At 46.1% G+C, this 457,192-nt stretch overlaps 11 protein-coding genes and 2 long non-coding RNA genes across 30 annotated transcripts; 6 read left to right on the top strand and 7 right to left on the bottom strand.

Annotated features, from left to right (window-relative positions):
* The first annotated feature begins 4,209 nt into the window (after window positions 1-4,209).
* Window positions 4,210-78,309, top strand: man1a1 (mannosidase, alpha, class 1A, member 1). 2 transcript variants are annotated; one of them, XM_048985430.1, is made up of 12 exons: window positions 4,210-4,961; window positions 24,488-24,584; window positions 34,068-34,183; window positions 39,414-39,494; window positions 57,110-57,204; window positions 67,889-68,012; window positions 68,093-68,186; window positions 70,060-70,175; window positions 71,907-72,126; window positions 73,251-73,423; window positions 73,686-73,801; window positions 75,919-78,309. In XM_048985430.1, the coding sequence occupies exons 1-12, from the start codon at window positions 4,458-4,460 to the stop codon at window positions 76,043-76,045; spliced, it is 1,863 nt and encodes a 620-aa protein (XP_048841387.1). In that variant the 5' UTR covers window positions 4,210-4,457; the 3' UTR covers window positions 76,046-78,309. The 2 variants fall into 2 exon arrangements, with proteins under 2 accessions (XP_048841387.1, XP_048841388.1); XM_048985431.1 differs by lacking the exon at window positions 4,210-4,961 and adding an exon at window positions 5,389-5,572.
* A 15,855-nt stretch (window positions 78,310-94,164) lies between these two features.
* Window positions 94,165-109,224, top strand: LOC125714322 (uncharacterized). 6 transcript variants are annotated; one of them, XR_007383641.1, is made up of 3 exons: window positions 94,165-94,205; window positions 108,233-108,311; window positions 108,951-109,224. It is a non-coding gene; the product is annotated as an uncharacterized LOC125714322 (long non-coding RNA). The 6 variants fall into 6 exon arrangements; XR_007383636.1 differs by lacking the exon at window positions 94,165-94,205 and adding an exon at window positions 97,010-97,390; XR_007383640.1 differs by lacking the exon at window positions 94,165-94,205 and adding an exon at window positions 99,044-99,097.
* Window positions 109,225-112,821: 3,597 nt separating this feature from the next.
* fam184ab (family with sequence similarity 184 member Ab) lies at window positions 112,822-188,694 on the top strand. Of its 2 annotated transcripts, XM_048986403.1 has the most exons (18): window positions 112,822-113,677; window positions 144,643-145,497; window positions 147,627-147,762; window positions 150,441-150,622; window positions 153,084-153,269; window positions 157,825-157,947; window positions 158,665-158,826; window positions 160,324-160,445; window positions 164,475-164,625; window positions 167,714-167,926; window positions 171,454-171,607; window positions 172,246-172,373; window positions 177,174-177,358; window positions 178,519-178,665; window positions 181,267-181,384; window positions 181,865-181,969; window positions 182,711-182,916; window positions 187,903-188,694. In XM_048986403.1, the coding sequence occupies exons 1-18, from the start codon at window positions 113,504-113,506 to the stop codon at window positions 187,982-187,984; spliced, it is 3,429 nt and encodes a 1,142-aa protein (XP_048842360.1). In that variant the 5' UTR covers window positions 112,822-113,503; the 3' UTR covers window positions 187,985-188,694. The 2 variants fall into 2 exon arrangements, with proteins under 2 accessions (XP_048842360.1, XP_048842361.1); XM_048986404.1 differs by lacking the exon at window positions 182,711-182,916 and having other exon boundaries at window positions 112,823-113,677.
* A 993-nt stretch (window positions 188,695-189,687) lies between these two features.
* Window positions 189,688-204,694, top strand: mcm9 (minichromosome maintenance 9 homologous recombination repair factor). The gene is made up of 13 exons (XM_048986324.1): window positions 189,688-189,858; window positions 190,752-191,068; window positions 194,887-195,203; window positions 195,611-195,692; window positions 196,017-196,217; window positions 196,443-196,568; window positions 196,876-196,995; window positions 197,576-197,750; window positions 198,250-198,452; window positions 198,929-199,138; window positions 199,955-200,037; window positions 200,120-200,265; window positions 200,471-204,694. Exons 2-13 carry the CDS (start codon window positions 190,759-190,761, stop codon window positions 202,404-202,406), a joined length of 3,909 nt encoding a protein of 1,302 aa, XP_048842281.1. The 5' UTR covers window positions 189,688-189,858; window positions 190,752-190,758; the 3' UTR covers window positions 202,407-204,694.
* A 1,345-nt stretch (window positions 204,695-206,039) lies between these two features.
* On the top strand, window positions 206,040-253,548 carry cep85l (centrosomal protein 85, like). 4 transcript variants are annotated; one of them, XM_048985141.1, is made up of 13 exons: window positions 206,040-206,119; window positions 215,688-215,849; window positions 230,010-230,734; window positions 245,078-245,148; window positions 246,902-247,019; window positions 247,135-247,308; window positions 247,739-247,891; window positions 248,588-248,742; window positions 248,915-249,032; window positions 249,120-249,170; window positions 249,261-249,368; window positions 250,473-250,653; window positions 251,044-253,548. In XM_048985141.1, exons 1-13 carry the CDS (start codon window positions 206,104-206,106, stop codon window positions 251,205-251,207), a joined length of 2,196 nt encoding a protein of 731 aa, XP_048841098.1. In that variant the 5' UTR covers window positions 206,040-206,103; the 3' UTR covers window positions 251,208-253,548. The 4 variants fall into 4 exon arrangements, with proteins under 4 accessions (XP_048841098.1, XP_048841095.1, XP_048841096.1 ...); XM_048985138.1 differs by lacking the exon at window positions 206,040-206,119 and adding an exon at window positions 210,998-211,370; XM_048985139.1 differs by lacking the exon at window positions 206,040-206,119 and adding an exon at window positions 211,380-211,521.
* Window positions 232,293-239,654, bottom strand: pln (phospholamban). Of its 4 annotated transcripts, XR_007383760.1 has the most exons (3): window positions 239,072-239,651; window positions 234,521-234,572; window positions 232,293-233,806 (listed from the first exon to the last, which is right to left on the bottom strand). XR_007383760.1 is itself a non-coding variant. In XM_048985144.1 (2 exons), exon 2 carries the CDS (start codon window positions 235,122-235,124, stop codon window positions 234,966-234,968), a length of 159 nt encoding a protein of 52 aa, XP_048841101.1. In that variant the 5' UTR covers window positions 235,125-235,308; window positions 239,072-239,288; the 3' UTR covers window positions 234,579-234,965. The 4 variants fall into 4 exon arrangements, 1 of the variants encoding a protein (XP_048841101.1); XR_007383759.1 differs by lacking the exon at window positions 234,521-234,572 and having other exon boundaries at window positions 232,293-233,727; window positions 239,072-239,654; XR_007383758.1 differs by lacking the exon at window positions 234,521-234,572 and having other exon boundaries at window positions 239,072-239,654.
* A 950-nt stretch (window positions 253,549-254,498) lies between the features above and the next one.
* Window positions 254,499-261,059, bottom strand: si:dkeyp-114g9.1 (uncharacterized protein LOC555399 homolog). The gene is made up of 8 exons (XM_048985142.1): window positions 260,634-261,059; window positions 260,229-260,508; window positions 259,692-259,811; window positions 257,716-257,973; window positions 257,189-257,280; window positions 256,351-256,532; window positions 255,383-255,552; window positions 254,499-255,125 (listed from the first exon to the last, which is right to left on the bottom strand). Exons 1-8 carry the CDS (start codon window positions 260,892-260,894, stop codon window positions 254,944-254,946), a joined length of 1,545 nt encoding a protein of 514 aa, XP_048841099.1. The 5' UTR covers window positions 260,895-261,059; the 3' UTR covers window positions 254,499-254,943.
* Window positions 261,060-263,204: 2,145 nt separating this feature from the next.
* Window positions 263,205-348,375, bottom strand: slc35f1 (solute carrier family 35 member F1). Of its 2 annotated transcripts, XM_048986219.1 has the most exons (9): window positions 348,258-348,355; window positions 347,895-348,165; window positions 302,487-302,662; window positions 290,770-290,897; window positions 285,662-285,821; window positions 284,521-284,677; window positions 283,703-283,755; window positions 274,976-275,130; window positions 263,205-266,025 (listed from the first exon to the last, which is right to left on the bottom strand). In XM_048986219.1, the coding sequence occupies exons 2-9, from the start codon at window positions 348,002-348,004 to the stop codon at window positions 265,801-265,803; spliced, it is 1,164 nt and encodes a 387-aa protein (XP_048842176.1). In that variant the 5' UTR covers window positions 348,005-348,165; window positions 348,258-348,355; the 3' UTR covers window positions 263,205-265,800. The 2 variants fall into 2 exon arrangements, with proteins under 2 accessions (XP_048842176.1, XP_048842175.1); XM_048986218.1 differs by having other exon boundaries at window positions 347,895-348,375.
* Window positions 348,376-355,434: 7,059 nt separating this feature from the next.
* Window positions 355,435-364,029, bottom strand: nus1 (NUS1 dehydrodolichyl diphosphate synthase subunit). The gene is made up of 5 exons (XM_048985558.1): window positions 363,472-364,029; window positions 362,087-362,218; window positions 360,469-360,624; window positions 358,911-359,010; window positions 355,435-358,485 (listed from the first exon to the last, which is right to left on the bottom strand). Exons 1-5 carry the CDS (start codon window positions 363,836-363,838, stop codon window positions 358,395-358,397), a joined length of 846 nt encoding a protein of 281 aa, XP_048841515.1. The 5' UTR covers window positions 363,839-364,029; the 3' UTR covers window positions 355,435-358,394.
* A 2,442-nt stretch (window positions 364,030-366,471) lies between these two features.
* On the top strand, window positions 366,472-377,758 carry gopc (golgi-associated PDZ and coiled-coil motif containing). 2 transcript variants are annotated; one of them, XM_048985554.1, is made up of 9 exons: window positions 366,472-367,005; window positions 370,949-371,113; window positions 371,992-372,015; window positions 373,369-373,544; window positions 373,798-373,963; window positions 374,055-374,150; window positions 374,231-374,395; window positions 374,845-375,010; window positions 375,688-377,758. In XM_048985554.1, exons 1-9 carry the CDS (start codon window positions 366,733-366,735, stop codon window positions 375,792-375,794), a joined length of 1,338 nt encoding a protein of 445 aa, XP_048841511.1. In that variant the 5' UTR covers window positions 366,472-366,732; the 3' UTR covers window positions 375,795-377,758. The 2 variants fall into 2 exon arrangements, with proteins under 2 accessions (XP_048841511.1, XP_048841512.1); XM_048985555.1 differs by lacking the exon at window positions 371,992-372,015 and having other exon boundaries at window positions 366,473-367,005.
* A 1,702-nt stretch (window positions 377,759-379,460) lies between these two features.
* dcbld1 (discoidin, CUB and LCCL domain containing 1) lies at window positions 379,461-405,272 on the bottom strand. 2 transcript variants are annotated; one of them, XM_048985551.1, is made up of 17 exons: window positions 405,254-405,272; window positions 405,036-405,156; window positions 402,676-402,803; window positions 398,573-398,794; window positions 395,634-395,777; window positions 395,031-395,082; window positions 394,354-394,426; window positions 391,126-391,259; window positions 388,809-388,849; window positions 385,247-385,423; window positions 384,237-384,358; window positions 383,841-383,985; window positions 383,551-383,616; window positions 383,376-383,460; window positions 382,637-382,686; window positions 382,145-382,264; window positions 379,461-381,276 (listed from the first exon to the last, which is right to left on the bottom strand). In XM_048985551.1, exons 1-17 carry the CDS (start codon window positions 405,255-405,257, stop codon window positions 380,735-380,737), a joined length of 2,226 nt encoding a protein of 741 aa, XP_048841508.1. In that variant the 5' UTR covers window positions 405,258-405,272; the 3' UTR covers window positions 379,461-380,734. The 2 variants fall into 2 exon arrangements, with proteins under 2 accessions (XP_048841508.1, XP_048841510.1); XM_048985553.1 differs by lacking the exons at window positions 405,036-405,156; window positions 405,254-405,272 and having other exon boundaries at window positions 402,515-402,789.
* A 15,239-nt stretch (window positions 405,273-420,511) lies between these two features.
* Window positions 420,512-426,354, bottom strand: vgll2a (vestigial-like family member 2a). 2 transcript variants are annotated; one of them, XM_048985556.1, is made up of 4 exons: window positions 426,061-426,354; window positions 424,643-424,904; window positions 422,631-423,134; window positions 420,512-422,091 (listed from the first exon to the last, which is right to left on the bottom strand). In XM_048985556.1, exons 1-4 carry the CDS (start codon window positions 426,142-426,144, stop codon window positions 422,048-422,050), a joined length of 894 nt encoding a protein of 297 aa, XP_048841513.1. In that variant the 5' UTR covers window positions 426,145-426,354; the 3' UTR covers window positions 420,512-422,047. The 2 variants fall into 2 exon arrangements, with proteins under 2 accessions (XP_048841513.1, XP_048841514.1); XM_048985557.1 differs by having other exon boundaries at window positions 420,514-421,947.
* A 15,913-nt stretch (window positions 426,355-442,267) lies between these two features.
* On the bottom strand, window positions 442,268-452,670 carry LOC125714698 (uncharacterized). Its single transcript, XR_007383824.1, has 3 exons — window positions 452,542-452,670; window positions 450,405-450,467; window positions 442,268-442,373 (listed from the first exon to the last, which is right to left on the bottom strand). It is a non-coding gene; the product is annotated as an uncharacterized LOC125714698 (long non-coding RNA).
* Window positions 452,671-457,192: the final 4,522 nt, after the last annotated feature.

Here is a 457,192-nt window from a genome sequence, read left to right on the forward strand (position 1 = left end):
CGATCACAAACACCATGTGATGTCAGAGGCTGGTGCCACCTTGGTGGTTCGTCCTCCTGCCATCCATCTATGTTCCAATCCTGGTCAGAACCAGAATCAGGTTCTTTGGCTAAGTATGTTCACACACACACACACACACACACACAGGGAGGTTATCTCTACCTGTCAATGGCTCTCATACATGCAGAAATGATGCAGATGTTTCTTCCCACGATTCAAGATTTATTAACAATTAACAACAGCTCACAAATCAGGCGTTCACCATGGCACCCTACTCAACTCCTGTGAACATTCTCAGTCTTATTATAGGGAACGGAAATATCACCCCCAACTATTATGTTCCAGAAGTAATGCAGGATACTACAAGGAAAATAGTCATACAGTTCAGCTGATACACACTGTGCATGTTAATCAGGTTAATAAATGTATAAAAAGTGCAGCAATGCATGTCAGGATGTGGAATGTGGGATTAAATACAATATGTGCAATATTTACTAAATGATGCAATGAATACATTGAGTTATTTACATCAGTGGGGTAATGGGGGGGTGAGTGTAACTGAGGGATAGCAGCAGGTGAGGAACAACTGTACACTGGACCCTGAGGCAAAAATTTAACATGTTGCTCCCTCCAAATTTCATACCCATCATGCACTGCAGTAGTGAGCAAATTCCACAAACATGCTTTTTTTTTTTAAAGCTACATGCCTCAACAACATAGTTTGACTATAAAACATTACAAACTATTACATTTCAAAATTGTTTTAAGCATTGTGCCTAATATTTTTGGTGTTATGACTCCCACCATAATGAGGTTATATAGATAAAGATGAGAGATATCAAAGTAGCATATCATTAGCACTTATAGTATGCATGATATCAGTGCTTTAATTTTCTTTAATGTTTTGCATACTTGTGAGACAGAGGGGACTGAACAGGGCGTAATGTGGGGGTAATACGGCGGCCCTATCCCAGACAGGACAGGTTATAAGGCAGGGGAACAGCCGGGAAAGGATGCTAGTCAGGTTTATGCTCATTCATTAGTATTAAGGGTAACCTTACCCAAGATACAAGATACTTTATTCATCACATACATGGTTATTCAAGTACAACATGCAGTGAAATGTGCTCTGAATGACCCTTAGACAAAAATGGAATTTGAGTGAGGCAACACAGTGACCAAATAACCATAACCAAAGTTACAATAACTAAATAAAATATATACATAATATAGAGAAGTACAGAATAATATGCAGAACTACAGAAGTTGCTCTAATATAGAAAATAATCAAGGTTAAAGACTGTAGTGCATGTAATGCTAGAGCTTTGTATTTAAAGTGTATTTGTATTTACCCCATGTGTTTGTAGAATACGATTTTTTCTGTCTTCAAAACACCTGGCAGATATAGAGCTGTAAATGTTTAACGGTAATGCTGGATGTGAAATAAACATCTAGCACTTCTTCATATATTATCAAAATAAGCAATTGCTGCTATGGTAAATTAACAGAGCTTATTGAATCCACTTATGAAGTTTGAAGTGAGAAATCATTTAATTATGTCAACAAAAAGAATTACGTCAACATATGAAAACTATAACAGAATAATAATTCTAGCGCAGTCCTGTGCATAACATTAAGCTTTTGTAATTTGGCTGTGAACTGAACATTGAGAGTCAGTTTTATAGTCATGCACAAATGTAATTCTTTAATGAAAGTGGCAGCGATATAAAAAAAAAAAAAAAAACTTAACATAATAACAGGGAGATCATTTTAAAGTCATTTATGTTACTGAGAGCGCTGCAGAAAAAGTCAATATATATTGATCACCAGTGACATACAATGTGTCCCTTATTGCCATAGTTAAGTCCAGTGCTTCTTCTTTTTATGTGCTGCTGGAGTGTGTCTGTAGCAGGGGTGTCCAACTCTGGTCCTGGAGAGCTAATATCCAGTAGCTTTTCTATCCTACCTGGCTTCTGATGAGTCACACCCACTCCTGTCATTTACCTGAGAACAGGTGTGACTCATCAAAAGCCGGGTAGGATAGAAAAGCTACTGGACCGTGTCTCTCCAGGACCGGAGTTGAAGACCCAAAGTCTATAGTCTTCCAGGACTAATTAGGCCTGCTGATGACCTTTTATATTTATGCAAGCTGCAGCAGGGCACAGGTGTGATTTCACAAATCCACGGCTCCCGCTGTAGGTGGTGGGCCCACAGGAGGGTGGACCCATGCTACTTATTTGGGCTATGCCTGGCCAGGCATCAAAAGGAGCCAGTTGAGGTGGTTTGGGCATCTGCCTAGGACGCCTCCTGTACGGCTCCCTGGGGAGGTGTTTCTGGCATGTCCAAATAGGGAGGAGGGCCCAGGGGAGACCCAGGACACGCCGGAGAGATTATATCTCTCAGCTAGCCTGGGAACGCCTTGGAATTCCCCCGAAGGAGCTGGAGGAGGTGGCTGGGGAGAGGGAGGTCTGGGCATCCCCCGCGACCCGACTCCGGATAAGTGGCGGAAAATGGATGGATGTATGGATGGATGTCTCTAATATCCATACCCAAATCTACATCCTTGTCTGGATCCCAGATTTACCTAAAGATAAGATTTTCCTCTGAAGGAATATATGTGAAATGTAAAGGAGAGCCTCTGTTTTTCTGTTCTACGCTTCCTCACTGAGAAGGACAGCACCAATAGCATCAGAATCTCCCTGAGGAACAGTATAGTTCCACTCCTCTGTTTGCTGTGTGCTTGACTTCCTTATTTAGTAATCATTCAACTAAATTTGATCTATTTTTTTAAGGTTGTGCTTGGAACCACACGCTAATTATTTATAATTCTATCTATTCCAGTCAATGTATCGTGCATCCGATCACCCCCATCAACAGAGCAAATAATGAATAAACAATCGTATTTGGATTTGTTAAGAACGGTGGTTCTAAACTGGGTTTTCCACGTTTTCAGTTATTAAGTCTGGGGGTGGTCGATGGAATGGGGTTTAACCACAAACTTCACGACCCACTGATGGGATCAGAAATATAAGCACTATTGAGCTGTTGTAGCCTCTTTCGTCACAACTCGTATTGACATCTCGTGTACCTGTGTGCCCCATAAATATTGCTTACTACGTTTCAGAATTTCACGTCTAATATAAACTTTGAATAGCGCCGTTTGTTCATAATCCTTGCTTAAATACAGCTTCACAGTAAAAATATTAGCTTAAATGCGATTAAAATTCCTTCGACGTGACCAAAGATATTTAATATGGCCATCAAACTAATTCGCCAATTGTGACTAAAGGATATATGATATCTTTGTGGAATGCAAAATTGTGTAGGAACCGGTTTCTGCATATCACAGTCATAACGGGACCGATCACGCAGATCGTTTTACTAGTAAGTCACTCGTAAAGCTTTTTATGTGTTCAGCCTAGTTACATTGCAAAGCAGCTTTTTTAAAATTAACACTGTTGAAGACAGTTTTAGTGACCTAAAAATGTAATAATCAGGATGGCACAAAAACCTAAACCCAAGCAGTTTTTTTCAGTCTAATAAAATCAATTTCCTCTTATTCAACGTCCTCTTACATTTTAATTCGAATAATCTGAAACATGTAAAAGAATGTTCATCTGATATCCCGTCTCTGCTGTCTCCACCTCAGCGACTCTATACTGTATAAATCTTTGGAAGATTGATAGATGGGTTTGGTGACCAAATCTATGTCAGGGAGGACACTTTGAGCTAGGACAGGATTTGCAAACTACCATTTCAATTAACAGAACGTGGATTTCACTTAAGCACCGAGTTCTTGCTGTGTGCTGATTGGTCAGTCTCCTAAAATCATGCACTCGTGCACTAATGTTATTGTTTTTCAATCAAGGAAACAACTGAACCGAGTTGCCGAGCCCAGGAGCTTTTCAGTTTTAAAACAGTTTGTTGAAACTGAAGTAGCTAAAAGTGTCCTCCGTGCCATTGATTACCTGGTCACCATATGGATGGCCGGATCGATTGGCACGTGGTGTGAACATTCCAGCGAGCCCGAGGTTCGAGGTGGACTATCGTCCAAAGCACGTGACCGGCTCCAATAAAGTTCGAACAAGTCATCGCACGCGACAAACTCGCCACTCAAATCCGGAAAACCCGCCCACGTTTGTCTTTGGCCCGTCGCGCGTCAGGCGCGCTGTGATTGGACGCAGCAGCCTGTCAATAACGCGTCGCTGCCATTCCTTCCGCTCAGCTCTAGCTGAAGAGAAGACTTCGTGCAGATGTACCTCAGCATGGGCTGTCTGCGCGAGTCCTCTCAATCCTAACTTTTATCGACAGGGCGTAATTATACTTCGGCGAAAGAAGACGACTCATAAATGGACAGCGTAATACCATAATTACATTCCGAAGCGATACGTGGTATAAAGTCATCTGAGAATTCATCTTTTTTGTTTGTTTTTTCTTGTTTTTGAACAAGAGGGAAAATGCCTGTAGCAACACTATTGCCGTTTACGGCGACTCCGAGTAGGAAGTCTGCCAGCCCGACATCCTTCAGACTCACAGAGAAATTCATTTTACTTTTAGTTTTTAGTGGGTTTATCACTCTCTGTTTCGGGGCAATCTTCTTCTTGCCGGACTCGTCCAAGCTGCTTAGCGGAGTCTTCTTCCACTCGTCCTCCGTGGAAAGCGACACCCGAACGGGCACTGATAGTGACTCCAGCATCGGGATGGTGGACGACAAGATCCTCGCTAAGATACGGAAGGACCACGAGAAGGCTCTGATCGAAGCCAAAGAAACGCTGCAGAAACGGCCCGACGAGATAAAGGGCGACATTGAAAACGAAAAGGCGAATCTTGGCAAGAATGTCCTGGCGAAAACGGGGAAAGGCGACAGTCTCCCTGCCATCAAATATATACAGCCCCCCGGAGCAACAGGGCACGAGCCTTCGGATCCAGACACCCGGGAGAAAAGGGCGAAGATCAAGGAGGTGAGTTTTGGCTTGCCGTAGAAGCGCCACCACTTTGATGTATTTCCCAGCACTTCTCTGATGCCGGCTGACACTGGTCATCCTCGCAGCGGCCACTTATGAGGAATAACGAGGCGTACCGTATGAAGTAGAGGGGCAGTCTGGAGATCGGCTGCGAGAGCCGACTAGGGCAACGTGCGGCTCCACATCACTGCAGTTGTTACCTTGGAATCACCATCTGCCTTAGGCTTGGCTCGTTTTATATATGATGGTACGGTACCGGGCTGTCTTGCTTCAGCAATGCCGTTTTCGTCCCGTACATTGGCACGGTGGCAACGCAGGATAAAGACTGTCACTTCTGTTCTGCGCACGATCGATCCACTAACCCAGGACCACAACTAAATGTTTAGTTAGCGTGTTTTCAGCTGATTTTGTAATGGTAGGTGGTTAATAATTTTCTGTCCAGCGTGTCGCTGCTCAGCGCTTCACCGTGTTTTCAGCTCTGCAGGCTGAGAAAATCGTCCTGTGTGTTTGTGCAGTGCATAAGCCGACCCGAGTCTCTCACGGGTCGGTGGGAGGCTCTGCCTTCCCGAAAAGTTCTTCCCGGCCGATCTTTCAACCCAAAAGTTCAAGTACGTGAGAAACGTCGTGTGCGAAAATATGTTTTACTAAGACGGTGATGTTAAGGTTACATTTTAGAAGTATGAAAAACGGTGGGAGATGGCGATAAAGTGGGGGGAGTGTACAGAAACGCCGCTGAATGGTTGTTCAACCCGATTACATTTGTCCCCCGGCCTTGTTTCTAGACTCTGCTTTGCAATTAGTCACCACTTCTCCTACAGTAGGAGATTTTAAAATGGAAACGTGTTTGATTTGACAACTGCAATCGGAATTTGAAAAAACTGTAGGTAGATATTATTAATCCGTAACTTGTGCTAAAAGTGAATTTATTTCCCTGTAGGATTGGAATATATTCCTTTTTTTTGGTAGCTGGCTTGGCTGTAATGGCTTAATGCCCCTTATACTTTGATTGATATGTATGCAATGGCTTAATATATAATCCTTTAAAGCCCTCGGCTTTTTGTGAAGTCAGTGGAGAAATCAGTTTCATGAAGCCTGGCTGAATTCTAAATTTGTCGCACTGTTTCAAAAACATTTTTTAGACTGATTCACTGAAACGACTTTGTGTCCTGCCACAGGTCGCATTGCCATGCTGTGGACTGGCACAGTCAGTAATTGAACCTGAAGGTTCAGTGGCCCTAGACCCAGAATGTTCTGTCCTGTTGCCTCCTAGTTGCCTTGGTCAGTAATGTTGAAGCTGTTTAGTCAGTAACGTCATTTCACTGACCTGAAGTGATTCTCTTCATTGGACTCAAAGAGAACTGTATACTGGTGTACACTCAGAGCATGTGATTGCTGAACTAAAATCTAGTGCTTTAATATTTCACAACCTGGTCCTCGGAAACCCACAGTTGGTCTACGTTTTTGCTCCCCCCCCCCCCCCCCCAGCTCCCTGCCACAGAGTCCATGTTTTTGCTCCTTCTCAGCTCAAACGTGGACTGTCTGTGGGACCCTGAGGAACGGATTGGGGAAACGGTGTTTTGGATGAATACAAGAAACATTTTAAATTGGCTGACGTATCTGAATCTAGTTGGGTTTTTATGTGTTTTAAGTTCGTGTTGCGATCATGTTCAGGTGCTGTGCCCTTAGATAAGTTAGTGCTGCAGTAATGTATCCTTTTACTAGGCTAGCCCTGTGAGTTGTTAACCTCATAATAGTACATTCAAAGCCCTCTGGTCAGGTTACCTCACTATTATAGCAGAATAAATAAATTGGCCTAGTTTGCTCTTGTTCTGCCTCATTCTGGACTGGCAGGACAGAGGGGTGGTGTCTATACTGCATGTTTTTCTTTTTGTATGACAAGTAAACCTGTTAATGAAATAAGAGTAAAATATGGTTATTTGGTAAATTTTCTTCTTCATGTGTCTAAAGGCCTTAGTCTAGCAACAAACCCTTCCTATCTTATCTTATTGAGTCATCAGTCACTGTTCACTAAGAATGGCCTCCGCAGCGTGAGTATAATGGGTTGAGGTTTGTGCTGTGTGGCAGCCTTGCCGAAACGTGCAGCCTGGTGGCATGTTGGATTTGAGGGCTGGGCCCAGTGGTGTGCTGGGGACCTGCCCGGGGAAATGCACTCCCCCTCTGGCTGGCAGTGCAGTACATGGTCTCAGCCATGTCTGTGGTTCGTGTGCTTGGGTATCTTCCACAGCTCAGCAGATTCCTCTCAGAGTCTGTGTAAGCTTCTAATTAGATTCCGACCAGATTAGGGATTTACAAGCATGGAGAAATGATGTATGTATTTGTATGTTTTACGTTTGTGTGTATACATGCATAGTAAAGGGGGTGTGCAAAGTAACTGGAATACCCAACTAAAATTGTCATAGAGCCGTAAGGGCAGGGGCCTCACTTTCAGGTTTCTTTGAATGCTGTCATGCAGGTCCTGCTATTTGTGTCGTTCTGCAAGGACATAAGGCTCCACTGGTTTGATAGATGAAAATGGTGCTCCCGGACATTCCATAAGCTTAGTTGGGTTTAAATAGGGTGGCTGCAGAAGTACTGACTTTGACTTCAGCATGGTGTGTATGACGCCAGTTTTAAGGTTGTTTAGCACAGTGTTAACCAAGCCAGTCTGCAGGGACGCTCAGCCAGTCCACGTTTTAGCTCCCTCCCTGCTCCTGGTAGCAAAATTAGGAGCCCAAATGTGGACTGGTTTCGGAAACCCAGGTTTAGCAGGCTGTATGGTAGCGTTAACATTGCAGAATATGGGACACATCGTGAGGGACCGGTGTTTGCGTCATAGAATGGACCCTTTGGAAAAACTTCCCGTATTCTTTGGACATAGTATGAATATGCAGTGTCATTCAGGCATAATTGCTTGCTTCAGATTTCTCGATTGAATGCATGCTTTTGCTTTCACCTGTAAAAGAAGGTTAAAAGATGCCTCATCAGACCCTATTGATTTTTTTTCCCTCCCTTTGCTGAGGTGTTGTGCTCCTTGCACTAGAGTATGAGTTTTTGCAAATTGGCCTTGGATACAGGTGTTTCCAAATGACAGTATTAGTGATGCTTAGTACCTTCGATTCTTGTAGAGACTGGGTCACAGAGGTACTGATTTTGTTATTTTGGTTTTGTGTCTTTAGTAACTATCCTTTGTGGGTCTATCGCTGTTGATGAGCTTCAACTTGTAACTGCTGTTCCTGTTTCCTGATGCAGCTCGTCCTGTTCTGGCGTATGCTGTCCGGATTTGACTCCTTTTCTTAGCACGTTAAATAATTCTGCAGTTTTTGTGACCAGCACACCTGCAGTTTAATCACCAGCCTTATAGAACCTAGCTGTTAGTAGCTGTTTTTGAAAATCAAAGTTCAGTTTGTAGAGGCCTCTTATTGCTGACATATCCTGCCAGGTGGTGCTCAGCCCTGACAACTCGCCTATATAGCTGCATTTGTGATCATTATGTAGTCATTGAAAAGTCAAAGTCCCTTTTCATTTGACGTTTGTTACACTGTACCTCCCTATATATGTGGCAACATTGTCTTTCTTATTGAGGCATACAGTCTTTGTTTTTTGAGATTCTCTCAAATGAGCCTCACGCAGTATGGATCCTTTACAGAAGCTTTCGTCAGATGGCTTTTTGAATCAGCACTTTAGAAATGTGAGTAATCAATGTTGTTTTTCCAGGTGCATGAGTAGGAACGTGATCGGGCCCGGCCTCTTCTGCAACATTTCATTTTGCCTAAACCTGTTACCGTAAAGGTGGACTGAGGACTGCTGGTTTGCATGTCTTAATCGAGTTGTTTTTCATAATGCATTTCTCCATTTATCCCCCGCTGAGCGCCATCACACTGGCAATTAAACTTCACATCTTCAAGTTCCACCACAGCGGCGGTTGGCCAGCCTCATCGTGCGCGTGACGAGCTTCCTCCTGTAAGTGTGTAGCTGTCACAAGTGCATGCGACGTGTCCGTTCGTGCCCTACATCCTGCCCCATGCTTCGAAGCACAAGCCTCTTTTGTATCCCTGAAATTCAGGGGCTGCAGGTACTTTACCTGTCCTTGCCGCTCCATCATTCTGCGTACGTACGGTTTCTTGCAGTTTACAGTCCAGCTGTTCATTTTATTTCGTTTACTGTAACAGACGTGATCACTTCAGAGCACAGCACAAGTGCATATACACCCTCCCAACGTCTTAATTTTTTATGGTCTCATTATTTGGATTTAAATAAGCTTTTAATCAATTTAATCTGTGAGCTTGCATACAAGTGACTGTTGCTCTGCTCCTCTGTCTTTTGTGGCTCTAATGGATTCGTGGGAAGGCGTGGAGGCTCTTCACAGGCTGGTGTAGCATGTCCTGCCTGCAGGGAGGAGAGGGGGTGCGGTCTGGCATTTTTTCACGCCAGCTCTCGTGTCTTGACACCCTCCTGGAACGACGCGCGCCGGTCTTATGTGAGTCTGAGAGTTGTCAGGGCGTTAAGTTCTCCGCAAGTTTCTGTTGCTGGACCACAAATGTGTGGGGAGGGGGGCGTGTTGGAAGCCTAGTGTAAACGCAGCACCGCTGCAGCTTTTTCCTTCACACTTTTTGACATTGAGGCATCTCGGTATGCGGAGCCTTCAAACGAGAAAAGGCAGGAAAAGACACTTGCTTTTCACGGAGCTTCAAGAGCATTTATCCCAAACTTAAGAGCTAAATGAAACTGGGAATTTTGCACAATAGGTGCGTCCTGCATTTCCTGAGCGACAGTCAGTAATTGAGTAGCACTTCTGTTTGTTTGGGCCACGCCCCAAACCCCCCCCCCCCCCCCCCCCCCCTCTTCCCTCCGCTTCCTGGGCACCTCGGGAAGCACAAGGCAGCTTCTTAATGAGGTTTCTGCAGTTGTTTGTTTACCTCCTGAGGCCGTAGGCCCTCGTGACCTTTCTCCTCTTTTCAGTCACGGCGCCATCGTCTGAAACGGGTCGCGCAGAATGTTTCCCAGTAGCAGATGCTGGTCGTGAGGCCCTCCGTCATGTAAATGTGTTGCTGCACGTGTCCCGGAGAGCGGGCGGCTTTGTAACCCGAGTACATCCCGGCAGAAGGCCCCGCGAGGTTTGTTTGACTGATTAAACAGCAGCGCTGCTGGGCTCGGTACCCGCTGCGCTACATAAGAGAGATTTGTCGCGTTAATGTTTTCGTTTTAGTTACTGTTTTATTACCTGGCACAGGGCCGTTTTCCTCGTTTGCCTCAAGCTGGCTTGTAATATATGAGCTGCTGCTAATTTATTTTTACACTGATTCCGTAATACTGTATTTTTTAAATGTCTAGTTTGTAACTACTCTGCGCCTTGGGTATGCTTCAGTCTTTGCACCTGGTTTGGAAAGGTGGGGGGTCCGCTGCTCTGCGCCTTGGCGTGATGATGGAGCGTGCGGGGCAGGATTGGAGGAGTGACGTGGACATGTCGTAGGGCTGTTATAGTGTGGCAGCCCCTTCACGACTCCATTGTTAGATCTGGAGCTGTGTCAGGTCTCGCAGGAGGGCAGGTCAGGCACAGGGAAGGATCAGCCTTGGAACGAGTGTTGGGTTTCTCCACCTCGGTCGCTCTCCTGCTCCACCTTTTCTGTGTCAGTCTGAAATTGATAGATCGTTTATTGTCCTTTGGGTCCACCTGGAACCGGAGCCTCCCAGGGCGGCCTCCTGTGAGACAGCCTGCAATGTGTCCGCAGGTCGGGAGCACGACTTCCTCGCTGCATCCGTCCCCTGTTCTTAACACCCGCCTGGCCCCTTACTCAATGCCAGCAACTGATTAAAACTGAGAAGGCACTATGGATGCTGGTACGGCAGGAGGCTGGCCTTCACAAGTATAGCTGGACCCCCAAGTGCCTAGGGTACGATTTCGCGTAGTATCTGCTCTTGCCCTCAGCACCCCCATCTATGGCACTTCCCCTAATTGGCAGTAACCAGATAAGCTTCCCTGCCAGCTACATTCTACGGATAAAATCAGAGAAGGCTTTTAAATACGGGCCTGCAGTAGACGCTAACCCAGATTGCTTTGAGGATGTTTAACCAGCTGGAGTTGCGTCCTCGTTGGCCCCGCTGGCTTAGAGAGCTGTTCTTGGGCTGCCCCCCCCCCACCGCCTTTCACTTCTTCCCCCCCAAGCTGACACTGCTGGCTCTTGTGAGCATTTTCACATCCCTTCCTGTGTTTTTTTTTTTTTTTTTGTTATTTTTTTTTCTTCTCTCTCTCCGTTCTTCCATGTCCTTGTCTCCTCGACGTTAATCTTGCCAAGCTCCAGTAATTTCTCCTTGTGGGAGTGGCCTCAAGGTGAGCCGCAATATGTCATTCGGGAAAAATATTACGGGGAAAGTTTGTTTTGCGCGAGCCAATCATGGGACGAGAGGTTGGATTGAGGAAGTTCCCAGCACGGTAGCTAGAGCACCGTCAGACCTTTGAATGGGTATTTGGATGTGCACATCTGTCTGTTTTAAGCATGGCTGCGAAAATGTGTAAAACTGTGCCATCTAAGCAGCTGTCAGTAATGGAGTCTGTGTAGGAGATTGGTCTTTGCACTGTGCCAATGGGCAGTTTGTTTTACGCTTAATATGAGTAGCATTAACGCTGCAATTAATTCTAATAAATGATTCGTGGTTGAACGCTGTGGCCTGTCTTATTCACGGGGCTGCAGAGTCACACTGACTGCGGTCCTATGGCCCACTACTAATTAATCCCCAGACTGTCTGTGTACGCTAGTGTTACATCATCTCTGAGGCCAGCAGTCCGCTGGCGGTACAAAGGATATTAAGTCATTCCTATGTCGCATGCCACTGTGTTTTGCCCTTTAGGTAGTTTTCTTTTGAAACTGGCTCGTCAGTCTGTGTTTTTGTTTCTGCTCCCTGACCTGGGCAGTATCCTGCCCTCTTTCGTGTCGGGTTATTGTCGGCTCCGCGAGCCTTGCTTCTGTCCATGGTGGCCAGCAGGAGCGTGCGGCCATAATGGATGCCCTCGGAGCCGTAATGGGCCGGGTGGGGCCTCCCGCGCACTCTGCAGCCGCGGGAAACAAGCAACTCCTGTGTGGTATAGAGCAGGTAGCAAGAACATGGATCGAAACATTGTTTTGTTCTGTTTTTGCGCTTGTTTTGTGGAAAGTGGACCGTGGAGTGTAGCACACGCTGCTGTGGAGACATTAAAGAAGCGAGAGGGCTTTCAGATCAGACACTCCAGCCTTGTCAACAGAATACCAAATGGCTGGTTCGCTCCTGTTTTCTGGAAAGATCCATCTTTTCACGATAAGGAACCTCACCCGAAGTTTACCGATTGTAAAGCTTTGGCTGTTTGGTACCTAGGAGGAAAAGGGGTCTGTGATGTTTTCTTTACTGAGAGCATTGGGGGTCTTGGGGCATCAGGGTTGTGTCACAGCAGACGGGAGGATGATGCACATTTAGGCCAGAGGTTGGGTGGAGATTTGCTACCCCCCCCCCCCCCCCATCCCGTGCTTACTCCTTTGCTCATTTTATTTTGGAGGAAAGCATTCTGTTTCTGGAAAAGCAAAGTGAGAAAGGAATCGATCACCTCCGCGTGACCTTTGGGGACGCACGTCATTGGTGGTCGGTAGGGCACTGTTTTCCGGTGCTCTGTTCTGGTTTCCAAGGCAACATGGGCACTGTTGTTGCGGGTGCTCCTGGTTGGGGAAGGGGGCAGAAACCGTCCTGCCGACGGCCCTCGAGTCGAGTGTTTCGTATGAATGCTTCCGGCAGGGAAGCCTGGGAGAAATCTGCTGTGTTCCAGCCACTGTTGTGTTTGCACTTCACTTTCATCAATGATTGACGAATCCTTCTGTGCAATTCCATGGAATGGGCCTATGATCTCCTAGTTATAAATGCCTTTTTTTCTCTTCCTGTCGAAGACTTTGACATGTCTATCCCAGTAATCTATTTGTCATGGCTGTAAAGATTCCTGTTTCCTATCCTTTTACATCTACTTGCGCAGAAAGCAAAACTCTCTTTGCACATTATGACGCATACCGGTGTCAGCTGATGGCTCACTAATGTCACGCCTTAGATGGGGGGTCAGGGCATCGCTAACAGCTGGCCCCTCCGCTCAAGGGCAAAGCTCCCTCCTGCAACTCGTGATGTCCACATCCTGCTTTGATGCGCCTGTAACTGGAGTTTTGACCCGATGGGACACTGCATGGTTAAACTGAGCACTCTGCTACTCTTCGCCCTGCACCCACAGGGAGAATTTTAATTTTATCCTCATACAGTGTAGCCTGTGATGGGACTCTTAATGAGCTGACCTGCCTATATTTATGTTGGGCCTCAGGAAGAGAATTATTGATTTACCTTTCATAATACCTTCATTAATTAGCCTTGTGTCAGCAAGCGGGGTCAGACCTAATTGTTGCATTTAGCTGAAAGGTCAAGTCTGTAATGCTTCAGTTTAAGGTTAAATCTAAATGTGCCTTCAGAATTACTCCACAAGCGTTCCGCTCAAGAACGATGAAATGCCAGCACTGTCAAGACCTTTGGGCCATTAGTGACCGCTGTATTCACACTAATCAGAGCCTGATAGTCAGGAGGTTTGTGTGTTCCTCTTGTCCAGCCATTGTGCTTAACGCTTTGTTGATGGGTTTTATTTGCTAATTAAGTGATCTTCCTCCCCTCCTATCAGTCTTCATGTACTGGTCATTGACAGTTGGGGGGGGGCAACCCAAAGCAGCATAGAGCATAGACCAGAAGGAGCAGTTGGAATATGGATGGATTGATTGTTCATTTTTAATCTTTGGTTGTGTTTGAGAACTGTGGTTCTGTGCTGGATAAATGAGGGTGTGATTACGGATGCATGGATTGATTGATATGTTTTGTTTCTGTTATAAATTATAGGAAAACCGATTAAATACTTCATTTATGCGTTAGTCTTATTTAGGTAGCCTGCATATATGTGTATTATAAATGCGTAAGACCATTCATTGCACAATCCTGGTCTTATGCACGGAGCCCAAAGAAGCATTGATTTTTTTAAAAAAAAAATTTCCCATCATCTGCCACATGTGGCAGAAAAAGCACCAGATTTACAGAGAAACCGACTGAGATTCCGTCAAGTGCAGCATCAGGCTCCGCGGTGATGCATCCGCGGATTGACGCGTGTGCCACGGCCTGGCAGGTTCAAGCCGCGGGTCGTTTCAAAACCGTTCAGACCTAGCTTGACCTGCTGCCACTGCCAGTCTGAAATTCAATTTATTTTCCTTTCTGCTGCGCGTTTTTGTTGCATTGTTTAGTCAATCATTAAAGTAAAACCCTGAATTCTATGTTTATGGAGAAAATGGCTGGGAATAGTGGTTTAGAGAGTAAAGCATTACGGAGTGGGTCGTGTCGTGTTCGTGGATAATGGAATTTTTTTTAAACAAAAAATGTTGCAAATTCTGTAGAAGCTGAAAATAAATCTGGCCCATGGTAGCAGCAGATTAATGATTCATTTCTCCATCCATAATGATTATTTTTCCGGGCTGTAATTTTAACACTAGAACAGTATGGAAAAGAGCAGCTTCAGTACACAAGCAGTTTGCAGGAATGTCCTGTGATGCAGTTTTCAGTGCAAAGACGGTGAGTTGTTCCATTTGTAGATGACAGAGGCTGCTTCCTCCTCCAGAGCCATGGCTACTGTCCACGACGGTGTCCCACTCCATTTATTAAACTGGCCGGGCCCTCTGGCCCATGCCACTATGTGCTCTTCTACAGTTTTATTTCTATCGCCTGGTGGAAAGTTCAGGACCAGAAAGTACAAATCCAGACCAAGGTTTTGTCTCCGCCAACCAGTACAGTACAGAGTCACAGAGCACTCAAGTGGTTGGTTGAAATGAAACCTGTTTGATTTGTACTTTCTAGACTTAAACTTCCCACCTCTGGCTACCGCTGCCTCCCAGTGTCCTGCTGATTGCCTGTTGACATTTATTCTGAGAGATAAGTGAAAAGCTAGAAGATGTGGGGGGGGGGGCAGACCTCTACAGGGGGACACCCCAGGCTCTGTGTGCATGGGGGGCCCGTGCCACCTGGTGCTTTGGATGGAAGACCTCAACCTGTACTGTTTACCCCCGCACGATGGGGACTTATGGGGGGGGGATAATGTCTGTGAATTATTTGTAAGGCATCAATATCACTGGCAGCACCCCGCTGTACCCAAGCAAATGGATCGTAACCTCTGAGCGTGTTAACAGCCTACCCACAGCACTGCGCACTGCGGCGCCCCCTCTTGCAAAGCTGCGTACTTGTTGCTCTTGGTCAACATTAAGGGTTTAAATGCCAGCACATAAATCTCCACCGCCCCCGCAGCCCAAATGCGATGCCCAAGCTGCCACCTCACCGTTTCCCGTCCATATTTTCCGCATCTCATGTAATGTGTTTCCGTGTTAAGCGTCGAAAAGGCCCCTGCGCATTAGCGGGCCTTCAGCTGGGCTTTCGGCATGCCACCTGCCTCTCCTTCGCTGGCGTTGCTGCTTTTGTCCCTTGATAATTAGTTTCTAAAAATAGCGCAGAGGAGGGGGAAGCATTTAACGGACGTGCTTGACAAGGGTCCTGGTGTGTCGGCTTCAACCAGCCAGGCAGGTCGGTTCTCTCTCTCTCTCTCTCTCTCTCTCTCTCTCTTTCCCCCAAGGCGGCCAGCTGACCCGGCTCTCGTGAGAATGAAGTGACATTGGAACTATGTGGTCACTATTGTTGCATTGCCATTGCACTGATGGCGATTGTGATATTGGCACGTTCGCTTGTCTCTCTGCCTTTATTTTTATTTTTTTGCTTTATCAGTGTATGTGCTTCTTTTGGGATGTATGGTTGGGAATCGGACCCATGCCATCGCTGGCCAAACCACATGTTTAAAACTGATCCTTTTTTTGAGAAAAACTGGGCTTCTGTTCCATCAGGCTGTGGATGTTGTAGGCACGTGCCTCTCTCAGCCCTACCTATCACCTGGGCCCTCCTCTCACTCACTAGGTTAGACCAAAATGCAGAGGAGATTCTGCTTTGAATGAATCTCATAGGGATGCAGCTGCTAGCATGAGACTTCTGCAGAAATCGCAGCCGGCACCCCAACTGATAGTCCCCCCCCCCCCCCCCCCCCCCTTGACTGAAACTGAAACAAAGCTCTCCAGAATTATTGTAACAATTTCTGTATCAGTGTTTCCAGGTTTATGAGTAGAGAGGCGCAATGTGCGTGAAGTTCAACTGGTCTTTCACGCATCATTAATGCCTCAAGGGTTTTCCCCTGAGAGAGAACTGACACTTAAAGGGATGGGGTTTGACTAAATAGGCTTAAAAAAACGAATCGAATTCAGTGTAAAGACTGCGTTAAGAAATGCGTTTTAGGGCTGACATGCATCGGCTCAAAATAGGACGAGTGTGTGGGACACCCAGCTTGAAATATGAATAAATTTTCTGAGACACCACCTCTAACCATCCTAAAGGCGGCGATACGGGTCTGTAAACTTCTGGGGTGTTCAGGTCCTACAAAGACATGCCGTTGTACCATTGAGCGTGGGATCTGCTTGCCAGTCTGGCATTCCCTGTATGTGCAGCCCGAATTTGTAGCTGAAATCCGTGGGACATCTGATTGTAGTGTTCGTCTTGATTTGCTGTGCTTTTCATTCATGAAAGCTGCATGTGCTTTTTTTTTTTTTTTTTTTTGAATACTTAATACAGGCTTTTGTGCTGTAGAAACATGCATTTCTTGATTTTTGCTGCTTATCTGAATTTGATCTGGGGTGATCACTCCATCCATCCATCCATCCATCTATCTTCCATTGCTTATGCAGGTCTGGTGTCACGGGGGCAGTAGACAAAGCAGAGATGCCCAGCCCTCCCTCTCTCCAGTAACGTCCTCCAGCTCATTCATAGGGATACCAAGGTATTCCCAGGACTCACCGGTGTCTTAGATGTAATCAGGTGATCAGACCTGTTAGAACCAGCTGGCCTGCATTATTGTAGCTATGTGTAGCATGAGGAAGCTGGAAATTACCTGTGTGGTTCATCGCCATTAGTCCACTTCCTGCCAGAGTGCTTGGCTTGTAGCCGTGTTTGACACCCATAGTGGACGCAGTGGCGGCTCCCTGGGCCCTCGTCCTCCAGCAGCGAGCTGCTGCTAGGATCACTGGGACCAGTCAGTAAGCTTGGATGCGGCCTCATGTCTTTCCATTCATTTATCAAAGGGGGCGCCAACGAACACAATCCAACTGATACACTTTCAGAAGGTATGTTAGCTTCCTTGCTAACATGGGAGACGGTGACGGTCAGGTGACGCCTGTCCCCGTTTCTCAGAACTCGGATCTTTTTGAACTGGTTCTGGTCCTTGGTACGGCTGGAATGGGAGGTGTCTGCAGATGAATGAAGGAGACCTCCACAGTCCACCAGGGGGTGTGCTTTGTCATCATCACTCTGATGCTCCCACTTCAGACAGGATTCTTCAGATCCAGGGTGCCTCCTGGTGGTTTGTTTAATTTCTAGCACCCATTCTAGGTCTCCTTTCCCTATTAAAGGTGGTGTGTGACTCCATGAGTACTGTGGGTCAAATTTTCCACTTATCACAGCCATTAATTGAATAAAGGTCATCTCGCCCAGTGTAGGTGTAAATCAGTGCTAATTAACAGAGATTCTGTAAAACCTGCATGGCTGTGGTCGATGGGGCATGCGGCTGCTCTGCTAGGTGTCTGTCTGCAGCCCTTATTCCTTCTGACTGCATTCTGCCATTCTATCGAAGCCTCATTTTAGCAGAATTCACTCAGCCATAGTCGCTGTTACAGGAAGACGTGCTTTTGGAAATGTTTTTGTTTTTCTTATCCAGGACTCCCCTGTCGCCCCTGAGGCACCTCTTGGGGGAGCAGTGGCGAGTTCCCTGGGTGCTGTGAAAGGTTTACTAGCTGGAGGGTGCAGTAAGAGTCCCTGGGTGTTTGGCTCTACATGTGTCGGTGCTTGTTCTCAAGTCTGTGCGGCCTCACTATTCCGTTTGCTGTATCATTTAGCAGAACGCTAGTGGCCCTCTTCTTGGAAAGCCATTGCGTCGGGGCTGGGGGTGTGAGCAGATCCTGTCTGGGCACGTGCAGGTGCTGCTGCGGCAGCGGCGGTTGTGTAAACTGCGTCAGACACAGCAGGCTGCAGAGGATTGGACGCGCTAAGCAGAAGCGCCAGCGGAATTCAGCCTGCAGGTGTGCGACGCTCCTCATCGTATCGTATCGTATCATACCGTGCCGGGCGTGAGCGGCACCAAACCTGTCAGTGTCCTCTAGAGGACATCGGGGTGCTTCTCTAAAACCCGGCCAGGGTTGGGCTGCTTTCAAGGAATAGAACCAATAACGGCTGTAGCGGGCCCCAGTGTGAGCCCTGCCCAGATCAGCGCCCTGTGGCACATTCCCAGCTATGCTCTCAGCCTCCTTCATGTGGCTTCCCATTCCCCTGGAGGGGTGTTATGAATGAGAAGGGCGGGCGCACACAGACCGATGTGGGCCAAGCAGTGGCTTAATGTACTTATCCATGTTTTACTGGAAATTCAAGCAGCACCTGTTTCTTGGGAATGCCCTCCCGCCAGTCTGATGTGCAATGGTTGGAAATTTCACCAGTCTATCTGGGAGAATCGTCATCATTCACAGCCAGGCTGCCCCCAGATAAATGATTTCAGCCACAAATGAAAATTTGCTCTTGTTCTTCCCCCTTTCTCCATGATACCCACTTGAATCCCCCTTTATTACTGCCCGAGGCCCAGCTAGGTTTATCTGTGACCACCTCACAGCACATCTAAAATGGTGGGGGAGTGGGCTTTTTCTAGAATGGCTCCACATCTGGACAGTGTTTCCGGAGCCTCCAGGTTTTAAATGGAGCGTGATGATGGGAGAACCTGGCCTGTACTGGGTGGGGCCAGCAGCTACCTGTGGCGGAAGAAAGGCAAATGGACAGCACCTGTACCCTGAGCAAGGCCCTCTGCAGAAACATATGGAGCATTTTACACACTTAGCAGGTCGTCATCGGACCATCTCTCGTCATCAGGGAGCCAGTCATCCAGCTTATGGATGGAGGGTTTCCCACACCTCCAGAAGAGGCTTGTTGGCCTGCTGAAACATTTTCTCTCTGTCATTTCAGGGGGGTTTAAAAGTCTCAATTTAAGTGGATTGTCGTCAAGTGTGGTAGGGGGAGGTAGAGAGAATGAGTCTGCCCTGGTTTTGGATAATTTAGTCCCTTTTGTGGATATTGTCCAGCTACAGCTGAAGATGAAGATGCTCCATACCGTACACTGGTTGCTCCAGACAGGCATCCTCTAACAGAGTCGTGCGTCCATCAACAGCTGATCTACATATTTTGCAGCTTGAAATGGACCCCGTGCTCCCACCATCGGAGGCGATAAGGACGCAGCTGGTGCCGACGGTGCCGCTGGCAGTGCCTTCTCTGATTTTCATGAATGTTAACAAGACTTCACTGTTTGTTGCCGAGTTGAGATGATGTGTTTGCACAAAGAACCACCCCCCTGTAATTTCCACTGTTCAGAGTGCCTCTGTCTCACTCTCCCAGGGAGCCGTTTGCTTTCGCTCTCTAGCAAGCAGGATGTCACCTTTTCAGTGCAAGGGTGAACCCGAAGGTGCTGGGGTCATTAAATACCTGCCCTATCCATTTGGAAGGACAAGTAAAAGTTCTATACAGATCAGATGCCAAGGCCACAATAGTACTTTAATGTCATGATTGTGTTTATGCTTTTTTTTTTTTAACAGATTTATATAAATTACACAAACATGTACACATGAAACCCATTACAGTGGAGTGGCCAAATGAAAACTGGTTTCTAAAATGCCCACTTAAATATTTTTTTCCCTCATATCCCGTGTATGTTATCTGATACCATAATAATCATAAAGGCAGCATAACTTTTACAGCACAGGCAATCAAAAGTACAATGTCATCTGCTGAGATGTCACTACCCATACCTGCTGACCTCTGAACAGGTGCTATGCAGACAGCCGTACCATACGAGTCCATTGCCTTCAGCCCAGCGACTGACAAAAGACAAACGAAAGACAAAATGCAAACAGACCTTACATCTCGAACAGATAAGTCAATAAAACATAATCCCAAGAATATCGTTCTGCTTGTCTCTGTATGGAGACGAAAACTCCAATGGAAACTGCGCATGTGGGTGAGATGTATATATTACATTGTTGGGACATTTGATGAAAACCTGTTACTTTTACCTTGTAGAGACATTTTCTTTGGTCCCTAAAAGGGGAAACTCTGTTTTATAAAAATCTATGACTGCAATCAAAACTGCCAAAAGTCTTTCATTCTGTTTGACTACTTATGGTTAAGGTCAGGGCTGGGTTAAGGTTGTCATAGTTGGGTAGTTGGGATTAGCATTTTCTCCCATACAAATGAATGGACGGTCCCTAGAAATGTATGTAGCATGTGTCTGTGTATATTTCTGCACCCACAACTAACTGAAAGATGTGTTAATGGTGTAACAGTCCTTAGTTTACCGGCCTCAGCCTGTGGTCAGTGGTTCTCGAAGCGGCAGTGAACAAAGGGACCTGGTGTATCAACAAGCGACAGCTGCTGAAACAGATGAGGTTTCAGTATCCCCCCCCCACCCCCCCCCCAATGTCTGCTGCCCTGGCAATTCCATGCGACAGAAAGCCAGCTTCCATCAAGTGGTTGCATCATCCACTGCTGTTAGCACATCGCGTCGATTCTGCCCCATGTGAAACATGGTTGGTTCCTGGCTGGGTGCCAGGATTTTGCTGGCGGGGGGGGGGGGGGTGGTGGTGGTGGTGCTTCCTCCACAATCTCCTGCAAAGTTAAACATCTGTTGACTTTTCCTATGCATCTGTTTTGTGGCTGAAACCTTATTTCATACCATATGACTTTGTGCATCACTGTTTGTTTTCGTTCGTTTTTGTCCGGCAGCCAGAGCGCGGAACTCCGCGTAATGCGATTTTTCTGCCGAGAGCTGGATTTTCTATTTCAGCTCTGGATATATCATTTTTAACTCTGAAGTATCTCTACTGTCTTGAAATGCTTCTGCCGAAATTACTATCTGGGAATCCGTATGAAAAAAGGGAGATTTTAACATGCGATGTTCAGTCTCATAGAAAAAAATGAGATTTTAGACTTGGGGATTTCATTAGAAGAGGTCAGAAGCTGTCGGGGGTTTTACAGTCATTTCAGCTCACGATTAAGAGATGATGTGAGACCTCCAGCACGCTGTAGAGATCTGTTTTTTAGATCCGCCTAAGCCTCGCATGAGACCTGCATGATTTCTCACACGAACGAAATGAGGAGTGAGTCAAAGCTGCAAGTCCTGTCTTCTGTGTGGTTGTTATCTTGTTTTCATCCAGGAGAGATGGAGCAAAAACCCTAGAGATCATTACCATTCTTCCGGCTAAGCTGTGTGAGTCCGTGTGGGAGTTCTCCCAGTCCCTTAACTCAGTGGTGCCCTTCTATGTTTATTTTCTCAGCATCCCCACCTATTTTATTTTATTTTTATGGGCTGAGGTATTTTTGATTTCCTCTAACAAGGCCCACAGCTGGCCGGCTGGCTTCCTCGATGGCGCCGCTTCGCGCTGGTTTTCTTTGCGCTCTCAGGACACGGGGCATTTGCAGGGGGAGCCCTGGGCACACCTCCCGCCGTGGGCAGGCGGGCGGCCCTCATGCACCTTTCAGGTGTGTAGGAGGCCTCCGTACAAACAGAAGCATACAGGCACCCTGCCGACTGTAATTTGTGGCTATGATTAAATTTCATGGAAAGCCGCAGCGGCGAGTCCCTCGTGATTATAGCTGTGATCCAAACCGCCACAGAGTGCTCGTCCTCCGACGGTCCTCCCCCGTGCCGTTTGAAAGCTTCCCATAATTCTCGGATTGTGCCACGGCAACCGAGTTTACACCCCCTCACTGTCTCCCTGGCTCGAAACTCAGAGTTTAGCTTTTGCGGAGAATCAGGCAGCCCACAGGATTGTGTGGTGTGTGTGTGGGGGGGGGGATCCTCTGTGGTTCTGGCAGATCTAGAAGCAGCCGGACGGCTTGGCAGTGAGACGCGCCACATTCTTGCCTCCACATTGAGGCGCTGCTGTCCACTGGGCAGACCTGATTCTGTTTGGACTGTAATTGGTGTTCAGCAGGGTCACCTCGCATACCCTCCCCGATTTTTTTTTTTTATTTATTTATTTTTTTGTTTGTTTTGTTTTATTCTGGGCTTGGGCAGTATCTGATTTTTCCTTCTGCTATACCTTCCATATATACTGCCGTATGCAAAGTATACACCCCCCCACCCCAATAATAGTTGCCTTTGAAAATCCCTGCCCTCCAAGATTACTGCAAATATACCCAAAGTACTGTTGTATACCGTATTACATTAATACGCAGGATGACCTTGTGATTTGTGGGCCTCTGGGGCTCTTTAAACAACATTCCTCTGGAGGGCGCTGTGCTGTTTCAGAGTCTCTCTGACAGAGGAGTGTTGTACATGTTAAACAGGCCTTAAAAGGTTTTGTCTGCGTCAGCACCAGTGGCCCCACATGGCACCGTCTATGTGACCTGCCTGGCATTCCCACGCCTTGTCTGCTCCATGTGACCCTGCCGATCGGCCCCTGGCGCAGCCGCAGGGCCGTGCGATGGCCGACCTAACCTCAGGCAGGTGGGTTGTGGTTGCCAATAACACCCTATAGCAATGAAGCTCTCTGCCCCGGCACCTTTCTGACTCTCCTCCTCCATTTATTCCCTCACTCACTGTCATTCTCTGTGCTGGTGCCTGTCTGAGACTCTCCTCCTCTTATTCCCCCTCTCTCTGATCCCATGTACCTGTCTGACTCTCTCCTCTCCTTATTCCCTCCTTCTCTGAGCCCTGATTCCTGTCTGACTCTCTCCTCCTCCTCTTATTCCCTCTCTCTTTCAGCCCTGGTACCTGTCTGACTCTCTCCTCCTCCTATTCCCTCCTTCTCCCGATGCATCACAGTCAATTCACTAATCTCATTACGCAAGAGATGGGCAGCTGATATTTGGAGTCCACGCTGAGCAGCAAATGACTTCACGCTGCCGGCAGTTGACTGCAGGGATGCCTTGGGGGGAGTGGGGCAGTTCGGGGGGGTGGGGGGGGAGTTCTCCAGAGTCGTTCTTTGCTCATTGGGGTGCAGTGGTCCACTGCGCTGGCTGTTCCAGCCCTATTGTCACCAACTTATGGTTATTTCAGCTCGGTAGCCTCTCCCCCGATTTGATACTGAGAGATACGGCTTCACCTGCAGCCAGCTGTTCCATCCTGTCGCCTCTGTAATTGGCTAGCGCTTCTGTATTAGCCCTCATCAGCTCATGTGCCATTTACAGCAACTTAATGTTTCCATCTGGCCCCTTTACATCTCTGCATGATGGCCTCTGTCTCGATCATCAGTGGCACAGCATCTTTACCCATGTGCTCCTGTAGGGGGCACTATTGGGACCCCCCCCAAGCCCCCTTTCTGCTGTAATTCTGGGTCCTGTGAAGGACACTCCTCACTAAACACTGTTTATCCCTTTTTTCAGCTTGATTTAACTTTTCTGCAATAAGCTTCCAATCCAAATAAAAGCCAAGAAGGGGAATATAATCCCTGTTGGTGGGGGAGGGGAGAGGAGGCGATAACATTGCTGAAATCTGTTCCATTTTTCACCATTTGCTTGATTTTGATGCACTACGTGAGTTTCCCTTAAAGTTTACTAACATGCAGACCTGGGTAAGGGTTAAGGTTGTCATTGCGATCAGTGCAACCCTGTCCTGTACGCCTGGTGATAGTGTGTGTGTGTGCGTGCTGCACAATGCTGTGAGATACACGGTGGCTGCCGGTGTGTGTGTGTCCCTGTGTCTCACACTGAAATCGGGTTAATGCTGCTCCTCCATTCCCGAGGGAGGCTGCCGCTCGCAGAAGTTTTAACTTCAGTCTGATCTGCACACCTGACACCTGCTGGGAATGTGCGGGGCGGGAGAGTCCTGCATCAGATGTGAAATGTGTAATACCAAAAAAAACCAAAGGTCACTGACAGCTGCCCCATAGTTGATCTAAGACAGACAGGAGTGTTTTATTTCTCTCTCAGCCTGCTGCCCCTCTGCCTCCTGCACTCCTATTTGCGCCGAGCACCTGGCCCCGCCCTCCACGCAATTACCTTCCACCCAATTAGTGTCTTTCTAATAAGGGTCGCGCTGCTTCCACTCCTTCCATGTGGTCTTCCTGTTGTGACGCCTCAATGAGAATCGCCGCTTCTTCATCGTGGGTTTAAATGTCTCCTTATGACTCTGCAGCCTCGCACTTTTTGCCCACAATTGGAAGGTCATGGGTTCTAATCCCATGGCAGGCAGAGTAACATCACCATTGGACTCAAGAACAAGGTCCTTAATCCCAAACTGCTCCAGGGACACTCGCTGACCTTGCTTTGGACAAAAGCCTCTGCTAAATAACTAAAATGAATAAGTCTGCGGTAAAATGGTTCTGTTTTGTTATGGAAAATTAATGTGTGTTTTTTTTTGTGCCCCCTCCCTGCAGATGATGAAGTTCGCCTGGGAGAAATATAAGCAGTTTGCCTGGGGCTCCAATGAGCTCCGGCCTGTGTCCAAACAGAGCCACTCCAGCAATCTGTTTGGTGAGTACCTCCCGTGCCCTGCCTCTGGGGGGCGTCGCTAGTTGTGTGCTGGTTGGATTGGCTCGATGGCTGCGGTCCACCGTCTTTGGCTGCGTCCTGGTGGTGCTCTGGCATGTTCAGGCACAGGAGCTGCTCTCCTAAACAGGGGGTGGGGGGAGGCTGGCACGTTGGTTTGTCCTGCCGTCAATCCTGAGTTGGCACTCGGCGATCGTCTTGTCGCATTTCACTGTGCCAACACTGACGCTGCAAAGAGGCAGCCCAGGTCCAGCTGCCGAAGGCCGTGTTCCTCAGGACGGCTGTGAAGGAACCGGAAATGTCCAGGTCCAGCTGCCGAAGGCCGTGTTCCTCAGGACGGCTGTGAAGGAACCGGAAATGTCCAGGTCCAGCTGCCGAAGGCCGTGTCCCTCAGGACGGCTGTGAAGGAACCGGAAATAAGTGTCATTTCCAGAACCTCGGTGCTGCACGGCACGTCTTTAATCAGCTTTTTTTTTGTTGCGTGTGTGTTTCCTGGCAAACGATAAATCCTCTAGACATCAGCAGTGTGTAATTATGGTATTGCATGATTTGCCTTATTAGCATAAATGACTAATTTCGTACCCTAATTGCCTTTTGACGGAATGCCGTGCTGACGTTTGTCAGGCCGGACAGTCTGGCTAAAAGCGGTTCCGTTCCAAAATGTTCTGCTTATCATGAAGTCCCTTTTATGTGCTTGGAGTTCCTGATTGAGAGGAAAGGGGCAGGCTGGCTCTCGGGAGTCTGGCTAATTGCATCCCGTTAAGGGTAACTCCACACTCAGGTGTGTGATAAAGATGGCTTATTGACTTTTAGGGAGGGTGGAGGGGTAGTTATCCTGGCTTCATCCAGTCCCTGTTGGATCTGTGATCGACTAATCCCAAACAGTGTGGGTCACACGGTCGACTCTGCGGTGGTGTTACTGTTAGCTGGAAGGCTGGTTTTGTATTTCTCCAATAGTCCTGCCTTAGAGAAAGGTGCACCCTCCTAGTTCTTGGTTTATGTCCTGAGTGCTCCTGTGACCCAATGTCAGTGCTCAGCTTCTGAGCAGAATGAGGATTCATGACGGATTGGGTGCTATTATTGCATTACAGCAGCACACCCAAAATTCCTCAGTATACCGCATTTCAAAATCTTGGTCGCTTATCAGATTTTAGCTACTGGATTTCGTAATACTGCGATATTGTTGATTTTGAAAACACTGTCAAAATGCTGTATACCTCTGTATAATAGTCTGAACGGTAGGAAAAATTAGATACGTGACCTTGCTTTGTCAGATGCCTTAATTTACCCGAAGGAGTTAGAGCAGCCTGTGCCAACGTTTACATCTGTCTTCATACCTCTTGATGAGTAACTGCAATAAATTGCCCCCCCCCCCTCTAGAGGACAGGTCTGAGGAGGGATCGCCGACCCCAGGCTGCCAGACGGCCACCAGTTAATGGTCCAGGCTCTGCATCATGCACGCCGCTGAATTTGATATTTACCTCGCAAGATGTCTTGCATTTTATTCTTTGCATGCTTTTAAGTTTGTTTACTTTGTACTAATTGAGTTACGACTGTTTGGACAGATGTGAGCCCCTTCTCCACGCTCCACAGATGGGGATGTGTTCAATGGCGACACCCTGCAGGGCGCCATCAAAGACACTCTGGTCTCAAACGGGGGCCCGGCTGGCGTTCTCCCTCCCTCCCTGCGGTAAACACCGAGGCCCGGTTTGCACCCCAGCAGGAAGGCGATGCTTCCCTTTATACGCCTGTTTCAGTGTCTCTGCAAAAGCTGGGCAGGCCCAGACAGACCCGGCAGGGGTGTGATTCCCGTTTTGCTAAAGGCCGGTTTGAAAAGCATGTGGCCAGGAAGTAGCTGGCCGCCTCAAGAAAGCAAGGAGCAGCTGAGGGCCCGCACCTGCGGCTCATTTAGCCGAATGTTCAGCTACTTGAGATCTGCCAGTCATGTGACATGAATTGATGGCCAGTGACTGGCTCGCGGTTTGCCTGTCATAAGTGACAGGGTGGCTGCATTGTGGGAATTCTGCAGAAACATGTGTGTAGATGGCATTCAGTACCAGGTGCTGAAATACTAGGAAGACACTGAATTGTCTGGGGAAACTGTTTTGTTTGCGAATATTGTGTATATTGTGTGCCATGAGTTATGAACAGGCGGATTGAAATCGGGTACCACTCAGCCTTTGCTTTTTATGGATAACATAAATATCACATCTCGGAATGTCTTCTCTGAAATGGATTTTTTTATTTTTTGCTGAGAAATGGCATGGTACAGTGTTTTCACCTCTGCTGTGCAGTTTTTCTCTATTGAAAGCTTTTGGTATCTTGGTCAGTAGCAGGCGGTGTACTGTAGGAAGCTGCTTCAGTGGCACTTAGACTGAAAGGCTAAGGCCTGCTGTCCTGACCAGTAAGGCCCAGCGCAATTAATTGGCTGCATGAATGTTTGTAGCTTGGGTTACTTGTAAATATCTATGGCGTTTTTATCATAAGTGGTCGAATGTTGTGGAGCCTCCATGACTGTCCAGCAGAGCAGCTGGTGGTTGGATTGGACCCCTGAGGTTGGATTGGACCCTTGGGGTTCGATTTGGAATCTGACTCCCCTCCAGTTAGAACCTGGTGAACAGCCCCATCTCTGTAGGTTCAGCTGCCTTGGGGTCCCTCCCCATATCAGGAACCGTAATTTCTTTATCATCTATTACAATGGGCCTTCCTCCTAGAACTGGCCAAACCTCCTGTCCTTCACCTGTTCTGAGCCCTTTCTAATGATCACTCATTCCCCCCTGGGGCGTGCCGATGAGCCACACATTGTTTATGGCTTTCCTTCCCCCACCCCGCTACCGTGAAGTGACAGTGAGGGATGTCTCGGGAAGCGGATTTGACTAATGGAATTGCAGGGATGGAACCTGAGCGACTTTGACAGACCAGCTCTCATTACCGGCCTGATTTATTTGATTTGCGTTGTCATGGTGCAGACACAAATTTAAAAGGTACCTTTAGGGTTTTAGGCTGCACCTCTGTCACTGAACAATATCTGCGCTCATTTGCTCTCCTGTCTTTTTTTGTAGTAATTGTACATGTTTATGATTGACCCCTCCAGATCTGAGTGATCCGGCAAGCCCAGATATTCCGTCTTTCTGTCAGCTATTTTTGTTGAAGGGAAAAGACTGAAACATCCGTTGTAGCACTGTAATAATCTGTACGGAAAGTATATAATGAAATAACGCTTTGTCCAGATGGCGTTTGAGTCATTTGCACTGTTTCCGCTCGTTCTTGGTGCTGTCAGCATGCGGCACTAGGGCTGGAGCCGGAATCTTTAAGCCCCCCCGTTAACATATAACGCAAGTGTGGATCTCTATGCCGACGGATCATCCCACTAATGATCCCTGCGACCAGTGGGGGGCCCGTCAACTCGAGGCCGAGTCGCGTTTGTCACGCAGCCGGACCAATTTCGCAGCCAATTACCACTCAATACCTTTTAACGACATCGGTGGGTCGAAATCCAGAGTGGTCAGGGTGTAGGGTGGGGGGGCGCATGAAGCTGTTTCCTAGCGACCTTTTCAAGTGAATCTTCTGGTGTCTGTGCTCTGCTGAAATGCCCCGTTAGGGACCCGGCAGCCTGATGTGCTTGTTGCATGCCCTGTGCCTCTCGCTGCTCTTATTAATTAGTCTAAGTGTGATCTATGGTGCTGAGCACTTCTCGGTGATTCTGGAGGTCAGTCCGGAATCAAAGGCAGTGCTTCATTACCATTCAGGGGGATTGGCTTTAAATTACAAACCCCCACCTCCCCCACTAATGATCAGTGAAGTCTGATTGTCCAGGCACAACGTCACGCTCCGATTTTAAACACTCAATGTTCAGGTAACAGAGGTCAGATTTGGGTCACGGGACCGGCATGTCACCTGTGTATCTATATTGTTGGTGTAGTCCTAGAAGACCTTCAACCATTGACCTTCAACCCCCGACCTGTAGCGAATGTGAGGAATGTTGCCGGTGCTTGCAGTGTGATGGAAACAACTTGTCAAGGCCCCTCTCTGGCGATACGAGAAATGTGTCCAGAGGGACTGTTAATTCATTTCACACTTCAGTGGAAGTGGGTTAGATTTTTCTGCAGCCGGGCCGAAAGCTCTGCATTCATATCGGTCATTAAGGATGCATTTCCCCTTGAAGCTCAGATGCCACCCAAAGCCTTGGAATCAAACAGTTGGGCCCCCTGAAAACGGGGGTGATTTACAGCATGCGAACAAAACTCGTCGTGGGCCATGGGGGTCCTGGCAGCTGGGGGTGGGTAGAGTGAGTGGGAGGGGCACCCCAAATGCACTGCAGGTAAGGGAGATGTTACCTCAGCAGCTGCAGATGCACATATTCACATCGCAAGTGTTTTTGATCGATACTTGATTATCCCCATGTTCCCAGGGTTTGACGCCTTGGGCAGGGGGGGGGTCTTCTTCTGTTCGCTTCGAACCGCCGTGATAAAAGCCAGACCACAGCATCCTGAACAGGCGGCCAAAGAAGGAAGCGATGTCCCGTCTGTTTCGTCCAGACGGCTCAATCGTTAGGAGTGCGAACACCCCCAACGCCCCCCCGAAGCTAATTTGGATGGCAGCTGCCCCCACCTATGCGTGACGCTCGAGCAGAGGCAGGGCTCAGAGGGGGTGTAGAGCCACTGCCGGGATTCACACAGTTTAATGGCCCGGTGCTGTGAGCCGCACGCTGACAGCTTATGACAGGAGGCTGGGAGTTTGTAGAACGCCCTATAAATAATTCAGCGGACTGTGTTTTTAAAGCCAGTGCTGGCTGCGGTGCCGTCGGTGTTCAGGGCGCAGGACGGGGCCGTCCTGTAGCTCTGTACCCATGCATGGCCCGGGGGGGGGGGGGGTGCAGGGGTGCATGTCTTTAATCTTTGTGTTTTTGCATACTTAATTTGCTTGTCAAACTCTCTCATCCCGAGATGCAAATAGAAAATGGCCGCTGTCTTTATCGGCTGGGAGAAGTTGCCAGAGCAGTGTGGTCGACGAGCCGTGTGCTGCCCCGCTCTGCTGTGGACTCATCCGGCCTGGCGGCGACCTCATCGCCATCCTCCCCCATGAGCTCCCGGGCTGAGCGTCCGCCCCGGTCTCTGTCAGAGGGCGCCCTCTAGGTTTCCGCCATCTGCTTGTCCTGCTTGGCAGCAGTGAGCTCAGCTCCGTGATTCATCTGGCAGCATCGCCTCGTCCGTGCTCCATGTGTCAGGCTTTGACGGGGTGATCCCTCAGCGGTGAGAGGGAGGGCACCGTGTGTGTGTGTCTGTTTACGCATTCATGCGTGTTCAGCATTCTTCTTGCCCCGCGCTTGTCTTTTCACTGGCTTTCCATCTATCCAGCTTTTAGCCTCATATCTTGGTCAGGATCCCTGGTGGGGGGGGGGGGACAGACCCAGGCAGCATAGGGCTGGAGGCTGTGTGTCCTACCCTGGCCGGTACATGTTCCTGTTTATGTCTGCAAGTGGACGAGAGCTTTCTGGAAATCGGGTTGTTGTTTTAATTTGCTTCCCTTGATTTGATGGCACACTTGCGAAAATCTGCTGCACCATATAAAATGCAATTAGCTGAGTGGGCGATGCAGTACGGTGATGCAGGGAAGGGGGCGCCAGCGAGGCCACTGTCCTTTTCATTAACACCTAGCTCCTCGCCAGGTTGTGACTGCTGATTGATGGACCCTGAGCGCCCTTCCTTCACCCTCCTCTCCTCCCCTCCCACGCCAATGTCAACAGCACTGCCTCTGAATAATCCTTCCATATTCCACCTTTCATCTTGCTCTCTCCCCAAATCCTTCACCCGTACCCGTGGCGCAGTGAGGTGGAGTTGCCAAGAAGGACGTGGCTCTGGCCTGGATCCATGGCAGCGTCCCGTCATGCTCAGGTAGCGAGGGCTCTGATTTAGCGCAGCGCGCTCCACACTGCTCTTGCTGGTGGATACAACTTTCGGCCTGTTGTCCTGCGACATGCACATGAGCCCCCGTGGGATTGGGGGGGGGGGGGGCCTGTTTTGCTTACCGGCTGCCATGAGGAACGGTGGATTGGGGAGTAAACAAGGACAACGGTCTGGTCATAAAGAAGCAATCCCTCATCGGCCTTCCTGCAGTTAGGAGGTTAGGGGGCACCTTTCAGCCCGAATGGCTGCCTAATGGCTCACGCAACACGTTTCTGCTCTAGCGGGCACTGGAGAGAGCCACTGGCTGCCAGCGAAGCCCTCGTCCGGGGTCGTACACAGTACCTGCCGCGCTGTGCCCATTTACATTTACATACTTGGCAGATCCTTCTGTTCAAAGCGACGTACGAGTGACGTCAACTAGGCGTAAGTGCAGCTAGGCTGAGCTTCCAGTGAGTGCACAGGTACAAGTGTGAGCAGCACTGGAGCAGCAGTGATGTGAAAACCTTACAACTACACATAAATATTAGCAAGGTGAGAAGCTAATAACTCTCCCCTGAACTTCAGCACAGTGCTTCAGTGGCATCACGGCTCCGTCAGGGTTCTTGCCTTGGAGGAACCTGTACTCCATGTCTTACTGAAACATTTCAAAATGTCATCTCGGATCTATTCTCCCAAAACAGGCATGAGTATGTTGGTTACTTCCCCCACGCACACACAAAACTAACAGTAGTACTGTCAGAGTAATGAGCTGCATAATATTTATTTATTTATTTTAATATTTATAATATGAAAGAGTTGGCAAGGTGGTGCAGTCGTTATTGCTGCTGCCTCACACCTCTGGGTTCAAGTCTCCAGTGTAAAGAGGTGCTGGGGGTGGGGTTGCATGTTGTTGTTGGGTCCCTCTGTTTGTGCAGATTGCCTCTGGGTTTCCCTGCTTTCCTTCTGCAGTGCCTTTGCCTGTGAGGGTCTTGTACTCTTTGCTATCGGAATCACCATGACCACTTGACAAAGCAGAGCCTGCCAGAGGTCATTGTGCTTTGACTGTGGAGTGCTGTGTCCCTAGAGGAGCCATCGAGCCTCTTTGGTCGTCTGTGAGGAGCAAGTGAACATCTATATATTTTATCATTGATGCAAGTGGAGGAGCGTTTGCCCTGAGGTGCTGTCAGTGCAGTCCCTGCAGAAGGCCTGGGAACCTGTGGCCCTGGGCCTGGGGGCTCGGCCTCTGGCCCTTGGGTGTCACCTAAGGCGGGGCAGAGAACCCACTGCCACCAGCCTCACTGAGACAAACCATGAGAATAAGCTCCTGTGTATCTCTGTATGCCATTTCCGAAATCTTAATATATGCACATTAGTTTCTCCTGGTTTCTCTCTTCCCAGCACAATAAGGGAAATCAGTGAGACGTCAATTGCAGGAAATGTTGTGAAAATAAATTCTGAATAGAAATTTTGGGCTTTAGTAACTCAGAGGCAGAAAGCCAAAGGGCGGTAATCATGCCTTTGTGGGATTGAAATCGGCTGGATCTCACTTTCGTATTCATGAGTACCCGCACCTGTTTTATTGCTTGAATATTTAAAGTCAGAAATGGTATAAACACACATTTTGGACATCAGGACCCATAACACTCATGCACTCCTTGAGCTGAGCTTGCCTGGGCTTGCAGTCTGACTGTATAACTTTAAGTTAGTCCAGTTCCTTCCCACTATGCCTCGTCCTGCTTTCTCATCCTTGCTATTGCAGAGCAGGTGCCTCATGGTCCCCTTCCTGTTGTCCTGGTCTATTGATCCAAGAAAAATAACCGGTAAAATAAAAAATAAACGGGAACAAAACCAAGGTCAGACTGACAGTTATTCCCGCCCAATAAGTGACAGCCTGAAGATGCTTTTTGATCTATAGGCTCGGATAGTTCTCCTTTAGACCTTGCCCTCTTGTGCTGTTTCATGCCACATATTTGCTCATTTCCTGCAAGAGGATGCAAAAAAAAATGCAGTGTTATGCCAACCTTGTGCTCAGAACTTCCTTGAAATGAGGACCTTGAGCTAAAAAGGAGGAAGCAGGGGGAGAAGCTAAGCCTTTCATACTGGCTTTATTTTAGGTATCATTACCGCTAAAAGCCCTTCAGCATTTTGACGGGGTTCCTTGGCCTCTTTGGGGTTTTGTAAGCCTCGTTTGAACATATGATATTAAACTGCAGGCCTATAAATGCTCAGGGTGAGTTGGCAAGCCCCGGCTCTTTGCTAAGTGTCTGGCAGTCGCCTCAGACTGTCATAATTAACGTATGAACAGCAGTAGGGTCCTCCTGTTGGCTGCAGTCATGCCGGATGAGAAGTTCTCATGGCCTGTGAACGCCATCTGCCCAGTAAGGTGCTCTTATTTCGCACGCACCTCCAGGCTGCTGCGGTCCTGTCGGTGGGGGCTCGTTCGCGCCTTTGAGTAACGGGTCCCAGGACAACTTAATTAACCAGCCAGAGGCGATAGGGATTTGCAGCTCGGGCCGGGGCTCCGTGACAAACAAAGTGTCGTCAAGACGACGGCTCATGGTTCCACCATCAATTCGGTACATCTACCAGTGTTTCTTTATTTTTTATATAGTGTGTGTGTGTGTGTGTGTGTGTGTGTGTGTGTGTGTGTGTGTGAATTTATACATTTATAGAGTCGGAGCTGGGTGTGTTCAGTAGTGCGATGGAAACTAGGCAATGGCACGGATACCCTAGACTTTAATTCTCGGAACTGGGGCACAGCTTGTGAGCGCGCTGTCGTAGCAAGCTGTAACGAGATTATAAGAGTCTTCATGAATATTAAGAGGAAGGTGTCCCCATCCGTTATGCCTGTGCGCTCTTTTATTTCTCCTCCTGAGGGATGAATAATCCATTCCGAAATCGGAAGCATATAACTTTACCGTATCAGGATGATGTACAAGCTCAGCCGACGCCATTCATTCCAGTAAAACTGCCGCAAAAAGCCCAGCGTGTACAGATGGTGACTGCCCTTTCCACTGTTTACATTCATTCTTCTCCCCCCCCCTTCAGTTTAATTTATTGGAAAGCTTTTAGCCTAATTAAAAAGGAGTGTCTTTCGTTGCTGGACCGGAGGAGCTCACATCTATTGTTTGCCTCAGGATGGACGTAATGTGATCTGGAACGATCGTGTCGATATGCGGCAGTCACACACCAGGCTGTCTCGGTGCCCCCTGCTGGTGGGAAGGAGCTGGTGCTTCGTTAGCAGAAGCTGGTCTTGGGGCTTCCTGTTGGACAAATGTCAGGACTAACATTAGAGGACTCGGAACAGTCTGCATCTGATTGCCAAGTGTCTTTATCTGAAGTGACGGCAGCCTGCCCAGATGCCATATGCTTGGCTTGTGTGTTTATTTTTTCTCTCCCAGTTTCTTTCCTTCACGAATGCGCCTCCCTAGTTTGTTTGTTTGTTTGTAGTTGGTTTCTTGTTGTGGTGGTTGACTGTTGGTGTTGTTGGTTGTGGGTGTGGTTGGTGGTTGTGTCGTTCCCTCCACCATCTCACAGATCCCTCACAGTATTGTTTCCATTCCCTCTCGCCCTTCCTTTTCAGGAAACATCCAGGGAGCGACCATCGTGGATGCCCTCGACACGCTGTACATCTTGGAGATGTACCGGGAATTTGAGGAAGCTACAGAGTGGGTTGAGAAGAACCTGGACTTCAATGTGGTGAGAGCAGACTCCCCTTTGGCACGCCCTCGCTTTCGGTGGGGGGGGCGTTTGGGGCTTCCATGTCAGAGGCTTATTACTGTGGGCTGCTTCTGCCATCCTGGGTGACTTTGACGGTTTTTCCCTCCTTTTTGCTGACTCAGAGTAATCATATGGATCACAGAATTTGGGAGAAGCTGGCACCCCTACGACAGACCGCAGAGGGCCTTCTGATCGGCCAAAACGGCCCAAACCCCCCCACACCTAGTATCAGATATCAGATGGAACTTTTGTAGAGCCACCTCCCCCCGAGGCTCTCACCCTGTCAGACCAAGGCTGTGCTTCTTCCTGGGTAGATGTCTTTGCGTTATCTGATTACAGCCCACTCTGCCCGCCGGGACCTCTGTGTCAGTCACACACTCGTGTCTTTGAGTGCGGTTTGCAGTCAGATTCCATGTTTAAGAGCAGTGCAGTGCAGGGGCTCACCAACCCCCGCCCCCACCCCCCCCCCCCCCCCCCGTCCCAAAATGAGCTGCTTGTTGGTCCTCTTCGCTGTGTTTTCCTCAGTCATGCTCACTTTCTCAGATCTTATTTATATATTTATTGCCTCATTCCATCTGAGGTATTCTATTCACATTTTATTCCTTTGATTTCACTCCGTCGTTCATTTCCTTCATCCGTCGGCGGAAGATCTGGTCGGCCACATTCGCAGTCTTCCATACGCTAACCCGTGCCCATTGTATCAACGGCGCCCTGCAGTTAAAAGGCGGGAGCTCACAGGTGTCCCCCCCCCCCCCCCCCCCCCGCCACCCTGATGGAAGCTTGGAATGCACAAAAAGGGGAGGGAAAAATCTTAAGAATTGTTGCGTCACCATGCGAGGGATTATTGACAGAGCGCCTTGTCTGACACGTGCAATTTGCCATGGTGGAGGCTTTCAGGACGGCACAGAATTTCCACAAAGGACAGGAAATGGCTTCATACTTCATGATGGTAGCCAGCGAGCCAAAAGGAGACACACGACATCCTTTCATCTTCAGTTTTTTTTTTCTTTACTCTGCCTGCAATTGTGCGGGGTCGCTCATTATGAATTCTCAGAAGAGAGCACTCTCGTTAAGAAGCGTTAAGTTCTCGTCCGCCCTCACACTCCTCTATGAGGGGAGGAAAATATTAATGATCAGATGCTTTAATGAACAGAATTAACAGACTTTTAATTGAAAGGCTTTCCCTCACTGCCCTCCAGCAATTTCGACAAGAAAGGAGCACGAAAAAGCCCACATGAGCCCCGCATTAAAATTCAGTCGGTCTTCTTAATACGGAGTCTTTTAATCTGAAAGTAAATGTAACCTTCCTCTTTTCCCTCTCAGAGCTGTGTTAACATGAAAGAGACAACCTCTGTTTTCCCCTCCTTTGACCTCTATGCCCCAGCAGAAGCTTTGCAAGGCCTGGAAATGGCGGGCTCTTATCTAAGATGCTGTACTTTCTGCCTGGATTGGAGGTGCGTTCTGGGAATACGGAGAGAAGGTATTAATTACCACCACGTCAGTAACGATATGCCAATTACCAGCCTTAAAGCTGACTGAGATCTCTTTGCCGGGATGGCTGTCGAGAGCTAACGCGGCCCAGATGGATGCCGGTGTGACTTTAAATGGGACGGCCCATCGATCGGGGTGAATTGCCAGTGGGAGTGCTTTACCAATTAACCTGTGTTTCATTCGCCCCTGGGAACCTCAATGGAGTGGCCCCATTTTTGTCTCTGTTGTTAGCGAAGCCAGTGGATTTATTCTTTAGGAGGGGGGTGGTAGCCTTCGAGGGTGTCCAGTTAACATTAACCTGATAATTAGCTGACTGTTGAAGCAGGGGGGTTTCCCTGAACATTTCTCCCTCTCCCCTGCTGAAACTGACAGGAGGTGAAAGATGAAGTAGAACCTTCTTTATGTTTGCTTTGACATTAACTAAGCTCAGCAAAGAGCAACGCTTCTGGAGTGGACTCCAGATGCATACTGAAGGAGATGCGCGCTGTTCGCTGGGGTATGGCCTGGCTTAGCGTGCTGACGTGTCTGTCTGTCCCACAGAACGCATTAAGGATACAGGACAGAGTGTCAGGTCTTTCCAACTCGACTGTTTGAGGCAGGACTGCTGCGGTACAAAACACACACACTCACAAGGGTGTCCCTCCCCTCTAAAAAGAAAAGTAGGAATCCATCATCCTTCATTATTATCACTACTGGAACCACCCCATAAAGTTTTGGAATTTTTATCAAACATTAATTTAAAGAGTCTTATGTAAATCCTATTTTTGTTGATCTATTTCCTGTTTTAAATGTCTTGTTGTAAATTATTAATTTGTTTTGCCTTATTGCTAAGATATAGCCCAGCGGACGCGTAATTTTTCTGTAGGAACTCACCAAAAATATGACGCATCTGGTGATGAAGACACTTAATGTTCTTAAATGTTCTGGGGCTCTGTGTGCTTGTAGGCACTCCTGGGATTGGGACAGGTCACATCTCTGTCTGGAGGTTCTAATGGAAAGATGTTAGTGACATCTTGGTATATTCAGTGGAGGTTTTAGACTGTTCCCTGGAATTCCCCAAGGACTATTAGCTTGGGTGGTTAGATCATGCCTGAAAATGTACCGCCTTCAACTCTCTAGTGCCCCCTTTCTTCAGGGGCTGGTATGCAACATCCACTCCACCATGGTATACCCTAGACATGATGGTGTGCCTCCAATTCTCCCTCACGGTTTAATTTAGGTGGCAGCTGACCAATGAAGAGAACTGACTTCTGAGCCTGGATCTTATGGGATGAACACGAACTAAGCTCTCTGCTCAGTTGTCTGTCATGCCAATCAAGGGAAACTCCAACCCCAGCAGCCGGTTTCCCATCCTGTTAGATCGGCAGACGATCCCTGACACGTTCAAGAAGGTGTCTCTAAAATGGCATCAAACTGTAGATACTCCTGCTGACAGCAGCTCCTATGGGGAAACCAAAGCCATGAAGCACTATCGTCATCTAAGTGTCTGCTGTCTGCTACGATGATGCTATCTTCACCCATGTTTGTGACGGATGTTCTCCATGGGAGCTAGGTAATACCATACCTCCCAAATTCTGGAGGAAAGGCTTAGAATACAGAACAGTTGCAGGGTAACTGGGATGTGTCCGTAACTAGCGTCAGACCTGGGCTTATGTGCTTGGACATCTTGGTCCAGTAGTCTGGAAAGCAGCAGTGAATCTATCCTTTTAAAACTGAGCCTACCTTGTAACCAGCTTAAAGGTCTGTAATTAATTTCTGCACCACTGCAGTCGTGATCCCGGAGGTATGGTGTGACTCATGTTGCCCAGTCATGCAGGACCCCATGTGTGTTTGTTAGTGTTTTTGTTTGTGTGTGTTTGGGGAGATCCCGGTTATGATATACTTTTTTTTTTTTTTTGTGACCTCCTGGAAAGGGCCGGTACACACCATCCTTTGGCCGCATCCCCACAAGAGCTGTTCCAGGAGCAGAGCGTTCCGGAAAAATCGGAAAGCATATTTGAAAGAAAATTACTATTTTAAGTAGACTGCTTGCCTACGCTGTCTCCAAGGCTTGGCTGATAAGGTTAATGGGCAATAACTTTTATTATGAACTTAAATACAGTTGGTAACAAATGTAAAAGTAATTTTAACTGTGGCCCACTGTTTTATTATGCTAATTGTCTAATTGCGTCATTTGCATATTCTCATCTTTGGTAAGCAGTGGTGATTAATTTTGACAGTTATTATTTTTGAATGAATAGAACTGGGTGGGTGAGGAGAATTTATTCTGAGCGGAATGGTTTCCGTTTAAAGGATAACAAAGCGAGGGAGAGGTTTCGGGTTTGCCCGAATAAATCCTCTGATTTTGTGAAGTCAGATTTTTTTTTTTTTCCTCTTCCTTTCTTGTCATATAAATGTCACCATGTGGACATGTGCTGTGTACTCAGTTGGAGTCCATTCCTATTTAATGCCACAGCCCCACCTCTTTCCACTCTTTCTGTAGACGTAACTCAATTCCGTTGGTGTATTATGCATGCCAAGCTGTTATTAAAATGAATGAGATGCAGTTTGGAAACTTGTACTTGTTGCTAGGGAAACACAATTGTGTACCTTCTCATGTTCTTTTACCGGAAGGTAGTGTTTGACAAATAAGTTTTCATTACCACCTCAAACCCCAACCCAATATTACCAGTACTGCCGTCCCCCCAGCCGACGATGGGCTGTGAAAATCATAATGTAATGGGGAAAGGGGGTTAGAAGGCTTTTGGTGTTTTATGCTTAAGTTTCTCTGAGTGCAGAAAATGAAAAACTTGTCTTTGGCGTCGTTGAATTCTCCATCCATGCCGTTTGTTCTCGGCTCCTACGCATTATTAGCCGGTGGTAAGGGTGTCTAGCTGTACCCAGGTCGTCCAGTGGTGCTCACTGCTGATCTGCTACTTAGGTTAGGCAATCAGGGGATTTTGTATGAGCGAAAGATCATAGGGAAGCTTTTTTTTATGGGTCAGGATAATAATGCATAGAACTGGCAAATATGCTTGGATTCCGTACATGTCCCGTTGCCTTTGAAGTGAAGGAAAACACCTGCCAGTCGTATGAGTACAGGTACATTGGAATTCTTCTTTTCACATATCCCATCATGCTCTCCTTTGAGACACTGATATATATATATACACATATATAGTACACACACACACACACACCACACACAGTTGAGTGAAGCTTGGGTCTGAGCACAGGGTTAGCTATTTACCCGGCGCCGTTGGAGTATTTTGGGAGGGGGGTTAAGGTTTTTGCTCAGGAGCCCAGTAGAAGGTGTGACTATTCTTCCACAGCTGGGGCTTGACCCAGCAACCTTCCGATCGCAGGCACAGAGGCCTAACCTACTCGGCAACACTCCGCCTTCCTTGGGTCTTGCTTCTCCATCCGAACACTTTGATCTCACTTTCAGCTTCCCCGTTGGGTTCTTTTCTCTTTTATTCTATTCAGTAGTTAGATTTCCGTGATCCAGGGCTTGGTAAACAGAGCTAACAGATGCTGAGATGAAAGGCAGAGGATACTTTGACCTATAGCAGTAATTTTGTAGACACACTAATATGTATACATGCATTATGCTTTCTGTATAAATTGAGACAGACCCAGGTATTGGGACATGACATTTCTTACAGATGCCGTACATGTGCCCCTCACCTCTACGTTTTGGCTAACTGCAGCTTTGCACCGTCCTCTGTTCTCTCCACAGAATGGCGAGGTCTCCGTCTTCGAGGTCAACATCCGCTTTGTCGGTGGGCTCCTCTCTGCATACTACCTGTCTGGGAAAGAGGTAGGGAAAAGCCGAGATGAAAGACTCCCCTGGCTTTGGAATACACAGCTGCTGCTGACGTACTTGGGTACATGTGGGGTTTGACAAGAAGGGTTCTTACATTCTGATGTGAGTCACTGTGGTTGGGGGGGCGGTGGTGCGGCTTGGATTTGTACCCAAATAATAAGATGGTGTTTCTGTGTGGGTTGTATTACCACATTGTGGTGAAACCTGTTACTTTTTAGCTTGTGGAGACAATTCTCAGGCAAATATCTATGAACGCACTCGAAAAATCACAAGAGCCAAAAGTCTTGTGTTATGCTCATAGAAATGAATCAGGAAACCTCACAATGATAGGTGTGTGTCTGTGTCTGTGTCTGGCCAGGCTCTCCCTAAGCCTGGAAGAGTGAATAAAGAAGGCATTTCCTTAAAGTGCTGGCCTGCTTTGATTAAGGATAGTATTACGCCCAGCCTTGTCTTGATGCTGGTTTGGGGGGAATGTAGTATTAATGATGCCGACTCAAGTCCAAGCCTGTTTTGTTTTTAGGGACTAATTGTTCCCAGTCTGCACCTGCCATGGTAACGTGTCTGTGGTGAATATGTTGTTGCTGTAAATGCTGAAGTACACTAGTGTTGGGTAACATTTCGGACGCTTTGTGAGGCATGCTGTTAAAGGTCCTCCCTTAATCGGAATCACCCGTCGACAAGTGGGTGCCGTGGAGCCCCGATAAGTGTCCGAGTCTGGGAGTGTGCCAGGGATAGAGATGGGGAGTGTGAGTGCCGAATAATCCCGAGAAGAGCACGATAATTGCCAGAAGCATTTTGGAAAAACTTGCGGCGGATGAACAATTGCAACTGCCAGCACTGGGATCTGAGAGGAGCCACTGGGCTTCCCAGCTGTGTCACCGTCACAGAGCCGGATGTCACTCGGGAACAGAATCGTTCGCTTTTTGTTGTTATCCGAACGCTTGTCCCCAGCAAAGTGCAAAAACGTCCGTTAATGTTCAGGCACTGGCCTGCTCCAGTAGGCTGCAGGATGAACCTGGTCATTATGGGATATTATCGCTGATATAGCTATCATGTTTCCGGATTAAAAGTTAGAATGCCTTCCAGCGTTAGTTTGCAATTTGAAGAAGCAGTAATTACCCCTTGAAACGGCATGTGTAATAAGCCGTAGCTGAGCTGATCCACAGCTTACAGCACTTGTTAGGCCACTGTGTAGACGACCAGAGATGCGGGTGGGGGGGGGGGGCGACTCGATGGCCACGGGGGGGGAGAAGAAATGAGTCATTCATAGTCTTTTCTGCAGCTGCTATTCATCGGTCTGGTGATGAAGGCTGAGAGCCGTTTCTGCCGCTGATCATCATTAGCGCTCCGGTAGCTACGGCCGGTTACCTTGGCCGTTGAAGTGCTGACTAAGCAAAAAAAAATCATTCCCAAAAAGCATTCCCGCCAGCAATGGCAAACATGCCCATGCATGTCACGGGAGGGAATGGCAGAGTTTTCCCTTTTGTACGGTTGCTAAGTTCTAAGGAGCAAGAGGTTAATTATCCATGACCTTTGTGTTATGTTGAACTGTTAAAGCGTATGGCAGAAAGTTTGGCTTAAGTGCGTCTGGGTGGTGGTCATGACAGTCATATGACAGGTTCCAACAAAAATGTTTCAAAATATTCCTTTTTAAAGCAGTTTCGGTTATAGACGCTGAAATCCTTCATAGGTAAATACAGGACTGAGATGCCAGGGGAATGAATGCCATTATTTCAGGAACAATTGCTTTGGGAGGTGTGAAGAACAATCAGGAGGGGTGAAAAGAGTGAAATCAATGAGAAGGTCATAAGGCCCCTTGGCGTTGTGCCAGCCGTGAATCGGCTTACGGGCTGTCAGGGCTGGCTGCATGCTGCCCAGTTCGGGGACGTTATGGCGAGCTAAATTCATTTGCCCCTGAGTATTTTGTCACAATCCTATGTGGCAAAGTAAATAACTGTCTTTTGTTTAAGAATTAACACCTAATCAGGGGCCATTTAGCAGCAATATTGATGAACAGCAGAATCTTTTGTTATGAGGGAAGAACTGTTTGTTTCCCTGTTAATCTCTCCGGCCTCGGGGTGTGTTTTGGCTCTTTCACATCAAGCCCTGGCCGGTGCTAGTGCCGGAGTTCACGCGGACCCCACCAAAAACCGTCTCGCATTCACACTGCACTTGGTGCCGAGAGGGTAGAACGATGACGTCAGTATGTACGTGTTGCTGGTGGGAGGGGTACAGTTTCGGAGTGAAGAGAAAAATGGAGGGCCGTGTCAGATGTGATGAACGCAAGACTTTTTTTTTTTTTTTTTTTTAATTTACCGCAATTGCTTACATGATTTTTAGCTGTACTCTCCATGTATCGGACCCGCACCGCTGCCGGGCCAGAATTTAGGCTCGGCACAGGCACCAGCCCTGGTGTGAAAGGGCTATGTGTGTGTGCCCAGCCTCCGCCATCGCTGTGGACGCTCGGTAATGCAGTCTGCCTCCCTGAACGGTCAGTCAGCTGTGAGGATGCATTATTCACCCGTTTATCACTCGGGGGGGGGGGGGGGGGGGGGTAGGCAGCTGGGGGCCGGAATGAGGCCCTTTTGTTACCTGTGAGAGGCACGGACCTTGAAATGGGCTTCTCAACATGCCAACGAGAAGGGGGACCAGTCCCGGGAGAGTGGGGGGGGGGGTGTTTCTGGATTGCTGGAATGAAAACAATGCATAGCGATGTGGGGGGAGGAGGGTTGCAAGATCTTCATCTCGATCTAGACTCTTTGATGAAATTTTTATGGCCGAAACTGCACCGGCGTCTGCCCCGCATCCAAAGCAGTGGCGTCATTGCAAGTCCGAGCTTCCAGAAAAGCTGTGAGGGGAATGTAAACATACAGGCTGTCGTGGTCCGAGTGGGGGGGGGGGGGTGGCTGAATCCGTGTGAGCAGCCATCTGGGGGGGCAGCGGGGGCGACCTCCTGGGGGGGGCCGAGGTTATTCAAGTCGATATGAGTAACAGGTGAATCGACTATGACCTGATATATGGGTTTATTATTAACGGCGGGCAGGATTTCCTCCGCTGACCTGCGGTTACGGCAAGTTGCCTCGTCAGAGCTGAGCTCCAGGTATTGATTTCTGCAAGCATAAGTCATCCTTATGTGTGGGACAGGGCCTGTCACCCGGGCAGCACAGCTGGGCCCCGTCGTTTATTTTTGGCTCCTGGAGATTAGAAAACATCAAACACCCATCCGTAATCTTACCTGATTTTATTCATATATTTTTTTTGACAGTCGCCTCTGTTGTGGACATGTGTTTGGATTTGCTTTATCCTTCCGGGCTTGTCGGCATGGGGGTGGGGGGGGGGGGGGGTTGATGGAGAAACTCAAATCAAAGCCTGTCAGGGACAAATGGAGCGGAGGCCTGGGGGGCGAACTTGTAGGAGAGCTGGGCCGGGGCAAGACCGCCCCATCACGTGGCAGCCTTAGACGCTGTCAATCATTGTCGGTGGGGGGGGGGGGGGCAAAACCACAGAGGGGTTAGAAGAACATGCACATGGACACAATTCCCCACTGCTCCCGGGCAGGGGAGGGGTGGGGGAGGTCATATAACATGTTAATAATTAAACGTCCACGGAACTTAATCCTTCAGGGAGCCTGGTACCAAGACAGCATGTGGTTCCTGCTACCCTGCTGCCACCCGCTCTCTCTGTACAGTGTATGCTAGATTTGGCCCCTGAGCCTTTAGCTGGTGTTGAAATACTGTTAGCGACACACCCCCCCCCCCCCCCCCCCCCTCCTCTCCGATCGGTGTCTGTAGGGGAAAAGAATGTGGAGCTCAGCTGGATGGGAGCGTAGCTGAAATATTATAATAGGAATATTAATATAACATCGTAACACGAGTCGGAGCGGTAATAATGACATCGGAGATATTAGTAAAAATGAATAATTGTCTTTTAAATGTAGTCAGTGTTACAATGAATTTTTGTGCCTTAAAATGGCGCAAAGAGAGTCAGTCTGACAGCATGTCTTGCTTTTAACCGCTGAGAGCGCAGCCCATTAGTCACACAACCCCTTGTGGTCTGCTTTAGGTGTGGGCAGCAGTCAGGATAGTCCCCCAGGGGTTTGCCGGTTGTACTCTCTGGCGCCCTCTTAAGGCACTCAGCGGATAGTGCGCGTCATTCAGCATCATTATTTCTCGGTGCTGACGCTACCCAGCCAGGATGAAAAGCTGAGGGTCTGCTCTTTAAAAAGCCGCTCCTGACAGAGGCTAACGGGTGGTCCGCAGGAAAGCGGCGGCTCCCGCCAGACGCTGACATTTACCACGGTGCAAGCTGCCTCTTTGCGTCTGAGAAGCAGCCCCTGCTGTGAGTGCCCCGGACCAGCCTTTATTTCCCCCCGAAGGCCACAGGCAAGTGCCACACAGCAGGGGGCCCGAGGCATGAAGAGGCGGGCCTTTCGGCCAGCCCCGTGTCGAATAACATGGATGTGACGGACAGTTAGTTGTTTAATTTAGACCTCAGTAACACCCTGTTCAATTAATCCATTTGAAAACCTCACCATATTTATAAAGGATCTTCACTGTATGGACATAACAGAAGTGTTTTGGGGAACCTGCTTGCATCAATCATGTCTCAGAAAAACAAAATGTTTATTCAGAAACAATTAGTGTCAGTAAGTGGGTTGTGGTGATCGGCCGTTGGGCGCACAATGTAATCTGTGAACGTTTTTTTGCTGTGCTGAAAATAGCACTGAGGCACGCGTGTCAGTGTGCTGGGCGACAGGGTCACAGAAGCCAGTCGACAAAAAGTAGCCCCTGAGAAGGATGGGAGATGCCTGGTCGGCTTGGACCCCGCTTCGAGCTGCCTGGGGGGAGGCCGTCCGCTGTGGATCCGCGCCGCCGAAGTCGCTTCTGGTCCTGTATGGAGGAGAGACTGGGAAGACAGAAGTGGGAATTACAGTGTCTTTGTGTGTTAATTGTTGCTCCGGTGAGATTAACGTGGCCCATCCTGACTCATAGCTAAGGCCCCTAAGTCTGCGGAATTGACCCAGTATAATCGGCAAGGGGGGGTGCTTCCTGCCCCCCTCCGCCAAAGCGGGAGATCCTGGAGCCTCCACGGGCCAGTGCTGCGCTCCTAATCTTAGGCCCCCGCTGGGTGCCTGGGAGGCCCTCTGGTGGCAGTGGCCAGGCAGCACGCCTCCGTAGAAGGAGGAGATGTCACAGCATGTCTGAGCTGTAACTTCACAGCTCCTTGTATTCGCACCGAACTGCCTCCGTCGGCAGCAGCTCAGCTTTCTTCCCATTCCCTCTCATTTCCAGAGCTGCAGGTTTATTCACTCGAATCAGCTGCAATTGTGGACCAATCATAAAAGACTGGGGGGAAGTGGGATCAGTAAGTGGAAAGTCATATGATTTCTCTACTCGGTAGAGTTATGAACACACAACCTTCAGGCACTTGGTACTCACAATCCCTCAGAGTGGTGTTTGATTGACCCTCAAGGTCATATGATGGGATCGTGGACCTTGAAGCAGGGCTGGCTCTACCATGTCTATCATTTCAGGGGCTCATTTCAGCCTTGAGCTCGCAAAGCTAACCTTGCCTCTAGGGGGCCTCGTCGGCAAGTCGCGGAGACAAAGCAAGTCGCAGAGACGGCCCTCAATTCCTCTAGATGACTGGAAGGTCTCTGAAAGACGCACAGATGGATGAGAGGCTTATGCCCCCTTCCCCCCCCAGAGGATCAGCAGCGACTGATCGCCAGGCCTTTTCGCTTTGTTCTTCCTGATGATCCTCCATTAGCATGTGAATCACGGCATGTCAAGCTGATAGCTCGTTACCACTGCTTATTGCCCCCCCCCCCCAGCCATATGATTAGAAAATGTATTTCCCTTGTTTACTGCTAGACAAGGAGGAAATTAATCATAGCCCTGAGTAAAAAGCCATTTGTTTCTGTCAGAAGACACTGCCTATTACAGTAAACAGTGCATTTGTTCCTGTCCCTAATTAAGCAGGTCGGCCACAAAAATGTCTGCCTGTCCCTTTACTGGCAGACATAAGGAGAGCACGGTGTTCTGTCCCCAGGTATACGTCACATGCAGGGGACCAACGACAGCATGCCAGAAAGCGATCCTACAGGAGTCTGTGCCACGGACAGCTGGCTCTGGGAAGATTGATTTTGCAACTTGGTTCCTGTGTTTTTTTTTTTTTTTTTAAGTTGATCTTTATAAATTCATCTTAAAAGTTTTCGTTTCTGTATATTTTCCAAGTGAAAATTCATGAATCACCCCGTAGTGGGTTACTGTGCTTAGCTTTTGTCTTTTGCATTGAGCCGGCTCCTATTAGTAGTGCTCAGTGCTGCTCCATGTTTCTGCTCTCCTGGCCTTTATTTCCAGCGTTTAACGGCGCAGTGTTTCCTGTGATGAGAGCACGTCTCTCGCGTACAGTGTGACGTATTGATTGCAGGGCGGTAACCGCTCACCTGTGCGCCGTCCATTCCTTAGCTGGGCCACCTTCAAAGTCAGAGGCTCAAAATCCAGTACGGGGGGGAGATTAAAGCGATCAGCGCTTCACGCACAATCAGGTAAATCGATCAGTCTCTGCCTGCAAGCGGTTACTAACATGGAAGCAGTGAGAAGGTTCCTTTAAAGAATGTGGTGACCATGTGTACGTTCACTGGTTTCAATATCCTGTATGGTATGAATTTTTCATATACTGCCATACCTTAGCATAGCTTAAACAACAGCCATAATGCTTCAGTAGGCAGCTGATAGAAGTGCTGTGGGTCACTGTGCAGAGTGTATTGGGGGGGGGGGGCCTGCTAACTGCATTGAAACAACATGGCTTTATTGAGCTGAATGTACATTTTTAATGTAATGTCTTATTGAGCCAAGTGCACAGTTATAATCCATAGAGCATGTTGCTATCAAGCTGAATATACATTAATGATTAAATGAAACGTCTGTTATGATGCTCAATATAAATATTTCTTTTTTTTTTTTTTGCTTTTGAATTTGAATTTTTTTTTTTTAAGTTTTATTGATGTGGACACTGCTGCTGTGGTAAGGAGCTTAGAAAAAATTGATACGTCGTAAAACTGGCAGAATCTACACAATGCAAATTTTTGGTCATGTTGCCCAGCACTAGACTGGCTTTGCCATCAGCAGAACCGTCCAAGTTGTGCCAGAATATTACAGGTTGTTTCGGGAACTCAACATGGAGACCCCTGAGATAGGCTTTTGGAAAATCCTAGCGAATGGTGAGCCGTGTTTTATACAGATCTCTGTAAATGCCTGTCCGCTCCTTTTAGGCCTCGGTGCTATCGAGCGTCCCGGTGCAGAGACGGATCGTCTCGTTCTCCTGTTTATTTCCAGGTGCTTAAGTGAGTAATGGTCCGCGCGTTTCACTGTTGTGAAATCTCCCAGCCATGTGAAATGGGGGAATTGATTACAGATCAATCACTGCAGCAAAGGCCTGCAGCGAAAAAACGGGGATTATTTCCCTAATATGCAGTGGGTGATCATCTTCGGCTCGGAGCTGGTATGCTGTGTTAGCTGATGATACCATTGATTGTGTGTGCGTGATGGCGGAGCGGTGTCACACGGCTTCGGGACGCTCGTCCCCGTTTGTATCCTCACACAGGATTCTCTCCGAGTCCAGCAGCCGCCTTTCAGCCCATCACTGATTTGCGGCGACACCAAGCCCCTCTCCAGTGCTTGTTTTGCCACGCTCTGTGTCATGGGTGCTACGTGGTGTGGCCCAGATTCTTGATGCATCTCTCTTAAGTGGGAATGAGAGCGATCGAGTCCAGAGTGCCAGCTCCTGCCGTGAGATAGTTCCAGGGAACTATGAATTAGCAAGCAGGGGCTCTAGGCATGGTTTTACTTGGGGGGGGGGGGGTAGGCCTACCAAGAACTGATTGCCCTAAGGCACTGCCTATGCTGCCTGTAGCTAGAGCTGCATGCAAGTATTATACTGTGTTGTTCCAATGATGCTTCTTCGCTTTGGCTCGGGGGCAGGAAGATCTTCCGACAGCTACAGGTATCTGATACAAACGGCTGCCCGGGGACTAGCGGCACATGCTCTGCTGGCTCCACACGCTCTTCTGGCTCCTGTGTTCCATATGCTCCGGTCCTTCCCAGATGTACCCAGTGGTCTGACCATGTGGAGACTTTGCTAAATGTCTGTCGTATCTCACATTAAATTCCATAAATGAGCCAGACCGCTAATACTATAAGACGTGCTGCTTTAACTGCTTAGCTTGTTTATTGGTTTGATTGCTTTGGCCTCTGTTGGCGTAAGTGATAATGTCTTTAATTTTACAAATCCCGGTAGTTTTGCTGTTAATTTAACCAGATGGCGAGCTGATTTATCACGATTAGCTTGAAAGGCAACAGGCTCTCTCGTAGCAAAGGCCGTTTGGATGTGACAGTTGTTCGGCGGCTCTTTCGCTAAATTGAGTTAGCCGCTCTCCGTTTAGCAGATCGCCGATTCAGCTGGTGCTCTAATGAAACGCTTCGGATCTGGACGTCCTTTACTGGGAGGACCCAGCACTCCTTTGGGAACCTGAACCCACAACCTTCGTTTAGCTCCTCGCACGACAGGGAATGCTTCACCAAAGTGTTTAACCCAATGAGTGCCAGACGCGGCTCCCAGTTGTATGTCCATCGCTGGATTAGTAGGCTAGATTGTAGACCATGGCTACCACACGTTATACCGACATTTTTTTTTTATACATACATTCATATTTTCAGAAGCATCACTATTCGGGTATTTTCGTATGTCGGGGTGGTACAATTTGCCAAGCAGCATATTTTGTCGTGGGGGACCAAAATGTGGCTAAGGTTTCGAAACACGACGGTGCACCGTATTACCGTAATATGGCCGCAGCCTACTGGATAGCTTCCTGAAATAGCTGGCTGTGTGCGTATTATCCTGAGCGATGCCGACCTGTTGTCCGCGTGTGTGGCTTTGGGTGATCACTAAGCCACACGATCACAAAACAATACTAATAATAATAATAATAATAATATGAAGCTACCGCTAGCTGGTTTCATGGCTTTTTTATTAATTAGATTTCTGTTTGCTCCTCTCCCTCTGGCTCCCTTTGATTCCTCCCTCAGCCATATGGCCACATTCCTTTCATCAGGGTTTTATTCTGTCGGCGGAGGCCGAGCCGCACTAATGTACAGTCATTTTTATGACAGCAATCCCTTTGTTGTCTTTTGGCTGGTGGTTTTCGGTTCAGGGAAATAGCCACCCTACCCCCCCCCCCCCCCCCCCACCCCCGAACCCGCTGCTTGGAAACGCATTAAGTAAAGTGCTTTCGATCACAAGTTTGCCGGGGTGGGGGGTGGCAGGCACTGTCAGCGCCTCTGGGCACACGATGCCTTTATTGGATAAGCCTGAGATTGTCCTCGTTGATACTGTCTGCGGGGAAGGTCTCTCCATGGAAGGCAGGACCTGGGTGTAATAATCCCACATTCATGATCCGTCGGAATATGATAGATTATGTGATACAAAACTCAAATTCATATTATGTATGTGGCTTTTGTGATTAAATAATCTATCCTTTGTATTTGAGCGCAGTTGCAGCACCTGTGAGCGCCTGTTTGGGGGCGGTGGGGGGGGGGGGGTCGTGGAGGTCATGCAAGTTGGGTGGTGATGCACTGGAAGCAAGCGAGAAGCTGCTCTGGGGTCAGGTCCGGGATCCAGGGTGGGATGATGGGGAAGGCAAGACTCATTCTGACTAGACGCCGTAGCCCCCCCATTGCTACGTCTCGGATAACCAGGAGCCCGGAAGGGGTCTGCCGTACCGCAGTTTATTCTGAGAGGGATTACGCTTTACGGTGTTCTGTAGAGTACAACCCTCAGTTTGTAAACCACCCCCCCCCCAACTGATAGCATTGTACCATTCTCTCCCCCCATCTGTGGGTCGCACAGCTGGTCCTTGTTTCCATGAGTACCGTCGTCGTGAAAGCGGGGTAAACAGTCTTTGACGATTCCCACTCAGGCCTGAATTGCCAAGCTTTCATTGGTAATCAAGAGGTCTTCACACAGCACTGTCGTCCATCTGTTCCTCGAGTGGCTCGCTTCTCCAGAGCCCATTCAGTCTGCCCCTTGTGACCCCATCGTGCCGGAATCTCCTTCCGGGTATCCGTGCTGCGCGCTGTTTCCCAGCCAGCGTACATGACGATTAGGAGCAGCTGTGGGGCTGCTGTTGTACCCTTGGGCGCCCTTGTGGGCAGGAGTTCACAGCGCCTTATGTGACTCACAGCTCCGCCGTTTGCTCATACAGCCAGAACATCATCATCGTGGCTTTGGTCTGGAACCAAAAGCATGTACTATGCTGTATGTGAAATGAAAAAATGCAATGAGGCTTTATTTGCCATTTTAGATTTAGGTTTTTAGCTTTAAGCTTTCCTTGTCCCCATGGGGGAAATGTGGCTGAGGCATAGTGCATGGTTGCTTTATATAAAAACACATTACAGAACATCACAACATACAAAGAGGGAGAGGCGCACAAAAAAGACAACCATTTGAATATCCTCAACGACAGCCTGGTGCTTTGAGTTTGTGAATTAAAGAGCCATTTGCTCTTTTGTATTTGAAATGTACGATGTATGTAAGTGTTGGTAAAAATTCTAAGGTGCCTGCATATTTATTGCACATTCTATTGCTTTATTTGCCATTTGCACGAGTACATCATGCTTTTTTTTTTCCCCGTCTTGCTCTTCTTTGAGAGACGCATGCACATACACAGTTCAGTGTGAAGCTTGGAGACCAAGCACACGGTCAGCCGTTTACCTGGTACCCCTGGGGCTTTTTACCAGGTTAAGGGCCTTGCTAAGGGACATGTGACTATTGTGCCAAGTCTGGGCCTCAAACCAGCAATTGTTCTGATGACAGGCAGAGGCTTTACTACGTACACAGAACGTTTGTCTACCTTTTGGAATAAAGCCGTCCCAATCTGAATCGGTGACCCTGGTGCAGACCTTTTGTTTTCGTTTTGCCACCCTGCAGCTTCGAATAAGAGAGGGAGCTCGGTTAGCCGCGTGTCAGCGGCGTTGAACAGGTGGCCGGCCCACTGCAGACTATCACAGCGCTATTGGGCGACTGTCCGGAGGCGACTTGGCGGGTCGCACCATGTCATCATCATCCTCCTCCCAGAAACCGTGAATTTAACGCTTGGCTGTAGAGCCTGGCGTTCTCTTCTCAACTTATTTCTGATGGTTTCTCCCCCCGTTCCCTTTGTTTTCTTTCTGGATGTATCCTGCATTCCCTTTTTTTTTTTTTTTTTTTTTTTTTTTTCTCCTCCCATCCTTTTTATTTTTTTCACTCGAGGGGATTATATTCCGGACTGTTCTGGCGTTCTTGTTAGCAGCCCCGCAGGCCTCTTCCCACGCGAAGCCCGATCCGTCAACGATCCGCCCCGTTTCCTGGGAAACACTGGGGGGCAGCGCCGTCCCGTTTGCCCGTCATGCTAGGTGTCGAGGTGAAGCCTCCTATATTCTCCCCTTCGCCTAGAAGACGCGGTGAACCAATCAAGGTGGCACAGAGGTTTCTGATCTCGCCCCGTCTTCACGGTGGATCATAAGATCCATATCCTGAGGGCGGAATGCCGAGCGGGACTCTGCTTGATGGGGGGGGGGGGGGATAAAGGGCAATGCTGCCGGGATTCAGGCCGCCACAGGAAAAGAGTCCTGAAGTCCGCATCTCCTCCGGGGAGCCTCGTTAATATTTATTGCCAGCGTGGTCTGTTTACCAAAATGTCGGGTTGCATCCCGCTTACATCAGCTTAGCTGCGTAGATGCACATTATATCAGCATGTCGAAGCCTAATGGTGTCCCGCGACCTGCGCCGCCTCGTCGTGCCGCTTCTTTAAAAGTTACTTTCTACAAGGTCTTTAAAAGGACAGGTCTGCATGAGATCTGAGGGCTTCTGCTCTGACAGCCTGCTTTGTTTTGCAGTTCCCTTCCAGGACCTTACACCCCCGAAGTATTTCTTCTTCGTCAGCCTGTTCTTTAAGGTCGCTGTGGGTCTTTATCAAAGTTAGCGCTGGAACAGCCTCGTGCTCATATGGGATGGATGTGGCCAGAGGTGTGACCCTGAGAAGTCACTCTGCATTTAAGCTGCCTTCTTGTCACCCGGGTGGCAACTGACGCGGACGCGTCCCTGAGTGAGCTTTGGAAGTGTGCTGCAGGGATTATTAGAATGGCATTTGCTGATGTACTGCAGCCCGGATGGATGGATGGATGGATGGATGGATGGATGGATGGATTGGGGGGCAGTGTGTGGCTCAGTGATCTAAGCCTCTGTGCCTGTGATCAGCAGGGCTCCTAACCACCCCGCCTCCCTGGACACCACAGATGGCTGCCCTTCACGGCCAGCTTGCTCTTGTCTACAGAGAATTTCCCCATGGGGAACAATAAAATATCAGTTTTATTATTAATATTTATTATTTTATTATGATGATGATGCATGGATGAATGCTTGGATATATGGAGATACGTTTGTTTCTTTGGGTACATGAATGGATGGATGGATGGATGGCCACATAGATGGATGTTTGCATGAATGCATGTTGGTTTTGTCCTAATTCGGCTTCGCAGTCTAACCACCAGTGGCGGTTTAGAGAGCACTATGGAGCGGGATGCTCTGTCCGCTCTGCTGGACGTGCTGCTCTCAGCGGCTCTGCTCTTTCTCACACGGCCTCTCACGGCTCATGCAGTTCCGTGTGTGAATCTCGCGTTTCAGGTTATAGCTCCAACTGAGAGAAGCCCAGGTGAAGCGCTTGCGGTTTTGCGATTGTCCCGTTCTAGTGCTCTCGAGCATTTAAAGGATTTGCATGAAATTATGATCCTTTGGGATCTGAAAGGCTGCCATTGCTGCCTGTGCTCCTCCCTGCCTGTTTTAAAGGCTGTAATTATCATTTATCACTATTCATGTATCACGGGCTGGCAGCAGCCAACAGATATTCAGTGGCTCCCCTGTGCCTCTGGGTTTAGGGGGGTACTAGGGGGATCGCCCCCAGGGTCATGATCCTGAGGGGACTGAGTGGGCCGTCCGGCCAGCGATCTGGGGGCGCCCTCAGCCCCCGACCCTCCACCTGACCGAAGCTACTCATTTCTGGCCAGATCAGTCTCGCAGGCTCCGTAGTGCAAATCTCACTCCCCTGGGGGGGGGGCATCCTGCGGAGAGATGTCCGCAGGGGGGCTTGACATGTCAGATCAGCTCCCAGTTCATTAACTGAAAAGAGATAAAATTGGGTGCTTGGCTCTTTAAGGGCAATCTTTAATTTACAATATTTCGTACTGCAAAACAAAAGCATTCATCGTGGTTGAAACTGCAGCTGGTATTGCGTACATTTGTCCCTTTGGGCCGTATAATGTTTGCACTAAGGGGGATTTTCATCTCTGGGAGGCGTGGAGGCTGTTCTGCTCTCACGCTCATATTGCCCTCATTTCTTACTGGTGCCTCTCCCCCCACCCCCACCCCCCACCTTTATGGGGTTGTGTTTCATGTCGCACTTCTCATATCGCCCCTGTGGCAGGACGCCTCGCGTGTGATATGTCGCGAACGGGAGATTGGAGAGGGAGCTTGGGCCTGAACATCAGCTGCATGGTTACAGCAGCGTTCGGGCCAGGATGATACCCTGGTACAGCGTCCTAGTGGCCCGTACCAGGTTTGGTTCCAAAGAACCAGGGCCACTTTGTGGTCCCTGACAGACGTTCGATTGGGAGAAAACTGAGGAGCCTCTGAATTGGGCCACAGTGCGTGCTGGATCTGTTGATTTTGACCATGGAGACGGGTCATTAGACCCCAAGCCCACGGTTATCATTCCGTTTGTTTAGCTGATGCTTCTGCAGTGTCGGATCAAAGTGCCAACATTGACTGTTTCTGTATTAATAACCCGCCTCGTGTCCCGTGTGCGGCAGAGGACACCCACGGCTGGCCCGCTCGTCCTTCGTGGCGTCCAGGCTGAGATGAGGACATCCGCTCTGATTCGCTGCCAATCAATGGCAGGGGCGTCGGTCTTGAGGAGGACCGCCTCGCCATCGGCAGCGCAGAAAAGATTCATTGCAGCATGTGCCCTGACAGCCGAGACACAGTTATCACAGCGAGCGGAGGAGCAGCGGCGCCTTCACCGGCACGTTTTCCGATCGATACACTCTGGCGCGTGCAAGCTGATAATGAGCTCTTTGTTGTGGTTTTTTAGTGCCCCCCCACCCCCGCCTATTTCGCAACTCCTGTAATTGATGAGGGACTCGGTTGCGGATTTGTTTGTGGGGCGGAGAATCCTGCTGCGATGTGCCAGACGACCCCTCCCCTGGGCATGGCAAGATTTGAGGAAGCTGACTTCTCATGTCCTATGTTGCTTGTGTTATCATGCCCCTTTAGCATCCCTTGAGCCTCTGGATGTGTCTCGGGGCGGGGGCCGGGCCTTAATCACTAATCAGAGGCTCAGTCAGCATAGGACCCCAGGGTGCCATCAGGCACCAGTAACGGAGTAAGTTTATTTGGGAGTCACTGAGCCGATGGTCGTCTGCATGAAGGGTCCTGCTCCAACAGTCCCGCACCAGAAACCGGGACTGGGTGTTTGACAGCATGCTCACACTTGGCCCAGTTGCCTTCTACGATGCTCAAGCACGATTGTCCCCCCTCCCCGTGCCCACGCTGGATTGTGCTGACATTATGCTTAACATTTCGGGCTCGAAAGCGCTTTCGTCATTGTCGTACAAGTTTTTGTTAAGAGGCAAACATAAGAAGAATAGCGCTAACGCACGACACAATGGAGTTTATTATTTGAAGCCCTTAATTTGTGGCTTATTTCTAGTCATTTTGGGTGCGATGACACACAGCCCTCTTATAGACTCTCATTTAATCATGCTGCACGTAAGAAGATTTTACGAAATATCAGTTTCTGTGTGTTGTATCCAGTTGTTCCTGGATACTCTCATCAGCTCAGATTTCCGGCAAGCACTGGGCCTCTGCTGTAGGCCAAAGTGATCCCTTTGCCACCATTTGATTAAATGTCATTTCCCGATCCGTACAGCCGACCCGATGCACTCTTCCCGGGTCCAGTTCATGTGTGATGTATCTGTACACGTGTGTGTGCCAGTCACATCATTGACATCATGTCTGTGTTCCGTATCCAAGTCCAACTGAACCATGCCAGGGCCCACCCCTTCAAGCGATCAGACTAGTCAAACAAACTGGACTTCGGGGGTCAAATATGCTCATTATGGGTCACCTAGTGTGAGGGCGTCCTGTGAGGGCGTCCTGTGAGGGCGTCCTGTGAGGGCGTCCTGTGAGGGCGTCCTGTGAGGGCGCCCTGTGAGGGCGCCCTGTGAGGGCATCCTGTGCTTCCCGTCTAGGTGTTTTGGGGAGAATTCCTGCACCCGCTCACCACCTCTCTCTTCCTCCCTCTCTCTCCTCCTCAATTTTTGCTCACACCATCTCTCCAGAGAATTCCCAATAAATTACCCGCTGGGGGCTTGAGCGTGGGGGGGGATAGTTGTAGTTGTATTGCCAGCTCTGTGTGCTGACTAGATATAAATCCCTGCAAATGAATACTGTAATTGCCTCCAAGTGCCCTTCTGCCACAGTGTCCCCCCCCCCAACAGGGAGGCGTGACAGAGACGGCAATACTGCACTGCATCGTTAAGGGTGCACCAGTGCATACTGTTAATTCTGCTTGTGATTGGCGGCATGGCGTCAGCCCACTGGCAATGCAGCTGGTGGTACGCGTCCGTTTCTGCGTAGAGTCACGGGACGTGAGAGCGCCTTTACGCATGTGGCTGCTGTTTTGGCCCCTCTTCGCTCCGGCTGGGCTGTTTGGCCCCCTCCTCTAAGAAGTGATGCAGCCATTCATCTTTCTTAGCTGCCAGTTCTCCACACCTGCCGTGGGCTGTTGGGCGCTGCTCCCTGACAGCAGGACAGTGTGGGGGAGCTCTGTCACAGACCCGGGATAGACCTGTCCGCCTGCTCAGCAGTGGCTGATCAGATCAGCACCCTCAGGGGCCCTGGAGAGCGAGCGCGGGGGTGCTCTAGCACGCCCTCAGACACGGGGGCATGGGGGTGACGGCGACCCCTCCTTTGTAAAGCCCCGGTGCTCTTTGTGCATTTACTGCTATCCGCCGCTCAGCCATGACTGACGAAGGAAGACGGTCATCGGCGGTCCTTTCCGGCAGCCGTGTCACCCTGTCTCCAGCTGCTGAAAGTGGCCATTTAATCGCACATTAAACCCCGGAGAAGGTTCACTGCCTGCTTGAAAATGGGGAGGGGGGGGGCTTATTCGATTTGCTTTCCAGCTTTATTAAAAACATTTATCATATAAATTGGTAGGGACAGTCCTGCTCGGGAATGTAACGGTCTCAGGCTGACCTTGCGGTGGGATTTAGCGATTAGCGACCAATAGGGAGGGGGCTTCTATGTCTTAGCAGGCGCTCGCCCACAGAGGCCCCGGGAGGGGGGAGAGCCGTCTGCCTGGGATTCCCTGGGGGGGGGGGGGTCGGTTTCCGACCTCTTTCCAAACTGTCAAGGACGGCGAAAGCAGGCCGCGTCATCCCAAAGCGTCGATGCGGCAGCCAGTCATCTCAAAGTGGGCGCTGACCTGAAATACAGTGTCGATACAAAGAGCTGATTGAGTGTGTGTGTGGGGGGGGGGGGGGGTGTCTCTGCTTCTGTTCAGAACCTACTTAATGCAGACTCCTCTCCTGAATGCTCTGCTGAACTCACCTTCCAGTTGGTCTGCCTTTATCGGTTTTACCCAGCCCTGTTAAAAAGAGGGATTTAATTATTTCTGAGTGACTGGCACCTCATTCCATCGTTATTTGACAGGTTATCTTTTTTTAAACAGCCCCCTTCCCTCGCCTCGTGGGCCAGTGAGGGGCTCTGTCCCGTTGGTTTCTCTGAGAGCTTTTCGTAACGTTTGCTTTCCAGTTCACATTGTCGGCCTGAGCCAGACTCATCGCTCACCCTGGGGTCTGGTTGGAAACGCGTAACAAATGTTACACGATGCTTCCGGCATCTTCGAGACATGAGCCCCCGCCTGGGATTCTCACATGCTGCCGTGTCCAGGGTTTACAGAGATCGGTGTGATGATCCAACAACATCCAGTTAATGGTATTTCTGTGGCTGAAAACACCTTGTTATTGAGCGAGGTCAGAGGAGACTCGTTAAAGCTAACAGGGAGGCCACAGTGCAGGAGTAACGGCTCTGTACTGCAGCGGCGTGCAGAGCGGCTTCTCTGAAGGCAAAACTTTTTCATGCTTGAAGCAGTTCTGGAGACAGAAGTGGATCCTATCCAGTACCGATTGGGTGTATCTGAGAAACTGCCCACGCACAGTGTAATACTGTAATCTAAGTACTGAGAATACTCCGCAATATGCCTGAGCATGAGTTTCTGGGGAGGTCGCGTAACAGCAACTGATCGAATTTGTCTCCTTATCAGACAGGCGGGATTGTTTTACGTGAGATTGTGTGAGTGGTGAGGCTGAGGGTGGGCGGGGAATTCGGGACTTTCCCACCGGCTGTCAGTAGGCTGAGAGCAGGGGTGGGCAGGGTTACCAGCTTTCAGTGGGTGGGGACTGGGGGGTGGGCGGGGCTACATTGCTAAAAACGCTCATCTCTCTTATCAGGTATACAGGAAGAAGGCAGTAGAGCTGGGGGAGAAACTTCTGCCAGCCTTCAAGACCCCCACTGGCATCCCCTGGGCGCTCCTGAACATGAAAAGGTCAGTAGCACCCGATGCTGCCCCCCCAGCTGCACTGCTCCGCCGCTGTCTATCAGTCATGCAGAGAAATGGTACCTTCTCTGCTTCCAGCCTTTCCTGCCGCCTGGCTGCAGAGCCCTGAGTCACCGGATAACAAAAAAAAAAACAAATAAAAATTCCCAGTAATAGACAGACTGTGCCCCTGTGTGCCAGCTCTCATCAGCGAGCCCAGTCTGCTGCCTCACCGGGGGGGCTGCTGTGCATATGCAGCTTGGGATGGGCGTGTGGGTGTGGGTGAGGGTGGGGGGGGGTCTCCACAGGGATTCATGGGTCTCATCGCTCTAGTGTTTGAAATCCAAGCACCATCATTGTTAAAGTCAGAGCTGCCAGCTTTAGGGGAAAAGGAAGAGACAGTGTTTGACCCCCCCATCGCCCCGGTGCACAGAATGCATGTGGACCCCCCCCCCCGCTGGGCACATGTCCTCCCCCGTTTCCCGCCAGCGTGCTTTTGCAAGTTGTGTTTGAGTTTGAGCCGCCCTCAGAACAAGGTTCAGCGGCGATAATCATGCAGACGGTGACCCACTGCTACATTTAAATGGACGGCCATGCGGTCTCTCCAAGGCAGATTATACCAATAAACAGAATAATCGGCACGGCCTTTGCATGTTGGACTCATGTTCAATAGCTGCGTGATTATGGGTGCATGGTTTTATTAGATAGATGTAAAGTCTTATACAGAGACAATTCTTTACTGTTTAATTGACTCCATGCTCCAAGTGCAGTGGAATAATCATTCCTGAATGTAGAATGTGACCCTATCACTTTGCTCTTGGTTCTAGGCATGGGCACAGTAGGGGTGTGGGTACCCTGGCAGATTCGGGATCTCAACCTTTTACAACGGTCCCTGAATACATAAAATTATGTTCACCCAATGTGATATTTTGGTTTATGGGACTTGTACTTGCATAGAAATGCTCTGAGGAACATTTTCAGAACAAAAAAAAAAATGAACCAATCGGTTTGTGGAGGAGGTGGGTCCTAGCAACCAGAAGAGGCGGGACCAAGACATCGGATTGGTTGGTCCTGTCTCCTCTAGTTGCTTGCACCCACATCCTCTACACTCTGATTGGTTATCTTTCGTTTTTCATTCTAACCTCAGAACATTATTGTGTCAGTAAAACTCCCATGACCGATATTTTGTCAGGGAGCCCAGAATTTCCAGATACACCCCCGGTTCTAGATAAGTGATTTGTCCGATATTCCCTGGAAGTGAGGACACGCGTGCACTCATGAGGACACGCGTGCCTGTGGATCGACGTTTGGGTGGGGACGTCCTTTGCTGCCACCCGCGCTCCCTGTGGCACTGTTGCCGTTCCCCCATTTATCCTCCTGCTCACAGTCCCAGGCTCTCCATGCCTCTCTGGGACCCGGCTGACAGTGATATAACTGCAGAGCTGGTGTACAACGCGCCTCACAGACCCTGGATCAGCCTGCATGTCCGGCCTTTTCAGGAGGAATAAGCAGACAGAATAACAAGAAACAAAATTTTTAAAGTGTTGTTTTTTTTGTTTTTTTTTTACTGCTCTTTACAGTCGTAATAGTTGAATAAGTATAGTGCCAGGCATTTTTTGTGTCTTGTAACAGGAAGAAATAATTGACAAGTTTATCGCTAGAATTATGTAACTGGAAACGGGTACACGGTATGGGATGCTGCTTCAGGCGGCTGTTGATGTTCTCGCCTCCTCCTGCATTATGAAGCACATATTCTTTGCCTCTTGACAGGTTTCCTCATATTTCACTCACCGTTGTAAAACAGGAGGTAAAGTTACCCTTGTGGTTGACACCTGAAAGTTGGCATCCCAGGGAACCCCTCCTTGCGAGATCTCTCTGGTTTTTCGTGGGGGTGGGGGTGACATCGGATCACACGCTGGACTGAGCAGGAGGTGCCGCTTATACCCACAGCTTGCAGGTCACATGGCTACAGCCCTCACTGCTACCATACAGTAACTCCACTGTTAATTTGCACTGTATGTTGTCTTGTCTTGCCAATTTGTACTGTTATGCTTATGTCCTGTCTGCACTTATGATGTTGCTCTGTGTTGCACCATGGTCCCGAAGAACGTTATCTCATCTCACTATATACTGTGTGTATGGTTGAAATGACAATAAAAACCTACTTGACTTGACTGTGATCTCCAAAAAACCCAGACACAGCAGTCACTGAAAAATGGTGACTTTGATTAGCAGAAGATCTGTGATACATGCCTGATTATTCTCCAGCGATTCGCAGTGATCCAGTAGCACTGGTTTCACATGTGTTTGTCGTCCAGCCCCAATAAGTTTCTTAGCTCTACTTTTAGCGGGCAGTGAGAAGCCATGGCCTAGTTGTCTGCTCAGTCTGGCCATTTCTATATTTACAAGCGCCTGGAGAAATCAAGGTACACGTTGCAGATGGGATCTTGGACCAGGGCCTCAAGAGGTCATCCTTGCTTAATAGCTGCCTGAGCTCCCCTCAAACCAATTGCTTTGTTGGCATTAGTAGAACATCAGTCGGCAAGGGGGCGTATAGCACCACCCTCTGTGAGAAGTGGGTCATAGCACAACCTTGCACAGGATTAATCTTGAGGAGGAGTGAACTTGGTGTGTGTGCGTGCGTGTTCTTTGCATACACTTCCAAATGCGGTAGAAAAAGTGGTCCGTTCTCCTTCTGGGTGACAAGCTTTGATGTGTGGTTGAGGCAGCGACGCCTTAGTACATGGGAGTGATACGGTTTGCGTCACGAGGATGCGGGGAGGACCGTCTTCAGCTGCCAGTGGCTGACACCCGAATCCGAAGAAACAAAAACCGGAAAAAATGGGATGTGCCTAAAAAGAAGTCCAAAAAAAGCTGAAAAGTTAGCTGAGCTCAGTTTGTGTCATGCATATTTAATTTAAGAAACGGGGATGTTGGTGGTTAAAGGAGCGCGCTGCGGCGGGTGCTGAGCACCTCGGGCTGCAGCTACGGTGACTCACACATTAATCAAATTCTGTTAATTCCCAGCTACTCATTCTGGCCTCGTTTCGCTGACCCCTTCAGAGTTCACTGGGTGAAATAAGATGTCGGCTCCCAGCAACACAGCTCTGGGGCTTTTTTGCGGTGCCAAGCTTTCAAATTGAACTTCAAATCGCAGGGTGAGAACAAGCAGCTTTGCAGCTATTTTAACGCTGGCTCATCGCAGTACATCATGCAGTGGCCTGGGGCGATTTGCGAGTGCAGAATTCATCCCAGAGTTTGACGTAATTAAGGGTGTCTAACTTCACCGCTTCACCTCGCGGTGCTGCAGGTAGATGTCCTGACTTAAAGTGCGGGGGTGTTGCTAACCATTTGATCTCTACTGGAGGTGGGCAGCTGTGAAACCAGGTACCCAAGGTCACTGATTCACATATCGGGAAGGACACGGGTGTTTCGCTAAGCTCACGTTTTTAAAAATTCTTAAGCGTGTTATACAGCCAGCAGTAAGTGGCGAGATAATTAGTAATGGCATGACAGGGGATTCCTTTTCGAACCCTCATTTACCCCCTCGTCAGACACTTTAAGGGGGTGGGAGCTGTGTGGCTCAGTGGATAATGACGCACCATGGCTGTGTTCAGAAGGTCAGTGGTTCAAATCCCAGCATTATCGGTGATGTGACTGTTCTAGGCCCTTAACCTCAGTCGTTCTAATGTAGCTGGTGTGACGGATAGGATGGTGAAATCGCTTCAGGGTGAAATCGTCAGGAGACGATTTATTAGCTTTAAAGACCTGCTGATTTTATCACATTGAGGCTGATACGCCTGCTGTTGACGGTAATTCTTTAGTGTGGCGTAACCCATGCTGTGGGGTGGAACAAAAAATAGGAAGAAGTGTGTTTTTTTATTATTATTTTTAATGTCTTGACCGGCAGGACCTTGACCTAGATTGAGCAGCAATGACGTCCACGATCCGTGATTCCTGGTTCCCAGTAGGACCAAGCTGCCCCCTCAGTCTCTCACACATCGTTCCCTGCTCGTTCCCAGTGTCCCCAGCCTGCCTGTCAACTTCCAGTTTAACTGGAGAGTGACGTCCGGGTCGTGTCAGTCTCATAGCCCTGGGTACTATCGATCACTCATTTAAGCAATCAATGGCACGTAATTACCTAGGAAACGCTGCAAAAAAATCGAATGAATTTGTCCAAGCTTCGCCGTACCAAGTCTGGATCTTTTGAAGTTTGACAAACCTCAGTGGCTAAAGCTCGTCCAGGCAGGGAAGCTGAAATGCGTCAAGTCTCTCTGCAGCTTTCAATTGTAGATTCTGTTTAGGGTGCGTTATCTGATTAGTTTTAATCCCTGCTTTGTCTCTCCGCTCCCCACTTCCATTTCATCTGTTTTTTTTCCCCAGTTATTTATTCCTTTTTGAGTGGTTTTTCTTTTGTTGTGCCAGATGAAGAATGCCATTCACAAAGTAATCAATCAAATTAAAGCCTTTGGGATTTAATAATTGATTTAATTAGTGTTTTGTTACTTGAAAGGCCTGCTCGTCGTGACAGTGCTTTTTTGGATTAATTAGTAGAGTCAGTGAGAAGGCGTGAATATTGTTTAATGAGATTCTCACTGTAAGAGCGAGTCGAGCATACCTTTTTTCTACAGGGAAGCCCTACTTCTGTTACTCTGGCTTATCTCTCTTGCGGTATGGTCCCTCCAGAAGAAAGCGAAGCAATTCAAAGCAATCTTGCGTCTGAGTTACTTTTATATCGTTATTATTTAAATACTTGTATTTAGGGCTGTACTCGAGCTGTTTGTCACTTTCACAGCTTATGGTTATGGGCACTGGGGTAGGGTGGTAGATAGGGCTTCTTAGAAAGGTTAACAACTCAGGCTTATTCCAGCTGCCCATTGGCCGTCTGCAGCTGCCTGATGGAGCTTGCCGATTGGCCGTCCCACCCATTTGGGCAGCCAATCAGCAGCACCTCTAGCATTCCTTTTTAAATTCTGATTCTGGGACCCCGTGAAGGACTGCTCTTACTTTTGGAGGTCTGTGTGTCTGTGTCTGAGACAGGCAGCTTCGACCTGGGCGGCCAGCCTGGAGCTCGATGAGGCTTCCTATCAGATGAGGGCTTCTCCTCCTTTCCTCCACCTGCTTTTCTTTTCCTCCTCCTCCTCCTCCTACCCACCTCCCTTCCTGCAGACCTCTGCCTTGATCCTGGCAGCCCCCCCCCCCCCACTCCAAAGACACCCGTGGCATTTCTTATGCCCCCTTAGCTTATCTGTGGCCTGCACCTCTCACCCTGTCATTATGACTGTAAGCAAGATAAACCCCCCCCCTCCATTTTCATTGCTGTCAGAGTCTGACATCAGTTTAACTCGATCTAACCCGGCCAAATTCAATTAAGTGGGAAACAGCTAACGGGTTGTGGGGGGGGGAGGGGGGGGGGGGTAGCCGGGCAGAGCAACTGTCTGCGGTTCATCGGGAGCTCTGGTGTTGCCACGGAGACGGCCGTGCAGAGTGACCGTCCCTGGTCACTGTACTCCGCACTTTGCGGGATATATGCCTATCATCATGTGTCAGTGCTCCGGACGTCTTAGCAGACAGCCAGGGAGCTGTGGGCGGGATCACACTGCCGCTCAGCCTCTGCCAGACATCCAGATTGTGGGGGTGTCAGAGCCCACAGGACATCTTCTGGGGTGGGCATCGCAGCAGTGTACCAACCTGTGCCAGACAGCGTGCCCTCTTCACGGTGCCCGGGTTCTCCGCACTCTCCTAGGGGGGGGGAAGGCAATGACACGTAATTAACGCCCCTCCCACCTATTCAAAACAAACGGCCCTTTAGTACCAGCTTTCTTTTGAGAGAAAAATTAGGTACTACTACTGCTGCTACTACTATTATTATTATTATTATTATTGCTATTATTATTATTATTATTGCTATTATTATTATTATTATTATTGCTATTATTATTATTATTATTATTGCTATTAGTACTACTACTGCTGCTATTATTATTATTATTATTATTGCTATTAGTACTACTACTGCTGCTATTATTATTATTATTGCTATTTAGTACTACTGCTGCTGCTACTATTATTATTATTACTACTACTACTACTGCTGCTGCTACTATTATTATTATTATTATTATTATTATTACTACTGCTGCTGCTACTATTATTATTATTTTATTCATTATTTTTTTATTTAGGGTCTTTTTACCGTAAGTGTTTAAGATAATTATGTAATTAAACAGTGTTTTAATTGTCACAGAGAAGAGAAGTAAGACTGCATAGAATAATTACTCCTTGGTCTACAGCAGCCCCTTTCTATCTGAAGGTAATTACACTGCTTTGCTTATTATTTTTTATTTTATGCTTTACATCTTGGCTTTCCAACCCAGAAGCGATTAAGCGATCCTGCCGTGACAGTAACTTCGATTGGCTCCGGTAGAGGGCGATGTTGAGGCTCTGGTCACGGACTGCCTTACTCGTATGACAAGGCAGCCATCTGCCCCCGTCTCGTGATGCACTGGGCCTCCGCCCACCCTGCCGGGGGTCAGTTCCAGACCCACCGAGGGATCAGGATCCCTCACAAGTCCGTAGCTGGTGGACTGAAGCCTTTTTTTTCATCTGTTTCTGATTAAAAAGCTGCCCGGCAGCTTGGGAAACTCTGACAAGATTTAATTATGCGGTTGTTGGTTTTTCCGTAGGAAAAAAATGGCGTAGGATCTTTGAAGCGTCTTCCCGCATTAAGGAAAGTGGGGGCTTCAAAGCATCTTACCAATTTGTCGAGTTTCCCGCCTGTGTTCTTGGGGGGGTGGGGTGGGGGGGGGGGGTTCGGGGATTGATCCTAATGCTTAATGAAGGCCCCAGACACCTTCTCCAAGACGCGCGTTTTTCACCAGCAGGGCAGGGCTCACTAGCAGACAGTGTGTACATGTTGCGGTAGGAGTCCAAGCGCCATCTAGTGGTTGGAGGTTCAAAGGCCGAACGTAAACACCATCCCGAGTGCCACGGGTCGGCCGGTTCGTCAGTGCTGCGCACGCGAGCGAGGCCTCGGTTGGCGTGAGGTCGAGGTGGGGCCATCGCCTGACTCCCAAGAAAGTCTTTGCTTTAGGAATTTCTGGGGTAGGGACCCCCTGAAGAAGCTCAACTTTGTTTCTCATGGGGGGGCTGCTGAAGTGTTTTTTTTTTTTTTTTTTTTTTTTTTTTTTTTTTTTTTTTTATGGACTGAAAGGAACGGTTTAAGTGACAGGAAGTGCAGTTTGCCAAGAAGCGAGCTGCATCGTGCCGCATTCCCTGAACTCCTGCGCCCTCCAGAGTCGGAGGAAGCAGAACCCACACACTGGGGGTGGAGATGAGCGCAGTAGCTTTCCAGGGGTCCGCATTCGAGGGGGGGGGGGGCATCCATTTAATCCACCCGGGTTTCCGGGTCAGCATTGGCCTTCTAACCAGAGCGCCGCCTTTTGATACATACCTCTGATAAAATGGGCAGCAGAGAAATTACATCTATATTTCATTTTGCTTTATTTATAGCTGGCTAGATAAAGAGGAATAATTTTATCTCCATGCGAGAGAAAATTGAGCAGATCTTTCCCTCTCCTCCGCCAGCCCGGCGTTGGGTGTCCCAGGCAGTCATGGGTGTCACTCGCAGCCTGAGGAAGCGGCTTAATATGCAGCTGTGAGCGCTGTCTCTCTAAGGGACCGTCCCCATCTGCACTGCTCTGTCTGCTCCCCTGCTGCTCTCCACATGGAATCCACCCCACACAGTTGGGGGGGCCCTGAGCATCGGGGGGGACCCTACGCAATCTCCCTATTCTCCTGCGTTACAGCGATGGCACGGCACAGCGGCATGGCCCCTAAACTAAAAAAAATAACTTCATAGTCATAGTGTCCATAATTTCTAGGCAGGCCCCTGGTACCATGTGATCAGAATGGGGGAGGTGCTCTGTTACTGAAATTGGACCTGAGTGCCGAGTGCGGTGCCCCCCCCCCCCCCCCCCAAGCCTTACCTGTGATCCAGAGTTTCACGCTATGCTGCCCAGGCCCTTGAGTGGGATACAATGATCCTGAACCTGATGCTCTAATCCTGGACCTATGACCAGCCTAAAAGGTGCCCAGTGAGCCTGACGTGCTGATCCTGGACCTGTGACTAGGCTGAGAAGGTATCAAATCATCAGTATTCCTGGTGTTCTCCCTAACGGCCAGGATGTTGGGCGGGGTCCAATGGGCAATGTTTTTTTTTTTTTTTTTTTTTTTTTTTTTTTTGGTTATGCACAAGCTGAATTACTGCCCTCATCAGCACCAGAAGTTATTTGACGAGTCCCCCCTTCTTGTAGCATGATTTAATCGGCTGTGTAATGACAGACGTATACTTGAGGAGGAGGAGGAGCTTTGCCCCCGTTTGCTCGCTGCCTGCTTCCTCCCTGCACCCCGGAGCACGTGGCATCCCTGACACCCTACTCTGAACATGTGGCCAAAAGGCATCCTGTTACTGGCGTTCTTTTCCAGAAAATGGGGGGAAAAAAGTTTGTTTACGTGGTGCAAGTGACCTTCAGTCCACACAAGGAAGGGGATCCTGGTTTCCTCCTGTTCCTGAGAGACACCGTGTAGATACAGACACACACATCCACACACGTGCCGTTTCCGGCTGGTTTCTTTGCTCCTTCCCCATTCCCGCGTCGTTCCCCCTGACCGACGCGGCTCCAGTGGTGCGGCTCCAGTGGCAGACTCGGTTCTCCGCTTTCTTTCTCTGCCCGATGGCTTAATGACCGATGTGACAGCAGTACCGATTAAATGCTTCACGCCACATGCAGCTCTCCTTTCTGTTCCCAAGCTGTGATTATCTGCCATTATCAGCCTGACGTTCAGCTATTTATCTTAATAATTGCCGCTGACACGGGAGCGCAGTCCGCACCTCCCAAGAGGCGATTCTCACTCCTTGCCGTCCGTAATTGAAATTGAAATTGGTCCGGAAAGGATGGCACCCGGCATTCTGGGAAATGTCCTGCTGCTCAGGTGATCGGCGCTGACACGCTGCCTGGGATTGCTTCTTCAACCCCCTCCTCTGCACCCTCTGCCACAGTCACACCACACGTAGATTAGAAAGTCCCCGCGATTGGCTACCATTAATTGTTACAAGTCCTCTGATTGGTCGGAGGATGCGGCGTTCCGGCTATCACTAAGGGCCGCGGGCCGTGTCTGTGATGCCGGTCCGCCGTCAGGATGGCGCGGATAAACACTGACGCGCTTGACTTTGCTCAGAAGTGTCTGTCAGATGAATACGAGTGTGTGTCAGTAGCCCATCGTTCCTGCCGTCCGTCACGCAGAGGGACCGTTAAGCCCCTGAACCTTTGCTTGCCGCTGACATTGCTGAGTGAGAATGCATTTGGCCACTTTCAGCTCTGCCCCTTAATTAGTAATACTGTAACTAAACGTGTTATTGTGTATTAGAAGAATTCGTTCACAAGTAAATTTAGAAACGTATTACCATATCTTGCCTCTGGTATTTAGAAAACATCTTGTAAATCACTTGCAAATGTAAAACACCGGGTGAGTAAGCAAACTCAGAAATGAATCATAATCGAGCATTTATAAGCTCTTTATAAATGCAAGAAGAAGGGGACAAGAGTGAGGTGTCTTTATAATATATTTGTTAATTGTAGGTGAGTCTTTTTATTTACGAATACACTCTAATAGATGTGCTATGGTAGTAGTGGCTTGACCCCTTTTTGCCTTAAGTAATGCCTTAATTCTTTGTGGTGTAGAATCAACAAGGTGCTTGAAACATTCCTCAGAGACTTTGGACCATGTTGACGTTATAACATCACGCAGTTGCTGCCGATTTGTAGCCTGCACCTTTCATGATGCAAATCTTCCGTTCCACCAGAATCACAGGTGCTAAATGGATGCTCAACTTGGTATTAAGGGGTGCAAAATGTGCCAAGAAAATCTCCCCCACACCATTAACACACCACCTCCAGCCTGAATTGTTGATGAAAGACCCTGCTTTCATGGTATTTATGCCAAATTCTGACTCGACCCTCTGAATGTCGCAGCAGAAATCAAGACTCATTTAACCAGGCAACGTTTTTTCAGTTTTGCCTGCTGCTCACTGGATGTTCGTTCCATTCTATGTAAACCCTAGAGATGCTTGTGTGTGGAAATCTCAGTACATCAGCAGTATCTGAAATGCTCATACCGGCCCATCTGGCACCATCAAACGTGCGACGTTCACAGTCACTTACATCACTTTTCTTCACCATTCTGATGTTTGATGTGAACATTAACTGAAGCTCCTGACCTGTATCTGCATGATTTCATACATTGTGCTGCTGACACACGACTGGCTGATTAGATATTTGCTTCACAAAGATCAACACGGAGTTGGACAGATGTACCTAAAAAAGTGGCCAGTGAGTGTATATTACCAAGTGATTGGTAACAGTTTATTAATAGCTAAGGAGCAGCCCTAAAACTGAAGAGGCAGGGATATCAGACTGTTGCTGGAACTGGGCTTTGGACCAGTGGAATTCTGTTTCTCGTACAGTAAGACATGCCCAGTCTAATTTACCCAGCTGTTTCCATGGATAAACCTCAAATCGCCCAGCTGTTAAAACTGACGAGCCACTCGGCGGTAGACGGGATGCATAAAGACGAAACACTCTAACGGTGTGTCATCTCCCCCCCCCCCTCGCTGATTCGCTCTGTCCCGCAGTGGCGTGGGCAGGAACTGGCCCTGGGCCTCCGGAGGAAGCAGCATCCTGGCCGAATACGGGACGCTACACCTCGAGTTCATGCACCTCAGCCGTCTGTCGGGGAACCCTGTGTTTGCGGAAAAGGTGAGCCGGGCGGGGCCTCCCCCTCCCTTCAGGTAACCCCCCCCCCGGCGCCCATGCTGACCCAGATGCCTCTCTTCCAGGTCATGAACATCCGCAGGGTGCTGAACAGGCTGGACAAGCCCCAAGGCCTCTATCCCAACTACCTGAACCCCAACAGCGGCCATTGGGGGCAGCGTAAGTCTCTCGTCCTCTACTAATGACATTAAGGCTCGCCGGCTCCCCCTGCCGTTCAGCGTGCGCCACTGCAGCATCCCCGCTAGCCTCCCTCAGGGTGATTCATGGACCGCTTTCAGCGCTAATCTCATGATGTGCGTCGGAGCCACAACCCTCAGCTGGAGGGAAGGGTGGTCATGTACTGGGGGGATTTTCCTCGAATAATGAGGCTTAAGCTCATTTCCTCTGTGGACCTGAAGCAGCAGGAAAGCCTCGTCGTCAGCCTGAGTACAGGCAGGATCGTACCCTGACGCACGTCCCTACACCCGCCCCCAGTCTGGTAGCGGCCTTAGGGGGGTAAACCAGAGGGTCCTCCTGCTTACGTGCCGTACGTGTGTAAACACACAGTCCTCTTTCCTGTGAAACACATGCCTAGAGTGAGCATGTTGTGCAAGGGAGGGGGATTTACACCCCTTATATGAGGTGTAACAGGGACATTGAGTGGGTCTCAATTCCTGAAATTGGGCTGCATATAGCATAGCAACGACCTGTAAGTTCGGTGAGCTCTGAAAGGTCACCGCAGCCAGTCCCCCTGGGGTGCGTGTCACAGTCGGCCCGGAGGCATGAGCTCGCCGTGTTTTGGATGGTGGCTGCTTGTGTGGGTATCTTGCCAGAACCCACTGTGCTTAACAGGGATTTGCTTCAGGCTGGGAACACGGAATACACTCCACTGGAAGGGCACAAGCTGAGATGGACCCCCGCACGAGGCCGGCGTTACAAAGGACCAGGCAGCCCTGGACAGCCCACTCTGCTAAGAGTCCTTCACAAAGGACAGAGTATCTGCCCCCCCACCACCCACCCCCACCCATCCCAGATATGTCCTCTCAGATTTGGGTCAGCGAGCATGTTCAAACAATCAGACTGAATTGTTGTCCTCGTCACCCCTGTTCAGCGAACATAATCTAGTTCTGCTAGAAGATTGGGGATATGATCTGTATGCTGTGGGGGGGGGCTTTAAATAATTTAGAGGATTCCCTCATGAACACACACAGCGGTAAGGATGCGATCCTCCCTCCACCCGGCGCTCGTCTTTGTCGCAGGCATGGGCTTCGCCTGAGCTCAGCATGATCTTCCCAATCCACAGGAACAGCCTCCACGCAGGCTTTTGTGAATCCTCACATCCCGAAATATATTGCTCTCTGGCAGCCTGATGCATACATCTCCAGAGGTTTTCCGTGGGCCCGGTCGCTGCAAGGAAGGTTATAAATGTCAGGCATTCTTCAGAACTGGCAAACAGCTGAGCCAACAGATCCGTTGTCTTGAAGCCTGCTATCAGTGCAGCCCCCAGCGCACCACCAGACTCGATTGTTATTTATTCCTTATGTGTCTATTTTTTTTAAATCGTTACTGAGGGGTGCGGCCATACTGAGGCTCGAGCCGACAAACGCTGGCAGTTGGGTGAGCTGGGCGCTGTTGGAACCCGAAAGGGCGTTTATGGTCCTCGAGGTCTCGGCGGCCAGAGAGCCACTCGGATACGCCCGGTGGCAGCTGTCCCACAGTCACTGCTTTTCACCAAAGCAGCGGCGATGTCATCCCTCCCCGCGGGCATCTTTAACGTGTCACCTGTCAGAGGCTGTGATCCCATTAGTCAGGAGCCTCCATCACGACGCCGTGGCAACGCTGGAATGCCATGTTTGTCACTGTGGGAAACCAGAATGTCTAAATAGGTATTTGTTTTGTATGTGGGGGGGGGGGGGGCACCGTGTAAACACATTTGCCAGGGGGGTGTTATGACGGCCACCAGCGGGGCCGTGCATCACGCTGTCATGGGGGAGCCGGTCCGCGAGGCACGTAAATTACCCGCATATCGCCGTGACGATGTTCCATCTTCCAGATCACGTGTCCGTGGGCGGCCTGGGGGACAGTTTCTACGAGTACCTGCTGAAGGCCTGGCTCATGTCTGACAAGACGGACGAGGAGGGCAGGAAGCTCTATTATGACGCTCTGCAGGTAAACGGAAAGTTTATTATTTACCCCCTACACCCCCCTATGTGCAAATGTATCTCTGTGCAGTAGACCAGGCTGCGGAGGAGATAACGCCACCCCCCCCCCCCCCCCCCCCCCACAAAGACCGGCTCGAATAAATCGGTCTCTCCGAGAAGCTGGGTACCATTCAGCGTGCTGAACATTCACTGTCAGCACGTTGCTTATGGTCCAGAAGTACTGCCAAATGGGCGCACAGAGGGGGGTGTGGAGGAGGCTTCAGGCACCGTGTGCTTCGGGACTGCTGTGCGGGGGGGGCTTTCCTCGGTTCTGAGTGTCTATGCATTATGATGGTGTTTCCCTCCATCACCACCGGCAGCTTGCCACGGCACCTCCAGTCGTTAAGGTCAGGAAAGTCTGTAGGAAATGATGTGAGCAGGATGATCCCGGCAGGCATGTTTTGGGTATTCTTTCATCACCCCCCAAATTGTACATACACACAGCTACACAAATCAACAGGCTATCGTCCTGCCCCAGGAGGCCGGGTCTGTGTACTTGCCGTACTCACCGTACTCGCCGTACTCACCGTACTCGCCAGCAGTTTCTAAGGCAGCTTCTATAGCCTGCTTCCCTGCCAAAGTAACTTCCTGCCATGAGATGAAATAGTTTTTATCACGGCCTGATTTTAAAGACCTGCCTTCTTTTTACCCCTAATATTTGTAAAACTTCTGAATTTTGTTCTGCAAATTTATGTAATAGGTCCTTTTACACTCTCAAGAAACCATTAAATTACATAAATTAACACTGACTCTCTGCAATTTTGCAGTAGTGGTTAATATTCAGTCCATTAATGTGTTTGTTTTGTGTGGAGTTTCCATGTTCTACCCATGATGTGTTGGGTTCCTCGGGTCAAGAGACATGCTGTCAAGCTAAATGGAATCTCTAAAACACCCTTAGTATATGTCTGTGTGTCTGCTTGCAGACTGTGTGCCCTCCAGCCTTGTGCTCATCCTCCCCTGCATACCTGATAAATACTTAGATGACAGACAGTCCATTAATTTCTGCATTTCAAAGCTGGATTGCAAAGTTTTCCCCATATTTTCTATGTTTCAGCAAAAATAAATTACCCTTTCCCGGAATTTAAAGGGGAGTAACACTGGATAGAGCGCAGTATTGATTTTTCCATTCGAGGGTTTTGGTGAACTTTGCCAAGTGCGTCTTCCTCTCCTGAGTTAGAGTACAGTCGAGCACATGATGCTGCTGCTTTGGGTGTTTTAGTACGGAAACTAAGGAAATAACATTAACAGCAATCGCCAAATAACTCCGCAGACTCCCTGAGACGGATGCGTGGGGCAGACTGGCCCCTGCCTTCTGCACAACAGACCGGATGTGCACCGTGTTAATGACTCTCGAGAACTTTATCGCAAATGGTTTCCAGCCCCTTCGTCAGAGCCGACATGGAAACAGGCTGCCATGTTTGATGCAGGAAGAATAAGCCTGGTGTTAGAGTATGTGCCGTTGATAATTACCACTCGGTGTGTTTAATGTGTTTCTATATGTTTAAAGGAAGTATTTTGTCCCTCTGCATGAATAATGGCTTTTTCTTGAATATCGTATTTCCTGTGTGACCGTATTGCTGTGTGCTGTTCATAGATGAGGCAAAATCTAGGCCATTGGCGATGAATCATCAGTCATCCCACGGGCTTCTGGGTAAAACCCCTCTGATATGGAGTGTTGGCTTCTCCGTGCCGTACCTAGGCCATCGAGACGAACCTGATCCGGAAGTCGAGCGGGGGGCTCACCTACATCGCTGAGTGGAAGGGGGGACTACTAGAGCACAAGATGGGCCACCTCACTTGCTTTGCGGGGGGCATGTTCGCCCTAGGGGCCGACGGGGCCCCCAACGACAAGACCGGCCACCAGATGGAGCTAGCAGCTGAGATCGCACGCACGTGCCATGAGTCATACGCTCGCACCGGTGAGTCCAGTCGCAAACCACTGCTGCCCCCTACCTGCTACATGATGGCTCTTCACTTCTTGTATGTGCCTAAGCTCCCCTGCATAAATGCTTAGACCTGGAGTGTTTATCACTATGCATACTTGACTGTTCTTGTGTTTCCTGGCATCTTCCATTCCCAAAGTACAGAGGATGGTAAAAATCCCAGGATGTCATTCTTGCTCCGCCCCAAGTATCAAGGACGCATCCCTGCCAACAAGAACAATCCCATGATTCGTTGCATCCCAAGTTCATTCTTGGGAGGAAAGTTAACAAGAGCCGGCTTTGCAGGAACACAAGAATGTTCTTTGCATTCTAGGTACTGATAAACACCCCATCGTAACTGCTTAGAGCAGCGTAAGTAAGACTCAGGAAGTCCCACCTCTCTTGGTACAACCTGACCCAATCGGCAAAAAAAAACTGGAGTCTACACACTAAGTGGAGTGAATCAGAAGATGCGGTATCTGACAGATGTGTTGAAATTCCTGGATTAAGGCTGCCCGCTGGGTCCCCCTCGGACTGGGTGCTTCTGTCGTCCATCATGCTAGCAGGAGCATTTTAGCTCTTTACCCCTTGTGGTTGAAGCACCTGCACTAGGAGTAACTTGATCAGGATTTCACATGACGGTCCCCGAACTTGGCCAAGACAAATAGCCTTGGGGATGAAGAGGCTTGGGCCAAGGAGGCCAGCAAATGAGGCGTGTTTTTATTGAGAGCCCCCCCGAGCCCAAGGCACCCCCCTGCTGGAAGATGGATGGCAGGTGGAGCCAGGCACGACATGCAGATGGGCACAGGGAGGTAGGGGCAGCGAGCAAACTGCCTCTCCCCAGCCTCGACGCCCTCCATGAGGCACTGGTCTGCTTGGCAGGTTCAGGCCAGGGACACCAGTGAGCACTGCAATTCCTACCCCCCCCCCAGAAGAGCAGTAACACCTGGTTTCCAGGGGAGGGGGGGGGGTTGTAAATAAAACACAGGAGCTCGGTGTCTTAAATCCCCCATTAGCGCGGTGCTGTTCAGCTCCGACACCTCCTCCGAATGTTAATTCACCATCCCCCTGTGAGGCGATGGGGGGCGAGGCAGGTTTAATGCTGACGTCTGTCTCCCCAGGGCTGAAGCTGGGGCCCGAAGCGTTCCGCTTCGATGGCGGCGTGGAGGCCATCGCCACACGGCAGAACGAGAAGTACTACATCCTGCGGCCCGAGGTGATCGAAACCTACATGTACATGTGGCGCTTCACCCACGATCCCAAGTACAGGGAGTGGGGCTGGGAGGCTGTACAGGTGAGTGATGCAGTAGCGGCCAAGTACCTCTGGGGGGCGCTGTGGGTCCCTTTGTTTCCCAGCTGGTTTAATGTTGTCATCAGATAGATGGTCGCTGGGGTTGATTTGTATAAGCAAGTCAGAACTGGTGAGGTTACCGGTGGGGAGTTGGCAGTATGAAGTCACGTCAGTGGATTGTTTCAGGAGTGTCTTCTGATGCTGTGCCCCGTAGGTATTCCCCTGCTCTGTCCTCCACTCACTGTCTTTCTCCCCCCCCCCACAGGCCCTGGAGCAGCACTGCAAGGTGGAGGGGGGTTACAGTGGCGTGCGTGATGTCTACAGCACCCGGCCGAACCACGATGATGTGCAGCAGAGCTTCTTCCTGGCAGAGACGCTCAAGTAAGCATCTGCATCAGCTTTTGCCCCCCCCACCCCACCCTACCCCACATGCCCACCAGCGCCTGTCCCACCCTGTTGCCATAGCAATGGTCCATCCCAGGGGGTGGCACTGCATCAGTTTCTCAAAATAGTCCAAAGGAGCTCCGATGTCTCTTTTCTCGAACCTCAAGATGCCTCAGGGAATCGGCACTTCAGAAGAAGCACCATCCCTGTATGATGGGCCTGCCCCACCGTGTGTGTGTGTGTGTGTGTGTGTGTGTGTGTGTGTGTGTGTGTGTGTGTGTGTGTGTGTGTGATGGGGGGGGGGGTCTGGGTGCGTGTACATACCCTTTAGTGCATCCATTGACGTGGCTAACCCCCCCAGGGAGTATTGCATCATCTTCCAACAAAATACATAACACAAGGATCCTAATATCAACAATGATGACCTTAACCCCCACCCAGCCCCCACCTTAACCACAAGTAACCAAACAAAATACAAGAGTTTTGGCAGTTTTTATTTTTGATTGCAGTTACATATTTGTATATAATTGTTTCTTGTGTGGACTGAAATCAAAATAACAGGTTTTTATCACATTGTGGGGACATTTGGTTCTCACAATGTAATATATACATGCCCCCCCCACACACACACACACACATCCTGACAGTTCAGCATCTGGCTCAACCTCTTAGCTACTGTGGTTTATTTTGTGGTTTTGTGAAGCTGCCGCTACTTTGAACCAGCAGAGACTCGGCACACTGCGCGAGGCTCGTACTCTGTGCCTTAAAGCCGCTCACGTGTCTTTCAATTAAACATGCAGCCTTGTGGCATGAAGGTTACCTGGTCAAGCCCCTGCAGGTGCTTGTAACATTAAGCAAAATTAAGCAAATTAGCGCAGGGAAACACACAGTTACAGAGATGTAAGTCGTTAAAAAGCATGTAAGAGTGGAGCCTAATCTAGCAAGGTCAAGTGAAAAATTATGGAGAGAGTAATAGCCACTTCTGTTTGGGTCAGCGGTGAGATGCTGATGGTGATTGGTGATGATGAGTCTGCCACAATCATTGGGTGGGTGATCATGGTTGGGGTGGGGGATCCCAAAGCTGAAAAGGTGTTAAGGTCACGCCCCCCGCAGTGTGCCCGGGTGGTGTGTGAGAGGCATGACCATGTGCTTCTGTACGCTCAGGCTGTGCAACACCTGCGCTTTTATCCTGCGGTGCCGCATTTGTTTGCGATTCCATGTTAGTGAGTCCCATGGCCCACAGACCCCTTTTCTGGCATGGCTTACTCGCATCAGGCTCGGCCGGCCGCCTTCCCCAGCGGCGCTTTCTGGCACGCGTTTTAAAACTCGGCCTGCTGCTTTAATGCAGTGTCCGCCTCGTTCATGCAGACTGCACCGCGTCTCTCAGCCTCGCTTATTCCTCGAGCGCCGATGGCTTCCCTATCCTTCCACAAATAACTACATGACTAAATTCTCCAGTGACTGTTCTTATAAAGATGTATTGAAGCCTCTGTAGCTCTTGGCTACATCCCTTCCTCAACTTCTCACGCTCCCCGACTCCCCGCTCTCCCCGACTCCCCGACTCCCCGCTCTCCCCGACTCCCCGCTCTCCCCGACTCCCCGCTCTCCCCCGACTCCCCGCTCTCCCCGACTCCCCGCTCTCCCCGCTCTCCCCGACTCCCCGCTCTCCCCGACTCCCCGCTCTCCCCGCTCTCCCCGACTCCCCGCTCTCCCCGACTCCCCGCTCTCCCCGACTCCCCGCTCTCCCCGACTCCCCGCTCTCCCCGACTCCCCGCTCTCCCCGACTCCCCGCTCTCCCCGACTCCCCGCTCTCCCCGACTCCCCGCTCTCCCCGACTCCCCGACTCCCCGCTCTCCCCGACTCCCCGCTCTCCCCGCTCTCCCCCGCTCTCCCCGACTCCCCGCTCTCCCCGCTCTCCCCGACTCCCCGCTCTCCCCGACTCCCCGCTCTCCCCGACTCCCCGCTCTCCCCGCTCTCCCCGACTCCCCGCTCTCTCCGACTCCCCGCTCTCTCCGACTCCCCGCTCTCTCCGACTCCCCGCTCTCTCCGACTCCCCGCTCTCCCCGCTCTCCCCGACTCCCCGCTCTCCCTGACTCCCCGCTCTCCCCTTGCAGGTACCTTTATCTGCTCTTCTCGGAGGATGACCACTTGCCCTTCGAGCATTGGGTGTTCAACACGGAAGCCCACCCACTGCCCATCATCAGACGGGAGAAGACGGACAAGCCTAACCCAATGGAGTAACCCCTCCTCCACCCCCCCCCAACATTTCTGCCTTGCTCCCCCACCCCCCGCACCTCACTCCCTGTGGCAGACAGAGGCTCCGCCTCCATCTACCCGCAGTGGTGCCGGACCCATGTCCACATTTTTCCACTCAGCGATTGGCTGACTACACATCAGCCCTGCCATTTCTGCCTCCAGCACAGAGGAACATCCGCACTCTCACGAGTGCTCGCATAATCACCCTACTTCAGAGGACGCAGGCTGCATGCTGCCCGTATCACCACTGCACCGGCCCCCGCCCCCCCCCCTCCCCTCCAGGGGGGGCACAGTGGTTAACCCTCCTCTGTGAGGAGAACTGGATGCTTTTTCGCTGTAAAGATTCACCGTCGCAGAAAAGCCATACAGAAGAGAAGAGAAAGCTTTATCATATTCAGAGGCGAGGCTCGTCTGTCAGTGTGCTGTCTTTGTTCCGCTCATGTCGATGTTACTGGGTCACTTAAAGGTCTTGCATTGCTAAAGGAAACATGGGGTTCTGTTTTAATAATGATATTTAATGTTCAGCTGTTATATCCAGTCAGATTAAGATAGTGCCTTTAGTCTAAAACGGTGTGTAAAATAAGCAGTTATACAAATCCTGAGCATTTTAATTTATTTCTGGCAGAGTTTATGTACGTGTAATCGACGCTTTTGAGTTTGCCGATGCCATGGCCTTGACCACACTGCCATCTGCTGGTGACAGTCGCGTGGTTCCGTCGTCGCGTGCTGGGTAGACAGGCTCTAGGCATATTTGATCAATGTCTCCCCGTAAAATGGATTGAGTGGACCTGTGTTAACTTCCCATTAAATTGACCAAATGCATTTAAGACCTTCCTTTTATTTGGTCTTGGATATTCTACCTTTTGTGTTTTTTGTTTTTTGCTCTATTTAGAGTAGCAGATGAAATACCGCAGGGTTTATGGAAGAGGTGAATTTTGTGAATTATTATAATGTTTTATTATCTTAAACCAAATGGCTTTTCTCGGCCATGGGGTTTCCCACAGTGACCTCCACGGAAACCGTACAGCACTTGCTTGTTGCTGATGAGTGACTGAGTCCATCGGCGAACGAGTCCTATGAATGTACCAACAAATGTGAAGCTAATTTGCCCTCCTTGCTTTACTTTTGTCCTCCTTTTTTTCCTGGAAAGCACAAAGCGATGAAACGGCACGTCCGTGTAGATCTGTACGGGAAGGAGAGGCCACCCATGGGCTTAAAAGAAAAGATGCAAGAAGCGTGTGATCTGGCATCTTCTGTCCGGGCTGGGATCTCCTGCACGGCCACTCACCCCTTTTGCACTGGATAAAGTACTTATTATATAATTATTTGGTCTTAATTGGTTTTCTTTAATCCTCATGGGGTACACTGCAGCTCTGCTCTCCCAGGCGTGACGCGTACAGCCTGTCCTAGACCTCCCGTCGTCGTCTCGCCTGTGCGGGTTGCGGGTGCAGGCGGGACCGCGAGCCGCGCCCTGTTCATTGTACGGCCTGACAGAAGGCCGGGTATCCATGGGATTTACGGGAAATTCCGCAAGACTGAGCGTGCTCCCAAAGTTACAACGAAATTAATAATAAACGCTGACGCCGAATAATTATTTGTTCTGACTGCAGAGCTTGTTTCACATGACATTAGTGTTACGGTTCCCTCGCCTGCTATGCTGTATTGATGCATTAGGGGAGGACCCACAAGCGACTCGGACTGAGGGGAAACGGGCCCGGTGGTCGGTCAGCCTAATCCATTAGCAACGGCGTTCATGCGTTCAGGAGCTGTGGCGTTTACTTTTGTGGAGGCGGACTGGCCTCAGCAGGAGGAGGAGCCAGTTTTAAGTGTAAAACTGGGGATTGTAAAAGTGACACGTACAATGGCCTGTCCTTTCCTGCGTCTTCCAGTCTGCAGACTAGAAGATCCGCAATGTGCCGACGGTCTTGCGTTCCAATGCCTTTTTCCCGTGACACTCTTGTTGTTGGATTTGTTGAGAATAGAAACCTCAAGAAGTGACTGTACTTTACTGTAGATAATCATTCCATTGCACATATTTTTTTTTTTTTCAATTTTATGCAATTAATTTTATTGGGAGACTTCTGTTTTGTTTTGTGGTTTTAAAATGTAAATATTCAGTATGGCAAGTACGCCATTCTCTACATTTATATAAATCTAAGAACTTATGGAATAAATGATTAATGAGCAGCAAAATTTTTAATAAATTATATTTGTTACACTTCTATTGGGAATAAAAACAAATTTCTATACGTCTTTAGTCGAGTTTTTATTCTTTGCTTTTCATGTCTTTGATACTTATCTTAAAACGCTGAAGAATCAATTGTTTCATTAAGTGGAAAAGAAAATTGAGTTGGTGGATAAAGAAAAATCACATCTGCTGGAAAAGCTCCCGTTGCATTATGATATAACACTAAGGACAAGACGAAAAACAAGAACAGCAAGTCACAGGACGAAAATTTGTCGTTTTGAGATTTCGGCCGACATCCAGAAGATAGCCAGCGAGTGAAAATCTGTCAGGTTGAAAGCAGTCGTTTGTCACAGTAATCTCTTAAAGAAGAAAACGCATTTTCTGCGATGGAAAGAATAATTCCTTTAAAATCCAATTTAATCTTCCAGCCGCGTATGCCGACGTCAATGCCCTGAAGCGATTTTTAAATTGCGACTTTTATAGAAAAGCCTTCCGCCACTTTAGGATGTACCGTCTGATATTTCAGGGGGTGGGAACCAAAATGTGAAGCACCAGTAACAAAGCTGCTCCTTTTGAAGTGGGTCGAGTCGGTAAACTGGAAAACACATTTAGATGAATTTAAAAGGGCACCTCTATTTAATCGGATAACTTCAGGCAATGACCTGGGGTGGCTGATGAAACTCAATTTTGAAGTCTGTCTGCAGTGTAGTCTGTGAGCCTTGAAAATGGAATCATATTTGTGTGACACTATATATTCAATAAATAATCCAGTGTTTAGTCTTCACTGAATTTGGTGCATCTGTTTCACAGTATTTGTTATGGGCTCCTTAAAACAGTCCCCACAGTTGAAAGCTAAGACAATAATATCGAAATGTCATCTGGTTTCTGACTACATTTTCATAGCTTAATTGTATTTCGATGATTAAGCAGTGGTGCCGTTTAACAACACTGAAACCACGCATTTGTGGAGGCCCCCCATTGGCCACAAATAGCCACTATACTAAATATTATATAAATGGGTTATATGCACGGAAGAAGCTATCGTATCCTATCAGTGCCAGGAAATCAAAATGGTTAAAGAAAAAAATGACGCGTTTCTGTTCTTGAAAGATGCACCTAATCTGAATTGTTTGCCGATGATGTAAATGGATTTACATAAGCCTGTCTTTAGGTATTCCAAGGGTGGGTTCATGGAGGGGCTGTAGGGTCCCGGCAAACAAGTGTAACGTCACTACACTGTGGGAAAAGTGAAATTCCTAAAGCAGACTGATGCTTGGTAGTTGGGGTCCTTTCCTGGGTCCCTGTCTCCTCACATCTTTCAGTGATTGTGCCCTTTCTGGGAATACGGGGAAGCAACGGCTGGGATTCCGCATGCCATTGAGCGCGAGATGCTAAACCTTTTACCATATTTGGCCTTAGACTATGGGGCGAATTAGCCGTTTTGCAGCAGAGGAAATACCGAATAGGTACGCCGGACGTTTCACAGCTATAAACAACATGCACTGCAGCCTGTAATGTATCCGGAGCCTAAACCAATTAAGCTTAAATCCGCTCCCTATTACCAAACGCGAAGGGAAACAAAACACTGCTATTGATTGCAAAAATGTTCCTATTAATAACTGAAATGAGGTTGGGTAAAAAGGGCTTCTGTGCAGTTAAGCTGAAAGCTCTCACAAAGGGCATCGCCATTTCAGGTGCCGTGCAATCACACGACGGGGAAAATAAATTATATAGGGAAAAATACCTACAGAGTGAACACATTTTGAACATTAAACCCAGCAGATTTTAATCAACACAGCTGACCGCACAGGTAACGTTGACATTTCAAGAGATTGAAATTTTGCTGCCCCTTTTTTCCCCTTAATGTAAATATCTCGTCCTGATTCCTCGGAATATATTTAATCTACCATAAATAGTATAAACACAGCGTATCTAGTTATACTTTATTTAGCTGTTCCATCCATCTTCCACACGGGGTCGCAGTGCGTCTGGACTAGGCTACATCCCAAATTGGTGCTCAGCCCGGCCTTCTCAAGAAGTGATAAAAAAACAGCTTCATAAATAACTCCAAGTATAGCAATACATTATTCCAGTTTTCACTGTTAAATATATTTATTATTATGAAAATTTAAAGTCATGTAATTTCATATGCAATTTATTATTCAGAAAGCTTAATTAAGTAGCTTACTTATACTGACAAAATTATTCAAATAAATAAATTGCCGTCCACACTTGAGCTGTTTCATGGGCAACGCAACAAACCAGGTTCCACGACTGCAGGCCGCTGCTAATGATAATCAGGATTAAAGATATATATATAGGCCTAAATGTATTCCAGTTTAAGCGTTATAGAGAATAGAATAGGCCTACTATTTTATTGGTAATTTAAGTCAACTGCATCTATAGCAAATTTCCAAAAATAATTACGTAGTGCACACTTGAAAAATTATACCGAGTAATAATATTATTAACATCGTGTGATCCATTCAGTCAACAGCTAAATCAAAGAGAAAGTTTAATTAAGAGCTCAACCAAAATTAAAACGGCGCCCTACGGGGGATGGAATCTGACGCATGAGTAAGTTTCAAGCTAAGAATTGTGCATTTTGCTACTGTTTGTGGGCGAAAAAATGCTTTACGCGAGTAATAGATTTTAAAATGTTAATGCATTAGATCTGTTTTCCTGGTTTTAGATTTGCCGCATTCTTCGCCGGTGAATTAATGTTAAGCGAGTGTTACTTTGGTGATTACAAAATTTCATCTGTCGAGATTGGTGTTAGTGTATAGATGTACAATTAGTAAATTCTCCAGTGAAACTGGAGACAAAGAATATCTCTTTTTAAAATGTGAAACCTTTTAATTATTTATTATTATTTTTCCCAATGTTAATAACGCCCACGATTTCCCATATGACTGTGACAGCTCACGTAAACATGACATTAATGACTTTATAAGTGTGTTAGAGGCGCATTGGCTCTGTGCCTCATATCTCATAGCTGGGAATGGAATTACACTCTCCACTATATGGTGATATGTAGGTCTGCAGGTTCTGCCGTATGAACCGGAATGAAGGTGAATGAATGGTTGCAGAGGACTTTAAATACACAAAAATTCCACACGGTGGCAGTACGACAGCAGTTGTTCGCCTTTCGATGAGCTTCAGTTACTCTGTGTGCTTCTTTGGATGCCGTCGTTTTTAAATATTAAAACGCAGTACCGTCTTAATGGCGTGGTTTGCATGTTGGGTTCAGAAAGTACAACTTGAAATTACAAATCGATGACTGTCGCTCAGAAAAAATAATCAGATGACCTGAGACGTTTTCAGCTACTGAATGACGATACTGGGCATCATCAGTACGGCTGATCCGGCTGATCCAGGGGACCCCCCCCTGCCACGGCCGACTTAGCCCCTTCTTGAGGGACCGTAGCGGACTCCTTGCTTTGTAGCTACAGATTTAAGCAGGTGAAGATATGACGTACACTGACGTTTTCTGTTCATTTTTGTTCTTATTTCTAAAACATGGTGTGATGTCCCCTTCATTATACATTTTCCCACATACAGTAAGCACAGGTATATTGGCTCCCATATTAATGGAGAGCAATCTCTTTCGTCCTCCAAAAAGGCTGGACGAACTTGATATGTTTTGCTATAAAAAAATTTCCAGGATATATAATCCTGTTTCATGGTGATTGCAACTCGTTACGTAACATAATTTGGACATCTCTGCATTTGCATGTATGCATGCCCCATTTTTACTGTGTCTCCAATGTACCTATTTAGTTTGTCCTGGTTTTAAAAACTCATAGACCAGAAAAGACACAAGTAAACTAAACTTTTTATCATTTAAATCGCATTTCCTGTTTACCTGCGATGCTGTGGAAAGAAAACTTCTGGTATCATCGACAGGCGTGAGTAAGCTTTGATCTGTCAGTGTCACAAGTCAGGCTTCGGCGCTGCACCAATAAAGTGCGAGGGAACCTCAAAGGCATCAGCCAAGCCGATCTGTTCTGTTACACCAAGTAAAATTATAACATTAGAAGCAACCTTTTATTCTGGATTTTACAGATGGTCGATCAGGCAAATTTAAATATTTCGAATCCAGGCCGTTTGGTACCATTTGAACGGGCCTTTTAAATATTGTTGTCATTATTGAACACAGTAGCTACAGGAAATAATAACTGAATTAATATTTCAGCTGTCACGGGGGAATGTGCACGGTAGAATAATTCTCCGATTAAATGTTCAATGAAGGTCGGATTCGATTAAAGATTAGATTGTAAATAATCAGTTATGTCAGTCATATTTGGAATTGTGTTGATAAGTTATGAAATCAGTAATATAATAAGTAATTATAATACTTTCTGTTTATCGGATTTGGTGAAGATCATTGTGATAAGATTGGAGACTGGATGCCTTATGAAAATCAGACGTGACGTTTTCTTAAAGGACTTTTATTGGAGGCTCGATTTCCAAGAGTACAAGTTGAAAAGGTTGCTCTTCCGCGCTGCTCGCTTCATTTTGAAACACCGGTAAGGTCGGTATCCGTCCTTAGACTTGCGACGCTCTCAACCAGTAGAGGGCGCTCTACGCGCCATGTCGATACGAAATCGGTAGCCCTCTAATCTGAGTAACTGCAACGCACAGCTGTAGGATAGATAAGGATTTCTGAGGCATTATGGTGGATTATTGGGCGTTCGCATTTTGCGAAATAATGTGGTGGCTTAATGGGGGGGAGGGGGGGGGGGCGGGTTACTTGATAGACCGAATATGTGCAGTTAACGGCGCCCGACGCAGGCACAGAAAGGTAGCCTCGTGCAAGGTAACCAAGAGGGAGATCTGTGTATTATGTTAAGACAAGTGTTGCATTAAACTTGACCCGTGATATTAACCTCGGGAATTAATGGGAAAGCCTGTGCGCCTGTTTTCATCTTATCCGAAAATCCCACTAGATCTTGCTGTTGTGTTTTATTTATTTATTTATTGATGTGTGACTATTTTCTGCATGAACCCATCGCGCTCCCTTGAATTTTCAGCCCTAATCCACGTTGCCCCCACCCCACATCGCCCTTGTCCCAGTATCTATGGATGCACAAATGCCGAATCGGTCTCTTTTACAGACGCCTGAAGTTGCTGGTTTAAAGGTATAGTCTCCTAGTTTGAGGTCCCTGCTCCTTGAACACTATTGTTTAATAACATATAATGGTAGACAGCTCTTCAGTGCTGAAATCGCATGAAGTGCTCCTGCTCACCAGCACTGCAGACCTGTGCTGTTAGCAGAAATGCACTGAGCAGGTATGTATAATCTCTATGATAGGGCTGCAGAGAAGCTTTTGTCTATTAATTGACTAAACTGCACTGAGTTCTGGGTTTGTGCCTCTGCAAAGTGCCGGTCCTGCTGCTCTTACATTAAGCGGCACCTTTGTACTCTAGGCTCCTGCCTTGTTGTCCTCTTTTCACTGATACCTTCTGCTTGAGGTCGCTGTGTGTATATTTAAGCACAGTATGCAGTTCTTCTGCCGCAGCTCACTTGCACACGAACAGAGCAGCAGGGAAATTTGCGAGGCTCTCTCTCTCTCTCTCTCTCTCTCACACACACACACACACACACACACACACATCTCCCTGCTAAAATCCCTGTTTCCAATCAGCCTGGGAGACAGCTAAACCCAGCATTGCTCTATTATTCGTCTATTTGATTCATTTCTGTGTTTTGCAAAGTGAGGACTGATTCCTTGATTCCTACCATCCAGGGGCGTAGCTAGAAATTTTGGGCCCCATGAAAGCATATCATATTGGAGCCCCCAATTCAGACCAATCCAGTTATGTTCCAATTGTTTTAGGGCCCTTGTCACTCAGGGACCCTTGGAATCATCCTAACTTCCCCCCTTTAAGGTACCCATGGATCCATCCATCCATCCAACCATGGAACAGTGTGTGGCTCAGTGGGTTAAGCCTCCACGTCTGTGATTGGAAGGCCGTCTGTGCCAGTCCAGTCCGATCACATTAGTCATATCTGTGGGCCCTTAACACCCCCCCCCAGTTCCATGGGTGCCGGTAGGTGAAAGCACAGTTTCCCCATAGGGATCAGTAGAGTATCATCATTTCATCTATCCATCCATCCATCCATCCATCCATCCATCCATCCATTTCCACAGCCGCTTGTCCACATGAGCCCTGGAAACACACACTCCTCTTGTGCTTCTCTCAGGCTTTAAAAATATGCCAGCGATCTAATTTGCATCTGCCCACGGGGGGCAGTAAATGGTTCTTGCATCAAATGAGCCTGTTTAGATTTTGGATGGGATGAGAAACGGCGCCCAGTGGTTGTGCTGCTTTGCATGTGACCTTTGACCTTCACGGTCTTTTTTTAAACAGCGGAGAGGGGCATCATTTTTAATTAGCTTTGGAAAGTCATCGTCAGATAAAAACACTTCTGCTCTTGTTTTTGTAAAGTGGTTCATTTTTTAACGCACACTCCCTCTGTACTTTAATTAAAAGCTTTATGGCGCATGCAGCAGCTGCGAGATTGGGCTGATTCTGAAGCTCGATCCTGAACCTGATTGCAAATGCAGCCATAATTATACCCAGGCTATGTCTAAGACTCTGCATTTCAGATCAGGCTTGTGTGTTTGGGATAATTTCTGTTCAAATTCGCAAATTCAGATGTTACATCAGTGCCTGACCTCACAAATGCCCTTCTGGATGAATGGGCAAAAAATCCCACAGACACACTCCAGAACCTTGTGGAAAGTCTCCCCAGAAGAGGGGCAGCTGTTATAGCTGCAAAGGGAGGTTCTTGTAGGTGTAATGGCCAAGTGTCCCAATACTTTTGTCCTTATAATAAATATCCATAGCAGCAGACGGGTGCTTTGCTTACAAGAAAACAGAGAGTCTAGTCACAGCTGAAATGCAGATTGGAACAGAGTAGCCGATTCTAATCTTTGACCACAAGCTCTCCTCACCGTACTGCTGAATAAATGGAACCAGGGAGATATCGGCAAAGTTGAGAAGCCCAACAATGCTCTGGCAGATTATTATAATGAGGTGTTAATAGATTGCTGGCGTTTGGGTACCTGGGTTAGAAATCTCTGGTCTAAATCATGGAGAGAGATGGCCGAGACCCCCCCCCCCCCCCCCCCCCCCCCACAGCAAGCTGATCCAGCATCCTCTGGTTTTCCGGCCCAAAAGCCAGTGCAGCTGAGCCACGCTTCCAGCGAGTGCCATCTCCTCAATGCTCACCCCCAGAAAGAGGCTCTGGGAAAGCACAGAGGGAGCGTAAAAGCCGTCTACCCCAGGCGTCCCGCCTCACGTCACAGCAAGAGAAGGTAGGAGAGAGCGACGTCTCCGTTCTACCCCAGCGCGTTATCCGAGACAGGTGTGCCTGAGCCTGTATGCTCAAGGCGTTTCCAAGACACAAACTGGGGTCACGCAAGAAATGGACAATGAGACCATTGAGACGCAATAAACTGGTGATACTACATGTCATGACATTCATATTTGAAACAAATTGTCAGGGATGTTATTTCTCATTTAGCTACATAATAAATATCATAGAGGCAATATACGGATGACGTGAATTTTGTTTTCGTTGACCTGTGCCTGTTGGCTTGACGGGGTCCAGTACCATCTTTCACAGGGCTGGTCATGCTGTCAGACAGTCTTCTGAGGAAGCCCCGCTTTCGACAGAGGAGATGGGGAGGTGCATGTTTCAGTCACATGACCTTAAAACAATGCAATCCTCTGTGTCACACCCTCTAAATCCCCCCCGGATGATGCATGGGCACTTCGCTTATAGTTGTGCTGTTTTTTAATGAATAAAAACTGTTGTTCAATAATTTGAACTGGAATGGAGAAAAGTTTCCCTCCTCGATGGCAGTACAATGAATCATTTGGCTCTGAGTTGTACCTTACGGCCCATAGTGGCCCTACAATTTAGACTCGTGATTTTATTGAAGATCTATAGCGTCTTCTATAGCTGATAAATTATGCCCTTGACACTCGGCGGTGCAGATTCTCTCACGCCATGAGAGGGCCTTTCATTGAGTGACTTAGAGCGTATTGAAATGTAGACGTGATTTAAATCCCGGGGGGGGGAGGGGGGTCATGGCTTATTTCACAGTCAGAAAATCTGCCTATTTTACAATGCACATTTCTCTGTTGAGGAAAAATATCACCTCAGCAGTAAGTCTCCCAATTAAATGCTTCGGTTATTTTGTCTTTTTTTGGCATTGTCACGATGGTGAAATCTGCACGTGTAGAATTTCCTGCCCCCCTCCCCGATGGGCCCCTTGTCAATGAGGACAGACCATCTGTAACAGGCGGCCATTTTGAAAGTGCAAACGGCCAATCCTGAGCTGGAATTGGTCCAGGTGACTGGACGCTCCTGCAAGTCATCCTGCCACCTGTGTGGTCCCCAGTCATTAGTAGCTATTTTAGGTACAAAGTCAATATGGGGTCAGTCTCTATATTTGGAGGACAGACTCCAAAACAGTCAAAATCATATTGAGCCTTCATGTGAATTTAATCAAAATGTGTTATATAATCTATATAAGGAAAAACATTTTCGTTTTGTTGATTTCCTGTTTGCTTATGCCAAACCCATCTTTTTAAGGCGGTTAATTTTGCTCTAATAAACGACACCATGGGGAAATGAAATTAAATTAAATGAGCAAAAAAATTCAAGTCAAATATCATTACCATGGTGCCACAGTAAGTCTATTAGCAACAGCCTTCTTAACAAATAGACGTCACAGAGTCCAGTGGAACAAGCCCACACAAGACCAGGGGAATTCAGTGAATCTCGGAGATGGACAGCCAGCTACTTCTGAGCAGAAGAAATGTGGTGGGATGCATGTTATTGCATGAAAAATATGCATATTGATAACTGAGGTGCTGGAGTTGCTGTGTTTGAGGTTTTAAGGTAGCTTGTAGGTGGTGATGATTCTCACACTGGGGTCTCACAGAGGCGACGGTTCGTATCTCCCCCGACCACCTTTATCACCAGGGCCTCCTTGTCTTTTACTGCTGTGCTGCAAATGATGCTATACAGTACCTGTAAATACTTTGGAGTCGCCAAGCCACCTACAAAGGAGAGTGATATAGTTTGGCGTTACATGACCTGGCCACTTGACCAGGTGAGAGAATGAAGGAAAAGCAGCCAATGAGCATATGTGGGACCTCCTTCGGGAAAACTGGAAAAGCATCCCAGGAGGCCACCTCATGAAACTGGTGTGGAGAGGACAGTGGGGTCAGCCAGTCGCTGGAGCAATTAGGGTTAAGGGCCTTGCTCAAAGGCCCAATGATGACATTATTCTACCAAAGACAGGATTTGTCCCAACCCACAGAGCTGCCCCCTCCAAAATTTTTTTTGTTTAATACTATTTTGGTCAGTGCATAATTCCAGATATATAATTTTATAGTTTTTCAATGTTGCTATTTTATAGTCTATAATTATTCTAAAATGTAGATAATCGCACAAATAAATCTTCTTGTGGGTAGGTGTGTCCAAACTTTTTCCTTGTACCTTGCTTATTCTTTTAGCACCCATTCATGTCCTCCCTACTCATCTGAAATTGCTTAGCAACTCACACCAGAGCACAACACATTAAAAATATAATTACCCACCAAGGGACAGGGCCGAGTCCTTTATGACGGTCTTTCCGACATGTACGATGCAGTCTTTGCATATCACAGCATGTCTGCATTTGCAATTAGCGATAAGAGTCATTTGCTTCCATTAAAACAAACAAATAGCTGAAAAATGTCTTTCTTGCCCACAGATTGTATTGAGCTATAACCACTGTCATTAACGTGGATATGCGGAACATTTGCTTCTTTATTCTACAGATGATTGTTTTGCAAACACAAAGGCAGTCAGTCTACATGTCCTGCTTGATGAATAATGGCATTTTTGATTCAAGGAAATCACAAAATTGCAGGGAATTTCCTTGATGAAACAGACTTGTTTTAACTCTACCAGCAACTTCATTTGAATAATTAAAGATAAATGACGTATTTTATTCATTTGATCTATTTTTAGTGGACAAGGTAGAGCAGATGGTTCAAGCCGAGGCATAATGTCTTACAGGCTGAAGGCTTTTGTGTTCGACTCCTTGCCTAACCCATGCATTGGACCCGACAATCTGAAACCAATAGCAGACTTTGCAGAACACGTGGGGAAATACTGGGCAGCCATTTGAAGCATCTTAGGTATCTTCATCATAAGTGAGACCGTTACGGCACCTTGGTGTGAGCTGACATCATGGGTAATCTAAGTGTTAGATGTAGTGAGGCCGTCCTCCATAAAGGCTCCCTCCTTCATTAAATCGCCTTACAGAAAGCGCGAGCCAAAATAGGCATCTGAGAGATGTTACCTGGTACCTGGGGCGGAGCTTAATTTGGCTGCGCTTCTGATGTCATAAGCGGGTGGCATATCCCTTGTTCTGATTGGTCAAGGGGTTATGTCCTTATATGGTATCATACATGCTTATGCCACGTGTTGCAGACAGGGGGCCATGTGGCTTGGGAGATGATGGTTGCCGTTAAACTTTAATAGAATTAAAACACATTACATGTATTTGTTTATGTGTTACTTTTAATTACATTAAGGAATAATGAAACATAGCGGGATGAATGCAAGCTAGCGCATAAACGTCCAGTGGGGGTCCGTCCAGCCGTAGCCACGGGTTGTTAGGAGTAGGCACAAGCACCACAGCGTATTTTAAAAGAAGAAAGCACCAAAATGTTTTAAAGAAGAAAAACTTTAGCGTTATTTTCTTAAAAAAGAAAGACAAGCAGGCGGAATTTAAACAAGTACAAACATGCCCAAACGAGACACTGTCAGAAGAGCAAATGCTGAGTTTAAACGAGCACAAGCGAAGCCAATTATCATACAGAATGTCGTTTTAAAAGAAAGCACTTAAACTTATTACATTTAACCAACATGTTAAAAGAAGAAAACCTTTAGCAGTATTTAACAGTGTTTTATTTCGTTAATAGGTTGAAGAAAGCATTTAACCAGCAAGCTTTTGGGAGGAATAACCTTTAAGTCTGACGGTACCTAAAAGGGGAAATGAGCGAGTCTTGCAACTCTGGTATATGTGACCAACCTATTTTAACAAGGTAGCTGAAATGATCACATGATCACTGGTTCAAGCCTTGGCAGAGTAGTATCTCTGGCACAATATGGAGTAATACCTCTGGCGCAAGACACTGAGTGACCGTGCATGCGATCAAGGAGGTCCCCGGTTCAAGCTTCAGGCAGGGCAGTACCTGTGTTTGCGTCACGTCACCCAGCAGATCATCATCATGAGCCCTTAAGGGTGCTCAGGTGGAAGATGGATGGTGGTGTGGTGCGCTGAGCGACCGTACCCGCGATGAAGAAGGTCCCCGGTTCAAGCCTCAGAGAGGGCAGTACCTGTTTTTGTGTCATGTTACTCAAAAGATCATCATCAAGAACCCTAAAGGGTGATTAGCCAGAAGATGGATGGTGGCGTGAAGCACTTAGTGACCGTGCCTGCAATCGAGGAAGTGCCCAGTTCAAACCTCAGGAAGGGCAGTATCTGTATTTTGTGTCATGTCACTCAAAAGATCATCATCATGAGCCCGCAAGGGTAATAAACCAGAAGATGGATGGTGGCGTGATGCGTTGAGTGACTGTGCCTGCGATGGAGAAGATCCCTGGTTCAAGCCTCGGGCAGGGCAGTACCTGTTTTTTGCGTCACATCACTTGGCAGATCATCATCATGAACCATTTAGGATGATTGGTCAGAGGATGGCTGGTGGCGCGATGCGCTGAGTGTCCGTACCTGCGATAGAGTAGGTCCCTGGTTCAAGCCTCATGATGTGCCGGTATCTTTTTTTGCATCACGTCACACGGCAAATCAGATTCAACTCTACTGCGAAGGCTGTTCACAAGGATTAGGAGTCTGCTCATGGGACGTTTTCGCCATTCTACTAGGAGAGCATTTGTGAGGTCAGGCACTGATGTTGGATGAGAAGGCCTGGCTCGCAGTCTCTGCGCTGATTCATCCCAAAGGTCACAGGCCACGCCCCCTAGGGTGGCGAGTGGCGCTGCCGGCTAAGCCTCTGTATCTGTGATCAGAAAATCGCAGGTTCAAGCCCAGCCTTGGCCGAATAGTCGCAGGGCAGACCCTAGAGCAAGGGCCTTAACTCTAACCCACAGAGACAGGTGCCACATGTGTGTGAATCCTTTATTTGGCAAGATAGGGAAAAAAAGACATATATACGAAATACAGGCCACGCCCCCTGGGGTGGCGAGTGGCGCTGCAGGCTTAGCCTCTGTATCCGTGATCAGAAAGTCGCTGGTTCAAGCCCAGCCTTGGCCAAATAGTCACAGGGCAGCCCCTAGAGCAAGGGCCTTAACTCTAACCCACAGAGACAGGTGCCACATGTGTGTGAATCCTTTATTTGGCAAGATAGGGGAAAAAAGACATATATACGAAATACAGGCCACGCCCCCTGGGGTGGCGAGTGGCGCTGCAGGCTAAGCCTCTGTATCTGTGATCAGAAAGTCGCTGGTTCAAGCCCAGCCTTGGCCGAATAGTCGCAGGGCAGACCCTAGAGCAAAGGCCTTAACTCTAACACATAGAGACAGGTGCCACATGTGTGTGAATCCTTTATTTGGCAAGATAGGGGAAAAAAGACATATATACGAAATACAGGCCACGCCCCCTGGGGTGGCAAGTGGCACTGCAGGCTAAGCCTCTGTATCTGTGATCAGAAAGTCGCAGGTTCAAGCCCAGCCTTGGCCGAATAGTCGCAGGGCAGACCTTAGAGCAAGGGCCTTAACTCTAACACATAGAGACAGGTGCCACATGTGTGTGAATCCTTTATTTGGCAAGATAGGGGAAAAAAGACAAATACACGAAAAACAGAATATATCTCCAGGGATGGTGAGTGGCGCTGCAGGCTAAGCCTCTGTATCTGTGATCAGAAGGTTGCTGGTTCAAGCCCAGCCTTGGCCAGATATTCACAGGGCATTTTTTTTTTGTCAAAAAAATTTTTTTGAAAAATGGACTGGTGGGTGGCTAATCCTCTGTGCTTGTGATCAAGTCAGTGTGCTCGAGCCTGCCCTCAGCAGAATAGTTACAGGGCAGGCCCTCGAGCACACTGACTGATCCTGCAGTGTGATCTCTCTCTCTCACACACGCCACACACACACACACACACACACAACACACACTCCTCCACACGCCACAGGGCCAGTCAGTGCTTTCAAGGGTCTGCCCGGCAACCACCCTGCTGAGGGCGGGCTTGAACCACCAACCTCAACTTTCCAATCACAAGCACAGCGACTTAGCCCAGTGAGCCACTCACCAGTCCCATTTGTCCCTGATCTGAATTTAACTTTTGACTCTCAAACACGTACGGGTCAGAGCAGATCCAGTGTACGGATCTGTGGCGATTTCTGAACAACTATTTATCCGGATCTGGTTCAGACTCAACTTACTATGTGGCCCCTCAGAATTGGGACACCTGCCTTTACACACACATGAACTTTAATGACATCCCATTCTTAATACACAGGCTTTAATATGGAGTTGGCTCACCCTATGCAGATATAACAGCTTCAACTCTACTGCGAAGGCTGTTCACAAGGATTAGGAGTCTGCTTATGGGAAGTTTTCACCATTCTACTAGGAGAGCATTTGTGAGGTCAGGCACTGATGTTGGATGAGAAGGCCTGGCTCGCAGTCTCTGCGCTGATTCATCCCAAAGGTCACAGGCCACGCCCCCTAGGGTGGCGAGTGGCGCTGCCGGCTAAGCCTCTGTATCTGTGATCAGAAAATCGCAGGTTCAAGCCCAGCCTTGGCCGAATAGTCGCAGGGCAGACCCTAGAGCAAGGGCCTTAACTCTAACACACACAGAGACAGGTGCCACATGTGTGTGGATCCTTTATTTGGCAAGATAGGGAAAAAAAGACATATATACGAAATACAGGCCACGCCCCCTGGGGTGGCGAGTGGCGCTGCAGGCTAAGCCTCTGTATCTGTGATCAGAAAGTCGCTGGTTCAAGCCCAGCCTTGGCCGAATAGTCGTAGGGCAGACCCTAGAGCAAAGGCCTTAACTCTAACACATAGAGACAGGTGCCACATGTGTGTGAATCCTTTATTTGGCAAGATAGGGGAAAAAAGACATATATACGAAATACAGGCCACACCCCCAAGGGTGGCGAGTGGCGCTGCAGGCTAAGCCTCTGTATCTGTGATCAGAAAGTCGCTGGTTCAAGCCCAGCCTTGGCCGAATAGTCGCAGGGCAGACCCTAGAGCAAAGGCCTTAACTCTAACACATAGAGACAGGTGCCACATGTGTGTGAATCATTTATTTGGCAAGCTAGGGAAAAAAAGACAAATACACGAAAAACAGAATATATCTCCAGGGATGGTGAGTGGCGCTGCAGGCTAAGCCTCTGTATCTGTGATCAGAAGGTTGCTGGTTCAAGCCCAGCCTTGGCCAGATATTCACAGGGCATTTTTTTTTTTGTCAAAAAATTTTTTTTGAAAAATGGACTGGTGGGTGGCTAATCCTCTGTGCTTGTGATCAAGTCAGTGTGCTCGAGCCTGCCCTCAGCAGAATAGTTACAGGGCAGGCCCTCGAGCACACTGACTGATCCTGCAGTGTGATCTCTCTCTCTCACACACACACTCCACACACACACACACACACACCACACACCACACACTCCTCCACACGCCACAGGGCCAGTCAGTGCTTTCAAGGGTCTGCCCAGCAACCACCCTGCTGAGGGCGGGCTTGAACCACCAACCTCAACTTTCCAATCACAAGCACAGCGACTTAGCCCAGTGAGCCACTCACCAGTCCCATTTGTCCCTGATCTGAATTTAACTTTTGACTCTCAAACACGTACGGGTCAGAGCAGATCCAGTGTACGGATCTGTGGCGATTTCTGAACAACTATTTATCCGGATCTGGTTCAGACTCAACTTACTATGTGGCCCCTCAGAATTGGGACACCTGCCTTTACACACACATGAACTTTAATGACATCCCATTCTTAATACACAGGCTTTAATATGGAGTTGGCTCACCCTATGCAGATATAACAGCTTCAACTCTACTGCGAAGGCTGTTCACAAGGATTAGGAGTCTGCTTATGGGAAGTTTTCACCATTCTACTAGGAGAGCATTTGTGAGGTCAGGCACTGATGTTGGATGAGAAGGCCTGGCTCGCAGTCTCTGCGCTGATTCATCCCAAAGGTCACAGGCCACGCCCCCTAGGGTGGCGAGTGGCGCTGCCGGCTAAGCCTCTGTATCTGTGATCAGAAAATCGCAGGTTCAAGCCCAGCCTTGGCCGAATAGTCGCAGGGCAGACCCTAGAGCAAGGGCCTTAACTCTAACACACACAGAGACAGGTGCGACATGTGTGTGGATCCTTTATTTGGCAAGATAGGGAAAAAAAGACATATATACGAAATACAGGCCACGCCCCCCGGGGTGGCGAGTGGCGCTGCAGGCTAAGCCTCTGTATCCGTGATCAGAAAGTCGCTGGTTCAAGCCCAGCCTTGGCCAAATAGTCACAGGGCAGCCCCTAGAGCAAGGGCCTTAACTCTAACCCACAGAGACAGGTGCCACATGTGTGTGAATCCTTTATTTGGCAAGATAGGGGAAAAAAGACATATATACGAAATACAGGCCACGCCCCCTGGGGTGGCGAGTGGCGCTGCAGGCTAAGCCTCTGTATCCGTGATCAGAAAGTCGCTGGTTAAAGCCTAGCCTTGGCCGAATAGTCGCAGGGCAGACCCTAGAGCAAAGGCCTTAACTCTAACACATAGAGACAGGTGCCACATGTGTGTGAATCCTTTATTTGGCAAGATAGGGGAAAAAAGACATATATACGAAATACAGGCCACACCCCCTGGGGTGGCAAGTGGCACTGCAGGCTAAGCCTCTGTATCTGTGATCAGAAAGTCGCAGGTTCAAGCCCAGCCTTGGCCGAGTAGTCGCAGGGCAGACCCTAGAGCAAGGGCCTTAACTCTAACACATAGAGACAGGTGCCACATGTGTGCGAATCCTTTATTTGGCAAGATAGGGGAAAAAAGACAAATACACGAAAAACAGAATATATCTCCAGGGATGGTGAGTGGTGCTGCAGGCTAAGCCTCTGTATCTGTGATCAGAAGGTTGCTGGTTCAAGCCCAGCCTTGGCCAGATATTCACAGGGCATTTTTTTTTTGTCAAAAAAATTTTTTTGAAAAATGGACTGGTGGGTGGCTAATCCTCTGTGCTTGTGATCAAGTCAGTGTGCTCGAGCCTGCCCTCAGCAGAATAGTTACAGGGCAGGCCCTCGAGCACACTGACTGATCCTGCAGTGTGATCTCTCTCTCTCACACACTCCACACACACACACACACACACACAACACACACTCCTCCACACGCCACAGGGCCAGTCAGTGCTTTCAAGGGTCTGCCCGGCAACCACCCTGCTGAGGGCGGGCTTGAACCACCAACCTCAACTTTCCAATCACAAGCACAGCGACTTAGCCCAGTGAGCCACTCACCAGTCCCATTTGTCCCTGATCTGAATTTAACTTTTGACTCTCAAACACGTACGGGTCAGAGCAGATCCAGTGTACGGATCTGTGGCGATTTCTGAACAACTATTTATCCGGATCTGGTTCAGACTCAACTTACTATGTGGCCCCTCAGAATTGGGACACCTGCCTTTACACACACATGAACTTTAATGACATCCCATTCTTAATACACAGGCTTTAATATGGAGTTGGCTCACCCTATGCAGATATAACAGCTTCAACTCTACTGCGAAGGCTGTTCACAAGGATTAGGAGTCTGCTTATGGGAAGTTTTCACCATTCTACTAGGAGAGCATTTGTGAGGTCAGGCACTGATGTTGGATGAGAAGGCCTGGCTCGCAGTCTCTGCGCTGATTCATCCCAAAGGTCACAGGCCACGCCCCCTAGGGTGGTGAGTGGCGCTGCCGGCTAAGCCTCTGTATCTGTGATCAGAAAATCGCAGGTTCAAGCCCAGCCTTGGCCGAATAGTCGCAGGGCAGACCCTAGAGCAAGGGCCTTAACTCTAACCCACAGAGACAGGTGCCACATGTGTGTGAATCCTTTATTTGGCAAGATAGGGAAAAAAAGACATATATACGAAATACAGGCCACGCCCCCTGGGGTGGCGAGTGGCGCTGCAGGCTAAGCCTCTGTATCCGTGATCAGAAAGTCGCTGGTTCAAGCCCAGCCTTGGCCAAATAGTCACAGGGCAGCCCCTAGAGCAAGGGCCTTAACTCTAACCCACAGAGACAGGTGCCACATGTGTGTGAATCCTTTATTTGGCAAGATAGGGGAAAAAAGACATATATACGAAATACAGGCCACGCCCCCAAGGGTGGCGAGTGGCGCTGCAGGCTAAGCCTCTGTATCTGTGATCAGAAAGTCGCTGGTTCAAGCCCAGCCTTGGCCGAATAGTCGCAGGGCAGACCCTAGAGCAAAGGCCTTAACTCTAACACATAGAGACAGGTGCCACATGTGTGTGAATCCTTTATTTGGCAAGCTAGGGAAAAAAAGACAAATACACGAAAAACAGAATATATCTCCAGGGATGGTGAGTGGCGCTGCAGGCTAACCCTCTGTATCTGTGATCAGAAGGTTGCTGGTTCAAGCCCAGCCTTGGCCAGATATTCACAGGGCATTTTTTTTTTTGTCAAAAAATTTTTTTTGAAAAATGGACTGGTGGGTGGCTAATCCTCTGTGCTTGTGATCAAGTCAGTGTGCTCGAGCCTGCCCTCAGCAGAATAGTTACAGGGCAGGCCCTCGAGCACACTGACTGATCCTGCAGTGTGATCTCTCTCTCTCACACACACACTCCACACACACACACACACCACACACTCCTCCACACGCCCAGTCAGTGCTTTCAAGGGTCTGCCCGGCAACCACCCTGCTGAGGGCGGGCTTGAACCACCAACCTCAACTTTCCAATCACAAGCACAGCGACTTAGCCCAGTGAGCCACTCACCAGTCCCATTTGTCCCTGATCTGAATTTAACTTTTGACTCTCAAACACGTACGGGTCAGAGCAGATCCAGTGTACGGATCTGTGGCGATTTCTGAACAACTATTTATCCGGATCTGGTTCAGACTCAACTTACTATGTGGCCCCTCAGAATTGGGACACCTGCCTTTACACACACATGAACTTTAATGACATCCCATTCTTAATACACAGGCTTTAATATGGAGTTGGCTCACCCTATGCAGATATAACAGCTTCAACTCTACTGCGAAGGCTGTTCACAAGGATTAGGAGTCTGCTTATGGGAAGTTTTCACCATTCTACTAGGAGAGCATTTGTGAGGTCAGGCACTGATGTTGGATGAGAAGGCCTGGCTCGCAGTCTCTGCGCTGATTCATCCCAAAGGTCACAGGCCACGCCCCCTAGGGTGGCGAGTGGCGCTGCCGGCTAAGCCTCTGTATCTGTGATCAGAAAATCGCAGGTTCAAGCCCAGCCTTGGCCGAATAGTCGCAGGGCAGACCCTAGAGCAAGGGCCTTAACTCTAACACACACAGAGACAGGTGCCACATGTGTGTGGATCCTTTATTTGGCAAGATAGGGAAAAAAAGACATATATACGAAATACAGGCCACGCCCCCCGGGGTGGCGAGTGGCGCTGCAGGCTAAGCCTCTGTATCCGTGATCAGAAAGTCGCTGGTTCAAGCCCAGCCTTGGCCAAATAGTCACAGGGCAGCCCCTAGAGCAAGGGCCTTAACTCTAACCCACAGAGACAGGTGCCACATGTGTGTGAATCCTTTATTTGGCAAGATAGGGGAAAAAAGACATATATACGAAATACAGGCCACGCCCCCTGGGGTGGCGAGTGGCGCTGCAGGCTAAGCCTCTGTATCCGTGATCAGAAAGTCGCTGGTTAAAGCCTAGCCTTGGCCGAATAGTCGCAGGGCAGACCCTAGAGCAAAGGCCTTAACTCTAACACATAGAGACAGGTGCCACATGTGTGTGAATCCTTTATTTGGCAAGATAGGGGAAAAAAGACATATATACGAAATACAGGCCACGCCCCCTAGGGTGGCGAGTGGCGCTGCAGGCTAAGCCTCTGTATCTGTGATCAGAAAGTCGCAGGTTCAAGCCCAGCCTTGGCCGAATAGTCGCAGGGCAGACCCTAGAGCAAGGGCCTTAACTCTAACACATAGAGACAGGTGCCACATGTGTGCGAATCCTTTATTTGGCAAGATAGGGGAAAAAAGACAAATACACGAAAAACAGAATATATCACCAGGGATGGTGAGTGGCGCTGCAGGCTAAGCCTCTCTATCTGTGATCAGAAGGTTGCTGGTTCAAGCCCAGCCTTGGCCAGATATTCACAGGGCATTTTTTTTTTGTCAAAAAAATTTTTTTGAAAAATGGACTGGTGGGTGGCTAATCCTCTGTGCTTGTGATCAAGTCAGTGTGCTCGAGCCTGCCCTCAGCAGAATAGTTACAGGGCAGGCCCTCGAGCACACTGACTGATCCTGCAGTGTGATCTCTCTCTCTCACACACTCCACACACACACACACACACACACACAACACACACTCCTCCACACGCCACAGGGCCAGTCAGTGCTTTCAAGGGTCTGCCCGGCAACCACCCTGCTGAGGGCGGGCTTGAACCACCAACCTCAACTTTCCAATCACAAGCACAGCGACTTAGCCCAGTGAGCCACTCACCAGTCCCATTTGTCCCTGATCTGAATTTAACTTTTGACTCTCAAACACGTACGGGTCAGAGCAGATCCAGTGTACGGATCTGTGGCGATTTCTGAACAACTATTTATCCGGATCTGGTTCAGACTCAACTTACTATGTGGCCCCTCAGAATTGGGACACCTGCCTTTACACACACATGAACTTTAATGACATCCCATTCTTAATACACAGGCTTTAATATGGAGTTGGCTCACCCTATGCAGATATAACAGCTTCAACTCTACTGCGAAGGCTGTTCACAAGGATTAGGAGTCTGCTTATGGGAAGTTTTCACCATTCTACTAGGAGAGCATTTGTGAGGTCAGGCACTGATGTTGGATGAGAAGGCCTGGCTCGCAGTCTCTGCGCTGATTCATCCCAAAGGTCACAGGCCACGCCCCCTAGGGTGGCGAGTGGCGCTGCCGGCTAAGCCTCTGTATCTGTGATCAGAAAATCGCAGGTTCAAGCCCAGCCTTGGCCGAATAGTCGCAGGGCAGACCCTAGAGCAAGGGCCTTAACTCTAACACACACAGAGACAGGTGCCACATGTGTGTGGATCCTTTATTTGGCAAGATAGGGAAAAAAAGACATATATACGAAATACAGGCCACGCCCCCCGGGGTGGCGAGTGGCGCTGCAGGCTAAGCCTCTGTATCCGTGATCAGAAAGTCGCTGGTTCAAGCCCAGCCTTGGCCAAATAGTCACAGGGCAGCCCCTAGAGCAAGGGCCTTAACTCTAACCCACAGAGACAGGTGCCACATGTGTGTGAATCCTTTATTTGGCAAGATAGGGGAAAAAAGACATATATACGAAATACAGGCCACGCCCCCTGGGGTGGCGAGTGGCGCTGCAGGCTAAGCCTCTGTATCCGTGATCAGAAAGTCGCTGGTTAAAGCCTAGCCTTGGCCAAATAGTCACAGGGCAGACCCTAGAGCAAAGGCCTTAACTCTAACACATAGAGACAGGTGCCACATGTGTGTGAATCCTTTATTTGGCAAGATAGGGGAAAAAAGACATATATACGAAATACAGGCCAGGCCCCCTAGGGTGGCGAGTGGCGCTGCAGGCTAAGCCTCTGTATCTGTGATCAGAAAGTCGCAGGTTCAAGCCCAGCCTTGGCCGAATAGTCGCAGGGCAGACCCTAGAGCAAGGGCCTTAACTCTAACACATAGAGACAGGTGCCACATGTGTGCGAATCCTTTATTTGGCAAGATAGGGGAAAAAAGACAAATACACGAAAAACAGAATATATCACCAGGGATGGTGAGTGGCGCTGCAGGCTAAGCCTCTCTATCTGTGATCAGAAGGTTGCTGGTTCAAGCCCAGCCTTGGCCAGATATTCACAGGGCATTTTTTTTTTGTCAAAAAAATTTTTTTGAAAAATGGACTGGTGGGTGGCTAATCCTCTGTGCTTGTGATCAAGTCAGTGTGCTCGAGCCTGCCCTCAGCAGAATAGTTACAGGGCAGGCCCTCGAGCACACTGACTGATCCTGCAGTGTGATCTCTCTCTCTCACACACTCCACACACACACACACACACACACACAACACACACTCCTCCACACGCCACAGGGCCAGTCAGTGCTTTCAAGGGTCTGCCCGGCAACCACCCTGCTGAGGGCGGGCTTGAACCACCAACCTCAACTTTCCAATCACAAGCACAGCGACTTAGCCCAGTGAGCCACTCACCAGTCCCATTTGTCCCTGATCTGAATTTAACTTTTGACTCTCAAACACGTACGGGTCAGAGCAGATCCAGTGTACGGATCTGTGGCGATTTCTGAACAACTATTTATCCGGATCTGGTTCAGACTCAACTTACTATGTGGCCCCTCAGAATTGGGACACCTGCCTTTACACACACATGAACTTTAATGACATCCCATTCTTAATACACAGGCTTTAATATGGAGTTGGCTCACCCTATGCAGATATAACAGCTTCAACTCTACTGCGAAGGCTGTTCACAAGGATTAGGAGTCTGCTTATGGGAAGTTTTCACCATTCTACTAGGAGAGCATTTGTGAGGTCAGGCACTGATGTTGGATGAGAAGGCCTGGCTCGCAGTCTCTGCGCTGATTCATCCCAAAGGTCACAGGCCACGCCCCCTAGGGTGGTGAGTGGCGCTGCCGGCTAAGCCTCTGTATCTGTGATCAGAAAATCGCAGGTTCAAGCCCAGCCTTGGCCGAATAGTCGCAGGGCAGACCCTAGAGCAAGGGCCTTAACTCTAACCCACAGAGACAGGTGCCACATGTGTGTGAATCCTTTATTTGGCAAGATAGGGAAAAAAAGACATATATACGAAATACAGGCCACGCCCCCTGGGGTGGCGAGTGGCGCTGCAGGCTAAGCCTCTGTATCCGTGATCAGAAAGTCGCTGGTTCAAGCCCAGCCTTGGCCAAATAGTCACAGGGCAGCCCCTAGAGCAAGGGCCTTAACTCTAACCCACAGAGACAGGTGCCACATGTGTGTGAATCCTTTATTTGGCAAGATAGGGGAAAAAAGACATATATACGAAATACAGGCCACGCCCCCAAGGGTGGCGAGTGGCGCTGCAGGCTAAGCCTCTGTATCTGTGATCAGAAAGTCGCTGGTTCAAGCCCAGCCTTGGCCGAATAGTCGCAGGGCAGACCCTAGAGCAAAGGCCTTAACTCTAACACATAGAGACAGGTGCCACATGTGTGTGAATCCTTTATTTGGCAAGCTAGGGAAAAAAAGACAAATACACGAAAAACAGAATATATCTCCAGGGATGGTGAGTGGCGCTGCAGGCTAAGCCTCTGTATCTGTGATCAGAAGGTTGCTGGTTCAAGCCCAGCCTTGGCCAGATATTCACAGGGCATTTTTTTTTTGTCAAAAAATTTTTTTTGAAAAATGGACTGGTGGGTGGCTAATCCTCTGTGCTTGTGATCAAGTCAGTGTGCTCGAGCCTGCCCTCAGCAGAATAGTTACAGGGCAGGCCCTCGAGCACACTGACTGATCCTGCAGTGTGATCTCTCTCTCTCACACACACACTCCACACACACACACACACCACACACCACACACTCCTCCACACGCCACAGGGCCAGTCAGTGCTTTCAAGGGTCTGCCCGGCAACCACCCTGCTGAGGGCGGGCTTGAACCACCAACCTCAACTTTCCAATCACAAGCACAGCGACTTAGCCCAGTGAGCCACTCACCAGTCCCATTTGTCCCTGATCTGAATTTAACTTTTGACTCTCAAACACGTACGGGTCAGAGCAGATCCAGTGTACGGATCTGTGGCGATTTCTGAACAACTATTTATCCGGATCTGGTTCAGACTCAACTTACTATGTGGCCCCTCAGAATTGGGACACCTGCCTTTACACACACATGAACTTTAATGACATCCCATTCTTAATACACAGGCTTTAATATGGAGTTGGCTCACCCTATGCAGATATAACAGCTTCAACTCTACTGCGAAGGCTGTTCACAAGGATTAGGAGTCTGCTTATGGGAAGTTTTCACCATTCTACTAGGAGAGCATTTGTGAGGTCAGGCACTGATGTTGGATGAGAAGGCCTGGCTCGCAGTCTCTGCGCTGATTCATCCCAAAGGTCACAGGCCACGCCCCCTAGGGTGGCGAGTGGCGCTGCCGGCTAAGCCTCTGTATCTGTGATCAGAAAATCGCAGGTTCAAGCCCAGCCTTGGCCGAATAGTCGCAGGGCAGACCCTAGAGCAAGGGCCTTAACTCTAACACACACAGAGACAGGTGCCACATGTGTGTGGATCCTTTATTTGGCAAGATAGGGAAAAAAAGACATATATACGAAATACAGGCCACGCCCCCCGGGGTGGCGAGTGGCGCTGCAGGCTAAGCCTCTGTATCCGTGATCAGAAAGTCGCTGGTTCAAGCCCAGCCTTGGCCAAATAGTCACAGGGCAGCCCCTAGAGCAAGGGCCTTAACTCTAACCCACAGAGACAGGTGCCACATGTGTGTGAATCCTTTATTTGGCAAGATAGGGGAAAAAAGACATATATACGAAATACAGGCCACGCCCCCCGGGGTGGCGAGTGGCGCTGCAGGCTAAGCCTCTGTATCCGTGATCAGAAAGTCGCTGGTTAAAGCCTAGCCTTGGCCGAATAGTCGCAGGGCAGACCCTAGAGCAAAGGCCTTAACTCTAACACATAGAGACAGGTGCCACATGTGTGTGAATCCTTTATTTGGCAAGATAGGGGAAAAAAGACATATATACGAAATACAGGCCACGCCCCCTAGGGTGGCGAGTGGCGCTGCAGGCTAAGCCTCTGTATCTGTGATCAGAAAGTCGCAGGTTCAAGCCCAGCCTTGGCCGAATAGTCGCAGGGCAGACCATAGAGCAAGGGCCTTAACTCTAACACATAGAGACAGGTGCCACATGTGTGCGAATCCTTTATTTGGCAAGATAGGGGAAAAAAGACAAATACACGAAAAACAGAATATATCTCCAGGGATGGTGAGTGGCGCTGCAGGCTAAGCCTCTGTATCTGTGATCAGAAGGTTGCTGGTTCAAGCCCAGCCTTGGCCAGATATTCACAGGGCATTTTTTTTTTGTCAAAAAATTTTTTTTGAAAAATGGACTGGTGGGTGGCTAATCCTCTGTGCTTGTGATCAAGTCAGTGTGCTCGAGCCTGCCCTCAGCAGAATAGTTACAGGGCAGGCCCTCGAGCACACTGACTGATCCTGCAGTGTGATCTCTCTCTCTCACACACTCCACACACACACACACAACACACACTCTTCCACACGCCACAGGGCCAGTCAGTGCTTTCAAGGGTCTGCCCGGCAACCACCCTGCTGAGGGCGGGCTTGAACCACCAACCTCAACTTTCCAATCACAAGCACAGCGACTTAGCCCAGTGAGCCACTCACCAGTCCCATTTGTCCCTGATCTGAATTTAACTTTTGACTCTCAAACACGTACGGGTCAGAGCAGATCCAGTGTACGGATCTGTGGCGATTTCTGAACAACTATTTATCCGGATCTGGTTCAGACTCAACTTACTATGTGGCCCCTCAGAATTGGGACACCTGCCTTTACACACACATGAACTTTAATGACATCCCATTCTTAATACACAGGCTTTAATATGGAGTTGGCTCACCCTATGCAGATATAACAGCTTCAACTCTACTGCGAAGGCTGTTCACAAGGATTAGGAGTCTGCTTATGGGAAGTTTTCACCATTCTACTAGGAGAGCATTTGTGAGGTCAGGCACTGATGTTGGATGAGAAGGCCTGGCTCGCAGTCTCTGCGCTGATTCATCCCAAAGGTCACAGGCCACGCCCCCTAGGGTGGCGAGTGGCGCTGCCGGCTAAGCCTCTGTATCTGTGATCAGAAAATCGCAGGTTCAAGCCCAGCCTTGGCCGAATAATCGCAGGGCAGACCCTAGAGCAAGGGCCTTAACTCTAACACACACAGAGACAGGTGCCACATGTGTGTGGATCCTTTATTTGGCAAGATAGGGAAAAAAAGACATATATACGAAATACAGGCCACGCCCCCCGGGGTGGCGAGTGGCGCTGCAGGCTAAGCCTCTGTATCCGTGATCAGAAAGTCGCTGGTTCAAGCCCAGCCTTGGCCAAATAGTCACAGGGCAGCCCCTAGAGCAAGGGCCTTAACTCTAACCCACAGAGACAGGTGCCACATGTGTGTGAATCCTTTATTTGGCAAGATAGGGGAAAAAAGACATATATACGAAATACAGGCCACGCCCCCTGGGGTGGCGAGTGGCGCTGCAGGCTAAGCCTCTGTATCCGTGATCAGAAAGTCGCTGGTTAAAGCCTAGCCTTGGCCGAATAGTCGCAGGGCAGACCCTAGAGCAAAGGCCTTAACTCTAACACATAGAGACAGGTGCCACATGTGTGTGAATCCTTTATTTGGCAAGATAGGGGAAAAAAGACATATATACGAAATACAGGCCACGCCCCCTAGGGTGGCGAGTGGCGCTGCAGGCTAAGCCTCTGTATCTGTGATCAGAAAGTCGCAGGTTCAAGCCCAGCCTTGGCCGAATAGTCGCAGGGCAGACCCTAGAGCAAGGGCCTTAACTCTAACACATAGAGACAGGTGCCACATGTGTGCGAATCCTTTATTTGGCAAGATAGGGGAAAAAAGACAAATACACGAAAAACAGAATATATCTCCAGGGATGGTGAGTGGCGCTGCAGGCTAAGCCTCTGTATCTGTGATCAGAAGGTTGCTGGTTCAAGCCCAGCCTTGGCCAGATATTCACAGGGCATTTTTTTTTTGTCAAAAATTTTTTTTTGAAAAATGGACTGGTGGGTGGCTAATCCTCTGTGCTTGTGATCAAGTCAGTGTGCTCGAGCCTGCCCTCAGCAGAATAGTTACAGGGCAGGCCCTCGAGCACACTGACTGATCCTGCAGTGTGATCTCTCTCTCTCACACACTCCACACACACACACACAACACACACTCCTCCACACGCCACAGGGCCAGTCAGTGCTTTCAAGGGTCTGCCCGGCAACCACCCTGCTGAGGGCGGGCTTGAACCACCAACCTCAACTTTCCAATCACAAGCACAGCGACTTAGCCCAGTGAGCCACTCACCAGTCCCATTTGTCCCTGATCTGAATTTAACTTTTGACTCTCAAACACGTACGGGTCAGAGCAGATCCAGTGTACGGATCTGTGGCGATTTCTGAACAACTATTTATCCGGATCTGGTTCAGACTCAACTTACTATGTGGCCCCTCAGAATTGGGACACCTGCCTTTACACACACATGAACTTTAATGACATCCCATTCTTAATACACAGGCTTTAATATGGAGTTGGCTCACCCTATGCAGATATAACAGCTTCAACTCTACTGCGAAGGCTGTTCACAAGGATTAGGAGTCTGCTTATGGGAAGTTTTCACCATTCTACTAGGAGAGCATTTGTGAGGTCAGGCACTGATGTTGGATGAGAAGGCCTGGCTCGCAGTCTCTGCGCTGATTCATCCCAAAGGTCACAGGCCACGCCCCCTAGGGTGGCGAGTGGCGCTGCCGGCTAAGCCTCTGTATCTGTGATCAGAAAATCGCAGGTTCAAGCCCAGCCTTGGCCGAATAGTCGCAGGGCAGACCCTAGAGCAAGGGCCTTAACTCTAACACACACAGAGACAGGTGCCACATGTGTGTGGATCCTTTATTTGGCAAGATAGGGAAAAAAAGACATATATACGAAATACAGGCCACGCCCCCCGGGGTGGCGAGTGGCGCTGCAGGCTAAGCCTCTGTATCCGTGATCAGAAAGTCGCTGGTTCAAGCCCAGCCTTGGCCAAATAGTCACAGGGCAGCCCCTAGAGCAAGGGCCTTAACTCTAACCCACAGAGACAGGTGCCACATGTGTGTGAATCCTTTATTTGGCAAGATAGGGGAAAAAAGACATATATACGAAATACAGGCCACGCCCCCTGGGGTGGCGAGTGGCGCTGCAGGCTAAGCCTCTGTATCCGTGATCAGAAAGTCGCTGGTTAAAGCCTAGCCTTGGCCGAATAGTCGCAGGGCAGACCCTAGAGCAAAGGCCTTAACTCTAACACATAGAGACAGGTGCCACATGTGTGTGAATCCTTTATTTGGCAAGATAGGGGAAAAAAGACATATATACGAAATACAGGCCACGCCCCCTAGGGTGGCGAGTGGCGCTGCAGGCTAAGCCTCTGTATCTGTGATCAGAAAGTCGCAGGTTCAAGCCCAGCCTTGGCCGAATAGTCGCAGGGCAGACCCTAGAGCAAGGGCCTTAACTCTAACACATAGAGACAGGTGCCACATGTGTGCGAATCCTTTATTTGGCAAGATAGGGGAAAAAAGACAAATACACGAAAAACAGAATATATCTCCAGGGATGGTGAGTGGCGCTGCAGGCTAAGCCTCTGTATCTGTGATCAGAAGGTTGCTGGTTCAAGCCCAGCCTTGGCCAGATATTCACAGGGCATTTTTTTTTTGTCAAAAAATTTTTTTTGAAAAATGGACTGGTGGGTGGCTAATCCTCTGTGCTTGTGATCAAGTCAGTGTGCTCGAGCCTGCCCTCAGCAGAATAGTTACAGGGCAGGCCCTCGAGCACACTGACTGATCCTGCAGTGTGATCTCTCTCTCTCACACACTCCACACACACACACACAACACACACTCCTCCACACGCCACAGGGCCAGTCAGTGCTTTCAAGGGTCTGCCCGGCAACCACCCTGCTGAGGGCGGGCTTGAACCACCAACCTCAACTTTCCAATCACAAGCACAGCGACTTAGCCCAGTGAGCCACTCACCAGTCCCATTTGTCCCTGATCTGAATTTAACTTTTGACTCTCAAACACGTACGGGTCAGAGCAGATCCAGTGTACGGATCTGTGGCGATTTCTGAACAACTATTTATCCGGATCTGGTTCAGACTCAACTTACTATGTGGCCCCTCAGAATTGGGACACCTGCCTTTACACACACATGAACTTTAATGACATCCCATTCTTAATACACAGGCTTTAATATGGAGTTGGCTCACCCTATGCAGATATAACAGCTTCAACTCTACTGCGAAGGCTGTTCACAAGGATTAGGAGTCTGCTTATGGGAAGTTTTCACCATTCTACTAGGAGAGCATTTGTGAGGTCAGGCACTGATGTTGGATGAGAAGGCCTGGCTCGCAGTCTCTGCGCTGATTCATCCCAAAGGTCACAGGCCACGCCCCCTAGGGTGGTGAGTGGCGCTGCCGGCTAAGCCTCTGTATCTGTGATCAGAAAATCGCAGGTTCAAGCCCAGCCTTGGCCGAATAGTCGCAGGGCAGACCCTAGAGCAAGGGCCTTAACTCTAACCCACAGAGACAGGTGCCACATGTGTGTGAATCCTTTATTTGGCAAGATAGGGAAAAAAAGACATATATACGAAATACAGGCCACGCCCCCTGGGGTGGCGAGTGGCGCTGCAGGCTAAGCCTCTGTATCCGTGATCAGAAAGTCGCTGGTTCAAGCCCAGCCTTGGCCAAATAGTCACAGGGCAGCCCCTAGAGCAAGGGCCTTAACTCTAACCCACAGAGACAGGTGCCACATGTGTGTGAATCCTTTATTTGGCAAGATAGGGGAAAAAAGACATATATACGAAATACAGGCCACGCCCCCAAGGGTGGCGAGTGGCGCTGCAGGCTAAGCCTCTGTATCTGTGATCAGAAAGTCGCTGGTTCAAGCCCAGCCTTGGCCGAATAGTCGCAGGGCAGACCCTAGAGCAAAGGCCTTAACTCTAACACATAGAGACAGGTGCCACATGTGTGTGAATCCTTTATTTGGCAAGCTAGGGAAAAAAAGACAAATACACGAAAAACAGAATATATCTCCAGGGATGGTGAGTGGTGCTGCAGGCTAAGCCTCTGTATCTGTGATCAGAAGGTTGCTGGTTCAAGCCCAGCCTTGGCCAGATATTCACAGGGCATTTTTTTTTTTGTCAAAAAATTTTTTTTGAAAAATGGACTGGTGGGTGGCTAATCCTCTGTGCTTGTGATCAAGTCAGTGTGCTCGAGCCTGCCCTCAGCAGAATAGTTACAGGGCAGGCCCTCGAGCACACTGACTGATCCTGCAGTGTGATCTCTCTCTCTCACACACACACTCCACACACACACACACCACACACTCCTCCACACGCCACAGGGCCAGTCAGTGCTTTCAAGGGTCTGCCCGGCAACCACCCTGCTGAGGGCGGGCTTGAACCACCAACCTCAACTTTCCAATCACAAGCACAGCGACTTAGCCCAGTGAGCCACTCACCAGTCCCATTTGTCCCTGATCTGAATTTAACTTTTGACTCTCAAACACGTACGGGTCAGAGCAGATCCAGTGTACGGATCTGTGGCGATTTCTGAACAACTATTTATCCGGATCTGGTTCAGACTCAACTTACTATGTGGCCCCTCAGAATTGGGACACCTGCCTTTACACACACATGAACTTTAATGACATCCCATTCTTAATACACAGGCTTTAATATGGAGTTGGCTCACCCTATGCAGATATAACAGCTTCAACTCTACTGCGAAGGCTGTTCACAAGGATTAGGAGTCTGCTTATGGGAAGTTTTCACCATTCTACTAGGAGAGCATTTGTGAGGTCAGGCACTGATGTTGGATGAGAAGGCCTGGCTCGCAGTCTCTGCGCTGATTCATCCCAAAGGTCACAGGCCACGCCCCCTAGGGTGGCGAGTGGCGCTGCCGGCTAAGCCTCTGTATCTGTGATCAGAAAATCGCAGGTTCAAGCCCAGCCTTGGCCGAATAGTCACAGGGCAGACCCTAGAGCAAGGGCCTTAACTCTAACACACACAGAGACAGGTGCCACATGTGTGTGGATCCTTTATTTGGCAAGATAGGGAAAAAAAGACATATATACGAAATACAGGCCACGCCCCCTGGGGTGGCGAGTGGCGCTGCAGGCTAAGCCTCTGTATCCGTGATCAGAAAGTCGCTGGTTCAAGCCCAGCCTTGGCCAAATAGTCACAGGGCAGCCCCTAGAGCAAGGGCCTTAACTCTAACCCACAGAGACAGGTGCCACATGTGTGTGAATCCTTTATTTGGCAAGATAGGGGAAAAAAGACATATATACGAAATACAGGCCACGCCCCCTGGGGTGGCGAGTGGCGCTGCAGGCTAAGCCTCTGTATCCGTGATCAGAAAGTCGCTGGTTCAAGCCCAGCCTTGGCCGAATAGTCGCAGGGCAGACCCTAGAGCAAAGGCCTTAACTCTAACACATAGAGACAGGTGCCACATGTGTGTGAATCCTTTATTTGGCAAGATAGGGGAAAAAAGACATATATACGAAATACAGGCCACGCCCCCTAGGGTGGCGAGTGGCGCTGCAGGCTAAGCCTCTGTATCTGTGATCAGAAAGTCGCTGGTTCAAGCCCAGCCTTGGCCGAATAGTCGCAGGGCAGACCCTAGAGCAAAGGCCTTAACTCTAACACATAGAGACAGGTGCCACATGTGTGTGAATCCTTTATTTGGCAAGCTAGGGAAAAAAAGACAAATACACGAAAAACAGAATATATCTCCAGGGATGGTGAGTGGCGCTGCAGGCTAAGCCTCTGTATCTGTGATCAGAAGGTTGCTGGTTCAAGCCCAGCCTTGGCCAGATATTCACAGGGCATTTTTTTTTTTTGTCAAAAAATTTTTTTTGAAAAATGGACTGGTGGGTGGCTAATCCTCTGTGCTTGTGATCAAGTCAGTGTGCTCGAGCCTGCCCTCAGCAGAATAGTTACAGGGCAGGCCCTCGAGCACACTGACTGATCCTGCAGTGTGATCTCTCTCTCTCTCTCACACACACACACTCCACACACACACACACACACACCACACACCACACACTCCTCCACACGCCACAGGGCCAGTCAGTGCTTTCAAGGGTCTGCCCGGCAACCACCCTGCTGAGGGCGGGCTTGAACCACCAACCTCAACTTTCCAATCACAAGCACAGCGACTTAGCCCAGTGAGCCACTCACCAGTCCCATTTGTCCCTGATCTGAATTTAACTTTTGACTCTCAAACACGTACGGGTCAGAGCAGATCCAGTGTACGGATCTGTGGCGATTTCTGAATCGAGTTCAGACTCAACTTCCTATGTGGCCCCTCAGAATTGGGACACCTGCTTTTACACACACATGAACTTTAACGGGCCATCCCCAACACACGAAGGGGCCATCCCCAAACTGTTCTCACAATCTTGGGAGTATGAAATTGTCCAGAATGGCTTTGCGGCATAAAGAGTTCCTATCACTGGAATTAAGATGAATGGATCTTTGTGATGCTGAATTCTAATTCTGATTCTCCACTAAACAGAAAAGGGGGAAATGGCCACACCCGCTGATAAGCTGCTCTGGGCCGGATGTGCCCGGACATTCTGCACACCTGCTCGCCTTGTCCACTGCTGCAGGAAGTAGGACTGTCACCCCTGTTCCTGGATGTTCCCCACAGATATGCCAGCTGCCTGCTATTCAGGTGAAGAGGACATCACACTTAACGCAATCCTAGTCTTACTTTAACTTACTTACTTACTAGTTACTTTAGTCCTGCCGGAGGTTAGGTCAGGTGTAGGGCAGTAACTCTTCTCCATCTTCTCTTTTCCGAGCTGAAACCGAGCCGACTCTACACCATGTGAACCCTCACCTGGACTCCTGGAGATAACTACATGAAACCAACAAGGACTTCATAACTACATGAACTCTAATGAATGTCAATATAAATGCAGTTTCATGCTTCACGGTCGCCCCGAGGAGGATGGGGTCCCCTTCCGAGTCTAGGTTCCTCTCAAGGTTTCTTCCTGCTAGAGAGAGTTTTTCCTTGCCACGGTCACCTCAGGCTTGCTTGGTGGGGTTCTGGCCGGTTAAATGTAAAGTGCTTTGTGACAATGATTGTTGTTGTGTTGTTGAAAGCGCTATATAAATAAATAAATTGAATTGAATCTTACCCTCACTGCCCTGTGTTTTTATCTGCTAGGATGAATGAACTGTCAATTTATCCTATCATTGGGGAGTGAAAATCATCCACTTATATATAGTAAATATAAAATGGATTTATATATATATATATATATATATATATATATATATATATATATATATATATATATATATATATCACATCATAGAATTTTTGGGAGCCTGAATTGACCTAAATTTTCCCACCGTTATAGCACCACTGTCAGCATGTGATTTTTTTTTCCCCATACTGAAGCATCACTTTATGCTTATTGGTCACTATCTACCCACTTGCTCCTTTTGGACAACACACAGGCCATTTCTTCCTTTGGTACTGAGTACCATGCTTGGTGTCAGAACCACATGGTCCGGTGGTGACTATAGGACTGACAGGAGGGGTTCCCGCCTCTTTTGGCCCAGATCTTAGGCAGTCTTCCAGGGCGTGCTACTGTAACAGCCCAACCCCCATGTCCCTGGATGAAGTTCCACAAGAGGGATTTCAGTCAATACTATGTGATATATAATTCATCTACAGTGACTTAAATCAGGATGTGTCCTATATACGAATCATTCTGAAGAGTGTGCTTCATTACCCAATATCTATGCACAATATAATCTGACTCTACATAGAGCACATTACTCACAATGCATTCTGTCACCAAGGAACAACCTTCCATTGTTTCACTACTTCACCTCTTGCCTCATCCTTTTTTGTATCCTTACCTTCCTACCTTGTGCAATCTGCGATTCGAAGTGGTTAGACCACGTAGCCTATTTGTGCTATTCCAGTTGTGTTTGGGCTCTGAACTCCTCTGCTAATGACACGAGGCATTTTAAGTTATGCAGCTCTCGGCTTAAGGACAATGGGACGGGGTATTCAAACCTCAGAAGGAAAGTAAGATCAAATTGACTGGAAAAGAAGGGACTCTTTGCTTGTGCTTGAAATGCCCTACAGAGAGCTAATAACTTCACTGTTGTATTTGCACACAATGGACATTTAGGCTGGTTTTAAGCTAGTTGAGAGCCAGTAGACTAAAGCAAATGTATAATGTAGCAGATAGTGGTCCAGTGGACAGCACTTTGTCTCCAGAGCTACAGGATTGGGGCCCCATGAAAACATCATATTGGGCCCCCAACCCAGACCAATTCACTTATATCCCAATTTTTTTAGGGCCACCGACACTCATCCCCCCCCCACCTTTACATCACCCCTGGGTTGTGGATTGATGTCCCGCCCCTAACAGTTGAGTTTGCATGTCTCCCCCGTTTTTCCTCGGTTTGCACCTGTATAATGTTCATCTAATGACACTACGGCACTTTGCAGCCCCTCAGTGTCCCAGACGCATACGGTTTGCTGAACTGGTGTCTCAGAATTACCCACAGTCTGTGAGTACATGTGCCCCGTGACCAGCTGCAATCCCCCTTGGCTTTGTATCCTGTGCTCCCTAGGAAAGACGCCATGACAATGTCCTGGATAATGGCAAGTTACGTGACAGCAATGCCACTGTCACACGGAGCGAGAGCAACAGCAGCTGGTGTTTTGCACAGCCTGTGATGTAACTCACTTTCCTGATGTGTCAAGAACAGATGCGATTTAAAGTACAGGATTACCAGGGGCATCCCCTAATTAGGCGCTTCAATAAACTTGTTTCATTAAGTTTTCAAAGTTTCTATTTGCCAATAGGTGACTTAAGTGGACCACGCTGCCCCAGAATAGGGTGAAATTGCTCAGTGAAGTTTGCCCTGGGGAGCAATCTCAAGTAGCCCAGTGGCTTCTGACCATGTACGGTATCTGACTTTCGTGCACATGTGGTCCATGTTGCAGAGTACAGAAGGATAAGTGGGGTTACTAATTGGCTCCATTGCTCAATTTCGCACATTTACTCCTTGTTCTGTAGTCTGGATGAAAGAGTTTCCATTCCAACAGAACTGGGGTAAAGAAGTGAATCTGCAACTAATCTGCAAATTAGAGTCGTTGAAATGCGTTTAGCTCACATAAAGCTGCTACATTAATTAGTGTATGATTGATTAAGTCTGATATCTAAAATAATATTTGCCCAAGGATTCACGGCAGCAACATACATCTTTAGTAATATATCTACACGTATCACTAGACACCCATCTAGCACAGGACACACTGAAACATATTATTTATTTCTCTTCTTGTCTCTTGTAATTGAATCATTCTCCCTCATAAACATATTTGATACTGCCGAGTCTGATACATTGATCGGATAATCTACCTCTGCAGGATATGCTTGCGACAGGTGTCAGCACGGAAAAAAAATATCCTGCATGGCGTCATGTGTTATTTTTAAGCGCAGGAGATAAAAAGAGAAGAGGACGAATACGAGGGAAAAGAAGCGTGGAGCGAAGCGGAAGTGACGTCACGGGCGGTAATGTAAACTGTCAAGGATCCATGGTAACAGAGCGTGCGGCAGTGCAGCAGCCAGCAGCGCGACGCGCGCTCCAGAGAGCCGAAAGAGCCGCTGGACGCCGCTCACCTCTTCTGGCCCAAACGGCGATTAAATGTAGCCCGTCCGCAAGCTTTGCGCCGCCCGTGCTCTTCTTCAGGCAGTCGCATAGACTGGATGACTTTTTGAAGCTGGCTGGTGGATTCGTGTTTTTTTTATTTTTTGTTAATTTCAGTTTGTATTTTTAGTTACAGGAATCCGAATGCCAAAAGAATACTTTCGGTGTGTTATGCACGTAGTTAAAGGTACCATTGTGAAAACACAAAAATTGCAGCCGCAAGAATAAACATTATGGCTCGCTATTATCGTGCCGTGGGGTCGAGGACATGAAAGTCTGATCTCTCTGGTCACAGTATAATATAGGTAATTTTCGGTGTAATCTAGGTATCTCATTAGGTTTAATTCAGCTTCGCGCAAAAAATGGCTCATTTACATACCAGACGGTTTTCTTGATGCGTTTTGCTCTCACGGGCTATTAAGAGAAGAGCATTATTTGGCAAAATCTCTTTGCCGGTTTCTCAGCGGCTTGTACATTTCTGCGATAAAATCATATAGAAAGAACGTTTGAAGGATCGTGAAGATGGCGACAGGAGCGAGTTGGCAGCAGTACTACAGCCCTGCTGGCAGCGCATCCACCGGAGCAGGGAAATACACTACTGGTACATCGACCATGTCCTACCAGTCGGGCATCACCCTGGAATACACCCAAGATTTACACTTGAAAATGAGTAAGAAAATAGCACAGCTGACGAAGGTAAGTCGCGATTGCCCACGCTTGCAGCGCGAAAGCCATGGCTACGTTATGAATGAATCTCCTTGCAGTCAGGCACATCGGTACAGCAGCCGGGATGGAGATGCTGTCGCTCCCGCACATGTCAGTGCAAATGAAGTGCATGGCATCGAACGTGGCAATGCGCTTTTTTCCCAATACCGTCCCGGTCCAATGAATGGAGCCCTTTATACATACAACTCTTAATTCAAGACCGGCTCTAGGTCATGACTTCAAACAGTCTATGGACCTTAGATTTCTGACCCTCCACGCCACTCACCAGAAAGACCCTTTCTATGTCGTTACTTGTCTCTCTCTCCCCCCCAGACACAAAGATCAGTTTCTGTTTTGAATTGCCGGTAATTATGATTCGGCACGATGCTTATCTGCTTGTCAACGCAAGTGCAATGCCGTCTTATAGCACTTCTCATGTATTTATGTATGAGCTGTGCGACTGTGTGTAAATATCTAGTTGGGTGTGATGGTATTGTTAGTGCAAACAAACAGAAGATATTCCGTATGACAGCAGTATTCAAATTACCGCCCCCCCCCCCCCCCAGTCCCCACCACGTTTTGCTCAGTAGGCCTACCTGCAAGGGGACAGGAACACCGATTACACATCTGGTGCTGCAAGTATGCCACTGGCCGAGACCGGTACTTCAACAAATGAATAATCTGTTGAAATACCGTATATTAAAGAAATGAGATTCAGCACAACTGTGAAAACCGAGTTCTGTAAAGAGGAATCTGGTTTGTCCAGATAATCTAATTTAGCAATCTTAAATTCCCTTTAATCATTAATTATGGTATGACGCTCGTGCATTTTATTGGTTCTTCGTTGTCCCTTTTCAGGTTCTTCGTAACTGAAACTGCCAGTGCTTAAAAAAATGTGTGTATATGCTTGGTTTTAATGTGTTATTCCGTTTGATGGAATTTGCCTAAAATGCAGCTACAATGGTCTGAAATACATGAGATATTTTCATTACGCTTTAGTTTGTATGGATGAGCATGCAGACTGATAGAACACCAATGGCACAATACGTTTTGCCTTTAGAGTTCTGTTTTATCTAAAACAGTTCAACTTATAAGCTGTTTATGCGTGAACAGCTACCCAATTATTAAAGTGATTGAAGTTTCAAACCTTATCAGTCGCGCTTCTGAAATTTGACCTGTAGTAGCCTGTTTGTGCTAATGAATTAAATATGTTAATCACTGCCGCCTCTACTATGTATGTGTTAAGTAACCTCTAGAATTCTCTCTTTAGCGCTGTGACTCACTCCCTGTTTTCCTATTTATACCAGTTTACTATCGTCTGTTCAGTAATCCTCATGCTGAAATAGTTTAATGTTACCAGTTCCGTGCATGTTTCTTCGTTTCAGGATGTATATAACGCCGCGAAATGCAAACTACATTTATTGCCACTAGATATGTAATCAATCAGTTTAGTGTATTGCAATATATATCGTATAAACAATTATTTTAGTCTTCTGCATATTCCCCTTGAGGTGTGTATCTTAAAATAACTCTGAGCTGGGTCATTACCTTCACACATTCTAGTTGGATGTCTTTATGCACAGTCAGGACTTGATTCTCAACCAGGGTTGCAAAGGGACAGGAAATTTCCTGTAAATTTCCATGGGAAGTTAAGCTGTGGAATTTTGGAAGTATTGAACCCGTGGAACTCCGCGCGAGCTGTCAGATACGACAAAGAAAGCAAACTCTATGGACAAATCAACATAGAATATGACTTATAAGGGGTGCGTTTTGATGCAGATGCTTATTTTGGGGTGTTTTACGCACTCATAATTACTCGAAAGCACTATAATTTTACACACAATAAAATGACTATAAGTACAGTTAAGATGTTTTTTTCCAACCACGTTTAAGTTCCCTATTATAAACTAACCTGCAATTTTGCATATTTCCAGTTTACTCCCATTAATTCCTATATATTCCCATTCATTCCCAAGGAAAGTTTCCAACTCTGAAAATTCCCAGAATTTTGCAACCCTATTTTCGGCACAGATATGCCATAGTTATTAATCGCTTTAGTACACCTTACGGTATAATACCGCTTTTCACACCCAACACTCTGTCCTGATAGTCAGATCTAATCCCACTGTGGTGTTAAATAGATGGGACTCTATACAGATCTAATATCTAATGTGAGAATGGCCTGGACGTCGTGAAATGAATTTCATTCTGCCCAAACCTTGATAATCGACCTCATTATTGAGAAATAATCGTTACATTTCAGAGTTCAGGCGATACTTCAGACGTGAAACCTACTTATTACCTATACATTACCGTTGCCTTCATCGTATGTGTTTCTATAACCTTTGAATACACATTTAAGCAGTGAGACCTGCCAGGGACAGCGAGGGCTTCTCCTATGTGACAGACGTCTTATTAAACTAACCACGGAAGCTTTGCTAATCCTAAATTCCCGGTTACCACCGGCGCTGTTCCGGAGGATCCCCGCTGGAGTAATGAACATATCGTATAGTGCTCCCGTGTTCATCCCCACAATGATTCTTCATTAATGGCCCCAATAAGGGCTTAATTTACTGCGAATAATCATGTTCATCAGACAGTGCTCACTGTGAGGCATTTCCCTGCCCCGCATGGTCTTAACACTGCAAAGACGTGCCGCGACATCGTCACGTGTTATGTACGGTGTTCCTGGTACGGTTGCGTTCATGAATATTTCCAGGGAGTCTTAAATACCTGTGTCCAGTAATTATCTGTAACCTCTGAGAGAAATTACCGAATACAAATATCATCGTTTTAATTTTCTCCCAGTCCAGATATTGGAATATTAATATCACTCTGTAGGAGAGCACGTGGCTGAAGGAGGGAAAGGTGTTCATACCCTCCCCACGTGACCAGGAAATTTCCAGTAGGGGGAAGTATCGGGCATCATTTCACCAAATGCAGTAAAGCCTGCAGGGGCATCTTGGCAGGTGGGTGCATACGCTGCTCATGTGAGCACGCCGGATGCCAGCGGTGGGCAGTGTGTCCTCTGTTAAGTGTCTGGCAGGCTGGTATGGGTGTATCTGAGGACCAGGGTGCATGAGAGGGACTTAATGGCTGGAAGAATCGTGTGCTGCACTGGAGACGTCAAAAAACATGGAAAGTTAGAAACTGAACAGAATACCGTAGGTGGTCTTAATCTGATAGATTATGCTGGGTGATTGCATTTAATAATTGAAGCATGTGCAACTTAACATTAAGTGCAAATAGAAGGACCATTAATCTAATCATCAGGCAGGACAGAGTTTTGCTTTTGCTTATATTGTGTAAATTTAATTTTGGGCATTGAATAATCATTGAATTGCGCTGAGACAGAGAGAGAGAGAGAGAGAGATGTCAAATAACGTGAAAAAATCTGTAACTATGTCACGTTGAAATCTGAACACCTAAAATTTTATCGCCATCTCTTTATCTTAGGCCAGGGGCCTGTATCGTGAAGCAGGATTTCTTGCTTAGCCAGATAACTTGTTGGATTTAAGGTAGTCTGCGCTAAATGTAAGTGAATGAAGATGAAGTCCATTTAAGCTGGCTTACCTTAAACATGGTAAGTTATCCCGCTAAGCAAGAAATTCAGCTTTGTGATACAGGCCCTGCAGGTTAGGTGAGGCAGACTGTTTTGGCAGTAAGAGAAGGCACAAGGAGTATTATAAACGATAATGTGGGGGTGAAATTTTCTGGAACAGAAAGCCCAGGAACCTAGCATAACAACAGGCAGTGCGATAGTGACGGCTAGCTAATATATTAGTGTTACGGAAGACAAGCTGTGATGGTGTGGAGAAGCATCTCAGCTAACACTGGTGAGATATTTCCTGGCAATTAGGAGAACGTTCTTATGGTTAAATGTTAGATATGTGTCAAATGTAGCAGCCTAAAAGAAAGACCAATCAGCTTGCACTTTAAAATTTATTCATTGGGTTATTTTATTTGTAGCGATGTTCGAGAGCCTTTTATAGGATTCTGTATTTGTCAGGGCAGATTCATCAAAGGCAGCAAATATCAACCCGCATGCTGATCCATGATCAGATTTCCCAGCCCCAATCATAGAATTAACCTATATAAATGGGTCTTGGGTCTGCAAATGCTTAGCCTAAAACTTGTGAAATCTCAACCAATCCAAGAAGCCGACCTATGGACCATGCTTAATTTAAAATTTACTGGCACATCCAATCAGATTTGAAGATTCGGGTCATCAGTCATTCGAGAATTGGGTCATTGAAATAGTTTTTGCTGAAAAGTGTAAAAAATGTTAGATGACTATGTTAAAAGGTTCTTAATCCAGTAAATAGCAATCTGAAGTTCTGCATGTTGGCCTCACAGCTCCAGGCCTGTCACTTTAAATCCCCCCATCCATTCAGAGTTTGCATGTTCTATTTGTGTTATACAGGTTTCCTTTAGATTATCCCGATTTCCTCCCATGGTCCAAAGATACAGTTTGCTGAATTGGCTTTTTAAAATCTCCCATACTGTGTCTGTGTGTGTCTGTGTGTCTGTGTGTGTGTGCGTGCACCTGCAGAGAGCTTGTCCAGTGCTGCATGAGAGGTTAGTAAATAGATGCATGGATTTACTGGCAATCATACATTTAACTGCATTTTTTCTATTGTGTGAAACAGACCCCATTAGGCTAGAAATATTTAAAAGCCATTTAGTACACCACTGGAGCCGTGTGCTTAGTTGATGTCTGACGCCTCCTTTTTGACCCTTGACCGCAGAACGACGTTGTTCTTGTCATTTGTAAGCTTTGGGAATGGACACTTACAAGATCGTGAATCAGACGGCACCCCGTGCTTCTCCAGTACCCTCTTGATAAGATTCAGAGACTGGAAGGATCTTCTTGACAGCCTGCTTCCAATATGGGAAGCTTGAAGCAAAATGCGGCCCTTTCATTCAAAATAAGCCTGTACCTTTGCCTTCCAGGGATGGATAGTGGTGCTACTGTAGGAATATATTCTACAAGCATGTGAAAGCCTGAAAGCTTTTAAAATGCTTGAAAAAAACTGCGTGGCGCACTCAGGAGCTGATCTAACCTGCCTGATTCTTGCCCTGTACGCCGCTACGTCTTTGAGATCTTCACTACTTCGCTTGTGTGATACGTGATCCAATTTTCAGGAAGTTGTATTCTTGTCTTGTCGTAGAGCGTGAGTGCGGTCTTACTTTTTTCTTATTAGCATTTTTTGAAGCACAATTGAGGGAAACACAGATCAAAGCCCCTGTCCCAAAACAGCACATTCCCTACAATGGTGAGTAATGCAGAGACGGCACAGAGCTGCATATATTTTTTATTGTGTTAAATACGGAAATGCTGCCAAGTTCCTGCTCCGGGGACTCGTGGGGCCCAAGTTTATTCCATCTCCGTGGTAACTAAAGCAGCAAGCCAGTAACGCACTGATCGGGTTCGGCTGAGCAGGTGGGTGTTTGGGCTCCATTTTTTGAAACCCATAAGCAGCACATCTTGAATCCCTGGACACCTTTGCATAGAACGTGACATGACCCTACAAAAACAATTTGCCCAAATATGCTGCATATTCACTGCATATCCAGTGGATTGCGTTTTTAATACTATACAGTGTTTGTAATGTAGTTCTATAGTAAAAATGCATATGTATATCATGCATATCAATGTCTTTTTTTTTACCTGTGTACAGGACCTTCAAAAGGGTGTGGGGGGGGGACATTTTGCCACACCCCTACCTGTGGTAGGTGGGGGTATCCCTGGTATGTCATCCTGAAATCTGTCGTTAGCCGAGTTTACAAGGCCGGCCAAGTGTGTTATTAGTGTGTGCCCTAATCCCACTGTTAATATTGTTCTTAGTGCTTCTACCGTAAAGGCTGCCATTCGCAAGTTCTTAGCTTATCTGGGGCCCTGTGGTGCCATGGAGCAGATGGTCACGCCTGGAGCGGCAAGGCTTGGCCCCCGGTGCATTGTGGGAGGACGGTAACGACGCATCGCCGGGGAAATGTTGCGTTTACCCAGAGGACCTCTGATAAGACAGAGAAAGGGCACAGCACACCCCATAAAATCGCATTTTAGCATATGGCAAGTGGAAGCAGAAACAGGAATGAATAAAAGGTTTTCTCCTGAATGCAAATAAAGGGGATTATAATGGCCATGTCACATGCTCTGTCGTCAGGGAAACGCGTCATTAAAAGCTATGCACATACTGTACAGTATAATTCCTTATATATATACACACAATATAATTCTAATGCCGTAAAATCTCTGGATTGGGACAATCAAGACCCTACACAACTTCTAAAAAGATATTATGTAAAAGTTTTTGCATAATATATTGAAGATTGCTTTTTGCTATAATAACACCTAGTTGTTCCAGTAGCATCTCAGTTTTCATTTAGATATGCCCGCGGCTGCGTTGGGTAACGTCAGTCGTCCTACTTTTGTTCAAGTTTCTTGCGTTTATAAGCTCAGTAGTAGTCAAAGTGCCATTGCAGACGTTTACATTTAGTTTAAAATTAAACTCTCTGGTCAACTGGCATGTCATTTTCCAGTGAGGATTAAGGTGTTTTACTTTTAATTGTTAATATTTCCATAAGAAAATGGGGTAATAAGGACGTGGGAATCACACCTGCCTTTTACTTCTGATTATTACTTTTTCCAGAGCGTGATTTTTTTAATCAAAAACCTATGCAGTTTGCCTAGAAAAAAATAATCAGTTTTTATACCTACTGGTTGGCGCAGTTATTTTAAGACACTGTCTGCTAAGATTTAGCACTAACAAATTGATGAATCCTGAAGCATATCAAGAGTCGAGGATTTTTATGTCCAGGATGTTGTGGGTTCAAATCCCATGGGTGAGAGAGTAGTCATATCATCACTGGGCCTTAGATTATGGTCCTTAATCCCAATTGCTTCAGGGAAACTGGCTGGCCCAGTTTAGTGATTGTTACGTTTCTTTAATTTTTATTCAGGACACTGTTTAGTTCAAAACAACAAGCAAGTGACAAAGTACAGGAGTACAAATAATTAAACAAAATACAGTAGTATTAATAGAAATGAGTAGTACTAGGCATCAAAGTACTCGCCGAGGACAATGTTTGGGGAAAAAATGAGTAGGACTAGTCAACAAAGTTCTCACTGAGGGCAAATTACTGGAAATAATGAATAGGAGTAGCAGGCAAAGTACTCACTGAGGACACAACACTGCACAGAGTGCAGGACGCAAGGAATGCTGAACAAGGGAAGTTGTGTCATACAAAAGTACTAGACAAACAAGTACAGAACAACTGGCTAATGGAAAGGAAAATGTTATTAGCAAGGAATATTGCACTTAGCAGATTGCTAAGATTAGACTGCAGGTACTACTGGAGAGTACAGTGGTGGTGTTCTGGTACTGAGGTGGGGGAGTGGGGGGGGTGTAACTGCCCATGGCTGGATCAGTTTTAATTGGCCGTGTAAGAGAGAAAAGGCTGATGTTGCCAAATGAAAGGCTGCCTATAGGTTGCATAGGTTTGAGGTTCGAGGTTCGAATTTACGTGTGGGGTCTTGGCCCCAGTATGAATTTGCTAATGGAAATGATTTTTTCCTCATCATATGAAACAGAAGACAGCAGCGACGGCAAGCTACCCTAAGCTAAGTTCTGATGGTTGGTTGTTTTCCACCAGTTTGCGACAACGTCAGTTACATGGACGGGTTGGGTTATCAGCACTCGCTTATCATCACTTATTTCAGTCCAGATTTTCACAGCCGTGTTTTCAAAGCTGGAAACCAGATGGGAATCATTAGAGGCGGCAGCCAGCCGGCTCCACTCGCCTTTCCTCTGGTGTCCAGCATACGGCACATTTCAGGTCATTCTCACCTGTATTGAGTATTTCATCCCAATAAGCATTTGTGCAGAAACAATTTTTTTTAAGACCATTAAAAAAAGAAAAGAAAACAAATCAAAACATTTCAGCTCAGTCAGCCCAGTGACTGGCACTTGGGGAACCTCCGTGGTCTTTAAAAGGAATTGGTCACGGCTGGGTTCACCTGATTTGTGATTCTGGAGCCCTTCGGAGCATTGACATTCTGGAAGCGAGAGAGAGAGCGAAAGGAGAGAGAGGGGAAGGGAGGGAGGAGGAGAGAAAGAGGGCAAGAGAGGAAGGTGGAGAGAGAGTGCAAGAAGAGAGAGAGGGGAAGAGGGAGGGAGGTGGAGAGAGCACAAGAAAAGAGTGGAAGAGGAAGGTAGGGAAGTAGAGGGTGAGAGGAAGAGGAAGGGAGGGAGGAGGAGAGAGAAGAAGAGGGAGGTAGAGAGCGAGAGGAAGGGAGGGAGGAGGAGAGAAGAGCAGCAAGGGAGGGAGGAGGAGAGGAAGGGAGTTGGGGAAAGAGCTTGAGAGAGAGATGGGGAGAGAACGAGAGAGTGAGAGCTCAGCATGAAGCGTGACGGCGTTGATCGTAACTTTGCTGCTGTGTCTCTCCGCTCCCAACCTCCTTTGCAAATCCCACCCCCTCTGTCTGCCAGGGGGGAGGGGATTGGAGTGTCTCTGTCTCCTCCAGCTTTCAGACCACTAACTGTAACCTCATGTGGGTGAATATATGGGTGCTTTGAGGTGACGCGGCACGCATTTTACAGCTTCACCCATTTGCAGATGAATGTTTTACTGGCACCGCTAAGGTTAGTGATAGCTCACAAGGGGACAGTTGGCGAACCATTATTTTTGGAATCACAACATGACCTGCTGCCTTGAATCTGAAGATCATACATTTATTTTTAGTTATTATTTAAGTTATTATTTTGATGCATAGCTGAATCTTTTGCACAAATAAGTTTAGACAGCTTACAAATACAGTGTAGACAGTCAGCCCCGAACCCCGAACTCGACCTTCAGCCTTCATGGTACACAGTCTGTGTTGTCAGAGCTGGAACAGGTGAAAAACAGCAATGGATCTCGATTTGGGGTGGTCTTGTTCGCCACATCGTCGTTAAATGGGGCACATTTCTATTCAATCGAGCCGAACGAGTCCGACGCAATCGCCGACTCAATTCCTCCGTTGCGCCGCATGGTGTTTTCATACATTATGCTCCCACTTGGGGCGGAATGGAAAAAGCATTACCATGTGAAACAAGATAGCATAAATAAATAAATATCCCCGCTAAGTGTATGTGGGAGTAGAAGCTTCCCTAAAGCAAATTTGGGGTAAAGCCGATGCTCTCCTGACCAGCTACCAAACCACGCTAGTAATCTCATTGGCGTCATATTTGAAGGTCTCTTTCTTCATATGCAGTGTATCATCGTGTATGTTTATAATAAAGGATTCATTAACTTGTACATAAAAGTTCAGTCAGCCCTTCCAAAGCACGGGGGTTAGAGGTGCAGCCCCCCTGCGATCCGGAATGACCGCATGCAATTTTTTGGTCTCCTTGGCGAGCAAAACAACCCTGCATACGGAGCGAAAAGATACGAGAAACGTGAGGTTCAAAGGTCACTGTGAGATCGCTGCGAGACATCGCGAGAGAGGCTGCTGTAAACACGCTTGGCATCCTCCTAACTGGCACTCCACCTATATTTTATGCATTTATTAGTTACCAAACGTTTTGTGTGCCGTCTGCAGGTTTTGCAAAAGTCCCCAAAAATCCCCATTTACATTCTTATACCGACCCCGCGATGGGGAGAGTCATGAAACAGAAGGGTCAACTGCATACTACAAGATACACGTGTGTTTATGTAAAAGTATGTCCACTTCTATACTCTTGGTGCTTGTTGTGTTTTTCCCCCCACTGCCTGGCAGTGTGTCACTCCTGCTTTTCGCACTTCTGGGGGTGTGCCGAGTACCTGTACTCCCCACATACTTTGCAGCCTTTGCTGCTGACAGACTGCTTTCTCCCTATAGACAGAAATCTGGATCAGATGAGTGGCGCGGTTTCGGCATACTATTGATGCGCTTCATTGCTATATAGACCCTGACCGTGAGTTTCATTCTGCAGCATTGAATCGCAAGGATCGACTGAGCTGACTGTTGTGAATATTCATGGATATCTCGTTGCAGAGCCAGGTTCCATTTTAACAGTGCTTACAGCAACGTCGTCCCCCACACATCACATCAAAATGGACCACCCCCACCTGGGTCCCCCAATTCTGCGCAGTTTCACCGTAACTTAAATACAGCGCGGCACCACCGGAGAGTTTCTCACCGGGGAAAAGCCATTTTCGCACTCAGCAGTTGTGGTGCAAATTCAGAATCAAATTCAGAATGCAAGGAGGACAGTAGAATACGCCATTACAAAATGCTTTTTTCAGGTATAATCAGTGTACCCGCTGGCAGTAACTTGCAGGACACAGTTCTTGATGTCCTCCTAGGCTTTTATGTGGTCAGTCGTTCTGAAAGCCGACAAGGACCCAGTATTAACACAGAGGCACATGGAAGCAAGAGGACCGTGGACAAAAGGGATGACAATTGTGGACAAAGAAGTAGGGCAACCACTTCGTACAGAAAGCTATGTTCAGTGTGGTAAAGTAGCGGACCGCTCTATGTCCTAATGAAGTAGGCTGAGACAGACTGCTCTTTTAAGTATGTCCCTCACGATTTAATTCTACTTAGCTGCTATTTTGTATAACGACTCATATAAGATAAAATACATGCTAAAGATGACAGTTATGTCTTAAACATTTTAATCACCAATCAGGCTTTTAGTTGATTTAGCCTGTCGGGTACAGCTAGCGAGTGCCACTGCATTCATTAGCGGAATTATGGCTAAACATACTGATGCGTTGTTTTTAAGTCCCTTCAATTTGTCGCCTGGGCTGAGCGCGCCGCTTAGCGTCTGATCACGGCGGCTCACTGTTTCGTTATAATGAAACCCCCTCAGCGGGGAGCGGTCAGATGCTGTCGTCAGACCCCTTAGAATCTTACAGGTGTCTGCGCAGAGCTAGTGAGGTGCCGGTAACGGAAAGGTCATTGTTTTCTGGAACTGTTTTCGGAGATCCCGAAGTTCTGAATGTCATCGGGGCTAGTGGCGCTTTGCTCCGTTTCTGAGCTAACATGAAGCCGTCCATTCTCCTCAGGGTGCCTAACCCCTGCCCGATTTAGGCTGCTTTCATTTTCTACGATGTAACCCACACCTCTGAATTCTCCTGTCCTCCCACATGACGCCGCCTGGCTGTCGATTTTTATCAGTAACGTAAGCAAGGCGAACGCCGATTCATTCAAGGAGCGTTTTGTGATTTAATGGGATCCTTGCATACTGTACGGGTTCTCCTGCTGAGTCCTCGGAGTTCCATGCCTGCCCTGCACCAGTAGCTGTCTTGTCTGTACGGTGGTCGCTTCCACGAAGATTAAAATGCTGAGAGCAATTCGTACCCCAGATATGACTCAATGCCAACGGGAGAACGCAGCGAGACATGTGATCAAAGAGACGTCTCATTAAAAATGGCCAGCCTGCACGGCACCAGCGGAGAGCTGAGTTCACCATCACGCCGCCGGTCGGTGTAACCCATGCTGGCACCTGTTTTACGGGGTGGATAACAAGCTGGCGAAAGGGAAGCTGTCGTTTAAGCCCCAAGCCGATCCAAGCAAGATTAAATGAGCTTGTATCAGTTTATCAGAGATAAGGTGTCTTCCTGACTGGGAAGAATGGACCAAAGCCAGGACCATGTGTTCTATGTTCACGTTACGGACCTGGCTGCGAACAGGGCACACCAGACAGGGCTATATTATCCACAAGCTGGGTATTATTGTTTGGTTGTTATTGTTACAAGATGCTTTGTCCAAAGCTGCTTAGTTACGATGCTTCACTCAGCAGGGTTTTCACCTGGAACAGGATAAGAGCAACCTCAAGGACACAGCTGGATGCACAGCTGGGCCTTTGACGTCCATCTCCCAGCCTGGCCTGCTGGGCCACCTGCTCGCTGGCGCCACCCTACCATTTCCCCGAGTCTCCTCACGTTACCCAGTCTTCCGAAAAGCTCATAAGAGAGACACAGCTGTACGCCGCCCTACTCGGTGCCCCCCCCCCCCCCGGATTCCAGTGTGAACCACACTGTCACATTTCCACATCCCATTTGCTTTTGCAGTGTTTCAGCCTGGCCAATAAAGGGCAGCCTCGCATCTCTACACGTCTTGCACCCGGGGAGCTCGGCTTCACCGCTGCGGGCTCTACGTGTTGGTAGAGGCAGAATCCCGAAAGAGAATACCATGTAGTCATGTAATGAGCGCTGACTCCTATGCCCTCTGGGATACGCGCCAACGCAAGAGTGAATACTCAAGATGTCTACAAAAGGAGAATTTCTGCTCTCTCAGCAAGTCTTTACAGATGAAGAAAAGGGATTCCACAGCACAGCCTCCCACTTCCTCATTTCACAGTGTCATACCGAGATTTTTAGATTTCACACTCCACCCCAAAGAACAGCGAGTTTTACGTTCTTGTTGACTGGGGTTAAGACTGGAGGACACACAGCCATCAACTCTCCACCCTAAATAATAAAGCACATTAACTGTAGCCTCTGTCCATCTCCAGATATGTGGATTCATTATCAGATGGAGGAGACCCTGAGGATTTAGGACGGAGCCGTCCTTGCACCCCGTGCCAGTTAACTAGCTTCTCCCATGCAATTTCACAGCTGGATGACCAGGAGAGCAGTGGAGCAGCATCCCATTGATCATGCCGTGCGGGAGGTGATGCGTGGCAGGGCGTAGGGGCTATGTGCAGTTGCATCATCCTGAATGCTTATCTGGGCTGCAGACCCTGCAGACTTAAAACCGCCTGCTGCTCCTTAGCACATCTGGTGGCGACGCTCCAGTGAGACGGCCTGCGTTTTTCCGCATCCAGTTGCAGCCGTGTGTGTCTGTGCAGACGAGTGGAATGAGAGGAGGAGAGAGCTGGCAAGCCAAGTGGGGAGGGTCCATCTTCGCGCCGACAGCACCATGAACGACAGCTTGAGAAGGCGGCGCCGGGCCTTCAAGGGGAAGAGAAAACAAACAAACGGAGCGAGAACGACGCCAAACCAGTCCATTTGATGGTAGCACACACAGGGATCTTCCATAGAGCTTACTTTTGGCGACACACTGCCGTTTCTGGTCTTGCTGCAAACTCATTTACGTGCTTCTTCTCCCTCACGCAAGTGACACAGTCAGAACTGCCCTGCAACTTGGTTTTGTAGCAAATAAGTAGAGTATAAATAAGTTACATATTTATATTTGTGCATAAAAGAAGAGTAATGTTTTCTTTAGAAAGGTTTTTTTTTGATTAAATGAGAACAGGCTGAGAATGCTGCCCCCCCTGCCCCCCCAGGCCAATGACTCTATGTCCCTCCTCCTCCTCTCTCCTTTTCGATCTCCATCTGTCTACACCTCTCGATCTCTCATTCTAATCACCTCACTCATCCATCTACTACCTTTCACTTTCTTCACTCCTCTTTCTCATTCACTCGCTCTCCTTCCCTGATCTACTGTCTCCCCTTTTACACCCCCCCCCAACCTAACTTCTACGCAGTGCTGGCTTCCCCTGCAGCCGGGGATTAATCCCGCTGCACTCTGAGCTGGAAATATAGGCCATGCTCTTTTGATCATGACGGTGCTTAATAAGCCATGTGATCGGCCGCCGTCGTTTATTCCACCCCTGGGCTGGGGGGGGGTGGGGGGTGACTGCACAACTGAGAGATGTGCTTTGGGGTGGATGGATCGCAGTGCCTGTAGGACGCTTTTTGTTTAAGCTGTTTCAGACATTTCAGTGCTTGTTAGCTGTTATGTTGGTGGGAAAGCCTGGATTACGAAGAGCTTGGGCTTTGCATTAATCAAAAGTGGGGTTGTAGGCTTTGGGTCACGTATTGGGCGGCTCTCCTGATCGATCGATGAGTGGAAAACAGGGAAGCTAATTATCTCTAAAAAAAAGAAAGTGATTGGACTTCAAAAGAAGGTTGAGACAATTGCTGATAATCGAAGGCTAATGCAACCAGGAAGAGTGTTATAAACGGAGCCATGTTGTTATACATGCCATTGGCTCACCGTGGCACATAATTCCCGTGTCTTATCAGTCTTAAACGTATGAATAAACAAGGTGACATAATTTAGCAACAGCCTTGGAAGGCGGAACACTGGTTCAAGGTAACGTGGTGCAGAAGTAACCATGTCCGGTTACCATGGCAACTGTCCCTTTTCATTGTTAAGTTAGATGTGCCAATCACAACAGCAAGCAAGTGCCCAAGTTCTCTAATTTCCACGCTGTGCTGTGCAATTACCATCCACCCACGCGATACTAAATATACTGAACATATGAAAGCCTTACATTTCATTTAGTTCGTGTCAAAGATCCGCGGCTCCGATGGAAGGAATCCAAACGTGGTACGTTTTCTGGGAATGAGCAGCTGAATGCGTCATCTTCGTGAATTTACAGGCAGTCACGCCGCGTATGATTTGCCAGCCAGCGGTTGCTATCAGATGTTTTCGGTTCTTTGGTTTCCATTAAGCGTCGGCTGACAGGTCTCTCCCATTTTTAGAGAGGCGCTTGGGGTCAAACTCTGGTCACCGGTACTACGCTTTGCCTCTGACCCGGCCACCTTCCTGTGCATGCGGACTCCTCTGCACAGTCTGCAGCCTGTCTAGAACTCCTTCTGTGTTTCGGTGTATTACCTGTTTGTAATACTTTTTGGGATCTGGGGAAGAAAAGGCCTGTCCATTCCTGCAGCAGGTCAGTTTATGTACCTTCTGCATTTTCTGCTCCTTTCAAAGATCTTAGACCCTGTAAACCTTCCATTAATTAAGTAAATGGTTCTGTTAGAATGAAATCCTATGTATGCACTGATGACTTGCCCTGTGGTTTAGACTGGTATTTCTGTAGTGTGGACTATATTTAGTAACCTTTGATAATTGTCTCTAGTCTGTCGCCTCCCTGTTGTCATCCAGTCTCGATGAGGAATGAGGTATTTACAACATGAATTGCGTAAAAGTAAGGTTTGAACCTAGAGAACCGTATCTTTTTTTCCCAGAGACATTTGGCTCTCTGTCAGGGCGCCGAGCCGAGCTTTCAGTCCGAGCGTGGCCGGGTACACCGTCCCACTGCGTGTTTCATCCGGAGCTCTCAGTGAAAACGGAAGATCAGAGTGGGGGGGGGGGCGTGGGCTCCTCCGGCCACCTGCCCAGCTGAGTTCAGCACCGCCAGAGACTTGTCGTCGACAGCCTACCCCTCGCCTGATTGTGGGATGATTTTTTATTTTTGTTCTCAAGTGATTGTGAGGCACCTCACAAAAATACTCTCCTCATGCCACTAGAGAGTCTGCCAGCAGCTGCAGAGATACTGTGAGAATCTCAAGCAAGACGAAAGAAAGTTTATGAAAGTGAACTAATTGATATGCAGGTGTAGAGACTTCATATATAACTTATTGTACTAGCTTTGAAAATGTAAAAAACGGACTTTCTGGGCTTTTGGTGCAAATGGAAGAGCTCATTTCTTTCTAAGGAGAACCTAGTCCCTTATCAGTATATAAGAAGTGCTATATAAATATCACAGAAGCTGTAGGTTTTTATTACGTGGTTCTTAGTTGTCGTAAATAGGTGCTGTTGGAATGACCCCAGAAGCTTTGGAGCAACTCTCGGAGGTCCCGAGAGCACACAGGTGTTCCACACCAAACATGAAAACAGCACCAATTAAAATGTCCTCAATTACAGAGTATTTACAAAATATACCCATATGTAATGCTCAACAGAAAGCTTACAACTTAATCCCATTTGCAGATCAGTCAGAAAACGACAGAAGAAAAAAAAAAAGCTAAATGCTGCACTGTCCTCGTAGATGATTTTGTCCATCTAAACGTGACTCTTTGAAGAGTGAAACTTGACAAAAAAAAAAGGTTCCTGTCCTTCCCCAAAGGCAGATGCCCACTTCAAAGGCAGCCAGGCAGGCTGTCTCGCTTCCCAAAGAAGCATCATTAGCTTGTAGAGCCATAAACACCAGCCTGTTCCGTCTCGCCAGGAGGCTGCGTCTTTTTCTGCTCATTTCTTTGACCCCCGTGCATCAAAACATTCCCTCCAATCTCATTTCCAATCAGTGCTTTCAAAAAAAGAAGGGCTGATAAGGAAGACCAGTCTCTAGTCTGGTTTCAGGGTCAAAGAGATGTTTCAAAAGTAGTTTTTAGGTACCAAGCCAGTGTAAAGCAGGTGGTTTGTGCTTATTTGTGGTTCATAATGATTTTAAGGCAGAGGTGGGCAGTCTTATCTGGAAAGGGCTGGTGTGTATGCAGGTGGCAGGGTCAGCCCCTGTTGTCCCACTCTGTCCCTTCCCCGTTTAGCCAGCAGGTGTTGCTGGTCATCCCATCCCCCGTGTTATCAGTCTTTGTGTCTTCCCCTGCTCCCTGTCGGCCGCATAGCTGAACTTGTTGAGCTTGCGGTTGTCTGTGAACCCCTCTGTCCTGTGTTCAAAGCCCATTTCCTCTGTGTTTGTATTTTATTCCCTAGTGTTTCATTTTTATGAGTTTTTCTAGATCTTGTGTCTGGTGATTTTGTAGTTGGTTTTGGTTTCGTTCCTTGTGCCGCTGCTTGTGTTTTTATCTGTCTAATTCCCCATTCCCCATCTGTTTCACCGTTCCTAGCTTAGTTTTTACGTTTCCCTGTTTTAGTTCCTTTGAGTTAGTTTCATCTATGCCCTGTTTTCCCAGTCTGTTAATTAGCCTCACTTGTCCAGTGTTAGTCTCCGTACCCCTTAGTATTTTAGTCCCTTCTTCTGTTCTCAGTTTGCTAGTGGTTCGTTGTTTGTGGTGGTGATTAGTATCAGTCTGTTGATTGTGAATGTTCTGATTCTATTAGATGTATGTTCAGCTTACCTGCCTGTTTGTAATTAGTCTTATTTATCCCAATTTACTTTTGACCAATCGTGGTCCTTTGTTTTGTTGGTGTTTTTTTTGTGTTTTTTTAGTTCAGTTAATAAATCCTATTTGTCCTTTGAGCTGCTAGTGGATCATCCACCATTTGTGCCTGTACCATGCCTCGTCCCCGCTCAAAACCCACCCGGATCCTTGACAGCAGATTTTTGGGATAACCTGTAGGTCAGCTGTTCAAACCCAGGTGTGAGGACTCTTCAGCCAATCAGTCCTCTAATTAGTAATCTATTTAGGGAGGTGCAGCGAAAACCCATATACACAGTGGCCCTTTCTGGATAAGATTGCCCGCCCCTGCTCTAAGGTATTATCCGAGTAACACTTCCTCTGTGCATGCTTGCTAATTGTGTTTAACGGTTGGGGGTGTTCAGGGGGGAGGTCGTCGGGTTTTGAAGCGGCTGTTGTAGTGCTGACACCAAGCAGCATGATGAGAGAATTCAGCTCTCTGGTCGGCCCATTTGCCACCAGAGAAGGATGAAGCCAAATGAGAATAGTGTCTCTTTGATGCATCTCTTAGAGGCTGTCAGGGTATTTCCCCAGAGCGCAAGATGGGTGGGCTATGTTACAGGAGGGCTGTTATGGTTCTTGGAGACCTGGACTTCAAAGCGATCGTATTACTGCGATGCTCCAAACAGCCCTGCATTATCGAAGGGATGCAGGGCTTTTGCAAAGCTTCATGCAGGTGGGAAATGTTATGGAAAGGTTATCACAACTTTCCATGGTGGGCTTTGTATGCCGTTATCAAGCAGGGCTATCACCTTTCTTCAAGGGTCGAGCCGGGTGACATCCTGTAAAGGTGGTATGTATTACATTAGCAGAACGGTGCTTTATAAAAACACATATTCGTTGTTGTGATAACTGATAACAGTGAAAAGGATATGCCATGCCCTAGAGTTTATGTTTACAACTATTTGTTTAGCAAAATAAATAAATTTGCAGTTAAACATAATTCACAACCATGCAGCTGTCGTGCAGTTTGGAGCAAGCGTAAATTTCCATGCAAGGCAACACGGTGATGTGAGTCATTGAATTCGTCCTAGTAAATGTTCCAGAATATCAATTAATCAGATGCTCTTTGGTTCTTCCAGAAAGCCAGAGTTATATAATCCTGAGCAGAGGCCCAACCTTAGCCTTGCGGGATTCAGGAATCAGTGCTGCTGACAGTTTTGAGAAATGGTTGAATGTTGAACCTTCCTCGGTGAACCTCAAATTTGGGATATTTTCTTACAGGCCTCTCACTGCCTCCCTCTTTGCCTTGAAGATGTCAGCAAGTTTATTTAATTTTTTTAAGTTCTGTGGTCTATATCTCATGCTTTGACATGCATACTGACCTCCTCCTTGGGATAAGCTGTTCAGTTCTATAGGGTTAGGGTAGAGAATGCTTTTTGCATTAAATATATCCTATGGTTCGAAATTCAAACTTGCAGACAATAATTCTCTTGCTATATCCTGATGCCAGTTCAGTATTTTAATCGCTATTGCAACCAACTGAATAGGAATTCGACTTGAATGGCGTGGTCTGGATGAAATGGTGATGAGTCTGAAAGCATGTATGACGCGAAGCAGCTTGTTCCCTTAAGATTCGTTGATAAAGAACATAGTGTAACAGATTCATCTCTTGCCACCTCAGCCTTGACTGCCACAGTTAATGTTTATTCAGAGAAACATCTCGTTTAGTCATTGCACATCTTCAGCCAAGGTCAGAGCTCAGCTGTCTTGGAGCCTGGGACCAGTGAATGCCTCATAATTAATGATCACACAGATGACACTTGCTAGAAGTTTCTCTGAAGTCTGCTAAATTAGTATTGGCAAGCAGAAGCTGCATGAATATCTGTAACTAGTTGGCATAATGCAGCTGGACTACCAGGGAACCACTAATCCTAGTTCTAAATCGTGAACTCAACCATTTTCCTCCTCTTATGCAAAGCTGTAGAAGGCGTTCTTTGGGAGTGCTGGATTTTGAATATGTAAGATCATTTTTGCCTATGAATTTCCTTTCAGGCTGGGATGTCCTTTGCCACTAAGGGGAAGAAGTGGTATTTAATTAACTTGGTCTACATTTGAAGCCCTGCTGCCTGCAGTTAGTCTCACAGAAGCTGTTTTTGTGAATCCAAAAGAGGGAATAATACACCCCTGCCTCTGGATCCTTTATACCACTGTTCCAAATTTGCAGGTATAGGTGATGAGGCGATGGAACAGTGATCGAAGGGCTCGGCCAATGAATGAGTGACCTAGTTAACATTAATTTCTTTCATAAAGGAAGCAGAGGATTCCTTTCTTGTCCCGTTTCTTGACGAAGGCTGCGGGTAGACGATTAAGAAAATCTTTTGTCCAGGGTCCAATTTTGTGTAGAGACTCAAATTTCAGGAGAACGGTTTCATTGTGATATTTTGCTGCATTCCTCATCCGCCATGATGGGGTTGGAGCTAATCCTTGCTATAAAAAAAAAAAAACATACCTCAATTCTCTTTGGGAATTCAGCTTTGAATCCAGCTTGAGGCCAGAGGTTTTAGCATCAAAGCAGAGTTCATATTTCATTAGGATGGTGTTACTTGTTTAGAACCAGGGTCTGAAATGTTTGCTTATATTATGTCATGTATTAAAAAGAAGAGCAAGCCGTAGGCAATGCGGGGTTTATTTTGGGCTCAGAAAGCAGGGTCTTCACTCCACTTCAGTGTCAGCGCTCAGAAACATCACAGGAGTGATGCAGATATCAATACACGCTGATCGATGTCTACCCCATGGCCCAGCCTGTGCATGTGACTCATCATGAAACATTGAGTGGAGGAGATCAGAGGGCACCTATCGCAGCGGGCTGCCACGTAGCATCATTAAAAACCCTCCTTGAGCTTTCTCAGTCTCTGTTCCCGCTTCTGGCTGTGATGTAAGAGCACCGTGGTGACAGACACATGTTCTGATGCCGACAGCCCCAATATCTGGGGGCCGAGGTGAAGGAGGCCGTTGGTGAATACATGCGGTTCAATGGATGGTGAAGGCCTGATCCTACATTCGGCCCATCAGGAACCTTCAGCAGCTCACAGGTTCGGTGTGAGGCTCCAAACCCAACCACGCAGCTTTGGTGAGCATCAACATGAGCAGATCTTCTCCATTAGGGATGCACATTCCTGCTCCTGGAGATCTACCACATTGTTAACATAACTGGCTCTGATACTGAGGTGCTACTGAAGGGCCTGATTATCTGTGTCAGGCGTGTTAAATTAGTGCTGCACCTAAGCTCTGCGGGGTGGTAGAGAGGAGCAGGAATGAACAGCCCTGATCTAGATTGTAACAGACTCAAGGAAACTGCTAAGCTATGCTGAGGCAGCATTTGCCCAGACTGCTCGACCTCCCTGTCCTTATTTTATAACCATGGGGGCTGTTTTGTGGGACATACTGTGGCTTACGCATATCCTGAGCAGAAGCTGCCAGACCTTCTTGCCGTTCCACCTAGCTACCTTAGCAATGTTTTAAATGACCCAGTTGAGGCACTAATGAACTCTCTGCTTCTGGGTCAGTTTTGAAAGCTGTCCTTATTAAACAGACTCTCCATCTGCTCACCAAGACCCAGGCCCAAGATGCGGCATACATCGCCTGCCCACATGGCTGCTAGATCAGGTAGATCCCATCTGTGCTGTACACGTGCCGCGTGGATTTGTGCTGAACTTGGGTCATGTAGCAACAGGGAGTCGGTTCTTAACCTGGTCTTTTCAGTTAGGGGGGTGGGGAGGGGTTAGCAAAACTCCTAGATGTTGAGCTTCTCCCTTGACTCGACCAAACACACTTGATGAACATTCTTCCAGTTGACCTTTCGAGGTCTCTACATATTGGTTGATGAGTTAAAGCCTTTTACATTTTGCTTCCCAATGTCTTTGTCAGTTCTATGGTGACTCAGTGTTTTTGGCTGATATTTTCAGAACTGGAGAGGTTCAAATTCTACCTTTGCTGTGTGTGTAGAGTATTCCCAGGTTTTCTGCTACTTTTAGGTGAATTGATATTTCATTTGGCTATAGTGTGTGTGCGTGTGCCTGTGTACCTGTGTGCTCTCTGATGCACTGGCTTCCCATCTGTGATTTCTATGAATTTTCACAGAAAGGCTCACTGGAGGTCTAGTGGCCGATTCCTAAAGACCCATCTGTCTACAGAAAATCTCGCCATAATTGTTTGCCTACTTAGGGATTGCCTTAACACTTCACTCAAATCCTCACCTCTTCCCATCTTCTCATGGAGGGAGACCCAGCTGTAATCTGCACAGTGTACCTAGAAGTACTTGTTTCAAAATCACGTAATGCTAGCTAAGTAACAGGAAAGGCTTTGCAATGAGGTTGCTGCATTATACACAGTAAGGCTTGTTTCTGTGTTTAATGTATATCCGATATCATATTTCATCCTTAATGAGGATTTCTTTGGTGCTCTGTGAGGAAGCTGTTCTTGATTTATTCAAAATTTGAGAATATGCTGCTTACTGTTTGGCATAACTGAAATTAAAGTCTTCAGTGTATTTTTTAAAAACGGTCATTGCATTTCCACACAACAGTACTGTATTAATATACTGTAGTTTTGGTTGGATGAGAGATTTGGAAAATGGTTGGCGGGGCCAGATATCGGTTTCTTTTCAGCCAGCTATTAATAATCCATTCATATTTCCTGTCAGAAGTCGACTTCCCTTCCTGTGACCTCAGGAGCCAATCACAGCTCTGGGAGTTGTTGGCTTATTTTCACATTCGCATGGTTGATTAAGACCAAGCAAAATGTGTGTAAATATGACTCAGTTTGTGTCCTTGAGGATTAGTCACAAGATTGTAGTAACAACTTTGTGAAAATTTTGGTCATTTCTTTCCTTAATGAAATGCCATAAAATCACTCACACACACACACACACACACACAGCATTTTATAACACCTTAAGTGTGAACAGCCCACAAGAGATTTAAGACAAACCCAGCATGCCTCATGGAATTTAGTCCAACAAATGGGCGTTCCAGTGGTTCAGTTGGTTGGTCTGCTACCTCACACACCTCTAGGCTTGTGGGCTCTAGGTCTGCTGTCTCTCTGGGGATTTACCATCTTTTTGCATCATGTGGGTTTTTTCGCCACAGGTAAATGTACACTTTGAGGAACTGGCATCCCATTTGGCTTGTACCCCTGCCTTGTGCCCTTTGCTAGCTGGGATAAGCTCCGTGACCCTAACCAGAATAAGCGGTTAGAAGATGAATGGGTCCAATGGCATGTATACACCTCTGGAAATAAAGTGCTCTAATGGAAAAGTTCTTAGAAGTATAGGCTGTTTACCAAGATGCTGAAAGTGTGTTAGACTCGGTCTTACTCTTTATCTGTGTTTATCGCTCCTGCAATCAAGGTGCATTTCATAATTTAGCAAATGCCGTGCTTATAATAACTCCAATTAGTGCCAGCTCTCAACTTCATTAAAATCCATTACTACATTTTAATGCATATTCAGCAGTTGAAAATGGTTTCATTTTTATGTATGTGTGTGACGGTTTAATACATATCTCAGTTAAGAAGGGAGGCAACATCCACTTCATCACAGACCTGGAGGAGATTTACCAATAAAATGTGCAGTGCAACATTTTAGAGGTGTTTGTGAGACCGGAGTGCTTTAGTTGGAATCGAGTTAAGCCATGGAGGATGATGGGTAACTTTACCTGTCTAACGTCAGCTATTATATAGACGAAGCTACAGTGAAAGTCATATTGTTCACAGTCAGTTAAATTAATTCCTCTAGTGTTCATTACACCCAGTGTAGCAGCTAAACTGAAAAGCATTTTGTTTGGCTGAATAATCTATAGCCCGTCCTGTCTAATCATCTGAAGAAAAGCGATGATTGTCCCTCCATCACTCTGGTCATGATGCTTTATTTTATATAAATACAGCTACATTACTTCTTTTCACATGTTACAGTGTATGTCTGACAGGAGAGTATGGACAAAAGTATTGGGACACCTGGCCATTACACCTACAGGGAATTTTATGACATTCCATTCTAAATCCATAGGCATCAATATTGAGAGTTGCTACCCCCTTTTCAGTTATAACAGCTGCCACTCTTCTTGGAAGGCTTTCCACAATATTTTGGGGGGCGTTTGTTTGCCCATTCATCCAGAAGAGCATTTGTGAGGTCAGGCACTGATGACAGATGTGAAGGCCTGACTCAGAATCTCTGTTCTAGTTCATCCCAAAGGTTTTTGATGTAGTTGAGGTCAGGGATCTGTATGTGCCAGTCAAACTCTTAAACACCAAACTCACCCAATCATGTCTTTATGGACCTTGCTTTATTTATTAGGGCACACTCATGCTGGAACAGAAAAGGGCCTTCCCCAAACTGTTGGAAGCATAGAATTGTCCATATTGTCTTGGCATGCTGAAGCATTAGGAGTTCCCTTCATTGGAACCAAGGGGTCTATCCCAAACCCTGAAAAACTACCCCATACCATTATTTTTCCTTCATCAGACTTTACAGTTTACCCAGACTCGTCCACCATACTGCCTGACAGAGAAGCATGATGTTTCACTCCACAGAACACAGTTCCACTGCTACCAGTGCCCAGTGGCGGCTTGCTTCACACTGCTTCATCCAACACTTGGCATTGCACTTGGTGATGTGAGGCTTGCAGGCAGCTGCTCAGCCATGGAATCCCATTCCGTGACGCTCCAGGTGCACAGTTTTAGAGGCGTTGCTGAAGAGCCCAATGGTGATTTGACTAATCTGACAAGTATGGGACCAAAACCAGCAACATTCTGAGTACAGGCTCATAGGTTTATGCCCTGGGTAGAGTGTACAGAATGTTCTGGTGCTGGGAACTCACTAACAGCTAGCGTGACCAATGCACCAGGATCCCGTGTTAAACCTGATTGAGTGCCGTTTATACAACCTCTGGTCTGATGACCGTCGTCAATCTCACCAAATTGATAATAAAGTGGCATTAATGACCGACCCTGTGACGGGGGGCAAAGTGGTTAAAGCCCCAGACTCCCAGTGCCTGGGTGCATGAACAGGGTGGAGCTTGGATATATTTACAAACCCGCATACCGACTCCCACCCCCACGACAGCTTCCCTCATGTTCGCAGCGAGTCTGATTCTATTCTGCTCCTCTGGTGCGATTTTCAGGCGACTGTCTCAGTTTTTCTGAGAGCGTTTCAGTATTTAGCTGAATGGTGGCCTTCATGACTGGGAATATTGATCAGACCCGGAGGGAACCCGACAACAAAACAGCCCAGCTAGAAATAAACGGGGTGGGTGTGTATGCCTTTCACTGGCCAGGACCCCCCCCCCCTCCCCCCAGCAGCCGGGCTGGTGGCGCGGTTTGGATCTGTGGCAGCCGAGCAACGGCGGTCTTTAGCGCTCCCATCCCGCTGTGGCACGTCTGAACGCCAGCTGACACCTTCAGATATGTCAACTCGGGGCGTGAAGTGAAATGCAAACAAACCGTCGCATAATTATCCTCGGGTGGATCCTGCTGCATATTACAGCGTCCTGAGCAGCCAGTGTTACAAAGTGACAATCGACTGCAAATACTGTTGTCTGTGAGGAAACCGATTATTTTTCTTGTAACCCTTCTCTACGTACTTTACCGTAATGGGCTGACCTGGGTTCTCCGGCTATCACCGTCGAGTCCCCTTATTAAATCTGTTTACAGAGACCCTTCCACAGAAATTGTTTAAATAGAAACACTACACACTATTTTACAAAAATAATAAATAACTCAGCCATTCCTCTCGGGCATTTAAAAACTCAAAATGGAAAAGAAAGTAAGAAAAGATCTTCCGTTATGCGGCAGGCAACAACGTACGCGTCAACATAGCAATCGGGTCCTCCTCAACCGGTAATCGTATGACAATTCACCAAATAAAATTATTTACAATTACACACAACACTTTACACAAATTATAGCTCCAGAAGTAAACAGTAGGTTAAGAAATTAAACAAACAAACAAAAAACCCCCATTGCAGGCCTGAGGTGATACGATGACGTGCTTAGCTGCTTTATTATGAGGATAGTCTCTGGTAGTCGCATCCCTTTTCCCACCACTCCATGCCGGAGAAACTACGGCCTTATCCGGGTAGCCTGGTCGTATGCATGGTGCTATCTAGGCTTACTGCATTTACAATTAGGGTGTTACTCCAGAACAAAATAAAACAACAACTGCATAGATTGCCCCACTACAAAGGGAAAGAGAGGAAGAAAAATAAATATCTGCCAAATGGCGTTCCAAAGTTAATACTCGTTAGCTCCTAGCCAACGTAATGAGGTGGCATAGTTACCAAAAGCGTAAGAGTAATGCCAGGCTACGCACCCCCCTCTCTAAATATCTAGATGTCCTCATCAGACTGTTCCATCTCTAAACATCCAAAAGAGGAGTAGCTGCTTCTATACTTTGTCTTATTTAAGCAAGTACGTACATATAGGCTGAGTTAGAGTAATTGCCTCTGTGAAATTCAAAGCGTGGAGTAACAGAAATCCTCAATCCACGATGTACGAGCACTACAGGACGATCAGTGGGGGATCCAGGACTATCAAAGCTCGGCTGCAACACTGGTTTTACTTCTCTTTTATTTGGCCTACCCGAAGTAGTTGTTGCGTCTCCTTCGGACAGACTAGACGAACGGACGTCTCCGCCTTCTAGATCCAGGTGCACCATAAAGTCCTCCTGGATTTGCAGCCCATCAACCGGGTCCTGAGCCAGCTCTACTGTTTCCTCTGGCAGCTCTATATCCCCCACATTTAAAGCCTGGAGTGGCACATCCTGATACACCTCCGTATCTTGCCGTTCTGGCACTTCCATTTCCCCTGCATTTAAGGCAGGATGCAAAACATCAGTGGCTAGTAAACCATGCTTCATTAAAGTAAGGGAATCTGACCACGAAGGCTCATCCTCATCGGTCTCCCTATCGCTTGCAAGGGTATGCACTGTTTGGCTCGTCCTTGTCAGTGGTCTGCGGGGTGGAACTCTGCTTTCTGCAAACACCAGCATCTTTACCTGACTGCCTAGAGGTAACAGATGATCTCTGTGAAGGGTTTTTACTACTCCCCTCCTCAGGCTTTACCCGGTACACAGGAAGGTTTGCCAACTTTCCTACCACTAGGTAGGGAATGGAATTCCACCTGTCACTCAACTTGTTCTTTCCTGGTACCCCGGTGGCTCGCACCAGCACACGATCCCCAGGCTCTAGAACTTGGTTTTTGACTCTGCGGTCATAATAGTTCTTGTTCTTCACATGAGATTTTGTGGTCGCTTCCACTGCTAGTTGATACGCCTTACCTTAAATCAGCTCGCAGGTTGTCAATATACTGCAAATAAGTGACATTTCTACCTTCATCAGGGGATGTCCCAAAGCAAAGATCAATGGGCAAACGGGCCTCTCTCCCAAACATTAAATAAGGGGAGTAGCCAGTCACATCTTTTCTCGTACAGTTGTATGAATGCACCAGTAAGCTCACTTCTTGATTCCATCTTTGCTTCCTAGCATAGACAGTGTGCGGTTAAAACGCTCTGGCTGTGGGTCACCCTGGGGATGATAGGGAGTTGTTCTAGACTTTTTAATGCCCAGTACCCCGAGGAGTTCTTGAACTAGGCAGCTCTGGAAATCACAGCCTTGGTCAGAATGTATTCGGGCCGGAAGGCCATAATGCACAAAAAAACTTCTCTACTAGGACCTGAGCTAGTGGCAGCTTTCTGGTCTCTGGTAGGGTAGGCTTGGGCATATCGTGTAAAACATTTGATCCGTGACCACCAACACATTTGTTACACCCTTAGAGTCGGACTCAATAGTCAAGAAATCGATACAGACCAGCTCTATGGGGCCGGTACTAGTGGTCTTATTTAAAGGTGAAGCTCTTTGGGGTAACGTTTTATGAGCCACACACCGACCACAATTCTTCACATATTGCAACACATCAAGAACCACCTTTGGCCAGTAGAATCGGTCTCTGACCAGCTCGGTTAGCCGTTCGACCCCCAGGTGGGCCAAGTCAGTGACTGTAATGCCACGAGCAGATATTTTTCCGGTAGTACAAGCTGCAAGGTTTGCCCACTGGTTGGTCTGAAGACTTTTTTGTACAAGACACCATTTTTCATTAATAGATGGGTGTCACTCTCTCTGTAGAGACACCCTATTATGCCCGCCCTTTAACCCAACAGGCCATGCTCCCGTCATCACTCCCTGTCTAGCTACAATGATGTCAGGGATTCTACTCTTGCGCTTCCCTGAGGTTTGCACTACTCAGCTGCTCAACTGGTCCCATGGTTAGTTGCACAGGGAAAGCATACAGATCAGGAATGGAACTGGGCAGCACTCCTAGCTAATCTATTAACCGTTTAGGAGACTCAGAGGGCTGTGAGACCTGAAACTGTCGACAAAGCGCCTTCACCCCAGAGGTGGTGATGTTCTGCCACTGCCCATCATCCCCCAATGCATTACATGACAGCCAATCAGCATCAACATTCTCTTTCCCTAGCTTATACTTGATATCAAAATCATAGGTTGTCAGCGCAGCCAACCACCGATGACCAGTGGCATTTAATTTGGCTGTGGTAAGAACATAAGTGAGCGGATTGTTGTCAGTGCACACAGTAAATCTGGCCCCATAGAGATAATCATGGAATTTATCTACTATGGCCCATTTTAAAGATAGGAACTCCAACTGATGGATGGGATAATTCTTTTCAGAAGGGCTCAGCTTATGACTGGCAAAAGCCATAGGAAATCCCTCGGGATACTCTTGATTCAACACAGCACCTAACCCATCAAAACTTGCATCCACATGCAGAATGTAGGGTGTAGTGGGATCAGCGAATGCTAAAACAGGGGCATGCGTGAGACAATCAACAATCTTATTAAACGGCTCCAGGCAAGCCGGAGTCCAGTGCTCGCCAAATGGTTCTGATGATCGGAAGTAATGGGTTCGTTTGGTGGTAACCAATTTTTGCTTTTTCTGTACAGGGGGATAACCTTTGGTTAGGTCGGTCAAGGGACGGACTGTGGCAGAATAGTTTTGAATGAACTTGTGGTAATAACCACAAAACCCAAGGAAGGACTGTAGGGATTTTAAATAAGTTGGGGACCTCCACTGTGCGACCACTCTCACCTTTTCAGGATCTGTGGCGATACTTGCTTCTGAGACTATATGTCCCACGTATTTGAAGTTGCTCAATCGCATTTCGCCACTCACACATTACTTTTACGTGGTTTAACTGTATAAAAAACCTGCGAACCCGCAAAACGCACGCTACCAAAAACTTCCACAGTCTCAACTACAGTTTCAATATCAGTTATGTCGGTGTCATCGGGCACTCGACAAACAGCAACAGCAGTATTAGGGTCCACATTTACCTCATAACACCACGCCTCCAAGGTTGCACTTAAATAGGGGTTCACAGGAGAAGCCATTATAAAAGGTTTCGATTAACTCGACCTGAATAGTTACACATATAGTTTGTTTATAACAACAATGCTCAAAAGGAAATAAATCCCAGCGGTGCCTCAATTTCTGTAAACCTTCTATACGTACTTTAACGTAATGAGCTGACCTGGGTTCTCTGGCTATCACCGTCGAGTCCCCTTATTAAATCTGTTTACAGAGACCCTTCCACAGAAATTGTTTACACACTTTATTTTACAAAAAATAATTAATAACTCAGCCATTCCTCTCTGGCATTTAAAAACTCAAAATGGAAAATAAAAAAACAACAACGTACGCGTCAACATAGCAATCGGGTCCTCCTCAACCGGTAATCGTATGACAATTCACCAAATAAAATTATTTACAATTACACACAATACTTTACACAAATTATAGCTCCAGAAGTAAACACTAGGTTAAGAAATTAAACAAACAAAAAAAACCCCGTTGCAGGCCTGAGCTGATACGATGACGCCCTTAGCTGCTTTATTATGAGGATAGTCTCTGGTACTCACGTCCCTTTTCCCACCACTCCGCCCAACGGTCTCGTTGTCTCACGTTGCCGGGCTTGTCCTGGTAGCCTGGTGGTGCTATCCGGGCGCAATAGCCTCCGCGTTGACCACTCAGAGGAACCTCCAGCGTCTCACGGTAGCTAGATATACAAAGCTAATACTAGTTAGCTCCTAGCCGTAGTTACTAAAAGCGCAAACTCGGCTCTGAACTGTACTCACAAAAAGGAGTGCTATATCTAAGCGTATATAGCACTGCGAAGCTTAGAATCTTCCCAGAAGGTACTATGTCCCCGTTAATAGAAAAGGGATACGACCTGAAAAACAGAACTGTTAGAGCCGCGCGAAGCCCGCGTGCCGCGCGTGTCTCTCCCCTCCCTCTTTTTTTCTCCAATAGGTAGTACTAATCCAATGATGGAAAGTTCCAATCACCTATTCCTTAACAACTCTGCCACTATGAGGAATCAAACTAGATCGTGCAGCAAGTGTGTGTTACCTGATCTTAAAGAGACAGTAATGTCAGGCTGTGAGTTAATCAATCCAGCCACATACACATAACACACCATAACAGTTACTCAGTTGTAGGCTGAGTAATGCCAGGCTACATTCTCTTTTGACAAGGAAAAATGTATTAAGGATCAATTATTTACAGATAAACATTAAACATGAATCAGTTGTGATTAATGATGAGCAATGATGACGAACATATACAATGGGGAAAGAAAATCACTACTCCTTTTGTTGAATAAAAATGTAAATAAAGCTTATTTTATTTTTATTTACATACAGTACATGCACGTAAAATTACGAAATATAATGACAATTAATTAAAATTGCAATGGTAATTTTATAGTAAAAAAAATATCTTATTTGGGAAATATACCACCCTTCCCCAAATAGATCTGCACATTTAGTCCGGTATAACCAATCACAAGACAGGATAAATGTGCCCATCTGTGATTACTGACTCCTAATGAGTTTAGGATAAAGTCTGTCAGGTAAGAGAAGGGTGTAAAAAGACCCTACGGGCTTTAATGAGCCCTTACAGCACAGTGCAGACCATCATCATGGAAGTGGAGGAGACATGGAACCACCCAGAACCAGCTTAGATGACAGAGCAGGGATGAAGCCAACAGTAGCTTTAAAAGTTTTACGTTTTTTTATGTCCAGGACTGATCATTTTGTGCAAGTCTCTACAAAATGGCTAGTGTTCCTCAAACCTGGCCTTTGTCTGAGGGTTGCAAGTAAAACATTAATCCTGAAAAACTCAAGTCTTGTTGAGGATTTGCTAAAATTCACCATATAGATTGTGTGGTTTATTTTGAAAAGTATATCACACTACATGGTTCCTAATGTGTGTGTGCTGCCAAGCAAAATCCAAGCTGCATTCCAGCTATATCCATGTCTCGGTAGAAAAAGATATCATAGACATGTTAACTAACAGTTAACTGGTAATCATCTGTCAATTTTAATAAGATTTACTTCCAGTGAATGTTGAAAGCAGTTCCCAGTTTATGGTATTGGAGGTGAACACTTGCCCAAGAAGCACGATCACGACCTGCTAATGCCTTGTCTTTTTTACATTAAATATTGAAACTGTTATCTAAAAGAGTTTTTTTTCCCTTTTTCTCTGGATATTCCTTTTTATACAGGCCTTCGAATGGGTTATTGCTCCATTAAGTGCTTATTTTCTTGCATTATTGACCTTGTTTATCTGGAAAACAGAATCTGCATTGAATCAGTAAGTTATGGCGTTTAATACTTTTCTTTTTCGCCGTGCACTTGAGATACGAGTATAAGACTTTCCCTCTTCATATCTGCTGTAGCGAAACTCTCAGCTGGACCTTCAGCCTTGAATGTCTCTCTGAAAGGCAATGATCAGAATGAGCTGCTTTTAAGAGGCCCTTTTCATACCTCTGCCAAACCTGATTTTGACAGCGGTGGCAGCCATGCAGGTTTTTTCAACTACTGCCTACATACATTGCGTTTCTCGGGAACCTTGTATGCTTTAAAGACCAGTATAAAAGCTGAAGCAGGGGCAAGGCCTTCGTGACGGCCAGCCTGTAGGAGTTCGGACCTCCGCTGTCTCTGCAGAATCACCCTGGTTGCTTCAAAGTTGCCACTCTGTCAGATGTCGAGTTCGTTCATTGCGTGTATGAATCCTTACAGCCTTCCTCTGTCCCTCCCCAGGTGATCTACGCCCTCAACACCAAGAACGATGAGCACGAGGCAGCCATCCAGACCCTGAAGGAGGCGCACGAGGAGGAGGTGCAGCAGATCCTGTCAGAGACGCGGGAAAAGATAATGCAGTACAAGAGCAAGATCACCGACGAGATGGACCTGAAGAGGCGCATCCAGTCACTGGAGGAGTCCATGGAGCTGCATGATCGCATGAAGCGACAGGCACTGGCCGAGTTCGAGGCTTACCGGCAGCGTGTGGAGGACATGCAGCTATGCACAGAGGCACAGCACACGCAACGCGTCGTCTCCATGTCCCGCGAGGTGGAGGACATGCGGCACAGCTTCGAGGAGAAGCTACGCAGCTTCGGGCAGCTGCAGGCACAGTGCGAGCAGGACAAGTTGCAGGCACTGGAGGAGCTGCGCACCTCCCACCGGCAGGAGGTGCAGGAGCTGCTGCGCAACCACCAGAGCCAGAACGCCAGCCAGAGCAAAGACCAGGAGAAGCTGACGCAGCTGCACAAGGCTGAGGTGGAGGCGCTGAGGGAGCGCGCAGACGAGCTCAGGCAGGACAAGAAGAGACTGGTGGAGGAGTACGAGGCCAAGCTGAGCGAGGCGCAGGCCTTCTACGAGCACGAGCTGGAGGCAATGAAGCGGACGCAGCAGCTCACCGCCGAGAACCTCCTGGCCTGGAAGAAGACGGAGGCTGAGCTGCGGCGCGAGTTCCAGGCACAGGAGGCGGCGCTGCAGAAGACGTTGGGCAGGCTGCGTGCCGAGCTGCAGCGGGTGCAGGAGGAGGCCCGCGAGAGCCGAGAGAGGACGCAGAAGCTTCAGGCCTCACTCAGCGCCGCCGAGAGCACCATCAAGGTACTGCAGCGTGGGAGGAGAGTGCTTCACCACACAGTAATGCCAAATTCACCTTCTCTCCAGGAAGACTCCTATTTAGGGGCAGGGCTACAAATTCTAAGCCTTCTGACAAAATGTCGCCCAGGGCCCCCACAGTACCTTCTGCCTGGGGGGGGCATTGGTAGATAATGCTGAGTTGGGGTGTCGAGTGAGTGAGATTCCCTCGGTTGGTGTCGTTCATGGTACATTTGGCCGTAATTACGTAAAAACACAGAAACAAAATGTAGCAGATGTAAGGACCTATTAAAAATTTATCTATTAGGAGTTAAGACAACTGCGTTTGAGAGAGTTGATTTGGGGGGAACAGTTTAGTCAGTTTGGTGGGGAGATACATGAAGCCAAATTAAATATTTGGGGGTTCTAGTCCATCAACTGTTCCCCCCTGTACCTGACTTCCTGAGTTAAGATTTAACTTTAATTCTATCCCTCTGGGAACCCAAGCCCCCAGCAACAGTGTGACTCCTGTTCTGAAAATTTAACCTTGGGAATTATCTCACATTCATCCAGTCAGTGATTTATATCCCCTTTAATTAATCATACAAAATACTAAGCTTGGCAAATCTGAAATCTGATCCGACTGGAATTCTTCAAATTTGACCTTTAACGATAAGGATTAAAGTATCTATAATCTGTCTCTTAAACTAGGTTAGAGGTTAATTTAAGTCGCTATGATTAAATCCCTAATTACTCTCACTATACGTATCTTTGGTCTCAATTATTTTGAGTAGTCCCTTGAAAATATGAAAAATACACCCCATATGAATATCAAAACACAGTGGCTTGATACTCTTTCAACCCTGCATTATATTACACAGTTTACATATATAACTTGCATATTTTGGAGGGGGGGGTGTAATTAATTTTGAAGGTTTCTCAGACTAAACATCGAAAGCCATTTTCACTGAGGAAACAAATTCATTTTCAAAGAAGACTGGATATCGCGGTTCCCCGTCAGAACCACACTCTTGCAGAGGAGGGGGACACTTGTCGGAGTACACTATTAAGCCATGCTTTGAACCTTGCTCTTAGTGGCAATTTAAAGGACGAGGTTTTAATTAGTGCAGCTCATTTTAGAAGCTCTTCATGTGAGACTGAGAAGCCCCTCTTCTTCCAGTCCTGTCAACAGACGTTATAACCATCTGAAGTCTAAGATGGCTAAATGGGTGTAGAACTGGTGATTTTTGTCCAAGTGGTGCATTTCTGGAAGTAATGACAAAGCATCCCTATGAACTGCTCAGACTGCGACCAGCTGAGAATATTTGTTTGACTGGCCCTGAGTGCAGGCGCTGCGTATCTCCACAGTCTGCAGGGGCAGAACCCCTCCACAGGTTGTCCCGATAAAACCACGAGCATCTGTCCTGCTTAATTCCTCTGCACAGTTGCAGCGTCCCTGGGCTCGCCGGGACTCAGCCATGGCCTTTGGCTCACATTTCCCCTCCTTCGTGGAGAGAAGGTTTGCGACGTTAAGGGCAAGCTCAGGGACGCTCACGATCCCGCCTCCTGTCGCTCTGTCAAGTCCCTGTATGCTAAGGAGGGCAAGGAGAACCATACAATCAGCATGCATTTGGAAAGTTCACAGCAAGTCCTTAAATTACGACGTATTTGACACAATCAAACAAACAGAATATCTGCAATTTTTTTCTGATTGATCACCTGCAGTGAAGTCAATAAAGCATTGTTGTTATCACAGCCAAGTACAGTACACAGTGAAACTAAATAACATTTCTCAGGGACTCATCATGCAACTTTTATCATAGTACAGACATTACAGTGCTGGATACAGCATTATGAAATAATTTACATATTCAATTATCAATAATTTAAGGGGAGAGGAGACAGATAGAATGCTATTCCTTATATTTACTGGATAACATAAATGTTCCACATTAGGCAGACGATGAACAGGCAGTCTACATAACGCTGGGAAGTTGTGCCTGTATTTGTGAGCAGTAAATGCAGCGTTCAGAGCACTGTCAAAACATCCGTGGTGCAGCTCTGTCATGGATATTCCAATAACGTGCCGATTATAGGTGTGGTTTTGGTGCCCCCCCGCTTGATTTCACTGACCTTTGCCCCTTTGACCAACATAGGAGCTCCATAAGCAGCTGGACGAGGTGACCCAAGATGCAGAAATCGTAGAGATCCGACAGAAGGAGACGGAATGCGAGCTGGAGGCCACTCGGGACCGGGTGCAGCAGCAGGCCACCGAGATCCTTCTGAAAGCCAGTGAGAAATGCCGCCTTCCTCATCACCATGCCAACGGCAACATCCGCCAGAGGCAGGCCACTCAGCCATGCTGCAGGCCCTGGTGTGATGCCATTAGTTACAGCGCCTCATCTTATCTCTCACGCACCTGCTGTTCGGAGACGAAAATACCTCTCATAATAACCTCGCGTCTCGTTTGCCGAAGCCACCTGCCTCCACAGATAACTGTAGCTTATCGGTTACTCATTTAGCATCCTTCCGCTAGACACCGAATACAGAAAGAAAAACCTCGATTCAGATTCTAAGATGGGGCGCGAAAACAAACAGCAATCAAATGTGTCCGGGAATATTTGCACGGCATTCACATAAACATGTTCGGTGCCTGTCGTGCTGCTGCTGTGTTGACTCTCAGCCTCTCGGAACGTTCCCTTTGGGTGCTGAATCGCAGGACATAATGTCTCATTCCAGAAATGGAGAGATTCCAGTTTGGCTGAGAATTCAGCTGCTGATGTGACAGTCGGGTTGTTAGTCCTTGTGCTCCCAAACTGGCATACTTTCATCCTTTTATCTTGTCAAAACAAAGTGAGTTTCTTTACGAAGAAAAAATGTAACGTTTAATGGGGGTCTATTCATATTATGCCTTGGAATGACAGTAAAAGCTGTTGAATGGGTGAGGCGGGAGGTTTAAAATTTTATTGGACAAGGTTAGTTGAGGCCTCTTTGTGGTGTAACTTCAGCCCAAGTAACCCTATGCATTAAAACTCCCCTGTCCAGACGTCAGGGACTCTTCTTGTGATGCTGTGAATTTTGGTTGATTGGCTTGGAGGAGGGGGTGGCATGGTGGTGCAGTGGTTAACACTCTTGCCTCACACCTCTGGGACCCAGTTTCGAGTCTCCGCCTGGGTCACATGTGTGCGGAGTTTGCATGTTCTCCCCATGTCGTCGTGGGGTTTCCTCTGGGTACTCCAGTTTCCCCCCCATAGTCCAAAAACATGCTGAGGCTAATTGGAGTTACTAAATTGTCCATAGGTGTGCATGTGTGAATGAATGGTGTGTGAGTGTGCCCTGCGATGGGCTGGCCCCCCATCCTGGGTTGTTCCCTGCCTCATGCCCATTGCTTCCAGGATAGGCTCTGGACCCCCCCATGACCCAGTAGGATAAGCAGTTTGGAAAATGGATGGAGGTAGTTTGAGGCAAAAGCTGGTGCAGCACTGAATGGAAATAGAGCATGGAGATGTGTTTCCAAACAGCTCATCTTTGGGCACACTCCTTTTTATCTACTTCTGAGAGAAATAAGACGAACCTCAGCTGAACACAGATCAGAGTTGACATTAGGCCAAGTGCGGCTTGAATCGATTTATGCAGAGCAAACCCTCACAGTACTGAGCACTTTTGCCAAGCTGTTGAACCACGAATTCTCGTAGGATCTGGAGATTCTCTGACGCTGGTCCAGGGGTGGAGAGATCGTGGGCAGCAGAGTTCGGAGACGTGGCCTGATCTTGGCATCGCGGGGAATCACCGCTCACCATTTCCTCAAGAGGGTTCAAGCATACATAGGCGCCCATGAACAGCTGCCGTCGCTTCCTCAAAGTATGGGGAAAAAAATAGGAACTTTTTCGGAGTGATGGCTTGTGTTTCCAGAACTTTCGTAAGTCTCTCGTTATTGTCGTACCGTGTTGTGCCAATGGTGTTCTGGCAGCGGATGGAAGCCTGGCACCCAGTCAGTGTGTTCTGTTTGTCTGCGGCCTGTAAAATGAGACCGGTTACGGCTGTAATGGTGTGTCTCAGCTGGCATCGCGCTCTTCATTAAGCGCCATCGATCATCCTCCCTGCCTCCTCATTTAAAGGGGCCCCACACCCTTGGGTAGGTGTACATCACAGCTGAAACGTCTGGTGCAGGGTTACATGCTGAATGCTAAAGGGTCAACGATTGAAACAGCATTCTATGCCGATCTGAATTTATTACTTTCTTTCTTAGGTGATATGTTGGGTAATGTGCCATATCGTCTCTGCCCAATGGAAAACACATATCTCCAAAAAATCCATTATTTCAGGAGCATAAAAACACCTTTTCTCAGAAACTACTTTACAAAATAAACCTAAAACTTCACACAGCCATCAGTGAATATTTTAATGTTATATATAAATGGACCTGCATGGATTTTTGTCTCTCTCGAATTATCGACTATCAAATTATATTCCCCTGCACTCCACTGTCGGTTTCTCTGGCATGGCAGGCAGTTTGCCTCCACGCTGCCCCCTCCACCCCCCCCCCCCCCAACACCGGGGCCATGTGGTGTGTCCGGAGGTCTGGCACTCAGTGACTCGTGGGCATCCAGCGCATCTTAGCACTCGCAGTGCCGGCGCGGAGAGGTGGGGGGTGGTTTCTCAGTGTGCACAACCTGCGGCAGGTTGTGTGTTTTAAAACAAATCAGTTCAAAAGTCATAAGCAGGATCACTGCGAAATACAAATTTAGCTGTGTCCAGTGACTCCTCGTTGCCCCTAGTGTAGGACAGCCTTGACGGTACATTATGGGGTAACGGTGCCTCCCTGTCCCTCTGTGTAGCAGACAGCATCTGACTGAGCAACACAAAGTGGGGATGTAACCCAACACCCCTGAGGACTTCATAATGGCGTCGTTTTGGAGTTTGGCCATCTTCTCCAGTAAAGTCCCCTCTCCTCCCACTCCCCCCACCAGGTCAGATCGGCAGCCTGCAGGCCACCCAGATGACCCACGAAGCCGCCATCCGGGACCTGGAGTCTGAGAAGTCTCGCCTGAAGGACAAGGTCCTACGCCTGGAAGAGGAGCGAGAAGCCCTGCAGAACAAGAGCCAGGCGCTGGAGGACAGGCAGCGGCAGCAGATCATGTCCCTGGAGAAGGTGTGGTGTGTGCTGGGTATGCAGTGTGGTGTGTGCGGCATTTGAGGTGTGTGTGCAGTGTGTGTGCAGTGTGTGTGCAGTGTGTGTGCCATGTGGTGAGTTTGACTTGTGGTATGTTTGTGGTGTATGTGTGGCATGTGAGTTGTGTGTGTCCATTGTGTGTGCCATGTGGTGTGTGCAGTGTGTGAGGTGTCTGTAGTATGGAGTGTGTGTGGTATGGTATGTGTGCGGTGTGTGCCTTGCAGTGTGTGAGGTGTCTCTTGTATGGTGTGTGTGAGGTGTGTGTGTGGCTTGCAGTGAGTAATGTGTGAGGTGTTGTGTGTGTCAGGTGTGTGTGACGTGCATGTGTCACACTCCTAAATACTTTGATTGCATAGGTGTTTAGTCGTGTCCACTGTGCTACACACTTCTCCCTCGAAATGCAGAGTGGATCTCCACTGTGCTACACGCTTCTCCCTCGAAATGCAGAGTGGATCTCCACTGTGCTACACGCTTCTCCCTCGAAATGCAGAGTGGATCTCCACTGTGCTACACACTTCTCCCTCGAAATGCAGAGTGGATCTTCACTGTGCTACACGCTTTTCCCTCGAAATTCAGTGTGGATCTTCACTGTGCTACACGCTTCTCCCTCGAAATGCAGTGTGGATCTGCACTGTGCTACACGCTTCTCCCTCAAAATGCCGAATGGATTTCCACTGTGTTACACGCTTCTCCCTTGAAATGCAGAGTGCCCTTCACTATGCAGCCTCACCTCCATGTTTAATTCAAGACACTGGGAATGAAGACAATCAAACCCAAAAGAAAAACCTTTTTTGCAGAAGTCATAAAACTGAAGATTACTAAGGAGCCCCGCTGTGCTAAATGGCCTCAAACTTTTAATTAGACCCGTGATTTATTAATCTGAAGTTCATTAGAATGCATATATTTTATATAGCCCACATAAACACTCACATAAGCAATGCAATAAGGTCATTAATTCTCTTGTTCTCCCCTATAGTACAGACATTAGGAGTGAGCAGTACTCTATCACCATAGATATTACTGAAACTTAAGTATATCCTTAGCTAGCTATTAAAGTCGTTACTTTGCTTTAATGGTAAAAGGGTTAACGTTAGACAAATAAAGGTCAGCTCTACATATGGGAAAGACAAAATGTAATTTCCTTTAAATGTCAGACATAATCAGGTTTCCTTGCTGCATTTGCATTCCCGTCAGAGATGAAGCCCTGAGCTGTCTGTGGCACCCCCCCCCCCATCAAGGGCTCCGATGTCTCCGTTTCAGAGCAGTTGGGGCTTCGGAAATGTGGGGAGGCTGAGCAGCCCGTCACCCAGTCAACTCTGCAGACGTGGCTGTGGTGAAATGTTGCATGTTGCCATGACAGCATTTACATTTGCACTTAGTTTATGCCTAGCACAGTCTTAGGCAATCAAAGAAAGTGATGTTTAAATGATCTTCATGTTGGTGTAACAAATATGACATTATCTCTGTCAAAGTGTCTCAGCTTAGCCATTTCAAAACCTCTCCTACGTTAACACGGGATTTTGCAATCCATGTAATTTTTGACTCAATGACTTGCGGCTTATATAGCTAATAGCTATAGCTAATCGATACCTCATTTGAGTTATTTAACTAATTAATTTAATTGTTTAATTGAGCTGGTGGTGAAATTTAACAAATACATAGAATGGCCAGTGTTCCCCTGAGGAGAGGTTTGGGAACTGAATCAATGTTCTTTTTGGAGAACAGAAGAAATTAGTTTTTCTAATTTTCTAATATTAGTTTTTATCATGTTACTATTCATTTGCATATGTTACAATGTTAAATTGTATTTTTTTCTGGACAAATATACACTTACTGGCCAGATAAATAGCTTTAAGCATTTTCTTTGATTGACAAAGACTTTTAAACAGTTTTGTATATTTATTTAATTTAGTGAATGCTTTTGTCCAAAGCAGCGTACAAATGAGGCAGATAATACATCAAACATTTAGCTGTCAAGGAGCTAAATTAAGTTTGATTGCTGCTAGGCTGAGCTTCTAAAGAGTGACCAGTGCAAATCAGCGTTGGAGCAAGAGCTAAACGGAATGCTACAAAACACTGTTAGAAGCTAACATCAGAAGATGCCACTGAAATGGAAACACAGGGAAGAGAAGTGAAAAATACAAGATCGTCCCATTTTACCAAGAGACTCTAGCCAAGCGAAAGTAAACAAAATGTGGTAAACAGAACGTAAGTCAGCTGCACTGCCTGGCAGCCATATTTAACATGTGCTGGTCGTTCATGAAGCTGCTGTTAAGCAAAGCTTAGTTCAACTTCAACACAGCAACACATGCATGGAAACTGACGCCGTTCGTATTTTGCGTCGTTCTGTGTTAGATTTCACAGTTTCATGGCACAGATCTCTGACGCTACGGGAAACGAAGAACAGGGGCTTTCATTTCTGTGTGTTTGTCGTACGCAGACACTTCGGGAGGAGAAACAAAGCTACGAGAAGGAAATGATGTGCATGCGCGCCAGGTACGAGGAGGACGCGGTCTACTTTAAGGAGGCTCAGACCCGGGCGCTAGAGGACCTCTCCAAAAAGCACCGGGCCATCCTGGAGACTACGCAGGTCGAGGCTGAGAGGGAGAAGAACCACTTGCTGGAAGTAAGTAGCCTAGGTGGGGGCTCTACAGGAGATCTGGGTAGGAAATGGTAATTTCCCAGGTTCCCCCTCAACACTGAGGAAGTGTTAATTTACAAGTATGGGGAAGGGTGACTATGTTGCACACACCCTGACCCGAACTGAGTCTGCACTGCCCCCTGCTTTAGAGATTAAGCTGCTTTGGCCTACATAGCTTTGAGTACAACTGCACACCGTTTGAGGGCCCGCCAGAGTATTCTGCGGCAGTGAGGCCATCCTGTCCTGTATGCTCACAGGGGTGAATGTCCAGCAGTGCGGAAGACTCAGCATAGCCCATCTTCTAGCTGGCGCTGGGCTGCACTCATTGCACAGACAGACAGGTCACGTTGACCTATTTAGCATCATGTTCATCATCAACAAACTATATCTGGACAACCCAACATCTTATCACAAATAGGTTTCCCATTCTGAAACCCTGCCAGTATAAACATCCCACGTTCTCTTTTCGAATTAACTGATGCAGAAGTTTGCCATCTACCTGTTAATCCCATGAATACTGGAGGTGAAAAGAGATGATTAGGTCTGTCACTATCGATTATATAAATAATCACGTAATCTACCGATTAATATGATGGTTCATTGAGTAACTGTTCATAATATAATATAATTGCATTTGTCATGAGGCAGGACCCAACCAAGCACTGGAGGGTGCACGCTCAGGCACAAGTAAGGTCAATTTAGGTGCTCCAGTTCAAGTTTCATATTTTTAGACAGAGGAAGGAAACCAGAGGATCTGTACACATAGGCCACGTACACATAGGGTGAACATGCAGACTCCGCACACACAAAGCAGCGATGTGCGGCAGCAGTGTGCGATGATAATACCGACATGACATTTCATGTACACGCAGTTGTCACCTTGCAACGACCATGATAGTCTGCTGGGTTCCAGCTAGGGCTGTCACAATATCAATTATTCACTACCTGATTATTGTGGCCAAAAGAGGTCGTCATAACGATATTATTGCGATATCTATAGAAAATTTGAACAAAATAATAATGATGATGGCCCTAATCACCTTTAATTTGTTTATTGTGTGTTTAATCTCGTTTTTCAGAAATGTATTACACTCAAAATACATGTGCAGTGAGAGGGAGAGTCTGTAACCCTAACTGTATAAAAGCATATGAAAAGAGCAAATACACGACTTAATGGATGGTTGCGATATTTAAGTTATGCTCTGCAATACTGACAGACAGCATTTTCATTCACTTTTAATGTAAAGTTCTTCCACACATGCTTTCGCTCATTATTTGCACCCTCGTTTGCCGTTTTCTATGTCTTCCGCCATATTGCCAAATAATCTAGAAGGAAAATTTTAATCAATGCATTTCAATAATTGAGTAATCAAGTTTAATCGAGCGATTGTGACGGCTCTAGAGGTGATTGTTTGAGTTTTCCTGCTGCTAACACACACCCCCACAGACTGAATTCTGCTCTGTTGGCACCTCATGCTTAGTCACTGTACCTCTCTTTCGTTTTGTGTCTGTGATTTCTGGTTCACTGTTTATGTTTTTTCTGTAAGGATTTCAGGATTATCCTGCCATTACTGTTACTGTCACCATTCCCTCCAGCTACGGTATTCCGGGACACAGCTGCAGAAGCTCTGGGAGAGGTGGCTCAGTTCCGGGTGTAATCCGTACGCCTCATTAACCGCAACAATGAAAATTCATCTCCCTGTTTCGCTCGACTCGGCAAAGCGGGCTAAAACCTTGGGGACAATGCTTGCAAGAGTCCTTTACATAGATTTTTTTTTCCAGTCTGCTACAAACCAGCTCATATAATGTTAAGCGATGAAACGCTTCTTATCTCATAAGACACTTTGGCTACGGTGGCGACTAAACTTTTGCTTCCCTTAGCTGATAACGTAAAATGAAAGCACTCAAACGGCACGCATGATCGAGTCAACCAAAAGGCAATCTGCCAGCTTTGCTTTTAAACAATATGATGTTTGAAGTAAGAGCACACCGTGGTGTGGTGTTTCACTTCCCAGAATACCCGCACAAATTAAAGCTCCCATGATGAACACCAGCGTTTGTCCGAAGAATGATACGAGCAGCTAACGTCGCTAAAAAGTCGCTAATGATATATCACCCAGTAGACCTTTGACGAATAACTGTGAAGTAGCTGCTGTATCGCAGTCCCCTTCTTCGCTGCATACTCTTCAGTCCCTTTGCCTCTGAACCCTGGAATGCTAGGATAGTGGAGCACAGGCTGAATTGTTGTGCTGAAGCCTCCGAGTCCCCAGGAGGTTGTGTTGGTATGGTGGCACATGCACATAATGGAGTATTCCCTTCCCTCCATCCCTTTATATGCATCTGCATCATTAGCTGGCTAAGAGATAGGAAAAAAAGCCAAGCAGCTCTTATTGACTCCTCTTGTGTCCAAAATTTAAGACTAATGAATAATGTATACACCGGCTTGGCGGTGACTCACCGAGTCCCGATGAGCGAGGTAGCGATGCTGTGGATGGCCTACTTCTGCCAAGGCCAGAAGCCTTCACTCCCACCACTAGGAGTCACCCCATTCCCAAAGGCAGTCTGAGTCACTCAGCCGTTGGTGCAGGAACGTAGGACAGCCCCAGGTTCCTTTGTTATGAAGCACCTGAACACTCCTGCATTAGAGTAAGCATCTTCTGGAAAACATTTGGAGCCTTGATCTCAGCAGAGCACGTGCTACCCAGCCTGTAAGGCACAGCTATTTTGTGTTTGACCTTCACACTGCAGAAACGGGGAACAACAACATCTACTGCAGACCCAGTCTAGATGGGGAGTAATACGATCAAAAAATGTCCTCGTCTTTGTTATAATTCAACACCGAAACATCTATGGTGCAGTGCTGTTTATTATTTTCCACGCATCTTCCTTCTGCTTATCCGGGACAGGGCCTCAGGGGGCCCGCGCCTGTCCAAGGCCTGTCCGAGGCAGGGGTGCAACCATGGATACGATGCAAGTTCCACTGAATTTAGAAACACCAGTTTATTCATGCGCATGTGTTTGGATGGCAGGAGGAAACCGACACAACACAGGAAAAGCCTGCACAACTCCGCCCACGGATCTCAAATCGGTAACCCTAGAGGTGTGCAGTCACAATGCACCCAGCACACCACCATGTATCACTCATCAATGTAAATTTATCAATTATATACTGTAGGCATTTTAAAACAATTCGATAAAAACTCTAAAAAGTTTGCCGAAAAGTTACTCAGTTACGTGCTCAGACTACTCTACTAATCACACTGTGCATTGTAGCTTTTGACTACAACATGACATATTTCATAAAAAATATAAAACAAATATGAGTGCAGTAGCAGTCCTTTGATAGCACAGTAGTGTGGTGCAAACCCCCTGTAATATCTCTCCCTATAATTAGATGCACTGTGTCTGACCTAGAAATATTTTAAAGTCATATACTGTATTTTTAACAGCAAAATAAAATATTTATAGAGCATAAAATAACTGTTCTCGTCAGGACCGTTCTTAAATCCAGCACCCGTAAATATCAAGCTGCAGCAAAACATTGTGATGAATATCTCTCTGGTGACTCTTCATCACCTTAAATGAGTTCACATCCTCCACTGGCTGTTTTTTTCTGCACGCTCCAAGAGTCATTTTCAGTTTATGTTCATCCTGCCCAAACATGGGGCTGTACTTTAAGTTAGACCTGCCAAAAACCCACATCTGTTCTTGTTAAGGCTCAGTGACAAACTGAGGCTTCGAAAGAAAGGATAGGGCTGGAAATCACACGCACAGTCGCTCTTTACCGGCGATTTTGAACCTGGGTTCCGCAAGAAGAAAGGATTCATTACGAAGAAGTATTCACGGCTGCCTAACGCTGGTCTGTTTTCATTGGGGAGTCCCTGGTCAAACAAAGGTTGAAAACCACTGCTTGACTCTGCAGGCTGATTGAGCACATCATTACAGATTTTCCTATCCTCTGCTGAAAAAGTCATTATGCACACCCCCCCCCCCAAGCCCTTCATTTCTAATGAACGCTAATGAATTCAGTGGGATTCTGATGTGAGTGATTACAGTGCCATGAGAAGTCTGCTTCAAACAGAAATATAAATACATCTGTAATGAGGCTGAAATTACAGCCTGCGTTAGGTTATTTTAATATCTAATTTTTAACGTTCTTGCCAGGCTCTTCGAGTCATGCATTCTGAGTAGCCAGGAGCATCGCCCTGCTGTGTTACCTGTCTTAGAGGTCAGGTACAACATAGTAAACTTTGATAGGACTTTATAAGGATTTAGAGCAAAGTAATGTAGCTTCTATTTGTTAGTAGTTAAAATTGGTTGGGTTTTATGTCCTTTAAAACCTTAGATCTATATTATTAAACGATGTTTGAGAGGAAATATCATGTCATTCTTGAAATGTGGTCTTGTTACAATGAATTATTTCTTCCAGAACCAGAAAAGTCTTCCTCTCGAAGGAGGACTATATACTTTCTAACGGTGAAAAAGCATCCACAGCCCCTGCCTCCGGACTAATAAAAGGTTTATTGTGTTTTTTTTACAGGAAATGGAGCAGCATTTTGAGCAGGAGCGCCTCCTGCTGGAGGAACAGAAGAATCACCTTCGGCAGCAACTCGACAGCCTGCGGGAGGAACTTACTGCCAAACTCAAGTCAGCCAATCAGGAGGCAAGGATTCATCCCCAGTCTGTCAGCACCTAGCTAAGCACAGAACTCGTTTGTTTGACCCTAAAAACAAGGAGCGTACAAAGGGCAGATGTGCTGAAACTCCACCTCCACGCACGAATTCATGGCTGCTGTTGTTCCCATCTCATTACGTACGGTCAGATTTAATAAGCTCTGTCTTTGTATGTCTGCATGTACCGGATTATGCTTGCAGATGGTGTGGAAATCGCTTCATTGATTCCCAATTAGCATTCACAGACGGTCATGCTTTTCTTCCTTTTGGACCTTGTATTTCTGGGTGGTCAGTTCAGGAACATCCATCTTCCCACATCTGGCGCTCTCCTTAATGCTCCACCCTTGCCCTGCTCTATTGTTTTATTCACTCCCAACGTGTCATTGTCTGGTTATATAGCTGTATCCCACTAGGCTAAACCAGTGTTTCTCAGATCAGTCCCTGGGACCCCAGATGGTCCACATTTTTGCTCCCTCCCAATACCCTGGGAACCCTTGGGAAAGAGACAAACTATAGATTGTCTGAGGGTCCCCAGGGACTGGTTTGAGAAACATTGGGCTAAACGGCATTGCTGCACCTCCATGTTCAGTGTGACCCCATGTTCCTCTGAGATTCCTCTCTTGGTGATTATTGTCCTTTGACATGGCCCTGCCCTGTCCTGTCCTGGCCTTCCGCGACGCTCATCCTCTCGCTCTCCTCCATGCCAGGTGTCTCGTCTGCAGGAGCAGGTTCAGCAGAGCGAGCAGGGCCTGGACTCGGCCGAGGGCCACATCTCCAGTCTGAAGGAGGCGCAGGAGAAACTCATCGAGGAGTTGGATGTAACAAGGTCCAGGTTACGGGAGACCAGTAACCTCCTCACCGCCCTGCAGGTGAGAACAGGCTCTTGCTGATTTGCAATGTATAGATCAAGGGTCTTTAATCCTTCAGCCACTCTAGTTCTATTCTTACCCCCACATTACCCCCGTTACCCCTCAGATCCACTCTTACCCCCACATTACCCCCGTTACCCCTCAGATCCACTCTTACCCCCACATTACCCCTTGTTACCCCTCAGATCCACTCTTACCCCCACATTACCCCCGTTACCCCTCAGATCCACTCTTACCCCCACATTACCCCCTGGTACCCCTCAGATCCACTCTTACCCCTACATTACCCCCTCAGTTACACTATAACCACACCCCATTACAGTGAGCTATCCACATCAGCTTGATATTATATTGTTTTGTACATATCACACATATTGCTTTTACTCCAACATCCCGCACTCTGACATGCACTCCTGCACTTTTTATACATTCATCAATGCCACAACCACCTTGTATATATCAGCCTAATGGTATGTGACTGTTGTCTTGCTTAACTGTGTATGTATATACTGTATGCATGAGAGTCACTGACAACAGAGTGAATAAACCTGATTCAGATTCTGATTCTTAAACCAGGGACTGAGGGGGGTGACTTTGATATTTCTTGCTCCTTGAAAATTTTTCACGTTGAGTAAACTGGATGATTATACTGACATTTCATCATTTGTGATACGTCCCTGTGGACCCCCTGCCACTGCTCTACCGACCCCCGGGGGGGGCACAGATCCAAGTTAAAAGGCCCTTGCTATAGATCATATCAAGGTCGATTGCTTTCCAAGCTAGCAGAAATGCGCTGGTGTTTTGATGCATATTGCATAAGCTTTGTGCTGCACGATGGCACCTACATACTGAATTATAGAATTAACAGGTCCAGCTCTGGGAAATGGACAGCTGACCGGACCTAAGTGAGAACTCCTGCCTATTCTCCTATACCGCCATATCATGTTAGCATTGGTTAGCATCTTTCCCTTAGCACTGCTGCCTTGTAGCTATTGCATCTGTTTTTATCTTGCCATGGGTAGTGGATCAGGAAAGTATGTACGTGTTGTTGTACATTGCATTGTGTTTTGTCAGAAAATGAAGGGCTCCTGATTTTTGACACATTTTGTCATCTCACATTGTACCCAACATAGCAGCCCCCCCCCCCCATCTCTGCATAATATGACAGGCATCATCAAAGGCTGTCTGCCCTGTCAGTCATTGGCATTCTGTCACAATGTGGGCAGCACAGCACTGTGCATTAGAGCCGAATGAGCATCACTGACAGCCCGCAGGTGGCCCCTGTGCTCCCACTGTGTCCGTTCTCTTGTTGGCTCTCGGTGTCAGTTATGTTCCTCCAGATCACAATAAAAGAATGAGCTTAGATTTAAAGCAGCAGCTTCTCCCCATTATCCCGGTTCATCCTACTGCATTACTGCTGCAAGGTCACCCAGGTTGCTCATTTCTCACCTTCTGACGGAGCCACACCCTGACGCTCTTTCTTCCACCCGCCACCAGGGGGAGATGGAGACCCAGAAGCGGCAGCATGAGGCCAAGCTAGTCTCCATCAAAGAAGAAGAGAAGCTGAAAATTGATAAAGTGGCCCTGGAGCTGGAGCTGAAGTGGACCGAGACCTTGAGGTGCGTGCCGTCCCCCGCCACCCTCCTAAAAATGAAACGTCTACACAGAACACTAAACGGATAGCTACTATCTTTAACTGCTAGCATGGCTGGAATGGGATTAAAATTCAACCCTGGACTTTGGGGTCGCCCATGGCCCCATCGTAAATTTTGGGGGGGGGGGCCATAATGATTTCAAAGGCCCACCAGGATGCCAGAAGCCCAGTCCAGCTATGACTGCTAGTACTGTTAGTAAGCTCATAATGAAGCCGTGTTGGTTCCTCGCTTAAAGAAACAGTTTATTATAGCCACACGTGTTAAGTATCGAGAAGCAGAGAACCCAGGCTTTGGTCACATGATGATATTTCATACCATAACAGTAATAAAGGAGAAAAGCTTCAGTAGGAAGCATGAGTGGAGATGGAGATGGAGATGGCCCTCACTTGAGTATGCATTTTCCACTACATTTGTTTCTCCATAGTGAATTACTCAAAGCGATCATAGTGAACAAAACAATAGTAAGTTTAAGAGTAGCTGTCAAGGGCTTAACACTGACGGCTTGTGAACTGCAGGAGGAACAGCAAGAACGTATATGGAGAATGGACAGGACTTTACAGAACATAAGGAGAATTAGACAAAGAGGAATAATGAACATCTCTAGAACATCAGAGTAACTTCAGTGAACATGCCATCTGTCTCACTGAAGTCAATTAATATTCTTGACATAACGTAATTAAGTCCTACAAATTTATTGCGAACAACTGTTTCTCTTTGGTGTGAACTTTCCCTCTTTCTTGGGTTTGCAGACCCAGGACTGAGGGCACTCAAGTCTAAATTTACACACTCCCTTCTTCTCACTGGAAAACCTACATGGCCGTTAACATCTCTTCTTTGAAGACGATTGTATTGTTACATACAGAAGAAGGGAATCATTTTTATCTAGCTTCTTATTTGAGGTCTTGTGTCACTCCCAGGGGTTCCTTCATTGCTTTAAAGGCTCAGCGATATGGAATTTAGGATGAAAATTACATTTAATGCCATAATCGAGGCTTATCTAAGCCATGTACCTCAAGTTCTGTAGCTAGCAAACTGTACCTGGTCTGTGTCAAAGCAGGAGGAGGAAATGGAGGGAAAACACAGCCACTGAAATGCATCTCTGCAGTTATACTGAGTGGTTGGCTGTGGACAGTTTGGGCTCATCTGCAGCAAAAAATTGCTGCCCTTGCTAGCAGTATCTCTCACGGGAGCAACCACGTCTCAGAATAAGGGTGTGATTGTGTACATTGATTCATCCTTGACTCAGCTGTAGCTATTTTGTGCTTGAGCGTTGCGTCCACAATTAGAAACACAGACTAATTGTTTGAATTAGTACTGAAATTGCAGTACGTGTGGTACGGAAATCGCTGAACAACGCATACTCCCGTTCCACGTCTCTGAACGTCTCATGATTTCAGCTTTTTGGGACATCAAGCTACAAAAGTTTTTCTCATACTGCCCCCGACTGTCAGGTGGATGTTGGTAAACTGGGACAATGTGTGAAATGTTACCTTCTCTCTCACTTTAAAAATTTGATCCTAATTATAAATATTAAAACACAACAGTGTTATTGAAAGCTCAAGAGCTTAAGTTATTAGACCAAAGAGGCACAAAGATATCAAACATATAAGTGTCCCAGTTTACCCTTTTGTCCCACTTCACCAATACCCACCCTAATTAAGGAACCTCTGAGCTGACATCAGCCAGCCTTTCTCTCCAGGGTCCGATTAGGCAGCCACCTAGACCAGCCAAAGGGGGTCCAGTCTACTGAGGGGACCCCACATGCCCCCCAAATTTATTTCTGGCTACGTTCCCCCCTAGGGTCCCTGGAAAGATAGATGTGGCCCCCTTTACCGCTATCCTCTGTGGAAGTCTCTTCCCCAGACTGCACCAGATCAAGGCATTTCGTTTCACCTTGACCGGCATCCATGACAGCAACGGAAGGGTCTGTTTTCACGAGACAGGTCTGGCTGTTGACCCAGAGATGCAACAGAAGTCCCCTTCGGAAGTGTGTCTCACGCCTAGGCGAACCTCCAGCTCATGCCACACAGGGTCGCTGCTCACGGTCACTCGGAAACGCCACAAGACGGTGGCTTTGCCCTGTTCTGCTGCCAGTAGGGGGTGACTGTGAGACCACACCGAAACCATCCAGCATGTGGGTCACCTTTGGGTGGTGAGAGTTCCCTGTGGATCACATCACGCGTCCCCTAAACAGCACTATGTTTGTGCTTTGCCATATTGCTGGATCTTCTTGCAATGCTGGTCATTAAGCTGAAGCTGAAGCTCATTGGACGATCACGGGATGCTCCTTTGTTACTGTCGCCTCCCCCGGCTGGTTCATAAGCCACACTTGAACACGTTTTGCACCCGGTTTTTTACGAAAAGTCTGCTACCGACTGCCTGCCTTTACAGTTAATTAAGCAGAGGATTTAATTAGAACCGCCTGGGGTTTGTTCCATCCATCTGTCCATCCATCCATCTTCCACCCGCTCATCCAGTTCAGCGGCTCAGGGTGGGGTTGAATCTACCCCCTATTATATGTCAGCAGGTACTTTGCCTTGCCAGTAAGAGAACCAAAATATCCTCACATTACGTTAGTTCACATTCGATGTGTGACAGTGATTCGGTTTCGGCGGATAAAATCTCCACCACCTCATCGTTAAATATCACTGCACACTTCCCTCAAAAAGATGATTCACCAGACATTTTATCTGAGGCCATACGGCTGGATTCCAGCAGATCTAGCTGCACGAGATTCTCCTCCTCTGCGGCGCTCAGCGATGTTGACAGCAGACGCCCAAATCCCTGACAGGAAGCTGGAAATGTTCATACAGGGGGCAATAATCTTTGCAACAACCTCTTAGGAGGCCTCTATCTCCCACTGCCGCCGCTACATCTCAGTCGCCCCTTATTATGCACTGAGTTCACCGTTGGCCTCCATTTTTATTTTGTCATCCTTTCATGATTAGTGGCTACGTTGGAAATAGGTTTCCGTTCATCAAATATGCACAGAGGCCGGAATCTGCGCTCCTGCCTTTGAGCAAAGGGCCGTCGTTCCAGTGCACACAGCCATGAGTGGGGTTTGGGGATGAGCTACTCCTGCTATATTCGGTGTTTTGAATTGCATTTAGATTTAAAACTTTTATGGCACCATCTAGTTTAATTAAATCACATGGCTTGTGGAATTAGATCACGGTGTGATAAATTTCCACCACTACTCTCTTCACATTGTGTGCATTGATGCAAGCATCTCTAACCACTATTGCTGTATGCTAATGTTTAATCATTTTCCTTGTATGTGAGTAATATGTGTTGAGTGGAAGTCTTTATTGTGACTCGGTTGGTTAAAGTTACCATAAATCGCTTGCTATCCACTGCACCAGGCACAGACTGATTGGTATAAAAAATTGGTACTACCCCTTTCCATTGACGTCCTGTCAATTACCAGTACTAAAGTACCAAACCAGCTGGGGTACTTCTTTAGTACTTTGAGGTCGGCCTTGCAAACATGTTTGTTATTCATTTGGTTATGCAGACATCATTTTGCGCTGGTCACTGATGATGTCATTCTGCACTAGTCACTGGTGATGTCATTCTGCACTGGTCACTGGTGATGTCATTCACCACACCAGTGGTGAAGTACCAAGATGTACATTTGATTTTGGTACCAGGTAGAGTGTAAAAGCGCCTGTACTAAATGTTAACTGAGCACCGTAACTAAGGTTTTTGTCATCTGACGACTGTGGGAAGACTCTAGCTGCCGCTGGACTTACTGGTCAAGCCACTCCTCTAATAAGCACTGTGATATGATAAAGAAAGCGGATTGGCCGGTGCATGAATAACAGGGACACACACTGGTCACACTCTGCAATCATGGGAGCCTTGAAGCCAATCAGGTCGGCTCTAGGATTGTAAGACAGCGGATGAGGAAGGTACAAGTCAGGAAAATGGCACTGTCTACAGTTGAGTTGTTGTGATGACTAAGGAGACGCTTTGGTCTGCCTCTCTCCGCAGGCAGGAGTGCAAGAAGCTGCGGGAAGAGCTGCGGGAGGAGCACGACGAGGACAAGCGCAGCGCCCTGACGCAGCTGGCGCAGAGCAAGGAGCAGGAGATGGGTGCCGCCAGGGAAGGCTGGCAGAGGAAGGTGGAGGACCTGCTGGAGCAGGTGAGCGGCATGCGGCTGCACGGCTGCAGATGCATGCAGCCACACAAGCACACACGGGACTCGTAGACACATACAGCGCAAGGTTTGTATGCGGAGCCCCTCGCATAAATGCGCTCGCCGTATGTTCATCAGTCTGCCAGCTTGTGCAAAGCTGAGGCCTTAACATTGTCTGTAGCCCAGCAGTTGGATGATTACCAGTTTTAGTTGCCATAAGGTAACATTCCCCCCATGATCATTTACAGTATTTCGACATACTGTGTGAAAGTCTTAGGCAGTCAAAGAAAATTATGCTTACAATGCTATGCCAATACTTGCAGCCATCCACCCAATATATCTGTGTATTTATTGACTCACCCACTATCACGCCATGTTTGGTTAATCAATACCCGATTTGCTTCTTTTTAACTAATTACTTAATTAAGTGACCCAGTTATGAAATTTAATGAATCCACTGAATGGCTGAGGTGCCCCTGAGGAGAGGTTAGGGAAATGAAGCGGTGTTCATCTAGCGGTCCAAAAAGATATCAGTAACATTGTAGAGAGAATGAACTCTTCTTAGTTGGTTTTATTTTACTGTTAATTTGCATATGTTCTCATGTTAATTTGCATATGTTCTCATGTTAATTTCCATATGTTCTAATGTTAAATATACACTTATTTCCCCGATAAATAGCTTTATTTATTTTCTTTAACTGCCTAAGACTTTTGCACAGTACTGTACAATCTGAAACCCAAAATTGGCTATAGTTCAGGTCTTGTGTAGTTGTACTAGAAATAGTGAGGACCTAGTTCTGGCACCATCCAGAGCTGGTCCTGACACGGGCTCCCTCCTGGTCCAGCCGTTTCTGTGCTCTGACCACGTTATACTCGGACAACCGGGTCAATCCTGGGGGATCTGTCTGGATCGCTTGGGATTGTATGTCCTGCTGCCCGAATCCTGGAAGAAAAGGGACCGATTAAAGCCGCAGAGGAGGATATCTGCAGGATATCCGCAGGGCGTTTTAGAGCTGCTCGCTGCGACCCACGTTCATCGGGGCGGATGTGAGCAAGGGAGGATTTCATGATTTCATCAGCTGTGCAGTAGGACGCGTGAGCCCATTCCGAGCGGGAAAACGGCTCGGATCACCACCTCTCTCATCTGAAAGAATTACCCCAAGCTAAATACACTCTCCCATCTGATCCCTTTTTGACCTTCCTTTGCGTTGCTGATTCCTGAATGTGTGCCTTTATTCCTGTGATTTTTTTCCCCCTTAGCGGCAGTCACTTGGTGAAGCTTTACATAAATCAATCAGTAATGTAAGTGAATCCCACTTACACACTTGCTGCCTTTGTTTTCCCTTTTTTTTTTTTTTTTTTTAAAATGTACTCTACGGAAATATATATCCCAAATATATATTTGTCACGTGTGGCTCGCATGCTGGCCTTGCAAATCTCTTTATTTTGTTTTGAATTGTTTTTGGTTTGGACTTGCTCTCGCTTGCACAGATGACGAAGAGAATCCATGTTGTGCACTTTTGTTTCTTTTGTAGCCCGGGCGGTGGGGGGGGGAGGGGGGGGTTGGGTTTTTTTGTTGGTTTGGTCAGCCTTCTGAGAGAGGGTGTATGACTGAAGGTTCCAGTCGTGCATTCAGCCTGCTCCTCGGAAAAGCCTGGAAGGGAGTAGCGGACCTAAGCGACGTCATCCGGTTCCCAAGCAACGTGCATGAACGCTCATTCCTGGCGTTGGGCTTCTGCTCAACATCAACGTTCATTTCTGCTCGGAGTTGAATCTTGGTGCACGCTGGGATTTTTTCCTCCTCCTTGTCTTTGTGACTGGTGTATTTTTCTGTTCCATTTGGATGAGAAAACAGCCTTTGGTGGTGTGTGGTTGTTTTTTTTCCTTCTATTTGATATGTGGTGTCATGGCCACTGCTGGGCCCTTTTGTTTACGATTGCTTGGGAATTAAGGGTTTTGTTTGTTTGTTTTGAACTACGAGGCCTTGGCTGGTGAAGCAGTGTTACTTAGTATCCTACCTATGCCTTCGTTTTTGTCATGAAACAGGAACCGGAGCCGGCATTTTGATTTCCATTGCAGCAACTCATTTTTCCGCCAGGTGCCGTTTCGGTTAGCGTGCAAACACTGCAGGTGCATTGTGCCCCAACCCATGCCAGACACCCACGTTAAATAATGCAACACGGAAATGTTTGACTGTGGAGCATTTGACTCTGCACCTGCGCCAAATACCAAAGTGTAGTGTAACTTCATCGCATCCCTGCTCGCTTTGCGGAGGGTGGAACCTGAAAGAGGCTTGTCTCCACCAGCCCTGGCAGGGTGTTAAATTACACACGTTTATGGGAGTCGTCCCTGAGGACCCTCCTCGATCCATATCCACCTTCTGATCTATAACTGTCCATTAGCCCCGTCCTTCATGAGGGGGAGGTTTCTGGTGTCCATGTTTATGATTTACATTGTGTGTTGCATCCACAGTGTTTGCCATTAATATAGATGAAAAGTCCATAAGGTGGTTGATTATTCTGATGAAGGAAGGGGTTTACTTTATGAATATTACAACGTGTCACATCTTTTTCTTTTTTCTGCTGTTTTGGTTTGTGCTGTAGAGACAAATTGCCCCAAGTTCCTACTTAATCATCAGGCCCATTTGTTCATTGCATCTCCTATTGATCTCACGTACGTCTGTACCTATGAAGAAGCTATAACGAATGCCCATAGTAGCTTTGTTTGGGCTTCAAATTACTGTCAATGTCAAATTCTTCTACCAGGGTTCCCCAGTTCCGGTCCTGGAGGGTCAGTCTGCAACACAAACACCTCAAGTGCTCAAACACCTACTAAACCTGGCAATTAGCTAGTGAGTTGAATAAGGTGTGTTTGAGTAGGGAAATCTGCAAACTGTGTTGCAGACTGGCCCTGCTGGACTGGATTGTACATTATGTAGCTTTCACTCCAGCTGTGTGGACTTGCTTTGGGTATTACATTGGAGGTGCAGAGCTCGCTCTGACCAAACCTCCTCGGTGTGGCAGGGAGGCCGCACCTGCCCTTAGACCCTCGATATAATTGGCTGCCCCGCGCCCCGCCCCCTTCTGGCCTACAGATCTCACTGCTGAAGCAAAGCCTGGAGATGCAGCTGTCGCAGTCGCAGAACTCTCTGCAGCAGCTGCAAGCGCAATTCAACCAGGAGCGCGAGCACCTGAGCCAGCAGCTGCAGGAGTTGGAGCTGGAGCACCAGCGCAGGGAGCAGCGGCTGCAGGAGGCACATTGCTGCGCGCTGCAGGACCTGGAGGAGGCACGGCTGCAGGACCTGAAGGTGCCCCGGCCTTCCTCACTCTTTTCCAAGTCACCGGTAGTCATCGAAATAAGGAGGAAGAACTTACATTTTGTTTTAATTCTCCCCATGATGTATTGCAGTGTTTCCCAATCCGATCCATAGGGACCTGCAGATGGTCCACATTTTTGATCCTACTGGGAGCTGGAAGTTAGCAAAAATGTGGATTGTCTGGCAGGAAACTGGCAACTGGAAACTGGATGGGAAGCACTGGTTTCTTTATACCACGGTGCTGTTAAGTTCTCGAATCTGATTGGTTAGCAGGATGTTCATTCATTTCCTATAACTGCACATGTAGTTCCAGCCTAACGAATCACAGTAGTACATCAATCTTTAAATTACCTTTAATTTTTACTGCTATTTAAAACACAATTAAAAATTATCATAAACGAAATGTAAATGTTTAATCATTGGCTGAAGAAAGTACTTAAAATATAAAATAATGCTTTTTCAGCTCATGAATGTGAGAATAAAGACTTTAGGCCATTTGCCTCTAAGGCTGTGTGTTTAAATACGTATACTGGGGGGCTTGTTATGCGTTACATAACACAGATTTGGCACTGATCACTTCTCCACAGGTCACTTTGCAGTATATCAAACCGAGCTGGCCGACAGATCGGTCAGCACAGTGAAGTAAATCAACGGTGCCGATCTCTGGGTTTGGGCCGGACTCTTTGGTCTGCTTCCTCGGCTGACTCATGACCTCTGTGTGTGACCATGTTAAAGTCAGCGTGTTCTTTGAAATGCAGAACGAAGCCAGCCATGCCAGCAAAGGTCATCGTCGGCGAAATAAATAATGCAGGACCACAGTGTTATATTCATACGCAAGGCTTGTTCGGAAAGGTGTACGTATCCCTAGGAGTTCTTGGGCAGGAGCTGTGGAGATGACGCTCCATCTGTGCTCTCGATTCTGTCTGGACCGAAGCCTCGCTCCTGACATTCTCCTCTTTAGTTCGATTTCCGATTCGGCTGATTCAGTGTCGTTTGCATGGCGAGGAGATATTGTTTGGAAAGTACCGCTCAGGCCGAATGGGCCAGACTGCGGGTCTCATTAAAATCCGGCTCTGTTGACTTATTCAAGGGTGCTTTAATAAATAACCACATGCTGGTTTAGTTCATGGTGCTGATGCCTGTGGTGTGGTCTCTCCGTCAGCTGAAACCAGGATCCTGAATCTATAGAAATGTAGCATTATTTTCTCCCCAGCAGCCAGTTAGGCACCATAGCATACATTGCTATCTTCTATGACTAATATTTCTGAGTTGCTATGCTTCAGCTGGATTTTTTCAGCAGAGATCTCTGCTTTTTGGTAGCACAACCTTGCATAAGCTAATGTGGCTTCACCCCGTGGCTGTTTTTGGTGCAGCCCCCCGCTGCCCAAGCAGACCAGGAGCAGCAGCTGCGTTGATTCATAGACGGTTCGGGGAGCTACGTCAGTGCCTGGGCAGATATTGCAGCAAGAACCTCCTAGCTGGAAGAATTTCTAGCCGTTTGTGTTTTTTTTTTCTTGTTTCCAGTCTTTACACGTGGCTGGTTTCTCTCTAAGGGAGGGTCCCGTATTTGCTAATAGATGATGAAATACTTATGAAAAAATGTATATAAAGTGCGACTTTTATGTATTGCACTTTATAGGAAGAAAACCAAAGCTAAGTATCAAGAAAACAAGCTTGACCCTTTTTTCCATGATATATTGAGATAAAAAAATTCCCCACCTTGATTTTGCCCGTCTCATGGGAGCGGTTACGATGCTGACTCCATAGAACATCTCAGCAGGTAGAGTACTGGTTAGGGCCCAAGTGGCACTGATGTTGTACCCTTGAGAAAAGCTCTTACTAGCTGCTTTGAATCAGTGTCTGCTAAACAGCATCGACCCACAAGACCGTAGCCAGGCCTGTATGCTGATGACTGTTGGTCTGGTTGGTTCCTCTTAACCCCCGTGCCGTAATGTCTAATGCAAGACACCAATTACTCCCTCTCTGCAATCAGCCGAATCTACCATTTAGCACTTAATTGGTTGTCCGTTTATTCATAGCAGACATCTTCAGCTACAGCAAGTTTGGACTGAAATAAACTCTGGCTGTTTCTTATGGTCAACCAAGGAGATGATGATGATGATGATGATGATGATGACTGGCCTTTGCGGATGGCTTGAGCTGCCATTCCCCCAGTTAACAGCAGTCCTGTTGACAGCTATGTTACAACAGGCGAATGGTCATTAGTCGTGGTTGTATTTTAAATCGTGTTACTTGACGCCCCTGAGGCGAGGAAGCGATGTTGCCTGGCCTCTGTTCTCTGCTCTGCTAGCCAGAGGGAATTGTATTACTATTCAGACTATGGGTGTTTTCAGTGTACTGTGTTTGGGCAAAAAAAGACAGTAGAAAATATCTTTTGATGTTTTGCCGCATTTTAATCTCTAATTTGCATGCCACGCTTGAAGAGCATGAAATAACCTTAGAGCAGGTCGATGTTAATCAGGCAGTTCTGTGAAACCATGTCGTGTCACTTTGTTTCTCTGGCCTGTCCTGTTTGTGACGGCTTGTCGTATTGCCTATCCACTGTACTGTGAAACCCATTGTTTTTGGACTGCTTCTGGCTTGCTGGATTCCCATTGGATGTTTTTTTTCCCCCCAGTCTGTCAGTTAGCCAATGAAGTCCCTTTTGGGATTTGCAGTCTCCTCCAGCGTCCCTGGTAACTTGCTGGTGATTGGCTGACACTGTAACTGAGTGCACCATGAAGTGGGTAGGGGCTGTTTTTACTGCTTTTCTGGGTATGACTGAAAAGCTGAGACGGCCCCCCGACCCCGGGACAGGCTGCTGATGCTGACGAGCTTATGAACGCGCATAAACCAACGTGTTCCTGGCCCCCAGACGCCTCTGGCTCCATTCCCGGTGGTCCCCCTTGGCACTGAAGCTGCAGCCTACCTCTCCTGGCCCTGCAGTCTTTGCTCCTGCTCATGAGACAGTAAAAAGGGGACTTTATTTCCAGCCGGGGGCCGTTTTCTCCGTATCACATGCTGCAGCTGGAGCATCCTTGCCAATTCTGAGATCCGCCGCTCGGTTACTGACCCGTTAATGTGGCGTATATTTAGCTTTCTTGTCATTGAATGACTAGTCGATATTTACTGTGGCTATAGATTATTTCTTAAACGCTTATCTGTCAAACATTACGAGAACTGCAATACATCTTCTACATTTAGAGCTATGTGAGACACATTTTCCATAATGACTCGTCCACATTCACTGATGCTATAGTCAGTCTCTGATGTGCTGCTTGGTTTTTCAGAAGTAGCCTTTACTCCTTTGACTGCCTTCACGAGTGACTTCCCGACTTTGTGACTCTTTATTGAATTCCTCAGCCCTCTGTGTACTTGGTGATGGTTCATGTCCCAGCCGTCTGTCTCTCCGCATCAGTCCTGGCTGCCAAACTCCACCTTGGCTGTCTTTACCCAGACATCAGCCACACCCCTCCCTCCACCTGCCCTCTACCTGAACCCTCATTCTGTGCACACAGGAGTTGGAGGAGCGCCTGCGGCAACAGCACCACATGGAGCTGCAGTCCTTGCGGGAGGCCCACAGGCACAGCATCGAGACGCTGCGGCAGCAGTCGGAGCAGGAGCTGCAGACGCTGCGTTTTGAGCTGGAGGACGAGGGCAAAGCCATGCTGGGTAGGGAGCCCGATCCCCAGGGCAGAGCCGCGCTGGGTAGGGAGCCCCATCCCCAGAACAGAGTAACGCTGGGTAGGGAGCCCCATCCCCAGAACAGAGCCGCGCTGGGTAGGGAGCCCCATCCCCAGAACAGAGTAACGCTGGGTAGGGAGCCCCATCCCCAGAGCAGAGCCGTGCTGGGTAGGGAGTCCGATCCCCAGGGCAGAGCCATGCTGGGTAGGGAGCCCCATCCCCAGAACAGAGTAACGCTGGGTAGGGAGCCCCATCCCCAGAGCAGAGCCGTGCTGGGTAGGGAGTCCGATCCCCAGGGCAGAGCCGCGCTGGGTAGGGAGTCCGATCCCCAGGGCAGAGCCGCGCTGGGTAGGGAGTCCGATCCCCAGGGCAGAGCCGCGCTGGGTAGGGAGTCCGATCCCCAGGGCAGAGCCGCGCTGGGTAGGGAGTCCGATCCCCAGGGCAGAGCCGCGCTGGGTAGGGAGCCCCATCCCCAGGGTAAAGCCATGTTGGGTAGGGAGCCCCATCCCCAGGGCAGAACCGTGCTGGGTAGGGAGCCCCATCCCCAGGGCAGAGCTTGCGGGCAATGCATCTTGAGAAGTTCTGGATGCTCCTCCATTGACCCACCCATTCTTCCCCCACCTCAGCATCCCTGCGCTCTGAGCTGAATCACCTCCACGCCTCAGCCATCGAGCACCTGCGCCAGACACATCAGCAGGAGACGGCCGCCGCCAAACTGGAGCTGGAGACCGCCCTGGAGGATAGCCGGCAACAGGTGAGAGGGAAGTGGAAAGTAAGCGGGTTTTGCAGAACAGTATGAATGAGAATAAGCTGCAAAGGATCCCTGAATCAGCTGAAACACTTAGTAGTAGCAGTAGTGTAAATGTACCATAGTTAGCCTCCAAACCAAGAGTCAAATGTGTATCTCTTGCACTTGATTGCCATGGTAGGTCATCCATCTAAGATCTGTATTTCTGGAATGTTATCAAAGGCAGGACGTGAATGGTGGAGTTGAGGCAGAGTGAGTGTTTGCCGTATGGAACCGAGAGATATTGCGGGTACATCACTCATGTCAGACGCTGATCTCTGCCTGCCTGAAAGTCAGGACATCCAGCAGCTTCAGCCGGGGGCCATCTTAAGGCATTCATAAATCATGTCAATGAGTCCCCATCCAAGATTTTCTCCCGTGCTTTTTTGCGGTTGCTTATAACAATACCGGCACTCGCTGCAAGGCAACACTTAAATCCAAAAATACTTTCAAAGCAAGACACCTCTGCCGCTAATGTACATAATTTCTAGAAAGTATTTCATCATAAAAATACCAAAGCAGTTATTTCCGTCCATCTCCTCTTGGATCTGACGGAGTAGGACAGTACATGACTCAGGCTGGCGTCCGATCGTTGTGATATCCAGGAGATGAAACGCGTTCCCAGAGGCTTCGGGGCACTTGGCAGGCACGAGTGCTCTCCAGCCAGCTGCAGATGCTTGACCCATCCCCAGTGTCTCCGTCTGAAAGGCCGCATCCAGGAGCCACACGCTGAGGCGAAGAGGTTTGCCGGGATCTTGAACGCCCTCTGAGATTACAGCAGCCTTCTTCTGAAACCCTCTTCCATATGACACATAAACTCTCGAACCCGCCCCTGCGCAGTGGCATTATTCATGCAGTAAACTGTGTAGGCTGAGCGCTAGAATATTCTAAATGTACATGTCCTTTAAAGGCTTAATTAAAGGGTTATTTTAATCAAAGCTTCTGTGAGTTACCAAACAGGTTGCTGCCTCTTAAACGTTTTAAGAGCAGCAGCCAGACGTAATGGAGGGTCCCTCTGATCTCGCCGCACCTTTTCATGTTCCATCAAAGGAGATTCGCCTCCCCTAACCCTGCCGAATACGGTGCCCTCCTCCACAATCCCCCTCCACCCCGAACAAACAAGGCCATGTATCCTCAAGCCACACAAAGTTGTGTAAGACGCTTTCTATTGGGAGAAGACCAAAGATTTCTGAGAACCCCTGTGGGCTTGGTTGGGTCTGGCTTTCCAGTCACTTCGGTGTGCCCTCTCTGTTTGCATGACAACGTGCCACCCACCCCCCCCCCCCAAAAGAGGTTCCCATTATACATCTGTTCACGGACGGATTTCCCATGATTAAAAGCAAAACAGCTTCACGCACGTCGGATAAATGTGTGATGAAGCACCCTGAACCGGAACGTTCCATTATTCACCCCGGGGAGCCTGGACATTTGTTTGCAATCTATGATAAAAGCCCTGATTCATGTAGAGTAATGGGAATGTCCTCATGGCCTCTTCCCCAACAGTGGCCGCTTGCCGTCTGGTCACCACAGTCACCCTGTCTAGTAAGCTGTTCGTCATTCCACAGCCAAATACAAGACTAATCACCAGTCTGGCTAAGGTTCTTGGGACCAGTTTTCCCTGGTGACCAGTGAAATTAGCTCGTAAACTATAACTCTGGGTTCTGTCACTTTGTTCATTGTGGGACAGTGTCTTTCCGGATTTCCTTCGGTTATCGTAGCAGACCGTGGTGTCCAGCGAGGTCTCGTGAGGTATCTGTCCTGACGTTAATAAGCTTGGCAGCAGCTCTCAGTAAAATGAGCTACGCAAGGCTTCCCCACTATCTGTCAAAAACACCTGTGCATGCTCATAATTAGTTCATTAGTTCAATAGTAGCTTGTGAGTATGTTTTTAACAGTGTTTACATGGCTTTCTCATAAGCTTTTTTTCAAAATTTGGCAGCTCATGATCAAATGGAACGCACTGTTTTTGATGCAGAGCGTGCACATCACTTTGGGCTAATGGTCTTCTTCAAAGATCACCGAGCAGCGGCGGTTTTCAAGCGCATGTCTCGCCAGAACACATTCTATGCGTTTTATGCGTTCTGATGGGTCTCCTTTCATGCCTAAAAATACTTTCTGACTCGTCCACCTGCGTCTCCAAAAAAATGGCGGCTTCCGTGTCTTTCATCGACGATGCACAATAAAAACCTTCATTCTGTTGAGTGTCCAGGTGAAATTATGAAAGTTAGGGTGGTGCATATCATTTTTTACATTTCAACAGACGTGTTTCTTCACTGGAGGTGTGCTCCAATATTCTCCCGCATTTCTGAGATCATGAGTGTTTTGTCACTCGGAAAGTTCTGTCTGCTCGGCCCGTTGCCTTGCGTCTTCAGTGTGGAGTTAATAAGGGTTAATTGCACCAGCAATGGGACTGGGGAGGCCATTTAGGGTGCTAATGAGGTGGCTTTGCCCAGGGCATCTCTCGGTGATGATGTGGCCCCAGTTCATAGCACTGAGACCAGTTGGCCAGATGCTGGCAGACTGGCATCGCGTGTGTTTTTGCAAAACAGACCTAGTGGATCAGTTGCACAGATGTCACAAGTCCTGATTGCCTGAAACCATGACCGAGACGAAGTGAGCATTCTAGGTCTTAATGGTCCGGTTTCACCCCTTGACAAGAATCTCTGCAGAATAAGAGAACCCAGCCTGCTCGGCAGACCTATTGGTTCTGGAACTTTCTGTGTTCCACCATGCTCTAGGCCAGTGTTTTTCAACCCAATCCACAGGGACCCTCAGACGGTCCACATTTTCGCTCCCTCCCAGCTCCCTTCACACCTGAACCAAACAATCAAGAACACCCAGGCCCTGCTACAGGTGTGTTGAGAGCTGGGAGGGAACGAAAATGTGGACTGCCTGGGGGTCCCTGAGGAATGGGTTGAGAAATGCTGCTCTAGACCCAGAAGTCTGACAGGACAACCCCCCACCCACCCCCCACCCCCATCCCAGTGGTCATGTGTCAGTAATAACCAGGATCCCCTGGTTGGGTCTGCGCTTTGGTGACTGGGAGGTCAGAGCTAACTAGCTGCAGCTAAGTGGACCCACTGACCCCTCAGTGCCCAGGAGACCTTGCCTGTTAGCACCAGGGTCATGTGGATCATCGATTAAGGCCATAGCTCTGGAGTTACTGTGTGTTACTGTGTGTTAGAGTCATAACAGGCTAAAACTGGGTTGTGTATTGCAAAGGACTAAACTGAGATATTGCAGTACATGGATGACACACAGTCCATTAATAATGCAGTGCTCACGATTTAACAAGGTCCCATGGAACACTCTTAGAATCTAAATAAGAAGAAAAGTCCATAGTCTCTTTCTGAGGTCTCATGAGGTTTTTGCCACTTTTTAGTTGAAAGGAGCATATATGAATTCAGCTGACAGGCAGGCAAGAAAAACATTTCAGTAGGTGAAAACTGAACTGCTGGTCCTTCAAGAAGAAGGCGAAAATGAGAATGAAGGGCTGTACCATTTTGCAGCCGAGCCGGGGGGTTTTGTCTCGGGGAGGCACAGTAAAGCTGAGGGTTATTGTTGACCTAATGGTGATCTACCCTGTTTGAAACTGTATATATTGGAGCATATAGTAATCTGATTCCTCAGAAACTATTACCTTTATAAGATGCGCAATGTACTTGATATACTCAGTGGGAGTCATTAAGCCCTGACCATAAACTCCAGAAAGTGGAAGGAAAGATTATCCCTGGAACAAGTTACGCATGATAAACCCACACTTTAATGAAACATGAGGAAGGGAACAGGCGCGTGTCCACAGGTGGGGAGGCTGGGGGAGAGTTTGGGGTTTGACTGCAGAATTGTGATGGTTTGGTTAAAAAAAAATATATACCATTGTGCAAGATTGAAAGTGAGCATTGGTTGTGTGAGTGTGGGAGTCAAGGCAGTGAGGGTAGGAAAGCAGGAGGCCCAAAGGGGGGGTGATGAGATAGTGGGATGTAACCTGCTACAGAGTGACGCAAAGCCAGCCATCGCATGCAGCCCCCAACGAGTCGGTCGTGTGAGGACACGGCTTTAAGAATCGCAGCCCATGTGCGGTTTCAGGTGCTTCTTGTTGTCATGACTGTGCATTCTGCTCACGATTTTAATGAAACTGTCAAGGCGAACAGGTGTAATGAACGATGACCGAACCTTCTAGAGAGTCTCTCTCGAAAGACCGTCTGTGCCAGAAGGAGACGTGTTTAAAATGTCGGGAGACGTGTTTAAAACTCATCAGCGTGGGAAGAGCAGAGCCCAGCTGCATTTGTGGTGGATAGTATTATGGGAAGTGTGGATCTGCTCATCAGCATGTAAATTTAACCACCAAAAAAGTCAAAGACCTTTGAGGTTGTACTATGAGTTCTTGTCCCCTGACAGTGTAGGCCAAAGCTGTATGTATTCTCGGGTTTGCTTCTTATAATCAAAGGCCATTTGTTTAAGTGTACCAGGTGAGCCCAGGATTAGATAGGCAGGCAGAGTAAAAGCTAAGAAATGCTGGAGAAACATGCTGGCACCAGCATCTGAAACACTAATGCCTAATGCTACTGTGCCTGGCCAAGCGGAAATAGTTTAGTGGCCGGTGAGTGTTGAACATTAACAGAGCGGTAATGTCCACATTCTCATTAAAGCTTAAAGGCTTCTTTTCCGCAGAAAGGATATGCAGCTGTTGCCCTACCGTAAAACAAGGTCCTCAGCTCACCCCTGCGTGCATGTGTGTCTGCGTGTGTACGTGTCTCCTCCAAACAGGAGAAGAAGCTTCTGGGACGCATCTCGGACCTGCAGGAGGAGGTCAGCCGCAGGAAGAATCACATCGCCGACCTGGACCATGAGATTCACTCCCTGAACGAGAACATCAGCACCCTGACCAAGGAGCTGGAGCTGAAGGGCAAGGAGGTGCTGAAGGTCCGCAGTGAGGCCAACCAGCAGATCAGGTGCGAAGGACCTAGCGGTGGGGCCGAGTCTGGCGGGGGACGGCAGAGGGCAGCTAGGTCTCCTCTGCAGGAACATTCAGGGTGACCGTTCTAGTCACATGACTCTCGTTCAGTTGATTCAGGAATATCACACTCGACCTCCAGCCTCTTCGCAAACGAGGATTTCAACAAACCTGCCCAGTTAGAAGTTAAAGTCAATAAAACCACTTTGTCAAAAGCCACTAGACAAGCTTGTACATTCATGTTAGTTAGAGAAATTCCTGACATTTAATCGTTCCTGCATGTTGTGCTACCGATTGTCTCAGAATGTACGTGCAAACAGGCAGGCAGGTGCTGAAGAGCACTCTGTGGTTGGGAAGATTCCATTTAATTCCTTTTTGATAATTTGCTGGAAGCAGCACTGTTTGTCCTTTCCAATTATTTCTCTGATAATGCACATGCATGGCTGATAAAAATCTGCCGGTCAGTTCTGTATTGAGCCGAAGTCAATATTTCAGAGGTGCTGCATTAATGAATGATGCAGGTAGAAGCTTCTCATTAGAGTTACAGGTGGCGTCTGCTGAAATTATACTGGCTAAAAACCGAAGATGTCTGAGAGGAACAGCGCACACCATCAGCCGGGACCTCAGTCCTTACCCAGAGCATGTTTCATTTCCAATTATGTAATATGCTCCGGAATTCTCGAGCCAGAGATAAAAATATCAAATAAATAAATAAAGCCCATTCCTTAGGGGGTGGAGGAGGGGGGTTTACTCTGGGAGAGTACACTCCTCCCTCCCTCCTGTGTGGTCTGGATCGGCTGTGGCCTCTTTCTGGACGCGGAGCTCTTACCCAGACCTAAGTGCATTCCCACAAGAGTAAATCCCTGATCGACATGACAATAAATCAATAAATAAACAGAGGAAAGCGCTTTCGCTTATGAGCGGTGGTGATATGGCCTCCCTGAGATGCACGTTAAATTATCAATGTCTCCCTTGGAAAGGATTTACAGTATCAGGTACGAACAAAACAGAGGGATGAAAATTTAATGTTCAGAAGAAAAGCGATGTGATATTTATTGTGCATGGTCACCAAATCCCAAGCCCCTTCCAGCGAGGCGAGGCTCCCGGTTTGGGACTGGGAAGCAGCTATTTTGGATTGTATGCGTTTGGTTTCTCCAGGGCCCACGAGCAGGACCTGATAAAGAAACACGAGAGGGAGATGACGGAGATGAACGTCAGCCACAACCGCGAGACGCAGAACATGCTGGCGGACTTCAACAAAGCCCAGGAGCTTCTGAAGGACAAGATCTCCGCACTGCAGATCCTGTACGTGTGTGTGTGTGTGTGTGTGTGTGTGTGTGTGTGTGTGTGTGTGTGTGCGAAAACCTGTGTCACTGTGTGATGACATTACTGATGTTGTGGGGGCAGATCTGGACAAAGGATAATCTGAAAACAGACGTTTGGAGTGACAGACAAACTAATTCTGAGACTGTACATTCATCTGCCCTACCTGCTTGTCCAGTACAAAGTTGTGGGGCCTATCCCAGAAGCTGAGGGAATAACCCAGGATGTGGCACACAATTCACCAGTTCCAACCGTAGTCTGTTTCTAGACTGTAAAGAGAAACTGGAGGAAACCCCTTGACAACATGCAAAACATGCAAATTCTACGCACATACAACCGTGTGCAGGGTTCGAGTTCTAATCCTGGCTCTGCATGTGAAGTGTGAGGTAGCAATGCTAGCCGCTGCTAGCCACTGCACCAACATGCCGCCCCATATTCTAGCAACGATGCCTAATGTGCTTGTTATTAGCTTTGATTGATGAAATTTGGAATCATTGATTGCACCAGAGCCAAAAACTGTACAACGTCCCCACAACACTGTAAGTGTGTCTGTGTAATAGAGTACATTAATATAAATGTCTCCTCTGCTCATAAGAAAGGACACTGATGGAGGGACACACTGAGAAAAGTGGGTGAGGGAGAGAGAGATGGTGGCCTGAGGTGGCGGATGACATGGCCGGGGAAGGTGACCTTTAGAGGAGGGTCCAGTGGTCCCCAGGCTTCTCCCCCCCTCCGCCCAGACACGGGCCCCTCCGGGCCGCTCTGGCAGAACGTGACCTCTGTGCCAATGACGGCTTCCCGCAGCTTGGATTATGGGATACGGGAGAGTCGTCTGCGGACAGAGAAAGTGGAGTGGGTTACGCTGTGAGAGCGAGGTCTGTCGGAGCAGCCAGCCAAAGTGAAGAAAATCACGCCATTTCGTCACTGAGAGCAAGACTATAGGCAGAACTCCATGCCAGCTGATATAAATTGTCATTGATTTTTATGCTTTCTCATGCATGTTGGCTGCGTCTGATGTACAAGCCCCAGACGGGACCTTGGGAGTGGAGATTTGGATATTGGGGAATGACCTAGTTTAGTCTGACGTGAATGTGAGCGCCATCTAGTGGCAGGTCTGAAAACCGCCACTTCGTTCTCCTTTCCGTCGCACTTTCCATCAAATCGCAGTGCATTTCCCTGGCTGGCCAGGAAACCTGCTATAGCGTGTAATTAAGCCACCTTCACTCATTGCCGAGGCTATGGGTCATTTGGCAGTTTATCATCTAGCAATCATCTAGCTTTCCACAGAGGAGCGACAGGTGTGCATCAGAGCATTTCTGAAACCGTGCAACACGAAGGTTAATGATTTTTCATTTGCAGATTGGCCAAAGACTGGTTAGTCCTGCTCGTCTGCCTTAGATGGCCACTTGGTAGCTCAGCGGCTAATGTCCTGATGCTTCCTGTGCTGTGGGACGCATTTTCTGCCTGCTAATGAAGTTTGACACCATTCTGTATTCAGAACAGCTCCCCCTTCCTCTCCCCAATTAATCACAGTGCTCTCTAAGCACCCCCCGAAATCAGTCCCCAACCACCTCGCCTTTTCCTTCTATTAAAACTTCACAGGGTATTTATTTCTGTGCAGCTGGTCAATTATTTGTTGGTTTTTGGCAGATGCGCCGTCCCCCCGAGAGGATGCGCCATCCATCGCTGTACAGGCGGCTGCTTGTTCTCTCTTGTCACTAGTTCCGGCTGAATGAAAGTGATCCTTGTTGCTGGTCTTGCCACCCTTGAGGTTCGCTGTACCTTTACAATAGACCAAATACTCGGACCAATCACATCTGAGCAGCGCCTGTTGCTGAGAGAGAAGCTGGTGTTTTACTCTAATGCTACCAAGGCATGCAAAACGCACGGGAAGGCTTTGCTCAAACTGCCTTGTTTGCTTTAATAATTTTTTTTTAGCTTCTGCTTCTTAAAATATACTACGGTACAATTAGTCATTTAAGTTTCATTTAGTCCCTAGTATTTTCTTTTTTTTTTTTTTTTTTGCAATAACTAGAAAATAAAGCAACAGAGCATAAATGAACCATGCTTTTTAAAATTTAGATGCGTCTGAAAAAGCTTTAAATGTAAACTCATGGTATTAAAAATACACAAACACATATTTGGTTTCTGGGCACTAATTATATGATCCAATGTCCACCAGAGTGAATTTATGGTCATAGAAGGAACGTATTGTGTGTTGCCTGCACTGTCAGGAGATTTGATTTAGTGGGAAACTGAAATGTAGCAGAATCTAGGTCCCAAAATCATGTATCTTGCTGCTTTGGTATTAAAAGATGTTTGCAGGAGAATGAACTCAAAGAGATGGAAATCTTTCAAACATCTGCATCACTGAGAACCGCCTTCACTGCCCTGTTCTATCACCTCAGAGTCTCCACATTTTCGTTGTGCCAAACCCAAATTAACAGCCTGTTGATGGGGAGGGGAGGGTGGTTGTTCTGTATTCCGAGACCCTTGGATAGAAAGGGTTACATGGGGTGAGTTTGGAAATCCTACAGTTCAACAAGCTTGTGTTCCCTGATCTCTGCTTGCTCCCTCACCCAGTTTGGAGGGAACAGAGGAAAAGTTCCGGAACAGGGAGAGCCGCCCCGAAGACCTGCAGGTGATTGCTGAGCTGAAGGATATGGTGGCAGAGAGAGAATCACTGGTAAAGAAGCTGGTGGTAAGTGTTTCGGGATGCCGTCTCCCTCAGGCAGTAGACCCTGCTCTCTATAGAGAGCTTCACCACACCATAGGAATCGTTAAGCATTATTGGAAAAGCAGTTTGGACGTGGAGGTTTTTTTTTTTTTTTTTTTTTTTATTCCATTGACGCATTTCAGACCAGATTTCACCGTAACTATGACAACACACAGGAATGAAATGAATTAAAAAAAAGGCTGGAATGAACATGAATGGTGTATTTTCAGAATGTTGCATAAACGGCCCTGGGAACAAAGATACACCGTACGACTTCAAGCGCTGATCAGACATATTTAGACGTTATTTGTGTTGTTTTTTTATCTCAGAAACAAACAGATGTTTGATGCCCGTACTTCATTAATGGCAGATGACTGCGAAGCAGGGCAGTCTTTCCCATCAAGAAATGAACCGTGACTCCAATAAACAAAATTCACTCCAATCTATTTAATTTTTTTTGGACAGGATGACAAAAAGTTCTACCAGTTGGAGCTGGTGAACCGAGAGACCAACTTCAACAAGGTGTTCAATGCAAGCCCCAACGTTGGTGTCATCAACCCCCTCATCAAGGTGAGCCAGCTCCTCACTTTTCCACAGCACGTTGCTTTGGGTGAGCTTTCTGGCTTCATCTCCATGCTCTACATCACACACCACTAGTTATTAACAACCCTTGTGGATCAGTTGTTTTGAGTCCAAATTTTACAATGAATACTAACACTGAGACCAGTTCTCTCGTCTAGAGATTCTTGCGTAGCCAGATACGGCCAGCAGGCTCAGAATTCAGACCTCCTCGGTAGCATGTTGGCTTTGCTACAACAGTCGCTTGTAAGAGGAAGCGAAAGCCAGTGAGAACAGTGGGGTCTCTCTGTCGACTTGATAGCCTGTCGACTTGATAGCCTGTCGACTTGATAGCCTGTGCGACATCCACCGTGTCCCATTTCCAAGTAAAAGTAGGGACCCTGGTTCTAGTGGTATGGACCACCCTGCATGACTCCCATATCAGCGTATGTGTCGTCCGTGCTGCAGAACGTCCGCTTCTGGACTCGGTGTGACCTCTGTGTCCCTGTGTCTGTGTTTCTTACCTGTTCGCCCATCCCAGTCTATTTTGCTTTCCAAGCCATTCTTTTCGGAAGTCTCAGCAGCCTCTAACTTTGATACATTTTCTTGTGCCTCATCTACCTATCTCACGTAGCTAGGAGCGACTCATGTCCGTAGCCGGGCTGCGCGAGGCGGATGTAGCCTGTGAACATGATGAAGCTACGTAGCGTCAAACATCCAATCCGCTCTTCTGTCTGTGTTCTGTTTGTGTAGCAAAAGCGAAAGAATGACAAATCAGCAAACAGATTCAGCAGTTCGCCAAATCTAAGGGCTCTGGAAGCTGGGGGTCCTGGGGGTGCCCCCCCGCCGCCCAGCCGTCTAGAACCCATTCCCAACTCCCCCATTCACCACCTTGAGCTCAACACGAGCAAACCTCTGCCCCCACCGACCCCTCCGACAGAGCCCAAGAAAGTCATGAGGTGAGCCGCACCTCGCCGCTGACGTTGCCGTCCGCACGTGGCAGGACCGGAGACAAGCACGAGCCTGCGGTGGGCGCTCTGCCGTGGCCAGTCTGCACTTCAGTGCTCTTGTCTTTTACTCTCTCTCTCGCTGTAGAAGCAGTTGTAGTATCCCTTTTGCAGACAGGAGACACCTGTGCTCACTGTTCTGTGTCCCTTTCCTGTTAACCGCCACAAAACCAGGAGTTATAGCCTCAAAGCTGCCTGAATTTTCGATTACAAAGTAATTCTCCCGGTCCTGGCTAGGTTCACCCTAGGACTGCCCGCTTGATCGAAATTTCATTCGAAGGGCAGCTTGTTTTTTTCTTCTTCTTGTTGTGTTCATCTGCAGCTCTTTCAGGATTTAATTGTGTCCTGGGAGAGAGGGATGGAGCGTGCTGAATCTTTAAACACTCGTATACCTGCTCACTGTCTTTTCAGTTATTTATGACATGATGGGGGAAAAAAAGGGATATTGCAGTTTTTCTACACAAATGGTAATGCCCCATAAATGTGCTTTGAAAATGGCATTGGAATGCAAATGGTACCATGGTGCCTCAGGGTCGTCCCCCCCATGCTCTCGTGACTGTACGCATGCTGGTTCTGTCCTGCTTCTACCCTGTCCTGTCCCTGTGTCACACTTTTTTTGTGGTGGAATATCAAAGTACTTGAAGGTGATTGTTGTTCCCTGTTTCCTTTTGAACGCTTGGTTTCTGCTCCCCACGTTTAAAAGATCTGTTCACATCGCACTAAGTCCGCCATTTTGTCTGTCTTGATTTGTCATCTGTTGACTGGATTGCACTCAAAGACTATAGCTGAAATGCATGCCCTTGTACCCTGACCCTTGTTGCCCCCGTGTGCCAACGTGTCTGTGTCTGTGCGAGGGTCTTTCAGTGGGTGGCACCCTTTTCTTCATTCAGCCAATAAAGTTGTTGACTTGTGCCTCGACACTGCTTTGCTTGTGTTGTGGTGTTTTATACAGTTCCAACATTTGCCTGCAGGTGGCGTATGTGATGCTGTTACACGTGCATGCACTGAGCTCCATTCCTGGGCTGCCGATGCACACGGGGTGGATGCTTGAGCATTCAAAGTAAGGGTGGGGCAGTGTGGTCATGGGAGGAGCAACCAAATATGGGTGGGGTGGACTGTCTTGCTGTTCTGCATGCTGATTGAAAATGAGCAGGCCAGGTGCGGCCTATCCTCCATTGTCATGGGGCTCTCCCTCCACCAGCCTCACACAGTCTGACTTGGAATACAGAGCTTCCTCACACTGGGGTGTGCCTCCCCCTACACGGCAAGTGAGTCATCACAACTGCGTAGCAACAGAAGAAGGTGACCTAGGGGATGTTCCACAAAGCAAGATTTCATAGTTAGGTGGGTTAACTTAAGCTTGAAGTCATGAATATTCCAACTTGACAAACATTCTAGCTTAAGTTAGCCTGAGAAAACCTGCTTTGTGGAACACCCCCCCCCCACACACACACACACACACACTTCTCTTATAGGAAGCGTATTACTATAGAACCTCAACAAATTGGACTCATCTCACATGGGTGATGAATATCTGCTCAAATCCAAGAAGTGGATTTGCCTTCTTTCATGCTTCTCCGGGTGTGACGATGCTGGCAGGGAAGTGTATTATAAGGTCATATTAGTTAATTTCTAAGTATTCCATTAATGTAGCATCTGGGAATCAATGTGCTTGACAAGGGGGGTATACAGGGGCGGGGCCGCTGGGTCACTGGCTCCAGCTGAAAGTTGATTGGCTCATGGCATTCCCAGTCTTCTATCACTCACAGATTCAGAACACATGATGATGATGATGAGAACCCTTTATTGCTGTTGCAATACACCATGTCACTAGTCACAAGTACCAGCGAAAAACTGGCCATCAACCGACCATACATATACACAGACATCACAGTAGGGGGTAGACCGGTCGGGAGACAGGGGAAGAGAGAAGAAAAGAAACAGAATAACATGAGGAGAGAGGAGGAGAATAAAAAACAGCCCCCAGACTGTACTCCAGTGGGGAGGACATTGTAGGAACCGAAAAAAACACCTCAGCAACATAAGCACATGGTCACTACACCTTACAACATAAAAATGACACGACTTGCAACGGAATGGGGAGGTGGAGGTAGTCCAGCAGAGACAGACAGCCATCCGGTCCTGCAGCCATGGAGGCGCTGGTCACAGACCCGCCTGTTCACGCTGGGGGTATGAAGCGGCGAAGGCGTGGGATGGGGGGGGGGGGGGGTGCGGTAAGTCCTTGGGATTGGGGGAGAGGAATGCAAGAGAGTCTCACTGCCTTGTTCTTCTGGGGGAGTTGTTAGTTCAACAGCGGCCTTGGCCGAGGCCGGTGCTGATTGGGGGGAGCCAAAACCTGATAGGATAGGGTTGTTTGGGTTTCCGGGCGAGAAGCTGTAATTTCCAGCTGGCTAATGATTAGGCCCCTATTATTTAAAAAAGTCTTAGGATCACCCCTGGTACTGAGACTGGGATACTAAAAGATGGTAGATCGTCTTGTCTTTTCCACAGAACCCCCAAACAGAAGGCGGGGCTAGTCTCAGGTAGCTCTGGGTGAAATGTCAGAGATACGCAGTCAGGTAAGAAACCGAAAAGTGGGAGCCCATTTGTCCGTCAACACAGAGCAAGGACAAACAGCAAGTTTGCTAGGGACGCTCTGTGTTTGTTGATAATCCCCGTGATGTAGCTTTGGGGTTGCAGGCCTGAGGCACTGAAAACAAGACCCCCACTTATCGTAAGAGTTCACAATCATGCTGTTGTTCACGCTGAAAGATTCACACAAAAAAACATGTGCACATACAATTTGTCACATCTACCCCAAACTTCACTCAGTAGAGATGTGTTTTACTCACTGGAGTGAGGCCCTGATTTCCTACAAAAATTTCAGAATAACAATAAAGAAAATCGCTTTCTGTTCTTTTAATTCCTTTAACCACACTACTGATTTAAAAAATGTTTCAAATCTGTGAGTGACACCCCTGTGGTACCCCGAGGGCCAATCAGCTTTAAGCTGGGGTCAGTGCCCCTGTTGCCCCACCCCTATAAACAATTATAAGTGTTTCTGTAAAATGGGCTGTTCGTATATTTTAGGCAGGCAGAGTGGAGCTGTCAAGAGAAAGACAATGCAGTGGTTCAACAGCTACTTCCAAAATATGAATTCTATTATTCTTAGAAGAATAATATCAGTAATAAATGATTATTTGTGTAGAAACATGATGGCCAGTTACTTTTTACTTTTAATTTGAATTTTATTTATATACATTTGTTGCATTTATCATCACTGATACTCTGAGTATCTTTGCCCTAAATGCCGTAATAAAAAAATATGTAACATAACGGCAAATACAGGAGCATAAACCAATAGCTGTTCTAAAAAAGCACTTGAATTTAGGATGGGGTGATGAAATAAAGCAGCTGGAAAGGGAAGTAAAAGCCTGACTGGCAGCCTAATAATTCTTCTCGCTCTCTGTCCTCGGGGATGCGATCGCCTTTTCAGAACCAATGCCGCATAAAAAGAACAGACGCATCTGGCATTTAGGATTGTAATAGATTCTCCCACCATTTGTTTAAATGGGGGAACATTCCCCCCCCAGGACCTAGCAGAGAGGCAAAATGAAATGCTAACAAAATAAATATGCTAATCATCAGCCACCCAGTTAGACGATGTGCTGACAACAGTAACATCGCAAATGTCTCAACAGTTGTGCACTTTGACTTAAAAAACAAAGAATATAAGGTCACATGAACCCTTAACATGTGCTGCACTGGAAAAGAAATAGGTTTGGATTTATCAGAGGTACATCCATACGTGGTAAATGAATGGATCCACCTTTTGAGAAGTTTTAGCTCACTGACCTTAATTTATCCCCTTGTAGTTCGTTAGGTGAAGCCGAAATTTGCATCGCCCTCTGTGACACTCTCACGCAGATACTGATATCATTAAATGCATCAGAAGCTGGTTCTGCTTAGGATTAAACCAAACACCAACATCAACAGTGGTGACAACATGTTTCTAATGGGTCTGGATCCTTGTCTAACCTTTTACTTGGATATACTGCTGTAGGTCATTATCAGTGCGATTCAGCGTATGGACCTAACAACAGTACAGCAGCAAAACCCATTTTGGGATTTTTGCTAACTCTTGTGTATTTGTCCTTATTCAGGTCCATTCAGGTGCCCTAATTATTATACGAGATTATAGGAGCTTACACTCTCCCTGTGTAGCGCCCCCTGCAGGATGGGGGTAGTGTATAGGTCAGCGAGTTAGAACACTGTCACCTTGATTGGAAGCAGTGTGATTTCACTGTTGGGCCCTTGAGCGACACCCTTAATCCTCATTTCTCCAGGAACTGGCTGACACTGCTTTCTCTCTCCAACATCGCTTCGGATAAACATGTCAGATAAATAAAGTATGAATAAGAAAGTGAGAGATGTTGCAATTGAACCTGATAATTATGTGGATCCAGTCCCTATAGGACCTGTGCAATGCTGAGGTCCCCGACTGGAGGCTGGCAGCTGTAGCGGACTGTACACCCCACTCAGATTACCCGAGTCGTCCGCTCTCCCAAACATCTGGCTCTCCTCCCCTGGGGATGCCAGCCCTCTGAAGCAGTAAAACAAGCAATACATGCATAGTAAAACACCATGTTTAAAATTGCAATTAGAATACGACCGCGTCAGACTTAGCCGGTGCTTCTGTCTGTCGGAGACAAACATCTTGCCTGTGCTGATGAAAGGTTATTTGAGAGCAGGTTAGGAGTTGGAAAGCATCTGAAGGGTGTTTGCTAAGCAACCATTTGAGGGAAACATATAAAAACACATCCACAAAGGGTTAACCAAACGCTTTATGCAAACTGAGGGCACCACTAGAGGGCGCTGGCCTCCAAGGCCGAGTGGATTGGTGTAACAGCTGTTGTTCTGGCTTGTCCCTTTGTGCAGCCCTCCTGAGACGGACGACTCGCCTGAAGCTTCTCCGGACCCGCAGCGGCAGGAGTGGTTCGCCCAGTACTTCAGCTTCTGACTTTTTGGAACCGAAGAGCATGTCAAAGAAAACAAAGAAAAAATGAGAGAGATGTACTCAACTACACATCGTCACATACTGTTTATTAATTCACTGTGAATGGATTTGTTTGTACAGTGACAAAAGTACATTTGGCATTTTCTTTGATGCATCTGAGTGGTGGATAAGCTGCTACATATTATTTGTTAAATGCAGTATCGTCTGTCCTCCGTACTTTATTTTAGATTGGCACCGTAATGACAGTTTGTTACAAGCTCCACCTCTGCATCATTTTGGTAGGATTAAACTATTTGTATGGTTGTCTCAACCCCGATCTTAAAATAATGTCTCACTGATTTTAAAATAAATGGTATATTTTATATTTATATTATATTGGTGTATGCTATAAATAAATAATTGTGACATTTACCTATGTATTGTGTATTTGTCAGATATTTAATGCAAACATTTCTTGTACATTCTTTAATTGTAAATGTGTTGATGGGAAAATACTGAAAATCAGGTCAGAAGCCAATGCTTAAAATAATGATCTCTGTGTGTCTAGACAGTAACTGTACATAACAGTTGCCTTTACGGAGGTAGTTTTTTTTCCATTGTTCTGAGAGCAAGCATGATAAATACATTCTGTTTCCTGAGAAATACAGGAACAGAATCAGATTTTCCTCCTAATTGGATGTATTCTTTTTGGGTAGAAAACATAAAAAATATTTTGAAAACCAATTTGAAATGTCTCATTTATTTCTTTTTAGCCATTTAACACATCATGGTTGATTCTGAATAAGGGAATTGTTCTCTGTCACGGAGAACCAGGCAAAACATTCCCTGTGTGAGTTGTATAGTAACTGCTTGTATACCGGAAGTACATATATTATAAAAAAAACTTCAGATTTAACTAAATACATCCATCTATCCATATTTATATATCCATATATATACACCAGTTTATTAGCCACATGTGGCTAGTTTATAAGACACACATAGCTAGTACTGGATACAGACCACATTTAAAAGCGCTTAGACATTTTGTAGCCGTCGTTTGCTTTGGCAAACAGGTATTGCTTATAAACAAGCCACTGAGTATATGCTTCATAACTTACATGAAGTCTGACGCTACAACAATAAAAAGAAAGTGCAACTTGTTTCGCTATACTTGTAACATTTTATCATAAATTAGTTAACAAGTGCTACTCTAGTATTTTTAGTGTTTCAGTACGTAATATTTGCAGTCATTTTTAACATTCCACTTAACAAATGTCTAGCGTGCACATTCGATCATTTGTGATTAACTAAATTATGATAAACTAAATTACTCCAATTAAGTTTTTACACGATATTGCTCATCAATTATAACAAATAAGCAGTAACCGTAGTTTCTTAAAATAACAGCGGTAGCCTTCGGACAGCGGGTACCATGGCAACGCATTACTCAGTCCACGAAAACGGCCGCACATGCGCACATTGTAACTTTTAGGAGCGTACCATTAATGGGAAGGATAGAATGCATATATGTGATATGAATTTAACCTGTTATGTAGATTAAACTGGATGCGAGAATAATATTCAGTGGTAATAGTGTATGTTAAAATTGTCTTCTCGTATAATATTATTCTATTCGAACATATGCTAGATTTATTATTAATTTATTTAATATGGGTACCCTTATAGAAAAAGGTGAATAGGACAGTCTGGCGGCAATTCCGAAATGGACCTGAAGGTTCTTCTTCCGCGTCGCGTTACATGCGTAAATATATGGTTATTTGAAAATGCAAAGCGGCAATGTTGTTTATTCCCTGGTTGCCAAAATGCATCGATAACGTTCAACTAAGCAGGCAGGAGTAACAGTTTAATGCTAGTACCTGCTGGAAGTTGCTGGGGTAAGGTGACGTTCATGCGTCTTTTTGGGGCCGGGGAGTGACACTGTAGCGATGGTCACAAATGACAGTATAACAGCATATATATGTGAGAAATTGCTGACTACTATGAGCGAACGTCTCTCTTTAATTTCTGTAATTCGACCTTCATGCCTTATTCACAAGTTGTTTGGAAATTATTATTAGGCACATATAAATATTACAATTATCTTCACGGTTTTATGGTTGTGGGGAATAATGAAACTGTCCTTGTTTTTTAAACATAAAAAATTGGGTGGATTTTAAGTACACATTTCGAAAATAAGTGAACATATGTAATGCGTATGTGTATTACCTTAGAATTGATGGTTTGACGAAATCCCTTTGTTGTCATTAGGTGTCAGTAATTATATGTGAGATTACAGCGATAAAACTGTCTCAGTTCTAACTTCTAATAAAGTTTTATTTTAGTGATTTCTTCCGAGAAAGACAAAAAGCTAATATCTACAGCCAAACCTCGGAGGATATTAAATCTGCATCTAATTTTGTACCGTCACTTAAGGGAAATGTAAGAAAATGGAATACAAACTACAAACAGTATGCTTATTCTCTTGGGAAGAAAAGTAAACTCATTATTTATCGTGTATTTATCTTCCTGGCGTAACCTTGATTAATTATCCAATACAGTAAACTTCCTCAAGCGTGTACAGTACATTGTAATTACATTTCATGTTAAGCCTTTGATAGTAGACTCCATGTACAGATCAGCATGATGTAATTTTTGGCTATATAAAATGATGTGAGGTTAGAGTAGCATTTGAATATTAATTTACATATGTAACTCTTGTTGCAGTGACAGAAAGTAAGCGTTGAAACGCATGTTATCCTCATATGATTGGCATGTCCGTTTTTTGCAGTTCTGCCATGTCAATACATCCGGACCAGGTTGCCTTCATTGGGCAGGCGTTCGAGGCGTTTGTGATGGAACACCACCAGAGTGATCTTCTCCAGATCCTGCAGGAGGCCGAGGAGGACGCGCACTATCCCGTGGTGGTGAACGCCATGACGCTGTTTGAAGCCAACATGGAGATTGCTGAGTATTTCATCGCCTTCCCCAGCGAGGTCCTGCCTGTCTTCGACCACGCCCTGCACAGGGCGGCCACTGCAGTCCTGCAGTCCTTCCCCCAGCTCTCTGGATGCCGACTCAAACGGAACCTGCACGCCAGGATCTCAGGTGGGAGGCTGTGCTACACCTCTGCTGGCAGGAATGGTTATTGCTTAATCGCAACTTCAGTATGGCGAAAAGACGTCAAGCTGATTAGGGGTCAGCTGGTAAGCAATCGTCTAAACTGCTTGAGTAGATGAGTCAGCCAGGAACCGGGTTTGGAACCTATGCTGCTGGAACAAGTCTTAATTGTGGAGGTCTGCAGCATGTTCAGGTTACTGGACATTTTCCGTGGCTAACTGTCCCTGTGCTAACGGAGATGGCTAAGTTAGTTGGGAGAAATATGACTTTGGGAGAACTGAAATCTCCATGGAGACCAGCAAGACCTGTCTTAGCACCTCATTCTGTCTGTCCTCCTTGTGTGCAGCTGGGAGACATTTGGCTGGAGCAGAGTGAGGTATCAAATTGAAGTTCCGTGGTGTAGTCTATTGTAAATGAGGAGGTCATCGATCCCTGGTTATCAGAAGTACATGGAAAAGTGTTTCTGGGACCTGAATGGAGCCGTGATCAGCTGTAGATCTGCGGCATCCTGCTTGTTTCTTGCTTTTAGGTGGTGTAGCTGAAATCTCGTTATAGAATCTGAATGGGTAGTGTGTATTTTATTACCCAGTACTGCGGAGCTAAACCCTGATGGTGCAGAGCTGGGGTTTGGGACTCAGCCTCTTCAAGGTGACCTTATGTGTCTCCTAGGACAGCCTGAGGACATTATTAGCAAAGCGTCAGTGTAGCCCACAAAACAAAGGAGCCAAGTCCCCGGCTGAGCTTTAGCAGGGTAGGGCTGCAGCGTGCGGAATGCTAATTAGCGTACCTTCTGAATACAAAGTGGGATCTGACTTTTACAGAGAGCTGGGGCTGCCTGCCAGGACACATTTTGCCATTTAGATGGTTTTTTTTCCTCCAAAAATAATAGGAGTTGCAAAAGGAGAGGGTGTGATTTAACAACTGCTCTCGACGGGCAAAGTATTGACTTTAGGCGGGATAAAATTCACCTGAAACAACTGAAAAGAACTTGTCTGAGTGAGAGCAGAACAGCAAATTAAGGATAGAATAAGTTGCAAACCTTGATTAAGGGATCTCCATGATATACATTATATCTGAGGTAGGCCACCCTGATCCTGGAGTGCTGATATCCTGCAGGTTTTCTGTCCTACCTGATGAGTTACTAATATCAGGTGTGGTCCATTTGAGACCAGGCAGGATGGAAAACGGCTGAATACTGGAACTCCAGGGTCAGGGTTACCTACCCCTGCATTATATGATACCAATTATTTGAGCCAAATCTAGACCCGTGGTCACCAATTGGCAAAGAACGATCAAGAAGTCAATCTTTCAGGCACTTGTAGTTGATCACGAAGATCAGGACGTCTTAATGGCTCCCCCTCGTCAACTTTCACTGTTGCATCCCAGTGACTCCCCAGATTATTTAATTTTGCTACAGTATCTCTCACTGTAAATGAGGTTGGAGAGCACTGGTCTGGACGTTAGACGTGGTTCGCAGTTCTGATTGGAGCTGCTGTTTGTGGCTTTAGCTTTGGATAACACCGCTTCCATGTCTCTCACCATTCTGATCTCTTTCTGACATGTTGTGGTTTCATATCGCCCTCTGCAGTTTGTCGCCGTAGAAATCAGATTAGGAATCAGATTAGGCGAATACAGCATGAGTAGTCCTGTATGAACACACTGAGTGCGCTGGGCCCCAGTCATGTGACCTGATCGTAGCTCCATGCTCCGCACACATTTCCTGCTCCGGTAATTCCCCGGATCTATTTCTAGCTCCAGTGGAGATGCTGTCTCGTTCCGTTTATACAGTAGCATTTTTTCCCCCCCACCCCCAAACGTTCACAACATGAAGACTGTTTATATTTAACAAGCCTATGCTGGCAAGCAACTTCAGCCTCGGTTGTGTTCTTAAGGAAAAACAGCTTGTTGCCTTAATCAAATCTGGCCCAAGGCCTGCATCTCCCAGCGGCCTGTGGGATCGCAGCTTGCTGCTGTAGGCTGTTGCGTCGGAACACGCAGTGATGAATATCCTTGTGTTTTAATCATATTCCTCATCCCTGGGAGTGAATGTGGTCCAATTACATGGTTTCAACTGGAACAACTGTGTTATTATTTTTATTAAGTTATTTTTTCACATTCATCCATCTACTTGCCACAATCATTTATCCAGTACAGGGTTCCAGTGAGCCTGGTGTCTATCACAGCAAGCACACAGCACAAGGCAGGGATACTTAATAATATAAATATGGTACATTGCAGTACGGGGAAGTGTGGTGGCTGAGTGGGTGGCACTGCAGTGTCTCACACTGGGGTTGGGGTTTTAAGTCCCGCCTCTTTTCTGTGTTTGTGGCGTTTGCGTGTGGAACAAGGGCTCGTGTCGCTCTGAATTCCTCTCACATGTGCGGTTCCTTGCCACACGTGTTACTCGACTAATTGGCATCTGTAAATTGTTGGAGTGTAACAGTACACAAAATTCACGGTTCAGTACAAACCTGGATTCTAGGTTCATGGTCCTGTGCAATTTCGGTACCACCGGGATAACAGAATTTGTTTTGATATTATTAAAAATGCAAACTCAATTAGGAGCAGCTGTTAGCCAATGGGGGGGCGGCATGGTGGTGCAGTGGTTGGCACTGTTGCCTCACACCTCTGGAACCCAGGTTCGAGTCTCCGCCTGGGTCACATGTGTGTGGAGTTTGATAGGCTCTGGACCCGCCATGACCCAGTAGGATAAGCGGTTTGGAAAATGGATGGATGGATGGATGTTAGCCAAAGTGAATGGGTCTGTCTGTATGAATAAAAAAACCTAAAAGATGCTTATCTGTACGTCATGAACGTAATCTCGTTTAAATCCCATCTTCTCTATTATCAAGCATGGTCTGAATTTCCTAGTACAAAACCACAGGGAAACAACTTGCAGAGTTGTTTTCTGCTTTGCTCCGTTCGTTCACACGCTCCGCTGATGAGTTGGCGAGTTGGATGTTTCTCCAGCAAGAGTTTGGTATAACAGAGCCAACCGAAGTCTTGGGCTTATGAACAACTTTGGTTTCCTGTTAAATGACACCAAAAATGGGCATAATGTTTTTTTTATTTATTTTTTTATGTTGAGCCTCTGAAACCGCTTGTCCTATTCAGGGTCGTGGGGGGGCCACATCCTAATCTGGAGCCTGCGGGCGCAAGGCAGGGAACAACCAAGGGTGGGGCGTCAACCCATTGCAGGGCACCTTCATGCACCATACACACTTGCGGGCAACTTGACAACTCCAATTAACCTCAGGAAACTGGAGTAGCTGCAGGAAATCCTGCGACGACATAGGGAGAATATGCAAACTCCACACACATACAGGCATGGCGGAGATTCGAACCCTCGTCCCGCAGGTGTGAAGCAACAGTGCTCCACCATACCTCCCCAACGTAACTTCTAGTCCGAACCAAAAATGATGTACCGAAGAATACATATATTGTTAGAGCCATATGGAGCTTGTTATAAGCCATGGATGGAAAACTACATGATCTGTCCTCAGGATGCTATTGTTAACATATATGTCACGTCTTTAGGCATTAAGTATAACTTATAGTTTATCATAATGAATAAATATTAATTAACTAAAAGCTAAATGCCAGTCTCTTAATGTGGTGTACAAAAGCATGCCAAGTGTCATATTGAAAAATGAGAATAGAGTGCCACCCAGTGGTCATTAGGAGTTACAGCTACAGTATGCTCACCACGCTGTTATTGATGCTTTGGTTCTCTGTTGGCGAGTGTCGATTCCGCTACATAATCATTGACCGTCAGTGTTGACGTGGCCTCCGTCTGTGTATCTTAGGTCTGCCGGTTTGCCCTGAGCTGACGCGAGATCACATCCCCAGGTCACGTGACGTGGGTCACTTCCTGTCCGTGACTGGCACCGTCATCCGCACCAGCAACACCAAAGTGCTGGAGTTAGAGAGGGACTACATGTGCAACCAGTGCAAGTACGTGTTCACAGTCCAGGCCGACCTGGAGCAGTTCTACAGCTTCAAGCCTCCCACCTCCTGCGCCAACGAGGAGGGCTGCGGCTCCTTTAAGTTCACCTGCCTGTCCGAAGGCCTGTCCTCTCCCGCTGGCTGCAGGGACTACCAGGAGGTCAAGATCCAGGAGCAGGTAGTAAAGGCTTCAGGAGATATCTCTTTTTGCCTGTGTTTGCTAATCTAGTGCTTGGGTGTAAGATTCTTTACTGTTTTGATGCTACTTATTATGTGTAAGTTTAATGTGATGTGTGGCAAAGCAAGAGAAGAAGAAGTGATATAAACTTTCAAGTAGTTACAGAAAAGCCTGCAGTATAAGCTGGAAATGTTTAAGCAATAGTGGGAATCACTGAAACGGAATTGTTAAATAATTTCTATTTCCTGAGAGAAAACATGTTGTGTCATTTCACAGTTTGCACACTAGGTGGCTACAAAGAGCCAGTTTTCCAATGCATGACCAGTTCAGTAATGGGTTCTTCTGTTGTGGGTAGCTGAGGTCTGGGCCAGCCTTCCATGCCCTGTATTTGCTGTTTTCCTCCCCAGGCCCAGAGACTCTCCGTGGGCAGTATTCCAAGGTCCATGCTGGTGATCCTGGAGGACGACCTTGTGGACAGCTGTAAATCAGGTTAAGGACATGTTCCTTGAATCCTTTTTGAGTTGACCCAGATAAATATTGAAGTGTCTAAGGGTATCAAATCTTTGGTCTTATGAAGCATTTTGTATCCGGTACGGTTTCTAAGGATGCCTCCTCTTTGCAACACTTTACATAGTAGATATTCTTTGCCCTTGCCAGGATTTTCCAAACATCTGGAATCAGATTCTTCTCCTCAGTGTCTTTCTTGCCAAACTGTCTGGATGCACTAATGGAGACCAGCTTTGCTTGCTCTCCAGTGCTGTCTTACAGTCCACAGGAAATGACCTCACCGATGCCTGCTCGTGTGCCCCACAGGGGATGACATCACGGTGTATGGCGTGGTTCGGCAACGATGGAAGCCGCTGTACCAGGACACTCGCTGTGACCTGGAGATAGTACTCCGGGCAAACTTTGTCGAGGTTAACAATGAGCAGTCCACCGCAGCATTGGTGTTAGAAGACGTTCAGAAGGAGTTTGAGGAATTCTGGGAAAAATACAAGGACAATCCTTTAGAGGGTATATAATAAATACTCCTCTTTTAACGTTCTCAACTACTACTCTATCTTTAGAAGTTAAAAGACCTGAGTGCCACATACGTTACCAGTACCTGCATCCAATAGAACACTTGCTGTTGGAATACAATTTGTCCATCATTTTTGAAAAAATGTTGCCTTCTTGATGTATGAAATCCTGACCATTGGACAATAAAAAGTGTTTCACTTGCATTTTGTCTTTGTGAAGGCAGGAACCAGATTCTGATGAGCCTGTGTCCGCAGGTGTTTGGCCTGTATGTTGTCAAGCTAGCCGTTGCCTTGGTATTGTCAGGTGGAGTTCAAAGAATAGATGCTTCTGGAACAAGAGTCAGAGGTCAGTGTGCCCACTGAGAAATCTACTGTTCCTAGGGCTGAAGGGGGCCAAAGATTAAAATAATAATAATTTTAGTAAGAAATACGGTCTTTGGGATGACCAAGAACTAATTATTCACAGGGTGTGTAGGGTAATCAAACAAAAGCATTTTTAATTTAAAATCTCCATAGTGTATTTTAGTTATTGCTATGTTCGGCTTATACCTGGCTGTTTGACTAAAACGAGGGATTCAAAATGGGCAATAGCTTCCGCAGTAAAATCAGCCCAAACGTTCAAACCTGCTAACGGAGGTCTGTTTCCCGTACAGGCGAGTCTCACCTGCTGCTGGTGGGTGATCCGGGCACTGGGAAGTCACAGTTCCTGAAATATGCCGCCAAGATCACGCCACGCTCTGTGCTCACCGCTGGCATCGGCTCCACCAACGCAGGCGAGTGCCCTCTGCTTATTAACGAGTCAGCTCTTTTACGTACTTATGAATATAGGAAGTGAATAACACAGCTACCACTCGGCTCATTAACAGCTGGATATTTCTCTAATAGATACTTTATTAAATATCCCAACAGCAGGGCAGCCTTAACAGACTATCCTCCCTTCCCTAGCTTGGTGTGGCTAGTATCTAATTTGTCATACCATTATACCGTCCAGGCATTGTACGAGCAGAAAACAGTATGTTTGTATTTTCAAAAGCCGTGCTGTTGCCTTTAGTTTCTTTTTTTTTTTTTGCCAGTCACCTTATTCTTGGACCCTGATACATTTGCATACGGTTGTATGTTTTACTGTCCTGCTGTGATGGGTGTAGATTGTGCCAGTGAGAGGTGCATTCTGGGTCGAAAATGGACACTCCTATGTGTTAATTCGGAATGTTCAGATTCTCCCTTATGATATATGTCGACATGTTATACTGGAGCAATGAAGTACTTTGGCTCAAGGGAATGAAGGTCGAGTTTCGCTCTGGCAACCTTCTGGTGCAGTCATGTTCCGCCGTCTCTGTGACGTTGCCCCCACAGGGCTGACGGTGGCAGCGGTGAAGGACTCCGGGGAGTGGCATCTGGAGGCAGGGGCGCTGGTGCTGTCCGACGGGGGACTCTGCTGCATCGACGAGTTCAACAGCATCAAGGAGCAGGACCGCACCAGCATCCACGAGGCCATGGAGCAGCAGACCATCAGCGTTGCCAAGGCTGGGTGAGGACATCAGCAGGGGGCGCCACGCACAACATTACATCACCACATCCCCTTCTCGCCTGCTCGCCCTCAACTCCGTAACGCTCACAGCTGTGAGAGAGTCTCCCGGAAGGACGACTGACAACATTAGAACCCTGTGGCAGAGTTTCCTGTTTTTGGGTGTGGATGGGGATGAGCTGGCTTTGGCCTACAAAAGCCCAAAAGGAGAACAGGAGTTGAAGGGAAAGAAAATAGTGGATTGATGTTTCAGGACAGAGCGGAGGAAATGATCGCATGAGAGTGCGTTATAGGTCTGACGTAGGCATCAAATTTGGTATCCGGGATACCGGTGGGAGATAAAATGGGAAACGCCAAAGTATACAGAGGTGGGGGTAGGTGGAACATACCAATAACAAACAAACGGGGGCATGTCGTGAGAGTGGCAGAGGCTAGGGGCCTCGTGCAGATTACCGTGCCTATAGCACCGAGGTGAAGGTCTGTTTGTCTGACTGGCGTACAGCATGGTGTGTAAGCTGAACACAAGGACCACCATCCTGGCAGCGACCAACCCCAAGGGCCAGTACGACCCCAGCGTCCCCGTCTCGGTGAACGTGGCGCTGGCCAGCCCACTGCTGAGCCGCTTCGACTTGGTCCTGGTCCTGCTGGACACTAAGAATCCTGAATGGGACAGAATCATCTCCTCGTTCATCCTTCAGAACAAAGGTCTGTCCCGGGTTAATGTCTTGGACGTTTCAGTAATTCGGTTGTTAGTGAAGTTCCAGAATGAGAAAGCAGCACTCTTACAGCTCTCAGCCGAGGGTGTCGCTGTCTGGCTTGCGTAAATATCCAAAGTGAAGCGTGAGACTGTATGCAGAATGACGTGCCCCTTGGTGGCACTGTTTGCCGAGTGTCTGCATCTTACATGAAGCACTATCTGTGACGTCGGAGTCTCCTGAATGATAGATGGGTTACTTTGGGGTTTCTCAGGTAACTTGTCAGTGTTGATTAGAACACGTTTGTGGAAAGTTGGGGATCAATGTTGATTTTTGGTTTTGCATGTGGAATTTGCATTGCATGAGGGCTCTTGCCCAGCTAAGTGACTGTGCGTGTGTGTGTGCGTGTGTGTGTGCGTGTGTGTGTGTGTGTGTGTGTGTGTGTGTGTGTGTGCGTGTGTGCGCGCACGTGAACCCCACCCACAGCTCCTGGCACCGACGGCCCAGCCGACTCCCTGTGGGGCCTGGAGAAGATGAAGGCCTACTTCTGCCTGGCAAAGGGGCTGCAGCCGCGCATGACGGATGAGGCGAGCTCGGTGCTGGCGCGCTACTACCAAGTGCAGAGGCAGAGCGAGGGTCGCAGCGCCGCCCGCACCACCGTGCGCATGCTGGAGAGCCTCGGACGCCTGGCCGAAGGCAGGCCTGCATGCTTACATGCGACATCATCCTCACCGTTGTTGTTATCATCATCATCATCATCATTATTATTAGTGGTAGTAGTAGTGTTAACATCATTAGAGATGAGGGCAATGATATCAGCGATATCAAATGATATCGATTATCTTTTGCCAATCATTTATCTGTTACTTTTGCATACCAGGAATATACTTTGGGTGTCGCACAAAAAAAAAAACAAGGACAATCAAGACAATATAGTAAATCTGTACACAAAATCATGAGCCTAGGTCTATGGGGGAAATAGATTCACTGTGAAACATTATTGTCATATATACTCGGTTCAGTGAGATGCATAGTCACATGACTCCCGCAGCCTGTCAGTTAAGGGTAACATCAGCATGAAGTGTAACAAATTAGCCCCCCAGACAGCATTAAGTTCAAGCAAATAATGTTGAAAGAAAACTCTATCACAGCAAACAAATAGCAGATGAGAGTACTGGTAACTAAATATTTCCAGTGCACAAATGACTGGCCGTTTATGCCCCAGTGCCCTTGTATGTAGTAATTAGCGGCTATCGAGTAGCCTTAAGGTCTGAGTGCCGGTGTTTCCTTGTGGGAGAAACGTGGCTGAGTGGGGAGGCGGGGGACCGTGGCGATGCTGCCCATGAGGCAGCGTGTGGTGAAAATGCAGAGCGACCCGCAGCATTAAACTGTCCCTAAATGAACCCTGCCTGATCTCGTCATATAAATGTCTGTATTAACTTGAATGTGGTTCATAATTCTGTATTAGGATAATGACATCGCTTTTCCTTCTGTTTCCTGCTCGACGTCCAGCGCATGCCCGGCTGATGTTCCGGGAAACCGTCACAGTGGAGGATGCGGTCGTGGTCGTCTCCGTGATGGAGTGCTCCATGCAGGTAGGGCGTCCGTCGCTTCCCGCGATCCGCTTCGGCGTAGGTAAGATCGTGCTTTCCTGCTGACTGCGTGTATGCGCCTCAGGGGGGCGCCCTCCTGGGAGAAGTGAACGCGCTGCACACCTCGTTCCCCGACGATCCCTGCGAGCAGTACCGGCAACAGTGCAAAGTCATACTGGAAGCACTGGGATTGCAGCATCTTCTCAGAAAGGAGCTGGGGAGGCTGTCACAGTAAGGCGACCGAAGTGCGAGGAGACGGGGGGCTTCTATTGGGCCTCGTTTTGGAGCATTTTGGCATAAAAATGGCACATAATATAAATATACACACAGTTTAACCCATTTTAAATGTGGCACTTTGCACACTACACCAGGAAACAAATGTGTAATAATATAAAAGTGAACTGCTATAGCTGGTTCCTGCTTGTTGCTCTTGTAGGTTGATTAAAAGATGCAGGACCTCCAGCAGCCGAGCAGAGGGTCCAGTAGATCCAGAAGAGCAGCCCTGTCACAACACGAGCTCTGGTGCTGCCCGGGATGCCCATTCTCTTCTACCGACTCTGAGCGGCTCAGATCCCGCTTTGGAGTGGTTCCACTCGCTGTCTGGCCCGGTGGAGGCTGACGCTCCGATACAGCTCTCGCCGATTTCGGCAGCTCTGTCTTGTGTCCCCAACGAGGCCCCCGGCAGCCCGACAGAGAGGCGCGAGCAGCAGATGACAGCCGCAGGAGACGAGCCCGCTGGTCCGCCGGATGTGGCAAAGGGGACGACGTCTGTGATGGATAAGCTGTCCGAGAAGCTCCGAGGCAGGAGGCTCCAGGCCCTGACCTCCACACCCTTGCGGCCTGGGGCTCCAGGACCAAACGCTAAAGCTGGTGGGGAGCCATTTGACCACCCGCCCCTGCCCTCCCACAGCACCCCCATTGCTGACAAGAAACAGGCCACGAGTAACAGAGATGCAGAGCAGATCCCATTACTCGGTGGCCACAGTGCACCAGGGACTGGGGAGACCGGGGACGACCCACACTCCAAACTCTCAGGGTTCATCTTCCGGCCCAGGAAGAAGCTGTCTCACATGTCCGACCTTGACAATCCTCCAGGTGACTCGAGCTTAAGGGTGAAAGACCCTGATTGCTTTCTGGAGATGGAAAGAAAGGAACCGAAAGAAGCAGGAGGAATCCTGGTGAACCAGTGCCCCAGGGGTGCAGATAAGGAGCGGCCAGACACAGAGAGATGGGCGGGGGAGTCGGAGAGAGTAGTGGAGGGATCGTGGAAGCCGGAGAGAGCGGCGGAGGGATCGCGGAAGCCGGAGAGGGTGGCGGAGGGATTGCGGAAGCCGGAGAGGGTGGCGGAGGGATCGCGGAGGCCGGAGGGGGCGGCGGTGGGATCGCGGAAGTCGGAGAGGGCGGCGGAGGGATCGCGGAGGCCGGAGAGGGTGGCGGAGGGATCGCGGAGGCCGGAGGGGGCGGCGGAGGGATCGCGGAGGCCAGCGGAGGCGGCGGAGGGATCGCGGAGGCCGGAGGGGGCGGCGGTGGGATCGCGGAGGCCGGAGGGGGCGGCGGAGGGATCGCGGAGGCCAGCGGAGGCGGCGGAGGGATCGCGGAGGCCGGAGGGGGCGGCGGTGGGATCGCGGAGGCCAGCGGAGGCGGCGGAGGGATCGCGGAGGCCGGAGGGGGCGGCGGTGGGATCGCGGAGGCCGGAGGGGGCGGCGGTGGGATCGCGGAGGCCGGAGGGGGCGGCGGTGGGATCGCGGAGGCCAGCGGAGGCGGCGGAGGGATCGCGGAGGCCGGAGGGGGCGGCGGTGGGATCGCGGAGGCCGGAGGGGGCGGCGGAGGGATCGCGGAGGCCGGAGAGACGCAGCATGAGCACAAAGTTCAGGTTCAAAATGGGGTCCAAAGCAGAAGAGCACAGACTGGCTGAAAGGCCTCATAACCACATGGAGAGGGGCCAGGGCCCTGCCGACCCAGCAGAGGGAGAGGATGGGCGGGAGCATAAGCGACAGAGACTGCTCCAGCGCCTGAGCAGCATGGAGACGGGTGACATCACAGCCCTGGAGGCCAGGCCCCCTTGCCCAGACCCCCCTCGGACAGTCTCCAGCTGCACCCTGGCCAAACTGTCTGTCTTTTCCTACACGGCCTCAGCGGACAAGCGAACCGAGCCGGCAGCCAGGGGCGCCGCACCCGCTGGAAAGAGTGGGAAAGACAGCTCCACAGAGGAGCATGCTGGGAACCCCAGGAAGAGGAAGTGTTTCGAGTTCGGGCCGAGCGCGTCAAAGACGGTCTTCCCAGGCCGGTCCATGTTCAACTGCACAGCTATAGATGATGCTGAGCTGGAGGTGGACTGGGAGGAGGAGCTTGGCAAGAGAGTTAAAGTGTGACTGACTACTGTACCGGGTATCTTCATGATGCCTGTATTTCTGTTTTATTTTTTTGTGTTTATGTAATGTAAAGAAATATCCTTAGCGCCTCTTTGTGCTGCAGAATTTCCTCTAAGGCTTGGGCTGCCTTTAGAAATATGCATTTATTAATTTTGTAATTATGTATTATACATTCCCTATTGTCTGCCTCTCTGCAAAGTCACCCCTGCCAAAACCACACAAAGGCCTTCTCTGTATTTCCCCCGCCAGACCACAAACCCTTATTGGACGCGGGACAAAATCTCGGTTCCGGCTCGGACATTCTGCGGTGACAGCTTGTCGCATGGCGAAGTGCGTGTCGTCTGCAGATGCAAGTGTCCTCCTCGAGGGAGCCCAGTGCAGCACGTACAGCACGCCACCGTCGTCATGGCTACACTGGAAGAATTCCACAAGGAGGTGCTAGGAAGACGGTGTTTAGCTCGGCGCTTAATGAGATCGGTTTTAATGGCAGGGCTGTAACTGGACCCGGGGGATGTGGTTTTGGTAGGCCAGATCAAGGTCAGACTTGTCCCTAGCACCGATGCCATTTAGAAACCTCCAACACTTTTTCTGTCCGGAGTGTCATATAGGCATCAAAACAAAAAGAAAGTGGGCCACTTAGATGTCATCACTCACGCTCTGAGTTGAGCACTGGGGTGAACCCTCTCTGAGGGGTGAGCTCCATTTGAATTTGCTGTATTTCTAAGGTACTGGCCTGCTCACAGGAATGATATGATATTTCGTGCAATGGAGTATTACCATTGTCTGGCCTATGTAGGTCAATGCTTGGCTGTCAGAGTCGGGCGAGGGGGCCTGAGGAGAAGATGATGGAGTTTATTTAGGGGGCATGATGACGGCTGGAAGCGGCACCCAGAATGACGACTTTAATGGCCTCTAACTTCCTGCAGATGAGGCAATGGCCTTATTAATAATGAATTATTATTGATCGGAAATATTCCAGGCTGGATGGGCTGTCCTCTGTAGCTTTAAAATTTTAAAAATCATTAAAGGATTTTTTTTTTCTTTTTCCCAAACCCTTTAAAGAAAATCTGATACGATGGTTCTGAGAAGCTGTAGCTGTACGTTTCCTGCCCTGTCCGCAGCCTCATGGCAGACAGCACTGTAAATTGCAGTTATTACCGGATGAACAGCCTGCATCCGCTGCATCCTGCTAGTGGATTGAATTTTATTAGCATTGATTTTTGCATATTATGCATTGATTAAGCGAATATCTGAATGCACAGAGCCGCACAGCAGGATCACTTGAATATTTCAATACTCTCAATTAGTAAGAAAACACGATACTGTTTACTCGATGGCTACTTCATACATGGTCATATAAACTTGTTTTGAAAATGCAAGTTTTTTCATCAGTGACTTCTGCCTAAATGAGCTCCTGTGTCTATTTCTTTTGTTTTTGCAACTGTTTAATGTTTTCATGGGAAATTAATCTATTGAGAAAAATTACAAGACGCAAATGCTATGAGGATCATTACACGGAAATGCTTTATTTGCACAGATTTAAATATTTATGCAACTGAATACTTGACATACTTACAAGGACTTTCTTTCGAGATTTAAACCTGTTTATTCTTTTGTTATTTACACCAGTACACCACATCACCCAATAATTCAGAATATTATTCGCCTTATCTCTGGGTCCTTGTTAGCGACATGCATGTTATCGCTGAAATTTTTATTGGATTATTGTCACTCGCACTCTGTAACTAAGCTGTGCTAAGAGCCTCTTAACTGATTGCTGTGGCAGCTAATGGAGACGCATGGATTGGTGCCAGGAGCACGTTTGGCTCTGCCCTGCTGGCTGACCGTTCCATGTTTATCTCTACTCCGATGGTCACGCAAAGAGTTTTCTGTCTCATGTATGTGGTGTACGGTGAGGGTCTTTCCTGAACCGTTAATTTTCGTGAAGAGAACAGTACCTCAGATTCGCAATGCTTTTTATGCGAAGAGGATATGAGCTGCAACCAAATATTTGCGGATTTGTAATTACAAGTTTTTGTTTGATCACGTTGTGATGGAGATCATCCACCAGCTCCGTAAAAAGAGAAACCGTTTTTTTCTTGGGGATTGACGAATGTTTTTATTTTTATTCATTGAAAAAATTTGAAATCTGATATCACAGTTTGATGTCATAATGGTTACTGAGGTGGCTGGATCATTGACAAATTGTTTAGGTTTTGGTTCCGTGTTTCATATCTGTACAAAGCCTAAATTTGGTAATATTCTTCATTAAATGAGCTGAAGTAGAATACAACCAAACACACATTTGAAGGTTATGGTTTCATGTCGTTGAATTGCTTTAGAATCACCCCAGATTATCCCTGGCTGGCCTGAGCACTGCTGGAACCTGGTGCCATTTCGGGTACCTTAGCGGCACTCTGAGAAGAGACTGGCTTGTGTACAGGTGCAGAAACGGTGAGCTGGAGGTCAGGACATGAGGGGATGCAAAAGAGCAGCAGTGTGCCTGTAGCTCTGAACGACCTGCGCACTGCTCCAGATTCAGCCCTGAACTCGCTCTGTTGCCTTACATCCTCTGAGCTTGTGAAATTAGATTAGAACTGCTGGCCTACTTCTGAAACATGGAGTCACACTCTTATTTTTCTGGCTACTAAAACGTTAAATGTCGATCCTTCCAATTTCAACTGGGTCAGAAACACATGCTTTCTTAAGAGAAAAAAATGTGACTAAGATTTGCGGCTCCAGTGCTACATCCGGGATGTCAACCAGAGGAACTGAGGTTGGATCAGGCCTTTCAGGGCCAAAAAATGTGGGTTAAGCAGTATGAACTGACCAAGGATGCTTCCCCCGACTAGCTTTATTGCCAGGTCTGCTTCTAAACTTCACCACTGGTTCAGAACCAGTTGCTTATGTTCTTTATAATCTAAACCGGGTCTGACATCACATCCTACATCTACGATCATGTCATTCTCAAGATGGCAATAAATGTAGCATATGGAATGTTCTAGAGCAGCTTTTCCCAACTGGGTCCTTGGGGTTCCACAGATGGTCCAGGTTTTTCCCCAGTAGGGAGCTGGGAGGGATGTAAAAATATGGGACCGGGTTGGGGAACACAGTTCTAGTGATCAATAAATCCAAAAGAATGTTTCCTTTATATGTTAGGCTGTAGTCATTAGATTATTAGATAAAGAGTTGGAAGTATGCCTGGGTTCTGTGCTGGTCAAGGGTGAACTAACAAGCACCTACAGGTACTGTGAAGAAACAGATTTCACAGAACACCATAGTAAATATATAGGGGCACTCACTGTCATCCTGGACTGCCTAAAGGTGGTCAGTGGAGTCTGAGTTCCTGGTGTTTGTGTTCATTTTAAGACATTAGCTTAATTCAGATTTAAATTCTGGTTATAGTTACATCTCTACTGATTGTTGACTAGATTGGACATGTCGGAAATGCAGCACGATCACTGAATTATGACCCAAATAACCTGATAAAACAATGATGGCAGAAATATTCCATCACTGAAGCTCCAGATGAGTAAATGCAGATGGGTGACATTTTTTCATGCTGTTTTTTCCGTCTTTTGCTGAGGTTGTAGGGAAGGTGGACGGCTGTAACATTTTCAGTGTTGGGTTTCGGTTGTGATACTCTAAGCTGTCACCACTTCCTGGCCCAGCTTCTGCTTTGCCTGCTGAAGACCTCATGAAGAAGAACGCGCGTAAGTTAAACACATCTGCTTTGCAAATATTTTTTTCAATGGAGATTTTTTTAGGTGAAGTCTGTAACCTGTAACCTTAACCTGGATTTGAATTGGTGCCGGCAAATATCTCCTGAAGATTTTCTTTTTAATTTCATAGTGATAAAAAAACTTTGTTATCTAGGTGTCAGAAACAGAACAGAAACCGTACTGCTGCTGTTTGTTGTGGTTGGACATTTAGTGCCTCTTGATGTCGTATTTTGCAAACACCTTTCATTTGTTCCCCCTCTGATACGCGGAACACTTTATATAGCATTCACGCGGAAGGACGGTGGCAACGCTTGAGCTTGTTTCTGCTTCGACGTGGTGATCTGCAGGTACATGGCATAGCCAGACTGGGCTGGAAGTTAGCTGTGTCCAGTCTTAACCACTGACTTCCTGGCACTGAGACAGGAAGTGGGGGATGGGTGCAGTCTGCGTGGAGCTGATAACGTGCACAAAAACAGATTCATACGTCTGATTGGCTAAGAGTTATGGCGCTGCAATGCCCCTACAATAATCTGGAAATTATTCATAAAAAAATAACAGTGCCAACAGTTATGTTGGATAAAGAGCAGGCCGACATTGTTGTCAGTGGAACACTGGGGTGTTTGGAGTCTGTTGAGAGGAAATGTTTTGTTTGTGTTGAGTGGCAACAGCATTTATTTAGCCCCAATGATGGCAGAAAGCCAAACGTGGCTTTGATGTCGAAACCGGCGCTTTCTTCTTTGTTGCAAGTGAGCCCTGGGTCTTATTTGGCTGGCTTGGCCTCGTGGTGTCACGCCGCCTGAATGCTTTCGCTTTCATTGTGTCCGTTACAGGTGTCATAGCATTCGAACGGAACCTTAGTTTGGTTGGTTCTTCATTTTGTTCTTTAGCTGTCAGAGAGGGATTAGCTTTGTGGTTGTATCATAGTGAAGTTGTTGCAGTTTCACTGTGCCGAGACATGCTGCTCAAAAGCCATGTCGTCACAGAGATGCTCTGTGGATGGAGCTCTTTTCTTACAGGGGGGATTTTATTAAAGAAAGCCTCCCCAAGCTCTGTTTACGTGCAGGGCTCACTGCTGTGCTCAGCATTTGATTTCATGTGCCTAGCAAGGGCCAAAAGGTCCATAATTCCATCCATCCATCCTATTTTCTAACTGTTTACGGTTAAGCTCATCTAAAGCATATTCCAAGCATCATAGAGTACAAGCCTATGGTACAAGCTGGACAGATTGCCAGTCCATCACATGATACACACACATAATTTGGAAACACCAAGTAACCTAACTGCATGAGCAAACCAGAGTATCCTGAGGAAGCCACTGCAGAGTCCACCGTTGACATTCATATCCCCAACTTTGGAGTTATGAGGCAATACTGCTCCCCACTCAGTCACTGTTCCACCTAAAGGTTCAGAAATGTTGAAGTAAAACCTTTTTTTCTGGTCTGTCAACTACAGACTTTTAAACTAATTTAAATCAGAACCAAAACATTTGCCTTTTGAAGGTGACATGCAGTTCAGTTTAAAACACAATCGATTTAATTCTACTTCCTATTAAAGTCTTGACCCCTTAAATACCTGCACTACAGATGAGAGGTTTTATTCACAAGGTACATGGTTTGTACTTTTCCATAAATGTCTGTGTCTTACCTGCTATATTCCGTAGAGACAACAGTGATGTATTTCATCATACACGTTTCTTCATATTTTTCACCCAAAAGGTCAAATTCATAATTGATCTCATTGTAATCAAATTTCTTCAGCTTCCCTGAGTTTTGCTATAGCTATAATTAAGCTTACAAGCAGAGACAATAAGAGGGGCTTGTGATTAATTCCTATGTAATGGGCAATTGAACTGGGATAATGCTGTATGCAAGTTTGATTATGCAAACAGGCTTCCTTCCCCCAGTCCAAAGCGGTGTCATGTTTATTGAGGCTGACATCGGATTTAATTAGAGTAGTGGCTGGTCTTGATCAACGCTTTGTGACACTGAGCTGCTTTTGCCACCCAAACAGCACCAGTCTCACTCAGTTGCTCTTACTTCTGTTTTTCTACTTTGAGGGGGGCAATAAGTCCAGTGTGGTAAGCAGAAATGTGTAAAGGAAGTGTGGCTCTCTAAACATGCATATTTCCTCCCTTCACATGTAGGGTACATTGTTATTATAACGACATATTCTGTAACATAACTAGTAAATGTTAGTCGTATTTAAAAGCTTTTTACTATTGCTTTAACATTGTTGACTCAAATCGTAGGAAGGTAATACAAGCTTCACCACTTGATCATACTAAATATACTTTTTTTTTTATTTCTTTACAGTCCAAGCAGCTAATTTGTATTTTACAAACTGTACAAAAGGTTAGACAATGAGCCTGCTTTGAAAATGCTTTGTCATAACTTCATATTATCATAGTGCTTGCATTCAAATATAGAAAAAGGAAATAATATTCATATATAAACAGGAAAAGCTGCACACAATTCTGGCAAAAGCTGAAAAAGAGGAACCTCAGAGACAGCAGGAAGAAATATGCTGAAATTACATCTCGCTGTTAGTCATTGTTATTGGTTACAATATTGGACTCTTCCCTTTACATGGACAGAAAGATAAAAACAATTAGAGTATGGTTGTTTTTTTGTAGTACACATTGTTGCAGATCATTCTTCTGAACATTGCTTAAATCGTACTTCCTCTCACTGATGTATTTTTTGTTTCAGCAAAAAGACTATTTGGTCAATGTCGAGAGAGGTTATCTTCAATTTTAAAATAAAAAGGGAGGTAGCTTTTAGTATTTATTGTCATTCATAATTAACAATGACATTTAATCATTATGGGATTTTTATATGGACAGCGCAGTGGCCACAAATTTCCATGGCTGGGGGGTTGAAATCCTGTCTCAGCCATGCGTGTGTGGATTTTACAACTTCTCCCTTTGTTTGAAGGCTTTGCTGTGCTGCCTGTAATGGGCTCCAGGTGATGTAGCTCAGGATAGGCTGTTAGAAGACAGCAGGCCAGCTGTCTTCTATCATTCCACAAATGTTCAAGAAATAGATAAAGTTTATATTCTCAGAAACAAAGAATGAATGTGGAGCAAGTCAAACTAAGGCAAAGGTACAGGATATTAATATAAGAAATTGAAACTGCTGGTTAACATTTTTATTTAAAGGGTTATATATTATATATGTACACGGACATCACGTGATTAAAGCAGCTCAATGGACTGTAATATCAGCCCCTTGTGTCCTGAGATCCCGTACTGGCTTAGCAATTGGAAGATGTAACGATGAATTGACTATGAATGAATAATAAACAGTGAAAATCAGTTTACTTCCAACGAATTACCAATTTTGGCTTAGTTCATTTTCATCTCAGACTTAATTCTTGTGTGCTGTAACAACAAATGGCAAAAAAAAAATCATCTGTCTGAATAGTACGTGTTGAAAACGTATAAGAAAAGATTTCCAGGAGCGTGATCCCCATAATTTCATCAGCACAGTAAGCAGCAACAAGCCGCAAAAGGTGCCAGTCAAAAAGCATTTGCTAATGAACGATATCGCCGCTGGGAGATCAGCAAGGAGCAGTGTCCGGAGAACCTTGGTCAGCTCCTGGGTGTGTTTCACAGCTTAAGGGCGCTGAGAAACGGCCAGAATGAGAGCGCAAGCTGAAATAGTTGGGCTAAATTTTTCTGTTGAAAAGGCGACAGCTGCTCCTACAGTAGGAGGAACTTTCGGTCAGTCTTGCTGATTAGGGATAACAACTTTTTATAGCTTCGGATTTGCATTTTGCCGAGGAAGCATTTATTATTTATTTGTTTGATCAGTAGCAGTGGTGGTAGTTGACAGCTACATCCATCCATCCATCCATCCATTTTCCAAACCGCTTATCCTACTGGGTCCGGAGCCTATCCCGGAAGCAATGGGCACGAGGCAGGGAACAACCCAGGATGGGGGGCCAGCCCATCGCAGGGCACACTCACACACACCATTCACTCACACATGCACTCCTACGGGCAATTTAGCAACTCCAATTAGCCTCAGCATGTTTTTGGACTGTGGGGGGAAACCGGAGTACCCGGAGGAAACCCCACGACGACATGGGGAGAACACACATGTGACCCAGGCGGATACTCAAACCCGGATCCCAGAGGTGTGAGGCGACAGTGCTAACCACTGCACCACCATGCCACCCCTTTGACAGCTACATTTATCATTTTATTTCTTTTTTGCTTATGCTTAACAGCCAGTATCCTGTTCTTAATATTTGTAGTTTACAATGTTTTAAATTGCATTTTAGACGCAGCCGCTATAAAACTGCACACAATAAAGTTTTTCATTATTTTTACTTGTAATCAATAACCTGATAAATAGTGAATGTAATTTATCTACATGCATAAACAAATCTTATTATTCGCATAAAGGCATGCAAATATTGTGTTGCGAAGTAAAAAACCTATCGATTTATTAATTTGAATGACGACCGTCATTTCTGCGTTACATTAATGCTATTGGTGAATTAATGGATTTATAAATATAGACGTGGATACGCTGGTAAATTACTACACTGGTAATTTATATTTTGCAATTAAAAAAACATACATTTTGCTCCGTATACTCAAGTGAGTATGTGATTTGCACCGAAACGAAACTATCCACTGCGCTACTCTTAAGCTACTCTCCAGTTGTAAATGGTGGTGCACTGAACCCCGAATGTGGCGCCTTCAGCGCTGCCACGGCGCAAGATGCGCTCAAGTGCACGGAAGAGCCCGCTATCTAATCCCCCAGTCACTGTACCCCTGACCCCCCCCCCCCTCCCTTGAGCTGCAGTAGTGACAGCGGGGGGGTCACTCCGGGGCCGTGTGGGAGGGACAGAGCCCTGATTGAGCCTCGCTTATTGCTCCGTGAAGCTGGGGACTCGCATTTCGTGAGATCACGTCCTCTGGTGTGCGCTGCGGTAATCACGGCGAGTGTACGCCGGCCTTCGGATCATCATCAGTCGGATCGAAGCCAATTTCTGATTTAAGGACTTGGCGATAGAAGCGAAAGAGAGAGCTCGAAGTTTGTATTCGTAACGTGGATCGGAAGCTCGCCACGCTCGAACATGGGCTGCGCTTAGCTCCTTTGTGGGTCTAAAGGCTTCCTCATCTCGGGTGCTGGGATCGCCCGTCCGGACTACCGCATATTCGAGAGCGGGACAGAAGCCACGATGTGGGCGAGGAGTGATTACGAGGATGGGTTGGATACCTATAAATCGGGTACGACATCTTCGTTTTGTTACTGGAAATGAAGCGACGCTGCTGAATCTCTGCTTTTAAACCGCGGCGTTCCCTACAGCTCGAAGGAATCAGGATTTATTCATTTGCTTAACTGTCATGAACATACACTATTTTGACCCGCCGTTATTTGGTAAGATAATAGTTTATATGCGCTTCTTTAATTGAACCGGACATTCGTGATTTAACTAACTCGCGAGTGTGTGATTTAGGTATTTTACATGGTCGTCGTGTTCATGTTGGTAGACATTTTGGGTGCCGTTAGCCAGTTAGCAATGCAGCCTCACAGATAGTTAATACCACCGTACCAAATATGTATATTTCGTCCGCTTTTTTGTCGTTCTGGGGAGCGCCTGCCGAGGACGCGGAGGTTTTCCCCGGGCTCGGGGCGGGGGGGGAGAGTTATAACACCGGTGGCTCGTTACTGGGGGGGTCGTCGACAGTGAGCGTCTCGTCGTTAGCCACCGCGCGCCGCTTTCTAGTCGCAAGCCTGAGCGAATCGTGGATGCGACCGTTACGTTTCAACCTGGCGAGGCACGTGCACCCCGCTTCAAGCACCGGTGGGCCCGCGTCCTTTGTCTCGGTACCTGGTGACAGTTATTCGGGCTGCCAGCAGCAGGGAGACACCGACGGATGAATTCGAGACACCCCCATGAATCGTAGACCGGTCTCTCAGGCGTGTGGTAGGAAACGACACCAATCGGCTAAGGAGGTCATTGTCAATATTTGACCATCTCATTACTAAACCCGCGATATTTTCTTGGATGTCATCAAAATGTTGACTGAATGATGGTGTATTTCTTGCCTAAACGGCGGAGGCTAGCTAGGCCTGAATTTCGCAAGTGCGCATTTATAAGTTTTGCAATAGTACAGCGACGTTAATCCTCCCAGTCCGCACTAGCCGGTTCCCCCGGGTACCGCTATTCGTGACGGTGACACTGCGGTGAGTAGGAATAGGTGATATCCGGTTCCTACCATCTGACTTCGTCTACATTACGGTACAGTGATAGCCCGCTTATGAATACGGAGGACAGAAACACTTAAGAGTGCGTTAATTACCTATCTCCCATACAATCAACATCACCGTTATTATTTATTTATTCATTTTTTTTTTACTCTGTATAGCTTTATCGCGTTAATAATTGATCAGACCTTGCATAACAGCTGTTGCATCGAGACCTTCGTTTCCAAAGAAATACTGCACAATGATGGAAATTGTGTAACAATAAAGCAATAGAGAACTCTTTCTGGTTAACTAGCACGTAAGTTCCTACAGGTATGACTATAAGCAGTCGACCACGGTAGCCGTTCTTGTTAGGGGATATTACACTGCATTGAGCCAGTTTACACTGTCACTCGTAATAATCTATGGAAGACTGCAGTGTTACTTTGTGGAAAAGGACATTTTGGGGGGGGGGGGGGGGGGGATTCGGGCTGCAAGAATATGATTTATAAAGGACACTATCTTGAGTCTCCACTGTATTGTGCTGCTCCCAGCAGAAACTGCATCTGGGGGGAAGTACTAGTCCTTTCTACCTACATTGTTCTCTAGATGATGTTGCACATACTTTCATTAATTAAATACACAGTTCTCAAGGCACTGTGTAGTTTTAGGGGTTTTTGAATTCTTCTAGGGGCTTTCTTTTGCTTCATTATTTGTTTTGGTGGTAATGAATGATTTTCTTGTGTTCTGTTATTTATTTTTATTTTTTTAGAATTTAGTTTTATTTTTTTTAGAATTTAGTGATTAGTTGGCATCAGGTAGTACCTTGCTCAGGGAAACTCAGTGGGTCAGTCAGGGATTTGAACCCAGAATTTTTCAATTACGAGGGCGCTTCCCTAACCATTAAGCCACCACTACCCACCATATCCGTTATGGAAACTTTACCCTAAATATAAATTTCTGTAAAAGGTAGCTTGCATGTCTCAGCTTTTGAGACAGGATTTATGGCTTAAGTAATCCGTATTCTTTTAATTAAGAGTAGATTGTGGTAGGTGGACCGGTGAAGGTGATGTAAATCACCTCAGCTTAACCTGAGGTAGCTTTATGTCCAGGACAGATTATGTCTGAAGCTGTTATACAATTTGCTCTGGAAATTTATATAAAACTGTCTGTTATTTTGCCAGTGTCTCTCTCAGTGCTGAGTATGAATAACAGAGAAAATACTGCTGACCAAGGAAACCAAAAACAAAATTTGAGATACAATTTATTTGTAAATTTCTGACTTTATTGCAGATAATTTAGTTTATTGTGAAAAAAAACAACTCGTCAGATGAGTGTTGAGTGTAGAAGAATTAGAATGGCATTCCACTCTATACATTGAGCCCTGCCTTCTTTTCTAACTGCGGAGCCGAATATACTGGAGAATAGAGAAATAGGACATTGACTATTTTGTCTGTTCCTCATATTGTAACACATGGCTATATGTTTCCCAAAAGAGAAGCCAGAAAAAACCATCCATCCATCCATCCGTTTTCCAAACCGCTTATCCTATTGGATCGCGGGGGGTCCGGAGCCCATCCCGGAAGCAATGGACACGAGACAGGGAACCAGAGAAAACAATTCTGCTCCCATTTGGTGACTTTGGGTGAAGTTAGTGTGTGTATGTGTGTGTATCTGTGTCTGTCAAAGAAGTGGAGAGGGTCCTCGAAAAAAAAAAATCTATGGAGGTTGGACCTAACTCTAGTTCTCAAACATATTATTTTATCTGAGCAGTATTTTCTGTGATGACTGTGAAGATTTTTCAAATTAGAATTTAGTGATTGATTGTCATTGACACACCACAGCAGAACATGTTCTCTGCACTTAAACCATATGTGATATAGCATGGGGCAGGTAATTCAGCACCCAGGGAGCAGTACCTTATTTATGGTACCTCAGTGGTGTCTTATTGGTGAGGGATTCGAACCTGCAATTTTTCAATTACAAATGCACTTCCCTAACCATTAAGCCACCACTGCCCACAGTTATGACTTTTCCTTGTGATTGAGCCTAAGAGGAACAGATACTATCTGAATTGTCAATTTACTTTTGCTTGTAACCATTTTCTAAATTAAAAGAGATTAGGAGGATATAGATGACAGTTTATCAGCTAATTCTGTTATGACTTGAATAAGATTTTTAAAGTACGAATCTTCCTGTCTGGTGGCTGAACAGCATTTTCATGATCCCCCTCACCACCACCACCACCACTGTGATCCTGTAATTTGATACAGAAAAATATAGTCCCTCCCTAGGTGATCTAATAGTATTAACAGCCTGATGTTGTCCTCAGAATGGTATTGGAATGTGTGGTCTATTGGTCTTGGTTGATGCTGTAATGCTTGGGTTAGATTCAGGTCATGACTTCCCATCTCTCTGAGCTACAGAAAAACACCCATGCATAGTAACAGAGTAGTTGTCATGTTTCACTAGTTTTAAAAGTGCATTAAATAGCACATTATTACAAATGAAAAATAGGTCTACAGCACTACAAATGTGTGAAAAACAGTAGAAATAGGTCAGGTCAAGTCAAGTGGGTTTTATTGTCGTACCATCCATATACAGGTATACAGCGGCATGAAATAGCATTCCCCCAGGACCAGACCGTAACATACAACAGCGGTAACTGGGAGAGTTTTCCTAATGCTTGAAGTGCAAAACATGGGATAAAATATACAACCTTTGGTTACTTGATTTTTAAATGTTTTGATTAAAATGCTTTCACAGCTGAAAATGTGGTTGTAGCAAGCTAGGGATATGCTCTATATATGTAAAGTCAAGCACATTAAGTATATTTCTGTTCTACTTCTGAACATTTAGATCAGTATATACAAATTTATATTATTTATAATTACATGGATGGGGGGCAGCATGGTGGTGCAGTGGTTAGCGCTGTTGCCTCACACCTCTGGGACCCAGGTTCAAATCTCCGCCTGCGTCACATGTGTGCTGAGTTTGCATGTTCTCCCCACGTCATTATGGGGTTTCCTCCACGTACTGCAGTTTCTTCCCCCCAGGCAAAAAACATGCTAATTGCACTTGCCTATAGGAGTGAATGGTGTGTGAGCATGCCCTGCAATGGGCTGGCCCCCTGTCCTGGGTTGTTCCCTGCCTCATGCCCATTGCTTCCAGGATAGGCTCCAGACCCCCCACAACCCAGTAGGATAAGTGGCTTGGGAAATGGATTACAAGGATGCTTAATTTTGATACAGCTGGACAAGGATTAGTCTCTGGAATTCTCCTTAATATTGAAGTACTAGTTTGCATGTTGGGATTCTTGCTAACCATTTTTTCTTTTTCCTACACTTCTCCCCCAGGCTCTGGTACTGCCTCTCCATCGTGGGCCCCAGGCTGTGACTCCTCTTGGCAGGCCGGGACCTCCTCTGCTAGCAGCAGCAGTAACCGGGGTCGGCGCCACAGCACGGCCTCTGACAGTGCCGACACAGGTATTGGCACGTCCTGCTCCGACAGCGTGGAAGGTGAGCCGCAACACCACCCTCGTCTAGTGCACATACATACACCTAGTCAGTTAAATGTGTCACCCACGCTTCTGACAGACTGTCAAAACATCCATATTCCTCAGGCCTGTGCTTGTTCATATCTACTTTCAGTTAAAGTAGTTTCTGGCATTCTGTGGCGAATTTTGAATAGCTACTATGTGGTCTTGTGGACCAGTTTCAGACTGTCTTAAAGATTTATCTCCCCAGACTTAAGTGCACTTTGAAAATGGGTATGTTTGCCCATGTCTCAGACTGACCATTTTCTGCTCAAACTCAGATGTGGGAATTTCAGAATGAAATTTATCGACTGATATTTACAGTGAAGCTATAAGGGATGGATGTCTCCAGACTTCAGTCAGGTGTCAGAATTGAGTTTATTGTTTTTGCAAAGGTATAGAATTTAACCCTTCTATTGTTCTAAACTATATGTATTTTTTTGTCTTTGTTAAATAAAGAAATGTTTCAGTTTATTACTTTTTCGGGCCTTCATGTACTACAGTGTAAGTGGTGAAGATGATGTAATTCTTTGACCATTTATTTAAGATGAAGCACAGCACATCTTTGGTTAAGGTATCATGTTCTTGCCGGATGTAGTTGGCAGCTACATTTTCAGTAATTGGACAAATGGTCGCCTAACAACTGAACATATATTTGCCCCAGAGAGCTCATAAACATGGCTGGAAACGATTACCATGCAGCCTCCCTGCCCCCATCTCTTGTTTGGGTGTTTCATCGTGGTGTGTGAGGCAATGTGGAGCCATGACACCCCCCTCCTCAAAACGGCCACATGCTCTTTGAGGGTATTACAGCTGACACTGCTGAGGGTTAAGTGGGGGATGGGATGGAACCTCTGGGCATACTGCCCATTATAAATACCTCACCATTCAGGGCTCATGCAGTCGGGCTGTTTTCTGTTATTTGAATAATCCTTATTGAATAACTGTTGTGTATTTGTGCAATACACACTGTATTGGTAGTCGGTAGTTCAGAATCTTTAGGAAGAATCTGACTGTTAAACAGTACTGAAAAGCACACTATTTTCTGGATGAGCATTGGATGTTATTTCAAACTGTGGGCCCAGCCCCTTCTTTTGGAAGGTGGTTGTACGTTTCCCTGCTTAGTTGAAGATGTTGGACCCCAGACTGATTGAGCTAAGCATGATTTGACCTTTCTCCTTCTACAGGAGCCTGTGATTTTAATGCCGGAACAGCCCTATTAATATACAGCTGTCCCTTCAGTGTTGACCCCCCTCAGAACATAACCAAAGCTAACATCTTGGGGGGGGGGGGGTGCCCATTCTTGTAGAGAGTTTTGGAAAACTTCTGTAGGCTGCTGAACTTAACTACACCAATTTGTGGTGTTCTTCTATAGTTCAAATTTATCAAGCTTTTGGTCAGTGGGGATCAAGCCTCTGCTGGGGGAAGCTTGGCATCAGATGTTTTTGTTCAGTTTGCTAAGTCTGCTTGTTTACCCAACAAGAAATGGTTGTCCAGGTGACAGCCAGTAGGCTTGAGATTTGTTTTGTCCCATTGGGCTTTCTAACAAGATCTGTGAGATGCAGCAGGGCTTCCATGGAGCTGTTCTGGGACCTTCACAATCCCAACTTTGTTTCTATCTCAACCTTATACATCAAGCAGTTGTACATGGGAGCAGTTGGCAGCTACTAACTAGGGCCTACAGCAATGACCCAGTCAGACCCAGCCTGAGTGCGAGCTGGAACCCCTGTGACCTGTCCCAGATTTCAGCACCTAGCTCCCTGCTTGTATGGTTGGATGTTGACTATGTCTTGGTTTGGCTGATCCCAGTACTGTTGGGGTCTGAGAGAATATGGGTTGTAGAGAGCCATGGCCACATCACATGGTTTTAGGATTTTTTTTATCACATTATCAGTATGATTTGTGCTTCAGTTACTACACCTTCAGGCATAGTTAACTTTTGCCACTGTTTCTCCGGTTATTCTTTTATTGTGTTACTTTAAGTCTTCTCTAGAATGGCTTGAGATTTTACTCTATCTATATTCTGTGTGATTAGTGTGAAATTCTGTTGTCTTTTGAAACAAACACCATTTTCTATGCAGTTGAAAGCCATTCCCATTGGAGGTGGCCTTGGTTGTTGTTTGAGGAAAGGAAGGCAGAAAAATGTACCCTACTGTGCCAGAGAACCTCATGCACATGTGGGGTTTGAACTGCTGTTTCTGACCTTCTATCCCCTTTTATTCCCACTGAGCACAGACAAATAAAGGTCACATTTTTTATGTGCAGACACAGTATACACAAATGGCCTTCAGTAACAGAAGAATGACTTGATCACTTGCCTTTCCCTTTGTTCCTTTCTTCCTTAGGTCAACTAATCGAGTAGAATGTGAAAGAAACCCAGTCAATTATACACAGTAACATTTATTTTATTTTATCACAATGTTTTGAATGCATACTATTTGTAAAACCTTCTATACCAGTTGAATCAGATTATTTGCTAAAATAACTCATGAGAACAGCCATTACAGTATGGCATGTTATGAATCTAGTTAGTGGTTACTGGCAACATTCATCACAGTGTATTTCACAAACTTTATACTGGTGGCACCCTGTAATGTTCCCTAGATATGATCACTGCCAGAGGCACCGTTTTCAGAATGGGGTGGGGACATTTATGCCACCCCCATGCTTTCACTCTGCCCATCCCCTGTGTAGTTTCACTGGTCATAAATCCATACCATAGAAGGGACTCTATTCCTGGAGCAACCACATAATTGGTACATTGGGTCTAGCCTGCTTCCATTTCCCTAACAGTACATTGTGCCAGTATGATTTTAGGAAATTGAATCTGCCCCGTGATCTCCCTGTGTCCTCATTAAGTCTTGTTCTTTCTCTCAAAATTATTATTTTCTCCTTCAGTCTGCATCACCTGCTTATCTAAAATGAATGTCTGTGATTTCAGTTGTTCATAACAGCTTCAACCTTCAAACAGAGCTTTATTCTGCTTGCATAGTATTTCCAATGTAACCAGTCACCAGACAGGGCATAGCCTTATAGGATATTTAGTGGGAATGTCATTTTTGAACAATCCTGGAATCATCAAGAGATGTTTTGGTGTCCACTTCTGTCATAACCTGCTGTTGATGATTTGTGTTTTGATATTTTGACCATAAGCATTTTTTTCTGAGTAAATGGTCAAATTAGTAATGCTGAAAATCAGATTAGTCTTAGCTCTATGGTGCATGGTAGCAAAGTCACAATGATGAAAGTTGTCTTTCTGTCCTCTAATAGAATCCCTGGTATTGAGTAACACCTTTCGGTGCTCTGGAGGGGGGAGGGATGTTCCTGTTGGAAATTAAAGCCTTTTCACCTTGAGAAAAAGGATGTTTAATTTATGGTGGGGTTTATCCTAGGGAGGGAGGAAGCTTGGATAAAACTGTGGGTCTCGTAAAAATCCATGTCAGCCTATCTGCCTTCTAATCCCTTACCCCAAAAAGGTACAAATGCCTTCCGTCCAAAAGCAGGCCACCGTATCTCTAATTATACACCATAACAGCAGCACCCTGCTCCTTCTAATTACCTTGAGGAGCCTCAGGTTTCATGGTTATGTTTGTTCACTAAGCTCATTACGTTTGTCATCTTACATTCGATAGTTATTAAAATGGCCATGGTCATGGGCATTTTAGCTCTAGGTCATGAACCTGCAGGGTGGATCAGGGTTGTAGGATTTATTTAGTGTTCAAAACTCTAATTGCTTTTGTAGCTAATTTGTGTTCAGTTTATTTGCTGTCAAGCACTCACCCCCATTGTCATTTCATACCAAATGGTAGCAATACATGGAACACTCTGTAGTATTATGTAACGAGCCATACACAGCTGTTGAATAACTAGATTAACAGATATCATCTGGATACAGATGCTGAGGTGGGTTTATTTCTTTAGTTATTTTTCTTTAGTCTCATAGTCTTAGGGCAGTTAAACCCTTGTTTATCACTCCTGCCCCTACAGTGTTTATGTCAATGGAAACACTTATTTTGGGTGAGCACTTATGCAACATGGGCAGGACCTTGTAATTGCGAGAAGTGTAAGGTTGTAGAGCCTAGAACTGGAGGTGTTGAAAGGCAACTAGATACTAGTGACTTGTAGTCCAGGAATAAGCACAGAGGTAGCCGAAGACGTGCTGGAAGAGATACCAGGGATTCTTAGCTCATCTAATAATATTAGTTGGTGTGTAGCTCATCTTACTTTAGGATGACGAAACACTTGGACCAACATCTCAGTTGCATCCTAACAAGCAGTAGCACTTGGCCACCTCCTACCCACACACTGTGGGTTTTATTTCACCTATGAAACAATCAGAATGGGGATTTAGGGCCAAGGGATGCTAATGAAGGCTTGCATATTCAGACAAGCTTTGGATTAGCTGTGGATAGTTTGAGGGAAATAGGTGGTTCATGGAGCGGGATGGTCTCCTGTTTGATCAAAGTAAATGTTAACTCACCAGTTATTCCTGCCCCCCCACCAAGATGTTACTAGCAGAGGGAATTCTTGGAAAATGAGATTAATTTAACATTTGTAGTCACCGTTGGATGCTAAGACAGCCGAATTTGGATCATCAAGCGTTTAGCTGCATCAGGGGTAATTGTGTTAGGATTTGATGGGAGCCCCCCCCCCCCACCCCACTCCTTATGGCCTAGTGTGAGGTCTGAGATCATCTCCATCTCAGGGACTAGTCCACACACCACCTGCTCCTCACCCATTATTTTGATGGTGGGAATGGGGGGGTGTCCTCAATCATTGCCAGTGTTCCTGACCTGCTAAATGATTGACACCCTTTTAAGTAGGATACTATAGGCTCAGATTACAGAGGGAACCTTTCACTCATCTAAAATATGTCACTGACCGTGCTGGGTGTAGGTCAGGTTGCTCTTTTAGCCTATGATGGGTAAATGGATGGATGGATGGACGTAGTTTTTTAAAAATACATTAAAATGATGAGGGTACTATTTTTCATAAAATGCTGGATAGTACTTTTATATAGCCTCTTTGACAAAGGCATGCATGGTCGTTTTAAAACATCAATTACCGTTTTTGATTAATGAATTTTATTTATATATTACGTCTACTTGGGTGGTTGCCCAAACTGCTCATGCGTCCAGTTCTGTCTGGTCTGTCTGATAATCTGCATTAAAATGCTGGTGGTCTTGGTGCAGTGCTGCATATATTAGGTGTTTCTGGCACAATAGGGACGTTTCTACTAGGGCTTGATGTCGTTGACGCTGAAAATGCGTCAGCATCAGTATTTTAAATCGACACATCATTTTTTATTTAATAATTTAAATGAAATTACCTTTATAATTTCTAAAGTGCTTCCAGCCATTATAAGAAATGTTTTTCTTTAATATCACCACATAAGTATAGGAGTAGTTCAGATTATTATCAAACAAAAAGGTGGTTTGTACACTGTGCAAAGTTTGATGGCACACCAATGCAGCACGAGCGCTTTGTACGAGGGAGAGCACACAGGTGCTATTCTGGAGAAAATGTCTAGGCTAAAATCTATTGTAATTGATTGATTGGTATTGGTGTGTGTGACTGTGCATACTGGGCTTCTTGGGACCAGTGTGGTTATCATAAATTAGAACTGAAATTAACCTTATTAATGTTTTGGGCATACTACTAATCTGATTATCGAATTGTGGCTGAAAATAAAGTTTGTATAGTGCTGAAAAGCCAGCGTCCTTTATCTAAAGTACCATAATGATGTGTAGTTTGTTGTTGTTTAACTTAAATTAAATGGTCAATGTGATTTTCTGGAGGTAAATTGTTTCGATTAATTGACCAATTGGTAAAATAGTTGATTAAATTAATCAGTAGAAAAACAGTTGTTAGTGGCAGCCCTAGTATCCACAAATCAACACCTCTTTATATGATTGTGTTAAATGAGAAAATTAATTAATAGTGATGATGCACTGATAAGGAAATTTCTGACCAATAACAGATTATTTCAAAAACTACCACTGATACCTATTGTTTGGGAGCTTAAAGGGAAACTTCACCCAACATAAATTAAAGGATGTATTTTTTTGGTAAGAGAACATCAACTCTGGCATACAGTAATAGTCCCAGAGCACTACATTTTATAACTGTATGCATCTTATATTTTTATAATCAGATAATTGGGTGATGACAGCAAGTGCAACTTGCATGCTTGCAAAGCAAACTAATAAGCATGTTTGCAATCTGTAAGTATTTTGCACTTGAAACAACAATCAATAGCACATCAATTTGCAATTGTTATAAAAACAACGTTCTGAGAGGGGGAAGTAGCATTTAGTGGAAGATCCCACTAAACAAAGTGTATGTGTGTGTGTGTGTGTGTGTGTGTGTGTGTGTATATATATATATATATATAAAATAAAGCAGTGGATGGTTTAGGAGTGTCTAGCTTGGGCTGCTTTGCACACTCGCTACAGCTTGTGATACGCAAAGGGCTGCTATCACAACAAAATGTAAGTGATGCTATTGACAGTGGGAGACAAATTATGGGGCATTTTAAGCATTAGCCACTTGTGTGTACTTGCTTGGAAGATATTGAAATTGATCTGTAAATGCTTCAAAAATACTTAAAACAAGATGGACAAATAGGGTGGAACAGTATGTTGTGTATGTTTCTAGTAGCCTAATTCACTATGATTTTTTGGCATACAAAATGTTATCGGAGCTGTACTCGTATCGGCCAATATAATCTCAATACCTGAACAGGGGGTATTGGCACTGTAAAAGTGGGATCCGGGCACCTCTTTATAACATATTTATTTTTTACTGTAGGGCTTATCACTAATAATATGCAGACAGTACGGTTTATTGCTGTTTTTTTTCTTTGACTGCTGTGGTGCTCGTTACGGGGGGCAGGTTTGACATTGTTGGTAGACTTGCCACCTGCCTTCTATTGATAAATAAAATGCTGCATCCGGTTTTGAACCAATACAGGATGCGACTGAAAGCTGCAACACTAATTGCGGGTGTTTGTGACAGTATTGCATTCGGCATCTTCTACTGGATGGCAGTGCTTCTTCCAGTGGTGAAATAAGCTCATAGTATTTCTAATTTTTGTTGGCACTGGTTTTTATTGCATTCTCTTATTTGTTCAATAAATTCCCATTTGTGCTTTTACAGCTGTGTCTGCACTTGTGCTCCATTGCTGGTCCTGACAGGCAGTCACAGAGGAAATGACGTCACTAAATTGCATTGAACTGTTGTCGAGGATTTGTTATATTGATATTAAGCAAAATCTATATAGCAATAATTATCGTTTTATCACCCAGCCCTACCTAGATACCTTGTCTAGCCAAAAATGTATTTGTATATACATGAATTCAGTTTGTACTGCCTGTATGAAGTGACATTTAAAAGGATGTTTGTACACAAAATAATAGCTGTCTTCAGAGACTGATCTCTTCCCACCGCCATGTGAGTTCTTCACTTCTCTCTCATGTTGCCAAGGAAACCCAATGCTGCTGAGAGAGCTGAAAGAGCCCAGTGGTTCTATTCGGTATATGTGAAACATGAAGTTCTCTGTCAAGTAACTGGCTCCTGGTGTCAGCAGGGCTTAAGGTTGAATGCTTGATGAGTGATGAAAGGACATAAAAGGGGAACGTCACATGTCAGAGCATTTTACATGGTTATGGGCATGCTATTCTCAAATACAGTAGTTGTTTTAGATATTCTAATTGTTGTAATATCAGGAAATTTGAGTCACCTAGCGTTGCTTTTTACTTGAATGAAGTTATGAGCTTTGCGTTTGGGTTGAATGAGCTAATTATTAAATCATATAGCATAATAGCATGAGCAATTGTCATGTGAGGCAGGACAGCCTACTGGATCTGAATGTTCTTCAGCAATGGAATGTATCATGACATTTAATGATTTTATCGGCTAATACTGGCCTAGTAACAGTTAAAGGGACCTCTTATTGCTGCACTTTTGGTACATCTGGGATTTAATGCGAACCGTTTCTTTGACATATATGCAGTACTGCTATTGCACTTCTCTCCAGGATTTCATGCTCTAAAAGTGATTTTACTTGACATGACGTCCGCTGCAGTCCTGAACTCTGGGAAGCATAAGGCCAGAGGCTTCTTGTTTGTCACTTGGCGCCCCCTCGGGGTGGGAGGTGGAACAGACATTTGGCACATTACTATAACTAGATCTGGATTATCTGATACTTTTAAAGCTGATTAAACATGTAATTCCTGCCCTTCTCAGCGTAGATGTGCTGCCTTCTCTCCTTCTGTTGTGTTCCCCTTACCATACTGTACCAGTAAAGACTTTTTGTAATGCCCATCCAGTATCACAGCACCTCCCATTATCGGCATGATGCTTCAGCCTTTGCTGCCCATTGAAGCGAGCAGAATGCCTGCTGATGAGTTTCAGGATCCTTCATTTTTAAGCAAAGTGGGCCTTCCTCATTTAACCTTGCTAGGGATTGTCCTTTGATGCTGGCTACAATACTGCAGTGGGGGGTGAAGCAGCAACCCAGGTATGCGTCTTAATGTGTATACTGTATATGCTAGACCTGTATGAACAGATGTAATAGCTTAGCAGGCTGGGAAAGGGGGACAGTTTGGAGAGCACATGGGACCATCTGTCAACCCCCCCCCCCCCCCCCCCCCCCAGTGAGCGGAGTGCGCTTCCGGTCCTGGTTGATGAGTTGTTATGCAGAGGGTACAGTCAGGGTCAGTATCTTTCACCGGTGGAAGAGGCACGCATGACATCACTGCATAAGCAGGATTCTTTATTGAAATCTGTCATAGCTTTTCCAAATTCACACTTTGGTGCAATTTGTGCACAGCAGAGCAGAAAATGTATTTTGTATGTTATTATTAAAACTGCAAATTCAAACACAATTACGAACACTTCTAAACCAAAGGAAATAATCCCTGTTACAAGTGGTGCAACAGTCAGCTGTGACAGCTGGTTGGGAACAGGTTTATACGTGTATTGCTTTTGTATACCAGGCTGAACCACATGTTTTTACTTACAGGTGAAAATCCATCTGTATGTCCTGCATGTTAAATTCCTTTCACTATTAAGCACATTTTGTTATATTTCCTAATCAGTTACTCAGCAATATGCTAGAGGATGAGGGTCCAAATAAAGAGCAAAAGCATACATTTATGTGGAAGCACTTCACATTAAGTTCTGCTCTGTAATACTGACAGATGACTGCATTTCACATTCACTTTTAAATATCACAGAACAACTGCAATGCAAATACATCTTGGAAAAAAGACATTCAGGTTTGACGGACTCACCCAGAATTGTAGGTTTAGCCTTGCGGAGTAGCCTTGCCTATTTTTATCATCACGTGAACTAAAATTATTGCTTAATTTACTTTGTTTTAGAGGCTATTATGTTGACGGGAATCAAAGGTTCTCACAGTTGCTTAACCATATACTTTTATACAGCACGGTATATATAACCATTTTATATTGATTATTTTTCATTAGTGTGTTGTGTGTTAGGGCTAAATTACAACAGGGAAAAGTTCACATTGCAACATTTTCCGAAAACATGCACCATAGATGAACTGGAGTTCCTAAATTAACTGTAAGTGTGACTGAGTGTGCACCAATTGCAATGTATGCATTTATTATTTATTGACTTATATATTATAAACGATTACTTAATGAATCGTCCAAGTAATCTGTAGATTACTGGATTTATTGATATAATCAATACTGAAAACTAGGGCTGTCATGATTAGTCAACGTAGTCGATGACGTCGACACCTAAAATGCGTCGATGATATGATTTTAAACAATGCCTTGTTTTAAATGATTTTAATGAAATTACCTTTTGATTTCAAAGTCATTATAGCAAAAATTTTCCTTCAATATCAGTACGTAATTATGGGAGTAATTCAAATTACCACAAAACAAAAAGGTAGTTAGTACACTCATTCGTTAGTGCAATCATTTGATGACATAACACAGCAACATTAGCACCATGCATGAGCACATGAAGAGAAAACACACAGGCGCTATTCTCCACCACCAGAAAAACACCATCTCCGCTAAATATAAGGATATAGCAGATTTATAATGGTTACTAACTTTTGGACATCACAATACGCCTCTATTTACTACTACATTGTTTATCGAATTGTGGGTGTAACTAATGTCAGTATAATACTGAAAATCCGGTGCCCATTATCTGGAGTTCTGATATCAGGCAGTCATGCAGACTGCTCATATTCCCATTTGGCGCCCTGCGTCTTCTGCTGGTTACATCAGCAGATCTGACTGAAACCAGAGGAATCTGCAGATCTGCAGCTGGTCAAATTACTCTGAACCCCAACCTTGTACTGCTACTCCTCTACAGACTGCTGCTGTTCACTTATAACTGAATGAGTGTTGTGTCCCGTCCCGTCCCCCCCCTTCCTGTTCCCGTGTTGCTGGGCTGAGCTTCCAGAAACACATGTTTGATTCCCTGACAGCACCCCTCCAGGAATACTACACATCACAACACATGTTATAAGCTATTACAAGATGCTCCTCCCCCTTTTTCATAACAGGCTTCTGTTCAGTTTTTTTCCCTGTATGTCATTTTACCTTTTCCACCATTCCTTTGCTGCTCTATCCTACACAAGCTGTTACTGCTAGGATCCTAATTTAGTTTGCTGCTTGTTATGCACCTTGGGTGCTGCCCAAATATCTACAGTTGGGTTGGAACCTAATATAAGCCTAGTATAATCTGGATGAGTCACCTCAAGGAGAAACCTGAAGGAAACAATGATCTTAGTGAAGTTCATTAGTGAAGTACAGTTATGTTCTGTCCTTTTGCTTATTGTGCATTGAGGGAATGTTCATCACCTCGCAATGCCATACTTTTATAAATCTGCTAGTCAGTTCAGGCTAGTTATTTATGGCTTAACACAAATAAATCTATCTAGAATAGACTGGCAGATGGTGTGAGATGCAGGTGGATAAATAAGGGTTAATCTTTGAGCCTTGACTATTTTAAGGTTGGACATGGCCAAACTTATGGCTGCTGCAGAGTTAGTATGATCACCATAATGTGTGTGCTGTTTGTGCGGCACAGAATTAAACTTTAGATTAGGTCTGAGTAGTTGTGTGACACACCTCAGTTCTGGGGTTCCTGGTCATTCTGAGATCAGGAGAAATGCTGCAAGAATGTGTGTGTGTATGTATGCGTATCATTTGCTGGAGTGTAGTGCATGCAGGTATTTCTTGATTTACAATGGTTGTATGCTATAATATTTTCCAATTAGGATGGGTTCATTGGAAGTCAAGTATGAATAAGTAAATAATTACTGTCAGTGAATAAGTAAATATTTACTGTAAATAGCATAATATCAGTACTTGAAAGGTAAATAAATGAGTACAGATTTATTTGGTTATACACAGGAAAAACATGGTATAATATGTTAAACACTCAAATTTTACACTTTGAAATCACTACAGAGACTGGAGGCGTTGATGCTTGGGGTGTTCCATTGTCCAGCATCAGTGGAAAGTATCGTACTGCATATCACTAGTTCAAGAACAGAACAGATTTCAAAGTAAACTTCCGAATGTATGTGCTTCGCCATCACATCAATATACAGTTGAAATATAAGTCGAACCATTGTAAAGCAAGGAGCATCTGTATGTGGAAATGTGCTAGAAGCAGACAGCAGACTGGATTGCTAATGTTCTGTTCCAGAAAATTGGGGAATTGATTTATGGACAGGGTTGTTGCACCTGGGAAAAGGGTGGGGGTAGGGTTAGACACTGAGTTAATGTGACCTATATTCTAGCAGCAAACTAACCATGCGTTTTGAGAAGTCCCCCATACAGTGGGAGGTGACGATTCTGTCAAATAATGGGAAGAAAAATAATTTCCCTCCTAGGATAAATAGACGGGTTTAGCAGGGCAGACTTTAGGACTTGCATGGGCCTGTCTGCCTTGGCTCGTGGCGTAAATCAAAACCAGATGAGCTACCTTTTCTGGGCATTTAGTTCCTTCGTCTGGAATGCCCCCTTCTAGCAAGATTTCCATAAAACTAAGATGTTCAAAAATGTTTCTGCATCCATATATAGTTAGGAGCTGAAAGACTGTATCGTTCACCCTACTTCTATTGTGTCATGAATTTTAAATTCATTAGTTGAAAAGCTTTGTGTTGTGTGCTCTGGTGGGTGAAATGATGCCATATGAGAGACTTCTCTGGAAACCATACCGTTTCTGTGCTGTGTTCTTTTCTTAATTCACTCTACTTGCTGCATTTTTAAAAATGTATTGCCATAGCACCTGAAGCTGAATACCCATGACTGAGAAATAATTGGGGGCCAGAAATAGGCAATGGAGGAGAAATGTTAAACTTGAATTACCAGCATCTCATTGGTCACTGAGGTTACCGTGGGCTCTGGTGAAGCTGTAACTGCCCCCCTGTGTTGGGCAGGATCCAAAGGGGGGCGTGCACGGTGCAGGATGTGGAATGTGCTTTCTTTTTGTTGGCCCACCCCTGTCAGCTGTCCTGCAGTTGCCTGAAGAACAAGTGTCAACAAAGAAGCACTTTGTGATGCCTGGTTTTAAACTACTCCCCTGTAGACTCTAGAAGTGCTTGCAGTGGTCTCAAGTCTAGTGACAAAAAGACTCAGATTTTATATACTGGCAAACAGGTGTTGAATCTGCTAATAAAATGTCATGTTACTTTTAGACTGCCTCTAATTATCACTCAGCACAGACCCCATTCTTTATTTCCCTCATATAACTGCTGATGTATGGTTTGGCTTGAGTGAGTGTTTGGGCAGTGTCAATGTGACACAAGCAATAGATTTGACAGGAGCCATTTGGTTATTGTGATGATGTATTTTATGCTGTTGGTAGGTGCACATTTCTCAGTAACATGAGTTTTATGGTTTGTCATTAAGATTGCTTATCTGGAGAACCAACAAGGTTAGTTTCTAGTGTGCACAGGAAACCGATTTGCATGTTTTATTCCACGCTGATTGGCTTCCTTTAGATGGGTCAGTTTATATAAAACCAGAGAAGGTAGTCTGACAGCCCCCACACAAAATCCTTGCCTTTTTAGCAAGAGACTAACAAGGCCTCATTCCAATAGCATGTTGCCCTCTTGTGGTGAGTGTTGGGAAATGTCTGCATTGCATAAACTGCATGTTACTGTCAACAGTTTAATTATAGTCCGACAGATTAGATTTATCCTAAGTGAGGACAAAATCACATAATGCAAAAAATGATTTTTTTTTACAATTCAAAGTGTTATTTATAATCCAGATTGCTCTTGAGGTAAGCACTGTCCATAGTATTGTCAGCTAGTTTCGGTATTTATGGATTATTTAATATTTTTGGATTTACAGTCCACTACGGATGTGCATCTTTCACTCAGATAATGCTGCAGCTGTGATTTCTCATATGTTATACTTGCTTGCAGTGGTGGTGCCACACATTTCTTCATGTGCAATACTGTATATAGTGAGTACATGGCTGCTTCTGAGTATCAGTACTGCTGAGCACGCTCCAAGTGTAATGCTGCAATTTCTCGCTTGACCTGTATTTGTACCACTCTGCAGTATCTACCCAATGAAATGTAGTAATGTCAAGTGGCAGGGTAGCTGGGTGATTAACACTGCTGCTTGGACTGGTGTGTGGAATGTGCTTGAGTACCTTGTAACAGACAAACAAGCTTTTCCGCATTCAAGCACTGTTCTTCTTGGGCGTTCATTTCTTTCGGGAGCTGCATGCACAGTGATGCCTCTCATTTTGCTTGACTTCAGTTTTTAGCTTATTTTGAGACAGTGGAAGGGGTGTGTTAAATACTAAAATGGTTTCTAAATCCTAAGAAGTTTGATAGCGGAAGAAATGAGCTAAAACACTGGGATCTGGTATTTACAGGCACAGCCTACATGGGGACTGCTCTGCTGCTGGTTGCTAAGTATCAGGATTGTACCAGGCTGAGCTCTATACAGCAGGTTTCTAGAAGCCTCCTTTAACTCCAGCTGGGGCTTTCTGTAGTGTAAGTGAGCTAAATAGCTTGATGCCTGACAGTCTGGCTGAGTTAGTTGAATTTGGTTTTTGAAGAAATTGTTGCTTATTTAAATCCTCTGTTGACTTACTTTGTCCTTCTTCTCTGGTCCAGATCACTCCAGCTCCAGTGGGACTTTGTCCTTCCAGCCCCTGCGGCCCCAAGCCAACATCCCCACAGCTCATGTCATGCCATCCCCCTCCAGCTCCAAGCCCAACAGCCTTTCCACTGGGGGCCGCTGGAGCTCCTCGCAACCTACAACACCCCTCAATGGCCCGCTAGACATGAAGGACCCGCGTCCTGTGCGCCGCTGGTCATCGTTGACCCGCCTGGCAGGACCAGACAAGGGCAACATGCACAGTAGAGCCAGCAGCAGGGCAGATGTGCATGGCTCATTGGACCGAGGCCTCCAGTATGGCTCTCGGCTGGGCAGTCTCCAGCATGGCCTAGAACACCTGCGCCTGGATGTCACTTCAGGCCTCGGTGCACTGCCACTGGGCTCAGAGTCCCGTTACAGATATGACTTAAGTGGTACGACAGATTCCTCTGCCTCCCTGGCCATCAAGCCTAGTACACTGGACCTGACCTTCAGTGCCTTGCCAGAGAGCAGGCCTCCTGTGGCGGGGCTCCAGGCCCCTGGACAGAGAGGTGCATCCCTCGGCCACCAGACAGTGGGAGGGTCGCCCATACAGTCCTCCGTGCGCACCCAGATGTGGCTAAGTGAGCAGATGCACACCAATCCCGTGGACTACCGACCTGTTTCAGACCCCTGCGGGGGTGGCCCCTGGCTTCAGGAACAGCAGAGGGACCGGCTTAGGCAAGATGCAGAGCTTACACAGGTAGGTGTGTGCTCGCCTGAACCACTGCTCCTCCAGTCCTGTGCTGGATAAGGGCACTGCCTTACATTGGATACCTTTGGATTGTGACTGACTGCTGCTAAGGGTGATATTCCTCTTAAAAATTATTATTTTGTACATAAGTAGAGTGGGATTCTCGTATCCACGGTTTCAGTTATCCACAGTTTACAATGGTCTGAAAAAAGGGAAATTCCATAAATAAATGGTTCATAAGTTTTAAACCACATGCCAAACGAGCACAGGCCATAACATGGTGAAATCCTCCAGTCCAGTCATGCCCAGTACATCTTCCTTCATTCCCGCATCCACGCTTCTCCAGAACTCTCATCCAGTCTGTCACTTGCATTCTCAGTGATCACATTTGTTGCCACGCTATTTCTGTCTGCCATAAAAATGTATAAAAAGCATGATTTTCATTGTTTTGTCATCCCTTGATACATATTTTCATTGCTCTGTTTCAAGAATTAGGCTAAAACATCAGAAATCCTTTTATTTGATAGAGAGAGAGTGCAGGGTGTCACTTTAATGTGTGCTCTACCAGCTCAAATCACATTTCACCATACGCTCTACCGGTTAAGCCCAGATAATAACAATAACTTAAGTGACATCTCCTGTGGCTTTATTCTCATTGTCTCCCTTCTTTGTTTGAAAGTTAAGGAATAAAGTGATTGAAAATGTAACACAATAAAACACATCATTGGAACATTTTTTTATGCTCCACCCAGTGGTAGAGTGCAAAAGCCGGTAAAGTGCATCCTGAAGGACTACAGGATACAATACTGTGCAATAATGTACAATGTAATTATTATTGTATTATTATTGGTAATTTCTTACTGTGCGAATTTTTATTTATTAAACTTTACCATATGTGCATACATGAAAAGCATGCCATATATGGGGTCCGCTCATGATTTACTATTATCCACGGCAGGGGTGCTCAACTCCAGTCCTGGGGGGCCGGAGCCTTGTGTAGCTTAGTTCTTTCCCTGTTCCACCATAAATGATTCAGCTCAAGAGCTGTGTGGTAATTAGCATAAGGAGCAGAATCAATCAGTTGTGTTAAATGAGGGGAAACCTAAAAATGTGCAGGGCTCTGACCCCCCAGGACTGGAGTTGGGCACCCCTGATCCATGGTTTCAGACAACCGCAGTAGGTCTTGCAACATTTCAAGCATGGATGTATTTGTATATATTTATATCTTCTGTATATAAAAGCAATATAGGTAACTAGTGAGGATTCCTTCAGTTAGCAAATCCCTTGTGATTTAAGTTCACTTCTGGAATGTGCTTGTGTATGCATGAGTTTCATTTCTATCAAAAAAGCATGTGGTTTTGTTGTCTACAGTGCCTGACGTGTGTGCTTTCTGTGAGTATGTGAATGTGAACTCTGTAATGTGTCTCCCTGTGCATGCTAAGGTGCGAATCCAAGCTCATTGGAACTCTGCATTGGATAAGCAGTTGTGGAAATGGCGAGAGAAATTACTGTGGTTTTTTATAAATATTTAAAATATTCTAGTGCAAATATGACAGCAGATACTAAATGTGGGGACTAGTATTTTATTACTATTACAAATGTTTCACAAGACATAACAGATCAATGATGGCGTGCCAGCAAACAAGAAATAACTTGTGCCTTTTATGTATTTAGTGTGCTAAAAGCAGTTGGGGGAATCAGTGGCTGGGCACACATTTACCGCTGTGTAAGAGGCACTCCTGATTTATCGATGGGTTTGTCGGGACGTCTTCCTTGTGCCTGCACTACCACTGCCAGATCCATGGATGTGAGCCTGCTGAGCAGCATGTACCAGACTCGGACGGGAAGCTTTCAGTTGTGAGATTGTCAGGGATCCGGCAGGCGATGGTCCAGCTGTCAGAGGTGTGCTTCAGCCTGGTGAAATGTGAGGCGAGCAGCGGAGGTCACACCATCCTGCTTCTTTCTCTTTACGGCTACAGTGGCAGGATATGCAACTGTTCATGGCGGAGGACATAGGGTCTAGTCAAACCTGAGTTGGATTTTTCTCATAAGCTTTAAACAGAATGGTATACACACACGCTCTGAATCAGCAACATCTCACAGCATGTGCACACAGACCACTGGTATGAGAACATTGCCTAACCAAAACAAATCACCCTTTAATTACGCGTGGCTTGTAAGAAATTAAAGGGATGTTGCTACAGATGCAGAACGTATATCGTTTGGTAAATATTTTCACATGGCTTTTTACTTTAAAAGTAAAACAGAAGTCAGTATTTAAACCTTTTTTTAAAGCAACTTCGTGTTTTGACTTAAATACAGAAACATCTTAGTAGTCACCCATTTTGCATGTCCTGTTGATTACTGCAGAATATTTGCTGGCTTATCTTTTTAAAAATATTTCCAAAAACAGCTTGGTATGATACTATCCAGTCGTATTAAGATTTACCCCCATGTTTTTTTTAACGAAAACAAGTGTGATGTGATTTACTGCCACTAGAGGGAGACAAATCCAAGGATTTCATGTGGCCTGGGAATCTGTGATTTAATAAAGTCATTAACTTATATGGCTTACATTATTAAATACTACCAATAGTGAGCATGATTACTGTAGTGTGGTGCTATTTAGAAAAAAAGATACCCAACAAAGGGACCTTTTGCTGAATCTGAGAGACACAGTGGAGATAATGAACAAGCCATGGCAGCAATTGTCTCTAGCTCCTCCTGGTGGAAGAGGTCCAGCATCACACTCTGATTTTCAGGTCCCTCTCCCAGTGAATTCCACCATGGCGGCAGCTTGGCAGGAGTGCGGAGTCACAGTTACATGAGCTTGACCAGGATGAGCATGAGAATCAACACCACCACAATAAGCAGGAAATTGAGGATCAAGTTGAGGCCGCGGTTGTTGACCAGATCCATGGATGTAGGCCTGCTGAGCAGCGTGTACCAGACTCGGACAGGAAGCTTTGTGGGGTTGTCAGCTGTCAGAAGGGTTCTTCAGCCTGGTGAAATGGGGAGCGAGCAGCGGAGGTCACACCATCCTGCTTCTTCCTCTTTTCGCATATAGTGGCAGATATACAGCTGTTTATGGCGGAGGATACAGGGTTACAGTCAAACCCTCAAGGTGGACTTTGTCCATTATACAAAGTGCCAGTATGTCTTACCTCACTAGTATGTGTCACTGTACTGCTAGCTTAGCCAGTGTGCATCTGTGTGTCATGCTGTTACCATGCTCAAGGGCAGAATGTGCTGGAATTCAAATTCATAGGGGTGTCATAACTTGCTGTGGGTGTTTTCTGAACATGACAGTGCTGGTTCATAACACCAAGTGGCTGGAAATATATTGGTGAATTAAAGAAAATTACATGCTTTTATTATTGTTCCCTCTATGCAGTGTGACATTAACTGTGATTCTTTTTTAATGTACAAGTTTATAACACTGGAATGAGGACAACTTCCTGGCCTAAGAGTATCGCGTACCAAGCATATGCAAAATTCAGTGGTGCTTTTTTATATATTGGCAAATGTGGATTGTTTTTCTTTATAGCTGATTCCGGTTCACCGTAATAAACATTATGAAAACTAACAATCTAAATCACGCAGCTTTAAGTATATAACATGAAAGAATGTACAGTCAAAACAGGCCTGCACAAGGTGATCTTGGAGTGCTGACGCCATGGTTACTGCTCAATAGTAGCTTGGCTCATTTTACTCAAGGCCAAGGGAAGGTCAGGGCTTAACATCACAGCATGGTTCATTTAGACACTGTGGATTCCTGTTGCTTTCATTACATACCCCATTTATTTCAACACAGTTGAGTGGGAACAGGGACAATGCGACAGTAGAACTAGAAAGGAAGTCCCAGAGGAAAGCCGTCATGACACATCAGGGTGGGACATGGGGTAGGGGTAGAGCAGGGGTGAAGAGCAGCACGACCTCAATGGCCTCTTGCTCAACCATTGTAGCCCCACTTTCACACATCATCCTTTGGCGGCTAGAAAGCCTAGAAGGGCCACCCTCTCCCTCTTAGCAAGCCGCAAAAGTGACAAAAAAAGTCCTAGTGGTTGCTTAACAGGGGTGCAGACTGACCATGCAAGGTTTTAAATTCTAATACATACTTGGCCCAAACACATTTTCTGAAAAATTGGTAGTTCCCTTATTTATCTAGCTACGACTTGACTCCACCCCCTCCCACACAGTCAGTCATCCTATTGAGTAGCTGGTGCAGAGCCACACCCCCTCACATCAGCAGAAGAATGACGTAGATGAGCAGCAGACAGATGAGGATGAGGCAGAAGTTGACAAAGAGGTCCTGCAGGTTCTGCTTAGCCTGGGGGGGCACCTCCATGGTAGATGCCCTCCGGATGGCGGAGCGAGTCATGTGCTGTACCTTCTCCATGCTTAGGACAGTGAGGCGTTTAGGCGGTGGTTGTGGGGATTAAGATGCAAGAGCGTACACTAAGCTGGAGGTTAGTGCAGAGAGGGGTGCAGAGGGTAGAGGCAGAAGGGTGTGGTTGTGAAGGTGGTGCCGGGTATGGCCGTGGAGATCCGATGAGCTCGAGGGTGGGGGGGACTTCGAGGAGCTGAGGAAGGGAGCAGCAAAGAAGGGGAATGAGTGAACAAGTTAGGGAGAAAAAGACATAGAACGTGGGGTATTCTTTTAAACACGAGAGGATTCAGACGCGTATGGACTCTTCTACCGTTGCTTGATGGCACCTGAATGATTTGACGCTTTTACTGGCTGTACTGTTCTCAACCGCTATCATGCTCTTCTCTGAACCAGCTGCTATATGTGTTCAGTTCCAGATACTCTTCCTGTAAAAATATTGACCGGCTTTGTATTATCATCAAAAGATTTTTGCACTGCCATGTACACGCATGTCGGATGTTTCAGAAGGTTTTTTTTATTGTTACCAAGTCCAGTCTTCATTAGGTTTTCTTGATGCTTTTCCTTTAACCCTAGTGCTACTAATTCACCAACCATTGTAGCCCCTTAACTCTGAATCTTGAACCCTACCCCTGCCTCTGGAGTACAAGTTCTTGCAACCTTAGTACTCAGGGTTTTGTCAAAATAGATAGAATTACTTCATGAGCATGGGGTCTCCACTCTCAAAATTCACTTCCTGGTGTTTTCAGTAGGGTTCATATTGTTCTAGAAATAGTAGGATTGCAGATGGAGGGATTTGGCTGTGAATGACATCCAGAAGGTTGTTCTTAGGATCTGTTGTGTGTTTTTCTCCCCTACAATCAGGGAGCTCTTGTTTTGGCTGTGTTTTTGTGTTTGATTTTCACAGGTAGGCACTGTACTGGTGCAGGTGGTTTGTAATGTTCTGCCCAGTTTGTCCGTATTAGATCCATATAAGAGCAGCTGTCGGCAGAGTAGCCAGTGGGATTAGCACAACAGCTAAATGTGTCATTGTCCCCAGCGAAACGGGTTGAGGAATATGGGACAATTAATGCGACCTGTTAGATGCCGTTGTGTTTGTCCTCCATGGCTATGTCACACAGTGTCTCTAGAACAGCAGTCAAAGTTTGGCACCACAGATCTTGGTGGTTGGTCTGATATCACTTGGTGTAATATAAATCACTCTTAATTGCATCAGCAGAGCAACATGAACAAAGATGGTTGTCTGCTTTTCAGGGTTAGGGCTCAGTGCAGAGTTCCACCCATATCCCCACTCTGCCCTCTCTGCTACAATCTAGCCTTCTGAGACCCTTGTGTGTGTTATCATGCTTGAGGGCCTGACACCCGGGGCCTCCTGCTTTGATGAGTCCTTTGAGGAATCCAACACTAAAGCGTCACAGAGGCGCCAACAGCCGCTATATGCCTCACCACAGCTATGCACTGCTGGTTATTCTTAGTGATGACCTTCCTGCACTGAGAGGGGGAGTTGGCCCGTCCTTCCCCGTGCCCCATGTCCTCAACAGCCAACAGTGCAGAGGCGTGGTCGAGACTTAGAGATTATCAGGACCAGTCATTGCACTGGAGGAATTTCTTTGGAGGCTGCTGGACAACTAAGTCCCACTTCCTGCAACCTGGTCCCACCTCTCTGCCAGTGAAGCTTGTATTTTGGGTAGTGAGTGCGAAGTGAAGCTTCTAAGCAGGCGCTGACAATCCTGGCTCTTCCTTTCTGCATGTGAGTGCAGCTCATGGATAGAGAGGCTGCAGGACATACTAACATCTCTACTTATTTGCCATTGCTGGCTATATCTAGCACCTTGTCCCTGGATTAGCTTATGAAGCTATCTCTGTAAACCGAGTCTTGTGCTCCCTGATTCACGTATCCTTCATTTATGCTGAACAGACTAAGCATTGCTGCTATAATTTAATGATGGGTTATCCAAGCTGCGCTTTTGCTACATCTCCCCAACCCAGTCATTTTGCTAAAGGGTACTCCTAGTTCTGGCTCAGTCTGCATAAAGTTGCACTCTTGCCAAGGATCTGTTTCCTTTATTGTACAAAACAGATGATGTCCCGGGTGTCCCCAAACCCTAGTGAAATTGATTTACCTGCGCAAACATTGACAGGCAGTTGTGCTATTTGTTTTGTTTTGAGCCACTTCAGAAATCTTCCCCTAGATGAACATAGTCCCATTTTGGGTGAGTCATTACTTAATCTGACACTGCAGCTGCCGCTGGTGCCCATGTCACCAGGGTCACATGACCCTGAGATAATAGCGTTATGATGCCTAGTCCGAGTGCCGTGTGTCAACACTAGACATTGCCAGCATGCCAGCAGTCAAGGATTTATGAGAGTGCTCTAATTTTCCTGTCTGAGACTGATGACACTACTAACAACCCCTGAGGGCCCAAATTAAGGTAGTTTGTTCTGCTATCTGAACACCTAATCACAGCAGGGCTGGCATTTAAATCTGTAAACTATAGATTGTGTGGGAGCTAGCTGGAAGGTTTTGGAGGTTCATTTAGTGAATTGGACTGAGATTAGCCAGGCCTTGTCGTAAAACTGACCGATGCAGACAGAGAAGGAATTGAATCAAACCTAAGAAGGAGATCTTGCAAAAGTTGGTCTATGAATTCCCCAGCGACTTCGTGACTTTTCCTGTCTCTGAGGTCTGCTTGTTGTCTTGGGGAAGATCCTGCTGGAATAGGTCATCTTTGGAGAGGCTTCTAGCTGGCATTGGCACCCCAGACTGGCAAAGAACTTTCCATGATGACATGGGAGTGCTTAGTAGGGGTCCAGGTAAAACCGAGACTGGCACTGGTTCTCATGCTAAGGCCACAAGACATCCACCCATACATGATGATCATAAATACTTCTATCCACTGTTCACAGTCCATATTTCAGTCTTAGGTGTGTCCTGTAGATTAGAAAATGACCAGTAGTTCTAGAAGCAATCTTTTCTCAAGCTTGTAAGTTACGGGCTGTAGCACTGAATGTTGTTTGTGATGCTTTCAATCTGTGATTGAAAGACTGTTTGTTCCCAGGCGGGACACAGCTGTGCTGCTATTGAGCATGCTAAAAATCTCCTGTTGTCTACAGACACCTCTTTGTGTGAACACTGCTCATTTTGCCTAAATGCAAATTTCACTAAGAGTCATGCATGTGTAGGGGTTGTCAGCAGGGGCCCCACAGGTCCATCATATATCCCATCAACCCTCTGGGTTCCACCTGTCTTGCTGTGCCTTCTTGATATTGTGTCTAATAGCTAAGAGAGTGGGATCTGTGGGATAACAGCTAGGTACGTTCACATAGAGCCTGGTTATAAGCCCAAAGTCTCAGTGGCAGCATCTAGGGTCTTTTGTTTAATATCCTCTCCTTTTGTTTATCTTGCACACAAAGTTTATTTCCACCCAACTTATCCTGTCTGAAGAGGGTGAACTGCATGCTTCTGTTATTAAGTGGAGGTATTTATTATAGCTCAAAGATGGCGGCACATTAAGTACGATATCCTTGTATGGAGTTTTCCGACTCTCTCACGCATTTTTGAAGCCAGAATTTCCCACTGTAATGCTGCAGATCTGCTCAAGTGCATTTTATGGCTTGTTGGACGGCAGATACGAAAGGTTTAATTTATCCCTTGTTGATAGTCCAATTTTTTTTGGCATGGACTAGTTAAACAAGTTTTCCTATTTAAACTATAATAAATTAAGCTTCTCAAAAATATTTTAAAGATCTTAACTTTGGTAAAGCTGAAGTATGTTTACCATCTTGTTGGCTCCAGACTAAAATGAGATGGTAGATCTCAGGGTTTTTCCTTAGAAGTTCCTGAGCTCACCCCTGTGCTTCTCTCAAATGTGCACCCCAGTCATGTATTTTCCACCAGCACCTGGGGAGCCCCTCTTTGCCGAGCAGCACCGCATGAGCGGGTGTGGTGTCAGGCTTACCTGGCACAGTGGTGCGGCGTGCCGATGCTCTGCTGCGCAGGTTCCCAGTTAACTCGGTGAACGTGGAGGAGGGATGGGGGCGACTTCAGTCCAGCAGGCTGAGCAGGGTCTCTGGAAGCTTCTGTGAGCTCGTCCCACAGTTTAAGGGAGGCAGAGCAGAGTGCTGGGGGCGGGGAGAGGGACCGGGAGGAAAGTGGTTAGTGCGCAGCAGCCCAGTGGGGAGGGACGGGCCTGTGACCCTTGACCAGGCCCTCCTCTCCAGGGGAGTGTCCAGCCTCTTCCCCATTACCTATCACATTCCTATGTGATCGTAGCCTCTTGTATGGAGTGCATTTGTTATGATGACAGGTCCTTAGTGTAGGCTTCCACGCTTGGCCATAAGGAGCGCCAGTCATCAGGACAATGCAGACTATTAAACATCCATGGCACTGCAAGGCTAGGGTCTCTGAGTCCCCGCCTGAGCCTTTGGGGAGTCGTAAGGATGGTGGACTGTCCTCTTGCGTGACAATAAACCCTCTTTGCGATTTTTCTCTGAAAGCACTCTATGAAGCCGGCTTATCAGCCAGCCAAGCAAGCGGCCTGTGCTGTTTCTGCACTTTGTTTATAGTAAATAGTTCTGTGTTTGTTTGCTGTCCACAAGCCACAGTTAAAGGGAAAAAATTTGCATTTTTTTCTGTGCCTGGAAGGGAAGAATACACATAGGAGGTAGTGTTTAGCTGTTCATGTGTGTTTTTAAATACAACAGATTGTCTTTCACATAATAACCATAATTTGAATTGTAAGTTTGCAGTGAGTTATCAGATGAGAAAAATTTGATAGTGTCTCTATGTATATGTTGGGGTTATAAGCTGTGGCTGCAAGCCACAGATGAGCATTTCATGAAAGGTCTGCCTTGTCCCCAGTGTGGGAAGTCATGACCCTCTGTGGGGCCTGTGGGAAGCAGCTCCTGCTTCCTTATAAGGAGCCTGACGGACAGCATGCTGAACTAAAAGCAATACCGAACGGGACTTTAAAATGCTGGGGTGAGCGATAAAAATGTAGTTTGTTTTTGGCTGGGTGGGGGATGGGGGGGGCACTGTACTGCGTTATTCCTCTCCATCATGTTTGCACTTGTGGTCTGATTTAATCTTTTTATGATTTCATGATGTACAGCTAAACAGAATTACATACTTTCAATATTGTAGCATGACCTCGAAGGATCCATTTAACATGTCAATTGTACCTCTTACCTTTAGGAGGATAATTCACTGGCACATAAAAATCCGCGAATTAGAAAATACCTTGAAAGACCTCGCTTGAGGGTTTGTATGCAGAATAGCTCATAGCAGTGCTGTGGGGAATGGAGGTACTGGAGGTTAGGGCTGTACGATATGATGATATATATTGCTTGACTTCTAGCATTTCATATTATGGTTGATAGTTTTCGTTTGGTTGCGAATCACACTGTTTTTGGCAATATTTGAAGTAATTTGGGAGTTGCTTTCTTCTACATGGCACAGATGTAGGCTGGAAATTTGCGTGAAGGCAATGTTACTGGCCGATCTGCGGCGCGTATCCGGTCTACAGCCACATGCACACTAGGTTATGCGAATGCGGGTACTCCACAGCGTTTTATGGTGCCGTCTGCTCTTTATCACTCTGCCTGATCTTTACTGCGCCTGATCCAACATCTAATGACTTTCTGTTTACCTTTTCATATTTTAAACATGAATATTTAATATGTTGTTTCATGCTTAATTGAAAATTTGCCAGTTCTAACTAAAAGGGGGGAAATGATCAAATATAAGTACCTTTTATTTGTTGAGTATATAATTCAAAATGTGCTAAGAAATAGGGCTTTCCATGTGGTCATTTTATATAAACTATTCATTGAACTAACAGAAAATGTGTTGTATGTGGGTTACAACATCACACAGCCCTAGTTGGGGTCCCTCTGTCTTCCTGAGAAGCTACCCCGTGATAGGAGCATGATGCTTGGGGGGGGGGTTAGTACTGAAATTCAGAAATTTTTAGTTGGAGTGTTTGTAGCCTTCAGTAAATGATCTTTTATGTGTTTGGTGTTCTAAAATATTTTTGGCTTTAGGAGATTTTTTGATGACCACTTTCTGAAGAGTGTGTGTTAAGGGGATGTTAAAAACATAAAGAATTTTATGTTAATGAAAAGGGTCTGTGACATACCCTGGCCATCAGGCTGATTCCTTGGGGAGATATTTTTTGGGGGTGGGGTGATCTGAAAGCTGGGTGCCTTGAGGGGCCGTGGGAGGAGGTGACAGGAGCGATAGAGTTCTGGGAACCGACGGCTGATTATCTGAGCTATGTGACAGACCGCGGGTGGCGCTTGGTCCCAGTGCTGCAGGCTGCTTTGCTGGGTGAGATCGTCACCACGGAGGAAGCTACCAAATGCACAGTAACATCCGATTTAAAATGGGGTAAAAGACCAGGTCTTGTCCTTCTTCAGTGCATCTCCCCAGGAGTAGACATTCCTCTGTTCCACATGCACAATTTGGGAGTTGTACGTGTGACATTTGCTTTGTAGTTAAGTGCTAGAAGAGATATTTTGATTCCTTATTCATTTATTACATGATGAGGAAAATGGCTGCTCCATAAAGTTATGATATGTACCAGCCTTTTGTGTTTACATAGCTGATAATGGCGGTGCAGTAAACAGTGCAATTTGGTGCTTTGAGCCCTGCCTTCTGAATCTGAGGAACGTGTCGTCTGCTGTTGGCCACCTCTGGTATGTTACTCACCATGCTGCTTCATTGACGTGGCTCAAACTGCTCAGAGTACTAACTAAACAAGCCCACCTGCCTTCCTGTAAACTGATCCCAGATCACAGAGGCAGTATCAGTAAGATGCCATTTCAGAGGATTACAGACATTCTGCTGTAAAGAATGCATTGAGCTATTTATGCTGTGGTATGTATAGCACTTACTAAACAGCATGACTGACTTTCCTGTGTGTATGTCTTTGGACATGATGCTGTAACATCTACGAAGGCGAAGGACTTGTCATTATAGATATTAAATGCTCCTCATAGGGCAACGTGCGGATCTGTGTTTTCATCACCTTAGGTGATGAATTCTTATGTTGCCAAGGTGGATAAAAACAAAAAAGTAATGAGGTCATACCTATGGTGAGAGAAGCTGTGAGAAGCAGTGCAGCATGTAGTGTTACGGCTAGACACAGCAGAAGCACCTATAAATAACTGAGCACATGCACAGCTACTCATTTATAGAGTACAACACTCTTGGGTATTGGCTCCTGGTGGTACCATGAGCTTTGGATTGGACTGAGGGGCACCTGTGCTCTGTAACATTTGTCTGTTTCTCTCGGCGACACCCTCCTTTGTTTTTATGAGCGACTGTATACCACCTGACCACCCCACGGTGTAGTCTCCCTTTTTAATGCCCACAGGAATGAACCCTCTTTGTTCCTGTAAATCCCCTGCACTTTAAATAAAACCCGTCGCTGCTGCTCTCGTGGCTGTGGCTGTGGCCGTGGGTGGTCTCCCCTTGGGCCTGTGGGGCAGCACCCTGCCTGTCACCCACATTCCAACACCAAGCCCTCGCGTACAGTCAGAAACCCCAAAGGGGATCGGCTTTCCTCAATATCACAGCTTTTTGCCCTGAGCTGGATCAAATCCGCAGCAGAGATACGGCATAACGCTCCACGCCAACAGCGGGGCCATCTGATTTTCTCCTAAAGCTCCCATGCCTTCTCTGACACCAGACACAATGGTCAGGGATTGAATGTGGCACGTCCCCGGAACTGCTGATAGGGTTCGGTGTGCTTGGTGACAGCGGCCTCCTCAGCTGCCCCCCTGCTGTCCCTACATCTAAGATCAGACTGCTGTAAAGGTGTCCCTTAGGACACAATGGTACCCCAACATGGAGGTTACTGCTGAATGTGAACCAATATACCCGTCTCAAACTTATTGAGTTGTAATTCTCAGGCTGGGTAAGAGACGAGACAACTGCCGACTGCCCTCACTGTACCCTCCGGGGAGGATTAGCTCTGCATTCTTACATCCACTGGAAATGGCAGTCAACCAAGAAGGGTAAAGAGCCCAAGCAGAAGCGTGATGATGAATAGTTCCTGTTTAGGAGGTCCCATGTACTGTTGGGTCCTGGATTTCTCATATGGACCCAGTGTAGAAAGCTGTTTATGAGGGACATTCCTTCAGAAGGAAATTGCCAGTGTGACTGCCTTTTGCGTTGCTAAGAAACATTCTGGATCGACTCCCATCCCAATTTAGATGACAGAAGCGACCCTGTGACTTCCACCCACTCCGGGTTTTTCCTGGGCTTAAAAGGCAGTGCTGTTTTCAGCCTTTTCCCCCCAGGGGGCTCTGACTGCTTAAACAAGAAATTCTCTTTAGTCCATCATGTCACATTCAATTTCTGTTTCCTATGTAAGAAACAAATCCCTTTTCTTTTTAGTTCATTTCCTTTGCAAACAAAAATACACCAATTTAAAAATAGACAGAAACTTAGGAATCTACACCTACATTTATACATAAATCGAAAAGGACATGCTGGCACGCCGATATCAATCTTTCAGGACCAAAAACTGGGTGAAGCACGTCTCATGCATCTTGGACTTCTCAGAACTAGTCTTCTGACATCTAAACAAGGGTCAGCAGCAACAGGGGGCTGGCCATCCCCATGTGCTCTGCTCCCCCCGGCTGAGGGGATTGTTCTGACCCCACCCCACACACAGCTGGAAAAGGTCCCTATAATTATTTGTTTTCAGTAGTGGCTCCCCCTCATTTCCCTACAGTTTATTGGGAATCGCTCTTTAAATTGTGCTTTTTGTGTCAGAAGTATTTTAAAAATAGACCCAGCAATGTGAAGCAGGTTGGCATCAGGGATGTTTTTGGACCACCTGGTTCCTATCATCAGGATGTGTGAGCAGGACAGGGCCCACTAAGGGCATTCAACACCCAGCCTTCAAGGGGCCGCAGCGTGCTTGATATATGGGTGGGGCTTTTATAGAGGTGCTATATTTAGCTTGGCCTTGGGACAGATTGGACACAAACAGTGGGAAAAAATGATCCCATTGTTTTAAATAGTTTCAAAGAAATGTAAAGTTATTTACAGTAATAAAAACAATCATATTAAAATGTATGCATACTGTAAGCAGTTGCACCCTTGTGTCTGGTTTATGCTTTATTGATGTCATGATCCAGGGAAAGTAGTTAGGAACCTTTGGATGATTATGAGCAGATCCATGACGTAAGTCGTGTGAAATGGCCAGTGTACATGTATTAATTTGTCCTCTAGGCACGACCTGATTTGTTTAGAATAATAAACGTATTCAGGTTATTGTCTCTAGTCAAAAGGAAGCAAGAATGGAATATGCTCATTTTACATACAGAAACAGCCCGTGTTATTCCCTGAAAATCAACATTGTTTTCAAATTCCCTCTGTTGTGATAAGTGTAATAATTAATCGAATATTTCTCCTTGGCTTCTGTTTGAATGCCACCTGGGGAGGGGACTGTTGGCCCAGCGTCCCCTTGATGTTTACTCCTCAGTGCGCTCTCATTGAAATGGCAGTCTGAGACAGGCCAGCTCTCTGGGCCGCCGCCTCCTGAGGGGGCCGTGACATCATATGTGACACGGCGCAATGTGAGGTATCAACACGCTGTTAATCAGTGTAGCGTTCTCAGTGTGACAGCTCCTCAGCGGAGACCTGCCTCCGTGCCATCTGGCAGCTTCTGCTTTGTTGTGCTAGATGAGATTAGTCACCTAAGATTTGTGCTTTAAAAATACAATTACTGTTTCTCATGCTCACCAGTAAGCCTCGCTTTTTATGTCGCACAAAGAAGTGTGCCTGCGAGAGACCCTCCACGGTGGCCATCTTTTCAGAATACTCGCCAGCAGAGTTTAACCGAAATGTTACTTAAAATGTGAGCACAGCACTCACTGAATGGCTGTTCATGACAGGTTTGGGCTATAATGGATTTCCAGTTTGAGTCAGCGGTGTTTCTCTCCTCCCTCAGATGCTGAGCGCGAGCACCCTGGTGAAGATCAAAGAGGGCCTCCTACGCCAGAGGGAGCTGGAGATCGACAGGTATGCAGAATTCTCCCAGAAGCCCACGGTGTCCACATCAGGTGTCGTTTCCAGCCTAGTTGTGAGATCCAGAGGAAGAGGAAGCTGCCTACTACATTTCTGTTCTGTCCCAGGTCCTAAGATTCAATTTAACTGTGAATCATTTGTTGATATAGCTATGCTGTATGGCCTTTTTTCGAGAATAGCTGAAAAATACAAACTGCAGGTTTAATAGGACATAAAACCTATTTTCCCCTTGACTCTTCAGTAGTTATGTCTTCTTGATGGCAAGGTTAGATGTTCTCCGTTGCCAGGGACTCGTTGAGGGCACAGCTGTAACAGAGGGTTCCTCATATTCGGCTTGTTGGCTGATGTCCTGACGGGAAGCATTCTCTGAAGGCATGTTGCAGCGTGTGTCAGGAGCCTTGGGTTTCAGCCAGCCGCCTGCAAACTGTGCCACACCTAGGCGCGGGCACAATGCCATTCGGTGCTCAGAACACTCACAACATCTGCATTCTAGCACCATAGACTCCTATGCTGCTACTCTATGATATTGATGCAGTTTGCATCGTAAGGGCTTTGATCTAGACAGGAAAGGGTGTGTCAGAGCACTGTCTCACTTTTCATTCCCCTGAATCAAAATCAGGAAACATACGTAGCATGCAAGCACAACAGCATACATCCATCCATCCATATTCCAAACCGCTTATCCTACTGGGTTGCTGGGGGACTGGAGCCTATCCCGGAAGCAATGGGCACGAGGCAGGGAACAATCCAGGATGGGGGGCCAGCCCATCGCAGGGCACACTCACACACCATTCACCCACGCATGCACACCTACGGGCAATTTAGTGACTCCAATTAGGCTCAGCATGTTTTTGGACTATGGGGGGACACCGGAGTACCCGGAGGAAACCCCACGACGACATGGGGAGAACAACAGCATACAGTTGTCCTTAAAGATGCAAGTTTCTGCTCTATTTCTGTTATATCCTGATGGATTTTTCTGTAAGGATTTTGCGTACTTTGATTTGCTAGCAGTTAATTCTCATGTCACATTCTAGATGGACATGTTATTTGCCAACAGAACCACGTGTGAGAATCTAATTTGTGCTGCCGGGCCGGTGCTGTCCCTCGATCAGCTGCATGTTATATCACAGGATGTAGGAAGCCATGAAAGTGGCATCCTCTCTGAGTTTTGCTGCTTCATCCATCCCCAGTAATGGCACCTGATTTGAGCAGATGAAATGCTGCACAAAGGGAGGACTCTTTCTCTGTCTGCCTTATGTTATTGAAATTCTTGGTTCACTCCCAGATCATCCATTGCCCAAAATGTACTTTTTGGTCCCTAATATCGATTGTCAAATAGGCAGAACCGGACCTTTATGCTATTAGTCTATAAATCAATGCCACCCATTAGTGTAGAGTTGTTGCAGGCTTTGGGCACAGACCTGTCTGGCGTGGTGCGTGTGAAATGGTGGGTCCTAAGTGTGGCCAACATACATTAGATGTTTACAAACAACTCTTAGCAGCTTGCACTGATCCTTCCATGAGCAAGATGTGTATGAAATCCTGTATCTGTCTAGATGCATTGCTGGATGTTTTGTGTTTGTCTTTGTTTGCCCAGATTTTAAACTGCGTGTTTCTTCAGTGTGCACCAACAGATGATTATATCAGGGTATTATTTACTATTAGGGCTACCTGCGACCCTGAGCCCTTAGCACTGGGTTTATTAAAGCACCAAATTTAAATCTTTCTGTGATTTGTGTCTCAGGCAGAAGCAGCAAATACTGCAGCTCCATGCAAGAATCAGGGAGAATGAGCTAAGAGTGCAACAAGCCCTCCAGAACCACAGGGGGTGCAGTGAGGATACTTACCTGCTGAAAACCAAGGTATGCATCTCCCCTTTACAATGTCATTGCAGCAGTGACACTGGAGGTCATTATTCACTGTATACACAATAAATAAAGTAATTGCAGTATGTTTTGCCACCTTCATCCCAAAAAGGAGTCCCCACTGGATGGTCCGCAGCTCTCCAACGGGGCAGGCCCCCTCTGCTCTGAGAATGGGGAAGTAGGCCGCAGGCTTGCTGCCGCCGAAATGGAGGTCATCCGCCTCAACGAGTTCCTCAAACAGAACACGCAGAAGTACACTGAGGACATTAAGAAGCTGGAGGAGAAGGTGAGCTGTCCTTCTGGGCAAAGCCCCACCATTGGCACCTCCGCCATGGCACACAAGACGATGCCTTTGCTCCAGCAAGACCCTGGTCCCATGCTGATCTCTGAAGTGCCTCTTCTCTGGATGGGTTTGAGCTGCAACTCCTTGCTAACAGCGATCAGAAATACAAATGATAGCAAAATCTCAGCCTTGGTGTGACAAGTCCTGTCATGGTCATTACCCCTGCTCTGTTTGAGGAAAGCTTTGCCCTTGGTGTCTGGCTGTGTGTTTTAAAGGCCTGATATTTCACTTTGTTCTTTCACTTGATGGATTGTATTTGACAGCTGCTTCTAGTCATCATGGTACAGTTTTGGCACGGGCGAAGTGCCGTGACCTGAAGGGCCTGTAGGGGGCATCATGCGGTGGCTGACTTGCACAATCTTGCATTGTCTAGATGAAGACACGCGATCGCTACATCAGCAGCCTGAAGAAGAAGTGCCAGCGTGAGGGCGAGCAAAACCAAGAGCGGCAGCAACGGATAGAGACGCTGGAGAAGTACCTGGCTGACCTGCCCTCCCTGGACGAGGTCCAGAGCCAAGCCCAGCAGGTACTGTCATCTCCCCTCACCTGCACTGGGCTGCATGTGCTTTCCGTCACTGTTACGCTGACCCTGGCACTGATAGCTGAGGCATGGTGCCTTTCCCCATAGATGAGGCTGTATGCATAGAAGGTCATTAGAGCTGTGTCAATATTCAGTTCACTGCTTGGAAAGTAGGAAAGTTTTAATGAATGCGGCCATATACTTTGTACCACTAGAGGTCAGTAAAAACCAGGAGTCTTTATTTCACAAAAAACCAACTTTTGCCATTATGACGAAGTATCTGCACTGACAGCCTGTTGGAAACTGTTATTATTGTTGTTTTATTTTAAATATTTATACGGTTGTTTGCTGTGTGCTTTTTTTTTACCATGGTACTGTTATTGTACTATAATATAATAATGATAGTAATGGTAGCAGGTTTTCCTCTTGTCTCCTAAAGGAGCAGTATAACCGTGACTCTCCGCTTGATTGTGATACTTCGTTTTGGCACCAGACAATCATTGGAACACAGTCTTTAGAAAAGTGTACAGGGATATCTTTGCTAATGTTTATACCATCTTGAACATCTTATCTAAAAAATTATGTGAATGATTCCAAAATGAATTTCATGCAGCGCTAAAGGAGTTTGGAGTAAGTTTTTCTTGGTAGTATCTGAAGGCTTGGTGTTTACCATAATGTGATTTTTCGTGTGTCCTGAGCCAGCTGGAGGGGGTTAGGACCACGGCACAGAGCTTGCAGGACAAGGTAGCCCAGCTGGAGCACAGCCTGGGAGAGAGCAGGGCCTTGCTGAAGGAGAAGGAGGCGCTGATCGAGAGCCAGAGCCTCCGTGAGCAGGAGCTGGTGGCGTCTGTGCAAAGGTGAGCTCTATCAGGGCACTTGGACCTAAACCTCACTGTGGACCCAAATGTACTGTTATCCTTGAAATACGTTATCTCTGGTCTCTGAGTGTCGCCGTAAAGCCGCCCTGTCTTTGGGATTCTGACGTGCTGTAAAGTCGCTGCATTGTACTGTAAAGTCACTCCATTTCAGCCTGCAGGAGAAGGTGGAGAAGTGCCTTGAGGATGGTGTACGCCTGCCCATGATGGACCTGAAGCAGCTGGAGAGTGAGAATGCCCGCCTGCAGGAACAGCATGCCCACAGCAGCAAGGTGGGTCATCGTTTCGCCTGCTGTGCAGGGTACCGCACACCTGCACTGGGGCTCTCGATCTCAACCTGATGTCTGTCTCTCTCCCAGATCTTGGCCAGCCAGAAGAAGCAGATGGAGAAGCTCGGCCTGGAGCTGGCGGTAAGACTGAAAAGAATGGCGTGAGCTGTGGCATCCCTTACAGAGAACTGGAGCCCCCTCTAAAATTGCGTTTCTTCTCTACCTCCACAGGCTGTTGAGGAGAGGCTGCGAAAGGAGAGGGGCACGTCGCAGGAACTGCGTGATCAGCTGCAGGAGAAGGACAAGGCCCTGGCGGCACTCCACTCAGCCCTGCAGGAGGTAGTGCCTCCCGGCCTTGGCAGCTCTCCCCAGCCCTCGTTCATTTCATCTGTTCTAGCTGTTTAGCAGGTGCTCTCATCCAAAATGACTAGTGCAGCTTACCGCCGCTATCCTGCGAGGGGAGGAGCTTCCTTCAGAAGGGCACAGCTCCGGATGAATCCTGGCGAATGCCAAGCGCTGTGCTCCCTGCCCGCAACAGAGTGTCATATAGTAGTTTATGCTTCGTAGTTGTAGATGGCCTGCCGTCGAGGGCGTGGGAGACATCGCTGCCAACGACGTTATCCTCAGAGCTAGTGGGCACAGTGATCCAGCAGCACCATGCAATGGGCGTATAAAATCACACAAGCCTCAGTGCACAGATTAGGGTGATTGAGGGGATTTTTCTTTTATTGGTTTTCTTAAGTTCTCTCAAATGGTGAAATGTTGTGCTGCCTGAAATGAGAATCCGGGTCCCACGATAGCAGCACAGTGCACATCAAGCGCTTTCCCTGACCCGGGCTCCTCGGACACATAGAATCAGATACTGGGAGCCGGTGTGGTAACTGGACGATTACATAATAGGTGAAGATGTTACAAGAGTCTATTCTGTATCCTTTAATCATTGTTGTTGATTGACAGCTGTATAAAGAGCTAAAAGTATTAAAGTCCTCAGATGAATAACAAAATAATCACCTTTGTCAGTACCCTGTGGGGGAGCCCACACCCCTGGGCACTGCTGTCAGCATCTATCTTGCTCTCAGACTCTGTGCATCCTTCTTCTATAAATAACTATGGTTTCACCGCGCTAATGGAGAAATCCATTTTAATGTTGGAATAATGGCCTGGTGTTTGTAGAAATCTGATCACAGAATGCTTTTATAGAAGCAGAAACAAGGAAGGCCGTATTTGGGAGACTTCTCTGTCGCACATCATCAATAAGCTCGTTCTTTTGTGTTGAGCCTTTTCCCTTTGCGCTTTATGTGCTGTAAATGAACCATTTTGGAGTGATGTGCAGGGGTGATGTGCAGGGATGATGTGCAGTATTGTTGGATATATTTCAGATATATATAGCATTCACAATATGGGTTTACAAAAACTGTGCTGTTTGTCCTGCTCTCGCTCCAGATCCAAATACGAGTGGACGACAGGGTGGAGCGGTCAGGCCCCGCAGCCCTTACGGTGGAGGTGGCCCCCCTTCTGAAGGAGATGTCTCTGTGCCTGCTGGATCTCAAGGCGCTCTGCAGCGTCCTGACCCAAAGGGCCCAGGGCAAAGAGCCCAACTTGGCCCTGCTACTGGGAATCAAGTGTGAGTAGCACTGTCTGCACCATGTGTATCTGCTCCCTCTAAGCTGGGCGAAGGCTTTATGGTGACGCTCACACCATCTGCTCCTGGCAGTGTTCTCCTAAAGCTTCCATATACCTCATCTTATTTTGATCTGTCATTTTACTTAAAACGTTATTTAAAAAAATTAATTATTTTGCACTTTAAAAAAATCTGACTAATCGAAAATTAAGAATGGCAAAAATCTTGAATTTTATTTGGTTAGTTAAGGTTAAGGATAGGGCTGGGTAGGGGTTAAGGTTGTAATACTTCCGATTAAGGTTATGCCCCCACAAAGGTATGAGTGCAGGTGTGTATGTGTTTGTGTATGTGCGTGTCTGTATGTTTAGCTGAACGCGCTGTCCTCTCCCCCAGCAATGAACTGCTCAGGTGAGGAGAGCGAGAAGCCTCTCCCAGAGGACAGCCTGCGGGCCAAGCTGTCCGAGGTGCGGCAGCTGAGGAGGGAGATTGACGAGCTGAGGACCGTCATCTCGGACCGTTACGCGCAAGACATGGGGGACAACTGCATCACGCAGTGATGGCACGACCCACGCTGGAGTGGCTGTGTCACCTCTGCCTTCCCCGGCATCCCCAGCACCGGGCTGGTAACCTGAGGCTGGAGGATGTGGGGGAAGATGTAGGCGTCCTTTTATTTTTTCCCTCAACAGCCTGAGGAGATGAAATACCGAAAGCTGCACTGAATAGAGACACGTGGGTTTGCTACAGCCCTGGCAGCTGGAGATCTCTGTAACTACTGAATGTAGGACCAAGCTGTGAATTGCGTTTACAAGGGAATCATCTTAGCTTTGCAGTGTTAAACCCCTATTTAGCGTGTGATCGGATCTGTCCGTCTGTCTGAGTTCCCACAGCGAAAGTTAGAACTGTGGACAGTCTCCATTTGCTTTTCTGGAGGATGCTACCCCAGGGCCACGCTTGTATCTCCAGCCAGGTCAGTCAGTCCCAGATGCTGCTTCACTAAGTGCCTGTTGGTCTGCCAGTTACAGCCATCCTTCCCCTACCACCGTTTGAGCCCAAAGATGGGGGATGATTGACACCCATGTCTCTATCATCTCAAACACTTACCAACACCGAGCCCAGAGTCCTTCTGTTATTTCTACTTTGGCATTTCTACTTTGACTCTCATCAGCATTTTCAATTGTTTAAATCTGATCCAGTGTTACCAGCAGCCCAGGCATTTGATACTTGTGTACAAACCAAATGAGTGGGTTTTTTTTATACAGCGAGTGACAGGGTTGCTAAGAGGTTGAGAGAAAAAAAAGCTTCATTGAATCATTGAGACTCATGGTAACACTGGTTCAGGATTTAAGAACCTGTTAATTTCACAAAAAATAATGGGATAGTAGCTGTTATCAAGCCGCTTATCAGACCACTGCAGATGTTTCATTCAGGAAAGTGGCCAGTCCCACAAGTTATGTTTTATGTTTTTTAGTTGGACAGTTTTAGTACGAGTGTGTGTGTCTGCATGTATATTGAAGTTGGTAAGCAGTGAATATCCAGTCTGGAAATGGTTAAGGGATTTCATTTCTGAGAGAAGGACTGCAGGTTCAGTCCCTGGGCAGGAACCTGTCTCATACTAACTTATATCACTGCAACTAAACATAGAGCTGATTAATGGCTGTGTGACTCAGTGACACACAAGGGCAGCAAGCTGCTGCTGTATCAGTCTTGCCATATCTACTGTTACCGAGTTTAAGACCTTAATCTTAATTTCCTGATGGGGATCAACAAAGTAAATTCTCTTTTTGGCTACCCCATCTTGTTCTCCGTGCCACGTGCAGGGCTGCCACTTGTAGTGATGCCCAGGGAGCTGGGGGTTGGGGTTAAGGCTGAGGCTGAGCTTCCGTTCACGTACACAGAGGCTTAATCCACTGAGCTGCACGCTGCGCCCTAAATTCAGCCAAACTCTGCCGCAACTTTACCAGTGCAGAGGTGAAGCATAGCTGTCATTTGCATGTCAAATACAGGAAAATGATCAGTTGGGTGCTTGCAGGCCATCGCTCACGTGTTAAATAGCACAGTCTGGAAATGCTTCAGAAACGCTCAGTAGTTTAGTTCATCCACGACGGGGTGTGGAGAACCTATGCAACGTCACATTTACCAGCACTGCTGCAGCAGTTTGTGAAGACAGCCTTCCTCAGTGCCTTGACATGATTATGCAACAGGGCTTTTTAATTCTTGTTAGATTAAGGTCAGTAACAGAGTATTTTAAGTCTCTGCTTCCCAGACATGTTAGGTGGGGTTAAATATGTTCCCCTTTATCGGCAGGCTTAAAACAGTTATTCCTCTTTAATATATTTAAGCCATAGTGGCATAAACTGCATATGTCTGCTCAGGAGATTAGGAGACCAGAATGTATTTACTGTATGGAGTGTAGGTCTGACAAGGTGGGAATGGTCCTGATCTCATGGAGGACCAGCTGGCTGTGCTTGAACTGCTCCAAATGATGACTAGTTAACTCTGCTACTTCAATATCTTTAGTAAAAAATAATTAGCAGACTTACCCTCAGCTCTAATCATTAGACAAAAGGGGGAACCACATGCACTAACAACTGAGTTTGCTAAAGGAGGATGGAGCAGTAAGTCACCACCACTATGAGACCACTGATGTAGCCTGAAGAGGGAAAATGCCATCAGACTCCCACAATGCACTGTGGGCAGGCAGCCACTGGTTGGCTTTACTGTTCCCTGTGCTTTCCCACTGGTTTCTAATGTCAAGCTTTTAGTTTTTGCAGCTAGATTTTATGAATGCCAAAGTTCTATTTATATATGTTCCAAAAAAGTATTAAGACTAGTATTTTTCCATTTGAACATTGTTTGCTTTAATTTGTACAGAGGGGAAATAAACTATTTTTGTATGAACATGTGGCTTGATTTTCATCTTACTAGTTCTGTAACTATGAATGGGGCAAGAGTATATTTGGCCTGATAAGGGTTAAATCTGGCTCACATTCCATGCTTCAAAATTCACATGGCAACCTGAAGCCCGGCCCTCCTCCATGTACACCACATCATAATAGCTGCCTGAGGGCTATAACTGCATTGCAGATGCAAGAGGACAAATCACAATCAGTTGTCAGCCCTGGCATTTTTACAGCATGACACGCATTGTCATGGTAATTAACATTCATCAGGGGAGAAGACTAATCAAAGTCTGCCTGACAGAGTGATATGCAAACAAAACAGGATCGTATCTTTAAGATGGGACACACCCATTGTCCCAGAACTGGGGGCAGCTTTTGTGCACCAGGGCTCTTAATTAAAAGCCATTGTCGGTATACAGCATGTGGCATGGCCTTCACAGGTACAAATTAACAGATGGGTACAAGTTGTGCATAAACAAAATATTAAAATTTCCACAAAAATGAGATTCATTAGAAAAGTCACCAAAAGTAGAATTCAGATAGTGTCACTCGGTAACTGGCTTTAAAAACCACAGGTGTGGGAAGGTAGGACGACAGGCGATGCCCCCCCCCCCCAAAAAAAAAAGGCACCTGTAGACATAACTAGTGCTGTCAATCTTGTACTACAGTTCGGATTTCAAAGTCTAAGTGCCCTAGAGCACTATGCGATATTTAATGACTTAAGTAAACATTTACTTAACCAGAGAAGTAGATGGAGTAGGATATTAATAAGAAACCCAATAGTGGGATACTGTGTTGTATAACAGTTCATTTCAGTCATGTTGACAGTGATAGTAAAATTTAGACTCCACAGTGCAGCAAATTGTTCTTGTTCGACATGGCATACAAATCAAAGGATGGGGGTTGGGGGGAGGGGGGTGGTAACAGCTTTTTGAAATACCAAAACTATTACGCATTAGTCAAAGTGTGTTTATTGATTGCAAACATCAGTCAGGAAGTTGCCAGCCAGTGGCAGATATGTACAATTGCCTATTGCCCATCAGGTGGCTTCATGCCGTGGAATGAAACTGAGAAATCACACACACATTTAAAAAGGGAAAAAGCAACACACTCAGTGATGAAAAACTGAAAAACTTAAAACCAGTGTTAAAAATTGCTGGGTTTCTGCATAATAGCCTGACATCTAGTTAAAAGGTCCAGTAAGCAATGGACAGCCAGGTCTGACAGAAAACGAAGTAAAAAACACCCCCCCCCCCAATTAAAAAAAAAACCAGCATGGTAAATCTTACAATATAAAAAGCAGGTCAAAGAGCTGAACGAAGACTGCTTCCAGCTGCCATTTGCGGATGCCATGCACTTGTCGAACCCCCGCACCGACGCACACAGGGGAAGGTTACCAGCCAGGAAGGGCAAGCAGCCCGCCAGCCGCCAGGGCGGCGTAGTACCCCAGGCTGGCGTGCGCACACTGCAGGGACATGGCTTTCAGCGCCTCCATGTACAGCTGCTGCCCAGAGTGCAGGTAGAGCCAGAGTACCCGGTTCAGCTGGGCGCTCACAGAGTCCCCGTGCAGGCCGTCTGCAGGGAGAGGGAGACTAGAGAGTGCTGGGACACGGTGCACACAATCACAACAATTCAAGGAAAAGCGCTTTCAGAAACACAATGGTCCTTGGGGGACAGTGCACAGCAAACACGGTCATGTCAGTGTCCTACTGAGCTTACTGCTCACAACCAACCGTTCAGCGAGCCCAGAACTGTCGGTTTGTCTTTCACACACACATTCTGAATTTCCATGACATAATACGAGTGGCACAGCCCTCCCCTGCCCCCCCTACCTTGGGTTATCTTGGTGTCATACTCTAGTAGCCTGTAGAGCTCATCTGACAGCAAGCACCGCAGCCAGCTATTCTCCTCCAGGTGGATCCAGTCATGGACCAGCCTCTTCCTGGACAGGAAGCTTTGTACGTGCTGCAGGTAAATCGCATTCCCCGACACCAGGTACAGCCTGGGGGTGGGGGGGAGAGGAGTGGCCATGTGTATGCTGAGCCATGATCTGCGTATAGAACTACACCTACGACTATTTCAATAATAAATTGAAGCTCATTCTGGAGACATGGGCAATGAGTGTGATTAAACTTAATGAACCTCCCTGCATTATCTAAGGGGGTAGAGGAGATTGGTTTGTGCATTTTTAAAATAACACATTAAGGAACACACACATAATTGAGACAACGCTTTCATTATGTTCTTGGATAATGAAATTAACGGTTAAAAAGCTTGATGGAAAAGTGTATGGGGGGGGGGAATTAATCAGTTTACAAAGAAAGAAAAAAAAATGGGAGGAAATGTCAGTGTGTAAATAGGGAGCGTTACGCAGCTACAGCAGCTGACAGCAGCCTACAGGATGCCTCCTCCCTGCGCTCAGCTGCACCGGAGCACTGAGTCGCATCACTTAGCCAGTCTGGGCTTGGGTCATTTCCACATGAGCCAACTGGGGCTGGGCAGCCTGCTTTGAAGGCCTCTCCTGCGAGACCCACACAGGTATGGCGCGGAAGCCTGGCAGGGATGACGCGTTTGAAGAACGAACTGCAGTAGCTTCAAAGCGCCTGCCGCCACTATGCGTTCCCGTTACCAAGGGGCCTTCCACACAGAGCATCACAGCAGCGGTGATACAAGACCCCCTGCTTGCATTACTACCGCTTCATCACTTTCAACATCAAACCCCCATTCCCAACTCAGTCATCCCCCATTCATTGACATGCAGCAGGTCAGAAAGAGGCATCAGGCACCAGAAAACTCCTACTTGTAGTAAGGCAGGGTCTCAATCATCTTCCAGTTGACATAGTTGACTGCAGTCTCTGCCAGCGTGCACACGCGGCACATCTGCACCTTGGCGACCTGCCAGAACCGGTCACGCTCTACCAGCGAGTCCAGCATTTCCCTCCGGAGCAGCCTGTAGACGCCTCGCAGGGTGTCTTCATATACCTGAGGAATGACATCACAGCAGCCCAGCAAGAAGCCGAGAGTTACAATGAGACGCTGGCCTCCGTTCTTCCATCACGCACCGCCGGGGGAATTCCAAAGGAACCAAACCAAGCGTCCTCAAGGAAGTTAACAAGCGAACTGTACCGCCAGGACGACAAACTGAGAAGTAAATCGTTACACACCATGTTCAATCTAGGGTGAAGTACTATTTGAAAGCTTCAAAAGATAAAACCCGATTCATTTCCTGTATCCCCTTGGAGCTGCATGCAGAAAATGTCTCATGCCTTACTTTATAGACAAAGGCTGTTGTGGATCAGCTCGCCAAGACAAAACTCAGTCCAACGGTTAAAGAACTGAACCAAAAGACAAATTCAGATGGCAGATGTGCTACACTGACGATCAAATCCTTCTTGTGAATGCTTAAAAGTTTGCTCTGCGGGGCATTTTATCCAAGAGACTGAAGGTTTCAAACAGTAAAATAATTTCACCAAGATGAAGGGAAAGTGCCAGAAATTCCAATGAATTGCAGGATGTTGTGTCAACATGAAGACATGTAATGGCCAAGGCGGCACCTAGAGCTCATGACACTTTTTTTTTTACATTTTAAATCAACCGACATGTCATCGCTACATAGCGCACGGTTTCTAACACGGTACCTTTTTGCGCTTCAGTCCACCCCAGTCACGTCCTAAAATCCAGGCCACTAGCGACTTGCACATGGAGAAATAGTTCTCCACAGTCTGGATTCCTGAAGGAGAGAAGCAGACATTCCAGTGACGTTAAGCCGTCACATTTCATGGTGCTGCCTCGGGCAGGCTGGGGCCGTCACTGCGATGCTAACCGGTCAGCTACTGATCGCTGTTCACCATCGGGAACAGCACGTAGCATGCACATCATGCTGAAGCAAACATGCCTGAATTCAGACTGTCTACAAGGATAGGAGCTGGACCACCTTGATGCAAGGCAGGGGAATCGGCACGCAGTATTGCGGCAGTCATGGGACCTGGCTGTAGCACTTCCCACTTTAATAATTCAGTAACTCATCTGTTATCTTGACACTCACAGCATTCCCACCATAACATCATTCACAGCATCCTTAAGCATTCATATGCAGCATGGTTGCTTCTGGGTCAGGTCCCAGGACCGCGAGCAGGAAAATGTACCAGCCAAGCCGGTTTCTCACCCACAGCTTCATCGCCACGTGCCAACCGGCCCCTCCAGTAGTCAGCGGTGACCTGGTGCAGTGACGCCAGGTAACGCATATCGCATAGCGCGCTGCCCCACAGTGACACCTTGCGCCGGCTGTGCGGACGCCACTGCAGGTAGATGGTGCGCAGTTGCCGGTCAAGGGGTGCCGGCTGGCGGAACAGCCAATAGGAGAAGAACCAGTGGAAACGGTGCCGTCTGTACTGGTAAAAGAGGGCTTCCAGCTCCCTGTGGTCTGGGGCATGCAGAGAAGGCAGTCTGTCATCAGATCGGGCTCCAGACGTGTCAATTTTTACTGACATTGCATGATAGCACTCAGGATACTAATCAAGATACTGTTGTCTTATAGTCTCAAACACAGACACACATGTGCAAACATGGAAACAGAAAACCAAACCTTGGCTTCACAAACCCTGTAAATGGCATCACCGACTTAACAGTAGGGGGCAGCATACTTGCTTATCCCTTTGGCACATTGGCGGCTTTTCATAAGAAACGTTTCCACAATTAAACCAGGTCACAGAACATGTTAATGGATGTTTCCTTCTATAAAAGTGATAGACAAGCAGAATCTACATTCTTGTTTGCTGAATCAGACATTAAAAAAAAGTACAGAAGTTCCTCATGCTAATTTGAAAAAGTAGTAACTGATTGCCATTCTCACACAAGATGGATGAGAATTCCACACAGGTGGAGACCCTCACGATAACCCATCGGCCCCATAGCGCTAAAAAAACGGATCGTAAAAGTTGGAGTTGCGAGAGTCAAGGACTCCAAAATGAAACCACCATTTTGGCCAAGAGGGAGAGCCAAGCGTTAAATTGAACTGTCCCGTTTCAATAAACAGTGGCGAGCAAAGGCCAGGCGTGCTGGGGGGTGGGGGGGGGCGTTAAGGTTCTTACAGCTACACCAGCTCAGAGAAGGCGACGGTGAATTAGACATGATCCAGAGAGGCATCTGTAGCAACTGGTGTCAAAGGAGTTTGGTAGCAAACTACTTCAGAGTGATTTACTTATTTATTTTAATAAAGGGGCCAGATGAATCACCAAAATTCATATTATTCACAGAGAAATCGGAGTTCAGTAATGCAAAAAAACTGGATGACCTGGACGAAACAAATCTTGAGGGGAAAAAAAACCAGTGATATTAAGCACTACACAGGAAGAGGTGAGGCTGCACTTTCTATGCAGGGCAATTTAAACTTTCGTTTTAAATGCTTTGTTAGAAGTGGTGTGTTGGTCAAAACAGTATTACACCATTTACACATTAACAGACAAGCAGGTACACACACCAATAACATGATGTGTCAGACTGTGAAATGAAAGTTAGTCATTAAATGTTTCACAGAAACAGCCTATGGCCATAATCTATCAAGCCAGTGCTTCAGCTTGAATTGAACTAGCTGTACAAAACACGAATGCATATCATAAATAGGTTTAAAGATGAGGACTAACAGTCATTGGATAGTGACAGAATTGTAAAGAAAAGCTTATATATACAGCCTTGATATGTAATATTCCTGACACCCATTGCCCATCAGAGTCACAAATCTGAATAGACAACGCCAACAAACTAACATAAGTAAGCTTTTTGCTTTAATCAGCGCATAGTGTAACGTAACAGAACTTAAGGCAGGGTGCAGGGTTATAATGACACACATATAAACGAATAAACATAATTCAATATGTAGATGTCCAGCACGGAAAACACCGCCCGTCGTGGCTGTTGGCTGGCAATTTGTTGGTTACAGTCAGTCATAAATCGGCAGTTTGGGAAGCTTCTGGTTTTCTAATAAAATACATCAACGCCGGGGAGAGTAAACACATCCAACATCCTAACTAATGGCAAAGCCAGGAGGAAAGGTAAAAAGACTACGGATGTGTATTCGTGCTGAACCGTAAAGGTTGGGCACCGTTACAGCCCTATGCAGCGCCTCCCTCCACAATAACCTACCACCGGATCTGTGCTGGTTGAGAACATGCTGAAAAACTACGGCGAGGCTGCCATGCTGCTGCAGGGCGCGGCGATGCAGCTCCTTCCACTCAAACGTGAGGGTCCCCTCATCAGCAGTCTCTGTAAAGCAAGGAATACGGGCTCAGCGGGGTGGGGGGTACACCTGTGTGTGTGGGGGGGGGGGGGGGGGATAGGAAATATTTATACGAAACACACAGGCAAGTTGGAAAACGCAAACACTAAACATGAGAAACATCAAATATTGGGGCAAGGTTGCCAGCTTTGGCAAGTCTGCACACGAATTTACATGCATGCAACAGTTTTATCACCTTTTAAATAAATAGTCTGATGGGTTTGCAAACTACTCCAACTCCCTTGGTGTAGCTAATTTTAGGTTTATAATGGAATAATGTAGATTTTTGCATGAGAGAGAGGCTAAAAGCCTGAATGTCACGTCAGATATGTGACAGTTGGCAACCCTGTAGGGGAATGCAGCGGCCATAGAGGCTCGCTTGAAGGGCCCTGCTTAAGATTCACCTTGCTCTTTCCTTTCCAATAGGTCCTTTTGTATACCCCATAGAGCCTCTATTTCTCCAAAGGCCAGCCTGACTGGAGGCAACGGAACGGTTTCTTCAAGGACCAGCCACTGAATCCAATACTTGTCTGGGGGTAAAGGAATCTCTGCAAAGAGTTTCTCCTGGAGGGATCGGTTGAAATGCAGGCTTTTGTAGAGCGTCCTCCACATGAAGATCAGTCGGAAGCCGTCTTTGGCCGAGACGGAACAGGTGGCAGCGGCGAATGGCACTCCAAACGACGCCTGCCGCCGCGGAGTAAATATTCAAATACACAAGCCTTCAGGAGCTGCTTTGCGCCTGAGTTCCGAGCTTGACTGCCGTCCGAGGCATAATTATGATAATTATGATGGTGCGTGACTCTTCTTACCTGGAAGTGCGGCGTCCAGAGAGAGCTGCAGGAGCAGATCCGGAACATGGTCCGGCACGTGCTCCCGACTCGTAGTAAAGAGACGGGATCTAACTGTCGAAGGATGAGGATGAGGACCTCATCGCTGAAGTGTAGCAGTCCTTTTCTTGTGAGGCCAGTGCCGAGGTGCTCTGGCTGCTCGCTACTTTCAGCTGAACCGGGCGACAACAAGGCGATCTGTTCCTGCAGCTCCCTTTCCCAGCGCCCGTTAAGGAGTGCCATGCTCCCAACTGCCGCCGGCGCGCCATTACCGTAGACCACCTAATAGCTTGGGAAAAACCAATACGGAGATCGTAGGGGAACCAACAAATTAGTCAAAGTTTTCACCCAAGTGTATTATAATCGTTGTAAAAGCTAAAATATTACACGTTTGTTTTCACGTTTAGAAAAGGAGTTCCATGTCTTGATACCTGAGATGTATATTTGAAAATGCCCCAACCCTATATTTAAAACGCGCAGAGCAAAGATAATGTTGCGGCTTCCGTAGAAATTGTGTCATACCGTAGCCAATGCACGTGGTTGCATTTCACTTTTAGAATATCGGTAATGATACACACAGCCACTACGACAGACACTCAAACTAAATTTCTGTTGTCCGTTCTTTTTTTAAAGGAATCTTTTAAGTAAACTCATTTATTTCGTTTGCAGTCATTGTTCGTTCACAAGTTAAGTATTAGTGGATTATACCGTTCACGATCGAGATACCCACTGGTTTGATTATAGACGTTACCCAGGTTACAAATATTATAAATAGGAAAATAAATAAATAACTATGAGATAAGACACAAAACAAAGATTTGTGAGATTATATAATTTACACGTTAAAACATTTATATGTAAAAAATATGATTTTGGTGTAACCTTCCTACCGCGGGCCCTTCCCCCCTCTTGGCGCATGCGCAGTAATGTAGTACATAGGCGAGAGAGAAACTAATGACGGCAGACCGGAGAAGCAGCAGAGACGCTAAATTAGAATAATATTCTAATTTTCAAAATGAATTTCGGATCTTTTCCAGTCAAAACAGTGTTGCAGATTGTTGAAACGATAGCGACCGCAACCAGAGAGGTTTTGGTGAGTTTGTTGTTTTTATGGAGTTTGAGAGAAGTGTTTTGTACGAGTAAACGGTTTAACTGAAATTCGTTTTCGAACGGAAAATGTTAAAGATATAATTCAAAGTAAATGGGTTATTTATCGGCTTTATTTGACAAATGAATGTATAAATGCTGCATTTTTTTATTTTATGTGTTCTATGTTACTTTTAATGAGGCTAACGTGGAGCGGTGGTGCAGTGGTTAGCACTGTTGCCTCACACCTCTGGGACCCGGCTTGGAGTCTCCGCCAGGGTCACATGTGTGTGGAGTTTCTCCCCATGTCGTCGTGGGGTTTTCTCCGGGTACTCCGGTTTCCTCCCACAGTCCAAAAACATGCTGAGGCTAATTGGGGTTGCTAAATTGCCCGTAGTTGTGAGAGTGAATGGTGTTTGGGTGTGCCCTGCGATGGGCCATCCTGGGTAGTTCCCTGCCTCGTGCCCATTGCTTCCGGGATAGATCCCCCGCGACCCAGTAGGATAAGCGGTTTGGAAAATGGATGGATGGATGAGGCTAACGTGTAGTGAGAAAATACCGTAGCCATTTTGAGTTAACCGTGAAACAGAAATCTAATTATCAATCCAAGAGTAAGTATAAAGAAACATCTAGTTGACAAAACTAATTAAAACAAGGTTGAGTCAAATGGATTTTGCTACTGTTGTGTATATGTGTGATTGTGTGTTATTGTATGTGTAATTTCAGTAAAATTGCTGGCTATAAACCCAAGGTTTTATCTCCGGTCTACCTACCCATTGTTTAAGCTATTCAAACCACTCCCTCCGAACCCAGAACTGTTCCAGTAGCTTATGTTCTCTTTTTCTGAGTGACAGGAGCATTGCATTTGAAATAGTTGATTAATATAAAATGATAATATGTCCATTAATTCGTCCATTTCAAACCACTTATTCTGGTCAGGGTGACTTTGAAACTTGGAGAGTTTGCTAGATTAGCGGAATGTTTTTTTTTTATGTAGAAAACGAAAGATCGATATTCGGGCCAGTTTTAGTATTAAGATTAAGTTTACTGCCTCTTAGAACCAGGACTGAAGTCCCATAAAGCAAGGAAGAAGCCCTTCATTAATGAGAAACAGAGAAGAAGCAGGCAGCAGTTTGCAAATAAACAGTCATAGAGGCACACTCATAAATTGAGAAATGAGTGAAACAAAAAATTGTCATGTGGTCTCAATTTTTTTCCAGAGCTGTGCATATTATATAACCCTGTATATTACGTACAACTATCACAGCAAGCTGCAGATAAGCAGATCTTCGCACAGATGTTAACTGAGAAATACACAGCATCAAAAACCAGAGTAAAGATCATGATTGGATGATGACAGGCATGGTGTTTCCTAAAGCCAGTATATTAGATTTGTATTAAAAATACAATTTATCATCTTTTATAAGATAAATTGTTTTTATTTCAAAAAGAGTTTGGTGAGAATAAATAAAAGAACAGCATAGATGTTTGTGTTACTTGTCTGCAGTTTTCATAAAGCATTTATTTGAAAACATTTTACAGTTACTACATAACCACGGCCAGTCCATTTAGAGCATGCAAATATCAAAAATGTTTTATTTTTATTCATGGAAACCATGTGTTTTTTTAATTTATTTTACATTTACATCTTTTACTTAACTGTGCTGTGTAAGGATTCTTTTTTTTTTTTTAATTAACAAAAAGATTTACCCATGGGGTACATTATGTAATCATTACTATTTTTGAATTCAACTCAATTGTTTAAACAAATAAAATATAAACTACACATTTATCAAAATATTAATCGCACAAATCATCAGATTAGACGAAACAGTGACCTCAGCCTTTAAAGTATGACGATGAAAATGTTTCAGCTCGTACCAAATGGTATCAGCGTGAATGTTTTTCTCTTCTGGTGTATTTGGCATTCAAAACATTTTTATCCAACACATTTCAGTTTTTTCAAAGGGGAAATTCACAAGGAAACTGGAGTTACACTTAAAACCGCACTAACACAACCCCATAAGTACTATCAAATAACCAAATGTTAATTAGAAGTGGCAGAACAAAGAAATCAACGGGAGTCTTCAACTGTACCACATATATCCAGTGTGTTAACGGCATTGCATGGTCAGTTGAATGTTGATTTAAGCTACTTTTGTACCAGGTACTTCTATGCACTGTAAAATTACATACATTTGAAGGAAAACAATTTAAATGAACAAGGGTGTTTGGAATATATTTCCACATCAACCTTTTCTGACGATCTGAATTGTACATTCAAAAAGTAGTAAAAATTAAATACAGTTTCATTTTCAAAATAGTACACATTCAGTTCATGGTCAAATTACCAGAAATCTTGATTGGTTCCTAATACGTTGTGTGCATAACCCTTAAGAACAAAATCATTCAGACAGTATCATCAGATGACGTTTATAAAGGGAATTGTCTATAAGAAAGTAACTGGCAATGAGATATTGTCCTTTATTTCCATCATTTAAACCTGGTCACGTTGTTAATTGCCCACTGCTGCTGAGCTGGACTGTGATAAGAACTGGTAATAGTGTTGCAATCCTGATATAATAACAGAAATGGCTTAACTAAATGTTGGGAAATGCAAAGTTAAACCAAAACGACTGCAGAAAAAGCTGCAAGAGTTCTTGGAACCCCAAAGTTCGGATGGGAAGCATCATCGTCCATCCAACCTCAGATTCCCTTGCATCTTTGTCTATTCAGGAAAATGCCTGCGTGTAAACACTTGAGAACTGACCCTTAAGCCATTACACATGGATGCTCATTCATGGTGGATCACCGTACATGCCCGCCACCAGGGGGCGTAGCTAGAAATCCTGGGCCTCCACCATAGTAGAAATTATGGATGTATGATGTACCCAAAACGTGTTCATTATTATTTTTCATGCTCAGGGGTCCCTATAAAGTGCTGGGCATCCTGAAACTACTGGGGTACCCACACCCCCCCTAACACCCCCTCCCGTCACCGTCTATTTATGAAAACTGGAAAGGTGAATTAATTCTAAATTTAGATGATAAAACCACCATGGCAATGTATATGTTATGGATAGAATTGTACTAGGAAGAAAGGGAAAAAATGACATTTTGTCTTTTAATAGAGGGATATTTCATGGCTCTAAAGAAGTCAAAGTGTAAGAGAGCATAGTCCAGCTGTTGAGACACACGAACCCGCATTAACCATCTGAAATGCTGGTCTGAACCAGAGAGTAATAGTAAAATCCACATTGTCTTTTTCAATCCAGTAATCTGTAAACTAACTGTACGAAGGAAATGTATCACTGGAATCTTTGAAATCAGAGATTCTGGTCTGATGAGGTTGGTTTTGGACCAGTAATGTATAACACATGCAGTTGCTTGAGTTGAATTAGAGCATATATTTTAGAGAGAAAAACATGTAAACGTATTTCTGGAAATCAAAGCCAATGCATGATAGTCAACAGTCAGGAAGGCTAATACTCATCTCAGCATCACCAGAACACACCTGCTGTGCTCTGACTGAGGTCTTCTTATCCGCCGATATCGTACACACAACACCGACACAGAGCAAGGCACTGACTCTCGCATAAACCTATGTATTAGCTGATACTCTCCAGGTACTGAATTCTTGAGCGAGGAGAAGTTTTAAATGAAATGAATCTTAGAACATGACTCTGAGGAGACAGACCCCATCTACGGCTTTGTGACAAAGCTTAAACTTTCCCAAAGTTTATATGCCAGTATAATAGTCATCACAACAGAGCTTCTGCACGCAAACATATTCACCACAAACCTTTCTAAATAGCATAAAATGTAGAAGGGTAGAAGATGGGGTGATATAGATATATATTTATATATATATATTTATTTGTATATATATGACTTGGAAAAAATCTTAAATTGTCACTGGTAGCTATTCACAGTTTGTGATCACAGTGTACTTCTGCTCTTTTGCTACTTTTTTCTTTGTTCATTTCTTTGTTTTCCCTCTCTTTAGACATTGGGGGGGGTCGGTGAGAAGGCCGTGGCGCCGCCTCTTACTGGCTCCGCCCCCTCAGGCCACCCGGATCCGAGGCTCCTCCTCCACCTCTTGACCCAAGCTGGTGTAGGTGACTGACGGCTCCACAGGCCCGAGAGGGGGTGCCTCTGTGACAGGGCCGCCAGTGTTACGAAACTGCTTGTAGACGCGGGGGTCCTGGGCCACGTAGGTTGAGGAGGAGTAGTACAGAATCAGCCCCAGGACAATGATGAAGAAGGACAGCAGGTACAGCCCTGAAAACTGAGAGAAGAGACACAGTCAGGCACAGCCATGAAGCCCAAAGATTCCGAACCTGGTCAGGTGAGTTTATAAGGCACTTTAAAAGCCCTGGGTTTATTGCTCAAGGAAATGTACACAAACGCAGGTTCATTTCCTGTGGGAAAACCAATCATAACTAGAAAAACTAGTCACTAAATCTTTTTCCCTTAAAAAATCATATTGTCTGGTAGTATTGTCAGTGAATTAAATTACCCCTGAAAATACATTAAAAAGGACTGGTGTGTGAGTGTGCCTGTGATGGGCTGCCCCCCCCATCCTGGGTTGCTCCCTGCCTCGTGTCCATAGCTTCTGGGGTAGGCTCCAGACTCCCCATGACCCAGAAGGATAAGTGGTTTGGAAAATGGATGGATGGAATACATTAAAAAAACAATTCTTTTACCGGTACTGTATTGTTTGGTGGAGTGTGCCAAAACCAATCAAACAAATCATATTCCCCTCCTAGAGAGTATTATCTGTTGTGTCTGGAAATAGCAATAAACTCTAGAATAATAAAAAGACATTTACTGTGAAACAAAATGACACAAACAAAACCCAGATTAATTAAAATGTCTGTTAAACAGAAGATAACATCTGCTTTTCTGTTTATGGAGTGAGCCTTTAAAAGTGATATTTGAACAAAAAGCATTATGGGATATGACCATGTGACATTTTAAAATGGAAACCCCAGAGAACATAGGGCATTGTGGGATATGACCATGTGACATTTTAAAATGGAAACCCCAGAGAACAGAGGGCATTTTGGGATATGACCATGTGACATTTTAAAATGGTAACCCCAGAGACCAGAATGCATTGTGGGATATGACCATGTGACATTTTAAAATGGAAACCCAAGAGAACAGAATGCCCATCTGAGTTCTTGATATGGAACAGAATTACATAAGTGGCTTCCTGCAAGATTAGTGGATCTTCAGTGCTGCTGTGTAAAAAAGTGACATGAGTGCTACACTAAATGAGTAATTCTGTATGCTCTAAAAACCTAACAAGTTCAGGAAAAGGCACATGACAAAATACATCCTAAGGCTCATGTACCGAACATGTCCATGTTCTGCAATGATAGTTGTAACTTAAGTAAATTCGCTCCCAGGATGATTTCACAGGGAATTTGAGAGACCACTATGTTATGTGACAAGGCAAAGAGCAAACCCCACCAGTACATTTGCGTCTGTCAGCCAGTGTGTATAAAAATGACGTTCCCCTCAAACACAGCAGAGAAACAATTGCATGTGTCAGCTTATCCATAAGTGTATATTGTGGGCATTGGAATGTCATCCAGCTGTCAATTCTAACACTTACTTCTAAGGGAAGTCCAAAAACGAAGTCCACAGTGTTTATCCTGCTCACAGTGAATAATCTGAGCCAGAGACTGAATTCATTACCTATCACAAGCTCTGCAGTGATAAGAGGTAGATTGTGCGCCGCTCATACTGCTGGATGGCGAAAGGTCTATCTCCACAGTGGTGCCACCGATGTGAGGTGACCATCAGTCTTGTCACCCAGCTGCAAAGTCATTCATTAAAGTGACCGCAGCCTTACATATGGTTCGCTACATCAGCAGTGTCTAATTAGCAGCTGACAGTCTTATGGCACCAGCGATAGGGCAGACTTGTGCGCCAAGAAAGCCTGGAGTGTTGGGGTCCGCAGCTCTGCATTGTGTCCGGAGGGAGAAAAACTGGCTTTGCTAATCATCAGCAACAAATGAAAAATCAAGGGCTTCGTGCATTTATTTAAAAAATGCAAGCAAATACTCCAGAGAGTCTAATTTAAAAGTATAAGGAGCCAATTCCCGTCTTTCTACCTTTAGTATTTGGTATTTTTACCAGATAATCCTTTTTGATGCTCCCTTAATTCTCATTCCTAATGAGATGACTTAAGAAAGAGATGGAACAGCTCTATAAACTTGAGGTTCCAACTAATATGAGGTTCATTAAGAGGCCCTCAAAGGACATCAGTAAAACGCTGACAAGCTCTTTGTGCAGGTTCCACTACCAAGGACTCTTTGTGAGCCTCAGTCACATGACAGGGCAATGCGGGCTTGCAGGGTCCTACCTGGACACCCCCATTGGATCATCTCCCTGTTTGCACCCCATGAGAGGTAATGAAAGTGATGTCCTCAGTGAAACCTACAGAGCAGATCTGGCCACTTGGGTGGTGGTCATGTTTGGACATGGGGACAAACCGATGGCATTTTCTTATGGTGACACTGAAGCTGTATCATGTGTTTCCCTCATAGAGTACAGATTTGGAAATCCTGAGTACACTTTCATAAGATACATGTCAGTTGTCCAGTAACCCAGCATATTCACAGCAAAAGCTGGAGCTGAAATCACAAAGACTTGGAACTGCGGTTTTAAAAATAACTCCAGCTTCAAAGAGCTCTCTGCAGCTATTTAAGACGGTGCACTTCCGATCCTTACAAAATTCATAATGTTTATTTGAGTATGAATGCATTATGAAGGCATTTACTGCATTGTTATTGTGTTCAAGCTGAAGGGGAACAATGAATTGTGAGTGATGGAATGCCTCTGAGTAATGATCGTTAGCTTCTACATGTTAATGGTACATAAGTTAGTGTACAATAAAACACAAAAAAGCCATTTTATATAGTCAAAGAAGTCAGAAATACCTCATGCGTTTGTAAAAAGAAAAAAAAAACATCTTCACTGCACCAAAGAAATGCAAATGATTGTAATGTTGAGTTGACTCTCACTGTTGACATGAACACTCCTGAACAGCAGGCGGCATCAAGACTTACAGTATAATACAGGGTGAGGAGAATGGAGGCGGAGATGTTGTAGAGATGGGAAAACATCGTGTGTGAAAGCGATTACTGAGCACTGTAATGAATCCACTCTTTCGTTGGTATGACAAGATGATAATTTACATCCAGCTAGCATTAGGAACCTGCAATTTAATCGAAGTATGATGCAGGTTAATGCGTGTCTTCCTCCGTGAGAGAACCCGATGTTGACTTCCAAAATATCACAAACGTTGGGGATGCTGTGTTTCTTTTCCCGTGTGTCTATTTTCATTCAAACCCAAGGTCTTACTTTGTTTAGATTCAGGCATTGAAGATTTGGGGGAAGGCGTATTTTCAGAGATGGTACGCTGGAGACGTGGCGAGTGAGTGACACGGTATCCCCGAAGCATGGGAGTCACCTAAGGCCAGGCGATGCTTGATGGAGTTTCATCGTGTGTTATTAACACAAAGCCAGTAATAACTGTAATCACAGCGATAGCTCAAATCAATTCCGGCCAGTTTACAAAGCACAGAGATAAATGTTCCTTCCTCAAGGTTTCTTACTGATGCAGCTGTCATAATAAAGCTGATGGCTTCATTTTTTTGGAGGTCGGCTACAGCAATACTGATCACGGCCAGCTCAAGTTCAAACGGACACTCCTAACTGGCTGCCTGGCACCCTCCCCAACGACGCTTTTCATCACGCAACAGTAATTAAGGTCGTTCATCAATTGCTGGCAAAACCGAAAGCCCTCTCAGGCCACTGGTTCCTCGTGTTACACCACAGGGCACATTGACAGCCCTAAATGGATACCTGTTGCTCTCAAACTTCCTACAAACTTCAAAGGCAATTAGCACAGACCCTGACATAGACTGTGGAGACGGAACAGCAGCATTAGCCACACGGTTGATGTCAACCAGCACTGAAGGTTTCCAGTGGCACGTCCGCCACCCGTGACCACAGGGCTACACAGAACACATTAAGCTGCTATTATCACCTATCTGCCACATTACTCTGACTTATTCCATCCGCATTCCGCCTTCACATGCAATACAAGGGTCAGCAGCATCAATATTATTAGAGAGATGTAATTGAATTTTTCCCTCTGCTATAATGAAAGGTGACCTACGACTGGGTCAACCTGCAGCCTGTATAGCTCGCTTAATACTCAGAAATAGCCCATCAAAAACTGAGGTGACCTAAGATAGAGACCAACATATGCAAAAGACTTGCCTTATTGCATCTGATAATATCCAAATTTCTCTCATCAAATTACGTAAATTTAACTACACGTGATTAGAAAATACAACAAATATGTTTGATAGCCAAGCACCTAAAGTCATCTGCTTGTTTTAAATCAACTATCACTTCAAAGTCAACATTATGTTTTGAATGTAAGTGTAATATTCTACCATTAATCAAGTTGACTCTATCGTTTCCATAGAAACCATGTATAATCTAAGTGGTTTTCCAAGGTAGCTTTATAATGTCTGAGAAAAGTACTGGCAAATCCACACGGAACAGCAGCACTAGGAAATAAATATATGTCTCTCAGTACATATCAGCTGACCCCCTCTTTCTTTCAACTGACCCTCTTTTTGTGTCAGCTGAGCCCCTTTTTGTGGGGGAGCTACATAGCTGTAAATACACACAGCGGGTAACAAGCACTACAAGGTACACTCAGGCTGCATCCGAAGCCACACACTACACACCATGCACTTAAATGAGGAAAATGTAGACCTACCTACTATGGCAATGGTCACTTAGTGCGATTCCTGAAGTGCGCAAGTTCAAAACTTTGTACACTTTTCAGAGTCACTACGTTATGTTTGAACTGCTGGATTTTGACCTTTAATGACAGATCTCCTGCATACCCACAAGTACCTGACTGCATCAGAAGTCGCATCTAGGATTGTGGGATCGAATAGTGTACAGTGTTTGCACACTTAGGATTTTGACCAGATGTAGGGTGCCATCCAGGAACTTTTCATGCACTAAGCGATGCATCCATCCATGTACTATTTTGCGGCAAAGTTTAGTGTGGAAGCGTGCAATTTCGCATTCAGCCTTAGCCTTAAAATACCTAAGTGTCCAGTGGGTGGAGCATTTAAGGGGTGACATATGGTGTCATTTATGCAATTCCTTAGATTTTTTTAAATGTGGAAACTAGCAGGAGGTGCAATAAATCTATTGCCATAAGTTTAAGCTTCCAGACTCCTGTCTTTGCAACAGCCAAACCTGTGTCTTATGTACCCGTTCTGGATGAAAATCGATACTTGAAAACGACAGAAATAAAAAAGTTGAAAAGTTACTGTTCCCAGAACACTGCATACTGCACAGTGTAGACTCCAGGCATCTTCCTGAAGTATGGACCACACTTTTGGTGAGACCAAGATAGAAATATGGACCTCAAATACACGGTGGGCCTCAACCATTGCATGTGACAGCACAGACAGAAATAAACACAAAGGCGTTTTATTTTTATTTTCCTGGGTGCTACTTGCTACCAACAGCCAACAGTGACAGATGGGAATAGGTGGAGATGGTGTGTAATTACATTAGTGATGGTTTACTCATTAATTTCATGGGCAGACAGTAAGTAATATTTTCTAAATTTAAATAGGCATGTCTTATTTCAGCTGGCTCCGGTACAACAATAATAACGCCTAGTCTCTTGGTGTACCGGGCAAATGAAGCTGTTTTCCTACAAGCTAAACACGACAAAATGAGGCATTTGTGTGTTTGGAGTAACTAGAGGTGTGCAGAGAGAAACCCGGTTTGAAAGGGAAGGGAAATATAGAAAAGTGTGTTCCAGTAACCATGAGTACCAAGGAACGCTGTCAGCTCATCTTCTTGTTTTGCAAGAAGAAAGTTGCTCCAAACGTATTTGTAAGTTTTAATTTGCAGTTTTTGGAAATTCGGGGAGAATGAGCTCCCAATACGCAGCTACTCAGATGGCAGATATTTACCAGATATAATTTAGAGCCGGCACTCCCCGCCGCTCCCCCCTGGATTTCAAACACAATTAGTGCCGTCTTTGACAATGGCTGCTTTATATGGGGGTGCTATGTGGCAGAATTGCGGCACAAGCTGCACGAGGACCGTGTAATCCTCCTGATTTTTGTTAATTCTCTCTCTGTGAAAATCCCATAACGGTGGCAGCAAGCCGGGGAGGATTTCCGCAGTCCTGCCCTCCCACGGTTTCAGGTGAGGCGCTGCATGATGGAGTTGCGTATCTACAGGAAAGCCAAGTTATTTCCCACAATGTAATAAGGCCAAAGAAAGTGTCCTAAGAGTCTGCATTACCGCTGCAAATCCAGCGCCAGGGGGCTACTAACCTGAATGAAATGGAAGAAAATTATAAGTGTGTTAACTTCTTTTCATTAGCGCAGCACAACGCTATGGGTCATCTTAATTAATACCTGTCAGAACTCCTAGTTTTCCTGCATTCCTCCTGATTTTCCACCAGTCCTTCTAATGTTCTCCTGGTTTATAATTTCTCTTGATTTTCCGCATCCAGACATTTATCTTCGTAAGAATCAATCTCCCCCCCCCACCCACCTGGCCAGTAGGTCTTAATTCACCAGTATTCATGTATAGAGAATGTTAAGCAGAGAATTTCTGCATTTACATTTACTGAAACCAATGTCATGATGTGTGGAAATGTAAGTAAAAAAAAAAATACAAGCCACATTCTAAGGAACCACGTGACGCTGCAGAACCACATGACACTGCGGAAACATGTGACATTGCAGTCGGATGGATGTGACTGGAGTGGTGTGATAAAACCAGCTGGGCGGAACGAAAACAAACGGCAGCCATTTTAACGTAAGCATGAGGGGAAAACAGATGAACAAATGCCAGAACAGGTGCTGGGTCATAGAATGGCTACACTGGAATGCTTGGTCAGCCATCAGCCTCTCTAGTCATGTGTACTAAAATCAGAAGATCATAATCTTTTATGATGATTGTAAGTAGCAAAAGATAATGTGATGCTGCATGTCACCTGACTCACTATATCCACCCCTGTCTTGTGATTAGGTTAGACTAGTGAGCGGCACATCTGTGCTGGTTAAACTAGCTTGCTAGCTTGATCAGTGAACAGGAACTCACTACTCTGTATGGTGACTTCACAGCCACCTTCATAAAACGAGCTTTCAGCTGTGCATCTGTCTACCTTGGCAAACAGGCACTACTCTAAACATTCAGAATTTGAACCTCTCCTAGCAGGAGTACCTGCCTCCTCGTGGGAGTAACTGGAGAGCCTGACAAAGAGTATCTACTGTGTCGCCTGTACTTGATGACAGGGATTGCACAGACACAAAGTTGAACGGGTTTTCCAGCAGAAGGAATATGGTCTCTTACAGCTTACGGTAGTCAAGAAGCCATGTCTTCAATTACAAAGAGCGAACCTAATTAAAATGATAAAACCCCAGAATGAGATACCGAAACCAGAAAATGGCTGAGTGCGGGAAGGGTATGGGAGACTGAAAAGCGGGTTGATGCAGCATCAGTAGTTAGGTGGACACATTTACCATTTTGTTGTGATCAAGCGAGAGCTGAGCTGGAAGGCAAAGCTTTTGATTTACCAGTCGATCTACATTCCTACCCTCACCTATGGTCATGAGCTCTGAATGAGATCACGGATACAAGTGGCAAAATTGAGTTTCCTCCTCAATATGTCTGGGCTCAGCCCTACAGGTAGGGTGAGGAGCTCTGACAATCGGGAGGGGCTTCAAGCAGAGGCACTGCTCCTCCGCATCGAAGAGCCAGCTGTGGTGGTTGGGGCATCTACCTAGGATGCCTCCTGGACAGCTCCCGGGGGGAGGTGTTTTGGGCATGCCCAACTGGGAGGAGGCCCTGGGGCAGACCCAGGACACACAGGAGAGATTATATCTCTCGGTTGGCCTGGGAACACCTTGGTATTTCCTGGTGGAGCTGGAGGAGGTGGCTGTGGAGAGGGAGGTCTGGGCATCCCTGCTTAGACTGCAACCCCTGTGACCCTGCCCCGGATGAATGAATGAAAAATGGCCGCTCTTATGACCTGGAACTGACAGATGTACACAAAAATCCATTGACATGCCTTCACTCTAGGAGCATGAAGGTCACTGGAAAAACCAGTCAGTGTTTGTGTTACTTCGCAAGATTCCAAAATGGCCCCGGGCAAGCAGAAGAGAATGGCAGGCTCAAGAACACCCCCTTCATGACAAAGATGAACAATGGATGTGTCCTGTAAGTTAGAGCTGCAGCCTGAAAGGATCAAGAAAACATCTTCACTGGGCATTCAATATACAAAAGCTTGTTTTGATCCATCCATCTATTTTTTTGGGCTTGCATTGCCATGCCGATCATTCCTTCTGAGCTGAAGACATACTTTGTGTTCACAGTCCTTCATCCAGCTGGAATGATAGTTGGTGTCTGTCGTCTTTTTTTTTTTAATTGGTCAGAAATAAGAGCTTAAGATTCTCAAAGGCTTTTTTGCCCAAGCCATATGCTTTGTGTTTCAGCCCTCTTAAAAGGAAAATCTTGGTCTAAAAAAGCAGCCGATGCCTTTAATGGACTGATCAGTATTTACAGACAGCAAGCACCATGGTTTCTGTTATCAAGTCCAAATGCATAAATAAGCAGTAGACAAATAACTCCACAAGCCCATACCAGGGGTCCGCGACGCACATAGGAGTTCTACTTCCACAATCGTTCTGAGGGCAAAATGAAAAATTATTGGATCAGAGAGATAACCAATCAAATTATAGAGGAGGTGGGTCTAAGCAACTACAGGAGGCAACCAATCAGATGTCTTGGTCCAGCCTCTTCTAGTTGCTTAAACCCAGAACATTTTTGTGTAAGTAAAACTCCCATGAGCATCTCCAACTGGTGGACTCTGGTCCACATCCAGAAGAAAATACAATTTAATGTGGATAGTGGGTTTTTGTTGCTAATAGAATACAGTCTTCAAGGAGAAATAGATGGGAACCCCTGCTCTATAGTTTTGTAAACATCTGGGAGGTCAACTAAAAGCAAATCACTGAGTCTTTGCTTTGGTATGTAGTGATTTCATTCCTTAACCGTTGCCGAAGAGCCAAAACATATAATATTAGGATGGTGCCATAGCAAAGATTTACCCATCACATTCTGCTACGTCCGATAGGAGATGGGTCGGCTCAGCTCACCTTGTACTGGAACAGGAACAAGCCACAGAATAGCCCGTAGAGGTCGGCGGTGAGCAGGGAAAGGTTGACCGCGGCGGCACTGGTCCTCCGGATGACCACGGGCATGAAGCTGTACAGGCCAAACATGCAGGCACTGAAGCCGATGTAGAGGAGGCCTGAGGGACGACAGGTGACATCGGAGCTGTTAGCGGCATGACTGATGCACAGGGGAACCCAGCATGACCGGGAGGCTGAGCGCCCAGAGGCCTGGGGCCATTTACCTCATTCACACACTGCAAATGTAGCGCCTCTCTTAACCGTGATTCTCCCCCAAGGAATTAAGCTACAGAATTTTAGGTCCAGGTCCTTCTATTCGCCAGCAGCAACATCTGACCAATCACTAAACATTTCAGTCTTGAAACCAATGTTTCGATATTAATCCGATTCATATCCCCACTGCCGGATGAAAAACACACATATCCAAATACCATTATTTCAGGAGTGTGAAGAAACTTATTTTCTTATAAACAAAATAAAATAAACATAGAACAATGCAATGAGAAATAGCAATATGAACTAATCAATACAATCATCATGAACACAAATGTTTACTCTGAACATAAATACGAGTTAAATTTATGACTTCATAAAACATCCTTTCGTTGCTTAATTATTCAAATACTATGAGTAGATAAAGGAGAACGGGTGTGTTCCATCTAAAGTAAAAAGTCACCATCGTGGAAAAAGTGGACACAGGCAATTTGGTAACACTTTACATTAATTGCATCTTCATAATACCTTCATAATGCATTCATAGAACATTCAGTGCACCTTCATAATGCATTCATAAAGCATCCATAGCACATTCACAAGCACCTACCATATTTTAATAGCTGTAGTATTCATTGATAAACATTATAATCATATAATACTTATTACAAATGTATTTTAAAGCTTTTAAGGCATGTTGGATGTTAAGGAATACTTACATGCTGCTTATGAAAGTTCTATGAATGCATTATGAAGGTGAGGTTTTCATCAGACAGTGACGATATGTTACTTTTAAGGGTTAATGAAAGAATCTTTAGTCTGCTTCTTTCGTATACATTGTAGCTAATACAAGATGCTGTACACATAGTGATCGAAAGAGAATGCAATTTCATTTCTGGATGATAACAGCACAAGTCATTGACTAATGGTAAACATTTGGGGTAAAATAACATTCAGAAAATCCATTAATAAAATATGCGCTGCATTTATCTGACACAGAAACAGTTTCTTCAAAGAAAATAGTTTCTATTTTAAACAAATAATTTTCAACATTTCCTGATGCTTTTGAAAAAATACAAGCCCAACAACAGACAAAGACACACAAAGTAGGAAGGTCATTTCACTGGGATCTGTGTTTAATGTCCCCTTCCAACTGCCACTTGAGTAACCAAATTACCTGCCTGCTTATTTCCAAGAGCTTTACTTAAAAATATTTTTGGGGAAGGACATGTTTTTTATTTCTTCAGCTGACAAAGCAGGTGATAGACTGAGAGATTGCTGTCATTTATCTCAGAATGCAAGGATCACACTGCCAGTACGCAAAGATTAGATTCAGTCTACTTGTCGCGCAAACTCACCCAATTATGCCTAGAGAACTGCCCTAATTCTTCATGGTTTAGATTCAACAAGGTGCTTGAAACATTCCTCAGGGACTTTGGTCCATGTTGACATGACAGCATCACACAGATGCTGCAGATTTATCAGCTGCACCTTCATGATGCGAATCTCCCGTTTCATCACATCGCCTAGCTGATCTGCTGGATTGAGATCTGGTGACTGGAGGTCACCTGACTACAGCGATCTCATCATCATGCTCAGGAAACCAGTCTGAGATGATACGAGCTTTGCGACATGGTACTTATTCCCACTGGAAGTAACCATTAGAAACCAGATACACTGTGGTCAACAAGGGATGGACGTGGTCAGCAACAACCCTCAGGTGGGCTGTGACATTTAAACAATACTCAGTTGGTGCTAAGGGGCCCAAAAAGAAAATATCTCCCCCACAGCATTAACATACCCCCTCCAGCTTGAATTGTTGATGAAAGACGGGATGGATCCATGCTTTCATGGTATTTACGCCAAATTTTGACCCTACAATCTGAATGTCACGTTTTTCCAATCTTCCATTGCCCAATGTGGTGAGTCACTGCACACTGTAGCCTCAGTGTCCTGTTCTTAGCTGACAGGAGTGGCACCTGGCGGGGTCTTCTGCTGCTGTAGCCCATCTGCTTCAAGATTTGACATGGTCTGCATTCAGAGATGCTCTTGTGCATTCCTTGGTTTAGCTACTGTTGCCTTTCTATCAGCTTGAAGCAGTCTGGTCGTTCTTCTCTGACCTCTGCCATCACCAAGGCATTTTCACCCAGATACCCACCGCTCACTGGATGTTTCTTCTTTTTCGGCCCATTCTATGTAAATCCTAGAGATACTCGTGTGCGGAAATCTCAGTACATCGGCAGTATCTGAAATACTCATACCAGCCCATCTGGCACCATCAAACGTGTGACGTTCACAGTCACTTACATTACTTTTCTTGACCATTCTGATGTTTGATGTGAACATTAACTGAAGCTCCTGACCTGTATCTGCACGGTTTTATACATTGTGCTGTTGACACACGACTGGCTGATTAGCTGCTTGTTGAAGCATATATCTAAACAGGTGTACCTAATATAGTGGCCAGTGAGGAGAGAGTGTATATAAAAACTGCCTATCTAGCTACATTTTTGCAATAATCTCTCTCCACACTCACTTGCTACCCAAAACAAGCTTTCGCCAGACTTTGCTGCAGTAAGTAGCAAAGGGATCTAGTGTCCACAAATAAGATTAAGATAAACAAAATGATGCAGTTTTGCTACAGAAAGTGGTCTTAAAGCTACGGTTCTCGCTGTTCCACACATGAATGACCGAAGAGTGTGTAAAGCCTCTCTGATCATGGGCTATTTTCTCTTCAGCTGAGCAGAATGCCTTTTCTTTTCTTCATATACGGAGTATGGTGGAGAGAATCAGTTGTGCTAGACATCTGATTCAAGGAACAATCAAAGCCTGAGTTAAATTTTCACCTCCGACAAATACAGACTAAAAGTCATATCCGGCGGTAGGTTCGGATATGCCAGGCGTGGTTGTCATGTGACACATGGCTTGGCTTTGCGGTAGGTTTTAGGTGATTAACAATCAGTAATCAGCCTCTCTCAAAGCACCACCACCAGCCCCCCCCCCCCCCCCCCCCCCCCATGGGTAGCCACCGGGTTGTCCTGGTGTTGCTCAAATATTCTAGAGGACCCATCGCAAGTGAACAATGCATTTTACATGATGGGGCCTCATTATTTAACTGGGCCACCGCAGTCCCATTCAAGGAGCTTCATCCCCTTGGCAACTAGAATGTTGCTCCGAATGTTAGTGACAGATACTGACAGGCCTCCCCTCTAAACAAGCTTCTGGGGACTTGCTAATGTACCACTGTCAAGCCTGCATCTCCTGACACTGAGCCTTCCCACCCGCATTCATAATGGACGAAATTGCTGCGTGTGCTACTCGGCAACCATTTGGCTTTTGAGTTTCCATTAACTTGCCGTGTCTTCCCCTGCTCCCAACTCAGTTAAAAATCAAAAACTGTGAATCTGCCACACTGTGGTCCCGTATGTTGCACTTAGTTTCTCTCTTAGGAGGTATTTGTGTGTCGTATGTGAATCCGCCCATTGACAAGTTAATAGCAAATCTGACAGCGGCAGTTTTAAGAATGGCTCCTTTCCCGCTGCTATCTCACATTCGCTTCTATAAATCATCTCAGACTCAGCCGAGAAGCACCCAAGTTGGCACCTTGACAGCTATATATGCCTGTTATATTTTACCCGCTTCCCTTCCATGTTTCTTTTGACAAAATCATTAAAACCGGCGAGCTCCAATGCTGATCCACAATCAGATTTTCCAGTCCCAGCAAGTCCTGGTTCTGCAAATGCTTAGCACAAAACTACTTAACACTCGACTAATCAATGAAGCCAAACCACAGAGGTTTAATTTGAAATTCACTGGCACATTCAGATCTGTGCCATAGGCATAAATTGCAGAGTGCTCCGTGCTTGATCATAGTGTTAATTTAAACCTATACTTGATTCAGGGTGGGGACTGAGCTGGCATGGCAAAAATTGGTCACTGTGCAAAAAAGGTTTAGAACCACTGATTTAGAGGATTGGGGCCTTGTGACTGCAGCACTACTAACACAGTGAAGCAAAACAGCCAGTGAAATGGGAATATTCATCACAAGAAACCCCCCCCAACATCAGAAGTATTTCAGTTGGTTTCACAGGGTGCCTTCGAGCACAGCAGCAGTGCAGACGTGGCCCATTGTGCTTGGGCGCAATAAATTTTACTTATAAACTCACAGGCTGCTTTTCTTCATTCACGTCACTCTCTCTTAAAGACTACTTAAGTCTCTCATTAGTGCGACAGGCACACTTTTCCTTTTTCCTTGGGCACAAAGTGAAATTACGGGTTGGAAAGACTCGCTGTCAGGAGAGAACTACTGCGTCATGGCAATGCTGGTGGATGCAGTCAGTCAGATGAAGCGAAAATGAGCGTCCAATGCTGTAGCTCAGACACGAAAATGTAGCTGGACCTGTAGGGAGGGGTTTTACCCTTTGGCTCTCAGAGAACATTGAAGACTAAGATACTAAGATTTTGCGCGGTGTTTGGAAACTTAACCTTTGTGATTATCTATTACGGACAGAAGTGGAAAATCTAGGTCCAGAAAGTACGAATCCAGACCGAGGTTTTGTTTCAACCAAACAGTTGACTATAAAGAGTCACAGAGTACTCAACGGGTTAGTTGAAACAAAACCTTGGTCTGGGTTTGAACACTCTGGATCTCTGTAATGGCTGATTTCCCCAACACTAATTTTGGTGGAGTGCCTTCAATATGGAGATGATTTCTGACCTGTTTCACCAAAGCTTAGCAACTAAACTGTCTACTAGTTGCAGGCTCACCGCAGTCACTCTGGTGTGCAGCACAAAGGTAAAGGGTCTATCCCACTTCATCCCACTGGCCTCGTCTTCAGCTGAGATCAGAAAACAGCAATCCTTCGCAAACCTCTGTGGACTGGCATATTGCCTCTACCCACTTTCTCCTCATGATCTGGTTCTCCACTCCCTGGCCTGGCCTTTCATAGGTTAGTCCCACTGTGACTTTCCTCTACTATTTACCCCGATCCCAAGACACACCATGTGTACATGTTACTGGTTTTAACTAGATCATGCTGCACTTATTGATGCATTTTAGAGAAAGTGACTGTGTGTATCTACCACCGATGAGCCAAGACATTATGAAGATCTCCACAACATGCAAGAATAATGTTGACTTTCTCGTAAATACAGTGTCTGGGTCTGGGATAAGAGACGGTTAGCCGACATTCGCTACTCGTAGTCGACGTGTCAAATGTAGAAGAAATGGGCAGAAATGAAGACCAGAGTGACTCTCTCAACAGCCAAATCATTATGGCCAGAAAAATGGGTCAGAGCATCTTCGGAACGGCAAGGCTTGCAGGGTGCTTACGGTTGGCCGTGGTGGGGGCCTAGTGAGAGAGCTCCGAGGTCATGACAGGAGAGTCAACATCATTCGCATCATGATGGGGTGGTCATAATGTTTTTACTCATCAGTGTATATTTAGATATTTTTGTACAAAAAAAAAGATTACACACACAGTTAAGTAGGAAGCATAGGGCTGGAGTCCAGGGTAAGGCCATTTATCTAGCATCCCTGGGGCGTTTCAGGGGTCAAGGGCTTTGCTCGAGGGCCCAGAGATGTGACTATTCTGCAAAAAGTTGGGACTCAAACTAGTAACCATCTGATCTCAGGCACAGAGGCCTAACCTGCAGAGCCACATGCCTCCCCAGACTCGATATGGCCTTTCTCCTTTTCACTGGATAAGTCTGTCCCACTGCAGAGCCCCCTCTCACCTCTTAACAGCTTCCTTTCTGTCTGCTATTCCTTTATATTACAGACGAACCCTTATTTATACAGCTACATCACTACGACCTGTGAATTTGCATTTTGTGATTTTTTTTTTTCCCCAGTTTGTCTCAGTGTAGCTTTAGTGCTACCTCAGAGAGCAGATATACATCCTGACACTCGAGAATATTTCAGTGTTCACACTTATTCCAAGTATAGGACCAGAGTTTGCCATGTCCTGCTTAAACACTGCTGGAACAGCAAGGTACAGACAGGACAGCTAGACAAATCCTGAAGATATAAAACTTCAAGAAGAATAGGGTCTTCATCAGTAATCTGCCTTCATCACCTTAATGTATGGATGCCATTCTTACAAAAAAAAAACTACAGCTCAAATTTTGTCAGGAATGAAATTCAATCCAAGATTCACTGTAAGACCCAAGTCCCAGTAATAATAATTAATAAACTTGTACTATTTGTAGTTTCTCAGACTATTTCTGACCCAAATGGCTGGTATATGTTGTGTTCCCCGCTACATTTTTTGGATCAGTCCTAAAACCCCAGCACTCCAATGAGATGCCAACATTAATTCCCCTGATAATGTAGATCCACATATTTTTATTGCCGGTGGTGATTTAACCCAGCCGCATGTCATATGCATGAGCTAGATGTTTAGGTCAGCCCTGAATAATCAATCCTGATCAATGAGCCCTTTCAGAGCGTTATAGAGCAAGGGCACTATGAAGGTTAGATCTGGTGTTCTGTTTTTCATCCATTGTTTAGCTTCTCTCCTATTGACATTTTTTATTGACTTTGAAGTTGTTTAGCTCAGTTGTGGCCTGTGATTATCATTGTACTGTCACCCCTGACTATTCCATTTACACTTTAGTTAATATACTTTACCAAGTCCCAAGAAGATGCTAATCCTTTCCTCCTGACAGATTTCAGTCGTGCTGCATTTCATTCATTTTTCATTAGTTCACTTCTTATTTTATTTAACAGAATCAAATCTCTATGGGAACACCTATGTTTTCTGTCCATTGTGAGACACCCAAGACTTGAATTGAGGGTCACATGATCTCATTCACAATCCCATCATAATGCTGGGCCTTGTGGGGTCTGGCCCATTGACTAAAGAGAGAGACTGTTGTGCATGTAGATGATGGAGGTGAGCCCAGCAAGCTCTTAGCAAGTTACATGAACTACCATCTCTTCAGTAATGATTTCAAGACTGTTGATTCAAATATACATTCCCCAAAATCTGTGGGTTTTCATGAGTTTTACTAGCAGTTGTGTCAAAAGTCTTGGACAATGAAGTCTCCCCAGCTATGGTGTCCATGCACTTTGAAACGGCCGCCGATCCACATAATCAACAGACTTATACAGAGCGTAGCACATGAAGATGGACCCTGCTCATCATGCATGCTTCGTGTGAAAACAGTACTCCCTCCAGAAATTAATAACCAAAAAAACTAACAAAGAGAGCTCATGCATTCATGCTATCAGGTTACTGAATACAGACCGTAAGCAATCAGCCAGAGCTTTAACTGGACGGTCTATGCTCAGGGCAGGCAGGGGTTCTCTAGCAGAAGGTGTTACCTGCACATTTCATATGTCCTCTGCTTCCCCCCTGCACAAGGCACTAACTCGCCGAAAGAGCATGTGACTGCATTCGGTGGGATTATCTGTCCTGAGCATTGGGTGATTTTGGATTTGCCCAGCTCCAGTTCATGGATCAAGTTCTTGTACTTTAGCCCCCTTGTCCCCTGCTTTCATGAGCGATATGAGTTCATTCGGTCTCCAATTTGATAGGGAAAAGAGGCTGCGTTGCCCTCGCTCCCCTCTGCTGTTTGCAGCTGTTATTGAGCTTCAAGCTTCTGGGCAGCAGCAGAATTGAAATGGAGCATGGAGAGTGGGGAGGCCCGACCCACACGATCTCTATATACATGACCCCGGAATTTAATTAATGCTCAATACACATAAGGACTCATATTCTCACGGTCGATTCCTTCGGTGAAATATATGACTTCAACCTCAACCTCAGTGAACGGAAATTTCTACTATTTCTAATAATTGGCCAATTCTACATCTTTAAAGGCACCTTTCCAGTTGACTGATGAGACTTTAACCGCCCCACAAATTTAGACATCTCTTCTACTCATTCCTGCTTCAGTCTGTTCAAAAATTGCCCCCCACCTGAGTTCCGCAGATCTGACCAGGCGTACAACTTGATTCTGCCTGTCAAATACTGGGTCAAATACTATGATTACCTGCGTTCTCCTGCCAGTAAGTCTCAGTACCAGCTACTACGCATCACAGAACCTGCCCATATCAGAAGATGATTTCCCGAGAACTCCCTGAAGTACCTCAGCTCAGATTCTTGGACAGGATTAGAAATGCTCTTAACGATTTCGCAGACAATGTTGTGAGACCCATCTTCTAATTGTACCACAATACCAGTGCATATTTGCTTGGCTAACCTCACTGCAACTGTTCACCTTACAGCCTCTGCTCATCATCCAAACACTCCTCCGTTTATCAGCGGAACCACATTCCCGGGACAGCCCTCCAGAATGAAAGGATGGAGCATATGACAGGGAGTAACTAACTCAGTGGGCGGAGGGTGCCCACGGCTGCCGATCGATTCCACCCCCGCAGCTGTGGCACTCGATCTCGGCTGCCTGTCCGGAAGCTTTCTTCCTCGTTGACGATTCCGCATAGGATTGCAAGGCGTTCGACGAATGTCTCACCTATCTGCCAGTCCCAGGGCACCTTCAGCAGCTCCTTGTGCTCCATTATGGCTCTGGAATGAAAACAGAGAATAATCAGTTGCATTCTGGATTCCTCTTCAACGCCTCAACCTTAGATGAGCGTTAGACTTAACGAGGACGGCGAGATGGAAAGTAGGGTCGGACACAAGGTTTCTCGATGTCAGGTTTACAGACTGATAAAAACCTTGGCCAAAGAAGGGATGAAAATCCACATTACTAAGCCGGTCTGGGTCGGCCCGGTCAGAGGGAAATGACCACGTGGTGTGGCTCCACATACTGTAGGTAATTAAGTCAGTGGCCACTAACACATCGACCGTAGCTATTAGTGGGCCACTGGGAGCCAATGAGTAGCCAGCATAACACTTATTAGAAATCTAACGTATTTTTAAAAATTTTTTGAGCATACACAAGTATTTGATTTTGTCAACCATATATCAGCAAAATCGTTGGTGCCGCTGGTGCCCCTCCAGCGTTGCCACGGTTACAATCTCATCTATTGCCAGCATCCAAAAGTGCACTCTCACCATCTCATCAGGTGCGGGCCGCTTTTTTTTTTTTTAATAAGCAAAGAGATGATGGTCGGAAGAGCCGGTAATTTGTCATTAGCGTCATCTTAAAGGAGTAGAGCTGAAGGGGAAAGGGAAGTTCATGAGCCGAGTCGGAGGAGAGATACGTGTCTTAAAGGCGAGGTTTCCAGCCAGTGGGTTTCACGGCATTCTCTGATAGGTACGTCTGCCGAGTTGGAAACCATCTCCGTAGGCGGGGCTACGGAGGCGGGGCTACAGAGGCATACTCACAGCTGGATGCCGCTGAAGAAAGAGCCAAAGAGTCCCATCATCCCCAGGAACTCCACGCGGCTCAAGTTCTTCACGATGAACTCCTCACACACGTTAGAGATCCCGTACAGCGTGGCCCCCGCCAGCACCAGCAAGTCCCCCAGGAGCTTGTGGTCCCCTGAAGGGGGTGGGGGGGGGTGGTGAGTCAGAGTCAGCAGGAAGGTAAGTGGAGGGGGGGGCCACAGTCACACACCCTAATAAAATGCTCACTAATAGCAAAGTTGATTAAACAGAAATTCAAATTTCTCACAAATGAGAGATAATTATAGAGGCGTGTAAACCGAAGATTCAAAGAGCTGAATGATGCTGATGTTCCTTAAAGGGGGGGGGGGAGTTATATGCACAAATGTTCTCCCCACTTGACTCTTGACCAAACTGAGGAAAATATAGGCACTGCATGGTGGTAGCTAACTAGTACAACTAACAGGGTGATAACTACCACACTCACCATCTGACCATGTGATTCTCTTCAATAGACACCAGTGTATACACCATGCAGTAAGTTTATTATCCTAGAGGAAATTAGCATGCCTTTGAGGTCACTGGGGGGGGGGGGGGGGGGTCGGAGCAAAACTCAGGACGGACAGTATTTTAACCCACTGGAGTCTGAGGCCTCTCAGCCACTTTTGAGGTACTCTGACAAGCCTGGACATTTTTAGATATTTCACCTATCTAAAAAACATTTATCCCAAAGTGCTACAAATGCTTTTATCAAGCACCAATATTCTGAGACCATTTAGAATGTCATTCTTCTGTTTTTTGCATAAATCAGCTTTTTATACACTTTTCCAAAAACTATTTTGAAGTCAAAAGAATTTCCTTTCTGAAGGAATGAAAGAGATGAGATTATAGTCTTTTCCCCATAATCTTTTCCTTTTAGAAGAGCATAGTGGGTTTTCTCTTATTGGATCAGGTAGAGCCCAAGGTAAATGCATTTGCTTCTTATCCATATTTAATATTATGCAAAAATCCAATTTGCGTGGATCAGGGGCGCCTTGTTACATGCGGGCAGATTCGACGTGACATATGAAGGCAAGAGCGGCCGGAAGCGAGCGACACGGATGGGTGGAACGGGGCGGACTGGGTGGGGGGAAGGACTCACCCAGGCCCTGCTGCCGGCCCACCAGCACGTCGGCGCCGACCATGCAGCCCATGCCCAGCAGGCAAACGCCGACGCCCACGAAGTGCACCACCTTGTACCTGACGAGCAGAAAGAACCAGGAGAGCAGCAGCACCACGGGGATGACGAAGCAGTCCAGGAGCTGCAGAGGGGGAGCGGGGTGGGAAGAGGAAGACAATCAGCCAGAGGGCAGGGCCAGGGCTCGGGTCGAGAACCAACTCCATCAGCATCCCATTAAGGGATGATGACTCATAATCACCCGGTGACTAACTGGGAATGGCCAAGGGACTGAGTGCAGAGTGTGTAAGGATGGAAGACGCAGGACTGCCTCCACAGCGCTAATACAGCACAGATTGGGGAGGGGGTGCATTTGTGATGGAAACAGTGATGTCACTAACAATGTCCGACGTTAAAGTGGGAGCCATAAATAGCCATTCTCTCATGGCTTTTTACGCACGGTCCTTTAATGACGTGTGGATATGTACCCCCAGCTGCCCATAATTACTATAAAACCAAAATACACCAGCAAGCCTACAGGGTTTCTGTCTGATATCGCCGTTCTCTTGCATGTTGTTCTGGTTATTTCAGACGCGGCCCCAGAACGATGACAGATCCACAAGAGCATTGAAGTGCCAGTGTTAATCACACAGTGTTAATCACAGTGTGTTTATTAGCAGGCTTATGAATTTGCTAACACAAGGGCAATATGGTGAAGGAAAGAATTGGCAAAACAACAAAGCCTATAAAATATTTTAAATATGTACAAAAATTAATACACCGTTATAAGCATTTACTATGTTATGATGTATGGAGAGGAAATTACGCTCAGGATCTCCAAAGGTGGGGGGATGGGGTTTCTGAGCCCATTCCACTTCCTGCCCAATATCCTCCTTTACTCGAATTGCTATACGTCACCATTGCCAACCCCCCCCCCAACGCACGACACCCATCGGCAGGAGGGGTGAGGATTAGCGTGCACCTCGATCCAATGTCAGTGCTGCCAGCAGCCCACTTCCTGTCACTCTACGGGCTGTAGGCAAGTGATGTAACATGCGTGGGGGAGAGCATCGCTCGCTGCAATCCACCCACATCCCCCGTAGGTGCCCGGTCAACTGTAAAAGTCGCTGCAGAACGATTCAAGGTGGACGACTCCACCTAATAGGGGGGTAGGGGCAGTGCTGTCCTCTATCCATGCAGCTAATGGCACATTGGAGATCAAACCTGGATCCTCTGTAAGGTGAGGCCAAGCCTTCTGTTTCCACTGTCATGGAGGTCCCAGCAGCTACGGCCACGCTTCATCCATTATGTCTGGGAATTCTTTCCTAGCCTGCTACTAAAAGGCATCCTTAAAGGGGTGGTCATACTAGCGCAAGAAAAACATCTGCATTCAGTTCCATTTGAGCCACGCAATACAAAAAGAAGAAAACTCGAATCCCCTTGATTAACCAATCCGGTGCAGCATGGGCAGAGTGGACCTGTCAGTTTCACCGAAGTGCAATGGAGGAGGATACTATCGTTTATTTCTATCGTTATGAAAAGAATGTCTTTATTATACACTAATAATAATGATAATAATAAACCGTGGGAGCATTACGCATTTGTGCTATGACAACAAAAAAAATTCCGGCACAGTTAACTCTTTATATCGCTAATGTGTACTTGCGTACCAGTTACGTCAATCGCTGTATATAACATTGCTGGCTAGCATGTTTCTCACGTATCTTGTCATATGGTATTTTCAAAAGCAAGATTATTAATTAGCTGACTGAAAATTCCGTGGTACATCCAAATACTGCAGTATCATCCGGTCATCTCTGCTCAGCTCTGCAAAGACACTGGATAGTTTTTCATGCTAGTGCGACCGGGCCTAAACCTAGCCATGACTTTTTCGCCCAACATACTGGACTGACGAAAACACTCAAAGGCATCTCAAGGAATCTCACATTTTCTGAATAGCTAGCGAGGGTCGTCAAGGGTCCTGGGAGATCACCCTACTTGCTGAAGGTAAAATACAGTGTTTTGCACTGCACAAGCTGATACTAGACCGCGTGACATCATCGCCCAACAATGTCAAACGAATGGACCCCCCCTCAGTTAATAAAAAATAATGGTGAAGCACCTGCTTTTGGGACGTGTCTGATGGAGGCCAGAACCCCAGAATGTTAATCAGAACAATGTCCACTTTGACATGGAGGCGGTAGCACTTAGACCTGATGGCCCTCCGGACTGCGATTCCTGGAGTAACGCCAGGTCTCGAAATCGTTCTCAGCAACTAATTATCTCAGCTTAATGGGAAAATCTTTTATAGCATGCTTAACACACGGCTGCACGGGTATTAATATTAACGAAGCATGGTCGGACTTCATTACAGTTCATATGGAAAAAGCTAAGAAATGAGCAGAATGTCCGACCCCATACTCTGGGGGGAACACCAGATGGGTATAAGCTCTTATGTGTCTCGGGGGTCCGGCTTCCCCAAGGCATGTCCGCACACCACAAACGATGCCTTTATGGTTTCTGGAGGATCACTTCTGCGCCCGAACAAGCTACATTTCCCCAGTCCAGATGTATGATGGCAGATTGTAAGCTGTGTTACACAAAAGCAACCACCAACTTTGCAAAACCTAATGAGGAAGATTGTGTCTGTCTTCAGCGTACCTGGTCTCCACTAGCGAAGTTACCTCTTTTAGCAGCAGAATACTTACCAGATCAATTGAGGTTAAGTAACAAGACTCCCCCTCTGGGGATTCAATCTTTTTGGTTCCGTATCTGTTCCCCGAACCACTACACCTACTTGCCCCATATCTCCAAATTACGAACATCTGGTTCAGCAGGTGTTATTAAACTGCTCTATTTTCCTCTGATGCAAAATTAACAAGACTTGCAGACACCCCCCGGTCTCTGTCCCACATTCTGCCTTGAAGGTCGCTTTGTAATACAGAGCCCAGTAGAGGAGCGAGCGGACATACCGCTGCGTCACCTCAATTTTCACGCCGCCGGGCCAGAAGCTGCCGAAGGCGGGTGTGACCGGACAGCAGACAGAGAAAAACCCCGCGACTCCAGTCTCCTCTGCTCGCGGAAATGCTGGTCACTGGCTCAGCGCTAACAATTTCCAGTCATACCATATTATTTAACAGGCATATGGACAAGACAGAGAGCTGATGCAATGTCATGGTTTATCAGGGAAAATAACGAGAGAAAGCTAAACAGTGCCTTCAGCTGTCCTCCGCATTTGTTCTCAAAGGTTTCAAGTGTGAGCTGGCGCACCTCTTGTTGTTGACTTCAGGCTAACGTTTGTACCAGTTGAACGAAAGAGATCATTTTGGGCAGAGCTCTGCACAAGGCGATTATAGGATCTTTTAAGGTGGGGGGGGGGGGACATAAGAGGGACCATAATTCATACAGAGGGGCTAACTTAATCATTTTCCAATGATATGCTTTGAAGGGGTGAGTGACAGGCTTTCAGCTGGCCCCTGTGGTGCCGCCCATGTATATTGTCTGGGATATCGCAACTCTGTAGTTTCTGCAGCTGGTTTATTTATGGCGAGCCCCAGACCCACTTCTGTATCACAGCTCTTCGGGCTGACATGGCTGGCTTGGTTTCATATGGACAGCTCTACAGCACCCGGAACAAGCCTTAGGGTGCCGCCTCTACAGACTCGGCACATGTTCTGACAGCACATTAGGGCCTCGTGTCCACACAGCCACTACGATCCCAAGCCCCCTTCCTATTTACCTCAGCGAGCCACCGGGAAGCGAACTCACAAGGTGCTCGTGGTCACGACTCGGCAAATGTCACAATCTTGCTTAGAAACCAGGGGTTTGCTTAGTGGGTCACCGGTTATCATGAGTGCCTTGTTATTGTGGAAGGGGGACATCTCAGGAGGGTGAGTCTGGTTCTGTTCCTGTGTTGACTCATTCTACCCATCGTTAAACTCAATGCATTCTCTTCGTTCCTGGCCCAGTAAACCGATCGTGGTCCCAGAGCCCCTGCCGAGTCCTATTCTGTGTCACAACCCCCAACTTTTGCACCTACATTCAATCTCTGTGTGGCTCAGTGGGTTAGGAGGCTATGTTTATAACAGAAAGGGTGCTGGGTTCAAATCCCAAGGTTGGTGGAGCGATTTCAGCTCATGTGCGTTTTACTTCCACAAAAATATTGTGAAGACAGAATGAAAAACGATTGGTTTAAAGAGATAAGAGAGACTGTTAAGGAGGTGGGTCCAAGCTACTAGAGGAGGTGGGACCAAGACATCTGTTTGGTTGGTTCCCTCTGCTGTAGTTGCTTGGACCTACCTCCTCTATAATCTGGTTGTCCCACTGAACCAATCATTTTTCGTTCTGCCCTCATTTTCGTGTACCCACCCTTAATTGCTCCAGGGACAGTCTGACCCTACTCACATCATTTTGGATAAAAGTGTCTGGTATATAAATGTAATCACCTGGCTGAATGAGCTCTGTTTCTTTATTTGTTAGTCCCTGGAAACCTGGGCTGGGAAACCCCATTTCCTTGTTGTGTGTCAGGCTGTTTCCGGTAGGTAGGCTGTTATGTATCTCGGCTAGGGTATGTGCACGAGGGAGACACCGACGTGGCTCGCTGCGTTGGCTATATCCTCAAAGTTTGGGGCCCAGAGGACATGCAAGATCGATTTCCCCTCCTGCATGTATATGGGGGAGGCTAAAAACCGGCAGAGTCAGAGAAGATTAGAGGAACGAAAAGGCTAAAGGAGAAAAAAAATCAATCCAGAGCTTGACGTGACTCTCAGATAATCATGTACACCCTTGACCATGACCAACAAACACTCTGAAGAAAGTTCTCAGTGAGGCTGTCTATGTGATGATGCTGCACTAAGGTCCACTGCTATAAAAGATGGATATTAATACAGTGTTACTCATTTTAATCCACCATTAATAGGAATCGTACATTTCCATGAGTATTACTGAGGGAACAGGTGGCACTTTAATAAATCATGCCAAATGCATACAAACTGGGGTGTTCATGTCTCCAGTAAAAAGAGCACGGGCAGGTGCCCAAGGCATGAAAGGCACAAACTAGTGTGGGCTAAGGGCCATGTAGCCGTCAGACTTACCTGTACGCTGGTCAGTGTTGTGTACTGGTAGGCTTTGATCACCAGGTAGTTGGCTTCTATATCTATCAATCCCAGAATCATATATTTCCACCATCGTCTCTTCAGTATTGCCAGCAAATTCTCCTCTCCTGCCAGGCAGATGGGAAAAAAGGTCTCCAATTAGTTCAAGGTACTGTTTGGCTGCCATCTTTACTATTTAAAAGAGATGATAATTTCCAAAGCTCAAAACATTAGCCCTCAGTTGATGTATGCATTATACATACCAGCTATGTTTTCCCCACAGTGTCAGGATATCGGCAATTAATCTGATTATTTTTGACGGCAGAAATATTTTAATGGAGAAAAAAAAAACGCTAATATTTTCCACAAGTCTAGCGTACATGTAGAGTTAGTGTTAATTACAGTACAGAGCTTGGAACAAAAGCTGTGCTACAAAAAAATTAAGGAATAAATGAAGCAAAAATATGTTTTGGTGATTTTCCAAGATTAACTCAAGCAGTTTGACGTCGGGTGTACCGTGATGGGGCAAAAAAGTAGCTGCTTACAGAAAAGAAATAGAGATGGAGTGGTCAACACAGCCTTCGAGCAACAGTGGGTAAATCTCTGTTAGCGTGTGGTTTTGCGATGCCAGACAAATGGAAGATGGTACGATAATGCAGAAATTTCACTGAAATCTGTTCAGTTTTTTCACTAAGAACGAATGCAGGCTGTTGCATTTGCCCATAGCACTTTGTGGCAATTACTCTGGGAGTGGTGCTACATAACAATGAAATTTAATTAAAATTAAGTGAATTGATTTCTTTTGGCTGCACAAAGCTTCCATTTAAGCATGCTTGCTGACAAAAATTACAAGTGTATATTCCTTAATCTACTAATCATTAACCAAATACTGCCTGGAAAATTTTAATATTGATGTGCAAATCAACAGTCTTTCTCTCTTAAGAGAGGCCATTAATTTAAGAGACTTAATTGAGATAACGCCGTAGGATGATGTAATCCACTTCGCCTACTTGGTGGTATAACGGTATACCACTGATGTCTATGAGAAAATATTGTTTGGCATTCTTAGGACAGCTAATGTAAGGATGTAAATATAATGATAATAAATATATTTAATAAATTCACACTTCACCGCCTGCACATCTTGTAGGAACTGGAAACATATCAACATGGAAGAACCACAGCGGCTAACATTAAAGCAAAAACCAGCTAAATGCATCCCAAAATGTGGCACATTTTCCATGCCTGCAGAAGAAGGTGTTCCTGTCTTTTCTATCCAAAGCCCACACTCTGGCATGGAGAAAATGTAACAAAAAAACAATTAACACCATGGTACGAACAGACTCCCTGGCCCCGTTTCTCTCAGACACCAGATGTCAGCCGCTCTGTGGAACCCTCTGTGCGCTGACCACTTTGCAATACCAGTTCCCAGGCCAAACTAACTTTTTTATGTGAAACTTCACTGTCCAGCTAGATAAGACACATGAAACACCACCACAGGTGAGAAGAGCCTCAGAAGTCAGGCATTCTTCCAGGCGGCTCAGCATCAAGCAGAAATATTTATAGGAATGCATGATCTAAACATCTCCTGCAGCTACCGTATCTCAGTTGCTGTACACCTTTAATCTAATCCCACTCCCCGTGCACCCAGAGATGCTTCCACAGCTTCTTTGCAGAGATATTATTCTACACGCGATTTGTATGGCGGCATGTTTGAAAATTACAGTGCTTGTTTAATGGCCTTCACCAGCTGCACATAAACATCAGACGTGACATTAATTAACATCTACAGGATGCCGACAGACGACAGTCGGGATCAAGAAATGTTTCGTTAGCAATTAATGTAACACGATGATAACCACGGAGACGGAGGGAAAGGCTGCACTGAAGTACATAAATCCATAAATGAATGAACGGGCAGACTGATGCGATGCATCGCAGCTTGAATGTCGCACATGAAATTCGTGGGGCTTTTAAATCCGGAACTGAAGCATCATTTGGAGACCAGCCCTAATTGGTGCGAGAGGGGGGACTAAGACCTGGAGAAACCCCTCTGAACCTCAGAAGTTTTTATGATGTGCTGGTGGGGGAGGGATGCTCCAGCCTCTGTCATATCCGTGGTAAAACAACACTGTGGGTGTAACATAAGCATGGCCACCCCCACACAAACCCTGTGTGTAACGACGTTCCGCAGTCCAGGCCTCGGCGCAAATGACAAAAAAAGGCTCTCGTTATTTCTCTGAGGCTGCCTTGAGCTCCGTTTTGCCTAGAAACAACATCCAGGACGCCCCCAGAGACATGCAGACACTTCTGAAATCATGGATCTCGCGGCACTACAGCCAAACAATCAGTCATCCTGCTCCTACAATAGCAACAATGTTCTGTAGTTATGATCACTCTGAAAACAAAGCCTGAGTACACAGAAGATGTCGGAAAAGAATAGTGAAACTTTATCCACCCTCAGGGGGAACTCTCTCTTTGCTGACCCCATCACCATGTCCGTGATACAGACAGGCGCGTATACAGGTGAGAGCAAGCTTGGGGGGGGGTCACTGCACAGGGCCAGGCAGCAAACAACACCCCAGGAGCTAGGGGTTAAGGGCCTTGCTCAAGGCCCCAACAACAGCATCAATGAGTCAGCCCGGGGATTCAAACCAATGACCTTCTGATCGTGAGTACAAGATCTGATCAAGGAGCCCTAACCCCCCCAGGCTATTAATGCAAAACATTTTAATGCTATTGTAAATGTATTTTTTATCATGGTACTCCTGCTGTATTCCAAGTCCGCTGCAAGCTTCTTCATGGAGGATGAGGAAGATGGATGTGTAGTGGCGTGAGCTATGTGGCCACTTCTGTTGCACTGACAGCATCTCCCTCTCTCCCTCCCTCGCTAATTAAGGCACTCTAGAATCATCTTTCATCTGCAGTCGTGTGTTCGCATTTTTAACTGGGGGTGGGTGGCAGTAGTGGTGGTTGGGGGGGGGGAGGTCACTTCAAGGGAAATCCACCTTGACTGTAAAAAGCTACATCGTGCAGAAATTGGCCCTGATCCGGAGGCCGCTCCCTCTACACTTGCCATCAGACTGAGAGGTACTGCTGAATGCAAAGTGCCTTATTTATTGTACTGGGAATGTTTGTCATCATGATCTGGGGGACACTCTGCTGAAAGCATCCTCTAATAAACTTTAATCGTCATTTAGATCCTGCACTGGGTAAGTGGCTGGAAGATGGATGCAGGGACGGATGTTATTCATGCACAAGAGTTCTCTTAGAGCAAATTTCTTCATCTGCGATTATTATGGAAGAGTGTTTTCCAACTGTGGGTAGCACTGTTGCCTCCAGCCTTCAGGGTTGAATGGGGGTTTGAATCCCACCTACACTCTTTGTGTGTGTGGGTTTTTCCCCCAGGTACTCCGGTTTCCACCCCCAGACCAAAAAAAAGAGGCGCACGAAGGCTTAAGCCAACTAAGCTGCTGCTTCGGGCCCAGCGACCACCAGGGCCCCCCCCCATCTGATCAACCTGTCAGGATGGGAAGATGACAAATAAGTTAATCAGACTTTGCTTAGGGCCCCAAAAATGAGTTAGGCCAGCCCTGCGTGTAGGTTAAAATATCTATTAAATATACTATACACGCAACGCATGGTCACGACTGAAGTAGCTAGGCGTGGCTTGGTCGCTAGGGAAACCGTGAGGGAGATGTTTCACATGGAGAGAGGGGTTTGGGAATGAGTTCCTGGCTTTGGATCCAAGCCAGTGAGATGAAGACGTAATGAGGAGCTTATCGCAGCTGCACGCCCACTCCGTGCGATTATGTAATGAATTGTATCGATAATAGAAGGACTCCAGGGAAATCATGTCCCAGAGAAGCCTCCGTAGAAGGATCCAGAAAGCTCAATCATCTCTTCAATACGATTAATCTAAAACAACAGCCGTCCCCATCGTAAATGCAGACGGACATTAGGAAAGTCAGGACAGAGCCCAGAATGTAGAAAGGGGTGGAAATGCAGCTCAGAATGTCACACTTATTTATTTTATTTGTGATAAACTGGACTGCACTGAGATTTTCTTGGAAAGCCTTTTCTCTGGCACTATGGAGATAATCTCTTTGCAGGTATAATCCCTCCAGAACGCTTTCTGAAAGGAGAGCAGATTTTTTTTTTGTCACTAACAGGACATTCAATGGGACAGCATCCATCCATTTTCAAAAATCATTTATCCAATTAGGTGGGCTGTGAGCTGGAGCCAATCCAAGCAGGCATATGCCATCAGGCGGGGTTGCCCCCCGAAGGAGTCTCCAATGAGACACTCATGCGTATTTGCTCTCTGGGTCGCACACCGAGGGCGATTTAGAGTTGCCGACTCACAGCACGTCCTATGCTGTGAATATGGAGGAGATCCACCGCACAACAGAGAACTGAGAAAAAAAACTGAGAATTGAGGAAAAACCCAGAAGACTCAGACCTGTAGCCTCAGACCTGTGAGCAAGGCAATATATAATATAATTAATACCTTGATGAGGATTTTTGAGGATTATCAAAAATATCAGTTGTTTAGGTATAGAAACTGGAACCTTGTCCGTGCTACTATAGCATCTGCAAGCATTACCCAGCACCTGCCTCCAGGGGGCAATCACAGCGGCAATCACAACAATAAATTCTTCAATATTATAATCTAGAGGTCAGATGTCTGGGGTTCCTGATTAAAAAGACCACGATACAGAAGGAAACCACACCGGGCGGTCCTGGAGTAGGCAGGACCGCCCTGTAATGCTGACCACATTCCAGGCAGGACTTACTAAGGCAGCTCAGATTAAACGACCAGTTCTTATGTACAAAAGGCAGGAGTCCAAATCCCAAATGGGACTCTATCACCCCCATAAAAGAGGCACTTATCCTAAATTGTTTCTCTAATTTATCTTAGCATATAAATGGGTAAAATTTGTGAGCAATATTAAATTGTTTAAACTGATATTTTTGCCAAAGTACCACATAATATAATCACATTAAGACAGTTTTACATAATAACACTGAGCTAAATATCTGGGAAAGTGTCACTTTTATGCATTTAACAAATAATGGAATATGGATATTTTAGGCTGCTTATCCAATGGATTATGATTTTGTAGACATATGGTCTTTCGGGAAAATTAAGAAGCATTATTGTGGCATATTTCACAGAATTCAATCGTATAAAGCAGAAATTCGGAAAAAAAATTTTTTGAAAGGACACTTTATGGAGTATAACTTTGTAGCCGAAGGTAACTCATTAAACACAAAATCTGCTAGTTTTCTTGGGTGTTTTCTGGACAAAGAGTGAGGCCAACTTTAAAGCCGATTAATGAATATTTGATTTTGCACCAGTTGTGCAAGTGATTCGGAGAAGGGGGACAAATCCAAGGCTAACCCTCCCCGACTAGGAGGCTTCGAACGTACCAGTGATATTTCAGCTATCATTTATTTTTTTATGGAAGTATCTGGAAAGGCAGTTTTGGGCTCCCTCCAAAATCCATTCTGTCGACAATCAGAAAGCTTCTGAATGACTCCACCTGATCGGCTCTTCATCACGCCTGACAGGAAGCTTTGCAGGCCTCCAAAGAAACACTGCTTTGTGCAAGAAAATCAATATGGTGCAGTTGACCCAAAATACGGGAAACGTAAACATCAAACCAATACCGATCAAATACATATCAACGGTGTGTGTGTGTGTGTGTGTGTGTGTGGGGGGGGGGGGTGGGTTGGACGATAAATGAACTGCAATTTTTATTTTTATTTAACAGTTGTCTTCTGGCTGTTCTGTTACAATTAATTACTATTACGACTGAGTATTTATATGAAATGGGCGTGACGAATGCAGCTAAGCAACAGATGGATTCCAGAGCTGTATCCTGCACAGATGGGTCCTGATATGCATGCAGATATGGTGCATATACGCACAGCTACTTGCCACCTTCTCCGCTCGCCACTGTTTTTCGGTTCTTTGGTTTGTTACCACCGTTGCTGCCATTAGGTCTTGGAGTCTGTCGATCTGACAACCCCGCCTCCCCATCCCTACACCAATCAGCACCCCCCCCACCTTCCTGGAGCCATAAGAGCCATCCGGGGAGTCTTGGCGACATCACCCATTTATCTGCGGGCTTTCTGACCACGGAAGGGCCAAGCCGGCCATATGCTCGGAGGCGACGGCAATCTCGAAGGGCGCACGGCGTGCCAGTGTGGTACCGTGACAGATGGCACCGCCGTGAAAGGAGACTGCGTTCGTGGGCAGCAGGTGGTGCAACGGAGAAGACGACGCGCTCACAGACCACCAGGCTGCATGCTTAGCTTCCAGAAGGAGGACTGCTGACTTTGCTTCTAGAGACGTCCGGCCGTTTCAATCATCTATCCAGGTTTAGATATAGGGTAACCACAAAACCAAGACCAGACCAAGCACCATTTGTGCCACCAGCTTCAGTAAGGTGGAAATTTCCAGAACATGACAGGTGTCTCTGATATACAGTCTTTAATATCCTTGACCACGATTCGGCTCTCATGCACAGTAATTCTTGTGGTGTAACTTCAGTCTAATAACGTGAGACAGCCCGTTGTGTCAGCCAGAAACATCCTTACTATCAACTAGCAGAATGAAACTGCCGCAATTAATACTTAAGTTCAATGGCACAATGTAACGTCGCTCAGTGTGAGAATCCGAATCTTGCCTGGAGTGGCAGTAAGGTCCCCTGTCTCGCTCATCTGCCCCCCCACCTCCCCAGAAGACAGACGGGGATCAGGATGTCAAGGATGGAGGCATAGGGGGACATAGCTGGGGCCAGAGAGTCTCTTTGGGGTGGGCTAAGGGAATCATACTGAGGCAAACTGTCTGTGCCATCCTACCAAAGCAGGTCTGTGCTGCTTTAAAAACTAGCTGTCAAGGTAACAACCGCTGTGTACAGGGGTCAGGTTACGGGCAAATCTGGCACTGTAATAAGGGACGGGTGACAGTCCGCAGGTGGTGAACATTGCAGAGGTTCAGCAACTGGACCCCACTGACTGAACCGGATTCACCAAGAATTTTCCAGTTTGAGCACTTGAATAATATGCTGTTCAAAAAGGTCCCTAATTTGAATTTCATGAATTTACAGTGGATTCCCATTTAAATAAACGCTCTTAGATTACAGCCCTCTTAGTGCTGAAAATGTGCAGTAACAAAATAATAACAAATCATCTGAAACTCTTCATTGAACAACAATTCCGGGCAGGTTTCAGATTTAAAACTGCAGGCCATCCTGGATAACAATGAGAACACTGTAAGTGTAGGGCATCAGCTTGGTTTAGGGATCAGGTTATATTACAGCAGTGTATATCAGGACTACACACCTCTGAATTTACAGTGTAATGGGTTAGTGTTCGGGTTATATTACAGCAGTGTAGATCAGGACTACACACCTCTGAATTTACAGTGTAATGGGTTAGGGATCGGGTTATATTATAGCAGTGTATATCAGGACTACACACCTCTGAATTTACAGTGTAATGGGTTAGGGATCGGGTTATATTATAGTAGTGTATATCAGGACTACACACCTCTGTATTTACAGTGTAAAGGACCAAATGCAGAGAATTGCCAATGAAACACTAAGCCTGCTATCGGATCCCCAGATATGCAGTGGGAGTCTGGCTCAATTGACAGTTTTTCCTGCCACTGCCCATTTTGAGCAATGTTGGCACGTCTCCCCTCCCGCCCGCCTTGAAGACGACACAGCAGGCTGCCGATCCAATTTAAAGAAGCCATACAGTGGGGGGCACTGCCAGGCAGCCCACCCCAGGTTAACAAGCAGTAACGGCCGAGGTCCCCGTCTCAGCGGACGACACATTTGCCTAATCGTCTGTACCCATTACCCTCCACCCCCCTATCTGCCCGTCGGTATGGGGATCATGATGAAAATTCCATGTGATCATGGGGAGCCAGCTCTGATCCAGATACATCCATGCATACTATCAGAGGATACAGAAGAGTGATTAACTCATATGGGTGAGGTACGGAGCGCACGCTGATTACAGCGCATTGCCAGTCAGTGAAAGTGTGTTCCCTACCCCTAGACCACAGAGAGTTAACGTCATTCTCAGGACAATGCAACTGTAGGTTTTGGGCCTTGCTCAAGGGCCCAACAGAGTAGGACCACTTGTAGCATTCATGGGATTCAAACCAGCAACCTTCAGATTAGCCTCAGAGCCACCAATCCACCTGCTAGCGAAATCACAAGTGACATTTAAATAGAGGCAACAATATGGGGACCAGGACAATATCAAGACCGGAGAAGAGCTTTGGAGAGGGTGCTGAAAATCACACCATCACCAGGGTCACCAGGGTCCTCCAGTTGGCCACCTCAGGACCATGACAATATTAGGACCAGAGGGCAGGCATGGGCAGTATTAATATGGTATACTGTGATATTTTTGGTATACTGCAGTGTTTGTTTTGACGTCAAAATTAGCTGAGTTGGGGGGGGGAGTTCCTCATGATAAAATTTGCCATTCAGAAGTCACCTGAGTCACCCAGCACATCTGCTATTCTCTCTCCATTCCGACAGTAGAACCACAAGCTTCAGAAACAGCTTCTAAACACAAGCCATAAACCGCTGGCCATGTGCACATTCTGTTCATCATCACCACTCCGCTCCTGTGTCTCTATCTCCACTGCCGCTACTGTCGTCATCGTCCAAGGCTGCTCCGTAATGTTCACTCATTTTCATGTTGCTGTTAACTGACAGCCTGCAAGAGGCTCTTGAGGACACATTTCGTTGTGTAATGTACTTCAAGTCAAATTTCCAAGACAATACGCGAAGCATGAAGCCTCAGAACCCAAGGAACAAAGTGCGGGACGCCAAGAAAAAGCACAGGGAACAACAGATCCGCCCCAAAATGTCCTGAAGGGTTTAATGTACAAAGCACTCCACAGGCAGCCATAAACTCTTCACACAGGAGGCTCGAGCAAAGCACCAATTCCAGTGTTTCATCTGTAAGATGCCCTTTAATCTTAGAAGAGAAGTAGGTTGGTAAAAACAATACACCAGGCAAGCTTAGGCTTGGCTGATATTATGACAATACCGTGGTATTTTGAATATACTGTGTTGTTTTGAAATCTTGGTGACAAAAATAAGGGAGTGAATTGGGGAGGGAAGGAAACTCCATTCAGTGAAATATCACAATACTTTATCAGTAAGTTTCGAAGCACCAGAATAATGATACTTTTGAAAATACCATTAAAAAACAGTAGTCCAGCTAACAGGGAACATTTCCAGCGCTTTACCCAATGCCATGTAAAGGTCTTCTCAAAGATGGCAGAGACCGATGTTAAAGTAATGTTCATGGAACGTTATTTCCACGTTTTACATTTTAAAAAGGGTTCTGTCAATGCCAGAATGTTAATATTATTACCTGAACATCCATCCATTTTCCAAACCGCTTATCCTACTGGGTCGTCTGGAGCCTATCCTGGAAGCAATGGGCATGAGGCAGGGAACAACCCAGGATGGGGGGCCAGCCCATCGCAGGGCACACTCACACACCATTCACTCACACATGCACTCCTACGGGCAATTTAGCAAGTCCAATTAGCCTCAGCATGTCTTTGGACTGTGGGGGGAAACCGGAGTAGCTGGAGGAAATCCCACGATAACATGGGGAGAACATGCAAACTCCACACACGTGACCCAGGCGGAGACTTCAACCTGGGTCCCAGAGGTGTGAGACAACAGTGCTAACCACTGCACCACCATGCCACCCCCTACCTGAACATCCTTTTAACTTTTTTAGTGTTGAAGCATATTGTTTTATAATAAAATATCATTGTATAAAGGTGCTATATGTGCACATTGCACATTCTAGCCTCGAACCCATGTAGTAGTGAGAGAACGTTCAGGGAACGTTAAGAAAACTGGACACTTAGAATTTTTCTATAGCTTAATTGTAACGTTTGGGTGCCGGTCTTATGATGAAAAATTATTAACGGGGAGAATGTGTGGATGGCCCTGTAACCCAGAAGGACAAGCGGTTTGGAAAATGGATGGATGGCTGTGTGGACGGTGTGATGTTTCAAAAATTTGGTACTGCCCAAGCGAAGCAGTTCATGTTTTCTTTTCCAGTTCACTTGAACTCTGGTATTAAAAAGACAGGGAAGACATACGTACACTGGCTGTAAGTGACACTGGCAGCTCAGGGATTCAGACAGAGATACAGACGTGGTCGATTTGCAGGGGACACCTTCAAAAGTTTGCCTGGCAGATACAGACGCCCGTTCAGACGTGCTGAGAGCTCACCTTCACTAGCGTGTCAGGCCAGAGGGGGGCACCACGTGCCATGTCTATGTGAATTATTGCAGTGGTTCGATATGACTGTCTGAGACAGACAATGCAGACGCTGTTATTTATCAGAGATGGGATCTGAATATATTTCATTGAATGTTCAGGTCAACCTAGGCAAGAGAACAGCTTTAAATGTTCCACCTCTTGGTTTTTATATAGAAATTATAACCTTCATAAAATTGGCAAGGGGGCAGCACTGTAACTTCATGCCTCTGGGACCAGGATTCTAGTCTCTGCCCTAGCTCTACGTGTGTGGATTTGCATGTTCTCTTGCCTGTAGGTGTGAATAGTGTGCATGCTCTGCGGTGGGTTGGCACCCCATCCTGGGTTATTCTCTGCCTTGTGCCAATCTGGATAGGCTCCAGACCACAGTGACCCTGCATAGGACAAGCAAGTATAGAAAAGGGATGGATGGATGAAATTCGTAAGCGTGCAATTCTAGTCACACACTTTTTCCATTCTGCACGTGAGATTATTTCATTGCCCTCATTCATGCAGATTCAAACACTGTTTATCCATCCTGAGGCAAAGTTTGAGGCCCAATGCAGGAAACAATGGGCAAGATGTCTTTCCAACACAGTGCACACAGTACCAGTTAATTGTTTGCGTACAACTGCTTGAAACAATAATTACGCATGCTTTATGCTGCATATACTTCCAGATTAACACAAACGGATGTCTGCCTTGTAGACTAAAGCATCATCTGATATATTTTGGTCCAGCATCTATGGGCAAGAAACCACCCCAATAGAAAGAGAACTGCACACATAGAGGGTAGGGGGCAGAATTGAAACCCCCAGCTGGGGAGGTGTGAGGCTGCATTGGTACCTGCTGAGCCAGCCCACTGCCATTCCAGTGAGCATCTACTGCACAGAGCACAGCACTGCACAATAACAGGACAGTCCTGCAGTACATAGCTCAGCATTCATTTATACAGTGATTTAGAAGACTATTTCATCCAGTATGACCTATATAGCAGGCTATTTAACGTGTGTGTGTATGTGTGTGTGTGTGTGTGTGTATATATATATATATATATATATATATATATATATATATATATATATGGAAATTTCACTGAAGCAAATCACGGCATGGACTCTCTTCAAGGATACAACAGTAACCATTCAGGATTTTTTATTCTGCTTTTTTGGTAACGGGAATTTTTTCCACTACTTGCTGTTCTGGGCATGAAACTACTTGTGTCAAAATTTAGTAAAAGGTGTACTGGGTCCACTGCATATTTTATTTTCCAATACCCTGGAATTTTTTCAAAATATTCACGTACACCGCATAGACATGGAGGTAGGAAGTGTAGTTCATAGGGGCCCCAAGGACCGAGCCCCACGGTTCTGGCCTCTGGGCGTTCAGGCGTACCTTGCCTCACTGCTAGCGTGGTGGTGTAGACCAGGAACAGCAGGATGTAGTTGAGGAAGCTCTGGAAGACGGGCGTGTTGGCGTGGAAGTCATCCGCCAGATACTTGCTCGTCAGGCCGATGCCGCAGATGAGGAGAGAGAGGACTTGGCCCAGGGCCAGAGTCAGCAGCAGTTCCCTTTGGGCGAGAGGGGAGAAACGGCGGAGAGACTGTTAGAGGCCCAGCCCAGCAATGACATGCTCAGTCCACATGGGAGACGAGGGGGGAATGACGATGGCACGGCACAATCGTCACCGGCCCTGACAAGCACCTTCTCTGGGCAGAACAAACCACAGGACATCGCCACGACTGCAGAGGAGCGAACAGACAACGGACACATTCGCTGTAGCCAGTGACAGATGCATCGTGGGTAACCCGGTCGCCCCCCCCCCCCCGCCCTAGCGCCAGTTTGACAGATGTATCCCACACAGTGAAGTGCAGCTCATCCTCGGCCTCGGGAATATTCTGGAAGCTCACTAGCTGTCTGGGGAAATTTACATTTGACCAGAATTTATAAATATTAAAATTCGGATATTCTGGTCTGAAGCCTGACTTCCTGTCATCCGTACACAGGCGGTCCAGCTGATATGGCCCCACTAATAGATCTCTGAGCATCCAGCCTGAGAAAGCTGTCAGTCTGCCATGAGAGACCAGGGAGACAGCCATCCCCAGGGGGACGGGGGCTCTGCCACTCAGATCCTTTCCCCCCTCCCCACCCACCCCCGTATGCACAGGCACACAGACTCACGCACTCACATATCTAGGCTCAGCGATACACCTACGCACCCACACACTAGCACATCCACCTGGGTGAGAGCGTGTTAGCTGACACGAGCCAGTTAGAAGGATACCCCTTGCTGGCATTGCCGTACGCCAAATCCGCTCCTCAGCTTTCATTAGCGGCCGGAATGCGATCGATTGGGGAGCTCGCCTACGGGACGCGCATGCGACCCAGCGAGGGTCACGACAGCTGTACGCCACATCTCTGGTTAGAGACAGTGTGCAGAGGACACGGACTGGAATTTTTCTGGATATTAGCCGTAATTAGTTTTCCACTTCTCCAGCGGGATTGACGGGCAACGGCGGTATCATCCGAGGAAGACGGCCACCCACGTATGGCCCCCACCCCCCAAAGCTGGGGAAGATGGGACAGCTCCCCAATCACTTTCAATTACAAGCTTTAAGTGTCAAGACCGCTGCGTGCAGCCAGAGGTAATGAGCGCAATTACTGAAATCGCATTAAATTCCACACCAATAACGTGTAACAAACAAGCGACGTGGCGTGCGCAGTGACCGCTGCCGTCTTTATTGAGCTCCGATCTCGTGGAGCCAGGCGGAACAGGGTCCTTAAGAGGAAGACAAACGGCATTCCCGCCGCTTGGCAAGCTGCGACTCTCCACGGTGACTTTCAAATCCCATGGAAGAGGCAGGAGCGTCTCGCCCCAATTCATCCATCCATCTTCCTTAACTGCTCATCCAGTAGAGGGTCACACTGAGCCTGAAGTAGGGGCAGGGGACACCTGGACGGGATGCTAACCAGAGTCCCCATCTGGGGAGGACCTGTAAACCGCACACACACAGGTAGATATCAAGTATCAAACTCACAACCACCAGCACGTGAAGTTACAGTGCTACTAACAGACACATCCAGCTGGTCGTGCAACAGACTTCTGTCATGCCCGGCTCATACGATCCTCGTGTGTGCCACGCCCCCTGATTATCCACATGTGCTTCCCTGATCGTACCCAGCTGTGTCTAGTTATTTTGATCAGTCCTGTCTATTTAAGTCCAAGTCTTGTCTGTATCCCTGGTCCGTCATTGATGTTTGCAGATGTCAGTGCTGGTGTTCCGTCTTGCCCTGTTCCTGCCCTGATTAAATCCCCAGTTTCCCCCGAATTCCGCCTGCTTGCCTGTTTCCTGCCCGCTTGCCTGCCTGTGCGAGCACCCGATCACCAACGATCGTGACAGACTTCAGTGAAGTTAAACATTATTAAAAACCTTTTATGACACAGGGACTGTTCAGAGACCTTATTAGCGAGTCATTAGAGATATTAATCATTTAAACAACCTAATCTTGTGTTTGTCCACAGCCAGTAAATACAGAGGCACGCGGCAGACATTTCAAAAGGGAGAGCCTTGCGCTGGGCTTCTACATCATGCTGCCCAAACACTCTCTCCACACAGCCGACGGCGTTAAATACATGCAGCCTAAGGCATCCATGCACCATATTGGACGTGTCCACACATTCACTGTCCCATTTTACCCAAGATTAGGAGAAAAAAAAAATAAAAATTTGCATTCAGATGGAAACCAATTTGCTTTTCTCTTAGGCAATTATATCTCAGGTAAAATTGGCTTGCGTCTTCTCCTGTCCTAACCCTAACCCCTAACCCTAACCCCTAATCCTAACCCTAACCCTCAGCTCAGTGCAAGATGAAGTAAAGGTATGAAAGACAGGATGCAATCAACAGGACATCACTGAAGGTGATGGTCTCCCATCTCAAATAATCAACAGAACACCATCAAACAGGCCACCCATTCCGGTTTTAATAGCGATCAATTTGTTTCAACATTCATCTTCTAGTTGCCTATCCCATCCGGGGTCATTTTGTGGGGGGGGGGGGCTATCCCAGAAAGCACAGGACCACCCGCCTGCATCACCACAGCCACGCCCCCCCCCCCGGGGAATCCTCGTCCTTCAGATACTCCTGACTAGGAGAACCCGACCTCTTCATGTTCATATCGGCTCCTCTTTGGAATCTTGCCCTTCTCTGCTGTTCCCCATCTCCCCCGAATCAGTTGCCTATATGGGGAGGTCAGGCTCACCTGATTGTTGCGAGATCTTCATGATGTTAACTGAGTTTGAGCATTTTCTTCTGAATCTGCTTCGTTCCTTAGACCCCAAAACCTGTAGAGCCTGTCAGAGCCTGGCGCCGATCACATGATCCTTGCCCATCCCCAGGAATCGTCCGACCCACACCCGGTTACCCGACAACGATCATATTTTATATTGTCATACCTTTTTTTTGTGTGCTAAAAATTGTTAATATAAAGATTTTTAATAGAAAGCAATAGTATTCCTTCCCGCTTACAAACAATCCGTTGCCATGTTGCAGAAACTCCCCAAAACCACAGCTAAAATGAAACCATTCAGTTAGCGTCTCACAGGGAACTGTGCTGGAGGCAGAGAATCATCGTTACTTGGTTCATTTCATTTTAAAACATTGCCAAACGACTTGCAGGCTAAAAGCATTGTAATTTGCAAAATTTGTTTTATTTTGTTGAAGGGTAATACCTTAAAATTAGGGTCTTTCCAGTTATTAAGCAGACTTTCAATGATTGCTAGACTTCTGTTTTCCGAGCCATTTGCAAAATATGTTTTAGATTTCGATTTTTTTTTTGTTCAGAATATTAACCTTCTGTTTTACTTCAGTGTCATAAACTGAGAAAAAAGTCTGTTGGTAGACATAACGGAGTGAAACAGTTTTATGTCATATTTGCTTTATTAGACCTATGCGACAGATACAGATACAGGCAATTTATTTTTGTCTTCATTTTGAGATTATGCTTGCAATAATGAATTGCAATAATGAAAATGGTCAATTACCCACGCTGCAACAGTGTTTACCTGGGCAGAATCAGGGGCAACGCATTTCTAAATTAATCACAGAGCTATTAAAATGAGGGGATTACATGTGTAGCACATGGTGTGAAAACAGAAAATACAGCAGAATTCGCATCACGCCTACACTGCTGCGGTCTGAAACGCTGCCCCTATTCTGTGTGTGCAGAGTTTGCATGTTCTCCCTGGGCCTCCTTCAAGGTACACTGCGTTTCTCCTGTCCAGGGTGTGCCCTCTGCTGCAAGGAAGAGACTCCAGGCCCCCGCAGCACTGCCCAGAGTAAGTGGCTGGCATATGGACATGTGGAATAATGTCTAGTGTGAATGATGGCACTTTGCGTAGCACTGAAGGGCTCGATATCCTCCTTGGCTCTTTGTTACGAGAACTTTGCATTTTCTCCATATCTGATCAATTCACTGTCTTCCCACAGTGCAATGACATGCTTTAGGGCGACCAGCTTTATATCACTCTTAGTATTGTGTTTGCTCTGGTGACCTGGAATCTTGCATGCGTGCTTCCTGGAATAGAATCCAGACTTATTATGACCCTACACCGGATAAGCACTTCCGGCGATTTCCTGATGGTTGAGTCATGAACACTGACCTAACTAGGGGTATGAGAAGCCGGTGGATCCCTGGATGACATTAAGCACTACTGCTGGACAGATTGTAGCAGGACCAATTATCTTACTGGAAACTTGAGGCTGCCAGAGTTTCTTCCCCAGAATCTTACCCCCAGAAGCAATTTTGCTGACAAAAAATCCCAAAGGTCACACATCTCAGTACATCCATCCCACGACTGGCACAAGAGCGTTGATTATTCCAAAGTTAATTAGCATAGTGACATACCAAGAAGAAAGGTTTCCCAATGCAATATCAGCAGGCAGCACCAGGACGGTTAGTCATGATCCACTGAAGAATGAACTGCGCTGCACTTTCAATGTGACACGTTATAATCATCTATTAGAGTAGTTTTTTTGCCAAAATGAGTCTTCAGTATCTCAGTGTCTACTGGGTTCGAACAGCAGCCAGTGAAAATTAGAAAAGATGATAGATTAAAGGCAATTTCCTCACCTTTAATACTAAAACAGAGAAAATAAATTGGACAGAGGGAGAAAACACCACTGGAATTCTCTTCAGTGTTTTACAGTAACATCTCTGACCTTTCTAGCAAATCACAGCAACGTACAACCAGCTAAAGTCAATTTCCATTAGATTTTAACAAACAAAACAAAGAAAGATGAAAGTCAAGTGTGCCTGGAAATCCATTACCACGGTTGATTTTATCAGATTTTTCCAGCAGCCAATTAAACAACAAGTATATTATGTCCCCCAAATGTAAAAAATCCTTTACACTGAATGAGTCTGGCAATGCCTGAGGACCGTAATAATTATATGTTCTGTAACGCAATCTAAAACTACACAAGGTCTCCTTTAATGGCGCCACCTAACAATAAAGTACATTCATTTGTGAGGCAGATTAGAAGATTAATTGGCAGATTAATTAGACCGAGTCATACCCCAAAGGCCAATCACAGTTCACCGTAAAAAAAAAATAAAAAATTTAACTATGTCAAGTTCTGATGAAAACGGGTTTGAAAAATGTGTGTATGATATCTTTGATTCGCAGTTCGGATGGCGACCGTTCAAACCAGAAAATGGAAGCTCAACAAATATTCAGACTCGGATTTGAGTGCCTTAAATGTTTTGGAGAGAGGACCGGATAAAGGACAAGCTGTATATGAGGATTGATTCTCCTCACTCCAGTGGTCGGGTGGCCCTCTGGGCGCTGAGGTACTGCCATGAGGCTCCAATCAAACATGATTTTCCCCTAAATTACTGCAGTCCACATCAATACAAATCAGGGGGGTGACCTACAGGACCCCTTGCCTCAGAGGAGTAAATATACATTACGCGTTAATTTCATTCTCTCCTTGAGATTCCTACAAACACGGGACAGGGGGCAGTGTGTGGCACAGTGGGCTAGCCCTCTGAACCTGTAATCAGAAGCTTACTGGTTCAAATCCCATATTCAGCCAAATAGTCACAGGACAACTGGGCTCCTGTAACCCTGGCCCCCAAAAAATACTCTGAGGGTGCCAGTAAGTACCAGCATGGTACATCATGGTACACCAGTCACCGGCTCACACATTACATGTAGGTGTCCGTGGCAACACATGCAAAGCAGTCGCCATGGCACCCCTTTCAAAATGTAGATGACCAAAACATTTCACAGTAGGATTTAAAAAAAACAAGTGTTGAAGAACAGGGTTAAATAATTGATGGTCTTACTGAGAAGTAGGTCACGTCCCATCAGAGCCTGCTGGCTTGCTTGTTTCAGATAAATGTTCCCCAGCACAAAACCGTGTTCGATGGACATGCATAATGGATGAGAGTTTGCCATATGAGCCAGATTACGTCGCTCCGAAACTGGAGGCCCCCATCTTCCGTGCCGCTGGTCTCTCTCTACGGTGCCCTCCAGGGTGCGCTGCAGTACCCTGGGTTCTCGATGTGCCAGATCCCAGCCGGCCATCTGTTCAGTCTTAGGAAGCCCTCCCTCACTGCCCCCACACCCAGAGTGAGCGCTATATGCGAAAAGGGAGGGGGGCATTGCCTCCTTCTTTAAGGACTAAAAATATAATACAAAATACAATGGGGCTGAATTATGGTTGTGATGTCCTGATGCCATGGCTCCCTCTTTCAAGGACCCCCAGGGCTACACAATATATCATGCACGTGCAATAATCACATTGCATTTCTTGGCACCAGTTTGTTTGCTGACACAACTCTTGACAATGCCCCCAACTTATTTAACATACTCCATACGTAGATAAAACGTTTAATTTGACTATAGCTTATTTCAGGTAATTTCTGCTTTTTGGTTGCAGAAATATCAGTGTTACTTGTAGAAATTTCACATATCGCGATATGATATTGTGATATGATATTGCGATATGATATTGTGCAGCCCTAGTCTCCTCGAGTACCAATCCATGCCTCTCCCTCTAACTCCAGTCTGACCAGTTGTCCCACAGTCTTCAGAAGCACAGGCACACAATGTAGGCTTGGGTGGTATCTAATTCTTCATCATGTAATTCTGTATACACATTATACTGCAGTCTACAGTATTTTTCCAGTAAAGCAATGCTATTGTGATGTTTTGAAAACTTGGCGATAAAATATAGGGGGGGGGTGTATATTGCTGGCAAAACCTAACATGATGCAAATGACTGGATTGAAAAACTCCAATTAAATTTCCACTGGCAGCTTTGTTTTTTTTTTTTGAGTGACCTCGTTTTTAGAACCTTTTCGAGACACATGAAACAGGGCATTACTGACAAAGGGACAAAGACAGAAGTACGGAAACGATATCCTACCATATGAAGCCAGTGACCATGCAAAGCACCTCGCTGCTAGATGCATACAGGGCGCTGATCCCATACATCTCCCGTTTCACCACTGCTTTCTTTACACACTGCAAGGCTGATGACAACAGGAGAGGCACAACCTTCACCGCTAGCTACCTGCAAGGGGCACTGCAGCAGCTAACAGACACAACTGCCAACATAAACCCTCCCTTGTAAAGCAGAGTGACTAAGGTATGTTCTACTTGTACCACTTGAATCTGTTTGTCTGTTTATATTTGTATAAAACCGCACACGGGATAAATATTATTCCTGCTTCAGTCTTTTTATCCAGTACAATGCCATGCTGAGCCTGAAGCTTATCCAAGAACTCATACACCCACTGTGAGCAATGTAGGCACACCAATTCAACAAACAGCATGTTTTTGGACCATGGAAGTAAACCTGCATAACATACACACACTCACCAATTACTTATAATTTATAGCTCAGCTTAACTAAAAGCCAACAGGCTTTAATGGTTAATCTATTATCTATTACTACAATAAGTTAATGTTATATTTAAATGCTAGCTATATATATATAGCTATAACTGTGACTAACCAGGGAATGGAGAAAGTGGGAAATAGCCTTCACCGTTTTCAAAATCCCTAGAGAGCTTATACTAACAATGCTTAACTGGTTATGTAAAATATGAGTATGAGAGATGTAACATTCCAACGAGGCGCCTGAGATGAAGGGCAGCGGTGGGCAGGTGTGGGGATCCACGGCGCCAGCTGGCATATCCCTCCAACAGCGAGAACAGGCGCCCGTCCTACAAAAGTCCTTGGGGTGCCGGCCCTCCTTTCCGGCGGTATCCCTGCGCCAACGGCAGCGGGGCTGTGCATGTTACGGAAACACGCACGTCTTTTTCAAAGTAGTCCAAAAGACACCATTCGGACGGGCTCTTTTCTAGAGTCGCCAACTTTGTTCAGCTGGCTGCAGTGAGTTTTTTAACTCGCGACGAATGTGCACATGCACTTACGTGTATCTAACGGTTTTATTACCTTGAAAATAGTCTGTAGGGTTTGCAAACTACCCCAACGCCTTTGATGTAGCAAATTTCAGGTTTATAACGGAAAAAATGTAGATTTCTTGCGTGAGAGTCAGAGTGCGAGTGTCACGTCATATGCGTGAGAGTTGGAGACTATGCATTTGTATGGCTTTGGATATTACTGAGAACTGTGCATGTGGGACTACCTCTTTGCGCCGATGGTAATATTTCAACTTACATTTATATTTTGGCGCCGATTCACTAAAACATTCATCTGAACAAATGAAGTGCAAAATACATGTAAATCACGACACGAAAAAGCATCTGCTGGCCAAATAAATTATTAAGTTATTGCACTGAAGTCTCTTAGAGTCATCGTATATATCCGAAAAAGAAAATCAATAATGGTGGCTGTTGCCAAACTATAATAATGAGCTCCGAGCTATAATCAGAGCAGCTGTATGTGAATCACACACAGTCCAAACTACGTACAAAGAAGTGCTGTCTGGTACCAGACCACTAGCCTGGTAACCATACGGTTCTGGTTTGGTCCATTCGAGTCATACCTACTAAACCCAGCAATGAAACTCCGCTATGGTTCAAATTGGTTGGACTTTATACACAACATTCTATATACCTAGAGAAAACTGTTACATATTGCAGGGGCACCAGCCCTAATTAAACCTGAAATAACCCTGAATTTAAATAGTAAACAGAGTATATAACAGTTTCTTACTTCAGGAAGGATTGTCTGGGAAGCTGTATAGATTAAATTTAAGCAACCAGCCTGAGTTAATGAGGATGAATACAAACCCTTTCAGGATGCAGCACGTTAGATGTGTGTTGGCTTGAAGCTTGGCGATCAGATGATTGTGTTGCAACTGTTACTCAAGACAATCTGTGCTCTATGTTAATGAACTGAATAACAGATTATTCTGCCAATCTGCCCATAGTAACACATTGTCACTGGCCTCTGTGTTTCAGAAAGTAAAAACAATCTTTCTGGTTACCCATCAACCCCTTCTCCCGCCCCTGCCAGTCCCACCAACAGACCCCCACCATCTTCATTTCAGATGTCCACAGTGTTTCATGGGTTTGAGCAGAGCAGGCTGTAAGCTGGGATCAGCTGCCTCTTCGAGAACAACGGAGCAGTCATGAGCTACACACAACACGCGTGTCATTTTTTCCAGGAAACTGGGGAGTGACAGACTGAAGCATAACCAGTTAAGAACCCGGTTCAGGCGAAAGCAAGACTTGGGTAGTATGTAATTTTTCATACCATCATACCATACAGACGATGTACCTTGATATACAATTTTTTGACAGTATTTTGCCAAAAAAAATTTGCTCTCCAGCTAGATCTATCCTGGTGACCGGACCCCACGGCTTATATTGTTGCCAAGATTTCAAAATACCACAGTGTACAGTAATACCACCCAAGCCTAACGCAGCAAGCATTCAGCTGGCTGACGGCTCCGTTCGCTCGGTCACTGCCAGTGGGTTTCTTCCGACCGGCTGCCTGCCACGTAGTAAAAGCCTAAATCCCGAACCCACTGTTACTGGTAATTAGTGGAAGCTCTGGCTAATTGCTTTAATAGAGCCCGGGTGAGTTCATAATCAGAAGTCGGTTGCTAATTTGTAATGGTCCCGTCAGAGATGCAGCTTCACTTTGACAATGGGTTGAAACAGAACGTTGGTATTTCCAAATACGCCAGGTCAGAAGCAAAATGGCATGGAGAAAAACTAGCTAAAGGGCTGTCAAACAGAGCCAACGGGTAAAGGGTTAGGGTTAGGGTTAGGATTAGGATTAACACTATCAATGTCATGTGACGGTGTGCCAGGCAAGAACTGGCCATCTGGGCATTTTAATGGGTTTGTGGGGCAGTAAAATGTATTGTGCACCCCCCCCCCCGGCCCTAGCCACATTTATCGTGAGGGGACCCCAATAAAGCGCATCATGTCTTCAAACTTCAAACACCTGCTAGTACGCGCAGTTTCCCGTCCAGAATGAAGACCAGTCAGCAGAGTAATAACAAGACCATTACTATTTTGTAGATTTGCCAATAATTTATCCAGCTTAACTATTTCACTTGTAACGTTTTTACTTGTTCACAAGACGTGCTTTTCCGAAGAACAGTAATGTTCAATTGATGAGCGCATCTCCACCTTTTTCTTCAGGGGACTTAAACTGGCAAGTTACAAGGACACACCGTCAGTTCTTTGTGCCGTTTTAAAGAAGCGCAATCGACAACAAAAGGAGAAAAGCAGTAAAAATAACAAATGCTGTAAACATCGTTTAGGTTCCCCTAGGTGTTTTTGCTTTATGACCTCTTGTTCTAATACTGGGAGGGAACTTGCATAGAGGCATGGTACGTGGCCGGACAGAGATAGATGTTCGCCGTCTCATGAGCGCTTACGCAATCCTTCCGCTTAATTGGACAGATCTTCCCCTGGCATTCCTTCTCTTCCAGGGAAGCCTCAGCAGGTCACGGGACAGGACATTTGTGCCTGGAAACCAGCCAAGAGTATCGCAACAGGCTAAGGGAGGTCAGTGGAGGCAAAGTACTCAACCACTAAAAAATTCTCCCCTCTCTTTCTGAATTGCATTATTTATTTGCTCTTAAAATGTTTTTATTCAACTTGCTCAGCATGTGCAGTGTCCTGGATGGACATTTATATGAGTCTTTTAAATTGTTATTCTCCAAGGTACAACAGTATCCTAAGGAATATCCCACCTGCAAGCTAACTAATAAAATTCTCTCTTATGCCACTTGCTGCCCCAATTGAAAACATGCCAACTTTATCAAGAAACGTACCAGTCAACTACCATATCAGCCAATACAGGAAAAAGTCCCATGTCACACATATTAAATGTTAACTCTTGCCTTTAGAAATAACACTCTTAAGGATTATGTCCATCAGAATTATTTATAGACAATAGCTGCACAAATCCGGGGTGTAATACCCAGCACAAACATGGACTATCAGCTGCTAAAAAAGTGCAAGCTTGTCACTTGAATGTGTCAGTTGAAGACTAATTTGTCACCACGTCATTATCTTCTTCCAGACACCTGCAGTGGCCCATTTCAGTAACACCAGTGGAGCAGTGGGATGCGTTTGATTACCCTCAAGAAGTCAACTAATTTCCTAACTGCTATTTTAGCCCTCTGGCACTGTTTCATGCGCATATCAAGAATAACGTTGTTTCCAAAATGCCGTTGCCCTTGACAACAACAAAACAACATCTTTATGGTCCCCAAAAATGTACTACAAAACAAGTGAGCCAGACATTTTTCAGACAAAACTCAATGATTAATGAAGCACAAGAAACATACATGTTAGGTATTAGGATCACTTGTTAGGATCTTAATCTTTTAGCTAATAATCTAGCTATATTAATAATCTAACAAAAGTTTGGCTTCAAAGTCACTCATATTGATTATTTGACTGTAAAAATGCTTTAATCCATTTAACATACCCTGACTTGTCCATCGACACATATCAAATATGTCAACATTCAGCAACAGACTAATCACTGTAAACGATATCACATTGCCACTGTGCTTTGACCATTAGTTGACCATTGGTTGTGCTATGAACTACTTGTTGTTAACCTTTAGTCTTTAAGTAACAAGGATAATTAGCACCGAGGTAACTACTCACCTCACATACTAACCAGCATGGAATGGTCACGGAGTTAAGTGAATGAATATGGATATACTAGAGATGCACCGTTTGTATCAGTCATCGACCGGTATTGGCCGATACACTTACAATCAGTCATCAGCCAATGTTAAAACAAAATGAGCCAATATTTACCACCAATAATTCCCTTTAAAATGGTGACTCAAATTGCTTTGCACACCCTTGCACTAAACAGTTAGGAAAAACATCTGTTCTGTGGAATTGTTTTTTACATTAGAAATGCATTCTGCAAAGATCGGTCTTTCACGTGGAGGATCTACTAATAAACATTTCAACACAACAAATTTGATTGCTCACTTTATGGCGAGAGAGTATTAAGTGTTTCTGATAAACAAGTCCGTTTCAATAAAGAAGGCTGCAGTACTGCCGAATGACGCTAGGAGGTCAGAAAATTCAGTGTTGAGAGTGCGAAGCCAAAAGATATTACTTGGGTTTATCACACTTGATGGTCAGCCCTTCTGTGTTATAAATATGTAAGATGCATACAATCATAAAATATAGTTTTAAAAAAATACTCCTATAAATATACTCAAATAAATACTTCATATTTTTGAAATGTAGTTTACTTTTTAATTTATTTGGGTGGAGTGTCCCTTTAAACTTATTTAGGCAGAAGCTCCCAAACTATCAACATCGGTGTCAGTTTTCAAAATATTCAGTTATCAGTATCGGCCAGAAATTTCCTCATCGGTGCCTCACTGGGATTTGTGGTATATGAATGGTTTCTTGGGTAAAGTTGTTAGCTTGCACATAATGCATCCTTTACTGTGAAAGCCATCAAACCTCTTTTAAAGGAAAACTTTCACAGACTCAGACCCTTTCGTCCAATCAAAGGACAGATTCCAGAGTGTCTTCAGATGCAAGGGCCCATGTGTGTGCTTTGCTTTTTGATACACTATCACACTAATACTTACTGTCAAGGACCTACATGAGGTCCTGTCATTTGGCTACATAGACAGGAGACTGAAACATCACTATCCATCATTCCTACAGAGTTCCCTCATTTAGCACCAAGCTTCAGTAACTTCACCCAAACGGTTTATAGGTTTCCGATGATCCATTTACCGGATAAATAATGCAAACCCACATTGTGATGAAAGGCACTCTTGCGCCACAGCCTTTATAAATAATTCAGCTCACAAATACTGCATCCTTCTGAACTTGAGGTAACAAATCCAAAGATTTCAATACAGGACATTGATTTGTGTAGAATTTGGGGAATCTGATGCTGGAGATGATGGTGTATATGCAACAGCTGCATAGTGCCTGCTACATTATGGCCCGTCAGCTCGGCTCTGTCTGTTTTCTCACTGTAGATGTATTTTCCAGTCCATTGGTCCCGTTTGATTACCAGTGAACACACACTGGCTCTCTTTGGGCAGACTGTGAGAGCCACTGGTGCTGCTCCAGTCTCACTGCCCCCACGGCTTCCAGCTGGCTCTTCCACGCACACACACACCCTGCTGCCAACACTAGGTAGCATAGTCAGTAAACAAACTCCTTTGAGGAAGGAGAAAGAAACATGGAGAGAGTAGGAGAGACTTACCCAAGAAGCTAACTTACGCTGCGTGGAAATCCACCGACAGACAGAATCTGTATTTGACTATCAACAGCTAATGTGAGGAGTGGGCTGCATCATTTGTTGTGTGATTTTTGCATCAACCGACGGTGCACAAATGTTGAGGAGCGTCCAACCTTGATGGGTACCAGGACGACTAAGCATGGGTACCCAGAATGTAAAGGAATGATGACAGGGCAGCTCATAAGGATCTACTGAGCATGGGTACCCAGAATGTAAAGGAATGATGACAGGGCAGCTCATAAGGATCTACTGAGCATGGGTACCCAGAATGTAAAGGAATGATGACAGGGCAGCTCATAAGGATCTACTGAGCATGGGTACCCAGAATGTAAAGGAATGATGACAGGGCAGCTCATAAGGATCTACTGAGCATGGGTACCCAGAATGAAAAGAGAAGAGGTTAGGGCAGCTTACATACATCTACTTAGTGTGGATATCCATAATGAAATGGGGAGGAAGGAAAGCAGACCCAGATGGGGAAGTAGCTGGACTGAAGAGTACTGGGCATAGGCAGGCAGTGGAGTGGATTAAGGCTGTGGGGGGGGTTAACTGGGTTTTCTCGTGGAATGGAAGGATTAAGCTCTGAGAATGAAGACTGGCATGGATAAGCACTGAGCCCGTAGCTCTGCTCAGCATGACGCAACGAGGCAAAGCTCAAACATCAAAGTGCCTTTTTATTTGCTAAAACGTAAGAGGAGCACCAAATGTCAGCAAACCTGAACACTGCAGTGCTAAGTTACACGCCAGAGTACAAAATATACACAGTGCTGCTGCCAAAGGATGCATGTCGTATGGAGGGTAAGGAGGACATTTTAAATCAGAAGCAAACTTCTCAACAGGCCGAATCATCCAAAGCAAAGGAAGAGATTCCCTGGAAAAGATTCCCTGTTAGAAGAATCATTTGAGTAACGAACTAATCCAACCCAAACCAAATAAGTTAAAGGGTATTGGAAATGTGTCCTTAGGTTTGATTGGCTCTTTTTGTGCCAAATTGGGACCCAGAGTGAATTATGTAAACTAGCATCTGAAGCTCTGAGAACAGAAGGAATTGTTTTGAGGCCTCATGCTGCCCACACATCCCAGATCAATCCAAGGAGCAAAAAATAACACTGCATCCACAACAAGGAGCAGAAATGAATGTAATGCCAATACATGACTTGTTCACAAGCACCTATAACAGTGTCCTCCGCAGTGTGGCAAATGTCAACAAAAACATAAATCCAGTTCATAGAAAAGCAACTCCTAAAAGTGATAGCTGAAAAAATGAAAAGGCTCATTTTGCACATCACTATTTTTTTTCTGTTGCCCGAGCAGGTAGTTTTGTGAAGGCTGAGATAGAGGAACTGTCTGTATGCATGGGGAGAATGGCTACTTTTCACGTACAAAACATCTGTCAAGGCGACGTTCTGTCTCTCACGTCTTCCGGCATGTGCGACGCGTGGCATTCACTTCCACTCATCGACACGCACATCACCCAGCACGACTGTCACAATAAACAGCAGCACATCCCTAAAATAAGAAACGATAAACAAGATGCTTTAATCGGCCTTCCAGCAGAGGAACCATTAAAAATGAGCAGGCTGGCAGCTGCCTGGAGAAGCGACTCCCTTGAGCACCACAAACACACAGTTTTCCAGCTGTAATTGCTGAGCCATGCAATAAACGACAAGAGCTTGGCGTTCCGATATTAGCTGAAACACCTCCCCAGTATAACCAATCCGTTCTCCGAATCACAGAAGGGTCCCGACATCACTACTCTGACAGACCAAAAATATTAACACCAAAGTATTAACACCTCCGCAATGACCTTGAGAATGGACTGGGCACGCTAATACGGAAGCTGAAGACCTTTACAAACTCAGTGTCCTCGTACTCATGCACAGTGGCCAACACAAATGTCCCACCAACCCAGACTAATTCCTGTCCTCCAATCCACAACAAATACTGTCATAGGCCAGGTATCTGGTTCCTCTTTTAGCTAGCAGGACGTCATCAGCTGGGACAAAGATAGCTCCCTGTCTGGAGAAACCGACCTGTTGCCATCATGATTCCCTTATTATCCAGAATCCCCGCCAGCAAAACATTCCCCCCACACGACTCCTCACTTCAGCCTTCTGTCAGTTAAGGTCGGCCCACCTTACCATAGGCTCTACCTTTTTCACTCTGCTTTCGAGATTCAGTCAAACTTCTGGCCACAACACTCAAGCTGGGGGTGCTAGACCAATGACACACCACGTATTTTTGTTAGTCTGTTACTTTATCATTTATATAACAAATGTAAACACAACTGAATCCAGACTGCATGATCAGTCCTGTCCCCCACTCTGCGAATATTATCATTAGGGGACCCCTGTTCTATCTGAATATCCTAGTTAAGATCGCAGGGGGGGCTGGAGCCGATCCCAGGCAGCACAGTGCAAAAATCTGGGGTAGACCCGGATTAGCATACCGCTATCTAAGAGTTTGCGATAAATACTTAATCAATAACCCTCAGAGCTTAGTTCGATATGAACGCTCAAGTCAGACGACAGACGAGGTACCTGATGAGGCCACTTGGGAACTCTGGCTGCAATAGCAGATACTCTATTTTTGTTTGTCTTTATGCTAATGCATGCAGACCCTCAAGCTCGCTGAGCTAAGCTGCCTCAGGCGTGACGGCCCAAGGGACCCTGGCCCGGGACACAGCTGAGCGAATGTAAGCTGGGTGGAAGGCGCGGCAAGGATGCGCACAGATGGTAGAACGCGCTGAGGGGCCGGATAGAAGACAACCCTGAAAAATGTCAGGGGGGAACTTTTTTTTTTTTTTTTTTTTAAATCTAATCAATTTGAGAGCATAACATGTGATAAATAAACCATACACAGGGGCCTAATAACGCAGCCTCTGTTGCGTGATGCGTCCCTGTGTCACTGTCAGACGTGAGACTGAAGCGCTGTATTCGGGTGTCGTGCTTCCATTACTTTTCGAAGGCCACGGAGCAGATTTTGTCTGTGCTCTTTCAGAGTCTCCGTTACGAGCAGATAAAATGCTGACAGAATTTTTCAAATCGTACGTATCTGTTATGTCAACCAAATGCTCGGTTCATTTTTGGTCCAGTTTGGGGGAGGGATGATATACTTTTCATAAAAATAAAATATATATTGCAGCATCTTGCGACTGCTGTAGAATAAATATATTCAATTCTGGGTGCACCCCAGCCTTGTGCCCTGTACTGGTTCAGTCAGGTTAGGTTCCAGGCTCATGAGCCACCTTAAGCAGAGTAAGTTGTTGGATGATGAAGGGACACAGTGAGTGATGGTGACAGTAATCTGTTAGCAGGAGACATTTTTTCTCAACCTCCTGGACTGGAAACGACAGTAGTTCATATACTGTCAGAGTGACTGAAGGGCAGACCGAGGCAGACAGACAGAAACAGACGCGCAGGCAGACATACAGATGGATGGTGGAACATGCCCAAAGGCCTTCCACACCAAACTGGCCTGCCTCCTGATAATAGCTGGCTCAGACAGGGTTGGTGGATCCTGTGCGTGATCTCACCACGTCAGTCACAGAATCCCTCTTTGTTCACTCAGTCCAGCATTCATGACCCCCACCCCCCGAGAGGAGTGTGGTGGTATTTTTTGAGGGGGGAGGATCTCTTCTGCACAAATGCATCCATTCATTAACTCTGTGTGGGGAAGACTTAATGGAACAAGTTCTTATTGAGATGAGAAGCAGTTTGAAGCACAGCAATGGCGATAATGTGGTCCTCCCTGCCTCTCTCTTCACTAGTGCCATCTTCTCTCCTATCCTCCCTCTCCTCCTCTCTCAGCAAGAACTATTTCAGCCCAGTTACCCTGGGAATGGCATGGATCTGTTGGGGTGCTTCAGGGCCCTGACCTACTTCATTAAGGCTTGACCTTATTAGCCAGGGAGAGATGTGGAGGAGGGTTAGCCTGCTGCAAGAGAGAGTGAGAAAGCTAATCGTCTGAGAGATATTACCTGGTACCTTGGGCTGAGCGTAATTTGGCTCCGCTTCTGATGTCATAAGCGGGGGGGGTGTATCCCTTATTCTGATTGGTCAAGGGGTTATGTCCATATATGGTATCATACATGCTTATGCCACATGTTACCAATAGGGGTCCATATGGCTTGGTAGATAAGGGTTGCCGTTAAACTTTAATAGAATAAAAATACATTACATGTATTTATTTATGTGGTACTTTGTGTAATAGCAATAATGAAACATAGCGGGATGAATGCAAGCTAGCGCATACACGTCTAGTGGGGCCCGTCTGGCCGCAGACACAGGTTGTTAGGAGAGGTTTGTAAATTTTAAAGAATATTAATGTTTAAAGGTATAAAAAAAACTTTAGCTGCCTTTCTTAAATGGCCAGAAAAAAAACTGGCTCAACGCTATTAATAGTTTATATGAGGATGGAGTGTTTGCAACAGTCACAATCAGTCAAGCAGAACATGCCAAAGAAACATCTGTTTCATTTATTTCAAAGCAGACACTTTGTGCAAAAGTTATTTCCCCATTTCCCTAACGGCCACCAGAATTGGATGGTCCTTAAAGATCTTTCATAAGACTTGGGGGCCCTGTCCTGAGATTTATCAAAGACCAGGTTCTTACACTAGAGGAGACTGATGCGGTATAAGTACTAGATGGCTTCGCCCTTGCAATCAAATTCATAGCATTTCAAGATGTATAGATCGTAAAACTTCTTGTGTTGGAGGGGCTGGCGTGTATCCATTTTAAAAGGATGAGGTGCCTAGCCAGTAAGGGGGGGGGCATGGTATATAAGAATAAGAACATAAGAACATGAGAACATAAGAACTATACAAACGAGAGGAGGCCATTCGGCCCATAACAGCAACTAAGCCACAAAGTGGTGGGCCACTAACATCACAGGGCGGGGAGAACACATGGGAGTCGGAGCAGTGTGCAGAAGTCGCCAACTGTCTGCAGAGTCAGTAGCTGCGGACCTCCAAACTTCATGTGGCCTTCAGATTAGCTCGAGAACAGTGCGTAGAGAACTTCATGGAATGGATGTCCATGGCCAAGCAGCTGCATCCAAGCCTTACATCACCAAGTGCAATGCAAAGCGTCGGATGCAGTGATGGAAAACACGCTGCTACGTGGTTGTTTCTCAGAGGTTGGGCTTGGCCCCTTAGTTCCAGTGATAGGAACTGTTTATGCTCCAAAGCCATTCTGGACATTTTCATGCTCCCAACATTGTGAGAACAGCTTGGGGATGGCCCCTTCGTGTGTTGGGGATGGGCCCTTAAAGTTCATGTGTGTGTGTAAAGGTAGGTGTCCTAATTCTGAGGGGCCACATAGCAAGTTGAGTCTGAACCAGATCCGGATAAATAGTTGTTCAGAAATCGCCACAGATCCATAAAGTGGATCTGCTCTGACCCGTACGTGTTTGAGAGTCAAAAGTTAAATTCAGATCAGGGACAAATGGGACTGGTGAGTGGCTCACTGGGCTAATCCTCTGTGCTTGTGATTGGAAAGTTGAGGTTGGTGGTTCAAGCCCGCCCTCAGCAGGGTGGTTGCTGGGCAGACCCTTGAAAGCACTGACTGGCCGTGTGGCGTGTGTGTGGAGTGTGTGTGAGAGAGAGAGAGAGATCACACTGCAGGATCAGTCAGTGTGCTCGAGGGCCTGCCCTGTAACTATTCTGCTGAGGGCAGGCTCGAGCACACTGACTTGATCACAAGCACAGAGGATTAGCCACCCACCAGTCCATTTTTCCAAATTTTTTTGGCATAAAAAAAAAATGCCCTGTGACTATCTGGCCAAAGCTGGGCTTGAACCAGCAACCTTCTGATCACAGATACAGAGGCTTAGCCTGCAGCACCACTCACCATCCCTGGAGGTGTATGCTGTTTTTCTTATATATGTTTTTTTTCCCTAGCTTGCCAAATAAAGGATTCAAGTTAATGTGTGAGTAAAGGCAGGTGTCCCAATTCTGAGAGGCCACATAGCAAGTTGAGTCCGAACCAGATCCGGATAAATAGTTGTTCAGAAATCGCCACAGATCCGTACACTGGATCTGCTCTGACACGTACGTGTTTGAGAGTCAAAAGTTAAATTCAGATCAGGGACAAATGGGACTGGTGAGTGGCTCACTGGGCTAAGTCGCTGTGCTTGTGATTGGAAAGTTGAGGTTGGTGGTTCAAGCCCGCCCTCAGCAGGGTGGTTGCCGGGCAGACCCTTGAAAGCACTGACTGGCCCTGTGGTGTGTGGCGTGTGGTGGAGTGTGTGGTGTGGTGTGTGTGGTGTGTGTGAGAGAGAGAGAGAGATCACACTGCAGGATCAGTCAGTGTGCTCGAGGGCCTGCCCTGTAACTATTCTGCTGAGGGCAGGCTCGAGCACACTGACTTGATCACAAGCACAGAGGATTAGCCACCCACCAGTCCATTTTTCCAAAAAAATTTTCTGACAAAAAATAAAACACCCTGTTAATATCTGGCCGAGGTTGGACTTGAACCAACAACCTTCTGATCACAGATACAGAGGCTTAGCCTGCAGCGCCACTTGCCATCCCTGGAGATATATTCTGTTTTTCGTATATATGTCTTTTTTTTTCCCTAGCTTGCCAAATAAAGGGGTGTGTGTAGCACGCATGTAGCACCTGTCTCTATGTGTTAGAGTTAAGGCCCTTGCTCTAGGGTCTGCCCAGCGACTGTTCCGCCAAGGCTGGGCTTGAACCTGCGACTTTCTGATCACAGATACAGAGGCTTAGCCTGCAGCGCCACTCGCCACCCCAGGGGGCGTGGCCTGTATTTCGTATATATGTCTTTTTTTCCCTATCTTGCCAAATAAAGGATTCACACACATGTAGCACCTGTCTCTATGTGTTAGAGTTAAGGCCCTTGCTCTAGGGTCGGCCCAGCGACTGTTCCGCCAAGGCTGGGCTTGAACCTGCGACTTTCCGATCACAGATACAGAGGCTTAGCCTGCAGCGCCACTCGCCACCCCAGGGGGCGTGGCCTGTATTTCGTATATATGTCTTTTTTTTCCCCTATCTTGCCAAATAAAGGATTCACACACATGTGGCACCTGTCTCTGTGTGTGTTAGAGTTAAGGCCCTTGCTCTAGGGTCTGCCCAGCGACTGTTCCGCCAAGGCTGGGCTTGAACCTGCGACTTTCTGATCACAGATACAGAGGCTTAGCCGGCAGCGCCACTCGCCACCCTAGGGGGCGTGGCCTGTGACCTTTGGGATGAATCAGCGCAGAGACTGCGAGCCAGGCCTTCTCATCCAACATCAGTGCCTGAACTCACAAATGCTCTCCTAGTAGAATGGTGAAAACTTCCCATAAGCAGACTCCTAATCCTTGTGAACAGCCTTCGCAGTAGAGTTGAAGCTGTTATATCTGCATAGGGTGAGCCAACTCCATATTAAAGCCTATGTATTAAGAATGGGATGTCATTAAAGTTCATGTGTGAGTAAAGGCAGGTGTCCCAATTCTGAGGGGCCACATAGCAAGTTGAGTCTGAACCAGATCCGGATAAATAGTTGTTCAGAAATCGCCACAGATCCGTACACTGGATCTGCTCTGACACGTACGTGTTTGAGAGTCAAAAGTTAAATTCAGATCAGGGACAAATGGGACTGGTGAGTGGCTCACTGGGCTAAGTCGCTGTGCTTGTGATTGGAAAGTTGAGGTTGGTGGTTCAAGCCCGCCCTCAGCAGGGTGGTTGCCGGGCAGACCCTTGAAAGCACTGACTGGCCCTGTGGTGTGTGGAGGAGTGTGTGGTGTGTATGTGTGTGTGTGTGTGTGTGGAGTGTGTGTGTGAGAGAGAGAGATCACACTGCAGGATCAGTCAGTGTGCTCGAGGGCCTGCCCTGTAACTATTCTGCTGAGGGCAGGCTCGAGCACACTGACTTGATCACAAGCACAGAGGATTAGCCACCCACCAGTCCATTTTTCCAAAAAAATTTTCTGACAAAAAATAAAACACCCTGTTAATATCTGGCCGAGGTTGGACTTGAACCAACAACCTTCTGATCACAGATACAGAGGCTTAGCCTGCAGCGCCACTTGCCATCCCTGGAGATATATTCTGTTTTTCGTATATATGTCTTTTTTTTTCCCTAGCTTGCCAAATAAAGGGGTGTGTGTAGCATGCATGTAGCACCTGTCTCTATGTGTTAGAGTTAAGGCCCTTGCTCTAGGGTCTGCCCAGCGACTGTTCCGCCAAGGCTGGGCTTGAACCTGCGACTTTCTGATCACAGATACAGAGGCTTAGCCTGCAGCGCCACTCGCCACCCCAGGGGGCGTGGCCTGTATTTCGTATATATGTCTTTTTTTCCCTATCTTGCCAAATAAAGGATTCACACACATGTCTCTATGTGTTAGAGTTAAGGCCCTTGCTCTAGGGTCTGCCCAGCGACTGTTCCGCCAAGGCTGGGCTTGAACCTGCGACTTTCCGATCACAGATACAGAGGCTTAGCCGGCAGCGCCACTCACCACCCTAGGGGGCGTGGCCTGTGACCTTTGGGATGAATCAGCGCAGAGACTGCGAGCCAGGCCTTCTCATCCAACATCAGTGCCTGAACTCACAAATGCTCTCCTAGTAGAATGGTGAAAACTTCCCATAAGCAGACTCCTAATCCTTGTGAACAGCCTTCGCAGTAGAGTTGAAGCTGTTATATCTGCATAGGGTGAGCCAACTCCATATTAAAGCCTATGTATTAAGAATGGGATGTCATTAAAGTTCATGTGTGAGTAAAGGCAGGTGTCCCAATTCTGAGGGGCCACATAGCAAGTTGAGTCTGAACCAGATCCGGATAAATAGTTGTTCAGAAATCGCCACAGATCCGTACACTGGATCTGCTCTGACACGTACGTGTTTGAGAGTCAAAAGTTAAATTCAGATCAGGGACAAATGGGACTGGTGAGTGGCTCACTGGGCTAAGTCGCTGTGCTTGTGATTGGAAAGTTGAGGTTGGTGGTTCAAGCCCGCCCTCAGCAGGGTGGTTGCCGGGCAGACCCTTGAAAGCACTGACTGGCCCTGTGGTGTGTGGTGTGTGGTGGAGTGTGTGGTGTGGTGTGTGTGGAGTGTGTGTGTGAGAGAGAGAGAGAGATCACACTGCAGGATCAGTCAGTGTGCTTGAGGGCCTGCCCTGTAACTATTCTGCTGAGGGCAGGCTCGAGCACACTGACTTGATCACAAGCACAGAGGATTAGCCACCCACCAGTCCATTTTTCCAAAAAAATTTTCTGACAAAAAATAAAACACCCTGTGAATATCTGGCCGAGGTTGGACTTGAACCAACAACCTTCTGATCACAGATACAGAGGCTTAGCCTGCAGCGCCACTTGCCATCCCTGGAGATATATTCTGTTTTTCGTATATATGTCTTTTTTTTCCCTAGCTTGCCAAATAAAGGGGTGTGTGTAGCACGCATGTAGCGCCTGTCTCTATGTGTTAGAGTTAAGGCCCTTGCTCTAGGGTCTGCCCAGCGACTGTTCCGCCAAGGCTGGGCTTGAACCTGCGACTTTCTGATCACAGATACAGAGGCTTAGCCTGCAGCGCCACTCGCCACCCCAGGGGGCGTGGCCTGTATTTCGTATATATGTCTTTTTTTCCCTATCTTGCCAAATAAAGGATTCACACACATGTCTCTATGTGTTAGAGTTAAGGCCCTTGCTCTAGGGTCTGCCCAGCGACTGTTCCGCCAAGGCTGGGCTTGAACCTGCGACTTTCCGATCACAGATACAGAGGCTTAGCCTGCAGCGCCACTCGCCACCCCAGGGGGTGTGGCCTGTATTTCGTATATATGTCTTTTTTTTCCCCTATCTTGCCAAATAAAGGATTCACACACATGTGGCACCTGTCTCTGTGTGTGTTAGAGTTAAGGCCCTTGCTCTAGGGTCTGCCCAGCGACTGTTCCGCCAAGGCTGGGTTTGAACCTGCGACTTTCTGATCACAGATACAGAGGCTTAGCCTGCAGCGCCACTCGCCACCCCAGGGGGCGTGGCCTGTATTTCGTATATATGTCATTTTTTCCCTATCTTGCCAAATAAAGGATTCACACACATGTCTCTATGTGTTAGAGTTAAGGCCCTTGCTCTAGGGTCTGCCCAGCGACTGTTCCGCCAAGGCTGGGCTTGAACCTGCGACTTTCTGATCACAGATACAGAGGCTTAGCCGGCAGCGCCACTCACCACCCTAGGGGGCGTGGCCTGTGACCTTTGGGATGAATCAGCGCAGAGACTGCGAGCCAGGCCTTCTCATCCAACATCAGTGCCTGAACTCACAAATGCTCTCCTAGTAGAATGGTGAAAACTTCCCATAAGCAGACTCCTAATCCTTGTGAACAGCCTTCGCAGTAGAGTTGAAGCTGTTATATCTGCATAGGGTGAGCCAACTCCATATTAAAGCCTATGTATTAAGAATGGGATGTCATTAAAGTTCATGTGTGAGTAAAGGCAGGTGTCCCAATTCTGAGGGGCCACATAGCAAGTTGAGTCTGAACCAGATCCGGATAAATAGTTGTTCAGAAATCGCCACAGATCCGTACACTGGATCTGCTCTGACACGTACGTGTTTGAGAGTCAAAAGTTAAATTCAGATCAGGGACAAATGGGACTGGTGAGTGGCTCACTGGGCTAAGTCGCTGTGCTTGTGATTGGAAAGTTGAGGTTGGTGGTTCAAGCCCGCCCTCAGCAGGGTGGTTGCCGGGCAGACCCTTGAAAGCACTGACTGGCCCTGTGGTGTGTGGCGTGTGGTGGAGTGTGTGGTGTGGTGTGTGTGGAGTGTGTGTGTGAGAGAGAGAGAGAGATCACACTGCAGGATCAGTCAGTGTGCTTGAGGGCCTGCCCTGTAACTATTCTGCTGAGGGCAGGCTCGAGCACACTGACTTGATCACAAGCACAGAGGATTAGCCACCCACCAGTCCATTTTTCCAAAAAAATTTTCTGACAAAAAATAAAACACCCTGTGAATATCTGGCCGAGGTTGGACTTGAACCAACAACCTTCTGATCACAGATACAGAGGCTTAGCCTGCAGCGCCACTTGCCATCCCTGGAGATATATTCTGTTTTTCGTATATATGTCTTTTTTTTTCCCTAGCTTGCCAAATAAAGGGGTGTGTGTAGCACGCATGTAGCACCTGTCTCTATGTGTTAGAGTTAAGGCCCTTGCTCTAGGGTCTGCCCAGCGACTGTTCCGCCAAGGCTGGGCTTGAACCTGCGACTTTCTGATCACAGATACAGAGGCTTAGCCTGCAGCGCCACTCGCCACCCCAGGGGGCGTGGCCTGTATTTCGTATATATGTCTTTTTTTCCCTATCTTGCCAAATAAAGGATTCACACACATGTCTCTATGTGTTAGAGTTAAGGCCCTTGCTCTAGGGTCTGCCCAGCGACTGTTCCGCCAAGGCTGGGCTTGAACCTGCGACTTTCCGATCACAGATACAGAGGCTTAGCCTGCAGCGCCACTCGCCACCCCAGGGGGCGTGGCCTGTATTTCGTATATATGTCATTTTTTTTCCCTAGCTTGCCAAATAAAGGGGTGTGTGTAGCACGCATGTAGCACCTGTCTCTATGTGTTAGAGTTAAGGCCCTTGCTCTAGGGTCTGCCCAGCGACTGTTCCGCCAAGGCTGGGTTTGAACCTGCGACTTTCTGATCACAGATACAGAGGCTTAGCCTGCAGCGCCACTCGCCACCCCAGGGGGCGTGGCCTGTATTTCGTATATATGTCTTTTTTTTCCCCTATCTTGCCAAATAAAGGATTCACACACATGTAGCACCTGTCTCTATGTGTTAGAGTTAAGGCCCTTGCTCTAGGGTCTGCCCAGCGACTGTTCCGCCAAGGCTGGGCTTGAACCTGCGACTTTCTGATCACAGATACAGAGGCTTAGCCGGCAGCGCCACTCACCACCCTAGGGGGCGTGGCCTGTGACCTTTGGGATGAATCAGCGCAGAGACTGCGAGCCAGGCCTTCTCATCCAACATCAGTGCCTGAACTCACAAATGCTCTCCTAGTAGAATGGTGAAAACTTCCCATAAGCAGACTCCTAATCCTTGTGAACAGCCTTCGCAGTAGAGTTGAAGCTGTTATATCTGCATAGGGTGAGCCAACTCCATATTAAAGCCTGTGTATTAAGAATGGGATGTCATTAAAGTTCATGTGTGAGTAAAGGCAGGTGTCCCAATTCTGAGGGGCCACATAGCAAGTTGAGTCTGAACCAGATCCGGATAAATAGTTGTTCAGAAATCGCCACAGATCCGTACACTGGATCTGCTCTGACACGTACGTGTTTGAGAGTCAAAAGTTAAATTCAGATCAGGGACAAATGGGACTGGTGAGTGGCTCACTGGGCTAAGTCGCTGTGCTTGTGATTGGGAAGTTGAGGTTGGTGGTTCAAGCCCGCCCTCAGCAGGGTGGTTGCCGGGCAGACCCTTGAAAGCACTGACTGGCCCTGTGGTGTGTGGCGTGTGGTGGAGTGTGTGGTGTGGTGTGTGTGGAGTGTGTGTGTGAGAGAGAGAGAGAGATCACACTGCAGGATCAGTCAGTGTGCTTGAGGGCCTGCCCTGTAACTATTCTGCTGAGGGCAGGCTCGAGCACACTGACTTGATCACAAGCACAGAGGATTAGCCACCCACCAGTCCATTTTTCCAAAAAAATTTTCTGACAAAAAATAAAACACCCTGTGAATATCTGGCCGAGGTTGGACTTGAACCAACAACCTTCTGATCACAGATACAGAGGCTTAGCCTGCAGCGCCACTTGCCATCCCTGGAGATATATTCTGTTTTTCGTATATATGTCTTTTTTTTTCCCTAGCTTGCCAAATAAAGGGGTGTGTGTAGCACGCATGTAGCACCTGTCTCTATGTGTTAGAGTTAAGGCCCTTGCTCTAGGGTCTGCCCAGCGACTGTTCCGCCAAGGCTGGGCTTGAACCTGCGACTTTCTGATCACAGATACAGAGGCTTAGCCTGCAGCGCCACTCGCCACCCCAGGGGGCGTGGCCTGTATTTCGTATATATGTCTTTTTTTCCCTATCTTGCCAAATAAAGGATTCACACACATGTCTCTATGTGTTAGAGTTAAGGCCCTTGCTCTAGGGTCTGCCCAGCGACTGTTCCGCCAAGGCTGGGCTTGAACCTGCGACTTTCCGATCACAGATACAGAGGCTTAGCCTGCAGCGCCACTCGCCACCCCAGGGGGCGTGGCCTGTATTTCGTATATATGTCTTTTTTTTCCCCTATCTTGCCAAATAAAGGATTCACACACATGTGGCACCTGTCTCTGTGTGTGTTAGAGTTAAGGCCCTTGCTCTAGGGTCTGCCCAGCGACTGTTCCGCCAAGGCTGGGTTTGAACCTGCGACTTTCTGATCACAGATACAGAGGCTTAGCCTGCAGCGCCACTCGCCACCCCAGGGGGCGTGGCCTGTATTTCGTATATATGTCTTTTTTTTCCCCTATCTTGCCAAATAAAGGATTCACACACATGTAGCACCTGTCTCTATGTGTTAGAGTTAAGGCCCTTGCTCTAGGGTCTGCCCAGCGACTGTTCCGCCAAGGCTGGGCTTGAACCTGCGACTTTCTGATCACAGATACAGAGGCTTAGCCGGCAGCGCCACTCACCACCCTAGGGGGCATGGCCTGTGACCTTTGGGATGAATCAGCGCAGAGACTGCGAGCCAGGCCTTCTCATCCAACATCAGTGCCTGAACTCACAAATGCTCTCCTAGTAGAATGGTGAAAACTTCCCATAAGCAGACTCCTAATCCTTGTGAACAGCCTTCGCAGTAGAGTTGAAGCTGTTATATCTGCATAGGGTGAGCCAACTCCATATTAAAGCCTGTGTATTAAGAATGGGATGTCATTAAAGTTCATGTGTGAGTAAAGGCAGGTGTCCCAATTCTGAGGGGCCACATAGCAAGTTGAGTCTGAACCAGATCCGGATAAATAGTTGTTCAGAAATCGCCACAGATCCGTACACTGGATCTGCTCTGACACGTACGTGTTTGAGAGTCAAAAGTTAAATTCAGATCAGGGACAAATGGGACTGGTGAGTGGCTCACTGGGCTAAGTCGCTGTGCTTGTGATTGGAAAGTTGAGGTTGGTGGTTCAAGCCCGCCCTCAGCAGGGTGGTTGCCGGGCAGACCCTTGAAAGCACTGACTGGCCCTGTGGTGTGTGGAGGAGTGTGTGGTGTGTATGTATGTGTGTGTGTGTGTGTGTGGAGTGTGTGTGTGAGAGAGAGAGAGAGATCACACTGCAGGATCAGTCAGTGTGCTCGAGGGCCTGCCCTGTAACTATTCTGCTGAGGGCAGGCTCGAGCACACTGACTTGATCACAAGCACAGAGGATTAGCCACCCACCAGTCCATTTTTCCAAAAAAATTTTCTGACAAAAAATAAAACACCCTGTGAATATCTGGCCGAGGTTGGACTTGAACCAACAACCTTCTGATCACAGATACAGAGGCTTAGCCTGCAGCGCCACTTGCCATCCCTGGAGATATATTCTGTTTTTCGTATATATGTCTTTTTTTTTCCCTAGCTTGCCAAATAAAGGGGTGCGTGTAGCACGCATGTAGCACCTGTCTCTATGTGTTAGAGTTAAGGCCCTTGCTCTAGGGTCTGCCCAGCGACTGTTCCGCCAAGGCTGGGCTTGAACCTGCGACTTTCTGATCACAGATACAGAGGCTTAGCCTGCAGCGCCACTCGCCACCCCAGGGGGCGTGGCCTGTATTTCGTATATATGTCTTTTTTTCCCTATCTTGCCAAATAAAGGATTCACACACATGTCTCTATGTGTTAGAGTTAAGGCCCTTGCTCTAGGGTCTGCCCAGCGACTGTTCCGCCAAGGCTGGGCTTGAACCTGCGACTTTCCGATCACAGATACAGAGGCTTAGCCTGCAGCGCCACTCGCCACCCCAGGGGGCGTGGCCTGTATTTCGTATATATGTCTTTTTTTTCCCCTATCTTGCCAAATAAAGGATTCACACACATGTGGCACCTGTCTCTGTGTGTGTTAGAGTTAAGGCCCTTGCTCTAGGGTCTGCCCAGCGACTGTTCCGCCAAGGCTGGGTTTGAACCTGCGACTTTCTGATCACAGATACAGAGGCTTAGCCTGCAGCGCCACTCGCCACCCCAGGGGGCGTGGCCTGTATTTCGTATATATGTCTTTTTTTTCCCCTATCTTGCCAAATAAAGGATTCACACACATGTAGCACCTGTCTCTATGTGTTAGAGTTAAGGCCCTTGCTCTAGGGTCTGCCCAGCGACTGTTCCGCCAAGGCTGGGCTTGAACCTGCGACTTTCTGATCACAGATACAGAGGCTTAGCCGGCAGCGCCACTCACCACCCTAGGGGGCGTGGCCTGTGACCTTTGGGATGAATCAGCGCAGAGACTGCGAGCCAGGCCTTCTCATCCAACATCAGTGCCTGAACTCACAAATGCTCTCCTAGTAGAATGGTGAAAACTTCCCATAAGCAGACTCCTAATCCTTGTGAACAGCCTTCGCAGTAGAGTTGAAGCTGTTATATCTGCATAGGGTGAGCCAACTCCATATTAAAGCCTGTGTATTAAGAATGGGATGTCATTAAAGTTCATGTGTGAGTAAAGGCAGGTGTCCCAATTCTGAGGGGCCACATAGCAAGTTGAGTCTGAACCAGATCCGGATAAATAGTTGTTCAGAAATCGCCACAGATCCGTACACTGGATCTGCTCTGACACGTACGTGTTTGAGAGTCAAAAGTTAAATTCAGATCAGGGACAAATGGGACTGGTGAGTGGCTCACTGGGCTAAGTCGCTGTGCTTGTGATTGGAAAGTTGAGGTTGGTGGTTCAAGCCCGCCCTCAGCAGGGTGGTTGCCGGGCAGACCCTTGAAAGCACTGACTGGCCCTGTGGTGTGTGGAGGAGTGTGTGGTGTGTATGTATGTGTGTGTGTGTGTGTGGAGTGTGTGTGTGAGAGAGAGAGAGAGATCACACTGCAGGATCAGTCAGTGTGCTCGAGGGCCTGCCCTGTAACTATTCTGCTGAGGGCAGGCTCGAGCACACTGACTTGATCACAAGCACAGAGGATTAGCCACCCACCAGTCCATTTTTCCAAAAAAATTTTCTGACAAAAAATAAAACACCCTGTGAATATCTGGCCGAGGTTGGACTTGAACCAACAACCTTCTGATCACAGATACAGAGGCTTAGCCTGCAGCGCCACTTGCCATCCCTGGAGATATATTCTGTTTTTCGTATATATGTCTTTTTTTTTCCCTAGCTTGCCAAATAAAGGGGTGCGTGTAGCACGCATGTAGCACCTGTCTCTATGTGTTAGAGTTAAGGCCCTTGCTCTAGGGTCTGCCCAGCGACTGTTCCGCCAAGGCTGGGCTTGAACCTGCGACTTTCTGATCACAGATACAGAGGCTTAGCCTGCAGCGCCACTCGCCACTCGCCACCCCAGGGGGCGTGGCCTGTATTTCGTATATATGTCTTTTTTTCCCTATCTTGCCAAATAAAGGATTCACACACATGTCTCTATGTGTTAGAGTTAAGGCCCTTGCTCTAGGGTCTGCCCAGCGACTGTTCCGCCAAGGCTGGGCTTGAACCTGCGACTTTCCGATCACAGATACAGAGGCTTAGCCTGCAGCGCCACTCGCCACCCCAGGGGGCGTGGCCTGTATTTCGTATATATGTCTTTTTTTTCCCCTATCTTGCCAAATAAAGGATTCACACACATGTGGCACCTGTCTCTGTGTGTGTTAGAGTTAAGGCCCTTGCTCTAGGGTCTGCCCAGCGACTGTTCCGCCAAGGCTGGGTTTGAACCTGCGACTTTCTGATCACAGATACAGAGGCTTAGCCTGCAGCGCCACTCGCCACCCCAGGGGGCGTGGCCTGTATTTCGTATATATGTCTTTTTTTTCCCCTATCTTGCCAAATAAAGGATTCACACACATGTAGCACCTGTCTCTATGTGTTAGAGTTAAGGCCCTTGCTCTAGGGTCTGCCCAGCGACTGTTCCGCCAAGGCTGGGCTTGAACCTGCGACTTTCTGATCACAGATACAGAGGCTTAGCCGGCAGCGCCACTCACCACCCTAGGGGGCGTGGCCTGTGACCTTTGGGATGAATCAGCGCAGAGACTGCGAGCCAGGCCTTCTCATCCAACATCAGTGCCTGAACTCACAAATGCTCTCCTAGTAGAATGGTGAAAACTTCCCATAAGCAGACTCCTAATCCTTGTGAACAGCCTTCGCAGTAGAGTTGAAGCTGTTATATCTGCATAGGGTGAGCCAACTCCATATTAAAGCCTATGTATTAAGAATGGGATGTCATTAAAGTTCATGTGTGAGTAAAGGCAGGTGTCCCAATTCTGAGGGGCCACATAGCAAGTTGAGTCTGAACCAGATCCGGATAAATAGTTGTTCAGAAATCGCCACAGATCCGTACACTGGATCTGCTCTGACACGTACGTGTTTGAGAGTCAAAAGTTAAATTCAGATCAGGGACAAATGGGACTGGTGAGTGGCTCACTGGGCTAAGTCGCTGTGCTTGTGATTGGAAAGTTGAGGTTGGTGGTTCAAGCCCGCCCTCAGCAGGGTGGTTGCCGGGCGGACCCTTGAAAGCACTGACTGGCCCTGTGGTGTGTGGAGGAGTGTGTGGTGTGTATGTGTGTGTGTGTGTGTGTGTGGAGTGTGTGTGTGAGAGAGAGAGATCACACTGCAGGATCAGTCAGTGTGCTCGAGGGCCTGCCATGTAACTATTCTGCTGAGGGCAGGCTCGAGCACACTGACTTGATCACAAGCACAGAGGATTAGCCACCCACCAGTCCATTTTTCCAAAAAAATTTTCTGACAAAAAATAAAACACCCTGTGAATATCTGGCCGAGGTTGGACTTGAACCAACAACCTTCTGATCACAGATACAGAGGCTTAGCCTGCAGCGCCACTTGCCATCCCTGGAGATATATTCTGTTTTTCGTATATATGTCTTTTTTTTTCCCTAGCTTGCCAAATAAAGGGGTGCGTGTAGCACGCATGTAGCACCTGTCTCTATGTGTTAGAGTTAAGGCCCTTGTTCTAGGGTCTGCCCAGCGACTGTTCCGCCAAGGCTGGGCTTGAACCTGCGACTTTCCGATCACAGATACAGAGGCTTAGCCTGCAGCGCCACTCGCCACCCCAGGGGGCGTGGCCTGTATTTCGTATATATGTCTTTTTTTTCCCCTATCTTGCCAAATAAAGGATTCACACACATGTGGCACCTGTCTCTGTGTGTGTTAGAGTTAAGGCCCTTGCTCTAGGGTCTGCCCAGCGACTGTTCCGCCAAGGCTGGGTTTGAACCTGCGACTTTCTGATCACAGATACAGAGGCTTAGCCTGCAGCGCCACTCGCCACCCCAGGGGGCGTGGCCTGTATTTCGTATATATGTCTTTTTTTTCCCCTATCTTGCCAAATAAAGGATTCACACACATGTAGCACCTGTCTCTATGTGTTAGAGTTAAGGCCCTTGCTCTAGGGTCTGCCCAGCGACTGTTCCGCCAAGGCTGGGCTTGAACCTGCGACTTTCTGATCACAGATACAGAGGCTTAGCCGGCAGCGCCACTCACCACCCTAGGGGGCGTGGCCTGTGACCTTTGGGATGAATCAGCGCAGAGACTGCGAGCCAGGCCTTCTCATCCAACATCAGTGCCTGAACTCACAAATGCTCTCCTAGTAGAATGGTGAAAACTTCCCATAAGCAGACTCCTAATCCTTGTGAACAGCCTTCGCAGTAGAGTTGAAGCTGTTATATCTGCATAGGGTGAGCCAACTCCATATTAAAGCCTATGTATTAAGAATGGGATGTCATTAAAGTTCATGTGTGAGTAAAGGCAGGTGTCCCAATTCTGAGGGGCCACATAGCAAGTTGAGTCTGAACCAGATCCGGATAAATAGTTGTTCAGAAATCGCCACAGATCCGTACACTGGATCTGCTCTGACACGTACGTGTTTGAGAGTCAAAAGTTAAATTCAGATCAGGGACAAATGGGACTGGTGAGTGGCTCACTGGGCTAAGTCGCTGTGCTTGTGATTGGAAAGTTGAGGTTGGTGGTTCAAGCCCGCCCTCAGCAGGGTGGTTGCCGGGCGGACCCTTGAAAGCACTGACTGGCCCTGTGGTGTGTGGAGGAGTGTGTGGTGTGTATGTGTGTGTGTGTGTGTGTGTGGAGTGTGTGTGTGAGAGAGAGAGATCACACTGCAGGATCAGTCAGTGTGCTCGAGGGCCTGCCCTGTAACTATTCTGCTGAGGGCAGGCTCGAGCACACTGACTTGATCACAAGCACAGAGGATTAGCCACCCACCAGTCCATTTTTCCAAAAAAATTTTCTGACAAAAAATAAAACACCCTGTGAATATCTGGCCGAGGTTGGACTTGAACCAACAACCTTCTGATCACAGATACAGAGGCTTAGCCTGCAGCGCCACTTGCCATCCCTGGAGATATATTCTGTTTTTCGTATATATGTCTTTTTTTTTCCCTAGCTTGCCAAATAAAGGGGTGCGTGTAGCACGCATGTAGCACCTGTCTCTATGTGTTAGAGTTAAGGCCCTTGCTCTAGGGTCTGCCCAGCGACTGTTCCGCCAAGGCTGGGCTTGAACCTGCGACTTTCTGATCACAGATACAGAGGCTTAGCCTGCAGCGCCACTCGCCACCCCAGGGGGCGTGGCCTGTATTTCGTATATATGTCTTTTTTTCCCTATCTTGCCAAATAAAGGATTCACACACATGTCTCTATGTGTTAGAGTTAAGGCCCTTGTTCTAGGGTCTGCCCAGCGACTGTTCCGCCAAGGCTGGGCTTGAACCTGCGACTTTCCGATCACAGATACAGAGGCTTAGCCTGCAGCGCCACTCGCCACCCCAGGGGGGCGTGGCCTGTATTTCGTATATATGTCTTTTTTTTCCCCTATCTTGCCAAATAAAGGATTCACACACATGTGGCACCTGTCTCTGTGTGTGTTAGAGTTAAGGCCCTTGCTCTAGGGTCTGCCCAGCGACTGTTCCGCCAAGGCTGGGTTTGAACCTGCGACTTTCCGATCACAGATACAGAGGCTTAGCCTGCAGCGCCACTCGCCACCCCAGGGGGCAAGGCCTGTATTTCGTATATATGTCTTTTTTTTCCCCTATCTTGCCAAATAAAGGATTCACACACATGTAGCACCTGTCTCTATGTGTTAGAGTTAAGGCCCTTGCTCTAGGGTTTGCCCAGCGACTGTTCCGCCAAGGCTGGGCTTGAACCTGCGACTTTCTGATCACAGATACAGAGGCTTAGCCGGCAGCGCCACTCACCACCCTAGGGGGCGTGGCCTGTGACCTTTGTGATGAATCAGCGCAGAGACTGCGAGCCAGGCCTTCTCATCCAACATCAGTGCCTGAACTCACAAATGCTCTCCTAGTAGAATGGTGAAAACTTCCCATAAGCAGACTCCTAATCCTTGTGAACAGCCTTCGCAGTAGAGTTGAAGCTGTTATATCTGCATAGGGTGAGCCAACTCCATATTAAAGCCTATGTATTAAGAATGGGATGTCATTAAAGTTCATGTGTGAGTAAAGGCAGGTGTCCCAATTCTGAGGGGCCACATAGCAAGTTGAGTCTGAACCAGATCCGGATAAATAGTTGTTCAGAAATCGCCACAGATCCGTACACTGGATCTGCTCTGACACGTACGTGTTTGAGAGTCAAAAGTTAAATTCAGATCAGGGACAAATGGGACTGGTGAGTGGCTCACTGGGCTAAGTCGCTGTGCTTGTGATTGGAAAGTTGAGGTTGGTGGTTCAAGCCCGCCCTCAGCAGGGTGGTTGCCGGGCAGACCCTTGAAAGCACTGACTGGCCCTGTGGTGTGTGGCGTGTGGTGGAGTGTGTGGTGTGGTGTGTGTGGAGTGTGTGTGTGAGAGAGAGAGATCACACTGCAGGATCAGTCAGTGTGCTCGAGGGCCTGCCCTGTAACTATTCTGCTGAGGGCAGGCTCGAGCACACTGACTTGATCACAAGCACAGAGGATTAGCCACCCACCAGTCCATTTTTCCAAAAAAATTTTCTGACAAAAAATAAAACACCCTGTGAATATCTGGCCAAGGTTGGACTTGAACCAACAACCTTCTGATCACAAATACAGAGGCTTAGCCTGCAGCGCCACTTGCCATCCCTGGAGATATATTCTGTTTTTCGTATATATGTCTTTTTTTTCCCTAGCTTGCCAAATAAAGGGGTGTGTGTAGCACGCATGTAGCACCTGTCTCTATGTGTTAGAGTTAAGGCCCTTGCTCTAGGGTCTGCCCAGCGACTGTTCCGCCAAGGCTGGGCTTGAACCTGCGACTTTCTGATCACAGATACAGAGGCTTAGCCTGCAGCGCCACTCGCAACCCCAGGGGGCGTGGCCTGTATTTCGTATATATGTCTTTTTTTCCCTATCTTGCCAAATAAAGGATTCACACACATGTCTCTATGTGTTAGAGTTAAGGCCCTTGCTCTAGGGTCTGCCCAGCGACTGTTCCGCCAAGGCTGGGCTTGAACCTGCGACTTTCCGATCACAGATACAGAGGCTTAGCCTGCAGCGCCACTCGCCACCCCAGGGGGCGTGGCCTGTATTTCGTATATATGTCTTTTTTTTCCCCTATCTTGCCAAATAAAGGATTCACACACATGTAGCACCTGTCTCTATGTGTTAGAGTTAAGGCCCTTGCTCTAGGGTTTGCCCAGCGACTGTTCCGCCAAGGCTGGGCTTGAACCTGCGACTTTCTGATCACAGATACAGAGGCTTAGCCGGCAGCGCCACTCACCACCCTAGGGGGCGTGGCCTGTGACCTTTGGGATGAATCAGCGCAGAGACTGCGAGCCAGGCCTTCTCATCCAACATCAGTGCCTGAACTCACAAATGCTCTCCTAGTAGAATGGTGAAAACTTCCCATAAGCAGACTCCTAATCCTTGTGAACAGCCTTCGCAGTAGAGTTGAAGCTGTTATATCTGCATAGGGTGAGCCAACTCCATATTAAAGCCTATGTATTAAGAATGGGATGTCATTAAAGTTCATGTGTGAGTAAAGGCAGGTGTCCCAATTCTGAGGGGCCACATAGCAAGTTGAGTCCGAACCAGATCTGCCGAGTGACGCGAAGCAATAACAGATACTGCCCTGCCCGAGGCTTGAACCGGGGACCTTCTCCAGAACAACCACGGTCACTTAGCACGTCGCGCCACAATTCCTCTTCCAACCAACCACCGTTAAGGGTTCAAAATAATGATCTGCTGAGTGATGTGACGCAAATACAGATACTGCCCTGCCTGAGGTTTGAACTGGGCACTTCCTCGATTGCAGGCACGGTCACTAAGTGCTTCACGCCACCATCCATCTTCTGGCTAATCACCCTTCAGGGTTCTTGATGATGATCTTTTGAGTGACATGACACAAAAACAGATACTGCTCTCTCTGAGGCTTGAACCGGGGACCTTCTTCATCGCGGGTACGGTCGCTCAGCGCGCCACACCACCATCCATCTTCCACCTGAGCACCCTTAAGGGCTCATGATGATGATCTGCTGAGTGACGTGACGCAGAAACAGGTACTGCCCTGCCCGAGGCTTGAACCGGGGACCTCCTCGATCACATGCACGGTCACTCAGCATGTCGCGTCACCATCCATTCTCTGACCAACCACTCTTGAGGGTTCATGATGATGATCTGCTGAGTGTCGTGAAGCAATAACAGCAAGGGCCTTAACTCTAACACACATGGAGAGGTGCTACATGCGTGTGAATCCTTTATCTGGCAAGATAGGGAAAAAAAAGACATATATACGAGATACAGGCCACGCACCCTGGGGTGGCAAGCGGCGCAACAGGCTGAGCCTTTGTGTGATCAGAAGGTCGCTGGTTCAAGCCCTGCCTTGGCAGAATAGTCACAGGGCAGACCCTAGAGCAGGGGCCCTGAACCCTAAAGGGTGGTTGGTCGGAAGACACTCCAACACAGAGACACAGGTGTAACGTGGGTGTGAATCTTCTATTTTGCATCAAAAAAAAAAAAGGTTAATCCTCTGTGCTTGTGATCAGGTCAATGTACCCGAGCCTGCGCACAAACGCACGTATCCTCCATCCTCCGACCAACCACCCTTTGGGGTTCAGGGCCCTTGCTATAACGTCTGCCCTGTGACTACTCGGCCAAGACTGAGAAGGGGTCATCCCCAAACTCTTCTCACAATGTTGGGAGCATGAAATTGTCTAGAATGGCTTTGAATGCTGCAGTATAAAGAGTTCCTATCACTGGAACTAAGATTTAAAAAAAGATTTTAAATCCACAAAAGTCTTTAGAGAAGACTCTAAAGACGCATTTAAAAAGGACAGCAGCTTCAGTTGGGCCGCTTCAAGACAATGGAAATACCAAGTGTACTTTGATATCTTGTCCTGCAGTTGGGGGTGACAGTGTAAAGCTTTAGTAAGGCTTGAAAGCCGTAGCTTTGAAGGGGACACACTGTGCCCCAGATACCTGCCAGGGTGGGGGGTCAGGGTACAGGAACGGAGCCTCAGGCTCCATCCCGACCCTCAGAGCCTCCACCACAAGCCCAGTTCTTCCTTCTCACCCATCAATGCCTTGATTATGTGCAGATGTCCCCCACCCCCCCAATTCCTTCCAAGTCGGAGCACTCTTTCAGTGACCAAGGACTGAGAACTGGCCCCCCGCCAATCCCCCCCAAACTTCCACTGCCTCTGTGCTTCAAGAAAAAAAAAAAGGAAAAGCCATCGCATTCAGTCTCTCGTATCAGACGGCCCCTCCGAGCGGCACACCATCGCCGCGAAGCCACCATTGCCGCCATGCCCTTTGCAGGCATGCTCCTTCGCCGCTTCCGCTGCGGTGTGTTTTCCCACGCTATGACAGATGGCATCGTCCTTCCGAATCGCTGCTCAGATGGCATCACGCTCCATGCAGTTCCTATTATCCAGGGAGCCATATTGCCTGTTTACTTTCTGTTTTTTTTTCTACGTTCCGGTTTCCACAGCTGTATCTACGCGTCTAGTGGAATCCAGAGGATGACAGGATGAGGTAATCAGGTACAATGTCGCCTGATTTACAGGTGCGAGGGAGACAGAGGGTGTCGAGGCATCGGCACGCCCAACAGAGAGGTAAAGCCACACTGTCTTCCTTGCTCCGCATACCCATCCAGCCATTAGCCATCCAGCACCCCCCCCGACTGCATTACTTCACAGTTTACTCATCATTTACCAAGGTTTCCCCCACCCAAAGCCAACAGCGCTGCCTCCCGGATTGTGCAGCAAAGAGCATTTGCAATCTTCTGCCGTTTCCGTTGTAGAAAGACCTGCCAATCACTGCCAAGAAGTCTGTATCTCCCCACCCGACTTTCCTGCCACCTCCTCCGATCTGTCTAATACAAGACAAGAATATTTAAAAATAAAGGCATATAGGTATGTTAGCCTTAATCTTAATGCGAGTGTGTAATGACTGTGGAAGTTCACCGTTCATGTTGTCTCTTCTGACCTGCATCTCATTGCTCTGCTCTAGCCGTCTGAGATCGGCGTTGGGCTCGAGTCAGAGAAAGACAACCCAACGAAAGAAAAACAGGCTCTTCTTAGCTGCTTTAATTCCAGCTGCCGTTTCGTTCTCATCAGCAAGGACCCGGTGTCAAATCCCAGTGCTCTGGATGAAACCCACACATCAGAATGGAGGCTTTTTAATTAACCCCAACTCTGTGATAACTACTTCTAATCTTCCCCAGCCAATGTTCTCTGGGATCTGACAGCCAGCTCACCTGGGAGGACCGTCACCCTCAAAAACACAGCGGTGGCAACAGCCCTCAGATCTCCTGCATGTTCAGATTATTTGCTTTGTCGGCTGTGCTGGGTTTTGATTTGTTCCTTTTTTTTCCCTTCAGTGAACTAGACACAATCCACTCCCAATTATACCACACCGCGACTCCACATCATCGGGTAACGAGTGAGAAGATGCCCGGGTTTCCGTGTCGTGAACCGAGTCGTGGACGTGAGACGACTACGTGCGTCGCTAGCGAGTTACCGAGTTTATGCCCCAGCTTGCATCACTCGACGCGTGACTCAGCTCGGGCGACCATACGGCACGGCAGTTTGCCACATATCTGTGAAACACCTTTTCACTTGTTTTTTTTCGCCCAGGTTAGTACGACACAATAACTTGCAGGTGGAAAAAAAAAGCAGGGAAGTTTCTCGAAAGTCTCGGCCGGATTCAGCACCATTTACAGTCGGAGGATTATGGGTGATTCATTGGGTATATGAGTAGTGTGCATCACGGCTCAGTGGAGCACTGAGACCCCCACAGTTGTGGGTTCGATTCAAAGGCTCTCTGCGTTTGCCTGCTCTCCCTGTGATCCCATGGGTTTCCTCCCACATTCCAAAGACTCTCAGGAGGATCGGAGACTCTAAATGGCTTGTGGTTGGTGCCCCTTAACAGACTCGTCCAGGGTATCCCCTACTCAGAGCTTCCTGGGAGAGATCCAAGCTCACTTTGATCCTGCACAGATAAGCTGTTATGGAAGATAGATGGAAACAAAGAAAGAAAAAAACAACAACATCATTTGCACTAGCATTTTGTTACAGCCACCTACTAAAACACAAGGAAAAACAAAAAAGATAAAAGCAATTATTGGTGAACAGCTCATCGAGTGAGCGCTGATATCGCTTGTATCACTTGGCTTTACTGCTCGTCTTCCTTGCCAGAATCTGTTTGCATCACACTGATGAAAGCTGGCTGTTGACAGAAAACAAGGAGGCGCAGGTATGACAGTGTTTTTTTTATTTTTTTGACATTTTTAAGTGTATCCAGGTAAAGTCACCGGCGACGGCAATGCAAACCATCAGAGGCTTGGAGCTCAGGTCTTCTAAGGCATTAATCCTCCACAGAAGAGTTGAAGCGTGGTGCGACTTTACAGCAGAGCAACGGGATTAGAAGCAAAGCCAGCATCAGAGGTCAGCAGAGGATTCTGGGGGATTCCCAGAGATGGATTGCTCAAGCCCCAATGCAAAGGTAGCGTCCCCATCAGAAAGGCAGGACCCTCGACCGTAATTACATATCGGTGATCCTCTGCTTTCAGATTGCCTGCACGCATCATGAGTTCTTCTACTGTTTTTTTTTCCAGTTCCCTCCCCCACTACTTTTTCCCGCAATAAAAAGACTGAGTGGTAGGATTTGTTCCATGGGAGAACAGCACTGTTTCGTGGACTAGAGCGGAAATCTGCAGGCACAGCAGTCCAAGACCTACAATATATTCCTATGACTTAACCGGTCTGTGTTTGTTCGAATATTTTTATTTTTAGCTTGTGGCTAGAAGTTATGGAACCTTATTATAAATGATCTAGTGCTTTTTTTGCGATACCACGTCTTACAGAATACAGAAGAAAAAAAATCCTTTTCTTAAATGGTGCTGTATATCATAAACATGCATCCATCTAACATAAGAGCTTTTCCACCCACAGGCTCACGGAGAGCCTGGAGCCTAGGAATCAAAGTCCATGAGGCAGAGTACAGCCAAGACAGGATGCCTGCCCATCAGGTAAGGAATGCCAACTACATGTCTTTAGACCAGTGTTTCCTATCTCAGTCCTCGGGGACCTGCAGACAGTCCAGGTTTTTGCTCCTACTGGGAGCTGGGAGGGAGCAAAAACAGAAGACCATGTGACCCATATTTGGTGTGTGACGGATAGGCAGCCACGGTGGGCAGTGCACTTCTGTTTGCCCTGAGCCACCCAGTATGAGTTTCTTTTCCACCATATTGGGCAACTCTCGACTCAACATTGGCAGAAATGGTACACTACAGCCCTTCAAGAAGGGGGGGGGGAGTCGCAGGATGTGGCACCTCCCTCATCTCACTCCCACGGGCCCTTTGGACGTCAGCTGTGCCCGGCGTGGCCCATGACGCGGCAGGAAAACCGGAACAAAGTTGCGCTGTGGGACCCAGGAAGCGGCGGCCAGCATCATGAATGGCCTGGATGCAGCCACACAATGCGGGCAGCTCGCCTTTCAGCCTTCCGTTTTCTCAATGAGCCGCCCGAATGCCGACCATTATCCCCCCCTCGCCTGGCAGGAAGACCCGCCCAGTCGAGGCCTTAATCACAGCGTACCAGCTGTGAGAACACCACTGCTTAGGGCCAACAGAAATTTGAAAAGGAGCTGAGCTGCTGCACTTGTTACGACAGTTTAAAAAAATAGTACAGTCACGAGGGGAACCGAACGAGAACCATTTCAACAGAATTCAAATCCACAGATCGGACAGAGAAGTCAACAGCAAGATATCAGGCCACCACAGGTTTCATCTGTGCACTTCAGCAGTTCAACACTATGCAAAGTCACCAGAAAGGAACCTAAGAAAATACTCAAGGAGAAGGAGAAATCTCACTCCTAGAGGTGCCTTTCTCCTTGACAGACTGATGCCCTTGACGCACCCCTTACGGAAAAGTACTCCGGTGCTTTTCGTGTTAGAAAAACTCTAGTTCCATCCATTTAGCGAGATTTGCTCTGGCTGTAGGATGTAACTTTACAGCAAAAGCTAGGTGCTTTCTAAACTTGTACTTTGATTAACTCTTCCACCCAGCATTGATCTCGGCTACAGGGAAGCATATTAACTTCCTTTAGCGAGCAGAGAATGACCAGCCAACCTACGGACAGAGCTGCTTCTGAAAGGGACCATTTATCTGGCTAAAAGCAGGTCAGGACAGCTCTCAGAAAACCCATACAGCCTCTCGCAGGGTTAGGGTGGGGCTACATTCCGACAAACCTACCATAAGGGGAAAATATCATAAGGCGAAGATGCATTTTAGTATAGTACACCTAACTTAAACATCATAGCCTACCCCACCTTAAACATGCTTAGAACACTTATATTATCCTACAGTTGGGCAAAATCATTAACACACATTTAACCCAACTGATAAAAAGTGTTTCATTTGTCATGTAACTTATTGAATAATGCACTGAAAGTGAAAAACATTCACCCATCGTAAAGTCGAAATATCGTTACACGGACTGTCACTAAGGGAGCTTCTGTATTTTATTGACCGTACCAAGAACAGTAATTTTATAAGCTGTCCCTTTTATTAACATGGGAAAGACTGATGCGGGGAAAAAAAAACGTGGAGAGTAATTGAGACAAAGGATCTTCACAGGAGAGTAGCCTCCCTGTGTTAACATCTCACACCGTAACTCTCCTGTTATCAGACTGTTTTTGCCTGAAAGGCCGGGATGAGATTATGCCTTAAGACAGGGTTCCTGAAGGTCACATCCTTCTCGTATCAGGATACTGCCCATCAGTTACACTGCCTCCATCTGTTCCTCTGATTCAGCAGGCAATCATTCTACATTTCACTCAGAGTAATTGTAGGAAAACACCTTCCAAAGTGACCCTGCCAGTCACACGGAGGTCCAATCACTGAATAAGCATTACAACCTCAGATAATACAAACCAGAGGCAGCTAATCCAGTGAGCTACAGCCACCAAGAAGCGTTTCCTCTACTTTTAAGTATGAAACACGGAACTTTGAAATATCACATTGCCGTTATTTTATTGCATTTTAAAAACACATTTTCTCTATTCTTTAGAAAAATGTACTACTGTAACACTGTAAAATGCATTATCCTTTCTTAGTCATCACTGATAAAAAAAATTCCTTTTGGATATTTGTTTCCACATGGGTAGCAAGTCCATATGGTTCTAATATTTAGAAATCATTAAACAAAATGTTTTGCACGGTGACTGTGATCCTCTCAACATTCTGATTTATTTTCCAAGGTGTTAGACAGTGCTGCTGGTGCCACATTGCAATCTGTGTGCAGAGCCTATCAAACCACCAGCCAAGGGGCTGCGGCCTGGAAGCCATCCTGGCTCAGTCGTCCTGGCTCAGTCGTCCTGGCTCAGATGCTGTCAGTCGCACTGAACATTGACAAGCTCCTCTGCATGTAGCCATTCCTTAGACACAAACAGGCAGCGCCTGCACATGTTGGAAGGAACACGAAAGACCAGGGCTAATTGTTGACGTACTACTGATTCTGTCAGGAATTAAACTCGATGATAGCAGCGCTTGCGATCAGTGATGAAAAACAGACCAGGCTGACTAAGTTATTGCCCACACACCATGCCAGCTTATCCAACAAAAAAAATCACATTCCAGTAATGAAAATTGAAATCATCACTGTCTTTAAGCTCCCACCTGAAAATATTGAGAGTGTATCATCAAATTTTGCTACTGTCAGTGTTTGCAATTGTCTCATTACACATTACACTCATTACCATCAATGCAATTTAAATTCATATAATTCAAATATATATAATTCAATTTAAATGCTTCCACTGAGTTTCTGAATTTATTTTAATCACCCCCCTTTCATCAATCCGTATTTATCCATCCCCAAATCAGAGAATATATTTCTCTTTTTTCATAATAATTTTTTTTTATTAGGCTTTCCACATAAACCCACGACTTCCACCACATGTTCCTAACCCCCACTACAGAGTACGTGAGCCTGATGTGATGATTACTGACCACCTGCTGTCCTGTCCACATTCAGTGCAGCGTTTAACTACTTGGCCCCTTTAAACTGAACCACTCCATCTGTTCGGCAGGGGAGGGGGGGGATGAGGGAGATGCTACCTGGCTACATCACAGCCCTGGTGGAGGCATTCGGCAACTCCATCAGTGCTGGTCGAAAGGACAATACAGCGGCCCCTGAGTGATAAGCCCGGGGTCTTGGGAATCCTGGAAAGCAGCTGGTTGGACACGTCCACGCATCAGCAAAATGCATCTGCTCCTCGTCAGGACACTAACAATAGGGGGGACTCTTTAAATCTACGCAGGACTCCACTCTGAGATTTGTTTCCGGTGACCATACACAATGTCTAGGCTTTAAGGATGAATGTTCTCATAGCTCTGTAGTGATCACTGAAGCGGATGTAGCAATAGTTCGGCCCGCGTCAGGCCTTGGGGTACGAGCATGCTCACCCAGCGCTGCTCCTAGCAACGGCCCCCGGACAACTGTGGCTTGCATTCCCACCCCTGCTCATACAAGGGGTAGGCGGAATAACCCCCCCTCCCCCCTCCGCCACCCCCTACCCATCCCCAAAGCAGTAGTCTTAAAACTTCCAGACGGGTGACACTATCAGAGCCCACAGTGCTTTCACCTCACGGGGCATTGTTCTTAGGACAAAGGGCCCTACCCCCATGAGGACTGGGGCCGGCAGATGGCACAGGAGTGGATAGCGGCGATGGCCGAATGTCAGGACACCAGCTGTCGTCCACCGCACCCGTAGGCACTGCTGGACCTTCAGGCCTAAACGTCTGGGCAAAGCTACATTCCCCAGCAGTGACCCTGGGGGGGGACCCCAATCATGATGCACCCCCCTTCCCTTTATCATGATAACACAATCACAAGAGAGACAACAGCAGAGAAGGCTGCACCACCCCGCTTATACAAAGACAAACAGGCTCTCTAACAAGGAGAAAAGACCACCCCCTCGGTCAGTTAGTAAGGGTGGGTGTGTCGTGTTCATGCACTGAAGCCGGAGTAGTACCACAGAAAGCTCTGAAACAAATTTTGTGTTGCCTTATTTTATGCAGGTACCTCCAGTTGTTTGCAGTGTTTTTCCTATCCAATACCCCATACCGCTCTTTCAAAGTTTCCGTAAATTTAGATGCGACGCCCACTCCATAATCAACGCATTTTACCCTGAGAACAGACAACAAACTACCGTATTTTACTGAGAATTGCACAAACTAATTTAGTCAAGCGATGTCTATAATTTCTAAACGCTGTAAATAAATGTTCCTCTCTGCTAGATGAACTCAAGCTTTAAATACACTTAAAGCAATGACTCAGGAAAATCGACGCATTACCATTAAAAACATTTTTTTTTGGAAGACAAGGGTTAATAATACAGCATTTTGGAGTCCCTTCAGACAGGGTGAATACATACATATAAAGTCCACGCTGCTAGCAGGAGTGAACTCGTGATTGACAGAGACAGACAAAAGAGGCGCGGTGCGCATTTGGTTGCGCTCTTTTATTTGGAGCCCTAATCAATTCTGTCTCCCCTCGCACCCGGGCAATGCAATTTCAGTTTTTAACCGTTTTAAATCCAGGGCTGTAAAACGAATGTAATGGGTCTAATTAATCAAAATTCTGCACAAACCCGTTATTTAGCTACCAGATTTCATATATCCGATTAATTCTGTTCTCTACGCCTTGGTTTAAAAAAGGGGGGGGGGTATGAGTGGCACGCTAATTTTGATCATCATCATCACTGTTTTATAGATGTGCAAAAACAACTACGAAACAATGTGGACAATAGCCTTTATTACAAAATCAATTTCTAGTCTGAACCTGCCCAGTCTACAAATGCACGTATGGTATAAGTGCCTCTGTTCTCAGCGTTGACGAAAGAATTAAATAATTCGTCATATGTTCGGAAGCCAACAAATTAATAGTACAGATGGCCGGGCGCGTGACGAGTATAAATTATTATTTATTCATACTCGATTATTGGCATGATTTTTTTAAACGAACAATTTACAGGCGTCATTAGCAAAGACAGACTGTTGTTCTACTAGTCTGTGTCATACTTTGCTTATTGCTGCACGATAGGCAAACAAAATAATACGGTGTTCTCTTTTTAGCAGAAAGGTGTGCTAATGTCTCACACCGATCACGATTAATGTATCTATAAATTGCGATTACCCTGTGGATTCCATTAACATCACTGAGTGGGGGGGATATATCTCATTTGCATATTTTTCATATATGTGCCTAATTTTATATTACAAGTTGTTGTTGAGTTGCAACACATAAGACGAAAATTTCCATCATACGGTTAAAAAATGAATTCCCATTTACCATCCCTGCCTCTGCGTGGTGTTACGGTATATTATAGATGACGTTTTGATAAACGTGCACAGCATTTTAAACTTGTGCAAAGTGGGTATTATTCAGAAGGATCGGGCGCTGAAGTATGTGCACGTTTCGGGTGCGGATCGGCCGATCTGCCACCTGTTCCGTGTAAGAATTTCCCCGAAACCAACCCCTAATGGTACGGATGAATTGTTCCCACCCTTCTTACCTGTTAAACACTTTCTTTATCCTCTGCAGCAGTGTCGGTGATTCCGTGACCGTCTCGGGCGGAATGGTTTCAATGGTCGTGACAACGTGATTCTGCTCTTCGGGAATCATCGTTGGAGTAAAAAAAAAATGAAGGGATCAGAAACGAGGGCGCATTCTGCTCCGCGCACAGACGGAGGGGGTCGGGATACTTCGCAGGGGGGTTAGATCCGAAATCTCCAGGTTACCAACGAGCAAGCTTAGCATTCCGTGGTTCGCTGATATATGGAGACCTTATTCCCAGGGAAGAAAAAAAGAAGAAAAAGAAAATATTTAAAAACGATTCTGGTCTACAGGAGTTGCGGCGTACTCATGCACAGTGCACCTGATTCCCGTGACTGGCGTGATCTTCGGACGGATCTTTGTCTCTCCTTATTCGCATTTTCTGAATGCCCAGTTCGGACTGCCGTGATTGCTGGAAGACGTTTTGCTTTTACTGGGAGGTGTCTGGTTCCCCCAATAGGGGGAGCTGTTTTACCCAAATCCCTCTTGCAGTTACACATGGGGAATGTAGTGATGGTTGATGTAATTTTGCTTACAGTGGAGCGAGGTATCGTGCACAAAGACAAGAACGATACCAGCAAATAAGGATATTAAGCTATTAAGTTGTCTTAAGGTCAGCACAAATAATTCAAGGACCCTACTTAAGTAAAAATCAAGTTTTGCATCACCAACCAAAGCTTAATATCCCCAAATGGATGTTCCAACCCCATTAGCTATACTCCCCCTTTTTAAGTTTGTACACTGCACTACAATCTGAAGTTTCTCCGTGACAAAATGAGCCCCAATACTTGAACCGTAGCAATGTTCTGTTGCTACAATTCGGTTCAGACTATGACCGCTGCCAAATCAATTAAGTGTACAGTTTAAACTTGTGCACATAAAATATTTACAGGTAAATCCTTACTTTAGCTCAAACCTGTACTAGAGAAATACCTGGAAGAGGTAGGGATGTTCACCAATATTCATTTTCCAAATATGAAGGAATCTGTTAATGGAGAAAGTACCTGCTGGACTGTATTAAGAGTTACGCAATATAAAAGAATTACTGTCTATTTATTTAACCCAAAACATGGTATCCCGCAATGGAACTAAGTACTACTGGATGACACAGTAAGATAACATGCATTATGCACCCTGACCACAACAACCACATAGATTAATGGTCTGGCTCGTGGTGTTCATGAACCGTGCAACTATTTCTGCATAGCTGAAGAACAGAATTATATTAGTGGGTGCGATTATTAGTCTAGTTCAATTGGTCTAACTTCCAAGTATTTTAATCATATGTTAATGTGCTTCTGTCTATATCAATATAAACATTTCCATTACTAGGTAGAAATCGCCATTTTAGAGCTTAGAATCAAAATGACAGCATTCAGATCGAAAGAATCAACATTTCAGCATCCATCTGTGCATCCCTAGCGGAAACCCAGAATTAGCAGTTTAATTTTTACCCATTACTGTGATTTAACATCTCGTTCATTAAATCTTCAATTTCCCAGGGTTACTCTCCCATATCTCTCCATCAGCTTCGGCGAGGAGGCCGTGTTGGGGCCTTCAAGCATTAATTGCAGTTCGAAATTTCTTATCTCAAGACTGCTTTAAGAAATTCACGCCATGTACATGTATGTGCTGCTCAGTTTCATTGCTACGCTGGAGCTGGGCTTGGTACTGAATCTCTATAGGCCAGCATTCTCCGCAGCGTTGCATACTGTGGCTATGATATATAATATCATAGCATGTCAAAAAAAAAACACACAAATGCTGAAGTGAATTGAAAACGACTAGACAATGATTTCATATTGCAATTCTCAACATTTTCCCCACTCAGAGTTAATATCCATTATAATTCATTATATTAAACATATTCGACGATAGCCAGCATGCAGCAACACAGGTCTGCTTCTCCATCAACTGAGCAAGATCTGGGAATGATTCTCAGTCTTGTTATATGCTTTCGATACCAAGGAAAGATTTTTGCCGCTACACTTTTCAGTCTTGATAGGAACCTTATCCATTTAAATCATCCTACAGGATGAAATTATGCAGCAGCAGACCACGCAGCCTCAGTCGAAAGCCGACAGTGAAATTTCCCTGATTACTGCAGCAAACATCACACATACAAACTATTTTCTGGGTACCGGAACCTTCAAAGATGACGCTGTTGCAGCCTTTACACCATGAATTTCTCCGAAGGTTACATAATAAGACGCAAACTATGATCCCTCGGCTTTTCATTTAAAAACAACCAAAGGTCTCCACACACATATTAAAGCACTTTAATGACTCATATGCAAGTTGGCCTGCCCCCATAGGGTACTTTGTAGGCTCCTCTGTGCGATACATCAGGGGCATCAGCTTGTCTCACACATTCCGGGTCCTTCTTATCAAAAACCACATTGCCTAGCAACCAGTCTGCCCTGGTTGTTGACAGAAGTTTATCCAATCAATCCGTTCAGCTGGTGCTTCATCTTCAATATCACTCTACTTACAGATACCTGTCACTGTTTCATACTATCTAGGTGAAAAGGTGAATATCCCCCCTCTGTAGTAATCACCTGCTGATATTTTATAGTATTTTACCCAGGACGGATCACACAAGGTAAACATTTAAAGAAAGCAGATTTTTCTTCTGCAGATCTAGTTTAGAACATTAGGGGGAAACTGAACAGCACATGGAATTAGAAATGACACGACAAGTTATTTGGAGCAATACAAACACTCGGCCTTAGAAAAGCAGCTATTTTGTTACATCGTCTTTGTCTTGTTAATGAACCAGAGCTTAATTGAAAATGAAAAGAAATTTCCCTGTTTGCAGAGGGGCCGCTTTCTGTCACCGTGTTACTTAGTAGAAACTTTGAAAGGGAGTCAGTCAGCGCCGAGCAACTGCCGAAAGAAGCTCGTGGAATAGCTGCGAGCAGATGGCTTTCCGCTAAAACAAAGGAGGCGCGTGGAGAAGCGCGAGCGGCGGTGGGCGGACAAAGTAACGCGACAGCGATATTCCTGGACTGAATATCCCACAACGTTAGCGAGGAGAGGACTAGAGAGGCTATTGTGTGATTCAGAAGACATCTGCCCAGGTTTGGCCAGGCCTAAGAGAAACCACAATAGCACAGAGTTCTGTGTATTCAAAAAAAAAAAAAGGTTTAAATATTCTTTAACAACCCTGCACCCCCCCCCCCCATAAAAAGACTTCTACTCCATTTGAGCATTTGGAAACCGATTCAATCCCAGTGTGTTTATTTCCCTCTGCAGGAGAGAGATAACACAGTCTTATGTGATTATTTCTTGCCCCGTGTAACATGCTGCAACAGATTAAAAGCTGGCAATCGACATGTGAAGCGGACGGCCTTTTTATAGCGGTAACATATCGCTAAATGTTACACTCGGTTGACTGCGACCATCTGCCACAACTACTCAGATGTTTGAAAATGAAAAGTTAAAAACAGAAGTCTCAGCATCTGATTATCCTTATACGTCATTCAGCTTGTAGAGGCAGAGTAAGGATACAGCGTGGAGCTGTACTTCCATGCAAAGTACGATATCAAAACCCAAGTACTTCCTCCTGGGGAGGGGGACACTACCTTTGATTCTTGCACCAGAAACAAAACTAAATGAGCGCGTTCCAAAATGTATGAGTCACCAGCGAACCAGACAGCATGGCATTACTGAACCGGATCCCAGAATTCCCAGCATTTGATATCACCTCAGGGGTTTAAAACAAACCAGCGAGGGTTTCTCTCAGTCCTGGTATATTGACAACAAGAGATGGGAAAAGTACCTTGTGTTCCAAATATGCACGTTACTGATTGAACTTCATCGGTGCAGGAAATCAGACGAATTTATCAAGTGAAACTGCACATGACTGATGTTTATATTGCTGTCGAATACGAAATGTGAATTTTTAGTTATACGGCATGAAGTAAAACCAGGACAGCAACAACCCCCGGAATTCATACATAATACCTGCAACACTTTGAAATCCAAAGCTAAACTACTACTTAAAGCTAAAAGACAGACAGCATGCATTTTATATACAGCAGGGGCATCAGGGGGTCATGGGTAGCCTGGCAGTCTGGGGGCTCAGGACCCTCGGAATGCAAAAATGTCATCGCAAATTCCACATTTTACCCTAACGAGGGGTCCGGAATTTCCAGCTATGTCACTGAACAGTCCTCCCTCTCGATGGTTAATCTATGCACACTGGCCCTCAACCAAAAGATTTGTGGGGGGGGGGGGGGGGTTATTTTGTCAACTATATGGGCCTTTTGGGAAGTACCATCAAAATGTTTACCTTGCAATTCTCAGCCAACTCACTTTTGCCCGTCTCATGTTAATCATTCGCCATGATTTGCATAGGTCTGCCTAGGAAGTAGCACCACTCAGAAAGGCCGGTAGCCATTTCCTGATTCATACCGAGGAGTCGCATAAATAAATGCACTCTCTTGGTCGTGACGGTGAGATCGGGGCTGGGATGCACAACAGCAGCCGTGCTTTGGATTGCGTGGCGTTTTTGTGTACAAACACACATCTTCCCCAGCTGCCTCGCTATGTTGTCATGGAAACCCGCGACCAGATCGAGCGACTGCATTCAAGGCCTGCGTTGCCAGTCTGGGGCGGTACCAAAAAATTTCACCCAGCCTTTAGGTCTACCATCTCAGGATCTTCCAAAGGCAATGACACCAGGCTCATCTTTGCCATCTGTAGTACATCTTAAATCAGAGGGAGAGGAAACACACACTGTGTGCTTGAAGGACTCTCAATGAAAAATGAGACAGTGAAAATTTTAAGGCCAATTCATGCATCACTTTTCTGTGTGTGCTTTCGGTAAACAGCCGCAGATGATGAGCATGTGTCCCAGACTGTTTTTCTGTCCGGCAGAGATCATACACGCTGCCGGCACGTGTGCAAGATAATTGACTAGGCGTTTCCTGCTGGTAGCAGCGAAGACTTTCACATAACAGAGGTCAGCCAAAAAATGAGTAGCAGTAGAATTGATGTAGGAGTTGTGGAAGTATCCGCACAGCTAATTATCACTGTACAGACATTACGCGGGATTTTCAAGTGCACCACTACGGCATTCAGAATCCTGGAGATAAAATTCACCAAGCATGGGGTTGGGGAGATCAGCAGGCGGATCGGTGCGGCGTCAGCAGTGATGTGCTGTATCGGTCTGTCGTGGTGAAGAAAGAGCTGAGCCAAAAGGAAAAGCTCTCGATTTACTAATCGATCTACGTTCCTACCATCACCTTATAGGTATTGACCGAAAGAACGAGGTCACGAATACAAGAGGCCGAAATGGGTTTCCTCCATAGGGTGGCTGGGCTCTCCCTGAGAGATAGGGTGAGGAGCTCGGTCATGCGCTGCTCCTCTGCATTGAGAGGAGTCAGATGAGGTGGCTCGGGCATCTACTTAGGATGCCTCCTGGACGTCTCCCTGGTGAGATGTTCCAGGCATGTCCTACTGGGAGGTGACCCCAGCGAAGACCCAGGACACGCTGGAGGGACTATGTCTCTCGGCTGGCCTGGGAACGCCTCGGGATTCCCCCGGAGGAGCTGGATGAAGTGGCCGGGGAGAGGGAAGGGGAAGTCTGGGTTTCCTTGCTGAGACTACTGCCCCCACGACCCGACCTCGGATAAGCGGAAGATGATGGATGGATGGGGGTGAGGGTTGGCGTGTACCAACTGATTTTGTCATAAGGAACTTGAAAATGCAGTGTGGCATGCTGTATTGCTTTAATACCACTCAAGCCTAGACTAAAATTTAAAAATGTTCATAAAGAGTTTACCCATTTTACTACATTGCTTGAATTTGTGTTTGCCCTCTGCTGGTCTGGCGGATTATCACTGTTGCATGCAGCACCGATGGCAACCATCCGTGTCTGCGGCAAATGAAATAGGACCACAAGATTCCACGAGCATGACTGTCCGCAGCTGAAAGTGCACATGGAAAACTGAAGTATGGACTAGTCTTTACTCGGCAGGATTCCAATCCAAGGCAGGACCGGAGTGTTCAGTAAGAACATGCTTTTGGGCGGCCCAGACTACTGACTTGAATCCTAGCCAGATTCTAAGGAGATACATCACTGTTGATAACTGACCCCTTTGTTAATTGAAAAGTTGGGGGGGGATTCCCCAGGACGGCTGATAAAGTATTTCCAAAAGGCACTTCCACAAACCGAGCTCAAGGGCCCAGTTCCTCATACTGTCATTTGTCCTCCCATCTTTAATTCATGCTAATTATTACCTTAATCTACCTTCAGGTCAGAAGCACATCTGGCGTAGGGGAATCAATCTGAATCCCCCACCCCACATTTGTGTGCCACATTCTAGCCTTTCCTCCAAACAAGTATAGTACGAAATGCATCCCATATCATGAGGAAAAACATCGGAAAACATTTTGGTGTCATACAATCTGAGTCTTACCAGCTAAAGAATCACTCATGTTTCAATGCTGCTTGAGCTTAAACAGAATGGGTAATGTGTTCGATGGCACGTGAGAAGCATGTATGAGACCAGGTTTTAATGTGCATCTCAGGAATATAAAAATCGAGCCAAGATGAGTCTGATCTTGCAAGTTATATACATCCTTCTCAACTTCCATCCATCCATTTTCCAAACCGCTTATCCTTCTGGGTTGCGGGGGGTCCGGAGCCTATCCCGGAAGCAATGGGCACGAAGCAGGGAACAACCCAGGATGGGGGGGCAGCCCATCGCAGGGCACACTCACACACCATTCACTCTCACATGCACTCCTACGGGCAATTTAGAAACTCTAATCAGCCTCAGCGTGTTTTTGGACTATGGGGGGAAACCGGAGGAAACCGCACGACGACATGGGGAGAACATGCAAACTCCGCACACATGTGACCCAGGCGGAGACTCTAACCCGGATCCCAGAGGTGTGAGGAAACAGTGCTAACCACTGCACCATCCTTCGTAACTTGTACAGCAAAACCGTATAGTTAACATGAGAATACATTCTCATTCTCCCTTCTGTTTGGGAAAGAAGGATTCAAAATCCTGTATCAGCAACTCTTTCAAAAGCAGAGAATAGCACTGCTGTAGCTGCTAAGTCATGAAAATAAGGGAAATCTTAAAGCGAAATTACTCCGAGGCAGATGCTCCGATTTAGATAAGACTAGGGAGAGGAACGTAGTAATATCAAAAGTGGCCACTAGATGGCAGACATCCGCCAATATCATTAAACCAAAGTTTGTCAACTCAAGTTTAAGGAACATTTTCATTTCAAAATCGAGTTTTCAAACAACCAATCTCCATCCACACAGGTGTTTTTAAAATTTACTGCTCTAAATGTGTCTATTCTGTGCAATATTTTTTTAATACTAACCAAGTGTGCACAAGTCTCTATGCATTGAAAAATAAGCTTTTAGAATATTAGCTCACAGATGCAGATTTGAAATATTAGTTTGGATCAACTAGTATAAAAAAATGCAAGTGGTATAAAAAATAAGCAACTTCATATGACACACAAGCACATTTATAAATTTTAACCAGTTTCCTTTTTAATATCTAGTTAAAGTGGGCACATGTATATTTATGCATATTTAAAACCTTGATTCATTAAACCTTTACACATTTACAAACACACACAAAAATGAACAGATCACAATAAACACATTCCAAAATGAACCGCTTACCCTCAGTCACAGTGGCTTTGGCACTGTTCAAAGTACTCACATTTTACTTTGCTTGTTTGTTTACACCTGCACCAGGTTTTAAAAAGGAAAAATCAGCACATGGACAAGCTTTGGAGAAAAAAAATAAATAAAATCAGGTCTCCATTGTATTTGTCAGCGACATTAGTGACAATACGCACACAATACACAAGTCTTAGCAGATGTGTGAATCAGCCGTGTGGGTTTGCTGAAAAGTGTGTCATGCGGATATGACCACACGGTGGCGCCCTTTGCAGAGCACAGACCCAGGAGTGTAGAGCTGGTGTCCCGGTCATGCCCCACAGCAGGGATGAATAATATCACTGATTTTCATTTTGATTCGATTTCGATGGGATCCAAGGTTGGTCTCGCTGGAACTGATACTAATAATGCCTGCCCAAACCTGATAAAATTGCCAAGTGGGGGGGATCGACCATTGCATTTCCAGGGGCCCCGCTTAAATGTCCCCCCGGTCAACAACCGTCACAACCCCCTCTCCCCTGTCAAGAACTAATCAAAGAAAATAGTCCTGACTTTGTTAATGCGCCTCTACCAGTAACAACAGAACCATTTCAATTTCCGGGCAAAAAAACATTTTAAAGTTAGAATTGATTCTCAAAATGAAAGCACAGCCCCAGGATCTTGGACATTATCATCGGAATAAATACGGTATACAGGTCAAAACAAGACGTCTTAATAAGATCAGTTCAGACGTGATTTTTCTGGAATGTTTGATATTGTCCCAGTCAATTGACCTCCAGTGAGAGAACTACGAAGCTGCTGTAAAGGCACATTACCAAAAAAAAAAGTTTTCATCGATGGAGATGCTTACCAGCAGGTAGTTTATGATAGATAACAAAAAGATGGAAAAGGCAAATGAGCAATTTACTGAAATCGAAACCTATAGAGAGAAAGGGCATGAATCAGCTCTGACGAGGACAGGAATTATTGCCTTCAGATGCACGATTTGATATGCAATAAACTTTCATCATCAGCGCGAAGACACCAAAGATGCAACGCTCTAAGTCTTTGTGTATAGGCATGCAAGAAGTATTCACACTGCATGGAGACTTTAAAAAATGTTATCAAGAAGGGACACAAATCACATTAACCATGGAGGCAATTTATTTGCTTACATGTTCTGTCCATTTTTGTCATGTATTTGTAATATTTCCGATTAGACCTCTGCTTTAATTTGATAGTTGGCGAAGACCGAATACAACAGAAGGCAACTATTCATGCGTTTAATCTGAACTGAATGCTTTTGTGCATTTATCATAGGCAAACAATTCAAAGCCAATTTCTTATTTTAGCTATCCTAATAGACGTGCCTTTGGTCTCGGCCAGACGCGTCTTCCCTTACAAAGCGAATGGCGTACTGCAAAGAGTGACACGAACGCGAGGTATTCATCGAAAATAAAAGCGCAACAGGCTTAGCGAGACACACCGCGTACAGACACAAGCACCTGTGTCGGAAGACCAGACAGAAAGTACGCAAGAGCCGTAAAAATCAAACTGTTAGCCCTAGGACCAAACCACGTCCCCACCGACTGTCGTTAAGCCAAACCGGCTGCTACCAAGCCGCAGGGCTGCTCACGATAAATATTAAAAGTATGCATGTATTCCGATCACGACAATGCAATTACATGAACAATTACAAAAGCCAGACCGCGGACCACTTCACATTCCCTCTCTCCTTGTTAGTTTAACGGGTAACAAGTTAAACACATACTGCCTAGGGTGTCCTTCGACATGACACAGGGCAGAAATACTTTAAGGTTACGGGAGCGGATAGCCTGTCAATGCTACGGCACGGCCGGGGGTATAAGAGCAAGCGTCATGGAGCATAACGAGAAATGAGCTACCCTGCTCATCGGACCCACTTCTTACCCCTGTATCTGAATGTGTGAACGACAGAACAAATTCGACGCATGGACCGGAACCACAGATAAAAATGGGGACCAAATACAAACTGCGTTATGCTTCTATCAGGATTTAATAAGTGCCATGAATTACAGGCAAGACGCTATGACGTTAGTTACTGTCGCACTGGCTCGGATGACCCCTTTTTTTTTTAAGAAACGGTGGCAAATAAATGTTTTCTGCTCTTTCGCTATGGACGACGCCCACGACAAGGAAGAAATGAGCAAAAGAGCATGCAATAAGAGAAAGCGGCATGTTTCGAGTGCCGCGAGGCACAGATATTCGCTTCTGTGATAAGACACGGGACGGCTGTCATTTCATCGCCCCCGCCGGGCTGAGACATGCATTCACCGGCAGCCCTAGTGCTCTTGTTGTGGAACTGCATGGGCAATTCACCTGGGACGTCAGACCGGACGGGAACAAAAAAAGCAAATAATTTGTATAACATATTTACAAACGGCTGCTTCTTCATGTAAATGTTCCCGCAGGGCATGTATAACGTAATGTGCCTTATTTAATCTTCTTGAAACTTCTGTCAAGAGCACCAAGGTATGTTGAATGGAATTCTAATTTTACTATTGAAAGACGTGAAAAAATAGACACCCCCCCCCCCCCCCAAGAAAAAGCCTATATGAAGTGTGTGTGCCATACTGCTGACCATCGTTCCAGAATTTTCCTCTTTCCAAACCGATTCATTCCAGTCAGTGTCCGCTCCCCTTCCGAGTCACTTTGACACCGAAGAGTCTCTGCCCGTTTTGGGGAGCGAATCCAGGCTGTGGGGGCAGGGGGGACAGGAGGCGGGTGCTTGCGGCTGCCGGTCCCCCACTTCCAATCACAGCCGATGGGCGGAGCCACGCCTCATTTGCCCAGCCTCTGCTCGCAGGATGCGTAGCGCTGTAGTGCACTGAAAAAGTCCTCATAGGAGAGGTCCATGTGGGAGGGCAAGGAGCTGGAGAGGGGAAGAGTGAGCGACACGGTCTCACAAAGAGCAGCTGGGGAAGGACCGGCGCAAGCGCAGAAATCTTACGAAAGCTTTGTGGCAGTGTGAAATGGCAGATAATGCACCCGAGTTCAGCTTTCATAACTACATCTTTCATACAACTTTCATAACAGTTACATCTTTGCAGAGATCTTTCTTCATATGGGGAAACAGAGATAGGAAGGCCAGTCGAGACTCGCCAGAAACATCCGTGTTCTACATTCAGTGACATGGCGCCCGGGCATGCTGGCATTATTTTACATAATAAATAAACAATAGCGATAATTCTTATAATGGGCCCATCCAGTGACCCAGCACAGCTTTCTAGGCTAAAAGGTCAAAAAAGTCTGGACACAGAAAGAGGAAATGGCACATGGTCCGGATGTGGTACTCACATGAACTCAGTCAGCCTGATGTGCCAGGGGAGGAACCCTAACGTGCTGTCCACCGGGCCGAACTTCAGAACCAGGTCTGGATCCGGAGTATGCTTTGAATCTGAACAAGCCAGTGGCATAAAAACGACCACGGAGATTAAAGATGAACTGAAGAGTGGAAGGAGTGCAAGACAAGGCACTGGCTCCTCCCTCAACGTCTACAGCATGGGAAATGTGAGCTGGTCCCACGCCGTGACTCCGGTCAGTGCACAGTAGCATTTGCATGAATTGGCTGTAAACGTGAAACACTCTGACCGCAATCGTTACCCTCCTCCACTGGAGCTGAGCGCGTGGAATCGAAAATACAGCCTGTCCCTCCAGGGTCTATTGATTTTTCCCTCAACACGCCGAACGCTACAAGCAAAGGAATAGCTCTGCACAAATTCCTACAAGCCCAGTACACCAAATTAAAAAGCAACTATACCACAAGGTCGTCTCACTCACAAATTTCCGTACGATGCATAAAAAGTAACTGACGTCAGCAGTCCCCCTTACCACCTGCCCATTCCCAAGAATAGCGACAGCCCCAGTTTTTTTGCCGCATTATTTTTTGTTTACATACAGCTTCCAATGCGGTTTTTATACAAACCCTCGTGTCCAGCCCCCATGTCACCTTGCCCTGTGCTTCTGCACTGACAGTATTGTGAAAACCTTCCCCTAGCCACCGTCTGCTCAGCGGCCCTGGAGAGATTCTCATATTACTCTATACCTGTATATAGATTAGGGCTGGACCGTAAATAAGTAAATGATCTCCTGATTCAAAAAGATCCTCATTATCCGATATCTTTTCATAAGACCCAGTTTCTGCGAACTGTCAGACACAAAGCACTGCCGACAAACGTAATACGATTTCAGGGCTTTAGATAATGGCCGTAAAAATTAGTACGGACGATCACCTTTTGGTACTATAGGGACATCTACATACATCCACAGTTTGATAAGCAGATTAATGGATTGGTAGTTACACCAAATTATCACCGAGGTGCGCATTGTGATGCCCAAAAGTTAGCAGCCTGGACCAATTCAGCATATCCTTGTTTATTATATGCGGCAGACTTTGAACTACAAAAAGTTCCGCCACACCAGCAACGTCTTTCCACCTTGTTTATCCACAGAATCTCCTCTTACAAAAGATGATGTGACTGCTGAGTTGTCCCCTTCTTCACTGCCACTTCAGTGCTTATCGCTTCCACAATTTACCAAAACAGTCACACGTGGGGGATGCTCCGCTAACCGAATTTAATAAAAAATAAGGATAAGCTGAATTAATACGGGTTAAATTTTGGGCGTCAATCGATATCGAATCAAATCAAATGGAACCGGAAACTGAATCGATTCGGGACTTTGTGAATCAAATCGATTCACATTCAGGAAATCAATGGCGATATCCAGCCCTGATTTGGATTGTATAGCAACGAAGCCCTTCACTTGGCCTGAACAGCTGATGTCATACATATGACAGGGACAGAGTGGGGTGACCCCTACACTGCCCACAGGTAACGGCTTGTCATGTGACTACCTCTGAGCATGGAATCCAGCACATGGACGTCGATGTCTTTGGAAGCCCTCTGCCTCTGCTCCACCGCTCTGCACAGCTGCCGAGCCGCCGCCACGATGCTGTGCTGTCCGTCGTCCGAGGACAGCACCTTCACCATGGCCTTACACAGGAACGCCGCTGAGGGGGGAGGGGCGCAAAAGTAGGCACATGGGATGGGGGGGTTACCTGACGCCTCCCTCAGTCAGCACTGGGCACATCCTGGACAGGATGTCAGTCAATTGTAGGACACGTTAGTGGAAAGGCATTTCCATTTATTTAGGACTGTACCACCTTCTGAAAACATTTTTTTTGGAGGGCCATATGCACACAAGACATGTTATTTCGAACATCTACTTCCCTACAGATATTTGTCATTACGGAGAACATACTCCCATCCACGAGAGTCAAGAGGAAATTGTCACTGAAGCCGAGACCGTAGCACCGTAGAGGAGGTAACGGAAAATGCTCTTCAGTTTACAGTGTGTTCATTCGACGTGGACTTTTGACCTGCTGAAGACAAACAGAACATGGTGGGGGAGGCAGCAGGCCAGTGCCGGATTGCCTTTAGTCCCATGGACGCGTGACGTCGTGGCTGCAGCTCAGGACCAGCGACATCGCGGGTGCGGCCCGCAGTCTGCCGACTTACACACCTGCTGCTCAGCTGAATCATTGATGGACTCAGATGACTAGTTCACGCCCTGCTTTTATTAAAGCAGGTTCATTTTCCTTGCACTCCATGATGTTAGTATGCCCAAGGGGGATGGGCAGCCAGTCAACCTCGAACCCCTGGCTTTTTTTCCCTCCCTACTCCAGGGATTGTGGTTCCTCTTCTCTGTCGCCTTATGCCATTCTCTTTCCTTCTTCCATTTCCCCCCATATCATGCACTACTCTGCATAAATGATGTAGAGGCAGTCCCCGGGTGAAGAATGTCCGACTTAGAGACACATATTTACGAATGGCCTACCATAAGGCATTTTTTTTTAACGAAAAATTCAGGTTAAATACGAGTAATAACCAATGTGAGCAATACTCAGTACTTTCATTTTTAATGAAAATACTGCACGGCTTCAGCAGTTCATCGGTTGAAGGTGCAGTGTAATACCATGTGTAGTTACTCTATTACTGCATAATTCATTATTATGTACTGTATTATTTTTCCGACTTAGCTCTTACTTAAAAGGCAGCCCTAGGAAACAGATTGTTCATTAAATGGGGACTGTCTGTAATAATGATTTGTCAGACACTAAGTCCCAGTGTCATGAAAGGCGCTATATAAATAAACTGAACTGAACACAGAGTCAACAGGCTACCCCACTGAAGATCGCACGTTGCTATCCATCATTCCAGAGAGACTGGTTACATGCTCCTATAGCATTGGCACTAATTAATAGCAGTTCCCGACAGGCTTGTTGAAAAGAACATTAATGGGTCATTAGATCACAAGACCCTCCATCGAATCAATTTTCTGACCAGAGATCAACAAATATATCCGCCAGATCGCCCAGGGCAGTCAAACCCATCAGATGCAACTGTAATGCAAAATAAGGAACGCCCCGCCAGCAGAATCCGGACTGTGCGTTTACAAATATCTCCACTTACTGTGATTCTCCTGTGTCTGGGTGCTGTCATTTAAAAACTCTACGGAATATTTTCCACTGTCGGCACCTAACAGTTCTTGCTGCTGCTTCAGAATTTCATCCATCAGTCGGGAATTGTTTCTTCTGAAGATACCTGGGGAGGCAGGGAACGAGGTGACAGGGGTCAGAAAATCAGAGGCAAATTGGAGACTGTGAGCTACATTGACAAGCTATCACTTCAAGTCAAAGTGCAAACTGCGGCAGACAATCCACAGAGGACAGCGTTGATTGACCGATCTTTTCCTTTCCTCCCCCTTATCTCTCAGACTTGTGCGCCGCACAGATTGCAATAACAATTGTTCCTCTCGCAAACTCAGTGACTAATCATCTCCGATTAGCAACGAATGCTCCATGGAGTGGTTCACAGTCACAAGTACAGGGATAACGGTCTATTTATACACTCTTCAAAACCTTGCCCGTTAAAAACAGTCAAATGCACATTCGAAATTAGCTGACATCCAAAAGAAGAAAATTATCCTCCTTACGAAATGAGTATGAGCCACAACATCCGTGCAATACATTAAATTGTGCAACAATAAGGGAAATCGCCTGCAACCGCCAGGCATACAAGACAACCCAGAGCCCTTTCTGGACAGACTGATAATACCTGAAACACTGGAAAATCCCGGCTGCTGTGTGAAGACCAGCCTACAAAGTGATAATCAATATTTATTCTTTACAGATTCAACAAACTGGAATAACAATCCTCTGATTAACCGTTTTAAACCCTAAGGGACAGTGTAATGCATACAGATACATTACGGTTGATTACAGTTAACCAGGTGATAGTGAACAAAACCAAGTGGAATTTAAGTGAACGTGAAACCAAATTACAACCAGAACTGGCTTCAAGAAAAATAACCATTATTGATTAAATAGTAACCATCTCCATCATCAAGTAACTAGTAACCATTATTAAGTAACAATTATTCTGGACATTGTGGTTAAGGAATCTTGAAGGTATTTGATTTAAATCTTTTAACCACACAACTGGTGCCACACAGAGAAGCGGTATTAACACGTTTGGTACCAGAGCTCCGGCACCTGGGCGCTAAAAACAAGCTGCTTAAAATATCTTGAGATACAAGAGTAACACACCATCATGTTATTATAAACAGCGTTACACGCGGGTTATTAAATCGGTGCACTAAAGTATCATGGATAACGACTAATCTTGTTAGTTAAGTAGCGGGCCGCCGACTAGTTAACCGGTTAGGTGAATACACCACTAAGTTACGGCTAATTATACGGAGGATAACAGTGACAGACTGTAATCCGTAAGCAGCGGGAATAAATGGTACTATAAGAGCCGGTTTTACGGGGAAAGCGCCAGGTCAGCCGACTCACCCTGGTTATCGTAAACACTAACGTAGGAGATGCCCACCGCCATGCACCACACCACCAGGTTGGCGATGTCCGCGTAGCGCGGCTCTTCCTCGGTTATCAGCAAGCCGACGTGCACCGGCAGCTTCTCCAGCGCCCGGCCGTCCGCCCCCCAGCGAGGGCGGCGGCAGCCCCGCCTGGCCGCCGGCGGCCCCAGCTTCCTGCGGCTCTGGAAGCCGAGGGCCACGGGCACGAGCAGCGCGGCCACCGCCCGCTTCCACAGCCGCCAGTTCCAGCTGCAGAGGCGCGCGCGGAACCAGGAGACGAGCGCTCGCTGGAGGTGGAGGATGGCGTGCAGAGCCCGCCACGCCAGCTCGTAGAGCAGCGCCATCGCGGAGCCTTTCTCGGATTTTATCAGAGCAGCCTTCAGACGGTATAATAGCAGCTCATACGGCACCGCATTCCAGACCTTAACGTAACAGACGCGAATGAATGCGACTAGGCAACTGCCATTGAATTTCACTGCCAACACCACAACCCAACGGCCGCCATCATTGAATCGCTCAACTCTGCACTTTGAACCCTCAGCGTGACATGGAGCTCCGTGATTGGACCGCGAGAACGGCGACCCCGCTGCGTAATGGGGCGGCCCGAACGGGGCAGCCGCGAGCCGGCTCCATGTCTCCGTCTGGTGGCGGCGGCGGGGAAACGCAGGTTAGATTATTTTAGCGACTGCAATGAGGGCCAAACGTAGAACGAAGTGTCCAATTATTATTATCCGTCCATCCATTTTTCCAAACCGCTTGTCCTACTGGGTCGCGGTTGGTCCAGAGCCTATAAATTATTATAAAGAGGTTAAAATGAACGCACATTATTATTACTAATATATATTACAAGAATAGGACTAAATCAGTCCATAATACTTGACCATAAATGTTTAAAGGAACATTTAAAGATTATATATTCATTCAAGTAAATATTAAATACAAAAAGAAAATTTAATGAGTTGAGTCTTCTTCTTATACAAGAATGGCGTGGCTGTTTTTAGCATGCTTTTACTTGCTGGTTGCCTCGAAATCAAGTTGAATTACAAGATCTTTTACCGAGCAGGAAGCTGATATAACACACCTAAAAATAAATGGCTCCATATGCTTAAGGGAAAACAACACCATGTCAGGAGGTTGTAGTAATAGTATTCTTCATTTTCTGTGCTATTGATACATACAGAGCGCTTCTTGATTCTCAGACAATCTTTGCACCTGCCTAGCAGGTGTTCACAGCAGGTGCATGGTTCACAATAGTGCACAGTAATCAGATCGACTTGCATTAGGCCCGAGAGGCACCAATCAATGTCAATAAACCAATGGCTTCACTAGAACAAATGTTTTGCTTGATTATGGGAGATACTCATTTGTATTCATTCAATACATTTGCCTTTTCTAGGATTAATACAAGCAAAAGAAATTTTTGCAGAACTAAACAGTGTGTAATGGCGACAGACTCATGGAGATCATTCAGGGGGTTTTAACGTTTGAAAACACCGAATTCAGGTTGTACATTATACTGCAAGAAAAAGGAATAGCAATTATTAGAAATAACGCTACATTCTAACAAAGTGTCATACAGCTTCTACTCCAGTACTACACAACTCATTGGAAAGTCAGTGATGTAGCAGCTGTGTGCTTGTGATGTACTGCCTACCTCCCATGTACATCGCTTTGGACAAAAGCTGAATAGATATATGTAAATGTAAATGTGAAATAGCACAGATAATCATTACAAACCATTTTATATCATTTATTTACCAGTCGGCCTTAAAGTGACCATATCCCCTGTTTGATTTCCATACATGTTTTGGGAATGCCTGTGCAAACAGCCAGTACCTTGAAGGATCGAACTGTAGGTGCATGCTCACAGCTGTGATTCCCTGCAGACACATCTCTTGAGGAATTGGAATAGCATGTGAAAAAGCGTATCCAATGGAGCAGCCACATGCTGGAAATCCTGCTTAAGGCATTTCAGCAAAAAGGAAACCCTAACCGGCACCTTCTGACTCATAGGTTTAGATACTTCAGTCTAGCCAAATTTCAGGGAAATACTATTTTCTTAGCCAAAATGACAAAGATTTTATTCTTGGTCTGAAACAAAATTTGACACTGACAAGCAACTGACTTCGGAATGAGAACTTTATTGGTAACTTTCTGTGGCTCCCTTCAAACCTTTACTATCTTCTTACTTTGTGTTAAAAGGCTTGGTTTAACTTCCAATTTTATACGTTCTTTGCATGCTTTGGATCCTCAGCCTTCACCAGGGAATATGGCATAATGTCGTAAATGTTCAACAGGCAGTGTGTTTATTTTCACTTGACACTTGATAACATCCTGTAAATATCCTGTAATCCTTGAGTTACGGGGCTATTTAAATCTATGTGAATGTTCTAGAATAGCGACCTTTGGGCTATCAGCTTTTATACTGAATACAATGATATAGTTACACTTCACAGCAAGTGACCCCGTCTGGGATCTGTTAGCTGAAAAATGAGTGGGTGAAAGATACCAGCTGCCAGATGTCTCAATGCTTGTATACACGTCATAAAAGTGACGTATAAAATTCGAAACTGACATGTCAGAATATATGTCAGCTCAAGTTGCAAAATAATAATAATAAAAAAATACTTGGCAAAACCTATTAGATTTACCGCATAATACATTCGAAAATACCAATATATTGTACATTTTCGATATATTAGGATTTAATTATGCGTCAATATAAAACCGTTTAGATATTTAGGTAATGCTGAACTCCAAATGGCAAAGTACTTCTTGAATACAACTAAGAATAAAACATATGACTGAATCTGTATTGCTGCCATAAAAATGGTTTAAAAGTCGCCCAACCGTAGACACAAATCCCGTAAGGCCCGGCCACTTTTCGGTAACCACAGATCGATTAATAAAATAACATAATATAAAATAAAATATATCGATGCTTTCCTTCACCATCTACTTTGGACTTACCCCGGGCTCAGCTGTGTGGCAGACAGTAGCAGTCGCTGCACGATTCCTCCGGTCTCAGATTTTGGATTTCCTGGTCTCGGGAAACCTGATAGGGCGACGATCAGTTTAGGCGATTCAAATACAATTGACAGGAATTAGTGGCGTAACAGTTGTCGTTCTGACTGGGGACAAGTGCGAGTGCAGTAGCCACATAAAAGTAAGATCGCGGCTCCGTTTTGCTGTCCGGCTTTTAGTTCGCTTGCCAAGGCAGCCTCCTGCGTTACTGAGTATGTCCGCTTCGGCCGGCGGCGTCTCTCCTGCTGGCCAGGGATCGGCTCTCGCCGGGCCTGGCTCGGGAATGTCTATGTTCCGGTGGCTAGAAGTTCTGGAAAAGGAGTTTGACAAAGCCTTCGTGGACGTGGATCTGCTGCTCGGGGAGATCGACCCGGACCAGGCCGACATCACCTACGAGGGCCGCCAGAAGATGACGAGTCTGAGCTCCTGCTTCGCGCAGCTTTGCCATAAAGCGCAAACTATATTTCAGATGAACCACAAACTAGAGGTGAGCACTTCGGTGTCCCCCCACCTCCGGTCAGTGTCATGCCAAGTTTGACAGCTTACCCAAGGGGCAGCTTGTGAAGAAGGAAAAGATTCTTAGATATTAAAAGGTTGTCGTCAGATATAGTGGAATGGAATCGAAATGCCATTATGGAAGGAAGTCCTAATTTAGCTCTGGCTATGAAGTAGCTGTTTGGGGGCACATGGCTGAATTTTGGACGACAGGCTAAAGACGAGCAGAAACTACTTGATTTCTAGGAGGAAGCTTATCAGATGCAAAGGGCAAGGGGGGATAAACCCGGTTTGGAGAATGATGGCAGTAAACTCCATACAGCACTGTTTTGTCTTATCTTACATATTTTGTAAATATCCTGTAATGGTAACATTGGTTTAGAATAGGAGCAGGGCATTGCAGACTTCAGTTATTATAGTTTCGGTGTTTGTATGTGTTGGCATGTTTTTATCCAAATAACATTTCAGGAGACAGTGTGTCTGGCGTGTTATGACGAGCAGCATTCTTCAGTCTGCTAGATCTTGAGACCTTGTCCCGTCTTCCTTCTCATTTTCTTCCTCGCAATCACGGCCATAAATGTTTGTTTATTTGTTTTTTAAAAAGCACTTTCCATCGTTGATGGAGCAGCCTGGGTGATGCATATCGGCTAAGTGTAACCCTAACCCTGCACGGTGGAACCTCTGCTAAGCAGGCGCTGACACTGTGACAGTGACATCAGTGTTCATAAATGCATTAAGCCCGACAACCGAGACACAGTTCCCATAACACGGAGAAAATGGATGTTGCGTTTGACCTGTTATGACGACACTGCTACATTGTTCATAAGTCCATTATTTATTTATTCGCCTAAAAATAATTTTGCCTAGATACTGTTGACTAAATTGGGGCTTAATGCACTTTGCAATGGGTGGAAAAGGTGTTTACTTTTTTTTTTCTTTTTAAAATAAACTACAAAGAAAAAAAAAGCTGAACAGGACAATCCTCTCCTTTCACAAGGTCAAATAATCTGAAAACGAAAAGCCCTGTCAACCTGGGTGCCTCTATTGCAGGGGTGTCAAACTCCAGTCCTGGGGGGCTGGAGCCCTGCACAGTTTTTGGTTTCCTCTCATTTAACACTCCTGATTCAGCTCCTTATGCTAATTACCACACAGCTCTTGAGCTGAATCATTTATGGTGGAACAGAGAAAGAACTAAGCTACACAGGACTCCGGCCCCCCAGGACTGGAGTTGGGCACCCCTGCTCAAGAGATTTTGGGCCCCATGAAATCATATGATATTAGGCCCCCAACCCAGTTCGATCCAATTATGTTGCAAATCATTTAGGGCCCCTGTCAGTCAGGGGCCCTTAGATTCGTTCTGCCCCCCCCAACACACACACACTTAACAGCGCCCCCGTCTGTTATCGATGGTGTTGCAGGAAGGAGGCAGAAACAAAATCTACAACCATCTTAAGCACAGAATGGAAAAAAAGTTATCAGGCCGGTTTATAGTGGCTGGAATTGGGGAATGTAGTTTGTGTTGATGCAGAATCGGGTTCAGTTAAGGTTCAGGCCAGCGGTGCTAGAAAAGGCTCTATTAAGCACTTGGCATTTTAAGGGTCTAAATTTACTGTATGAATTTTTAATATTAGAAATGGGGTAAAGGCATGGAGATGTGGAGGTTGGTTGGCTGAAACTGCAGACCCAGAAATAAACAGAAATAAAGGACGATTGTGTTTTAGGCCGTTTCTGCAATGGAACCAGCAGTGCTGACTGCAGTGGGCCTTTGAATGGAGCCATTATTGCTGTATAGATGAAAGTGGGATATTTTTTCCCTCCTTCTGAAGGGTTATGTTAATTTTTCCAGAGTTCCATGATCAGCATGAAAGCGATTCCGTAAAAATCGTTCGGACATAAACAAGAAACCCAGTTTTATTGTTTTAATGTCCCAGTTAAACCTGATGTTTATTAAGTTACACTTACAATGTGATATCATCACATACTTGAAATTATGATTATTATAATCATTATTTATATAATTATATAAATGTATTAAATATTATTCAGTAGTATTTTAATCATTAGGCTGCTATCTTCTACCACATTTCTTGCAGTTTCTGGCAATTTCTCACTACTAGTAACTTATGCGAAGGAGTTTAGTTTTTATTGTCCTGGGATGACAAACTGGTCTAGTCTGTAGCTTAATCTGCCATTAACAGCCTTTCCAGTCATACCGCTTGTTCCTGGAGATTCCTCAGCTCTTCAGGCAGCTTGTCAGATGGTGTCTACAGAGAGCTACGTTCTGCAGACCAGGAAAGACCTGCCAGGTCAGCTGGGCTTTAGAGGAAGATGATTGAAAGTTTGTGTCAACTCAGGGGATGGGGGGCACCTGAGTCACAGGTGATGGGGGGGGGGGGTCTATGGTCACTGAGGGGGGGTCAGCGCTGCTTAAGCATGCTTTGAAGATTGAGAGATCGCTGTGCTTAAATTGTAGGCAAGAGACGGACTTCAGTTGTGTTCCCTCAGTGGTTAACGTGACAATCCAATGAAAAGCCTCTTTGTAATCAATGGCTCATCATCAACTTGATCGCTTACTTTGGATGGAGCTTTGGGAATAATTTATATAATTTCCTCTATTACTAGTAGTGTTATTAGACCAACCTCTTCTATGATTGCTTTGAATAATCACTGTATCTCACTGTACTTTCCTTTGCGCCACCTCAGCCGTTCAGATACGCCAAAAGCGGTTTAAATCAAGCCAGCACTTGTATGATTGGCTTCAGTTGACTAATTGCCAAGCTGTGTGTTACCTTAGCGCAGTGGGGTCACCTGCTCTGGGCGCAGTGCCACGGGCCAAACCGGCTGCCGGCCCACCTGTCGTCTGGCACAGCAAACTGGCTCCGAGCACGCCCGGTCGGCTCTGCGCCGGCCTGCGGTTTCCTACATGGAGGAGGAGTGCTCTGCCAACTGCTTCCTGTCAATCAGAGGAGGTCTCGGCCACTGGTGCACAGATGCCGGAGGGGGTGACAGCTGTGCTCCTCAAACCATCCCCCGACAGTGATGGGGGAGGGCGGAGGCTTGCTGCCCCCCCCGGTCACACACGAGTCAGAGAGCCCTCGGGGTTGTTTAGCGTTCTCGCTTACCTTCAAGGTACGGCAGCATTCATCTCTCAGAGGCTTGCTAGGGTTAGGGCTTTACTTAAGTTCCTGTCCCTGTACTTGAGCTAACGACTTCCTCACTCTCGTCAGGCCCGTCTGAACAAGACAAAAGGAGATGCAAGTTAGGAACCCTAGTGGGTGAAAAGCAGAACATGAATATTTCAGACCACTTTAATGGTTGTATTTAGGCAGAAGTTTTGGTTATCTGGTTTGTGTGGTTCTGCCAGATTCGGGTGGGCTGTTCGGGGACAACAACCTCCTTTGTAGAAGGTAACAGAAGCACGTGAAATGAAACTTTGTAAAACATTTCTCTGTTATTCCCGAGCTGTTTGAGATGGTGACCGTGTCAATTTCAAGGGCTCCTTTGCCACCACACGCCCTGCCACTGTGCCGGATGCAGGCTTGGTGCCTGGAGACTCCAACCACGTGGAGGAAATCAGTGCTTTAACTGTGAAATGTTCCCTCCACCCCCGGAAATGTGGGACCAGAACAGATGTGTTTGCGCAAGGCTGTGGCACGGAAGCTGTCAGACTGGTTTCGCTCGTCACCATCGTAGATAAGAGGGGTCCTGAAATAAGGATGAAGGGCTCCACCTTTGAAATAAGTCATGATGACTTGGTGAGGTTATTTCACAGACACCGGCACTCGCGATATACAAAAGACGGTAAATCGGCCCTCAGCCCGCAGTTCAGGACCTGTTCAGCATCTGACGGGAATCGTTAGTTAGGTGGGGGGGGGGGGGGTGTGCTTCCGGGCTGACCTGACATCTCCTCCACCCTTCTGTGTCTCCGTCACAAGGCCCAGGTGGTGGACCTCAAGTCGGAGCTGACCGACGTGCAGGCCGAGAAGGTGGTGGTGGAGAAGGAGGTCCATGACCAGCTGCTCCAGCTGCACGCCATGCAGCTGCAGCTGCACGCCAAGGCTGGCCAGGGCACGGATTCCGGCTCCATCAAGGCCAAGCTGGTGAGCGCCGAACCCCAGCCTGCCGCCGCTCTCTATCTCCCATGGCCAGGCTCAAAGCTTCTCCGTGTCCCTGTATAAGTGGTACTGATGTCACGGGGCTCTTCGGGTCAACTTGGCTCGTAGCTGCACCCTCCGCAGCGAGCACCGTCTATCCAACCCGCCTGGCCCAGCCTCCAGTTTTGAGGTATCACATCGAAACCCTGGCTGATCCTCCCCAAGCCTGGAAATTTGAAAAATGCTGGGGTCGGCCCAGCATACAGTCACGCTTTGATCCACACCACGTTCCTCTAATTGCGGTGGTATTATGTCTTAATGACATAATATATTGCACGTTTACTGGTGGAGAAAAAACAAGCTGGAAGTTTGATGACGTAGAAAATTCAGTGGCTTGGAAGAACATTGAATTCTTCGAATGACCATGGGTAGAATTTTTGAAGCATCGAAATATTTACATTTCCGTGTCATCAAATGATATAATTACAGGCTTTCCATTTGGAAAGAATGAGAGGCTTTATTACCTGGAAAGAGATGAGTGTTTAGCTTAACGTATGGTGTAATCAAGTCTGTTACTTAATCGTAAGCCATCTGCTATGAGCGTATGTAAATAAAAGCGTTAATTACCAGCTGCTGTATGTTCGCTGTGCTAATGCACTGAACACTAACCGACACATAAGAGACAGGCTTACACTAACTACACATTAACATTTCTCTGGGATTGGGGGGGGAGCTGGGCTGTGATTTCAGCTTCCTGTTTCCCTGATGGCCCCACCAGCATTAAGGAGAGTGTCCTCCCTCTTGACTGTGATTACCGTGCTGACTTTCTAACCTTTGACCCCCTTTTTTTCTCTTCCTCCCTTCCTCAACCACCCTTCTCCAAGTCTGTCCCCTCAGTGGAAGATATGGTAAGTCAGTGCGGGTCAGTGCCCCCCCCCAAACCCCCATCTCTAGCCCACTCCTGACCTCATTTCACTGCCCCTCCATCCCATGGTAATGACGGTCTATGGCCCCCATATGCAGTGACAGTGACCGCATGTGTGTCGCACATGGAAACCCCCAGAACCTGCTAACAGATGGAGTCCCGTCCAGAGACAGGGAGGCGGGGGGAGGAGGGACCTGGGGTCTGTCCCCTCAAATGCAGTTCACAGGCAGGAGACACCCCGACTGAGGTGTCCGTCCTTCAGGATGGACACACGCACAATCATCTGCACACGTTGCCAGTTAATCTGGAGAAACATTTTACTTATTTATTACGATGCTAAGCAGTGGCTGGGGTTAAGAGCCTTGCTCAGGGGCCCAACAGAAATCACTGAGGTGACTGGGTATTTGAACCTGTGTCTTTCTGATCACGGGCGAGCCGTCCTAACTTGCTGAGCCACACGCTGCACCCCAACCCAGTATTCTGTGTGCCGTGATGCAGAGCCACGTAAAGCCAGTAGAGAAATTTCCCTCCACGTAAACATCCCCATCTGACATCCTTCTCTGCACCCTCTTTCGTTCCTCCTCCGTCATGCATACACCACGTAGTCCCATGCATGGCTGCCTGTTCATATTTCACCACTGCTGAGTTTGCTCAGAGAAATCCCACCAACCATTCCCCAATGTGCACGATGCTCTTAGTGGGAAGCGGAGTAACAGGGAAGGGTTAACTTCTGCGCGTATCCTGGCAAACCTGTCCTGTAGGTGGTCTGCATCACATCGCAGGGGGGGTCTTCTTTAGTCTTCATCCATCAAGGTTCAGTCAGAATACCAGCCAGTCCTTCGTTCTCTGAAAAATGCAACATTACGGTTTTTTGCTTTTTTTTTTCCTCTCGCGTAAAATGAGTGTTTTGATGGAGGCTTGATGGACGCTAGATCCTGTTAGTGAACAGCAAACACTAACCCTGAGCCACTGGAAGGCCAGAGCTAAGAGGACTCTGGGGCACATGAGCCCGATGTGGGTATCGAGTTTGTCGTTTGCTGTTTGATAGACGAAGCAGTGCTTCTGTCTGGCATTAGCTCTGCCTGCACCTACCTGTCTTGACATCTTCCACGACCAAGTAGATGTCCAGTAGTCTGTCCCGTAGTCCTTTCTCGATCCCCCACCTTCTGCCATGCCGAGGATGCCCGTTTTCTTCCATTCCTCCCCGATGATTAATGTTGGAGTAATAACCAACCCACTTTTCTCGTGACCGGTGGCGGAGTGGTCCCCAGAGGCTCAGTGTGGTCTTCCCGCTAGGCAGGCTCCATCACCCTTCTGCTACATGTCTTTGGGCCAGGAGAGGGAGCTGGAGGCCAGCAAGAAGGAGAAGTTCAAGGAGATGAAGCTGGAGGCCGAGGTCAAGCTGTTCAAGAAGGAGAATGAGGCCCTCCGCAGGCACATCGCGGTATTGCAGGCAGAGGTCTACGGCGCACGGCTGGCGGCTAAGTACTTGGACAAGGAGCTGGCGGGCAGGTAGGACACATGAGAGCTCTGGTACCAGTGTGTGTAAGCGACCCGTTATCAGGATCTTGGGTGTTTCTGAAGGCTGTTTTTACGGTTTTTGTAAATGTTGCAGGAATTAAACTACAACTCAAATCTTGGCTTGAGATTAGTCCCTGTGCACAAAAGAATTGATTGTTAGTGCTGATCAAAACGTTCAAATAAAAACGTGTTTCTTTTTGTTGTACATCCTCACCAACCAATGGCACTTTTTCAACTTTCTTAGGGTTCAACAGATCCAACTGTTGGGTAGGGACATGAAGGGACCTGCTCACGACAAACTCTGGAACCAGCTAGAGGCCGAGATCCATCTCCACCGCCATAAAACAGTCATCCGAGCCTGCAGGGGGCGCAATGATCCCAAGAAGTCATTACCATCGCCATCGGGCCACGTAAGTAGAAGACCCCTGTGTGTGGTCATCGCATTTAGCGTACCGCTAATTTATAAAAGTACCGCGCCCGATACTATCCCCATTCATACAGGAGTCAGACACATTAAAGAAGACCCAAGGCGTGGGACCAATACGTAAAGTCGTGCTCTCCAAAGAAGATCATGAAGGACTTGGCATCTCAATCACAGTGAGTTTCACGGACAGTTCAGTATTCCTACAATTTTAGGGGACCCTGCCCCCCCCTTCTTAAATGTCTGCATTTTTCAGGGAGGTAAGGAGCATGGGGTGCCCATACTGATCTCTGAGATCCACCCTGCTCAGCCGGCTGAGCGCTGCGGCGGTCTCCACGTGGGAGACGCCATCCTGGCCGTCAACAGCATCAACCTGCGGGACGCCAAACACAAGGAGGCCGTGAACATCCTGTCCCAGCAGGTGGGGATGCCAAATTGGGGTCGCACACCAGCGAGTGTGAATTAGCGTGATTTTATAGCACCCGCTGTCAGGTCACCTAATGGCAGATGAGGTGAACTGGATAATTTGCATTCAGATCTCTGTGGTCAAGTAGAGATGATTCATGGCTGAAAATCGAGGAACGTAGGAGAGCTCTGGCACAAAAGGAACAGATTGAAGATGTCCAGTTCCCTACAGAGGGTCAGAAAAGATCACATGTATGAGATGAAAAGACATTTTCTTTCTGACAAATATTGATCAATCTAACCTGTTGAAACTATGAATAGAGAAGTCAGTAGTGAGTCAGCTGGCAAACATTTAGCACGCGAATGTTACTTGAGTCGGGGAAGAACTCAATAGCTAACGGAAATTAGCCATTAGTCGCGGTTCAGCAAAGGGTCGATCTCACACGGCTTGCTTTCTGCCGACAGAGGGGCGAGATAGAGTTCGAGGTGGTCTACGTAGCTCCTGAAGTCGACTCGGACGACGAAAACGTGGAGTATGAGGACGACAGCGGGCACCGCTACCGTCTGTATCTGGACGAGCTGGAAGAAAGTAGCCGGAACAATGCGTCCGGGGATTCTGCCTCGCTGCAGGGTAAGTGGACGGGACTCGCCGATGGTCAGTTCCATTCCGGAACATGGCAGAAGCGCTCAAGAGCAAGTGCAGAGACACTGAATAAGACACGTACAGTCAGAAACCTGAAGCCTGACAGACACCTAAAAAGCACAGTGTTACTCTAATACAGTTCGTTAGCATAAACGCCCCATGAAAAATGTTTTTTATTAAACCTAAATTCTCCCAGCCAAAAAATAAAAGAACTTTCAGAAGCACATTCTTCAGAGCCAGTGTTAGTAGTTAGAGTAATTTCCTCTGGGGGATTAATAGTTTATGTATTACTTCTTTGCCTCTTGATTGTAAAGATACAATCGCTTCCTGAAATCCATCAATTCATTGTTGTCCTCTGTTGAGCACTTTGTCTTTGTCATACTATACATGCCGCTCTGTCAAGTCCTGTTACTCTTTAAATAGGACAGTTAGGGCTTTAAGATGACATCACGTGTGGTGGTCTGAACTAAACACGAGGAAGCAAAGTTAGAGCTTTGAGCCCCCCTTGAAATTCATTTCTGGGTAGGGACTTGTTACACAGGGAAGCAGTGTGTAAAACCTATGCTTAAAGTACGAGGAGGAGACGATGAGGATCCACATCGTCCGTAAAATAAGTGTTTGCTGTTTCGGATATTCAGAGGCTTTTTCTGTCTGCTGTTACTCAGCCCAGGAGAAGAGCACAGCGAGCGACGCGATGAACGGGGACACAGGAGCTTCCAGCGAGACCGCGTCGGACGAGGCCCCCACTCGGGCTGCGGAGAGCTCCTCATAAAAAGGGGGGGGGGGTATGGGGGGAACGGCGACACATCTAGCAGGAGGGACGGACTTTGGGTGTAGGGGCACGGGAAGGAGACAGAGACACTCTGTGTGTGTGACTGATGAGTTTTTGTATGTCGTCAGGACGGACTGCGGTGGAATCTGCTGGCGGGTGTGTCGGGGGGGGAATACCGGTTTTCCACGGCTCTCGGGTTACCAGGGAAACACCACAGGCACTATTTCATGCACATATTTTTACAGCTACTCTCCATTTTAGGCCAGAATGGTGGCGAAGCTGACAGTGGAGGTATACTCTCCGGTCAGAGTGATTTAATTAAAACTGATGTTGAGCTGCTCTGGAACGGTATACGATATATTGCTTCGTAGCAAGCGTGCGTCTGGAGTTACAGAAGACTAGAGCCGTCAGTCAGTCAGTCCCAGTAGAAAATAAAATCCTTGACAAATGTACATACCTGTAACTCGTTACCGCTTGCACATTATACTGTATTATAATTATTATTACTAGCTCTGCTTGGATTTAATTCTCCTCAAACTCACGATCGGGGTGGCAGATGGTGGTCAAAGTTTTCGTCAGTTACAAACATACGGACAGTAAAAATAAGCATGTTCACTTTGCAGAATTGAGGGAGGTGACAGGTGGGATGTGCAGTTAAATTTCAAAACATTTTATAACGTCATACAGCATGGGATGAGTCGGACACAGTATTTGCTGGACAGTACCGGGGGCAGGTGGGTGGGCCGGGGTGCCCAGGGACCCCACCCCCCTGTTCAGCACAGAGAATTTGAAATCATAAGAATTTACCAATTTCAGCAATGACATTTTGAAGCTGGGATAATACTAACACTTTAGTCAAATACAACATCTTTACAGACTTAGGAGTAGAAAGTAGAATGTTACATGAATTTCGTCGAAGGTTAAATCAAGAGATGTGCAATGATTTTCCCGCAGCAGAATGTGAACAGGGCCCCCAGTAATGTCACCCCCACCACAGGGAGAGTCGGCTCTCTACATCGCACCCCTGGGGGTGCATCCTGTGCTGGTTCAATTTTTTTCCCCCCTCCCTCCTTATCCTCTGCTGGATGGTCATCAGAGCAAAATCAAGGCAGTTTTTTTAAGTAACCCAAAGGACAGTTGCCCGCGGTGGTCCCAGACCCAGTACCCATCTCTGATAATCCGGCCACCGTACTGGCTGTGCAGCGTGTCAACGCCGCCATTTACCGTTCAGAGGCTCACAGGACATATGTCATGAAGGTCATTTTTCATTTCAGCTTTAATTTTAACTCTGAACCAAAACATCAAACTCCTTCTTGTAAACAGAACTACAATGGAAAAAGCAATAAGTCAGTATTTATGCACTGGCAAATCATGTAAAGGTAAAAAAAAAAAAAAAAAAAAACCTATACACAGATGTATCTGTCATTCTGAGTATCAGTACAGTTTTGTGGGTCTTTTACTGACTTTGGGATGAAAACTTACCTACACTGTTTATCAGTATGTTTGCTTTAAGAAGTGGATCTTACACTGGACAGCAAAGACGGACCTGACAATCTTCAGTCGTGTTCACTGTGGTTTGATACTGACTTGGAGCATCGGCTGAATTTAACATGAGATTTTGGTCGCATTTTAAAAGACTGCAACCGGACACGTGGCTGCTGGCTTCTCTCGCATGAATCGACGCATCTTTCGGTACAGAGCGAGCAGCTGGCTGACCTCACCCTCACCCTAATGCATGCATTCCAGAACGTCAATTCCCATCGCTGTTACATCAAAGAGGACTTTCCCCGGAAAACTCTTTTTACCACCCTTCCTCTGAAGAACTGTGGTTATTTTACACATTTTGTTGTCATGAAAAGTGTGTTTCCTGAACGTTGAAAGATCTGGTGTAAATGTCTTATTATATACAATTGTAGTAAAATGTATAACAAGTAACATTTTGAGTAAATTATCTGAAAAATGAACTGGACTGATTCTGGTTTTGTAAACTGTGGCTGATGAACGAGCTGATGACTAACTGGCGCAAAACATAAAATCATGAAGCAATTTAGCTTTTACTTGAGGAACCTCCATTAGGTGTGATCACAATGGTAAAATTATATATACAAAAGTACATTATTTCAGCTTACATAAAGCTTTGTCTAAAGTTAAAATGAAGAGACGTGCAATGATTTTCCCGCAGTCATATCTGATCAAGGCCCCCAGGTTGGTGCCGTGTGGTTTTGTTGCCTAAGCCTGCGATCAGAACGTTGCCAGTTCAAGCCTGGCCTTGGCACATCTGAATGTCCTTAAAGGTAGGCCGTTAACCCCCGGCTGCCTGCCCTCTGCTATCGGCGGCCTGCCCTTCACAGCCGGCTTGGTCTCACCTACAGAGAGCAAGCTGGGGGAGGCATCAAGAGAATTTCCTCACAAGGGCCATGAAGAATCTCTTATTAAACATGAAAGGCAGAGTGCGATATTTGCACTGTGCTTAAGATCCACATGCCAGATATCTGCATGTGAAGGTGTAGCGCGCGCGGCCTGCTCATTATTTAAAGGGCCGGCAGCAGCCCTGTGCTCTCAGCAGTTTAGGGGACAGTCCCAGCAGAGTGGACCCTTGCAACAGTGTGCAAATATCTGTGCACTGAGGAACATGCACGCGGTTTGTCAGTCTCTGGAAACCTGCAGTACTGGAAGGTTATGCTCCTAATAGACACCTCCAGTCTTTCCACACACACACGTCCCCAGTTTGGGTCCCTTCATGATCTCAAATAGAGGTTTGCTTTTAAGATTTTGGTTATTATACACATTTTTTAAGCCAGTTTTATGGATTTTTACTTTCTGCTGGTTCATTTGAGCAAGTTTTAGAGTACAGTGGAGTGCAACGCTAAATTCAATCACAGAAAATGCACGATCACCAGGGGGCAGTAGAAACCTCATTTTGAGGAAGTAAAAAATAAATCATGCATCTAGTGCAGCGTTTCTCAAGTTGGTCCTGGGGACCCCTAGACGGTCCATGTTTTTGCTCCCTCCCAGCGCCCTTCCAGACAGCGCACATTTTTAGGAGCCCTCCCTGAGGACTGATTTGAGAAACACTGACATAGTGGATTCTGGGGAAAAAAAAAAAAAATCACACATTTGATATTTCAACCAGTGGATGAATAGCTCAGGAAAGTGTGGAAAATGTGCCCGAAATCTGCCCGAAGAGGCATCCCTCAGTCCAGGAACGGTAACAGCTAACTGCTTGAACACCATGGAGCTGTGTTTTCATACGAGCATATAAAGGGGGTGGGGGGGGTGACAGAGCAATGCTGAGGCAGACGAATGATGCAGCCTACCTTCAAAGGAGACGGCACACACTGCACCTCACTGCGTCCCCATGGCAGGTCAGCTTCGAGGGGATCGCCATGGTCACCACAGACACCCCCCCACGCCACCCCAACCCCGACAGGGTGGGAGAGCAGGCTGGGGGGGGTGGGACAGCGGGTGGGTCACACGTTGTCAGCTGCCCTGCAACTGACGCGGACCTGCCACATTCCGGGGGAGGCAGAGGTTTGGGGGCGGTGGGTTGGCCATGTGACTTCCTACCTCACTGCAAGTGGGGCTGGAATGCAGACACCCCCCATGCACATGGCCCCAACACACCCACCCACAGGCACGGCGACATGCATGCAGAGGCGACGCATCTCAGCTGCTGGCAGCTTTATTCGAGTCCTGAGCAGCTCACACACATTCATGTAAACTAAGACACTGGTAATGAGAGGAACAGGAAAGAGGAAGCAGGTCTGCCTGCAATGTCACCCCCCCCCCCCAACCCCCTTACACATTTCACAGAAATCAAAGCTCTCCTACCCACCAATCTCTCCACATAGAGCAGCAACAAGCAGCAACTGCACAAAAGGTGCGAGTGACGCAGCGCGTGACAATGACGTCTTTTCAATTCACTATATACAGCTGCTGACGGTCTGTACAAATATGTAAATATACAGTCAGTGAAGGAGGAGTCCTTTACCTGGGACCAGTCCGAAAAGGCAATAAAAAACAAGATAAATAAACGATTCATTTTTAAAGTCTGAGCACAATTAAAATAAGCATCCAAATTAGAAATTATTTCCACTCTTTAACTGAATGGTTTAAATAAAATAATAAAAAAAACCCACATTCACGTGCTCCAATTAACATCTTATAACATCCCATATCATCCATGGGCAGGACCTCTGATTGGCTAAGCCTGCATGCCATCCTCTTCCCCGAGGCACCTGCGTTGCTGGTGACAAAACGCTCATTGTGGCCACCCCCGCCACCCCCCCTCCCCCGCCCTTTTCTTGGGAATTCCCTTGTACCGGGTCACATGGTCTCCGCTGCGGCCACATACATTGCGAAGGATAGTGCTTCACTTTCCTCCTACGGACCGACACTCGCCTGTTGCTCCCCACTAGCATGGTGTCTATCAGATCCTCTACATCTTATCTGAGGAGTGCCATCTTCAGAGAGGAACTGATGTGTCCTGAAGAGATACGACTGGATACACAAAATTTCCCATGTGAACTCCAGGGAATTCCAGGAAGGAATAATCAGAGGAGGCCTTAAAGCAATCTCTTGCTCCTCAACAAATTTCTATTGGTTGACTGTTGACATCACATTTACAGAGAGTCCCCAAAGTACGTTGGGATATATTCACAGTCAGGTTTACGTGCCCAGGCCTGTCTCCAAAAAACATCCAGAAAAACGTGTACTGACAGAGGCAACATGAACATAAGGGGTCCGCGGGAGGCGAAATGAGCGCACCCCGTTGTTGAGGGATGGGGAATGATATCGCAAGTCAGAAAATATACCAACGAAAATTAAACAATAGTCGTTCCACTGTTGGGACGTTAGAAACATGGTCCCAGGCGAACAGAACGGGAGGCGTCTGAGATGGATAAAATCGAGGTATTGTCCCATCTGGGCATCATGAGTCATCAGGTTCCACCTGCGGTTCCCACCTGCTCTGGCCCACGGGCCACAGGGTCAGCCCGCTTCACAGAGTCCCTTGGTGTGGAGTAGCTCTTCGCTAACAAAGGCTTCGCTTGGGGCCTCTGGTAGTTTGAGCTGATGCCGTTCGGCAGAGGTGATGAGCCCACTTTGGGTTTGTCATAAACTCCCTCTGGGCTGCGCCTTTCCACCTTGACCTGCGGCATCTGATAGGCTCCGTCACCCCGTCCTCTGCCATGACTGCCAGCTGTGAAGGAGGGCGTCTTGCTGAGGACAGTCCCCGGGACACTGTAGCTGGGGTCGGGCAGGAAGCCATCCTTCCGGAAGGTGTGGCGTTCGATGATAGGTGTGGCGTACTCCGGCTCCGGATTGGTCAGCGGCAGGGCGTACTGATTGACTGTGTGCAAGTAGTCGTAGTGCGTGGCAGCGTCGCCGGGTTCTTCTTTGACATCAGTGTCCATGGGCCTGAATGTGGAGCCCTTGCGGGTCACGGTGTCCATGCCGATCATCGGGGGTTGCTGGTACTCTACTGAGGAAACACAAACACCCGCTAATGGCCAGCCTCCCTACTTCACTTCTTGTTTTCCCAGCCTAATCGACACAGAGCCGCTCATACACAACCGCCCGACTCATGAAGGTCTCAGGAAATGTAAAGGTCCTATTCTCTCCCCAAACTTCTTTCACACACAAACAATAATCTACATGCATCTGGTTTGGTGAATACAATGATGCTACAAGGCCCCGGTTCTGTATTCAGGGAACCTGATTCAGATGCCAGCTACACATTACTCAGTAAAGGCTGTTCAAGGTCAAGAATGAGTGTTCCTCTCCCACCAGGCCCTGGCACTTCAGCCAGATTCCGGATCCTCGAGCACGCTTTGCTCACCTCTGCTCAAGGAATGTTTGTGAATAATGGGCCGAGAATGCCGCCCTGGAAAACCGGGATCGAAGCCTCCGTGGCATGCAGACCCCTAGCCGCTCGCAGTTCAGGGTCAAGTGCCGACCGCCCAACCTCAATGTTCCACAGTGGCATGGCAACAGGTAAACCCGTGTCTCTGACTGACGCTGTGTACAGCAAATAGCCAAGACGGTGTGGGAGAATGCAATGAGCTGAACATTTACATTTTACTCATTTAGAAGATGCTTTTATTCAAAGCGGCATGCTTTTTTGAGAAAGTATGGTCAAACAACAGTTAGGGGTTAATAGCCTTTGCTCGGGGAGAGTAATGACACAAATGGTGACTTCAATGGTGACCCCCCCCACGCAGCCACCCACCCACCAACCCACCCACCCACCCCCGCCCCCAAGCTGGGCAGGAGGGGGGCTGCACACAGAGACGGGCAGCAGACCACGGCCGCTGTGTGAACAAGAAGGGCAAGACCGGAAGATGCCTCACCAGCCATGGCGCTGGTGATCAGGTCCAGCTTCTGCATGGGCTCCTTCTCAGGGCTGTAGCTGATGGTGAACTCGCCTGATGGATGCCTCACGAAAGGCTGCTTGATCTGCTTCCAGCAGCCTGGGCACGGAAAATGAGGGACGAGAACAGGGGACAGTCTGAGGGACTAAGTGACTGACCCAATGTGCTCCAGTAAACAATCCGACCGTGTGACTGGACGACTATTACGGCTAATACCATAGTATAACGTGGCTAATAAGTCCCAGAGAGACACAGGAGGGGCAGCCTGAGAAGAACCAGCCACGTTGTGTAGGACTCTATGCAACTCAACAATTATACTTCACCAGAATACAACTCATCCGAGTAATACATCATATAAACTGTTTAAACTAGACTAGTGGTGTCAAGTGGTCTCAAGTGGCCTGTAGCCTCTCCCGTCTGCTTACTCGCCCGGCTTGTCCCCGTGGTCTTGGTGCGAGAATCTCTACTAACCTGATTTCTTGTCGTCTGACGATCCATAGCCTTTGTCTTTGGCCTTTTTCCTGTGAGACATTGATAAATGGTAAATCACTCTTAGTATGGGGGGGGGGTCGTTGTGGCCCATTATCCCAGCCCATGCAGGCTTTCTTCAAAACCCCTCCCTCGTTTATCACAGCTCCCCATTCCCGCAGCTGGCACACCTCCTGACAGTGACCTCTGACCCCCCCCCCCCCCCCCACTACCCCCATCCCCAGACAATGTGGGGGGGGGGGGGGGCAGACAGGGAACACCTAACAGCAACAATCCACGTGTGACTCTGTGGGCATGGGCAGGCGTTCTTCTGTCCGGCACCGTGCACACAGCCCAACGCGGGCAAGTCCATGAGGAAGTGCGGGCCTGCTGGTGGAGATGAGAAGCTATCGGGCACGCCTGGCTGGGAGCAGCGAGAGAGAACCCTTCACCTGAACTGTGAGGACAGGCACGGCCAACCTTCCGGCCAGGAGTACAGGGGGCTGGGGGTCTAAAAACGCACATCCCAAGTTTGATTTATTATCCATTCAGTCTTCCAGCAGCAGTTGATGTCAGAAACAGTGATGTCAGGTTAGACTGACAAATTAGATTTATTTAGCAGATCCTATTATTCAGAGAGACAAACAACCAGCCTCAGCTAATCCCTGGAACAACTAACCTTCTAATTTCAGGTACCGCATGTAAACCCAGTGAGCCACACAGCACCCCCTAGTGCCCTTACCTGTGCAGCATTTTACAGGAACAGAAGATGACAAACAGAATGAGCACGCTCAGCACCGTGGGCACAGTGATGATGAGCAGCTTGACTGCAGGAACAGAACCAGAGAGCGGGTGAGTCATGTTGGGCCCAGTCGTGGTCGCACACACATCCCAGCACACGGGCCACGAGCACGCACCCAGATTGGCTGCTTCGCCATTCGCCTTGGTTCTGGGCTTCAGGGTTTCTGGTTCAGATGAGTTTGCTGTGGACAGAAGGGAGGTTCAGAGCATAGGGTACTGGGAGGTGGAGTCAAGTCCATTACTGATCTGCTATATTTGATTAGATGATGAAGCTTGGAGGTAACCGGAAGACTACAGTAGTCATTTCTGAAGCCCATAGGAGAAGAATTTACACCCTGTGGCTTTCTTGTGCATCCTCGGTTAAGACACAAGTACTTTAGTTGCTGACTGTCATTAGTGCCCTGACCTTTGGCGTAAGGACAGCCAAACAGCTCCACTGTCATGGCCACTTGCCGGTGCCAACTGAGCGGGATGATTCGCAGATACCGGGTGATGAGGGGCGGCTGGAAGGTGTTCCGGGATGGGTGGCCATTTTCATCTCCCTCAAACACCTGAGACGAGATCAGGACTCAGAAAATCAGTTTAATGGGAGAGACTGTGGCCCGTGATACTCAGTTCTGAGGAGCTTAAGCAAGCCTGCATTGTCTCACCACCAGGGGCGCCGCTAGCAATTTTGGGCCCTATGACAAAATATGAGGTTGGGCCCCCCTACCACACCCATTCAGATCTCTGGGGGCCCCTAAAGGGCGTGGGCCCTTAGAATTGTCCCAACTTTCCCCCCCTTAGCGGCGCCCCTGCTCACCACATCCACGTCTTTGGAGCCGTTATTCTGCGTGTAGGACTTCCAGCGGTTCCTCTCCCTGTGCTCTACCCTGTATGTCCGCACGAACCAGCCCAACTGCGCAGAACCTGCGGTTATGATCTCTGCAAAAAAAAAACAAAAACACAAAATTTTTGAGCAGGATTTGAACAAAATAAACCAGAGGATGAGAAACCCTGCCCTAAACCCTGAGTCTAACACATCGTGTTTATCGTGTGAGAAACCGAGTAAGAAAAGAAACTGGGGGGGGGGGGGACTAGCCAGCATGTGACCGTGTCACATGACGACAGTGTCCTGACAACAGGGCCTCCGTCTCCAAGCCCTCATCCCACACGAAATGATAATCAGACGTCCAAACCGGAAACAAAGCGGATATTCTCTGACTCGCGAGGGCTTGGCCCGGCATGAAATTAACCGGGCTGCTGACTGCACGCATCGCACTCAAAATAAATTCCTCGTCGAGCTGGTTCCTAAATTTAAACGGCCCTTTGTGAGCCTCGATTATGAAATACACAGTCGTTCCATTCATCCCAGTTATGCAAAGCCAAACACGGGCATAAGGGTGCAGATATCAAAGCTAAGGTGGGGCGAGGGGTGAGATGCTGTGGAGAGCACCCCCCACCCCCAAGCACTATTGTCAGGGTAATTACTCCATTAGAACTGCCTCACACATTCCCATCTTTATTCACACACTGTGCTACCCGACAGATGCGAGTCCCCTTGTTCGAGAAACCCTAATCCTATTACCAGTGGCCCGGGAGTGAGGCGTTAAGGAGTTAAAAATGGCCACCCTTCTGCAGCTTACACCGCGGTAAGCCAGGAAAAGTGGGAGCTTCTATTTAACTGTGTTTAATTGTTAAAATGTGCAGAGCAGCTGGGCGGGCAGGGTCACCTCTTGCTGCCAGTGCGGCGCCGCAGGTCCCTGACTAAAAACTGAAATTCCAGGGGAGTGTGCGGCGGAGGTCCGGCAGAAGGCGACGCGACTGTCTCACCCGTGACTTTCTTCTTCTCGCCGAGGTCCAGATAAAGCCAGTGCTTGGCGCTGCTGTTGTCTGCAAGCCACAGGTTCCCCGCACCCGGCGAGTCCGTTTCCTCGCCCATACCGGTGACGCTGGGCCAGGAGCTCGCGTTCCTGGACACGGGCTGCAGGTTCATCTGATTCTTACAGGCTTCGTGGGGAAAAGGGGGGAGATGGAGAAGCATCTTTAACGGAAACAGCCTGGTACCGTCAACATGGCCTGCTGCGTGTGGACCACCTGCGTGAACTCCCGCCCGCGGGCTGTACCTTAACCGTACCGCAAAGAGGCTAGTTCACACGCGGTTCCAGCTCGCTTCGGTTTTCCATTGCAGAAGGGTTGGCTCAGTAAAGGTGTTACACAGTTTGGAGAGTGACCTTGACGTAAAATCAAAGAGGCTCTCACTTGCTGTTTACGTCACAGTTTACTATGTGCTAATTTCCACTATCACGTCTGTGAGAATTGCCGTCTTATGTTAGCATCAAACGCTAGTGGAATTAGCATTCACTTGTGTAAATTCGCATTATGAATCCTTTCAGTTCAGCTGTACTATGGAACTGTTTTGTTTTTTTAAGTAGGAAGCTGGAAATTTTCAGGAATGCATCAATACATCGTGATGCACAATCCTACTAATAATGAATAACATATAGAATTTATGCTTTTTCTTTCAGATAACCCACACACGGAACACTGGTATCACTGCGCATTTCAACCAAATCAGGTGGAGGGGTGACACAACCAGCTCGGTCTGGTGCGGCTTTCGGCCTGCTGGTCAGCAGGGTCCTGTTAGCCTGGGTACGGCTTGGATCATTTTCAATGGAAAATCATCATTTTGTGGAACTCGGGTACAGCTCAGTTCCTGGTAGCAGTGGAAAAGCGCCAGATGATTCACGTTCAAACCGTGCATCACCACAACAGGAAGGACTTGGAAGATCCTGCATTTCGAAAACACGACAACATCGTGACTCAACTCTGTGGAAATGCAACTGCTTGTTTCAATTTTCCAGTTCCACTGCATTCAGATCACTGAACAGGCCAAACCCCAAATGTAAACAACCTCCGCACTGTGACAAAGTCTGAGGCGGCCAAAGAACGTGACGTTTAAATGACCTTCATTTTGATGTAAATCTATGACATCGTGTCTATAAAAATGTGGTCATTTGGTCATTTCTAAACCTCTCCTAAAGCAGCCCAGGATTTCCAGCAATCAAAGTTTGACCACTAGCATGTCATATTTGTCTCATCAATACCTCACTGTGTCATTTAATTAATTAATTAATTGAGCTGGTGGTCAAATATATATATATATATATATATATATATATATATATATATATATATATATATATATATATATATATATATATATATATATATATATATATATATATATATATATATATATATATATATATATATATTCCTTGCCCAAAACTCTTGCCCTACATTTCCTATAACAAAACCAAGAGGACAGCAAACAGTGAACATCGACCTACGGCCGTTCCGAGCTCCTAAAGTTTGGCAACAGCTCACTTCCTGAGATGCACTTCCTGCTAGACTCAAAATACAGTTGAACAGTTGTCTGATCCCACCCCCACCCTCCCCAACCCCCACCAAACAACCAGAACCATAAGGCACAGCAAAGCCTGCAGACCGGACCATGACAGGAACCGTCTTGTCTATGCTGGTATTGTGCTTCTACTTCTCGCCATCACTCTATTAACACAATTTCTAGCCTCCCCTTCTCCTTTCACCAGTGATTACCAATCCGGTCATCGGGAAACCACAGTCAGTGCATGTTTTTGCTCCTTCCCAGCTCCCTGTCGGACAGTCCACATGTTTGCTCCCTCCCAGCTTCCGGTAGGAGCAAAAACTTGGACTATCTGTGGGTCCGCAAGAACTGGATTGGGAAACACCGACTTACACTAAAGGCTAAAGGGTATCCAGACACAGCACAGCCAAAATGACACATGAGGGGGCCAAAAAATAAATAAATTTAAAACAAGCGGGACTGAGCCTTGCCTGCGAGGTGCAGTCACACCCTGGCAGGTCTGAACCGGCTCCAGCACTGGGCGTATAAATCTGCATGTCATTAGGATCATCTGTCCGTAGCATGACAAACCACAGGAGAAAAGCAGCCACCTCTATGAAGGGAGACTTTCTAGACCCGACGCAGGCCTGCAAATCAAGCCATGTGCGTCTGGTACGCTCCTGCACCACATCAAAAAAACCCTATTTTTAAACGCTGTTTTCTTTTTAGGTGTGCGCTACACTACATATACAGGGAGGTTACACACTAGACCTCGCCGAAGAAAAATAACTCTTAAAAAAAAATCCTATTTAAAAACTACTTCAGACCTTAAGCTTTGCGATAAAAAGTTGCAGCAGTAAGAATCCAGTGCTTTAAAGCGTAACTGGCTCCAGTGTATTCTTCCCTACCGACATAATACAGTGGCGCTGCTGAACAACCAATCAGACTTCGGGACACACCTATTTTCTGGATCTCTTCCCAGAAGACTTTGGGAACCACACAGCACCTGCCTGGACAGGACAGGCTGAATTACTGTGAAAAGTAACTAATGTCATCCGAAGGGCGATAAAGGCAAGACACCCCGTGCCTAGAAAATACTGGAGACGCTTAACTGTAGTTTTGATCGGCAAACAAACCGGCAGGAGTACATCCACTGAACCCCTTGAAAGATAATATCTGGATGCATCCCTTTGCCTGTGTAAGAAAACCGGCGACACGAACATGGAAACGTCCCCAAGCTGATAAAGAATCAACGCATGAAGATATATATACGCACTCACTACGAAGCTAAACGTTTTTGTGCACTCAGATTTTCTACATTTGCATGTCACTCACTCAACATTTACTAAAAATACACTCAGTATTACTTGCCAACAAATAAATTTACAGTATGTTCACCATTTGAGTACCTTTATTAGTAAGAAAATGCCATATCTTTGATTAATCAAAGTAATCTCCTCTAGCTGTTATAACAGCAGAGAAAATTCGAGGTATTCTTTCTACAAGGGACATTAATTCTAGGACAGCCTAGAATTTGTGTGGCCATCACCACACAACCAGTTAATAGGATATCAGACATACACTGTTACATACGCTTTCCTTGTTATAAAGGAAACTTGTTTTATTTCACTTATACGTTCATTCATATAACCATAATTCATATCCTTAACCCTCTACAGGCCCCTTCGCAGACAACTTACTCTATGAAAAAGAGCAAGTAGTGGGAGGCGTAAATTATTAATTAATAATAATAATAACAATAATAATAACAATAACAATAACAATTATTATTATCATTATTATTATTATTATTCTTCATAGTTGTTCACTCAACTTTCAATGCTTAAAAAGAACAACAAATTAGCAGTTTATGAAATAAATGGAAAACTGGTCAAAAACCTGTGGTTTGCAAAAACTTCTGACTTGCAGTGTATACAAGTAACAAAAGGTGCCAAGGAGACGCCACAGACAACAACTGGGTGTGAAAACGGGAACGGAGATGCTTACCGCTGCTGTTGAACGTGAAGAGCGCATCCGACAAGGAGCCACTGTAAAGAGAGGAGCAAATCAATCAGCACCGGGCTATTAGACTCAATGATGACAATTACAGTGATGAATTGCTGGGGAGCACCCTGGGTCCTTAAAGGAACCCCCCCCCCCAATCCCATTAAATGAGCCACCCACAGACCAACCAAGCTCCTCGTGGCACCGACCCCCCACCGCCATTTAGCGCCCCCCCTGTTTTCACTCGTGGCCACAGCACAGGAGTCGTAAAAGGGAGAAATAATTGCCAATCAAAGGGAATCCAGCACGGCGGCAATTACAAGGAGAGACGCCTCGGCCTGCCGTCCGCCAAACGCCGGGGTGTTTTCACTAGCTTCACCTCCCAGATGTTCCACCCCATAGGAGGACGCAACCTCAGGTGTGTAAAGTGGACGCGAGGGAACACTGAACTATGGGGTACTCTGTAAATGTGTTGGTGCGACATGGCGCTGAATGGACACTTGGCGATTCCTGGCCTATCCTTTCTGTTCTCGATTTTGCGGCAGTCAGCCAAGGTACGAGCGTCATCTCTCAGACCGATAGCGCCCCGAATGTGTTCAGCCGCTGGGATTTCATTTAGCGGAGAGGATATTCTGATCTTAAAACAAAACAGGCCCTACGACTTCCATCCCTGCTTAACGTGATCTTCCGATTGCCCATACAGTACGTACGCGCTAGACGACAAATGCTAGAATCTGGGGAAATAACGTAAAAAGCCGATACAAATCTTTACCATGATTTACCTGAAAAATACAGGCTCCAGCTGGAGCTAAAGTCAGGCTGACTTGCCTGAACAAAAACTTTGGTGCCCAACAGCAAGTGTGCAAATAGCTATCATAGGACAGACAGATATAAATCACATTTGGCTGCGGAAATTTCACACCCGCCTTACCATGAAAGGCTAGAGACTTTCAAAGAAGAGTCTAAAGGAAAACCTGAACTATAGAAGGAAATTAAAATGCATTTTCATTTATCAAAGGGTTATTGAAGCTCTGACAAAATGCCCTCTGGAATTACGTTTGCAGGTCCTTGTGGGACAAGCGTCCATGTCCTTTAATTGAATGTTGCAGCATGTTCATTTTTCCGACTGGACGCCAAGCAGACACATTAAACATGCCCACATTTGTCATTAAGCTTCCTTCAGGGACAAAAGACCTTGAGCGAGGTCAACTCAGAGGCAGAGCCAATGTAAGGGACCTGAAATCTGATTGGCCTGACAGATGTCCCCCCCCCTAATTTCATTGGCTGAATGATATCAATTGTAAAACGCATTACACCAGAATTCCCAAACGCGCATATGCGGCACAACTATAATTTTGATATTTGCCAAAATTGCATGAATGTACTCCGATAACGTTATATTTATAGGCTTGGTGGCTTCAGCTTTTCTGGGTAAGCACAGGTATAAGACATATCCATAATTAATTTGTAATAAGAATGTTTTCAATGTATGCAATTATTAGAAGGTATTTGACTATTCTTTGCATATCCTCCCATTTTACAGTATCACTACCCCGCCAAAAATCTGAAGCAGCCCCTGCTCTGAAGGCTGAGACAACTGCCAGTCACCATTCTGGATGTTTGGAGGGGGGGGGGGGTCTCAAGGTATGCAATGAATGCGATGGAGGCACAGACACACTTTTCTTCCTTGCCTGCTGAATATCTCCACAGCAGACAAGGCCAGACCAGCGCTAAAAGCGTACAAAGTGCCCCCAGAGAACAGGACGAATTCTAACACTTGGCTTACTTGAGCATGTTTAGCAACCGATGGTCAATAACAAGCCAGACCTTGACCTCTAACTTGCAAAAACACTGAAGCCGAACCAGACATGCTGTGAAATCTGGAGCAGAAGTTCAAAACTTCTCATGATCCCAGCTAATCATAAATTTTCAGGGTGAGACAGGCTGTCGAACAGCTGGCGCTCTGCGACTGTAGCGTTGTTTGCGTATCTCTCTCTACTTCGGGAATTAGCTATAAAGGGTCATTCCCGTTTTTGTTGAACAGGATTGTTCAGGCAGGTGCTTCCTCTGTCTGGACACCAACGTTCCTCATCACAGAAGCGTTCAAGCGGAAGTCATGTGTGGAGAATCGGTGAGGTCACTCTAGACTTGACTTTCCTATCCAAGTCCAATAGACTGATGTACTTTGCTCAATGTGCGTCCAACCGCCCCAGCAAATGGAGGGCCTCCCTCTGGACTGATCACACGAACGACCAACTGGAAGTCATGTCTGAAAGATCAGTGAGGCCACCGGAGACCTGGCATTGTATATTGTACTCACGCTTTGGACTGGATTCCATTGGCTCGTGTACCAGAGTAGTGACTCAAACCCATCCTCGCCTCCACGTAGATCTGTCCTCCCAGCTCGTTTGTGATGACCCCAGCGTGGATGGCAGATTTGCACAGGACTGACGTCTGAAAGGACAGTGATCAGACCATTACAGGCAGACACAAGCTCAGAAAATACTGGAAGCAGAAATGTCCAGCAAGGGTTAGGAGCAAATCAGCCTAATACAGAAGACCAAAAGTTCACCAGTGACTTTAAAGGCAGTCAATACTGCGGCTACACACCTCCAGGGGTTTGTGGGTTTGATCCATAATCGTGGGAAGATAGAGCAGTTTTTCACAATTTGGTCCCCGGGAACCACAGACAGTCCATGTTTTTGCTCCCTCCCAGCTCCCGGTATGGAGCTTGGAGGGTGCAAAAATGTGGACCGTCTGTGGGTCCCTGGAGGCCACATTGAGAAACACTGGCTAGGGGTGCTGAAATTGGAGCGACTTTAATGAAGTTCTTTTGCATCACTGGAAGCTCTCAAGCTAACAACGGTAGTCATTTTGGAGAAATAATCATAAAATTGATTTTGAGACACTGCGAGATAAATAACGTGATGTGATGTTTTTCTTTGACAAAAACGGACAAGAGGGTGGTGCTGAGCTGCCCCTAGGACTCCTGCCTCCAGCACACAGAGGGTGGAGCTAAGCTGCCCCTAGGATCCCTGTGCCTGGGATCAGATCGTCTGTGGTTTGTGCCTTGGCCTTGGCAGAAGAGTCGCATGTCCGTGGGCCCTTGAGCAAGGCCCTTAACCCCCCTGACTCTAGGGCCGCTGGAAACTGGCTGACCCTGCGCTGGGACCCCCAAGCTATGGAGTGCAGGATGGAGGCGGCGAAGGGAAGAATTACAATGTACTTGTACAAATGGCAAATACAGGATTTATCATTTAATCACTGCAGTTTCATCCCTGACCCCCATCGTTGTGCGAGATCTCAGTCTAAAAACATACGGCTAGATGAATCGGTGTCTCTGAACAGCCCCTAGCACCCCCTGAGCTTCCTGGGACTGACTCCAACCCCCCCTCCCCCATGACCCTGTACTAAACAAGCAGTTACAGAAAATGAACAGCAAAAATCAGTCAGTCTGCCTCCAGTCCCAAGCTCCTAATCACACAGTGATAAACGACACAGTAAAATGCGTCAATAGATGAATAACAAAGTACAGCCCTACAACCTCAGTGTGGCCCCTTCCTGATCGCAACCCCTAGCACTCGTTTAACAATAAAGAGCCGCCACATACTTTAAGCAAATGCAAACCGCCCGTTCTCACAAAAGGGTAAATTAATCTTCATAAGAGCAAGATCAAAACTTAGTTGCAGCTGAATGGAATATGAACACATTGGCAAGTATAATACACAAGTTTATCCACAAGTATAATAAGCACCATTTCTCAATCCTGCGAGCGCCTTCAAAAAATTCACCCCTTTAATTGCTACTTCCTCTGTACCTGACATTAAACTCTTTAAAAAAAACACACACACACACACACACACACACACACACACACACACACACACACACACACACACACACACACACACACACACACACACAACGATGTGTGATTTTTTTCAGCTGCTGATTAGCAGGTAAATACCTCTTTCATTACATAATGTACATTCCTAGGGTGATATGCAATTAGACAGCAACGGGACATAAACAGGAAGTCACCAGAAAGGTCTCGCACAAACAGTCACATGCCTCTCCACATGAAGCGCCACACAGCCGCCCAGCCTTACTGGGGCCAGGGACACACGACGAAATTACTTTCCATTGTGGAAAGAAATCTGACGACTTTCCGTGGGCTGGTTAGCAGATGACGCCATGGTCTTGGGGGCAAATCCGTATCCTTCCTCAATGCTCGAGGGCTGCGGCTTATGCCCCACAGGTGACAGTGCCCCCTTCCACTTCCAGCGGGGAATCCCCAACCAGCCCCGGTATAGATCTCAACTCCGAATTAGCCGAGAGGGTTTGCAGATTGTGGCAAAGGAGAAACGGAAAGTGGCTGCGGCCGCGGGGTCTGTTTGCTGTGTACATCGGAGTCAGGGCTTACAGGATAATTACAAGCCTGGAGTAGATTACAGGGGAAATCCAGGCTGCTCTTAAACTGGGCCATTTTGCTCCTAATTCTCCTTCGGGGAGGAAATACCTTCAGAGACCATGCTTTCAGTCCTTAAATTAATTAAACAATTAGCCCATAGACACTGGCACAGCTGTTGTTACCCTGCAACCAAATCTTTCATTAAAACAGACTCCAGTAAATCATCGACTCAAACCAATTGGCTAAGCTAGAAAACGTTTCCATTTTTCCAAACGTTTCTGCTCTAAAATATTTTGCCGCAGGCCTGACAAAACAGCTTATTAACTGCAACACATTTGTAAAGAACTTTATTTAACCTAGATAAGTGAACGGCACACTCAGGCAAAATTGGATTAACAGTTACAGTGTCCCAGTAGTGTAATCTCACACGCTACTGAAGGTTAATGACACCTTCAAGCTTTCTAAAGCAGAAACGCAAGGTCAAGGGCAGCTCTGACCCTTTGACTCTGTCAAAATGAGGGGGTCTGGTGGCCAACCAATCGGTGGCATCATCCAGGGGTGAGGTCAAAGGTCATGCATTAGAGAGACAGATATTGGTCACCTGAGAGCATGACACGTTCATAAATATGAAATGAATAAATATGGGTCAGACCTCTCAGGGATGGCAAGTCCGATTTGACCTGCTGCTCTGCATCTCTAGAAGACAGCTCTGGTCTCAGAGCCCTAAAGCGCGCCCACGCATAGCAGGTCAGCACAGATACGAACCCCCCCCCGCCACTGCCAGTGGTAGACAGCAGAGCGCCTTGTGTGGTGGAACCTGTTTGGCCAGTGTACTCCAGATGGACACGCCCACTTGGGGGGAGGGGGGGGTGGGGGTTGCACCCAACTCCTGGGGGGAAAGGAATGTGTCAGGCTGCCTGGGCATAAGTGGAGATCGAGTCTCAGCGGCCAAGGAACTGGATGTGTAAGGAGACAACGGGAAATGGGAAAGGGCGGGGCTCTTACATCACCGAGACAGCAAAACCACCAACTATATAATAGAGGGGCAAGAGGTTTCACTCTCCCGGGAAGATGACTGCTCAGAAAAAAAAAAAACGACAAAACGATGACAGTCACGGAGGCCAGGGAACTACTCACATGTCGGTATCCCTGGGAAATGTCCCCGGAGACGCCCCCATGCACAGCCTTGCATCCTGCTGGACAGTACTTCCTGCGGGACAGGCAGACAGAACAACAATCTCAATGCCCAGCCCCGCGCGAGATCCTGCCAGAAATGGATGCGGCCTCCAGCACACGTCAGTGACCCCTCTTAAGCTGCCAATATCCGTCCCTTACTACATGCTAGCGCCACTCAGAACGAAGGATAACGCATCCAGGAGTGGAAAGACAGCTTAATGGTCCGTTTTTCTGGGTAAAAAAGGGCCAAATGGCGACAGAAGACGAGACACAACCATGTTCTGGCTACTGCTGAAACTCACAGCCTCCTTAAAGCCACAAGCATCACCACAGCAACATACACACACAGAAATTTAATTAGCTCTCAGAACTTATTTTATTAGAACTTATCCAAATTAACTGTAACGCAATACGAGTTATTTATTAGAAAATAAATATGTTTTTTTTAGAGATCGGTTACCGCAGATACCGGGGTGACATAATGAGGTAGGAGAACGGCTACGCTGGTGCACTTCGACCGACATAAAATCATAATTTTACACAAACATGAAGATCATTTAAACATCTTTGTTTGCCTAAGACTCAGGCTCAGTGCTGTATAATCAGACGTCGGCAGAATCACACCCGCACAAGCTCACCTGTACTTCAAAGCAGAGAATCGGCTGCCCGTGTCCAAGCATGTGATCAGATCTGAGGAGATATGAGAGCAGACAATGTAGTGCAAAAAATAAATAAATAAAAAATGTCACATCTGAAAATAGGGAGAGAGGAAGCCGGTGCTGAAACAGCAGCAGAAAGCACCAAAACAGGACGAGCGGCCCGCTTCCTGTCCTCTGCCTTCCTTCTCTGCATTTTACATTAGCAGAACATGTGGACAAAGTCATGTGGACTCAATACGCTAATATAGGTTCACCAGTCACCTCCACCTGGCCAACGATAGGCAAACAATCACCATAACCCAAGATGAAGCTCCATGGAGTCTTATAGTAATTGGGAAGAACACTGACGCCATTGGGTATGGATTGACCCAGGACGGCAGCTTGGATTCGAGAGTCATGCCTACCTGACAGAGCACAACTCTGAGCTGCGTCCCAAGAAGAACAAGACATTCTACATCATCCCAGGAACAAACTCAAGAAGACTTTGAATGCAGAAAATTTAACACTGGCTTGGTTATTTGGGTGCCGGGCCCACACTGATTTAGGGACCCAGCGCCGAGACGTGGAGGGGTACAGGCTCACCTCTGTGCTCCACCGCCGCGTAGGACAGGAGGAACCCCCGACCGGAGATGTGCGTGCTGCTCCGGAACTGGACGGTAACCTCGGTGGAGTTGATGTACACCTCCGGGGGTGGGGATTTGGGTTGGCCGCAGAAGGTGCCGTACACTAAAACAAAGGGGAGCCCAGAACAGTTCCGGCACAGTGCGTCTACATCAACGTATTATTCACAAAACCAAAGAGGACCAAAGGGAACTATGCCGGAACCCCTCAGGAGTCTGCAGCCATGCCGCCATTCAGGTCGCACTTTCGACACATTACCATGTCATCCTCCTTGGACGCCGGAAAAAAGAAAGCAAACAATCTGTAGCGTGGGGGGAGGGGGGAGATGCAAGCCTTTGTCATTTGAAACAGTATCATTGTCATTGGAGCAGAGCCACAAAATGCCACCTGAATTCCTTTTCCTGCTGCCATTTTGGACAAAGGAGGGACCGGATTGCTTCCTCTGTGAGGGACATGAGAATCTGAGCAATTTGGACAAAAAACCCATAGCGGCTCATTTTCGGGACCCGGCCCAATAGACTGGCCGTCAGAGAGGCCCCCTGTTGCCCCCCCCCCAAGCATGAGTCACTCTAACATCACAGCGGGGTCCACTCACACTCCGGTAGTCTGAGTATCACCTGCCTATCTGTCCTGACACTGAAGGATCCAACGGACCGAGGGGTGGGCAGCATGTAATCTGTCTCATGCTGTTAGAGACGCGAGAACAGAACCCGTTTCCCTTTAAATCAAGAAGTAATTAAAAAATTAATAAACGATTTTGTTTTTTGCACCTACGAAACAAAATATCCAGAGCACACCATAGTTTTTGCGGAATGGACTGTGTCCATTTGCCACGGAGCGGTTTACTGTCGCAGTATGTGCAAAGACAAGCAGCTAAAACACACAGTCCTAATACATACAGATTTTACATTTATTTAAGGGATGTACAACAGATAAAGCAGGGTCAGTCAGTCTCTGGGCCTTGCTCAGGGGCCCCAAGGATATCATCACTCTGCCGACCACGAGTAGCAGGCAAGGACACTGACATCTTAAGGTTGCTGGTGTGAGAGTCACAGAGGGGTTTGCCATTGTACCTTTGAGTCAGGTCATCAAACCAAACAATTAAAATACCATTCAGGGTTTTTCCAAGAGCAACATTCAACTATCCGGAAAAGTGAACTATCTGGCAGTGTCGTGTTGCCGAATGAGAGCTTGCATTTTACTTACTGCAAGTTGTCATGAATGATTTAGATTTCCTCGCACGCGCGTCTCTCCGCGTGACTGAAGTAAGCTCAACACGGATGGAGTCACTAATCATAATCATAGCGGACGCCCGCCGATCGGCTCTGACACTCAACTCCCTGAGCCACTCACCCGGGGCGGCCCGACAGACACGATTAATCACGGTGACTCACACATGAGAATGCCGAGTCTCTCATAAGAGTCATAAAAAGAGAACCTTACTGCACGAGGACTCTGTCTACAAAGAGCTAAGCCTCAAACACATGTGTTCCAGTTTTGCCTCCGACTTGGGGGTTGTGTGAGGACAGCGGGATTACTACTCTTATACTAACCATAAGAACCCTAGAGTGAGTAAGAGCCCAGCCAAGCAGTGCCTCCCCCTCACAGATGAACACAAAGGCTTTCCCACCAGCTGGCCCAGTCCTGCCTACCCCACTGTGAAAACAGACAAGAGAACGGAGCCCCAGCGTGTGTGAACCCCGTCTGCAGTGATCTGACATGGGAGTTGTACCCGGTTGGTGTCCTTCTCTCCCTCACCTGGGGCGATCCCTTCGCCAAGCTACGTCTTAACACTCTCACAAGTCAGCCTCCATTAACCCCCAACACATGTACATTTTACATTTATAAATGTGATGTATTATAGAGAAAGGCAGGGTCAGCCTGCCACTGGAGCAACTGGGGGTTAAGGTCCTTGTCCATGGGCCCAAGGGTGACATCATTCTGCTGACCACAGGATTTGAACCAGTGACCTTCTGGGCACAGTGTTCTAACCTGCAGAGCCACACTCTGCCCCAGGAGTCAACCCCACAACTTACTGGTTGAGACACACAGATCATATGATCAGGCAGTTCATGCGAGGTTTATAAGGGGACACCTTAGGCAGGGAGGGGGCACTCGGCATTGGGCTGAGCAGTGCCGTAGCAGTTTAGCTTCCTCACTCACGGTCACCTGGCTGACTGCCCCCTGCAGGCTGGGTTTGCACCGCGCAACATCACCCGGCTGATCCGCACACACACACTCTTCAGCTGTGATTTCCGTAATCCCTGCCCTATGTCCTCATGTGTCTACACAGCGGACGGCGAGAGAGCGCCCTGCCCATAGGCTCATTTTCCAAAATGCAGCCCGTAAACATTCATGCACTTCGATCAGTTACACATGCAATTTAAGACGCATTACAGGAAATAAATAGGGAGTATTTATGCCAGAAAGTCAACCATCATGGGAGATAAATAAATAAATATTAAGGCACCTCATTTATGCTCAAGTACCTGCATGCTTAAGTACCGAGCGGCACGGAAATGCATCCATTTTTTCCTTCATAATCATCATAAAATTTGCACCATTACCACCAATTAAAATCAAGCAAGGAAGTCTAGAAGGTAAATTTACAGCTTATTTTGCCTGACTGCCAAATTTTAATAAAAGAAATTTAGGCAATCGGAGTTGTTAATTACTAGCATTGGCTTAGTTTCATTACCAGCTATCAACCTTGCAGATGACAATGACTGTAGTTCATTGTCTTTTGTCGCTAGGCAACAGAGCAGTACAGACGCTAATGTTTCCTGTAGCCCGTTGCTTTTAAAAGGGCATTTGCTTAAATGTTGCGACAAATTTTTTGACTAACAGTATGGCTGATTGCACCACTCCCGTACGCATTCTGGGTCGGGATTGTCACTCACCAGGACCATCGGCACGATGCCCCTGGACGACCCGGACGTAGCTGGACTCGCACAGCGATGCCTCGACGTCAAGGTCACCGAACCTGAAGACGATGCCGCTGTTGCCCTTGGCCACGCGGATCTTCCACTCGCATCGCGAGTTGTTGGGGTAGGTGTCAGGGTACCTCCCTGAGGAGAGAACCCCGCTTTCCGATCCCAGGAAAGATGGACCACAGCCATCATCTGGAGCATTAGAACAGATGTCACCAAACAAGGAGAGAAATCAAGATCTGTGCCTGATACACAACATTACTGCTGCCTTAGAACATTTGACAGATTCAGGGAAATAGGCAAGTTCATACATATCTTACATTTCCACCAATAAGCGATAGGAGGGTATTTCTACACTGCAGACTACAATGTGGATTTGATCTCTCATCCAAACCCCCCCCCCCACACACACACACACACACACACACACACCTACCTGTTCTCATATCTTTGTGAGGACAGTCCATTCATTTATATGCGCAAACTCCTAACCATAAGTAACCAAACAAAATACAAGTCTTTTGGCATTTTTACTTTTTTGATTACAGTCAGATTCCCACAATGTCAAAACAACAGGTTTTTAATCACATTGTGGAGACATTTGGTCCCCACAATGTAATGTAGACCTAGAGCATTTACACACACACAGGGATTCGAATACCTCCAATCCTGGAGATGTGACATGACAGTGTTCCCCACCGAGGCACGTCGCTGCCCACAATACGCCGATCAACCAAGTACAGACACGAGTATTAAGTTTCAGGTCCCATACATAAGACTACAGAGCACAAATGAAGGATGTATAACGCTATTCAGCTAAGCAGAAATTCCTTACATCTTTCCACAGACCTTCTTCAGTACAGGATCTCTGCGGTAGGTAGTATGAGGCATCTCCGTGTTGTCGCTCCACATCTCCATTCACAAGCATATGCATATTCTTTGCAACATCACTCATTACAGCCGTGGTATACAACTCACATTAGCATTAACGAGTGGAGTCGGCAAACTTGGCAAGAGATGTTGAGAAGTTCCCAGACCAGAGGCAGACGACTGCAGAGTTACACTCTCAGAAAAAAAGGCAAAAATGAGTACCTTTGCTTGTTACTGGGACTGTACCTTTGTAATTGTACCTTTTAAGGTGCAGAAATGAACTCTGAGGAACATCCCAAAGGTACAAACAGCGTTAATGTACCATCAGTGGTACAGAAATGTTCCTCAGAGTCCATTTCTTTACCTTAAAAAGTACAATTACCTACAGCTAATGGTACAATTGGCAGACCCTTGGGGGTGCAGCCCCAGTGACAAGCAAAGGTACAAATTTTCACCCTATTTTCTGAGAGTATGATTGCAACTGATTGAGTGAACGTGAAAGATCCAGGTAAGGGAAGAGACATCCAAGTACCAATCTGCATTTCCATACGCCACATGGTTCCATTAAAGATACTCCCAAAATTAGGTAACAGACAAGAGAAGCACGACGAGCGGGTTGGAAGGAATCGGCTGAGGTCGGAGGCAATGCCAGGAACTGTTTCTCCCAGCCATGCACGGGAAAAATTTCCAGGGAAGCAGTCACTCTTTCAGAGACGGAAACAAGAAGAGGCGCATCCCTTAACATGCATGTGAATTCTGACCCCCCCCACCCCCCCCACCAGAGGCCGGTTGGCCGCCCGTCGGACATGAAGCAGACACCTGCAGCAACTGCCACAGCCAAACGGCTCCCCAGGGTTGCGTAACGACTGCATTGTGTTCCGACACGAAGTGGAAGTTTCCGGTAAAAAAAAAAAAAAGCCAGTGGCTGCAGCATCACGCACAGGGACTCACGACAACACACACACACACACACACACACACACACACACACACACACACACACACACACACTACACTTTGACAAAGCAAGACACGCAGCAGTGAATTAGACCTACAGTCGCATGCCCAAAGGACCATGAAAATATTCAACACTTAATTTTATGAAGTCTTTACTCCATCTTTATAGCACACATAAATCACAGAGCCAGTCCAGAAGCTAGAAAGGACTGTAAACAGGACCCCCCCGGATCAGGTCCAGTGCCAGGACTATGAGTGCATCATCATCTGTGGGATCTTCCCATAGACACATGAAAACGTTCACTGGAGACTACTTATTTCAGAGAACCTGGGCCCCTCAGGGGGCTACAAAACATAACCTTTTACAGTCCTGAGGAAATGCCTTTTACAGTCAATCTGTCCTCATGCTGTTGGAAGGGGGGGGTATTTTCTACTCCCAACACATTCTACTTGGACCCACACCCTACACAGCGAAACAATGCACCAGACCAATTGCGGTTTGTTCCTGTATACATCACAAAACAACTCCAAACTTCCCTGACTGACTGATTTCTTTTTAAGCTCTTTTATAACTGAGCTGGTGTGCCTTAATCTCCGCTGCGCTGGAAATCTGGAAGTCAGACATGCTGTAAAGCGCGTGACACCGAGGCAGCAGTCAGCCAGAGACAGAGATGGAGAGAAGCGCAGAGACACACGACCGCGTGCCCAACTAGGCGAAGCTCCACCGTGTGTCAGTGCGTGTCCCCGGGGAGAGCGAGAGCCTCAGGCACGCACAGTGATGCCGCACACTGTCCCACCCCTGCTACACAGCCCCCTTACCGCCACAGCACCTCAGAACAATGCCACAATGGGGCATTCCCCTCCATTGTCATTCTCACGCGCCCTGAACCAGAGCTGATGCAAACCGCAAGGGAGCGTGTCCGTGCTGCGGGATCGAGGCCACAGTCCCAGCACCAGACACACACAGACACCTGGACGCTTGCATCTGGAGGGAAATAGCCTGGGGGAAAAGTTCTACCCCCCCTGACAAAGATCACATTGTTTTGTTTTTGGTAAGTCACCCCCTCCTTCCCAAAACACAAACCTATTTTGCATAATCTTGAGCAGAATGCAACAAGAGCCTGTCATCATACTTGAAAGCAAGGGTCACACTAGGCAGCCGACATCACCATGGCTACATAAAGCAGTATTTTAATTACTTGATAAGCTGTGTATACTTAAAGCATATATACACAGTCACAAGTCCCTGTGTAACACAGATTTCAATTTCCTAGTGAGAGTTAGAGTTTCCTACTTAATTCAGGAACAATTCACACAAGTTAAAACTTGTAACTGGAAAACAGTCATTTAAAAAGTAACATGAAAATGCTGCAAGGTTATTTCAAAACAAATTGAGCATCAAAAACATGCCAACTTGTATTTATAACAGAACCCGGAGTTTAAAGTAGATTAACAGAGTACATGTCAATTGTATACATACTATTTTACTAGGAGAGCAGTATTAAGGCACTCCCTGGCTTCTCGTCAAACTTCGACCAAATACTTAGGTCGATATCTATTGATTATTCCAAACCTCCTGATGTTTTCATGATGAATATTTCACAAGTAATAAATTGTGTGACACATTACACAGGGCACACTTGCATTTCCTTATTTTCAAAACACCACTCATTAGATCCATAACATTTTTGGGAAAAATCAAGAAATGTTGTGTCCACAGTTTGCTTCAAATGTCCAAACATTAAACAAACAGGTATCGATGTGGCCGACCCTGCAGCCCTTCTGCAAGCAAAATTCATTTCTTTAATCTCAAACTACTTGTACCGATCGTCACAAACTAACTTCACTCAACCGCACGCCTACAAGATTAATAGGAAAGTACGATCGCGCGCACCACAAGCTGCCAAGTAGTTAAGTCACGCTAGTAAATCAGGCTACTTATTTGACGATCTCGGGTCACATTTCTATTTTATTCAGCCCACCGCATTACTCAAACACCCACATCATTCAACACTGTTGCACAAACTGGGTAAAAGCCGCGTAGGCTACTTAATGGCTAGCTAGCCAGTTAGCTGGGCTCCTTACCTAGGTTTTCACACGACAGGAGCGGAAAAAGTATGGAGTAAATTAAAAGGCATCCATGGAGTTTTTCGATTGCGGACATCTCCAACTTCTGTCCACCGTAAAACAGCGATGAGATGTGGCAAAGCCTCCCGAAGGGGGTCTTCACCAAAGCATTTCCTCACCGGTGGTCTTTCTCTCCTTCGCCAGGCGCGCCTGTGCGCCGTTTCCTCGCTCAGCACGAAGCCCCTGAATGAAAGTGCTGGATCTGCACCGCATGCGGCACCCAGCGGCCGCTGGACCTGTTTGACGGCTTTCTCAGGAGAAAAAAAACACAGGGAGAAATGTTTGTCAGACATCATCCCCGTCGATTTTATTTACATTTAACTCATAATTAAAAGCAGGTGTGTCGTTAAAGATTTTGAGCCACATGAAAGTATATCATATTGGGCCCCCAACCCAGACCATATTATGTTTCAAAATTTTTTACGGCCCCTGCCGTTATGGGGCCCTTGGAATCGTCCTAATTGAACCCCTCCCTTTACAGTGCCTCTGACAGAGATTATTTATACCCACTGATTGAGAGGTTATATATGTCTATGGGTTAAGGCACTCGGCCAAGTTAGGATACCTAAATATCAACACAAATAAAGGCCTATTAGTTAAAATAAAATAGGCCTACGCCAGGGTTGCGAGCTGTCACGCATCTGGCGTAACACTCACTCTTTCAGTCATGTTTACGTAAGAAATCTTACGGCAAATATGTATTACTTAATTATAAACAAATTAGCTACATAAAACGCACTGGGGCAGTTTGAAAACCCCGCAGACTATTTACAAGATAATAGGCCTAAACTAAATTAAATTAAACTAAAACTGTTCTGAATGTCTTCAAAAAAATTCGCATGGAACGTTTAATGCGTGTCAGCGTTCTTGTTGCGACTGACCAAGTATACTCTACAATGGGCTTTTCAGGCTCTGATAACGTAAATGCATTGATCAGAGCAAATTTATTATATGCATTAGTCTCGTCCGTTCAAATTAGAATTATTTTCACTTTACGCTCTCTCCAGGACTTGGTTTTTAAACTCGCAAATTACTACTGAAACGCCAGCAGCAAAATCTCCTGTCATTCAGTTTCCAGTAACTGCTTCTCTTCATACAGTTTGATCTAAGTAACCACTGAGGGTCCACAAAATACAAGCAAAAATTCCCATGTAAATATTTTCGCTTTATTATGTTAAATAACTTAACAGTTAATAAGTTTGCTTTGCTATTTTAAACCACGGGCTTATTGTTTTGGTTTAGACCTAGTTTTCCCGAAACATTTGTATATCCAAATAGAGAGTGTAACGATTGGAAAAAGAATGGAGCAGCATACAGTACGTATTTATGTCGTGCTAGCGCCCTCTACAGTTATAAGAGATACGCAAGCATGCATGTTCTCGCAAACTGTCTTCACTATATATCTTTGCCAAGAATAAATCCCAGGGGAGTCATTAATATAACGTCACAGCATGCGTTCATTTACTAGCTTAGTTAATCTCATATTTGTTTTCATGGACATGACTGATTGACATCAAAAGATCTATATTATGAATATGGCGCACTTCTTGTAAAATAGGCCTAACTGGCAGCTGTAATATGACGTACCAAGCGGGCACAAGCTTGCTCTGTTCAAAGCCTTAACATAAAGAATGGGGTTATATATAACATACATCAGTTATCGGGCAAAAGCGACATAAATTAGTAATAAGTTCCTTGTATTGCATTTTAAATAAAACGTTTCAGCAGAAACACCTCAACACGCATCCGTGTCCAAAAATAGACAAAACTGTAAAATTATCAACCTATAGATTTTAGTTTAAGTTTTAAGTTTATAGTTTAAACTATAGTTTCTTGAAAATGTTGTAGCTGAGTTTTCAAACATTTCAAGATTTCACCGTACAAAACAGCGTAGTATTACATAGCGCAATTTAAATGAGAGACAACTTTGGGGAAAAAGGCTTCCGAAAATATCAGATTATTGTGAAATGGAGAACTGAAAAAGAGTAATTTGAGAAAATACGTGGAGCTTCGATTTACGACCAGCCTGACATACGAAGAACTTGGGTCTCGACCAAAATTTTAGTTTTGACTTACGACCAAAATCTTAAGTTACGACCCGAATGCCGGTCGAGGCCAAAACGTGCATCCGCTTGTGAGCCGAGATGCTTAAGAGGCGTCTGTACGCATCAGTCTGTCGGTCAGTGCGTTGCTTTATATAATTAATGTCACCCATTAATATCAAAGTGGCCTCAAAAAAATCTAGAAGCTAAGGAAGAGAAGGTAAAGAAACCAATCACAATCGAAAAGAAGGAAATTGAGCAGAAATATGAGAGTGGAGTTCACGTGACCGATCTCCCTAATATGTACAGCATGTCTAAATCCACCACCTCGACAATCTTACAAAGAAAAGATTCGTATAAGGAAGCTCAGTCAAGGGTCCACTGTATTTTGATACCTGTGGTTTTTGCATGAAAAGGGTGCAATTAAATTTCATTACCAGTAGAGGGCAATGTTGATTGCAGAATCGTGCTGTTTCCTTTCATTATGAACTGTAACGTCCTGTGACGGACTGTCGTTCTGTTCATTGGGTATTTCTTCAGGTTCACCACAGTTCTGCACTGAAAGATGGATGGATGGACGGTCAAAAAAATACTCTGGCCAAGCAAATACATATTCACAAAGATTATCATTCTTCCTTAAATAAGAATAACTCACCCATTTTCCATTTTATTCAACACAGGGTCTTGGGGGAGGGCTGTATCCAATCCTAAGCAGCACAGGACACAAGGCATATCCAACTCATGCACAATCACAAACTATGCACAATGTAGAAACACCAGCTGTCTTTGGGCTCCTGTAAGAAAGAGAGAGAACATGAAAACTCCACAGACACAGCAAGGGTGGGTGTGGAACCCTGCCAGATATCTGAGCCAAAACTGGTACCCAGTGAGCCACCATGCCCGCTCTAATGGGGAGCAAGTAATTAAAACATAAATGTTAACAAAATGGTAAATGCCAAGGATACAGTAAAACCTTATGCATATGAACAATTTGGAAAATGGATGAATCAGCAAAGGACCAATATTAAGGAATACTGTGTTGCATATGATTAATTTAACCTCTATTATTTAATCAGATACAGTATTCTGATATACCATGAGTTTGCTCAGCATTTTCCTAAGCCCTAAGTCTCATGAGGTAATGCGATATCGTGGTCAACAAACAGTACTTGAGACTGGTGGATATTATTAAAAGAAACAAGGTTATATTTGTGAGTTCAACCCACTGCACAAGACAGACCTTTCGCGCGGCCTCATCCTGTCGAATCGTTCGAGAAAACATCGCTAGTTTTTAATTCTACCGGTTCCCGTCATTTTGCATTCCTCAGATAAACAGGCTTGTAATAAACCGGGTTCCTTCATGAACGCACGTGCATTAATTCATTAAGGAGTGACTAGTCCACAAATGGCATTATCATTGAAGACAACATCGTATAGGTTCCAACAAATCAAGCAAATCAGTCCAGTTATTTTTCATATTGAACAAAATAATCATTAAATTTCAATCCAACTTTCATGGCCAGTCAGTCTGTTTCACGATGACAATGAACAATGTGCTCACTCAAGGTGACATGGCTGATACACCCAAGGCTACAGACGTAAATCAATATCCCATTTCCAGACAATGTTAAACTACTTTCTATGAGAGAGAAGGAAGATGAAAGCCCTTTAAATTGGTTCATCTCAGGGTTTTTTTATTATTGTCTGTAACATAAAAGGTAATCACGGCATTGCAAAGCACACTCTCCTTTCACAATACCGTTTAGTTTGTGATTATGCGCGGGGTAATCTTAATTAAGTGCACACACTGGAAAGGTAACATCATGGCAGTCCAGTCGTGTCTTCGTGCTGCATGTGCTCAATATTTTCAGGTGAATTTAAGCTGAACCCTTTTCTCCATTTTCGCCTAACTGCTGCAAACACCAAAATCACAAGGTTAAAGAAATCATTTCAAATTGAATAAAAAAAAAATTGATTAGGTGGGCAAAAGGACTCTACTGGAATCCATCCCAGTTACTCGAAATATGTTTGATGCAACGAACAACACGGAATACAGATTAATTAAACTGATTGCAAACAAAAAAAAATCTCATTTACCTCGTAATTTAATTCACGTTTAGACAAACAGTAAAATAAACATTAACTACTGAAATTGCCATTATACAGTATATACTTACATAGTATATACGGAACATTTCAGATGTACATTTGCTAACAAGACAATTGGCTGACTTTCATTGAACAGAAGATAAATAACAGAATATATAATGAATTTATGCCTGTGGTTACAAAATCTACAGTGGATCAATACGCTGTAGTAATTAATTCCGCTAGGTGATGCTGTTCCTTTTTCATTGAATGTAAGTATGTGAGCAAATAGCTGAATCAAAACCAGGCGATCGCTTCATTTTAAATAATGTTTTTTTCGGCCTGAAGCCCCCATTATCATCCCATGCTATAGAGACATCCTTCACAAGACAGACAGCAAGATATTCAATAGTTAAAATACAATGGGATTGAATTCGCCGAACGACCTGGGAAACATTGTGGCACCAGTCTCCAGGACAACACTCAAAATCCATCAAGTTGGAGACTCTTAAGAAGAACACTGATGTACAATCGCTTTATAAATCTATACAACATTCAGAACGATCAGAAAAGAAAGGACGTATATTATGCATAAATGCGCATTTTTTTTACATTAATCATAAAAAATTGATGAGAAACTAAAGAGCTAAATAATCGATGAAGAATGATTATAATTGTTAGATTATAACCGATTTAAGGTTAGGCACAGTCATGTAAATGAGTAAAGATGCATACAGACATTTAAAAGTTAAATGTATCGGCCTAATAATCAAATTGTTGATATACAATATAACAATATAATTTAGGGTCATCTGATATATAAATATTTCTAGTTCAAAATACAAAATAGCATGTGTTATTTAAAAACTCGAGTATTAATAGTCTATATCAGCCTTATAATGTACAGTGTAACTGCATAAAACCCTGTTTGCAAAGGGTCATCTAACTTTATAATAAACTTCCTATAGGTATATATTATAGAAGTACATGGGCTTATTGGCCTTTGTGCAGTTTCAGCAGGTATTCTGTAGTGTTTACGAAGACAGAGACTCGTGAAAACCATTGGCTCTAGCTCGCGATAAACAGTCATTTCTCCGAAAAACTGCCGCGCCCGATATTTAAATCTTACGGCAATTAATTCATCTTGTAAGAAAAGGAAAATAATTTTCTCTCTTTCACAGTAGTGTGTTAAAGAAAACCTAATTTCTGAAAGCATGCGTGCATAACTGGACCGGCCTGCTCGCTTTATGTGCTGTGTGGAATTTAGTCCATTTAATTCCGTTGTCATTGTGTTTCTGCACATCGTGTCTACAATGACTTACTGCGCTATGAGCAAGGAATTGCACTGCACCCAACTGCAAGTGGGCAGTAACACCAATACTCACTTCATTCCATTGTTTGTGCCGGTACCACCAGCTATTAAGGCGGAACAATAAACGTTCTTCACATTTTAAAAAGATTTCGTTATCTGTTGACAAGTTTTTTAAATGGTCTTTTAACTATTTGTTAATCGGATTCTGGGTAGCGGAGAACGGCAGGAGACTTAAGTTAATACACATGCCAACGAAGAGGGCAATGCCCGGAGACGGCGTAAACTGAACACATCCCACGTTCAGCTCTAGCAATGGTTGCTCCCCAACCCTTCAAAAAATGGCACCCAGTAGGCGCCTCGGAAACACCTGATAGTACAGGGAAGGGCAAAGACTGTATGCGGTGCAGTGAGGCGCAGTGAAGGCGATTAATTGCTTAGGCTTGGCTAAATTTCGAATCTGCAGCCACTCTGTACAACTCGCTGCAGTCACCCTTGGTTGAGGAAGTCACTCACTACTAGGAAAACAGAACTACAGATCTGCATATGTGAGGTGAAGTTAGGATTCTTGGTCATTACGCAGCAGTATTGGTTTTTTACTTTTAATATTTTCTACTTGGTACCATACTGCCACCATTCTTTAGTATTATCGTTTGGTCACAAACAAATAATAATATTGTTGAGGTGAAGCACATCTGAAAAGGATATTAAATACTTTTAAAGTCTTAGCAGACTTATTGGTCATATGAGTTTTAAAAAGCACATACAAAATTTGGTCATTCTGAAAACCACTAAGATATTTTAGATAATCAAATGGAAACAGGCTTTATGAAACAAAAACCACCTGTTTGACCCATGCCATTGTTCCGAATTACTCGTGAGCCATTCTGAAAAAGAGTTGCAGAAGTTAGTTCTTATTAAACATTTTTTTTGTAAATGTATGTTTATCATTATTTTGATATCAATACAGACATACACCTATTTAAGAGGTATACGCTTTTATCCATGTAATTACTTTCATGTACAACAATATCACACGGGTTGCGCTTGCAAACGTACGTTTTATTGTGGAAAATAAGTGGATTATTCCGCCCTGACCCATGCCCAACGCAATCAATACCCCGTCTAAAAGCAATACCTCTATAAAAGTAAAGACGCATCCCTGCCGAGTGTTTCAATTATGCCGTGACACCGCGCACCCACACGGGCGCGCGCAGGATAAAGGGAGCGCATCTCTCCGCTTCGCTTTGTCCGACCAGGAATGTTAATTCGTCCCCCGAGCCGCGCAGAACGGCTCAGAGGTGCCGGGCTTTCATTTACAGTCAGATTGCGCTGCATACCCGGTCGTGACAGAGCGCTGCTGAAAGATAGGGAAGTCAAAAGGCAAAATATTTTCTTTGATTATTATCATTTCCACTGCAGTCATGTGGGCTCGTTCTTTACCTACGATTTAATGCTTATTTGCAAAATCAAAAGCATGGAATCTTTATCGGAATGTCCCGGATAATGTTGCGTATAACGGGCTTTTCGGAATTTTAAGGTTTTCCCTTGTATCCCTTATGCATATCCTCATATTAGTCGTTTTTTTCCCTGTGGCAATATTTTAATGCGCAAACATTTTTTTTTCTATTCTATCAATCCATCCATTCATACATCTAGCCATCATTTTCCATACCCGCTTGTTTTATGCAGGGTCGTGTGGGTCCGGAGCCTACGGCTCTAGGAAGGAAACAACCCAGGATGGGGCGCTGCACCTTTGCAGGGCACAAAGTATCACATAAATCATAAGTAATTTTAAGATGCTTTGGGGTTCACTATGCCAGTATACCCTGCCATAACCTGTAGTCTACGATGAACGCCATCGAAAAAAAACTATAATAAAACGTTTTTAGAGTAGCTACAGCCTCAATCGGCCCTCGCATGGGATATAAAATGGTTCATGTCTTTATTTCACGTTGACATGGGGGTGGGAGGATCAGGTCACGACTTCAACATAAAGGGAATTTTTTTAAATAAATTACTGAAAATAGATAATGCAGACTTACAGCATGTTAAATGATTCGATGTAACCTTTTGATATTGCTTACATCAATGGTGTTCGGGGGTTATTTTAACTGGTTAAACATCGCCATTCCAGCCCCTGGGAACAAAGGGCGCTGCTTTGCTATTCCGAGGGCTGAGAACCGTTCTCTTTGGATGGCTCCAGCGTGTCCCGTTGTTATAAAGACAGCACGTCTCTGCGGAGCGTGTCGCAGCTGTCCGACGCTGTAACACAAAACCCTGCAGCGCATCAATCTCCAGCCGGGCTGACTGCCGCTATGTCCACCTGTTTGCCAGCGCGGCGTGCAGCCCTGCCCCCTCCTGGTCGGAGGCTGTGGCGGTATGTGCGGGACACCCGCTGGCCGTTCCGTCATTGTCCACTTGCAGCGCTGTGTCGTATCCGCATGTAATATTTCACACGTAAAATGTCCTTCCCAACCAATTGCATGTACGATCCACAGTTATTTATTTACCCTCTGCAATATGGACACTTCGTAAATATTATTTGTCATTCCCTTTAAGACACTTACATGATGCGTTTAGCGCAAACTCGTTAACGCCTATCAGTGCCTTAAGATTGACATACTCTGAAATTAACGGTGTGTTTTCCAGTATCCTGTCTGATGAGGATGACCCAGGTCTAAACGATGGATAGTTTGAAAAAGTCAGTCTGAGTTTTTTAATGCTTCCGACATTCTTTACCAAAGAACTATTGAAACTTTTTACTGCTTAACCAGAGTCACAAAAAAGTCCCGAAAATAGTCAAATTAAGTTGCTGATCATATCATTTAAGCTATAAATCATCCATCCATCCATTTTCCAAACCGCTTATCCTACTAGGTCGCGGGGGGGGTCTATCCCGGAATCAATGGGCATGAGGCAGGGAACAACCCAGGATGGGGGGCCAGCCCATCGCAAGGCACACTCACACACCATTCACTCATGCATGCGCACCTACATGCAATTTAGCAACTCCAATTAGCTTCAGCATGTTTTTGGACTGTGGGGGGAAACCGGAGTACCCGGAGGAAACCCCACGACGACATGGGGAGAACATGCAAACTCCACACACATGTGACCCAGGCGGAGACTCGAACCCGGGTCCCAGAGGTGTGAGGCAACAAAATATATATCTAAATATTCGGGCAGGGGGCAGTAGGGGCATGGATACCTGGGAGATTAAGGGGGAGCAGCACTTTTCAGGGGCCCTTGAATACATAAAATCATAAGGGTATACAACATAAGGGGAGCGTGAGTGCCCAAGGTCCCAAAATTTTTAACTGTACCTCTGTAGACAAGCTTAGTAACAAGGTGTTCAAAACTGAGCCGGAATTATAAAACAGTATGAAATCACGCATGAAGCACAGTGCATGCCATTGGTCTGAGCGTGGATACATCGTCTGACTCACTCCTGTACGCAATCTGCACTGAGGCAGTTACTGGTACAGCAGTCAGTGAGAGTTTGCTCTTAGACAAATGCCCTCGGCTTGCAGTACTGATCCTGAATACTGCAATGGCCTATTGGGATTTGAAATGACAACTTTTAAGGGATCCAGATCCTGAGCCCTACCCTGTTTCGAACCCATATTGCTGTGTACGATAGCTTGCATCCCCTGTTTACTAATTATTGTGTTCATGACTTCAGCGGTGTCCAACGTCGAAGACGATTGGTCTCAGCGCGCTGAAAACCCTCCTTTGTTTCTCCTAAAAGCCCCTGTGCAGCCTCTCCGCTAGCCACCCCCATCCCAAGCTGACCATGGGCGGTCTTCCTTGTTAACAGAACCAGCGGAGTGTGACGTGCAGCCATTCATCAGAGGAGGCGTACGGGCGACATGCTCTCAGCACACCTTAGCTTCACACCTTGCCTGTCATACCTCCTCTCATCCTGTCTTTCTCTTCTTCTTCTACTGTTTCCTCTTCTATCGCTTCTCCACTGACGGCGCTTGTCAGGTTAATGTCGTTGTGCTCCATTAGCCTTCGCCCCCCCCCCCCCCCCAGGGCTCAGGACTAATGGCAGGGGAGTCTGAAGTTGAGCTCTTAGTAGGTAGAAGGCAGGAAGTTGTGGATCTCGGGTTACCTGCCCAGGTAAGACTCTGTTTATTTACCAGAGCTGAATTGGCGGGCGTGGGGGGGTGGTGGCATTTGGACAGAAACAACTGATCTAACGTTTGAACTCGGTGATCCTCAGCCCAGGCTTTCTGAGAAGTCAGGCACTCAAGCTTGATGGCTTTTGTACAGCCCGTCCCCCATGTGCCAGCCACAGGATGATGGGAGGATCTCCTTGGCCTATAGTCCTCTCCCTCTGTGAGTGGATCCACAGGCCTCTGTGAGTTTGTGGGCTGGTGCCTTTGTTTCCATGGCTAGCCCAGAACTCCATGTCTCCAGCTTGCAAATAACACCCAAACACCAACACAGCAACACATGTCGTTGCAGTCATGTGACCTTCCATATGTTACTGGGGCAAATAGTGATCCCTTGAAACGGTGGCACAGGTAGAGATTTTAGGCCCCATGACAGCACATCAGAAAGGGGCCCCCAACCCAGGGGCCCCTGGAATCTAACTTTTCTCCCCTTTACGGCCCCCCTGCATATCTCATGAGGTTAATCCTTGTTCCTGAATAAATATCTCATATAATTAGCAAATAAAGCTTCTTGAAGCAAGAAGACTAACACAATTATTTTAAAGACTTCCTACAAATATTAGCCGGGAAAACTAAAATTATTTTTAGTAATTGCAGTGTTGGCCTAATGACTATGGAATTATCCATCCATCCATCCATCCATATGCTCATCCTATTCAGGGTGGGGGGTCCGGAGCCTAACTTTGGAATTATTCTGAAAATTGTTAGTCCCAGTTTATTCCTATTGTTATTACTTTAGATTTATGCGGTAACTAAAATCTAATAAGGTCCATTGCCTTCACCTTTGAAAATCATGCCCTAATATTTCTGGCCAAACTGCAAATGTAACTCTTTTGTGGTTTTTATTTTTTCATTATAATTCTTGATTTAATTTTTTTGGTTTGATATTTCCAGTAACCCTTTTACAGGAAGATATACTACTATGGCACAAAGTGCGAAACCATTCCGAGAATCTGGCAGCAGTTAAGATGCGGCGTCCATCATCTTAAAAATAAAATGATCGCGGGTGGCAGAGAACAACTGACGCTGGAGAAACAACTCCGACAGTGTAATTTTGGCACCAGGAGGGCCAGTAAACAGCCAAGTTCTTGAGAGCGTGTGGAACAGCTGGGCGAGGAAACTGCCCCAAGGCCTCTATCCCAGGCACCGTAAATCAGGCGTACCAGGGCCAACAGCGCCAACCACCCCACCAGTGTGTCACCCAGCTCTGCCCCCCTCCTCTTTAAATGTGTGCACCCTGGCAGTGTAGATCTACCTGAGTCTCAGATAGATACCGATACCAATCTGTTATCTGCAGGTGCCTGCAGTGTCCACCCTTCACAGAACTGGTCATGAGAATACAGAACAGAACAAAGGATCAGATGGTTCCCTGATGGTTAAGAAAATGCATTTGTGATTGAAAGGTTCAAATCCCCAATCAGCAAAGTACTGTTCCCTGGGTGTTAAATAATAGCTGTACCCTGCCATGTCACATATGAGTTAAATGCAGAGGATGTGTGTTGACAATCAATCACTTTTGCTGAGGAAGTACATAATTTAAAAACAAGAATGACGGATTTACAATCTCAGAGCGGGTGGCCACTGCAGGTAATTAGAAAATGCAGTGGTTTTCCTGCTCTGCTTCACTGAGATCGTGGATGGACAAATCTGTCACACATTCATCCGCAGCAGTTACTGATGCTAAAACGACGGATAAATCAGTAACTTTGCTAGATCTCTCTAATGCTGTACAGTTGGCCTGGAGGTTTCCCAGGGAGGGCTGTCAGTGGAACTGAGCGAAAGCTGAAATGTCCCTGCGTTTTCCAATAGATTTCGCCTCATTCCATGACAGGGAGCGTTGGCCTGACCCTGCTGGCCATCTACCATAGCAGCTGTTTTTCCACATTCCCCTCTGTTCTTCCCCCTTTTAACGTTTTCACATTTCCCGTCAATAGCTACATAATGGACAACAACGCATACACACTGCGACTTGTTAGCTCGGCTCGTGTTGTAGCGCATTGGTCGGGTTTTCGCCGCCACGCCCCGGTTCCAGCAACCGTCTGCTGCCGGTGCGTGATCTCAGACTCAACTCTGGGTGCTTAGCAAGTGCGCGGCAGATGGGGAGCTGACAGTTGTTGCGGGCTCACATGGCAGGACAGCGGAGGGGGACGACGGAAAAGCTAAACACAGCCGTGAAATAAATCCAGTCATTTCTGTTTCCCTCCACAGGTGGAAAGGCAATCACTTCTCAACTGCGGTTTTGGGCTCTCAAATCTTGAAAACGGCTCAGAGCCATGAGCTTCTGACAGCGGCCTCTCTTATTTCTAAATGTTTATTTGTTCGGCAGCTGCTTTTCAAAAGGCCGACTTTTTTGATCTCGACGGCATGTCCCTGGTAGCGTTTAGCACGTATCCGCTGTCAACAAAGCATCACTTCAGGGTTTCACGGTACACAGATCGGGCACCGTTTAGCCGTCATTTGCAATTGTGGGCTGTTTTGTCTACAATGGGACCTGTAGCGAGGTGTGCTGACTATCTAAGGAATTCCTCCAGCACAAGACCCTCAGATTCCTCCCCATTGTCAGAACGGCACTGTCTGGGTTAACATGCAAACAATGCGGCACTTGGTGAAACGAGATATCCCCTGCTTTTAAACTCCAGCTTTCTCTCTGCTTAATACATCAGCAGCATCGTAAAGATTTTGCCCCAGATAATAAAAGTAGGATTTTATCTCCATTCACATTTATTTAAATCACAGGGGGCTTCGCCTACCTCTTTTCACTGACGATATCATGGTAAAATCATGTGCACGATTAAGGTTTGTGTCCATCGTCTCACAAGAAAGAACATTACTTTGCAGTATTTTTGCTGTTCAAGGAGACCGGCCTCCTGTCCGAGGTGTTCCCCAGCTCGGTGCCCTGTGACAGACCGGCCTCCTGTCCGAGGTGTTCCCCAGCTCGGTGCCCTGCGATAGACCGGCCTCCTATCCGAGGTGTTCCCCAGCCCTGTGCCCTAAGACAGACCGGCCTCCTGTCCGAGGTGTTCCCCAGCTCGGTGCCCTGCGATAGACCGGCCTCCTGTCCGAGGTGTTCCCCAGACCTGTGCCCTAAGACAGACCGGCCTCCTGTCCGAGGTGTTCCCCAGCCCTGTGCCCTGAGACAGACCGGCCTCCTGTCTGAGGTGTTCCCCAGCCCTGTGCCCTGTGACAGACCGGCCTCCTGTCCGAGGTGTTCCCCAGCTCGGTGCCCTGTGACAGACCGGCCTCCTGTCCGAGGTGTTCCCCAGCTCTGTGCCTTATGACAGTCTGGCCTCTGGATTATACAGGCTAGATACACATATAAAGATTATTAACAGCATTAATCATGACAATAACTCTATATTCAGAACAGCAGTATGAATGATTTTATATAATAATGCATATTATATAATGATTTTATAGACCAAAATATTACCTGTACAGTATTCAAAAAAATATCTATTTGCCTATGATACTACAAAAAAAAACACAGTAAAAATAAAAAACTCTCAAACACTGAAGAGGAAAACATTGTTATATTAGGCGCGGTGCTTCTGATGACTGCTTGAGGGTGTTCCTTCAGGTTAACGTTGTTTATTTGTAAACACATGCCTGGAAGCTGAAATGCGGCTGAGTGTCATGAGGCAGACTGACAGGCTGTAAGCAGAGGGCTCCTTCACAGCCGCCGGTCTGGATCAGCCCCGCAGCCCAGGAGCTGAAGCTCACAGCTCACGTTTCTGGTGCTTATGATGACTAATGTGAAAAATGTCACCGGCAGCAGGTGTGAAAACTGCCAGCCATGTGGCACATGTGGATGTTCATGAGGTTCTGCGGTGCCGCCGGCATTCCGGAGCGGACGGGCCAAGGCGCTGGGGCAAAAACCGCCGCGGTAAATTAAAAGTCCACGCCGTGCCGGGTTACCGATGCTCAAACGGTTTCTGATAACGCGGCATTTGGAAGCACAGCCGCACAGACAAGAAAATACGGGAATTCGACGTAGGAGAACCTCGCGATGCGGGTGACGGCGTTCGACAGTTTGTTTAGGCGGCGCTAAGTTCACAAGACGAGAAACGTAACGAAGAAAAGACGTTTTCCCCCTGAGTCTCGGGGCAGGTTAAATAACGATATCAATAACGATATTAGATTATGTGTACGCTTTAACTTCCCCCAAGAGAGACACCCTGACACATGATCATTTGATTAACTGTGCACACAGCCATGGAACTTTGCCTGCAGAGGACGGTTGTGGCATATCAGATTAGTACTGCTGTCTGTGGTCATATTTATCAAGAGTGAGAGATCATGTCAGGATTAACTCATCATCTAAATAAACAACCTACCCCTACCCCTCCTCCACCCCCCAGGAACACACTTTTACCAAGAGATCCAAACATGCCATGGATGTAGCTAAGCCAATATTAGATAATTAGATAATTATACTGACAATGAAACAATAACAGTATCGAAAATCACTGGCAGCTGACTTCCGTTTATCTATTACTCTTACATAAATTTGTTATAATATCAATAAGTAAAAAGAGCACAAGGAGTCATGACAGCTATGACTCATTATGAGCACATACCTGTATATCAGGCTTCGTTTTATGATGGCAGATCTTTCGCGCCTCGAAGGTCTCCCATCCTCACCGTACCAGGAACCATTGGCAGGTCCCCATTCTGTCAGATCTTTCCAGAGTCCATTCCCTGACAATTCATCCATCTTCGGTCTACTGATTGCATATGTATGACATTTCGTCAACTGCTCTATCTATGGACTATAAAAGGTAAACACGTGTGCCGTCGCTTATTCACGTTTTCACGTCGATCCACCCGGCCAGTCCTAGACACTTCAGTCGGAATTATAAGTGCTTCTCGTTTCCCCCCCCCAGGTCTGCATTTTGCTCTTCTGTGCCATGTAGGGTAACCTGTGAATCGAAAATCTGACGCCTCTCGATGTAAGTAAACCGAAGCAACATGTTAGCTGAAGTACCTCATACTTTTCATTTATGTAATACTTCTGAATCTAATTAGTGTTTGTAAATGTATTTACAACTGGGTTCCCTCCTAACAGTCAGGGTCCCCGTTTGCATTTTCGATAAATAGGCCCAACTAAAACAAATAGGCCTAAAGACAGTGCAGGGTTAATAGCACTTAAATATCGCATCTTCCTCAGTCTTGTCTGGCCCAGTGACGTGGAAGGGCACAGTGACAGCCCTCCTGCACCTTGCAGTCATATATAACATCCTTTTTTCATCTAATGCCATGAGCTAAGAAACAACTACAAATGTCGGGCCATGAACCACAGAAATGTAACAGTCTGTGTTCAGTGTTTTCTTTTATTTGACTGTAATAAAAACATTTCTGTTTTGCAGTTTGTTCTCTGCTACATACAGTAACCTTTGTTTCAATAAATACACGTGTAAAGAAACATCGCCTTTTTATGTAACTGTAAGGTCTGTCTATAAGTATAATTGTATATTTTTCCCTTGCACGCTCGTGTGAGATCGTTTACCCAGCGAATGCAACAGCGAACCACAAAACGGGAGCGGTGATATCCGCCGCGGTGACACCAGAGGCCGCGCTCCCGGCCAGACGTCTGGAAATAGCAGCAGGCCGAGCAAATAAAAACAAACAACGTGTCGTCCGGCCCCAATCCAAAGGTCAATCTATTTATGCGATCAACAACACAAACGGACACTCACACCCAGGGCCGAGATAGGGTGTTCCAGCGGGACAGCTAAATAAAAGAAAGCGAGGAGGTCGAAGACTCCAGAAATAAAGGGGACCAAGGTACGATGCCAAAACCACGTTCTGCACACGAGAGAGAGAGGAAAAAGAACTATTTCTGGAGTAACTTAGATTGCGCACAACCTCTCGTTTTCATCAGCCTATTTATGTAAGTGGTGTAATGACATCCTGACCAGATTGGATCATGTATATAAATACACGTGTGCGCTACACACATGTTACTGCGTATAAGGTTAATGTGTGCTTAATTTTACAGCTCACACAACAAACGTTTAGTTTAGTGGCGTTACTTAACTAGAAAATTTATCAGATCCAAAAATGTATAAACTTAAATGAAATATCCATCTCCGTTGTGATCTGCGGCGCTCCTTAAATTTATGGAACGTAATATAGTAACTTTTGCCATCCATGATGTCTCTAAAGTTTATTGCGAAGCGACAGAATCTTTCCGACGGCCGTAAGATGGAAAATCGTTTTTCGAACATAATCCCTCCGCCCTAATCGCTGTAACCCGAATCGTGAAAATTCGACCACGCAGAAAAGCAGAGAATCCCCGGTGTCCAAAGACAAGTACCGCCCGGACGGCTTTCAGTGTCTACGATGTGTGTCTCAGGCTTAAGTAAATAAAGTGAAAAACGGCAATCATAGTTTTGCAAGCAATTCAATATATAAATACAAAAACACATGAATATACAAACAAACAGATGTTAGGCGGTAGTCTATGTGCCATTCATTTAACAATGCATATATTTTTAATTCTCCATCTCGACCACCGTGATTTTCGATTAAATCTGAACAAATAAATGCTTTAAAAAACAACCTGAGAACAACTCAAAATGAACTCCTTGGGGTATTCATCCAGTACTGAGTTTGAAGGTCAAAAGTGTCGTGAGCAAAGCAAATGAATGCCTTTTTATCATTTAAGAGACAATCGAATATGATGGACCTAATTAAAATGACTGTAAACGGTTTTGATCGACTTTATTTCAGTTGCACCAATACGAATGAATAGCTGGTTGTCCAGCCCGCGAAGGCACACATCGTGACAACTGGCTACGACTTTCTTACTCCTACTCCTTAAATGGACAGGAGGGCCTGTGTGTTTATAGGGTTTGTGTGATTGACAGCTTGGTTCCAGCTCCAATTAGCACTCTGCAATTTATGGCCCCCCCGCTTTCGGATTATACGCTAACTTCACAAATATTCCTGCCACGGAAGCCTCGGCTATCGGGTGTCGGTCTCTCTGCTCCGTCTTGCCGCTGGCAGCCCCCAGTCTCTCGCCTTCCGTACGCGCTGCCTGTGCGGGCGGCTCCGGCAAACTCTATCGCGTCATTAAGGACTATCTGGGAAAGGTCATTCATTAAAAAAAACCCTGCAATTTCCAAAAGCAGGGTGGAAATAAATTGGGGAAATAATTACGCACAAAAAGAACCCCAAATCTAGAGGTGTCGTTATGCATAATATACAGGGGCGTCAGAAGCATTTTGAATGTGTGGGGGAGATACACTGGCATAAAACTAATATTTTATGTTGAATGTGGGGGGGTCCAAACGAATAATTATGAAATGTGAGGGGGGCACGTCCCCTTAAGATTTAATGGCGGCGATACCCATGATAATATAAGACAGAGAGGTGATTCTAAAAAGGAATTACAGCACTGAAAACAGCCCGTCAGCCTGAGTACAAAACAGCAATTTTAGCATTGTCCAAATAAATAAACACTGCCCATAAACCTCATGTAAATGTATCTGGACGAGTTGCTAGAAGCATTATGAGTTTTTGCTTGTTTTTAAGGTTTACCAGTGCATACGTCTTTCTGCGTCATGCATTAAACTCACTGACCCGAGGGCACGATTTCCCCGTTTCTTCCACAACCGTAAGGGAAATCGTCTTTCCACACAACCTCTCTCTTCACTCATCGATTTTGTCAGGTCTTGACATTTCTTTGCAGCTGTCCGGTATTAAGCTATGAAATATAACAAAAAGCTCAGCTGAGACAGAACATATGGTGGCTCAGTCACACTTTGAATTTCTCCCTTTTCTTTCCCTATTATATTCAAGTACATTGTCCAAATACTGTATTATTTTAATGAACAGCGAGGTTATGTAAAGATCGCTGACTATAGCCAGGTTGCATTTACTTAGATTTTAGTTTAAACATCTCCTTCCAGGACATATGGCTTATTCTAATACTTCTGTCACCGACTGTGTTCATTCCCGGGAGGGCAATAAAACCCTATTCCCTTCCCTTTAAACACAAATACATGCAGCACAAAGCCAAACCGCTTTTTGAATTTTAACAACGCTTACAACCTGATTCAATCCATCTGCATTGCAGCTCACGCCAAACCTCGAAGGGCAAATTAAAACAGTTGCTTTCACACTACAAACAACGCGTCAAATATTAATGGATAGGTGTCATGAATATATGCCAGACAACAGAATCCGTAGCGAAACGGTAACTGTGATAATAACGCGTTAAATTATTAACAGTAAAAATTATTTACAATTAAGCATCTACTTCTTTGTCAGAGCGGAATTCCAGAAAATGTGAGTCACATCAAATTAACGTGAAATAGTCGAGATACGGTTAATGCTGTATTGGCTCGTTCGTGGCTTTTTATACGTTTAAAGGAAATGAGTATTTCTTACAGCTGTGCATATTTTACCGAACAAGGGAAAGCGATCGAAACTCTCCCGCTCAAATGACACTTGGGCTGCGCAAACCTGGAGCTGATTTGCGAAAAGGACTCAAAAGTTAAATAACGTATCACGCTTATATACATTTTCTACCATTAAGCAAGTCCATGTGTTTGTCTTCGCAAGCGCGTCCATGGAATAAATTATGGAAAGATTTGGTAGAACTGCATTCTCAGTTTTAATGATCCTGTACCATTCTCTGATATATTCGCAGGCTAATACAGACAAAATGTAGCATTTACATCAGAATTTTAAGAGGAAAAAATACTTAAAATTGTCAATATATTAATATATTCAATTTTTAAAAAATGCCCATCAAATGTTTGACATGGAACATAGGCCTACTGACAATGAATATTGAACAATGGAGATCTACATTATAGATAAAACTCTTCAATGAAACTCTTTCCACTGTTACAAATACCATTTCCCGACCCCCCTGAAATATAGCGTATGTATTGGAGGGCAGATCTCACACCCACGCACACATACACACACACACACACACACACACACATTAACTTCACACAGATTGACAGAGCTGGCTGAGACAGGGCTGATGTCCTCTGTTCAACCCCACTGTCTCGCCCTCGGAGCAGTTGTTCATTGTGGGCAGGGGATCCTGATCTGACAACACACTCCTTGTGTGGAGACCCGAGCACTTGTTTGGTCCGACCGAGTGACACAACGAATGTGTGTCTGTCCAGTTGGAGAACAGTTGTCAGTGACAGCTGCGGAGGTGCTACAGGCAAAGCAAGCAGTCGTAGAGACCCCTCCCCCGGTCGCTTCAGTCATAAAAGAAGTGTCCTCCCTTGGAAATCACTTATTCGTTCTTTACAACAACAAAAAATGCAGCATTGAACGTTTTTTTTTTTAAAAAAAGTCAAAAAATAGTTCTGCGTGTCATTGATTGGTGCATTTTTCCCACATGTCTCCATGTCAGCTTCGTTTGTTCATAAAAACATAAAAGTTCTCGTAAAAACATTCGCAGGCTTGTCTGCTTAAGAGCGCTCAGGTGGGTTTCCCCCCCCCCCCCCCCCCCCCGCAAGGTTCCTCATGAAGAGGCAGCAGCCTTCGATTCACACAAGGAACAGAGAAGGAACTGGCCTCCAGTTACACCAGTTCGCATTCTGGGAAGCTGTCCTTTAGAGCCCTACTGCCTCATTCTGCCTCTCTCTCTCAGGCTGGAGACATGCATATCTGTGGCTCACGCTCTCTTGTCCACCCGGTTTCTGGACGGCTTAGCGGGGGGGAAGGGGGGGGGGGGGGGGTCCGCAGAGGCGAAAGCTCAGCTCAGGATGGTCCCGCCGCAGAGGGTGTAACGTCGAGCTGCAAGCAAGATTAGAATCTGTTACAGAAAAAAACCTGTCAATATCTACAAAGCAGAGCAACACAGAGCCCAGTTCTGGCTGGATGGGGCAGGGAGGCCCTAAAACCAGTACAAGTCCTTGCTCTTATCCTGGGTCGGGAGACCTAAGAGGAATACAGAGGGGGGACAAACAGGAGGAAGGAGAGAAAGAGAGAGTGAGAAGGCAGGAGAGGGAGACAGAAGGAAGGAAAAAAAGGGATAGGAAAAGAGGATTAGGAAGAGGGAGACAATCGTCACTCTCCTAGTAGCTGGAAGCCCTGAAGCAGGAGAATGTGAAAATAACGGCAAAGAAGATACTGGCAGAGCAGCAGCCGGGATTAGTAATTATTAGAAGAGGAAAATACCTTAGTGAGTCCAATTACTACTGGCCGAATACCAAGTTCCAATACGAAATGCCTTGCATACCCCGATCAGTTATCTCAAGGAGTAAATTACTTCATACGTTAAATGATTCGTAACTGTGCAATATGAGTAACTGTTTTTGAAATAGTTCTGTTATACCTGCTGATTTATAGCAGGGTAACTGACATGTCTTTAATGTTTAACGCTCAACGGGTTTTTCTGCAGAGCAGAGAACAAGACAGAACCGGACATTCCTGATGGTGGCTGGGAAGCATGCGATGCGGCAGCCAAAGCCCATTACCTGCGTCCATGTTTATGCTGATGCTTTGGCCCATTTCAGAGCCGGTTCCCGGGAACGCCCCCGTCCACGCCGAGCCGCCGCCGTCGCTCTTGTTGATGTCACATTGCGGGGTGCCGGGTGCAGGCACGGCGGCCGGCGTGAGCCGGTGAGGCCGGACCGAGGGCACCAGCAGCGAGCTGTAGCGCGGGTCGAAGTGCGTGCCGTAGACGTCGTGCACGCCGGGCCGGGGGTAAGCGGAGCCCTGGGCGCCGATGGGCCCGCTCAGGGAGTATGGGTGGTGGTGCGGGTGATGATGGGTCGGGTGCCAGGGCTCTGGGGGGGCTTGGTGCAGATGGCTGTGCAGGGAGGCTGTGGAGTAGGGGTCTGCGGGGAAGGGTACTTCCACGTGACCAGCCCCCAGGCCTCCGCTCAGGGTGCTGCCCAAGGAGTTGGTCACTGACGGCTGGTAAGCGCTGTTCCAGAAGGACGGCGGGAAACTTCTCTGGCTCATGGGGAATGATCCATCTGAGACCGTGGCGAGAAAGAGAGAGAGGCCAGGTTCAAGCTATGCAGGCCAGCACAGGACGGGATGCAGGACCACAGAAACTGCTGCAGTGTCCCTGGACGCTGGGAAATTTGTCAGAAATGCTGCAGTAAAACACTCCCTGGTCTGTATTTTTTTTTTTGAGTATATAAGCTATACAAGCTACTCTAATAAAATCAATAACCAACCAATTGTTGTTTTTTCAAAGGAGTTAATACCCAATCGCTGTGACAGTTAAATATAGGAACACTATACCAAAACTCGACAGCAAGGGTTTTTAACATATTATCACTGCAGGTTGGTCAAGTTTAAATACTGTAACCCTGTATAAAAATGATCAAACCGTGTGCATGCTGTCTGTAGGACAATCGGCTTGAGTAAAATAGCACCTGTTTAGTAATCCATCAAAGCAATAACAAGAAACGTTAAATATAACGTGTCAATATGATGAGCGCTTTTTGCAAACGAAAGACAAATTCGAAAGCATTAAAAAGTCTTCTCCGGGACACTTCACATTGACCATGTTAGAATAAGTATTTTTGATATCATCGTAAGTTTCGCCTCATAACTGCATACCAAAAATTAATGGCAATTTGCGGTAAGGATTGTCAGTCATTAAGATAGATAACGTATTTATTACCGGGACATAACGATCTTTGTGCATCCTTCATGTTAACCTGCTAGTTCGGCAAAAGATAATCATCAAAAACAAATCTCACTGCTGAGAACATTAGGTCATAGAAATAGCTCGGACGTCTTGATTTGTGCAGATTAGCGGTAGGTTTCTCTAAAAATCAAATTAAGACACGTGTGTGAGAGCACACAGAAATGCATGAGCACCTAGAGCGACAGTAAATTTTGATAGATATTGGTAAGGCGATTCAGGATAAACCACATGTTTTCAGACTCAACATAAATGATTTTTTTTTATGCGACAGGCATTTGCATGTCAGTCAAGAATGACTCCCTTTCATAAGAGTAGCCTAATACTAAAACAAATAATGTTTTTAAATTTGGGACGCAATGGAAAAAAATTATAAAAACTAAAATTAGAAAACACAAGTAAAAAGCTGTTCCCTGTTAATCTTTCTAGAAGTCACCGGTAATTGTTAGCAAACCAGGCCCATCATTTACTGCATAATTTTATTGTATTTCTTTCACTTTTGAGAATTCCGAAACTTAACATATTATAACGCAAAATGTAGAGGCCTGAACCACATAAAAGTAAAAAATACCGGAACTATTCTACGTTCAAACATTTAAGTAAGGGGACATCATTAAAAATACTAATTTAATCCGCGTTTCATATTTTCAAATTACGTCGCAAACCGAGAACCGGCGGGTTTTCTGCTCAATTGGTCGCATAGTCTTGTATATGGTACCTCCAGGTTATGATATTTAATTCTGTAATACCACATTCTTCAGGCACACACCCCCGTACGCAGGAGACAGTTTGGTGCAGCATCCCCACCTCTCCAGGAAGCAGTACCTCGTGTGGGCTTTGCACTTGCGGAGCTGGAGACGTAGGTGCCGCGCTGGCTGAGCGCGCGGCTGAAATGCTCGTCCACCACGGAGCTGATGTCCCCCTGGAAGTAGGTGAAGAGCACGCATCTCGAGTTGATGTACTCGGCTTCGGGGGGATGATCCTTCTCCCGTGTACAGTCCTCTTCCTTTATCGTTGGTCCGGAGAAAGAACTTCCACCACTTACACTATCTTGTACTTCTTGCATCTTGGAGTAAAACGCTAGTTTCTGAAACAGTAACAACAAGTCAGACATTAACACTGAAGAAAAAATAGGCTGTTTGTCACAGTCTACAAAACGAAGAAACACAGTGCTACGCTTTTGAAACTGTAATTAGCCTGAGCTAAATTATTTTTCGAGATTATTATTTTTTTAAAAAACACAAAAATTCCTCTTGCTGATTCCGAGTTTGGTTTATTTCCGTTACATAAGGCTTCCTATGTAAGTTATTATTGGCCTAATTTAATATATTTTTCTCTGACAATAACGAAAAAAGTTCCTAATGTTCTTGACAGTGGAATTTCATTTCGGGAAAATCTTGCAGTAGCTTATATTGCGGAATCCCGATGTTTCCACATACCTCATTTTCGGGAGATTCACACTATTCAAAATATGAAAAGCATCCCTCAGTTCAAACACAGATCTACATTTCTATATTGACTGTGAGATGTTTAAGGAAAGTGAAAGGGGTCTTGGAAAGGATTTTTCATTTCGGAAGTTAACTAAACAAAACACAATCTTAAAACGAATACTCATTATTGAATTATACAAACTTATAATGCAGCTAGTTTAAACATATCAGTGCTAAGTAATATCATTTCTAATTCTTTGGGTGCATGACACAAATGTGTCAGTTATATGTTAGTCTGAACTCGTGACTAAACTTTGTTTTTGAACGTAACATAATTACCAATGATACAACTAATAGAAAATATTTCTTAGGCAATTTCATAATGTTATATGTATTAAGTCTAAGAATAGTCCCACATAGGTTAAGCGAGTAAACTAAACATCTAATTATTGTAGAGTTTTACTTTCAGTCATTATAAAACATGCTGCCCTTAATTTAAAAGCATGACCGTTGCAGGCTACATTATGTTCCGAGGTTTATTTTGAATTGGTCGGAGTGCGACAGAAATTTAGTATTAATAGAAACGCCAAATTTGCAGCAACAGCAATATACGTCTATTTTAAATGCTTTTTTCTTGTCAAATAAACTACAATTAAAATGAAAAAAAGTAGAATACAAGAATCCTGGTATAAAACTAATAATAAGTCACCAGCTTAAACAGTTACAAGTTAAATAGTTTTATCGGTCATATGTCACATTATGAAAATCAATATATTTCATATTCCTCACAAAGGAATCATAATCATAACATACCTGGTGATGATAGGGACTGTAGGTTGCAGCGAAATACGGCTGTGGAGGACCATAGACTTGATACATAACATCCAAGCAGCTCATGGCTGAGAACAGCAAAGTCTCAAGGATCGTTATTCAGTGGCATGAGGAGATGCTTCATTGGAATTTGCAGACAAACGTTTCCTATGAAACACGGAGGAAATACGTATTTTCAGAGTGAAAAGTGCATGTCCCCGTCCCAGGCGCGCTACGTGTCTTCCTCACGGGTTCGCTATACTGTCAGTGGAAAAGTAGGCGTGTGACAGACTGGAGTGAAGACGCCAGACTACTGAGGTCATTGACGTTTCAATGCACGGGCTTTAAATCGACCAATCTGAGCAGCGAGCTGCTCTCATTGCGCTGTGGAGAGAGAGCGTTTTAAAAAGCGGCACAATTTCAAAAAAGGAAGACAAAACACAAACTCTTATTGCGGTAATCGCACTGGGGTTCAGCATCGGCCAATGAAAAGTATTAAGTAAACAGGGGTGTTTGGGCGCGCGCAGACTGGCATATTCAGCTATAGAGACGTTGGTATGGTGGCAGCAGGTATCCACTACAGCGTAGACGGCTATAGGCTTGCGACTGGTAGGCTGGAGGTTTTAATAAAAGCGGAGAGTCCTCCACTTTAGCCTTGAGAAAGGTGCTTAGCGGGTTTTATATGTAACACGCAAATAAACACAATTCCCTTTTGCCGCCGCTAACGCTTTGTGTTAGGTTACTATTCGTGACTATTACCATTAATATAATTAAATAACAATATTAAAATTAAAGCATCAAAGAATGTATATTTTAAAGTATTTTTTTACAGATATTGCCTACATCACAACGTAATTTAATGTTAAATTAAAAGCTAAGAAATTTTTAATTATCAAGACGGGGTCTCCAGTCCCTTCTTGGGCGATTTGAAAATATTCCTCATCCCGGTGTAAATGGAGGTGGGCCTAACCATATATATAAAAAAATCGAATCAGAAGCAGATGACTCCACACATGTTTCAATGAGAGGAAGTTGCAAAACCATATTACACATACATTATAAGGCGAAGTACAGGAGTAATTCAAACTTAAAAACGGAACATGACTCCTACAGTTCGCAGTTTTGTTTACAGCCGTTTTTTATTATACAGTATAATGGCGGTAATTTCGACATATCTGAAATTATGAATGTGGCATACAGGACTATGCTGCAAGTAAATAACTATTACATACAACCAGTCACATTTATTTTGTTTTACATATAATTAGCTTGCTGATATTATTTATTTTACAATGCTGGAAAAATGCAGGTGTCATTTAATTCCAGCTCTTAATTGTATTTGGTTCAACAATCCTAATAAAACGGATGAACAAATTAAATCATGGCTTTTCGCAAATTTCCCAGCATTCATAAGAGCAAGATTATACTTTACTCCCTCTAACAGAACGCGAAATTGTACCCGAATGATACTATGATTCATAATTCATCCAGATTCAATATTTATCTTACTACACAGAGTGAGTAGCGACTCATGAAACGTGTTTCAAGTAGCTTGCTTAAAAGTATAAAGGAAGAGTGCGCTCCAATGAAAATGTACTTTTTAAAAAGGATAAAGCACATTGACCTTCCGGGAAGGCAGACATTAATCTGCTTAGCCTGCAGTATAAATAAGACTCCTGTGACGCGCTTGGTATTTTCTGTAGTTTCATATAACATCGGGTAATTGCTGAAATGTATTTCCGATCCTTCGAGACAGGAAAGTACTTCCAAGTTTCTAAAAAATCAAAGGATAAAACATCGGCAGATCATTTCACAGTTCATTTTGTGTAATGAAATCTGCACAGTTGAAATATTTTTGAATTGTACACATGCAAGTTCAACTTAATGCAGAAATATCGGAGTGACTTTTGTACAATGTAATGAGCATGTGAACCGTTATGGAGAATGTCCAATGCAGTCTGTCACAGTGCGGTAACCGAATTGTCACTGTGTTGCCTGTTAATCAAAATCAATAAATTGAAGCATCAAAATGAATTCCCAAACGCCTGCCCCGTTTACCTCGGATTGTGCTCAAATGATCCGAACGTCGATGATCCGATGCCTTAGTTTTGTCCTTGAAGGTAAATACCATTGATGTGTGACTGAGCTATGTAGAATTTCACAACCATAACAGTAATATTATTGGATGATGTTACATGTGCGTAGTGGTCACAATAGTCCGTATCCTTTGGCACGAGGTCTGTGTAGGAGAGTCCCTTTTCGCTCAACCTTTGTGGCAACAGCAGGAACAGAATCAAGCGGGAAGCATTGAAACTGCTGAACTATCCAGGCTCCTTGTCCAGTATGAAGGCTCAGGATTTTATGGTTGAAATTCTGCTGGAGTGTGGAGTTACACTGTCCTGGAATGCAGATGAGAGACTTCTGCGTTCCCATATCCTGCCCAAATGCTACGACATTGTCTTATGGCAACAAAACAGCTTGTCTATAGTTACTGCCACAAATATTACAGACACTTAAGTCATCAATCCAATGTGTTAATATTATGGACACTAACTGATTAAGACAATTTCCCTAACTAAAAACTGACTTTTACCCTCAGGGATTTGAACCCGAATCTATCCCGCCACGTGTAGCTGATTATCCAAAAACCACAATACGCTGCTGGTGCAGTTTGACGAGACACTTTCCCGAGTTTTCAATGGCAAATGATGATACCTTGTGTATCACTCATTCGGTTTGACTCCTGTAGTTTGACTCCTAGAAAAGACAAAAGCACTCGAGTCAGCGTAAATTGAGGAAAACAAGGGACAGCGGCCATGTTCGCTTCTTGGAAGGATGCAAAAACACAAAAAAATCGCAACTTCTACAGGCTGCAAAAAAGCTAATCACAGGTATAAATCACTGAACCTGAGTAACATGTCACATTGTATAGTTTTGAGACATGGAAACACGTTCCACTTAAAAGGCCACCATAGGGAACAGATCCCGCGATTAATAGCAGGTTAAACTATACTGAACACGAAACGTTCCACCAAAACAAATCTGTCTTTCTCACACGTCGTGCCCGCAAAGAGTCGGGACCTACCACACCTGTTGGAGGATAATATTACCGCTTGCAATAACTCTCCGTTTCTGATCTGACAGCTCAGAAACAATAGTGGTTTTGCAAAGTCCAATGTGACTTGGCTTCTATTTCTACACAAACAGCTTTAAGATATGAAACCACCAAGTGTTAACACCCGGCTAATAGCAGCGAACTCGTTGTGACAACAGCGCATTCAACACATCTAATGGAAAAGGGAAAAGTCCTGAAAGAGGAGCCACCTCAAGGATGCCTTTTATTCTCGCTGTTTTCAACAAGGCTTGCTTCCCTAAGACTAAACTCTAAAAACGGAGGGTTTGCCAGGCTTTGTGTCATACACCCACTAAGAAGACCCCTTGGCCTCTTTTTCCCATTTACAGGTAATCTTCCAGGGCCCTCCCAAGGCTGCTCGGAGGGAAGGGAATGAAGATGAAAGGACAAGCTAACAAAAGCGTTGTCAGGACAAGTTTCAAGTGAGGATGGAATGCAAACATGTGCTTTGGGAAAAGGAGATGCAATGTTTTTTTTTTCCTTTTTCTTTTTTTTTTGTCAAACAGCGATCAAAAGGGGGGCACCCGTTCTGTAATCGACAGTATTAATGGTCGTGTGTCTTCTTCTGGCGGTTGTCAGCGCACTTATGGTGCTCAGTCTTGACCCAGATCATTCTGACCACGAGCCACGTCCTCGCAAAATGGGAGGGTAAGTGGGCGGAGCCAAAATCCCAGCATTTCAAAGGCATCAGGTTGTTCTGTTTTCACGATGACAATGTCCCAGTTTTTAACGACGTTACTACGGGGTTTTTATGAATGATAATCGAATGAAGTATTTCTTTGCAAGCGAGCCTGGTTCTCGAACGCGACGTCTGCTCACATTGGAAAAAGCGACAGTGGAAAATGAGAGTTTCGATGGAGATCAGCCCTACATGAAAGTGCAGTTTGTAGTTAAAAAAAAAAAAAAAACATACCTCAGTTATATAATTTCTTAATGTTGTTTCAAAGTATCAGATTTCGGAAACATGAAATGAATCTGAACAGGGACAGTTTGGGTGCTGCTCTGCCCCCATCTTATAAAGCTTAACGTCCAGCCCGACCATCACCGTGCCTAAGGAATACCATAGAACACTGATATGACAGGGGCGTGAACTCCTGCACTCTGCGTGACCACAGCAACTGCTAGTGCTGTGTGTGTGTGTGTGTGTGGGGGGGGGAGTGTTTCCAGCCTGAAATGTGAAACAGAGAGTCCCTGTTTCGGGCTGGATATGTGACACCTGTCTCCGCCGCATAGCCTCCACGCTGTGGGGACACCATTATACACCCAACCGGGCACAGATGGGATAGCATTGGACTCCGGCGGAAAAACATTTTGTCTGAGACGCGCCTGGGAACTGGTGCTGGAGAATTACGCTCATGCTACATGAGGGGGGAATCTGTACGATTAAAAGTATACTTAAAATCTAGTGATTCAGTCAACAACATATATAAGCCAATGACAGGGTATTAGCTTGTCCACAAGATGGACACAACTACAATTTATATACTACAGCGTCATCCAATGTAGGAAGCACACATCCAGGTACATAGTCAGGCAGCAAAATAATAAGTTTAAACCATCTCCCCACCCCACATATGTTAGCCACCCATCAGGCGCACGGTCACTTAGTAAAAGTACGAGTTTGAACCCCCCCCCGGGTCACCCCCACCCCAAAAATTAATTTTAATCTACAGGCCTACATCCCCCCCCCCTTGTGCCCTATACTGCATGGGATAGGCTACACAGCCCCCCCCCCCACTGTCATAGTTACTTACATCCATCCATCCTTTTTTCCATACCGTTTATTCTTCTGGGTCGCGGGGGTCCGAAGCCTATCCCACCAGGCAGGGAGTTACTTACATAAAACATAAGTTATAGAAAGAATGTTAGTGGGATTCGAGGACACTTTTCCCAAAATGCTCTTGGGGGCATCTAAACCCCCCCCCCCCCCCCCCCAACACGACGTGCGGTGCTGCGAAGCAGGAACTGGCCTCTCTGCCGGGGACACCTGTCACTGGAATTAAGCAGTGATGATGTTATGGCTGAGGCCAGCGCCGGGGAAAAGGAGAAAATCCGAAGGGGCACGAAACGCAAGAGCGTCAGCTGGCGGTCAGAGGTTTTGCCCGGGCGTCACATCACTCCAATAAATCTAAATTACTGCCTGCCAGTTACTATCATTCATGCTTTTTTATCATGCTTCCACGCAGAATATAATTCTAGTTAGCTTCTAAGAAAATGTATAAATACAAATATTCATCTTCTGTCCTTGTCATATTGATCTACATGTTTATTCTAAAATATGCATCTAGGAGGGCTTAAGCTGTATTGCAATTGTGTGAAGCGTTTTGTGGGAAATATGCCCGGCTTCTCTGCCTGGAGTGTCATTCCGAGTTATTAAACACAATTTGCGTTCAGTTTTGAATTTATTTTCGACTGCACAATGGGACGTGAATCACAAAAACTACTGAGCGCAAGGCCAGCTATTTAAATTAATATTTCAATAACACTGCAGAGAATTGAAGTTGTTTGGGGCATTTTTGAAGGGACTGAAAAGACAAGCACAGCCCCCCACCCCCTCCTCAGTGCTAAACCTTGAAAGTTTGGTGAACGAAATGTTATGGCCTCAGTGTTTCATGTCAACAGTCCAACTTGACAAAATCGCATTCTAGACTAAAATGGAAACTCACTAAGGTGTTACCTGGCTGTCATTACATTACATTTATTAATCAGATGCTTTTATACAAAGTAATTGTTTTGAGAATAGAGGGTGAGACAGTCCCTGGGGCAGCTGGGGGGGGTTAAGGGTCTTACTCAGGGACCCAACAGTGAAATCACTATACCGACTCAGGCATATGAGCCTGTGACCTTCCGACAGCAAGTGCAGCTTTTTAACCCACTGAGCCAAACACTGCCTCCCTCAGGTGAACTTGCGTAAAAATATTTTTGCTTGAGTGGGCCTCGAGGGTTCCCTTCACACATAACATCTCACACACATGCACGGGTGACATCACACGGAGCACACAGATTCACTTACTAAATGTGAATCGCCAGTTCACACGTGTTTATGGACAGGAGGGGGGGCAAACAGCTGTCAATCAACCATGCACGATTAAAGATGCTTAACAGAACAAAACAGCTGACAAAATGAAAACTCACTTCCATAACTGCTTAGAGAGTCTTGAGTTTATCTTAAGAAACACTGTCAGTCCATCACAGGACACACACACACACACACACCTCCTTATGGGCAATTTAATGATCAGTTCTGTCTCTGGAATGTGGGAGTATACTGAAGACCTGGAGAAATCCAAAATGGACACAGAAATGCCATACAAACTCCAGACACATAAACCCTGGGGCTGGGAATTGTGCAAAATGGTAGTACAACTCAGTGCCGGTCAAACCAGTGTTTCCCAAGCCAGTCCTCCACGGCCCCCAGACCGTCCGAATTTTTGTTCTCTCCCAGCTCTCGGCACACCTGTACCAGGCACTCGGCGTTCGTGATTGGCTGGGAGGGAGCCAATCACTGCTAAAGGCAATATATGCGGCCAAGGGTGCAATTTTCTGAGGGCGCGCCCAGCGGGTGCCAGTGGTGAAGTTTGCCTAGGATGACACGTTGGCTTCAATTGGCACAGGTGCTACTCACTAAGCCACCACCCCAATCCAAGGCGATTCATGACGACCTAAATAATGAAATGAAAAGAATGATATAATAGGATCGGGATCAAAGACAACCCCCAAAACCGCTACGTTAGCCATTTCATCTCAGCCTCACTAGCAGTCTTTTGAAATGGCCATGTCCATATACGGTCAACGATCTGAGCATTCATAAAAAGCCGCTTATACCTCCAGAACACCCCCTGTTGACATCCCGGGGGGGGGGGAGGGAAATGTAAAAATCGAGGTTTAAAGGGTTCTGTTGAAACGAAAGCAGCAAATAGCAACACCCGTTACAGAACATCGACATCAAACTCAGCCTTAAATGTCAACACGTTCATTGTCAACGCAACTTTTTAAAAACTTCTATTCTCTGAAGTGATATTCACTTTCAGTTGAAAAGGTGCCTCTCCAATGCGTTTTTTTTTTTAACAGATACATTGTGGCGATAGCGATGAGTATAGTGGTGTACAAAATCAGGATATCTGGCAACAAAATATCTTAATTCAACTATGCTGGGTTTTAAAGACGACACTATCACTCAAAATCCTTTGAAGCCCTTTTTTCAGTTTGTCTCAGTGTAGTTACAAAGTTTTGCCTTCGTAGGGCAGGACAGTGAGGAAGGTACTGATGCACTGATACTTAAAACTTACTCATTCAGTGAATCCGAGGTTAATACCCAGCTGCTCGCGGAATGATGCACTAAATTTTAGGCAGATTAATGATGAAGTCATCGGATGCTTGGGAACTGGATATGCAAATAACTGTGGCCCTGTTAAGCATACAAACCATAAGCTGTGTCTAGGTGTTTATTTGCGTTAAATCCACATGATTATTTCCCTGCTAATGTAAATGAGGGAATGATTTTGTTCTAATAGACTGCGGTAGTATGGATTCAAATGGTTATAACTAGATGAACTGAAATCCAGATAAGTTATGATGGTCACGGTAATTAGGAAACAAGATTTGTCCACTTTTAAATCTTGCACATTGTTTACAATGATCTCAGCTTCTCACCTGTAATTCTCAGATTCAGTTCCACATGTGAGCATGAAACCTTAGATTTGAGACATTCAGACTACTGACTACTGTACAGACTGTGAGGGAAATATGGACTCAAGCAGTCTCCTACAGAATCATGTCTCGCCCGTCCTTCAGATGAATTACTCCAAGTACCTCGACACTCCGGCAGTCATCCATGTGCAAACCTTTCTCCAGCGGTACAAGGAAGCCTTCCTGCTGTCCAAGAGCTGAGACCCAAAGCGGTTTTAAGATGGATGACTGGATGAATGTTCCCTGGAAAAATGATGAGGGGGGGGGGGGGGGGTTGTCAAGGGATAGGCTTAGGTGGGCATCCGCTGATCATTTTAGGAGAGCAAAGGGGGGACGTTAGGAATTGCTAAGCGACATATTAACGTCACATTTTCAAGGGGCAAAAAAAATTCCACCCTTCTCAGATGTGTGTTGGCTGGTCGTCTGGCTCCTCGTCAAACCCATGACTGTCACCCCGCCTCCTATTTCTGGCAGGAGACTTGGGGCGCGGATCGCAGGGCCGAGCCCGTTGGCGGTTAAAATTAGGAGCAATCCCTCGGTTGTGACAACACGCGCTCACTTCCAACAAAGGCGCGACGTGGCAAAGGAGTGTCACAGGGCTTGGTGTCATGGTCATGTGCTGTCCATCAGCGGATGGTCCTATGATTTGCTGGACAGCTGGGGGCTGGGGGCAGGGGACGTGGGTCGTGGGGGGCTTCTTCGGCAAGGTTAGCCAAGGCTTTGAAAAGGGTAGCCGTCTATATGTGGCACTTCATAGCTTTGCATTCAAACATTGTTTATCTAAAGAAAATGAGAGGATGTCAGGGAATGGAGTTCAGTGAAGTGCAATTAGACTATTTTTTTTCATGAATCTTTTTAAGGTCAGAGGTCACTTAACACATCACTGGTGGCAAAATTCTGGACTGCCCTCACAATCAAACATTTTTTTTCACCTTGAGCCTGGGTTCAACCTTATTCAGCTTTATTTCTCATATCTGCCATGCTTATCATACTTGTGATGCCTTTAGTGAGAAGGCAATTAAAATGGAACGTAGAAGGAATTCTAAGGAGGGGTCGTTATGAAGTTCCACACATGTTCAGCAGTAGGCCACCTGCTTTGCTGTGGTTCCTCGACAAATGTACTGCCTACTATTGAGGAGGTACCCTGAAGTGTCTGAGGAAAAAGATGCCTAATTTCTCAAGCTGTAGTACAGGAAAAACACAACAATATAAGCAACCCAACACAATTTCAAAGAACTGGTTGTATTCAGCTTAAAAGCCTCAGTAGGCCAAATGGACTTGGGTGTCCTTGCCTTTTCCATAGCGTGTATTGTGTCCTTCAGTTTAACACTTCAATTATCCGGGTCGTCCTGGAAATAAAAGACGGCACGAAGTGCAGGAGAACAATAGAGACATACAGAGCAACACATAAATCCAAAGGTTATTTATTCAATGGCAACTTTTAAAAGCTGTTATCCAGCAGAGGCATTTCACCTGCATGGAAGTCCGAGCTCTGTGCCGGTGCAGTAGGGCCCCAAAAATGCGAGTATGATGGGTTTCATATAGAAGTGGGCGCTGTGGAGGAAGGGGGGGAGAAGGGCGTGATGGAGAGGACTTTAAGAAATATACATCCTGAATTTAACAAAGCCGTGCACAACTTATGTAAAGAGAGAGACCATTAGTGGTGGATTGTATGCTGTTTGGGGTGTTCTTGGAGTATTTGTGGGAACTGGTACCGCAGTTCCTGCGCAGTTAGAGAGGACGTCCCCCAGTGTATCGCGGATGGAATTTTAGGCCTGGTTCTGTCAGTCCATCCTCACCACGGACTTATTTATAGGGGTCAGCAGCCAACCCCCTACTGTCTCCACTCCTTGTTTTTCACATGACTTGGTCACCTGCATGGGTAACTGGACATGAATGTGAGTCTGGCAGAGTAACTGTGTCCCAGCAGCGCACAAACATCTCACCTTACACACCATGTGACCTCACTCTGCAGAAGAGTATAGGCTACAAGGATACGGGGGCCACTTCCCACCCATCGTTTTTTTGCGGGCACCGGCCGGTGGACACGCACATAATGGGGGTTGCGCTTCTCCCGCCGTCCTGCTGCACCTGTGGAGGACCCTGGCTCAGGCAGGGCGGGGTGCCCGAGGAGCTGCCTGCACAGAAATCTGCAAAATGTGAAAATATCAAGGACAGCTGCTGACAGCAGAATCAGATTAACAGAGGAGCAAGTGTGGCGGTGGGCTGAAGCGGCAGCCCACAGTGGGTCCTTTTCACGGCACCCCGCCTGTCCGCCCGCCTTCCCGGGGGTGGTGACACAGACAGCTGTCCTGTCTTTTTTGCCCTTCTCTGTCGGCCATTAATTCTCCACAAAGGCCCCCAGTGACAGCTACCCCATAGTGACCATACTTGGAAGGAAGGTGCACGACAGACATTGGGAGAATAGCAGACACGATTTGGGATCTCCATGTGTGCAACACCCCCAGGCCTGGAAAAAATTCCAGGGGCCAAGAAGGGGGCCCTTTCTCACAGAATTAACTTCATTAAAAAACTCTTGATCACAGTAGTTAAGTCTGACAGAAAAATTTGTACTAACTGAACGCTTTACCCCAGAAATTCTATCAGGGGGCCTGTATCACTTTACAAGGTAATCCATTATGTCAATTGCTTAACACCTTTAAGTGCACATGGAATGAAGGCGTTCTCCTGTTAAATGCTACACCAGACACACACGCAGCCGATTAAAACGGCCGGGGTACTCAACTTTGTGCAGTGCCAGCGCCTCTTACAGGCTAGTTAGTCACCTGCAGGACTCGAGTTTATAAAGAATAAGGACAAAGGAGGTACTTTCTCTGCTTACGGGTAACATGTAAGGCTAGTGGAGCAGACAGTGAGCAAATCAGGGTGAAAGATAAATATAAGATATAAGATACGATAAGAGAGAACTTACAGTTTGCGCATGATGTATGTCCTGCGCTGATTTATTAAAACTCATAATTACAATGACGATGAACCTTTAGACATTTAAAATTTTAAATCCTTTGAATAATTATTTGAGCAGGAAAAACAATGTGCTGAGTGTAAACAAGAGAAATGAACAGAACTGGACAGGCCTTGTCAGCTGCTGGGACAGATATGAATGTCATACCAAAATCGTTTATTACGGCCATCCGGTTTAACGACTTCGGCAAACAAGAAAATTCTGATTTATGGTTTATTAATTATGTATTCAGGTAAAACTATCTGATAATAACTGAGAGCTACACACGTAAACATTGTAACCATTCCCTCCTGCAGGGAATCTGACCCTGACACAAAGAAAACAAACTTCCTGTGGACCATTTGGGCGTTTTAATTGTCCTCAACTATGTAAATGAGCTGATTTAACACTAGAACTGCCAAATCTACGCAAATTTGCGTAAATTCCCTGGGCCTAACACCTACTAGCATCCCTGCTGAGAGTTTCTTGGGCCATTGTCCTCCTGCTTTTGTTGTGCAAACACACCCATTACCTGTGAGGCCTGGCACATTTGCATTTTTTTACTCAGAGCAGCTAAAATCCAAGGCAGGCTAAACCTCTGTGTGTGACATGGAAACCTTCACAAAAGTCTGCCATATCTATACCAAATATCCCACACGCTGACTGACCTGCAAATATGAAAGACACACATTCACAAAATATATGGAAGCACAAGTCTGTTTTATTTATAAAAAAAATTGAGTGTTTCAAACTTTGCAGTGTTTGCAGACCCAGTGACCATCATCCCTGCATTTGGCGCAAGTGAATTTGTAACACTTTGCACTGGTAAACCTGCTGCGGTTTCTGTTGCAGTTCTCCTGTACCTGACACTGAGTTGTCCATACAAGTCCTGGCACAGCAGCAGCCTTCCTCTGTCCCCATAGCCTTTTGTGGCATAAATTGGCAATGGAGTTCCTTGGCTAGATGACTCAAAAATAATCTTCTTTTGCCTTCCCACCCTGTACATGCCTTGTACAGAACGTAGGAATTTGCCACCACCAGGTCCGGCATGTTGTAAAATACAGCTACTGGCCACCTGCATGTTGCTGCTCTTACGGAATACATGTGCGCCATTTGGTCCAACACATTTACACCACACTATAACAGCAGAGAGAGAGAGAGTCATGAGTGTATTTGCTTTTTTTCTACCTTTCTATATAGGCCTGTATAGTACATATCAGAAAACATTGTAGCACTGATGTAAAATTATACACACATTCACATACCTTCATGTGGTTATAGTCTGTTATCGTGTTGGGTTTCCTCTTTCTGCCTTCACAGATCGCCACATCTTGGTCCAAGGAACTCAGAACACACACAATCTTGTTTTTTTAGGTGCATAAATTGTCAAGGAGACACTGCCACTTCTAAGCACTGACGCGGAGAATTCCTCTTGCTGTGCAGTGTCCTTTGAAATTGGAGGAAGTTCATACCAAACTTTATTCCCTGTGCTCAGTAGTGTTGTTTTGCGCTGAAGCAGTCTGTGTGACAGTGCCAGTGAGGTGAAGAAATTGTCCGTTGTGACATTTCTCCCGTCATCCAGAAATGGCTCCATCAGACTCATGACCATGTTCTCTGCCAGCCTCTCCCTTTTCTGGTGACTGGGGTCCTTTCCCAAGTTAGGGGACACGTTGCAGACGTATTTGGTCTCCAAATCCGTGGCCATCCAGAACTTGATCCCAAATTTGTCCGGCTTGGATGCGATATACCAAGTGACATGGAATGGATCCACATCTACTCCACGTTGTCTTTCCACCGGTGTCCCTCAGGGCTCGGTTCTTGGCCCTCTCCTATTCTCCCTCTACACTAAATCTCTTGGCGAAGTTATATCCTCACATGGCTTCTCCTACCACTGCTATGCCGATGACACTCAACTCATCCTCTCCTTCCCTCCCTCAGACACTCATGTCTCCACTAAGATCTCTACATGCTTGGCAGACATCTCATCTTGGATGACCACTCACCAGCTAAAACTCAACACTAGTAAAACTGAGTTGCTTTACATCCCGGCTGACTCATCCCCCCTCCAGGACCTTGCGATCTCCTTTGACAACTCCCTGATCCGTCCTTCGGTTTCTGCTAGAAACCTTGGAGTTACCATAGACGATCGGTTGTCATTTTCCTCACATATCGCCAGTCTTTCTCACTCTTGTCGGTTTCTCCTCTTTAACATCAGGAGGATACGTCCATTTCTTTCCACCCAGGCTACCCAGATACTCGTCCAGTCCCTCGTCATCTCACGCCTTGACTACTGCAACTCGCTTCTAGCGGGTTTACCACTGAGCGCCATCCGTCCCCTCCAACTGATTCAGAATGCAGCTGCTCGTCTTGTTTTCAACCTTCCCAAGTTCTCCCACACCACTCCTTTGCTGCGCTCCCTCCACTGGCTTCCTGTAGCTGCACGCATCAGATTCAAAACACTGATGCTCGCATACAAAGCCAAAAATTCTCTGGCACCATCCTACCTAAAGGACCTCATCACACCCCGCTCTGCACCACGATCTCTCCGATCCTCCAGCACTGCTCGACTGGTCCCACTTCCCCTCAAGGCACAAGGAAGACACGCATCTCGGCTCTTCTCTGTCCTGGCACCTAATTGGTGGAATGAACTCCCCCTAGATGTCCGAACAGCTGAATCCTTGAATGTCTTCAAGCGACGACTCAAAACTTTTCTTTTTCAGAAATACCTGACGTAGAACTTCTATATTCTTACTCGACTCTTTTTCTGGTGTGTGTTTTAAAAAAATTAAATAAAATAAAAATTCTGCACTACTCAATGGCGTTCTCAGAGATAGTATTCGTAGCTGGGGTCCTTATTGAGCTAGCATCGGAAATTCATTGCAGAGTCTCAAAGCACTTATGTAAGTCGCTCTGGCTAAGGGCGTCTGCCAAATCCTGTAAATGTAAATGTAAATATACTGCATGGACAATGAACCTTGGTCGAGAACAGCTGTACATCTATGTTCATGTGTTCTCCTGGAGTGAAACTTTCAGCACAGTTCTTGGTGAAGGCTGGCAGAGAACGTGGTCATGAGTCTGATGGAGTCATTTCTGGATGACGGGAGAAATGTCACAATGGACAATTTCTTCACCTCACTGTCACTGTCACACAGACTGCTTCACTTTACTGTGCATGGTGAATAACGTTTGCCGTGAACTTCCTCCATTGGCAAAGGACACTGCACAGGGAGAGGAATTCTCCACGTCAGTGTTTAGAATGGCGCGCATGTATTCAGTACGAGCAGCAACAAGCAAGTGGCCAGTAGCTGTGTTTTACAACATGCTGGACTTGGTGGCCGTGAATGCCTACGTTCTGTACAAAGCATCTACAGGGTGGAAAGGAAAAAGAAGATTGTTTCCGATTCTTCTAGCCAAGGAACTCCATTGCCAAATACAGGGATGATGGTCACTGGGTTTTCAAACGCTGCAAACACAGACTTTGAAAGATAGGCAGACTGTGTGGGACAGTAACCACTGAGACAAAAGGCAGAAAGATGACGAAGAGATGAACCTGGAACTGAGGCAGGGATACATCAATTTTTACATGAACAGCCAAACATGCAAAGCTGGAGAGATCACACAAAAACAAAATTCACTTTTGGTGTTATAATTCAGTGATGGCCAATGAAAATGAAATGACATTTTATTCTGTATGTGTATGAGCATGTCAAAAACCATGGACCATGACTTCACTCAGCTTATGACATTTATATACAAACATGCATTGGAGACTGAAGTGTTAGCATGTTTTCATTTTATTCATTTCATTCTATTAGCAACTTTGCATTCTATTTTCACTCAATTTGTTTTATAAATAACACAGACTTGTGTTTCCATATATTTTGTGAATGTGCGTCTTTCATATTTGCAGGTCAGTCAGCGTGTGGGATATTTGGTATAGATATGGCAGACTTTTGTGAAGGTTTCCATGTCACACACAGAGGTTTAGCCTGCCTTGGATTTGAGCTACTCTGAGTAAAAAATGCAAATGCGCCAGGCCTCACAGGTAATGGGTGTGTTTGCACAACAAAAGCAGGAGGAGGATGGGGCTGAAGACCTGCGAAAATCACAGCAGGGGTGACAAACACCTTGGGACTCTCAGCAGAGAATAAAAACTCGGTAAATCTAGTGTTAATGAACGGTTTCTTTCATCACAAGATGTGCAAACCAGCTATTCCATGTATGCCTACCTAGGCCTCTGTTTACGATGAGAGCGTGCCAAGCATTCAGACTAAATGAAAATATACACTGGAGGAACCATGCCAGGCATCCCCAATAACAAGCTGTAGAAACTCTCTAAAGCATTGCTGCTATGTTGAGGGGAATCTTGAGAATCTTAAACTTAAACCACCCAGCCTTCGAGCCTTCAGCAGGCAGGGGGGCTGCTAGGGGTGTGGAGGGGGGCACGGGGATCATTGGTGTAGGTTTTTAATCATTTTTATTTTTCCTGAACCCAGATGACAGGTTGTACGTGGTGAAGCCAGTAAACCATTCTTCCACAATGGTTCTCAGCAATAAAACTGACCCCTTCCCTCTGGAATCTTGCAGCGTTGCCCCCTGTGTGGTCTTTTTCTATGGGGGGGGGGGCAACTCCGAGTCGGTTTCTCGTTCCAGATAATGCGCCCCATAACAGGCGCGACATTTCGAGCGAACGGGCTGGCGTCTCGTTATTTGAAAGCGCGCTGAAAGGGAAACTGAAAGGCGCAGTTACAACGAAAGGAGCACCGGCGCGAGACACGCACGGGCAGCGCGGCGCGAGCGCTAAATAGCTCCGAGCCAGCGGTCATCGCTTCATTTTTCAAATTATACGAATTCCAGATTCATGTTTCTCGATAAAAATGAAAGTTTGAGTAGCAGAAGCTGCAATTCTGAATCGTACTTTCATAGAAAACGTGTTATTTGTGTATATAATGACGCCTTAGCCGCTCTACGCTATTCACACTTTATGGTATTGTGTTGAACATTTTCATGACAAATAGTTTTACACCATCTTGCAATCGTTTATCCAGCACAGGGTCGCAGAGTGATTTTATTCAATGATGTTACTAAACTAGGCAAAATATGTATAAACTATTTATACCTATTTAAAATAACCTGTGAGTGAGTAAAAACAGAAAAATCTGTATTATGATTGCCGCAAATGGGGGAAATGATATTCAACTTTGATTTTCCTTGCATGAAATTGTATAAAATTTCATGCCATATTGGAGTTAAACCAAATTAAATATTCCAGTCTTGCATTTACAGTCAAATCCACAAAACAATTTTTCTGCTGATATGTTAAAAAAATGTAAGTAGCCTATATCAGAGTGTTTATTTTGGTGACATCATCACATGCGTGCAGTGCTGGTTAATCCAATATGTGACATAGGTGCTCACCTAGGGCAGCATCATCTGAGGGGGCCCTGACTTGCCAGTCAATTTCAGTCTGCCTCAGATAGGGGGCGCCGGCGGTGATGCTTGCCTGGAGTGTCATATCGGCTAGGAGCAGCCCTATATTGATCGAGATTCAGAAATGTACAAGTAGCATAATGACATGCATGGCAACAAGACTCAATAATCCAGTTTCTTCAGAACCCAGATATTGCTGTTTGTGTACCTGAGAGGACAGCAAGGATGAAAAAAACCACAACACTACATCAGTAATCACTCCAAAAGCTGATTACTGAAATTTTAGCACAGTCTGAAAATGTTACATCAATTAGGATCGAAAATCAACAAACACCCACAATGATTCTCATCAGCATTTCTACATTAGTGTGCTCGGGGCTTCGTCCCATTAGATGAAACGGTAATGAGAATTCTGGACAGCGGCTGGCTGCGCTACACAATCCCTTCAATGGTCATTTGGGGCATACAGCATCACTACAGATTAAATGGCGTTTTTGGGTAGAGGTTCCGTCCGTCATTTTTATCAGGAAGCCTGCAATTTTTAATTCGAATCACGGTTCCTTTTATCACAATTCGGCTTTCCAGGATCATGTATCACGTGACGGGCGAAGCAAATCAGCCTGGCGACCTGAAGATCGCTTTGCTTTGGTGATGCTCCATCTGCAGACTCTTCGGAATCATAATAGTACACATGAACTCCACTTTCACTAGATCATCTGTTTCGGTTCCAGCTCTCCTTAGGTGAAGCAGAGCAAGATGCACTCAATGTTCATGTCATCACTCAGGCAGAAAAGTAATTGCCAAATGAGAAACTAACAAGCAGTTAGCATATCTGTATCTTCCAGCCGCATCTAATGGCTCTTCACTTTCTCGCTCCTCTTTCCAACACCGGGGCCGACTGGGTTGCATTTCAGCACCTAGAAAAGCCCTTTTATGTCCGTGCGGTGAGTCCTGTGACAGCATGTGCACTCGTCTTGCAGTGTTCCGCAGTGAGGTCATGCGCTTTCCCAGCCCTGGCCGCCCGCCAGTTTCGCGACACCTGCCTGGACAGTGACAGCTCTTTGGGCACCGTAGCCATGAATCACGATCATGCGGTGAGACCTTAGTCAGCCCAGACAGGGACCGAGTCAGAAATGGCACTGTAATTCTAGCAGGACAGCTGAAAAATAAAAAGCGAAGAGAACCGGGGGAAGATGTCTCGAGGTTAACGCAAGGAAATGGAGACTGAATAAGTGTATCTGAGGCTGAAATTGGGGGAGGGGCTTTGCCCCTGATAATTAAATGCTCCCTACACTAGCAGGTCTTCAGCAAGGTGAGGTACCCACTAGCAGGAAAAAAAATCACCCGCAAGGAACGCGTCTGCATACCTGTGAATCCTGTGGTAGGTCACCTTCATCGATCCAGAAACCTATCACTAGTTTTTTTTTTTTTTTTTTGATGGTTTCCTGATTACGCACAGAATTTTGGATAATTAAGCTTTTCCATTTCGCCTGTTGACCACACTGTCCTTGGTAGAAAAGAGGATAGGCAGGACAAAGGGAGCCACATCAATGACTTCCAGTTGCCTAGGCGAAGATGATGATGCTAGCGGGGGAAATAGATTTCAGTTGCTTAGGACAGCCCAGGTATTCATCCGTTAGAAGTCAGCCAAGACCATTCATTCGGTGGCAGTATACCAGGTAATTATGCAGGCCTAAATACACCATTTGAAAAACATTTCTCACATTTTAGCTTTGCTCCTTTTCAGATGAGCGGAGCGTTCGCTAATCAACGCTTCTGCATTGCTACCCCAGTGTCTCCTTAATTAAACATCTTCTCTCCTAATTAAGGAGCACTGCATCGGTTTTAGCTTCCATCATTCTTTCTTTTTTCATGGTGAAGAAAAATACTGTGTCTCTTTCTTTCCCCCCTATGGGCATATTTTGTGATCACCTAGGAGTGTAATTGGATGCTCATATAATGCTGTCACATTTGGGTGACATAATACCATCGTGTGTCAATGTCTGCTTGGCAATGAAAAGAACTTTGTCAGTTCTAGGGAACATAGAATGAGCTGGTTCATTAGGAGAAGAATATGCATATTGCCACTGATCTGGATTAGTTTGGAAAATAAACTCTGTGTGTCTCATGATATGAATTCTTTCTTGCAGCCATTTGGGTCTGGAATGCAAATTCATGGTTAATGCAGCTACAGGGAGTTACGCTACGTCAATCTTTAGGAGGAAGAGGAGGGGGAAGTCGGGCATGTGAGAGAGGGAGGGAGAGCAGGAAAATATTTTTTAAACCATATGAACGATTAATGCAAATCAAATCACTCCATGGTGTAATATTAACTATGGAAGAAAGGGTTAAAAAAAAGATTAAGAAAAAGGGACAAAGGAAGGAAGATAAACTCATTAGATATATTTAGGAAGGAAACAGGAAGTGATCTGAAATATACACATACATCACTGGAACTATGAGGAATCTGTTTTTAAAATACATCGTTAAAATGCTTAAAAAGAAAGTGTTTCTTCATACATATCTAATGGAACAATGGGAGGAGGGTTGGAGAAAAGTAAAAACGGGAGTCTGAAAGCATCAGTGGCTACAAAGGGTGAGCAGAAGAACCTCTTTTCTCTGAGCAGTCTCCAAGCAACTTACAATAGAAGGTTAGGCCATGCAAGGTAAGGCAAAGGGATGAGAGCAAAAAACCCCAGAGCCTTTTGATATAGCATAAAAGAACAAGGCAGGCAGGTAGAATGTAAAGAAATATGGGAGCAGCTCCTCAGCTGAAGGTTATGAATGGAACAGATATAAGGCGGTATTCAACAAACTGTAATATTTCATGTATGTAACGTTAACAGCAGGTCCTTTAAGCCTCATAAGTACGAGGTGGAGGCTCCATGGATCGGACTTGTTTGTCCATCACGTCCCACAGATGCTGGATTGGATTGAGATCTGGAGAATTTGGAGGCCAATTCAACACCTTGAACTCTTTTTCATGCTCCTCAGACCATTCCTGAGCAATATCTGCAGTCTGACAGGGTGAATTATCCTGCTGAAAGAGGCCACTGTCATCAGGGACTACCTTTGTCATGAAGGGGTGTAACTTGGTCTGCAACAACATTTAGGTTCGTGGTAACATCCACATGAATGCCAGGACCCAAGGTTTCCCTGCAGAACATCGGCCAGAGCATCACACTGCCTCCACTGACTTGCATTCTTCCCATAGTGCCATCCTTTCCTCAGGTTAACGATGCACATGCACCCAGCCGTCCACATGATGTAACAGAAAACGTGACTCATCAGACTAGCCCACCTTCTCCCATTGCTCCATGGTCCAGTTCTGAGGCTCACGTGTGCATCGTAGGTTTTTTCGGCGGTGGACTGGGGTCCTGCACTGTGTCCTGCCACCTTTCTGCCACAGCCACCATTAACCTTTTCAGCAATTTGTGCTACAGTAGCTCTCCTGTGGGATCAGACCAGACAGGCTAGCCTACGCTCCTCTCGTGCGTCAATGAGCCTTGGGCACCCATGCTCAGTCGCTGACTCACCAGTTAGCCTTCCTTGGACCACTTTTGGTAGGTACTGACCACTGCATACCAGGAACAGCCCACCAGACCAGTCATGTTGGAGATGCTTAGACCCAGTTGTCTAAGCATCACATTTAGGCTCCTGTCAAAGTCGCTCAGATCCTTGCATTTACCCATTTTTCCTTCCAACACATTATCTCTAACTGATTGTTCACTTGCCTAATATACACACTTGCCTAAAATACCCTTTACATGTGCCTTTGTAACAAGATAATTAGTGTTATTGACTTCACCTGTCAGTGGTTAAATTTTGACTGAATTGGTATGTATATATGCCTAGATATAAAAGCATGCTTTTTCAGAGGAATAGCCTAAACAGTAACTAAATGGCATAATATTTAAGGAAGTTAAATATTTTCGATTTCAAATTAAATAATATTCTGTTCAATTTATGCAGGATACGTTATTTTTAATAATGTTAATTTTGGTGCATATTTGCATCATAATACATCGTAATGAAATGCATTTACAGGTAAAGTACTCCGGCGTCTCAGTCTTTGAAAGCAGTGAACCACAGATCGTAAGCAAACAAATTACAATATCATGCAGGTTCGGGCAATTAATTTCTAATAATTTAGAGTCAGTACAGCACTCGTTGAAGCGCTGTGTAAATGATGCATTCAGCAGATTTGTGCGCCGCGTTTTAACCAATTATTTAAAGCAACCTCTCTTTTTCATAAGATCTGGGTAATGGTTAAAACAGTTGGGGAAATCATTGTCTTGGCCCTATTAAAAAAACGGTCGATGTGCATTGGAGACAGCGGGCTTTCAATCGCGCCTTTGAGACGCTCCGGGCGGAGGGTATGCACCTGGCAGGCTTCGCAGACACCACGTCCCAAAGCCGCTAAACCTCGCTTCGACTCCCATACAGGCTCCGACTTTCTTTCAAAGGCGTCGCATTAGGATTGATCGGTTGTGTGTCAAAAAAGGATAAAAGAACCAAAAGATTAATTTAACTTCATTTAACAGCGTCTTCTTGAGGGGTCTAAGGACAAATTGAAGCCATCCATATACACGGTCAATGACGCAGCGATGAAAGACTTACTCTTTTTTTGCCAATAGATGAGGCAGTGAAATTTTACCAGAATGAAATTAAACGGCACATCGGTAATTTGATTTCTATCGTTAAGTTAAAAAAAGAAAATAATTTATTTCGCCTGCTGATAAATGATTTATAAAGGTAGCCTATACCTGTAGGTGTTTTTATCCATCTTCTAAACGCTTATGCATACGGTGGTCAGAGTCGACTGGAGCCAATCCCAGACAGCAGAGGGACCCTGGATGGGGTGCCAGTCGATTGCAGGGCATTTGGACAATTTAGGGACGCCAATTAGTCACTGGAAGATGTCCTTGGAAGAAACACGGGGAAAACTCACAAACCATACCCACAGCCTATAGACACACATCTAGGGCACCAATATATTTTTTTAATATGATAAAAAAAGACAAATAAAAATTACAAAAGGTTCGAAGCCCTTTAAAAAGAAAGACTTTTTACAGCCTGTATATTCAGGTATAGAAGTTAAATATCCCCATTGCGAAATGAAAATTAACGTTGTTTAAGTTATCGCGGTCAAAGAAATAACACATTATGCTTCGAAACATGTGTTAAACCAGTATAAGATATATTATTAGTAATTATTTATATACTTGTTTTATGATATAAAAATCACGTACTAAGTGATTTTTTGCGTTGCTACACAAAATCAATCAAAAAACGAATGTTATCATGACTGCTGGGGAAATACTGAAAGGAGTGGGTGCCACTGCGGCTCTGTTGAGTGTTAGGTCACGTGGTCTAAGGTAGCTTATGAGGTGTGGTGGCTGTGGGCAGTGACTGGGTGGGAATCTTCAGAAAAATAGATGTAAGTCAATGGGGGAGCTAAAGGTCTAAACTGTCCTTTATAGTGGAGAAAATACTAATGCTATTGGCTCCCTTTGACAGGATTCAGTGCAATCTAAGGTGCCTCCTTCATGTGAGATGAATGAGTGCCCTTCTAGCAGGAAAAATGCGACGCAGTGCCCTATGCAGTGCCCTCTATGCCCTTTCCAGTAAGGAAAACTGGATGCAGTGACCTAAAGGATGTTCCTAAGCAGCGAGAAAATTTGATGAATTGTCGAAATAGGTGCCCCTGCAGTGGATAAAATGTGATGCAGTGCAGCATAGGGTGTTTGTCCATGTGTGATAATATGAGGAGTCCAAATGGGTGCCCCCCCAGTGGATAAAACATGATATAGTGACATATAAGGTGCCCTTTCAATTGCCCTTACAACTTGAGATGACCTTTGGAGTGCCCTTCCAAGTGAGCCAACATGATGAAGTTCCCTTAGGAGTGCCCTTCCAAGTGAGCCAACATGATGAAGTTCCCTTAGGAGTGCCCTTCCAAGTGAGCCAACATGATGAAGTTCCCTTAGGAGTGCCCTTCCAAGTGAGCCAACATGATGAAGTTCCCTTAGGAGTGCCCTTCCAAGTGAGCTAACAAGATGAAGTGCCCTTAGGAGTGCCCTTCCAAGTGAGCCAACATGATGAAGTTCCCTTAGGAGTGCCCTTCCAAGTGAGCCAACATGATGAAGTTCCCTTGTAATGGAGAGAAAATACCTCTGAGAGCTGCCCTTCCAGTGAAGAAAATGAGATAGAGTGCTCCCCCGTGAGATGTGGTTTCCTGTACATACGAGAAATTCTGAAATCACGTCATCAAGTAGCTGCCCTTCAAACAGTCCGAATCTACCCCTGACTGCAGGGATGAATTATTTTACATTTCTAAAATAAGGCATCTGTATATAGTACTTGAGGCCAAACAAAGAATAAAATCCAAATAACACAAGAACGATTCTGTTAATAATTAGGATGTTCAAATCTTTTCACATGGCCATGGTAATAACTAGTTAACACACAGATGTGTTTTTGATGTAACGATGTAACTGTTAACTGGAATTTCTCTCCAAAATAAAGACCTACATTTCATTTAAATTTGGGACCCTGGTATTGCGATTTCTTAATATACAGTATTACCAAGTTCAATGCAGTTCATTCTAGTGTAAAATCCTAAGAATTTTCTGTTCTTGTTATTATAGTTTTTAAAGTAAAAACATTATATATGCTTCGCTTATTGATTTCTTCGACCATTTAAAAGTATTTTCACATTTTAATGTGACGTTTAAGTTTTTTTGAAGCACTGCTACATTAAAATGTGCGCTCTTTGCAACTGCATATCTAGTCAGGGCCATGTGGGGGTGGGGGGGGGAGACAGCTGGAGCCTACCCAAGGAAGAACAGTAGATAAAGCTGAGGAACATCAGTCCATTGTGAGGCAGGTACACTATGTACAATTTAGAAAAGTCGTTTTTCCTAACTTTATATTGCAGGACAAATCTGCAGCATCTGTAGGAGTCTGGCACAACAGGGGAGAACATGCAAGTCCTATTCACAAAGTTTGGGGGGCAGAATCTAAATCCTCAACTCTGGAGTGAGTGTTCCAAATGTCAAGCATGCACAATATAGCGACTGACATAGCAGCATTGAGGATGGGAGTGAGTGGGTGGGGGCTATATTTCTAGAAGACGACTTGTGGCATTCTGAATATTATCTGGGATTTTCACTCCCTTGCAGGCGGAGTTCTTGTGTATCCAAGGGCAAAGCACTCAATGGGCTCATAAGGCACTTGAAGACTGAGCTCGGCTGTCATGATATACAGCAACAACTTGGTTGTTAGTCGTGGTTTTTCTGTAGAACAAATACGATGGATAAATTGTCTTGAAAATATTGCAATGACAAAGGTCTAAAAGCAAGTACAGTAAAACCTTGGATTGCGAATAACTTGGTCTGCGAGTATTTTGCAAGATCAGCAAAATTTTTAAATAAATTCTAACTTGATAAACGAGCGAGGTCTTGCAATACGAGTATTACATATACGCTTTGTCTGCCGAGAGTCAAGTGATCACAACTGAGCCGATGGTTCTTCTCTCTCTCGCTGTGGGATTTTGGTAATCATTTCCCATGCTCAGTCTCGTTCTGTGTGCCTCAGTTGTATAGTCAAAATTTTCTAGAAAAGCACCTCCCAAATAAGGGCTCAGCAGTGTGATTGATGAATCTGTTTAACAACAAAGCAATGTCACATTTCCGCGAAATTGCAAAGGAGGCAAAAGCGGCTCTCATTAGATAGGTTCCTTGTTGAAGTTGCACAAAAGAAAAATATTCCAGTGAGCCAACAGATAGCAGTGATTCCGTTATAGTGAAAGTCGTCCTACAAAATAACCCTCCTCTTCTTCTCTCTTTCATCTCCCTCATACCATCCACGATACTTTTTAAAGGTAAAGGGCAGGTTAATTTGTTTTATGTATTTTTACTTTATATTTTGTATTAATCATTTTTATATGAATATTTTTGGGTTGTGGAACTAATCATCTTAGTTTCCATTATTTTTTATGGGAAAATTCGCTTTGATATACGAGTGCTTGGGATTACAAGCACGTTTCCGGAACGAATTATGCTTGCAATTCAAGGTACCACTTGTACTTTCTAAGTCTAAACAAACACATTAATAAATAAATGCACCTACCGGCCATTTTATTAGGTACACCCTGATGGTACTTGATATGTCCCTTGTTCGCCTCCAGAACACCTGAAGAGTAGATGACATACGCAGTCAGACTCCAGCCTGCACATCTGCTGTGCTGAGCTGTTACTTTTGCATTTGTGGCCTTCTGCTAAGTTTAACAACTGACCAATTGACTCTGATGTTTCTCATTAACAAAGTGTTTTGGGACAAAGAAATGCCACTGAACGGGTGGTTTTGGTTCATCACACTGTATTGTGTGAACTCTAGGCAATGCACTGATTGAAATTCCCAGGGGTGGCTGTTTCTGAGATGCTTAGCTGTTTTAGCTGTTATACTGCTCATCTCAACCGCCCCCCCCGATGTTGTCTGTATGTTGTATGTATTCAGTTACAGAGAGAGTGTTTGTCTTAATGAGTAGGGTTACCTAATAACAGCCCACTGAGTGTGTGTATCCACATTCTTTTCCACTATAAATATGCGTACAGAATAAAGGCCACAAATGCAAACATGGCTTTATAAGACATACTGAAAGCAGGATTAATTGATTTAAGCATTCAGCATGTATGCTTATTTATTCATTAGTGCGCTCTGTCACATATAAAAGAAAATGCATTAAAATCAGGCACAAATGAAGTAGATAATTCATAAATATCTGTAGAGGTTTTATTTAAAAACATACATTGATTGCACACAAAATAATCTGCAGTCCTGTATGTACTTTGGATGCTTTTTTTTGTCTCTCCGCATCATGGCTGAGGTCCATCCTTTAAATCAGGAATCGACCTTGAGGTCCTGGAAAAAACATTCATTGATGCAAGTGTTTGCATCGTGTTTGAAAACAGGGTGGTAATTAACGTGGTCTGCCTCGCGCCCAAGGAAGGATACCAGACCGACACACCATTCATTTCCTGCGAAAGAATAAAGCTACTATTAATGAGGCGAAATGTGCCCAAAGCACATGGCTTTTATTCGGAGCCTCTACGTGCAGCAATTATCCCTTCTGTGTTTTAGAGAGGTGTATTTCTCTTCAGGGAACACTGCTTTCAGCCATCGGCAGAATTTGAGAAGTCAATCTGTACAATTGGTCCCCGTTCGTGATTAGTTTTCCTTTTATAGTGGTTTTTGTTTTGTGATCCTTAATACAGACCACTGAAACCACAGAAAAAATATCTCCAATTATATCTTCCAATAAAATTTGTGGTTCTGCTAATAGAGAGAAATTGTGCTCAAGATCGTTAATAGGTCCTGCGTTTCAAGCCAGGAGTGTTAAGGTAGGAGCAAGGATGCCGCTAAATATTTTGGGGCCCGTGAAAACATTTAATATTAAGCCCCCAACCCAGACCAATCCAATTATATTCCAAATTATTTAGAGCCCCTGTCACTCAGGGGCCCTTTCTCCCCATCCTAACTTTCTCCCCTTTTACAGGGTCCCTGGGTGGGACTACATTTATATATTAAATAGTTCTGCTCTACATATATACCAGTTTCTGACATAAAACTTCTACCTCAAATTTAGTTTACTTCAAATGGATAAAAACATTACACAAAATAGGCACTTAGTCACTCACTCACACACCACAAGAAAAGCATAACTTTTCCCAACACAAGGGCCAGTCATTTGACACTGAAATAGCATCACTTTGATAAGCGAGTTATCAAAGCAATGTCAGAGCTTCAGAGAGGCCAAGAAATTGTATAAAAGTAGGACCGCTGAGTCATCTCATGTTTTTTTTCATGATCATGTAAAGGTCAAAGAACACAAGGCCGTTTTGCAGGACCAGGAACACTGTTCCCTGATGATGATGCCCATGCCCACTCCTGAAATTCCAGAGTGCCTTCATGAACCCCAGGACAAACTCAGATGCCTCCCTCGGCCACCCCAATCACCAAATCTAATAACTGAAACTTTTAATGCTGTAGTAGCATAATCTTTGTCAACATCGCATTGTTCTCTTCCAGCACAGAACAGCCACCCAGCCTCTTAAGTACTTCAGGCACATGCGGTGATGTGACTGTGCCGCATGACGGTGAGCGAGACACGGCCACCTTCAGATTAACGGTGCCAAAAATGCAGCGAGATTCCCCCAGATATTTATCACCGATGAGAGAGATTCCAGCGATGTGTGCTGCGCCTCACCGAAATGCAGCGCCGCTGCTCTCCTGCACGCTCTGGGTCAGCAAGCACGCAGCTGTGGAATTCCGGCGCTCCACGTTACTGGAAAGCCATAAACTGACAGACAACTTCCCACCGCAGGACCCGTGGCAGCTACCGCACTCTTTACGTCCAAGACCATCTCACTGAAAGATGCAAAAACAAAGTAGATTTCACACCAAATTGCATTCATCTGTGTAAATATTTTCCAAAGGGGTCCGTTAGACCCTGAATCCATGTATATTTTGTTGGGGGACAATATTTATACATGAAAAATAAGCACATTGCAACTTTTGGAAAGGATCAAAAATGAGCTATTTTCAGAAGATTAGTATTCAGATCATAATGTGCCTTTTTGAAATGAGAGCCTTGACTTTAAATGTGAGGAGAGCAAATCTGTGGAGAGGTACATGCTTTCAAGTCCTGATTTGAAGTGATGAGAAGCTGGGGCTCAGCAATATTTATGCTTCTCTTTATCTTGGTCGTCCACAGTCTGTTGGGGAAACAGAAACAAACACGGCAGTTTGTTACTGGTTTATGTTCATTCGAATTCAGGTTTTGGGAAAATGACTTCAGGCACAAATTCATCTCATCTCATGTATATTTCTATCACATTCTGACTCGCAAGTTTACTTACGCTGACGTGTTGTGCTTTTTTTTTTTGTCAATTTTCCATCTGTTTTTAATGACCACTTATTCAGTCAGAGTAGCAATGATCTACAGCCAGTCTCAAGAAGCATCACATTACGGACGCTCTGAAATACAAACCTCAAGGACAACTGAAAGTGACTAATTCTTAGTTTTTGAGCTGTGAGGCGGAAATGAAAGAACTGGAGGGAAACTTAATTGAACCATATATATGCATTTATAAATGTCAAACTGAAATTTGCATTGGAAAGAAAGGTCTAATGTAAAATTAGTAAAGGTACAGCCACTTCCTGGGATTAGTTGTCATAAAAAATAAGCCATGCTATATGGTGGCATAAGAAGAATGATCTCCTGCACGCTGCCTCAAACTGTCATCGATGAAAGCTATCTAGAGGAAATAGCGCCCCTTTGTGGTCTCCCTTTGCTAGTCAAATTACATTCGAGGGGTCCACAGACTACAATTCCTCACAGCTATTTACAGATCTTATCAGGCTCATAGCCACCAGTAAATTTCATGGGAGGGGGGGGGGTCCCAACAATAGTGCTGAAGGTAGAAGGTGACCTAATGCTACACCGGTGGAGAGCCCCCTCAGTTTCTGTAGATTTCACTGACAGATGGGGGGATGAAGGGCAAATTGTCAAAGTGGGTTCAAATCCCAGCCTACCTCCTTGTTAACGAAAATGTTTCGGGCGGTGGGTCCAAACCCGTTATTTTATTGTCTGGTTATATTCCTGGATGTTATGATTAATTATAGCTAGCCCAGCCTGCTAAGAGACTGGAGGTAAATAGGTTTACCTAGATTTGCCCTAAAGGCCCATGAGGAACAGGCGACACGTCAAGGTGAAAATGAGGATTCAGGTGCAGCTTCACCTCTCACCAGGAGAAACATCATATTCCCTCTTTAAAACCTGTGATTCATTCGTGCTCTTTCCAAACTTTGCAGTCGCTCAAAACAAAATCGACAACTATCTACTATTGCTTTTATATTACAGATGACCTATAATATCATAAAATGTCAGTTCCACCTTATGTCCACGGAGGTAAAAATATGGTGATCTGGTAACTAACTCTGCTGCGTCAGACTTTCATAAGGAGTAATTACTTCCAGACAGTAGCTACTAAAGAAATAATAATAAATTAAACAAATAAATAAATACATTTTAAAATGACTCTTCTGCCTTGTGGTGTATGCAGAACACATCACTGCTTTCGTCATTGCTGCCGTTTAAGCCTGATTTATCTTGCTAACAAACTTCCAAACCAATACAAACTCCTGGTTAATGCTGACAAATAAAAAGCCATGTGTTAAATTTTGCGTTAATTTGCGAATTAGTTAAGAATCACCATAAATTTTCGTAATGCGTCACCGTAATTTTATAGTAATAATCTATGGAAAGATTGACTGAATTTCCTCTTGGGGTCAATTAAGTCTATTTGCTTTACAACTTATATATATATATTAGACACATCCCTGCGGTTTCACACGAATAGTACAATAGCTACACATGCATTTCAATGTGGTTTTTTCATGGCTCCAGTTATCACCGACCAGCTGAATGGCCCCATCGCGCTACTCATTCATCAGCCCCGCATCTCCGCGTTGCTACAGGTGAGCTCTTGTGGTTCCTTCTCAACGCAGACATCTCGAGTGGATGGGAAACATTCAGGGACATTCATACTTTTAAAGTATCTGGTCTTCTGATAAACGCGCCACCGCTTCTCGCAGAAACACACATGTATTGCTACAGATCAGCTTGCTTTAACCGCTGATAGTTTGGTCTCCATTTGCTAAAGGAGCCGATCGACAAACAATAGATGGGGTCCAAGCGAACCACGTTTATGGAATTCGATTCCATAATTACGTTGGCATTATGGGCCATATAATATTATGCACGTTGTAACATACAGTAACATTTACCCAAAGAGAAAAATGAAATAACCGAATGAGCTATATAAAACCACGTTATATAGCAGTTCATATATTAAAAGACTAATTAAGATCCAGTGGTAAAATTACACTCGATATGACATCATTCGGAAAAATAATGAATTTCGTATATAAAATACTGTATATAAAATCTTTAAGAGGGACTATAAGATCTAACACTGAACGTATCTTCCCAACAAGAAAACTAAATAAATAAATATTGGTTTCCGCTCCCTCCTTGTGGCCAGTGCACGCTACATGTTAAATCAGAAGGATTATGAGTCACAATATTTGTACCACCTGTTTGCAGATTTGTTTTGCCAAATAATAATACTAATATTATGTGTTAGATCATGGTGGCCAAATTACGACTGTTTTACCATGGTGTAATTTCCATGCTATTACTTTGATAATAACACTATAGTGTTTTTTTCTAAGGGAAAAGTCATTACGGGCAGCATTTGTCTCTCCATCATGACAAAGACTCATTACTGACAAAGACTTAAATACAAAAGTAAAAACTGAGTTTGAGCAGATACGTATACAATTGAAGTAATATAACACAGAGTAAGTTTTTTTTTTAGCAATCAATGTATTCATTATAACATTATGGCTTTTATTTCCTCATACCTCTCTTAATTAAACATTTCTGATATATTATATATTCTACACTCTTGTTTGTTTTACCAGCTGATCACTTAAATAAATTCACCAGAAGAAATGGTCTTTGAAGGTATAGCTCATTCTCGTTGAATAAATAAAATATATTTTGTATGCAAAAGATTTTGGATTTTGAATGGGTATATTATACTTCTTTGAACCAATTAGTTATAAATGTCATAAATGTTGGAAACACTAAGTAACATATTCTCCGTCATTGTTTTCCTGTCTCACACACACACACACACACACACACACACACAGACACACACACACACATATTTCTGTTGACAGATAAAATACAGTTCCTGAGTGCAACTGATGTAGTGCGTTCCCAACTGGCCATACTGACATATAACACAGAACCCAGTCAAACCAGCATTTAACTCGAGTCTGTTGATGTTTAGCCTGGCTGACATACATATGGAAGCTGACCACCTAAGTGCCGAGTTCTGGTTAAATATTGGCCAAAAGTTTGCCCACCACCGTCTGTTGTTTTTACACTAAAGGCCCCGCAATTGTTGGAGGCATTATTGACTTTGTAATTAAACTATTCCAACGTCAGGATTTTGTAATCATTACATTTCAAGCCATCTGTTCCAGTCTAAGCACTAGTGTGATCTGCCCTTGACTGTAGATAAAGGATACACAGACAATTTTATCATTTGGGGCATAATATTATATATGATACGTTTGTACGCGAATGCTGAAGAACTAATTTCATGCACACCGGTTCCATGCACCCTCTTTAATTAAAGATAGACATACTTTTCATTTCACACTTATAATTTCTGTACATGCGTGTCTTGGCGGTCTCACTGTTACTGATTATAGTTTTATTAGCTTCCGGGTCTAACAAAGCTCAATTTAGTAAATAGAAGACAGAATAAAACATTCAGGGATTTTTTTATAATGTTCTTCAGCCAAGGCTGCATTGAGAAAACACACAAACACACAGCTCGCCACGGGTATTGGGTTAAACATTTTTATCAATGCAGAGCTTGGTCAACAGCTTTATCTGGCTGTATCTCCCGCCTATTGTGCAACAGAGAAATCAAATCATTCATCTACTCAAAGATAAAAACCCAGGTCTGATTCACGTCTCCTTCAATTGTGTTTCCGGACTGTTTGTGTCTTCTGTTTGTGCGAAGCAGCTCCAGTTCACCAATCAAGGTCTTTGTATTCCACAACTTGTGTGGCTTTGAAGTTTGAGATAAGGGCGTCATTTTGAGTGTGTTGACTACTTGTTAATTTGCTCACATAAAACACCCTCCGTGCAAGGGGCTGATTCTTCACCCATCTCTCCAATTTCCCTGCAACCAATAGCACCGGAACGACATTTCTGCCACGGTTTTCATACTCCAGGACCACATCTCAAGCATCAAGCCATCCATCCATTT

This window comes from Brienomyrus brachyistius, chromosome 19 (genome assembly GCF_023856365.1).
Source record: "Brienomyrus brachyistius isolate T26 chromosome 19, BBRACH_0.4, whole genome shotgun sequence".
Taxonomy (NCBI): Eukaryota; Metazoa; Chordata; class Actinopteri; order Osteoglossiformes; family Mormyridae; genus Brienomyrus; species Brienomyrus brachyistius.

What these genes read in the sequence shown, in the direction of transcription:
- vgll2a (XM_048985556.1), bottom strand. Translation starts at nt 426,144, where the DNA reads ATGAGCTGCTTGGATGTTATGTATCAAGTCTATGGTCCTCCACAGCCG. An exon ending in AAGTGCAAAGCCCACACGAG is followed by an intron (nt 423,135 to 424,642) that starts GTACTGCTTCCT and finishes CCACGGTCTCAG; the next exon opens with ATGGATCATTCCCCATGAGC. An exon ending in CAGCATAAACATGGACGCAG is followed by an intron (nt 422,092 to 422,630) that starts GTAATGGGCTTT and finishes TATTCCTCTTAG; the next exon opens with GTCTCCCGACCCAGGATAAG.
- pln (XM_048985144.1), bottom strand. Translation starts at nt 235,124, where the DNA reads ATGGAGAAGGTACAGCACATGACTCGCTCCGCCATCCGGAGGGCATCT.
- si:dkeyp-114g9.1 (XM_048985142.1), bottom strand. Translation starts at nt 260,894, where the DNA reads ATGGCACTCCTTAACGGGCGCTGGGAAAGGGAGCTGCAGGAACAGATC. An exon ending in ATTGGAAAGGAAAGAGCAAG is followed by an intron (nt 259,812 to 260,228) that starts GTGAATCTTAAG and finishes CTTGCTTTACAG; the next exon opens with AGACTGCTGATGAGGGGACC. An exon ending in GTGGACTGAAGCGCAAAAAG is followed by an intron (nt 256,533 to 257,188) that starts GTACCGTGTTAG and finishes GTCATTCCTCAG; the next exon opens with GTATATGAAGACACCCTGCG.
- gopc (XM_048985554.1), top strand. Translation starts at nt 366,733, where the DNA reads ATGTCCGCTTCGGCCGGCGGCGTCTCTCCTGCTGGCCAGGGATCGGCT. An exon ending in GCTCCATCAAGGCCAAGCTG is followed by an intron (nt 371,114 to 371,991) that starts GTGAGCGCCGAA and finishes CCCTTCTCCAAG; the next exon opens with TCTGTCCCCTCAGTGGAAGA. An exon ending in GGATTCTGCCTCGCTGCAGG is followed by an intron (nt 375,011 to 375,687) that starts GTAAGTGGACGG and finishes GCTGTTACTCAG; the next exon opens with CCCAGGAGAAGAGCACAGCG.
- fam184ab (XM_048986403.1), top strand. Translation starts at nt 113,504, where the DNA reads ATGGCGACAGGAGCGAGTTGGCAGCAGTACTACAGCCCTGCTGGCAGC. An exon ending in ACCTCCTCACCGCCCTGCAG is followed by an intron (nt 158,827 to 160,323) that starts GTGAGAACAGGC and finishes ACCCGCCACCAG; the next exon opens with GGGGAGATGGAGACCCAGAA. An exon ending in TCATCAACCCCCTCATCAAG is followed by an intron (nt 181,970 to 182,710) that starts GTGAGCCAGCTC and finishes CTGTTTGTGTAG; the next exon opens with CAAAAGCGAAAGAATGACAA.
- slc35f1 (XM_048986218.1), bottom strand. Translation starts at nt 348,004, where the DNA reads ATGATTCCCGAAGAGCAGAATCACGTTGTCACGACCATTGAAACCATT. An exon ending in ATAAAGAAAGTGTTTAACAG is followed by an intron (nt 302,663 to 347,894) that starts GTAAGAAGGGTG and finishes TCTCGCCCAAAG; the next exon opens with GGAACTGCTGCTGACTCTGG. An exon ending in TTCTTCAGCGGCATCCAGCT is followed by an intron (nt 283,756 to 284,520) that starts GTGAGTATGCCT and finishes TTTTCATTCCAG; the next exon opens with AGCCATAATGGAGCACAAGG.
- man1a1 (XM_048985430.1), top strand. Translation starts at nt 4,458, where the DNA reads ATGCCTGTAGCAACACTATTGCCGTTTACGGCGACTCCGAGTAGGAAG. An exon ending in ACTACCTGTCTGGGAAAGAG is followed by an intron (nt 39,495 to 57,109) that starts GTAGGGAAAAGC and finishes CTCTCTTATCAG; the next exon opens with GTATACAGGAAGAAGGCAGT. An exon ending in GCGCTCCTGAACATGAAAAG is followed by an intron (nt 57,205 to 67,888) that starts GTCAGTAGCACC and finishes TCTGTCCCGCAG; the next exon opens with TGGCGTGGGCAGGAACTGGC.
- mcm9 (XM_048986324.1), top strand. Translation starts at nt 190,759, where the DNA reads ATGTCAATACATCCGGACCAGGTTGCCTTCATTGGGCAGGCGTTCGAG. An exon ending in CATCGGCTCCACCAACGCAG is followed by an intron (nt 196,996 to 197,575) that starts GCGAGTGCCCTC and finishes TTGCCCCCACAG; the next exon opens with GGCTGACGGTGGCAGCGGTG. An exon ending in CCTCGGACGCCTGGCCGAAG is followed by an intron (nt 199,139 to 199,954) that starts GCAGGCCTGCAT and finishes CTCGACGTCCAG; the next exon opens with CGCATGCCCGGCTGATGTTC.
- nus1 (XM_048985558.1), bottom strand. Translation starts at nt 363,838, where the DNA reads ATGGCGCTGCTCTACGAGCTGGCGTGGCGGGCTCTGCACGCCATCCTC. An exon ending in TAGTGTTTACGATAACCAGG is followed by an intron (nt 362,219 to 363,471) that starts GTGAGTCGGCTG and finishes CTGCCTCCCCAG; the next exon opens with GTATCTTCAGAAGAAACAAT. An exon ending in GCTGGATTCCATGCTCAGAG is followed by an intron (nt 359,011 to 360,468) that starts GTAGTCACATGA and finishes TGGCTTGTTCAG; the next exon opens with ATTCAAAGCATACTCCGGAT.
- dcbld1 (XM_048985551.1), bottom strand. An exon ending in GCATCGTGCCGATGGTCCTG is followed by an intron (nt 395,778 to 398,572) that starts GTGAGTGACAAT and finishes CCTTTGTTTTAG; the next exon opens with TGTACGGCACCTTCTGCGGC. An exon ending in TGGCGAAGCAGCCAATCTGG is followed by an intron (nt 383,461 to 383,550) that starts GTGCGTGCTCGT and finishes CTGTTCCTGCAG; the next exon opens with TCAAGCTGCTCATCATCACT.
- cep85l (XM_048985138.1), top strand. Translation starts at nt 211,322, where the DNA reads ATGTGGGCGAGGAGTGATTACGAGGATGGGTTGGATACCTATAAATCG. An exon ending in AGGGAGCTGGAGATCGACAG is followed by an intron (nt 245,149 to 246,901) that starts GTATGCAGAATT and finishes TTTGTGTCTCAG; the next exon opens with GCAGAAGCAGCAAATACTGC. An exon ending in CTGGTGGCGTCTGTGCAAAG is followed by an intron (nt 248,743 to 248,914) that starts GTGAGCTCTATC and finishes ACTCCATTTCAG; the next exon opens with CCTGCAGGAGAAGGTGGAGA.